Raw genomic sequence first — 576,716 nt, forward strand, 5'->3', positions numbered from 1 at the left:
GAGAATGCCAAGAGTGTGCAAAGCAGTAATCAAAGCAAAAGGTGGCTACTTTGAAGAACCTAGAATATTACATATTTTCTGTTGTTTCACACTTTTTTGTTATGTATATAATTCCACATGTGTTAATTCATAGTTTTGATGCCTTCAGTGTGAATCTACAATTTTCATAGTCATGAAAATAAAGAAAACTCTTTGAATGAGAAGGTGTGTCCAAACTTTTGGTCTGTACTGTAAGTCAATGCTGTGTGTTTAATAAAGAGTTCCTGTTTTTACCCTTCATCATGTTGAGGCTGGTGTTTGGGTAACTGATTGACACTGGGGATTGCTATACGCTGGAGATTTGCTATACTCCCCGGGCTATACTACTAGCTCTTGTAAGAGCTGTGTCACGAGGGTGTCAAGAGCCACGTCTGACTCCGTTATACCCGTGGTCAGGAAGTCGCAGCGGGTGGCTGCGCGCTCTATGTCTAAAGATCACGGTGTTTCTTAGTGTTTGTTTTCTGTGTTTGCCTTGCTATCCTTTTTGTCTCACTCAGGGATCCGTAGCTTCTCCTCCTCAGCTGTTTCTTGTCTGCCACTCCCAAACTCCTTATATTCTCCTCTCACACTTCTCTTGTTGCCAGTTATAGAGCTTCCTGCCTGGACATCTATGCTGACCCACTGGAGCTGAGAATCTGGTTGTTGTTCCAGAGTGCTACCCTCCGGATCCCTGTTGGGCTTTTGTTGTCTCCTGTTGTTGCCCTCCTGGGATTATATGTTTAGTTTGTATTGTCTGTCCTCCCCTTGGTGTTTTCCTTTAGAGCTAGTGGTGCGGACTAGTGTTCCCACCGCCCTGTTCACTATCTAGGGCTTATCCTAGGGAAAGCCAGGGTTTTAGGCACGTGATCGGCGTACGGGTGAGGAACCCGTCTAGGGACGACAGGGCAGCCAGGCGCCAGTCGCAAGGTGAGTCAGGGGTCACCACCTTCCCTCTCACTAGGGCAGGGCCTCCCTCTTTTCCTCCCTCCGTGTCACGTATGTGACAGTTACGCCGATCGTGATATTATAACTGGCCCTTATTTATTTTTTTGAGAAAAAAAAAAAAAATGAAAAAAAATATATAATTTTTTTTTTCTCTACTTAGAATCCAATATGGATCCTATTGCTGCTTTGGCAAAACAGCTTCAAGGCCTGTCTTTGGAGGTGGCAGGATTGAAGGCGTCTGTCCTCCAACAGCAGCAGCAAATGCAGCAGACCGTAAGCCCAGCGGTTGCTATGGGTAACCAGGTTGTTACAGAACCCAAGGTTGTTCTTCCTGACAGATTCTCTGGGGGAAGGGACAAATTTGTGTTGTTCCGTGAGGCCTGCAAATTATATTTTAAGCTGCGCCCTTACTCCTCAGGTAATGAAGAACAGCGGGTGGGGATTGTTATTTCCCTGCTTCAGGGGGACCCGCAATCCTGGGCGTTCTCGTTACCCCCTGGTTCCCAGGCTCTCCGGTCAGTGGAGGGATTTTTTGGGGCTTTGGGTCTCATATATGATGACCCTGACCGTGTTGCCCTGGCTGAGTCGAAGTTACGGAGACTCCTACAGGGAGATCGGCCAGCAGAGGAGTATTGCTCAGAGTTCCGCAGGTGGGCTACGGATACTCAGTGGAACGACCCGGCTCTCAGGAGTCAGTTCTGCTCTGGGTTATCTGAAAGGGTTAAGGATGCGCTGGCGCTGTATGAGACCCCCCTTTCCCTTGATGCTGTTATGTCCCTCTCTATCAGGATAGATAGACGTCTTAGGGAGAGATCGAAAATTCCTGAGCAATCGGTAACCTCTCCCAAGCAGCAGTTAGTCTGTACTGACTTAGATGAGCCTATGCAGCTAGGAGGAACTTCTCGTCAGGTCCGTCCTCCTGAGGTTCGCCGTAGGTGGGGGGCTTGTTTTTTCTGTGGGGGGAAGGGTCATTTCATTAATGTCTGTCCCTCCTTTTCCCAAAAACAAAAGACCGTCGGAAAACTACTAACCCCAGGCTGTGCGGAGGATGTCAGCCGGGGGGTATACGTTTCCTCCATACAAACATCTCAATTTGTGTTGCCAGCGGTTATTGTTTTTGGTGTTAAGACGGAGTCTATTTATTTTTTTCTAGACAGTGGTGCAGGGGTAAATTTGATAGATGCCCATTTTGCCCGCACTATGGGTTTCTCTCTCTGTACGCTGCAGAGACCCATTCCCATATTCGCTATTGACTCTGCTCCTCTGTCTCAGAGAAACCTCACTCACGTTGTCCATAACTTACATCTTCGGGTAGGGGACCACCATAAGGAGCGTCTTTCATGTTACGTTCTGGAGGGCCTTCCCTCTCCTGTGGTATTGGGTCTTCCCTGGTTGGTAGCGCACAATCCAGTGGTGGATTGGCAGGCCAGGGAGATATTGGAGTGGAGTGAGCATTGCAGAGAGAATTGCCTAAATAACAATTGCTTAATCGCCTCCATAGCTTCCCTACCTACATTTATTTCGGACTTTGAGGACGTTTTTTCTGAAAAGGGTTGTCAGAAGCTACCACCTCATCGTCCTTATGATTGCCCGGTTAACCTGATTCCCGGTGCAAAATTACCCAAGTCCAGGTTGTATAATCTTTCGGGTCCCGAGAGACAAGCCATGAAAGATTATATCTCCGAGAGTCTGGCCAAGGGACACATCAGACCCTCTTCTTCACCCGTGGCTGCAGGGTTTTTCTTTGTTAAAAAGTAAGATGGGGGCCTGCGTCCTTGCCTAGATTTCCGTGAGCTAAACCGGATAACCGTCCGAGACCCATACCCTCTTCCTCTCATTCCTGACCTTTTTAATCAGATTGCGGGTGCTAGGTGGTTCTCCAAACTTGATCTTAGGGGGGCCTACAATCTGATTCGTATCAAGGAAGGGGATGAGTGGAAGACAGCTTTTAACACCCCTGAGGGGCATTACGAAAATTAAGTCATGCCTTTCGGTCTGACCAATGCCCCTGCTGTCTTCCAACATTTCGTTAATGATATTTTTAGTCATCTCATCGGCAGGTTTGTAGTCATATACCTAGATGATATCTTAATTTATTCGGCTGATCTGAAAACACATGAAGTACATGTCAGGCAAGTACTGCAGGTCCTACGGACGAATAAATTATATGCGAAAATTGAAAAATGTGTCTTCGCCGTTCAGGAAATACAATTCCTGGGATATCTATTATCTGCTTCAGGTTTCCGTATGGATCCTGGGAAGGTCCAGGCAATTTTAGATTGGGATCTTCCTGAGAACCTTAAAGCTCTACAACGGTTTTTGGGTTTCGCAAATTTCTACAGAAAGTTTATTAAAAATTATTCAGTGATCGTTAAACCCCTTACTGACATGACTAGGAAGGGGACTGATTTTTCTAAATGGTCTGACGCCGCTAAAATTGCATTTTCCTCTCTAAAAGAGATATTTACCTCGGCACCTGTCCTAATTCAACCTGATGTCTCCCAGCCTTTTATTGTTGAAGTTGATGCGTCGGAGGTGGGAGTGGGGGCTGTATTGTCTCAGGGTCCGTCTCCTGGCAAATGGCGTCCTTGCGCTTTCTTTTCCAAAAAATTATCTGCAGCAGAAAAGAACTATGATATTGGAAATAGGGAACTGTTGGCGATTAAACTGGCCTTTGAAGAGTGGCGTCACTTCTTAGAGGGAGCAATCCACCCCGTCACGGTAATTACGGATCACAAAAACCTTCTGTACCTAGAATCGGCTAAGCGTCTCACCCCTAGACAAGCTAGGTGGTCGCTTTTCTTTACCAGATTTAACTTTGTAATCACCTATCGTCCTGGGGCAAAAAATACCAAGGCAGACGCATTGTCTCGTAGTTTCCCTGGAGGGGGTAATGTTAGTGATCCGGTACCTATTTTACAAAGAGGAGTGGTTGTCTCTGCTGTACACTCTGTTCTAGAGGGAAAGGTGTTAGAGGCCCAGGGGGACGCCCCGGCCTCTTGCCCCTCAGAGAAATTGTTTGTACCGTTAAACCTGCGTCTTGAGTTATTGAAGGAACATCATAATTCGGCACTTGCTGGGCACCCGGGTAGTAAAGCAACCTTGGAGCTATTGTCTCGTCGTTTTTGGTGGCCAAGGTTGCGTCAGGATGTAATAGATTTCGTGTCTACTTGTTCTACTTGTGCACGCGCGAAAGTCTCTCATACACGTCCAGCAGGGTCTTTATTGCCACTTTTCATCCCCAATAGACCATGGACACATCTATCAATGGATTTCATCACTGACTTACCTTTGTCTGCGGGTAAAACAGTTATCTTGGTAGTAGTAGACAGGTTTAGCAAAATGGTACACTTTATTGCGCTACCCGCACTCCCTAATGCTAAGACTCTTGCTCAGGTGTTTATCAGTGAAATCGTGAAGCTTCACGGGGTCCCTTCCGATGTGGTTTCGGATCGGGGAACCCAGTTTATTTCTAAGTTTTGGAGAGCTTTTTGTACCCGTTTAGGGGTACACTTATCCTTTTCCTCAGCTTTCCATCCTCAGTCGAATGGACAGACTGAGCGTACCAACCAAAACCTAGAAACATATTTAAGGTGTTTTGCGTCTGAAAACCAAGAGGTGTGGTCATCATATTTACCGTTAGCCGAGTTTGCCATAAATAATCGCCGTCAGGAATCCACTGGCAAGTCACCATTTCTTGGTGCATACGGTTTTCATCCCCAATTTTGTACTTTCAAAGAGGGGGGGTCTTCTGGGGTTCCCGAAGAGGAACGGTTTTCTTCATCTCTTTCATCGGTATGGCAGAAGGTGCAAGCTAACTTGAAAAATATGAGTGGTAAATACAAATGCATGGCCGATAAGAAACGGTCGCCAGGTCCGGACCTAGGAGTGAATGACTATGTGTGGTTGTCTACTAGGAATATTAAGTTGAAGGTTCCCTCTTGGAAACTGGGTCCTAGGTTCATTGGTCCTTATAAAATTGTAGCCGTCATTAACCCTGTGGCTTTTCGCCTGGAGCTACCTCAGACTTTTAAGATCCATAACGTCTTCCATAAGTCGCTGCTCAAGAAGTATGTTCCACCTCTAGAACCATCACCGCTGCCACCTCCTCCTGTTGTTGTGGATGGTAATCTGGAGTTTCAAATATCCAGAATTGTTGATTCTCGTCGGGTCCGCCGGTCTCTTCAGTATCTGGTGCATTGGAGGGGTTACGGTCCCGAGGAAAGAATGTGGGTTCCAGCGTCAGAGGTAAACGCCAACAGGTTGATTCAGGCTTTCCATGTCTCTCATCCGGAGAGACCTGGTCCTGAGTGTCCGGAGGCCCCTCGTGAAAGGGGGGGTACTGTCACGAGGGTGTCAAGAGCCACGTCTGACTCCGTTATACCCGTGGTCAGGAAGTCGCAGCGGGTGGCTGCGCGCTCTATGTCTAAAGATCACGGTGTTTCTTAGTGTTTGTTTTCTGTGTTTGCCTTGCTAACCTTTTTGTCTCACTCAGGGATCCGTAGCTTCTCCTCCTCAGCTGTTTCTTGTCTGCCACTCCCAAACTCCTTATATTCTCCTCTCACACTTCTCTTGTTGCCAGTTATAGAGCTTCCTGCCTGGACATCTATGCTGACCCACTGGAGCTGAGAATCTGGTTGTTGTTCCAGAGTGCTACCCTCCGGATCCCTGTTGGGCTTTTGTTGTCTCCTGTTGTTGCCCTCCTGGGATTATATGTTTAGTTTGTATTGTCTGTCCTCCCCTTGGTGTTTTCCTTTAGAGCTAGTGGTGCGGACTAGTGTTCCCACCGCCCTGTTCACTATCTAGGGCTTATCCTAGGGAAAGCCAGGGTTTTAGGCACGTGATCGGCGTACGGGTGAGGAACCCGTCTAGGGACGACAGGGCAGCCAGGCGCCAGTCGCAAGGTGAGTCAGGGGTCACCACCTTCCCTCTCACTAGGGCAGGGCCTCCCTCTTTTCCTCCCTCCGTGTCACGTATGTGACAGTTACGCCGATCGTGATAAGCTGTTCCTGCTCTCTAGATTTAGGAGAGGTTCACCCACTGGAGCCTTGTCATAGGTCCAGGGTGGGTAGGAGACGGTGAGACCTCAACCAAGCTTCGGCGGTTCGTGGGGTCTGCAGCACTTACGGTGTCAAGTGGAGTGCTTGGAGTCCTCGGGAAGAACTAGGAGCATCTATCGACAGAGGTACCCGGTCGGGGTGCCAGGAGATCCGTTACAGAGGCCGTTGCTAATTGGCCTACTCCCCGTACCAAGACACAAGTCATGGCCTTCTTAGGGACAGCCGGTTATTACAGGCGTTTTATACCCGACTATAGTGCCCTGGCCAAACCCCTGACGACTTGACCAAAAAGAAGTTACCCTGACAGGTCCTGTGGTCTCCGGAGTGTGAGGTGGCTTTCCAAGCTCTAAAACAAGCTCTTGTCAAGGCCCCTGTGTTTGCTGCTCCAGATCCTAACAAGCTCTTTATCATCCATACAGATGCTTTCATGTTTGGACTGGGGCAGTTTTGAGCCAGGTCGGAGAGCACCCGGTGGCCTATCTGAGTCACAAAATTTTGCCTAGGGAGGTTGGCTATGCGGCCATTGCGAAGAAGAGTTCTGGCCTTAGTCTGGGCCCTCAAGAAAATGACTCCTTATCTGTATGGCTGCACCTTCACTCTCATCACAGACCACAACCCCCTGGCCTGGCTCAACCGGGTCTCTGGTGATAATGCCCGTCTGCTGCGGTGGAGTCTGGCCCTACAGCCCTACGACTTCACTATTCACTATCGCCCAAGAAAGTTAAATGGGAACACAGATGGACTGTCCCAATAAACAGACTTCTTATCAGAATAATCGCTGGACATCCTGACAGCCCCACTGGACCCGGAAAAGGTCCAACCGTGTCTGCCGGAGCAGGGAGAAAAAGGGGGACATTGTGAAGAACTTCCCAGTAATCGTTCGGTTATTTTACCTCCCTGCTACTTAATCCCCTTGGATACCTACTCCTAACAATGGATGTAGACATCTATGTGTATCAAGGACATATGAGTACACACACTTCCGATCATTCAGTCTGCTTCTAACCACAAGACTGATCTACTTAATTAAAATACACAAGATTACATTCTTGGCCATTGTCTTGGAAAAACAAAGTGATTGCTTGTAAGCTATGTGACCAAGCCCCTGTTTTGTAAATTGAGTTTAGTATATTTTCAAAACTCCATTGTCTCGCTGGCTCAGAGGAGGAGTTTAATGCTGTTTAAATTGAATGCCCTTGCTTTCCATTAAACGTGCCTTGTTCCAGCATTAAGCTTTGGCACCTGTTTGGATTATTATGTGACACCAGCTAAATTTTATTCTGTGGATTCTTGGCGATATTATTTCATGGGAATAAGGGAATGACAGACGGTGACTCATATTCAGACTGTCACAGTTGTCATGGTTAATTTACTAAAAGAGTTAAAGACGGGTCCAGATGCATTTTTAAAAGGGAACCTGTCTCCATGAAAATACAAAGTAAGCTGCAGGCAACATGTCATAGAGCAGGAGGAGCCAAGGGTACTTTCCCACTAGCGTTTTTGTTTTTAGGTATTGAGTTCCGTCACAGGAGCTCATTATTGGAAAAAACTGATCAGTTTTATCCTAATGCATTTTCGATGGAGAGCATTCCGTTCAGGATGCATCAGGATGCATCAGTTCAGTCCCTCTTACATTTTTTGGATGGAGATGCTGCAGTTTTCTCTCTGGACAAAAATACTGATCACTTGCCGGAATGCCGGACCCAGCATTAGGTGTTCCATCAAAACGGCTCCACATGCGCAGACCTTTAAAAATGCTAAATAAATTAATACCAGAACCGTTTTTCCGAGTGTTATCTGAGAGACGGACCCCGTATTTCAATGCATTTGTCAGACGGATCCGCATCCGGACCGCATCCGTCTGACAAATGCCATCAGTTTGCGTCCGGATTGCTGGATCGGAACTGCCTGCCGGAATCCTCTGCTGCAAGTGTGAAAGTAACCTAAGCAGATTGATATATAGTTTATGGAAAAAGATTCAGTATAGGTTGTATTTTCTTTATTTTAAATTCCTGCTCTGGGCTTTGAAGTCAAGGAGGCGGTCCTATCAGTGATTGGCAGCTATCTCTGTATACACAGTCATATAGGGAAGGCTTTAAATCATTAATAGGACCACCTCCTTGACTTCAAAGTTCAGAATTAGCAGAAATGAAATTCAAGTTTTACTGACTCTTTTCCCACAAAACTATATATCAATCTGCTCAGCTCTTCCTGCTCTATAACATGCTGCCTTCAGCTCAGACACCATGTTCAATGTGACAGGATCCCTTTAAGTATAATATTACAAGTTATAATTACTAGAATGGTTGTTTATCCTGGGATTTATTCTGATTGCTAGATCTGGAGTCTGGAAGGAATTGTTTACATAAGGCTGTTACATCATGGGACTTTTTGCCTTCCTTTGGCACAACGTTGCAGGACAGAAGACTGAACTGGATGGTGGTATGCCTTTTTCAGCTTTAGAAAAAATATTACTATGAGTTATCATTCTATGGTAGTGAATGTAGATATATATGGCACATCTTTATTCAGAGACCAAAGGAGCTAGGTAAACAAGAGAGAAATAAATTGGTCATGGGTATGACACACATACATGAGGTAACTAAAAGAAAACATGGGAGCACCAGGGGGGATTTACTAACCAAAATACACCAGAATTCTGGCGTAATTTATGACAAAAATGAGTGTACGTGTTTTTTACCACACTTAGTAAGTGTTTTAGTTGCTTGTTTTGACTCATATGACAAGGAGTCATGGCTTAGTGGTAAGGAGGCGTCACTTACCATGCTACAATATGAGTCAAAAAATGTGCCAACATTTTTCCACATGATTCTGGTGTTAAGCAAGACAACTAATCAGTAGTGTAATCTTAGACTAGACAAATTAAAGGATCATCAAATTTATCACCTAGCTTTAGCCACTTTGATAAATCTAGTGAATATTTAGACTTAAGGTACATTTACTGTGAACGGTCATATACATAGATAGCTGTCAGTCACTGATAACACCTCTCCCCTGTTTACTGAATGCTGTTCATAAGGGTGGTTTTAAGCTACAAAAAGGCAGAAATATAAATGTATAAATTAAATGTTTTAATAAATATTTTCCCACAAAACTATATATCAGTCTGTTCAGCTACTCCGGCTATATAAGATGCTGCCTGAGGAATGCATTGTATTTTGTGGTGAGAGGTCCTCTTTGACTGCTTCTTTACCAGGCTATTTTATTTTTACGTCTATCAATGGGCCTATCTAACTACAAATAACTGATTAATTTCTGAGCCAACCGACATGTATTTGATATTATTTTTCACTGGACACCTTACAAAACATTTCTAAAATCATTACCGTATGCTTGTAACCTAAAAATGAACACTGTTTATGTATCTCTATTGGCAGGGCCCACCGCAAGATTTAAAAAAATGGAGAGTATTTGGGATTTTGGCGGCCTATTTTTCTATTGCTAGCTCTATGGCACCGAAATCCCAGAAAACAGTTGTACAGCGCCCAAACTTTAATTTTAATTGAAAAATTTTTTTTTTTACTTTTTTTTTATAAATTAAAAAAATATGAGTGCATTTGTATATTTTACACAGAAAAAAATCTCTGCTAAAACAACTACCTAGATTCTTAAAATAAAAAATTGTGTATGTTTGTATGATTTACACAGAAATTTCACTATACTATTGCTAAAACAAAAAATACCACAATCTTCAAAGACTCCCTTACCAATGAGGTCCACCTTTATACCTTCAAAACACAGTTTTTTATTCAGAGAAAAGAGAATGTAAAGAGAAAGTACAGATTGATTCACAAAAATAGCAATAGTTTGCCTCTGTGGGGACAAATTTGGCTCTAGAAAGTTAAGCAAAAATGGAACAGTATTGATAAGCTTCAAGATGCCCTCATTGTCAAAATCAAATTAAATGAGCTAGGAGAGGTGTTCAAATGTTTAGCACCTGATTTCCAATGGGCAGTTAGAAGTCTAAACGCATTACTTTGTCCAGATTTATGACAAATATAAAGTAACTATTAAACCTGTACTACAAATAAACCATATCTATTTAAACGGCCACTAATCCCAGAATCCAAGTACAAAAAAGAACAACCAACAAAACATAACATAATCTCCTTATGTATCTTTGATATTTGCTCTTGTTTTGTAAGATATCACAATTGCAGGCCATAAAAAGCACACTAGAAAAGTAGTGCATTGTTCTCTCAGACAACAGCCATGTCTTCTCCTCCCTCCCTTTGCCCCTCTGATACAAACCGTATTCCAAAAAAGTTGGGACACTATACAAATCGTGAATAAAAACTGAATGCAATGATGTGGAGGTGCCAACTTCTAATATTTTATTTAGAATAGAACATAAATCATGGAACAAAAGTTTAAACTGAGAAAATGTACCATTTTAAGGAAAAAATATGTTGAATCAGAATTTCATGGTGTCAACAAATCCCCAAAAAGTTGGGACAAGGCCATTTTCACCACTGTGTGGCATCTCCCCTTCTTCTTACAACACTCAACAGGCGTCTGGGGACCGAGGAGACCAGTTTCTCAAGTTTAGAAATAGGAATGCTCTCCCATTCTTGTCTAATACGGGCCTCTAACTGTTCAATCGTCTTGGGCCTTCTTTGTTGCACCTTCCTCTTTATGATGCGCCAAATGTTCTCTATAGGTGAAAAATCTGGACTGCAGACTGGCCATTTCAGTACCCGGATCCTTCTCCTACGCAGCCATGATGTTGTGATTGATGCAGAATGTGGTCTGGCATTATCTTGTTGAAAAATGCAGAGTCTTCCCTGAAAGAGATGACGTCTGGATGGGAGCATATGTTGTTCTAGAACCTGAATATATTTTTCTGCATTGATGGTGCCTTTCCAGACATGCAAGCTGCCCATGCCACACGCACTCATGCAACCCCATACCATCAGAGATGCAGGCTTCTGAACTGAGCGTTGATAACAACTTGGGTTGTCCTTGTCCTCTTTGGTCCGGATGACATGGCGTCCCAGATTTCCAAAAAGAACTTCGAATCGTGACTCGTCTGACCACAGAACAGTCTTCCATTTTGCCACACTCCATTTTAAATGATCCCTGGCCCAGTGAAAACGCCTGAGCTTGTGGATCTTGCTTAGAAATGGCTTCTTCTTTGCACTGTAGAGTTTCAGCTGGCAACGGCGGATGGCACGGTGGATTGTGTTCACTGACAATGGTTTCTGGAAGTATTCCTGAGCCCATTCTGTGATTTCCTTTTACAGTAGCATTCCTGTTTGTGGTGCAGTGTCGTTTAAGGGCCCGGAGATCACGGGCATCCAGTATGGTTTTACGGCCTTGACCCTTACGCACAGAGATTGTTCCAGATTCTCTGAATCTTCGGATGATGTTATGCACAGTTGATGATGATAGATGCAAAGTCTTTGCAATTTTTCGCTGGGTAACACCTTTCTGATATTGCTCCACTATCTTTCTGCGCAACATTGTGGGAATTGGTGATCCTCTACCCATCTTGGCTTCTGAGAGACACTGCCACTCTGAGAAGCTCTTTTTATACCCAATCATGTCGCCAATTGACCTAATTAGTGTTAATTGGTCTTCCAGCTCTTCGTTATGCTCAAATTTACTTTTTCCAGCCTCTTATTGCTACTTGTCCCAACTTTTTGGGGATTTGTTGACACCGTGAAAATTAGAATCAACGTATTTTTCCTTTAAAATCATATATTTACTCGGATTAAACGTTTGATCTGTCATCTACGTTCTATTACAAATAAAATATTGACATTTGCCATCTCCACATCATTGCATTCAGTTTTTATTCACGATTTGTATAGTGTCCCAACTTTTTGGGAATCCGGTTTGTACATTAAGACAGAAAATTTAGGAGGAGGGGCCTGAGTTTAGTCTGGATAATTTTTGTCTACACAGTGAGTCTGACCATTTTGTTGAAAGGAATCTCTTAGTAATAGTACAAGCTGTAGTATATATATATATATATACAGGGAGTGCAGAATTATTAGGCAAGTTGTATTTTGTAGGATTAATTTTATTATTGAACAACAACCATGTTCTCAATGAACCCAAAAAACTCATTAATATCAAAGCTGAATATTTTTGGAAGTAGTTTTTAGTTTGTTTTTAGTTTTAGCTATTTTAGGGGGATATCTGTGTGTGCAGGTGACTATTACTGTGCATAATTATTAGGCAACTTAACAAAAAACAAATATATACCCATTTCAATTATTTATTTTTACCAGTGAAACCAATATAACATCTCAACATTCACAAATATACATTTCTGACATTCAAAAACAAAACAAAAACAAATCAGTGACCAATATAGCCACCTTTCTATGCAAGGACACTCAAAAGCCTGCCATTCATGGATTCTGTCAGTGTTTTGATCTGTTCACCATCAACATTGCGTGCAGCAGCAACCACAGCCTCCCAGACACTGCTCAGAGAGGTGTACTGTTTTCCCTCCTTGTAAATCTCACATTTGATGATGGACCACAGGTTCTCAATGGGGTTCAGATCAGGTGAACAAGGAGGCCATGTCATTAGATTTTCTTCTTTTATACCCTTTCTTGCCAGCCATGCTGTGGACTACTTGGACGCGTGTGATGGAGCATTGTCCTGCATGAAAATCATGTTTTTCTTGAAGGATGCAGACTTCTTCCTGTACCGCTGCTTGAAGAAGGTGTCTTCCAGAAACTGGCAGTAGGACTGGGAGTTGAGCTTGACTCCATCCTCAACCCGAAAAGGCCCCACAAGCTCATCTTTGATGATACCAGCCCAAACCAGTACTCCACCTCCACCTTGCTGGCGTCTGAGTCGGACTGGAGCTCTCTGCCCTTTACCAATCCAGCCACGGGCCCATCCATCTGGCCCATCAAGACTCACTCTCATTTCATCAGTCCATAAAACCTTGTCTTGAGATATTTCTTGGCCCAGTCTTGACGTTTCAGCTTGTGTGTCTTGTTCAGTGGTGGTCGTCTTTCAGCCTTTCTTACCTTGGCCATGTCTCTGAGTATTGCACACCTTGTGCTTTTGGGCACTCCAGTGATGTTGCAGCTCTGAAATATGGCCAAACTGGTGGCAAGTGGCATCTTGGCAGCTGCACGCTTGACTTTTCTCAGTTCATGGGCAGTTATTTTGCGCCTTGGTTTTTCCACACGCTTCTTGCGACCCTGTTGACTATTTTGAATGAAACGCTTGATTGTTCGATGATCACGCTTCAGAAGCTTTGCAATTTTAAGAGTGCTGCATCCCTCTGCAAGATATCTCACTATTTTTGACTTTTCTGAGCCTGTCAAGTCCTTCTTTTGACCCATTTTGACCCATTTTGCCAAAGGAAATAATAATTATGCACACCTGATATAGGGTGTTGATGTCATTAGACCACACCCCTTCTCATTACAGAGATGCACATCACCTAATATGCTTAATTGGTAGTAGGCTTTCGAGCCTATACAGCTTGGAGTAAGACAACATGCATAAAGAGGATGATGTGGTCAAAATACTCATTTGCCTAATAATTCTGCACTCCCTGTATATATATATATATATATATATATATATATATAATCGAAGAAATAGGACTGCACTCCGGATATTGATGAAAAAATCAAGTGGTTTTATTCACCCATATTATGGCAAATCTCAGCAAGATTTGCCATAATATGGGTGAATAAAACCACTTGATTTTTTCATCAATATCCGGAGTGCAGTCCTATTTCTTCGATTATACTATTGGGGACTGCCGTCATCCCCCTTGGATTTTGCACCCACTCTTCAGGCTGGTGCTCCCGCTGGACTTTCTTTTTATATATATATATATATATATATATATATATATAGTACTTGCCATAGTACATACAACTGAATAGCTAATCTGCCCAGTTATGCCATGAAAATTCCTCCCTTCACTGCATAATTGTGCAAATTTGCATTTCAGCAGCTTTGGGTTGCATGTGGAGTTGTGCTGGAAATCAAACTATAAATACAGTATATACCATTGTCTTAAAATTATATTTATGGATGCAGGGCCAGATTTACTAATAGTGTCTTAGTTTACACTGTCTAAGAATACAAATCACAGTCTTAATGTTAGGCAAAGTTACTATTCTGGTGCATGGACTCATTGTGTAAACAAGATGTATGGACCAAGTGTGGCCTCTATTACATCTCTGCAGAGGTTGTTACCCAGATTTCCTAGACTGCTGAATTCTAAATTTGTCTAATTATGTAATGATAAATCCTTTCATATAACTAGACCAACTTGCCATTCAGGGTTCTGGAAAAGACTGTAGAGCTGCTTTGGCGACAGATTATGTTTCCCTGGTATCATACAGATGTAGCCAATAACACATGTCACAGTGGTATCTCAGTTATCTCATGACAAAAGTCATTGAAATCCATTGAAAAGTCAGTTAACATTTTCTTGCCATTCTTTACTTAACGCACCATTAACCATCAAGTTTAGCTCGGCTGCATCTGTATGATAGATTCACACAATATATCAGCGCAGCAATGTGTGTATTTTATATAACCAATATGCCCCCATCACCTCCCTACAGAGATTATTACCCAGCTTTTCCAGACTGCAGAATGCCAGATCAGCCTGTTTATACATTTGTAAATCCCCAGTATTGTAAAATATCTAGCTGGATTACCTAGACAGATTTGTCATTCAGGGTCCCGGGAAAGCTAGGTAATACATTATGTGGACCTGTAATAGGGACTGTAAATACTAAGCCTGCCTAAATAAATCCTTCTCCACACTTCCAAATAGTGCTTCAGTTAGGCAAATTTGCCTTTAGTGTCCTGGGAAAGCTGGGTTAAAACCGTGTGCTTTTGTAATAGACTGCAGAATACCAAGATAAATCCTCTCCCCACTCAAATATACACAAATATTACCCAAGGGGTTGTTGCCACAGTCCGTGAAAGAAAATGCCTGTTTTGATAGAAATTTTCACTATTAGATCTTCCTCTTTAGTGAGTTCATATCATTTTTTTTGTTCTTCATTTAACGTATACACATGATATATATGTTAAATGGCTGCATCAGATGGATTACATGCAGTGGCATCTGTCACTATCGGGTTCTATTGGTAAAAAAATGTATATGTTGTGACACAGTGAGAGGATTGGTCTGGGAAAACAGGTATTTTCCTCCCAGCATGTGCTGCTGGGCTGATTTACAGCCAGGTGAGGTCTAATATCAGACCGGATTTTAAGTTTTGGCAGCACCTGGCTGTCCTTAAATAGGCAGCTGGGCTCAGAAGCCAGGTCTCTGTGTTGGGATCTGGGAGACTTGTGTCTGGATGAAGGCTTGCTACCTGTTTGGTGTGAAAACAGGTTGGTGCTGCTATGGTCAAGGACTCTTTGAGGCAGAATTGCCGCATGGTGTGAATTGCCACCAACACCGTAAGGTGACTTTTTGCTTATGACTGCTTTTTTTGTCAATTGCCTAAAGTGTGAATAAAACACTGAACCGTGTTTATCCAAAGAACTTGTTGTTGCCTCTATACTGAGTCTGCTCATCCTGTCTACCAATGCGAAACCCCACAATGTTTACATGTAGGTTTTTTTGTTTTATTTTGCTTGACTCTGCAGGATGGAAAAGCATACTGTACCACACTTTTGCATCCTTTTTACCCAGTATGTGTTAAATGTGGGACAAAAATGAGATGTGAACAGCCCCTAATGGGTATCTCTAGAGAAGAGCTCCACAGGTTTTATTCTAAAGATTCATTATGGACAGGAGGACAGTGTAACATGGAGACTTTACGGATGTCTGTGTGTTTATTGCCACTAATCTGAGCCTGTGATTCTGATTCAGACTCTGATAAATGTGATTGTACTCCAATCCTTTTCTGGGAAAAAAAGACCACCATATGTAACAATCAGAGAACAAACATGCTCTGATTGAAGGGGGGAACTAATTACATGCACAGAAGTCCAAGTTAGGTTTCATCCACATCTGTGCTGGAGGATATGTTAGGAGCTTCCGTCAAAAATATAGGACAGAATAGCACAGCATGCTATATCCTCTTGTCCGGTAAAGTGTCTGGTTTTAGATATGATAACATTCAGTGAGGACTTTTCATAGTCAGTGTGGTCTGTCAGGAGGTGTTCCTTTTATAGGCTTGAAATGCGTCAATCAATTCACAACGGACAGAACAGTGTGCATACATTGATATCCCTAATCGACCCTAGTTCAGATTCACTTCAGAAAACATACTGAAACTGCATATATCTTCTGTTAAATGCTTTATCCAAAAAAACCTTGTGCATGCATTCATTAGTTCATAACACGATCTCATCTTTTAAAGTATGGACTATGTCTTAAAAGATGAGCTTATATTATGAAATAATAAATGTATGCACAAAGTTTTTTGGATAAAGTATTTAATAGAAGATATATGCAGTTTCAGTACATTTTCTGAAGTTAATCTGAACAGTGATTATTTAATAGTCAGTACATGTGTGTATGTGTGTGTATATATATATATATATATATATATATATATGTATATTTATATATACAGTGGTCCCTCAAGGTACAATATTAATTGGTTCTGGGATGACCATTGTATGTTGAAACCATTGTAAGTTGCGTAATCGGTCCCAAAGCCCTAAAATGTCATTCAAGATAAAAGAAAGGGAAGATTTAAGAAAAACACGCAGATAACTAAAACAGATAAAACAAGTCCTTACATATAACAGTCAGTAATAGCTGCTAACTAGCAACTAATACAGCTATTTTGTGTTGAGTCTAGTTTCAACTCACGATGGCCCAAGAAAGATCATTGGATGTTGAAAATATTGTATCCTGAGGGACCACTGTATATATAGAAAGAGAGAAAGAGAGGGAGAGGGGAAAAGGGAGAGAGATCTGTAGATACCAGTACATTGTAAATAGTAATATATCATACATGGGAAGAATACTATTAAGGTTTTTAGTCAGAGAAAATCCTCCAATCTATAGCATTGGGCTCTGTGGCTCAATGCTTATAGTGTGTCGAGACCTGGCAGTGACAATTAAAAAGTAGAGACACAATAAATGATAAAAAAAACAGTATCCCCAAGAACTTGGGTGTCCCTCCCACCATCCTCAAAGTGTTGACTCCATATATGGTTCAGTCAGAGGGCAGGGACTACTAAGCCATATCCATATGTGGAGTCAGCCAGAGAGCAGAGCAAGGACTCCTAAATTATATATGGTGTCAGAGCAGGGACTCCTAACACAGTGTAGGCATTTCAGTCTGTTGGTATTTCAATATGCTGAAGACTTAAGGACTAGCACTCTCCTGAACTTCCAGTTCAGTGTGTGTAAGGTCATGCACATGCACTTAGCTGAAGATGGAGAGGTCTATGGGAAGGAGAAAGTTCTTTGTTTTCCAAAGATCTCTGCTAAACTGCGTGTGACAGCAGTTCAGGGAGCACCTTGTAGATATGGATATGTGTGCACAATAGATTAAATGCATTTGTTTATGTTTTTTCAAGGTTTAGCGTCCCTTTAAGAAAAATGTTACAAACTTCTCTTTTTTAAACTTTATTTTAAGTGAGGTTGATTTAGCAGATGCATATTTGGATGAGGATTTTAAGATTTTTCACATGATAAATAATGACAATGACAAAAACATTTGTAATGCGCTTTTCTCCCAGGGACAGTTGTGTGGCTGGGGCGACTCCAAGGGAAGTCACTGGCTGCTATATAGGCATTCAACCCTAACAAACACTAGGGTCAATATTATAGGAAGCCAATTTGCTTACGTGTATATTTTTGGAGTGTGGGAGGAAACCAGAGTACCCGTGGAAAACCCATGCAAACACGGGGAAGAATACACAAAAACGCCATGCAGATGTTGTCCCTGATTGGATTGGAACTCAGGAACCCAGTGCTGCAAGGTACTGAGCCACCATGCTCTAAAAGGGACATATAATTTTATGTTTAATGTTGCCTCTGCCATAGAAATCTGGCCCAGGGACCAAGTGCAATTTTAATTACATAGTGTTAAAGGGAATTTACCCCCACCACTCCCCTGCTTACTGGTTCTCCCACAGATTGCAGGTGGTTGCTAAGGATCCCAAAATTGGGATAACCTAATCTTAGCCCTTATACCTTTACTATCAAGTTACCCATTTTAAGAAAAGTTACCTTTTTTAACTTACAAAAAGAAGCTGGTAAATATTCAAAGTGGCCACAATAAAATGTACAGTACCTTTTAAAAGTATCCACCTCTTCTACTTTAGTGTATTTCCAGTTTTTGTTGCATATCAACCTGGAATTAAAATAAATTTTGAATGTAGATCAAAGTCCAAATTGTTAATAAATAATAAATTATTACAAATTGAAAACTTGTGAGTGCACATGTCTTCACCCATTTTGCTATGAAACCCATAAGTAAGGTGTGGTCCAACCTATTAACTTCCATAGTCACATAATTAATAGAATAAGAACCCCATGTGTAATCAAAGTGTCACATTATCTGTTCAAAGTATAAATATACCTGTTCTGAAAGATTTCTAAGTCTGCAACACTGTTAAGCAAACAATATAAATACCAAGGAGCTTTTCAAACAGGTCAGAGACGAAGGTGTGGAGAACTATTGATCAGAGATGGATTATAAAAAATATCCAAACTTTGAACATCCTACAGAGGACCATTAAATCCATTATAACAAAATGGAAAGAACATAGCACAACTACAAACCTGACAAGAGAAGGCCACCCACCCAAACCTACAGACTGGGCAAGGAGGGCGTTAATCAGATATTTAACATCAATTCCAATATCACTAAAGAAACTCCAAAGATCAGTGGATAGAAGTAGTTGTCCATGAGAACTTTATGGAAGAGTAGCCCCCCCAAAAAGTAAATGCTTAAAGAAATAAATAAGAAAACAGATTCAGAGTTCTCCAAATAGCATGTGGCAGACTCCCCAAATGTATGTATAAAACTAACATTGAACTTTTTGGCCATCATGGGAAACACTACAGGTAGCTCAAGTCCAAAATGTTCCATCATCTCAAGAACATCATTCTCTCAGTTAAGCATGATGGTGGTAGCATCTTTTGATCCTTTGGGACTGGAAAACTGGTGAGAATAGAAGCAAAGGTGGATGTCTGTGAATACAAGGATAATCTTGAGGAAAACCTGTTTCAGTCTGCTAGAGATTTGAGACTGTGACCGAGGTTTACCTTCCAGCAGGTCAAATGGTCAGAGCTGTTTTGGCAACAGGAGGGGAAATCTACGCAATATAAGGCAGGCTTGGCAGTAAAGTGTAGCAAAGAAATTACCGTAGTCAACTGATGCTTCAAAAATATTTTTTTCTCTTCATGACATCATATAGAATAAAACCAAAAAGAGAATATTTATATTTTACCATTTAATATCTTTAAAGCATGAACAAACCCTAGTACATTTACTTGCCAGTACACTCTTGTGCTTAAGTTGAATTTTATTACAAGTGTAAACACAGTACTTTTCTTCTACATGCATGTACCACTTAATTTTGCCAATTCTTTAAATCATATTTTCTGGGTTTGTTATAATTGGAGTGAATTTGGTAATTAACAGTGGTATTATGTGCTTGGCTACCATCTCACTCTTTGTAGCATAAGCACATACAACCTAGTCTGTAGTCAAAAAATAACTTTCATGGAAACATTATTTCACGTGTTCACATGATTGAAAATAAATGTAAAAAAAATAAAATCTAATTTAAACCAAGTTCTTTGGTTCTTGGTATTTTCCAAATTTAAGCTTGCATGGTTTCCAAGATATTAAAGGTCAATACATTAAACACCTTTCATAATGTGTTAAAACACTTTTATAAAGCCTTGTATAGACCATAAAAAGAAGGTTACGCAGATTGAGATTTACAAAGCTGCTTTTCACTTAAGTCCTCTTAAAGAATTATATCTTCTATTATTTTTAAACAAAAATTGGGCTATGGTTTATTATTTGATATGACACAATGTTTTTCTACCTGAAAATATATATTGACATTTGAGAATTAAATCTTATTGGAGTTTGCGTTTCATTTTTTAGAGAAAGTAGAAAGTTAATATCTATGACACAGTTCAAAAATAGCAGCAGAAAACAGGTCAAACGTCCAACATGCTGCATGTAAAAGTATAAAAATGCTATTTATATATGATCTATTATTGGATTATTCATTTCTGTGAAATAACTTTTTCCCACATATGTAAACATGTATCCAAATTAGTGACTTTTTGACCCATCTGGCTGTAAAGTCATGTTGTTTGGCTTCTGCTCTTGCAGTATCTTCGTGGAAAATGAGAAAACACTGTTTGTTGTAGCCAAGGAAACCTTGGTTATCATAAAAATAAATCAATGGATAAAACTGGCACACCAAGGCAAATTTACTAATCCTGTCTAATTTTTAGACAGTGTAAACTTAGAGAATGTAAAGATGTGCCAGATTTATTATAGTAGCTGATGCTAAATTATATATTTGGTGCATCTTTAGACTGTAAAGTCTAAAGGGGAGATTTATCAAAACTGGTTAAAAAAAACTGGCTTAGAGCAACCAGTCAGATTCTACCCTCTATTTTTCAGAGCTCCATTGGAAAATGAAAGGTGGAATCTGATTGGTTGCTATAGGCAACTAAGCCAGATTTCATTTACACCAGTTTTGATAAATCCTCCCCTAAACCACCTATTAGTTGGCTTACTTTTGAAATTTTGCATTCAAATTTGACACTTGCACACTTTGTTGCATTCTAAGCCACACCCCTTCTGGGAGGACATTTTTTTTTTTTGACTTAGGACAGCCCAAATTTGCCAGGACTCTCTTTGGAAATTATAGATCATCCCCACAAATTCAGAAATGTTTCTGTTGTCAAATATGCATAATTTATCGGTTTTGTCTGTAGCGTTTGTTCAATCAGGCATCTCTGGGTCCCACTAAAAGCCAGATGGCTTATCTGAATATTGTCGACTATATTTCAGCAAGCATTATCATGCAAAAAGGTTTAGGATGTTTTGCTAAGCCATAGTGAACAATATGCAGATATAATTCTTGCACTGCACATGCACCTTGTCATAATAATAATAATCTTTATTTATATAGCGCCAACATAGTCTGCAGAGCTTTACAATCAAGGGGGTCAAGTACAGAGTCATAAATACCATATCAGCAAACAGGTCAACAATTAAAACAAGAGGAATGAGGGCCCTGCTCACAAGAACTTACAGGCTATGAGGAGATAGAGGTTACACAGAAGGTAACAAGTGCTTGTTTTGTACAATCGTCTACCTATTAAGACATATCTACTGCCCACATTAGGGCAGTAGATATAAGGCTGCATGAGCCATCATGCATAAGATATCGTAAGATATGTTGATATGTTGAGTTTTGTAATAAAATGTGATGCTCTTGATGAAGACAGAAGGCAGGACAAGCTGAGAATGATCTGGACTCTGGACCTTATTTTAAGTGAATTGATGTGTTTTTCTATCTGGTTTTATTTCTACTTGTGCTGTTTTACCCTATTATTTCATCCCTGATATAATAAGCACAGCAGCACTGGTCTCTGCTGCAGAAAGAAGTTTGCCTTTCCTATTGGTTTGAGTCTCTGGGGAAACCATAGAGCTATCAGTGATGAGAGGCAATGCCTACACAGATGTGGGAGAAAGACCCGGATGAAGTTTTCAGTCTGTGGTTGAACTATGGAGTGGTGAGCTATTTGAGTTAAAAATATCTCAGGAACGATATCTAATATATGCAATATATCTTTTAAATGTACAGCTCTAGGACTTTTGTATGTATTGGACTGATTTTATATTAGCAGGAGGCTTAGGTGTCCAGTAGTAGCTATGTTTTTTTTTAATGTGATATAGCTTATTGCTGCGATCTCTCATTTGATCATACAGGTGTTTTCCATACAACATTTATTTTATTTTTTATTTTTTAAAAGGACAGTACAAAATAACTCAAGTAATGGTCTCCCTACTAATCCCCCTCTGCTTTCATTTTAACACTTCACAGTCCCTGTTGATCCCTGCTTCCTGGTCACTCCTGGCAGGCAACAAATTACCACTCAATCAATGGCTTTGGTGGTCCACTAATACAGCCACAGATTGGCTAAGATGTAATTTCCTGCATGTTGAGATGGACCAGGAAGTAGAGACTAGTGAAAAAGCATCAGAATAGAAGTGGCGGGGGAGCAGTAAGGGTACTTTCACACTTGCGGCAGGACAGATCCGACGGGCTGTTCACCCTGTCAGATCCGTCCTTCCGCTATTTCGCCATGCCGCCGCTCTGTCCCCATTGACTATAATGGGGACGGGGGCAGCGCTCCGGCGCAGTATGGCAGTGCACGGCGAAAGGCCGCTGGACTAAAAGTCCTGCATGTCCGACTTTTTAGTACAGCGGCCTCTGACCGCGAACTGCCGTACTGCGCCGGAGAGCCTCCCCGTCACGGCTGCTGTCTGTTTTAGTAGCTACTTGAATTTTACCTGTAATAAATCTGGAGCACATTTTCTTAAGACTCTATGTTGTGCCATTTTGCTGCAATTCTTGCTAGAAGTTTATGGAAAGGTGACAGGTCCTCTTTAACCCTTTAAGGACCCATGACGTAGCTGTACGTCATGGGTCCAAACCCTAAACATGGCGCCCGCTCACACGTGCAGCGGGCGCCTTAGCCGCCGGTTTTCTGCTATTTTAAATAGCAGAGACCCGCAGCACATGTATGTGATTAGCCATAAGGCTGATCGCATACATCTTATCCTTCAGATGCCATGGTCAAATGTGACCACAGCATCTGCGCAGACCAGAACTGGAAGTTGCAAGCTTCAGAGTCAATTAGATGTATATATCAATACAGCCCACTAGGTGGCAGCTTTGTATTTATATAGTGCAAATGAAGGCTTTAATGATGGCTATTTAGCCATCACTGAATACTATGTCTGTAAAGAATAAATCAAGGCAACTGGACGTACTGTAAATTTCTTGATTTATTCTTTACAGATATACCATGACCTGGATAAATGAGAACCTTCACAGACAATGAATACTATGGGCAATCAAATGATTGTTATTGTCACCCAAGGTGACTTAAAAAAGGTAAAAAAATGATTTTTCAAATCACCCCTCTTTCCTTAAAATAAAAATACTTAACCAATAAAAGAAATAAACATCATGGGCATCACCGCGTACAAATTGCCCATACTATTGAAATATAACAATACTAATGGCATACGACAAATAGCGTAGCGAAAAAAAGTAAAAACAGCCAATTTGCCATTTTTTATCACTTTAACTACCCAATAATTGTTTACATTTTTTCCCAGTATTAAAACGCAAGAAAAATTATACAAGTGTGGTATCATTGGAACCATACTGAACTGGAGAATGAAGATAACAGGTCAATTTTACCGCATAGTGTACAGTGTAAAAAATAAAAACCTTTATCAGAATTGCGTTTTTTCCCAATTCTACCACATTTGGATTTTTTTTCTCTGCTTCCTACTACATGGTATGCAACTGTAAATGGTGCTATTAGAAATTACAACTTGTCCCACAAAAAAAAGGAATGGAAAAATAAAAAAAGTTAAGACTATGGGAAGGCTGGGAGTTAAAAAGGAAAACGCAAAAATTGAAAATCCCAGGGTCCTTAAGGGGTTAAAGGAATTTTTGCTCTGGACCCCCACCTATCGCTGTTCGAAAAGGTATGGGTGCTTGCAGTGGTGCCCCAGCCTTCTCTCGGCTCACCAAGTACAGCGCCATACATTGTACTGCAGGTGTGCTTGAAATTGCAGCTCAGCCCCATTCATTTCAACTGACGTCATGTGGCCTAGGCTAAGCTGCGAGAAGGCCTCTGCGCTAGTTCAAGTGCCGGTGCCTTCTTAAACAGATGATTGGCAGGAGTCCCAGGTGTCAGACCCCCACCTATTATATACTTATGACCTATCAATTGTTTTCAAAATTAGTTTTTGCAACACAGATAGCATCACATGCTACATAACTAAGGTAAAAATACAGAGTATAAGATGGCCTCAGCCATGTAAGTGTTTTACAAACTTGTATTTGTTGTAAGAGCCCTTTTACAGTGTCTTGAAAAAGTCTTCATATCACTTGAAATGTTCCAAATTTTTTTCACTTTACACTCACAAACCTAAATGTATTTTATTGGGATTTTATGTGATAGACCAACACAAAATAGCAAGTATGCATGATGCAAAAACAAAATTATACATGTTTTTTTTTAAAAAGTTAAAAATAAAAATCTGGAAAGTGTGGTGTGCATATATATTCAGCCCTCTGTACACTGATAACCCTAAATAAAATCCATTGCCTTCAGAAGTTACCTAATTAGTAAATAGAGTCCATCTGTGTGAATTATTCTCCGTATAACTACAGCTGTTCTGTGAAGGCCTCAGAGCTTTGTTACAAAATGTTAGTGATCAAACAGCATTATGAAAACTAAGGAACACACCAGACAGGTCAGAGATAAAGTTGTGGAGAAGTGTAAAGCAAGGTTACATTATAAAAAAGAAATGTCACAAGCTCTGAACATCTCACGGAGCACTGTTCAATCCATCATCAAAAAGAAGGCACAACTTCAAACCTCCAAAGACATGACCATCCACCTAAGCTGACAGACAAGGCAAGGAGAGCACTAATTAGAGAAGCAGCCAAGAGGCCCATGGTCACTTTGGAGGAGATGCAAAGATCCACAGCTCAGGTGGAAGGATCTGTCCACCGGACAACTATTAGTCAGGTCCTCCACAAATCTGGCTTTTATGGAAGAGTGGTAAGAAGAAAGACATTTTTGAAAGCAACCCATAAGAAGTACAGTTTAGCAGTTTTTCACAACCCATGCAGGGGACACAGCAAACATGTGGAGGAAGGTTCTCTGAGCAGATGAGACCAAAGTTGAACTTTTTGGCCTAAATGCAAAATTCTATGTGTGGCGAAAAACTAACACTGCACATTACCCTGAACACACCATCCCCACCGTGAAACATGGTGGTGGCAGCATCATGCTGTGGGAATACTTTTCTTTAGCAGGGATAGGTAAGCTGGTCAAAGTTGATGGGAAGATGGATGGAGCTAAATACAGGGCACTCTTGGAGGAAAACCTGGCAGAGGCTGCAAAAGACTTGAGACTGGGATGGAGGTTCGCCTTCCAGCAGGACAACGACCCTAAACATACAGCCAGAGCTAAAATGAAATAGTTTAGATCAAATCATATTCATGTGTTAGAATGGCCCAGTCAAAGTCCAGACCTAAATCCCATTGAGAATCTGTGGAAAGCCTTGGAAATTGCTGTTTGTGAACGGCAATGTTCTTCTTCTTTGCAAAATAGCTCAAGCTCAGTCAGTTTGGATGGAGAGCGTCTGTGAAGAAGGGAGAAAAATGTCAGCCTCTAGATGTGCAAAGCTGGTAGAGACATACCCCCAAAAGACTTGCAGCTGTAATTTCAGTGAAAGGTGGTCCTGCAAAGTATTGACTCGGGCCTGAATACAAATCCACTCCACACTTTCCAGATTTTTATTCATTAAATATTTTGAAAACCATGTATAATTTTTTTTTTTTCACCTCACACATACCTACCTGCTTTGTGTTAGTCTATCACATAAAATACATTTAAGTTTGTGGGTGTAATGTTAAAAAATGTGTAAAAGTTATGCCTCAGATTTTATATGGAGATATGCAAAAAGAAAGTTCCATGCTTTTGGGTGAAATACAGATCCTCAAGACCAATGCAGAGATGCCGGGCAGGATTTAGTGAGGAGTACCTAGTCAAGCCCAGGACCACCCACTGGGCAAATTTTCATTTTCTTGATTTATTTTCTGTCCATGAAAAGTATAGTATAAATGAACAACTGTTTTACTCCACTACATGACAATGACATTAGTTTAATAGGCAGAAAGTAACTGACATACTCCCGTTAACATTTTATTTTTTTGGTGGTTCTAAAAAGTATAGCATCCTGCACTGTCCAATAGCGTAAAAAGTGGATATAAACCTGCTAAACGTACAGTATACCAGATAGATACACTTTTGTAATACAGTCATGTGAAAAAATTAGGACACCCTTTGAAAGCATGTGGTTTTTTGTAACATTTTTAATAAAAGGTTATTTCATCTCCGTTTCAACAATACAGAGAGATTAAAGTAATCCAACTAAACAAAGAAAACTGAAGAAAAGTCTTTTCAAGATCTTCTGTAAATGTCATTCTACAAAAATGCCTATTCTAACTGAGGAAAAAGATAGGACACCCTCACATGTATTCCCTCTTAAATTGGCTCAGATCTCACACAGGTATATCACACCAGGTGCACATAATTAGTAGATCGTTACTCTGCATGTTGAATGAGGCTTGCCCTATTTAAACCTCAGACATTTAGTTTGGTGTGCTCCTGACTGTTGAAGTGAGACTGAGCACCATGGTGAGAGCAAAAGAGCTGTCAGAGGACTTCAGAAAAAAGATTGTAGCAGCCTATGAGTCTGGGAAGGGATTTAAAAAGATCTCAAAAGATTTTGAAATCAGCCATTCCACTGTCCGGAAGATAGTCTACAAGTGGAGGGCTTTCAAAACAACTGCCAACATGCCCAGGACTGGTCGCCCCAGCAAGTTCACCCCAAGAGCAGACCGCAAGATGCTAAAAGAGGTCTCCAAAAACCCTAAAGTGTCATCTCGAGAACTACAGCAGGCTCTGGCTACTGTTGATGTAGAAGTACATGCCTCTACAATCAGAAAGAGACTGTACAAGTTTAACTTGCATGGGAGGTGTGCAAGGAGGAAACCTTTGCTTTCCAAGAGAAACATCGAGGCCAGACTGACATTTGCCAGAGATAAAGTTGACAAAGACCAGGACTTCTGGAATAATGTTCTTTGGACAGATGAGTCCAAAATTGAATTATTTGGACACAACAGCAGAGGACATGTTTGGCGTAAACCAAACACAGCATTCCAAGAAAAGAACCTCATACCAACTGTGAAGCATGGAGGTGGAAGTGTCATGGTTTGGGGCTGCTTTGCTGCAGCAGGACCTGGTCAGCTCACCATCATAGAATCCACGATGAATTCTACTGTGTATCAGAAGGTGCTTGAAGAACATGTGAGACCATCAGTTAGAAAATTAAAGCTGAAGCGGAACTGGACCATGCAACATGACAATGACCCAAAACATACTAGTAAATCAACCAAAGATTGGCTGAAAAAGAAGAAATGGAGAGTCCTGGAATGGCCAAGTCAAAGTCCAGATTTGAATCCCATTGAGATGCTGTGGGGTGACTTGAAAAGGGCTGTACGTGCAAGAAACCCCTCAAACATCTCACAGCTGAAAAAGTTCTGCATTGAGGAGTGGGGTAAAATTTCCTCAGACCGATGTCGAAGACTGGTAGATGGCTACAAGAACCGTCTCACTGCAGTTATTTCAGCCAAAGGAGGTAACACTCGCTATTAGGGGCAAGGGTGTCCTATCTTTTTCCTCAGTTAGAATAGGCATTTTTGTAGAATGACATTTACAGAAGATCTTGAAAAGACTTTTCTTCAGTTTTCTTTGTTTAGTTGGATTACTTTAATCTCTCTGTATTGTTGAAACGGAGATGAAATAACCTTTTATTAAAAATGTTACAAAAAACCACATGCTTTCAAAGGGTGTCCTAATTTTTTCACATGACTGTATGTCTGCACAGTAGGGGCCTTTGGGTACTGTAAAGTTTATGTCTAGCTACATTTTATACTCACAAATAGTATTTGCCTGAAATGGTAACAAAATACTTGTAAAATGTAGGTCTCATGCACTCAATTTAAATACAGATCAGTAATATGTCTCCCATAGGTCATACGGTACTTCCATGGTCTTATACAGAGGTTTTTCTGGCTCATACTACCAGATACCAGATATAGAAGTATTTCCTGTATGAAATACTGATTCTAGGGGAGAATGTTTTGCCTTATGTGGCAGCACTCAGAGTACCCAACACCAGTGTTTCTAATACTTACTAACTAATTACACTAATCTGACCCTTTCAGATTGGCAAGAGATTGCAAGAATCATTGACCTAAAGGCTTTGCATATATAAAACAAATAATCTACATCAGTTAATGCAATCTCTAAACCTACCTATTGTAACATGGTAATCAGGTGTACAAAACAACATTTTTTCAAGAGACCTACCTCTGTAAACTGCAGTAAATGTGGCAGAGAAGGAAGTATGGTCATGACTGCACTGTGCTACAGAAAAAAAAGTGCAATACTGATAGAAAGATGGGTCATTTATCGGTGTATGTGCTGTGAGCTGCAGGGGAGAACGGAGAGGATAGGAGTAGTTGTAGGAGCCAACTTCAGCAACGGGGGGCGGGGTGGACCCGGCTGCACTAACATCCTTAGCGCAGTCGGTGTCCTCCACTCCCATGGCCACTGTAATGAGTCCGAGCGCCGAGCTGAGCGTTTGACGCTCTGCTGGTTGCAGGGGAATGAATCATGTGGCGCTGGCCACGTCACATGTCTCCTCTTGCTTGGAATGAGTCATGTGGCGCTGGCCACGTCACATGACTCCTCTTACCCACTATATACACAGGCAACCTGCTGGCCACAGGTTGCATGTGAATAAGGTCCTATCCAGTGTTCCTTAGTGTGATTCCGTGGCTTTTGACTCCTGACTCATTTATCGTCTCCGTCCTTGCTTGCTCCTTGTGTCTGCTTCGCTTCTTCTGGTTTTTGACTTCGGCTTGTTTTTGACCAGTCTTTGCTAATCCTCTGGTACTGTAGTTATCTCCTGGTTCTTACTCGGCTTGTTGACCATTCTATGTTTGTCTGTCTTGTTTGTACCTCCGCACTTACCAAGGCTAGGGAACGCCGCCCAGTTGTGCTTCGTTACCTAGGACGGATAGTGCAAGTAGGGAGGGACAGAGGTGTGGGTGGAGTCAGTGGTGCACCATCACCTTTCCCTCTTGGAGCCTACTCTCTAGGTAGCCCACCTGGGATGTGCAGTGATGGGAAAAGCGTACCTTTTCTTCCTAGGTTAGCTATGGAGTCAAAAAATCTTTTAGGCGTAGTTTCTTCACAGAGTTTGTGCACACTCCTCCTCTCAACACTAAAAGAAAGGAGAGAAAAGAGACAGGAGGCCGCGTCTCGTGTGTGTGGCTGTATTTTCAGTCTTTTGGCACTGTATACAAGAAGCGCTGCCAAAGGTTCCTTTTTCTCTGCCCGGTTGTGGCAAGAGAAATAAGTATGAAGATAAAAAGTAGTGGTTTTTTTAACCCTTTTTACGGCGCTGAAAACAGGAGGCGAGTACTCATAGATTATTATATTATTTTTTTAAATAGAGTAGCTATTTATTCTTTTGTCAACGCGTTTCAAGGGCGTACGGCCCTCTTCTTCAGGACAATAAAAGCATATGTTGGATCATATTAAAACATCGTCTTTTAAAAGGGGTATTTTGGCACGTAGGCCAGTGGTTTGCTGGGCGGAGAGCTGATGTGCATGACGTCATTCGTGACGTCACCTGGAGAAACGCCCATCGGTATCTGACTGTCACTGAGGGTATGGTGATCGCTATTGTATAGCGGCTGGTATCTTAACTCTGTGGTATGCATGACTTTAGATTGGCATTTAGTATGCGCTGGCCGTCTTTTCGTGTCAGGGTGGTATGTGGCATATTTTGATACCCCGATCTGGTGTTTTGTGTATATTTTCGGCTGCTGCCAGCACTGTAAAGTAGGGGAGATGAGTAGCTTGGTAGCGCTCCAAATGACCGCAGGTGTCAGGCTACAGTGGCGCTATGGTTTGCTGTGATGGCGGTATGGTGGGTAAGGTGCGGGGGAGGGAGAGGGTCCGTCCTAAGTTGCTTATCAAAGCCGATGGCTGACTATGTTAGCGCTATGCTTTTCTGAAAGGCGCGGGCTGTGGTTTGCTGCTGGGTTTCAATGTTCATATGGGTCAGGAGATGAGGCACTAAGAGGCGGCAAGGGAAGCGCATCACAGGTAGCCGTATTTTTGTGCGTGTGAATACAGCGGAGTCCCTGTGTTTATTTTCTTACAGTGGGAAGGTATATGCTTTGAAATTGTTTTTTGGATTTTTGGCCAGGTGAAATAGGAGTGTGGTGGTTGTTCTTAGTTAGGGATTGTATTTTTTATATATCTATAGAAAAATGTTATGTTTGTCTATATTAATATTAATATTTATTAGTTTTTTATACAGATTGCGTTATTGCTAGGATTCCGGGCTGACGACGGCCGGCGGTCGCTATTTCGTCCATAGGTAGTATCGCTGTATTTATCTTTTGTTTTTTAGCAGAGAGTACTGTCTCGGGAAGGGGAGGATATTGTATTTTGTCGATATGTTTTGATGTGGCAACATTTTATCAAACAGTGTTTATATATTTATAACTTGTAACAGGGGTTGGGTCCATTGTTAGTTGTATTTAGGTCATGGGATGGAAGGATAACGGAAAAGGGAGGATAGAGGACAACTCTATATATTTTATTAGGGAGTATATTTCATTGGGAGATGAATTTGAGGGCGTGTGTTTATAATATGGTTTCTGAGATTGCGTTGAGCCCATATGGTGCAAGGGTGTCCAGCTGGTATATCCAGTATACTTCTCTCTTTTGTACAGTATTAAATCTATTAAAGGGGTTTTCTGGTATAAACTCGATTGGTGTGATGGTTAGGGGGTGTTTTTCTTTTTCAATTGTTGATGCACAGTGTCTAGAAAGGCTGTGTTTGAGGTATTGTCTGCGTATGTTATATCTATGTTGGTTTACACGGTTATATAAATGAGGCACAGAACATCTTAAGAGACCCAACCTATTATGAAACAGTCCAAGAAAACCCCTTCCCAGCCCTAAATAAGGAGCTGACCTCCCGAATCAAAAGTGCCTATGAGCAACAGCTCATAAACAAGAAAGAAAAAAACTTTCTAACACCAAAATCCCCACGTATACCATATTTCTATCACCTTCCAAAAATTCACAAAAATACTGAAAAACCCCCAGGTAGACCAATTGTTTCCAATACTAAATCAGCCACCAGTAACCTGTCCCATTATTTAGATCTCTTCCTACAACCATATGTTCGTACACTCCCTAGTTATCTACATGATTCCTGTCTATTGATCCGAGAACTAAGCGACATTCCATATAAAGACACATACGCCCTGTTCACTATGGATGTCTGTATTCCAATATACAACACAACCTAGGGATAAAATGTATAGAAAGAGTAACCTTCCTCTTAGAAAGCCTAAAATTTATTTTAGAAAATAACTTTTTCATCTATAATCACATCACATATCACCAGTGCAGGGGGACCGCGATGGGGACGAAAGTGGCACCGTCTTTCGCAAATCTTTTTATGGGCAAATTCGAGAAGGAGTACATCTGGAACATCTCCAAACCCAATAAACACATCATCTACTATAGGAGATATATAGACGACCTGTTCATCATCTGGGATGGTAATGAAGAGCAAGCCCAAGACTTCTGCACCCAGCTAAACGCCACAGACTGGGGAATTTCTTTTACCCCAAGTTTCAATAAGACAAAGATAGACTTTCTTGACATCACAATCACCAGTGCGAACAATCATCTCACAACTAGAGTTGAGCGAACACCTGGATGTTCGGGTTCGAGAAGTTCGGCCGAACATCCCGGAAATGTTCGGGTTCGGGATCCGAACCCGATCCGAACTTCGTCCCGAACCCGAACCCCATTGAAGTCAATGGGGACCCGAACTTTTCGGCACTAAAAAGGCTGTAAAACAGCCCAGGAAAGAGCTAGAGGGCTGCAAAAGGCAGCAACATGTAGGTAAATCCCCTGCAAACAAATGTGGATAGGGAAATGAATTAAAATAAAAATTAAATAAATAAAAATTAACCAAAATCAATTGGAGAGAGGTTCCATAGCAGAGAATCTGGCTTCCCGTCACCCACCACTGGAACAGTCCATTCTCAGATATTTAGGCCCCGGCACCCAGGCAGAGGAGAGAGGTCCCGTAACAGAGAATCTGTCTTCATGTCAGCAGAGAATTAGTCTGCATGTCATAGCAGAGAATGAGGCTTCACGTCAGCCACCACTGCAACAGTCCATTGGCATATATTTAGGCCCAGCACCCAGGCAGAGGAGGGAGGTCCCGTAACAGAGAATCTGTCTTCATGTCAGCAGAGAATTAGTCTGCATGTCATAGCAGAGAATGAGGCTTCACGTCAGCCACCACTGCAACAGTCCATTGGCATATATTTAGGCCCAGCACACACACAGGCAGAGGAGAGAGGTCCCGTAACAGAGAATCTGGCTTCATGTCAGCAGAGAATCAGTCTGCATGTCATAGCAGAGAATGAGGCTTCACGTCAGCCACCACTGCAACAGTCCATTGGCATATATTTAGGCCCAGCACACACACAGGCAGAGGAGAGAGGTCCCGTAACAGAGAATCTGGCTTCATGTCAGCAGAGAATCAGTCTGCATGTCATAGCAGAGAATGAGGCTTCACGTCACCCACCACTGCAACAGTCCATTGGCATATATTTAGGCCTAGCACACAGGCAGAGCAGAGAGGTCCCGTAACAGACAATCTGGCTTCATGTCAGCAGAGAATCAGTCTGCATGTCATAGCAGAGAATGAGGCTTCACGTCACCCACCACTGCAACAGTCCATTGGCATATATTTAGGCCTAGCACACAGGCAGAGCAGAGAGGTCCCGTAACAGACAATCTGGCTTCATGTCAGCAGAGAATCAGTCTGCATGTCATAGCAGAGAATGAGGCTTCACGTCACCCACCACTGCAACAGTCCATTGGCATATATTTAGGCCTAGCACACAGGCAGAGCAGAGAGGTCCCGTAACAGACAATCTGGCTTCATGTCAGCAGAGAATCAGTCTGCATGTCATAGCAGAGAATGAGGCTTCACGTCACCCACCACTGCAACAGTCCATTGGCATATATTTAGGCCTAGCACACAGGCAGAGCAGAGAGGTCCCGTAACAGACAATCTGGCTTCATGACAGCAGAGAATCAGTCTGCATGTCATAGCAGAGAATGAGGCTTCACGTCAGCCACCACTGCAACAGTCCATTGGCATATATTTAGGCCTAGCACACAGGCAGAGCAGAGAGGTCCCGTAACAGACAATCTGGCTTCATGACAGCAGAGAATCAGTCTGCATGTCATAGCAGAGAATCAGGCTTCACGTCAGCCACCACTGCAACAGTCCATTGTCATAAATTTAGGCCCAGCACCCAGGCAGAGGAGAGAGGTCCCGTAACAGAGAATCTGGCTTCATGTCAGCAGAGAATCAGTCTTCATATCATAGCAGAGAATCAGGCTTCACGTCACCCACCACTGTAAGAGTCAATTTTCATAAATTTAGGCCCAGAACCCAGGCAGAGGAGAAAGGTCCCGTAACAGACAATCTGGCTTCATGTCAGCAGAGAATCAGTCTTCATATCATAGCAGAGAATCAGGCTTCACGTCACCCACCACTGCAACAGTCAATTTTCATAAATTTAGGCCCAGAACCCAGGCAGAGGAGAAAGGTCCCGTAACAGACAATCTGGCTTCATGTCAGCAGAGAATCAGTCTTCATATCATAGCAGAGAATCAGGCTTCACGTCACCCACCACTGCAACAGTCAATTGTCATAAATTTAGGCCCAGCACCCAGGCAGAGGAGAGAGCTCCCGTAACAGAGGATCTGGCTTCATGTCAGCAGAGAATCAGTCTGCATGTCATAGCAGAGAATGAGGCTTCACGTCACCCACCACTGCAACAGTCCATTGGCATATATTTAGGCCTAGCACACAGGCAGAGGAGAGGTTCATTCAACTTTGGGTAGCCTCGCAATATAATGGTAAAATGAAAATAAAAATAGGATTGAATGAGGAAGTGCCCTGGAGTCCAATAATATATGGTTATGGGGAGGTAGTTAATGTCTAATCTGGACAAGGGACGGACAGGTCCTGTGGGATCCATGCCTGGTTCATTTTTATGAACGTCAGCTTGTCCACATTGGCTGTAGACAGGCGGCTGCGTTTGTCTGTAATGACGCCCCCTGCCGTGCTGAATACACGTTCAGACAAAACGCTGGCTGCCGGGCAGGCCAGCACCTCCAAGGCATAAAAGGCTAGCTCTGGCCACGTGGACAATTTAGAGACCCAGAAGTTGAATGGGGCCGAACCATCAGTCAGTACGTGGAGGGGTGTGCACACGTACTGTTCCACCATGTTAGTGAAATGTTGCCTCCTGCTAACACGTTGCGTATCAGGTGGTGGTGCAGTTAGCTGTGGCGTGTTGACAAAAGTTTTCCACATCTCTGCCATGCTAACCCTGCCCTCAGAGGAGCTGGCCGTGACACAGCTGCCTTGGCGACCTCTTGCTCCTCCTCTGCCTTGGCCTTGGGCTTCCACTTGTTCCCCTGTGACATTTGGGAATGCTCTCAGTAGCGTGTCTACCAACGTGCGCTTGTACTCGCGCATCTTCCTATCACGCTCCAGTGCAGGAAGTAAGGTGGGCACATTGTCTTTGTAGCGTGGATCCAGCAGGGTGGCAACCCAGTAGTCCGCACAGGTTAAAATGTGGGCAACTCTGCTGTCGTTGCGCAGGCACTGCAGCATGTAGTCGCTCATGTGTGCCAGGCTGCCCAGGGATAAGGACAAGCTGTCCTCTGTGGGAGGCGTATCGTCATCGTCCTGCCTTTCCCCCCAGCCACGCACCAGTGATGGACCCGAGCTGCGTTGGGTGCCACCCCGCTGTGACCATGCTTCATCCTCATCCTCCTCCACCTCCTCCTCATCCTCGTCCTCCTCGTCCTCCAGTAGTGGGCCCTGGCTGGCCACATTTGTACCTGGCCTCTGCTGTTGCCAAAAACCTCCCTCTGAGTCACTTCGAAGAGACTGGCCTGAAAGTGCTAAAAATGACCCCTCTTCCTCCTCCTCCTCCTCCTCCTCCTGGGCCACCTCCTCTTCCATCATCGCCCTAAGTGTTTTCTCAAGGAGACATAGAAGTGGTATTGTAACGCTGATAACGGTGTCATCGCCACTGGCCATGTTGGTGGAGTACTCGAAACAGCGCAACAGGGCACACAGGTCTCGCATGGAGGCCCAGTCATTGGTGGTGAAGTGGTGCTGTTCTGTAGTGCGACTGACCCGTGCGTGCTGCAGCTGAAACTCCACTATGGCCTGCTGCTGCTCGCACAGTCTGTCCAGCATGTGCAAGGTGGAGTTCCACCTGGTGGGCACGTCGCATATGAGGCGGTGAGCGGGAAGGCCGAAGTTACGCTGTAGCGCAGACAGGCGAGCAGCAGCAGGATGTGAACGCCGGAAGCGCGAACAGACGGCCCGCACTTTATGCAGCAGCTCTGACATGTCGGGGTAGTTGTGAATGAACTTCTGCACCACCAAATTCAGCACATGCGCCAAGCAAGGGATGTGCGTCAAATTGGCTAGTCCCAGAGCTGCAACGAGATTTCGCCCATTATCACACACCACCAGGCCGGGCTTGAGGCTCACCGGCAGCAACCACTCGTCGGTCTGTTGTTCTATACCCCGCCACAACTCCTGTGCGGTGTGGGGCCTGTCCCCCAAACATATGAGTTTCAGAATGGCCTGCTGACGTTTACCCCGGGCTGTGCTGAAGTTGGTGGTGAAGGTGTGTGGCTGACTGGATGAGCAGGTGGAAGAAGAGGAGGAGGAAGCCGAGAAGGAGGAGGTGGCAACAGGAGGCAAAGAATGTTGCCCTGCGATCCTTGGCGGCGGAAGGACGTGCGCCAAACAGCTCTCCGCCTGGGGCCCAGCTGCCACTACATTTACCCAGTGTGCAGTTAGGGAGATATAGCGTCCCTGGCCGTGCTTACTGGTCCACGTATCTGTGGTTAGGTGGACCTTGCCACAGATGGCGTTGCGCAGTGCACACTTGATTTTATCGGATACTTGGTTGTGCAGGGAAGGCACGGCTCTCTTGGAGAAGTAGTGCCGGCTGGGAACAACATACTGTGGGACAGCAAGCGACATGAGCTGTTTGAAGCTGTCTGTGTCCACCAGCCTAAATGACAGCATTTCATAGGCCAGTAGTTTAGAAATGCTGGCATTCAGGGCCAGGGATCGAGGGTGGCTAGGTGGGAATTTACGCTTTCTATCAAATGTTTGTGAGATGGAGAGCTGAACGCTGGCGTGTGACATGGTTGAGACGCTTGGTGACGGAGGTGGTGGTGGTGGTGTTGGTGGTACATCCCCTGTTTGCTGGGCGGCAGGTGCCAACGTTCCTCCAGAGGCGGAGGAAGAGGCCGAGGCGGCAGCAGCAGAATAGGCCGAGGCGGCAGCAGCAGAAGAGGTAGCAGGGGGAGCCTGAGTGACTTCCTTGGTTTTAAGGTGTTTACTCCACTGCAGTTCATGCTTTGCATGCAGGTGCCTGGTCATGCAGGTTGTGCTCAGGTTCAGAACGTTAATGCCTCGCTTCAGGCTCTGATGGCACAGCGTGCAAACCACTCGGGTCTTGTCGTCAGCACATTGTTTGAAGAAGTGCCATGCCAGGGAACTCCTTGAAGCTGCCTTTGGGGTGCTCGGTCCCAGATGGCGGCGGTCAGTAGCAGGCGGAGTCTCTTGGCGGCGGGTGTTCTGCTTTTGCCCACTGCTCCCTCTTTTGCTACGCTGTTGGCTCGGTCTCACCACTGCCTCTTCCTCCGAACTGTGAAAGTCAGTGGCACGACCTTCATTCCATGTGGGGTCTAGGACCTCATCGTCCCCTGCATCGTCTTCCACCCAGTCTTGATCCCTGACCTCCTGTTCAGTCTGCACACTGCAGAAAGACGCAGCAGTTGGCACCTGTGTTTCGTCATCATCAGAGACATGCTGAGGTGGTATTCCCATGTCCTCATCATCAGGAAACATAAGTGGTTGTGCGTCAGTGCATTCTATGTCTTTCACCGCTGGGGAAGGGCTAGGTGGATGCCCTTGGGAAACCCTGCCAGCGGAGTCTTCAAACAGCATAAGAGACTGCTGCATAACTTGAGGCTGAGACAGTTTCCCTGGTATGCATGGGGGTGATGTGACAGACTGATGGGGTTGGTTTTCAGGCGCCATCTGTGCGCTTTCTGCAGAAGACTGGGTGGGAGATAATGTGAACGTGCTGGATCCACTGTCGGCCACCCAATTGACTAATGCCTGTACCTGCTCAGGCCTTACCATCCTTAGAACGGCATTGGGCCCCACCATATATCGCTGTAAATTCTGGCGGCTACTGGGACCTGAGGTAGTTGGTACACTAGGACGTGTGGATGTGGCAGAACGGCCACGTCCTCTCCCAGCACCAGAGGGTCCACTAACACCACCACGACCATGTCCACGTCCGCGTCCCTTACTAGATGTTTTTCTCATTGTTATGGTTCACCACAACAACAAATATATTATTTGGCCCAATGTATTGTATTCAAATTCAGCGGGATATAAATTTGAGGCCTAGTATTTAGGCGCTGGGTGACCGGTATGGATTTAGTGACAGAATTAGACTTGGAAATGCACAGAAGCGTGTGTGTGTGAAGTTATTCTGAATGACCCAATGTGCACCTTGAATATTATATACCCTTTTAGGGATAGATTTCAAATAGCTCTGATATAGCAGAAACCACTAAATTATGAAATTGCTAAATTGGGAATTGTACTTCAACCCAGAACAAAAAATGTGCTTTGACGGACACTAAATATCTTGCCCAGCAACAACAGTACAACGGTGGGTAACGAGAGATTTAGAGGGAATTAAATTTGAGGCCTAGTATTTAGGCGCTGGGTCACCGGTATGGATTTAGTGACAGAATTAGACTTGGAAATACACAGTAGCGGGTGTGTGTGAAGTTATTCTGAATGACCCTATGTGCACCTTCAATATTATATACCCTTTTAGGGATAGATTTCAAATAGCTCTGATATAGCAGGAACCACTAAATTATGAAATTGCTAAATTGGGAATTGTACTTCAACCCAGAACAAAAAATGTGCTTTGACGGGCACTAAATAACTTTCCCAGCTACAACAGGACAACGGTAACGAGAGATTTAGAGGGATTTAAATTTGAGGCCTAGTATTTAGGCGCTGGGTGACAGGTATGGGTTTAGTGACAGAATTAGACTTGGAAATACACAGTAGCGGGTGTGTGTGAAGTTATTCTGAATGACCCTATGTGCACCTTCAATATTATATACCCTTTTAGGGATAGATTTCAAATAGCTCTGATATAGCAGAAACCACTAAATTATGAAATTGCTAAATTGGGAATTGTACTTCAACCCAGAACAAAAAATGTGCTTTGACGGACACTAAATATCTTGCCCAGCAACAACAGTACAGCGGTGGGTAACGAGAGATTTAGAGGGAATTAAATTTGAGGCCTAGTATTTAGGCGCTGGGTCACCGGTATGGATTTAGTGACAGAATTAGACTTGGAAATACACAGTAGCGGGTGTGTGTGAAGTTATTCTGAATGACCCTATGTGCACCTTCAATATTATATACCCTTTTTGGGATAGATTTCAAATAGCTCTGATATAGCAGGAACCACTAAATTATGAAATTGCTAAATTGGGAATTGTACTTCAACCCAGAACAAAAAATGTGCTTTGACGGGCACTAAATAACTTTCCCAGCTACAACAGGACAACGGTAACGAGAGATTTAGAGGGATTTAAATTTGAGGCCTAGTATTTAGGCGCTGGGTGACAGGTATGGGTTTAGTGACAGAATTAGACTTGGAAATACACAGTAGCGGGTGTGTGTGAAGTTATTCTGAATGACCCTATGTGCACCTTCAATATTATATACCCTTTTTGGGATAGATTTCAAATAGCTCTGATATAGCAGAAACCACTAAATTATGAAATTGCTAAATTGGGAATTGTACTTCAACCCAGAACAAAAAATGTGCTTTGACGGACACTAAATATCTTGCCCAGCAACAACAGTACAGCGGTGGGTAACGAGAGATTTAGAGGGAATTAAATTTGAGGCCTAGTATTTAGGCGCTGGGTCACCGGTATGGATTTAGTGACAGAATTAGACTTGGAAATACACAGTAGCGGGTGTGTGTGAAGTTACTCTGAATGACCCTATGTGCACCTTCAATATTATATACCCTTTTTGGGATAGATTTCAAAGAGCTCTGATATAGCAGGAACCACTAAATTATGAAATTGCTAAATTGGGAATTGTATTTCAACCCAGAACAAGAAATGTGCTTGAACGGACACTAAATAACTCGCCCAGCTACAGCACTAGGGACAGATTTAGCTGGATATAAATTTGAGGCCTAGTATTTAGGCGCTGGGTGACCGGTATGGATTTAGTGACAGAATTAGACTGGGATATGGCCAAAAAATGAACAGACTATTGCTGGTTAAATGCACTTGGTGTGACAGCTTCACCCTGATGTAGGCTTTAGCCAAAAAACAACCACACCATTGAGGGTTAAATGCACTTGGTGACAGGCGCAGCTTGCCCCTGATTTTGTATATGGCCAAAAAATGAACAGACTATTGCTGGTTAAATGCACTTGGTGTGACAGCTTCACCCTGATGTAGGCTTTAGCCAAAAAACAACCACACCATTGAGGGTTAAATGCACTTGGTGACAGGCGCAGCTTGCCCCTGATTTTGTATATGGCCAAAAAATGAACAGACTATTGCTGGTTAAATGCACTTGGTGTGACAGCTTCACCCTGATGTAGGCTTTAGCCAAAAAACAACCACACCATTGAGGGTTAAATGCACTTGGTGACAGGCGCAGCTTGCCCCTGATTTTGTATATGGCCAAAAAATGAACAGACTATTGCTGGTTAAATGCACTTGGTGTCACAGCTTCACCCTGATGTAGGCTTTAGCCAAAAAACAACCACACCATTGAGGGTTAAATGCACTTGGTCGCAGCTTGTGCTGGCGCACCACAAGACACAAAATGGCCGCCGATCACCCCAGAAAAATGAGACTGACAAACGGTCTGTGCAGCCTAAAAACAGTGAGCAATTGAGGATCAGCAGCTCAATGATCCACAGCTGCAGATCGATCAGTTAATCAAGTCCTTTGGAGGAGTTAATCTGCCTAATCTCGCCCTACTGTCGCAGCCGCAACCTCTCCCTACGCTAATCAGAGCAGAGTGACGGGCGGCGCTATGTGACTCCAGCTTAAATAGAGGCTGGGTCACATGGTGCTCTGGCCAATCACAGCCATGCCAATAGTAGGCATGGCTGTGATGGCCTCTTGGGGCAAGTAGTATGACGCTTGTTGATTGGCTGCTTTGCAGCCTTTCAAAAAGCGCCAAGAAAGCGTCACAAAAGCGCGAAGAAAGCGACGAACACCGAACCCGAACCCGGACTTTTACGAAAATGTCCGGGTTCGGGTCCGTGTCACGGACACCCCAAAATTCGGTACGAACCCGAACTATACAGTTCGGGTTCGCTCATCCCTACTCACAACCAAAACATACTTCAAAACAGTAGACACAAACAGCTATATACATTTCACAAGCTTTCACCATAAAAAATGGCTAAAAAATATCCCCTACAGTCAATACAAACGAATCAGAAGAACCTGCACAAAAAGGGAAGATTTTATCCTACAAGCAAAAATAATACAAAAAAGATTCAAGGAAAAAGGGTACCCCAAAAAACTAATAAAGGACGCATACGACAAAACCACACAAATATCACAAAAAACCTGCCTAGAAATAGGAAGTAAGAATGAACAAAAATCAGATATGCACCTAAGCCTAATTACCCAATACAACACATCCAATAAAACCATCCGTTCAATTTTAGCCAAACACTGGCATATTTTACAACAAGATCCTTATCTCGATAAATATCTGTCATCACAACCAAAAATTATTCACAGAAGAGCCCCTACTATGCTAGCCCCCAGCAAACCAAAACAAACACAAAAAACCAAAGCAAACCAAAAACAACACAAAAAAACCGAAGTAACAGATAGGCCAGACCAGAAAGGCAGTTTTAAATGCGGAATAAAAACCTGCCTATGTTGTAAGGTTATTACACACAACCGCACACATTTTTCCTCAAATAAAAATGGATCCACGTTCACGATCAAACACCACATGACATGTCAAACTTGCTATGTGATATACTTAATCGAATGTAAATGTGGCCTCCAGTACGTGGGACGCACAACCCAGGCCCTACATAACCGTGTAAACCAACATAGATATAACATACGCAGACAATACCTCAAACACAGCCTTTCTAGACACTGTGCATCAACAATTGAAAAAGAAAAACACCCCCTAACCATCACACCAATCGAGTTTATACCAGAAAACCCCTTTAATAGATTTAATACTGTACAAAAGAGAGAAGTATACTGGATATACCAGCTGGACACCCTTGCACCATATGGGCTCAACGCAATCTCAGAAACCATATTATAAACACACGCCCTCAAATTCATCTCCCAATGAAATATACTCCCTAATAAAATATATAGAGTTGTCCTCTATCCTCCCTTTTCCGTTATCCTTCCATCCCATGACCTAAATACAACTAACAATGGACCCAACCCCTGTTACAAAGTTATAAATATATAAACACTGTTTGATAAAATGTTGCCACATCAAAACATATCGACAAAATACAATATCCTCCCCTTCCCGAGACAGTACTCTCTGCTAAAAAACAAAAGATAAATACAGCGATACTACCTATGGACGAAATAGCCACCGCCGGCCGTCGTCAGCCCGGAATCCTAGCAATAACGCAATCTATATAAAAAACAAATAAATATTAATATTAATATAACAAACATAAAAATTTTCTATACATATATAAAAAATACAATCCCTAACTAAGAACAACCACCGCACTCCTATTTCACCTGGCCAAAAATCCAATAAACAATTTCAAAGGATATACCTTCCCACTGTAAGAAAATAAACACAGGGACTCCGCTGTATTCACACGCACAAAAATACGGCTACCTGTGATGCGCTTCCCTCGCCGCCTCTTAGTGCCACATCTCCTTACCCATATGAACATTGAAACCCAGCAGCAAACCACAGCCCGCGCCTTACAGAAAAGCATAGCGCTAACATAGTCAGCCATCGGCTTTGATAAGCAACTCAGGACGGACCCTCTCCCTCCCCCCACCCCCTTACCCACCATACCGCCATCACAGCAAACCATAGCGCCACTGTAGCCTGACACCTGCGGTCATTTGGAGCGCTGCCAAGCTACTCATCCCCCCTACTTTACAGTGTTGGCAGCAGCCGAAAATATACACAAAACACCAGATCGGGGTATCAAAATATGCCACATACCACCCTGACACGAAAAGACGGCCAGCGCATACTAAATGCCAATCTAAAGTCATGCATACCACAGAGTTAAGATACCAGCCGCTATACAATAGCGATCACCATACCCTCAGTAACAGTCAGATACCGATGGGCGTTTCTCCAGGTGACGTCACGAATGACGTCATGCACATCAGCTCTCCGCCCAGCAAACCACTGGCCTGCGCGCCAAAATACCCCTTTTAAAAGACGATGTTTTAATATGATCCAACATATGCTTTTATTGTCCTGAAGAAGAGGGCCGTACGCCCTTGAAACGCGTTGACAAAAGAATAAATAGCTACTCTATTTTTTTTTAAAATAATCTATGAGTACTCGCCTCCTGTTTTCAGCGCCGTAAAAAGGGTTAAAAAAACCACTACTTTTTATCTCCTCTCAACACTGGTATGCTCCACAAATATAAAACTTTTGCCCTAACAACAAGCACAAGGGAACAACCAAATACAAAGAGCAGTAAAACTTATCTTATAGAAAATGGATGAGCAGGAATACAGGTAAGGTCCACACACCAACTCTTCCAAATCCAAGCATAGAATATCAACCGCATGGTATGAAGCGTGAGATCAAACTAAATAGGGAAGCAGTAATGACCACAAGCTGCACCTGACAAGAGGTGTGGTTATTACAAAACAACAACACTGAGAATCAAGAGACTGTCAGTTAACCTCACATGCAGTCAGTCTCTCAGATCTTCTAACCTCTGTCATAGAAGGTACCGTGACAGATAGGAATTTTCACCTGTTATTTTTGCGGATCCACAATTTGAGGACCACAAAACACATATGGTCGTGTGAATGTAGTCTAAAGTGCTCATATCTGTGCCATACCTATATGACATATGCGGGAAGGAGAAGAAGAAAAAGTATGCTTTTTATATAATGAGGTTATCTGTGTGTTAGTATTACATGCTGAGAGTTCAATCAGACTCACTTTTTGTTTAGAGATTAATGTGACATAAATCATAGGGGCATTTGCGAAAACTTTTTTTATATCATAACAATATAAACGATATAATATTACATTATATTAATGTCAAATAATATTGCTATTCAACCCCTCATGCAGCATTGCAATAAAGCTTATAAGATGTTTACCTCCAAGTTGTAAACTAACTTCACTGGCATTTACAAGTGCGACAATTTAATACCAGACAGTTCTCAGATGGTTGTGAAACAAATAAAGTATTTCTAACCAGCCTGAATCAACATAGTTACAGGGGGAATTTAGTTAGCTTTGCAAAAAGCTAGCATTGAATACTTTAGCTGCTATATCTTCATTTTAACAAGTTGCTTTGTCAGAAAATAACTGCTATCTATAATTAACTCAGCTTTTTAAGGGAAGTGAGTTATTACTGCAAAACATTTAATGCCCGGTACACAATATAAGAGTATAAAACACGTACCATGCAATTAAAATTAGTAGGAAATGAGACATAAATTGCAAACGAGAGTAAAAAAAATTCCAAATATATTATTAGTGAAAAAAAAACTTTTGCTGAAAATGTTGGTTATATAACATGGACAGTAAATAGATGGTGATTGCCCATCTGCCTGGTAATCTCCATCCCTTTACTGCATATGTGCGGCCCAAATATATTTTCATGGCATAGGAGACAGGGAGCAGAGCTTCTGGGTGCAATGAGGTGCAATAGTACGGTACGGTAAGTTGCAGCTAGTGGGTAATTTGCATATTAAAAAAGCCTTTTTTTCTACAGATTGCAGAACATATGGAAATACCAGAGATATCATCTGACTATGCAGACAAACACCGCACCGATCTACAGCAGCAGACTGTTTCACCTGCTGGTGAGTGATTACAGATGCCATTTAAATCATGTGTTAAGCCCTTTTCACCCAGCGCCGTACATGTACTGCACTCGCGACCACAATGGGTGCCACAGCCACCAGGTGCCTGCTGTTTTAAGCAACAGATGCCCGGGGCTAATGTATGTGATCGACAATAATGTCAATTGTATATATTTAACCCCTCAGATGCTGTGGTCAAACATGACCAAGGCATCTGGGAGTGTAAAAACCCGGAAGTATGCGCTTCCAGGTGTGCAGTGGCTCCCCCTAGCAGGAATCGGGGAGCCAGATGGAGGATGCAGCAGCCTCAGTCTTCCTGTATGATCTGAGGCTGCCGCACATAGATTCCTATGGAGACCCTGCCTGTAATCCTCATAGACTCCATTGGGGTTATTAGAGCAGCAATCGGATGATTGCTTGTTAAAGTTCCCTAAAAATATAAAAAAAAAATATATATATAAAAATTCTAATCATCCCCCTTTTTCACAAAATAAAAATAAAAATGCATAAGCAATAAAAAATAAACATCATGGACATCGCCGAACAAGAAAACACTCGTACTAGTAAATTATAAAAATATTTATCCCATGTCAAATGGAGAAACAGAAAAATCAAAAAGTAATACATACCTCAAAGTGGTATCAATGAAATGTACAGATTTTCCCGCAAAAAAATGAGCTCTCACACGGCTCCATATACATAGTTACCAAAAAGATATAGGGGTCAGAATATATTGATGAAAAGAAAAAACTAATTTTTTTCAAAGTTTTTATTTTTTTTCCAGTATTAAAGTGCAAGAAAAACTATACAAATGTGGTGTCGCCGTTATCATATTGACCCAGAAAACGAAAGTAACAGGTCCGTTTTACCACATAGGAAACATTGTAAAAACAAAACCCATAAAACGGTGGCGGAATTGCATTGTTTTCCAATTTCACCAAATTTTTAATTTTTTTCCAGCTCCCCACAACATCATATGCAATAGTAAATGGTGCCATTGGAAAGTACAACTTGCCCCGCAAAACAAATGCCCTCATACGGCTATGTGAATGGAAAAATAAGAAAACTTTTGGCCCCGGAAAATCAGGGAGTAAAAAACAAATACACAAAAAAAAAACTTCTGGATGGATGGGTTAAGCAAATATTTAAAACATTTTTAGTGGTTATATTTAACTTTAAATGTCAATCTCTATATTTAAATAAAATCCTAAAATCTTGCAGTTTTCGCACTGGCCATTAGGCCTAATAGTAGGCGCCACTTCTGGGTCTGTACAGATCACTACTGCAGTTATCGCATTATCATTACAGGCAGATTAGAATGACAGATATCAGCTACATATATAGATAACACAAGATCCACCATTCAAAATAGGTGATTGTCAAAGCTTATTCTACTCCCTCCTGACCTCTGCACATGTCACAGAGCATGCCTAGAAAACTCTCCCATAGAAGTCAATGAGGTCCCCTCCTGTCCATCGTGGCTGCTGTAAAGTATAGCTCAAAATGCTATTAAGAACAGCTCAGGCAGGATAGAAGCCCCCATAATCATGTTAAAAAATGTAAATAAAAATCAATTTGCAATCAGAAAATAAAAACAGATTAGAAAAAAAGGCTATGTATCGCTATCTGGTTTTAACTGGCAAAAAAAAACCATTGGTGTCACCCTCCCTTTAAAGAGAACCTATCACTACACTATAGTAAACAGAGTGCCTATAGAAATTGCTGCTGTTCTACTCAGTTCAGCACTTTTTTCAGATATAACTTCAGTCACAACCATTAATTTATATGTGCCTCAAAATGTTATGGTTTCAAAATAAAAAATAAAACTTTTAGAGATGGATTTGCAGGATGCTAAATAAGTTGTGGCTCTTGGATGAAAAGTGGAAAAATGAAAAACTTGCTTGGTTCTTAAAGGGGTTTTAAAGAAATATAAAATTTTAAGGGAAACGCCCTAGCCTGCACCGCTTCCCGAAACGGTTCATACTTACCTGCTCCAGATAGGTCATCTATATTAGTGCTCATGCACACAAACGTAGTTTCTGTCCGCATTCAATACGCATTTTTTGCGGATCAGATGCAGACCCATTCATTTCAAAAGATGTGTACAGCACACAGTTCCATGTCCTCACAAAAAGAATCGAACATGTCCTATTCTTGTCCGTTTTGCATACATTTTTATGGAAGTTAAAAAATAAATGCTGGCATACACTCAGCCAGGATCGGTGTTTTGCGGATCCGCAATTTGCAAACTGCAAAACACGTCAGTGTGCATGAGCCTTAGATTAATGGATGGGTCCAAGAACTGGCACTGCCACCACTGTTGTTTTTGGCAGCTAGATGGAGACACAAGCTGAATGCTCTGTTCACTGTGTAGAAGCCATTCTGGTGTATAGCAGCTCGGCTCCCATTCACTTGAATAACCATTTAAAGCCCAAATTGGTCTGGTCATTAAGGGTTTGATTTTGTAGATCTTACACAGGCTAAAATGGTCTGAAACAGAAAAAAATACAGTACATTTCCCTTATTTTCTCATCCTCTGGTTTCAGGCTTCTTGAGGTTTGTTAATAGACGCTTTTGTTAGCAGCAAAAGTTAATCCTCTGCTTACTGAGTACAGGGTTTTTAGTGACAGGGATCAAAGTACAGGACTGGGCTGTCGGAGTGACAGCCTGATGTATGCAAATTCAAGTAATTCCATGCGTGGTTTGTATGGTTTTCTGTGCTGTTTGCCACGTGGTACAAACAGTACCTGGGCTGCTTGTTGTTTTGGTTAGAACAGGCTTCAGGTGTGACTTAAAATTTTAGCATTAAGGTAAGTCAAACATTGGAGAGATGACAATGTTCTGCTGGAAAACCTTGAGTCAAAGTCCATAGCACCTACCTAAACACTGTTGCAGACCAAATACAACTCTTCATGATGACAGTATTCTCTAACGTCAGTGGCCTCTTTTAGCTGTAAAATACAACCTGCCACACTGCAAAAACTGTTCAGGAATGGTCTGAAAGACATCACAATGAGTGCAAGGTGTTGACTTGGCCTCCAGACCTCAAACTGATAGAGCATCTGTGAGATGTACTGAAAAAACATGCTTGAACCATGGAGGCCCACCTCACAGTGTACAAGACTTACTAGATCTGCTACTAAGATCTTGGTGCCAGATGCCAGAGGATACTTTAAGTCTTGTAAAGTCCATGCCTTGATGGGTCTTGATGAAGAGGTGAGCCTATATGTTAGGGATATTAATGTTATAGCAGAGCGGTATATACCAGCACAGTACATTTAGCAGTACGCTGTACTGTAGTAGACAGGCTACTAGACAGCCATTGAATGCATGCATATAATTTAAGTAAGGAATTATTTTAGTGTTATACTCTAGTAACCTTTAAAACATTCTGAAAAGTGCACATGATTTTAATTGACAATAGATTTTTATCATAGCAAAATAATAACCCCTCCCCCAAAAAAAAAAAAAAAAAACATGGTTAGAACATTTCACATTGTAGACCGGAGTCTGAGAAAACGTGAAGTGCGTGAGAAAGGAAGAGATCTTTTTTTTACACAATGTCATATCTAAGGATTATGAGATAATGAACAATAGTTTGAAAGATGACCCAGTAGACGGGACAACATGGTTATCATGGGTATTGTACAAAGCGACTAGGGCATAACCTAGAGTTCCTCTGACACAGCAGGAACTGCACAAGTATGATAAACAAGATCTGTCAGAAAAGTTTATTCCAGGAATATTTTTTCCTTTTCAGTTACAGTGGATTCGGAAAGTCTTCTGAACCTTTCACTTTTTCTCACATTTTATGTTGTGGACAAATTTTAAAAAGTTTAAACTTTTCCCTATCATTCTGCACTCAATACCCCATAAAGTGAAAACAGAATGTTCGAAATCTAGCTAATTTATTGGAAAAACTAAAATATTGAATTCACATACAGTAAGTATTCAGTCTCTAAACTTAGGACTAGTTGAAGCACCTTTGGTAGTGATTACAGCCTTCAGTCTTCTTGTTCAATTGGGTTCAAGTTTGGCCTCTGGCTGGACCATTCAAGGACATTCACAGAGTTGTCGCTAAGCCATTCCTGTGTTGCATTGGCTATGTGCTTATGGTCATTGTCTTGTTGGAAGTTAAAACTTTCAGCCCAGTGTGAGGTCCAGAGCACTCTGGATCAGGTTTTCATTACAAATATCTCTGTACTTTGCTTCATTCAGCTTTCCCTCAATGCTGACCAATCTCATTGTCCCAGATACTTAAGGTATCCTTGTCCCAGACACTTGTCTCACACAGCATAATGCTGCCACCACCATGCTTTACTGTACAGATGGTATTGGGCAGGTGATAAGCTGTGCCTGGATTCCTCCAAACATGACAGTATTAATACCAAAAAGTTCAATCTCGATTTCATTATACCAGAGAAGCGTGTTTCTTACAGTCTAAGAGTCCATTAGGTGTGTTTTTGCAAACTTTCATGTGTTATAAGGCCTAGATTGGTTGAACTCTGCAGTGATGGTTGACCTTCTGAAAGTTTCTCCCACTTCAACACAGGATTTTAGGAACTCGGCCAGGGTGAACACTAAGTTCTTGGTCACCTCCCTTACCAAGGCTTTTCTCCGCCCATTACTCCATTTTGTGGGACAGCTAGCTCTAGGAAGAGTCCTGGTTGTTCAAAACAACTTCCATTTAAGAATTATGGAAGCCACTGTACTATTGGGAAAAAAAAATTGTACCCTTCTCCATATCTGTGTCTCCACACAATCATGTCTCTACAGGCAGTTCTTTTCTCCTCATTGCTTGATATTTGTTCTGATATACATAGTCAGGTGTGAGACCTTATATAGACAGGGATGTGTCTTTGTAAATCATGTCCAATCAACTGAATTTACCACAGGTTGACTCCAATCAAGGTGTAGAAACATCTCAAAGATGATTAAGAGAAATGGGAGGTATATAGGTTATTATTATTCAGTGCTTGCTGCTTTTTATCTCTGATTCACTGTGGTTGCCAGTTGAAAGAAAGAAGGATTAGGTTGTTGGATTTCATGTGAAATCCTTTAAAACTCAGGGCTGATAAGACACAAGGAGATGTGTCTGGCACCAACTCACTCTTCTGTCAACATGCAGAGCAGATGCACATTGGGCTGAGCTGTGCAGTCATGTGTATGAGTTCGATCTGGAGGAAAAACTGTTGGCAGAATAATTTTTTAGCCAACAGCTATCTGAAGTATATGGTCAGCCCTAGGATTGTGCTGGTTCCAGCTTCCATGATTTACACTCCAGCTCTGATTGTTCAGATTACTGGTACTAAAGCTCACCAAGAAATTAGTGTATGTACACTTTAGGGTGGATTTCCATCACAGCTAGAATAGATGGTATATACATTACAGTCAACTAAACCGACTAATGAAAAAATAGTTATAAAAATTAAAACTATCACACCTGTAATAAGGTAAGTGAGCTTAAATATATGCTTAAATTGGTACAAATATAAAAATAAATGGTGATGGGTGGCATATATATATATGATGTCACAATAAGGTTTGCTTTTTCTCTCAGCACTGTCTCATGGAAATGATACCAGGATATGGGCCATTACACTAGGAAAGCTGGACAGGGCCCTTAAAGGGCATCAACCCAGCATAAGGATGGATATCTGCTCCTTTGTGGGAGTAACAGGAGAAGCACTGCCAGTGCCCTACAAAGTGAAGTTTAGTGGGCTACTGGCCTGCACCATGAGGGTGGCATGAGGGACTGATGTCTTGCAGAGGGACTTGTGCTGACAACCCAGCACTATGTAGCCAATTAGCCACAATTGGCAGGTCCTATATTGGCACCCTTTTCTTTTGACAGATAAAATCAAGGTTCACAAAGAGCACATGTCAACCAGCAACTTGGCCAGGAGCACTGTGCTGATGGATGAGTGCACGCATGCTGTTGATTCTTTGAAATTGTTTCAGTGACTGATGGTGAAACACGTGACAAGGCGTAGGAGCATCAGGACCAGTGGACGATGGGAAGAAAACACACGTCCCTTCTGCTGAAATGGTGGAACCTTGACGTCTGGAGAAGCAATGCGACCGCTGGGAGATGCTTCAGGCTGTACCGCTACATTAGCTCCACATTTTTCCCAGGCCACTTTATGGTGACACTCCATGTGTTGATACAGGACAGGGTGCCAATATTGTCACCCTGGCTGCGCTTCACCATCTGCCCGCAGATCCTACATACATGCTTACGTCCTCACACCAGGATATATGGCATTTTTCCCCCATGACTCCGTGCTGACTGACTGTCACTGCCTCTATGAAGCCAAGCACCGCTAGTTGTTACTGGACGGGTAGGCTCTTGAGTAGTGATGGACGAACATCGGCCAGGACGGTTCACGAACGCAAGTTTGTGGCGGGCCCATTCACTTTAATGGCAGGCGAACCTGAAAAACCTTCAGCTCATATTTTAGGCCACCAAATACTAGAAGTAGAAATGTAGAAGTGCACAAATAGTCCCACAACATGGACAGTGACATACTAGAGGGGGATCAATGACAAAAATTCCAACAAAAAAATGTGTCTTAATCAAGGGACATTTTTATGCATCTTAAAGGGAAATTCTCTTAAATGTGCCCTGTTGGAGCCTAGAAACATTTTATTTTAGGCCACGGGAGTACGGGCCCCAAACATTAGGCATTCACTGGACAGAAAAGATCAAGTGATTATGTGGCCAGAGGTATATTACACGGTCAATGGATATAAATTTTACTGCAGGCCAGTACAAATACAGGTCAAATACATATGTTTAAAAGAACAAAAAATATAAAATTTGATTAAAAACATGGCTAACGTAATCCCCCTTCTTGAAAAAATGATAATAGTTGAAATTCAATAACACGTGGTCGTCACTGGTGTTGAAGTCCTCCGAGGCCCCAACAATTATTCATTCACCCCACAGAAAAGAACAAGTAAGTATGTGGCTAGAGGTAGATTACACGGTCATTGGATATCAATTTTAAAGCAGGCCAGTGTCACTCGGTGTAGCTCTAGTAACGCAGCAGAACCGCAAACAAATGCACTACCAAAATGCACTATATAGAAAATATATTATTGGTATATAACACCCCTGCTTCAATCAGTTTTTTTGGGGGGCAACTGGTATATCACACCAGTTGAAATTATTTGTTCCAATAGTGTTTGTCACTCTGTGTAGCTGCGGTAACGCAGCGGAACCGCAAACAAATGCTGCACTACCCAAATGCACTATATAGAAAGTATATTATTGGTATATAACACCCCTGCTTCAATCATTTTTTTGGGGGGGGCAACTGGTAGATCCCTCTGTATAGCTGCAGTATCGCAGCAGAAACGCACACTGCTGCAAACTGCTGCACAATACAAATGCACTATAATATACTTTCTATGTTAGAAAGTATATTATAAGTATATCACACCCCTCTGTAAGTCACACCTATCGATAGCACACCTATACCAGTCCTTAAAAGGACTTTTGTGGCCCTATTAGCTAGCGTTTGGTGTCCCAACAGTCTGTCCCTGCTCCACACAGCAACCTCTCCCTACACTGGCAAAACACAGAATGTAAAATGGCGGCCCAATCTGGTTTATTTATAAGGTAGGGGGTATGTCCATGTGCTGAAATGTTTCAATTGGCTGTCCTGTACCACCTGATGGATGTGTCATGGGTCAAAGTTCTTCACAATGTAAAAGAATATGGCACTGGCAGACATCGCCATATGTTCGCCTGTTCGGCGAACGAGCAAAGTTTGCCGCAAAGCGACCACTGGGCGAACCGCAAGGCCATCTCTACTCTTGAGTAGCCGACGGTCTACCCCGGGCATGTTTGGCTCCAGATCTCCACTGCCACCTTGCTGGCTTCTGTCCATGCTTGCACCCCACTGGCTCAGCTGCACGCTGCCATCCTGCCCTTGTCGGCTACATCATCATCCTGTCACAGCCTCTGTTGTGTGCGCCGTGATACACCTTGTTGTTGCAGCATGTAGGTGGCTCCTCCTTTCCCCTGGGTTCTTCGCTGTCTGTTGCCGGAGGGGTTAATTGTCTGGCTGGTGTGGATTTAGGTGTGTCTTAGGTGTAGCCTCTTAGCTCCTTATATGTTGTGTTGTGAGCTTGAGGTCAGTTGCCCTCCAGCCTTTGTGTGAGCTGGAGTGTTGCTCCTTTCCTGGATATACCATCTGTCCAGTGGGAGGGCATCCTAGCTAGACATCAATGTCATTATGATGTCTCCCCTTTGTTCCCTCTGTCTTTACTTTCCTTTGTATCTATGTTTAGTGTGGGTTATGTGCAGGGTCTGTTGAATGTCTAGTTGTCGTTACATGTCTGGCATGTGGTGTCTGTCTTCCAACATGTTTGCTAGACATTTACCCCTGTGAGTCGCATAACCTCCATAAGGGGGTGTCAGGGTTCACTGGAGGGGAAATCACAAGTCGGTGAGCAGCTCTTCCTGGGGCCGCCATGCTTTCTGTCTGCATGGGGCTCCAGTTGTCGTTGTGACCGCGGCAGGTAAGTGCGTGTTGTTTCTGGGCTCTTACCTGCCGTCTCAATGGCTGTTCACTGGCTGTCCTTTTCCTTGCAGATAGGCTGGTGGAGACTCCTGTTCATTCGCTTCTGGAATGAACAGGTCGTCTCCTGCTCCTAACATTATTTCAGGAATCCTCAGGGCTACTCAGGGTCCCAGTTTCCTGTGTATAAGCCCACCTACCATCTGGGTCTGATCATATGGTTAGGAGTCAGGGCCAGGATTAGGGTGGCTTTAGGAGGTGACCAGTTCCCTTTTCCTCGTGTCCAGGCCTAGCTGCTTCCTCGCTCCCTTACGTTATACGGTGGGGAGTTTCCCCCCACTCCCCACCGTGACAATATGTCTAGCTAGGAGGCCCTCCCACTGGACAGATGGTATATCCAGGAAATGAGCAACAGTCCAGCTCACACAAAGGCTGGATGGCAACTGACCTCAAGCTCACAACACAACATATAAAGAGCCAAGAGGCCACACCCAAGACACACCTAAATCCACACCAGCCAGACAATTAACCCCTCCGGCACTAGACAGTGAAGGACTCAGGGGAAAGGAGGAGCCACCTACATGCTGCAAGAACACGTTGCCGCATGCAATAACATGCACGGCAACCGTGTCACAGCGCACACAACAGAGGCCATGACACATTCACTACTGTCTGCTCGTCACTTTTGTCACCTTTACCAGTTTCATGGCCGCATCCCTGATCGCTGGTAACACCTGCACGCTTACAGGAGGAAGCAGCGGACCTTTCCTCCAAATCTTGGCTGTCCAGTAGCTGCTGACTGTCCTCAATAATATCTTCCTTGCTGAAAAGCAGAGCGGAGCCGACAGCATACATTACTTGCCTGGCAGAAGGAGCAGCAAAGGAAAGAGGAAGGTGCAGAACAGACGAGGTCACAGAGCTTGTTTATGAGCCATGCCAACTAACTGTAGGGCCAAAGGATCCCACCGACTCCTGGCTGTAGGTGTCTGATGTCAGTTGAGATGATGTTGAAGACTGAGTCACCATTCCAGGACAGCGAGATTGGTCATCAAAACACGATTGCTGGATGACAGTGGCAGCTCTGGCCTGTTGCTGCAGCTGCAGCTGCTGCTACCACCCCCTTCTTCTGCTGCTACTTCTGCCAGCTCAAACAACATTTTTGCCACTGCCCATTCCTTCGGAGGGCCCTGGCAACTGTCTGTTGGACATACTGTACTGTAATACTAACTGTATATGTAAAATATGTTTTTCCAATAACAGTAGAACAAGACAGGTTATTTACCACAATTTGAAAATCAAGGCATAATAGAATTGTTTATCTATTAAACAAGGTGGACACCCCAATAACAGTACAAGTAGACAGGGTATTAACCCCAATTTGAGAATCAAGGTGTAATAGAATTGCTTATCTATTAAACACAGTGGACACCCCAATAACAGTAAAATTAGAAAGCTTATTCACCCCAATTTGAGAATCAAGGCGTAATTGAATTGCTTATGCATTAAACAAGGTGGACACACCGATAATAGTGAAATTAGAAAGTTTATTCACCCCAATTTGAGATTTAAGGTGTCATAGAAATGCTTATCAATTAAACAAGGTGGACACCCCAATAACAGTAAAATTAGACAGGTTATTTACCCCAATTTGAGAATCAAGGCATACTAGAATTGCTTATCTATTAAATAAGGTGGACACCCCAATAACAGTAGAACTAGACAGTTTATTAACCCCCAATTTGAGAATCAAGGCCTAATTGAATTGCTTATCCATTAAACAAGGTGGACACACCAATAATAGTGAAATTAGAAAGTTTATTCACCCCAATTTGAGATTTAAGGTGTCATAGAAATGCTTATCAATTAAACAAGGTGGACACCCCAATAACAGTAAAATTAGACAGGTTATTTACCCCAATTTGAGAATCAAGGCATACTAGAATTGCTTATCTATTAAATAAGGTGGACACCCCAATAACAGTAGAACTAGACAGCTTATTAACCCCAATTTGAGAATCAAGGCATAATAGAATTGCTTATCCATTGCTTAACAAAGATGACACTGTTTAATTAGATAGCTCTGTGCCCTATACAGGGATTGATGCAAACTGCGGTGTCTCCTATGGATCCCTTCAACTTCAGATTACAGTCCCAGCAGATAAGGGAGGAGTAGTGGTTATAATTGACACGGAAAGATATGTAAAGGAGATGCGAAGGCTTGTCTCAGATGAAGATACGTCTCGGAAATAAATAAAAAAATTAATATAAAAGAAAAATGAATAAATTACTTCAGGAAGGATATGATAGGGGTATTTTAAATAAAAAGGAACTGGATTACTTACAAACTAGGCACCCTGTTACACCTGTGATTTTCCACTTGCCCAAAATCCACAAAAGTTTAGTTGACCCACCAGGGAGACCTATTGTCTCGGGAATCAACTCCGTGACTAGTAGGCTCTCTGAGTATATTGACCATTTACTCCAGAGTCTTGTGGTACAAGTTCCATCATATGTGAGGGACTCTGGAAGTGTGATTCAACTAGTGGACAGCATGGGTCCAGTTAGCGAGGATATACTACTGGCTACCGTTGATGTGACCTTACTCTACACTGTTATCCCCAAACACTTGGGGCTTAGGGGAGTGGAGGAGGCTTTGGATCAGAGTTTAGCTATGAGTCCTGCTCAAAAGAGATTTCTAGGGGACTGTACTTCTGCCTTTGCCATAAATACTTAATCTTTGAGGACATCTACTACCTTCAGTGCACCGGGACGACGATGGGAGCGAAATTCGCCCCAAGCTTCGCCAATCTTTTTATGGCATCTTGGGAGAGAGACAACATCAGCCCAGCACTAAACAAAAAATCAGAGAAAGGGGAGTTGATGATATGGCGACGTTGCATCGATAATTGCCTGCTAGTTTGGAAAGGGGAGAGGCAAGGCCTGGAGGAGTTTATTGTGGGGATTAACATCAATGATTGGAATCTTAAGTTTAGCAGCAACATTAGATTTTCTTGATTTCAAAATATTTTTAGATGAGGGTAAGTTTAAAACTAAGACCTTTTTTGAAGCCACGGATGTTAAAGCTTATATTGATTTTACAAGTTGTCACTATAACTCATGGCTTAGAAATATTCCCAAGGGGCAATTTAAAAGGGCGTATCGTAATTGTACAGAAGAAAGAGATTTCTGTGAGCAGAGCCAGATTATTAAAGATCGTTTTTTGGTGAAGGGATATGTGGAGGAAGAATTGATCAAATGTAAGAAAGAGGTAGAAGGGGGTGCAAAGACAAAAAAGTTGACAACGACTGAAAGGGTCAATGATTTCAAGTTTAGCTTCCTGACCCAGTTTAACACTAATGTTGGTAGGGTAAAAAATGTGAGCCGTAAAAATTGGGGGATATTAGGAAGTGTTAATTTGGTACATAGTGCGGAGTGTAAGGTCGATGACAAGAAAAAAGGGAAAAAATTTACAAGGTGTAGGTTCTGCCTCCCTTGTAGAAATAAGAATAGAAAAGATAAAGTAAGCACAATGCAAGTAGTCTGTTCTAAGAAAAAAGGACAGTCCTTAAAGGTTAAGGGGAACATTACATGCAAGAGTAAAGGGATGATCTACGTACTGGAGTGTCTTTGTGGCCTCCAGTACGTAGGGAGAACAACTAGAAAACTCAAGATTAGAAAGGAGTAAAAACGCATGGTGTCCCCCGGCACTTTAAGAGATGTCATCAGAAGGACCGAAAGGGGTTGCAATTTATAGGTAGTATGGAATTGGTGAAAACCCATTGGCGGGGGGAAAGGGGAGGTGGAGTGGATGTATAATCTGGAGACACTCCAAACGAATGGACTTAATATAGAGTGTCATTTGAAACCATGTCTAATTTAATTTTTTGTTTTAACTTCTATATGGAATATAATGGTAGGATGGATGAGGTAGGACCTGTGACAGTAAGGGGTGGTGCCTACTAAGGAGTGGATAGAATGTGTCATGTGACTAGGATCAGATGTTGAGTCATGTGACAGGAGGTGTTTTTATAAATAATACTAGCAGAACTTCCCTAGAGGTATTTAAACAACTTTGAATAAGGATAGAAGACATGATATGTATTAGTAATGATTATTTATAATTTATGATATTTAATGTTTTTATTGTAAAGTCTCTGCACAACTGTGGGGGTATGAACCTGATTTACTGATGTCAGCAGGGGTGGGATGTTGATGAGGTTTATAAGATTGGATTATTATATTGTGGTTGTTCGCTCCTGTAGAAGCGCGTAAGCAAAATCCGGGTCGGGCGACACCTTGTGTGTGCACCTTCATGATTTTACATGCTTTTAACAAGAATCTGTTTGTAAGTATAATAAATCTTTTTATTATACGGTGGTAGTCAGTGCTTCACTATGGCTGCAATTCCTTGATTACCTACAGGAGTGTCAGATAGAGGAGAGATGCCTATGCATGGAGCTTGATGGTCTTTCCCCGTGTTACTAATTAGCCTTGTACCGTTAAAGGAGGAGGTGTGAACAGCAGCGCGGTCTTCCACTCTAATGACTAAGGCTACTTTTACACTGGCGTTCTGGTTTCCGTTTGTGAGATCCGTTCAGGGCTCTCACAAGCGCTCCAAAACGGATTAGTTTTGCCCTAATGCATACTGAATGGATAAGGATCCATTCAGAATGCATCAGTTTGCCTCCGTTCCGCTCTGGAGGTGGACACCAAAACGCTTCTTGCAGCGTTTTGATGTCCGCCTGATGATGCAGAGCCAAACGGATCCATCCTGACACACAATGTAAGTCAATGGGGATGGATCCATTTTCACTAACACAATAGAAAACGGATCCGTTCCCCATTGACTTTCAGTGGTGCTCAAGACGGATCCGTTTTGGCAATGTTAAAGATAATACAAACAGATCCGTTCTGATCGGATGCATGCGGTTGTATTATCGGTGCGGATCCGTCTGTGCAGATCCATGACAGATCCGCACCAAACGCGAGTGTGAAAATAGCCTAATAAGTACTGTACTAATACCAGTTTTATATAATAAAATTGTGCAAGTCATGAACAAACCCAAAAGTCACACTTTAATTTGTTACATTTTTAACAATGAAGGTTGATTTTGCTTAGTAGGCTCAGTGTCTACAACTTTAGCCGATTTTATATATAAAACCACAAAGAAATATTGGAAAACAAATTCAAGAGGCTTTAAAGGAGGATTAAGTGTTGTGCCCTGGTGCATAGATATGTGCTGTAGAAAGCTCTGAAACATTTTCACTCCAGTAATACTTCACAACTTCATTGACAAGCCATTACTGTCACCATTTCAAACATCAAGGATCAGATTAATCATGGTTTAATAATTTGTGGGCGTAAAATCTGTGAACATGGATTTGTCAGCATGTCAGCTCCTAATGTGCCTTTTTCAGGTGCTCCTGCTGCTGCTGAGTATTAATATTATTTACATTGCAGATATACAGTGTTATTATTGACCTTTTTTTACGCAGCCGATTTAGTAAATGTTTTTTGTTTCTTGGCTTTATTATAAAACCCTTTTGGATGCAGACTATTTTGGAACTTTTCTGGATTGTTTTTTCATTGTCACTTTCTGTGCAACAAAACTTTTTAATTTTTGATAGCAGCATAGGTATAAGGGCTTGCTGTCCTGCTGGACAAGATGTAACATACAGTAACAACAAAGTTTTTAAAGGTCATATTACACCTGCAGATTGATTAGGCAATTGTCGGAAAGGAAGTGTTCGTTACCAGAAATCGCCTGCTCGTCAGTGATGGAGACTACTGCTATTACATGCAGTGATCTCCTCCTTAGTATAGGGAGGATCGATTGTTATGCCCTCGCTCATCCCCATATAGAATCAATGTTTGCCTGCAGCAGAGTGCTGATTAGACACCATGATCTGCAGCCCGCAAACGATTATTACCCAATGAACAAGTGTTTGCTCATTCATCGGGTAATTGGTGGCAGTATTATACTGCCAGATCATCGCTAACAAGCATTCATACGAATGTTTGTTTGCGATGATCTTAGCTATTTTCTACCAGTGTAATAGGGCCTTTATGTTGAAATGAACATATCAATCCATTCAGGTCAGCCTTTTAGCCTGCAAAATTGATCCAGAGAAAGGCAAACAAACAAAACTCATGATGTAGAAGCCAATTTTCCTCTTCTTAAAGGAAACTATTCTGCCAAAAATAGCTTGTAGTTTCATTTGAAGACATTACAGGTATTAGGTACAGGACAAAGGTTTTTTTTTTTAATATTTTTTATATGTGTGTCTAATAAAAGCACTTTTTGACATTTTTGCTTTTACTAAAAAATGTTTGCACATCTGATCGGTGAATCACATAGAGACAACTTGTTCTAATAAAATATGTAGACTTTAGGTCAAAAGTTTAGTAGTTGTTCAAACTGCAAATGGTAGTACAGTACATTTAAAGAGAACCTGTCACCACAAAAAGCATAGCATTCTGTAGACAGCATGTTATAGAGCAGAAGGAGCTGAGCAGATTAATATGAGGTTTGGTGGGAAAAGATTTAAGCTTGTAATTCTATACATTTAAATCTCTGCTCTTTATGAACTCAAGATGGTCCATTTGACTACTACCAGTGATTGATAGCATTCTGAGTGTAAGTATGTATACAGAGATAGCTGTCAGTCACTGATAACACCTCGCTCATGCATAACTTGACTCAGAAAAAAGCAGATACTTAAAGTGGTTATCTGGAACCCCTGCTAATCAGCTGTTTAATATAGCCCCACCACTCCTGTGAGCATCGTGGCCTTCTCACTGTTTACCCTAGGCCAGTGATATCACGACCATCAGTAATGTGGCCTAGGCACAGAGGATAGGTCATCAGTTACAAAGAGTTGGATAACCCTTTTAAATATACAGTGGCTTGCAAGCTGAAGATGAAATGATCTCATAAAGTTAAAGGCATAAAGTTAAAGATGGAATATTGTGACGGATGAGGTAAAGGAGTAAACACCACACCAATAACTAGGGGGAAGGGAAAAGCCACTAACCCTCAATGCTAGGAAAGGGAAAGGGTCACCACCTAAAGAACCCTACTCCTGGCCCTGACTCCTAACAGTATGGGCACCCCTTGAAGGTAGAAATGCCCATACACAGGAACCTGGAAGCCCTGGAGACCCTGAGGAGCCCTAAAGATAATGGCAGGGCTGAGACAACAAGTTCCTTCCAGGATGAAGGAACAAGCATATTCCTGAGGCCTAGTAACCACAACCAAGGAGAAAAGACAAAATACAAACAAGCGAGACGGAACCCAGGGAGAACCGCACTCCAGCTCTTTCCAAAACCAAATTAAGAAGTCTACCGCATAGTCAGAAAGGTGGCTTCAGACTATAAAGGGTAGAAGTGATGACCACTGAGCAGCAGCTGAGACAAGGGAAGTGGTCATTAACCCTATAAACACTGAATCAAGAGAAATCAAGGAGGCTTTTAGATTCCTCCACTCTCAGCCAGTCTCTTTGATCTCCTGACATCAGTCACCTGAGGGACCGTGACACACATTCCACTTTCTTTTACATTTTTAAAATAACAAAAAAAAGAAAAGGGCCTGAAGCAAAAATGTTGGCCACTCTTCCTGTTCTGTAAGATTCTTGAACCTTTTTGCCTGCATTGCTCCTTTAAGGTCTATCCCATTTTCAATGCTCAGATCAGGGGGTTGAGAGGGCCATAGTAAAACTTTCAGCTTGAGCCTTTTGAGGTAGTCTATTGTGGATTTTGAGGTGTTTAGGATCATTATACATTTGTAGAAGCCATCCTCTTTTCAACTTCAGCTTTTTTACAGTTGGTGTTATGTTTGCTTCCAGAATTCGGAGGAATTCCATTGAATCCACTCTTCCCTCTACCAGTGAAATGTTCCCAGTGCCATTGGCTGCAGTATAACCCCAAAGCATGATTGATGGTTGGATAGGAGTTCTTTTTTATGAAATTCTCCTTTTTTCTCCAAACAAACTTTTGCTCATTGTGGCCAAAGAGTTCTATTTTAGTCTGATCGGTCCAAAATGCATCAGGCTTGTTTAGATGTTCTTTTGCAAACTTCTGATGCCAAATTTTGTGATGAGGATGCAAGAGAGGTTCCTTCTGATGCCTCTTCCATGAAGGCTATATTTGTGCAGTAGAACAATGTACAACAACTCCAGAGTCTGCTAAATCTTCATGAAGGTCTTTTATAGTCAAGCGGGGGTTTTGATTTGCTTTTATAGCAATCCTACAAGCATCTGTCTCTGACATTTTTCTTGCTTGAAAAAGTCTCTAACAGCCAAAACTTTGCATCTGGAATAAACCTTCACTTGAGGACGTGATGTCTACATCCAATTTTTTCTATTTTTGCTGATCGTTTGATCCCTGTGGGGGAATTTACCACTCCCCTGGAAACATGCACCCATTGCTCACCAAATCAGGCGTGCTCTCCTCCCTTACTTTTCAAATTTTTCTTGGTCTTCCTGATATTCTCTTGACCTCCATTGTTTTGTTAACTCCCATTTCTTAATTACATTTTAAACTGAAAACTCTGTGTTATCTTCTTATAGCTGTCTCCTGCTTTGTGTGTCTCAACCATTTTCAGAGTGTTAGGCAGCTGCTTAGCAGAACCCATGGCTGATGTAGCTGGCCAGCTAAGACCTGTCCTAGGTTGCTAGTATAGCTTATATGTGTATACAGCTAAACCTGCCTGTTGTTGCTGGGCAGAAGTCTAGACCAATCACAGACAGCTTCTCACACAGCAAGAGTTTTCACCAATCACAGCCAGCCTCACACACAGCCTGTCTGGGAATTCCCCCAGCTCCTGCTGCTAGAATCAATATTCACCAGAGACAGGAGCTGAAGAGACATTCACTCCACTGAGAGCTGAGTTTTATGGGAACAAGAGGCCAAAATAGGTAGTTAAAGCAGTTTTATAATGTTCATATTGTGAGTATTGTTTTTAGAACTGTATACTGAACTAGATATATATGTGTTTACTTACAGTTCCACCAATTGCAACCATACAATTGCAAATGCAAATTTCAAGCTACAAATTGCAAGCATTCAGATTCCATCTGCTGCGGAGGAGGCAGTGTGATATATAAAGAAAAGTTTAAGTTAATAAAGAAGTTATTTTAAGCATTTGGTGTGCTCTTTAAACCTACTGTTTCCATAGAACGTCGCTAGAGGAATTACAGAGTAATAGACAGTCTGGCTAGACTAAAAATTCTTCTAATGCCACAGCGCAAAAGACACTTCATAGAGCTGCGCCTGCCACAGTGGAACTATTGCCCTCAGAGGGCGAAGTGATAGCGCTCCTCAACTTGCACAGTAAAGAGCGCATTAGAGCAGCATAGCGCCAGCATATACCGCCTCACAGCAACTGTTCCCTGAGTGAGCAAGCAAATACACCTCAGGAGAGCTACCACAGAGGTCATAGAACGTGTGCATTAGTCAAACTGCAGCCGACTCTTAAAGTGGCAGAACGGCAAAGGCAAGATAGTCAGAGAAAGAGCGTCAACCCTCCTGCGATCCCTAGAGAGAAAAAGAGACACATGGTGGGAGGCCAAATACCAGAGCTAGAGTGCCTACACTGCTATCAACCACGTACTGCAGTCAGCTAGTTTCCCGCCACTAGGCCCAAAGCCTGCAGCAGCGTATCCAAGCCAGCGCAACGCATGTCATCACAGATCATGGCAAGTCATCACAAGTCTGCACAGAGCATCGCAACTCAGCGCAGAACATTGCAAGCCTGCACAGAGCATCGCAAGTCAGCGCAGAGCATCGCATTACATCAAGAAAAGAGAAGTCTCCTTTAAGACAGACATTTGTTCCAGCAACCTTCAGATCAAAGTATCCTGCTCTTCAAAATAAGGTCAGAGCTTTTCTTTTATTACTTATCATTGCATATAGGCTTTGCCATAAAGAGACATTTTTGTGTTCAGATAAAGACTTTAAAGTAAAACAAAGGACAGTTTGCATTACACAGACTATATTGCATTTAAAGTGAAAGTCATTTATTGCCTGCATTTATCGCTCTTAGGCCTCATGCACATGACCGTTCAGTTTTCTGTGGTCCACAAACCGTGGATTCGCAAAAAAAACGGTGTGTGCAGTCTGAGGCTGTATGTTGTTTTTCATTGAGGCTTGCTATCGTGTGGGTGTCTGCTTGCGAGTGGAACACTCAGGGGTGTCCTGTCCACCTTATAACTGATGGGTGGTGGCAGTGAAAGTTTTGTGTTAGTGCGTGGTTGTGCTTGCAGGCTTCAGGTGGTGATTTATGCTCAAGTTACGGCCCGTCGTAGGGCGTAACAGCGTGTGGTAGCGTGAGGTGAATCGGCCTGATGGGCTTGGACAACCTTTGTCACGTGACGTGATGGGCCGGTCTGGTCCCTGGTACGTGACACTCTGCTTTTATACTTCATTATGGTTAAGGCAGAGTTCATATATTGTTTTAACATAAACATAGAGAGGTTTTGTTAAAAGAACAAGACATGGCTAATATTCTCCTTTCTCTCAATATTTCCTCTGTACACATTGTATTTGTATCTTTTTCCTACGTGTTGTTGAATGCGAACCCTTAAACCCCATCCTATTACTCATCTAATTTAGCTTAATTTATTGTCACTATTGGAATTACTTGCAATCAATAATAGATATTGTTGAAAATGAATATCCTTTGGTGGAACTAAGAAGGACAACGTGTCCCTTCTTAATAGGGAAGAGAGCAAAGTATGACTTGCTAGAAACAGCTGCACTTTACAGTAATCTAGCGTTTAGCATTTATACTGGGTCCCTCGAGATGGAAACTGACAGAACACATTCCCTCAGTGATTTCATTAAAAGTAATACACACATATTTGTTTGCCTCTTTTTAGTATAAAAATTATACCTCTGACTCAACATGTGAAACTGAAGTTTGGAGCAGAAGACAATGTGAACGCTTGAAAGGTCTTGGCAAGGTTTTTCGTATGCTGGTATTCTGATACACAACATTATCCAACAAACCCAGCCAATTATTCAGTATTGTCCAAGAAATCTTAGTTTAAAATGAAGTGAGGCACAAATGTATTTGCACGTTTTTTTTTGAAAAAATTATATATATTTCCAAGCCCATAAATAAAACACAAACATCAATGTGTCCAGCAGATAGAGAAACATTTTTTTTCCAGTCTGTAATAAAATCGGTAGGGGAACATGCATAGACGGACACTGTTACTTCTATTTTACTATACTGAGGTGTACCTAGGAGTTTAGCGCACATGGCTAAAAACATCTGAGTAGTGTTGGGAGAGCATGCTCGGCCAAACAAGAGTACGGCTCAAACATCGCTATGCCAAGTAAGTAACTGGTAGTAAGTAGTCCTATACAGCAGAAGTCTCATATTTTATATTTTTTTAATAGCTTGCTATGCAGCTCTATAGTGTAGTGGTTAACATTCTGGGCTGTAATGTAGAAGGTTGTGAGTTTGAATCCCTTCAGGGGCTTTTCAGAAATAGAGGCTAAATAAAATGTACATATTTTATATTTTTTTGTAATTGTAAAAAATTTGTAATTACTAAAAATATATAAATATAAATATATATATATAGATAGATAGATAGATAGATAGATAAAATCATACTTCTATGTGGGAAACTACTACTGATGTTTTAGCCATAATATATTTACATATACTATAATATATTATATATTTTAAATATATAATAATATATGTAAATATATTATGGCTAAAAACATATATATATGTGTACAGATATATATATATATATATATATATATATATATATATATATATATGTTTAAATTAAATTTAGCCTCTATTTCTGAAAAAATTCTGACGGGATTTGAACCTTCTACATTACAGCCCAAAATGTTACCCACTACACTATAGAGCTGCATGGATAGTTACTTAAAAAAAAAATAATAATTGACTTCTGCTGTATATGAATACTTACTACTTGGATTGCTGTGCCCTGCTGCAGTATTCATATACAGCAGAAGTCAATTTATTTTATTTTTTTTTAAGTAACTATCCATGCAGCTCTATAGTGTAGTGGGTAACATTTTGGGCTGTAATGTAGAAGGTTCAAATCCCGTCAGAATTTTTTCAGAAATAGAGGCTAAATTTAATTTAAACATATATATATATATATATATATATATATATATGTACACATATATATATGTTTTTAGCCATAATATATTTACATATATTATTATATATTTAAAATATATAATATATTATAGTATATGTAAATATATTATGGCTAAAACATCAGTAGTAGTTTCCCACATAGAAGTATGATTTTATCTATCTATATATATATATATATATATATATATATATACATATATATTATTATTTTTGTATTATTATTATATTTTTTTTTTTAAAACCAACTGGCTATGCAGCTCTATGGTGTAGCGGTTAAGATTCTTGGCTGTAATGTAGAAGGTTGTGAGTTTGAATCCCGCCAGAAACTTTTCAGAATTAGAGGCTAAATTAGATTTAAATACACTGGGTGTCCCCATGCACTGACTCCATATACTCACTACACACCACACTGCTCTAAAATAGATGGTAATAATGCAATCCTGCCTATAATATAGCATGATGGCTGAGCAACCTGACAGGAAACCTCACCACTATGTAGTGTATGCAAGTGCCAGAGTCAACAAGTCCTGCTCACGTTCTAGGACAGATTGCTGGCAGCTATTTTAAATCACCTATTTAACCTCAATGTGCCTTTTTCTTGTACCTCACATTGGTCTGGTTGCCCAATACTGTTTTCAGAATCATATCCAGGCCTTGGCTACCATTTATTTAATGCTAATTTGCCTAAATCTAGGGACTATAGGCTATGCTGAGTAGCAGTGACTGTAACTGCAGTGCAGTGAAAAATTCCCTGAGAGAAAGGCACACAATAGGACCGTCTAACTGTTGTCCTTCTCTACCACAGTGGTGTGCTCACGATGGCATGCACTGGAGTGTTGATGATGACATATCTGTGTCTCTGTCCCCTTTCTCTTCCCTTCCTTCTCAAGAGAAAATTCTCCTCAGTGCTAGTAGCAAACAGAGGCAGAATGGGAACGTTAAAGAAGCCCTGCTAGAAAGTGACGTGATGCAAACTGTAGTAAAGGTAATGTTTTTACCATTGACTGCATTTGTGAGTTATAACCTCCCTTCTGCGTCTCAGCTGTGTCATGTGACCAGCAATCAGACTTTCCAAATCACAGCCTCTTATGTGGGGACAGGAAGTCAGTTTCTCTATGTATTCCTACGGGATCCTCAATGTCAGTCTCATAGGGATGAATAGAGACGTAACTGACTTTGTGTCCTGTGTCAGTTGGAGATAAGAGAGTTGGTCACATGACACAGCTAAAATCAGTAGAGAGGGGATGACTCACAAATACAGTCATTGATGAGAAGATACCGTCCCTAAAGCTGCTCTTCTGATGTAGCCTGCACCACCTGCCATGTTCTGTCCTCCCCGCTCTTCCAGTTGTCTGTAATTAAGACATGAAGAAGGGGGCTTAGGACTTCAGGTGTCTGCCACATCAACTAGCCAGCCCTACCTTTAGCATGCTGCCTAGACTTCCCCTAGTAGTATGCCCCCCAAGTAGCCAAGGAAAGAAAAAATATGTCCCGTTCTGTGCCATCTTGTGCACTGCAAGCCCCAGGCCTCTTCCAGCCTGTGCTCTGAGATGCCTGTGTCTCTATGCCATTTTTGCACTGCCTTACATACTGGCTTTTGGTCTATGAGGGTGAATGGCAGAGCAGAGCGCCTTGGATTGCTGTGCCCTGCTGCAGTATTCAATGGTATCGCCATCTGCTCTTTTAATCTGAAATTATTTCCATTATGTTACAATTCATATGCGGAGAAAATAAAATTCTGAGCCGGTTTTAGATACAGTACATAGCACAGCTCTTTGCCTTGTCTAGAAACATCAAGTTCATTTTCTTTGCATAATATAAACTAGTTGAAAACCGTCTGAAGCGTCTCCCCTTTAAGTCATATTACCTGTACTGGCCCCTGCAGGTCCACCCTAATATAACATACTTGCATCCAACAGCTCCATTCAGATTCAATGGCAAAGATCATTTCCCGGTTGGCAGTCATGTATACCTGGCTCAAGGTGCTACTTGCAGTGCCAGTTTGAGGATATGTTGCATCAACAAAACCATTCAGCTTCCATTAAAGTGACGGCAGATGGTGAAAGTAAAATAGGCTAGAGCTCTAAAGCATGTTCTTTGTGGTGCCTTCCAGACACAAATGCGTGTATGCTTTACATAATCAGACTGTAAATAATGGATACATATATTCTTGATACAAAATATAGGCCAATCTTAAAGTTCGGCTTTTACTGCTCAGACACCATACTTTCTCACATCTCCACGATGAATGGATTGATGTGTATTTAAGAAAGGACCACTATACTGGGAAATAGAAGTTTACCAGCCACTTAGTAATTGATATGTGAGCAAAACATCTAACCTGATGTTTGAATTGTGCACCGTTTAACCCTTTCAGGAATGAGAATTTAGCTTTCTTAGGCCTCATGCACATGGCCGTTGTTTTGGTCCGCATCCGAGCCGCAGTTTTGGTGGCTCGGATGCGGACCCATTCACTTCAATGGGGCCGCAAAAGATGCGGACAGCACTCCATGTGCTGTCCGCATCCGTTGCTCCGTTCCGTGGCCCCGCAAAAAAAATATAACCTGTCCTATTCTTGTCTGCGCCTTGCGAACAGTTATATTAAAGGCTGTCCGCACCGTTCCGCAAATTGCAGAACGCACACGGACTCCATCCGTGTTTTGCGGATCGTTGTGTGTTTTGCGGTCTGCAAATTGCGGATCCGCAAAACACGAATGGCGTCCGTGTGCGTTTCGCAATTAGCGGAATGGCACTTACAGCCATTGAACAGCCATTGTCCGCAAAACGGACAAGAATAGGACTGGTTATAATTTTATTGCAGGGCCACGGAACAGAGCAACGGATGTGGACAGCACGTGGAATTCTGTCTGCAACTTTTGCGTACCCCTTGAAGTGAATGGGTCCGCATCCGAACCGCAAAAACTGAGGCTCGGATGCGGACCAAAACAACGGCCGTGTGCATGAGGCCTTACACAGGTGACTGGAAAATTTTGGACAGTCTTTATTTTTGCAAAAAGCAAAGACATTTTGTTTTCTGAATAATTTGGCAGTTTATTAGTTTGTATTTTATTATTGCGTATCTTTGTTATTGCAAATATGTGTTGTACATGAGGAAGGCAGGATAATTTTTTTTTTTAAAAGCAATACTCACCCATTTAATCCCCTCATCCCCCATACTACCAATCACTGATCACAGCAGTGATTGTCTGTAGCAGTCATGTGAAAGATGTACGTATGAAAATCATGGAAAACTCCTTTAACCCTTTCTACCCCGGAGGTTTTTTATTTTTGCGTTTTCATTTTGCACTCCCTGCCTTCCCAGAGCCATAACTTTTTTATTTGTGTGTTTTTTGCAGGACAAGTTGTACTTTCCAACACCACTTTTTAATATTGCATATGATGTACTGGGAAGCAGGATATTTTTTTTTAAATAGGGTGAAAGTGCAAAAAAAAAAAGCAATTCCACCACAGTTTTACTTTTTTTTATTTACGACGTTCAATGTGCGATAAAACTGACCAGTTACTTTTATTCTACAGGTCAGTACGAATTGGGCGATACCTTATAGATTCAGTTTTTCTTGAATTTTATTATATTTTTTTGTCGCCATATTTTGACCCCTATAACTTTTTCATAATTCTGTGTACGGTGCTGTATGGAGGCTCATATGACTGTTTGATCACTTTTTATAAAAAAAATGTCGAAAATGAAGCGACCAAAAACGGCAAATCAGCTATTTTGATGCCTTTTTCCATTTTTCTGTTTTCCGTATGGGGAACATATTTTTATATTTTTATACTATTGACGTTTTCGCACATGGCGACACCCATAATTTGTATTTTTAAAATTTTTTTGCTCTTTTATTTTATTTTGGGAAAAGGGGGTGATTTGAATTTTTATGTTTTTTATTTTTAAAAACTTTATTATTTTTGTTTTACACTTTTTTATAGTTCCCATAGGGAACTATAACAAGCAATCATTAGATTGCTATTCTCATAGACCCCAATGCACTAGCATTGGAGTCTATGAGAAAATTTCTAGTTTCCTATGAAGCCCTATTACAGCCAAGGGATCTATCTATAGGAAATACTATACAGCAGCCTCCTGTCATTAACAAAGACAGGGGCTGCTACACATGAGCTCCGGCTCCTCCGATCGCCACACGGGGAGCCGGAGCATTACTGGAAGCACACGCTTCCGGTGTTTTACGCGCTTAGATGCTGTGGTCAGGATTGACCACGGCATCTGATGGGTTAAATGTCCGCGATCAGCATTACTGCCGGTTGTGGACATTAGCCACAGGTCTCTGCTATAAGAAACAGCAGGCCACCCGCGGCTATGGCACCCACTCCGCTCAGGAGCTTGGCGCCATCTTTAAAGACCCGGCCAGTGCCGTACTATTACAGCACTGGTTGGGAAAGGGATAAAGAGGACCTATCATCATGAAAATGTAGTCTGCAGGCAGCATGTTATAGAGCAGGAAAAGCTGAGCAGATTGATATATAGTTTTGTGAGATATCAGTGATTGACTGTGTTCTCTGTATAATGGTCCCTTTACATGGGATGACAATCTAGCAAATTGTCGGGAAGGAAGCATTACTTCTCGACAATCTGCTGATCGTTAGCGGAGGAGACCGGTGCATTTAAATGCACTGATCTTCTCCAGCTCCTCCAGAGTATGGGGAGGAGCGATCACTAATGCCATAGCTCTTCCCCATACTGTCTCGTTATTTTCTGGCAGATGGTCATGTTAACACAGCTCCATCTGCCACTTGGAAAACATACAATTACCTGATGAGCGAGCGTTTTGCTTGTTCATCGGGTAATTGGCGATACATTTACATCACCAGATCATTGCTAATGAATGTTATTAGTAACGCTGGTTAGAGATGATCTTTCCCATTGTCAGCCTGTGTAAAGGACCCTTAAGTGTGTATACATAGATAGCTGTCGATAACTGATAACACTACCTATATGGCTACTAAGATTAGAAAAAGCTGATATTTATACTGTATATATAAATTACAAGTCTTATTGAATATTTTCCCATAAAACCATATATTAATGTTCTCATTTCCTCCTTCTTTATAACATGATGCCTGCAGATTGCACTGCATTTCAAGGTGATAGGTCCTCTTTAGGCTAGTTGCACATATGCAGCACAGCTTTGCAGCAGGCTGTCCCAGTAGAGAACAGCCTGCAGAGTTCTCACGATCCGGCATTGCGGGATAGTGCCACCTGCCCCTGATGTTTTGGCCCAGGCCCCGTATGTACTGCCTGCCAGCTAGATACAACTGTATTGCCATCCTCAGGACAGCAATACAATTTAATCTAATGCACTGCAAGATCTGAAGGACCTGTGATGACATCACAGGTCATGTGATCAATGCAGAAGGCAGGGGCTGAGAAGGATCTGCGATGATATCACCATCATGTGACGAGTGCAGGAGAGGACGGCAGTGAGCAGGAAAAGTCCTGGAGAAGAAGCTGTGGTGATGTCTTCTACATGAGGAGAGGTAAGTGAAGGGAGAGGCAGAGCAATGCAGGGAGTTGTGGTTATTTAACTGCTGAAGGGAGGGATGTTATCATGGGACTAAATGTCCAGGAGTGATGTTATTTACATGGGATGGTATGTTGAGGGAGGCTATTGGAGGGGGTGATGTTATTTACATGGCAGGGCTCCAGACTAAAACAAATATCAAGGAGCCATTGGCTCCTAATCTGAAAAATTTAGGAGCCAAATTAAAATCTTTAGTCGCCAAATTTTAAATACATAAAATTACGGTATAATTTAAAAAACACACAAAAAAAATAACACAAGTCTTACGTAGGGTTGTCACGATACCAAAATTTTGACTCAATTTCGATACCATAAAAAAGTATTGCGATACTCGATACCACAAAAAAATAAAACACCAAAAAAGCTGCATGCATTCCAGATTTTATGGGACGTCTGGACCATAATAAAACAGTTAACTCCAAAAGAGGTCAAAACCCCAAAATGTCACGTATGGAAAAATACTATAAACTCCTATAAATGAACCAAACACCATACAAAATAATCCACAAGAAAACTTTATTGTTATACATACATCCAGACAATAAATATGATAAAAAAAACATATATTGAGAAAATGCAAGAGTGTGGGGAAGAGTATATCCTCTCCAACCACGGAACTAGGTACAATCAAATAATGCAGCTGTGCAGCCTATGTGGACTACTGCCACCTGCCCATGATATTATAATAGTCGGTACCAACAGGCATCCATCATGGGTTGCTAACTAAAAGCACCTACATAAGCTCCTAAGAGACCAAGTCACGCCACTACAACTGCCAGCTGAGTAAACATGTGAAGTACATACCCGGGTGCAGGAGAACATCACTGATAGTAACAGTCAGGGACGTAGCTAAACGCTTATGCGTCCTGGTGCAAGAGTTCAGCTTGGGCCCCCTTCCCTCAGTGCTTTGTAGCCAGGGGCAGGGAAGCACAGAGTCTTCATGCTGCATGAGTCAAAAATTGAAATGGCACCAATCCCCGCCAAATTTTTTATCTAACGCCTTCCCTAAAGCCAGAGATGTAACTTGACCTGCATGCACTTTCCATAAGGTCTCTTTCACACGAACGATATGGATTAGGTCTGGATGCGTTCAGGGTGTGTTCCGTGAAACTCGCACCATTTTGCAAGCAAGTTCAGTCAGTTTTGTCTGCGATTGCGTTCAGTTTTTTCTGCACGCGTGCAATGCGTTTTGATGCGTTTTTCACGCACGTGATAAAAATGTAAGGTTTACAAACAACATCTCTTAGCAACCATCAGTGAAAAACGCATTGTATCCGCACTTGCTTCCAGATGCAATGAGTTTTTCACTGAAGCCCCATTCACTTCTTTGGGGCCAGGGCAGCGGGAAAAATGCAGAACAACTGATGCGTGAAAAAAAACGCTCATGTACACAGACCCATTGAAATGAATGATAGGGGCATGGCCTAAATGGGCTTTGCCCCTCATGGTGCCATTGAAACATGTATTTTTGGTTCTGTGGTGGTTTACATTCCCCCCCCCCTTTTTTTTCTCCTGTTATTTCTCCTCCGATTAAGTAAGCCGGTGTTATGCTGGACAGCTTCAGGATTGGTCATTTGGATGGCTGGTCAGCATTGCTATTGGATAAATCGGTTGCTGTCCAGTTGCTGGGCCTGCTTCTATTTTTAGCTAGTTTCCTGATTGGTTTTCGGAGATGTGTGGCGGGAATATCACCTATTTATTGAGGCACCTTACCTGGGGATTTCAGTCGGCGTGTCAAGATCAAAGAAGCTCGGCCATCCCGGCTTGAAGAGAGAAATTGCAGAGGTCCCGGCAGCAGCGGAATCCAGCGTCGGCGGTGAAGAAGAAGCTCCCATTGGTAACTGGCAACAAGGAAAAGAAACGAAGCAGAGTGTGAAGCGGCGCCTGGAGCTGTGCATCGTCAGCGGGGCAGAAGAGCGGCGGTGATATCTGGAGCGGCTCCTGGAAGATAAGAAGATCGGCGGCGTTTGAAGAAGGCCAGCGCTTGAAGATGGACTCCGGCAGTATAGAGTCTCTCCTCGGCCACATCCGAAAAAGAGCTTTTACCTGTGGCGGTGACGAGTGGCTGCGCAGGTTGTTGGCTGGGGAGGTGCCGATACTGCAGAGTTCCGGAGTGCCACTGGAAGAAGAGATCGGGACTGCGCATGCGCCGGAAGAGGCGGAGCTTCAGGGACGTCACAGTATGTCATTCTCCAGTCCGGTCCAGGTAGTGGATGTTCCGGCTGGATCGCAACCTGCAAGAGCCCCAACCAGGACATCCCATAGAAGAAAGAGGCCCAGAAGGATCTATTCGCCGCAGAGGAGCGCCAGTGAGGGCAGGCACCAGCAGTCTTCTCCCAGGCTAGCGGTTTCGCAGCCTGGTTTTGAGGAGATAGCTGTGTCCCTGCCTGAAGACCCGGTCCAGCCGCCCAGGGGTGAGAGCTCAGGCAGGCAATTCTTACTGTCTGATAATTCTAACCATTCTTTTTTACAGGATTTAGCTAATATTTTTTCTGAGTTAGCTCAGGATAATAGAGCTAGGGCAGATCCGGTAGTAGTGTCGCCATCATTGGTGTGGACTGACCGTCCTTCATTAGCGGCTAGTGTAGCTGCTGGTAAAGGGGGACCAGTCCTTGAGAATGCGGTAGGGGTTAATGAGCTATGCTTGAAAGAAGCGCTTTCTTGTGAGGCTTTTCCTCTGGGTTTATATCTGTCAAATGTAGTTAAGGAAAAAATTTGGCAGTGTGAATATGTAGATATTTTATCTTTGCTCCCGTCAGCTAAGGAAGTTTTTAAGGTTGATAAAAAGTCAGATGAAAAGTCAGAGGAAGAGAGGAGAAGTCTATATATCTAGATCTTTTAACAATTGATTACAGGCTTTTTCTATTTACGCTTCTATTTTGGTTTCTAAATACCCCCAGTTGTGTGTAGGTCTTATTCAGCATGTTGACACCATTTTGGAAGCCTACCGTAATTTTAGAGGGCTTTCATGGTTTCAATATGATGAAACTTTTAGACAGAAGTTAGCAGCTCATCCAGGTTTAAAATGGGGAAATAAGGACATAGGGTTATAGCTTAGTTTAATGCTCCCTCAGAGGGCGGTAACATCTAATAGGCAGCATAGGGTGGGAACCCAAAATTTGATCAAGAAAGGCTTGTGTTTTGCCTTCAATGAGTCAGCGTGCAAATGGTTAAATTCTTGCAGGTATAGGCATGAATGTTCTGTCTGTTCGGGTCCACATCCGATGTTCAGGTGTTTCAAAAGGCCCTTTGGATCCCAGCAGGCAGGCATTAGCCGAGATTATACAAAAGGCGCAGACTCCTTCTTAAGGGTTTCACTTTTGTTTTTTTTGTTTCAAAATTTTAAGGGCCAAATTGTCAGTGGAGTGGGAATTTAAACTCAGTATTACTTAATATGGAGGTGGTAAAAGATAAAATTAATAAGGAAGTTCTAGCGGGTAGAGTGGCAGGTCCGTTCACTTCCCCTCCTTTTGAAGATTTTCGCATTTCTCCATTGGGTTTAGTACCGAAAAAAGGTAGTAATGAATTTAGGATTATCCACCATTTATCTTTTCCAGAAAAATGTTCATTGAATGATGAAATTGATAGTCAGTTATGTTCAGTTTCTTACAGTTCGTTTGATGATGCTGTGAAATTATTGAATTAGTTTGGCAAGAATTGTTTAGTGGCGAAAGCGGATATTAAATCCGCTTTTCGCTTATTACCAGTATGCCTAGAGGGTTTTAATTCTTTAGGTTTTCAGTTTGAGGAGAGATTTTACTATGATATGTGTTTGCCTATGGGTTTTTCATTATCATGTTCATATTTTGAGTCATTTTCTTTGTTTATTCATTGGGTTTGTATGTATGACATTAGGGTAGGTGGTTTATTACATTACCTTGATTTTTTGTTTATTGGTCCGGCCGGTTCTGAAGTTTGTTAGGTAGTTTTTATGAGGTTTGTAATTGTTTGGGTGTTCCGTTAGCTGAAGAAAAAACGTTTTTACATTGTTGCTCTATTGAATTTTTGGGTATAACTATTGATACAGTAGCTATGGAATTTACCGCTTCCAGCGGAAAAAATTGTTAGGTTGCTGTCATTAATAAGAAAAATGTTGGTAGCAAAGAAAACTACTTTACGTGATTTGCAAAGTTTGTTGGGGCTTTTTGCCTTTACATCTAGAGTAATACCTGTTGGCAGGATTTTTTCTAGATTATACATGGCTACAAGTGGTCTTAAATCTCCAGGAGCGCAAGTGTGATTGAGTAAAGAATTGAAGGATGATCCTAGGGTTTGGGAATATTTTTTGATTCACTTTAATGGAGCTAGCATTTGGCAGGGAGATTTCGTTGAGGCGGCGGCATTAAGTTTGTTTACAGACGCGTCAGGGTCATGGGCTATGGGGCTTTTCTGCATGGGCAGTGGTCGGCGGAGCCTTGGCCTGAGTCTTGTTGAGGTGTGGGGCTTACAAAAAACTTACGGTAGTTTTATTAGAACTATTTCCAGGAGTAGTATCATTGGTTATTTGGGGTTATGAGTTAGCCAATAAGAGGGTTTTGTTGCACACAGATAACAAAGGGTGATGTTTGCGGTGAATTGCTTATCTTCTAATAATAAGTTAGTAGTTAAGTTATTACAGGCTGTGGTCAAATGTTGCCTTTCTAGAAATATATGGCTGAAGGCTAAGTATATAGCAAGTAAAGAAAATATTATAGCTGACTCACTTTCTCGTGCGCAGTGGGAGGAATTTCAAGTTCTGGTTCCAGACGCGCAGAAGAAAGGCATCCTTTGTCCAGCCTACTTATGGGAGATAATAAAGTATTGAGGCACTCAGGTTGTTTTTTTGCAATTCAAGTGAGGTTTAGTTCATAATCTCTGCATCATCCATTTGCCCGTGGTATATATAAGCGTCAACAACAAAACATTTCTGACCAGACGTTTCGGTCGCGGTGGACCTTCATCAGTGGTCATGTTATCTGGAATAATATTGGATACGTGTTCAAATGGGTTGTTCGGATGGCAGATATGGCATTACATAATCATAACAAAATTAATAAATATTAAATAAATAATGTACAAGACAGATTTGATATAATCATAGCAGCAAAGCAAAAAATGGTGTCCAGTGGTAAAAAATTTCCAAATACATATAGGTGCAAATGAGTGCAAATACGACGGGTCGGTGGCATACGGTTTACGAAGTTAATAATGGTAAAGTGACAATATAATGGTAGTAGGAGGACATAATGCACATGATTATATTGTTATGGCAGGGTTTAATTTTGAGCATGATTATACACTGTATACTATATACTGCGGTCCACCCATGTGTGTGCCGCCGAGTACTGCTGGTATATGCCGGATTGAGGGCTGCTTATGGCGTTAGTCCGGTATAGAGGAATCGCTGCATGGTTATACCGTTGGTTTCATAGTTTAGCATTTGTATGAATACAATAACCCTCTGTGTTGCATATTGCAGAGTACTACTTATATACAGGGAGTGCAGAATTATTAGGCAAGTTGTATTTTTGAGGATTAATTTTATTATTGAACAACAACCATGTTCTCAATGAACCCAAAAAACTCATTAATATCAAAGCTGAATATTTTTGGAAGTAGTTTTTAGTTTGTTTTTAGTTTTAGCTATTTTAGGGGGATATCTGTGTGTGCAGGTGACTATTACTGTGCATAATTATTAGGCAACTTAACAAAAAACAAATATATACCCATTTCAATTATTTATTATTACCAGTGAAACCAATATAACATCTCAACATTCACAAATATACATTTCTGACATTCAAAAACAAAACAAAAACAAATCAGTGACCAATATAGCCACCTTTCTTTGCAAGGACACTCAAAAGCCTGCCATCCATGGATTCTGTCAGTGTTTTGATCTGTTCACCATCACCATTGCGTGCAGCAGCAACCACAGCCTCCCAGACACTGTTCAGAGAGGTGTACTGTTTTCCCTCCTTGTAAATCTCACATTTGATGATGGACCACAGGTTCTCAATGGGGTTCAGATCAGGTGAACAAGGAGGCCATGTCATTAGATTTTCTTCTTTTATACCCTTTCTTGCCAGCCACGTTGTGGAGTACTTGGACGCGTGTGATGGAGCATTGTCCTGCATGAAAATCATGTTTTTCTTACCTTGCAGACTTCTTCCTGTACCACTGCTTGAAGAAGGTGTCTTCCAGAAACTGGCAGTAGGACTGGGAGTTGAGCTTGGCTCCATCCTCAATGCAAAAAGGCCCCACAAGCTCATCTTTGATGATACCAGCCCAAACCAGTACTCCACCTCCACCTTGCTGGCGTCTGAGTCGGACTGGAGCTCTCTGCCCTTTACCAATCCAGCCATCTGGCCCATCAAGACTCACTCTCATTTCATCAGTCCATAAAACCTTAGAAAAATCAGTCTTGAGATATTTCTTGGCCCAGTATTGACTTTTTAGCTTGTGTGTCTTGTTCAGTGGTGGCCGTCTTTCAGCCTTTCTTACCTTGGCCATGTCTCTGAGTATTGCACACCTTGTGCTTTTGGGCACTCCAGTGATGTTGCAGCTCTGAAATATGGCCAAACTGGTGGCAAGTGGCATCTTGGCAGCTGCATGCTTGACTTTTCTCAGTTCATGGGCAGTTATTTTGCGCCTTGGTTTTTCCACATGCTTCTTGCGACCCTGTTGACTATTTTGAATGAAACGCTTGATTGTTCGATGATCACGCTTCAGAAGCTTTGCAATTTTAAGAGTGCTGCATCCCTCTGCAAGATATCTCACTATTTTTGACTTTTCTGAGCCTGTCAAGTCCTTCTTTTGACCCATTTTGCCAAAGGAAAGGAAGTTGCCTAATAATTATGCACACCTGATATAGGGTGTTGATGTCATTAGACCACACCCCTTCTCATTACAGAGATGCACATCACCTAATATGCTTAATTGGTAGTAGGCTTTCGAGCCTATACAGCTTGGAGTAAGACAACATGCATAAAGAGGATGATGTGGTCAAAATACTCATTTGCCTAATAATTCTGCACGTAGTGTATGCCGGATCAAGAGCAACATTAAGTGGTATCTATATATGCGGACATGTGTCCATCCTGCTTCAAATATGACTAGCTTGTATCCTGTGCATATATATGAGAACTCAGGCGGTATAGCATATATCGTTTGCATATAACACATATATAATTCGCATATGTATGAGGTGTAGGAGAGTACCTGGGGTGGTGGTAGATGGGAGGTACGTGCCACGGGAGTCCTGGCCCCGGTGGAGTAAGAGCCGGAAAAGTGCATTTTGCAGCGGTTATGCTGTTAACACAGCGGATCCGGGTCGGCTCTTACTAGGAGCAGGCAGATATGCGGGCGGGTGCCTGTCTCCCCACGGTCCAGGCCAGGTTTTGCAGGGAAGGGTTAAAACCCGACCAGCAACAAGGGTGTGGTGTGCCATGTGGAGCTTCTGTGTTCTCTGGCTGTGAGAGTAAGAAGTGGAGGTGAGCTGGGCTGTGTGCTGAGGCCTGTAAAGGAGTGTGCGGGAAGCCAGGAGGGATCCGTGTCCTGTGGCTAGAAGCAGGACCCATGGACTTACTTCACCAAGGAGAAAAAGGTGACATTACTCCTGGCATTAAATAGACTTTGCTTTATGTGACTGAAACAGGCCTCAAGTAGCCTGCAGTAGGGACTTGCTGTGTTTGACCTATTATTTTGCTGTTGTGTGTGACCACCCTCCCTATGAACTGCACCGTCTTTCACTTGTATGCACCGTGTGAATAAACAAAGCATCGTGTTTTACACCAAGTCCAGTCTGTGTTGCCTCTATACAGCACTCGCTACCACTGCCTACCAGAGCGGATCCCCACAATTGGTGGCTTGCAGCGGGCATACTGCAGTGAGGCTGGCTAAGAATATTTATCCGGGTGGTGCACGGCTGCATGTCATACATTAAACCAGCCAGCTTGGTCATCCCAGACAAAATGGAGGAGCTGGTTAAGCAGTTGGTGCAGAGCAATGCACAACAGCAACAAACAAACAGTTTGCTGGTACAACAATTGGCGCTTATGCAAGAGGCTCTGCGTGCGTCCCAGCATGAGACCCCACCGGCAGCGATTCCGTCCCTGTCGGCTCCCAGGGATAAAGTCCGTTCAGCATTAAGGAAAATGGCTCCAGAGGACGATGTAGAGGCCTTCCTGATGGTGTTTGAGAGGACCGCGGAACATGAGAACTTACCGTCGGGACAGTGGGCTGAAGTGGTGGCGCTATTTCTACTCGGTGACGCCCAAAAAGCGTACTTAGACCTCAGCAGGGAGGACGCCCAGGACTATGGGAAGCTGAAGGCTGAGGTGATTGCGCGCTTGGGGGTTACTACCTATGTGCGGGCGCAGAGAGTACATTGGTGGGCCTTTTCTGAGTCCAGACCCGTCCGGTCTCAGGCATATGACCTGGTTCATCTGGTGAGGAAGTGGCTCCAGCCGGAAACTTTGAGCCCCTCCCAAATGGTCAAGCAAGTGGTCGTGAACCGTTTTGTGCGGACACTGCCAAGGGCCATACAGCGCTGGGTTGGTCAGGGAGACCCCGGCAACCTGGATCAGTTAGTAAGCCTAGTCGAGAGGTATGTGGCGACCCAGGACTTGGTGCGGTACTCAACGCAGGCATGGGAATCCCGTCAGGCTCCCTCTCAGGCTAGGGATCCGGAAAAAGGGACCCAACCACAAAGGGGGGGGGGAGGCTAGTCCTAATCCAGGGAAGAGAGACCGGGGTGGGACCACGGGGATTCAATGTTGGCACTGCCACGGCCTGGGACATAGGGCAGCGAACTGTCCTCAAAACCTGAACCCATGGACTGCGGGTTTGCTCGCCGGTCCTCTTTCTTTGCCCGGCCTGTATGTACCGCGGATGCCCGGCCGGCTGCCGATATGCCACCTCTGTGCCAAGTCTTGGTTGATGGGCATCCGATTAATGCTTTGCTGGACTCTGGGAGCCTGGTGACCCTAGTGCATGAGTCCTTAGTGTCTGAGACACTCCCAGAGAAGTAAACCCTGTCCATTGTCTGTATCCATGGGGACCACCGGGAGTACCCCACTGCCAGGGTTACCATGTCCGTGTTGGGCAAAGAGGTGCAGCATGCCGTCGGAGTGGGACGCCAAATCACTTATGCTGCCATACTGTGAAGGGATTTTCCTTTGTTCTGGACTCTATGGAAGAGCGATATGCCTTCCCTTAGGGACAGATGACAATCGGGCCCAGTGCCCAAAGATCCCGATGGGGGGATACCAGCTGTAGGGGTCACCACATCACCTGTAGAGTCTCATCCCGATAGGTTTCCCCTAGAGGTGTTGGCAGGCGAATCCGTGGAAACCCCGTCCATCCTGGACCTGGAGGTATCCCGTGACACATTCAGGACCGCCCAGCTCCAGGATTCGACATTATTGCGGGCGAGGGAAGGGGTGACAGTGGTAAATAGGGTGGCTCAGCACCCAGGGGCCGACTCTGTGTTTCCCCATCTGGCTTTTAACCAGGACCTGCTGTACAGGGTGGACAAAGTGCAGCAGGAGGTAGTGGAGCAGCTGGTAGTACTCCAGCCATACCGCCGTGTGGTACTGGACTTGGCCCACTCCCACGTGCTAGGAGGACATTTGGGCGTAAAAAAAAAAACAAGAGCGGATTCTGCAAAGGTTCTATTGGCCCGGGGTTTATGAGGAGGTCAAAAGGTTTTGCCAATCCTGTCCAGTGTGTCAGATGACGAGCCCCCAGCCCCACTATCGCAGTCCCCTAGTACCCATGCCCATCATCGAGGTCCCCTTTGAAAGAAGAAAGAATAGGGATGGATCTGGTAGGCCCCATAAACAAGTCGGCCAGAGGGCACCAGCATATCTTGGTGGTCTTAGACTATGCCACCAGATATCCTGAAGCGATCCCACTACGTCATACTTCAGCTAAGCTCATAGCTAAAGAACTCATGGGTATGTTCGCAAGGGTGGGGATTCCAAAAGAGATCCTGACCGACCAGGGGACCCCCTTCATGTCTAAGGTGACGAGGGAGCTCTGCAAGCTTTTAGGGGTTAAACGGTTACACACGTCCGTATACCATCCTCAAACTGACTGAAGGACTAGTGGAGCGCTTTAACAAAACCCTAAAAACTATGCTCAAAAGAACCGTAGCCAAAGATGGAAAGGATTGGGACCTGTTGCTGCCGTACGTATTGTTTGCAGTGCGAGAAGTGCCCCAGGCATCTACAGGATTCTCGCCCTTCGAGTTATTATACGGTCGACGTCCAAGAGGGTTGCTGGACATTGCTACAGAGGCGTGGGAGCAACAGCCCACCCCACACAAGAGTATTATAGACCATATAGAAAAGATGCAGGACCGTATAGAGACAGTACTACCAATCGTCCGGGAACACATGGAGGCCGCCCAACTGGCACAGAGCCGGGTATACAACCGGAGTGCCCAGGTCTGGACATTTAACCCGGGTGACCGGGTACTGGTGCTAGTCCCCACCATTGACAGTAAGTTTTTGGCACGGTGGCAAGGTCCCTACGAGGTGAAAGAGAAGGTAGGGTCAGTGAATTACAAGATATCCCAGCCAGGAAGCCAGAACAGGTATATCATGTAAATTTACTGAAATCATGGAGAGATAGGGAGTGTCTCATTGGTGACGGCCAAAGCACTGTCATGCCTGGGGGGAAGATCCCAGCTCCACCCGAGGTCCCGGAGGGCACCTCCGCGGTAAAGATAGCGGGTGGTCTGTCGACCAAACAAGCTCAGGAAGCCAAAGAGTTGGGGAGTCGAAATAGGGACGTATTCTCTGAGCTTCCTGGTCGAACTTCGGTAGTCCGACATGATATCATCACCGAGCCCCACGTCAGGGTACGGTTAAAGCCGTATCGTGTACCAGAGGCCCGGCGACAGGCCATTTCCGAAGAAGTAAGGTCCATGTTGAGGTTAGGGGTCATTGAGGAGTCAAGGAGCGAGTGGGCCAGCCCCACAGTCCTCATCCCAAAACCTGACGGCACTCTGCGCTTCTGCAATGACTTTAGAAAGATCAACGATGTGTCGAAATTTGATGCCTACCCCATGCCCCGGGTAGATGAGCTCATAGAACGGCTAGGGAAAGTTCGCTATTTATCGGTCCTCGACCTCACAAAAGGATATTGGCAGGTGCCTCTCACGGAGGCGGCAAAGGAGAAGACGGCCTTTGTCACCCCCAAGGGGTTATTTCAGTACCAAGTTTTGCCCTTTGGCCTACATGGCGCTCCAGCCACCCTCCAGCGATTGATGGACGTCATCCTACGGCCCCATCGTCCATATGCTTCGGCATATCTGGACGACATCATTGTGTTCCTAGGGATGATAGGATATTACATGCGCTTTATCCCCAACTTTGCCACAGTAGCGGCCCCATTGACAAGACTTTTAAAGGGGAGGAAGACGGTGATGGTCCGCTGGGATGAGCAGGCGGAAGAGGCGTTCTCCCGTTTGAAGTTGGCTCTCTGTGGGTCCCCGGTTTTGGTGACACCCGATGAATATGCAAGGTCCTACTATGACACTACAGTTATGCATAGCCTCCCCTCTGCATGCCATTCTTCAATGTCACCATTTTAATACACCCGCCCCCCTCCACTTATTGCCCTTTGCTGCCCAATCAAATATCCTATCGTCAAATAAATATGGACTAGTTCGAAATATATGTGGAAATAACGATATCCTCTGACACAGAGACAGGCATGTTCTACTTCCGCTATGCACAGATTACCATATGATGCCACTTGGAACGCATACTTGCGCTCCATTTACCCTCCTCCCATCCGGTCATGTGAGCATTACTTGTGCTCCATACAGTGCTTACTAGCACTTCTGTCGTATGGAACGCAATCGTGCGTTCCACATACCGCGTCACTTCCGGTCAGATGACCGGAAGTGCGATCCCTCAGACGATTTAAACCGTGGCAGAACATGGGTCAGATCTGCATCCAGCGCCCCAGAATACCGCTACCCACCACTCAGGTAGAGAAATTATCTTAACCCTGAATCTTTCTTCCACAGAAACCTCCTTATTATGTCAGTCTGTTTGACCATGGAAACTTTCTGCAGTTCTTCACCCCTCCATGCCTCCATATGCACACAGGATTCCAAGTATAGGAATAATGCATGGGGGTCACTGAGCTTATCGAATGTATTATGATGTATGCTAATATATGCAGTATGATATGTACCATGATTGCATCTATGATTACATGTATCAAAATGCTGTGGTATATGCAAACGATATACGATATGCCGCCTGTGCCCTCATACATATGCAAATTATATATGTGTTATATGCAAACGATATATGCTATACCGTCTGAGTCCTCATATATATGCACAGGATACAAGCTAGTCATATTTGAAGCAGGATGGACACATATATAGATACCACTTAATGTTGCTCTTGATCCGGCATATATAAGTAGTACTCTGCAATATGCAACACAGAGGGTTATTGTATTCATACAAATGCTAAACTATGAAACCAACGGTATAACCATGCAGCGATTCCTCTATACCGGACTAACGCCATAAGCAGCCCTCGATCCGGCATATACCAGCAGTACTCGGCGGCACACACATGGGTGGACCGCAGTATATAGTATACAGTGTATAATCATGCTCAAAATTAAACCTTGCCATAACAATATAATCATGTGCATTATGTCCTCCTACTACCATTATATTGTCACTTCACCATTATTAACTTCGTAAACCGTATGCCACCGACCCGTCGTATTTGCACTCATTTGCACCTATATGTATTTGGAAATTTTTTACCACTGGACACCATTTTTTGTTTCGCTGCTATGATTATATCAAATTTGGCTTGTACATTATTTATTTAATATTTATTAATTTTGTTATGATTATGTAATGCCATTTCTGCCATCCGAACAACCCATTTGAACATGTATCCAATATTATTCCAGATAACATGACCACTGATGAAGGTCCACCGTGACCGAAACGTCTGGTCAGAAATATTTTGTTGTTGATGCTTATATATACCACGGGCAAATGGATGATGCAGAGATTACGAAATAAACCTCACTTGAATTACAAAAAAACAACCTGAGTGCCTCAATACTTTATTACTTTGATAAACGGCATAATAAGCCCTTGATTGGCACCGGTGACACCCTTGAACAGAGTGCGGTTCCTCACTTTACTACAAGATACTTATGGGAGATAATCTGGCACTGATTAGTGAACATATTCGGAAATTCATTGGCACCTAATACATGGAATGGGTATGCTTTAGCTTGGAATAAATGGGTTGTCTTTTGTAATAAGCATGGTTTAAGGGTGTTTGATGGAAATATAGGTTCAGTTTGGGATTTTAGTTGTGGTTTGGTTAGGACAGGTTTAGGATTTTCAGCTATTCAAAAGACATTAGCAGACGTGTCTTTCTTTTTTCAGTTAGCAGGTCTCCCTCCTGATAATAGCTCTTTTGTTGTAAAGCAGTTTTTGAAAGGTTTTAAGAAATATAGTTTTGTGGTCGATACTCGTAGGCCAGTTACGTTTGAATTGCTTGGTAGGTTGGTTTCGTCTTTGAGTCGGGTGGCTTCCTCTGTTTTTGAGTTTCGGTTGTTTATGTTAGCGTTTGTGTTGTGTTTTTTTAGCGTTTAGATTTGATTAGATAGTGAATTGGTGGCTGCTAATACTCGGTCTGATTCTCAGTTGTTGCTTTCTGATGTTAAGTTAGGTGTAGGTTCAGTTTTGATTTCGGTTAAGAAATCAAAAATGGATCAGATTGGTAGGGGTTCGGTTATTTCTTTGAATAAGATTGGGAAATCTGAAGTTTGTCCAGTTCAGGCGGTCAAAGAATTTATAATGGTTCATTCGGTGAGCGGTAATTCTTTATTGGTTCATGAGGATGGTTCTTCATTGTCCAAATTTCAATTTAATGTAGTGTTTAAGAAATGTTTATTTTATTGGGCTTAGGATCTGAGCGTTATTCATCTCGTTATTCGTTTCGTATTGGGGCTGCTACTGAGGCTTCACGGATGGGTTTGGATAGAGCTTTGATAAAAAGAATTGGTAGATGGGAGTCAGATTGTTATAGAATGTATGTTAGACCTAATTTGGTGTTATGATTGTGATTCTTTTTTCAGGTTCTGAGGATATTATAGTCTGGATTATTGGACATTCATTCGTTTTCTGGGCTGAGAAGAGATCCTCTGTTCGTAATTATGCTAAGCAAGTGTTTTTTAATATTCCTTCATTTTATTTGTATTGGTTAGGTTTTAGAGGTCTGAAATGGCATCAAGTGGTCCCTATTTTAAAGGGTGAGCTACAAGCCCATCTTCCTCCTCAGGTGATTATCTTTCATGCCGGTGGGAATGATCTGGGTAGGAACAAAACTTTTTGGATTTGTTATCAGAAATAAAAAGGGATTTAGCTTATATTAGCGAGCTTATTCCGGGGGTGGTGTTAGTTTTTTCAGAAGTTATCCCTCGTTTTCTGTGGAATAATCCTCAGTTAAAATTTTTAGATAGAATTCGGAAAAGGATAAATCGTGGTTTAGAAAAACTTATGCCGGCAGTAAATGGTTGGTCGTACCGTCATCTTGAGTTAGATGGGTCTGTTTTGGGATTTTACTGGGAAGATTTGGTTCACCTTTCAGATATTGGGCCAGACATTTTTATTAATGGTTTATAGTCCATCATTAAAAGGGCCACGGTTTTGTTGGTGGGGGGGGGCAAGTTCGGTTAATACCTCACTTGCCTGTTAGGGGTTAGTCGCTCAGAATTCTGGGTGGACTTAAATTAATTCAGTAATGGACCTTACCTGTGGATTTCAGTCACCATGTCAAGATCAAAGAAGAATCTCGTCCCAACCGCCCTCCCTGCAATTTTGTCGCGGTCTTTGTTTTATTTTGATGGGGGTTAGTCGCTCAGAATTCTGGACGTTATTATTTATTTAGAATGGTATTTATATCAGTATTTTAAAGTTGGTTGATTTATGTAACCTCCAAGATTTTAATAAAGACCGCAGCATTGTCATCCATATGAGGTTTGTGTCAATTATTTATTATTTTGTTATTTATTGTTGAATATGGCACCATGGGTCAGGATTCAGTGCGGGTGCTATGCGTTCACGTCACGCATTGCACCCGCGCGGAAAACTCACTCAGCCCTTCAGGCTCCTGGGCCCGGTGGCAACTGCTACCTCTGCACCCCCTATAGCTATGCCCCTGGTAAAAGTATATAGTAGAGTGCCACACTGGTAGTAATGCCGTGTAGTGCAACATTTATCATGTTAACAACTACTACATCAATAAATGGATAAGGTCACCATGACATTCTTTGCATGTTAATTCTTCTTATACATTTATTTAAAAGACTTAATCACATTTTTTCATCCTATTGGGTGTGTTATCTGTATATAAAGAACACAAGTTAAAGGGGTTGTCCCATGACTAATGTAAAAAATGAAAATCAGACTTTCACACTAGCGTCGCTGGATTTCGGCATGCAGTTCAGTCGCCGGGAACTGCTTGCTGGATCTGGCAATCTGTATACAAACGGACACCATTTGTAGATGGATCCGGATCCGTCTCACAAATGTATTGCAATACCGGATCCATCCAGAAAAACGGATCCGGTATTTATCTTTTTCAAATTTTTTATGGTCTGCGCATGCACAAACCGCAAAACCGGATCTGTTTTTCCAGAACACTTAGGGCCTTAATGCATTTCAATGTAAAATAATGCAAGTGTTCCGGAATTTTGGACTGAGAAAATACCACAGCATGCTGTGGTATTTTCTCTGTCCAAAAACCGTACAGTGACTGAACTAAAGACATCCTGATGCATCCTGAACGGATTGCTCCATTCAGAATGCATTAGGATAAAACTGATCAGTTTTTTTCCGGTATTGACCCCCTGGAACGGAACTCAATACCGGAAAAGAAAAACACTAGTGTGAAAGTACCCTTTGTGACATAGCAATATTCAGGAAAAGACCGGCACTCACTGTTTGGTAATTCAGTTGGCTTTATTCAAAGCATTTCAAAGGAAGCGACACGTGTTTCGGCTCAACACCGAGCCTTTGTCAAGCAAAGTAAAATCGATTACAAGGAAATTTAAATGCAGCGCCATATCCGGCGTTCAGACGTGGTGACGTCACACACTCACGGTTACATTACATATACAAAATGAATACAAAAATGAACAAATAATAATAACAACCGAAGACGGATCACCTCAACCTATGGTCACGGTAGTAAGTAGATACTTGTAAATATTCATATATGCAACAAGATAAAAGAAAAACGAAAAGGGGAAAAAAAAGGGGAAAAAATAGGAGTGGCAGACATGTAGTGCAGCCCAATATATAGAGGCCAATGCCAAATTTAAATATTCAAAAAACAATATCTTGAGATATTCATCTCTTACAAAACTAAATATAATTACATGATTTTTATAATTATTGATTTCATATATGCACATTTTCACATTATTTTCAATATTTTCTCTTTTCATTTTTTCTGTGACTGAAAAAGAAATGAAATTGATCAAAACCGTAATGTACCAGAAGTAAAAGATGTTTGAAAAATATTAAACATACAACATCCGATACCCTATAGAAAAGAACTCACTTCATAGTCTCGATTGAGACCTTTTGGTTCCAGAGTCTGCAGAGTGTGAATCCAGTAGCTTTCCCGTTTTTTCAACATTAATAGCCTGTTGCCCCCTCTACGTGGTTGCTGTATCTGTTCAATAATCTGAAACCTTAGTTGTGATATATTGTGGGAGCAGCTGTCAAAATGAAAGGGGACAGGTAATAGCAGATTTTTCTTCCGTATGCTCGATTTATGGTTACTGAACCTATCTTTCATTCTGACAGATGTCTCACCCACATATATCAAACCACAGGGGCATTTCAACAGGTAAACCACATAGTTGCTGTCACAAGTAAAAAATCCCTTAATCGGGAATTTTTTTCCTGTGTGTGGGTGGGAAAAGGTTTCACCTTTAATTACTGCTGAGCAATGGACACACTGCAGACACGGAAAGGTGCCCTTCTTTGGAGTAGACAAAACGTTTAGTGGCCTCAATGTCCCTTTGCAAATCGTTACAATTCTTCTCAATTTTTTGTTTTAAAGATGTAAGCTCCTCCAATGATAAAGCGTCCTTCAATTGTTGCTCAATAGCACTTATCTGAGTTTTAATCTCCACTATAGAGGTATTCAAATGTTCAATGGTCAACACCATCAAATCATATGAACATTTGTTCAATATATTTGCAAACTGTGTGCAGTACTCTATATTATCACAGAAAAGGGTAGGTCTCAGATTTACCCTTAGTCCTCGTGGGATCCTGTGATGTCTGCAATATTCCGCTAGTGTAGCTGCATGCAACTCCCACGCTACCAGCCTCCTTGATTCCCTCTCCCACTCCTTACTGCGTGATTCAGTAGGCGGCGTCTTCAGGAACTCCGTGCTGGTGGTGACCTCAGACACAATCTCCCGTGCTCTCTCCTCGCTGTATGCAAATGACATTTGTACGAAGGTGCTCGCGCTGTGATTCAATCGAATACAAGCTTAAAGAAACAGCCGGCACTCCTCTTTAGCGTCGTGGTGCTCGCGTCAAGGGTATGAAGAGACCCACTTCAATATTCAGGAAAAGACCGGCACTCACTGTTTGGTAATTCAGTTGGCTTTATTCAAAGCATTTCAAAGGAAGCGACACGTGTTTCGGCTCAACACCGAGCCTTTGTCAAGCAAAGTAAAATCGATTACAAGGAAATTTAAATGCAGCGCCATATCCGGCGTTCAGACGTGGTGACGTCACACACTCACGGTTACATTACATATACAAAATGAATACAAAAATGAACAAATAATAATAACAACCGAAGACGGATCACCTCAACCTATGGTCACGGTAGTAAGTAGATACTTGTAAATATTCATATATGCAACAAGATAAAAGAAAAACGAAAAGGGGAAAAAATACCCTTGACGCGAGCACCACGACGCTAAAGAGGAGTGCCGGCTGTTTCTTTAAGCTTGTATTCGAATCACAGCGCGAGCACCTTCGTACAAATGTAATTTGCATACAGCGAGGAGAGAGCACGGGAGATTGTGTCTGAGGTCACCACCAGCACGAAGTTCCTGAAGACGCCGCCTACTGAATCACGCAGTAAGGAGTGGGAGAGGGAATCAAGGAGGCTGGTAGCGTGGGAGTTGCATGCAGCTACACTAGCGGAATATTGCAGACATCACAGGATCCCACGAGGACTAAGGGTAAATCTGAGACCTACCCTTTTCTGTGATAATATAGAGTACTGCACACAGTTTGCAAATATATTGAACAAATGTTCATATGATTTGATGGTGTTGACCATTGAACATTTGAATACCTCTATAGTGGAGATTAAAACTCAGATAAGTGCTATTGAGCAACAATTGAAGGACGCTTTATCATTGGAGGAGCTTACATCTTTAAAACAAAAAATTGAGAAGAATTGTAACGATTTGCAAAGGGACATTGAGGCCACTAAACGTTTTGTCTACTCCAAAGAAGGGCACCTTTCCGTGTCTGCAGTGTGTCCATTGCTCAGCAGTAATTAAAGGTGAAACCTTTTCCCACCCACACACAGGAAAAAAATTCCCGATTAAGGGATTTTTTACTTGTGACAGCAACTATGTGGTTTACCTGTTGAAATGCCCCTGTGGTTTGATATATGTGGGTGAGACATCTGTCAGAATGAAAGATAGGTTCAGTAACCATAAATCGAGCATACGGAAGAAAAATCTGCTATTACCTGTCCCCTTTCATTTTGACAGCTGCTCCCACAATATATCACAACTAAGGTTTCAGATTATTGAACAGATACAGCAACCACGTAGAGGGGGCAACAGGCTATTAATGTTGAAAAAACGGGAAAGCTACTGGATTCACACTCTGCAGACTCTGGAACCAAAAGGTCTCAATCGAGACTATGAAGTGAGTTCTTTTCTATAGGGTATCGGATGTTGTATGTTTAATATTTTTCAAACATCTTTTACTTCTGGTACATTACGGTTTTGATCAATTTCATTTCTTTTTCAGTCACAGAAAAAATGAAAAGAGAAAATATTGAAAATAATGTGAAAATGTGCATATATGAAATCAATAATTATAAAAATCATGTAATTATATTTAGTTTTGTAAGAGATGAATATCTCAAGATATTGTTTTTTGAATATTTAAATTTGGCATTGGCCTCTATATATTGGGCTGCACTACATGTCTGCCACTCCTATTTTTTCCCCTTTTTTTTCCCCTTTTCGTTTTTCTTTTATCTTGTTGCATATATGAATATTTACAAGTATCTACTTACTACCGTGACCATAGGTTGAGGTGATCCGTCTTCGGTTGTTATTATTATTTGTTCATTTTTGTATTCATTTTGTATATGTAATGTAACCGTGAGTGTGTGACGTCACCACGTCTGAACGCCGGATATGGCGCTGCATTTAAATTTCCTTGTAATCGATTTTACTTTGCTTGACAAAGGCTCGGTGTTGAGCCGAAACACGTGTCGCTTCCTTTGAAATGCTTTGAATAAAGCCAACTGAATTACCAAACAGTGAGTGCCGGTCTTTTCCTGAGTATTGAAGTGGGTCTCTTCATACCCTTGACGCGAGCACCACGACGCTAAAGAGGAGTGCCGGCTGTTTCTTTAAGCTTGTATTCGATTGAATCACAGCGCGAGCACCTTCGTACAAATGTCATTTGCATACAGCGAGGAGAGAGCACGGGAGATTGTGTCTGAGGTCACCACCAGCACGGAGTTCCTGAAGACGCCGCCTACTGAATCACGCAGTAAGGAGTGGGAGAGGGAATCAAGGAGGCTGGTAGCGTGGGAGTTGCATGCAGCTACACTAGCGGAATATTGCAGACATCACAGGATCCCACGAGGACTAAGGGTAAATCTGAGACCTACCCTTTTCTGTGATAATATAGAGTACTGCACACAGTTTGCAAATATATTGAACAAATGTTCATATGATTTGATGGTGTTGACCATTGAACATTTGAATACCTCTATAGTGGAGATTAAAACTCAGATAAGTGCTATTGAGCAACAATTGAAGGACGCTTTATCATTGGAGGAGCTTACATCTTTAAAACAAAAAATTGAGAAGAATTGTAACGATTTGCAAAGGGACATTGAGGCCACTAAACGTTTTGTCTACTCCAAAGAAGGGCACCTTTCCGTGTCTGCAGTGTGTCCATTGCTCAGCAGTAATTAAAGGTGAAACCTTTTCCCACCCACACACAGGAAAAAAATTCCCGATTAAGGGATTTTTTACTTGTGACAGCAACTATGTGGTTTACCTGTTGAAATGCCCCTGTGGTTTGATATATGTGGGTGAGACATCTGTCAGAATGAAAGATAGGTTCAGTAACCATAAATCGAGCATACGGAAGAAAAATCTGCTATTACCTGTCCCCTTTCATTTTGACAGCTGCTCCCACAATATATCACAACTAAGGTTTCAGATTATTGAACAGATACAGCAACCACGTAGAGGGGGCAACAGGCTATTAATGTTGAAAAAACGGGAAAGCTACTGGATTCACACTCTGCAGACTCTGGAACCAAAGGGTCTCAATCGAGACTATGAAGTGAGTTCTTTTCTATAGGGTATCGGATGTTGTATGTTTAATATTTTTCAAACATCTTTTACTTCTGGTACATTACGGTTTTGATCAATTTCATTTCTTTTTCAGTCACAGAAAAAATGAAAAGAGAAAATATTGAAAATAATGTGAAAATGTGCATATATGAAATCAATAATTATAAAAATCATGTAATTATATTTAGTTTTGTAAGAGATGAATATCTCAAGATATTGTTTTTTGAATATTTAAATTTGGCATTGGCCTCTATATATTGGGCTGCACTACATGTCTGCCACTCCTATTTTTTCCCCTTTTTTTTCCCCTTTTCGTTTTTCTTTTATCTTGTTGCATATATGAATATTTACAAGTATCTACTTACTACCGTGACCATAGGTTGAGGTGATCCGTCTTCGGTTGTTATTATTATTTGTTCATTTTTGTATTCATTTTGTATATGTAATGTAACCGTGAGTGTGTGACGTCACCACGTCTGAACGCCGGATATGGCGCTGCATTTAAATTTCCTTGTAATCGATTTTACTTTGCTTGACAAAGGCTCGGTGTTGAGCCGAAACACGTGTCGCTTCCTTTGAAATGCTTTGAATAAAGCCAACTGAATTACCAAACAGTGAGTGCCGGTCTTTTCCTGAATATTGAAGTGGGTCTCTTCATACCCTTGACGCGAGCACCACGACGCTAAAGAGGAGTGCCGGCTGTTTCTTTAAGCTTGTGACATAGCAAGGGGTTTTGTTTAGGAAGGCAGGTATTTTCCTCCCAACATGGGCGGCGGGCTGATTTTCAGCCAGGTGAGATCAATTACCGGACCAGAGTTTAAGTGCCGGTCCGGGTTTTGGCAGCACCTGGCTGTCCTTTAAAAAGGCAGCTGGGCTCAGAATCAGGGTCTCTGTTTTGTGATCTGAGGCATGGTGCCGTACTAGAGGGCTGAGAGCCGCATGCGGGGACACAGGCCCCCAAAAGCCTGTTGTGGACGCTGAAAGAACCTGCTAACAAGGTGACTGGTTTTGTGCTTTGGACTTTCCTTTGTGTGAACGAACACTTAGACTGTCAATGTTGATTAGTTTTTTTTTCTCATGTGTGAATAAACACTTAAGTTTCATTTTACAAACTTTCTTTTGCCTCTGTTCTGCGTCCACTTACCCTGCCTACCAGAGCGAATCCTCACACCTTACAAAGCTAAAACCAGCCCTGCACCTCACATGGGTCCAGAGATCTTCCCATTCATTGCTCTGCTAGATTGATATCAAGAAGGCAGCTCAAAGGAAGTGTCTGTTCTGCTGCAGCTAATGCTCTCCCTATCCCAGCTCAGGAGCCAGTTGAAGGATGAAACTGAGCATGTGCGGCCATCTCAGTGAGCAGGTCAAAGAAATAAGAAAAAAGCAGGTGGTGCTACACTGATACATTTTATTGAATAACTATGTGGCTATGCTAACTTTTTTATTACATGCAATTACAGAAGTATTCAGATCCAGGTGCTGGTTTGAAAACTGTACAATATTTATGTGGGACAACCCCTTTAAGATGTCATGAAGGGAAAAGACAATTTTTTTAAGAATGTATTCAAATGCTGCCCATTGTGAAGATGGCAGAATGGTTTTCACATTTTTACATGTTTGTTTAGGAGTTTAATATCTTTATTGGTTTGAGATAATAATGGGGTTAAAGGGGAACTAAAGCTTGAAAAGTTATAAACAATACAAATGCATTCAATCCATGGGGCACACACAGCTATGTGTACAACAGGAGTCTCTTGGCTGGATATATGGGCCACACAAAGAAAAAAGTTCTTCCATAGTGGGATGAGTAAGGTATCACTACTTTTTTGTGGCATTCTAACCAGTTTTCTGAAATAAATTTCACATGGATGGACAAACCCTCCTTAATCCAGACCTCAGATGAGACCCAAATTGAATAAACTCCAAGCTTGATTCCAAAATTAATATACCGTATTTTTCACCCCATAAGACGCATTTCCCCTCCAAAAGTGGCGGAAAATGCTCCTGCGTCTTATGGGGCGAATACTAATGAGCCGCTTACATTATGGAAGCACTCATTAGTACTGGAGGTCCGGTGAAGCGGTGAAGGCTTTGTATTCACTGCTTCCTGGTCCTCGGCTGTGAAGGGCTGCGCACAGCGCGAGTGTCATGGCCTATGGTGTGTTTTGTGACACTTTCCTTCGCTTGGTTGCCCGTGGCAACGTGTGGTGTTGTGTGCATGTGGTGGCAGTGTCTCAGCCCTATGGCTGATCCCCAGGACATGGTTGCCACGCATGCCGTTGCCCGTGGCAACAGGTGAAGTGTAGATTTATGTGTGTATTTCCCCTTTAAGTGTCCGTCTTCCCTTGCCTTGTGTTGGAAGGGTTAACTCCCTTCTGTGTGTGTGAACACTGGGTGTGTCTGTGTGGGTGTGGCTACATGGGCTATTTAGCCTCTGCTGAGAGCAGTAGATTGTGGGGTACTTCAGCTATGTAAGCTGGAGTTATCCGCCTGTGTGTTACCATCTGCCAGTGGGGGCCACCCTTGTGGTCATAAGTTCACGTATGGTGTTTAGAAGATGTTTGTTTGGTCTATTTGTTATTGCAGCATATGGTTTCCTGGGTTCCCGTGTGATGTCTGTTGTGTGCTGTGTGCTTTGTGTTTGTTGTGTTTGCACGTGGGTTCCAGGTTGTGTGTCTCTGGCAGGTAAGTGTGGTACTAGTCTCACTTACCTGTCATTGCCATATGTCTGTTCATGTTCCCCTTTCTATGTAGCTTGGCCAGTGAGACTCCTGTTCCTCTGTGTCTAGGAGGGACAGGTCGTCTTACCCTGCTCCTAGTCCAGGGCCACCCTGAGGGCTAGCAGGAATATCAGGAGTATGAGCCCTCCTACCTTCAGGGTTGGCTCATATGGATAGGAGACAGGGTCAGAATTAGGGATGTGTAGGTGACCTGCTCCCTGATTCCTGCCCTGGCCAGGCATTGACCATCAGTTTTCTGATACCGCACGTCTGTTTTCCCCATCCTTAGCCGTGACAGCGAGGCACTCTGTGACGTCATGCTGTGCGCAGCCTTCACAGCACAGCCGACAGCAGGAGGATGCAGATCGCGCTGGAGAGGAGCAGCTGCGTCCAGAAGCAGGTGAGGTTAGTGTTTTTTCTTTTGTTTTTATATTTATGAGGCTAATGGACACTTCTGTGGGGCTGATGAGAGGCTACTGGGGGGTGCTATGAGGCTAATGGGGCATCTATGATGCTACTGGGAGTGATATGCGGCTACTGGGGACTGATATGAGGCTACTGGGGGCTGATGAGAGGCATGGGGCTCTTATCTGAGGTCTGATTTGGGGTCATTCATATTGGGGTCTGAGCTGAGGTCTGATTGGGGGTCTGATCTGAGGTCTTATTAACATTGGGGATCTTATTGGGACGGTTAGCTGAGGTCTTATTAACATTGGGGGTCTGACCTGAGGTATAATGAAAAATATATTTTTTCTTATTGTCACCCTCACCCTCAAACCTAGGTGCGTCTTATGTGCCGGTGCGTCTTATAGGGCAAAACATACGGTAGATCCCCCCAGACCTGACCACAAAATTCATACAGACCTCCAGACAGACCCCAAAATTAGTACAGACTCCAAAATTCATACATAACTCAAGACCAGACCTTGAAAGTAATGCAGACTGAAGATCAGCCCCCAAATGTAAACAGACCTCAAATTAGACCCCAAATCATTTCCCCAATTCATACAGACCTCAGATCAACCCCCAAATTTATTCGAACCCAAGATCAACTCCCAAATTCATACAAATCCCAGATTAAACCCCAAAAGAGCCCCAAAATTCATAAACATGAGATCAGATGCCAAATTTAAACAGTCCCAGATCACACCCCAACGTTATACAGATCCCAGACCAGACCAAACCCCAAAGTTATACACACCCCAGAATTCAGAGTTATACAGACCTCAGATGAAACCCCAAAATTATACAGGCCCCAGATCAGACCCCAAATTTGAAGACCCCAGATCAAATGCCAAATTTATGCGGACCCAAGATTACACTCCAAATTTATGCAGACCCCAGATCAGACCACAAATTTAAACAGATCAGATCTTAGATCAGACCCCAAATCAGACCATAAATTTATACAGACCCCAAATGTATGCCGATCCCAGCTCAGACCCCAAATTTCTTCAAACCCTAGCTCAGACCCCAAATTTATACAGACTCCAGATCAGACCCCAGATCAAACCCAACTTTATACAGACCTCAGATCAGACCCCAATACAGACTACAAATTTATACAGATCTCAAATTATTCCCCAAATATACACAGATCCCAGGTTTATACAGACCCCAAATTTATACAGACCTCAGATCTGATGTCAAATTTACATGGGCCCTAGATCAGACCCCAAATGTATACAGATCCCAGATAAGATGCCACATTTACACAGACCCCTGAATAGACACCAAATTTACACGGACCTGAGATCAGACCCCAAATTTATACAGACCCCAAATCAGACCATAAATTACAGACCACAGATCAGACCCCAATTTTTTACAGATCCCACCCAATTTCTCCTAAATGCTGAAAAAAATACTCACATCTCTTCTCTTTCTCTGGACTTCAGCACAGCATTGTGTCCTAGCACCAGGACTGCACAGCGTCCTGATGTCGCCCAGCATCAGGTCAAATTGCACCCATGCACCCTACATCTAAAAGCTGTACGCTGTGAGGAAATTGTGCAGCACCAGGTGAAGAGGACCACAGAGCGGTGAGTAATGCCAGCCCATCACTAGAAGTGACATACTTACCACTCCCTGCAATTTCTGTCCTGTCCACAACGGAAGCGCTCATTAGTTAACAGCATTCTTAAGAAGCTGTGTGATAGCGCAGCTTGAGGGAACACTCTCAGGCCACTGGTAACTGCTTCAGTGTGTGACTGAAAGATTAGTGGTGGAGCTGTGGTTTCCCCCTCTTATCCTCTCCCTATAATCGCCACTGATGCCCCCATAATAACATGTTGGGAGTTGTAGTTTTGTCCTCCTATACTTCTTTCCCTACAATGTCTACTGATGCCCCTTAATAACAGTCTGAAGAGGCTGGGAGTTGTACTTCTGTCCTCTTATTCTCCTCTCTCTGTAATGTGTCCACTGATGCCCCATAATATCAGCCTTACAAGCTTGAGTAATAATGATTATCAATATAGAGGAAGATCTAATCGGTTTCTGACAGATGGGGGAGGTTTCTGCCAGAACAGGCACTTTCTCTCACTGATTGTCGCTACAAACAATTGTCTGGGTTACATTTGTATATATTTCAGTAGTGAGGGGGATTAGTGAGGGTAGATTTAGTATTCTGTAGTCTATTACAGTTATGCATGGTTGCAGCCCAGCTTTCCCAGGATCCTGAAAGGTAAATCTGCCTAGCTGTGGCAGAATTTAGGAGTGAGAAGGGGGATTCTTCTTGGTGGATTTAGTATTCTGCAGTCTGTATTACAGCTCCACATGGTTGTAAACCAGCTTTCCCAAGAACCTGTAAGGCAAATCTGCCTAGTTGTGGCCCTATTTATGAGTCCGGAGGGGTATTTTTCTTGGTAGATTTAGGCCTCCTGCACAAGACCGTATGGCTTTTTCAGTGTTTTTGCGGTCCGTTTTCCACGGATCCGTTGTTTCTGTTGTGTTTCTGTTCCGTTTTTCCGTTTCGTTTTTCCGTATGGCATATACAGTATACAGTAATTACATAAATAAAATTGGGCTGGGCATAACATTTTCAATAGATGGTTCCGCAAAAAACGGAACGGAAACGGAAGACATACGGATGCATTTCCGTATGTGTTCCATTTTTTGCGGACCCATTGACTTGAATGGAGCCACGGAACGTGATTTGCTAGCAATAATAGGACATGTTCTATCTTTAACCACTTAAGGACCACAGGTTTATACCCCCCTAGTGACCAGGCCCTTTTTTACAAATCGGCACTCCACAACTTTAGCGGTTTATTGCTCGGTCATGCAACTTACCACCCAAATGAATTTTACCTCCTTTTCTTCTCACTAATAGAGCTTTCATTTGGTGGTATTTCATTGCCGCTGACATTTTAACTTTTTTTGTTATTAATCGAAATTTAACGATTTTTTTTGCAAAAAAATGACATTTTTCACTTTCAGCTGTAAAATTTTGCAAAAAAAACGACATCCATATATACATTTTTCGCCAAATTTATTGTTCTACATGTCTTTGATAAAAAAAAAATGTTTGGGCAAAAAAAAAATGGTTTGGGTAAAAGTTATAGCATTTGCAAACTATGGTACAAAAATGTGAATTTCCGCTTTTTGAAGCAGCTCTGACTTTCTGAGCACCTGTCATGATTCCTGAGGTTCTACAATGCCCAAACAGTAGAAAACCCCCACAAATGACCCCATTTCGGAAAGTAGACACCCTAAGGTATTCGCTGATGGGCATAGTGAGTTCATAGAACTTTTTATTTTTTGTCACAAGTTAGCGGAAAATGATGATGATTTTATTTTTTTTATTTTTTCTTACAAAGTCTCATATTCCACTAACTTGCGACAAAAAATAAAAAATTCTAAAAACTTGCCATGCCCCTCACGGAATACCTTGGGGTGTCTTCTTTCCAAAATGGGGTCACTTGTGGCGTAGTTATACTGCCCTGGCAATTTAGGGGCCCAAATGTGTGAGAAGAACTTTGCAATCAAAATGTGTAAAAAATGACCGGTGAAATCCAAAAGGTGCACTTTGGAATATGTGCCCCTTTGCCCACCTTGGCAGCAAAAAAGTGTGACACATCTGGTATCGCCGTACTCAGGAGAAGTTGGGGAATGTGTTTTGGGGTGTCATTTTACATATACCCATGCTGGGTGAGAAAAATATCTTGGTCAAATGCCAACTTTGTATAAAAAAATGGGAAAAGTTGTCTTTTGCCAAGATATTTCTCTCACCCAGCATGGGTATATGTAAAATGACACCCCAAAACACATTCCCCAACTTCTCCTGAGTACGGCGATACCAGATGTGTCACACTTTTTTGCTGCCAAGGTGGGCAAAGGGGCACATATTCCAAAGTGCACCTTTCAGATTTTGCAGGCCATTTTTTACACATTTTGATTGCAAGGTACTTCTCACACATTTGGGCCCCTAAATTGCCAGGGCAGTATAACTACCCCACAAGTGACCCCATTTTGGAAAGAAGACACCCCAAGGTATTCCGTGAGGGGCATGGCGAGTTCCTAGAATTTTTTATTTTTTGTCACAAGTTAGCGGAAAATGATGATTTTTTTTTTTTTATCTTTTTTCCTTACAAAGTCTCATATTCCACTAACTTGCGACAAAAAATAAAAAATTCTAGGAACTCGCCATGCCCCTCACGGAATACCTTGGGGTGTCTTCTTTCCAAAATGGGGTCACTTGTGGCGTAGTTATACTGCCCTGGCAATTTAGGGGCCCAAATGTGTAAGAAGTACCTTGCAATCAAAATGTGTAAAAAATGGCCGGTAAAATCCGAAAGGTGCACTTTGGAATATGCGCCCCTTTGCCCACCTTGGCATCAAAAAAGTGTGACACATCTGGTATCGCCGTACTCAGGAGAAGTTGGGCAATGTGTTTTGGGGTGTCATTTTACATATACCCATGCTGGGTGAGAGAAATATCTTGGCAAAAGACAACTTTTCCCATTTTTTTATACAAAGTTGGCATTTGACCAAGATATTTTTCTCACCCAGCATGGGTATATGTAAAATGACACCCCAAAACACATTGCCCAACTTCTCCTGAGTACGGCGATACCACATGTGTGACACTTTTTTGCAGCCTAGATGCGCAAAGGGGCCCAAATTCCTTTTAGGAGGGCATTTTTAGACATTTGGATCCCAGACTTCTTCTCACACTTTCGGGCCCCTAAAAAGCCAGGGCAGTATAAATACCCCACATGTGACCCCACTTTGGAAAGAAGACACCCCAAGGTATTCAATGAGGGGCATGGCGAGTTCCTAGAATTTTTTTTTTTTTGCATAAGTTAGCGGATATTGATTTTTTTTTTGTTTTTTTCTCACAAAGTCTCACTTTCCGCTAACTTAGGACAAAAATTTCAATCTTTCATGGACTCAATATGCCCCTCACGGAATACCTTGGGGTGTCTTCTTTCCGAAATGGGGTCACATGTGGGGTATTTATACTGCCCTGGCTTTTTAGGGGCCCTAAAGCGTGAGAAGAAGTCTGGAATATAAATGTCTAAAAATGTTTACGCATTTGGATTCCGTGAGGGGTATGGTGCGTCCATGTGAGATTTTATTTTTTGACACAAGTTAGTGGAGTATGAGACTTAGTAAGAAAAAACAAAAACAAAAACAAACAAAAAATTTCCGCTAACTTGTGCCAAAAAAAATGTCTGAATGGAGCCTTACCAAGGGGGGGGGGGGGGGGGTGATCAATGACAGGGGGGTGATCAATGACAGGGGGGTGATCACCCATATAGACTCCCTGATCACCCCCCTGTCACTGATCACCCCCCCTGTAAGGCTCCATTCAGACATCCGCATGATTTTTTATGGATCCATGTATCGGATCCACAAAACGCATGCGGACGTCTGAATGGAGCCTTACAGGGGGGTTATCAATGACAGGGGGTGATCAGGGTAATCACCCCCTGTCACTGATCACCCCCCCTGTAAGGCTCCATTCAGACATCCGCATGATTTTTTACGGATCCATGGATACATGTATCGGATCCACAGAACGCATGCGGACGTCTGAATGGAGCCTTACAGGGGGGTTATCAATGACAGGGGGTGATCAGGGTAATCACCCCCCTGTCACTGATCACCCCCCCTGTAAGGCTCCATTCAGACATCCGCATGATTTTTTACGGATCCATGGATACATGGATCGGATCCACAAAACGCATGCGGACGTCTGAATGGAGCCTTACAGGGGGGTTATCAATGACAGGGGTGATCAGGGTGATCACCCCCCTGTCACTGATCACCCCCCCTGTAAGGCTCCATTCAGACATCCGCATGATTTTTTACGGATCCATGGATACATGGATCGGATCCACAGAACGCATGCGGACGTCTGAATGGATCCTTACAGGGGGGTTATCAATGACAGGGGGCGATCAGGGTAATCAGGGTGATCACCCCCCTGTCACTGATCACCCCCCCTGTAAGGCTCCAATCAGACATGCGCATGATTTTTTACGGATCCATGGATACATGGATCGGATCCACAAAACGCATGCGGACGTCTGAATGGAGCCTTACAGGGGAGTGATCAATGACAGGGGGTGATCAGGGAGTGTATATGGGTGATCACCCGCCTGTCATTGATCACCCCCCTGTAAGACTCCATTCAGACGTCCGTATGCTTTTTGCGGATCCGATCCATGTATCCGTGGATCCGTAAAAATCATACGGACGTCTGAACGGAGCCTGACAGGGGGGTGATCAATGACAGGGCGGTGATCAATGACAGGGGGGTGATCAGGGAGTTTATATGGGGTGATCATGGGTGATCAGGGGTTTATAAGGGGTTAATAAGTGACGGGGGGGGGGGGGGTGTAGTGTGGTGTTTGGTGCGACTGTACTGACCTACCTGAGTCCTCTGGTGGTCGATCCTAACAAAAGGGACCACCAGAGGACCAGGTAGGAGGTATATTAGACGCTGTTATGAAAACAGCGTCTAATATACCTGTTAGGGGTTAAAAAATTCGGATCTCCAGCCTGCCAGCGAGCGATCGCCGCTGGCAGGCTGGAGATCCACTCGCTTACCTTCCGTTCCTGTGAGCGCGCGCGCCTGTGTGCGCGCGTTCACAGGAAATCTCGCGTCTCGCGAGATGACGCCTATTGGCGTTAGTGTGACCTGGGAGCGCCGCAGCATTGACGCCTTTCGGCGTTAGTGTGACGGGAGGAGGTTAAACGGAAGGGAAAAACGGAAACGGAATGCATACGGAGTACATTCCGTTTTTTTGCGGAACCATTGAAATGAATGGTTCCGTATACGGACCGTATATGAAACGCAAAAAACGGCCAGTTTTTTATTAAAAAAAAAAAACGGTTGTGTGCAGGAGGCCTTAGTATTCTGCAGAAATCATTACAGATCCATATGGTAGCACCCAAGAACCTGAAAGGCAAATCTACCTATCTATGGTTTTACTTAGGAGTGTGTGTGTGTGTGTGTGGGGGGGGTTATCTTGGTAGATTTAGCTTTTTGTAGTCTCTTACAGTTTAACATACTGATAACTCAGCTTTCCCAGGAACCTGAAAGGCAAATCTGACTTACTTCGGCACTATTTAGGAGTGGGATTTATCTTGGTAGATTTAGTATTCTGTAGTGTATTACAATTCCACATACCAAATCTAACTAGGCGATTCCTTCCAACAAAATGGCCACTCTGGCTGTGTAGACAAGAGTTATCCAGACTAAACCCAGCCCCCTCGTCTTATACTTCCTGGCTCACTATTATGAAAGAGAGGGGAAGATGACATGGCTGCAGCCTGAGAGAACAATGCACAGATTTTCTACTGCATTTTTCATGGTCTGCAAGACACAAAAGGAAATTATTGGTTCATTTGAGATGGAAGGACAGTAATAGTGTGTAAAATTACATACAATTTTATTATATTTAATCTAACTAGATTCAATATCTTTTGTATTTAGAAAAAAATTAACAATTATTACTTGAGGGGAGTAAAAAATTAACTTTTATTGAGTTGTATTTGCTACTTAGAAGACAATGGATGCTGAAAGACTTTAATTCAGTTAAAGTTATTATTTTTAATAATAATCATCATTATTATAATATTAGAGATGAGCAAAATATTGAAAAATTAGATTCATCTACTTCACCGAATAAAAAAAAAAAAATTGCTTTGTGATGAATTACTTTGGTTGCTGCCTGTTGCTGGGGGAGATTTCCAGCTCCCTGATTTGTTGCTGGATTATCGGCGGGAATCTGTTCCCCTTTATATTTCCAGGTTCGGCGGAGCTGGCTCAGAAGTGCCTGGAGAGCTGACCAGCGTGGGACATGGAGGAACTCCTGCAGCAGCTGTTGGAGAGAGCGGGGGCCGCCGGAGGAGAAGACTGGCTGAGGAGCTGTTTGAAGATGCCGGCGCCGCTCCTATCAAGCTCACCTCAAGTGCCGTTGCCGCCGCTGAGTTCGTCTGGACCGCCGCTGGGGACCCCGATGTTGCCGCCGCCATCCCTGGAGCCGCCGCATCTGGAAGAAGAGAGGCCGGTTCCAGCTGGAAGAAGAGTGCCGGAGCAGCGCTCAGCCGGAGAAGCCCTCAGCCGTTTCCAGGAGGAGGAGTCAGCAGCGCTGCCTGGCAAAAGAGCTAGAAGGGCAAGGAGCGCTTATACTCCTCCCCCGGGGGCGGGGCGTCGGCGCAGCAGCAGTCAGAGAGGAGCAGCTGTACAGAGAAGCCGTCGGTCCTCCAGGAGCAACGAGTCAGGAGGGCAGAGCGGCCAGCCAGGATATACAGCTTGTGCTATTACTGGTGGGGAACATCATCAAGATGCTGCCAGTGTGGTGCTGCAGCATGAAGTGGAGCAGGGATGCAGCCTGAATGATCTACAGGGGCTGCCTGTTGAGAGGCTCCCACCTCTGTTGGTTGAGCCATCTCCGGGCCCCCTGGGAAGACTACCACACCTATCATCTTCAGCCTCTGGTCCACGCCAGGAGGGTCAGCTAATGGGTGAGACTGTCAATGTTGTCCCTTTGTCTGAATCGTCTGTTTTAAATAATTTGGTTAAGCTGCTAGCTGAGTTTTCTAGCAGGCAAACGGTTCATGCCGCTTCAGATGTCTGGAGCAGTGGTCAAAGTACGGTGGTTACTCCGTCTGGTGTTAATAATGTTGGCAATGTTGTGTCTGTGTTGGAGAAGGGTACAGGGGTTAAAGAGACTTGTTTGAAGGAGGCTCTAGTCTGTGAAGTGTCTCCGTTGGGTTATCACCTTAGTGCTATGATGAAAGAGCGTATTTGGCGGATGGAGTACGTTGAATTAATGGCGTTATTGCCGTCCGCCAAAGATAGTGCTTTTAAAAAGGATGAAAAATTAGAGGATGAAAAGAAACGCTTTCCCCCTAGATCATTTAACAATTGGCTTCAAGCTTTTTGTGTTTATGCTGCGGTTTTGGGGGAGAAGCATTCTGAGCTGTGTTCGGGACTGTTCCAGCATTTGGATATTGTTATTGAGGCCTACAGGAATTTTGGCGGGATGGCTTGGTTTCAATACGACGAGACGTTCTGCCAAAAGTTAGCTGTCCATCCATCCCTTAAATGGGGTGTGAAGGACATTGGGCTCTGGGTAAATTTTATGTTGCCACAAAAAGCTATACCAGCGAAGCCGCCGGTGTCGACTCGGTTATGAGGAAGGGTGTCTGTTTTGCTTATAACGAGGCTTCTTGTAAATGGCTGCATAACTGTCGTTTTAAGCATGAATGTTCCTTTTGTGGGGGGACCGATCCTATGTCCCGTTGCTTTAAAAGGAACTCCCAGTCAGGCCAGCAGCAGCCGAACGTTAGGGAACAGGTGGCAAAAAGCATTGAGTCCAGTGAAGTTGGCAGAAATGCAACCATGGCTCGCTCTTTATCCAGACCGAAACGGTTTTCTGAGAATTTAAAATCTGTAAATTTACATAATGAGGTAGTCCGTAGAAAGATTCAGAAGGAGCTGGACTTGGTGAGGATTGAGGACCCCTTTACAGAGCCGCCGTTTATTAATTTTAGGCTTTCTCCTTTGGGCGTTGTGCCAAAGAAGGAGCCTGGTGAATTTAGGCTGATTCATCACCTGTCGTTCCCAGAGAAAGGCTCTTTGAACGATATGTTAGATAAATCTAGGGCTTCTGTGTCATATGCCTCTTTTGATAGCGCTTTAGTTTTAGCTTTAGCATTAGTTAGGTCTTTCGGCAAAGATGCCCTGTTAGCTAAGGCAGACATTAAATCTGCGTTTCGTTTATTGCCTGTTTGCTCAGATGGTTTCAACTCATTAGGTTTTCATTTTGACAGTCGTTTTTATTTTGATAAATGCCTGCCGATGGGTTTTTCATTGTCATGTTATTATTTTGAAGCATTTTCTTCATTTATTCAGTGGGTTATTGAGTATGATTTAAATTTTAATGGTGTTCTTCATTATTTAGATGATTTTTTGTTTGTTGGTCCTTCTCATTCTAGTGCTTGTTCAGATCTGTTAGCTAGGTTTTTAGATATTTGTTCTTGTTTTGGTATTCCAGTAGCTGAGGAGAAGACTGTTGGCCCTTGTGTTTGTTTAGAGTTTCTCGGGATAGTTATCGAATCAAGTCGCATGGAATTCTGCCTGTCAGAGGCTAAATTGGAAAAAATCTGGATGTTGCTCTGGTGTTTGTTGGGTAAGAAGAAATGTACGCTGAAAGAGATGCAATCTCTTCTTGGATCCCTTAACTTTGCTTGTAGGGTTATTCCCATAGGTAGGGTTTTTTCTAGTCGATTGTATTTTGCAACTAGGGGTATTAGGTCACCTAATTCACATATTCGGTTGACTAAATGTTTGAAAGAGGATATGGGTGTTTGGTTAGAATTCCTTCAGGAATTTAATGGTTCTAGTTGCTGGCAGGAGGAATTTCTGAGTTCAGACGCTTTAGGGTTATTTACGGATGCGGCTGGTAGTTGTGGTTATGGAGCATTCTGGAACGGTAAATGGTCAGCTGAGAAGTGACCAGCTTCCTGGGTGGATAATGGACTCACAAGGAATATTGTTTTATTAGAGCTTTTTCCGGTTATTGTTGCTGTTGTTCCTTGGGGTTATGAGTTTAAGGATAGGAGAATCTTATTACACACAGATAACAAAGGGGTTTGTTTTGCGGTCAATACTCTCTCTTCCAAATGTGATGTAGTGGTAAAGTTATTAGTATTAGCATTTAGTTTTATTTTGTATGAAGTTTAATATATGGATCAAAGCGGAATATATTGTAGGGCCTTCTAACGTGCTGGCTGATTCTTTGTCTCGTTCACAGTTCCTGAGATTCCGGGAGTTAGCTCCGGAGGCGGATCTGGATGGGAGCCCGTGTCCTCAACATCTGTGGGGTTTGATTTGGGACTGATGTCTGCAGCTATTGAGAGGTCTTTAGCCCCGAGAACATGGGCAGCTTACTCTGCCGCATGGAGGGATTGGTTGTATTTCATAAATGCATGTTCTGAAGATATTAAAGGGAATGTTTTAAGTTGAGGTTTATTATTTGTTACTAGTTTGTTTAATAAAAAGTTGGCGGCTTCATCTATTGCTAGGGTGGTGGCAGGTGTTTCGTTTTTCCAGAAACTGCAAGGTGAGAGACCGTTATCTTCCTTTTTTCAGATTAAACAGTCGTTGAAGGGTTACAGGAAAAGTGTTGGTAAGTTGGATTCTAGGAGGCCATTTTCTATCTCCTTGTTGGGTGACCTTTGCAAGGTTTTGGGTGACGTATGTAGGGATCAAAGTGAAGTATTGCTTTTTCGTACAGCCTTCGTGTTAGCATTTTTCGGGGCTTTTAGGGTTAGTGAGTTAGTGGCTGCGAGCCGTAATAGTGTATCGGGTTTGGAGTTTTCAGATGTGTTGTTATTAATGATAAAGTTGAGATTGTTATCAGAAGGTCTAAAACTGATCAGTATGGCAGGGGTCAAGTAGTTAGATTATATTCTTGGGTAGGTTCGGATTTTTGTCCAGTTAAATTGGTAAGGTGTTTGCTTGAGATTCATCCTGCCAAGTCTGGCTCTTTTTTAATGCATCAGGATGTCTCCCCTCTCACTAAATTTCAGTTTAGCACAATTTTAAAGAAATGTTTGGGGAAGTTGGGACTTAGCTCTGTAAGGTTCACGTCGCATTCATTCAGGATAGGCGCTGCGACTGAGGCTTCTAGGTTTGGGTTAGATGATTCAGTAGTTAAAAGAATTGGGAGATGGGAATCTAACAGGTTTAGAATTTATGTTAGACCAGAGTTAATGTTACCAGTCTGAATGCCTTCTTTAGTTCACAGGGAGTCAGTTTGTGATTTGGATTGTGGGCCATTCATTTGTGTTTTGGGCTCAGAAGCGAGCTAAAAAAAGAATATATTCAGAGAATTTGTCGTTTAATGCATCTGAAATTCTTATTCTTTGGCAGGGAATTAGAGGAATGTGCTGGAAGGGGTTAATGGAAGAAATTAATAGGCTTATGAAAAAATGGCCTGTTCCACACTTGATTGTTATCCACCTTGGGGGGAACGATTTAGGTAGATTAAGAACCTTTGAATTATTGTGGGTTATGAAGAGGGATCTGGCCTTATTACATCACAGCCTTCCCGGTACTGGTTTAGTTTTTTCAGAAATTGTCCCTCGCTTTGGTCAGGTAAGGAGGGTAAATTTTGGGAAAAAATTAGCAAAAGAGTAAATAGGGCCCTTGAGAAATTTCTTTCCTTGGTAGGGGGGTTTAGCTATAGGCATTCAGATTTGGAGGGGTTTTTGCCTGGCCTTTTTAGGTCCGATAGTGTTCATCTTTCAGAGGTAGGGATTGATATTTTCAATTTGGGCTTTCAAAATATAGTGGAGAAATGGCTGCGGTGTGGTGGGGGGCCTCGCCTTTGTTAGGCGTGGCTTGTGGGGTAGTGTCGCTCAGCTCATGCTGAGTGGATCTTGGTCTTTAATTTATTATTGGTCCTATGGTATCGGTTATGTTGGTATTTTAAAAGTTATTTATTTATTTAACGTATGGTTGTAAAATATTTTTAAGTGACCCTTAATAAAGCACAGCGGCCATTTCCTCCACTATGTTGTTGATGTCAATTATTTATTTAGGAATAAGTCAGTATTAGAGTGTGTCATTTGCCCCCATGACCCCCAAATAAGAGGCGATCCCTTACAATTGGTGTCGGATGCGGGCAGGTGTTCCTGCCGAGAAGTAAAAATGCTGGAAGCCTGCTAGTTTGCAGGAGCAGAGACTGTTGGTGTTAATCTGAACTTTTTTTTTTTTTCCTGTGGTGCTAACAGTGCAGGATTTAAAGGGCCAGAAGCCCAGTACAAGAGACTGATCAGTGGAAATGGCTGCAAAATGGTATAGCCCGTGGGAGAAATCCTGCGATTTAGTGATCGGGGGAATCCCGCTGGGGGTCATTCTAGACTCCCGCCAGCAAGTGTCTCGGGTCCTGTCTGAAATTCTGGACTTTGTAACAAGGGGGCCAGAGACAAAGACTACAGTGTCACTGACCTTTGTGACGGACTATGGCTCTGTGCAATGGGAGCTGTTAAAATGTGAGACACTGGAAGTGGAATTTGTACTGGGCAAGGACTTTCCATTGTTTGGGCAGTTGTGGAGCGGAGTTTCTGATAAAAAGCAAAGGGCAACCTTCGGGAAGACAAAGAGGTGGAGAGCGGTGCAGTTCTCATGAGTACATATCTTCTCTGCGACTGTGCACAAGATTCTAAAGGGTGCGGCTGGAATGACCGTCCAGAAAAAGTCTGGATCCAAGGCCAGGGCATTTCCAGTAGCAACGGTTTCATCACGGAGTCTGCAGGTGATCGTGGTACAAGGAACCAGGGGCAGTCTTCCAAAGTCCGGAAGAAGGATGATGATCTCGGTAGAGATGTCCCTGGAATGTCCTTGGCTCCCAAGACTGCCAAACCCGTGGCATCAGGGGGTAAGAACGTTTTTGTTGATTGTGTGGCAGACCCCATTACAGTGAGTCGGCGGCAGTTGCTACCTGCAGGGCCGGTATGGGGTAAGACACCCAGTCGAGAAACTGCTACAAAAATATGTGACAATGTGAAAAAAGCAGTGTCTGAACAGGCGGATAAGCCTGCTGTGATTGCTCCCTCGCAGAAATCTTCAGAGGAGAAGGTTTCTGTGTTACCTCAGTTGCCCATGCTTGCCCGGGTAAGAGGTAGCACAATATTGAAACCTGAGACTGGTAAAATATTAAAAGTGCTGGACAGTCATGCGGAGAAGGACTATCTGCTGATTTTCACTGAGCGTGAGACTCCAATGAGAACAGAGACTGATGAACTTGATGTTACAGATACGATCATGCATGAGGGAGTATTGGGCCATGATATCTGTTTGTTGCTGTGGGGTAAGGTAGACACTTCTGCAGATAATGACGAAACTCCTGCAGAACCTGTACCTGTCCCTTTAAGTGAGGATCTAAGGGAGCTGCACTTTGACCTGCATGGGGAAAGAATATTGACCATTGGAAACAATGACTGATGCTTGGGAAAAGGAGACCAAGGCCCTCTCATTGGCTAGAGCCCTGGAAGAAGCACTTGAGGAGCATGCTGAATTGGAGAGGCTGAACAAGCAACTCAGAGCAGTGATAGAAAATCTCATGAGCTTAAAAGATGAGTTGGAGAAACCTGAAGAGGAGAGTTCTCTGGAAGACATCAAGAAGCCAGAGCCTGTTAAAAATGGGACTGGAGAGGGTGGCACTGTGGTGCTGGCTGTGGCAGAGAAGATGGAAGATGCTTCTGCTAAACCAGTTGATGGGGCTGATGTGGATGCCGAACACCACAGACCCGTGGTAGCGTGTAACCTAGGCCTGGAAGACGTCCCCTCTGCATACAGGGCCTTCCAAAAAGCTAGCAGGCTGCTGGGGAAAAAGTACGAGGAGGTGAACGATCAGTTTTCGGATCCGGGCTATTACGATGGGCTGTATCTCCTGACTCCTCCACAAAAGGAGAACAGTGTCCTGGGTGAGCCTCTGGAGAAAATGACAGAAGATGAGGAGTCTACTGAAGACCCTGGTGCCTCCTGCCTCGATGAGAAAGAGGGGGAGGGGTTAACAGGGCAAGTGTATGGTGCCATGTCCAAGAAGGATGAGAAGGCGGTCAAAGAGACTGGAGACTTCAAGAAGACAAAGACTGAAAAATTTAAGGCCGATGTGTTGGTTGACGTGAAGTCCCCAGGTGCTACAGAGACGAAAGTTAAGCCAAAGGGAGCCGCGGCCGAAGTGGAAAAAGCCGCTAAAGAAGCAGAGGTCTCTTTTTAATTAATTGTCTTTATTAGTTGATATATCAAAACATTACAATACAAAAAAGGATGCAATTCCACCCCCATCCCCAATTCCCTAAACCCTCCCCTCTCCCCCTACCTGTGGTGCGTCAAAAAAAAAAAAAAAGGGGGAAAAATTTATCACAACTAATCAAGTCCTCCAACCACCCCATATCTTAGTCCACTTCTCCTCAGCTTCCCTCTGTTTATACATGATTTTCTCATAATTTTTTACCTTATCAATTAGATTTATCCATGTATTTATATCTGGAGTATATCGAGCAAACCAGGACCGACTGACCAACACTCTGGCCAACATCAGTATCCTACTCAGGAGGAACTTTTGATACTTATGATTATTTATTTTGGAAAGATCAAAAGGGATTCGTATTTTTAGTTTATACATAATACAATTATTTATAGTATTCCAGTAGTTTATGAGTTCTGGACAAGTCCAGATCATATGAAGATAATCCGCTCCTGCAGTGTCGCATTTAGGGCAGTTAGAGGTGTCCCTTAGTCCACATTTATTCATCCATAAAGGAGTGATATATAATCTGTGGCAAATATAAAATTGTACTAAAACATGGTTGAAGTTCTGGGATAGTGAACCTAAATTCCCAAAAATATTCTCCCACCCTTCTGATTGTAAATTCGGACAATCCACCTCCCACGCTCTTTGTCCTGGTGACTGTGTATCACTAAACCGTGCCTTAAGTAGTAGCTTATATATATTTGAAATCTTTATTCTAGACAGTGTACCCCCTACCCAATCATTCAAAAAGGATGAATTATCTATATCCAACACCAGTTTATCGTCCAGACTAGATAGTACTGAGCGCAATTGAAAATACCTAAACCATGAAAGGTTTTCTATATTATGTGTCATCTCTATAAATGGTTTAATGTCTTTATCCTTAACTACCTGTGAAATATACAGAATTTTATTCTTTTGCCAAAATGTGTCGGCTGCAATATCATCTAGCCTTTGTAAATACACATTATGCCAAAGAGGCGTGAATGTAAGTGAACCCTTAACCTTCAACCATGTCCTAGTTGTAGCCCACACTTTCAGGAGTAGTTTTATAGTCTCTCTGTAGCCTCGCTTATAGCTCTTCAGTAACCCGGATTCCAACAGGGTAAATATATTATTGTGAGCGTGACTACCTACCAACTTCCCCAGCAGTGCGCTGTTCTCTGAGTCATAGCACATCAATAGCTGGGCTGCAATAAAATACCCTTTAAAGTAAGGGAGATTTAAACCCCCGCACTCCACTGATTTATACAAATATTCCAACTTTATTCGAACTCGCTTTCTTCCCCATATTAAATCATTAATTATTCTTTCCATGAGTTTAAAATACTTATCTTGTATCCAAATAGGTGTATTCCTAAGCACATAAAGAAATTGTGGTAATATCACCATTTTAACCAGTGAAACTCGGTCAGCTCTGGATAGGGGAAGTCTCAGCCAGATCCCTATTTTAGCTCTAATCCTTACCATTATGGGGATCAAATTAAGTTGTACAAAATTTTCAACCCGGGGTGATATAATCAAACCCAAGTATTGAAAAGTGTCAACAATGTCCAACTGTGTCACAAGAACCTCTTTCTGTGGCAGGGGGTCTATTGGCATCAAACTGGTCTTAGACCAGTTTATAAGAAGACCGGACACCTCACCAAATGCTTTAACCATTTGAATAATCCTAGGAAGAGTAATTTCCGTATGGTCTATAAAAAAAAGAACATCATCCGCATATAAGGAGATACGGTCTTGCACTCCTAGTGTACCAAATCCTTTAACCTGATCGTCCTGCCTGATGGCCATCGCAAGGGGTTCGATATAAATATCAAATAACAAGGGGGATAATGGGCAGCCCTGCCGCGTGCCTCTATTTAAATCAATACTACTACTCAGGATTCCAAAGCAGAGGTCTCTAAAACTGCCATAGTAGCTGGGGTAACTACTGCTGGAAAGAAGGAAGAAGTGACCCAGATGCACGTAAAAGAAGCAAGTAGGGGCAAGCGTGCTCTGCTGAAGGAGCCCTGCAAAGCAAAGGAGAAAGTGTCAGGATATGACCATGACTGGGAACAGTTCAGACAAGAGCTGCAGCAGTCCAAGAAAGGACGTTAAGCGCATGTACAGGAGCCAGAGGATCTAAAAATAGAGAGAGATCAAAATATACAACAGCGCATCATTATCACTCAGGAAAAAGTAGGAAAAGAGTATCTGGTCATGAGATGGGCACATGAGGCCTTTAGGCAGTTTCGGTTAGGCAAGATGTTGGTTTTGGTTATAAACCAAGCTCTGCTGGCGTGGGACTGGCAGAACAAAGGGAAGGTACGTGTCACCGAGGTTCCTGGCCTCGGTGAAATAAGAACCGGAAATTTTCTGTGTCAGCGGCAGCTAGTGCTCGATGACACTGTGTTACTTAGTGTGCTGGAAAAGCCAAGCTGGGCCGGTTCTTATTGGGAGCAGCCAAAGAGCAGGGTGGGTGGCAGTTCCCCACGTCCAGGCCAGGTGGATGTCCTCTCACCAGCCTTCCGTGGTTATGCAGGTGTTCACCCTCAAGGGCTTGAACAAAGGGGGGGGGGGGGGATATGTGAGACAGTGACAGGTCTCACGCAGGTTAGAGGCAAGGTATGGGTGGATAGTTCGGTCCACACCCCTATTCCACCACAGGTGAGACCAGCTGGAAGTAATCGGGCTGGCACAAAGCACCTCCCAGGGTGTCAGCAGGGGGGGAGTGTGTTGCCTGTGGACAGAGGCCTGGAGGCTCTGTGTGGTCCAAGCCAGGAGGGCTGAGAGACCACTATTCCCCATGTGTGCTGAGACACTGGACTGGAGGCAGAGGGCGTACTGTTCTCTGTACAGCCAGGAGGCTGTGGGACATTGGCTGAGAAAGCCGCACGTGTTCACAGGGTGTGAACAAGGACTTAGGTGAGTCAGGAAACTCTGTGTTAGTTAGAGCCTAGCCGGGCAAGTGTTTATTATTTTATGTGGATGTCACATGTGTTAGGTGAAGCTGCGACGTCATGATAACCTGTATTGGTTGGAGTGTGCACAATAAATGCACGGTTTGGACCTGAAACCTGGTGTCCTAAAGTCGTATCTGTGAGAATGATCCCCAAATAAGAGGCGATCCCTTACATAATGCAGTGTAAAATAGTGGTAAATTTTTTTTAAAAATCATACGTACTAGAGCTAAAACTAAATCTCACGTGGCCCGTAATAACATCATTATGCCGGCTGGCGTGGTGACGTCCTATATCACCGCGCACTGGAGTTCGTGCGATATTTTTCATCAAAATGGTGACCACTTGTTCTTCGCACTCAAATGGAGGAGGTACGTATGATTTTTTTTTTATGTTTTACCGCTATTCAGGGAAAATCAATTCGCTACCATGAATAACGAGGAAATTCGGCTTTGCTGGGAAACCAATTTTCCCTGAAATTCGGATCAAAGTCCATTTTGATGAATGCTAATAATAGTCATAGAAATCAAACATATTCCTGTTTTAGTTCTAGATTATGAATAAATATAGTAGGAAATAGTAGGAGTGACTTTCTAGTCACATGTGCAATCGCTATTCTAGTAATATTCTATTTTAAGAAGACATAAGTTTACTTTCTAAAACGTGCAGGGTTATAATGCTGCTTTTACGTCTCTTTTAGATATATGAATACACTTGCTGTAGTCATGAAGTCAATTCTTTTGACACCAAGCTTCTGTGGTGAAAGTTCTACTCTTGTGACCCTTCCATGTTTATGCAGTGATCACCGGAGCACCTTTTAGTTGACATAACCCCTGCACGAACTAAAAGAACCCTAATTTAACAAAACCTGGGTCATGTTTATTCACATCACTAATAAGAGCAATCACAAGTCAGCACGCCGACACACACAAGTTGCCGATTTAAGAACACAGGCTGCTGAAACTACTATGAATGAAGACAGGTTGCCCATTCATACATTGCATAAAAGACTCATTTGTTCTGATTTACACTATAGCTTCTTGTTTAAAGTTTGCTTAAACCTACTTAAAAAGAATAATATAATAGTGGTTATCAATGGTAACATAAAATGTTAAAAATGTAAACCATCCAGATAGGTTATACCAGTTTTTATGCTTAACTGCTTCACTCTTCTTAATTTTATTTTCTTTTTTAATAACATTTTTTGTATAAAATTATTCTTCCAATTTGTAGTATATCAGTAAAGCCTTTAAGGAGTAATATTGTTTTAAAGAATATTCATTTATTTTTTTCCATTATGTATTCCATGCAAGCTAAAATATCATGTGACTTAGGCCTCTTGCACACGACCGTATGGCTTTTTCAGTATTTTGTGGTCCGCAAAAAATATAGATGACGCCTGTGTGCATTCAGTTTTTTGCGGAACGGAACAGCTGGCCCCTGATAGAACATCACTATCCTTGTCCGTTATGCGGACAATAATAGGAAATGTTCTATCTTTGAATGGAACGGAAATACGGAAACAGAAGGCATACGGAGTACCTTCCATTTCTTTTGCGGATCCATTGAAATTAATGGTTCCGTATATGGTCCGTATGCGGAAATAAAAAAACAGAACGTAAACGGAAAAGAAAAACGTTTGTGTGCAAGAGGCCTTTTTTGCGTTCCGTATATGGACTATATACGGAAAAATTCATTTCAATGCATCCGCAAAAAAAAAGGAAGGTACTCCGTATGCCTTCCGTTTCCGTATTTCAATTTTTCCGTTCCGTTCAAAGATAGAACATGTCCTATTATTGCCCGCATAACGGACAAGGATAGTACTGTTCTATCAGGGGCCAGCTGTTCTGTTCCACAAAAAATGGAATGCAAACGGACGTCATCCGTATTTTTTGCGGACCGCAAAATACTAAAAAAAGCCATATGGTCGTGTGCAAGAGGCCTTAGGCCTCTTGCACACGGCCATTATATGCCCATGGCCGTATTGCGTCCCACATACGGCAGGTCCGCAATACACGGATGCGGACCCATTCACTTGAATGGGTTTGCAATCACGGAGATGCGAAACAGAAGCACAGATCGGAACCCCACGGAAGCACTACAAAGTGCTTTTGTGGTGTTTCTGGCCGTGCCTCCTCACCGCAAAGAAATGCACGTAACGGACCCACAACAGCCATGTGCAAGAGGCCATAGGGCTTATGCACACGAACGCGTGCTGGCCGAGACCTAATGGAGACCCACAAACAGCGGGTCTGCAATGTACGGGCCCCGGACATTTTTGCACCGCATCACGGATGAGGACCCATTCACTTGACATGTTCTATTATTTTGCAGTGTAGAAGGATCACAGACCCATTCTATTTGAATGGGTCTGGATCAGTCTGGTCCCCAATGCACGAATGGACGGGCAACGGCCTTATGCAATAGATACAACACGCCATGTAAGGCTACTTTCACATCTGTGTTTTCCTTTCCAGTTTTGAGATCTGGCAGAGGGTCTCTAAGCCGGAGGAAAACGCTTCAGTTTTGTTCCCATTCATTATCAAAGGGGACAAAACTGAACAAACCAGAACCAAGTGCACCAGAATGCATTACGTTCCAGTTTTGTGTTCCCACCCCGGACACAAAACTGCTGCAAGCATCGGTTTTGTTTCCGGCGTGGGAAACTGAACATGCCGGATCCGGCACCAAAAACAATGTAAGTCAATGGTGCCAGATCAAATATTTTTTTTGGGACACTTCAAACAGCAAGTCCAGAAAAGTTCAGCATTGGTCTATTTTAAGCACATAGTTACTGCACACAGTGACATCACAGTACAGGGATAATCTACAAAATGATGTCACCATACAAGAATGAGGTACATAGTGATTTCATAGTACAGAGATTGTACACGCAGTGGTGTAATAATGGCAGGATAATGCGCACAGTGATGTCACAGTACAGGGATAGTGCACACATAAAGCACACCATATTGAGTAGCACAGGAATAATACCAAAAATGTCACCAGTTTCCTCACAGCAGTGGAAAAACATATCATGATATCACATGTAGGTATATTCCACACATGATACACAATAATAGGAATAATATAGTGATGTCATAACACAGGAAAGATGCAAATAGTGATGTCATAGAGAACAAATAATGCACAGCAAAACTTAGAATGGGGTTCCATTAAATTTTTCATGACACACTTCATTACTGACAACACCATTGGGGTCATTTATCAAACTGGTGTAAAGTAGAACTGGCTTAGTTGCTCATAGCAACCAATCAGATTCCTCATTTCATTTTCCAAAGGAGCTGTCCAAAATATAAGGTGAAACCTGATTGCTTGCTATGGGCAACTAAGCCACTTCTACTGTATACCGGGTTCATAAATGACCCCAAAGTGTTTCAGTGGATATAGGCCTCCTTAGATGTTGGGCCCCATAGCAGCTGCTGTGCCTCCTACCATGGTAGTTATGCTCCAAGATTTTTTTTTTATTGAGTATAATACAGCTTCCTATATTATGTAATTTTGTTTCTTTTGAGGTACCATAATAATGTTTTTTTTATATTTTACCATATTATACTTTAGAAATGTTCCAGTTTGATAAAGGGCTTCTCACACGAAACACTGGGTAAGGGCTCATTCACACGAACGTGTGCTGCCCATTGCCATATTGCAGACCGCATTTGCGGATCCACAATACACGGGTACTGGGTAAGGGCACTACGGAGTGCATCCTGGGGTTCCGTTCCGTGCCTCCGCACCGCAAAAAGATAGAACTTGCTCTATCTTTTTGCGTAACGGAAGGATCGCAGACCTATTCAAGTGAATGGGTCCGCAATCCCATGCGGCTGGGGCCGCGGTCGGTGTCTGTGCATTTTCGGACCGCAATTTGCGGTCCACAGCACAGGCACGGGCTTCACACGGTCGTGTGAACAAGCCCTAAAAGAGCTGTGTTCAATAATAACAATCAATGAATAAATGCTGCTTTTGTACATTATTTTTATGTCAAGTATTTAACCCATGCCTTGATGCCCATGCAAAATTTCACTGCTGGATTGTTGAATTTTTAGTTTTAAGTGTTTTGCAGGACAAATAGGGGGTCATTTACAATCAGATATAAACCAGTTTTCTGTAGCAGATTGTGGTGGAAAGGTTATTTGCACCGCAATCTGCAACTTTTCCTTGCTCACATCAGGTCGGAAAAAAGGGTGCATGGCGCAGAAGGGGGTGGGCCTGTCTCATTGATCATTTTCTATGTCTGTTTTAGGCTACATTCACACGATCATATGCATTTTGCTGTCCGCAAAATGCTGATCCGCAAAAAATACAGATGAAGATCCGTGTTGCATCCATTTTTTTTATTTTTTGCGGATCCATTGTAACAATGCCTATCCTTGTCCGCAAAACGGACAAGAAAAGGAACCAGCTCTATATTTTTTGCGGGGCTACGGAACGGACATACGGATGCGGACAGCACACATTGTGAATGGGTCCTCATCCAATCCGCAAAAAAAACGGAACGGACACAGAAACAAAATACATGTTGTAGTTTTGTTGCGCCCACCTCTCAGCATGTTTGCCGTGCTGCCGCCGGAACTCCAGCCCGCCCCCATTATAGTTAATGGGGCTGGAGCGGCACGCGTGCACTAGCAGCAGCATGGATCCGTCAGGCTGTTCACCCACCAGAACAGCCTGCCGCTAGTGTTAAAGTAGCCTTAGTTCAATCCATATTTACCCCAATCATTTTGTGTCCAGATTCTCACACTCCTGGCAGCTGTTGCCATCAGCTGTACATTTTCCCTGCAGCCTAGAATGGCTGTCCATGTATTACACTGTGTAAGCCAGGGAGACAGCAGCTGTACCACGCTGGACAATAGAGAGGGAACCTAGTGCGAGGTCCTCCTCTATGGAATCTATATGCCCCAAGGCTGCATTCACACCCTGCTGGTAGTGTTTGCTGCACTATTCCATACAGTGGCATGCAGTGAAAAAGTATGCCCACAGATATACGTCTTTTTAATATGGGAGCCTATGGGTGATGGACAGTAGTATGCGTCTGCGGTATATGTCTTAAAATCCTAATTAACACAGCAGAATGCAGTGAGAAAAGACTCTTATAGATTACATGGAAAGGGGATGTCTTTTTGAGGCAACCTCTTCAGCCCACTAAGGCTACTTTCACACTAGCGTTTTTATTTTCCGGTATTGAGATCCGTCATAGGGTCTCAATACCGGAAAAAAACACTTCCGTTTTGTCTCTATTCATTGTCAATGGGGACAAAACGCAACTGAACAGAATGGAATGCTCCAAAATGCATTCCGTTCCGTTCTCATACCGGAGAGCAAACCGCAGCATGATGCGGTTTGCTTTCCGTCCTGGGATGCGGAGCAAGACGGATCAGTCATGACCCGTTATTATCAGTAACGGAAGCGTTTTTGCTGAACCCTGCCAGATCCAGCAAAAACGCTAGTGTGAAAGTACCCTAACGCTGGGTTCACACCTGAGCGTTCTGAAACGAGCGCTCTGTATGCGCGATTGTACGGGCGTTTACAATCGCGCATACAGAGACAGGGGTGCACACATTGTCGCGCGTTCCCGAATATCTATGTGCGGGAACGCGCGACAAACGCCCAAAAAAAAGCTCAAGCACTTGTTTGAGCGTCGGGCGTTTTACAGCGCGATCGTACGCGCTGTAAAACGCCCAGGTGAGAACCATTCCCATAGGGAATCATTGGTTCTTGCCTGTTGTGCGTTTTACAGCGGGTAGGAACGCGCTGTAAAACGCTCAGGTGTGAACCCAGCGTTAGGATGCAAATGACTATAATTGTCCTGAGCAGAAAGCACTTGCATCAAATCCCCAAGGAAGTAAAAATAAAATTACAATTACACTTAATTATTACATTTTAACAAAAAAAGCTTCCTCCCGCCATCTTATTTATTTTTTATAGTTTTCCATAAAAACATACATAATTGGTACTGCTGCAATAATAAGGATCCATAAAGTTAACCTACTATACTGCACTGTCTACAGCAAGCATGTCAAACTCAAAGGCTAACATGGGCCAAAAAAACAAAATTTAAGTTTATGTGGGCCGCATCAAAAAAAAAAAAAATTTTTTACAATATAATGCAGACGGATCCGTTCTGAACGGATCCACCGTCTGCATTATATGAGCGGATCCGTCTCAGACGGATCCGCTCTGAACGCAAGTGTGAAAGTAGCCTTAGGGGCGAGAACCTGGGATCTTTCATCCCTTGTCCTATTCAGCTCTATCAGGGTGAATAGGACTTCACACTGTCCCTGCTGCTCTGTGCCTTGTGCACACAGCATCAGGGATGTTACCATGGCAACCAGGGCTTCTGTAGCGTCCTGGCTGCCATGGTAACTGATCGGAGCCCCAGGCTTACACAGCTGGGGCTCCGATCAGAAGCTGCCACTGCACCACCAATGAGGGGGAGGGGAGAGGTCCCTGTGGCCACTGCCACCAATGATTTTAATACTGGGGGGGTTGAGAGGGGCTGGCGCACTGTGCCACCAATGATTTTAATGGGATGGGGGGTTGAGGGGGGGGGGGGCACACTGCACCACCAATGATAAATTACCCCTTTATACAGGAGGCTGGTACTGGCAGATCAGCAGTTAACCCCTCAGGTGCGGCACCTAAGGGGTTAACTGCCTCTGATCGCAGCTCCCTGTCAGCGGCAGGGTGCCGGCAATGCGATTCTGCTGCCGGCACCCGCCTCCTGTATTGTGTTAAAGACTGACTTTCACTATCAGGCCACACAGAGCGGCGCCCAGCGATGTCTCAGCACTCACCATTAGTCCTGGGTACGTGTCCATTCGCCCGCAGTGCTCCATTACGGTCTCCTCTCCTGCTCCACATGCTGCTGATTACTATCGGAGCGATGGGAGGAGACATCAGCTTCACTAGTGGGCGTTCCTTCTTCCTGGCTGTAGCGCTGTCCAATCGCAGCGCAGGGAGAAGGAACGCCCACTAGTGAAGCTGATGTCTCCTCCCATCGCTCCGATAGTAATCAGCAGCATGTGGAGCAGGAGAGGAGACAGTAATGGGGCACTGCGGGCGAACGGAGCGGCGCCCAGGACTAATGGTGAGTGCTGGGACATCGCTGGGCGCCGCTCTGTGTGGGAAATGGGAATAGTCCTATCATTGGTGGCTCAGTGCGCCCGCCCCTCCTCCGCCCCTCTCTCCTCATTGGTGGCGCAGTGCGCCCGCCCCTCCTCCCCCCTCTCTTCTCATTGGTGGCAGCGGCAGCAGCACAGGGGGAGGGAGGACAGCTTCCTTCTCCCTGTGCTGCTGAGAGAACATGAGCGCGCCGATAGCAGCGCGCTCATGTTCAGAGATACCAGACTGCCGGGCCGCAAAGATATTCATTGCGGGCCGCATGTTTGACACCCATGGACTACACTGTAAAAAAAACAAAAAATGGCTTCCCCAAAAAATGATGTCTATAAACATATACACCAAAATGGTACTACTAAATACATATCCTGCAACAACAAAAAAAGTCCTAACACATTTACAAAGAAAACTAAAAAAGCTGTCTCTTGGAATAAAAGTTTTTATTGTGCAAAAGTAATAATACAGCCTACTGAATAATGATACTGATGACCTATCCTCAAAATAGGTCATCAATATCAGATCGGTGGAGGTCCAACACCTGTGTACCCCACAGATCAGCTGTTAGCTGCAGTCTTTACGTGAATGAGAACTGAGCTGCAGTTACCTGGCACAGCCGCTACACGTTGAATCACGCTTATAGCTCTATTCTCAGTGTTAGGTCTGGTGCCAGGAGCTGCAGGGTACAGCTGATCAGTGGGGGGATCGGACCCAACAATCTGATATTGATGATCTATCCAATACCATTATCTTGAAAATCCCCTTGCCATTTTTACTGTATGTAAACCAGGGGCGGATTGGCCATAGACCTTATAGGGAAATTTCCCGGTGGGCAGATACCCAGGGAGCCACCTGGTCCTTCCTCATGGCCGTCCAGTGGATGTTTTTGGGATGTATTTTATGTTGCTGGCAGTATTTTATGATGCACTATGGTATTTGGCTCTGTTGGGGTGGTATAATGTGCCACAATATGGTATTGCTGGCCCTGCCTTCCATCAATTTGGACCAGACTACAAAACAGGGCCACTTTTAGTAATTTTTCCAGGACCACTTTTAGTAATTTTTCCAGGGCCACTTTTAGTAATTTTTCCAGGGCCACTTTTAGTAATTTTTCCAGGGCCACTTTTAGTAATTTTTCCAGGGCCACTTTTAGTAATTTTTCCAGGGCCACTTTAGTATTTTTTTCCAGGGCCACTTTAAGCTCCCAGTCCGCCCCTGATGTAAACAGAGGGAACAAAAACCCACAAGAACCAGCAATGGAATTGCTGATTTTTTGCACTTCCCCCCCTCCAAAACATTTTAATAAAAGTAAAATATGAATTAAGTACTCAAATAGGGTGAAAAAGTATTGAAAAGTTTAAAAAAGTTTTTATTCTGACCTCACTGTAAAGCCTCAGTCACACATCCGTGTCCGTGCTCTAATGTGAATGAGGCTTTAATATGATACATTCTATACAAGAGATTTACTGGCTTTAATAGAAAGAGTTCAGTAATCAATCGTTGTTGTTCATGACTGGCTTTCCAGCTCCTTATGTAGCTGTAGGAGATTGATATTATGAAGCTAAGCAGGAGTCACAGACTAACGTCTGTTCCATGGCTATTTCCTACCGTGACTGACTACACACAGCTCTTCTACCTGGCACTGCTTACCGATGCTAAGAAAAGCCATTGTGTATGAGCGTGAAATGCTCTGCACCTTAGTGATTTGAGCTGCCTTTCAAGAACCACATTTCTCTCAACTGTTCTTTCATCTGTTCCAGTTGAAAGTGCAAACATAATGCAAAAATAAACCATCAAAACTGAAATATGTTACGTCTGAATGCGCTATACATTGCTTGCCCCTACCCTCCAAGAAGTGAATTGCCCTGCAGTGAAGTTTGGCCTATAATACACAGTAGCATTATAATGTCAATGATCTTGAGTGTAATTTAGTTGTACCACTGGCTGATTAGCTCCATTTCCCTGATTTGTGTATAAACACTACTAAGGGTTCATGCACATGAGCGTTGTGCGGCCGTTCCGTGCATTGGGGACTGCAATTTTCCGTCCCCAATGCATGAGTCCATCCGGCGGACAGGACAGATCGAGACCCATTTAACTTGAATGGGTCTGTGATCTGTCCGCACCGCAAAAAAATAGAACATGTTTTTTTTGCGGTGCGGAGGCATGGACAGAAACACCACTGAAGCAGCTCCGGACTGTGGACCCATCCACGTAAATGGGTCCGCATCCATGATGCGGGGAGGACACCGCAATACAGCCACGGCCAGGCAACAGGTGTTTGCATGAGGCCTTAGGCCCTGCAGAGTGCATAGTCTAATAGAGTATGTGCAAGTTTTATGCTATAACAGTATACCAAAGAATTACAAAAGCAATCAACTGCATTAAGTCCCCTAGCGGGACCAAAAAGATTCTTAAAGAAATTTTAATACGTTTTTTTTTATTAAAAATCTATTTGATTTTTATTTAAAACTGTTTTTATTTGATAAAAAATAGTAAAAATAATAACACTCACATATATGGTATCATTGTGATCATTACATCCCATATAAGGCCTCTTGCCCACGAACGTAAGGGCTCTGTGCCCATGCTGCGGACTGCAAATTGTGGTCCGCAATGCACGGGCACTGACCGCGGGGAAGCCACATGCAGATCGCAGACCCATTCACTTGAATGGGGTCCGCCATCCGTCTGTTCCGCAAAAAGATAGAACAGGTTTTATCTTTTTTGTGGAACGGTAGCACGGAACGGAACACCACAGAAGCACTCCGTAGTGCTTCCGCCGGGTTCCGTTCCGTGCTTTAGTTCCACACTGCATCTCTGGATTTGAGGTCCCAGTCAAGTGAATGGCAGACGGCTGGTGACCCGTGTATTGCGGAACCGCCGTATGCAGCCAGCAGCACGCGCATGAAGCCCTTACGTTCGTGTGAAAGAAGCCTAATAAAAATAACAAGTTGTTTAAGCCACCCAGTAAATAATGCAAAAAAGAGACATTTGTCTTTAAAAAAAAAAGTTCAACAATAAGTCATATTTACCCCCTAAGATGGTACCAGTGACAACTATATCTCATCCCATAAAAAGCAATACCCATATGTCTACATCAGTGAAAAAAACGACTATTTCTACTGCACGAGGTGTGCAAAAGTAGTAAAGCATTAAAAGTCATAGAATAAAAGTAGTATGCTAGTTATGGCATACAGTCAACGGGTAAAATTTAAAATGCAGAAAACAAGGGCTGAATTTATTTATTTATTTTTTAAAGTTAATTAATATTAATCAGATTATAAGTTACTAACTAGCACTGAGAAATAAGTCAACATAATGCAAATATATCAAGTGTTAACACAAGGGACAATTAACAAATTGTGATGTCTCGTCTCAGTCTCTAGAGTTTGCACCCTAAGAGGATTTACTATAATCCTCCTTAATTGAAAGTTATTTCTCAGCGGCCTGACTTTAATTAAGTCTTGTGTCACACAAAGTGTTTTCTTTAAACTACGTCATTTGTGGCTGCCTCCATAGTCTTGTTTCTTATCCCAAAAAGACGGTGGACTTGAAAAAGTGTTCCATTTAGCAAATACACAGAGGTATTGTGAAAGTAAAATGCAAGACACAAGCTGAGAACAGAAAAGCAATACCATGCATGAAATTTCTTAAAGTCAATACATTTTTAGCCATGACCAAAAAAATATTACCATTTTAAAGCATACTGAAGAATTAGGCATGGTGCATTCAACTGGCTTGGCGGTAGGATCCACTGGCGTAGCTTAGATATTTTTTTCTTCACAGGATGTTCTGGAACTTGTATTGAATGTCAGCATTTAATATGGATCATTATCTGACATTCCTAGCTACGCATCCAATTTCAACATATCAAGTATTTTAGATAAGACATCCACATTCATTTTTTTTTCATTTGCAGTCGTTTAGTGTATTGTTCAAAATATATGAAGACTTAACCTGTTCACGTAGATCTGGAAGCAATTTGTGTGTAAGTTTGTATCTGTTTCATCGTAGGAGCAGAAAAAGGAATTAAAAAAATTCTGGTAATGCAACCATTGATTTCAATGGGCTTTTTTTTGCATTGGTTGCCCCCTGTTATGTTCCCTTAAAGTCCATTGTTTTGCCAGAAAGAGCAGCATAGTCTGCTACACTATTCTTTCCAGATAAAAAAGTAGGCACCCATAGCTCCTACAGTGACGTCACTAGGTGCTCTAGATGAGCGCGAGCTTTGGATAAGGAATGGAGTTGAGCCACCAACTGGGGCACACTCCTAAGTACAGATACTGATCCACTATATACTGGAGTTGATAGCTACATACAAAGAAATATAAATGCTGTGGAATTGAAGTCTGCGATCTGTGTCCATAATTAACTCTTAGTAGCGATACCAGTAGTGGTGGGTGTGGTGTATGCACGGTATCATATGTTTATGTTATGTTTAGTCAGATGTTAGACATGATAATTTGCATATATTTTACCCAGAAAGCCAGAGGAGCATTGTTTAGCCTACGATAGTGTGTGTGCGTGTATGTATGTATGTATGTGTGTGTGTATATATATATATATATATATATATATATATACACACACTATCTCAACTGATCTCCATAATAGAAATAGTACCCATGCAGAGGTTGCCCTAAGGTCTTGCAGCTAGAAATGTTCTCATCTTCATTATTCTGATTAAGGAATATAGTCCTGAAAGAACTAGTTGCAGGTGGGAGGCTGGCTTAGCTTTTTTTTTCTAGCTTTGCTACATAAGCATGTTTAAGAGGCTGGCCTGGTTTGCTCATCTCTAACTGCCATCATTAGTAAATGATGGACCTTCATTGTATCATAGGGACCAGAGACTACAATGGTGGATTATGAAATAGTGGGCAATATTTTTGATAGTAGAGTTATAGTAGGAATATAAAGGAAATCTGATTAGTTAGTTGCAGACCTTGGGTTTTCACTGTTCCAGAGATCCCCACCACCAAAATCTCTATCTTGTTCATGTTTATGTTGATAACTACATGTTGATCATAAGTTGATGGACAGCAGCTGGTAAAGTAATATATAAATCCATATTTTTAAAATTGAAGTTCTTAGACTTTAACAGTTTATGATTAAATACACATGACCCCTAATCTTCCATTACATATTATTTTATTCCTTAACATAAATATATCTCCCTATATATCTGAAAAGTAGTTAAAGATCATGAAAACGTTCTCTTGTGCAAATATACACTATGTACTAGGGTGGTACTAATATACTCTGTATGGAGGCCATATTAATGTGCCCGTTGGTGTTCCCCTACCCACTCAGATGCTGCGCCTGCTGCAGCAGTGTATGCCAACCATTCTCCTACTGTGTCTTCCCAGCGGGCATGGCCACCAGAGCATTGATGCTCTTTGTCCTCCTGGCTTTAGGGCTGTAGCCTCCCTGCCTTAGGGCACACATGCTACACCTGGTTCTTTAGTAACTAACATATGTGATTACCCTAATCTTCCTTCTGGGTATTTAAGCCACCTTCCCCTGTGGGGAATAGCTTATGTACTGTGTTAGTTTCTGAAAGGTGTGCTATAACTTTCGTTTGGTTGTCCATAACTCTGATTGTTTACCAGAATTGACCCTCTGCTGCCTGACCTGAACTCTGCCTAACTGTTTTACCGGATTGAACATTAGATTCCTGATCTGACCCTGGCTCATCCACTGGCCACTATTTTGTCTAATCCCTTGGTGCTACATACCAGTGAGACTACTCCAAGAGGTATGAGAAGTGATCTGCTTCCCAAAATCAGTGATACTCTAGGGCAGTGTTCCTCAACTCTACTTTCCAGGGCTTACCTGATGGTCATGTTTTCCAGATTATCTTTTATTGTATTCATTCTGTGGGAGATTCTTAAATGACCAGCAGTTGGGCCCTGAGAACTGGTGTTAAGGAACACTTCTCTATGGGAAGAAGTGATCAGAGTAGCAATCACTTGTCCCCAGAGGAGAAAATTTCTGCATGTAAATGCAGGTCTCAACTCTTTGACGAGCGAATAGTTATTGGGAATAAACAGTTAGTTCCTGATAACTGCCTGCAAAGATGGCCTGTGTAAAGAGGCCTTAAGTCCCCAGGTGAGTTAAAAAACATGAATCAATAAAGGAAACAGTTTTATGCTGGATTTGGAAGCTAATTTATTCCTTCCGTCTGCACTTTATTCAGTGCTGCTCTGCACCTTCCATGAGACCCTCCCATGTCCAGTGTTGAACTGGGGTGCCTGGGCCCATCAGTAAAATTTATTCCGGGGGCCCACTGTACAGCTACATGGAAATTCTATCTGCTCACACAGCGGCAGAAGCCGCTGCAGTGACTTTTAGAGGGCAAGTCCCTGGGGAAAGAGGATGCTGGCCTAGAAGTCATCTCAGTCACCAGATACATCAATAATAATAAACTAGGTACCTTGCTAAAAACTCTACCGGTTTTTAATATGAACATAGGCTGCGGGAGCTGCTGTATGCCATTTATCTATATGTAGTGCACTCAATGCCATGTGCCATTTGTGTTCAAGAGAAGACTTCACCAGAGTGAATACAGAGGGTTCACTACAAGATGTAAACCATTGGTGAGCCTCAAAAACAGGAAGGCCAGATTAGAGTTTGCCAAACGACATCTAAAAAAGCCTTCACAGTTCTGGAACAACATCCTATCGACAGATGAGACCAAGATCAACTTGTACCAGACTGATGGGAAGAGAAGAGTATGGAGAAGGAAAGGAACTGCTCATGATCCTAAGCATACCACCTCATCAGTGAAGCATGGTGGTGGAAGTGTCATGGCATAGGCATGTATGACTGCCAATAGAACTAGTTCTCTTGTATTTATTGATGATGTGACTGCTGACAAAAGCAGCAGGATCAGGCAATATTATCTGCTCATATTTAGCCAAATGATTCAGAACTCATTGGACGGCTCTTCACAGTGCAGATGGACAATAACCCAAAGCATACTGCAAAAGCAACCAAAGAGGGTTTTTTAAGGGAAAGAAGTGGAATGTTATGCAATGGCCAAGTCAATCACCTGACCTGAATCTGATTGAACATGTATTTCACTTGCTGAAGACAAAACTGAAAGGAAAATGCCCCAAGAACAAGCAGGAACTGAAGACAGTTGCAGTAGAGGCCTGGCAGAGCATCACCAGGGATAAAACCCAGCATCTGGTGATTACTATGCGTTCCAGACTTCAGGCTGTAATTGACTGCAAAGGATTTGCAACCAAGTATTAAAAAGTGAAAGTTTGATTTATGATTATTATTCTGTCCCATTACTTTTGGTCCCTTAACAAGTGGGAGACACATATGCAAACTGTTATAATTCCTACGCCGTTCACCTTATTTGGATGTAAATACCCTCAAATTAAAGCTGACAGTCTGCAGTTAAAGCACATCTAGTTCATTTCATTTCAAATCCATTGTGGTGGTGTATAGAGCCAAAAATGTTAGAAATGTGTTGATGTCCCAATATTTATAGACCTGACTGTATATAATTCTTCTTACATATAGTATGCTAATTTTAAAATATGTTGTTTTTTCGCATTCCAACCATGTCTTGAAATAGATTTGGTCACTCTATATATAAGCTGTAAATTAACATAAATCCTTCTTATAAAATACAATTATAACAATGAATAATAATACGCATGTAAATATACATTTTGCTGGTCATTCTTCATTATACAGCTCTTGTTAGGGTTAGTCGAAGCTTTTTGTTGCCTGCCAGTATGCTACTGTTAACAGATAATACCAGGCTGGTGAAGGTGCTGACCCCTAAAGAATACGATTATACATGCTTATTCTGTGTCTAATAGGCTGCTTAACTCCACAATAATATGTTTCTGTTTTCTCTATACATTTTCTAATTGTTTACTCTAAAATATTTTGCTGAGAAGTCAAAGCCTGTTAAAATCTGAAGACTCAGTAAACCCTGGATATCCCTTTGTCGCATGCTTGTTAACGCTCTCACATAATTCTAACAGATGGTAAGACATGACTTCCTCTACAAAGCCTGAGCCAGCTTGTGATCAACTTGTCATATTTATCCGTATGTTTTATTGTAAACTAAATTGTTATTGTAGCAGTGTTGTGAGTGCTGGCATTTCTTCATCTCTACAGTTTTCTGCTTCCCGACCATTTAAATAATTAAATAATTATAAAATCAAATTCACTTTTGCAATAAATTGCAAAGCATTTGATAATAGAGATAAAGTGAATGCATCATTAGAAAATTACCTATTGTTTAAATCAATGTAATAGATGAAACAAATCAATCAAAATATTTTCCATGTTACTGTCTTTATTTATTTTTTAATCCTAAAATCCTGAAGTTTTTACACCAGCCACTATGCCTAATAGTATGCCGACACTTAGGCCTCTTTCACACGGGCATCATGTGTGAAGGCCGGACAAGATGCGGGTGCGTTGCGGGAAAATGCGTGATTTTTCTGCACGAGTGCAAAGCGTTTTAATGCATTTTGCACACGCGTGAGGAAAATCAGCATGTTTGGTAACCCAGACCCGGACTTCTTCACTGAAGTTCGGTGTTGTGTAGATTTTATTATTTTCCCTTATAACATGGTTATAAGGGAAAATAATAGCATTCTTAATATAGAATGCTTAGTAAAATGTCCATTGAGGGGTTAAAAATAATAAACAAATTTAACTCACCCCATCCACTTGATCGCGTAGTGGATATCCTCTTCTTTCTACATTCAGGATCTGGCAAAAGGACCTTTGATGACGTCACTGCGCTCATCACATGGTCCTTCATATATATCAATCTACTCAGCTTCTCCTGCTCTATAACCTGGTGCTATGATATTGCATTTTTGGATGACAGGTCCTCTTTAACAATGATACATTTCAGGTTAAAACTTTTGATGCCAGTCTAGATATTATACATCTGATTTGATATTCTTAGGGTAGGCCATGAATATTTAATAAATGGGTGTTCCAGTACCTTCATGTCATGGTCTTACCTCCTTGCTGTTCCCTTCGTTTGACATGTGCTGGCGGCCATCTTGGTTTCTGGGTTTTCTTGTAGCCTCCCACCCTGCGGCTCCTCCTTCCCACTGGGAGGAGCTGGATGCCTAGCTCATATATAGGAGGTCTGTGGCTTCAGTTCCTTGCTTGGTCCCCCTGTGTTCACATGCTTCCAAGACTGCTGCTGCTTCTGGTTCCTGATCCTGGCCTCGTCTGACTACCCCGTTGGTTCCTGATTCCGGCTTCGTCTGACTACCCCGTTGGTTCCTGATTCCGGCTTCGTCTGACTACCCCGTTGGTTCCTGTTCCTGGCTTCGTCTGACTACCCTTCTGGTTCCTGACCTCTGTCTCCGCAAGACCCTGCTTCGGTTTAGCCATCCGTTCGGACTTTGCTACGGCTTGCTCTTCAATAAAACCTTATTTTCCACTTATCTCTTGTTGTACGTCTGGTTCATGGTTCCATGACATTAGGACCAAGCCATGAATTCTGACGGTACAGGGCCACCCTCGCTACCTACGCTGGTTGCCAGACTTGATCAGCAGGATCACCTGTTGGGTCGGTTCGCTGTGGCGTTGCAAACCCTGCTTGAACGCACGGCTCATTTAGCTTCCGTTGCCGATGGGTCGGTTGTCGCTCCTGGGCCCGCTCCTACTGCCGCTCCGGTTGTTGCGCCAGAGTCTACCCTGACACCTGTTGCCCCCCTTCCACAGCGCTTTGGGGGAGAGCCAACTCAGTGCCGAGGTTTCCTTAACCAGGTGGGCATTTACTTCGAGTTGCTGCCACATGCCTTTCCTACTGAGAGATCAAGGGTGGGCTTCTTGATCTCGCTGCTCTCGGACAAGGCCTTGGCCTGGGCCAGCCCTTTATGGGAGAACAACAATCCGGTGGTTGCCGAGTTTTCCGGTTTTGTTGCTTCTCTTCGGAAGGTATTCGATGTGCCGGCTCGTGCTGCCTCTGCTGCGAAGCTCCTTATGTCCATCAGACAGGGTTCACGATCCGTAGCTGAATACGCCATTGAGTTTCGTACCCTGGCAGCAGAGGTGGGCTGGAATAATGAGGCTCTGGTCGCTGCTTTCTCTCATGGTCTCTCGGATGCCTTGAAGGATGAGGTTGCAGCTAAGGACCTACCAGTGGAGCTCGAGTCTCTTATTTCTTTCCTGATTTTGATTGACACCAGACTCAGGGAGAGACCTTCCTTTAAGGAGAGCCTGCGGAGGTCTCCTAACAGATTGGCGCCTACGTTTGCTGTCCCACCCGTGCCTCCCTCTCCTCCCACGCCTCCTGGGGATGACTTGTCTGGGGGTGAACCCATGCAGCGGGGGTTTGCTCGCCTGTCTGAGGGGGAGAGGGTACTCCGGAGACGCGAGGGCCGATGCATGTACTGTGGTCTCGGTGGGCATTTTCGGTTGGCATGTCCGAACCGTCCGGGAGAACGCTCGCACCTGAGGTCCTGTCGGGGGCAGATCTTGGGTGGAGTCTCCTCGTCCCCGGTTTCCCGTGTTGACAAACCACTGATCACTGTTGTCCTCTCCTGGGTCGGGGGCTCGGTGACGACCCAGGCGTTGGTGGACTCTGGTGCTGGTGGTTTGTTCATTGATAGAGTGTTCGTTGCCGCCAATTCCATTCCTCTGCAGCCTCGAGGTTCCCCACTGGCTCTTGAGGCGATAGACGGCAGACCCCTTCTGCCGCCACACGTGACTCATGAGACCCTTCCAGTGGGGATGGCCATTGGTGCCGTTCACAGAGAGTCGGTCTGTCTCCAGGTTATTTCGTCTCCACACTACTCGGTGGTCTTGGGGTACCCCTGGCTCCAGAAGCATAATCCGACTTTCGATTGGAGATCGGTCGAGATCCTCTCGTGGTCACCGCAGTGTGGGGCTAGTTGCATCCATGGGCCTGTCAAGTTGCTGTGTACTTCCTCGGACTCTCTGTTGCCTCCTGAATACGAAGAGTACCGGGATGTATTCGATAAGGTGCGCGCGGTTGCCCTACCTCCGCACCGCCCATACGATTGTGCCATAGAGTTACAATCCGGTGCCGTTCCTCCTCGTGGCAAAGTCTATCCACTGTCGGTAGCGGAGAATGAGGCCATGGAGGAGTACGTGAGGGAGGCGCTTTCACGCGGACACATTCGCAAATCCTCGTCCCCGGCAGGGGCTGGATTTTTCTTTGTGAAAAAGAAGGGCGGCGAGTTGAGGCCTTGCATCGATTACAGGGGTCTCAATCGCATCACGATCAAGAACGCTTACCCGATACCCTTGATTTCCGAGCTGTTCGATCGCCTCAAAGGGGCCACGGTCTTTACCAAACTCGACCTGAGGGCGGCATATAACCTGGTAAGGATCAAGGCGGGCGATGAGTGGAAGACCGCGTTTAACACCAGGACCGGTCATTATGAATCCTTGGTTATGCCCTTTGGGTTGTGCAATGCGCCCGCAGTCTTCCAGGAATTCATCAACGATGTTTTCCGTGACCTGTTGCAGCAGTGTGTGGTGGTCTATTTGGATGACATCTTGGTATATTCTGCATCCATGGAGGCCCACATTCTGGATGTCAGACGAGTGTTGCAACGCTTACGAGAGAACAAGCTGTTCGGTAAGCTTGAGAAATGCGAATTTCACCGATCCCAGGTAACCTTCTTAGGTTACATCATTTCCGCTGAGGGGTTCTCCATGGATCCTGAGAAGGTTTCGGCTGTCTTACAGTGGCCCCAGCCCAGTGGGCTTCGTGCCCTGCAGCGCTTTTTGGGCTTCGCCAATTATTATCGGAAGTTCATCAGGGACTTTTCCATGCTAGCCAAGCCTCTCACGGATCTGACCAGGAAGGGCAGTAATCCTCAGGTCTGGCCGCTCGAGGCCATCCGAGCTTTTGAGGCTCTAAAGTCCGCCTTTGTGTCGGCTCCGATTCTGTCGCATCCCAACCCTGGGTTGCCTTTTGTCCTCGAGGTGGACGCGTCTGAGACGGGAGTAGGCGCCCTCCTGTCTCAGCGTAGAACACCAGAGGGTCCTCTGCTTCCTTGTGGGTTTTACTCCCGGAAACTGTCTTCCGCGGAGTGCAACTATCAGATTGGTGACAGGGAGTTATTGGCCATCGTGCAGGCCCTTAAAGAATGGAGGCACTTGCTCGAGGGCTCGGTGGTTCCGGTTCTCATCCTGACGGACCACAAGAATCTGACCTACCTCTCTGAGGCCAAGAGATTGACACCACGTCAGGCCAGATGGGCTCTGTTCTTGTCACGTTTTAATTACGTGGTCTCCTACCTACCCGGCTCCAAGAACATCAGAGCGGATGCCTTATCACGGCAGTACTCCGAGCTGTCCGGGGAGGAGTCGATTCCGACTACAGTCATACCCCCGAATCAGATCCTGGCCGCTATTCGCACCAGCCTGACTTCTCCTCTGGGTGAACAGATTTTGGCGGCTCAATCTGGTGCTCCCTCTGGGAGACCCAACGGCAGATGTTTTGTGCCTGAGGAGTTGCGCACTCGGTTGTTGCGAACCTACCATAACTCCAAGGCCGCGGGGCACCCTGGAAAGAATCAGCTGTCCTGGGCGGTTTCACGTCTGTTCTGGTGGCCTTCTCTACGTTCCGACATCGCCGCATATGTAGCGGCATGCTCCGTTTGTGCCCAGAGTAAGTCCCCTCGGCACCTTCCGTTGGGCCTTTTGCAACCCATAGCCACCGGGGAGCGTCCATGGTCACACCTGGGGATGGATTTCATTGTGGACCTCCCTGCATCCCGAGGCCATACGGTCATTCTCATGATTGTGGATCGGTTTTCCAAAATGTGCCACTGTGTTCCTCTCAAGAAGTTACCCTCTGCACAAGAGTTGGCCTCTATTTTTGCCAGGGAGGTCTTCCGGTTGCACGGTTTGCCCAAGGAGATTGTGTCGGATCGGGGGAGTCAGTTTGTGTCCAGGTTCTGGCGCGCCTTTTGCTCCCAGTTGGGGATTCATCTCTCTTTCTCCTCGGCCTACCACCCTCAGTCCAATGGGGCCGCAGAACGATCCAATCAGGCCTTGGAGCAATTCCTTCGTTGCTATGTCTCCGATCACCAAGACAATTGGGTTGACCTCCTGCCTTGGGCTGAGTTTGCCAGGAACACGGCGGTGAACTCTTCCTCTGGGACGTCTCCCTTCATGGCCAATTATGGGTTCCAACCTGCCGTGTTACCGGAGGTATTCTCTCCCCAGGATATTCCGGCTGTGGAGGATCACCTTTCCGTCCTACGTGCTTCTTGGGTACAGATCCAGAGGTCCCTTGAGGTCTCTGCGCAGCGCCAGAAACTCCAGGCTGATCGCAGACGAGCGCCCGCTCCTTCCTACCAGGTCGGAGACCGCGTATGGTTGTCCACCCGCAACCTCAACCTTCGAGTGCCCACTCCCAAGCTGGCGCCTCGCTTTGTTGGTCCCTTCCGAGTGCTTCGCAGGGTAAACCCGGTAGCCTATGCCCTTGCGCTTCCTCCTGGCATGCGGATCTCCAATGTGTTTCATGTCTCCCTGTTGAAGCCACTGGTGTGTAATCGTTTCACTTCCTCGATTCCTCGGCCTCGTCCGGTCCAAGTGGGCAATCGTGAGGAGTATGAGGTGAGCAATATCCTGGACTCACGCCTGGTCCGCGGCCGGGTGCAGTTTTTGGTCCATTGGCGTGGTTATGGTCCAGAGGAGCGTTCCTGGGTTCCCTCCGCAGATGTCCATGCTCCTGTCTTGCTCCGAGCCTTCCACGCACGCTTCCCTCAGAAACCGTTCCTTACTCCGCGGAGGAGGGGCCCTTGAGGGGGAGGTACTGTCATGGTCTTACCTCCTTGCTGTTCCCTTCGTTTGACATGTGCTGGCGGCCATCTTGGTTTCTGGGTTTTCTTGTAGCCTCCCACCCTGCGGCTCCTCCTTCCCACTGGGAGGAGCTGGATGCCTAGCTCATATATAGGAGGTCTGTGGCTTCAGTTCCTTGCTTGGTCCCCCTGTGTTCACATGCTTCCAAGACTGCTGCTGCTTCTGGTTCCTGATCCTGGCCTCGTCTGACTACCCCGTTGGTTCCTGATTCCGGCTTCGTCTGACTACCCCGTTGGTTCCTGATTCCGGCTTCGTCTGACTACCCCGTTGGTTCCTGTTCCTGGCTTCGTCTGACTACCCTTCTGGTTCCTGACCTCTGTCTCCGCAAGACCCTGCTTCGGTTTAGCCATCCGTTCGGACTTTGCTACAGCTTGCTCTTCAATAAAACCTTCTTATTTTCCACTTATCTCTTGTTGTACGTCTGGTTCATGGTTCCATGACACTTCACCTCTCACGATTATGAAGGTCCCATCTTCATGGTTTAGCCTTGTACACATGGTTGTCCGTGTGCTTGGTACTGCAGCTCAGTCCCTCACAAGCCCACTACAAATGATCCACTGTGCCTGTGTAAACCATCAAGGGGGCTAATCAAACACTGATTGTCTACCCTAAAGAGAGGACATCAATATTAAAGTCTTGAAATACTGCATGTAAGGAACCCTAAGTGCAGAACAATACAGTTCTGTTTGGCATAATATGCTTGTGTCTGAGGCCTAAAATGAACAGGGTATTTGTATTTAGCTGAAGGTTCGTCGCCAGAATAAAACTCTGTTGGGGCATAGACATCTCACACTTACGCTAAAGAATTAAAGATAGAGTCGGCACAGAGAAACAATTGGCAAAATGCATCATACATTGAGACAGAAATACTGCTTCCACTAAAGTATATGCACAGCAGTGTTTTCTAAATTCACCTGCAACAATGCAATTTAAAGGGTAACTGTTATATTTTCAGTCAAAATTCAATTTTCATATATGTTGTTGCTGCTGTGGTGATAATCCATAATCACTAATTATTGTGTTCACATACCACTTGTTTAATAAGATTCCGTCCATAGCAACCGCTCCTCACAAGACTTCTTTCTGATAATCTTCTAAAGATGGCCGCCGATGCCCTTACCCTGAGGCTAAGACCGTCCTCCCTAACTACCCAGATTTATTTAGGATCATCTCAGGAACGAGCAGCCTTTCCCCAACCAATGGGCTTTTCCCACAGTTAAACACACCCTATTCCTCCTGAGAGCGCTTGGCGCTTTATTAGTCCCTAGAGCGGGAATTACATCGCTCTAAAGCAAGTCACTTCAGCGGTCGAACGGGAGCGCGCATGCAGCGTTCAGGACTGCCCACTACTAAGTCCTCCATCTTCTGAATATACAAGATAGGAGACCAAGGACACCTAAGCTAGGTCTACAGGACGACATTGGGCACGCGACATTTTGTCGCACCAATGTTGCTTGACAATTTTTATGATAGTCTATAATGTCGCACTGCGACATACTGCGATGGATTTTTCAGCGACTGTAGCGTCGCAGCATGTCGCAGTGCGACACCATAGACTATCATTATAAATATTGTTGCGCGACATTGGTGCGACAAAATGTCGCAGTGTAGTTGTGCCCTATCTGTCGGGCGACGATAGACCTAGCCTTAGCTGCACCACTAAAATGCCTGGAGGAAAGAACATGCTGCAATTACTAGGTAATTAAACACCTATATGACTAGGGAACTAGGGTGTACTTAGTGAGACCAAGCCAATTAATAAAAAAATAAATATGACAGTTACCCTTTAAGGGCTTCTTCACACGAATGTGTGATGCCCGTTGCCCTATTGCGGACCTGCAGCACGGGCACGGAGCCCTTAATTTCGAGGGCAAGAGGCCTTACAGTAAGTTATGCCCCACAGTTCATATATCTTATTATGTTATATTTGTATTGTGTACAAGTTTTGTGTATCAAGCACTTCTTAGGCCACTTTCACACTTGCATTGTTGTTTTCCGGTATTGAGATGGGGCAGAGGATCTCAAAACCAGGAAAAAACATTTCCGTTTTGTCCTAATGCATTCTGAATGGAAAGAGATCCATTTAGGATGCATCAGGATTTCTTACGTTCCGCCAGCATTCCATTTTGTGACCGGACACAAAACTGCTGCAGCTGCAGTTTTGTGTCTACATAGTAACATAGTACATAAGGCCAAAAAAAGACATTTGTCCATCCAGTTCGGCCTGTCATCCTGCAAGTTGATCCAGAGGAAGGCAAAAAAAAAACGCTGTGAGGTAGAAGCCAATTTTCCCCACTTTAAGGGAATAAAAAATTCCTTCCCGACTCCAATCAGAATAACTCCCTGGATCAACGACCCCTCTCTAGTAGCTATAACCTGTAATATTATTACGCTCCAGAAATACATCCAGGCCCCTCTTGAATTCCTTTATTGTACTCACCATCACCACCTCCTTAGACAGAGAGTTCCATAGTCTCACTGCTCTTACCGTAAAGAATCCTCTTCTATATTTGTGTGCAAACCTTATTTCCTCCAGACGCAGAGGATGTCCCCTCATCACAGTCACAGTCCTTGGGATAAGTAGATGATGGGATAGATCTCTGTACTGACCCCTGATATATTTATACATAGTAATTAGATCTCCCCTCAGTCGTCTTTTTTCTAAAGTGAATAACCCTAATTTTGATAATCTTTCAGGGTACTGTAGTTGCCCCATTCCAGTTATTACTTTAGTTGCCCTCCTCTGGACCATCTCCAGCTCTGCTATGTCTGCCTTGTTCACAGGAGCCCAGAACTGTACACAGTACTCCATATGTGGTCTGACTAGCGATTTGTAAAGTGGTAGGACTATGTTCTTATCACAGACATCCATGCCCCTTTTGATGCAACCCATTATCTTATTGGCCTTGGCAGCAGCTGCCTGACACAGTTTTTTGCAGCTTAGTTTGCTGTTTATGTGATACCAAGTGTTTTGCCATTTAGTATGTACGGGTGACTTGCATTATTCCTTCCCATGTGCATAACTTTACATTTTTCAGTGTTAAACCTCATCTGCCACTTATCTGCCCAAGCCTCTAATCTATCCAGATCCCTCTGTAGTAGTATACTGTCCTCTTCAGTGTTAATTACTTTACACAGTTTAGTGTCATCTGCGAAAATTGATATTTTACTATTCAAGCCTTCTACAAGATCATTAATAAATATATTTAAGAGAATAGGGCCCAATACTCACCCCTGAGGTACCTCACTAGTGACCCAATCTGAGTGTGTACCGTTAATAACCAACCTCTGTTTTCTATCACTCAGCCAGTTACTTACCCACATACAGACATTTTTTTCCCAGTCCGAGCATTCTCATTTTATATACTAACCTTTTATGTGGTACAGTGTCAAATGCTTTGGCGAAGTCCAGATCTACGACATCCATTGATTCGCCGCTGTCAAGTCTAGAACTTACCTCTTCATAGAAACTGATTAAATTAGTTTGTCATGACCGATCCCTCATGGAGCCGTGCTGATATGGCGTTATTTGCTTATTTCCGTTGAGATGCTCTAAGATAGTATCTCTTAGAAAACCTTCAAACAGTTTACCCACAACAAATGTTTAACTTACCGGCCTATAGTTTCCAGGCTCTATTTTTGGACCCTTTTTGAATATTGGCACCACATTTGCTATGCGCCAATCCTGTGGGACATTCCCTGTCAGTATAGAATCCACAAATATCAAAAATAAGGGTCTGGCTATGACATTACGCTTTCTCCTCGCAGCTCTCTGCGACTCCCCCCTCATTACTCTTTAAAGGCCGACACCTTCAGATTTATACTTTTTAACATTTATACAATTGAAGAACATTTTAGGGTTTTACTCTGTTTGGCAATTAATCTCTCGGTCTCTATTTTGGCCGCTTTTATTTGTTTTTTTACATGTTCTATTTTTTTCGATTTATAGTTTTTCAGTGCTTCCGTGCTACCCTCCTGTTTTAGTGATTTATATGCTTTCTTTTTGTCATTTATTGCTTTCTTTACAGTTCTATTTATCCACATTGGTTTCTTTTTGTTCCTTAACCTTTTATTCCCATATGGTACAGTCAGGTCCACAAATATATAAAACATCGACCACAATGGATTTGAAATTAAATGAGCAAGATGCGCTTTAACTGCAGACTGTCAGCTTTAATTTGAGGGTATTTACATCCAAATCAGGTGAACGGTGTAGGAATTACAACAGTTTGCATATGTGCCTCCCACTTGTTAAGGGACCAAAAGAAATGGGACAGAATAATAATCATAAATCAAATTTTCACTTTTTAATACTTGGTTGCAAATCCTTTGCAGTCAATTACAGCCTGAAGTCTGGAATGCATAGACATCACCAGATGCTGGGTTTCATCCCTTGTGATGCTCTGCCAGGCCTCTACTGCAACTGTCTTTAGTTCCTGCTTGTTCTTGGGGCATTTTCCCTTCAGTTTTGTCTTCAGCAAGTGAAATGCATGCTCAATCGGATTCAGGTCAGGTGATTGACTTGGCCATTGAATAACATTCCACTTCTTTCCCTTAAAAAAAAACTCTGGTTGCTTTTGCAGTATGCTTTGGGTCATTGTCCATCTGCACTGTGAAGCACCGTCTAATGAGTTCTGAAGAATTTGGCTGAATATGAGCAGATAATATTGCCTGAAACACTTCAGAATTCCTCCTGCTGCTTTTGACAGCAGTCACATCATCAATAAATACAACCAGTTTCATTGGCAGCCATACATGCCCACGCTATGACACTACCACAGCCATGCTTCACTGATGAGGTGGTATGCTTAGGATAGATGAGAAGAGATCAAGTTGATCTTAATCTCATCTGTCCATAGGATGTTGTTCCAGAACTGTGAAGGCTTTTTTAGATGTCGTTTGGCAAACTCTAATCTGGCCTTCCTGTTTTTGAGGCTCACTAATGGTTTCCATTTTGTGGGGAACCCTCTTCACTCTGGTGAAGTCTTCTCTTGATTGTTGACTTTGACACACATATACCTACCTCCTTGAGAGTGTTCTTGATCTGGGCAACTGTTGTGAAGGGTGTTTTCTTCACCATGGAAAGAATTCTTCGGTCATCCACCAGTTGTTTTCTGTGGTCTTTCTAGTCTTTTGGTGTTGCCAAACTCACCGGTACGTTCGTTCTTTTTAAGAATGTTCCAAACAAATGTTTTGGCCACGCCTAATGTTTTTGCTAATTCTCTGATGGGTTTTTGTTTTTTCAGACTAATGATGGCTTGCTTCACTGATAGTGACAGCTCTTTGGATCTCATCTTGAGAGTTGACAGCGACAGATTCCAAATGCAAATAGCTCACTTGAAATGAACTCTGGACCTTTTATCTTCTCATTGCAATTGGGATAATGAGGGAATTACACACACCTGGCCATGGAGCAGCTGAGAAGCCAATTGTCCCATTACTTTTGGTCCCTTAACATAGTGGGAGGCACATATGCAAACTGTTGTAATTCCTACACTGTTCACCTGATTTGGATATAAATACCCACAAATACCCACGGTGCTTCATCGTGCTGGAAAATGCATTGTTCTTCACCAAACTGTTGTTGGATTGTTGGAAGAAGTTGCTGTTGGAGGGTACCATTCTTTATTCATGGCTGTGTTTTGGGGCAAAATTGTGAGTGAGCCCACTCCCTTGGATGAGAAGCAACCCCACACATGAATGGTCTCAGGATGCTTTACTATTGGCATGACACAGGACTGATGGTAGCGCTCACCTTTTCTTCTCCGGACAAGCCTTTTTCCTGATGCCCCAAATAATCGGAAAGAGGCTTCATCGGAGAATATGACTGCGTTACAGACAGAGGGAAGGGGGTTTTGTGTACAATTGCTGGGAAGGTATCAATACTGTAAATGCATGTGATTGGCTGTTTTTACAAAACCCTGTGGGTGGTAACCTTGTTGGAAGATGTGTATAAATCAATGCCTGTGTGTTCAAATAAAGAGTTCCTGTTTTACCCTTTACCAATTTGAGGCTGGTGTTTGGGTAACTGATCGACACTGGGGGATTGCTATACGCTGAAGATTTGCTATACTCCCCTGGCATAACTACTAGCTCTTGTAAGAGCTGTTCCTGCTCTCTGGATGTAGGAGAGGGTTCACCCACTGGAGCCTGGAGCCTTTTCGTAGGTCCAGGGTGGGTAGAAGACGGTGAGACCTCAACCAAGCTTCGGCAGTTCGCGGGGTCTGCAGTGCGTACGGTGTCAAGTGGAGTGCTTGGAGTCCTCGGAAAGCACTAGGAGCATCTATCGACGGAGGTACCCGGTCGGGGTGCCAGGAGATCCGTTACAATGACTTTGCCCCAGTCCTCAGCAGTCCATTCACCATATTTTCAGCAGAAGATCAATCTGTCCCTGATGTGTTTTTTTTTTAGAGAAGTGGCTTCTTTGCTGCCCTTCTTGACACCAGGCCATCTTCCAAAAGTCATCGCCTCACTGTGCGTGCAGATGCGCTCACACCTGCCTGCTGCCATTCCTAAGCAAGCTTTGCACTGGTGGCACTCCGATCCCGCAGCTGAATCCTCTAAAGAATTGAACCTCTTTCCTTGAACTTGTTGATGATCCTATAAATTGTTGATTGAGGTGCAATCTTAATAGCCACAATATCCTTGCCTGTGAAGCCATTTTTATGCAACGCAATGATGGCTGCACGCGTTTCTTTGCAGGTCACCATGGTTAACAATGGAAGAACAATGATTTCAAGCATCACCCTCCTTTTAACAGGTCAAGTCTGCCATTTTAATCCAATCAGCCTGACATAATGATCTCCAACCTTGTGCTCGTCAACATTCTCACCTGAGTTAACAAGACGATTAGTGAAATGATCTCAGCAGGTCCTTTAATGACAGCAATGAAATGCAGTGGAAAGTTTTTTTGGGGGATTAAGTTAATTTTCATGGCAAAGAAGGACTATGCAATTCATCTGATCACTCTTAATAACATTCTGGAGTATATGCAAATTGCTATTATAAAAACTTAAGCAGCAACTTTTCCAATTTCCAATATTTATGCAATTCTCAAAACGTTTGGCCACGACTGTACAAGTTTCAGTTTCTCAGTCTATATCTAGGTAGATGAAGTCCTCCATAATAACCACCTCATTATGATTTGCTGCCTTCTCTATCTCGTTTAGTAGTAGATTTTCTGTGGCTTCTGGTATATTAGGTTGTTTATAGTAAACTCCTATTAGTAATTTATTATTGTTTTTAGCTCCATGCATCTCTACCCACAGTGACTCCACATGTTCATGTCCCTCATTTATATATTCCAGGAGTGTGGGCTTTAGACAAGACTTTACATAAAGGCAGACCCCTCTCCGGTTTTCACGATCCTTTCTAAACAGACTGTAACCTTGTACATTAACTGCCCAGTCATAGCTATCATCCAGCCATGTTTCTGTTATTACCACTATGTCATAGTTCTCCTCACACATCACTAATTCCAGTTCACCAGTTTTATTAGTCAGGCGTCTACCATTAGTATACATATATTTGAGAGGTTTATGTATATTTTTTTACCCTACATCTTTCCTTCTGAACTGTTCTAGTCCCTCTCTCCATTCCTCCCCAGTCCCACTACCTTGCCCCCAACCTCTATCTGCACTATCTTCCCCTATGTAATTTTCCTCCCCCCGTCCCTAGTTTAAACACTCCTCCAACCTTCTAGCAATCTTTCTCCCCAACACAGCTGCCCCTTCCCCATTGAGGTGCAGCCTGTCCCTACGATAGAGCCTGTAGCCGATAGAGAAGTCGGCCCAGTTCTCCAGGAACCCAAACCCCTCCTTCCTACACCAGTTCTTGAGCCACTTGTTAATTTCCCTAATCTTCCGCTGCCTTTCTTGTGTGGCCTGTGGTACAGGCAGTATTTCGGAAAATACTACCTTTTGAGGTCCTTTCCCTTTTTTTTACCTAAATCCCAGAAGTCATTTTTAAGGACTCTCCACCTACCTCTAACTTTGTCATTGGTTAGAGGTTGGTGGTTATAGAAATGGAAAGCTCCATCACTAAAAACTATGTCTATATTGAAAAATCAGTTTTTTTTAGGATACAAAAAAACTGATCTGTCACCCATTGACTTTCAATGTATCTAGTCACTGATCCAGTTATTTCCGTTTTGATTACACACAACCACATTTTAATGGAACGGTTGCCTCCTGATGTGCAAAATCAAAATGGATTAGTTTACTTCCGGTATTGAGATTCTCTGCCAGATTACAAAATTGGAATTAAAGGGGCTGTCGGAGTTATTTTTTTTTGTTCTTTGTATGTATGTTTCTAACTAATTAAATGTAACAGCTTTGCCATGCACTTACTGCACCTGTAGTTGCTCCTTTCTCAGATTTCATTGAGGGTCACATGACCTGTGATGTCAGCTTCTCTCCCTGCTCTGATGATGATTCCTGCACAAGCCTGAAAGAGCAAAGCTGTGTCTGTACACAAGATGTCACTGTGCTGGGCATGTCCCCTTCACTGGCTGCTGCTTATTGTGCTTCCTGGATTCTTAACCCTTTCAGCTGCACAGACTCAGGGCTGAAGGCTTTACTGAGTAGCTGCAGGCAGTGAGGAGTAGTGATGAGCGGCAGGGGCAATATTCGAATTCGCGATATTTCACGAATATTTGGGCGAATATTCGCCATATATTCGAGAATTCGCGAATTCATGATCTCCAGGCATTATTTTCTTGATTGCGAAAATTCGCATAAAATTTGCATACAAAATTTCGCATAAAAATTCGCATGCACTGTTATTTCACAAAAATTCGAATATTCGCATTTACGAATATATTTTGCGAAATTCGAAATATTCGCGAATTCTCGAAGTGCCGATATTCGCGATTAAAATTCGCAATTCGAATATTCGTGATCAACACTAGTGAGGAGACAAATGATGGGCACAGGAGATGACAGAGGAGTTCTGCACAAGCACAGGTAGAGGGGAGATCCTGTGTATCAGCAGTGTCATTGTACAGCTGGGACTTGTAGTCCTACACATACAACATGCTGCTGAGTCTCCCAGCAGGCAGACATGTCACTCAGGGCAGCACGTGTATTCACTCCCTTTGCAGATCAGGAGGAGGGGCAGAGATTGTTTTTATTGCAGGTAAACAAAGAGCCAAAAGAGAACCAGGGAAATGAGGAAATATAAAAAAAAAAGAATTTGACCTAAAACTTGCTTAGCTCAGTAGTGCTATGAATTTTTTTCTCATAACTCGGACAACCCCCTTAACAACGCAAGTGTGAAAGTAGCCCTAGGCCTCTTTTAGACTACGTTTTTTTTTTCCATTTTGCAGGCCGTTTTTTGCATTCCGTATACGGAACCAATTATTTCAATGGGTCCACAAAAAAAACGGAATGTACTCCATATGCATTCCGTTTCCGTATCTCCGTTCCGTGCAAAGATAGAATATGTCCTATATTTGGCCGGAAATCACGTTCCGTGGCTCCATTAAAGTCAATGGGTCCGCAAAAAAAACCTGAATGCATCCGTATAACTTCCGTATCCGTTCAGTTTTTAGCGGAACCATCTATTGAAAATGTTATGCCCAGCCCAATTTGTTCTATGTAATTACTGTATACTGTATATGCCATACGGAAAAACAGAACGGAAAAACTGAACCGAAACGGAAAAAAAAACGGAACAACGGATCCGTGAAAAAGGACCGCAAAACACTGAAATAGCCATACGACAGTGTGAAAGAGGCCTTACAGAGATAGACATTAGGGTACGATGATGTGGTCAGGTTTCAGGATGCAATTTTGAAAGCCAAAATCAGGAGTGAATTCAAACAAAAGAAGTCATATCTGTCCTTTATACTTTCTCTCCCTTTATGATCCACTACAGATCTTGGCTTCCAAATTGCATCCAGAAGCCTGAATGTAGCCAAACCATTAAAGGGGTTGTCTGGGATCTCAAAAAATTGCTTATTTTTCTCAAAAACAGCAACTCAACTGTCCATGGTTTGTCACTTGACGCTCGACTGCATTGAAGTAAATGACGAGGCTGAGCTACAATACCACACACAACCTGTGGATGGGTGTGGTGCTGTTTTTGGAAGAAAACAGCCACCTTTAATCATGTACATGCTCCACTTATATACATTATGAACAGCCACATTTCAGATATATTTGACTGGCTCACATTAACCAGATCTCTGCTGAAATGGCAACTGTATATAGCAGGACAAAATAATACAATTTCTTCACAAGGGTAAAACATCATACTTTATATAAGCCTATATTATTTCTTTGTCATATATATTAGAGAGGAGGGAATTGATTCTCATCAGTAGGACTTTTATATTTGTGGGGGGAGGCTGTCCCGCCTGCCACTAGTGACAAGGGCGTACTTTTAGCCCAGCCCTGACAATTTCCTGCCTGCGTCGCTGCTTTAATTAGTTGAACCACGGCAGACGCTTTGCTTTGGTTCTGGAGCAGCGACTGCACAGGCGCCGCTACTCGACACAGACAGGAAATTGCCGACCATGTCAAACTAGAAGCAGGTACATACCCTATCAGAGCGCGCAATGAATGGTCTCTAGATGTGGACAAAGTATGGCCAGCAACCAAAGGTGACAATACCAGATCTGCAAAATTATCTGGGAACCATCATAGTCATCTTCTATACTCCATGATACTGCTGAATGGCCATCAGAAACGGGCAGCTTCAGTTTCATACATCTTAGCAGTGATAACAAAAAAAAGTGCAATATATATGTAATTATTTTTGCAGAATGCCTTCCTGTGAATTTTCTGCCCTTGAACATGACATTAATGTAAATTACTGTACACTTATACAGTAACTATATTAGCAGCTACAGGCAAATTATATTATTTTTTATAAACTGTATGGTCAAATTTTCCTATGTTTGCATAAATCTGAAATACAATTATACTGTACATGTGTATACTATACGTGCATTGTAGGTGACCTGAGTAAAAACGTACACTAAACGTAATAATCCCTGCAGTGACTATAGTTTTTTCAAATCTTGCTGCCACCTACTGGTACTATCAGTACAGTACAACACCTTGTGCTTCGGCAATGAGTTGCACAAGCACAACTACATTAGTTACATCTACAGTTGTAAACCAAGAGGTTTACTGTGGGAATCATAAAACCGAAGGTAACATTCATCTCTTAGAAATCCTTATACTGCTGCTAAAGGGAACATGTCACCAGAAAATGCGAAATAATCCGTAGGCAGAATGTTATAGAGCAGATCGAAATATGGTTTTATGGGAAAATATTCACAATATACATAGTCATAGAGCAGGGATGCCCAACCTGCGGCCCTCCAGCAGGGCGTTGTAGTTTTGCAACAGCTGGAGGGCCGCAGGTTGGGCATCCCTGTCATAGAGGGAAGGCTGTCAATCACTGATAGAGGAGCCTCATTGACTTCAAAGTTCACAATGAGCAGAAATTTAAATGAATAAATTGCAAGTTTTACAGAATCTTTTCCACAAAACTATATATTAATCTGTTCAGCTCCTCCTGTTCTATAACATGCTGCCTAAGTCTTTGGTGCCATTGTAGTGAGGCAATCAATGCTATTCACTTCACCTGTTAGTGATTTTAATATTATGAATGATCAGTGTGATATTAATGGATATACAGTTTAAGGTCTCTTGCACACAAATGTTTTTTTTTTTCCCCGTTTCTGTTCCGATTTTTGTGTCCCGTATATAGGACCATTCATTTCAATGGATCCGTTACGTTCAAAGATAGAACATGTTGTATTATTGTCCACATAACGGACAAGGATAGTACTGTTCTATCAGGGGCCAGTTGTTCCAGTCCGCAAAAAACGGAATGCACATGGACGCCATCCTTTTTTTTGCGGACCGCAAAATACTGAAAAAGCCATACGGTCGTGTGCAAGAGGCCTAAGACTGGGATGCTTAAAGGGGTTATCCAAATCCTGTAATGATGCCCCCCCAATGCTCGGGCTCCTCATATAGATTATACTTACCCCGCTCCACGCGTTGCCCCTGATCCCCAAACAGCCGCCGCTGCAACTATTCAGTTTCCTGACAAGAGCACTACTTAGTGGACCGAGCCTTGTACTTTCGGCTCCATTCGCTGCATACTTTCCAGCAGCTGCCTGAAACTGCTGATCGGTGTGGGTGCAGGGTAGAGGACCTCCACCACTCTGGTACTGATGATCTATCCTCAGGCCATCACTAACTCACAGAAAACTCCTTTAATTAATCTACCCAGGTTTTTTGTTATATTTTGTTTTTATTTTATTATTATTATTTATCTAAATTTTGAAGTTAATGGGGTTGCCCCAGAACAAATAGTCTGGATAAGTTATAAGCTTCTGATCGGTGGAGACCTGACCTCTGGGACCACCACTAATCACAAGAGAGATTTCCTGTCCCCCATTTGAATAGAGAGACAGTCGAGTGCAAGAACTTCTACTTTATTCAAACTCAATGCGATTGGTGAAGATAGTATCCACTGTTCTAAGTTGTGTACTCTGAAATTGAAAGAGTAAAACATTTGCACGGGCATGCACACAAATGTATTTTCTTTCCGTGTCCGTTTATTTTTATTTTTTTGTGAACCATATGCAGAACCATTCATTTCAATGGGTCCGCAAAAAAAACTGAAGTTACTCCCATGTGCATTCCGTTTCCATATGTGCGTTCCGCAAAAAAATAGAACGTCCTATTATTGTCCACATTACGGACAAGGATAAGACTGTTCTAGTAGGGGCTGTCCGTTCTGCAAAATAGGGAATGCACACGAACGTCATCCATATTTTTTGTCGATCCGTGTTTTGCGGACCACAAAATACATACGGTCGTGTGCATGAGGCCTTATTGGTGTCATTAATCCTCTTTACTATGTTGTTTTAACCCTCTCCTTTCCATAGCGCATAGCATAGAGGGAGCACTGGACACGTCCTGTCAAACGTATGCTAAAAGAACATTCTTTTGCCGCATATTTGCCCATTAAAGTCCGAGGGCTCTTTGTATACGTTGTAAGAGATTTTCCCAGCATATATCCCAGTAGTATATGAATTTAGTCTTATTTGCCTCTGCAGTTGTGACTGAAAGCTGAAGATGGAAAGGCTCTGTATACATTGTGTTCGGTATATACGCTCAGTGCGCAGCCTTAGGGCTTGTTCACACGAACGTAAGGGCACTGTTGCGGTACACAGCAAGGGCACCGACCACGGGGAGACCACATACGGATCACGGACCCATTCACTTGAATGGGGTCCACGATCCGTCCGTTCCGCAAAAAGATTGAGCAAGTTCTATCTTTTTGCGATGCGGAGGCATGGAACGGAACCCCACGGAAGCACTCCATGGGATTCCATTCCGCGTATCCGGATTTGCGGACCCATTGAAGTGAATGGCTCTGCATCCGTGATGCGGAATGCACACGGCCGGTGCCCCCGTGTATTGTGGACCCGCCGTATGCGAGCCGCAATACGGCCACGGGAGCACTACGGCCATGTGAATAAGCCCTTAGCCTAAGGTTCCTGGAGTATACACTAATGTTTCTATAGGTCTCCATTCACCAAATGGAAGCCAACTGACCATTATTTGTTGCCATTCAGTTTTTTTCCACTATATAAGAAAGAGCAGCAGACTGCCTCAACATGTATACCAGGCGGTTTTCTTTTTTTCTTACAGTGGAACCCCATAGGTGATGGATGCCAGTGTATCATATTGCTCTATTGGATGTATATGTTGTGAGCAGTGTTGAGTGAATCAAACAAACTGACTTCGATCCGAATTTCAGGAAATTTTTACTTACCACAAAGCCGAATTTCCTTGTGCTTCATGGTAACGAATCAATTTTCCCTGAAATGGCAGTAAAAAAAAAAAAACTAAAAAAAACATACTCAGCTCAACCATTTGCATGCGTGTCCATCTTGATTGAAGATGCACAGTGAAATCTTGCATGCAGACATCACCACACTGTCCAGCGTGATGATGTCATCATGTCGTTAATCAAAATGGCCACGACTGCCTCTACATGATCAAACAGATTACCTGATTAACCCCTGAAAGGCCTAAATGGTAGCCTCAGCTGAAAATTTATTTCCAAAGAATCTCCTATTAGTCATCAGTGAAAAACAGACGCAACACAGACACAACACGGATATGTGTCAGTGGTTTTCACGGACCAATAGACTTCAATGGGTGTGATTGGTCCCCATCACGGATTAAAGTAGTGCGTGTCCCCGTGATTATTGAATTACTGAAATGTGAATGTTCGCATAAAATGTCAGTGAAAAATGGAAATGTGAACGAGGCCTTACTGTTCTTCTTCACAGGAATAATATTGAATAAATATTATTACTGTTTAGTAGCTTTATATTCACTATTATTTTCCGGCTTTTCTATTGCTGTAAAAGAAAAGTTGGAAAATAATAGTTCTTAAAAAGCAAAAGTTAATTTTTTTTTGCAAAATTAATATTACTAAAACATAATGGAGCAAAAACCATTAAAATAAATGCATTTTTGTAACATGTTTAGTTTTAAATATCACTCAATTGTATTTGGTATCCTTGTAATTATACCAATCTTTAGAATATAGTGAACGCGTTTATGGTGATTGGTAAACAGCGTAAATAAAAATGGTGCAATAGTTTTATTCCCTTCATTTAACCCAAAATAACAGTTGGTAGAACTTAAAGGGGTTCTGCACGTAGTTTTACCTCATGATCTATCCTCTGGATAGATCATCGGCTTCTGATTGGCGGGGGTCCGACACCCGGGACCCCCACCGATCAGCTGTATGAGAAGGCAGCGGTGCTCCAGTAGCGCCGTGGCCTTCTCACTGTTTACCGCTGGCCCAGTGACGTCACGACTAGTATCAACTGGCCTGGGCGGGGCTAAGCTCCATTCAAGTGAACAGAGCTTAGCCCCGCCCACGTTTGTTGATACTAGTCGTGACGTCACTGGGCCTGCGGTAAACAGTGAGAAGGCCGCAGCGCTACTGAAGCGCCGCTGCCTTCTCAAACAGCTGATCGGCGGGAGTCCTGGGTGTGAGACCCCCGCAGATCAGAAGCTGATGATCTATCCAGAGGATAGATCATCAGTTAAAACAAAGTGCAGAACCGCTTTAAAGGCTGTGGACACCTTCAAGCAATTTTGTTTATGAGTGCATTTTACCCATTTGGAGCCAAAACTCAGTTTTTCAATTGGTCTTTCTTAAAAAATGTTCAGCTGTTTCAGAGATGCCTGTATGTGGGTATGAGATCCCTGTACGTGGAGATATTACCGGCTCAGTGCCACTTCCCTAGGAGCATGAGACCCTTCAGCATACTATATGGGAGACACTACTGTAGAAAGCAATGATATTTGGTAATGTGAGTTCCATATTCGAGATCATCAGATGAGCCGGCTTCAATAATGTGAGCCTACTAGGTTCATGTCTTCTATGCTCCATTAGTACTGCATACCCAAGAAAGCTGCCTCTCACAATAGAGAATAAGGAACGTATATACTGGTAAATACTTACCTCCTTTACTGGAGATGAGTGGAGCCACCATCATCTGTAAGGCTACCTTCACACTCCGTCATGGATCTGCACAAATGCATCCATTCAGATAATACAACCGCATGCATCCGTTCAGAACGGATCCGTTTGTATTATCTGTAACATAGCCAAAATGTAATCTGTAACATAGCCAAGTCTTGAACACCATTGAAAGTCAATGGGGGACGGATCCGTTTTCTATTGCGCCATATTGTGTCAGTGAAAACGGATCCGTTTGGCTCAGTTTCAACAGATGGACACCAAAACGCTAAAAGCAGCGTTTTGGTGTCCGCCTCCAAAGCGGAATGGAGATGGAACGGAGGCAAACTGATGCATTCTGAGCGGATCCTTTTCCATTCGGATTGCATTCGGGCAAAACTGATCCGTTTTGGACCGCTTGTGAGAGCCCTGAACGGATCTTACAAGCGCAAAGCCAAAACGCCAGTGTGAAAGTAGGCTTAATCACTTTGAACAACTTCTTTGCTCTCCCCCACTTCACACTCTATTCGCACAGTCACACCGATACAAATTTCATTGATTGTGTCAAAGTGAATGGGACATTTTGAGACAAAAAACGACTATAAACCCACTTATGCTCACAATAACACCAAACATGTTATGTGACCCTGGGAGGTCAAAATACTTTGTAGAAGTAAAGAAAAAATTAGGCTTGCAAAAAGAATCCAGCTGCTCTGCTTGTTTTGTCTGCAATGGCATGTTTACTTTATGTTTTGTGTCATTTAGGTCCCAATAGACCTATTCAACACGAATTAGAACATAGGGGAGAAGTCAGACAAAAAAGTTGGACAAAGCAGAGAAAACAGGGGAAAACCATTCCAAATATGGCCCTAGGTGCAGATGTTTCGATGCTGGTTCCATTTGACACTTAATTATTGAATGTCGTGTTTTGCCGAAAATAGATGTTTTACTTTAGTGAAATATTGCACCTGGCAGTAATATTAATGAGAGATATTAAATATATTTAAAAAAAAGATTCCTTGGTAACAGCAACAATACAGATCTTTAGACCTGACAATTTCCAGATGTTTATAGACTACAACTCTCAGTATCTTTCTAGATCTTTAGCCAACATGATAGCTGCTGACTTTCAATAATAAAAGTATTTAATATTGTTATCAAAGTATGTCCAATACATAATAACTTAGTGATGCATGCAGCAGATATTCAGACTACTTTAAAGGTATTATTCCATGACGAATACAATGGAAATCAGTCTTCATAAAGTACCTAACAATCTCTTTGTAACCATGCCAGAATCAGCCCTGTACCTCAGGGATCCAGAGATATCCCCATTCAATGTTCCCATTACTTTGCTAGCTTTATTTTAGGCTAGCAGCTAAAAAGATATGTCCTTTCTTTTGGGGTGCGTCCTTTCTCTGGGGGCATACCCCTTCTGATACAGTTCTCTCTCTGTAACTGTAATAGTTACAGCTTCTAATAGAAGGTCTGTCTGGTTACAGTAGAAGGATGGAACTGAGCATGTGCATCCACCTCAGTAAAGTTACTGGGGCAGACAGGGAAATGAAGAAAAGAACAAACAGCAGGTGGCGCTATACAGATACATTTTATAGAATAGCTCAGTGGCTATACGAAATATTTAATTATATGCAATTACAAATTTAAGGGGTTGTCCCATGAAAAAATATTCTAGATTTTTCAAACCAGGACCTGGTTCTGAATAAGAAAGAAGGTTACAGCCAGCAAACCTATATTCATCCTGTATGGCGGTGCACGGAGCGGGCCCAAAACCAGTCCCGATATAAGTCCACATAAAAAGAAAAGAAGCTCCAGCACCAATGGTAGCCGTTAAAGCAGTCCCGATCTTTATTCACCAAATTGTTCAGAGTAAATACAGCATACAGTGGCACTGGTTCCTGCTGTTTTCCCAGTAGATTTACGCGTTTCGAACAGTAGTGTTCTTAGTCATAATCAAAGATGTTTGACCTGCTTTGATCTGAAATAGAGTCCATCCCATCCTATCTTTTTGCGGAACGGATGGATTACGGACACCATTCAAGTGAATGGGGTCGCGTTCCACATGCGGAATCTCTACGGTCGGTGCCCGTGCATTGCGGACCGCAATTTGCAGTCCGCAGCATGGGCATGGGCAGCACACGTTCGTGTGCAAGAGGCCTTACTCTCCATTAATACAACCATATTTATGTTGACAGAAATATTTCCCTATCATATTCTGTAAGATTTAACCCCTTCCCACAAAATGTTGTGCCTGTATGTCATCAGCGGGGCGCAGTTCCAGGAAAGCATAACTATGTCTGTGATTAACACATAAGATAGCTGAAGGGTAAACACCCCCCAAAAAAATGGAAGAGGAAGACAAGCCACTACCAGATTATACCTGTTAGCTTTCCATATGTCAAATTCTCATTTCCCAATCTGGAACAATCAGGAGACACCCATCCACATTAGCTTCTTGATAGATCCCACCAAGTGTCCATCGTCATATCTTCTGACAGCTTAAAGGGGTTATCCAACCCCAAAAATGCCCCCCAAGTCCCTCACACAGATTGTACTTACCTTGCTCACCGTCAGGCTGCGACAGGGACGAGCTAGGGAGGCTCGTTCCTGTTGTGGTCTGCTATTGGTTGCGGACCCCCCCCCCCCCCCACCTCCAGTCGCCGGATGTTTTGACCGGCACAACGGGGATATGCAGCTGCGGCCATGCAGGGATCCAGAGGGATGCGGGTGCCGGGGAGCGAGGTAAGTACAATCTGTGTGAGGGGCCTGGGCATTTGGTTGGGCATTTTTGGGGTTGGCTGAGTTCACAAGTGACCGATTAGCTGCGTATTTTCTGCAGCAGAAAATCTGCAGCATTTCTGCTTAAAATCTGCAGCAGAAAAAAGGCACCAAATGGTGTGTGCACACGCTGCGGGTTTTGTTGCAGAAGGTGAGATGCAGTGTCATTCTTTGCATTGAAAAGGGTGAAATCTGCAATGAAATCCGCTGGATAAATTGACATGCTGCAGCAGATGTTCTGCTGCATTTTATTTTCTCAGCATGTGGATGAGAATGCTGACATTCTCATCTACTTTGATGGTACTGTACAATGGTGCGGCATTTGCTGCACAAAAATTCGCAACAGCAAATCCTCCTCTTATCAGTCACATGAGAACCTAGCCTTAGACACATTTTATGATGGATGAACTACCTTCTCAGACTTGTTACCCCCCTAGTAAAACAACAAGACAAATGATTAATTTACAATATTTGTCCACTATGTCATATTTGCCTATATTTGAGTTCTAATTGTCAGCTCTGAAATGTTGCTTGACAGCCATATTATGCCTAAGAAATCCTTTCAACAAAACCTAGAAGATCCTCAGTACCTGGCCTTTTTACTAGAAGTGTTTCATTTACCTGCTGCCAATCTAACACAAAGAAGCGCAAACAACTGAAGCAATTCTACCAACTGCTACACGTCATATAGATAAATACCGCTCTGACACTGCCACTAAATACATTCACGGCAGTCAGACCTCCTCATAGAGCAGCCAATGTATAACTATGGAGGAATGGATATGTAGGGTTGGCTTATAGTACCTTCTCACTTCCACTGTTCAACTAACTTTCTAAAAAGTATCTTGTCCGATCAATACCAGTTCAGACAATAGTGTCTTATTTTGTAAGCTGAAAAAAAAATTATATGTTGAAAATTTAACTAAATCAGATTAGGATGTGTGTACAGTAAAAACTTAATCACATGCCATTTCCTTTTCTGCAGATATGCCCCACTATATTAACTGTATTGTTTTACATTTGAATTACAGAAGTTAGTTAAAGTAGAACTCTCACAAAATGTTTATTCTCTGGCCTGTTAGAAAGGTACATGATGTAATCTGTAGTGAAGGTAATCTTCTTACCAGTGTCTGCATTTGTGAGTTATAACCTCCCTTCTGATGCTCAGCTGTGTCATGTGACCAACTCTCTGATCTCCAACTGACACATGACAGAAAGTCAGTTACTTCTCCATTCATTCCTGTGAGACTGACATTGCGGCTCCCATAGGAATACATAGAGAAACTGACTTCCTGTCCCCACATAAGAGGCTGTGATTTGGAAAGTCTGATTGCTGGTCACATGACACAGCTGAGACACAGAAGGGAGGTTATAACTCACAAATGCAGACACTGGTAAGAAGCTTACCTTCACTACAGATTACATCATGTACCTTTCTAGCAGGTCAGAGAATAAAAAAAATTGAAGGAGTTCTTTAATTCTTCATTTATTGATTTCACCATTGCGCTGCACTTTTCAATGTTCAGATCCTTGCTGTACACAAAGGGGCACAGGGCTCATGTGGCGGCACACATTCCTGTACTATGAAACCACGGACCCCCATGTTTGGTGGCTCCATACAGCACCATATTGCAAAATAACTCATATTTCCAAATAAATGTGACTATTCTGCATGCCTCTATATAACAATTGAAGGCATAGGAGAGTACAGAATTACTGCTGTGTACAAGTCAGAGCATTTAAGAAGTTGTAATTTCTCCATGTACATGCAACCTAACAAGGATGTGAAGTCCAGATTCTCTAATTGAAGAGGACCTGTCACCACCAAATATATCACAATCTGCAGGCAGCATATTAGAGAGCAGGAGGAGCTGAGCAGATTGACATATCATTTTGTGGGGAAAGATTCAGTAAAACTGGCAGTTTATACATTTAAATCTCTGCTCCTTCTGAGCTCAGATAAAAACAGGGGAGGTGTTATCAGAGAATATTGTCAATAACTGATACGATGGCCCCTGTGTACAGCGATTGGTGACTGATTTTATTTATATATACACACAAAGAGAATGCTATCAATCTAGAACACTTCCCCTGTGTACAACTGAGCTCAGAAAGAGCAGAGATTTAAATGTATAAATTACATGTTTTACTGAATTGTTTCCCACAAAACAGGTTCTGCTCTATAACATACTGCCTGCAGATTGCACTGCATTCTATGGTAACGGGTTCTCTGAAGGACAGAGTAGCACAGAGGGATGAGGAGAAGGCCTGTTTGGGTGACGATATGATCCATTAGAGCACACATAGATAACATTAATAGCTGTGAGATACTTCCTTTGCCAGGAGACTTCTACATCAGGCCTCTTGCACATGAAGGTATGCTGCCCGTGCCCATGCTACGGACCGCAAATTGCCATCCGCACTGCACGGGAACCGTCTGTGGGGCTGGCGCATGCGAATCGCGACCCCATTCACTTGAATGGTGTCCGCGATCCGTCCATCCTGCAAAAAGATAGGACAAGTTCTTTCTTTTTGCGGAACGGAAGCGCGGAACGGAACCCCACGAAAGCACTCCGTAGTGCTTCTGTTCCAGGGTTCCGTTCTGCATCTCCAGATTTGAGGACCCATTCAAGTGCACACGGCCGGTGTCCCATGTATTGTTGACCCTCCATATGCGGGCCGCATTACGGCCACGGGGGACACACGGTCGTGTGCAAGAGGCCTCAAAAATATCTGTTCCTACAAGAAAAACACTGCACATAGTTATCACACATAAGCATTTAGAGGCCTATGGGGGGAGATTTACTAATCAAAATGTTCCCGAACTGGGGTTCCAAAAACTGCCATACTTGCTTTGCACAAGTTTTATTACACATATTAGACACTTTTCTGGCTTGTGGACAAGAAGTAAGGCATACTAAGAAAGAGTGTGATGTTTGCCACAATGGGGCATGACAAGCAAAAATGTGAGCCGAAATCAAATAGGTGGCATGAACGTAGACTAGGCTATTGCACTAAATGTATCACCCAGCATCAGATGTTGTGCTAAATGTGGAGCATCTTTAGTCATTCTAGTCTATTTTTATCTGCGGAAAACTTTACTCAGTTTATGAACTCTCCCTTAAAGCTGTGACCTTTCTAGCTATAGAACTGTGAGATCTTCATTTCTGTGTGACAAGTTGTAGTCTCTTTTTGTGCTATATTGTGGTGCATACAATTTAGTGGCTCATTTATATTTTAAAGGGTTATACAGGATAGGTCATCAATAGGGATTTGCGAACCCATGGAAGTTCGGGTTCACCTAAGGTTTGGGTTTGGGACCCGAACTTGACTCCTAACTCCATTGAATTCAATGGGGACCTGAACTTCACTTTACTATTTTCCGTTATAACACAGTTATAGCAGAAAATAATAGCATTCTTAAGACAAAATGTAAAAGAATATGGAAATTCTGTCTTAAGAATGCTATTATTTTCTGCTATAACCATGTTATAACGGAAAATAATAAAATGACCCGAACACCGAACTTCAGTGAAAAAGTCCGGGTTTAGCCTCATGCACCCGACCGTTGTTTTATTCCGTGTCCGTTGCACCATTTTTCGTGATTTTCTGCGGAACCATAAATTTTCCATGGGTCCGTTGAAAACTCAGCTAAAGCATCATTTGCCATCCGCGTCCGTGGTTCCAGTCCGTAAAAAAAATATAACCTGTCCTATTAGTTCTGCGGAAAACGGTTCGCGGGCCCATTTAAGTCAATTGGACCTCTAAAAAACACGGAGGCACACAAGATTGTCATCCGCGTCCACGCATCCATTTTATTCCTATCATTTGCATGGCATACCTGTCTTAGGTCCCTTTCACACGAGCGTGATTTTCGTGCGGGTGCAATGCTTGAAGTGAACGCATAGCACCCGCACTAAATCCTGACCCATTCATTTCAATGGGGCTGTGTACATGAGCGTTGTTTTTCACGCATCAGTTCTGCATTGCGTAAAAATCGCAGCATGTTCTATATTCTGCGTTTTTCACGCAGCCCTGGCCCCATAGAAGTGAATGGGGCTGCGTGAAAAACGCATTGCATCCGCACGCAAGTGCAGGTGCGATGCGTTTTTCACTGATGGTTGCTAGGAGATGTTGTTTGAAAACATTCAGTTTTTTATCATGCGCGTGAAAAACGCATCAAAACGCATTGCACCCGCGCATGAGGCCTTAGGGTACGGGTACCCGAACTAGCAAAGTTCGGTTCGAACCTGAACTTTGCAGTTTGGGGTCGCTCATCCCTAGCCATCAATATCAGTTCAGTGTGGGTCCGACATCCGGTACCATCATCTGTTTCGAGTGCCATGACACTAGAGACTGTACTGTGTACAGAGTGGCTCTGCAAGGGTACTGCAGCTCAGCTCCCATTCAAGTAAGGCCTATTGCACACGAACGTGTGCTCCCCGTGGCCGTGCTGTGGCCTGCAAAATGCGAGCCGTAATGCACGAACACCGACCGTGGGGCAGCCGCAGCGGATCGCGGACCCATTCACTTTAATGGGTCCGCAATCCGGCTGTTCCGCAAAAAGATAGGACATGTTCTATCTTTTTGCGGAACGGAAGTACGGGAAGAAACCACATGGAAGCACTCCGTAGTGCTTCAGTAGGGTTCTGCTCCATGCTTCCGTTCGCATCTCTATGGATTTGCGGACCCATTCAAGTGAATGGGTCCGCATCCGTGATGCGGAATGCACACGGCCGGTGTCCCGTGTATTGTGGACCCGCCGTATTTGTGGACTCATTAAAGTGAATGGATCCGCATCCGTGTTGCGGAATGCATACGGAACGGTGCCCGTGTATTGCGGATCCACAAATGCGGTCTGCAATACGGCAACGGGGTACCTACGGTCATGTGGAGGAGGCCTAAATCAGAGCTCAGCTTCAGCACTGGAGACTACACAGTGTATGGAGCCTTCTGCATCTGTCTGTACACCGCTAGCAACTGGAGCCACGGCCGCCTAAAACAGCTGATTAGTAGGGGGTGCTGGGTTTCGGATCACCAGTCTGATATTGATGACCTATCCAGAAGATGTAATCAATATCTGTAGCCTGGAGACCCCTTTAAAGCAAATACAGAGATTGTTTTTCATACTTTCCATTATTTTGTCTACATCATTCAACATTCTGCTATCATGATGTTAATCTGTGTAAAGGATCTCATGTCTTGTGACTAATATGTAATACATTGAAACACTTTTTTAGCTGTTTTAACTTATTTTTATTAACATTTCATTAATCTCATTTATCAAATCTCATCAAAATTGTTATAGAGTAATCCACTTTTATCTATCTATAATCCTATAATCCCGCACCTTAGTTTACATATGCTCATTACAGTACCATTATCATAGTTAATTCAAGAATATCTGAGGGAAAGTTCAGATCTGGTATGCTTCACAAGTGGACATTTCTTATGTAAGTCTTTACCTACTGACTGGACCCCCATGATAACAGCCAGAGTCCCCCATCAACCGTGCCGGAGGGTTCCCATAAATGGTGTCAAAAGTACCCCCATATACAGTAGAGAGTGCAACCATAAACTTAGCCAGAGGGTTCCCATAAATGGTGTCAAAAACACCCCCATATATAGTAGAGAGTGCAACCGTAAACAGTGCCGGAGGGTTCCCATAAATGGTGTCAAAAGTACCCCCATATACAGTAGAGAGTGCCACCATAAACAGTGCCGGAGGGTTCACATAAATGGTGTCAAAAGTACCCCATATACAGTAGAGAGTGCCACCGTAAACAGTGCCGGAGGGTTCCCATAAATGGTGTCAAAAACACCCCCATATACAGTAGAGAGTGCCACCATGAACTTAGCCAGAGGGTTCCCATAAATGGTGTCAAAACACCCCCATATATAGTAGAGAGTGCCACCATAAACAGTGCCAGAGGGTTCCCATAAATGTTGTCAAAAGTACCCCCATATACAGTAGAGAGTGCCACCATAAACTTAGCCAGAGGGTTCCCATAAATGGTGTCAAAAGTACCCCCATATACAGTAGAGAGTGCCACCCTAAACAGTGCCGGAGGGTTCCCATAAATGGTGTCAAAAGTACCCCCATATACAGTAGAGAGTGCCACCATAAACAGTGCCAGAGGGTTCCCATAAATGTTGTCAAAAGTACCCCCATATACAGTAGAGAGTGCCACCATAAACAGTGCCAGAGGGTTCCCATAAATGGTGTCAAAAGTACCCCCATATACAGTAGAGAGTGCCACCATAAACTTAGCCAGAGGGTTCCCATAAATGGTGTCAAAAGTACCCCCATATATAGTAGAGAGTGCCACCATAAACAGTGCCAGAGGGTTCCCATAAATGGTGTCAAAAGTACCCCCATATACAGTAGAGAGTGCCACCATATGCAGTAGAGAGTGCCACCATTAGTCAGCCCAAGGAAGCCTGTATTAAAAAAACTAAACTATTTTTGTAACATAAAATAAATAAATAAAAGCAGCTTTGCCTTCACTCCATCTTCATCTGTGATTTCTCTTTGACGTGTCCGTGAAAGTGATATCTATTTGGCCAGCAAGATGCCACTGACTTGTCTCTTCTCCTCTCGAGCAACGGATTTCTTTTTTTAAGGGCAAGTATAAAATGAAGTAAACTAGTTGACTGGTTGCTATGGACAACATATTTGATGTGTGAAAGATCTGCCAGAAGAGGACTTTCCTGGACAGATATGAAGTAATCTATTAGTAATAACCCTGCGCTGGCGCAAGATTGGCCACCATTTTAGCCATTTCCGTCTGAGATCCGTTTTTTCCTGCACGCAGAACCCTTTTTCCATCTTGAAAAAATAAAAGGGATCTCAGTCGCAAATGGCTCAAATGTATGCCAAATTTGCATAACGGAAGCACAGGATCTGTTTCGTTTTTTTTTAAAGGATCCAGTTTTTTTTTCTGTTCTTCTGACGGATCAGAAGAACGGAAAAAGAAACGGTGATGTGAATCCAGCCTTTATTAAGAAGGCTCGTGCTTGAGCTGAAACGTGTCACTTATCTGATGCTTTCAATAAAATGAGTGGCTGTCTTCTTTTCTTGCTTGAATCGGGACGCCTTCCCTAGACGCGAGCAGCACGTGCTCACTGGAGTTTCCATAGAAAGTCTTAATAACATATTTCTTAAGAATGTTGTGTGGCCATTAACAAACCGATCGAGTAAACAGTGCAGTCTCTTTAGTTTAATTAGAGCTCGCGTTTAAAGGGGTTGTCCGGGTTCAGATCTGAACCCGGACATCCCTCCATTTTCACCCTGGCAGGAGCATCGGAGCAGTTCATGCTCCGATGCTCTCCTTTGCCCTGCACTAAATTGCGCAGGGCAAAGGTATTTTTTGGAGATCCGGTGACGTACCGGGGCTCTCCATGGGGCTGTCGGGAAGTCCGGTGATATCACTGATGGACGGGATGAAGCGCTGCCCTAGCCAGTAAAACGGCTAGGGCAGCACTAAAGCCCGCCCATACGGGTACAGCGCCATACACTGGGTAGTGGCTGCGTCTGGTTACTACAGGACTGAGCTGCAGAGGAACTCAGATTTAAAAATGTGTCCACTTCTAATAGATGGAGCAAATTGGCATAATTTTAGTGAAATTTGACATAACTTGGGTTTATATACTTTTTCCCCGACTTGTCAGAAAACAGGTGGGGCTTATCAGAAAGGGTGGCACTTCGTAGGAAAGGATATGGCCTAAGATACACCTTTTGTGCCAAAATTCTCAAAGTAAGCCAACCAATAGCTGGTATAGAGTGCTAGAGAAAAGTGTCTGTCCCTGCACCATTCCTCATCCATCCTGGTGCAGGACAGACAGACAGCCTACTACTCCATCTATAGGATTAGTAAATCCGGGCCACTGTATGGTTATGTGCCTGATTGGCCTTGGTACTGGAAGAACCCTTTAAACACATTGGGCGCTGCTCAGAGTTGTCTGAGAGCGGAGGAGGGGATGCTCCAAGGCTGAAATCCAGGCTTTTATTCACACAAGATGAGGGGCTTTGATCTGTATGCAGATATATATTTTTCCCTCGAGGGACCTGTTGTCATTGCATCTAAAATCATCCTAACTATACCTCTGAATATGGTGGATTGTGTGCACATCTGCATTCAGAGCCTAAGGGTACTTTCACACTTGCGTTTTTCTTTTCCGGCGTTGAGTTCCGTCCTAGGGGCTCAATACCGGAGAAGAACTGATCAGTTTTATCCTAATGCATTCTGAATGGAGAGCAATCCGTTCAGGATGCATCAGTTCAGTCCCTCTTACGTTTTTTTTGGGCGGAGAAAATACCGCAGCGTGCTACAGTTTTCTCTCCGGCCAAAAATACTGATCACTTGCCAGAATGCCGGATCCGGCATTAATTTACATTGAGGTGTATAAGGCTACTTTTACATTAGCGGCAGGGGAGTCCGTCCTGCCGCTAGTTCACGTGTGTCCCCGGACTGCCGCTCCGTCCCCATTGACTATAATGAAGAAGAGGGGGTGGAGTTCCGGCGGCAGCACAGCAGCGCACGGCGAGAGGCAGCCGGACTAAAAGTCCGACATGCAGTACTTTTAGTCCGGCTGCCTCTCACCGTGCGCTGCCGTGCTGCAGCCAGAACTCCGCCCCCGCCCCTATTATAGTCAATGGGGACGGAGCGGCAGTCACGTGAACTAGCGGCAGGACGGATCCGACAGGCTGTTCACCCGCCAGAACAGCCTGCCGGACTCCCTTGCTGCTAGTGTGAAACTAGCCTTAGTGCTGGATCCGGCATTAAGTGTTTCGGCAAAACGGATCCTGCTTTCCAGTCTGCGCATGCGCAGACCTTTAAAGATGCAAAATAAATTAATACCGGATCCGTTTATTTGGATCTGGTATTTCAATGCATTTGTCAGACAGATCCTTATCCGGATCCGTCTGACAAATGCCATTAGTTTGCATCCGGATTGCCGGGTCCGGCAGGCAGTTCCGGCGACGGAACTGCCTGCCGGAATCCTCTGCCGCAAGTGTGAAAATACCGTAGTCACAAAATCTGTCACACTGGAAGCCAAAATGGTTAAACCGGTGAACCAATGATAGGACGATGCGATCCATGAGGTCTCACTGTGCGTCTAATCTGGTCTTAGTCTATAACCATGATGCAGGTGTGAACAGGGCCTAAGGCTAGGGCTACACCTAGACTTTCCTGGAGCAACTTAATTGCTGGAGATAAATCGCTGTGAAATGCCTGATAAATGTACAAGAAGTTTCAGGGATTTTCATGTTACTCTTACACTGTCCGAGTCGGCCAGATTATCGCTAACGAGTGTTCGTAGGAATGCTTGTTAACGATAATCTGGCGGTGTAAAGGTGCCGCCCATTACCCGGTGAACGAGCGAACTGCCATTCATCGAGTAATCGCATATTTTATACAGTCACAACAATCATTGTTTGCCAGCGGCAGATAGTGCTGCTAATCACAGTCTGGTGCCGGCAAATAGTGATTCTGTATGGGGACGAGCAAAGGCATTGGCGATCACTGCTCCCCATACTGTGGAGGAGATCGCTCCACGCAATAGCAGCTGTCTCCTCCACTAAAAGAAAGCAATTGCGGGGAAGGAACGCTTCCGCTCAGAAAGAAAGAAAGAACAGCAGCACTGGCACTTCTAGATGTGGGTGCAATCCCTCTGGAACCTTAGGGCTCATGCACACGGCCGGGGCCATATTGCGGCCCCCATACGGCGGGTCCGCAACATACAGGCACCGGCCGTGTGCACCCCGCATCACGGATGCGGACCTATTCACTTGAATGGGTCCGCAATCCGGGAGATGCGCTGCGGAACGGAAGCTTCCGTGGTGTTTCTGTCCGTGTCTCCGGACCACAAAAAAATAGAACATGTTCTATTTTTTTACGGTGCGGACGGATCATGGATCCATTCAAGTTGAATGGGTCTCAATCAGTCCCGGCCGCTGCACGGATGTTACCCATGCATTGGGGACCGCAAATTGCGGTTTCCAATGCACGGAACGGCCGCACAACGGCATGAGCCCTTAGGCTGAAGATCCACTAGATATCCAAAAAGTATTTAAAAATTGAGGCTTCACTCCAGATGCAAGTGATGTGGAGTGGTGGGGCGCATGGTTGAATAAAGTGGGCCCACCGGGCTTTTTTAGACAGACAGACCTGGAATCTCATATATGAACTTTTCATATTTACACAAACAACTAAGGAAAGCTGGTATATATGAAACACACGGGGAGATTTGTCTAAACCGGTGTAAAGTAGAACTGGCTTAGTTGTCCATAGCAACCAATCAGATTCCACCTTTCATTTTTCAGACTTCCTTTGGAAGGTGAAAGGTGGGATCTGATTGGTTGCTATGGGTAACTAAACCAGATTTCCTTTACCCCATGCACATGACAACAGGTGACATATCCACGGTGTACCACCCCGTCCGATAACTAGATATCTGATGAGGGGTGATTTAGGAAGCACCAGTCATGGTTACAGACTGCTGAATCCTCCTCTCCCCATGACTGAAGCTCCACTTACATCTGATATGAGAAAAATGGGGCCAGAACTTCCATGCAGTGCCTGTGACTGCTGCTTCTGCTAGGTAAGGGAGCGTTCACACCAGCGTGTTTTTACATGACTGTAAACTATCGCACCCAGAAATGAATTACATGAAAAATCCCGCCGAGCCCTGACAGGCAGCAGGCACGGCCAGTGAGCCCGGGGTCCTAGCACGTGCGGTAGCGCCCCCTCCCCTGCAGTGACGGATGCCCCCATATGTATCCAGGAGCTGATGAATAGAAGGTGGGCACACTCCTCCCCCGTGTCTGCAGACATGGCCTGGGTGGAGACAGTCGGCATGAATGAGTGGGATGTGCTCCCTACCTTAATGACTGATGCCGGTGGGAGGAGGAGGCAGCAGACTGTCTTATCAGACCCCATCAGCTCCTGCCGTCCCTGTCGCCGCTGCTGTCACACAATCATGTCGCCGATCACGTCCAGCTGCCTGTCTGATCCCACATGTACCATGCTCACGGGCTGTGCACTCTGGAGACTGCAGTATTTGTTAATCACACCCAGATGTAGCAGAGCTGTGTTTGTAATTTGAGCATCAGGATATATACAAGGTAGTAAGCGGGTTCCCTGCACAATCCAAGCCTATGTACAGTATCATACAGGAGGCAGCCCTATGGCTTGATGACAGGGACAGTGTGTCCCTCAGTGATTAACCCTTCCAGTGCTGGCAGCCCAGCAACAATGCCTTCATGTCAATGCAGAGAACAGAGCAGTGATTCATCATCATCCAGAATGCTGCTGCCTGGCTTACATAAGGGCAGCCTGTCCTCAGCACTTTCCTCTTTATCTGCAATCAATGGAAATGGAGGGTAAACAGTGATCTGCAGATAGAGGTAAGTGGCCTAATCACATCCACCAACCCTACTAGCCTGGGGGTAGTGAGGACACAGATAGGGACTGGGAATGAGAGACATCATACAGCAGGGATCCCATATGGATGGTGGAGACACAGGGGCTGAGAACTCTGCACAGACATAAAGGGCATTGTGTGGGAGGGAAGAAGTCATCCAGAAGACAATCCAATGGCAAGTCAGGATACATGCAGGAGGACATCTGTGGACACTGGCATACTTCTCAGGAGATGTGATGGAAGGCTGGTGCATTGATCTATCTATAGCAGGCACTGGGAGCATTCTGTCCATAATAGGGATCTCCTTATCTGATGATAGGATCAGAAGATCATTACTGACTGTCTCCTCAAACACATAGACATGGCCCCACTAGCCAGCAGCTACCTATGTGTATCCCACTAGACGGGAGGATTTAGGCAAAGCTCGTGTAGTGAAAAAAACAGGAGGAGGGGTGCTGGGGAAGAAATAAAGGAAACGGAAGCCAAGCTAAAGAGTAATAGTAGCAGCAGCAGCAGAGGGACTCTTGTGGTCAGTCCTGTCCTCATATACTCCAGCAGAAGGACCTTGCTGTGATCAGCCCTGTCTTCATCCATCCAGCAGCACAGAGACTCTCCTGATATCATCCCTACACTCCAGCAGCAGCACCACCAGAGGGACCCCCCTGAGATCAGACCACACTTTGTACACTCCAAAACAGCACCACCAGAGGGACCCCCCTGAGATCAGACCAGACTTTGTACACTCCAGAAGCAGCACCACCAGAGGGACCCCCCTGCAATGTGACACTATCCTCATACACTCCTGTAGCAGCACCAGGAGAGGGATTCTCCTGACATCAGCGTTGCCTTCATATACTCAATAGCGGCAGCAGAGGACCTTCCTGAGATCTATCCCTATCTTCATACGCAGCACCAGTAGTGGGACCTTCCTGAGATCAGACCAGCAGAGGGACCCCCCTGAGATCAGACCAGACTTTATATACTCCAGCAGAGAGACCCCCTGAGATCAGCCCTGTCTTCATACACTCAATAACAGCTGCAGAAGGACCTTCCTGAGCTCTGACCCTATCCTCAAACACTCCAGTAGCAGCACCAGCAGAGGGTTTCTCCTGAGGTCAGACTTGTACTCGTTGACTCCTGCAGCAGCACCAGTAGTGGGACCTTTCTGAGGTCCGCAGCAGCACCAGCAAAATATCCCTCCTGAAGTCAGCAGTAGCATCAGCAGAGGAACCCTCTTGAGATCATCTTCATTCCTCCCAGACTCCTGCGGCAGCACCAGCAGAAGGATCCTCCTGAGGTCGGCAGAAACACCAGCAGAGGAACTCTACTAAGATCAGCGCTTGTTCTCATATATTCCAGAACCTGCCCCAGAAGAGAGACCTTCCTCAGATCAAGCCTTGTTCTCATTATAGATTACGCTCTGGCAGCAAAGGTACCCAGCTGTGATCAGCCCATGTCCTCACAATCTGTCTACAGCTTCACCTCTGGGACCCCCTTGTGATCAGCCCCTGACCTCACACACTCCAGCAGTAGCAACCTTGGTATGATTAGCCCTTGACCTCATACACTCCAGCAGCAACACCGACCGAGGAACCCTCCTGGAAACAGCTTCTGTCATCTCCAGCATTGCACACTGGCAGGGAACTAAGCAAGCTCTGACTCCTGATCTTCTGCAGACTGGACCTATTGGGACAATGAACTTCTGCCTGACCAGTAGATTGCCTCTGCCAATGCGTGCCAGCTCCCCTGGGATTACCACACTCAGTGCATGGATAGTTATATTTGCAACTTTTTTGGACATGTCAGTAGGATCCTCATTCTTGACAGGTAAGGAATGATGCACATGGCACATATACAGTGCACAGGTTGTCACTGTAAATTTATTGCAGGTCTATATATGGTCTTCTGGGTGACACCTTCTGCATCTCCAGCACTGTGCATAGGAATAAGACAGGTGCCTACAGGTCATTGCAGTAGAGATTTGGTCTGCATACCCCTCTTTAATGTAAGGAGGGGATACTTTATACAGTGCAGGATATAGTTACATATGTGCAGGCAGGTGGACCCCTGTCCCTGCTGGAAGAACATACCTTACTGACACCTGGTACATAATAAGGCTCTTCTGTACTGCAGTCTAGCAGGGTTGAGTTTCAAAAAAAGGTGATGCCAAATGTAGATAATGCTGAACTGATCATAGGACAAGGGAGGAGTAGTGAAGGGTTGGTTGTTATGGGGTACATGCATCCTTAGTGCTTCTTTTGAAAAATGAGCCTTTAGATAAAGATAGCTCAAGATGTCTCATGTCAGTAGATCACCTTTGTCCACAATCCCCTGTCTTTCAACTACATATAACGATATATGAACAAGGAGCGACATGTAATAACTGGAGACACATTTTTTTCTTTTACAGGATGTGATTTTTTTACCCTCAAGTAATTGAAAGTTGTTGTAGATCAGTCAACTTCTCCCAGTTATTACAGACATACAGGTTGTGCTCCTGGAGTAGACAACTGCAGCACACACAGCACCCTGTGTAGTCATCTTATGTGTAATAATAGTATAACATGTTACCACTCAAATATGGCCTTTGTGAGGGTCCAGACTTAGGAGCAGATGATGTTTCATGGATGAAGAACTTTAGAAGATGTGTCTTCAGGTTTCTCATAACCATATAGTAAAACATGAGCTTTCTACAAGTAAGTGCTGGACATCTGGTGTCACATTGCAACAATTCTAGGGGTATTAAAAGGAGCTGTATGTAGGAGTACACGAGAAGATGCTAGGGAAATTTACATATAATCATTTTCATTATTTTGGTTTCTTCTTCAAGGTTCTGTGGCTAAATGTGAAAATGAAGGAGAGGCCCTACAAATTCCATTCATCACTGACAACCCCTGCATCTCTTGTGTGTGCCTGGTAAGTGTAAGATATATCACTTTATTATTGGCCACAGTATGTTCTAAGCCCAACACCATGTTCTGGACAGACTGTGCTGTATGGAGTTTATAGCATCTACAAGAATACTAAAAAATAACATAAAGTAATAATAATAATAAAAAGTACATATGCTGCAAATTAATAAAATATTCTATCCACTTATCCATGCAGTATATTGCATTTCAGTTTATTTTAATCCAGTATATTTATGTTTTTATTATGTTAATTGACATTTATAATAGTATTAAACATAGTAATAATTCAGTACCAATAGCTTGCCTTTGTCCTGAAATTGCGTAGGAGCAGGTTATAATAACTTTTCCAGATATTGTATCTGTTTTTCTAGACTTCATGTAAATCTACTATGTGTCTGCATGTAGTGTAGTCATGATGGGACTAGTCAGATTTAACCATAGTGATAGGGAATGGAGATTGCTATCTGGAGACTGGTGTAAATAAGGTTCTGGTAAGACAATATAGCTCCAGGCTGTGTCTTGTGCTTTATCCTTATGTAAGCTGTGGACATGTCTTTCAGACGTCATTTAAATAAATTAATCAATTCCATTGCTAATGATCTGAGGACAAGCCCTATGGGATCTAACAATCTTGTGCACACTGATATATATATTTTTAGATTTTATTGGTAATTTACTAAGCTATTTGATTGTCCTATTTTATTTGTTTGTAAGCTTGCAAAAAAAATGGTCCTTGTTTCCTTGTGTTTGATGATGTCTTGACATCTAAAATCCTGCTGCTGGTTACTGATACTCCTATCGGAATGACTAGTTGTGTTTTCCCTTGAATTGATAGCCTAAGAGTATCTCTTTTTAACTTTCTAGTTTTTTTTTTTTGTATTCTTAGAGGAATACAGGTGTTTGTTAATGTTGCAGCCCAAATTTCCGGTTTATGACATCTGCAAAAAAAAAAAAAGATTTCATGTGATTTCCATAATGCACTGCCCTTGCTCTAGATATTAGTATGTTTAGTATTGTATTGTCTTGGTCATTTTGGTAAATCATGTGACATTTTACTCATCCCTGTTGTTTATGCTGAGCATGTACCTTAATATGACAGAATAGCAGAAATTAGATTATAATCACATGACAGTAGATTATATCTCATACAATAATGTTTTAAATTGAAAAATAAAATAAAACCAGCCTGCCAGCAATTGATTATGCATGAATGAATAGAGCTTTGTGTCCTGTAACAGGTAGTTGTGTAGTCATTTAGTTGTATAGAAGTGAGGCCATGTTCACAAAGTGCAAGAGAATTTAACAAAATTCAGGAGAGAATTTAACAAAAAAAAAAAAAAGCAAAAAATATATCTAAACGCTGGGTGTGGATGGGGCCCTATGCTGCCCATTATCCTTGTCTTCTTGTAGGATCCTCCTGGTTTTGGCAAAAAAATGCACTATATTGTTGTACGTGCTGATAGAAGAGACAACCGCTGATACAAATCTCCATAGGTTGAGAAACTCAAGGTTTTTCTGAAAAGTACAGTTTTTTATGCGCCTTGCAGTTGTTGTTTACTGCCATGACCAAATGTGCTGCTTTACTAAAAGGTGGGTCAAAAAACAACTCTATTTTGACACTTGATTCATAGAAATTAGAAGGATCAGCTAATGGTTCAGTCATTAGCAGTTTTGACAACACATACTGCAATAGAAACACCCTTAGGCATCGTTCATACTAGTGCTTGTCTTTATGATGTTTGACATTTACTTTCCTCATGAATGTGGAAGCAACTGATTCAATTCATTCTCTGGGATGCGAACTGATGTGGATTCAGTTCAATCAAGATGGACTGAAAAAAATGCAAGAGCCATTTTGGGTCCTCAAGATAGAATCGGCGGTACCATCTTGAATTTGTCGTGATGAAGCGTGAACACAGTCATTGCCATTACAGTTAGGGGTTTGCTTATTCATAGTGATTGTTCGCAGATCAAAACATTCAGATAGGTATCCAGTTGTTGTTTGGGGCACTTGGAGATTACTTTGTCCAGTCTTCGAGAAATACAGGAGGACATGAAGTAAAAACTGAAGAACAGTTTACAGCCCTTATTTCTCATATTAGTTCCTATCGGCAGCTGATTTAGTTTGAATTGAACTAGCTTTAGGCCCATTGGGTGACATTTTTAAATTAGGGGAAAGGTTGAAAAAAGAAACTACAATCATATTCCAGCTCTCAATTGAACTACTTGTCCATTATTATTATTTTTTTTTACAGTTTTTATATCATACTTCCCACCTTTATGGATAGTCAAAGAGACAGTTATAGGTCCTCATGGTCCACTTTTTTACGTCTCTTTGTACTACTGACTAGGTCTTCATTTACACTCCACTACAAAAGCAGTCTGAATATAAACATGTTAAGGGTCCAAAATGGCATCAAATAACAATATCATAAACATAGAAACATAGAATGTGTCGGCAGATAAGAACCATTTGGCCCAATATACTGAATACACAAACTGTGGGTCTAATACGGTTTGGGGTTATGGCACATTTATTATGGAAGATATTATTACCATTTACAAATCAGGTGGAGCAATGAGGTACAGAGGTTCTTAGGTCAAAAAGTAGGGACCCTCCCTCCAAGAAGGACACGTGTGAGATATTCATATACTACAGTATTTCCCCAACAGATGGCAGGAGTAAGTTTTTTGTAGCAGGTGATGAAAGGTAAATACCTAGTAAGAAATCTAATCTATGTAGCTGTTCTAAAGGACAAAGCATTTTTTAAGAAGTATTCACCTTGAGTTTAGGCACCAGAACAATTTCCACTTTATACAATGTCTATCAATGGCATTTATCTACTTTTTATGATTGAATAAACACATTTGTGAAACTTGGCAGTATATGTATTGAGTGATAGGCTTTATTTTTTTGATAAGAATAGAATTATATAAACTGACCTTGAGTTTTACCCTATTGTATTTGGGCATTACTTGCCAAGGCTTGTCGGGCTATGGTTTCCCGACATATACCCACCTCTCTGTATCCAGTCGCATTGCAAAAAATGTCCAAAACACATGGCATGATCATTTATCATTGTGTGAAACCAATCATCTATTTATATTACATATTCTTCTAGTCAAACTACAAAGCTTAAAGCGGTTCTCTGGGAATGATTAAATATGGCCTCCTAGCATATGAGCAGGACTGGTTGCCTCCATTTGCAGAGCTGCCTTGGGGGGTGAGGGAACGGGGCCTCACTACACACTACACTGCTCTACAATAGACGGTAATGATGTGTCTGCCTGTGATATGCCATCATGGCTGAGCAGCCTGACAGGAGAACTCACCAATATGTGGTATATGCAAGAGCCAGAGTGCAGAGAAGGTCCACCCCGTAGGCAGCTCTGCAAGTGCAGGCAACCAGTCCTGCTCACATTCTAGGACAGGTTGATGGCAGCAATTTTAAATAATTTCTGGAGAACCCCTTTAACCTAATATCCATATCAAATGCTATACAATATAAAAGATTTTTGACAGTATTCAATTGGTATTATTTTCAAATGAGATAATAGGTTAAAGATAATATGGTACTAAAAAAAAGTTGTGGAAGAAATATTCAGAATATAATGGAATTGACCTTTGACACACGTATTTTCTAGAGGTAGTTGCACAAATCCAATTTTACCAACCTTTCAATACATTATTTGCACCATCAAATTATAGTCTGTTTGATAGGTCTCCATCACATGACAATTCCCATTCCTCTTTGTACAACTGTTATAGCTCTGTTAAGTTGCATTAGAACTGGGAGCAGACAGCAGATTGCAAGTCCAGCACCTTGACTCTTGGAACATTGGGCCAGATTTATCATGACTGACAGCTCACTCCACTTTAACATATGGCTAAAGTCAGTTTTAGCCAAGTCAGATTTATGATCGGCCCTTTAACACTGTAATAAATGTGGTTTGACGGTAGCAGTTTATCCATCTGTAAGCAGCTTTACAAAAGTCGCACATCTTTACGAAAAAGTTGCACGTTTTTATGAAAAAGTCGCATGTTCTATTAAAAAGTCTCATAAGATAAGCATGGTCCTCACTGGAGTGAAATTGCGACTTTTTTGCGACTTTTTAAATAGTCCCAATAGTAAATCTGTCTAGAGATTCATTTACATAAGAAGACACGCCCACTTTCAGAAAACTGGCGAGCATAGTGCAGAGCAGAAATTTGTGCGCAGTTTTAGCGTTTGGGACTTTTTTTGGGACTTTTTCACTCCATTATTCTGACCTGAGCTAATGATAAATCTGACCCATTGTTTTTAGGTCATTCTCTTGCTGACTGCATCAGGTTTTCTTCTAATATTTCTATGTAATTTAATTTGCAGCATTTGTCTTACCATTTACTTTTACCCAGAAGGGGAATTATGTGCCTCCTGGGGTGTGCAGTTTTTTTTACAGTGCTTCTCAGTATTTTTATGACTGAAAAATCAAATTTGTTTCTCATCTGTCCATAGAAACATTTTATTTTAAATTTCAGTGACTTTCATGATGGCTATATGTAGGTTATTGTGTTTAACAGTGGTTTACTTTACCACTTTCCCGAAATGCAAATACCTACAGTAGCCTGTAGTTGTACATGTAATCTTGGTCATCTCAGTCACTGAAGTGATCATTGATCTCCCTCAACAACTGCCAACTTTGGTCATACATGTTTTTTAAAAGATACACAGTTCTAGGTTGATTTCTTGTATCCAATCCCTCAAATATACTTTTCAAAAACCATGTGCTATTTTCTTTTGTCGTCACTATGTTTTGCTGTAGTTCTTTATCAGCAATTTAATTTCTAGACGAGGTGCTTGTTTACCCACTTTTCAAAGAAATGAATAGGATACTTAAAACCAGCCAAATGCTCATATTCTACTTGAGACGGAAAAAAAGTTAGAAGCAGAAGTGTCATAGGAGATCTCCATCATTACCTTTTCTTAAAGGGGTATTCCCATCATAATGATCACTGTTAAATCTGTTAATCATCTGACAGTGATCATTTTCGTAAATAGATTTGATTAACTAATTCCCACTGTTTAGGAGAAAATTTATCCCCACTTACCTCATTGTTGTCATTGGGTCTCTCCTGGTTACGGCCACCGCTCTTCTCCAGAATCCTGGTGGCCATGCTTGCGCAGAAGACTCCTTTTCTCGGGAGTCACCATGCGCGATGGTGACTTCTTCTTCGCCAGAATAGTACAGAGCCGCGAACACCGGCTCTGTACTATACTGGCTAGGAAGAAGTCACCATGGCGCATGCGCGGCGGCGTGCGCATTCAGTCCAGCGCACAGCCCGGCCGGGAGAAGACTTCAGTCAAGATGAAGCCCGCCCCCAAACAGAATCCAGGAAGTGAAGCACTGGCTGCAGGTAAGTATGAAAATGTGAAGTGGGATAACCTCTTTAAGTACTATGGACTGGCAGCCATATTGTCCAGTAAGTGCTGGTATTGTCTATGCCAAACATTCTTGAAGGTGACCATGCCAATGTCCATAATAGAATGTTTAGTATATTGGTAGCTAGACAGCTACCCAGTCTCACTCGGGCAATGTGTAGTAGGGTTTTAGGTAGAGATAAGAAAATATCTTGAGATTTGTTTCTGGTCCAATTAACACAAACTGGTCAGATTCAATTCAGTCCAAATAAATTTGACCCAAATCAAAAGTGTACCAATTGCCTTGAAAAGTTATGTATGATATTCTGTGGTCTCCTCGGACTGAATCCAAGCAAGTTCAAGCTCTTTAACCCCAAGACAGTATTAGTTATATCGAAGTCGCAGCAGCATATGAGATTATGTGTAAGCAGATAGTATTGAGTTTTGACAAACAGCCTGTTTAAAAACACAATGTACTATTAGATTTTTTAAATAAAAAAAACCTATCCCTTTTGGTCTTCTTGTGGCCAGCATTTTGAGTGACAACATTTCCAATTTTTGGTGAAATTCATAAGAAATTAGTTTTTTTTCCCCGAATCGATTTGTTAATCTCTATTTGTAAGTGTTCATTAGGAGTCTGAGGGGCGGCTAATGAAAATTTGCAATGAAAAAGTCTGATTTTTCTCTTTAAATGCTTTTGCCCTACTTTTCAGGACATTTCAATATAAATATAAATAAAAAGAGAGGCTTCGATAGTGAGTAGGTATGACTAGGAACAAGACCCAGCAACTATAGCTCCTATAGTACATACAGTGTGTTATTTAATTGTGGCTTTGCCTTCCTAGAAGAAGGCAAAAGAATGTAACAAGACTCTGTGCCTCACAAGCGTATTATTACAGCACGTAGTTACTTTCAAATGAAAGCTCGCCTCCTTTCCCTTAAAGTTGAAACTTGGTGCTTAAGCAAGTACTTTCACTTTATTGCCTCCAATTATGCTGTGCTACGCCAGGCCCAAAAATAGTACAACTTGTAATAGATTTCAGCGGAGGATGGGTTACAAGTGAAGATGTCATAACAATACTTGACAGGTGACCCTGATTTCTATGTGCTGAGTGCGTATTATAAAAATGCCTGGGTATACTGTCACCTATAGATGTAGCAGAGTTAAAGGGGTTCTTCAGGAGGTAAGAAAATGAAAATACTTAAAGGGGTTCAAGTGAACAAAGCTTAGCTGCGCCCAGGCCAGTGATACCAGTCGTGATGTCACTGGGCCTAACAGCGAGAAGGCCGCGGCGCCCCCGCCGATCAGATGCTGATGTTATCAGTTTAAAAAAACTGCAGAATCCCTTTAAATATTGCTTAAATATATAAATATATTCTCAAATACCTTTTATTATTTATAATGGCTCGTTTTGTCTGGGGAGCAATCATCAGGGGAAACAAAATGGCCTCTGTCCTATTAGTTCACACAAAACCTGTCCTGATCACACATGAGGACAAGTTACTTTACAACACTGAGCTAATCAGCTGCCTCATCCTCCTCTCTGCTCTGCTTGTCTGGGATTATGATCCTGAATACAGATGATAAGAACTTTAGCTGAATCCTTGTAGGAATTGAGTCCATGAGGAGACATGAAGTACAGAGAGGACAGACTGTGGTAATGTGTTGCTGTGGTAATGGAGACTGTAAACAACTGCTGCTGCTCATTAGCCACACCTCACCCTCCTCTCATATCTCCTCATCATCTTCATTCCCACAGATATTCACCTGTATTCAGGATCATGATTCCTGACAAGCAGAGCAGCGAGTAGTATGAGGCAGCACTATTGCTTATTGTGATGAAGTAACTTGTCCTCCTGTGTGATTAGGACAGGTTTTGTGTGTACTGATAGGACAGCGGCCATTTTATTTCTCCTAATGATTGATCCCTACACAACACAAGCCATTCTAAGTAATGAAAGGTATTTGTGAATATATTTATTATAAAATAATATTTAAGTATTTTCATTTATTTTTTTATTCCTGGAGAACCCTTTTAACACACACGCTTGGTGAGTTATCACATTTAGTTAATGCGTTATGACTGTGACTGTTAACTTTGCTACATCTGTACCTTAGAGTCTATCTATCTATCTATCTCCTATCTACAGTATCTATCTATCTATTTATTTATCTTTAACTATCTATCTAATTTTGAAAAATTTCACGGCACTCCCAAAAAAAGTAAATTAAAAGTATGTTCTTTAATCACCAAACAACAACGTTTCAGTCCTCTTACTGGGACCTTTCTCAAGCTGTGACCATCTATCTGTCTATCTATCTATCTATCTATCTATCTATCTACCTATCATATAATAAAGAAATCCACAGCATTCCCAGATGATTAAAAAGCATAACAACTTTTTATTCACCAGATGGTCATTGCTTGAGAATGGTCCTGTGAGAGGACTAAAACATCACATTTGTTCACATGGGTGAATAAAAGTTGTTATACTTTTTTATCACCTGGGAATGCTGTGGATTTCTTCACTATATACAAACAATAATTGTACATCGAGATCTGTGAACGCTGGCACCCTATCTTCCAAGGTTTTGTTCTGGTTTGATTCAATTTGTTCAACTTGATTCCATCTATCTATCTATCTATCTATCTATCTATCTATCTATCTATTTGATACATAGAAACATAGAATGTGTCGGCAGATAAGAACCATTTTGCCTATCCAGTCTGCCCAATAATTTGCACACACCCCACAGAAGCACATTCCCTGTTTACACCAAGGGATGTGCTGATGATGAGTGAACGTTTTATTGTTTATTGTTCGTTCGCTGAAAGGGAACAATCATTCATATGAAAGGTCCTTTAGTCCCACTGTCACGGATGGTGTTGCAGAAAACAAGAAGTAACAAATAAAGATCCGACTGACTTGATCCCAAACTAAGGAACAAAAGGGTGAGCCCTATTAAAACCCTATAGCTCTCCCTGACTGCTCAGCCCAAGCAAAGATCTCTGTGATAGAAAGTTGCATGTCCACGTACCTAGACTGAGTGACACCTGAAAACCCTATAATAGTGAGGGGACATGACCACCGGCTCCCTGCACTTAATACGGAGGGAGTCAGGGTCAGCTGGAATCAAGCCAACAGGAAAATACAAATAAAGGGATAGACTTATCTCAGAAACCAGCAGTAGCAAACTTCTAGCAGTGAGCACAATCCAGGAAGTAGTATAAACTGCAAAGTGAGGCAGTATGGGAGGGGATATAAAGGGAGGCAATCACTGCTAATAGATGACAGCTGGGAGAGGGAGAAGAGATGTCAAAGCAAAACCAAAACCAAAACAGAAGAACATCATGCAGGAGGTACTGAAGAACGTCTGTCAGAACTTCTCAGATATCTGGCGGTGACAAATCCACTCTGGACATAGAAAAAGTTAGCTAATGCCATTGGCAATATCTTTCTCGCTTTCTACATCTGTGGAGACCCACGTATGACTACTTACCTCCATGTATTGATCAGTGGCAGTGACAGTAAAGATGGCTTTACACTTCGCAATTGTCTGGTCGATAATCCGGAACAAAAGTTAGTACAAATTCTAATTCTCGATATTCGTCCCGTGTAAAGGTGCCACGGATCACCCAATGAACGAGCAGTATGCTCGTTCATCAGGCAAACTCGTCGTTTATGCAGCACATTTATAATTTCTTGGCAGCAGATCATGATGTGTGCCCAGAAACAATGAATCTGTATGAGGATAAGCAGTAGCCATCTCTTGTCCCCATACAGTGATTGCTGCCTGTAAATGTAAACCTCCACTGATCATCAGAGGTGGTAAGGAACTGTCCCTTCCAGATAATTGCCTACTCAGTCGGCGTGTGTAAATATGAGTAAGAGATTTGTCCACATGAGCTTATAAAGCCAAGAGCTATTTTACCTGATTCCACCATAAATATGCATGTTCAGAGTACGGAATAAGCCACTTCCATCTGTTGTTGGGTAGCAGGGGCAGACTGACCATAGACCCCACAGGCTCTAAGATATTTTGTGCTGTACTAAGAAACCCGTCTACTTCTGTTGTCCCTGCCTATTGGTTTTGCCCCACCTTCTATCAACCTGCATCTGCCTACGACATGGGGCCCGCTTAGGTTTTTTCTAGGGCCACTTTAAGTTCCCAGTCCTCCCCTGTTGGGTAGAGTCAGTAAGATATGACTTACTGGTCAATCCCAAGAAAATGGTGGGTTCAGCCCACTTATATCTATGGCTGCCTCAAGCTGTTGAACAATGTGTTTGGTGCTGGAGTAGTGATAGAACTGGTGACAACTTTCATAGATGTGTGTAATGACATGACCTCTAAGTGGGCTTCTACCTCTGGTCTCTGCCACCTTTCTAGGACATAAAGGGGCTAGGGGAACATGACATGGTGTGTCCTTGGGACTGCCTGAATTTATTACTGCTCATACCCTCTTGGTTCAGGCTAGGTTACAAAGGAGGTGGATATGTTCTTTTTTATGCCGGTTAACTGTCTCATGAATGTACACGTCTGTACTTAATTAAATAGCACTTCAGTATAAAGTTAAAAGAACTATTTTTTTGGTGGGTGGAAATAAAATAGAAGGACGCTAAAAAAATATTTAATTGAAATAAGAGCCATTTGAGAACTCATGTCATGCTGTTCTTTGGCCGTCTGAACTATAAATGAGCATGTAGTTTAATATACGCAAACATAGTTCAGCACGCTCAGTTCTGGAATTAGATTACTTGCTTCTTAATCACTACCAACATTATCACTGCAGTAGGGGCGTCATTCACTTTTTGGTTGCAAACATTTTAGGTCAGTGTAAGAGCCCATGTATTATGGGGAAAGTCTCGCTGCCCCTGATTTCTAATGTCGGTGGAAACATCAACTGTTGACATTTTGTATTTTGCATAGATTTCTGATGACCATTTACCTCCCCCTATAGAAATACCACCCCAATAGTGATGTCAAGAAATGCTTGTATATTGCAACGGTAGCCGTATTTATGCAGCTAAAGGGGTTGTTCAATTTTAGAGACCCCAAGTGAAACTGATGGGAGTAGAATTCAGAATACATTTTTAAGAATATATTTGTTTTTAATTTTCTTACATTTTGCCGTAGGACTGTTTGCTGGTACCATTATGATTATCCCCATCATTTTTGTCCTTATTTTCAGACTACATATATCCATTCCTAACATTTACATAGACCTTAGGTTCTTTGTGGTAGATCTGACCAAACACAGTGGACCAAGGGTTCATGCACACAACCATATATATGTGTCTGCCTTCGATCAGCATTTTTTGCTTAATTTCTATGGGGCTAGAAAAAATGTGGACAGCACAAATGTGGACAGTCATCTATGTACTGTCCAAATTCATGTGGCCATTCCGTAAATTATAGAACATCCTATTCTTGTCCATTTTGCAGACAAGAATAGCCAGTTCTACAATACAGCCTGTAGAAAGTGCAGAATGCACACGGCTGGTATCCATATTTTTCGTACCGCAAAACAGTAATAGTCGTGTGCATGAGCCCTTAATGGAAATCAGTGGTGACAAGGAAGCATTGTTTGAACAAGATGTATTTTCCCGTCCAATATTATTACCTTTTCAGACATGTCATCTACTCACTTCCCCCCCTTATACTTAGCTAAATAGCACACATGTTGAGGAGAGCCATGCATGTTAATGGGGGTATTGTCTATTTCAATTATCATAGTAACAAAGTATGAACAATTATGGAGAAGGAATGTGTAAAGGTGCTACCGATCACCTCTACATAAACATTCATTGGGTGAAAGCATAGTATATGGGCAGCAGATTTTGCTGCTCAAAGCAATGTAGGCCCAAGCAATCGCTGTAAAAGCAGCTCTCACCTCCTCTGATATCGTGAACGAGCGGTTTGTTCCCAATAATAACCTGCTGGATTGGCCCATGTCAAGAGGCCATTGAGCTGGGTAAGACATCCATCCAGGTTAGCCTATCCTGCAACGTTGATTTAGAGGAGTTTTGCTAAATGGAGTAATATACTTTAGTTTCAACATACAGTGGTCCCTCAAGTTACAATATTAATTGGTTCCAGGACGACCATTGTATGTTGAAACCAGGTGGTCTGCTATATAATTACCAGAATTTTTTGCTTTGCCCCATAAAAAAACCTGCAACAATTTATTATTTTATTATTTTCTAATCAACAACTATTAGAATTGAAGTTTGTAAAGATCTGATCATCTATCCTCAGTCCCCTGAAGTTGGGACAAACTGCTAAGTAGGGATGAACATCTTCAATCCTTACAGGAAGGGTAATACTAGACGACAGCGAGGGCTTAGCCACCGAGAGGTGGGGTCGCCCCTTTCGGGGCGGGTGCTCCGCCTGTAGGCAGGGGTACATTGAGTACATTAAGTGATGTATTAGGGATTTCCCCCCCCCCCCCTCATCTATCCCCAGACCTAACCTCTCTTTCACCATCTGGCCAGGTCTACAGTCATCTAACTGTAAGTTGCCGTTATTTTTGATATATCGGACTGTACTATCCTGGATACGTCAAAAGTAAGGCCTTATCCTAAAATTATATTTAGATGGGGTAATATTTTAACCAATGATAGTAAAAGTTATGTTTTAGATGAAAAGTAATTTCTCTCTGTGATATATGAAACCATTGTAAGTTTAGTAATTGGTTCCAAAGCCCCAAAATGTCATCCAAGATAAGATAATTTTGTGATGATCGAAGAAAAATAAGCAGATAAAACCAGTCCTTACATATAACAGTAAGGAATAGCTACCAACTAGTATCAAATACAGATATTTTACTAGAGAAGTAGCTTTGATTGGTTGGGTCTGGGTCTGAGACATTTTACGTTGAGTCTGGTTTCAACTTACGATGGGTCTGAAAAGACCATTGTATGTTGAAAATATTGTATCCTGAGGCCATTGTATCTTGAGGGATCACTGTATAAAAAAACGGAGAATCGACCAATTGCACTAGTAACATATTATGTAGAAAACTAAGGAACAGTAAGTTGATGTTGAAGTAATGATCCATGATGCGTCATAAAATAGCGTTCAATCATGCAGGATTATAATAGGAAGTATGCTGTAATGTCATAGAATTGCTGATTGAGTATGTTGGCTTCAGCGTTTCCTAGGGCACTCCCATGCACTGGACACATGCTATTCCTTCCCGGACTTCAACAAGCATAGTAATGTATCCTAAATTAACAGGATCCAATATTCAAAACAGTGATTTCTTCTGGCAAGTGCCTTGTATTTCAGCTGCTGTTGATACTTCCCCATCTGTAGTTACACTGCAGGCTGCAATTCATCTAAAATATGTGGTGAAAGTGTTCTTGGGCGCACACATTCACATATGCTCTCCAGTGGTAACAAAAATCAGCAGAGCTGTAAGAAAAATTGTAATGTACCAAAGCCAGTAATGAAGGAAGCCAGGAAGAGGAAACCATGTATGCAACTTTACAAATGGCCTTGTACAGTCTTAAATGTTAGCCTGGATTTACACACAGATTAACATTTAATATAATTAGATCATCAGTCTGAGTTGGAATATTTTCCTAGCATGTGAACAGGTAACATTGTCGCCAATCATGGCAAAATATGTTCTTGCTGCTTACATTTTGGGGAAGATTTACTAATGCTGTCTAATATTTAGGCTAGACAGTTTAAAGAGGTGCCAGATTTTATCACAGTGGCTCATGCTGTATTAGAAATTTGGTACATTTAAAGACATGTTAACCACTTTTAAGTAACGTTACACCTCTGCAGCAAGTCCTTGAGGAGCCATTGCAGATGATGAGAATGTAGTGGCTCTGATGAGGTGTTGTATCATGGTGTACTCACTCAGGTTCAGGCTGTTGTTCCCTGGGGATCAATGCAGTATAAAGGGGGTTTGAAGAATCAGACCAGAAGTAAATGTATAAAAATCTCTATTTACTTAGTACTATAAAATATAACATCCAGCAGTATTAAATACAAAGTGCAGTTTCTGGCACCAGATGATGAGGTATGGTGGCTGGATATGTGGCAATTAAATGACACTTGCATGCACTTATGGATATAGGTGTCCACTGTGTGATAAAACTTGGAGTCAGTCTGGCCTGGATGTCTTTTAGGTGATGAGTGTACCAACTGTATTTCCCTCACCTGCAGCAGGGTCTGAAAAGCTGCAGTTTGCTGATCACTCTGCTTTAGTTTCTATGATGGAGGCAATCTCAGTTCTAGGGATCTCTATGGAGTAGTGGTCTCACAGGAGAACTGGATAAGGTCCCTTAGAGAAGGAACTCTGACGTCTGCTTCTTTCCTCCACTGTCTGGACTTGCATATCCCTTCCTGGCAGAAAGTTGGACCTGCCCACTCCCACCAATATAGGAGGAACAGGGTGGTTAACCCTGTCCCTTACAACCATATCTCATCTGCTGGTGTACAGGACAGAAAATAACATAATACATGTAGATACCCCCAGGGCACATCTATTGGTGGGATTACATTGGAATTTGTGCAATTTTGATGCACGTTGTCACATTTAAACCCTGACCCTCGTAGCTAATCCCTGCCCCTTGTCTAGTTAGGCACAGACAAAAATGTCTAAATGCTCTATTACACTGCATGATTTCAAGCCAATTATCTGAAATACGAAGGCTCCTATAATGGATGAAAGATGCCCGATTATCTGCAGCACGTCTCACTGTGTAGACAGGGATGTGCTGCCAATAGTGTAATCAGTCTGGTGCAAACAAGCGCCAATACATGTGTTATTTTCCATTGGCGCTCTCACTGCCAGAAGATCGGGCAGTGTAATACCACTCTTAAGCACATAAACGTGATGCAAGGCATGTATGCCAGTTTTGTGATACAAATTAAACCAGAACTAGTAAATCACTGTCAATATTTTCTCTTTGAGCAAAAAAATCACAGAGAAAAGATAAAAACATCCTGCACGATATAATAAATAAATATGCAGATGTCCATGGCTACATTTATGAAAAAAATAAATCACAGAAAACAAATAATAATGCACTAACACAATAGATGCAAGCATTATATATGGACTAAGCCCTCACTCTAATGATAAAATCCGAGACACTTAGCCAATATATTTTGATCAAAACATTTTGCCGGCCTACCAGCGCCAAGGTGGTATCAGTCAGGCAGATCCTACTCTAAACCTACTCTAAACTCTGCACATATAGTGTGCTGCTCCTAGTCACCTCTATGTGCATCCAGCAAGAGAGGAGGAGTACACACAGCTATATGTACCACCTAATCAAGCTCGCCTGTGGGATAGGTGGGCAAAAGTGCACAAGCATGCTAATTCCCCACATAATAGAAACGCATTCACATGTCAAGGTGCCACTCCCTCAAGTGTATACTACAAACTAAGCAAAAAGCACAGAGAAAAGATAAAAACAGATATAAAAATCCTTAACGATATGATAAATAAATATGTGGATGTCCATGACTACATTTATAAAAAAAAAAAAAAAATGGACATCTGCAAGGAAACAGCTGGAAACAGCCAAGCCATGATTCCCATAGAAGAGAATGTAGAGGGCCATTCTCCATATATGCTGTGACTGTCTGAAGCCGCCAGTTGTCACCTTACCAGAGGGGAAGCATTAAGGAGAGGATAAACCTTGAATATAACTTCTTGCATAGTTGAAGTGGTTCAGAACACATGATGGATTAGGATCATGGATTAGGTTTGAAGAGTATTTGAACCATCAACTTGGATATAGCGTGCTTCAACGTTGATGTGCTGAGAAGGATGAGATAGGTAGGTACTTCTTCATACCACATTGCTATGTGACTTCTTCAGTGAGTAGATGGGAGCATGATGAAGCCCATCAATGTCCTATTCTGAATCTCTGAGTGGTGTCATGTTCTGACATGGTAATTTAGGAGAATAAATGCCCCCAATGGTGACATTCTGACATGTATTTATTTATAAAACAACTGAAGATTGTTCGTGGATGGAGTTCCCTTTTACAGTGAGCCATTTTGATGACAAAACACTAAAGTGAAAAAATGAGCATTTTAGAGCTTGCATTGAGGGGTTTGTTCGGGGCCTCCGCTACTGATTCTGTCAAAAAGATGCAGGAGGACTTTGTATCCTGTAAAAACACATAATTCCAAATAGGAACTGAACGGACCACATCATATTCAATGGGGTTCGTTCATCTCTGTTTATGGTAGTTATGTGTTGATTCTGGCACTTTCATCTCTAAAGGAGCAGAACAATGAAAGTTCTGAACACTGGTGTGAACCCAGCCTTATTACAATCAGTCGGATTCTTGCTCCTCTACTATACTCTCAATAATGAAAGCTTTCGTTGCACTCATTTTTATTCTGCACTTAATCTACCAAATGTGAGCCCCCACGGTGGGTAGACAACAGGCCTTTGACGTCCTAGTTGCAAGGCTCCGAACACATCACCCAGACAATATGTTAAATGAAACCTCTGTGCTCACTATATTTGCTAACTTAAGTTTATTTAACTCTCATTTTGCCCTCTTCAGTTTCAGTCTTAGCATCTAAACAAAATCAGAAAATCAAAGCGAATCTCTCGGTGATGGATCTGTTTGTAAAATGAGTGGAGTGGAGAGCAATGAGTAACAGCATCCTTCAGTTCAAAGCAATAGGCGGGGAGTAAACCTTTTGTCCATAATTACAATGCAGAGTGTAAGCAAACCGTCTGCATATAGTCAAGTAATGATAGCTTTGCATAAAAGATCATTTTTCACTTAGCAGACCTGAAGCAAGAAAGGGAATCTTTCCTCCTCATGCTTGGATGACTGTTATTTTTAGTTGTTTGTGTTTTTGGACTTGCTGAGTGCTTAACTGCTAAACACATAAAAACCACTTATGCGGTTATGTTTCTATTGTATCCGTTGGTTTCAACAACCTTATGATTTTGTGAACAGTAGGTGTATTGCTAATACGCGGTGCCAAGAGAGAATATAAACTGTCGGTATTCGTAAATGTACAAAAAAATGCATACAATACTGTACATGGAAATATAATATTTCATATAAAGAATTGTTTATGAATTTCTAAAAACATTTAACTTCATGTTAATTTGCTAAATGATATTTGTTTGCGTGCTATACTCATGTTAAGAAGTTGTTTTAGGGATAATAGTAACCGTGCCCATAGTCAAGCTAATGTTCGATCGGTCATTGCTGTGATTGGGTTGGGAATATTAGCTAAGGATTATACTGGATCTGGGTTACAATTAGTGCTGAGCGAAATGGACTTCGGTTGGAATTTCAGGGAAAATTTGGTTCTGCTGAAGACTAGCTCAATAGAAGGTCTATGAGCACGTCTGGAGTCTGTCTTCAGCAGGAGGTTCTCAATGTTGTGAACCACATTCAACTTTCAGGAATTCAAAAATAGAGGAGAAAAAGTTTAAATGTGGAGTTAGGCTACTTTCACACTAGCGTTTATGCTGGATCCGGCATGGTTCAGCAAAAACGCTTCCGTTACTGATAATACAACCGCCTGCATCCGTTATGAACGGATCCGGTTGTATTTTCTTTAACATACCCAATACGAATCCGTCATGAACTACATTGAAAGTCAATGGGGGACAGATCCGTTTTCTATTGTGTCAGAGAAAATAGATCCGTCCCCATTGACTTACATTGTGGGTCATGACGGATCCGTTTTGCTCCGCATCCCAGGACGGAAAGCAAACCACAGCATGCTGCGGTTTGCTCTCCGGTATGAGAACGGAATGGAATGCATTTTGGAGCATTCCATTCTGTTCAGTTATGTTTTCTACCAATTGACAACGAATGGGGACAAAATGGAAGTATTTTGAGGCCCTATACGGATCTCAATACTGGAAAATAATAACTCTAGTGTGAAAGTAGCCTAACAAAAAAACAGAAATTGCAAATATTTGCTGATAAACATTTTAATGTGAACTTTAACACTAGTAATTTACCGTCCTAATGGGCACTGTTTGGTGGTAAATCTAGGATAGGTCTGCAACAATGTCACTTGCCAGTACATATGGTCAGAACCCAGGACTCCCATGGGGAGTCACACAACACAGCAGGGGGTCACGAGCCACATGTGGTTCCTGAGCCACTGGTTGGGGACCACTGCTCTAGAGATTAGTGGGGGGTCTCAGCACTTGGACCCCAAATGATCAAAACTTTTTAGATATCACTATGACATAAGAAAAAATGTTTTAAGCACATGCACACTTTAAAATTCAAAGTGTCTGACCCTTCTCACCCCAACATATGATGTCAACAATACACTAATGTGTATGGGGTCCTTTACAGGTTGTAGCTCAAGTAGCGCTAAGTTGCAGAATGTGTTTAGTAGTAAAAATATTGAAGGAAACAGCATATAAATTACAATAAGGACTGTTAAAGAGGTTGTCTCACTTCAGTAAGTTGCATTTATTATGTAGAGAAAGTTAAAGGGGTTCTGCACTTTCATTTAACTGATGATCTATCCTCTTGATAGATCATCAGCTTCTGATCGGCGGGGGTCCGACACCCGGGACCCCCGCCAATCAGCTGTTTGAGAAGGCAGCGGCGTTCCAGCAGCGCGGCGGCCTTCTCACTGTTTACCGCCGGCTCACTGACGTCACGACTAGTATCAACTAGCGTGGCAGGGGCTAAGCTATGTTCACTTGAATGGAGCTTAGCCCCGCCCAGGCTAGTTGATACTAGTCGTGACGTCAGTGGGCCGGCGGTAAACAGTGAGAAGGCCTCGCCGCTGCTGGAGCGCTGCTGGCTTCTCAAACAGCTGATCGGCAGGGGTCCCGGGTGTCGGAACCCCGCCGATCAGAAGCTGATGATCTATCCAGAGGATCGATCAGAAGCTGATGATCTATCCAGAGGATCGATCATCAGTTAAATGAAAGTACAGAACCCCTTTAATACAAGGCACTTACTAATGTAATGTCATTGTCCATATTGCCTCCTTTGCTGGCTGGACTCATTTTTCCATCACATTATACACTGCTCGTTTCCATGGTTACAGACCACCCTGCAATCCATCAGTGGTGGTCATGCTTGCACGCTATAAGAAAAAGTGTCAGCCTATCTGGTGGCCGGGACCATTGGAGCGCACATAAGCTGGTGCTTTTTTCTATAGTGTACAAGCACCACCACCACTTACGGATTGCTGGGTGGTTATAACCATGGAAACGAGCAGTGTATAAGGTGATGGAAAAATGAATCCAGCCAGCAAAGGAAGTAACATTTATGATAACAATACATTAGTAAGTGGCTTGTATTAACTTTCTCTACATGATAGATTCCACTTACTGAAGTGAGACAACCCCTTTAAGCTCATGCTACTTGATGACTTTCAGTCAAGAATAAGGCCTCATGCACATGATCATATTTTGTATCCATATCCAATCTGCATTTTTTGTGGACTGCACACAGACCCATTCATTACTATAGGTCGACCAAAAAAATGGACAGCACACGGATGTTATCCATGTGCTGTCCACATCTGAGGGTCCATTCCTCAAATTATAGAACATATTGCAGACATAGGTTTTGATCTGTGTTGTCCTTCCATGTGCTTCCAAGTCCATGCGGCTGCGCCGCAAAAACTAGGAATGTCCTATCTTTGGCCGCAACGTGCAGATCTCGGGCCCAAAGTCAGTGGGTCCACACCACGATGCAGGGTGCACAGAGCCAGTATCCATGTTTTGTGGATCCGTGGTTTGCAGTCCACAAAACAGAGTTGGTCGTGTGAATGTCCATGATAAACAAACACACTGTCAATTTTTACTGGCCTTTTTTTATAGCCATTTTATCACCATCTGTCTATTTTTAATGGTCATTATATTATAAGGCCTCCACGGTGCTTACTGTATATAAAATGCCCCCCAATAATGCCCTCCAGTATACATATTGCCCCCAATAGTGCCCTCCATTCTTCTAGGTCAGAAAAAAAAAAGACTCATTCCCTTGAATGTGAGGGAACTCTTGTTAAGCACTGGAGGGAGCAGGGCCTGATGCTCCCAGCGACATGACGTCCCATGTCACATGGCTGCTCTTCATTAGCTGTTAAAAAAATGCCCATGTGAATAGTCCATAGACTTCTACCGGTTCTGAATATGGCCATATGATGGCCGTTACAAAAACCACCGTCACACGGCCATTTTTCCTGTTTGTGTGAATGTAGCCTAAGTATAGGAAATCTGTCAGAAGCTGGTGGATAGAGGAAGATCTGAGACCATGACTAAGCCAGTCATCCTCACTGTTCTCACATCTGCATAGGGTACACACCTGAGTTTTTCTTGTCAATTTTGTTCAGTTACCATGATTTTTCCTTACATAGCACATCCTCCTGCACAACGTCACTTGAGCTACAGTATGTCATGCTGGCCGTAAATAAGGCAGCGCGAAAGTGCTGACAGATCTTTATGTTTTGTGTTTGGGGTCTTGGTTTAGGCTATTCCCTGTCATGGTTCATGTTTATCATGTGGGGTCCACAGAATAAACAGAACTTCACTCTTCAGTCATCAAATATTGACAGATTTTCAGTAGCAATACATACCAAGTAACAAAAGCTTTCAGAAACTCCTTGCAGTTCTTTGTCTCGTTCCTGAGATTGCCAGAGACCGGTCTAAACTGCCATACTGTCAGATATGTTTGATTCTGGGAGATGCCCATGTACTTGTGAGCTTCTGAAAATCACATTTAAACCATTGCTTCTGGGGATGCCTTTTTGACATTTGACATCTTTTCTTAATACATAAAGATCTACTAGATGACATGCATTTGCCTTGCATTACCCTGCACTAAGTGTGTTGAACAGTAAAAACATAAAAGAGGTTGACTAAATGGAGTGGCTCACTAATGCTGGTGGGTGGCACGGTGCTACAAACTAAAAATTAAGGACGCCCTACCTTAATGTAATGAAAATTGTAGAAATAGTGAAGCGAGCACTCGCTCTATGGCAATACTCAGATTTATTAATTAAAATGCCTGTTAGTTGCACTTAAAAATAATACAATAGTAATCTACAATGGTTAAAGCACTAAATGACTATAAAACTATATGATAAGGTCGACCATAATATGACACTGATAAAATTCACATTTGTTGCATAGGGGGCTCAGTTAGGCATATAAAACTTGCTAATACATAAACATCCTCCAATGGTGTCCAAATATATAAGTGATAAAAATATAAAAAGTAAGGTGATAAATTAATAAAGTGGTAATTTAAATAATGTCCATAATGGTGATAAATAGTGAGGTGCGTAGGTGAAGAGGGCACCTGATGGAGCACTGCGTGTTGATGCACGCTGTTATGCTTGTGTTGCTTCCTATAACAACCAAAAACGTCCGGGTTACTCAATGTACTGTGGACCGCAATAGGCACTGTAATCCGTTGGTAATATTCAGCTGTTCAAGCTAATGACATAGTCTGTTTTGACTTGTCCGCTAAAGTCTTACCTCTGTCCCGAGGATAATACTTCCTAAGATGCGATCAATCTTACCTCCGGAAAAGAGGTTGCTTGTTTTGAACGCTGGAAGAAGACTGCTAAACTCGCCGCTGCGTCTTCACGGCTTGCAGGAACTAACAGTCCGGCCCGATCTCGCGGTAGTACGAGTGAGACTTGCGTCTGATCTCAGTACTTACTCAGGTGGTTAGAGCTGTTCCGCTGATTATCAGGTAGCAGTTCTTAGATGAATATTTCTCTTTATTGCATGGCCATGCAAGGTCCTTTATAGGGAGGTATAAGCGGAGTGTCTGATAGCCCAGACGCGTTTCGGGATAGTTCCAATCCCTTCCTCAGTGGTATCATAACTATCCCGAAACGCGTCTGGGCTATCAAACACTCCGTTCATACCTCCCTGTAAAGGACTTTGCATGGCCATGCAATAAAGAGAAATATTCATCTAAGAACTGCTACCTGATAATCAGCGGAACAGCTCTAACCACCTGAGTAAGTACTGAGATCAGACGCAAGTCTCACTCGTACTACCGCGAGATCGGGCCGGAACTGTTAGTTCCTGCAAGCCGTGAAGACGCAGCGGCGAGTTTAGCAGTCTTCTTCCAGCGTTCAAAACAAGCAACCTCTTTTCCGGAGGTAAGATTGATCGCATCTTAGGAAGTATTATCCTCGGGACAAAGGTAAGACTTTAGCGGACAAGTCAAAACAGACTATGTCATTAACTTGAACAGCTGAATATTACCAACGGATTACAGTGCCTATTGCGGTCCACAGTACATTGAGTAACCCGGACGTTTTTGGTTGTTATAGGAAGCAACACAAGCATAACAGCGTGTATCAACACGCAGTGCTCCATCAGGTGCCCTCTTCACCTACGCACCTCACTATTTATCACCATTATGGACATTATTTAAATTACCACTTTATTAATTTATCACCTTACTTTTTATATTTTTATCACTTATATATTTGGACACCATTGGAGGATGTTTATGTATTAGCAAGTTTTATATGCCTAACTGAGCCCCCTATGCAACAAATGTGAATTTTATCAGTGTCATATTATGGTCGACCTTATCATATAGTTTTATATTCATTTAGTGCTTTAACCATTGTGTTTTACTATTGTATTATTTTTAAGTGCAACTAACAGGCATTTTAATTAATAAATCTGAGTATTGCCATAGAGCGAGTGCTCGCTTCACTATTTCTACAAAAACATAAAAGAAATGGGAAGAAACATGGGGCTTAAGGGGTTGTGTCATCTGAGACATTAGTGGAAAATCGCTATTTTCGGAACTTCTATAGAATTGAATGAGGGTGTGCAGTGCACCTTCATTCATTTTAGGGGTCCTGTTATAGATCCACACCTATCCTAACATTGGTGGCATATCCTAACGATCTCAAATGAGACAACCCCTTTAAGTATTGACCTCTAAATTAGAGACTATAAAAAAGTGTCTAAATGAATGCCCACATTTTTCCAGCATTAGGGTTCTTAAAGGGATTTTCTGGTCTGCATCAGCATCCTTTAATCATTTATGAGGGTAGCTGTAATTTTAGCATCTATTTCTCTTATCTTTTTTTTTATTTTTATCGAATCTATTTTTTATTATACATAAAAGAGTAACAATGTAAGCAGACAAACATTACATCTTCAAGTAACTGACTATGGATTCTGAAGTCTCACAACTCTGCATAGTAGGTACAGTTCCACCATAAAACAGTTCAAGAATCATATACCATATATCTGGGGCTGTTGCCCAACTCATGTGAACCTGTAATCCTCTATAGTGTAGCGTAAGCAAGGCAAGAGTGAAAAGAGGACTCAAGGATGTAATAAACATATTAACTGGAGTAAATATGTCATCTCAGATCCTATTTAGCATTCTAGTACTTCAGCAACCTTATATGTATACATATTGTGTTCAAATTGCAAATTGAATATATCCCTCATTTGAAACATTAGAACTTCTGATCTACTGTTCAGAGTCAGGTGTCTCAACATTCTCCTCTGAAAGCTGCCTCTCTTTCACATGAGTCAACCAAGGTTGCCAAGTCTTCAGGAAGCCTTTTCTATCTTTATGTTCCCACCCTACTAGTTCCTCCATGCGACAAATATTACTCATTTTCTCATACCACATGGCAATAAGTAGGTGGCTCAACTTCTCTCAATGTCATCGGTATGAGAAGCTTTGCAGCGGATATCATGTGTGTTGGTAAACTTCCTTTATCAGGTCTATATGTGTCAGTGGGTTTCCACAATAATACTAATGGGACCGAAAGGTGCAATTGAGTGGAGCATATCTGGTTTATGGACTTTTCAACTTCTGACCAAAACTGTCTATATTTCTGTTATCTTGATTGCTCCGTTCTGGGGTCAATTCTTTCTTATTGCCTGTAATGTTATGTCCTTGGGATTGTCAATTGAGTGGGAGGCGCTATAAATCAGCTGGGCATTGGTATGGGTGGTGCTAAAGCTGTGGCAGAGAAAGGAGAAGTGCATCATGGGTTTGGTTGGATACAGCAACAGGAAGTGCTACATACAGGATGGAACCAACCAGAGTGATTTGTGTACATGGTAAAATGGGTCAGGAGAGCCCAAATAAAAAGCAAAACATGGGAGGATGTACATGAAGTAAGCAGCTACATGAGCATATCTGTTAAAATCCACAGTAAACCTAGAAAAAAAAAAGCCTTTAAGCATTACCAGTATCCTCTTTTTTTCATACCAATAATTGTTCTACCATATTTAAATCTTGACATGGAACGGAACTTGTAGGATCAAAGGAAGCTTCAGTGGGCTCTTTGATACCTAGATCTCTCAGCCTTTCATCTCACAACAATTAAGGAATAGTCCTTTATGAGATATTCCTAAGGTATTGTGTTATTGTAAAATTAGAAAATTTGGTCTCTAGAGCTCTGCCAGTACTTTCTAGTACTAAGTGAATAGTGCATTCTGTTCTGTCATTTAGGGTTTGCTCTTTATTACCCTTGGAACAGACCTGGGAACTGTGACCTTTTAGTGTTCCATGTGAACTGTAGAATCGACATCTCAAGGTTTAGACCAAATATGCCCGACATACAGTGGCACTATACATATTTTCTATTTAAACTTATGGACTGCTCTACAGAACATACATGGCAGAATCTAACATACTGAGAGCTAAATATAATAACTATAGTAGACTGAAACTGTTGTAAAAGCCGTGATTAAAGTCTAGATTTCATTCTTACAACGTACACTTTCTTGTGAGATAACTGTCTACATGAGGCAATAGCCCTTGTTAACGTTAACATCAAATAAGCAGTTTGCCTTAGGTCACCTAGAAGATATTCATTACATGGCACACAGTTAAGATAATATTACACTAAATGTACAAGGTCAAAAGCTAAGACATTGTTCTCTATAATTTAGTCTTTGACAATCTTTTAGCACATGATTCCTAATAGGAATATGTAATATTATACACTTTAGAGATCTTATACCTAGTGTTTGCTTTATAACGATCTAAATAGGAAATACTCAAATCTGCCACATTCTTAGTTTAATGCTATTGCATTATATTCTAATTACAATTATATGCATTTGTTTAGATTTAATTCATTTTCTACCATATGAAGATGTTCTGGTGGATGGAAGATGCTATTCTACTAGCATCTTGTCTCCTGGCCTCCAGACTCCCACCGATTAGTAATTGATGGCATATCCTAACAACTGTGCTAGGAAGCACTTTTCACACAAAGATACAATATATTAGCCTTTGTAACAAAAGATTCCCTGTACCACTTTTACAAGGTTTGCAAAAGTAATCATACACCTACACATTATACCTTAGAGGGGCTTTTATGACATCCCATTCTTAATCCATAAGCCTTAATATAGAGTTGGTCCCTCCTTTAGGCCTCATGCACATGACCATATTTATTTTGCGATTTGCAAAAAACAGATCCACAAAAAAAATACGGATGACGTCCGTGTGCATTCCGTATTTTGCGGAACGGAGCGGCTTGCCCCTAATAGAACAGTACTATCCTTGTCCATAATGCGGACAATAATAGGACATGTTCTATTTTTTTTGCAGAATAAAAATACGGGACATACGGAAACGGAATGCACACTGAGTAACTTCCGTTTTTTTTTTCCGGACCCATTGAAATGAATGGTTCCTTATACAGTCCGCAAAGAAAACGGAACGGACACGGAAAGAAAATACGTTCGTGTGCATGAGGCCTTACAGTGACACCGATTTCACTCTTCTGGGAAGACTTTTGACATTTTGTAGTGTGTCTGAGAGAATTTTCAGCCATTCATCGATGAGAGTATTTATGAGGTCACACACTGACATTTGGCATTTTGGTCACAGTCTGTATTCTAGTTAATCCTAAAGGTGTTTGATAGGGCTCAGGCCAGGATTCTGTGCAGGCCAGTAAAATTCTTCCACACCAATCTCACTCAATCATGTCTTTATGTACCACGCTTTGTGCACTGGGGCACGGTCATGCTGGAACAGAAAAAGGCCTTTCCTAGTATCTTCCCCCAAGGTTGCAAATGTCCAAAATATATTTTTAAGCTGAAGCATTAAAGGTAGTCTTTGGGATTTTGGTATCAATGGCCTATCCTCAGGATAGGTCATGAATATCAGATTGTCAGGGGACCAACTCACAGCACCCCCATAATCAGTTGAATGAAGAGGCCGCAGCGTTCTGTGTGCACTTAGGCCTCTTCTTAGGCCATGTAATATCACGTTCATCAGTCATATGGACTAGTTGCAACTCAGTCCTATTCAAATGAACAGGGCTGAGCTGCAATACCAAGCACAGACACTTTCCAAGGGATGGAGTTGTGAGTGTTAAACTGTGAGGAGGCCTTGGTGCTCAATGGAGCACCTCTGATCTGCAGGGGTGCCCGATGTATGACAGCCATCAATCCCATATTGATGACCTATCCTGAGGAGGCCATCAATATAAAAATCCCAGACAACCCCTTTAAGATTCACCTTCACTGGAACTAAGAGGCCTAGGTCAACTCCTGACAAACAACCAAATAAAATTATTCCTCCTCCACCAAACATTACAGTTGGCACAGTGCAGGTGATGTTCTCCTGGTACTTGGCAAACACAGACTCATCTATCCAGTGTCGGACTGGGATGCTTAGGGCCCACCAGTAAAATTTATTTTGGGGGCCCACTGTACGGATACATTTAAATATTACCTGCTCACAGAGCAGCAAGATGCTACCAGATGATTGAATATGGGGGTCCCTGCAGCAACTTTGAGAAGGTAGGCCCTGGGGAAAAAGAGGACTCTAACTAGCTTTCCTCTATACCCCATCTCAGCTCTGATCCTGACTAATTAATAAACTGGGTGGTTTCTTTAATAATCTATCACGTTTTTTATATGAACATAGGCTTGTTGAGGTGCTGTATATTGAATATATGTATTTAGTGCTGTAGGTCTACTATGTTATGTGCCACTTGTGCAGGGGGTGGGAGACTAGGGGCCCATCTTGCTCAAGGGCCCGCCAAGGATTCACCTGTACCCCTGTGGGCCAGTCCGACCATGCATCTATCAGACTGCCAGATAGAGAAGAGTGATTCGTCACTCAGAGTAAACATTTCCACTGCTCCAAAGTCCAGTGGTGGCATGCTGTACACCACTTCATTCAACGCTTGGAATTGTGTTTGGTGATGTAAGACTTGCATGCAGCTGCTTGGCCACAGAAACCCATGCCATAAAGATCCTGGCGTACAGTTTTTGTGCAGATGTTAATGCCAGCGAAGGGTTGGAAGTCTGCACTTATTAAGTTGATTTTTATGCATTATGTGTCTCAGTACACACTGATCTCGTTCTGCAACTTTATGTGAGGTGCTGTAGTTCCTAAACACTTCCACTTTGCAAGAATACCACTCACAGTTGATCGTGGAATATATAGGATGCAATGGTAGCATCCTATTAAGGTATCACACTCACACTCACTGAGCTCTTTAGAAGAACTCTTTCTTTCACAATTTTTTGTAATGGTAGATTTCATGACTAAGGGCAGGATTTTATACACCTATGGCAATGGGACTGAATGAATCACCTGAATTCAATGATTAAGTCATGTCCCAATACTTTTTTCCATGTAGTGTATATCTCAAGCATGAGTGAGGAGCTGGATATTAAGCTCTGTAGCAGAATGAAGGAACTACTGCTGCACACGAATCTCTTGTGATATGGCTACCCAATATATAAGTTCAAAGACCTTTTCCTACTTTACTTTGAAGGTGTCCACTCCTGTTTTTGGCAAGTTGTATGATGAATTTCTCGTGAACATTTTTCGTGAGCTCTCATGTTAAACATGCAGTCCAATCTCTCAGCTTCATGAGAAATAGAAGCTGAACAGATTGATGTGCAGGTTTGTGGGAAAAGATTCAAAATATTTAGTCTGTTCTTTTTATGCTTAGGAGTCTGGTGGGCAGTCATTGACTGGGACCACCCACTGGACTCCTAACCAAGTGGGGATTCCAATCAATAAGTTACTAAATCTTTTCCCATAAAATTACATATATTAATATACTAGCTGAAGGACCCGGCTTCGCTCGAGTATATTTTATCTATTTCATTTAATGTTTGTGTGTGTTGTGGGAGGGGGCGTGGCCTAACCAGATCAGGGCGTGGCTTAGCGGGACCTACAAGTAGATTTTTAACTTCATTTTTTCAATCCCTGTTGGCTGAGGAGTTATAGGGGGCGTGGGCTAACTGTATCAGGGGCGTGTCCTTTTGAACAGCTCACTCTAAGACAGCAGCACTGTGCTGTTTGAGTGTGAGCTGCAGGGAGAAAGTCACCCTCCCTCCAACCTCTGCAGCTGACAAGTTGATTTTTAACTTCATTTTTTCAATCCCTTTTGGCTGAGGAGTGGGAGGGGGCGTGGACTAACCAAATCAAGGGCGTGGTTTTTTGGGACGTATGGGCGGAGTTTTAAGTTCGTCTTTTGAGGGTGGAGACATTGTGGCAGGGGGCATGTCTGGGATCCTTCCTGCAAGAATGACGCCCCTCTGGGCACCTTACTGGCTCATTTGCATGCCAAATAAACTGTATTTTCAGAGGATAAAAACATCTATTGCTGGAACAAAGGCACATCTAGAAATAAGGTACTAAGTACTATTAGGACATGGCTTTACTTCAATAGTGATTATCCTGGTGACAAATTTCCTTTAAAGCTCACCTACAGCAGTGAAGAAAAATTACTGGGTTGTTATGGAAACCTGAAGTAAAACTGTGTATGTGGAGGCTAACACATACATTTGCTATATACACATACATTTGCTCTATACCCGCTATAACACTCTGTTTTAAAATTGCACTAGAAACACTCCAGATTACGGAGCGATTTGTGAACTTGACAGTAGGTGTTTTTATGAGGAGGTGAGTTGTAGCCTGGACAGAGGGGTGGCTGTGGATGTAGTGTTTCTGGATTTTGCGAAGGCTTTTGATACTATTCCTCATAGACGTTTAATAGATAAAGTAAGGTCTATAGGCTTGGAAGGTATAGTTTGCAATTGAATTGAAAACTGGCTGAAGGACCGTGTCCAGAGAGTTGTGGTCAATGATACTTATTCAGAATAGTCCCAGGTTATAAGTGGTGTACCCCAGGTTTAATCTATTTATTAATGATATTGAGGATGGGATTAATAGCACCATTTCTATTTTTGCAGTTGACATCAAACTATGTACTACTGTGCAGTCTGTGGAAGATGTCCATAAAATACAAGCTGACTTAAACACTGAGTGATTGGGCATCAACTTGGCAAATGAGGTTCAATGTGGATAAATGTAAAGTTATGCATCTTGGTAGTAATAATCTCTGTGCTTCATATGTCCTAGGTGATGTAACACTGGGGGAATCACTTATAGAGAAGGATTTGGGTGTCCTTGTAGATGGTAGATTGATTAACAGCATACAGTGTCAATCAGCTGCTTCTAAGGCCACCAGAATATTGTCATGCATTAAATGAGGCATGGACTCGCGGGGCAGGGATGTAATACTACCACTTTACAAAGCCTTGGTGAGGCCTCATCTGGAATATGCAGTTTAGCTCTGGGCACCAGTCCATAGAAAGGATGCACTGCAGCTGGAAAAAGTACAGAGGAGAGCGACTAAAATGATAAGGGGCATGGAGGGTCTTAGTTATAAATAAAGATTAAAATAATTGAAGTTATTTAGTCTTGAGAAGAGGGGGGACATGATTAACCTATACAAATATATAACTGGGGCATACAAAAAATACGGTAATAAAATCTGTTCCATGTAAAATGCCCTCAAAAGACAAGGGGGCACTAGCTTCGACTGGAGAAGAAAAAGTTCAGTCTCCAGAAGCATCAAAGCTTCTTTACTGTAGGAACTGTGAATTTGTGGAATAGACTTCCTCAGGACGTGGTCACAGCAGGAACAGTCTAATAAAAGGGTTTAGATGAATTCTTAAAAGTAAAGAACATTCATACTTAATCGCGTCCCCACCTATCCCTTGGTTGAACTTGATGGTCTTTTTTCAACCTTATCAACTATGTAACTATGTAACCAAAAGCTGTAAATAAATTATGCCTTCATGGAGTCTTTTATGTGATATGACATTCTCTAATAAACAAATTTTAGATCTTTACCAAACATGGGTGAATTTTCAGTCTGTCTAAAACACCACACACTATTAGGCCCTGTTAAAATAGCAGACTCTACTGGTTCTGATATTTGTCTATCTTTATCCCTATAGAGATGACAGTAAGCTTTAGAAATTATATGTTAGCGAAAGTGTTGCCCCTTAGAGACACCATTGCTCACCAGATTTATGGGTTGGGTGGTGTGAAAGACTAAGAAAAGTATAAATATTACTGTATAGAAGATTGCTTCTAAAATGTAATAATGTAAACAGAATTGAGCAGCTGTGCATGTTGTGTTTGTATATGTGTCTCTATGGTGCTGGAAGCTGTCTGAAACAATGCAGCACTATGTGTAATGCTCCCCACATAGTAGTATATTGCTAGTGGATCCGATCCTGCTTTAGGTATCAAATGGGAAAGGTATATCCCACTAAAGAATCAGTAGCTATGACATCTTAAGTGCTTAAAACCTCATGCACACAGCCATTGTGTGGCCGTTCCGTGCATTGGGGACCGCAATTGAGGTCCACAATTCACGGGCAACAAATGTGGAGCGGGCCGGACCCAGACAACTTGAATATGACATGTCATTTTTTTACGGTGCAGAACAACGGAAAGAAACACCACGGAAGCACTCCGTTCAGCATCTCCGAAATTGCGGACCCATTCAAGTGGATGGGTCTGCATCCGTGATGCAGGGTTGCACGCGGTCGTGGATTTCCGACCCGCTGTTTGCGGCCCGCACAACGGCCATGTGCATGAGGCCTAAAAGGAATGTGTCATGAAAAAATGATCTATTGTTTAAATTATGTTTTTATGTTTAATCCATTTTTAAAGAATTTTGGGTGATTATTTATTTTATGCACTTATATAGAGCGGCTAAATTCTGCAACACTTTAGAGATGTTATCATCAGGCTGTCCCCAATGGGGTTCACAATCTAAATTCCCTATCAGTATATCTTTCGAGTGTGGGAGAAAACCGGAGTACCTGGAGAAACACTGTTATTTTTACTTTTCTGCTGCATCACCACCTCCTCCTGGGTTTCTCTTCTCCCATCCAAGATCGTCACAGTGGTTCTCAGACTACCTGATGCATATTGTGCATCAGTAGTTCCAGACACTTTCTGCCTGGCTAGCCCAGCTCTTGGATTGTCCAGGACTGCTCATGTAGCCAATCCAAGGGCAGCAGGAAGTGTCTTTGGCTACAAAATCACAATATTTAGTGCAGCCATCTTGGATGGCAGAAAATGAACCCAAGAATTGTCAGATCTTCAGCTGAAAAGGTGAAGAGTGCACAAGGTAAGTGTTCTGATAGTTCTCTAGTTACTGTGAATTTTTATTCTGGAACAGAAGGGTCTTTTTAAAGAGACGTTCCCAATGTGATGCATTCCATTCCATAACAATCAGAATGTTATGCATTCAGTCCAAGCACTGTGACGGCTGCCATTTATGTTTGACTCCTTTGGAACATCGGCACCTAAAAAAATATGCGAAAAATATTCAGAAAAATTGCTTCTTTAAAAACATAATAAATATACAGTCACCTAAAGAATTATTAGGAACACCATTCTATTTCTCATTAATGTGATTATCTAGTCAACCAATCACATGGCAGTTGCTTCAATGCATGTAAGGGTTGTGGTCCTGGTCAAGACAATCTCCTGAACTCCAAACTGAATGTCAGAATGGGAAAGAAAGGTGGGCTACAACAGCAGAAGACCCCACCGGGTACCACTCACCTCCACTACAAATAGGAAAAAGAGGCTACAATTTGCACGAGCTCACAAAAATTGGACTGTTGAAGACTGGAAAAATGTTGCCTGGTCTGATGAGTCTCGATTTCTGTTGAGACATTCATATGGTAGAGTCTGAATTTGGCGTAAACAGAATGAAAACATGTATCCATCATGCCTTGTTACCACTGTGCAGGCTGGTGATAGTGGTGTAATGGTGTGGGGGATGTTTTCTGGGCACACTTTAGGCCCCTTAGTTTCAATTGGCCATAGTTTAATGCTACCTGAGCATTGTTTCTGACCATGTCCATCCCTTCATGACCACCATGTACCCATCCTCTGATGGCTACTTCCAGCAGGATAATGCACCATGTCACAAAGCTCGAATCATTTCAAATTGGTTTCTTGAACATGACAATGAGTTCACTGTACTAAAATGGCCCCCACAGTCACCAGATCTCAACCCAATAGAGCATCTTTGGGATGTGGTGGAACGGGAGCTTCGTGCCCTGGAAGTGCATCCCTCAAATCTCCATCAACTGCAAGATGCTATCCTATCAATATGGGCCAACATTTCTAAAGAATGCTATCAGCACCTTGTTGAATCAATGCCACGTAGAATTAGGGCAGTTCTGAAGGCAAAAGGGGGTCCAACGCCGTATTAGTATGGTGTTCCTAATAATTCTTTAGGTGAGTGTATAAATGCCTGTCTATATACACTGAATGCAAAATAAGTTTTATAATGAAGTTCAACATTTTTGATTATTACAGCATCCATTTTACAGATGTGACAAGTCAGTAAACCTAACCTGCAGTCTATGTGGCTGAGGGACAACTAACTTACTCTTAGGGTCCATTCACACGTCCGTGAATGTGTTCGCATCCATTCCGCAAATTGCGGAATGGGTGCAGACCCATTCATTCTTTATGGGGCAGGAATGGATTTCCCGAGCGCGCCCCCGAACTTCCGGTCCGCGGCTCCGGAAAAAAATAGAGCATGTCCTATTCTTGTCCGCAATTGCAGACAAGAATAAGCAGTTCTATGGGGGTGCCAGCCGGATGTAATTAGGGCTCTTTCACACGACCTTATGGCTTTTTCAGTGTTTTGTGGTCCGTTTTTCACAGATCCGTTGTTCCGTTTTTTGTTTCCGTTGTGGTACCATTTCTGTTCAGTTTTTCCGGTCCGTTTTTCCGTATGGCATATACAGTATACAGCAATTACATAGAAATAAATTGGGCTGGGCATAACATTTTCAATAGATGGTTCCGAAAAAACGGCACGGATACGGAAGACATACGGATGCATTTCTGTATGTGTTCAGTTTTTTTTTGCGGACCCATTGACTTGAATGGAGCCACGGAACGTGATTTGCGGTCAATGATAGGACATTTTCTATCTTTCAACGGAACGGAAATACGGAAACATAATGCATGCAGAGTACATTCCTTTTTTTTTTGCGCAACTATTGAAATGAATGGTTCCGTATACTGACTGTATACGGAACACCAAAACGGCCCTTAAACGAAAAAAAAGGTCATGTAAAAGAGGCCTTAGTGTATGTGCAGTTGATATAAAAAAGTCTACGCACCCCTGTTAAAATGTCCAGTTTCTGTGCTGTAAAAAAAATGAGACATAAATAATTTCAGAACTTTTTCCACCTTTAATGTGACCTATTAACTGTACCACTCAATTGAAAAACAAACTGAAATCTTTTAGGTGAAGGGAAGAAAACAAAAAAAAATCTAAAATAAGGTGGTTGCGTAAGTGTACACACCCTCTTATAACTGGGGATGTAGCTGTGTTCAGAATTAAGCAATCACATTCAAAATCATGTTAAATAGGAGTCAGGATACACCTGCCATCATTTAAAGTGCCTCTGATTAAGCCCAAATAAAGTTCAACTGCTCTAGTTGGTCTTTCCTGAAATTTTCTTAGTCGCATCCCACAGCAAAAGCCATGGTCCACAGAGAACTTCCAAAGCATCAAGGTATCTTATTGTTAAAATGTATCAGTCAAGAGAAGGGCACAAAAGAATTTCCAAGGCATTAGATATACCATGGAACACAGTGAATCATCAAGTGGAGAAAATATGGCACAACAGTGACATTACCAAGAACTGGACGTCCCTCCAAAATTGCTGAAAAGACGAGAAGAAAACTGGTCTGGGAGGCTACCAAGAGGCCTACAGCAACATTAAAGGAGCTGCAGGAATATCTGGCAAGTACTAGCTGTGTGGTACATGTAACAACAATCTCCTGTATTCTTCATATGTCTGGGCAATGTGGTAGAGTGGCAAGACGAAAGCCTTTTCTTACGAAAAAAAACATCCAAGCCAGGCTACATTTTACAAAAACACATCTGAAGTCTCCCAAAAGCATGTGGGAAAAGGTGTTATGGTCTGATGAAACCAAGGTTCAACTTTTTATCCATAATTCCAAAAGATATGTTTGGCCCAAAAACAAGACTGCACATCACCAAAAGAACACCATTCCCACAGTGAAGCATGGTGGTGGCAGCATCATGCTTTGGGGATGTTTTTCTTCAGCTGGAACTGGGGCCTTAGTTAAGCTAGAGGGAATTATGAACAGTTCCAAATACCAGTCAATATTGGTACAAAACCTTCAGGCTTCTGCTAGAAAGCTGAACATGAAGAGGAACTTCATCTTTCAGCATGACAACGACTCAAAGCATACATCCAAATCAACAAAGGAATTGCTTCACCAGAAGTTTTGGAATGGCCCAGCCAGAGCCCAGACCTTAATCCGATTGAAAATCTGTGGGGTGATCTGAAAAGGGATGTGACAGGAGATGCCCTCGCAATCTGACACATTTGGAGTGTTTTTGCAAAGAAGAGTGGGCAAATCTTGCCAAGTCAAAATGTGCCATGCTGATAGATTCATACCCAAAAAGACTGAGTGCTGTAATAAAATCAAAAGGTGCTTCAACAGAGTATTAGTTTAAGTGTGTGCACACTTATGCAACCATATTATTTTAGTTTTATATTTTTTCTTCCCTCCACCTATAAGATTTCAGTTTGTTTTTCAATTGAGTTGTACAGTTTATAGGTCACATTAAAGGTGGAAAAAGTTCTGAAATGATTTATCTTTGTCTCATTTATTTACATCACAGAAACCTGACATTGTAACAGAGGTGTGTAGACTTTCCACTGTATTTGATTTATTTTAGAAATATTTCTTGCAGGAGTTGATCTGATTTGGCCAGCAAATGTATGAATTTAAATAGGTAACACGCTTCTTTAAGCTGTAGACCCCTCAGCTGCTGGTTAGATTACTTTGTTTTCCAGTATTCGTCCTCTTTCTCACACTCACAGGCTCTGGTTCTTTCCTACAAACAAATACCTTTTATGCCCAAGAGAGAAATCTGAGCAACGAAAGCTATAGTTTGCAAACAAAACCATATTATTTTTTCTTGCTTCTCCCAATCCTTGCCATACGATTTCTAATTAGTGATGCCCTCCAATTGCTATTTGCTCGCACTGGCAACCTGTTCTTAATGACCGAAGTGGAGCTGCCATATGGCCCTACATTAACTGAACAGATTTAACCACACTAACATTCGCAAATTGGTAGAGAAGATTTAAAGGTCTTTAACAGAGCATGCAGAATTGCCTTCTAATTCTTTGAGGTAGACCATCACGGAAACGACAGTACGCTGCCTCTGGTTTCTGCCACTATGGAATGTATAATGCAGCTGCGAACAATCCAATGAATTCCGACATCTAATAAAACTTCCCGTAGCAATGTTGGCCAATCCGGTATTCTTCTGATATGTGAGGTTCTATACTTAAAATCTGTTATCTTTACAACTATAGTTGGTTTTAACATTACAGTGGGAGATAGAAGGTATGAACAAGCAGAGCATAAGGCCATACATGGAAAAGTGGTAATTTAAATTTAGATGTCAATTTAACATAGAGGAATATGTGTATTCTGAACTTCTCGAATGCTGGAATAAACTGTAAAGGCTGTATTAGTCTGCCAGATCGTCGCTAACGAGCGTTCATAGTAACGCTCATTAGCAATGATCTAGCAGTGTAATACTGCCGACGATTTCCCCATGAACAAGCAAATGCTCGTTCATCATGCAATCCAGATTTTGTAACTGGCTTAAAAATGATTGTTTGCCAGCAGCAGATCATGCTGTCTAATCACGATCTGCTGCTGGCAAACAACTAGTCAGTATGGGAACGAGCAATGGCATAAAGATCGCTCCTCCCCATACTGCAGAGGAGATTGCTGCATGTAATAGCAGCAGTCTCCTCCACTGATGAGCAGGGGATTTCCAGGAGAGAAGACTTCCTTCCCGACAATCGTCTGCAAGTGTAATACAGGCCTTTTCTTTGTATTATTGTTTGAATCGCCTCTCTGTTCCCTAGATCTGTGATGGCTAACCCCTGGCACTCCAGCTGTGGTAAAACTATAACTCCCAAGATGTACACTTGCTTGGCTGTTCTCAGAACATCATAGAGGTTCATTAACAGACTGTATCTGAAGATTTATGATTAATCAATTTTTTATTCATTAATACTTAGTCTACAATGATAATAAGATTGGTACAGTCCTGATCAAAAGTTTAAGACCACTTGAAAAATGGCAAAATCATATTTAGCATGGCTGGATCATAACGAGCTTCCACATGCAACAAGAAGAAATGGGAGTGAGACAAAACGTTTTTTGAGCATTCAATTTAATGAAAACAACAAATAAACTGAAACAGGCTGTTTTTCAGCTGATCAAAAGTTTAGGACCACACCTCCCAAAAAAAAACGAAACCCCCCCAAAACAGAAATCCAACTTCCAAACATGAACTCAGTAATGAGTAGCTCAGTAATGAGTGATTATTATGATTATTATTATTATGATTATTATTTATCACTTCAAAAATTCGTTTTGGCATGCTTGATGCAAGCGTTTCCATGAGGAGAGTGGGAACATTTCTCCAAGTGGTGAAGACGGCCGCACGAAGGCCATCTACTGTCTGGAACTGTTGTCCATTTTTGTAAACTTCCCTTACCATCCATGCCCAAAGGTTCTCAATTGGATTTAGATAGGAGAACACGCAGGATGGGCCAACAGAGTGATGTTATTCTCCTGGAAGAAGTCCCTTGTCCTGCGGGCATTGTGTAGCGTTGTCCTGTTGAAAAACCTAGTTGTCACCACACAGACAAGGGCCCTCAGTCATGAGGAATGCTCTCTGTAACATCTGGATATAGCCAGAGACCGTTTAATGCCCCTGCACTTCCTGAAGCTCCATTGTTCCACTGAAGGAAAAAGCATCCCAGACCACTATGGCGCCCCCTCCACTGTGGTGCGTAGAAAACATCTCAGGTGGGATCTGCTTGTCATGCCAGTAACGTTGGAAACCATCAGGACCATCAAGGTAAAAAAATTCTCATCAGAGAATAAAACTTTCTTCCACCTTTGAATGTCCCATGTTTGGTGCTCTCTTGCAAAGTCGAAACAAGCAGTTCTGTGGTGTTCAAGGAGACAAGGTCTTTGAAGAAGTTTTTTGTTTTTGAAGCACTTCAGTCTCAGATGCCGTCTGATGGTTATGGCGCTGCAGTCAGCACTAGTAAGTGCTTGTCTTACCGCATCCCACCTCAGCAGCGATGGTGCGCTGTGAGAGACCCTGCTTATGCAGTTCAAAAACCCAACCACGTTCAAAAAGGGAGAGTTTTTTTGCCTTTGCCATCACACCATGTGACTACCTGACAGAAAATGACAATGAATCCTCATCATTGCACAGATTTGTCCCTTTAAAGGCATGTGGGCCTAAAATTTGGATTAGCTGAAAAACAGCCTGTTTCAGTTTAATCCTTATTTTCAATTAATTGAATGCTCAAAAAATGTTTTGTCTCACTCTCATTTCTTCTTGTTGCATGTTGAAGCTCTACTTGGAACCTGGTTAAGATCCAACAATGTAAAATATGATTTTTTTGCCATTTTTCAAGTGGTCTTAAACTTTTGATCAGGACTGTATTTCTGTATACCTAGAGGGTGGGCCATTAGTCACTTCCTATGTAGAGTCCAAGGTACGTCAGTCCAGCAGTGACTCCAAATATTCATAATCAAATTCCTTATTTCTTTTTAGTGTGTTCACTCTTACCAATATGTCGTTGTCAACCCAATTCACTGAGAATTCGTGTATTTAAGAGAGGACCTGTCATTAGATCATAAAAACTGTTCCCTGTACTTATATTGCTAGGAGCATTTTCCTTTCTGTTCCGTCTGGATCTGATCTCCTGTTGCCAACATATGGACCCTGATATTGAGAAGTTTTTCTATATACAAGTACATTGTGGTTTGCCAGAGCACCCATTGCTTCTCACCATGGCTAGAGTTTTATTCCAAGATCTGACACACAGGGCAGTGTCAGAACAGCCCGGCACAGAATGATCTTATAAAATCTGGCTTTTCTCATCATTTCTGCATATACAAGTCCTTGATGCCATCCTTGCAACATGGACTGGAGCAGAGCGGAGTATGTTTCCTATGACGTCTCCTATGGTCTGTTGGAAGTTTTGGATCCAGTGAAAGGTCTTCTTTAAAAGAAGGATACCAAGGCTTTCAATGACATGATTTTTTTTTATACTTAGGTGTAAAGCCTTTGTATTTTCTCATTAAGTGGACATGGATGTTATCCAACTGTCATTGTTGCTCAGCTATCTGCCTATCTGTGGTCACCTGTAATCTAACGTTAAGGTAATCATACACTTTAGATAAAAGTTAGTTGATGGTTAAATATCAGTTGAACAAACATCTGATGAACTTTCATTTTGCAGACATGACCATACACATTTTGGTCCTTATAGGCCATTACAGTTGTTCAAACTGGCCATGCATGTGAAACCGGGTGATGGACGAAAGATCTTTCTGGAAATGCTCAGAGAAAGATCTTTTGTTTATGAATGAATTTTCGCCCAACTAAAATATTGAACGTAATGGTCTGTAATGGGTTGCCTAAAACGCTTGTTAACTTTTTACCGACGACATTCATTTTGGTTGAAATCGCCAATTTTTATAAACTTTAGACTAATGTGTATGGCTAACTTTAGACTTCTACAACTTTGGTATTGGTTGATATGGTTTGATCCGTTCTGCCTTAACACAGATTATTTGATTAACAAACTTGTCCTTTCATCCACAATTTGGTAAAACCAAAACCACGATACACTTGCCAATTGTTCTTCAGAATATCAAAAGAAATCATAAACACATGAATTATGCATAATGTGAAACAGTGCTGGCTATAGGTAACAATCGTACTGACTATATAACTATAAATGGATACCTTAAAACGTAACTTTTATTCTAATAACAAGAAAAATCCCTAGATGCTTCAGATAAACATCACTCGTTGCGCCATTGGTAACCAGGAGCTAGGGATGATGGGGAGACTAGTACTGGGTCTCTTACAACTAGTCTATCCCTACAATTGATATACCCTGAGGTAGCGGTCAGAATATCCTCAATAGAATCCCACAGCTGCCCGTAGACACCTAACAGGCCCTCCCTGTCCCTGTGCAGCAATGGAGATTTACCAGCTTCGTCACACTGTGGTGGAGGGCCCTGTTACCAATGAAAATATTACCTTAAGTCCCCAACGCGTTTTGTTGGACATTATTCCAACTCATCAGGGGGCCAACTAATTGTGATCCCAGTTTCTGAGGCGAAAATCAAGTTGGTGGGCTGTGCTGATAACCGCACAGACCCAAAACTGCCTTTTCCCGCTAGGTCCAAATACAAACACAGATCAGATAAAAAAGGGAGAGTGGGTCCCAATATACTGATCCCTTCAATTAGATAAGAATCAATACTTATCTTAGCCCCCTATGTCTCGGTCCACAAGGATGCGGCTGTGTTCTGGCGTGTGGCAGCAGCAGCAAAAGGTGGTGCCTTTTAAAGACCGCCAGGAACGCTGGCATGCCTCCCTCACAAGTGAACTGTCTGCCGCGTGACTGGGTCATGTGTGCAACCCGGTGACGCGCTGAGAGAGCTGACACACCTCCCTCCAGTAGTCACAAGATCACCGCGCAGCCGGGTCATGTGTAAAGCTTGGTGACGTGCCGGCCACGTAACCTGAAGGGAGCGATGCCAAGGAATGCGTCCCTCCCTTCAGTATGCCGTTAGCAGAGACAGGTAATGATGCGGAGGAGGAGGAGGAACTGCGGGAAAACAGTGCCCCTTCCCTCCGCTAATACATAGAAATATTTGCTTACTTTATAGGATAAACTGTGCTTTATTACAAATACAAATGACACGCTCTATGGCATTTGGAGTGGCAATAGGACAATCAACAACCCTTATATATACATAAAAAGCAGTTAGAAATCAGATAGAATATTAAATGGTCTAAAATCCCAGTGGATGAAAGTATTAAGTCCTCCAGCTGGAGGCAGATACCCATCAAATCACATCAAGCCATATCCAATATGCCCCTCTCCATCCGGCTAAAGGGGTAGTGGGAAAGGTGGAGCAGGGTCATATTCTACAATTATATAAAGCAGCCATATGATAGCTGCTCATTAAGGCCACCAGGTTGTACAGTTTTCAGTTCAAAGATCCACCATGTCTCACGCTGTAGCACTTTTCTGTCCCAGTCCCCCCCCTCTTTTTGGGTACGCCACTAGTTCAATGCCCATGAACTTCATGCCAGAGAAGGTGCCCTTCTCTGGTGACTTGCGACATGTTTTGCCAGGGGGGTGTCCCTACCATGTCGCATGTCTCCCACATGCTCACCCACACGCCTTCTAAGTTCATGAGTGGTCTTGCCCAAGTACTCAAGACCACAAGTAAACGTAGCTTTATATATAACACCTCTCGTTCGACAGTTAATGAACTGTCTGATGGTATACCGTCTCTGGGTGACATTGCTTGTGAATTCACAGCCCTGGGTGACATAGTCGCATGCCACACAGCCACTACAGTGGTAGCAGCCCCACACTGGTTGCAGCCAACTCACCCCTTTATTTCTGGTGGAATCATAAAAATTGATATGTACCAGCCAATCACGCAGGTTACGTCCTTTATTGTAAGTAATCTGTGGGCTGCTCGTAATCACATCCTTGATGTCGGGATCTAGCTATAATATCTCCCAGTGTTTTGAGATCACCTTTTGTCACGGAAGGTGTACAGGAAACTAGAAGACACAAAATGAATATCCGACTCACTGGATCCAAAACTAAGGAACAAAAGGGAGAGCCCTGCATCAGACCTGGCTCTCTCCCTGACTGCTCAGCCTATGCGAAAATCCCAATGGTAGATGATCGCATATCCTCGTACCTCGACTGTATAACACCTGAACACCCTATAATAGTGAGGGGACACGGCCACCGGCTCCCTACACTTGATACGGAGGGAGTCAGGGTCACCTGGGATCCAGCAAACACAAATGAATGAACAAAACTTATCTGTAGAAGACTCAGAAGTAGGATCAGCATGCACACACTCCAGGAAGGAATATAAACCGCAAAGTGAAGCAGTCTGGGAAGGGATTTAAAGGGATGCAATCAGTGCAACTACATGACAGCTGAGAGAGACTAACGAGATGAGAAAATGAAAGCAAAACAAAAGGAAGCTCAAGGAGGAGGTTCTGAAAGGCATCTGTCAGAGCTTCTCAGATGTCTGGTGGTGACACCTTTTTGATCTCATTGGCTGCTCCGTCATAAGTGGCAATGAGGCGTATTGGGTTAGTGGCTTCCCGTCAAGGTGGGGGATGCAAGAGTTCTGTTCTGCTACTTTTTAATGTGCTCTGATAGGCCTTTCTTAAAGTCGCAACAGGATACCCTCTGTTTAGGAACCTCTGCTCCAAATCTTTTGCCTGTCATTTGAAATCGGCAAGAGACGAGCAGTTCCTACTTATCCTTAGATATTGTCCCACTGGTATCCCCCGTTTCAGTGGCTCAGGGTGGTGACTGTCCCACCTCAGGATGGGAATTTGTTGCTGTAGGTGTTCTATATGTTTTTGTGTGAACCTCACCCCCTGGTCCTTTTGTAATCTCAATATCAAGGAAGCGCAGAGTGTTGTCTCCTAATTCAGAAGTAAACCGTAGGCCAAGGTAATTTTGATAAATCAACTGTAAGAACCCTGTTAAAACCCTCTCCACACCACAAACACGTCATCTATGTATCTTTCCCACGTGAGAGTGTCCACTGTCAGGGGGATTGGTGGGTCCTCAATGACGAGGTTCCTTTCCCACCAGCCCAGGAACAGGTTGGCATATGATGGGGCGCAAGCAGGGGTGTATCTATCACAAGGCAAACAAGGCATTTGCCTAGGGCGGCACTTGCCAATGGGGCAGCAAAATGCCTTGTTTGCTTAGTGATAGTTACACAATATGCTAAATATTTTTTTTGCACCTTGTCCGATCCGATCCTTCACTATGCGAGCGGCATCGCTGGCGCCGCATAGTGAAGGAGTTGAAAGACATACTTCCTCCTCCTCCTGACTTCCTCCTGACCTCCCCTGCCTTTTGCGTCCGCACGTTGACGTTGTGACGTCACACGGAGGTGGAGTCACGGGCCGGCAACGCTAGGGTGAGCCTTATCTCCTCCAAGTGCAGAACGGATCCTGCACACGGTCACCGTGAAAACTGAGGCCAGGCCCCCGGCCACCAATGCACTGATCCCTGAGCCTGCTGTCTTCAAAAACTGTAAGTACTTAAATTACAGTAAGGGGGGGTTGGGGTAAGGGGGGTTGGGACCCGTTGGGTGGTTAGAGGAGGGAGAATTAGGGAGGGGTTAATACTGTACTATCGCTAGCTCTAACAGGAAAGAGTGGAGCCTAAAGAGGAAGGGATGGGGTTTACAGAGGAAGGGGTGGGTCAAATTTATATTAGGGGGCTGCCCGAGTTTAGTCTCGCCTAGGGCAGCACAAAACCAAGATACACCACTGGGCGCAAGGACTCCCCATCGCCGTGCCCCGGAGCTGGTGGTAAAAGACCCCGTCAAACAGAAAGCAATTCTGAGTAAGTGTAAATTCAAGTAGATTGAGCACAAAACAGTTTTGTGCCCTAAACTGACAACCTCTAGTGTTCAGAAAATCACCCACTGCCCTAATCCCAAGATGGTGAGGGATAGAGGAGTATAGGGCCTCCACATCAATGGACCCCAACAGTGCCTCCCCTTCAAGAACAACCCCCTCTATACGGCCCGAGCAAATCCCCAGTATCTCTCAAGTAAGATGGCAGTGTTCTCACGAAGGGTGCCAGAATAGTCGATGTATACCCCGGCATTTTGGCCCAGGCTATTGATGCCTGATACAATGGGATGGCCCTTTAGGGGGGACGTCCCCTTGTGAACTTTCGGCAAATTAGAGAAAGTTGCTACTGTCGGATGTCTGCACTGCATAAAGTCAAACTCCTCAACTGAGATAAGGTCCTCAGTTTTAGCTTTCTGCAGGATAATGGTCAGTCTTTTTTGGTAGCTGGGAGTGGGGTCCTCCTGAAGCCTCTCATATATATTTTTATATTGTAGGAGGCCCAGGAACATCTGTTTATACTGGGCGACATCCAAGATTACCAGATTCCCCCCTTTGTCTGAGGGTTTTATGACTTTCGTCCTTTTCTAGGGAGGATACGGCCTTAAATTCTGCCTTTGTACAGTTTAACTTACATTGATTATTTACAAGCCCATCTATACACGATGGATCACCCAAAGGGGGCATTTTACAGCTCTTTATTTTAAGCGTCGTAAAGGGACCTTTATCTTCTTGAGGTGCATTGTCACCTAGCTTATATAACTGATGCACATCTTGCAGGATTTCAGGAGGGATACCCAATTCCTTGTTTTCCTGCTTATCAACCCAAGCTAAGTGCTTCCGCCATCTCAATTTTCTCGTGAATAGGTTAAAGTCCTTAATGCAATTAAAGAGATCAAATGATGATACTGGCACAAAAGAGAGCCACTTGCTCAGCACCGCCATTTCGGCCTCTTGCTAATATCTAGATGATAGATTCAATATCTGGCTAGATTTGCTGTGGATGCAGGCGGGAGATTTGATGAGGGGGGGGTGGGGATCTGGGCAGACTGCATGTTCGTAGATGGTAGGGGTTTCCTAAAAAACGAGGGTCTGTTTCTTCCTGTCTCCCTCGTGAGTTTCTACCCCTCTGACGTCCTCTCCCTCTATTTTTTAACAATCGTACTGCAAATTTACCTAAAATGCATTCCTAGTTCTCTTGTGTATAGCTGGTATATCGGATGCAATCATTGGCAGTCTAGAAGGAATATTGATGCCTAAGTAAGTGCTGTTCTTTATGTACACTTGATATGGTTCTCTCACCAGCGTGTGGGTTTCTAGGGTTTCATAACACTGATTAAGGCAGTCTTTTTGATCTTGACAAAAAAAGAAAGAGGCTTATATTATTGGCAATAAACTTGTTTTCCTGATATCAAATGATTTATGCTGCATTAATCTAAAGTAATCCAAGCACATTTGAAATATCCATTATGCATCCCCCTCCCCGTAAGTTTACTGCTATTATATTTATGTATTAGTTATGCTTCCAGCCTGTGTTCCTGAATGCTGAGGTTTTCAGAAGATGCAGTTATTCATAACTGGGATGCCTGCAGTTGCTTAATTTAATAGCCTACAATGGTAATCACTGCAGATTTGTTCCAGAAGGGCTTTTCAATTGTTCCAGGTGCTCAATATGTGTGGTTTATAGCCCAAATTATACTTGCTGTCATAACTTATTAATATCTCTTTGTTGCAAATTGTGGGTTCAAAACAAAGAATCCTTGAAATATTAGCAGTGAAGGCACACGAGTTGTAGTCAGTACACAAAAAAGTGAATAATTTATTATAAGGCTTTGTATAGTTTATAATTTAAACAAAATTAGATTTTCATTAGTCAATGACCTGGGCATTTTATCCCCTGGTCCAGAGATAATGATCACTGTGGTGTTTATTGAGTTGTTTAACACTGTTGCTTTGTTCTGTCTGTATCTGGAATTATCATTTAGAAATATTATAATTTATTTCATTGAATTTATATAATGCCCTACTATGTCTACATGTAGGTGAAGTATATAGATTCTTTACTGTCTAGAGATAAAAGTACCACTCAACATTTTGCAGCCAAAATACATTAGAGTGACTTACATGGGCAGTTTTTTTTAAAGGGATTATCTTTTTGTCTATCTAGCTCATATCTATCTATCTATTGTAATGCAAGCGGGTGTGGACCCCCTGCACCACTGACTGGGTATACTCTGGAGGGGCGTAACTAAGCCACTACCTGGTCTTCACTAGAGCCTCTGATGGTGAGGATAGGCTTGGGCCGTTAGGGTAGTTTCCAGGTGCCACTCCCGAGCAGTCCCCGAGTCAGTGGCAGCTGACCAGGTTGTCAGAGTACCCAGTGCAAGCATCAAGGGGATGTGCATGTCCAGGAGAATCCGGGTCTGGACAGGCAGCGATCAAGAAAGGTTAGTAAGCGAAGTCCGAGGTCAGAGGCAGGCGGCAAACAAACAAATTCCATAGACGAGATCCAGGAGTTCAATAAGCAGAGTCCAGTACACAGTGAAGCAGATAAGAGAAACACCTTTGCACATGAAGCTAGACAAGCTAGAGCCCATGAGATGCTCAGGCATTTTCCTTTGGTAGGAAGTGCCTTGAAATACCGCCTGAAATCCAGCCATAGGCTGGTGAGACAGAGGGCATTCCCGACAGCATGTATGTGTTGCTTCATAGGTGGAGAGAGACACACCTATGCAAGTTCAAGCACCAGTGCAAGTCTCCAGCAGGAAGGAAACTCCGGCATGGAACACAGATACCATAGTTAAGCTATCTGCTGTCCGCGCTTGTCAGCACGGCGGCAGGGATAGAGGTAGCCCGGCGCCCTTGCCCGTGGTTAGGGGCAGTAGCGACGGCGCGGACCGCTGAGCTAACATCTATCTATCATCTATCTCATATCTATCTGTCTGTCTATTTATGTATCTATCTATCTTTAAAAATGAAGACCTAGAAAAATGTACTCAAAGGTGTTTCCTATTACAACAGCTTAATTCCTATCCACAGTATAGCGGATAAGTGTCCGATCAGGGGGGTCAATTCCTGGGGCCCCTGCCTATCACTGGAATGGGGCCCATGTTCCTCCATTTGAATGGACACACATGCATGCTGCTGCTCTATTTGTGGGAATGCTGTGGATTGCGGAGTACAAGCATTTAGCTATCTCTGGTAGTCCAATAGAGCTCAATGGAGTGGCCGCATGTGAGTATTTGTGATACAGTCAGTCACATGATGGTGTGAGTACACTGCAATAGTCCCTTAATCAGACATAAACTGGCTGTATCGTACGTTATTCTAATACAATCAGTTCGGGTCAGGGGAGCCACGGTCGGGAGATGCAGCTGGCCCATGGACCGTGTTTCCTGAGCTCATCGTGGTCGTGTGCATAAGCCCTCTTAGATATGTGTGGAGATTTGGTGAGGTGATCCGTAGAATCCCTTAGTTCAGCTGCACAGCTGATATCTCCAACTTCAGATAATCCAGTGTTTTTGGGACTGTGCAGCTGCTTAGCTTCTACACTGTGTTGCTTGTTTCAGAAGGCAGCAGAATGCTGGATTCTCTAGGCTTCTTTCCGAAGAAATAACCAGTGTCCACCTGGTTCCAAATAATAAAATATTCTCAGCAAATCCTGTTGTGATTCCGGAGGATTCTCTTTGGGTGCTCAGAATATGATGTATCTTTTATGACATAAAACAATATTTTTACAGTATTTTCCTTCCTCATGACTCATGTGAACGAAAACCCAAGAAACTATGAACAATTGCTTTCTTGTAAGACAGTTTATTCAGCAGACAGCCAAGACCTCACACATTATCCTGTTGCCAACAAGGGTTAAACTGTCAATAAACAGGGAAGATAATGGGTGTATTTAAAATCTTATCTATAATGTATTCTAGTTAGACTATCAGCAAACAAGAAATCCTTCATTAGAATGACAAGGGAAATGTGGTTGCAAAGTAAAAACACAAATACTAACAGGAATGCTATTGTTTTTTTGTTTTTTTTTTGTTAATGTGAAATGGAACATAGTTCATATGTAAAAATGTATATTATAATTATGAGCAAACTAATGATATTATCTTTTGCATATTTTATATTGTGGTTGAGACTCAAAAATAAAAAATAACTAAACAAAATAATAAATAGTCCTTAATAAGTTAAATGCTAAAATTCTGCACTCACCACTAGAGGGAGCTTAAGAGCTTACTGCATACTGTTTATACGCTGTTTATATATTCTAATCTTCCTCTAGTCGTAACTACTGGCCAACAGATTTAGTTTATGTTACCTCCAATGCTAGGGGGCTGTGTATCTGATGAATGGAACCCTTTAAGAAATGAATCAACACAGAATGTTGGACCTTCACTTTTAAGAAATGTATTTTATAGCTTCATAGACCGTAAAAACACAATAAAAAACAATCAACTAACAACCTGGGTAGATGAATTAGTACAGGGTCAGTGACAATTTTCAGCAATTTAAAGGGGTATTCTGGTAGGTAAAAGTTATCCCCTATCCATAGGATAGGGGATAACTATCAGATCAGTGGTGGGGGCCCCATACCCCTTGCAGTCCCCCTGCTGCTCCTTTAAAAATACCTTTAATTGTAAAGTAATGGGTATTGGTACAACAGTACCTAATAACTAACAGTATGTGATGTATTCCTCCAGGGGAGATATATAAATAATATGGCAACGGGAAAAAGATTAATCAAGAAAAGAGGATGATCAGGGGACCACAGGGAATGCTATCTCTGTAATACCCTAGTCTATCATCAGCCCAGGGTTACCCCCTAGTGGTGGAGGTTCCCTGTCCCCTGTGCCTTATCCTAGAATATCCCTGTTAAAACCCTATAGACAGGGAATGTAACAAACAAAAATAGATAGAGAAAAAAAGATAATACATAGATGTGGTCCCCTGATCATCCTCTTTTCTTGATTAATCTTTTTCCCGTTGCCATATTATTTATATATCTCCCCTGGAGGATTACATCACATACTGTTAGTTATTAGGTACGTTGTACCAATACCCATTACTGTACAATTAAAAGTATTTTTAAGTCACGTTCTTTTTCTATACTTAGTTTTATATGAGAGATAGATGCAGGTCCCACCTCTGGGACATGCGACTTATCTCAAGATTGAGCACACTGAGCATGCAAGTACAGCAGCACCTCCATTCACCACTATAGGAAGGTTGGTTGTACATGCGCGGCTTGGTATCCCTTCACTTTAGAGTCCCATTTTTTTTTTATAGGGGTGGGTTCCAGAGGTGGAGCATGCACCTATCAGACACCTATTGCATATCCTAGCAATATGCCATAAATATGCCAGGTGAGAATAATCCCTTTAATAATTGACAGGTGCCTGTGCTGTGTTATGTCTTTTAGTTATTTAAAGGAATACCCACCTTATGCAATGGCCAAGGTGACCAGAGTACTGGAAACGCCAAGCAGGCTGTGCTTCATTGATTTCATAGTCCTGGAGTTGGTGGTAAATGTTGGAGTGAAAGAGTTCCAGTCGAAGGAATTGGGCCAATGGTCATTATTTTGCAGAACTGTGACATAGAGTGTAACTGGTCTTTCATGTTAAATTTCCCAAGTGACCAATCCCATTTGAGCCCAGTTCCATGTTTTGTTAAATGAGAAAGAAAAACAGAAAACACATAAGAGCAAGGAACTTGCATACATAATGAAATTTAAGCCGGTGCAAAATATACACACTCAGAATGTTTGCATTTGTTACTTATATATAGTTGCATTATAAATCTCTTAAAGCCGGGCTTTTAACTGACAGCCTTCCTGCTGTGACCACTAAAAGTGAAATAAGGAAGGTGATATGTCTACATGTCAGATGTTATTTCATGGCAGCTATGTGAAAATTGTGTACAGTTTGATAAACTGGATGCCTATTCAATGACTTGTATTGTTAGGCGCTTTAGTGGTTATTTATCCAAATCTCCTGCGTAGCTTTTGGTGTTTTCATTGGGAATAGTTTGTAAGATAAACCAGGTGTTGTTTTTTCCCTTGTAAAATGTTGTATTGGATATAGCTCTGTTTATCTGATTTCAATTATTTATGGTTGCGGATTTACTCTTACAATAAAACACATGCATAGGTCACACAGGCGTTTGGAGCTGTGGGCAGGCAGGGATAGCAGTGAATGATAATGCAGAGAGAAGAACAGACAGGTACAGGGTAAAGAGATACAGTGGTCATTAAAGATACAATTCGGTGCCCCCGAGGAACACTGCAAAGGGTTAATTTTATGTTACTTATTTAAATGTTGTTACAGAACTTATTTCTTTGTGCACTGTATATACCTAATGACAATGTAGGAACAACAAATGGTTCACTAACGAGCAGACCTGGTTAGGTTACCAGGTTCATGGACTTGGTCCATACCCCTGGATAGTTAGTCTTAGCTCAGCAGAACAAGAGATAACAGTTACTTGCTAGAGCTCCTGCAGAGCAGGCCTAAAGAAAAGTTTCCCCCAGGATATTCCGCTCCTGAGACTGAAAAGCTGCCAGGATGAGCTGCTCCTTTGCCTGTCAGGTGAGGGTGGATTCATATTATTTATCTGGTGCACTGTGTACCATACAGGACCTATTACTGTCTATTATATGAGAGGACTTCTTTATTTGTTTTAGTTATCTGCCTTTGTTTTTTGTTTTTTCTCTTTCTCATACCTTGTCTATCCACTGCCACCACTGTTCCAATGGACTTCGGGTTCCTGCTGCACTCCACTTCCTGTTCCCTTCCAGACACAGCAGGAAATGGCTAGGAATGATACTAAGCCGATCACTGATCAGGACGCGGAGCAGAGAAAATGGTGTAAATGACTGAAATGCATTCTGCCTACGAACTGGAGTACATTTCAGTCTGACACATGGCCTGCTGAGGAGGCCTGCATCTCATCATAAATTAAATATCTGCTCTGGCAGCACAGGGCCCATCAAGCACACGCCGGTCTTGATAACTCAGGGCCACAGTGTCTTTCTATTCAGCAAAGAGGCAAATTAGGTAGAGCCTTTTTTTATAATGGGCAGACTGAATCAGTGTGTTTTCTGTCATTTCTTCTCAGATGGCATTATTAGCTGGTCAGATATTAAAGAACTCCCACAAATATTTTTATTCTCTGACCTGTTAGAAAGACACATGATGTAATCTGTAGTGAATGTGATCTTCTCATCAGTGACTGTATTTGTGAGTTATAGCCTCCCTTCTGATTCTCAACTGTGTCATGTGACCAACTCTCTGATCTCCAACTGACACAGGACCGGAAGTCAGTTACGTCTCTAGTCATCCCTATGAGACTGACATTGAGGATCCCATAGCAATACATGGAGAAAGTGACTTCTTGTCCACACATAAGATGTATTATTTGGAATAGCGTACAAATAAAGTCACTGGTGAGAAGATTACCTTCACTACAGTGTATGTCATACACCTTTCTAACAGGTCAGAGAATAACATTTTGTGGGAGTGCTACTTTAAGTAACTCCCTTGCAGCACATTCTTCATATTGACATACATTTTCTGGCACTTGGAGGAAAGTATACTTATTTCTGGCCACATAGGGTAATGTTCCATGCCAAAAATCCACGTCACAACTAATGACAGTCTCCCCCCATACATGTGAATGGGTTTTCTGGAAACATGCTGCAAAAAAAAGAATCTGTAGAAAGAATAGCATGCTAAAAGCCAGCAGGAGGGGATGGAAGTGTTTTGTACTGTTACTGTATGTATAATAATGTGTTGGTTTTGATGCATTCTTGAAAACCATTAATAAAAATGATCTGATAAAAAAAAAAAAAAAGCCATCAGGAACCCCGATTTGAATAAGCCTCATTGATTTGGGCTAATCCTTGTGCCATTCCTGGCATTTCACATTAGGGATCGACCGATATTGATTTTTTTGAGCCAATACCGATAATCTGTGAACTTTCAGGCCGATAGCCGATAATTTATACCAATATTCTGTGCATTTTTATCTGCTCATTGTAATTGGGATAATGAGGGAATAACACACACCTGGCCATGGAACAGCTGAGAAGCCAAATGTCCCATTACTTTTGGTCCCTTAACAAGTGGGAGGCACATATGCAAACTGTTGTAATTCCTACACCGTTCACCTGATTTGGATGTAATTACCCTCAAATTAAAGCCGATAGTCTGCAGTTAAACCACATCTTGTTTGTTTCATTTCAAATCCATTGTGGTGGTGTATAGAGCCAAAAATGCTAGAATTGTGTAGATGTCCCAATATTTATGGACCTGACTGTAGTTACACTCATGTCTTGTTTGTTAGGCCTCGTCCACATTTCCGTGTCATTTACAAGTCTGTGACAAAAGCGTCCATGTTTCATCCATGAAGATGTCCGTGAAGGATCCGTGTTTAGTCCTTGTGTCTGTTTTTAGCCTCCGTGTATCATCTGTAATCCATGGACGTTGTTCAGCTAAAAATTAATTTCCAGAGCATCTCCTATTAGTCTTCAGTAAAAAATGGACACACCACAGACGCCATACAGATACCATGTATGTTGTGTCTGTGATTTTCACAGACCCATAGACTTCAATGGGACTGTTTGGTGTGCATCCTGGACTAAAGTAATGCATGCCTCCATGATTTTTTTACTGACCCATACTGAAATCAATAGGTACGTTTGCTGTCGTCAGAAAATGTGGACAGTGCACGTCAGTGAAAAAAAGAAATGTGAACGAGGCCTATGAGTCTATATTTAAAAAAATATATATAATGTTTACAGCCTGACCTACAGTAGCTAATAGAGATGAGCGAGGTTTTTAAAAATTCGATTTGGCTGCTTCGCGGAATTTTACCCAAAAATGTGTTTTGTAACAAATTACTTTATCACGGAGCGTATTTCTTTGTAAGTAGCGGGCGCAGTGGCTGGGAACAGCTAAGCACAAGGATATTCAGCTTCGCGGCGAATCGGCTTTTCCCTTAAATTCGGGTCCGCTCAACACTAGTAGCTTCCTTTGATGTCTAATCACGGTAATAGAAGATCTGCGCCACAAATCACATATCTATGTAAAGCATTTTTCTGTCAGAACAGAATTGAATGTATATAACTGTAGAAAGTGGAAATCTCTACACAATTTCCTCTAAAGAATAACCAAACTAACTGCATATTTTCATTACAAATATCTATCATTGATTTGTTCTCAGTTTACATCATAGCTACAATAATGACTGCCTAACCTTGTGATGATCTGAAAAGCCAGATGGTCTAATGTGGACCATTGACTACCAAAGAATGACTATTATCCATTTGCCAGTGACCACAATAATATCCAAAACATATCATGTAAAATAGAAAATCGTGTCACCTAGTCTACCTGCTTGTGGGGCATACATATCACTGACACAAAAGTCAGAGGTCTTTACATGGAAGTGTCTTCTAGCTGTTAATGAATCCTACATTTCCTTGAAAGCGTGGAACTTCGTTTCCCTTTGTTGGGCTAAGGAAGATTGAATTAGGCGGCTGAAATAATAATCTCTTGCTGTTCCCATGTGAGATGTCACTCTTTCCACTTCTCTGCTATCCCAATTAAACTCCTCATTCAGAATTAGATGTCACTTGTAAATATGAATTACAGTGCCATGATAATTCGATTAGGGAACAGTCTGAGCACTTTAAGAAAACATGTTGACTTTAAGGTGCATTAGTAAGCGATATGCTAGATTTATTGTTCCTGCTTGTTGTCACAATTGAAAACATGTCTATGCACCTTGTTCTCCTCATTGAATTTTAAGGCCAAAGAAAAATATATGGATTTCACTGAATAAGGCAAACAAGGCTATGTTAACAGGAGAATGAAATGCTAACAGCCCTATGCATTGTTTTAGGTTTACCCTGTGGTTCCCCAGCAGATACCGCAGGTTCCGATACAGCAGAGACAATAGATTTAGATCTTGATCATACAGTATTTGTGTAAGGCTATATTCACACGACAGTAAAAGAAATGGCTGTGAAAAATGAACACGCTATCAATTTTCATGGCCACTTTTCAACCATGTTTGTATCCAATTTCTGGCCATTTGGCCATTTTCAACAGCTGTTTTGCATCTGTTTTTAACAGCCATTAAAATGGGTGATATTCTTTGGCTTTTTTTTATTTCAATCCCAAACCTTACAGTACACATAATGTCCCGCACAGTGCCCCTTTGCATTAATAATGTCTCCTATAATGACCCCCAGTAGAAATAATTTCCCCCACAGTGGCCCCCAGCAGTAATAATGTCACCCAGAGCAACCCTCAGCATTAATAATGGCCCTCATAGTGGCCCTCGGCAGTATAATTTCCCCCAGTGCAGATTTTTTTAATGCCGAAAAAAAAAAAAATTACCTCATACACTTGCACATGCAAAAATTGTCATTCTGCACTTGATGCAGTAGGACCTGTGCTCCCATTGTAATGACTTCACCATGCGCCCCCAGAGATCACGCTGGGAGCGCATGGTGATGTCATCATGCTGGGTTTGCATGTCCTTCTGCATCAATTGAGAAGCAACTGTTTCTGTTCGAGCAAATAGGTGAGGTAAGTAATATATATATATATATTTTTTTTTATTACCCCCTAAAAGGCCATCTTTCACTATTGTAACAGTTTTTAGTGACCATTAGATGAGTGGCCTCCTGGCTGTGAAATCTGCCAAAAATAGAACATGTCCTATTTTTTGAAGGTCACTGTTCGCTGGCCATTAAAAAAAACAGCAATGTGAATAGCCCCAGACACTCTGACACAAACTGAGGTGGCAGGTAGCTTCATCCTCCTCTCTGTTGACATGTATGAAGGGGATCTTCTAATTAAACCAATAAAACCGTTGCTCCTGAAACAAAAAGTATTCTAGAAATGTTGTACAGGTGTAAAAGGGCAAGAGTTTAGCAGTGGGGTAGGACTTCTGCTGCAGCCAGTTGTCTAGTAGCCAGAAGCAGATCCAGTCTGATATTTGTGAGGAGGTGACACATATAGAAACATTCTTTATATATTTTTCAGTATTCATTGCAAATTAAAAAGTATAAAATGAAAGGAGAGAACTGTTGTGTTTTTATTTTTTTATTTTACACATTTATGGTTACTTTAAAGTAATTTCCTGGAAAGTTTGTTTCATCTATGGTCAACCTCTCTTTAAACTTTCTTATCTGGGTCTCCTGGTGTTATGAGCTTGAGGCCTTAGGGTACTTTCACACTAGAGTTAAAGTTTTCCGGTATTGAGTTCCGTCACAGGGGCTCAATACCGGAAAAAACGCTTCAGTTTTGTCCTAATGCATTCTGAATGGAAAGCAATCTGTTCAGTATGCATCAGGATGTCTTCCGTTCCGTCCCTTTTATGATATTTTCTCCAGCCAAAATTCCGGAACACTTGCCAGAATTATTCATGCCGGATCCGGTACCAAGTGTTCAGGAAATTGCCACATTGACGGATCCGGTTTTCCAGTCTGCGCATGCGCAGACCTTTAAAAATGTGATAAAATAAATAAATACCAGATCCATTTTTCCGGGTGACACTGGAGAGACGGACACAGTATTTCAATACATTTGTCAGATGGATCCGGATCTGGAAACAAATGATCCTCGTTTGCACACGGATTTCCGGATCTGGCAGGCAGTTACCAGCAACGGAACTGCCTGCCGGAATCCAGAAACGCTAGTGTGAATGTAGCCTTTAAGGAATTGTCTCACTTCAGCAAGTGCCATTTATCATGTAAAGAAAGTTGATACATGGCACTTGCTAATGTATTGTTATTACCCATATTGCTTCCTTTGCTGGCTGGATTCATTTTACATCACATTATACTCCATGGCGATGACCACACTGCAATCCATCAGTGGCGGTCGTGCTTGCTCACTATAAGAAAAAAAAAACGCCGGCCTCTCTGGTGGCCGGTACCGTGGTTGCACGTATAGGCTAGTGATTTTTCTTATAGTGTGCAATCACGACCACCACCATATGGACTATACGTTAGTAAGTGACTTGTATTATTGTTCCTCTACATAATAAATGCTGTTTGTTGAAGTGAGACACCCCCTTTAAGTTCACCATATCCCAGATGTTGAGCCTACTTTATCTAAATTTATTGGAGGCCGGTTGGCACCAAAAGAGGTAGCATTTAGCATAGGTTCCTGTTCAAAAATAGCCACCTTGCCGTGGTAAATAGGTAAAAATAATTTTGACCAAATTATATTTTCTAAGAACCAGGCATATTTCAGGGCTAGATTGTGGCGCAACACCTAGTTAAGTGGGCGGGGAAAGGGGACAGGTCGGTTTAAATGAAAGACAGCTAGAAAGCTGTCTTACATTTAGAACTGGTGGATGATCCACCGAAGTAACTTTGGCTGAATCACAGCAAGCTAAGGCTACTTTCACACTATCGTTCGATCGGATCCGTTCTGAACGGATCCGATCGTAATAATGCAGACGGAGGCTCCGTTCAGAACGGATCCGTCTGCATTATATTAGCAAAAAAAAAAGCTAAGTGTGAAAATAGCCTCGGACGGATCCGTCCAGACTTTCAATGTAAAGTCAATGGGGGACGGATCCGCCTGAAGATTGAGCCATATTGTGGCATCTTCAAACGGATCCGTCCCCATTGACTTACATTGTAAGTCTGGACGGATCCGCACGCCTCCGCACGGCCAGGCGGACACCCGAACGCTGCAAGCAGCGTTCAGCTGTCCGCCTGTCCGTGCGGACGCGAGCGGAGCGGAGGCTGAACGCCGCCAGACTGATGCAGTCTGAGCGGATCCGCTCCATTCAGACTGCATCAGGGCTGGACGGCTGCGTTCGGGTCCGCTCGTGAGCCCCTTCAAACGGAGCTCACGAGCGGACCAGCGAACGCTAGTGTGAAAGGAGCCTTAGGGGTTTATTAAGACTGACGTCTAATAAATGGTCTTAATAAATGTGCCCCATAGTGAGTATAGCAGTAGTTCATATATTTTTTGTTTTCAGAGTGCTATTACATTGTGTTAGACTTTACATCCCTGACAAATCTAGTTTAGGATATTTTTATTTAAATTGAATATTAGCTACATATGGGAAACCCATGTACATATAATAATGAAAGTCTGTTTTTTTCATGTCATTATAGAATCAAGAAGTAACATGCAAAAGAGAAAAATGCCCGGTGGTTTTGAAAGATTGTGCCCTGGTCATAAAGCAAAGAGGAGCTTGCTGTGAACGTTGCAAAGGTATAGTACTTGATTTTATGTAAATTAAAGAAATCCTCCAAGTAGGGGCGGATTGGCCATAGAATCTACAGGGAAATTTCCCGGTGGGCCGATGACCAGGGAGCAACCTGAGATTTCTTTACAGCCGCCAGCCAAGTACATAATTATCTGATCCTCTCAGCATTAATTAATGCTAGAAGCATCAAGTTCTTCCGCATGTGGCTGGTAGCTGCAGGGACCCTCCAGAATCAATCTGTATTGATATCCTCAGTACGATGATACAGTATTTTGTGCTGCATTGTGATATTGGGTTCTGCTGGGGCAGTATACGGTGAAGCACTATGGTATTTTGTACTGCTGGGGCTATATTTTATGCTGCACTAAGGTATCCCCCCCCCCCCCCCTTCTGGTTATTGTCCTGCCTATTTCTGTTGTCTCAGCCTACGTGCTGCCCCCCCCCCCCCCCCTTCCCCACTATCAATTTGAACTTACCAACAACATGGGGCCACTTTTTTTTTTTTTAGGGCCACTTTAATTTCCCAGTCCACCCCTGTCTCCAAGCTTCCTATTACTTCACATTAGTGTAATGTTGGCCAAACACACTAAGCCTACAATGTGTGTAGGGAGTTCCTGACTCTTCCCAGACAGATGATGTTTGGGGGAGAGAAGGATCAGGGAAAATTAATATTTTCACCTGATCCTTTTGTTCTCCCTGGAGATAAGACACCACCAGAATTATCTGGCAGAGGGTTTCTCCCCTTTTCTTAGCCGAGCTAACGTGTATGGCTTGTATTACACTTGAGTCTTCCGATATGGCATTCTGTTCATCTGATGTCATTAAGGGTCCTTCAGCTCTTCTAACCTCGGGAACTGCATCGATACTGCAGGACTTGGTACAATCTTGGTACAATCTTGGTACAATCCATTTAATTTAAAATAACAACATATTATTAATTAGTTCTGGGAACTAGAAAAGTTGTAATTCATACTGGAAAAGTGGCTGAAAATGTCATACCAAGACACGATGGTTAGGTAACAACTGATCCATGGGTCTTCATTATATACCGTATATCTTAAATTGCTAGAACATTCCTCTACGTGTTGTAAAGTCTCTTGGCCAGTTATGGAGCATTGTTTTCTGTTGGTCTTTCAAAGAGGAGATCCCCATAACTTGGCTCTGTTGTTCCTATTAGGGAAATATTGTCTTGTGTGTGGCCATATACTGCATGGCGGATATGTGCATGGGTGCCGCCCAAGACAGAAAAATAAAACAGATAGGGCAGTGGAGTTCAGCTGTGACTATACATGTTGTGGAAACACATGAAGATTGTGCATATTTTAGTGGAGGTTATGCACATATATGCATCATTTGCATGATATAATCTTCTAATCATAAAGATATATTTGCAGGAACATCAGAAAATTCCAAGTTTTCAATATGCTGTAAACACGTGTATAATGCACTGTAATATTTTATTGAAATCTATCTTTAATAGGTCGAAATATGCTTGTCTTAACACTCAGGTGTCTCAGTGAACTGTTAAGTGTAATGGTGTTAATTAAAGAGCTTTCTGCATTTCACTGCCTTTATATTACATATAATTCACAAATACCTGAAATCAGCACCTCCAACAGTCCAAGAGACACATTGAATTGTGATGAAATAATGCAAGTCCCTTTGGCATCTTCCTATGTTTTTCGTGTTGGCTCATTCAGATCTGTCTCTAAGGATGAATTTATCAAATCTTATATAAACCATTCGTGGCAGATGTTTCTTCACACAGTTTACTTCTCATGTCAAGCGTAATTGTTCAATGTAGAAAAAAGAGGAGGAAGGGAAGGGTATCCTAGTAGCAGATATCTAAGGATGAGGCTACAATGCTGTATACATTCAGTTTGTGGTTTGGTCTTCTTTGTACTTATAAGATGACTCATCTCTAGAATGTAAATTATATTAAATGCCATCCTTTTTTAATTTATCTGATCTTCTCTACATGTTAACCCCTTGTCCTGTATGCAGGTTATCATTGGGGTTGTACCGTACCAGTGCCACCATTATTATAATATGTGGAATACGGTGGAAATTAAAATAGCTTGTATGATTGACATTGCCCACTTGGAAAATCTCATCATCATTGAAATAGTTAGAATGCTTATGTTCCCATTAGGAAATTGTGACTTAATATAGGGGTCCTCAATTCCAAACCCTTCCCTATTAGCTTAAGTGCTGCGCGACTACAAAAAGCACCTCATTTTGGAGGACCCAGTAGCTCAATGCACAGACATTGATTTGGGGGTTACTATCTCTCCTTGGGGAGAAAGCTCCTTAATTGGTCTGAGGAGACTGAATGTTCCTCTGGAATTCTGGGAAGAAAGGGATGCAAATAAGCTCTTAACAAGCTCTGCCTCTAATGCCACCAGATTAGGGCTGAAACGATTATTCGAATAACTCGATTAAATCGAGTCAAAAAATTCATCGATGCAGTTTCCCTGCATCGAGGAATCGTTTAGATCACGTGATCACGGAGCGGGAGTGAAATTAAGCGTCTCACTCACCGCTCCGTGTCCTCCGGAGCCAGAGAGGCAGGACTGAGCGGCCGGCACAGAGGAGGAGGGAGGAGGAGGAAGTCTCTCCCTCCCCACTGTGCGCGGCTGCCGCTGAAGACCAAGTAGGAGGAGGAGGGGAGGGACTGAGGAGGAGGAGGAGGAGGAGGGGAGGGGAGGGGAGGGACTGTGGCCACTGCACCACCAATGAATGTGCCGGCCATATCCCACAGGGTCCCCCTCCTCCCCCCCATCATTGGTGGCAGTGTCAGTTCCGATCGGAGCCCCAGCAGTGTAATGCTGGGGCTCCGATCGGTTACCATGGGAGCCAGGACGCTGCTTAAGTCCTGGCTGCCATGGTATGTTAGTAGTGAGCAGAGAGCAGCGCATTATACTCACGTGCGCTGTGGCCGGCGGTCGCTCCTTCTTCTGTCTGTGCGGCGGATTGCTAATGCTTACAGCATTAGCAATGCGCCGCACAGACCTATGAGAAGGAGCGACCGCCGGCCACAGCGCACGTGAGTATAATGCGCTGCTCTCTGCTCACTAACATACCAATGCAGCCAGGACTTAAGCAGCATCCTGGCTCCCATGGTAACCGATCTGAGCCCCAGCATTACACTGCTGGGGCTCCGATCGGAACTGCCACTGCCACCAATGATGGGGGGGGGGGACCCTGTGGCCACTGCCACCAATGATTAATACTGGGGAGGGAGGGAGGGGGGGTTGCGTTACCAGAGGGGGCATATCAGAGGCTGGGGGAGGCAGATCAGAGGCTGGGGGGAGGGAGGGGAGGCAGATCAGAGGCTGGGGGGAGGCAGATCAGGAGGGGGGAGGCAGATCAGAGGCTGGGGGGAGGCAGATCAGAGGCTGGGGGGGAGGCAGATCAGAGGCGGGGGGGAGGCAGATCAGAGGCTGGGGGGGGGAGGCAGATCAGAGGCTGGGGGGGGAGGCAGATCAGAGGCTGGGGGGGGGGAGGCAGATCAGAGGCTGGGGGGGAGGCAGATCAGAGGCTGGGGGGGGGAGGCAGATCAGAGGCTGGGGGGGAGGCAGATCAGAGGCTGGGGGGGGAGGCAGATCAGAGGCTGGGGGGGAGGCAGATCAGAGGCTGGGGGGGGGCAGATCAGAGGCTGGGGGGGGGAGCCAGATCAGAGGCTGGGGGCAAGCAGATCAGAGGCTGGGGGGAGGCATATGGAGAGAGAGTGGTTAATGGAGGCTGCAAGCACCACCTTGGCATGTATAAAGTTATTGGTTTAGAGAGGGGTTAATGAAGGCACCTCCAAGGTGCTTTCATTAACCTCTTCAGACCAATAACTTTATACATGCCTAATGCCAAGGTGCTTCCATTAACCCCTCCAAACCCAATGGGCATGTATAAAGTTATTGGTTTGGAGGGGTCAATGGAAGCACCTTGGCATTAGGCATGTATAAAGTTATTAACCCCTTCAAACCAATAACTTTATACATACCTAATTACGTACGTTATTTTAAGTAGCTTTTTCTTATTAGATTACTCGATGAATCGAGAAATATAATCGATAGAATACTCGATTACAAAAATATTCGTTTACTGCAGCCCTACACCAGATGTAAGGCAGCTATCCTATAAGTCATTGTTTGACCCTTTAACTAGGCTTTCAGACATGACTCAGATATTAAACAAGCCAGCATCTCATCTGCAGAGAGCTGTTTTGGGGTGATTGCCCCCATCAGTGCAGAGCAGAGAGTACACACTGGTTTAACTGGGTGTGAGATCCTGACCTGGCATCTCACCCAGCTAAGCCAGTACTCTCTGCTCTGCACTAATGAGGGGCAATCACCCTGAAACAGCTGTCTGCAGATGGGATGCTGGCTTATTTAATATTCGAGTCATGTCTCAAGGCCTACTTAAAGGGTTGAACATTGACTTATAGGATAGCTGCCGTACATCTGGTTGCATCAGAGGCAGAGCTTGTTAAGAGCTCATTTGCATTCCTTTCTTCCCAGACATTGATTGCAATAGGAAAAGTGTATTGCTTTATTTCCCTGTGGTGGCAGTGTAGAAGAATGTAGCAATTCATATTGGGTTCTCCAATGGGTGTCTATCACCCCTTTAAAAGTATAACTGGATACACAAATGCATATGTAGAAATGTGTCTATCGGAAACGTTTTTCTACCAGCGCTATCATAGTACTGGACTTGTTTAAGAGTCCATAGCTTTGAATAATATAGCTATATTCAGCTTTTTACATATAAAGATTTTAGGAAACATTTATCAAACTGGTGTAAAGTAGTACTGGCTTAGTTGCCCATAGCAACCAATCAGATTCCATCTTCCATTTTTCAGCGCTCCTTTGGAAAATAAAAGGTGGAATTTGATTGGTTGCTATGGGCATCTAAGCCAGTTCTACTTTACACCAGGTTTAATAAATCTACCCCTTTGTCTCTAATTCAGACCTGAGACATTATTCATTTACCACCTTAACTAATGATTTTTTTTATGAAAACTGTGGCATGTACATTTATAGCTGCAGTTTGTCCATGGATTTATATGAGTTATTTATGGATTTGTAGTCACACTGAATAATATAAATGAAACAAAAACCCAATACACACAGGCCTCCTTAGAAACAATGACATTTTAATTGCTAAATGCTAATATTAAGTAATAAATAAAAGTACATAACAACAAGCAAACATTTGTTTTGGGCCAAGCTTCCCACATTAATAAGTGATATTACTGGTGATGCTATTAAAAGTATAGATATTTATGCGTTGTATAAAATGAATTCCTAATAACAGAACTTGTCGTTCCCTTGTTCCCATACATGGCTTACTTTTCTGAAAAGCTATACTTGCCATTTGAAGGCATTTGAATTCAAATTGGGAATGGCATGACTTATATGTAGGCTGTGGTTTGTAAAATAAGGAAAAGAAACATGAAACACAGTGATCTCTGCTTGAGTATTATGCCTCAGATGTTTTACATTGTACTGGTTTTCATGGATAATATTTTCCATTAGTTTCCTGTAGTGTTCCTGACCTCACAGAGTAGTAAATAACCTCAACTGATCTATTTTCAAACCTCTGTCTTCTGTCAGAAGTCTAAAACACAGTTCCAGTCCTAGAAATGTATTTTATGCTAATATAGATACATGCCTACCAAGTGTCCCTCTATTGACCCAAGTCCATCTGTCCCTCTTTGATCCTTAAATGTCCCTCTTTTTGACCTGGAGAATTAATGCATAAATGTGCATTAATACATTTACTAAACTGCTCCTTACTAAACTATCTGTCTGGTTTCTATCTGTATATTAGACCAGAACTTCAATATTTGGTGCAATTTGGACCTTAAAATATCTATAATCTGATTATTTATGTGCTAATATTTAACCACCTCCCGTCCGCCCATAGGATATAAACGTCCGGGAGGTGGATCTCTATTTCTGAAAGGACGTTTTAAAACGTCCGTTCAGAAACTGCAGCTGCAGGCTAATCGTGCAGCTGCTGATCGGGTTGCCCGCTGTCAGTGACAGCAGGGCAACCCTAAGAGAAGGCAGGGACAGTGCCCAGGTGTCCCTGCCTTCTGGATCGCTGCATACACAGCGCTCACCGCTCATACACAGCGCTATGCACTTCCTGTTCCGGCCCGGCGGTCATGTGACCGCCGGGACCGGAGAGTGCAGGAGCTGTGTGAGGTCTTTCACAGACCTCGATCAGCCCTGCACTGAGGCTGTACAGCGCTGTATTGCGCTGTACAGCCTCTCTGGGGGGTGTATTTTTCCTGTAACTGGGGCTACTATGTCAGCCCCAGTTACAGGAGAAATCAACAGTGAAAAGAAAGAGAAAAAGTGAAGTAAATGTCCCCCAGAGGTCTTGTATGACCTTATGGGGGACGAAAAGTGTAAAATAAAAAATAAAGTGTTAAAAAATAAAAATAAAAAAAGTTTCACATGTAAAAATAAAAATTCCCCAAGTAAGGAATAAAAAAAAAGTTAAAAATAGAAAAAATTAAATAGACATATTTGGTATTGCCGCGTCCGTAAAAACCTAACCCCTCGGGTGAACACCGTAAAAAAAAACAAAAAAAAAACTGTGTCAAAACGACCAATTTTTGTCACCTTACATCACAAAAAGTGCAACACCAAGTGATCAAAAACGCATATGTCCCACAAAATGGTACAAATAAAACCGTCACCTCATCCCGCAAAAAATGAGCCTTTACATAAGAAAATCTCTAAAAAAATAAAAAAAACTATAGCTCTTAGAACATGGAGACACTAACACATCATTTTTTTGGTTTAAAAAATGCTATTATTGTGTTTAAGTGAAACAAATAAAAAAAAGTATACATATTAGGTATTGCCGCATCCGTAAAAACCAGCTCTATAAAATTATCACATGACCTAACCCCTCGGGTGAACACCGTAAAAAAAAAAAAAAAAAAACGGTGTCAAAACAAGCAATTTTTGTCACCTTACATCACAAAAACTGCAACACCAAGTGATCAAAAATGCGTATGTCCCACTAAATGGTACCAATAAAACCGTCACCTCATCCCGCAAAAAATGAGCCCCTACATAATAAAATCTCTCAAAAAATAAAAAAACTATAGCTCTCAGAACATGGACACATTAAAACATTTTTTTTGTTTCAAAAATGCTATTATTGTGTAAAACTTTAACTAATAAGAAAAAGTATATATATTAGGTATCGCCACGTCCGTAACAATCTGCTCTATAAAAATGTCACTTGACTGAACCCCTCAGGTGAATGCTGTAAAAATAAATAAATAGAGTAAATGGTCTGAGACCCACTTCTCCACACTGACGGCGCCACTATGTATCTTCTTGGCGGGTAGCCCTACACCTTAGGAGCTACGAACCTTGTTATCATATTCCTCGAGTGCTTATCAGCTAGGTAGGTTCGGGGTGATTATTCTTTATGCCCCTGCATGAGCCTCTTCACAAATTATCCTTACGTGATCCTTAGCCTTCGCCAATCTCAGATCTGCAGTCTGCATCTAGGCGGTTGACTTCACTAACCGTGCCGCCGAGTGACCGTATGTAATTTGCCACTTGGCAACTACTTACCAACTCTGGGTCTGTTGTCGTGTTATAAGTGTTTATCTATCAACGCATTTATTTACGCACGTATCATTGGACTGGGCCTGCTATAGCCACTGTCACGGGCTTCCGGTCCTTAGTATACCTACCCCGTATAACCCCCTGATGATCCCACTGTTGTGGGTGAAACGCGTCGGGGTTGTAGGTCATCTATTGTTTATTATATCTATGTTTCTTTGTGCGTGTGTCTGTTTGTATTTTTTATCCTCTTGGTGGACCCTGTACCTCCTGGCAAATTGTCACGAGGGTAGTATACAGTGGACACCTTTCAAACTCTCTGATTGTGTGCTAGTTATCCGTTAGGGCACCACTTTTCACCTATCTCCCTCCACCGTTCACTTTACTAGGGACAGCCAGGAGGTTGAGATTAGGTACGTGGACAGGGCATCCCCACCACTAGGAGACGTCCCTGGGCAGAGGACCAGTTTAGGGTATCAGTGCTAGGGATTTCTTTCTTTTTTTAATTTTTTTTTTCCCCCCACCACTTACCCAGTGCATCTGACTGTATCCTGGCCTCTTACCTCGGATTAATTATATAGAGTTCTTTTGTTTATGTATATATCTACATTTCTTATTAAATTTAGTCATCTTTTGATATAACAGGGTACCCTTGCTGGACTGTTTGCTCTGTACACAAATACTCTGATTCGGTATAATTTTGGTATCTTCATTGCTGGACTTTTATCCACTATGTAGGCCCCCACAAAGTGACTTCAGGCCTGAACTGGTCCTTACAAAGTAGGTTTTGGCAATTTTCTAACGTCCTAAAAAAATAAAATGACATTTCCAAAATGATGCCAACATAAAGTAGACATATGGGGAATGTTAACTAATAAATATTTTATGAGGTATCACTTTCTGTTTTAAAAGCAGAGAAATTGAAGTTTAGAAAATTGCGAATTAAAAAAAAAATGTTGGTAAATTTGGGATTTTTTCATAAATAAAGGTGAAATATATTGACTCAAATTTATGACTATCATGAAGTACAATGTGTCACGAGAAAACAGGCCTGGTCAGGAAGGGGGCAAATGGCCCAGATGGCAAGTGGTTAAATGGATATTGAAGCTCAAGAAAAAAATTGTCTCAGGGGCTCCTCCACATGCTGTACAAAAACTAAAGGAACTTATACTCGCCTAACTGATCCCCAGCTGCTGCAGTTGTGACAAAGTCTGTAAATATGCTTTGGGCGGAGTTAGCGGTGTGGCCTAATATAAAAAAAAACTGCCGTGATGCGCGCTGTTCATATTTACCCTTTTTGTGATTTTCTAAATTTGGGAGGTATGTAGATATTAACTATCTTAGGTTTTGTTTACTTAGGGCATTTTTATAGTAATTGACCACAGCAAATAGATATACGATATTAAGTGATGGCAGCTTCTTTGGCAGTTTTTTCCACATTTAAGGGCTCATGCACGCGGCCATTGGTGTTTTTGCGGTCCGTAAATCGTGTCTCTGCATCGGCCATGTGCGTTCTGCATTTTGGGGAATGGAACGTCCTGCACTCTATAGAACTGTCCTACCCTTGTCCGTAAAATGGACAAGAATATGACATGTTCTATTTTTTTGCAGGGCCGCAGAATGGAAATACGGTGTGCTGTCCGCATCTTTTGCCGCTCCATTGAAGTGAATAGGTCCGCATCCGACCTTTAAAAAATGCAGATCAGATGCAGACAAAAAACTTGGTTGCGTGCATGAGCCCTAAATGAAAATTGAATCAAGAACTAAGGGGCACATTTATTAAGACCGGGGTTTTAGACGCCAGTCTTAATAACCCCTATACCTGGGGGTGATTTCACTGGAGTTATGAAGAGGCGCCGGCCTCTACATAACTTTGGCGGGTCCTCCGCCAGTTCTAAATGTAAGACAGCTTTCTAGGTGTTTTACATTTAGACCATTTTCTATACATAAAACAGGCGTTGAAAATGGTAAATGAGAGGGGCCTCCTGGCCCCTCCCCTCCCCCACCTAAACCATGCCCACTTTTTTTTAGACCTTGCATGAGCAGGGAGGACCTTTGTGCTGCAATCTGCTCCTGAAATATGCCTAATTTAAGCGTATTTCTGTTTGATAAATGACCCCCTACATTGTTAACGTAAATGAAAGAAAAAAATTGTCCACAGTAGATTTTCAGCAGCCTACAGAGAACTCAGGAGGTAGTTTCCACCTGATCCCCTTTATTTCTATGAGGATGTGGGGCTCCTGCTGTTGTCAGTTGCCTTTACAGCCAGACAGAGGTTTGATGAATTAAGGAACAGAAGTAGTTGACCTCTTGGGACACAAGTAGAAGAATTTTATGTATCTATACATCTCTCTCAGTTTTGATTGCAGTATGAGACAAAATAGAATTGCAGTAAAGGATGCCAAGAGGTGTTTTTTGTGTATTTTCTACATGAATTGTTAATTTTAAGGGGTTGTCTAGCATTATAAACAAGTGACAGTTTTTTTCCTCCAGAAACGGTGTTACCAGAGTCTATGGCTATGTTTGATATTGCAGCTCATCTCTGTCCAAGTAAGACCTCACATGGACAGAGGGGGCGGTGTTTCTGTATAATTGTAGATTTTTTATAATCATTGTAAGAAGGTACCTGGAATCATCGTGGATGGAAGGTATGTGTCACCGAGGTTTCTGGCCTTGGTGAAGTAAGAGCCAGTATTTTATATGTCAGCAGCAGCTATTGCTAATTGACACCTAAAGATTTAGCATGGCTGTTATAGCTGATCCTGGACAGCTCTTACTGGGAATAGTCAAAGTGCTGGGTGGATGACTAATCCCCATGTTTCAGGCCGGGTTTTGCCAAGCATAAAAAACAGCCAGCACTGCCAGGTATGAATTAACCTCCCGCTGACAGTGGATCTCAGGAGTCTGTATGCTGTGAACTGAGGGCTGTACTGGGATTTGAGGTTTCCACCGGGCTGGAGGACTCTATCGCTCTTACCCTAAGTTCACACCTGAGCGTTTTACAGCGCGTTCCTACGCGCTGTAAAACGTTCAACAAGGAGAAACCAATGCTTCCCTATGGGAATGGTTCTCACCTGGGCGTTTTACAGCACATACGATCGCGCTGTAAAACGCCCGATGGTCAAGCAAGTTCTTGAGCTTTTTTGGGGGCGTTTGTCGCGCGTTCCCGTACATAGACTTCAGCGGGAATGCGCGACAATGTGTGTTCGCTTGTCTCTGTATGCGCGATTGTAAACGCCGGTGAGCGCTCGTTTCAGAACGCTCTGAACCCAGGGTAAAGGCAAACAGGCCGTCTTTGGACTTGATGAGGCTGAACGGCTAACAGGGTGTGAATTAACACCCAGGAGAAAAGGTGACTTTTTTTGTTTATGGACTTTCCTTGTGTGTGAACAAACACCAAGCCACCTGCGTTTTATGATACACCTTATCTGCATTGTGTGAATAAACACCGCTGTTTGATTCAAGAACTGTGTACTTTGCCTCTATACTGCATCCGCTAGTCCTAACTACCAGAGTGAATCCCCACATGATGAAAAACCCTTTAATTTCAGTGCTTGAGATTATAAGCCCCATTGGGGACAGGTTCGGATGAGAAAGATAACAGTAGATTACAGTACATTGGGGACGGTGCTCTGGAACATGTTGGAGCTATGTAATCAGTGGAAAAGGAATGAAGTTTATCTTTCCTGTTACACTAGAGCTTTCCGCAAAATGATTAATGTGATGGTTTGCAGTATATGCATCAGTTTTTACATTAGATTTTTTAATACAGAACCTACCTTGGTAGGGCCCTTTTTTTCTGCACAATGCTTTTTTTATGTGTTATATATTTGATATATGTGCATTACCTTTAATTTTTTATTTTTCATTGTATTTGTTCTCTATTTTAAAGAGGTTGTCTCACTTACGCAAATGGCACTTATAATGTAGAAAAAGGTGATACAAGGCCCTTATTAATAATTATGATTATGTCATGAGTAAGGGTCTGTATGCAATGACCTGTGTAGATGCTGTTGTCTGTGTGTATGACTTTTTATCTTTTTTTGCATAAATAAACTACAGATTTGCCTTTTTCCAAGGGTTATGGTCATCCTACAATCCAACTGTAGTGGCTGTACTTGCACACTAAAGTGCCGGACTCTCTGGAGGCAAGGACCATGGGAACATGCATAGACACACATGCACAGCAGCTGCCATCCTTGCCACCTCGTATGTGCGCTGCAGCGGTGATCGTAACCCCTGTAAACAAGCACAGAAGCTGCTGTGCATGCGTGCCTGTGTGTGCTCCCACGGTCCCGGCCACCAGAAATGCTGGCACTGTTTCCTATAGTGTACAAGCACGGCCACCGCTGCTGGATTACTGGGTGGTCGTAACCGTGTATAATGTGATGGAAAAATGAATCCAGCCAGCAAAGGAAGCAATATGGACAAACACAATACATTAGTAAGTGCCTTGCATTAACTTTCTCTACATGATAAATGCCATTTGCTGAAGTGAGACAACACTTTAAATATTTTTTATGTAGCTAAAGCCAATGTATATTCTGATGATCTAGCCAGAGTTCAGATGTCTGATTTATGTTTATCATCTTATACTTAAAATTATTCTAGAGCTTTTATCCTACGTAGGGTTCTTTTTGCTTTAGAGCAGAGCAGTATTCTTCTGTTCCCAATTTTCTATGGTAAAGGTAAGTTCACTTTAACAGTTTTGCTCAGCTCTAAAGATTTGCCTAGAGGACATGGCAAAATCATTCCGATACTAGGGTTCATCATCAGATGTATCAGATGAACATTTAGATATAGATTACATATCGGACAGTTCAGATGATTGACAGATTCATAAGGTCATTCTTCTGTGCCTACGTTTAGATACTCATGTGATATGTTATTTTTTTTTTTTCATAAGGTTGTAGCCTTGATGGTAACCTCTTCAATAGCTCCATGAAATGGCAAGACCCTGAACATCCCTGTATTACCAGACAGTGTCAGGTAAGATTGTTTTTTAATCTTATTTGTCAGATTTTTTAAAATAGCATACACATTTTCAGTAGCATTATAGCGCGTGGATTTGCATTTTTTAAATTATATTCCATGTGTTATTTTATGCAGAAACCGGCAGCAGTTGTTTTACCTCATACAAACTGAATTTTCATTTTAATTGTTTACTAAGCTGAAGTTGTAAAGTGACAGCGAGGGAAGCCTTTGGGCTTTATTTAGCTTTTCCTGTTTCCACACATTTTTACAATAAATTGTGGCAATTGAGTGGATATTTCTATGGATGCTATGGCTGGTGCTTAACTAGGGTGATTCCTCTTAGGCTTCATGCACACGACCGTATGTATTTTGGGGTCTGCAAAATATAGGGATGACGTCCGTGTGCATTCCGTATTTTGCGTAACGGACCAGCTGGCCCTTAATAGAACAGTACTATCCTTGTCTGTAATGCGGATAATAATAGGATATGTTCTATTTTTTGCGGAACTGAAATACGGACATACGGAATGCACACAGAGTACCTTTTGTTTTTTTTGCGGGCCCATTGAAATGAATGGTTCCGCATACAGTCCGCAGAAAAAATGGAACGGACACGGAAAGAAAATACGTTCGTGTGCATGAGCCCTTCGTCAAATGGCTGGTAATCCAGGAAATGATCATTTCAAGTCACATCAAGATTGAAATTGCAGATAAAAGTCTCTGCTAGCCGAATTTTACTATTGTGTCCCATTTTCGAGTTGTCTGCGGCTGGGGGGCATTTAGTATTCTGTATTCAGTGTCTGCCCAGATCGCCTCTAACTTTCACATATATAGACATGCAAATTAGTTTCGTTTCATTAGTGCTGATAAAAGGTAATCTCAGGTTTTTTTTTCTTGTCAAAGCAGTAGCCATAAAACTATGTATAAAAGAGTGCATACAAAATCAATTAACTAAAAATCGTCACCCTATGGTTTCCCCCAGAGAAATTTTCATGGCTTCTTCCCTCAGCATCGGCTGAATAGTCAAATCATCAAACAGCTCAATATACAACTTTAAGAAGCTCATACAAATGAGACTTTGATTGGCCACAATACGGCGATCAGTTATTAGTGCTATCAATTTTGCAAATTATCCCACAGGGAGCATAATTGGGGTGTGTACCTGCACAGTTTGATTGGACAGTGTCACACTGTGAAGGGACACACCAGCTAGACCTTCTAAACTGCTAGTAATTCATATATAACTTCTAGCAGGAATAATAAAGGAATGGCATATTATAGAGTCAAAAGAATAGATGCTCCAGAATTGTTATTACATGGTGCATGATGCAGGTGCCTGGGGGGCATTGATTTATTTAGAAGGGGGAAAGAGTTAAGCGGATAGGAGAAATAACCTTTTTATTGTTTTTCTTATTTCAGCACCAAAATGTAAAAGTATTTAGCCATACTACATCAATATAATACTTTTCTTCTGTTTACAGGAAGGAGTTATCACAGAATCTGAAGTGCAATGTCTAGTTCACTGTAAGAACCCAGTAAAGCTGCCAGGATTGTGCTGTCCTACATGTCCAGGTATGTGCGTGATAAGAAACGCTCAAATGTACAATGAAGATGTAAAACGCACTAAACTTTAATCTTATAACGACATGTATGGCGCTAAGTACTTAGCTTTAATCCGAATTGCCGTATATGTGCTACGCTGGATTAATGCTCCTGTTCCCTCAATCTACATGAGCAGGTCAGCTCTGTGGCTGTCACTGACAGCCAGGGACTCCAAGGAAGAAACAAAAGCAGTTTATTACCACTTCTGCCTTTTCCTTTCTTCCATACATAGCACTCAATGGGCGCTATGCAATGAATAGAGGAAGCAGCTATGCTGCTATTGGACCCAGCAATCACGTTATTGCTTTGTGTCTAGTTATAGCAGAGCTGCAGGTTCTTAGAAGACCCTGATTAGCTCTGTCTGTGTGCAGTTCCCCTAAAGAGGTCTGTTTTGCCCTGTAACTGGGGCTCCTTTGGATGCTGCATTTACAGTGGAAAAGAATACAAAAAAATAAACGGTGTCAGTGTCCCACCGAGTAAAAGTATAATAAAATGAGGCCTATGACAGGAGAGGGAGCCATTGCCTTTGTTTTAAGGCTCCTTTGCCTAAACTAAGGATCAAGGCAATTATCGGGAACTAGTGTTTGTAGGAACTCTCTCTTCTGATAATTGCCCATGTAAGGCTGTCCATATATGTGTCCAGGTTTTCTAAATATAGTTTTGATGCTGTAAAAGTAGTGTAAATATTCATAGAAATTAAAGGGTTATTCCCAATTTATGATACTGATGACTTTTCCTGAGGGTAGGTCTTCAATATCAGATCAGAGGGAGTCTAAATCCCAGCTATCCAGCTGATTACCTGTTTGAAAGGTCTGTGGGGCCCGTTCAAGTGCTGAATCCCTTTCAGCGTTTACCTGCATGTCTATTACATTGTAGCAGTGGTGCAGGGTAACAGATTCCTCCTCGATTCAAGTGAATGGGAAAAAAAACTGTGGTCATGCTTGTTGCAAATGGAATCGCTCTGCATTCTGGCATGGCTGGAAGTTTGTAAAGCTCTGTCTGGCCCCATTCCGCAGCAGTTTTCTTCCGACTGATTCTCAGCATATTTGCCGGAATGTGGCTGGATCCCCGCCGGTCCCTATTATAGTGAATGGGACCAGATGGATGCCTACCGGATTGCTGCCACTAGTATGCAACTAGTCTTACCCTGCACCACTACTACAATGTAGACGATATACTAGTAAACATTGAAGTGGAAGCAGTGCTAACACAAACCGCAGCCCCTTCAAACAACTGATCGGCAAGGTTGCTGGGGAGTGGACCCCCACTGTTCAGATATTGATGACCTATCCTGAGTATAGCTTATCAGTATCATGAAATTGTAAAACTCATTTAAGCAACTTTGCCAATAGTTTGAATTTCTTAATTCATATTCAGAATTGCCTTCACAATTCTGATGGTTTCCCATGGAAGCATTTTAAATTTAGTTCTACAAATAAATTGTATATAAAGTTTTCCAAAACATTTTATTCGTAAGTGGAGTTTTGCTTTTACTATCATCCTAGTTGATCCCGCTGACAAACTTTTGTATAGACACCAATAAGTTGCAGATTAGATTGGGACAGAAGCTCAGTTATTCATGGTTTTTAGCAAAGCTATTACTGCATCCTTACAATGACATGAGACCACCCAGACACAGAGCTAGATCATTTGCATGTACAGATAAGAAGTACTTTGTCCCCAAGATCATTTTAATTGTACGATGTTCCTAAGGAAGTGGAGATAACATATAACAATGATCAAAAGCTGTCTTGTGTACTGTGGAGCCTTTCACTTTCCTGACCACTTCCTCTGTCTGTTTCAGGTTGTCTATATGAAGGCCGACACTATAAAGAAGGAGATGAATTTCAGCCAGAGGGGAACAAATGCCTTAAGTGCTCCTGCATCGTAAGTTGTGGTCATGGAGAAAATGATATATTGCTAATTTATAGAAGGGGGAATGGTCATTACAACACACGAACATTCACTGCACAAGAGAAGCAGCATAACATAGCCATGTATCTGTATTAACCTTACTATTACAGCAGCTTTTAGAAAATAACCCTAAATATTTAGTGTGCCATCAAATACTTGTCACACAGTTCTAGAATGATAAAGGATATATGTATACCTTATTATAAGTAATATAGAGAGCTTAGTATTACATATACTGTAATTTACAAGGTCTCTCAGTAATTACTGCATCTCATATGGTGCTGTCATCAGTACCTGGGATGACCTCTCTTTAAAAAGTCACCTGTGATACCCTGGTTATATTCTAACCAGCTTGACCAACCTCTTGAATATTTAAAAGATTGCTCTGACATTTAATGTAAAAATATAATAAACTTTTAATAGAGAGCAATTTGCCGCTATTTCAGCACACTATTTCATTAGATCATCCCTAATTCTGAAGGTATATGCCATGGGGGTATATGGGTGTCACAAAGGGAGGCGTAGCTGATGACCCACTCTATGAGCTAGAAAGAAGACCCACTCTGTAAGATCAGCTACTGCTGGTCAGATTCAAGCTTTTTGCCAGGGGTATCTGGCGTCATATCAAGTAGGTTGTTTGTGCTAACCAGAATAAAATATTGCCTGTCCTGCTGAAGCGGCTTCCTTAAAGAGTTTGTCTCATTTGAGATATTGGTGGCATATCGCTAGGATATGCCACCAATGTCAGACAGGTGCAGGCCCCACCTCTGGGACCCGTACCTATCCCCTGAACAGGGCACCCAAACTGAGTGGAAAGCTTCTGCACATGCACTCCATTCATTTCTGGCTGGCCCAGCTATCTCCGGCATTCCCATTAAATTGAATGGAGTGGTGGCCACTCTTTGCGCTGTACGCTCTTCATTCTTGTCTATGGAACTGCCAAAAATAGCTGAGTGCGGGTTCTTTTGGCTATTTTTGGAACTCCCAAAGAAATGAAGGGAGAACATGCCGTGCATGCCCAATGCGCTCTCATTCACTTTGGGGGGCCCATTCTGGAGATAAGTGCAGGTCTCAGAGGTATCTATCTTTCCAGATGATACACATACCATAAGCAAATAATAGTATTTTGTAGAGGCCATCAGCAGTGAGGGTTTTCCTTAAATCCACAAGAAGGTATATCTCCATTATTACCACCAGTAGTCTGACATGAGAACTTCAGAAGAATTGAATCTGCTGAATATTTATCTTTTCCTGAAATGGAAAGATGTTTGTGACTACATCTCAGGCATACATTAGCTGATCTCATTGGTTGTAACAAGAAGCATCACAAATGCGTTTTTACCATAAACTTGATTTTGGACATGAAGTTATTCACATGTCTTAAGACATAAAAATAGCAGCTGAACAGATGAGTGAATTTCTGGGAATAGTCTCTTATCTCATAAAAGACATACCGTGTAGACATGAAAAGAGAAAAAACTGCAGTTCTGCTGCTTTGTAATAATTTACATGGGCCGCTGACAGCATGTCCAGGGTTTTCACTGGAAAATACTGTATGCAGATATTCTTTTATTACGTAAACTTCATGAATCTTTTATAAGGGTATGTACTTTATATAGTACAAACGTTCCTGTCTCCTGTATCGTTCTTGCATCTGTTGCTATGACTGCAGAATATTTCCTCTACTTTTCCTATTTTTATCTTCCCACATTTACAGCAATCCCGACTTATCCATATAGATCTATACACATGCATAATACAGTGGATCCAGTTTTGGAGTGTTAGATGATGATGATGTGTAGTGTAGTATGATCTCATATTGAGGAACATGAATACACATAGGACTTCATTAAACTTAGGATTTAATTATACGCATGCCCTAGTTGAAGGGGTTGTCCAGTGGTACAATTTTTTTTTTATATATATGATTGACATTGGGTTAAAAATAAAAAAGACCAAAGTTATCCTCACTGGCCCCCAGCGTTACTACTTCAACATTGATCCTGTCACCACTGTTATTCACTTCCTGGTCCTGACTCAACACACAGGGAATTCCAGGAAAGGCCTTTTAAGCCAATCACTGACTGAGGCAGGTCACAGGTACCGCTAGCAATTGGCTTAGCAGCCATCTCCAGGAATTTCCTGCATATTCGACTGGGAACAGCGAGTAAAAGGCAGCATGGATCGGAGCAGTGTCAGATAAGCAAAGGTGGGGGATCAGTGAGGGTGATTGTGGCTTCTTTTTATTTTTAACCAATTGTGAGCCATATATAAAAAGTTTTATACTGCTGGACAACACCTTTATATGGTAACAGTGGGTGATCATTGAAGACTGGTGGCATTCTAGCAGTGAAATCATTCCTGACCAATCAGCAAAGACATTTTGCCTAGTACAGAGGCAAACATAGAAAAAGACCCCATGTGCAAGAACAATTTATAGGTCCTTGCCCCATATTAAGAGGTATTTGCTCATGATAGATCTCCTCTCTGAGGACTTTCCTGCAACCCTTCACTTCCAATCTCCAATCTCTCAGCTATTACACCTTACCACTTATTGCAAGGCAATGTAATCATTAACTCAGTCCTTACGTGCAAGCTAGTACACAGTAGAGGTATTTGCAAGTTTTATTATGTTGTTGGGCCCACTTACCTTGAGAACCCTTTTGCAGCTGTGAACGATTCCCTGAATGGGAGGTCAGGGAAAAGTTCATTAAGTGTCGAAGAACCCAATAGCATCATTTAAGGGCTCCTAAGAGATGAGGTGGTTTTAAAGGTCATATGATGTACAGTATCTTCTATAACAAATCATGCACATGTCAGTTGTACATGAAGGGAGAGATTTATCAAACACTGGCGTTGTATGCCTGTCTTCAAAATCTCCTGTGCTGCCAAAGGATGCACCTAATCTACGACTAGGCACATCCTCTAGACATTTCATGCGCCAGAATGAAATCTACGGCAGCTTTGAGCAAAACGGGCCCAAATGAAGATAAATGTTTTAGGTCCACTGGTCCGTTCCCCTGCCTGCCCTTCCTATGAATGAGCATTAAACCACCAAGTATATTAGAAAGTTGTAGATACAATAATTAGGCTTCATAAAAAATAAAAATAAAATACAAAGTCTGAACTACGAGTGGGTGCTTGAAAACCGTAAGACCACCAAAGAATCCCAGCTCAGAAATGTAACCATAGGGTGTTGATGTGGAGGGGCTACAGAAAAAAAGCTTTGAACAATCCTGGTTTGCCGTAAGGGTCTCTTGTAAGCTGATCTCAAGTTGTCCCGCTGCTGGTACTCCAAGCCATTAGCTGTAATCTGAATCCTGAACCATAATAGTAGAAATGAAGCATTACACAATTCTCAATTAAATCGATGGGCCATGCTTATTGTCTATGGACATGTCAGGACCTCCTGAGCAAGAGACACTTAAAGGGGTTGGCCACTTTCTCCTTATTGTTGAGCAATATGTTCATAAGATAATTATATGATACTTTCTAATATAGCCTTTGTTGGAATTCTGCACCATTTCTTATATTTTATAAAGTATACTCCTTTTTTTGCAAAGTCTTTTGTGCTGTCCACACAAAGGTCCTGCCCATAAAATGGCCACCGTTGGAGGGTCTTGTGACCAGTCAGATCACCTCCATGTGAAGTTTCCTCCATTCAAACATACTGCACCAGCACTAACTCCCAACAGAAGAAGTGTATATGGCAGGTGCAGTGTGTCTGAATGGAGGAAGCATCACATGGAGTTGATTTGCATGGTCGCATGACCCTCCATCACTGGCCGTCTTATGGACAGAATTTCTGTGTGGACGACTGTAAAGAAGGGAGTATACCTGATGAAATATAGAAAATGGTGCAGGGTTTCAACACAGGCTACATGTAATTGCCATATAATCGTCTCACAGACACATTGGTCAACAGTAAGCAGAAAGTAGCCAACCCCTTTAAGGTTCCCAGATATGTCTCCCAAATCCCCCATACGCATACCTGCTCAGTGCTTGGCTGAGTGTAAACCTCTAAGGAGAGAGTCACAGCCAGACACCACTAACTGTGACTTATCTCGCAAGACTTCGCATAATAACTTCAGAAATTATTTTATACTGTAAAAAAACATTTCCCGAACTCGGGTCCGGTTCCAAGTGGTACCTTGGAACTGATCCCGAGTTCGGGAAATGTTTTTTTTACAGTATAAATTAATTTCTGAAGTTATAATGTGAAGTCTCGCAAGACTTAGCGAGGTAATAACTTCGGCTCATCAGAGCCAATACATTCTAATACTGTACGGAGCTCCTGCTCCGTACAGTATTAGAACAAAGTTTTATGCAAATCACCTTCGGATGTTTCATATGAAGTCGATTCGCTCATCTCTAATTCTAATGTAGAAAACCAGTAATGGAATATTCCATGTTCTCTATAAAAGAAAGTTTGTAAATCAGTTTTAGTGGTTGTGAGGCCTTATTCACTTTTGTGACACAAATTAGGAGTTACAAGTGTGTGGTACAAATTCAGGGGGAGACCCTGCAGTCTTCAGTATAATGGCCTTTTTGGCACCATGTCAATATTTCCCGGCAAGCAAAGTTAAGGGATTGTAGAGGTAACTGCAGTCTTTTACTCACTGATACGGCAGAGGATGGGCAAATATTTGCAAAGAGAGATCAGCCCAGCGCCTGGTTAAAAATTTCACACATCCTCTCGAAGATGTCAAGGATAAAATAGAACATCAGTCGTACCTTTTAACGTATGTTATGCTTTACTTTTTTATATGAGACAAGTAATGCAAATAGTTTGTGTTTAATTTATTACTTAGGTATAGACATGACCATAAAGACAGCAGGAATTAAACATCAGATATTTTTCCAGTCAGCCTGCTTTTTATCAGCCTGTTATCTGTCAGTTGTGGTTTAAAGCTAACTAGGAGCAGTCAACCACTTGAGCTCACCATACATGACTTTACATGGCTGGGTGCATTTTTTTTCATGGTTATATTTTTCATTAACTGGTTATTACCATGATTAAAGGGAAAATATGAAAAGTCATACTTTAAATTGTCCTTACCGGCAGTATTTCTAACTTCCATGAAAACATCTGCACTTCTATGAGTATCAAAAAAGATCTAACATTCTTCACAAAATAAAATATAGTTAAAACCAGATAGCGACACATCCTTTTTTCTAATCTGTTTTTATTTTCTAATTCCCAAAATGTATTTATTCTGTTTTCTGAACATGATTTTAGGGGTGGCCATCTTGCCTGAGCTGTTATTGATAACATTTAGAAAGCATTAAGAACATTGCTTTATGGCTGTCACATGGGCCATAGACACAATGGTCAGGAGGGGACCTCATTGACTTCTGTGGGAGAGTCTTCTAGGCATGCTCTGTGACCTGTGCAGAGGTCATTGTACAAGGAAAGAAAAGATAAAATTTGACAATCACCTGTTGTGAATGGTGGATCCTGTGCTATCTATGTATATATTGTAGGTGATATGTGTCATGTGTCATTCCAATCCTGCCTGTAATGACAGGCAGATAGCTGCAGTAAAGTTTTCTGTACAGACCAAGAATTGATGCCTATTATTAGGCATAGTGATAAGTGTGAAAACTGCAGGATGTATTATTATATATATATATATATATATATATATAGATATAGATATAGATATAGATATAGATATTGACACCGGGAAATTAAAAATAACATTACCAAAAATTCTTTAAAAATAGTTATTTAAACAATAGGTAATTTTCTGATGACACATTCCATTTAACCTGGCTAGAAAAGATACTTAAATAAAAATCTTTCTGTAGTAAACGATGGGTAGTAGTGATCTGGCAACATAGGTCCCATCTAAAAGATAACATATATCAGACTATGTTGACACTGCGCTCATTTGGCAGAACCATTTGATATATTCTGCCCAATGTATGCCCCAGATGTATGCAGCTGCATGACTATACAGTTGCATATATCTGCTATTAGCTCCCAAATGAACACAAAGGTAAGCTCCAAGAAGAAGTCGAGGGCCCCCGGAGTAACAGACAAATTTCTCAGGTGCTGCATAGTCATCTCTCTCTGTTTCTGCACTCCTCTTCATTCCTGTTCAGCAGCCACAGACAATGTCCTGAAGATCGGGCACCCAGGATGGAAGATGAGCATAGGAACGAGGAGAGTGACTAGCTGTACATATCCAGACCTTAAAACCTATGGAGGCCCACAGCATTTTATAAAAGGAAACTCTTTACATAATTTGGGTAATGATAGTTTATGTACACGTTGGGAGAAATTCCTACATATTGGCTGAAGGTACTACCCAAACATAGCCTATATGATCACTGGGAGCCTAAGATTCTGAAATCCCCCTCCAGTCTCAGTTGAGTCTTAGGATTCTGCCTGCCCCCCCATTCTGTACACTGGCTGTACCTCAGCTTTTGTATACCGGCTGTGCTGTATAGACACAAGCCCACAATGGCTTGGTTGGTGTATAAAGAGCTGATTTCTGATAATTTTGGTAAATATGTCTGTAGTCCTCTGCAAAACCATAGATATCTCAAATAAGAATGCAGCCCTGCTACATTTGGCATACACATCTTTTCCACATTTTAATGTAGTTGCTTTATAGGATATTTTGTACATCTACATGTGAATCTGTTATGTTTTTAAAAATTATTTTTCAATCATCTTGAAAATCTCTCAGAAGTATCACAAGGAAGAGGTTATCAAAGACAAACACTTCACAGGCTCCAAATGATGGCGACAGTTTTTTTTAGCTGGTTTATCATTAAACAGAAATATATTATTTTTACCTGCTTGTGCTATTTTTTTTTATTTTTTTTTGCTGAGGTCGTATTTTCCACTTTCTTTGTTCTTTTGAATTACCTCGATTACATAGTTAGAAGCGTCTGTTTCTTCAAGAATTCCTTGTACACATGAAACCTTTTTGTTGATACAGTGTCAGAAGGCTGTCAGCAGACCCAGTAGTATTTGGTTGTCAAGGACCACACATGCATTCTTCTCCACGAGATCATTGCACTTTGTTAGGGTGTTGATTTTAAACTTCAAAGGACTTAGAATATTCCCATTTTTTACTTCACTGACACAGATCATTATGCTTAAAGCAACAATAACTGGCAAAAAAATGATATACTATACCCAATATCATTGCAGGCATATTCTGTATATTTATTTATTTTTTTTATAGTTTTTCAAAATCTTCTATATAGAATTTTTTTATAGAGTTGCATGTGCATCAGTGTCTCTACCCTGTGCCTCATTTAAGTACAAGGTGTACGTCACTTTGAGTGTGGCACAGGTTTAAAACTCGTTTGGTAAGTCTCTTAAAGCGACACTCCGGTTCAAAAATAAAAAAAATCACATTAACTGGGCACCGAACTGAACACTTTCATGGTGACCTCCTTTTCATCTTTTAGCTGCCAATTCATCTCTTCTCTGTCTCCTCTTTTTCCATCCAAGATGGCTGGACTGCTTCTCATACTGCCTAATGCACACTGTGCATTTGGTAGGCAGAGACAATTCTGGGGCACAGAAACTCCTCCCAATGCCTTGGGAGGAGTTGCTCTTAGGGGATATTTTGATATCTTTCTTCACTCACAGCAGTGTTCTTAGGCAAAATTGTAAGAGAGAGCCCACTCCCTTGAATGAAAAGTAACCCCACACATGAATGGTCTCGGAATTCTTTACTGTTGGCCTGAAACAGGACTCATGATGGTGCTCACCTTTTCATCTCCAGACTATCATTTTTCCCAAACAGTCTAAAAGGGGCTCCATCAGAGAAAATAACTTTACCCCAGTCATCTGCAGTCCAATCCTTGTTCTTGAAGAGAAGCGGCTTCTTTGCTTGCCCTTCTTGACGCCATGTCATTCTCCAAAAGCCTTCTCCTCACTGTACATGCAGATTCACTCATGCCTGCCTGCGAAGGTGGTGACCTGATCCTGTATCCTGGCAGTTGCTGGGCTTTCTTGAGCACCCTGAAGCCTTCTTCACAGCAATTGACCCTCTCGTATGATCCGATACATGGGTGATTTAGGTGCAATCTTACAAAAAGCTATTTACTTGCCTGTGAAGCCCTTGATGCAAAACAACGATGACTGCATATGCTTCCTTAATGGTAACCATGCCTAACAGAAGAAGACAATGCTTTCAATCACCACCCCCTTTTGCAGCAACCAGTCTGCTCTTCTAATTCAGTCAGTATGAGGGATATCAGCTGACTTGTCCTTGTTAAAACTTTCTCCTGAGTTAATGAGAAAATCACAGAAATTATGTTTTTAGGTCATTTTGTGGCAGGGCTAAAATGCAGTAGAAATAGGATTCTTGTGATTAAGTTTTTCATGCAATGAATGATTTTGCAATAAATTGCAATTAATCTGATCACTCTTCATAACAAGCTAAAGTTAATACAAATTACCATCATAAAAAATTGAAGAAGCACATTTTGTAAAAAACTATAATTTGTGTCAGTCTTTTGGCCATGGCTTCTTAATAGGTTGGCTGTCTTGGTCCATTGTACAAATTGTAGACTCGCAGCTCCTGTATGGGCTGGGAATAGAGGTAGAAAATAGGGTGTAATTTTGAGATTTATTCCAACTTTTCTATAAACATTGAATTCATTTTGACTGGAAACCCCATATGTAATATGGTTTACTAAGCAGAAAATAAAAAGCTGCAGAGCTATCTCGGTGCTAGTCTAGCCTGGTGTTAGTCTAGTCTAGTTCCAGTCTGCCCTGATGCTAGGCTAGTGTGTAAATGACAGACTGCTAAAGAACAAGGACTTGCAAGAAAAAAGTCAATCTTTTGCCCTGAATCTTAAGTATCCCTCTCTAAAAGGAGCTTTTGAATAGAATTAGCGACATTTGCATTGAACATGTTCAGTCCATTGTTTCTCCTTATGTAACAATTCATTGTATCTTGAAACAAATAATGGAACCTGCAATTAAAAGTTCCCAGACATCAAAATTTGTAACACAAATGTTGGTTTGTCTCCTGTTGTTATAGTGCCCTCCTTGGGGCCAAATAGTGACAGGCACCCCAGAGAGCAGTCTATAAAAGATCTTTATCTCAGACTATGTTATTATAGAAGATTTAGATTCTTATAACCATAAATATTTCCTTTTGAAGCCGCGCGCGCCAGGGAAAGCCATGACGAGAAAATGATGTCTTGACAAAAGTAACCATGGAAAAGGACAAGTTAAAAGGCAGCATTTAAACTCATAACTAAGCTCCTTGAATTACAAAAAAAAGATTTTGTACTTCATTGTTTTGTGGACCATAGGCCATGGGAACTTTGGCATGCAAAGTATTTAGGGAGGTGCGTGGCATCATGCAGAGAGTGAATGGTTCAATCTATGAAAGGTCTGAGACAGTCTTCATGAAGGCACCCAGCCAGTGTTTATTGACCTTTGATGAAACTTCTCTGGTGCAATAAAAAGGGACGTATGTATTGCTAAATTCTTCTTCTACACTAAATGTCATGTCTGATATATTTCCTAGAGCAAGCTGAAAAATATTACGTTGAAATTTGTTTGCAGTGGTTTATTGTGGCAGCTGACTGCAGACAAGAGGCATTAGTCTTAAAAATGTACTTAAAAATGTACCGGAGCTAATAAGAAACTTTTTAAGGTGGTCATAAACATGAAGGTAATTTTGACAATCTGTTTTCAGACCAATAGATCCCTTACTTTAGCATTTTTATGCACACACATGCAGTGTTTTGCTATGGCTAGAATGATTTTACACACAATAGACTATGATAATAACTTTGCATGTGTGTGTTGTAAGTTAATTGTTTCAATGTTTCAATATTAAATATATAATTTTGTGTACTTCTCTTATTTCCTTATTTTGTATTAAAGGGATTGTCCAGCCTTTTGTAAGTGATGGCCTATCCTCAGGATAGGTCATCACTAGCTTATCACTAGTGGACAGTGCTTATCACTCTACTGCTGCCCGCTTTAAAATCAGTGGGAACTGTGCTGCAGTGACCAGCGCTGCCCACTGCAATGTTAATGATGCTGTTTACTTCCGGCATCAACTTCTAGTGACGGAGCTACACCCAAATAGATGATCGGTGGGGTTGAAAGGTTGGACCTCTGCTGATCAGTTAGTGATGCCCTAGCCTGAGGATAGGCCATCACTTAGAAAAGGCTGGACAACCCCGTTTAACACCATCACACTAACATAATAGGGTTTTCCAGGATTTTACATTAATGACCAATCAATAGGATAAGCAATCAGTGTTTGATTATTGGGATCTCAAAATCCCAAAATGAGCAGAATAATGGGACATTAAAGGGGTTCTCCAGGAATTAAGAAAATCAAAATGCTTAAATATGACTTTATAATAAATATATTCACAAATACCTTTCATTACTTAATGGCCGCCGTCCTACCAGTACACACAGAACCTGTCCTAATAACATAGGAGGACAAGTTTCTTCACAACACTGAGCTGAAGAGCTGCCTCATCCTCCTCCCTGCTCTGTGGGAATGAAAATGATGAGGAGACATGAAGTATAGAGAGCAGAGTGGGGGTAATGAGCAGCAGCACTTGTATGCAGTCTCCATTACCACAGCTCCATATCACCACAGTCTGTCCTGTCCATCCTCTCTGTACTTCATGTCTCCTCATGAACTAAATTCCCCAGAGATTCAGCTAAAGTTCTTATCATCTGTATTCAGGATCATCATTCCTGAAAAGTAGAGCAGAGAGGATGAGGCAGCTCTTTACCCCAGTTTTGTGAAGTAACTTGTCCTCCTGTGTGATTAGGACAGGTACTGTGTGTACTGGTAGGACAGCGGCCATTTTGTTTCCCCTAATGATTGCTCCCCCAACAAAATGAGCCATAATAAATAATGAAAGGTATTTGGAACTATATTTATTATAAAGTAATATTTAAGTATTTTTATTTTCTTAATTCCCAGACAACCCCTTTAATGCTAGCTGAAGTACAGGGGTTCCTTCACTACAGCCCTTTTAGCTGGCCTACTGCATACTCAGACAGGTATGAATAGCATTGTGTCAGGTACTGCAATGAAGGAGCAGCTTCTGCTGATTGCAATGGTCGAAATCATATATTGAGAGTCTATTCTAGTGATAGGTCATTAATCCCTGCAAATCCACACAGTAATATAATTCCTTTTAATAGCAGCAACCATCCAATACTAGAACAGTGAAATTAAATTCAATATGGCTTCCTTGCAGGTGACCTTTAGTACCTGACTGTTATAATAGCCTATGTCTGATATTTCTGAGCCTGAGTTGCATGTATTCGGCCAAAGGGTGCACAAGACAACAGAGATAAAAGTAATTTATTTCTATCTTCCCTTTCTTGTCTTCTCATTTCTCCCACTCAGTGATTTTCATACTACTGTTGGGGAATTGTTGTACAGTATATTCATGCATACATATACATTGGGGGGCTGCTGTAAATGCATGCATACAAGATGTATCTCCTTATGATCTGATACAATGAGACCTCTCCATAAGTTGACCTCTTTGACAAGTTCACCCTCATATAGATCAGATATTTTTAGTGACGGATTTACAATTTACCTTTCTTCTGTGTACATTATGTTTGCCATACACATTGTATAAATATCGGGTGAACTCATTGATTTTTCTGTGGGACCAGCCGACTAACATGGTATCCTGGCTTTACAGGAGAAAATAAGGATCGGTTATTTAGATTTCAGTGGCCCCATCCTTTTGTTCTTGGCCCCATCCTTTTGTCCCTTGGCCCCATCCTTTTGTCCCTTGGCCCCATCCTTTTCCTTTTGACCCCATCCTTTTGTTCCTGGCCCTATCCATTTGTTTTTGGCCCTATCCTTTTGTTCTTTGACCCCATTATTTTGTTCTTTAACCCACCCTTTTGTCTTTTGGCCCTATCCTTTTGTCCTTTGGCATCCTCCTTTTGTTCTTGGCCCCATCTGTTTGTTCTTTTGCCCATCCTTTTGTTCTCGGCCCAATCTTTTTGTCTTTTGGCCCCATCCTTTTCTGCTTTGGCATCATCCTTTTGTCCTTTGGCCCAATCCTTTTGTTCTTGGCCCTATCTTTTTGTCTTTTGGCACCATCCTTTTGTTCTTAACCACATCCTTTTGTCCTTTGGCATCCTCCTTTTTTTCTTGGCCCCATCTGTTTGTTCTTTTGCCCATCCTTTTGTTCTCAGCCCAATCTTTTTGTCTTTTGGTCCCATCCTTTTGTGCTTTGGCATCATCCTTTTGTCCTTTGGCCTCATCCTTTTGTTCTTGGCCCAATCTTTTAGTCTTTTGGCCCCATCCTTTTGTTCGTATTCATTACACATGCATGCTAGACTGAGCTGAGTACACATTTATTAGGAGGGGGGGTGGGCAGGGGAGATAACTTTTGGCTGAACACCCATTTTTCCATCAGCTAATGTGTGTGGCCAGTTTTAGACTGTTCTTTTAAAAACCTGACCCCCCCCCCCCCCCCCAGAAGACCATGTTTTTCTGTAGTTCTGTGGACACTTAGGTAAGATATTCACTTTACATTAGAACATCTGCCATTTCATTTGAACCTCCTGATTTATATAGGGGCCATGCATGAAACAAAGTTTGAATGTTCTTTATATAATCCGGGGGCCTTTTGTATGACTTGCAGTGCTCCCTTATACATCATCCATAACAAGTCAGCGTAACATTGAGTGTTGTGATCTTGTCACAATTTTAATGTTTTCCCAAATGAGGAAACTGACTTTCCCCTTCCCTAGGGTTTCTCTTCACAAATGACATAACCATTTTCATCCATTCTTTAGGGTCATAGTCATTTGGTTTGTAACTACTGTTCACTCTTTTATTTCTGGGTTGCAGTGGACTATACAATTTCCTGAATTTAGGAATTCAGTTTGGAGCATTTACCTGCCTTGTACATTTGCACATGTATCAATATGGCATAGTTTATTAAGTTTTAACATGTTTACATATAAACAGTCAAGTGGAGGGAAGGTGTATACCGTTTATAACCCACTTTACAGGGGAATTGGAAATTAACTTACTGACCTTCTTATTTCCTTCCTTTCCATTTTTCTGTCTGTTTCCTGTCTGCCGCTAACCAAAATGCCTCTTAATGTATTACCAATTGGGAAAGAAAAACATGATAACTATGTTGAAGAAAGGCCCTATAGTTTCCTCAGTCTACCAAAAACAGAACAATTAATAAAGGGTCTTTCATTACTTTGCATTCACCTAAGTGTGTCTCGGGCTCTTAGGATTATTTGAAGAATGGAGGACCTATTTGTGCAGAAAGCTTTGTCTTCTAAGAAACATAAAATATGTAGCCTTAGATATTATACTATATAATGTATTATTATAATCTGTACATTGTAAACCATTTATAGATAAAACATTTAAAACAACGTAGTATATAATTTATAGGTTAACATGAAAAATACAATCACATTGTAAAGTAGATCTGTCCATATGAGCTTACAATCTATAAGCCTATGGACTCTGTATATAAAACCATTTACTAAAAATAGCTTTTCCTTCTTGTTATGTTCACTATTTATTATAATCATGTTTCAGTTTAAACTTCATGCTGTATGATGTATATATCCATCTTCACGATTAGTTTGTGACCTGTGACAGATATTGATGTCATAGCGAACTCACAAGCACTACCACTGAACCCATGAGGCTGATACATGTAGCCAGCATCATCAGGATTCCCTCTGTCAGCCAATCGCCCCTTCCCCATGCAAGTTGCTGATGGTTAGCCATGGCACCCGGAGACTTAACAATTGGGCAAAGTCTAATAGAAACAGAAAACAGAAGTGCTGCATTGTATTATACAAGAAATTATATGGTGCAGCAAAAACATTTTTATTGACGCTAAAAATGTTTTACAAAACTAATGACTTTGTTGTGTAAAAATATAAAGCAAAAATGACATATAAGTAGTATCACAATATTCATAATGACCTAAACTATAAAATTATATCAATATTTAAGGCTACGTGCACATCTGCAGTAAAGGTAGCCGAGAGGTTTTCTGACAGAGGAACAGCCTGCCGGAGTTCACAATATCGGCCATAGTCGGCTAGGGCCTTGCACTGTCAGAGCCTATTGACTATAATGGGAGGATTCAGCCAGTTTCTAGCATGAGCACCGAGTTTTGGCTGGACAAAAACCTGGCACTCATGCCAGAAACCGTCCGGTTCCTCTGCTGTAACATACCCCTACCGCAGGCATGACACTAGTCTAACTTGCGTGGAGAGTACTGTAAAAAAAATCTGTCTTTTTACTCTTGTTTCCCCAAAAAGTATAATACAAAGTGTTCAAAAAGTTTTATATACCTCAAAATATTACTAGTAAAAATATCCAGTGATTCCACAAAAAAAGAAAGACCTCACACAAAATGTGTGGTACAAAAACAAGCCTCCACATGGTTGACAGAAAAATTAAATAGTCATGGCTCTCAGAATGCAAGGATATAAAACATAAAAAATAGCTTGGTCATTAAGGCTCAAACAAACCTGGCCATCAAATGGTTAAGCAGTGTAAACGGAACTTGTTCAGTTAAAACAGCCACATGTGCACTAAATAAACCCAGCAGCGGAGTTCCTCTGTTTTTTTATGTGAATGTGTTCTATGGAGATGTTCGTTTGTGTTGTAGCTCAGTATAGTCCTTAGTAACTAGCTCCATCTAGTGTCTGAATGTCATTGCTGCTTATTTCCCAAGAGAAAAACCTTTGGATGTGTGCCTAATTCTGCTGGGAGTCAAGTTAATATTGTTGTCAAATGAAATCGGGCAAATTTTGATAAAAATGTGTTAATTTTATGTGATTAAAAGTAATAGGATTGAAGTCAGAGATATTAGTCATTTTTTTAGTGATTATATTAGAGGTGAGTATGACTAGGTTCATTAGAAAAGGGCTCACAGATTACAGTGTTTGTAAATGTAATATCTAATATGACAGGATATAAAATCTCAAATGTACAAATATAGTATACATTACTCAAATCATATTGAAATCTACATCCTAGGAACTCCATAATAAAATTCTGTAAGGAAATGGACTTGTTCAAAGCATCATAGACAGCTTGTCATAATACGTCTTGTTTGTGCCTCTGTGTCTTCTTAGATGATATGCATCTTTTTTTATGTTTTCCCTACTTATAAATCTTGCAACCACATATGAACAGTAAGGTTGATGGTCAATATATCATGTCTGCGCGCATGTCACTGTAATGTAGTGATCCCTCCACTCAGGGATGCTCAGTGGTCTTAGACATTATGGTCTTGTAACATGACCATTTCATCTGAATCACATTGGTCTAGACTACCTGCAAACATTGAGACAAGTCTGAAAAGAAGTTGTAGACAAAGCAATATGAGATTTACACCCTACCAAAAAAAAAAAGTATTCAAGCCCAAATATCTAAAAATGTATACTTGTATCATTAAAATCACATCATGAAAAAATTAGACACATTACAAGAAGGACACATGCCCCAAGGAAATATATCTTCAGACGTAACACGTACAGTGGATATAAAAAGTCTACACACCTCTGTCACAATGTCAGGTTTCTGTGATGTAAAAAAAAGAGACAAAGATAAATCATTTCAGAACTTTTTCCACCTTTAATGTGACCTATAAACTGTACTACTCAATTGAAAAACAAACTGAAATCTTTTAGGTAGAGGGAAGAAAAAATATAAAAATAAAATAATACGGTTGCATAAGTGTGCGCACCCTTAAACTCATACTTTGTTGAAGCACCTTTTGATTTTATTACAGCACTCAGTCTTTTTGGGTATGAGTCTATCAGCATGGCACACATTGACTTGGCAAGATTTGCCCACTCTTCTTTGCAAAAACACTCCAAATCTGTCAGATTGCGAGGGCATCTCCTGTGCACAGCCCTCTTCAGATCAGCCCACAGATTTACAATCGGATTCAGGTCTGGGCTCTGGCTGGGCTATTCCAAAACTTAAATCTTCTTCCGGTGAAGCCATTCCTTTGTTTGGATGTATGCTTTGGGTCGTTGTCATGCTGAAAGATGAAGTTCCTCTTCATGTTCAGCTTTGTAGCAGAAGCCTGAAGGTTTTAAGCCAATATTGACTGGTATTTGGAACTGTTCATAATTCCCTCTAGCTTAACTAAAGCCTCAGTTCCAGCTGACGAAAAATATCCCCAAAGCATGATGCTGCCACCACCATGCTTCACTGTGGGTATGGTGTTCTTTTGGTGATGTGCAGTGTTGTTTTTGGGCCAAACATATCTTTTGGAATTACGGCCAAAAAGTTCAACCTTGGTTTCATCAGACCATAACACCTTTTCCCACATGCTTTTGGGAGACATCAGATGTGTTTTTGCAAAATGTAGCCTGGCTTGGATGTTTTTCTTCGTAAGAAAAGGCTTTCGTCTTCACACTCTACCCCATGGTCCAGACATATGAAGAATACGGGAGATTGTTGTCACATGTACCACACAGCCAGTACTTGACAGATATTCTTGCAGCTCCTTTAATGTTGCTGTAGGCCTCTTGGTAGCCTCCCAGACCAGTTTTCTTCTTGTCTTTTCATCAATTTTGGAGGGACGTACAGTTCTTGGTAATGTCACTGTTGTGCCATATTTTCTCCACTTAATGATGACTGCCTTCACTGTGTTCCATGGTATGTCTAATGCCTTGGAAATTATTTTGTACCCTTCTCCTTACTGGTACCTTTTAACAATGAGATCCCTCTGATGCTTTGGAAGCTGTCTATGGACCATGGCTTTTGCTGTGGGATGCGACTAAGCAAATTTTAGACTAAATGAAAAACTGTCTTTGGTTGCTATGGGCAACAAAGACAGTTTTTCATTTAGTCAGTTTTCATATCTTCCGCATTGTTTTTGCCCAGTGTTTAAAGTTCCTAGATGTACAATTACCTGACAAATGGCCAACTAGAGCAGCTGAACTTTATTTGGGGTTAATCAGAGGCACTTTAAATGATGGCAGGTGTATGCTGACTGCTATTTAGCATAATTGTGAATGTAAATGCTTAATTCTGAACACAGCTACATCCCCAGTTAGCCCCATGAGTTAATATGTTATTTAGGACTGTATAAACATCTCGTTATCATTTATTATACTTTTTGGAAACGTCCTGTTTTCTCTGGGTAAGGGTATTACACTAAGTATGCCTAGTGGCAGCCTGAACAAGGTATTGCTGGTGTGCTTTAAAGGACACTACCATCATTTTTTACATATTAACAGCCTATATTTCAATATTCTATGTTTTTTTGTTTTTTTTACAAAAACAAATGGATGGTTTTATGACTAGAATTTTTTAGTCACTTCGTGTATTCTAGTTCCTGTCCTGGCACTTAACGGCAAACTCACTTTCCTTTTCTCAGTCAGACAATACACTCCAACCAGAGAGTGAAGGGGGAAAGTGACTCAATTAGAGCATCATCTGTGGCACTGATAAGTGCAATCTCTTCTGTTGGCATCTTTATCTAGGCCTATCAAGAGAACAATAGAGCTGTCCTATTGTTATCTAAATTCTACAATCAACTATTATTCTAGCAGATAGTATGTTTCATAGCAGCAGTAAAAATGACAATGGATTACCTATATATTTGAATTGAGTCTGAAAACTTTTTTATCAATGTCTGAGAGTCCTTTTATGTGCTTATTTCGCTAACTTGTATTTTGTCTTTTACTGAGACACTCTGCCATGAAGGACAGATTGATGGAGTTCTGTAGTGATGGTTGACCTTTCTCTCATCTGCACACAGTATTTTTGGAGCTTTTGCCAGTGTGACCATTAGGTTCTTGGTCCCCTATCTTGGTTGTTCCCAACTTCTTCAATTTAAAAATTATAGAGGTCACTGTGCTCTTGGTAACTTTCAGTGCAGCAGAAATATTTTGTATCCTTCTCCAGATCTGTGTCTCCATACAAGTCCATCTCTGAGTTCTTCAGGCAGGTCTTTCCTCCCTCATGGCTTGGTTTTTGCTCTCATATGCATTGTCAGCTTTCAGACAGGAGTGGGTCTTTTCCAAATCATGTCCAGTAAATTGGACTTTCCACAAGTGGACTCCAATCAAGATGTAGAAGCATCTTAAAGATGATCAAGAGGATTGGGAGGCCCCTAGATCAACATTCCAAGTGTCAAAAGTAATGGGTCTGAATACTTATGTCCACGCACAATTTTATTATTTCCTTTTTAATAAATTTGCAAACATCTTTAAAACTCTCTTTTCACTTTCTCACTATGAAGTATTGGGTGCAGTGAAAGGGTCTGAAGACTTTCTGAATGCACTGTATCTCTCTGTGTTGACTGCTACAGATGGACAATATTTTGTATTAAATGTATTTGGTGGCACAGTACTGATAAAATTAAAGAGAAATACAGCCATCTATTCTAAACATTGTTTTCTATTAATATTATCTTTGTTGCCCATAGAAACCAATCACAGTACAGATTTCATTTCGTATTTTTGCTTTGAAAAAGTGAAAACTGTACTAATATTGGTTGCTATGGGCAACAAAGACAGTTTTTCATTTAGTCAGTTTTCATATCTTCCGCATTGTTTTTGCCCAGTGTTTAAAGTTCCTAGATGTACAATTACCTGACAAATGGCCATTTTTTTTGTAACAGTGGTTTCAGAACAAATGGGGTTAATCTATGGGGTTAATCACATGGTGTGTTTTTTTTTTTTTTTTTAATGGCCAGTGAATACTGTCTGTCTGTATTTTGGGGCATTTTCATGGCCAGATGGACTCCATTAAAAATCAATGGGTCCCTTTTTAACAGTGTTCAGGCAGGAGTGCACCTGTGTAATGACTGTTAAAAACAGGTACATTATGAGAAAAAAGGAGCTTTTCAGGGTTTAAAATAAAAAAATACTTCACACTTGCACTTGAAGGAACACTTGCTGCGCACTGGTGGCAGCAGGAACTTACGCTGAAGGTGTTGTGACGTCACATGATGATGCTGGGAGCATTGAGTTCTGCTGTCTCCAGTGCAGAGCGAGCTTTTGGGCATGTGCAGTTGGTGAGGTAGGTATTTTATTTTTATTTATTTTTTAAAATAATCTGTCTTTACCAGGGGTGGTGGTGAGAGCATTATATATACTGGGGCACTATGTGGGTGCACTTATATATAATGGGGCACTATGTGCGGACACTACTTAGATATACTGGGGCACTATGGGGGGCCAATGGATGTCAAGGGGCACTATGGGGGACTTTATATATTCAGAGGGCACTGAAAGGTTTGGGTTTGAAAAAAAATAGCCAATGAACTACATCAGTTTTTAATGGCCGTTTTTAATGGGCATTAAAAACCAATGCAAAATGGATTCAAAACAGCTGTTAAAACCAGACAGCCAGAAAATGGATGCACACACGAAAGTAAAATGGCCTGGAAAAACTGACAGTGTATCTGTTTTTAATGGCAGTTTTTTTTCATTGTTGTTAAATGTACCCTAAGACTTTCTAATAAAACTAGACTTTATATTTTGTTAGCAGATCACAATACACAGCTTATTCTAACTATACCAATACTCTGCTAAGTGTATTTTCTATTTGTGACAAAACCAGATTCTTAAAGGGAATGCACGTAATGCTTAAATCACACTTTTGTTAAACATTTTTTTTCAGAATTTTGGGGGATTTTTTTAAAATGTCCAATTCACTATATTAAAAAAATATATAAAAATCCTGCAGTTTTCACAATGGCCTTTATGCCTAAAATATGTTAAGACTTTCTGGCTTTTGAGTGCAGCTACATGGGTCATAGACACAATGGCCAGGAGCTGATTCCATTGACTTATGGGAGTGTTTTCTAGGCATGTTCAGTGACTTGTGCAGAGGTCATATCTCCTATTGTTAATAATGGATCCTGTATTTTCCATAAAGAGGTTTTACTTATTGTATTTGTGCCTGTGGTGGAATGATAATGGCTACTGAAAAGCTACTTGTACAGAACAGGAAATCCTGAACTATTATTAGACCTAGTGGCCAGTGTGAAAATTGCAGGGTTTTTTTAAAGAAAAAATATGAATATAATAAAAAATCATCAAAAATTCTAAAAAATATATGTTTAACATAAAAACGTGACTTAATCGGTCATTTTGTGATTACACATTCCCTTTAAATTTCACCTTACTTAAGTTAGAAAAAAACAGTCCTACAAGAGTTTCAGACTTAACAGGTGGAAAGTATTATGTCAAGCTTCAGGACTTTAACAGGTTAACAAAGCAAAAAGCAATTCGCTTAAGTGCCTAAAGGAAAGTGTTGGCAGAGCAGAAAGGCTCCATCGCAGTCCTCTGCAACAGGGACTTAGTAATTCAAGACCAGCCATAAATCCTTGTTAAAAGGATTTCATATCATTCAGAAAATGTCCAAATCCATAAAATCAAGTAAAAGTTAGTAGAACAGACTCTGAGCATGAGTACCTACATCCTGTTCTTGAAAAGGTAACATTGCCAAGAGCTCAAATACTAGGCTTAATCATAGGACCCTTTTCAGTCTACAGTCTTAAGAAGTTGAGGTCTGTCCATTTAGGTAATTCCAAACTATTTCTGTCCAGGGAAAGAACCCAAACAGGGGCGTTAATCCTTTATGTTTGTTTTTTTTCCAGTGTATGTATTACTTTACCTGACACCATTTCATATATGCGTAGATTATAGCATAGGTCTTGAAATGGCAAATATATCAAACACAGCTATCAGAACACATTTTTATTGTTATTTCCGTATTTTATGATCTTTTAGTATAAAAGTGGGTATGTACCATGTATTATATGCTGTCTCACTGAGTAAGTGTCTGGTGGAGCTTTACATAATTCCCCTATCTGGCACCATTATGGCTCTGTGAAACATGCATTATGAAGGTTCAAGCTCTAAGTCCTCTTAAGGACACGGTGATGATGTCATCTACATAGGATGATCAAACATGTTTTTTTACCCAAGCACCAATCCTGCCCATTGGAGTAGGTAATGTATTTGACTCCTGCTGCAGATACTGTTCACTGGCCAGGATTTCTTTGACTGGTTTTATCTTGGCTTATTATTACAGTCGCAATGCCTCACTCAATGCGCTCTGTGACCTTGATCTTTTAGTCTAATGGTGCTTTACACGGCCTGATATGTATTATAGAAGATATATTCCTATGAATGCATTTTTCCGACAATCTGCCCGTCTAAAGGTGCAGCCAATCACCCAGTGAACAAGCGTTTTAGTCGTTTGTGTGGAGAAGTAAATGATCATGTTTGGACAGCAGATTTACTGTCTAAGCAGTATAGACAGTGGAAAACCACTTTAAAACTTGAAACCGAACTCGGCTTGGTACTAGTTGTGTGACGGTCACATGCTGTGGCCAGCAGGCTGCCTGTATTTATAGCGGGGTCTGAGAGTCATGTGACGTGGCCAGCGTCACATGACCGACAGACAGACACGTTGAGCACCGAGTGATCAGCTCGGCGCTCAAGGCAGACCTAGGAGCAGGGAGCCTCCCAGCTAGCAAAGCCGCCCTGGGAACGAGGTCAAACACAGATCCTCGATCCCGAAGATAAGCAGCAGGTCTGCGGCTGATGGGAGACTGAGTGCGCCTTTGGCACCCCGTGACAAGTTGGAACCGAAACAGTGGAAAACAGTGGAAAACAGTGGAAAACCACTTGAAACTTGCGTCGCTCAACACTAGTTAAAATATGTACAGCAGGTGCGTTAAAAAAAATAAATCTAATATTCAAGTCCTAATATCAGACATTCTAGCAATAAAATCTTCAATATATTCTGTTGTAAACTTTCATACTCGCATTTTGGATTTCTGTTTGTGAGATCCGTTCAGGGCTCTCACAAGCGGTCCAAAATGAATCAGTTTGCATTCTAATACATACACAGTCAAAATTGCATTAAAAAGGCTCAGTTTTACCAGTTTTTTTGTGGTTTTGTGATGTGGATATATATATTTATCTTTATTTATTTTTCTTGAGGACATTTTGCTTGTCATCCAGCTGGCTTTCTCAATTAGAATGGCTTTTATAATAAGGCCTCATGCAGACGACCATAGGTATGGTCCACATCCGAGTCGCAGTTTTTGCGGCTCGGATGCGGACCCATTCACTTCAATGGGGCCGCAAAAGATCTGGACAGCACTCTGTGTGCTGTCCGCATCCGTTGCTCCGTTCCGAGGCCCCACAAAAAAAATATAGCATGTCCTATTCTTGTCCGTTTTGCGTACAAGAATAGGCATGTCTACAATGGGCCACCCGTTCCGTTCTGCAAATTGCGGACTGCAAAAAATGGCACGGTCGTGTGCATGTAGCCTTAATCTCCAGCATTAAAAGCTGGTTAATTGTGCTTCGGTCATGGAGATATGAAGGTGTTAGAACAGTATTGTAAGTGGTAGGCAATAGATGCTCTGACCTATTACTACTGATATATCCATAACCGGGATGAATGAGCACAGACATGATCCCGTCATTGATTTTTTTGTATCCCACTTTGATTGCCTAAAGGATTTCAACCACTGTAATAGCAACTGTGAAAAACTGTCCAAAAACATTTTTTTTTTAAACTTATTTATAATTGTGCCACCATTTTTCTTATTTTTCTATGGGACAGAATATCATACAGGCACCTCATAAACAGTGAGAAAACTTGCCAGCCTGGACTGTATATGCTGCACTGTAGCAGCATGTACGACATGTATGTAGTTATAAATCACTGTCAGAGCAGATGTTTTTATTCTGTAGAATTAAACAAAGAAATTTGAACAAGGGATTTTCATTTACAATACTCAAGCGTGGATTAAAAGAAGCAAGAAGTAAGCTCTGAAATAAAGCCCAGTATTAATGTTGAGGACTTGGAGATAAGCAATGTTTCTTTGTGGTGTTGTTAGTAATGCTACTAATATCGAAAGCCAAATTTAGTATGAAATTCAACCTAATAAGCATTAAAACCTGGAACTTAGATGTCGGGCCTTGTTTCTCATTAAATCAGTTAAGGAGATCTTAAATTACATGTCATTCGAGGTGAAGTCAAGTTTTTAACATCCTTAGCAGCCTTAGAAGTTAAGAGAGAATTAAAACTTTAAAAAGCGAGCCTGGAAGCTCAGTTTATCATAATGAATTAATATTAAGATTTGTATTATAACATATACAGTGAGTTCAGGGTCAACCCTATTAAAGTGAATGTAATACTGAACACAGCCCATAAACAAGAATAGGGATGTTTCCGGGAATAAAAGTACAATCGCATACAACCCTTTTAGGCTTCTTTCACACATTTTTATTTTGGTATTTTTGGGGGAGGGGGGTTGCTTGTAAAAAATGTCGTATTTATTTTAGCATTACTTATAGTTTTTTTTTGTCACATTTCTACCTTTTTCCCTTCAAATCCTTTAACCCCTTAGTTACTAATGGCGTACTGTGTATGTCATGATGTGGTGTTAGTTACCGCATCATGACGTGCACAGTACGTCATGAGATGAAAGTGTCACCGCAAGTACACTTGCGGTGACACCGGCATCTAAACAGGTGCTACGGACAGCTGAGCTGTCCGTGCACCCAGCAGGGGACCAATCACAGTGGTCCCTGCCTTTGGATCGCTGTGATTGTTCAGTCAGATTTGACTGACCGAAAGCAGCGTCTAGCAGCGCAGCTCCGATCTCCTTGGTGAGTGTTGAGGAGAACAGGGCTGTGCTGCTTTATTTACTGTGCCCCGATCCCACCCCTTCAGGATGGCCGAGCGACCGTCTACTGTAACGGCCGTCATCGGTGGTGGAACTGATTTTGGCCGTTTAACCCCTTTCATGACGCGGTCCGTAGGGACCACTGTATGGAAGGGATTAATAGAGAAAAAGCTCCTTCCCCCATCAGGCACTGTGCTGCTATGGCAGCGTCCTGATTGATCATAACAGAGGGAGGGAGCTCCCTTCTTCCCCCCTCCCATCGGGCCACTGCTCTGCTGTGGCAGCGTCCCGATGGTTATCATGGCAACTGGACGCCTTACTTGTCATCCAGGCTTGCCATGGTATGTAAGCCTGACAGAGTCTTGCCAGAGGCAGGAGCCTGATCAGGCTTACTGTGAATGAAAATACAGTGTACTGCAGTGTATTGTATAGCCATCAGACCCACTGGATCTTCAAGAACCAAGTAGGTCTGAGTCAAAAAGTGTAAAAAAATTAAAAAAGTTAAAATAAAAAATTCAAAATATAACATTTTCCCACATGCACATATTTATAATTGGGTATAAATGAAGAAAATAAAATACCCTAAACATGTTTGCTATTGCTGCGTCTGTAACAACCAGGTCTATAAAAATATCCCTAACCCCTCAGGCGAACACCGTAAAAAAAACACATCACCAAGTGCAACACCAAGCCATCAAAAGGGTGTATGCCCCCCAAAATAGTACTAATGAAACCGTCACCTCATCAGGCAAAAAATGAGACCCTATTTAAGACAATTGTCCAAAAAATAAAAAAGCTATTGCTCTCAGAATTTGGAGACACTAAAACTTTTTTTGTTTCAGAAATGCTATTATTGTGTAAAACTTAAATAAATAAGAAAAAGTATACATATTAGGTATTTCCACGTCCGTAACGACCTTCTCTATAAAAATGCCACATGACCACAGGTGAATGCCGTAACAATACATAACTAACTAACTAAAAACGGTGCCAAAATTACAAATTTTTTGGTCACCTTGCCCCAAAAAGTGTAATAATGAATGATTAAAAAAATTATATGTACCCAACAATGGTACCAATAAAAACATCAACTCTTCCTGCAAAAAATGAGACCCTGCACAAGACCATGGGCAGAAAAATAAAAAAAAATGGCGTTCAGAAAATGGAGACACAAAAACAGGTAATTTTTTTTCAAAAATGCTTTATTATGTAAAACTGAAACAAACAAATAAAGAAAGTAGACATATTTGATATAATTGCATCCGTAACAACCTTCTCTATAAAAATAGCACATGATTTAACCTGTCAGATGAACGTTGAAAAAAACAAAAAATTTAAACTTTGCCGAAACAACCATTCTTTGGTTACCTTGCCTCACAAAAAGCATAATATAAAGCGATTAAAAATCACATGTACACCAAAATAGTACCAATAAAACTGTCACCTTACCCCGTACTTTCCAAAATGGGATCATTTTTTGATTGTTTTTACTGTAGGAGGGCTTCAAATTAAACATGGTGTCTAAAAACCAGTCCAGCAAAATCTGCCTTCCAAAAACCATACAACGCTACTTTTCTTCTGCGCCCTGCCATGTGCCCATACAGCAGTTTACTACTGCATGTGGGGTGTTTCTGCAAACCGCAGAATCAGTGTGATAAATATTGAGTTTTGTTTGGCTGTTGACCCTCGATGTGTTAAAGAAAAAAATGGATTAAAATGGAAAATCTGCCAAAAAAGTAACATTTTTAAATTTCATCTCCATTTTCCTTTATTTCTTGTGGAATACCTAAAGGGTTAACAAAGTTTGTAAAATCAGTTTTGAGTAACTTAAGGGGTGTAGTTTCCAAAATGGGATCATTTATGGGTGGTTTCTACTATGTAAGCCACACAAAGTGACTTCAGACCTGAACTGGTCCTTAAAAAGTGCGTTTGGGAAATTTTCGTAAAAAAATTTAAGAATTGCTTCTACAATTTTAATCCTTCTAATGTCCCCAAAAGAATAAAATGACATTTACAAAATGATGCCAACATAAAGTGGACATACGGGGAATGTTAAGTAATAAATATTTTATGAGGTATCAACTTTCTGTTTTAATCCTTTCATGACCAAGGGTCATTGATGCCCCAATGTCCAGGTCAAAATTTACAAATCTGACATGCGTCACTTTATGTGGTAATAGCTTTGGAACACTTTTACTTATCCAAGCCGTTCTGAGATTGTTTTCTCGTGACACATTGTACTTCATGATAGTCATATATTTGAGTCAATATATTTCACCTTTATTTATGAAAAAATCCCAAATTTACCAAAAATGTGGAAAAATTCACAATTTTCCAAATTTCAATTTCTCTGCTTCTAAAACAGAAAGTCATACCTAATAAAATATTTATTACGTAACATTCCCCATATGTCTATTTTATGTTGGCATCATTTTGGAAATGTCATTTTATTTTTTAGGTCGTTAGAAGCTTAGAAGTTTAGAAGCAATTCTTACAATTTTTAAGAAAATTTCCAAAACCCACTTTTTAAGGACCAGTTCAGGTCTGAAGTCACTTTGTGGGGCTTACATAGTGGAAACCCCCATAAATGACCCCATTGTAGAAACTACACCCCTCAAGTTACTCAAAACTGATTTTACAAACTTTGTTAACCCTTTAGGCGTTCCGCAAGAATTAAAGGAAAATGGAGATGAAATTTCTAAATTTCACATTTTTGGCAGATTTTCCATTTTATAAAAAAAAATTCTTTAACACATTGAGGGTTAACAGCCAAACAAAACTCAATATTTATTACCCTGATTCCGCGGTTTACAGAAACACCCCACATGTGGTCACAAACTGCTGTACAGGCACACGGCAGGGCGCAAAAGGAAAGGAATGCCATACGGTTTTTGGAAGGCAGATTGTGCTGGATTGGTTTTCTGAACACCATATGTTTTTTATTTTTCTGCCGATCGTCTTGTGCAGGGGCTCGTTTTTTGCAGAAAGTGTTGAGGTTTATATTGGTACCATTTTTGGGTACATAGGATTTTTTGATCATTCATTATTACACTTTATGGGGCAAGGTGACGCAAAAATTGGCTGTTTTGGAACAGTTTTCATTTATTTATTTTTACAGCGTTCATCTGAGGAGTTAGATCATGTGATAGTTTTATAGAGAAGATCGTTACGGACGTGGCAATACCTAATATGTATACTTTTTCTTATTTATTTTAGTTTTACACAATAATAGCATTTCTGAAACCAAAAAAATGATGTTTTAGTGTTTCTATAGTCTGAGAACCATAGCTTTTTTATTTTTTGGGCGATTGTCTTAAATAGGGTATAATTTTTTGCGGGACGAGGTGGCGGTTTGATTGGTACTATTTTGGGGGTCATGCGCCTTTTTGATCGCTTGCTGTTGCACTTTTTGTGATGTAAGGTGTAAGTTTTTTTACACCGTTTTTTTTTATTTTTTTATGGTGTTTATCGGACGGGGTCTATCATGTGATATCTCTATAGAGACGGTCGTTACGGACGCGGTGATACCTAATATGTGTAGTTTTTTTATTTTTCTTTTTTTTAGGAAAAAAAGGCATTTTTTTAATTTTACATTTTTATTTATTTATTTTTTACTTTTATTTTTTTTTCACATTTAATTTTTTTTATCAAGTCCCTCTTGGATCATGAAGATCCAGTGGGGCTGATGGCTGTACTATACTTTGCAATGCTCTTGCATTGCAAAGTGTAATACATTCAGATGCCCTGTAGGTGGCAACAGCGGACGCTTTTGCAAAGCATCCGGTTGCCAGGGCAACCATCGGGGCTGCCATCGCAGCGCAGCAGCCCCGATGGTGGAGAGAGGGAGCCCCCTCCCTCCATTAACCCCATAGATGCCGCGGCAGCGGCATCTCTGGGGTTACAGCAGAGTGTCAGCATAGAGCTGACACTCTGATGATGGCGGCGGTTCAGGAATGGAGCCGCCGCCATCAAACACAGCATGGGGGCAGACCGAGGGGGGGGGGGTCTGGCAGCGCTGGAAGAGGGGGGGGGCCTGGAAATTGTCACGGCCAGCAGGAGGGGGCACTGGAGGACACACGATGGGGCACAGATGGAGGGGCACTGTGGACATGGAGATGCTGCACAGATCAGCAAAGATCAGGTGGCGCCTGCACAGATCGGGGTGGGGGGGCTGCACGGATGGGGGGGGGGCACGAGGACACTGATTTCAGGCTCTGATCTGCAGAGCGCAGATCAGAGCCTGAAACCGGCATTTTTTCACTGCCGCGATCCGATTGGTTAGTCTGCACAGACTAACCAATCGGATCGATTGCCGGCAAGGGGCCACTCTGATTGGTCCCTTGCCGGCATTACTGCACTGTATGCTGTCCGTGACAGCATACAGGGCAGGGGCAGAAGCTTTAATCCAAGCGCTTTGCAGCGCTTGGATTAAAGAGCTGCCAGAACGTGTATATACGTGGTAGCTGCACGGGGTATGTGCAGCTATCATGTATATATACAGATTGCGGTCGTGAAGGGGTTAAGCAGAGAAATTGATATTTTCAAAATTGCGAATGTTTAATTTTTTTTATAAATTTGAGATTTTTTCATAAATAAAGGTGACATTTGTTGACTCAAATTTATGAGTGTTATGAAGTAAAATGTGTCACGAGAAAATAATCTCAAAATGGCTTGGATAAGTAAAAGTGTTCCAAAGTTATTACCACATATAGTGATACATATCAGATTTTAAAAAATAAGCTGTCACGACAGAGGGAGAGATAAGTGCTGTCCTAAACTCCACCCCACCTTTGTCCCTGACTACTGGCATGGTGCGTCGTAACAACGGCGCACAACTTGGCGGCATTCTTTCGCTTAGATACGTGCAGGGGCCTAAGAAGATAAGAGGAATACCGTAACAGAGTCAGGCAAGCCAAAGTCAAAGTCAGAAGGTCACGCAGGTACACAGGGAGCAATACAATAACGAGGTCAAAACACAATCCGGAGTCAGAAGCCAAGAGGTCACGTCAAATCCAGGGAGGTCACAAGGTTGAGGTAAAAAACAGAGCCGAGGTCCAAGAACACAGAAAATGCCCAATAGGAAACTGCTGGCTGAGTGCCGACTCATCAATATTGGTGCTCATTTCCCCACGTGCTCATCGCCTAGGGGATGGAGGGAGCGGGCCACACTGAGGAAGTGTGTGTGGCCGGGTCCTCTGGTTGCTATGTAGATGAGGACACCGGCTGCGTCCTTGCTCCTCTTCACTAGCTGCAGAGGGGAAGCGCGTCGCCGGCTCCCCATTACATAAGCCTGCTCACAAAGGTACGCAATGGCCCGGTCATTAAGGGGTTAAAGGGAACCTGCCACTGAAAATGCAGTGCAGTCTGCAGGCAGCATGTTATAAAACTGAGCTGACTGATATACAGTTTGATGGGAACTGATACAGCAAATTTGCTATTTATTCATGAAAATCTGCTCTGTATGAGCTCAATGGTCAAGTGTTGCCTGTTGAGGTGTGTCCCTGCACAGTCTGACACTGTCCAGTCAGTGCTGCTAGTGGCAGATTGTGCAGTAACACCATAAGAGAAGCCAGGGCGATCAAATTTTAGAATACAAAAGAATCTTGCACCATTGGTAGGGTTATGGCTGCTTGTGCTCTGGTTTTCTGGTTATGGTTCTTGTCGGGGATTATTTGTTCTTATATGAACCTGATGGTAAATTGTGAATTTAAATTTAAATGGACTGATCTTATGGATATAAGTGGATTGTAAACTCAATAAATAAGGCTGACAGAATATTGTATGTTCTGACATGTATATACATGCTGAACAATTCTTCTTAGCGGTGATGTTGTACTAGAGATTTGAAGTAGTATTGGTTAGGTGTCTTACGGTGTTCAAAAATAACTAATACTTAGTATTATTAGCTTTTTTATGTTATAGAACCCAACCCTCTTGGGTCCTTAACAGGCAAATCGAAATCATGTTATTTGTAATAGGTACATGTGAAAAGATTAATTTATTATATGTTATAAGGTTACAATGATTTCAATTTAAAAAACACCCTTTTGCACATTTCAGAGATTCAAGAAACTCTTCATGGTAAATAATAGGTCATTTAGATCAATTACAGTGTACCTAAGATGGATTTACACTGCACGATGGGCAGATTATTGAGGACGGACTCTTGTACGATAATCAGCCCATGTAAAGATGCCACAGATCACTTGATGAACGAGCAAAACGTTCTTTCATCGGGCGAAACAATATTTCATGTAGACACCTTAATCATCATTTCTGGGCAGCAGATTGTGCTATCTAAAAATTCCCAGAAACAATAATTCTGTACGGGGATGAGTGATGGCAATAGCCATCGCTCATTTCCATACAGAGGAGAGGAACGTTGTATGTAAATGCAGCGCTTCACCTCCACTGATGAGCAGGCAATTGTCGGGAAGGAAGCTTCCTTCCCGACAACTGCCTGTTCCATCAGGCCATGTAAGGCTACTTTCACACTAGCGTTTGGGTGTCCGCTCGTGAGCTCCGTTTGAAGGGGCTCACGAGCGGACCCGAACGCAGCCGTCCAGCCCTGATGCAGTCTGAATGGAGCGGATCCGCTCAGACTGCATCAGTCTGGCGGCGTTCAGCCTCCGCTCCGCTCGCCTCCGCACGGACAGGCGGACAGCTGAACGCTGCTTGCAGCGTTCGGGTGTCCGCCTGGCCGTGCGGATCCGTCCAGACTTACAATGTAAGTCAATGGGGACGGATCCGTTTGAAGATGCCACAATATGGCTCAATCTTCAGGCGGATCCGTCCCCCATTGACTTTACATTGAAAGTCTGGACGGCTCCGTACGAGGCTATTTTCACACTTAGCTTTTATATGCTAAAATAATGCAGACGGATCCGTTCTGAACGGAGCCACCGTCTGCATTATTATGATCGGATCCGTTCAGAACGGATCCGATCGAACGCTAGTGTGAAAGTAGCCTAAACCCGTCTTTAGTTTTCAAAATTTTTTTGATATGTCAACAGTTTTGATTGGTGAGGGTCTGAGAGAAGTGTTTGTATATCTCGCACTCTCTACTCACTGCAGGAGATGGGCCCAATAGAAGCTATTGACCCAGCTAGGTGAGAGAGCTTGATATGCAAGGGCTTCTCTAGTTTTGTTCTTGGAATCGTTTGGGGTTCAGAGCGCTCATTATGATGTTCCAAAGAATCTGGAAGTCAAAGGTCATGTTTATTTGTAGAGAACAAGAAGAAAAAAGTTACACAGCTTCTGTTGCCTACTCTTTGAATAAACATGGACAGGGAAATTTAGTAAATTACTTCTTTTGGAGCAGTCATTTTCTGTGATTAATAAAAACTCTGCTATTAGATACAACCAATATTATTGTAAGTAATTAATATAAATAACAATGGAAAATAAAAGGGAAACTTATCTGTAATTACCTGTAATAAGTTACATGAAATATGTTAATTTATATGACTACATTATTGCCTATGTTCCATGTAATTAATGGCATCCTGTTATTATCTTATACTTTTATTTATTTCCAACAGCTTACACAAAATAAATTGTATAAAACATTAAAAATACCAGGGCATTTAAATTCAAGACTAAACCATATTAAAAGGATGTAGAACCAAGAAATAAGATAAAACAACAGAATTCCACAAAACTATTGTTACTTTTTAAATCAATTTATTTTATGTGGGAAAAAGTTCAAGAGTATGACTTTAGGCCCCTTTACACTGAACAATTTAGAAGGCGATTGTCGGGAAGAAAGCGTTCCTTCCCGGTAGGCACCTGCTCATCAGTGAAGGAGACCGCTGTATTTACATGCAGCAATCTCCTCCACTGTATGGGGAGGAGTGATTGCTAATGCCATTGCTCGTTCCCATACAGAATTATTATTTACTGGCAACAGAGCGTGTTTAGACGGCACAATCTGCTGCAGGCAAACAATGATTTTAGTGTCCGTACAAACAATCATATTACCTGATATTTCTCTCGTTCATCGGGTTATCAGCAGCACCTTTACACTGGCAGATAATCGTTAACGGGTGTTTCTACAAACACTTGGTAGCAATTATCTGGCTGATTCTTGGCCAGGGTATAGAGGCCTTTAGCTGCAGAATATGTTGGTGCTATATAAATAATTAAGACACTATTTTTGGCTGTGAAGCCTTTGGCCGCAGAAGGTCTCACTCACTGCTCAGTCTATGATATGAGATGAAAAATGCTAAGCCCTGCTTCTCCACCCAGTTACCAGATGAAAATGGATTTATTTGTAAAGTAAAACTTATGTTCTTTCCATCCCTTATGTTTATTCCAGGATCTGCACATATCCTGCAGACTGACAAAGCATGTGGACAACTTTATCTTCTGTTTAGTTTGGCCATGCATTTTTATCTCTAGTGTTCTTTTAAGCAAATCTTTACAGCAGTATTCCCGTTTACCTAAGCATGATTTTGGACTGTGTGTAAAACCTGAGGAACCCTAAGCGAACACAAGGATAGCATGCAATATCCATGTAAATGTCAGGGTACTTTCACACTAGAGTTTTCCGGTATTGAGTTCCGTGACAGGGCTCAATACCTGAAAAAAAAAACGCTTCAGTTTTATCCAAATGCATTCTGAATGGAAAATCATACCGTTCAGTGTGCATCAGGATGGCCCCAGTTTAGTCCCTCTTTCGGTATTTGGCCGGAGAAAATACCGATGAATGCTGCGGTATTTTCTCCGGACAAAATTCCAGAACACTTGCCTGAATGCCGGATCCGGCATTAATTTCCATTGAAATGTAATAACGCAGGATCCAGTACCAAGTGTTCCGGAAAAACGGATCCGGTTTCCCGGTCTGCGCATGGGAAAGAAATTAATACCGTATCAGTTTTTCTGGATGACATCGGAGAGACGGATCCGGTATTTTAATGCATTTGTCAGACGGATCCGCATCCGGATCAGGAAACAAATGTTATCCGTTTGCATACGGATTTCTGGATCTGGCAGGCAGTTCCGGCAACGGAACTGCCTGCTGGAATCCTCTAACGCAAGTGTGAAAGTACCCTTAGCCTGGTAGTATTGAAAGGCTGTGGACTCCTTTGCACTGATTTTTTTTTTTCATTGTTTATAAGCTGCTTAAATTCAAAATGAAGCAACTTTCTAAATAGCATTCATTAGAAAGTTACTACTGTTTTGCTTCTGCAAAGTATGTAAAGGCCTTCACCAAGTTGCTTGTGCGGAAAAAGCTCTGCATCTGATGCGGCTCCTTCTGCTCCTCCATTTCTCTCGGTGTTAGAGATAGCAGCAGGAAAGGGAAGGAGGTTGCACACAGCAGATGTATATGGAGAGGGATGAAGCTATAGATATAAAGAGCACACACAATAGAGTTTTCAGGGCAAATACAGCATCATCCTGGACACACAGATCCAACATGAATGCCTGAAAGGGACAACCCAAATAAGAAAAATCATATTTCCATGTCAAAATTGTCCAAAGCGTTTAAACGTGGCTTTGCACATGGCTATGTAACATAGTAACACAGTATATAAGGCCAAAAAAAGTCATTTGTCCATCCAGTGCGGCCTGTTATCCTGCAAGTTGATCCAAAGGAAAGAAAAAAAATAAACTATGAGGTAGAAGCCAATTTTCCCCATTTAAGGGGGGAAAAAATTCCTCCCCGACTCCAATCAAGCAATCAGAATAACTTCCTGGATCAACAACCCATCACTAGTAGCTATAGCCTATAATATTATTACACTCCAGAAATACATCCAGGCCCCTCTTGAATTCCTTTATTGTACTCACCATCACCACCTCCTCAGGCAGAGAGTTAAATAGTCTCACTGCTCTTACCGTAAAGAATCCTCTTCCATGTTTGTGTACAAACCTTCTTAACTCCAGATGCAGAGTATGTCCCCTCGTCACAGCCACAGTCCTGGGGATAAACAGATGATGAGATAGTTCTCTGTACTGACCCTTGATATATTTATACATAGTTATTAGATCTCCCCTCAGTCATCTTTTTTCTAAAGTGAATAACCCTAATGTTGATCATCTTTCAGGGTACTGTAGTTCCCCCATTCCAGTTATTACTTTAGTTGCCCTCCTCTTAACCCTCTCCAGCTCTGCTATGTCTGCCTTGTTCACAGGTGCCCAGAAATGTACACAGTACTCCATGTGTGGTCTGACTAGTGATTTGTAAAGTGGTAGGACTATGTTCTCATCACGGGCATCTATGCCCCTTATGATGCAACCCATTATCTTATTGGCCTTAGCAGAAGCTGCCTGACACTGGTTTTTACAGCTTAGTTTGTTGGTCACAAAAAATTCTAGGTCCTTTTGCATGTCAGTGTTACCCAGTGTTTTACCATTTAACCATTTAGTATGTACTGGTGACTTGCATTATTCCTTCCCATGTGCATAACCTTACATTTGTCAGTGTTAAACCTTATCTGCCACTTCTGTCACGAGTTGGAGGTCCCAGGAGAGACCACCGCGTCGTCAAGCAATAAACAAACAGAAATCAGGTACAGACACACAAGAGTTTATTGCACAAACAAAAACCAGGGAAGGCAGCACAGACAAAACATGAGCTCTATGTACTGTCAGCACAGTGGGAGCAAACCCCCACTGCGCCACTGTCTAGTAATACTCCAGAGGGGCGTGACTAAGCAACTCCTGGTATTCACTAGGGCCCCGGATGGTAGGGTTAGGCTTTGCAGCAGGAAGTTGCCAGGGTCCACTCTGGAGCGTGAACTAGACAGTGACAGCAGGAACAAATGGACAACAGGTACCAGAAGGTACCGACGGCACATAGGCATACATAACAGACAGGCAAATACAAACAGGGCAACTAATAGCACAAGCAGGAGTTCATAGCAAGGAAACAGGAGTGACAATGAGCAGAGAAGGACTTGCTCCACCAGTAGTAAACTGCATGGCCTTACCCATGGCACTCTGCTGCAAAGAAAGGTGCAGCAAGGACTTGCTGAACAGAGACATGAATACACACAAGGTAACAAACATAACTGGCAGAACAGATACAGAAACACAGGAAAGAGGACATCAATGAACAAGTAGGAAACCCAGAGAGCACAGACAGACACAGATCCCATGGGTCAGCAGCATGGGAGAGTGGGTACAAACAAGGAACAGGACAAGACAACACACACCAGGAGAGCTGACACAGAACTGAGGAAACCTCAGCCTTATATACAGGTTCCATGGGTGCAGCATAGAGGCCACACCCATGGAGCAGACAGAGACGATTAACTCCTAATAGGAACACAGGGGAGTTAACCCATACAGAACCACAAATAACACACAGAAACGAAACTTCAGCGAGGAGCGCTGACCGAGCAAGGACGGAAGGTCACAGCCAGAGATAGTGGCTGTGACAACTTCTTTGCCCAAGCCTCCAATCTATCCAGATCCCTCTGTAGCAGTATACTGTCCTGTTCCATGTCAATTACTTTACACAGTTTAGTGTCATCTGCAAAAATTTATATATATATATATATATATATATATATATATATGTATATATTTTTATAATAAACTCCCATTAGTAATTTATTATTGTTTTTGCCTCCATGTATTTCTACCCACAGTGACTCCACATGTTCATGTCCCTCACTTATATCTTCTCGAATTGTGGGCTTTAGACAGGACTTTACATAAAGGCAGACCCCTCCCCCTCTCCGGTTTTGGCGATCCTTTCTAAAAATAATGTATCATCCAGCCATGTCTTAGTTATTCCCACTATGTCATAGTCCTCCTCACACATCACTAATTCCATTTCACCAGTTTTATTAGTCAGGCTTTTGGCATTAGTATACATACAATTAAGAGGTTTATGTATATTTTTTACCCTACACTTTTCCTTCTGAGCTGTTCTAGTCCCTCCTTCCATTCTTCCTACAGTCCCACTACCTTGCCCCTTGGTCTCTATCTGGACTATCTTCCCATCCTATATCGTAATTACCCTCCCTCCCAGTCCCTAGTTTTAAACACTCCTCCAACCTTCTAGCTATCTTCTCCCACAACACAAAGCCTGTAGCCAACAGAGAAGTCGGCCCAGTTCTCCAGGAACCAAAACCCCTCCTACCTACACCAGTTCTTTAGCCAATTGTTAACCTCCCTAATCTCCCGCTGCCTATCTTGTATGGCTCGTAGTACAGGTAGTATTTTGGAAAATACTACCTTTGAGGTCCTTGCCCTAAGCTTTGACCTAAATCCCTAAAATAATTTTTAAGGACGTTCCACCTACATCTAAATTTGGCATTGGTTCCGATGTGGACCATGACCGCTGGATCTTCTCCAGCCCATCCCAGTAATCTGTCAATCTGATCTGCGATGTATAGAACTTGAGCACCAGGAAGACAACACACCATTCGATGATCACAGTCTTTGTGACAGATCGCCCTAACTGTACCCCTATTAATTGAGTCTCCCACTACCAGCACCTGTCTGGCCTGCTCTCCTGGTGACCTGCCTACTGGAGCTGACATTCCCCTGACTGGCAGAGGAAGTGTCTGGCTGCAGCAGTGCTCTCCCTGAACTGACATCACCCTCATCTGCCAACCTTGCAAACTTGTTGGGGTTTGTCAGATCAGGGCTAGCCTCCCTGGCACTCTTCCCTCTACACCGCTGTTATCCAGCTAGCTACCTCACTTTCTTTAGCCTCCTCGCTGCCACCCTCCCCCACATCTACCCCACATCTCCTATGTGCATACATGAGCCGACATAAAGAATTTTTGTCCCTGTATTGTTTTTTAACAGTCACTATTTTCAAATGTTACTACATATCCTATGCACATGACATACACTAGATTGACACTATCATTTTGGAAGGTTATAGACACTTTTATTTTTACCAGCGTGCTGAAAGCATTCTTCATATACAGTAGACCCGCACCTGCAAACGATGTCACGTAATGTGATGTACGGCTGCCTGCTGTCTCCTGTATGAGGTTTATCTGACCTCAGACTCACACCTACCACTGGACTATACAGGTCTCTCCACACTGAGAGTCAAAACAAAAGCAGGCATACATCCAGCCAAAGAACAGAAAAATAAATCTTCCGCTGGAACACTTAATCTCTTCACATTCTCCAATGAAACATTTCCCTTCTTTGAGTCGCAGATGAGAGCTCATTAATCTGGAAGACATCATACTCTCCAAACCAGTCGGTTCATAGAAATTAAGGGCATAGTTTGAGAAGAAATCTCAATGACACTGCTCCAGTTTTCCTTTCCTTGGAATGATACGTGTGTGAGTTTTAAAAGCAGGAATTCCTGTTATAGAGAACGCATCAGTAACACAATGAAATAAGTCTGCTCCGTACTAGTCAGCTGTAACACTATAAAATGGAGCACATTTATCTTTCTTCTGTTAATTTGAAACACATATCGTAAATTCTTTATAATTCTCAACAGATGATGGTGATGTGTGTCTCGCCACTGCTGTATAAACAGAACACCGAGCCACCTAAAAGCACAAAATCCTAAAATAAATGTGCCTGTGTGTGACTATAACTAATTTAAGGAAAGAAATAGAATACTTGGCTGGGGCCATGAAATCAACATCTTTCTGGGAGTAAGAGAGTGGAAAATAAAAGGAAAAAAATAAATCAATGAGAGATTTTACTTATTGAAGCCAAGAAAATATAAATTACTATTAAATGCTTTGTAAAATACCATGGATCATTAGGAAAAACTGGCATGTCTAGGTGTCACTTCTAATTGGATCAAATGAAGATAATATCCAAGTAAGACTGGATGATCTAATCTAGAAATAAGTGACAGAGACTTAGGTTATTTTATATTTTATATCCTTGAATAACTTGATCAAAGCATAAGCAACTTTTGCCCCCATCCCCAGCAATCAGAGGTAATCGATGTCAAAGCTGGCAACAAGTGTTACACGTTTCGGCAGATAAATCAAGTATTATACAGTTCCCTTTGAAATCGATTGGTTGTTTGTGTAATGTTGGGTCCCCCAGAATGGATGAGGTCTTTAAGGTACAGCCACACGGTCAGTTATCTAAATACAGTTTTGGAAAGCAAAACCAGAAGTGAATTCAAGAAAAAGGAGAAGCTGTATCTGTCCTTTATACTTTCTATCCTTTTATGATCTACTCCTGAGTTTGACTTCCAAAACTGCATCAAGAAACTTGACCTTGTGGCTGGACACTTGAAAGGGTTTTCCAAGACACCCAAGACCCCAGCTGATCAGCTGTTTGAGAAGGCACCAGTACCTACAGCTGTGAGTGCCGCGGCCTTCTTCCTGCTCACCAAGTTCAGCACCATACATTGTATAGAGGCTGTGGTTGATATTGCGCTCAGCCCTATTTGCTGGGAGAACTCCGTGGCATCGCTGAGAACAGCTGACCAGCGGGCCCCCGGTGTCAAACCCCCACCGATCAGATACTGATGACATATCCTGAGGATAGCTCATCAGTTCTAAAGTCTCAGAAAACCCCTTTAATGGAACCCTTAACAATTTACTTAGAATTTCCTTGTAGGGTATTGGAAAATAGGTTTTGGAAATCAGACTTTTTAAAGCGATTTTATAGTGTACATTAAGAAATAAGGCCCATCACTCAAGTTTGATTTGGTTAATATAAAGATTCTCTTCCAAGATAATCTTTATTTCTATAGCGCCACCATATTCCACAGCGCTTTACAAATTCAGAGGGTTCATGTACAAAACAAAAGACATCACAAAGTAACTGGCTAATATACAACTGAAACACTAGGAGTGAGGGCCCTGCTCACAAAAGCTTACTAGATGTGCACATCATGTTTGGATGTTGTCTTCAGTAAAGATGGACTAATGTTATTAATCACATAGGGTGGAGTTTTTCTCTTGGTCGACATGGTACTACTCAAGTTTAAAATGCAACTGCTCCAAAATACAAAAATTAGGTGTCCACTGAATGCAGTCCCTTAACTTATTTTCAGTTGTTAGTTATAACTATTTAAAAAATCATGGGTGACAGTCATTATGACTGTGATTACAGATCCTTATACAGAAAGAATGGTTAGCAAATTTACCATTCATAAGTCTGGAAAACATGTCTGTGAAAGCTGTAATGGCAGCCATATTGGTGATTAGTGACAGCGTTTTAACATATGTTTCCCCGACTTAAAACCTGCCTTAATATATGGATAATGATAATTCTTGAAATATACTCAACCAATCAAAATGGAATGTAAAACAGGTACTTATTTCATAACACCGATTAATAAAATATCTGTCAAAACTGTAATGCGTCTTCATTTTAGGTATTAAGGTATAAACCTTTACTCTTAGAGCTCCTGTCCATTAACACCACTGTTTCACATGGACAGAATCCAGCACGTCTCATAAAACCAAAGTTATGTCAGTTATGTCTTAAAATACATAAAGCTGTCATGACGTTCCTGAAATGATCGAAATTAAAATTCTCACTCTAGGACGGAACCTGCTTACAGCAAGAATTGGTCAATTTATAGGTTTGTTGCCACCTGCTTTTCTACTTAATGGAAAGATTTGAGTGTTTGTCTGTTACTGATTGTGAAGCTCAAGAGAGAAATACAATTCTTCCTGGTTATGATATTGGCTTCTGAAAGTCAGTACCTTGTGATATATTTGAGGTCAGGATACAATTTCAGATTGGTTTATACTGGACTTTAAAAGTCTTGCATGAAAAATTGGAAGCACATCTTTGCCAAGTGTTACTTAAGCCAAATCATTTGTTTCTAATATGTTGGAGGATATATCTGGTGGCAGGCTGTTGTGATTTCCGTGTGTACGAGTTTGGAATGCAAGCAGGGAAAAGGGTTTTAAGTGCTAATTGTAGGAAGCAGAACTGTCATCTGACTTAAAATGCTTGAATCCTTTGGAGATGTTTCACCTGTTTAGAATATTTACATTGCAACTTCTGCTTGTAATTTGGTAAAATGGTAATACAAGGCAATCTGTCCGCTCCAAATCATCCCCCAACTCTTTTCTACAGAGTATATGGAGTCTTATTTTCAGGATTGGTGGTAGTCTGTCCAATCAAATATCATGGTCTAGCTATATGCCATAAATATTTGTGGAGGGTAACTCAAATTAAGTTGTAATCTCGGTCAGCACAAAGATATCCATGTATCTCTGACTACTGAAGATGCTATGTGCATCCAGAGTAAATGTTTCCTTCTTTACTATGGGGGGGCTATGTTTCCTATTTTGGTTAACAAAGAGTTTACATTTCCTTTCATAAATTATCTGACTTAACCATTGACAGCATATAACTTTACAAAGTTCTTATCTTGTTTAAAGAGGACCTGTCGCCAATCCTGGCATGTCTGTTTTAATTGCTTCATGCATTCCCCATGTAATAATGATTCTGGAACATCTATCCCCATCCCTTTATTAGTTCTGCTAGAAGTTATGAATGAATTGCTATTAGCCTTCAGTAAGCGTACAGAGGGGAGGTAACAAGCTGGGCATGTGTACCTGCACAGTGTAAAAATGGTAGCAGATTGGATAGAGTGAGTCTATGCAGGCGCACCCCACCCCCAACTTGTTACCACCTCTCTGTACCCTTACTGAAGGCTAATAGCAATTTATTCATAACTTCTAGTAGAAATAATAAAGGATTTGGTACAACATAGAGCCATAAGAATAGATGTTCCATAATTGTTATTTTATAGGGAGTGCATCAAACTATTAAAACAAACATGTCAGGAGTTATTTGTGAGACAGATTTGTAGGAGCTTGAGAACTAAAAAGTTCTAAATCATCTATGATCGGTCGATGCATATATCTAAAGAAAGAAACACAGTGGGTTGGATTCAGTATTGATTCAGGGCCTCAACTTTCTCTAAAATTGTAGCTAATTTTGCTGCAAAAAGTCACATTTAATGTTTAAGACAGTGTTTCCCATACTTGATAAAGGGCTGTAGTCTGGGTAGAAAGGTGTATGGCCTGTAACATGAGTTTTTGCACCAAAACTTCTGGCGTACAAATTCTGAAAAAATAATCTCTAAAAGTCTGCTTAATGGAAATGTGCAATCAGAAATCATAAAATGACCTGTTATAAAAAGAAGTATGAAAAATATATTTTTTACTAAATTTTGGTGAGGTTTTTTTATTGTTCATGTTCCAATCTATATTTTAAATTTGTTTTGATACAGTCCTGAAATTTTTACACTGGCCTTTTAATCGTTCATGATTTTCTGTTCTGTATAGGTAACTACTGTATTTTTGGGACTATAAGATGCACTGGACTATAAGATACACCTAGTATTTGGAGGAGGAAAATAAGAAAGAAATTTTTTTTCCATCAGACCCCAGAGCAGACCCCCATATAAGAGCCCCAGTCTTCATCAGACCCTCAAATCAGACCGCCATTTTTCATCAGACCCCAAATCAGAGCCCCAAGCTCCATCAGCCTCAAATCAGACTCCCCAATCTCTATCAGCCTCAGCTCAGACCCCACCAACCTCCATCAGCCTCAGATCAAGCTCCCGTCACTACATCAGCCTCAGATCAGACTCCTATCAGACCCCCAGTCTCGATCAGCCTCTGATCAGACCCCCTAGCTTCCATTAGCCTCAGATCAGACCCCCATCAGCCTTAGATCAGCTTCCCCTCAGACCCTCCATCAGACTTAGATTAGACTCAATCAGCCTAAGATTGGACCCGCCAGCCTACATCACTTTCAAATTAGACCTCAGACCAGACGTTACAAAAAAATAAATAAACTTACCTCGCTTGCTCCGGACAGCACTGCAGATCCAGGACTCACTGCTCCCCGCATCGCCTCTTCTGGGTCCCACTGTGTATTGTGACCTGACAGCGCACAGTGTCAGATCATAGTTAGCACCTACATGCACTATGTCCTGGCACTGTGTGCAGTAAGGACACGGTGCACAGTGGGACCTGGAAAAAGACCAGGGAAGGCGAGTACAGCCAGTGCAGTACTGCCTTTAGCTCCCCATGCCTCTGGCGTGCTGATAACAGAGAGAATTTCAGGGAAAAGAAACATCTCTATAAATAAGAAAGAATCCACCATTCACAGTAGATAATATTACAGATTATCAACTCACTCCTGACCTTTTCACATGTCACAGAGCATGCCTAGAACACTCTTCCATAGAAGTCAATGGGGCCCGCTCCTGTCCACTGTGTCTATGGTCCATGTAGCTGTTCTTAAAAGAAAAGAAGTCTTAACATACTTTAGATTTCATGATTATTTTTTAAATATACATAGTGAGATGGGAAATTAGCAAGAAAATAACAAAAAAATCTACAAAATAAACTTAATATAAACACATGATTTAAACAGTAGGTCGTTTTCTGATTGACACATTCCCTTTAAACCTTTAGACAGCCTAGAGAGGTTTATCATCCAACCTGAACCACTGTGATACATAATTTAAAGACTTCCTTTCTAGATGTTTACCCTGTCTAAATCTCGGGCAATATACAAGTTTACTAATAGTAATATAGATTGGATTCTAGGGGCCTTGTTTTTGTGGTCTTTTTTTAAATTATAGGCAGTGTTGGTCTGGAGTGCCTAGGGCCCACCACATTCTGTACAGCTACATGCAGCAGCAGTCAGCAGCAACATGCTCAAAATGATTGATTATGAGGGTCCCTGCAGGACATGGAAATAAGGATATTGGCTTGCCTGCCTATGTGCATAGAAGTTACCTCATAATCATCTATAATAATAAACTGCCTATGTACAGTAAGCTCCATAAATATTGGGACATCAACACAATTCTAACATTTTTGGCTCTATACGCCACCACAATGGATTTGAAATGAAACAAACAAGATGTGCTTTAACTGCAGCTTTAATTTGAGAGTATTTACAACCAAATCAGATGAATGGTGTAGGAATTTCAACAGTTTGCATATGTGCCTCCCACTTGTTAAGGGGACAAAAGTAATGGGACAATTGGCTTCTCAGCTGTTCCATGGCCAGGTGTGTGTTATTCCCTCATTATCCCAATTACAATGAACAGATAAAAAGTCCAGAGTACATTTCACGTGTGCTATTTGCATTTGGAATCTGTTGTTGTTGTCAATTCTCAAGATGAGATCCAAAGAGCTGTAACTATTAGTGAAGGAAACCATCATTAGGCTGAAAAAGCAAAACAATCCCATTAGTGAGATAACAAAAACATTAGGCATGGCCAAAACAACAAGTTTGGAAAATTCCTAAAAAGAAGGAACGCATCGGTGATCTCAGCAACACGAAAAGACCTGGAAGACCACGGAAAACAACTGTGGTGGATGACCGAAGAATTCTTCCCTGGTGAAGGAAACACCCTTCACAACAGTTGGCCAGATCAAGAACACTCTCCAGGAGGTAGGTGTATGTGTGTCAAAGTCAACAATAAAGAGAAGACTTCACCAGAGTGAATACAGAGGGTTCACCACAAGATGTAAACCATTGGTGAGCCTCAAAAACAGTAAGGCCAGATTAGAGTTTACCAAACGACATCTAAAAAAGCCTTCACAGTTCTGGAACAACATCCTATGGACAGATGAGACCAAGATCAACTTGTACCAGAGTGATGGGAAGAGAAGAGTTTGGAGATGGAAAGGAACTGCTCATGATCCTAAGCATACCACCTCATCAGTGAAGCATGGTGGTGGAAGTGTCATGGCATGGGCATGTATGGCTGCCAATGGAACTGGTTCCCTTGTATTTATTGATGATGTGACTGCTGACAAAAGCAGCAGGATGAATTCTGAAGTGTTTCGGCAATATTATCTGCTCATATTCAGCCAAATGCTTCAGAACTCATTGGACGGCGCTTCACAGTGCAGATGGGCAATGACCCAAAGCATTCTGCAAAAGCAACCAAATAGTTTTTTAAGGGAAAGAAGTGTAATGTTGTGCAATGGCCAAGTCAATCACCTGACCTGAATCCGATTGAGCATGCATTTCACTTGCTGAAGACAAAACTGAAGGGAAAATGCCCCGAGAACAATCAGGAACTGAAGACAGTTGCAGTAGAGGCCTGGCAGAGCATCACCAGGGATGAAACCCAGCGTCTGGTGATGTCTATGCGTTCCAAACTTCAGGCTGTAATTGACTGAAAAAGATTTGCAACCAAGTATTAAAAAGTTAAAGTTTGATTTATAATTATTATGTCCCATTACTTTTGGTCCCTTAAAAAGTGGGAGGCACCTATGCAAACTGTTGTAATTCCTACACCATTCGCCTGATTTGGATGTAAATACCCTCAAATTAAAGCTCACAGTCTGCAGTTAAAGCACATCTTGTCCGTTTCATTTCAAATCCATTGTGGTGGTGTATAGAGCCAAAAATGTTAAAATAGTTTTGCTGTCCTAATATTTATGAGCCTGACTGTATATGTTGTGCAGTCTGTCTACTGTGCCTTTTGTACAGGGGGTGGGGGACTAGGGGTCCGCCTTACTCAGGGAACCATTGAGGGATTCACCTGTGGGCCAGTCCGAACCTGATTATAGGCTAAATGCTGAAATTTCATTAGACTCTCTTGTGCCTTGGATTTCCTAAAATTGAGATCTCTGTTGTAGAGTGGAAGGCCGCCCCAAGTTCAGCATTGAGGAAGTGAAGATGCGTTGACAGTTGAACAACCATTGAACAATTGATTGGTGAACAATTGTTTTGCAGACACAGCCATACACACTTTACTACAAGTTAGCTGTTACAGTCATTCAGAATGTTCATACATATTCAAAGGCACTGTGTGAAGGAGGAACAGTTTTTCTGGTAATGTTCTGCCAAAAAAAGATATTTCATCCATAAATTATCATTCTTTGAACAAAGTATCTTTCATCCAACTATCGAACAATAATTTGAAACACAATTTTTTTTCAAAAGATGATTGTGATTGGTTGACTAAAATGTTCATTAATTGTTAAATTATAGTTGATGAACAATTGTTTTGGTTGAAATCGGTAATTTTGATTAACTTCAGACTATTGTGTCACAATCTAGTGTCAACTTGCAGATAATTTTTGGGGGCAACACATTTCTTTTAAGCATCAGGAAAAATATTTTTTTCTCTGGCAAATTGCTCTATGCCACTTAAACATGTTTTTTGCTTTCCTCTGAATTACCTGGGGCCTCTAAGTATAAGAAATGTTGAACTTGATGGACGTATGTCTTTTTTCAACCAAATCACGCCAAAGGAAAATCTGGATATAATAGACAGTAGGGAAACATGTATTATCTAGGGGATAATAGAAAACATTGACCTTGGTGATGTCTGTCTAGTGAATGAACCCTTCATTGTTAATCTCCACACTTATGTACCACAGCTCCTTCAGGTCTACATGATAACATCAAGGCAATTATTCAGTGATTTACAGAATCTGAAAAGAAGCTTAATCTTATACTAACAAACATGGCAAGAGACTATGATCCATCCAAATGTAGAGCCATTACCTCACAGTGGTAATAGATTGCAGCCCTTCATAATGCATATGGAATTATGCATGATAAAAGTTGTTTCTCATGGCCTTGATGAGTTTATTTATTCGTAGACTGAATGGAGACTCTGCCTGGCTCTTCATTCTCTTTTAAACCTATCGTGTTTATAGAGAACATAGCATTCCCAGAGTCATAAACAAGAGTGAGTCTTATTTAGGCTAGGCTTGTCCCAGTAGAGTGAGTGTTTATTGTGATAGAGTGTGGAGGTGTCATCTTAATTTGTTTCAGGTCAGCCATGGTCAGCCCTCACAGATGTAACCTATCTCCAGAAGATAGTTTTTGTAACCCATTAACAGCACTTGCATTTTGAATGAGAAATACTTTCTAGAGTTGTACAAAGCAGACTGTGTGTTAATTTAGATAAGTGTTTTCTCTGCTCTTCTAAGAGAACGTCTATTGACTGGGGGTTATGATTATTAACTCTTAGTTCTATCAACATCTGGTCTTTCTCAACTTTGCCTTCAACTTTCGCACCTCATTTTTCAACATTTCAATGAAAGTTCAATGTTGATTCATGACAGCTTTATGAGGGCTTTTGCCGAGACTTCGTGTATTACATTTAGGCAGTTGTGGAAATATTGCTACCCTTGGTAGAGGTTCAAGCTCTTCTAAATTAGTGACATTAGAAATTTCTCATGTGTTTCTCATTATCCTTTCTAGACTGGTTTCTTGACTTTTGTTAGCATACAAGTTAGTGTGGAATACTTTATGATGTCATACCACACACTGCTATAGTGTAAAATGTGATTAAACTCTAATGCAAGTCCACCTTTCAATGCACAAAAGATGGAGTTGGTTTAAGGTAGCCAGTTCTTCAATCTGTAGTGTTGCATACTACTTACATAACTTTATTTGTACTACTTGAGGCTTCTGTGAGACTTTAGTTTCTGATAATTTATCTATATACATTTTTGGCTAATTGGTGTATAATTTGGGGAGGGGGGTTGATTAATAAAAGTATTAACTCAGGGTGAAAATCAGTGGCCCACATTTACTAATGTGAGTGCACCTAAATCATAAAATATGGTGCAAATTGCCCCATCTACAGAAGGTTTAGAGAAATTATTAGCACCTAGGCGTGGCTTATTGGAAAATGAGTATAGCTTAGTTGGAAAGGGGGTGTGGCTTAAAGGGAACCTGTCATCAGTTTTATGTTGCCCTCACTCAAAGCAACATAAAGCAGTGACAGATGCGCTGATTTCAGTGGTGTGTCACTCATGAGCTAAAAGTAAGTGGTTGCCGAGAACCAGCATCATAATGATTGCAGCATAGGTCTTGAAAAGAGTCAGATCTACATGAGAAGAGTCAGAGTTATTCATAAGATCCTGCTCTCCCCACCCATCTGCTGATTATTGGCAGTTTTCTTCAAGGGGAAAAAGTAAGGTGAAGACTGTCAGTCATTAGCAGATTAGAGGGGAGAGCAGGAGCTTATGAATATCTCTGACTCTTCTCAGGTAGATTTGTCTCTTTTCAAGCCCTGCGCTGCAATGATTATGATACTGGTTCTCAGCAACCACTTACATTTAACTCATTATTGACACACCGCTGAAACCATCGCATCTGTCACTATTTTATGCTACTCTGAATAAGGGCAGCATAAAATTGATTACAGGTTACCTTTAATACCCACCATTTAGCATCAACGTTGCCCTATGATTATGGCATAAAATTCAGTCTCAAACTAAGGGAACTGATAGATAACGTCAGACAAAGATGTCTATCTCTATGCCAAATTTATCATCCAGCATGAGGCATAGTAATACATTTGGTACGCATCTAGACAGCCTGTCTAAGTTTATTCCATCTATACTATTAACAAATCTGCCCTGATGTGTTTTGTTAGGTATAATATGAGTAATTTTTGTAATTATATTAATTTAATTTACATGTAGCAACCTTACAAGAAATACAGGTTCAACTGTTTTTTTTACTGTTATAATGCTCATGTTATTGAACAGATTTCTAATTCATATAAAGCTGTTTTGTTGTTTAGCATATATCATACTGCACAACCTGCATTACAAGTGATAGTGGCCAAGAAGACTAATAAAATACAATTTTTAATTTGGATTCCATGCTGGGGCTCCCAGAGTGGCTCATTACCAAGCAAACATTAAAAAAAAATGTTTGGGAATTTATTTTTTGTCCTTTGGTAGAATCCATTGTTATTTTGTTGTAATATATATATATATATATATATATATATACACATACTTTTAATCTCTTGAGTGCAATGACAGCAATTGAAAATAGTGACACTGATATATATATATATATATATATATATATATAGAAACATGGTTGACAGTGTTTACAAAAAGCATGTTTAAAAGCACACTGCACTATTGCACATGGTATGCTTTTTCATACTAGAAATCTTCCAAAATTTGTCCCTTAACAGGGGTAGATAATGTTTAAACTCACATGGTGTTATGGAGGGAAAAAAAATGTGGCTTGTTGGGGACCAAGCATCCAAAAATTATGCTTTAACGGGAGCATATCCCTTCCCCTGTTTCTACACAAACATGTTAATGTCATGAAGAACAGTGACTTATTTTGCAGAGCAGTCCAAAAATTATGTGTTAACAGGGGTATGTCTGCCTACATTTATAAACACACAAGTGTTAATTGTCAGAACAAACGATGGCTTGTTCTAAACAAGCCTGGAAAAATTCTCCCTTTTTTTGGAAGCAGCTGTACAGTGTGGATGTGGAAAGGGTAGGGTAATAGTGGCATGTGGCTCCAATAGTAGTGGCAGCAGTAGCAGCACTGCATGGAACAGCAGATGCAGGCGGCTATTTAGAGTAAGTATTAGTAGTAGTGGCGGCTGTATAGCAGTAATGGTAGTGGCAGTAGGGGTAATGGAAGTGACAATAAGGGGATTAGCAGCAGAGAGTAGTGGCAGCAGCCATATGGTACAGAACACGATGGTAGGTAGCAAACAGCGACAGTTGCATGATGGCGATAGCAGCAGCCATGTGGTATGGAAAATGGTGGTATGCAGGCAGACAACAGCAATGGCATGATGGCAGCAGCCATACAGTACGGCATATCATGGTAGGCAGACAGTGACAATGGCATGATGGCAACAGCAGCAGCAATAGCAGATCTATTAATTTTTCTTAGCTGGAGGACTGTGAAAATCCTCTCAGATTCATGCCTTGTTCATTTTGAGAAGATTGATGTTTTCTACACTGGTGAAGGACAACTTTGCCCCACTTTCTCTGAGATGACACTGGAGGCTGGACAACACAGAACAGAGAGAGCATACTAGTCCAGTTTTGGCCACTGTTCCAATCTGCCTGCCCAGAGATCCATAGGGTCAGGGAACGTTATGTGCCAGAGAAAGGCCAGAATCCAGGTAGGACTGACCCTAGGTGTTTAAGCGTTTTGTCTCCATTTGCTCATTTGTGTCAGCCTGCATGGCAGATGAGACAATGTCTCTGTCATATTGATGATACTAAACTGACTGCTGCTGCTTTGGCTTCTTCCTCTTGTGATGGCGGAGACAGCAGGAGGTGGATGACTCTGCAGTGTTCCAGAGGACTTAGTTCCTACTGGCTCCTCCCCCTGAGATGATTAGTCATCATGGCCAGTGTCGCCATAATCATCATCATCAGTCCTGTCCCCCTTCCTAAGCAACTCCTCCTCCTCTTCCTCCAGTGATAGCTCCACTTCCTCCTCGATGAGGCTTTCTCTGTGTGGGTCTCCAATAGCTATATGGCGGCCAGCAAGATGCGTAAGCTGTTCTTCTTTTGCTGTCCATTGTTGCATCAGCATGAGCGTCTGTTCTAAGACAAATATCAGGGGGATGACATTGTTGATGCAACAGTTGTCCCGACTGACAAATTTGGTTGCCACTTCAAAGAGTCTGAGTACACAACAGGCATCGCTGATGAGTTACGACTGCCTGACCTCAAAACAGCACATGCTCCCCACTGAAGTAGTCTGGTGCATGATGAAATTATTCACCGTTTTATGCTGCTCATACAGACGCTGTAGCATATGCGAGGTTTAGCTTACTTGTAAAAGAAATACCCATGTCCCTTTCTTTGTCTTTTGTCCCCAGTTTTATTCCATTTAATGTGTATGCAACCATATGATTACTGTGGCCCAGGTGAATTACTTTACATTTTTCATGTTCCTACCCCTCCTGCCAGTTTATCTAAAGTAAGTCTTCGTGTAATATTTGATAATCAAGCTGGGTTTTAAATATCCTACACAGTTTTGTGTCATCAGCCAAAACCCACTTTGGAGCTAAAAACATCTTCCACTCTTCTAGAAAGGCATTCTACAAAATTATTATATATGTCTGTGGGAATTTTGCCTAGCCATCCAGAAGAGCATTTGTGAAGTCAAACACTACTTCATCCCAATGATGTTTGATGGGGTTGAGTTCAGGGCTCTCTGCAGGACAGTCAAGTTCTTCCACACCAGGCCAGGCAGTGGCTAAAAAGCAAGGAAGGGACTCACCATGGAAAGAGGTGGAGCTTGTGTGCAGCAGAAGCAATGATAACACCCTCTTTGCACCAAAGGCCAAATTTGCATATTAAGGAAAGGAGCCTCGGATCGACAAAAGTAAAACAGCTCTTAATCATGTGTCTAAGTAAACAGTTGGATAGGGAGGTCTCTGGCAACTTTTAAGTTTTCCTTTCACTGGAACTAAGGGTCCAGACCAACCCCTGAACTCTGTAGCATTATCCACTACACATTACAAATGGCACAGTGCAGTCAAGTAGGCAGTGTTGGACAGGGGTTCACCAAAAGATATTCACCTATAATTATTCACCTAGAATTATTCTAAGGGCCTAATAATAATAATTCAACAAAGTCTAAGAGGTTTTGAGTAAAAAAGTGTACCCTAGTGGCAAGTGATAGAGCTTCAAAGGCAGCACTAAATATTTTTTTCTCCTGGATCTTAGGGACCCACTATTGCATCAGAGCCTGGGCCTACCAGAGGATTTTCTGGTGCTCTGGTGGGCCATTCAAACTTACTAGTCACGTGACGTTCTGCTGGTATTCACCAAACCCAGACTCATCCATCAGACTGCACATAGAGATCCGTAAGTCATCACTCCACAGAACATATTTCCAATGTTCCATACCCATACCTCCCAACTTTAGAAAAGAAGGAAGAGGGACAATATGTGCGGCGTGCACATTTTTTCTGGACTAGGCCACACCTCTAGCTCCGATCCAAAACATAACTAAATACCTAATCCCAACCAGTTCCCTAAATAGTAATTATTCCCTCTTTATACCACCACACAGTAGTTATAACAGATATGTTCCCCCCTCACAGTAATATGCCCAGTAAAGTGCCCCCTTCACGGGCAGGATTATGTGGGTGCAGTGCGGGGGTATTATGGGGGTGCAGTGTGGGGGTTATGGGGGGCAGTGAGGGGGTATTAACATACTTCTAGGGGAGGGGGCACCATACTTGCCCACTGTCACGCCTCCTACCCAGACCTGCAGTGTGGAGCGCACGCAGGGGGTAGGAATAATGAAGCAGAGAGCCGACCGCCGGCTCTCTGTTTTATCATTAGAATAGAGGGCGGGACATACCTCCCCCGTACCGGGACAGCCACAGAAATCCGGAACTGTCCCGCCGGATCCGGGACGGTGTGAGGTATGGAGTCCAGGGGTGGCATGCTTTGCTTTACTCCATCCAACGTTTGACATTGTGCACATTGATGTAAGGCTTGCATGCAGCTGCTTGGTCATGGAAACCCATGCCATGAATCTCCTGGTGCACAGTTTTTGCAATTATGGTGATGCCAGAGGAGGTTTGGAATGCTGCAGTTATGAAAACAGCTGAGCATTGGTGACTTTTATGCACTTTGCTGAGTTGTTGTGGTTCCTAAATGCTTCCACTTTGTAATAATACCACACAGTTAATGGTGGAAAATCTAGGAGAAAATACATTTCATGAACATCCTATTACAGTGCCACGCTCAAACTCAGTGATCTCTTTTGAATGAGTCATTCTTTCAGAAATGTTGGTAAAGGCAGACTAGATAACTAGGTGCTTTATTCGATACACCTACAGCAATAGGACTGAATGACATACCTGATTTCAATGATTAATAGGTGTATCCTGGTGTATTTATCCATACAGCTTAGGCTAGATTCACATCACTGTTTCATTTTCCATTTTTCCGTTTTTGCATCAGTTTTAGCTATTTCTGTCTGAGATCAGATCTTTTTTCCAGGATCATTTATTTTCTCTTCTTCTGACTAATCAGAAGAAAGGAAAATGAAACAGTGATGTGAATCCAGCCTAATATATATATATATATATATATATATATATATATAGAAAAAGAAAGTCCAGCGGGAGCACCAACCTAGGAAATGGGTGCAAAATCCAAGGGGGATAACGGCAGTCCCCAATAATATAATCGAAGAAATAGGACTGCACTCCAGATATTGACGAAATCAAGTGGTTTTATTCACCCATATTATGGCAAATCTTGCGACGTTTCAGCTCTTGCGAGCCTTTCTCAAGCATAGAGTAAGTGAAAGTGAACACATATAAAGCGTTACAAAAAGTGTTACACCCATCGGGGTGTGGTTACAATCAACTTAATTACAGACATGTGTTACAATTTTATAGTGCATGTTTAACATAGTAACTAGTGGAATACATTTTTTCATATCAGGATATAGTTCCTTTACACACAGAATAAAAATATATCCAGGACCAGTGTTCCAATTAGAATCATAAAGTGTTGTAAACATACTGAATAGGGATCCCAGGAGAAGACTCAGCAAGCCATGGAGCCCACATATACCATCACGTATCTTTAGCGTCTCAATCTCATCAATGCGCATGCCCAGAGTGACGACATCATATAAGGCGCCGTGTAAGATTGGTGCGCATGCGTTCTACCCAGTAACATCTTGCCGCACCATCTTGGTTAATGGAAAATAGCCCCAAGTGACAGCTCTGCGCCCATCATATAGATGGTAGCTAAACGGAGTAAATATCCTCCCAATATATTTTAAGAGCCATAACTATCAAATAAGATTCATAAAGAGTGTTGCAGACCGCAGCAGGGATCTCCTACAGAAACCAGCCTCAGGACCGGGGTCCCCACCTCTCGGGAAGGACACCGGACCGTAGGGTCGTACACGTCAGGGGGGAACATCTCCATGAACCCCACCGACGTGTCCGGCCCTCTTGCTGGAAATAAAGCAGTCTGGGAGGGATAATCCCTCACCCTTACAAAGAGTAAAAACATACTGGAGCTTAATGATATATCTGGAGTAGCGCATACACCATAGGACGCTGTAGTTGGTACTGGGCTGCACCGCTTCCATTGAGTCAAAGTCCAGGGGTCCGTACCCAGCACTGTGAGGGTTAAAAATTCCAAAAGGCAAGAAAAAAATATAAATTAGTTTCCAAATCTGTCAGTTGTGCAATTGCATATATTACTTTCACAATTCTGGTGCACCTATTACATACGTGGAAAAGGCGCAATACATACATGTGTGGAAAGGACGGGCAGGCGACAGATCAACAGACACCTATCTAAACTCCACATTTAATCCTCTGGGGTGCAGAGTATCTAAATCATAAATCCACCTCAGTTCTCTTTTCTTGAGAATTGCCAAGCGGTCTCCACCTCTCCTTGGGAGCTCAACATGGTCTAATATCCAGCATCTCAAGTCCCGCTCGGAATGCCCAAGGGACATAAAATGCCTGGAGACCGGTAAATCGGCACGTTTTTTTCTTATTGTTTTCCTGTGGTTATTCAATCTTAGTTTTAGTTCTGTAGACGTTTCACCGATATATATTAAATTGCATGGACATGCTAACACGTAAATCACATAAGAAGATGAACAATTTAGGTGAAACCTGATGGGATATTCTTTATGTGTGGTAGGATGTGTAAAGGATCTAGATTTGCATATATAGCGACAGTTAACACAATTGAGACATGGATAACAACCATGTCCCGATTTAGACAATGTTCGTTGTACGCTGATTTTTTTAGGGCCTACATCCGCTCTAACCAAATGGTCCTTAATATTTTTACTTTTTCGGTATGATAGGAGAGGAGGGGAATTCAATTCAGGTATATCTTTTATGGACCTACTGAGGATGTTCCAATTATCCTTTAGAATACGTCCCATCTCCACACTGCACTCAGAATATGTGGACATGAAAGGTATTCTGCGGGTCCTCTGTAGGTTAGAGGTAATTTTCTCAGGGCTATTCTGTAAAACGTCATTTTTTTGGGCAGATAGCAATCGGTGGGGATAACCCCGTCTCTTAAATTTATCCACCATCATATCCAATGTGGATATTAGCTCAGTCTGCTCAGATACTATGCGTTTAGCACGTAGAAATTGTGAATGTGGAAGATGTTTAATTAAACTACGAGGATGACTACTTTCGTATCTTAAAGTGGTATTCCTGTCAGTTGGCTTCACATAAAGGCCTGTATTGATCGAACCATCAACCAATCTGACATTGGTATCAAGGAAGGATAGTTCAATCTTGGAGTAAGACACCGTGTACTGGAGGTCAGAATCAATGCTATTTAAATATGCATGAAACTCAGTCAGCTGCACTTCTGAGCCTGACCACAGGAGGAAGACGTCATCTATGTACCGCCACCACCCAATAACATACTGGAAGTGGTGGGATACATAGATGAAGTCCTCCTCCATGTGCCGCATGTAAATATTTGCGTACGTGGGGGCCACGTTGGACCCCATCGCAACGCCACGTTTTTGATTAAAAAAGGTATCCTGGAAAAGAAAATAATTATTTTCCAGAATAAGTCTCAGCAGGATATTAATAAAACATTTGGACTGTTGTGTAATAGACGATCCATCCAGATATTTATTCACAGCAGATATGCCCTTCTCGTGTCCTATTGACGTGTATAAAGATACAACGTCAAAGGACACGAGAGTAGCAGTCTGCAACTCCGCTGTATCAACTGCTCTCAATTGCTGTAAAAAATGCCCAGTGTCCTGAATATATGATTTACCGGCCGTCGAGAATTCTCGCAAAATCCTATCAAGAAACATAGCGATTTTACTAAACACAGAGTCCGTGCCAGAAACGATGGGCTGATAGGGATATATTTGTGTCCTTACCTTTTCTCTCTGAACATGTTCTTATATGTATGTCACAAGATAACCAGCTTTTTTCTTTCAAAACAACATGATTTTGCAATATTGTGCTACAAGATGTCTATCCTATATGTGTCTATGTTCAGCCACCCAGTGATAGGTTTGGTCACCTGTATAGCCATAAACCAGGTAATATCAGTAATAAGGTACAGAAAAAACATCACACTTTGTGGTAGCTCAGCCAGGCTATTAGGGTATGTCTGTTGGCAAGCTTTTTGATTGTTGCCATCGATCGCAGTGAGTACAACTGTGAAACAATTAGTACAACTGTGCACCAAACAGAGTGTAACACGAAACATCTTATGTACACAAATGTAAATTAAAGAGGACCTTTCATGTTTTTTTTATTAATTGAGATAAATACCTTTACTTGCTGATGCTGCCACGCTGCCTGATTTTTTAAAATATCGGCTCATGCGTCCCACTGTGCCCCCTGTATTTTTCACGCTCAGTATGCTAATACTGAGCATCGGTACAGGGAGGAGAAGACGCCAGGGTTTCTCAATGGGCGTCTCCTTCTCCCTGGCTGTGGTGCGATCCAATCACAGTGGAGAGCGTCACAGCCAGGGAAAAGGTGAGTTTACTTTTTTCTCCCTTGCTGTGACGGTCTCCGTGTTGATTGGACCTCGGCACAGCCAGGGAGAAGGAGACGCCCATTGAGAAACCCTGGCGTCTCCTCCTCCCTGTACCTAAGCTCAGTATTAGCATACTGAGCGGGAAAACTACGGGGGAACACAGCGGGGCGCAGGAGCGATATTTTAAAAAATCAGGCAGGCTACTCCGCAAGGAAAGGTATTTATCTCAATTAATAAAAAAAACATGAATGGTTCTATTTAAACATACTAAATATTGTACATTTAATGTTCTTAAACTCAATTTTTTTTTGGGGGGGGGGGACCAATAGATATATAATAGATTTCTTATGTTGACCATTATTTATTTTATGCACTTACCGTATTTTTCGCCCTATAAGACGCACCGGCCCATAAGACGCACCTAGGTTTTACAGGAGTACAATAAGAAAAAAATGTTTTTCATTAGATATCAGATTAGGCCAGCAATCAGACCCCCAATGTTAATAAGCCCCTTAATCAGACCTCAGATCATACCCCCAATGTTAATAAGACCCCAGTAAAACCTCAGATCAGACCCCCATGCCGCAGATTAGCCCTCATGCCATTTATGAGCCCCATTATGAGCCCCCATGCCATTTATGAGCCCCCATGCCAGTTATGAGCCCCCGTTATTAGCCCAATGCCAGTTATGAGCCCCAGTGCCATTTATGACCCCCATGCCATTTATGAGCCCCCAGTGCCATTTAATATGCCCCCAGTGTGATTTCAGATGACCCTAGTGCCATTTCAGATGCCCCAGTACCATTTCAGATGCCCCAGTACCATTTCAGATGCCCCAGTACCATTTCAGATGTCCCCAGTACCATTCCAGATGCCCCCAGTACCATTTCAGATGTCCCCAGTTCCACAGAGCAAATAAAAAACAAACAAAAACATTTACCTCTCCTGCACGTCACCGCTACTCACCTCCAGCGTGCTCGGTCTTCCTCCTCTGTCTGCTGTGCTGTGACCCGGCCCGCACCAGGAAGCGGTGAGTACAGAGCCTTCACTGCTTCCCGGTCCTCTGTAACTAATAAGCGCTTCCAAAATAGAAGCGCTTCATTAGTATTCGCCCCATAAGACACAGGGGCATTTTCCCCCCACTTTTGAAAGAAAGGGAGAAAAATATGGTATATAGCTCAGCGCTTTACAGACATTAGCATCCAACCAATGGGGCTCACAATCTAAGGTCCCTATCAGTATGGCTTTGGAGTGTGGGAGGAAACCCACACAAACACAGGGAGAACATACAAACTCCCAGCACTGCAAGGCACCAATGCTAACCACTGAGCCACCGTGCTGACCATTATAGAGTCTTACTCTGTAATCCCCTGTAATGAAAAATCCTATGGTAATGGTAATGAGTAATAATTATAATATAGATTGCATTTTATATAGATTCATTTTGTATTCATTTTATATTTCTTAAACTGAAGAAAATATTGTTTTAATATATATCTTAATGAGACCGTATTATGGATTCTTACATAGAGAGCTGATTTTGGGATAGGCTTGGAGTTATTTTTTTCTAATCTCCACTATTTTCCTTTAGGGAGGCAGGACACAGTGCATTAAAGAAGTCTGCCCAATTCTGTCATGCCCCCAGCATCTCAGTCATATTCCTACTGGACAGTGTTGCCCAAAATGCATAGGTGAGTGAATCCAATTTTATTTGTTTACCAACCAATTTGCTTACCAACCATAAGTGACATCATACTTACATTAGGTCATCAAGAAAAATATCCCTGCTAAAACAAGCTTATTCCCTTCAAGCGAAGTGACCAGTGACATACCCACCATGGGCAGACTACAAGACTGCTATGGGACCCGAAGGGGGGGGGGGGCCTTGCTAAACTGCTTCTCCTGCTTCTTCACAGCTTCCTTTACATTAAGTGGCAAATGTATAAATTCCTATGCACTGAGATCCCCCTAGTGCTGACTGCAGGCAGTTATTTTTAAATACTTTGAGATATATGGTGATCAGAGTAACGTTTTCCAGCATAGAAGTCAGATTAAGTGGTTGAGGCAGAGGGCAACTTTTTCTTAAATTATTCATTATTATTTTATTATTGAGGACAAAGAGGATGACATTGTGGAGTGGATGACTCACTCCTTTTCTCAGTCACTGCAAGATGATGTCAGAGTCACCTGTGAGTCTGAGTCTTTGAGCCAGGGGTCACAGCATTCCTCCTGTTCCTCCTCCTTGGGGTCCCAAAGAAGCCTTCACTTGCATCATTTATTTTCACTGCCTTCTCTTTTTCATAAGAAAACCTCATGTGTTATGGAAGATACTTAATATAGTTTTCCTTATGATGACTTGCTTCAGCGTTTGGACTGCTATGAGAAGAAGGTTTAGTCGGAGGCAAGGACTCCATGCATTGCTGTGTTAGTGGTGGTGGTAGAAGTAGCAGTGTTACTTGTAGCCACGGTGGTGGCAGTAGGGGCGGTGGTAGGGACAGTGGCACTCGGGCAAATACAGAGCAGAGAATTGTGAGGGGGATCAAGGAGCCCATGATGAAATACAGTTTGATAAAAGTGAAAGGGAAGAGAAGGATTATCATGACAAGCCAGATAGAGGTGCTGATGGAGGGCTGACATCAGAGGTAGTGGCCACAGAGGCAATAAAGAGCATGGGCAATGTATTGCCAAAAGCTCCAAAAAGACGGTTAGGGCCAGATCTGCTTCTGTTGTAGTCACCTTGGGAACTGGTGATGACACTAATACTGTGGCCACAGACTCAAAACATACCACACCTAAGCCATGCTAGCTTTTGTGTAGCTCCCGTATGGTTTTTTTTTTCTCCACAAGGCCGCACATAAAACCACTGCTGTGTGCAAAATCTGCCGGATGAAAATAAGCCTTGGTGTTCAAACACAAACATCACCAGATTCTGTGAGAAAATAGAACTAACCAGCATTCTGAATTGGAACAAGTGTGTGCTATTTTGCCTGGTCTTCTTTGAGGCAACCAAGGCCACATCCCTGTCTTTGTCATCACTACCAGCTTCTTCTTCTTCTCTTACTCAGACTTCTTTTCTTCCTTGTCCTTTACGCCATTATGAGAGATCCATAGTGGAATGTGTGGCCATGAGAACACTGTTTATGACCAGCAATTAGCTTGTGTGAAAGCTGGATCCCACCTGGCCAAGTGGCTGGTGGTGCAGTTGCTGCTATACTACTTAGTTGTGGTAATTGTGACACAGTCCTGTGCCTTCCCTAAAATGTAATTCAGACATTGCTAGCTTTCTCCAGATATCTTTAAACTTGCATTGTCATTATGAAAACGTAGCACATTTCAGTTCTTTTACCAAAATGAAATTATTGTCTATGTCATCAGCCGTCATCAGGGACATTTTCTGGAAAGTTTTATTTTAAAAAGTATAACAAATGCAATGGGACAGTGTGTTTTTAAACAGGCTGTTTGTTAACACCGTCAACCATGTATCCACCCATACCTATGTATGATATTATTTGCTATTGCTGTCATTGCATTAAAGAACTTGAAAAAGAGAAAGACAAGAGAGAAGAATATGAGTCCTAGGAGACCTCAGAATGGCATGTACCAATTTTCAGGCAAATTGAATGACGAAACAATGCGTTGAGCATAAAATTAAGACCAGATCTTAGGTATTCTTAAAAGTAGATGACAACAGCAGAGAGTTAGATCAAACGTCTGTACTAACCTCACTGAGCAATACTGTCTAGGAGTCAATGTCAACTCTGCTGCCAAAAAGAAATAATTCCTGTGTGATATGATCCTTCTAAATGGTGGGGATATTTACTGTGTGTTTATGAACATTTCTCTCATGTCTGTGTGATTGGTTTGTCATTTACAAGATGTTAAGTAATACAAATAGAGCTTAGTATTGACACATAATTGCATTCTGGAAAGTTTTAGAATTCTTTTCAAGGTAAACAGAAGATACAACATTAGAAGGATTGGTGTTTTTATTTTTTGCTTAAAACACATATTAAACATAATCCTTAGTTAGCTTAACCAATATACTTAGCAATGTAACGTTCTAAATATTTTGCATGTTAGTGTCACGGTGGGGAGTGGGGGAAACTCTCCACCATATAATTAGAGTGTTACTTAGCCCGAAAACAGGGAAAGGGAGCAGGTCACCTTCTACAGCCGCCCTAATCCTGATCCTGATTGTATGAGCGCCCCCTAAAGGTGGGAGGGCTCATGCACTCGAACCTGGATCCTGCTGACCCTAACGGTCCCTTGTATAGAGGTCAGGAATTGGAGACAACTGGTTTCTAAAGGAAACAGATGAACCAGAGTCTCCCATGGCATAGTAACAGATGGGAAAAAGAATCAGCAGCAACTGAACGGCAGGTAAGCACCCGGAGAAACAGCAGCACGCCAGAACATCAAACGCTTATCTGCCGCAGCAAAGATGGAACAACACCAAAACAACCTGGACCCCCATGCGGACACCGATGTAAGGTGGCTCCAGGCAAGGCTGCTCATATCTTTAGGTTCACCCATCCGGGGAAACCAATGGGACCCCTTTCCGGAGGCAACAACAGACAGGGGAAAATGTCAATCATCCATGCAGATCACAACACCAAACCGACCAGACATGGAACACAGAACACCCAACATAAACCACACCAAACAACATAACAGGTGAGGAGGGAAAAGGAGACAAAGGGTGACAAACGATGTCCAACTAGGATGCCCTCACACTGGAAAGATAACACATCCAGAAAGCAGCAGAGCTCCTACACATATAAAGGCAGACAACCATCTGACCTTCATGCCCACAACCCAGTATAAGAAGAGCCAGAGGCCACACCCAGCTCCACTAAGCACACAACTTAACCCCAAACACACCAGGATCGGAAGGAACATAAAACTTAAAGGGGAAGTGTCCAAACATTCAAAACAATATGTTGCCACCGGCAACAAGCATGCACGGCAAAAGTGTCATGGTCCACTACACCAGACCATGACACAGCCGTGACATTTAGGGGTTGAAGAAGACGGAGTAAGGGAGCAGTGGCTGTGAACCTTGGGAAGTCCATGTTAATTGCTTCACAACTTCCGATATACGTTAGATTAATGGGGCAACTCTTATTGACTGACAGTCTAATATGTATGGGGGCCTCCCAACTATACCCCAACGGCAGATGTGGGTACAATCAAGGATCAACATGTTTGGTTTCATCAATGCTTTATTCTGCTGGCAAATAAGCTACAGTCAGAGTTGTCTGTTTCTCTCCCCTATTGAAAATAGGGCAGTCAAGTGAGATAGTGGTCAGAGTGCAAGGATTTTACGGGAACATATCTTATGTACAGTCGTGGCCAAAATTTTTGATAATAACACAAATATTAGTTTTCACAAAGTTTGTTGCTAAACTGCTATTAGATCTTTGTTTCAGTTGTTTCTGTGATGTAGTGAAATATAATTACACGCACTTCATATGTTTCAAAGGCTTTTATCAACAATTACATGACATTTATGCAAAGAGTCAGTATTTGCAGTGTTGGCCCTTCTTTTTCGACTGGGCATGCTCTCAATCAACTTCTGGGCCAATTCCTGACTGATAGCAACCCATTCTTTCATAATCACTTCTTGGAGTTTGTAAGAATTAGTGGGTTTTTATTTGTCCACCCGCCTCTTGAGGATTGACCACAAGTTCTCAATGGCATTAAGATCTGGGGAGTTTCCAGGCCATGGACTCAAAATGTCAACGTTTTGGTCCCCGAGCCACTTAGTTATCACTTTTGCCTTATGGCACGGTGCTCCATCGTGCTGGAAAATGCATTGTTCTTCACCAAACTGTTGTTGGATTGTTGGAAGAAGTTGCTGTTGGAGGGTGTTTTGGTACCATTCTTTATTAATGGCTGTGTTTTGGGGCAAAATTTTGAGTGAGCCCACTCCCTTGGATGATAAGCAACCCCACACATGAATGGTCTCAGGATGCTTTACTGTTGGCATGACACAGGACTGATGGTAGCTCTCACCTTTTCTTCTCCGGACAAGCCTTTTTCCTGATACCCCAAACAATCGAAAAGAGGCTTCATCGGAGAATATGACTTTGCCCCAGTCCTCAGCAGTCCATTCACCATATTTTCTGCAGAAGATAAATCTGTCCCTGATGGTTTTTTTGGAGAGAAGTGGCTTCTTTGCTGCCCTTCTTGACACCAGGCCATCTTCCAAAAGTCTTCGCCTCACTGTGCGTGCAGATGCGCTCACACCTGCCTGCTGCCATTCCTGTGCAAGCTCTGCACTGGTGGGACTCCGATCCCGCAGCTGAATCCTCTTTAGGAGACGATCCTTGCGCTTGCTAGACTTTCTTGGACGCCCTGAAGCCTTCTTAACAAGAATTGAACCTCTTTCCTTGAAGTTCTTGATGATCCTATAAATTGTTGATTGAGGTGCAATCTTAGTAGCCACAATATCCTTGCCTGTGAAGCCATTTTTATGCAACGCAATGATGGCTGCACGTGTTTCTTTGCAGGTCACCATGGTTAACAATGGAAGAACAATGATTTCAAGCATCACCCTCCTTTTAACAGGTCAAGTCTGCCATTTTAACCCAATCAGCCTGACATAATGATCTCCAGCCTTGTGCTCTTCAACATTCTCACCTGAGTTAACAAGACGATTACTGAAATGATCTCCTTTAATGACAGCAATGAAATGCAGTGGAAAGTTTTTTTGGGGATTAAGTTAATTTTCATGGCAAAGAAGGACTATGCAATTCATCTGACCACTCTTCATAACATTCTGGAGTATATGCAAATTGCTATTATAAAAACTTAAGCAGCAACTTTTTCAATTTCCAATATTTATGTAATTCTCAAAACTTTTGGCCACGAATGTATATGGCAGCCTAAATGCTCATTCAGATGGGCAATATAAAACTCGTGTTTTCTAGGTTAACTGACAATTTACTAACTGTGCTGAATAAGTTTGGTCTCTGAATACAATATTTGTCCATTTTTCCATCCATTTCGCATTATTATGTTGTCCATTTTTTTTGGAAGAATGTTCCCCCATCAATCATGTGCAGTCTGTTATTTTTCACAGATCCATTGACTTGAATAGGTGACGCTAGTGTAAAAGCCAAGTGTAAAAGGTCTGGCTCCTAGCATTTCTGCCAGTCAGCTGGTCTTTAGTACTATTCTGACATTTCACATTCTTGAAATATAGCAGTGATCATAACTGACCTAAGAGAGGGATTGTGTTGTAGGATTTTAAATGTCAGAAATTGTGAAAACTGAATTTTAATGAATGCAGTTAAGATATGTATAAACCTATGATTGAAACTGTAGTTACCTTGTCTTCACACTTATCTTTTTGGTAAATAATCAGTGGATGAAGTGTTCTTCAGAAATACGTTGCATTATGGTTGATGATGATAATAGCTAAAGGCCCTTTTACACACAAAATGATTGGGACTCCTTGGGGATGAACAATCATTACTATGATCATTCTTCCTAATTCAATTTCTTTGTCTGATGCACATTCCCATTTACACAGGGCAATTTTCTGCTGATGAACAATGATTTTATATGCTGCAAGATGTGATCACCCTAAAATTTGTTTGTTCATTGGGTAATTGGTGGCACCTTTACATGGGGCAATTATGAGGAAAGAGCTTTGGTACCAATGCCCATCCTCAATAATTATCTCGACCCTTGGCCCAAATGTAAAAGTCATTAGTATAGGTGGCAGGGTGGACAGACTTTAGTTAGCTCTAGGACACTCCTGATGTACTTTATTGTGGGGGCATGCAACTTTGCCAAAATCTTTAAGAAATTAAATGCAAAGCAAACCATAATTGGTATGGCTTTGTTTTATACTTTTGTTAAGTATTTTCCTTTTTTACATACTATGGTCAGATTCAAGCTTGTTGGCCTGGAATAGGTCTGGAAAAGCTGATTTTCATGATAAATGAAGCTAACCCGTTTAAACAGTCACTTACACTTTTGCAAGACATTCCAATGGCCAGAATTGTGTTTTCTGCTGAGGTAAACAACACATTTTGTTTGATGGATTTGTCTCTCGTAACACAGGTCTCTGTGTAGTAGATTTTGAATGGCATGGAATAATAGCCCTCTCTCAGGCACATGTGTAATAATAATTCATGTGATTTATGATTATGGCTTGATTTTCATGTGGATTGTTTGAAACATGGGAGCAAGAATCCTAACAAAGATGTATATTATAGCTGCTCTGTTGTGGGAGAATGTAAGGCAGGCGGTTAATTCCCACATACTCAAACAGTTTTTTTAGAAAAGGTGTTGGTGGATTTTGCCCCTAGCCGCTCCTTGATCCAACACTTCAGAATTATATAATCTGGTATTTTCTCTTCTAAACAATAATTAACTTGTATATTTCTTAAATCATCCTTATTTAGACATGAATAAAAATTTGGATAATTTTCTACTTTTTAAGTGATGAAAAAATAGCTGTTTCAGAATAAGATATTGCTATAAGTTCATAAGTAAAACATTTGACTTATAATTGGTTGCAGCTGTTAATGTGGCCCAACATCCAGAATTGATGAGAAGAATCTGATGAGTGTAACTGTAACAAAGGTCTGAGGATAAAGTTCTGTCAGGATTTGCTTGTTACAGTCTTGTCTAGAACCACCCACAGTTTCCAGTTTTGGTTCCAAGATGAACCTTCTAATTACCTTCTTCTAAGGGTACTTTCACACTTAGCTTATTCTTTCCGGCATTGAGTTCCATCCTAGGGGCTCAATACCGGAAAAGAACTGATCAGTTTTATCCTAACGCATTCTGAATGGAGAGCAATCCGTTCAGGATGCATCAGGATGTCTTCAGTTCAGTCTTTTTGACTTTTCAGGACGGAAATAATACTGTCCAAAACTCCGGAACACTTACTGGAATGCTGGGTCCTGCATTTTTTCCCCATTGAAATGTATTAATGCCGAATCTGGCCCTGAGTGTTCCGGAAAAACGGATCTGGCATTGCGGTCTGCACATACTCAGACTGAAAAAAATGTGGAAACAAAAATGCTGCATCCGTTTTTCCAGATAACATCGGAGAGACGGATCCAGCATTTCAATGCACTTGTCATACGGATCAGGATGCTCCTGAGTACGGCGATACCAGATGTGTGACACTTTTTTGCAGCCAAGGTGGGCAAAGGGGCACATATTCCAAAGTGCACCTTTCGGATTTCGCAGGCCATTTTTTTACACATTTTGATTGCAAAGTACTTCTCACACATGTGGGCCCCTAAATTGCCAGGGCAGTATAACTACGCCACAAGTGACCCCATTTTAGAAAGAAGACACCCCAAGGTATTCCGTGAGGGGCACGGCGAGTTCCTAGAATTTTTTATTTTTTGTCACAAGTTAGCGGAAAATGATGATTTTTTATTTTTTTTATTTTTTCCTTACAAAGTCTCATATTCCACTAACTTGCGACAAAAAATAAAAAATTCTAGGAACTCGCCATGCCCCTCACGGAATACCTTGGGGTGTCTTCTTTCCAAAATGGGGTCACTTGTGGCGTAGTTATACTGCCCTGGCAATTTAGGGGCCCATATGTGTGAGAAGTAGTTTGCAATCAAAATCTGTAAAAAATGACCGGTGAAATCCGAAAGGTGCACTTTGGAATGTGGGTCCCTTTGCCCACCTAGGCTGCAAAAAAGTGTCACACATCTGGTATCGCCGTACTCAGGAGAAGTTGGGGAATGTGTTTTGGGGTGTCATTTTACATATAACCATGCTGGGTGAGAGAAATATCTTGGCAAAAGACAACTTTTCCAATTTTTTTATACAAAGTTGGCATTTGACCAAGATATTTATCTCACCCAGCATGGGTATATGTAAAATGACACCCCAAAACACATTCCCCAACTTCTCCTGAGTACGGCGATACCACATGTGTGACACTTTTTTGCAGCCTAGATGCGCAAAGGTGCCCAAATTCCTTTTAGGAGGGCATTTTTAGACATTTCGATCCCAGACTTCTTCTCACGCTTTAGGGCCCCTAAAAAGCCAGGGCAGTATAAATACCCCACATGTGACCCCACTTTGGAAAGAAGACACCCCAAGGTATTCAATGAGGGGCCTGGCAAGTTCATAGAAATTTAATTTTTTGGCATAAGTTAACGGAAATTGATTTTTATTTTTTTTTCTTACAAAGTCTCACTTTCCGCTAACTTAGGACAAAAATTTAAATCTTTCATGGACTCAATATGCCCTTCAGCAAATACCTTGGGGTGTCTTCTTTCCAAAATGGGGTCAGTTGTGGGGTGTTTGTACTGCCCTGGCATTTGAGGGTCTCCGCAATCATTACATGTATGGCCAGCATTAGGAGTTTCTGCTATTCTCCTTATATTGAGCATACAGGTAATGAGATTTTTTTTTCCGTTCAGCCTCTGGGCTGAAAGAAAAAAATGAACGGCACAGATTTCTTCATTCGCATCGATCAATGTGGATGAAAAAAATCTCTGCCCAAAAAAAAAAAAAGGAGGGGAAAGACGTCTGCCAGGACATAGGAGCTCCGCCCAACATCCATACCCACTTAGCTCGTATGCCCTGGCAAACAAGATTTCTCCATTCACATCAATCGATGTGGATGAATAAATCATTGCCAGGATTTTTTATTTATTTTTTTATATACAAAGTGTTTGCCAAAGCATAGGAACGCCGCCTCCTCCTCAGCTCGTATGCCTTGGCGAAGGTATCTTTTACTGCAGAGTAGAAATCTCGTCTTGCGGCGCCGCATACACCGACTTGCGTGTAATCTGACAGCAGCGCAATGCTTCTGTCAGAATGCACATCAGTGCTGCAGCTAGTCGATTGGTTGGTCCACCTGGAAGGTAAAAAAAAAAAGAAAAAACCAGGCCGCAACGCAATAATTTTATTAACTTTGGAACAGAATATATAAACTTTAACTTTTTGAACTAAACATTAACCTTTTTGCTTACTGGTGTTTTTTTGTTTTTTTTACCTTTATAGAACAAACCTCTCCTTCCCCATGGGTCAATGTGCAAAGCGCAAATCGCCCAAAGATGTGGCGAAGTGCGTTTTGCACTTTTTCCTAGGTGAAAGGAGAGGTTTGCAGCAGCTGTGAGTGAATGGGCCCTAATAGCCCTGTGTGCCTGTCCTGGTGAGATGATCCCTATGCTAGGTGTACCTGTGTGTGGTACTTCCGGAAACAGGGTGGTCAGGACAGTCAGGACAGAAATAGCAGGTGTCACGCCTTATTCCACTCCTGCTACAGACACAACATCTTTTTCGGGGTGACTGTTGGGTTGAGGTACCAGGAACGACATTGGGGAAATGTCGCTCGTGTAGACGGCTAACTACACTGGTGGATGGGGCCATGGAACCTCCTGGGTACAGGAGGTTCTCGATGATCTCTTCCTGAAATTTGAGGAAGGATCCAGTTCTCCCAGCCTTACTGTAGAGAACAAAACTATTATACAGAGCCAATTGAATTAAATATACAGACACCTTCTTATACCAGCGTCTGGTTCTGCGGGAAACTAAATATGGAGACAACATCTGGTCATTGAAGTCCACCCCTCCCATGTGAAGGTTATAGTCGTGGACTGAGAGGGGCTTTTCAATGACACGGGTTGCTCGCTCAATTTGTATTGTCGTGTCTGCGTGAATGGAGGAGAGCATGTAAATGTCACGCTTGTCTCTCCATTTCACCGCGAGCAGTTCTTCGTTACACAATGCGGCCCTCTGCCCCCTTGCAAGACGGGTGGTAACGAGCCGTTGGGAGAAGACCGCGCGACTAGTTCACGCGGTGCCACAGGCGCCAATTCGTTCTAGAAACAAATGCCTAAAGAGGGCCACACTTATGTAGAAATTGTCCACATAAAGATGGTACCCCTTGCCGAATAAGGGTGACACCAAGTCCCAGACTGTCTTCCCACTGCTCCCCAGGTAGCCAGGGCAACCAACCGGCTCCAGGGTCTGATCTTTTCCCTCATAGATCCGAAATTTGTGGGTATAGCCTGTGGCCCTTTCACAGAGCTTATACAATTTGACCCCATAGCGCGCTTTCTTGGGATGTATTGTTTGAAGCCAAGGCGCCCGGTAAAATGTATCAGGGACTCGTCTACGCAGATGTTTTGCTCTGGGGTATACAAATCTGCAAATTTCAGGTTGAAATGGTCTATGAGGGGCCGAATTTTGTGGAGCCGGTCAAAAGCAGGGTGGCATCTGGGACGGGAGTCGGTGTTGTCGCTAAAGTGCAGGAAACGCAGGATGGCCTCAAAACGTGCCCTGGACATAGCAGCAGAGAACATGGGCATGTGATGAATTGGGTTCGTGGACCAATATGACCACAATTCATGCTTTTTAGTTAGACCCATGTTGAGGAGAAGGCCCAGAAAAGTTTTAATTTCGGAAACTTGGACTGGTTTCCACCGGAAAGGCTGGGCATAATAGCTTCCCGGGTTGGCGGTTATAAATTGTGTGGCATACCTGTTTGTTTCGGCCACAACTATGTCTAAGAGCTCCGCAGTCAAGAACAGCTTAAAAAATCCCAGGGCCGAACCGATCTGAGCTGTCTCAACCCGAACGCCAGACTGGGCAGTGAAAGGGAAAACTACAGGTGCGTCTGAAGTTGGGGACTGCCAATCAGGGTTTGCCAGCACCTCAGGGATTCTAGGGGCTCTACGGGCACGTCTTTGCGGTGGCTGTGACGGGGTCACTACTGCTCGTGCCACCGTACCAGCTTCAACTGCCCTTCTGGTGCTCGCCACTTCACCAGGTTGTACCGCAGTGCTGGTACTAGGTCCAGGGAGGGCTGTGCTGCTGGTGTATGGCTCACCACGTAATCCGACAGCACCAGCCCCACTCTGCTGCTCTTGAAACGGATCCTGCGCAACCTGTGGTCTAGCGACACGGGGCCGGGTACGCCTGGTGCTATCACCGCAGCGCGTGTAAAGTGAATGTGCAGTGACCAAAAAAAATTTTTTTTGTCACTGCGGTGTGGCGGGTGTGGGCGAACGCACATGTGGGCGACCGATCAGGCCTGATCGGGCAAACACTGCGTTTTGGGTGGAGGGAGAACTAAAGTGACACTAATACAATTATAGATCTGACCGTGATCAGTTTTGATCACTTCCAGATACTATAAAAGTACAAATGCTGATTAGCGATACGCTAATCAGCGAATCAGTGACTGCGGTGCGGTGGGCTGGGCGCTAACTGATCCCTAAACTACCTAACCAAGGGGCCTAAACTATCCTAAAACCTAACGGTCAATACTAGTGGAAAAAAAAAGTGACAGTTTGCACTGATCACTTTTTTCCTTTCACTAGTGATTGACAGGGGCGATCAAAGGGGTGATCAAAGGGTTAATTGGGGTGCAGGGGGTGATCTGGGGCTAAGTATGTACTGTTGGTGCTACTCACTGTGAAGCCTGCTCCTCTGCTGGATCCAACCGACGAAAAGGACCAGCAGAGGAGCAGGGCAGCCATATAACAGATCATATTTACTAATATGATCTGTTATCTGGCTTCTCATTGGATTTTTCATCAGGTTGCCAGCCGCGATCATTGGCTGGCAAGCTGATGACGCGACCCCCTTTGACGAAATGCCGGCCCGAACTGCGCATGCAGACGCCAGATGACGCGTATATGCATGACTCTGCGCAGCGCTGCCGCCTCCGGACCGCACATCTGCGTTAGGCGATCCGGAGGCGGTTAAAGAACTGTGCAATGTCTACGTATTCTCACAAGATAAATATGTGCATCTGTACAAGAGAAAGGCAAATCTACCAGGTGTCCAGTTTTTGTAGCACATTTTTTATAGTGTTCAGTTCATTGACACACAACCACAACCAGCTCTTCTTTTCGTCCTCCTTTGAAATCATCAGTATGTTATACATGACAGGTCTAATGGGTAAAAATAAAAAGTTAATGATACCTCATAGGCTAGAACGGAAGCAGTGCAGTGGTATCTAGCAGTGAACATTTGGCAACTGTGTTCACTTGCAGGACTATAAAAGGCAGCATCCATTTTGTTGTTGTGATAGTCTGTACAGTTGGTTCTATGGTGCATGTAAAAACACATGTGGTCTTTCCTTTGCATTTTTAACATCAGTAGACCCTTAACAATGAATACTGCACTCAGCTCTGAATACATGGCTCATAAATTCCCAGTCATACACATGGAACATCTGGCCACTACATTTTTGAGAATACAAAAAACATAGAGTATTATGGTGCAGATTGAAGTCTGCGCGGGCACTACTTTATATCTGTATGCATCTATAAGGAGGCATACAGAGGTTTTTGCCTATGGGAATACCTGTATAAATAATATGGTGCAACACTCAAAGGTGTTTTGTGGGATTTACAAATAATTTGCAAAGAGCATCAAATGAGATGAAATTTACAAAAATAAATAACCCATACTTACCACTTCAATCCCCTGCCACATCAGTACCTCTGCTCTGGTCCATGCATGTCTTTGCTTACTTCCTGCAGTGATGATGTGCCGTACATGATTCACGTGACTGCTACAAGTCAATCATTGGGCAGTGACTGGCTGCAGTAGTCATGTGAATTATGTACAGTATGTGATTACTGAGGGGAGCAGAAACCGGTAGGGACCATTTGAACATCGAAGCTGGAGTGCCAGAGGATTGAAGACTTTTTTTTTTTTTTACGTTTTCCAATTCAGTGCTCTTGCTTAAATATTTATAACTCTACGGCTACTTTAACATTTGCGGCAGCATGCTGCGTTTTTTGTCCGGCCGCCTCTCTAGTGAATGGGGCCGGAACGGACTTCGGGCGGCATGGTGGGCTACAGTTAGCACGGATTCAGCAGGCAGTTTCCCTGCCAGAACAGCCTGCCAGACCCTGCTGCCGCAAGTGTGAAAGTAGCCTAAGGCTTAAGGCTACTTTCACACCAGCGTTTTTGCTGGATCTGGCAGGGTTCAGCAAAAACGCTTCCGTTACTGATAATACAACCATCTGCATCCGTTATGAACGGATCCGTTTATATTATCTTTAACATACCCAATATGCTATTGTGTCAGAGAAAACGGATCCGCCCCCATTGACTTGCATTGTTGGTCATGACGTCTTGCTCAGCATCCCAGGACGGAAAGCAAATCGCAGCAGGTTTCCTGGGAACTAAATATAGATGACCTCAGAATAGGTCATCATTATCAGACTGATGACCTGCTGTCGGAAGTTGCCGCGGAGCTTGGGGAAGCGCTATAGCCTCTTTCTTTGTCAGTAATGTTGGGTCTGCTGGTTACTTGGCCTTTGTGCAGCTCAAACCCATTCAAGTAAATGGGACTGAGCTGCAATGTCAAGCACTGGCCACTAAAGAATGTATGGCACTGTGCTTGGTAGACTATGATGAGGCCGTCGGGAGACCTATGAGAATAGGACATCAATATTTCATTCCCTTCAAACACAAATTAGAGAATGGTTCTGGTAATGCTAGTATGAAGTAGGCATAAATGGTACAGACATTGAAATAAATTCCAAAAATCCTCAAAGGTTAAAAGAAAATGAAAAAAATCCTTGTTTTTTTGTCTTTGTAGTTTCATGTGAGCCACATTTTTATGGCTTTAGAAAAGCTGTTTGATTTGGTTACATTTATTTACTTGTGTTGTAATTTCGTCTATTTTTATTGCCTCACTTTAGGCCAAAGAAAAGTGTTTGACCTGCCTTCTGGCAGTTGCCTTTTTCGAAGTGATGTCTACGACAATCATTCCAGCTTTATGTATGACAGCTGCACGACATGCACCTGCAGGGTAAGTAATGCACCTGCAGCCAAATATGAGCTTTCACTTTGGATGCCTTTTCTTGTATGTGTCACTTGTCCAGATACAGCTAGAGCCAAAAATGTTAAAGACTGAACCCAGTGGAACTGAAGGATCTAGTGACCTGTTGTTTTTATCATCAATACAAAAATGTATTAAAAAAACTTTTTAACATAATAGACTTTTATATTATACAGTGAAATTATTTTAATCCATGATCTGATAATCAAACAGTTTACCAGCACAGACCTGTAGAATTTCACAGGACCTAAAACATGAAACTAAGCTGTGATTTTAATTAGAACGTTCCTCCGGGTAAGGCTACATGCACATGACTGTATGTGTTTTGCTGTCCGCAAATTGCGGATCTGCAAAAAAAACATCCATATGCCATCCTTTTTTTTTTTGGCGGATCCATTGTAACAATGCCTAAAACGGACAAGAATAGGACATGTTCTATATTTTTTGCTGGGCTACAGAACGGACATACTAATGCAGACAGCACACGGTGCATTATTTGCAGATCTATTGAAATGAATGGGTCTGCATCCTATCCACAAAAAAATGGCCTCATGCACACGGCCGTTCCATGGCTGTTCTGTGCATTGGGGACCGCAATTTGCAGCAGACAGCTGGCACTAATGTCCGAGACCAGCGGTAATGCCGGTTGCAGACTTCTAAACCTTCAGATTCCGTGGTCAATTGTAAAGCGCACACTTCTGGGTATGCCGGGAGACGGAGTATGAATGCGGCATCCCCTGTCCATCTGTGTGACAGGAGGATGCTGCATATTAGTTTCTTGGAGCCTCTGCCTCTGGCAGGGCTCCACAGGAACATAGTAAAATTCTCATTGATGTCAATGCTGATGATTGCTTATTACAGTTCCCTATGGGAACTATAAAAAATGGTATAAAAATTCTAATCACACTCTTTCACCAAAATGTAAATAAAAATATGTACACAATAAATAAAAAAATCTCCATAGTATTAAAATCCCATATGGCAAAATGGAAAAATGGTCAATTTGCTGTTTTTTGGTAATTTCACCTCCCACAAAAAATAAATAAAAAGTTGTACACACACCTAAAATGGTATCATTAAAATGTACAGATCTCCCCGCAAAACATGAGCTCTCACACAGCTCCATACACATAACTACAAAAAAGGGTCATAATATGGCAATGAAAAGAAAATATTTTTTTCAGTTTTTATTTTTTTCTGTATTAAAACGCAAGAAAAACTATATTCAGGTAAAACTCGAAAAATTTGAATATTGTGCAAAAGTCCACTTATTTCAGTAATGCAAATTAAAAGGAATTGCATTCATGCGGCTTAAAATTTGAATTTTGTGAAAAGGTTCAATATTCTAGGCTCAAAGTGTCACACTCTAGTCAGCTAAGTAATCCATACCCCCTGAGCAAAGGGGACCTCAAAATTGTGACTTTGGGATTTCAGAAGCGATAAGCCATAATCATCCAAATTATAACAAATAAAGGCCTGAAATATCTCGCTTTGCATGTAATGAGTCTATCTCTTTTAGTTGCATTACTGAAATAAATGAACTTTGCACGATATTAACATTTTTCGAGTTTCACCTGTATATATGGTATCACCGTAATCATACAGACCTGGAGAATAAAAGTGCATCACAAAAAACATCACAAAAAACATCACAAAAAACAAGCCCTCATACAGCTATGTGAATGAAAAAATAAGAAAGTTATGGCTTTGTGAGGCCTGGGAGTAAAAAACGAAAGTGAAAAATCGAACATTTCCTAGTAATTAAATGAAAGTTAATGAAAGTTGTGCTGTCATTGGTTACTTTGATCCACAAGGCATTTTTCTGCTACACTGTCTCGATAAGTCAGGGCTATGAGTTTAGTAGTTTTTATTTTTATTTTTTATTCAAATCATCACTGTTATGGAGTCCGGGTAATTTTTGGTTATCAACGAGTTATAAATAATGAATAAATAATAATCAAATAAAAGTATGGAACTTTGTGAAGGTGCGTTTGAATAGAGGCTGAGCTCCATATGGTATTCTCTCAATATCCTTCTCACCGAAGGGATAGAGCAGACCAATGCAGGAAATGATCTTGTGAGAACAGCCATCAGCTGGAGCTTTCAGCAGCTTGTGCGCCTAGTCAAATATCAAACTACAGGAATAAAATCATTTCATCCCCAGCAGGCTTGTGTCATTGTTTCACCCAAATTATGACTTATGAATGAAGGCCTTTTTTTCAGTTTACTTGAAGCAGAAGTAACAGATTATCCTATTAAATTCTGTAGTTTATTCTCATTGCTAGTTAGCTAGTATAATTTATACAGGATATGAGTAAGATTTACTCTTGAGGGAACAAGAAAGCTGTGCACTTGTATGAAGCCACGGTAGGAAAGTGGGTTGCCTTTGACAGGGTGGTAAGAATAAGCTGAATTGGGGGAGATTTATTATGACTGTCTTAAATTTAGACAGCTTAAAACTAGACCAGGCAAGTAGAGGAGGTGTACAAGGTTCGGGTTATCTAAGAATTCCATTATGGTTTCCGCTACCACAGACCATAAGTTATGGTCCGTCGTAGCGGAATCCATAACAAAATTCTTAGATAACCTGAACCCAAACCTTGAATGCCAAACTTAAAAACATAAGTTTGCTCAACACTAGTGCAATCTATTATGGTGGTGCATGCATCTTGATAAACATATTAAAGGCCTTTCTTTTCCTTATGCTACCTTTACACCAATATTTTGTGCCAAAATTTCACAATTTGTGTACGACCAACACGGTACGGTTGTGATCCAGTCGGGTTGCGCCCCTGCTGCAGTCAAGAACCATGTGGCCAATTAGCAGCTGGCTTTCATTTAACTAATGAAGACCACAATGTATAGTCGCTCTTCATTGTTAACTTCAATGCTGCGCTGTTGTTAACCCTTTCACGACCGCAATCTGTATATATACGTGATAGCTGCACATACCCCGTGCAGCTACCACGTATATAAACGTTCTGGCAGCTCTTTAATCCAAGCGCTGCAAAACGCTTGGATTAAAGCTTCTGCCCCTGCCCTGTATGCTGTCACGGACAGCATACAGTGCAGTAATGCCGGCAAGGGACCAATCGGAGTGGCCCCTTGCCGGCAATCGATCCGATTGGTTAGTCTGTGCAGACTAACCAATCGGATCGCGGCAGTGAAAAAATGCCGGTTTCAGGCTCTGATCTGCGCTCTGCAGATCAGAGCCTGAAAGCCGATAGTGTTCCTCATGCCCCCCGATCCTCCAACCCTTTGGTGCCCCTCTGTGGTCCCCCCCTACCCCGATCTGTGCCTCGCTGATCTGTTCCCAGCCGGCGCTCATGTCCTTCCTCCTGCCCTGATTGGCATGCGGTCCGCCCCCTCCCCGCCCCCTGCATTAATTTTCTGGCCGCCCCTCCTGCCCCAGCCTCCCTCAATATTGTCCCTACCCCCCGATTCCCCATTCTGTGTGTGTGATGGCGGCGGCTCCATTCCTGAGCCGCCGCCATCAGCAGAGTGTCAGCTCTATGCTGACACTCTCCTGTAACCCGATAGATGCTGCGGTTGCGGCATCCATCGGGTTAACAGAGGGAGGGGGCTCCCTCTCTCCACCATCGGGGCTGCAGCGCTGTGATCGCAGCGCCCGATGGTTGCCATGGCAACCGGACGCTTTGCAAAAGCGTCCGGTTGCCATGGCAAAGGCGTCCAGTGCTGCCACCTACAGGCAGTCTGGAAGTATTATACTTTGCAATGCAAGAGCATTGCAAAGTATAGTACAACTATCAGCCCCACTGGATCTTCAAGATCCAAGAGGGAACTGATAAAAAAAAAGTGAAAATAATAAAAGTAAAAATAAATCAATAAATAAATAAAAATGTAAATAAAAAAAAGACTGCCTTTTCCTATAAAAAAATGAAAAAATAAAATAAAATACACATATTAGGTGTCACCGCGTCCGTAACGACCGTCTCTATAAATATATCACGTGATGGACCCCGTCCGATAAACACCATAAAAATAAAATAAAAAAAACAGTGCCAAAAAAGCTATTTTTGTCACCTTACATCACAAAAAGTGCAACAGCAAGCGATCAAAAAGGCTTATGACCCCCAAAATAGTACCAATCAAACCGTCACTTCGTCCCGCAAAAAATGATACCCTATTTAAGACAATCGCCCAAAAAATAAAAAAGCTATGGCTCTCAGACTATAGAGACACTAAAACATAATTTTTTTTGGTTTCAGAAATACTATTATTGTGTAAAACTTAAATAAATAAGAAAGTATACATATTAGGTATTGCCACGTCCGTAACGATCTTCTCTATAAAACTATCACATGACCTAACTCCTCAGATGAACTCTGTAAAAATAAATAAATGAAAACTGTTCCAAAACAGCCAATTTTTGGGTCACCTTGCCCTATAAAGTGTAATAATGAATGATCAAAAAATCCTATGTACCCAAAAATGGTACCAATAAAAACCTCAACACTTTCTGCAAAAAACGAGCCCCTGCACAAGACGATCGGCAGAAAAATAAAAAACATATGGCGTTCAGAAAACCAATCCAGCACAATCTGCCTTCCAAAAACCGTATGGCATTCCTTTCCTTCTTCGCCCTGCCGTGTGCCCGTACAGCAGTTTACGACCACATGTGGGGTGTTTCTGTAAACCGCGGAATCAGGGTAATAAATATTGAGTTTTGTTTGGCTGTTAACCCTCAATGTGTTAAAGAAAAAAAATATATAAAATGGAAAATCTGCCAAAAAAGTGAAATTTTTAAATTTCATCTCCATTTTCCCTTAATTCTTGTGGAACGCCTAAAGGGTTAACAAAGTTTGTAAAATCAGTTTTGAGTAACTTGAGGGGTGTAGTTTCTACAATGGGGTCATTTATGGGGGTTTCCACTATGTAAGCCCCACAAAGTGACTTCAGACCTGAACTGGTCCTTAAAAAGTGGGTTTTGGAAATTTTCTTAAAAATTGTAAGAATTGCTTCTAAACTTCTAAGTCTTCTAACGCCCTAAAAAAATAAAATGACATTTCCAAAATGATGCCAACATAAAGTAGACATATGGGGAATGTTAAGTAATAAATATTTTATTAGGTATCACTTTCTGTTTTAGACGCAGAGAAATTGAAATTTGGAAAATTGAGAATTTTTCCTAATTTTTGGTAAATTTGGGATTTTTTCATAAATAAAGGTGAAATATATTGACTCAAATATATGACTATCATGAAGTACAATGTGTCACGAGAAAACAATCTCAGAATGGCGTGGATAAGTAAAAGTGTTCCAAAGCTATTACCACATAAAGTGACGCATGTCAGATTTGAAAATTTTGACCTGGACACTGGGGCATCAATGACCCTTGGTCATGAAAGGGTTAACAATGATGCCCGACTAAACAGTGTGGTCTTCATTAGTTAAATGAAAGGAAACTGTGGGCTAATTGGCTGTGCGGTTCTTGACTGCAGCATGGCCTCAACAAAACTGGATTACGACCACGATCATGTACCCTAAGGTGCATTTTATGTCACCCTACTTTTCTAGTGAGGCACAAAAATTGTGTCAAGCACATAATAAATCTGATTTAAAGGGCCCTATACATGGGCTGAGAATCGCACAGATTATCTCTAATGAGCGCTCATGGTAACGGGTGGTGTAAATGTACCGACCATTACCCGATGAATGAGCATAACGCTTGTTCATCGGGTAATCTGATCGTTTGTGCGCACACAGAAATGATTGTTTACCGGCAGCAGATGGTGCTGTGTAAACACAATCTGCTGGTGGCAAACAACAAGTCAGTATTGGAAAGAGTGATGGCATTAGAGATCGCCCCTCCCCATACTGTGGAGGAGATCTCTGCATGTAAATACAGCGGTCTCCTACACTAGCGATCTGCATGTATGCCAGTTTTTCTTAATGCAAATTAAGCTAAAATTCTGACTCGTCTAACTTTGTAAACCTCCCCACTGTCTCCACATGAGGTTCTTTGACTATGCATTTACACCAACAGATTATCTGACCAATTTTGTCCAATCAGACCAATAGTTGATGTGTATAACATAAAATCTGTGTGTGTAATATGCCATCTGACCAATAATTGGTCACAAAAGATAATCTGTTGGTGTAAATGCATAGTGATGCATAGACTATGCATTATTAACAGGATTTTCTGGGATCAAAAAGGTATTTTTCCCCCCAGAAACAGCACAACTCTTGTTCATAGACTATGTCTGGTATAACAGCTCCACCCTATTTAATAGCATATATTGATCTGCAATACCAAACGTAGCTCATGTATAAGGCAGCACTATTTTTGCTTTAAAAGGAGTATCTCTTTTCTAATCCAGGACAGCCAGGACAAAGGAATCACAGGTTATTTATGAAGTCATTATATTTGCCCTCACTGCTTTTTGCAGCATGTATATCACTATTGTTTTTAGATTAAGGGGGTTATCTAGGAAAAAATATCGATGACCTGTCTTCTTAGGTTATCCATATGAGATTGGCAGGGGTCTGACACTCAGGACCCCTGCCAATCAGCTGTAACATCACCAGACATCGGTCATGTGGCCTAGTTGCAGCTCAGCCCCATTCAAATCAACAGGGCTGGGCTGCAATACCAAGCACTGGCACTATAAGGTCTTTAAATTTTAATAGTTGCAATAAAGGCCTTAAATATCTATTTTACTCAGAAAAATATAGTTGCGTTGTTTATGTGATTTCATATTTTTACTATGCTTTCTGACAAGATGTTGCTTTAGGGAGTGCAGAAGTTGCTGATGCACTAAGGGTACTTTCAGACTTGCGGCAGGACGGATCCGGCAGGCTGTTCTCCCTGTCGGATCCGTCCTTCCGCCGTATCGCCGGACCGCCGATCCATCCCCATTGACTATAATGGGGACGGGGGCGGAGCTCCGGAGCAGCACGGCGTCTTTCGCCGTGCTGCGCCGGAGCTCCGTCCCCATTATAGTCAATGGGGACGGAGCGGCGATACGGCGAAACAGCGGAAGGACGGATCCGACAGGGAGACCAGCCTGCCGGATCTGTCCTGCCGCAAGTGTGAAACTAGCCTAAGTGTTCTCTCTACTGCATAGGTCGGGTGTTCATGCAGTTTTTTTTTGGCTGTGGTATAAAACCACAACAAAGACTGCATCATAAAAACCATGTGTGATTGTATCGCGATTGCCATGGCTTTGCAATGCAGCAATTGCCCATGCAGTTTTTACAGGTGAAACATGTTATATAACAGCATTTCACCCGTAAAAACCATGTGGGAAATTACTGCATCACAAAACTTGGTGGTGGTGGGGGATGAGGAAGCTTCTATAGATTTTGCATCAGAGCCTAGGCATCTCATGTTACACATTTACTTTTAATTGATTGATTATTTTCAAAATTATAAATTTTTATTCTTTCTTTTCTTTTTTTTGCTTAGGATTCCACTGTAATCTGTAAGAAAAAGTGTTCACCTGCAGGAACATGTAACAATGGACCGGAAGATTGCTGTGAAGAGTGTGTCTCCTATGTGCCTGCTGAAGAAGTCAAAGTCTGCAAGTCAGGAAACAAGATATTCAGGGTAAAAGATTCTTATTTTAATCGATTCTTTCTGTGCAACTAAACTATTTACTTTACTTACTGTTGTGGTTGTGGATGTACATCCATTGTGCCAACCACCAGAAGTGCTCAGCTGCTGACCAGAAACATCAATATGAGGCACCAGGGGATCAATACTCATAGTCTAGATATAGGCTTAGGTCAGGGCAGGCAGCAAGAGTCAGAGTCCAGGAATCCAGCATCAGTAGGTAGACAAGAACAAACAGGTTATAGCTTGGGTTCAGGCTGCCAGCGTAAAGCTTACTCATACTAACACAACATGGTAACATATTAAAGGGGTTGTCCAGCCATTAATATTGATGACCTATCATCAGGATAGGTCATCAATATCTGATCAGCTGATTGAAGAGGAGGCAGTGCTCCATGCGAGCGACACTTCATCTTCATTACACTGCACCATGTCAGTGTAATACAGGCACCCACTGCATTCAAGTGAATACTTGCAATTACACTACGTTACCACTCCACAGGAGAAGAGATGTAATGTAATGACCAGGAAGTGGCGCTGAAATGGTGCACTGCCTCCTTGTCAAACAGCTGATTGGTAGGAGTGCAAAAGGTTATCAATATTAATGGCTGGACAACCTCTTTAATGCTGGAAAAAGACATCCATCTATCCAGTTCAGCCATTATTATACAAATTTGATCCAGAGGAAGGTTTAAACCCCCATGAGGTATAAGCCACTTTTCCTCATCTTAGGTATTTAAAGGAATATTCGAGTTATGTAAAATGATCCCCTATTCCCAGGATAATTGCTTAGCACAATTAATCACAGTACCTTAAGAGTTAAATGTCCATGATCGGAGTTGTCTCCAATTACAGACACTACCAGGAGGTGTCTGCTATGTAACACAGCAGTCACCTGCCAGCTATGATGCCTGCTCAGCAAACAAAATATGGCAGCACACTGTTATACATACAAATGATAGAACTAGGGATTAGGGATTATTCTGGATTAAAGTGGTACAATACCTACATGAAAAATGGAAGCTCTTAGCTCAAACGTGTGTCAGGCCCATCTACCAATGTCAAGGTGGCCTCTGCAGATGGGTACTAACAGAACTGCTTCTCCTGCACCTAACTTAAACCTACAATGTTTAGGGCAGTGTAGGAACCAGCTATATGTATACCATACTCAGAAGCCCTGGGCAGATAGACGGGGAGTGCTTTATCTAAAGGAGGCAGCTAACCTCCAAACACACTGCAAGAAAATTTAGACCAGCACATCCAAAGTCACAGGTGCACATCCATAAAGCTAAAATACAAACAGCAAACACAATATGGCAGCACACTGTTATACATGCAAACAACATTTTCTTGCTGTATGGTGCCTGCTCAGTACTTGATCAGGCTCCATCTTTGAAGACCCAATAAGTGCCATGAATACAGTTGCAAGAAAAACTATGTGCACCCTTTGGAATGATATGGATTTCTGCGCAAATTGGTCAAAAATGTGATCTAATCATCTAAGTCACAGCAATAGACAATCACAGTCTGCTTAAACTAATAACACACAAAGAATTAAATGTTACCATGTTTTTATTGAACACACCATGTAAACATTCACAGTGCAGGTGGAAAAAGTATGCGAACCCTTGGATTTAATAACTGGTTGAACCTCCTTTGGCAGCAATAACTTAAACCAAATGTTTCCTGTAGTTGCAGATCAGACGTGCTCAACGGTCAGGAGTAATTCTTGACCATTCCTCTTTACAGAACTGTTTCAGTTCAGCAATATTCTTGGGACACTTTCTTGAGATCATGCCACAGCATCTCAATCGGGTTGAGGTCAGGACTCTGACTGGGCCACTCCAGAAGGCGTATTTTCTTCTGTTTAAGCTATTCTGTGGTTGATTATCTTCAAAGCTTTGGGTTGTTGTCCTGTTGCAACACCCATCTTCTGTTGCGCTTCAGCTGGTGAACAGATGGCCTTAAGTTCTCCTGCAAAATGTCTTGATAAACTTGGGAATTCATTTTTCCTTCGATGATAGCAATCTGTCCAGGCCCTGACGCAGCAAAGCAGCCAAAACCATGATGCCCCCACCACCATACTTCACACTTGGGATAAGGTGTTGTGTGTTTCCTCCAAACAACTCAACTTTGGTTTCATCTGTCCACAGAATATTTTTCAGTAGTTCCATACTGCTGTGGAACATCCAGGTGCTCTTGTGCAAACTGTAAACGTGCAGCAATGTTTTTTTTGGAGAGCAGTGGCTTCCTCTGTGGTATCCTCCCATGAAATCCATTCTTGTATAGTGTTTTACATATCGTAGGTTCTGTAACAGGGATGTTAGCATATGCCAGAGACTTTTGTAAGTCTTTAGCTGACACTCTAGGATTCTTCTTCACCTCATTGAGCAGTCTGCACTGGGCTCTTGCAGTCATCTTTACAGGATGGCCAATCCTAGGGAGAGTAGCAGCAGTGCTGAACTTTCTCCATTTTTTTGACAATTTATCTTACCATGGACTGATAAACAGCAAGGCTTTTGGAGATACTTTTATAACCCTTTCCAGCTTTATGCAAGTCAACAATTCTTAATCGTAGGTCTTCTGAGAGCTCTTTTGTGCGAGGCATCATTCACATCAGGCAATGCTTCTTGTGAAAAGAAAACCTAGAACTGGTGTGTGATTTTTATAGGGCAGGGCAGCTGTAAACAACACCTCCAATCTCATCTCATTGATTGGACTCCAGTTAGCTGACACCTCACTCCAATTAGCTCTTGGAGATGTCATTAGTCTAGGGGTTCACATACTTTTTCCACCTGCACTGTGAATGTTTACATGATGTGTTCAATAAAAACATAGTAACATTTAATTATTTGTGTGTTATTAGTTTAAGCAGACTGTGATTGTCTATTGCTGTGACCTAGATGAACATCAGATCACATTTTATGACCAATTTGTGCAGAAATCCATATCAATCCAAACTGTTCACATATTTTTTCTTGCAACTGTATATAGCAGATGTCAGGATGGGGTTAAGTACCAAGTCTTCCTAAATATATATTACCAGTTATAATATTTCAATTACTGAAAAAGTAAATTAGCTTCTTTATTGTGCATATCAATTATGAAATTAATTTGATATAGTATAGAATAAAAATGTACATATCATACATACATATCTTATTTTATATTTGTACTGTATAAGCATTAATATTTGTAATAAAAACTATTCTAACCCAAGTAACAGCATCATTTAAAAAAATGTATCTAATATTATTTGCAGGCATGTCAAACCATAAGTAGACTATAATTACCGTTTCATGATCATAGGCCATGGTTTCTATAAAATACAAAGGAGCAGGAGAGTAATTACTCATATCCTGTATAAATTACTCTAGAAAATTTGCAATGAGAATACATCACATACTTTAATAGGATAATCTGTTACTTCTGCTTGAAGGAAACCTTCAAAAAGCCCTTATTCATTATTCATAATTTAGGTTATACAATAATACAAGCCCAATGGGGATGAAATGACTTTTTTGCCTGTAGTTTGATACATGACTGGGATCTCATGCTGTTGAAAGCCCCAGCTGATGGCTACACTTTTTGGCTTTTTTTTTGTGCAGGATGGAGAGATGTGGTCCTCTGTCAACTGCACCATCTGTTCTTGTGTGAAAGGCAAGACAGAGTGTCGTAAGAAGCAATGCATTCCAGTCAACAGCTGTCCCCAAGTAAGTATTATAGTGTATTTTTTTATTAGACCATGTTAAAATCTCATTGAGATGAATGTAATTGTGATATGCTCTAAATTAGGTTGTTTACTTTTCAGTCTACAAGTCTTTAGGCCTTGCAGGTCCTGTAGTCTGAGTTGGACTGCTGCAACAGAGTACTCCTCTTGTGGGCCCACGTTATGACTAGAGATGAGCAAATTTCTCAAAAATTCGATTTGGCCGGTTTGCTGAATTTTTCGAAAAAATTTGGTTCAATCTGAACTTATTTGTGGCGAATCACGTTAAAAAACGGCTATTTCCTGGCTGCAGAGAGCCTTTATAGTGGTGTAAAACACTGTGCCTTGCAATAACACGCATAGGGAGTCTGCTGTGGTACACCACACCACCTGCTGGTTCAGGTCCTGCTCCAGGTCTAGCTGCTGCTGCTGCTGGTGAGTAGTTTCTTCACTAGGCGGGTGAAGAAAGCTGCTCATCAGCGACTCTAGACTCAAGTTGCTGCTGATGGAGCTGGAACTGCTCTTACCCCCGCACCCTGCCACAGCAGCCATTGCAGAGGAACGTGAGCTCAGAGGGCCCCCCGGTCAGACCTACTAGAGGATGTACGATGGTGCAGATAGGCAGCGGCCAACTGACTACCTAGGGTGTCTTTATAGTAGTTCAGTTTGTTCTCCCTCTCAGCGGGGGTAAAAAAGAGTCCTCATTTTGTACCGGTAGCGAGGGTCCAGCAAGGTGGAGAGCCAGAAGTCATCCCTCTGCCGAATTGTGACAATTCGACTGTCAATACGCAAGCAAGTGACATGCATTGGGCCATCTGTGCAAGTGACTTGAAGGGACTCCCTGCCTCCATCTCCACTGCATACTGCCACGGTGTGTCTGGGTCCTCTGTCTCGTTTTGCTCATCGCCCTGTAGCTCCTCTGCCTGCTCCTGCTCCTCCTCTCCTGTCACCTGTGTAGAAAAACTACCCATTTCGCTACACATTGCTTGTGCTCCAATGTCCTCCTCCTCCTCCTCCAGTTCAGCCCCCACAGGGCTCACGTGGCCGTGAGATCTAGGCGCCACGTCTCCAGTCCCCTGACCAGCCATATTTACCAGCATCTGTTCCAGGACATGAAGCAGTGTAATGACATTGTTCATCCTGTAGTCCTGGCTACTGACAAGTAACGTGGCCTCCTCAAAGGGCCTGGAAAGTTTCCTGGCCATTTTTAGGATGTCTTGCAGATGGGTGGAAGACTTCAGGAACTGCTTTATAACCAGATTGAACACGTGTGTCATGCAGGGCACATGGGTCAGCCCTCCTTGATGCAGTGCAGACACCATGTTCTTGTCGGTCACCATGGTTCCAATTTTGAGTTGTCGCAAAGAAAGCCAGGATTCAATTTCTTGATGAAGGACACGGAGCAGTTCCTCCCCTGTGTGACTCCGTTCTCCCAGGCAAACGAGGTGCAGAACAGCATGACACCGCCGTGCCCTGCACATGTGGTATGCTGGAGGGGCACTGTGAATTGTCCCTGCAGTGGAGGCTGAGGACACGGTGGTGGATGAGAAGGCAGAGGCAGACATTTTTGCAGGACCAACGGCTTGAGAACGTGGAGGCAGAAGCTGCATCACAAGGCCAAGTTGGCAGACACCGACAGGCTTAGGGACTGGCCCACCTTCTGTTCTACCTACGTGTGCAGGGTTGGTACTGCCTTTTTGGCAAAGAAATGGGACTCTCCACCTTGGCTCGGCACAAGTTATCTGAAAGGTGCAGAGTCCACCACTTGGAAAGTGAGAGACTGCAGCACCAGCAACTTGGCCAGGAGAACATTTAGCTTCTGCACCGTTTGATGATTGCGCGCATACTGTTGTCTTTTGGCAATCAATTCGGTGATCGATTGTTGATGAAATGACTGACGAGGAGGAGGAGCAGGAGCATCAGGACCAGCAGATGATGGGAAGGACAGACAGCTCCCTTTGTCTGAGGAGGTGGAGCCTTAACTGCCTGAAAAGGGTGCGTGCCACTGGGTGATGCAGTGGTTGCTGCGGCAGGCTGGACCACCACATCGGAGCAACGTTTCTCCCAGGCTACTTTATGGTGACGCTGCACATGTTGACGCAGGGTCGTTGTGCCAACATTGGCACCCTGGCCATGCTTCACCTTCTGCCCACAGATTCTACTAATGGTCATGTTCACCTCCTCCTCCGACGGCTTAACAATAAACTGCCACACCGCCGAGTAGATGATTTTACCCCCAACACTCCACACTGCCTGACTGCTACCGCCGCTGTTTCCGTGATCCCCTGCACCACTACTTCCCTGGCAGGTAGGCTCCTGCGAAGCGGGTGGTCTACCCCGGACACATTTAGCTCCCGACCTTCCACTGCTGCCACCCTGCTGATTCCCAGCCACACTAGTGACTTGCTGGCTCCGCCACTGCCTCACGGGCAAGCTGCCACCCTCTTCTCCCGAAGATGATAAAGCCCCTAATTCACCCGGCTCCTAAATGCGAGCAGCTACATCATCATCATCGAGTACTGTCTGCATGTCACTGATGTCCTCCTCAATGGTCTTTGACCGCTCACAACACCAGCTCCCACGCCACTCTCCTCATCACTACTTGCCCGCCTACCAGAGAAAGTGGCAGATGTCTCCTCAGCATCTTGGCTGGCCAGTAGCTGCTGACTCTAGTAGCTCGTCCTTGCTGTATAGTGGAGCTGAGCCCACAACATATAATATTTCTCTCTCTGGCTGAGGGAGCAGAAAAGGACAGAGGCAGGTTGAGGACAGGTGAGGGCACAGGGCCTGCTCCCTGGCCATGCCATCTAAGGCTTGTCAGAAAAAAATGGAAAAGAGATCCGCTCACCACTGTCCCCTCAGGGTAGGTGCTCTAATCTGAAATTGAGACACCCCTCAAAGCTAAGTCTGGTTAATATTTAAATATGGGATTGGCACTCATATATGGAAAAAGGACACTATTTAATATGGTAGGTAAAATGAAAATCAACCTGTGACATATACAATCTCAAAAAAAATCCAATCTCGATAAAAATACAATGAAAATGAATACAATAGTAAATCAGAACACAATATGCATAATGTCGATGTTATAAAATTAATAAAAAAAATCGGAAGTAACGCAGGAACCGATGGCACTTGTTCATCTCTCCTGCAACTTCTGGTATGGACCTATATTGGTCCTAGATGTTAATTATAAGCTGATATGTTGGAGAGACAACGGTGCCGTCTGTCTCTGCTTTTTTGAATGATGCTCCTCCTAATGGGTTAAACTTCATACAATCCTCCCATACAATATTCCTATGTTTTATAATAAAAAATCTAAACTGGTTGGTTTCATGAGTCTATGTGTGGGAATAATATCCTGTGTCAACGGAATTCAGAGATAGATGAGCACTCCGCACCTATGGTAATCTTTGTAGAATGTATTTACTTTTATTGTGATGACTGTGCACAGTTTCAGACAGTTTCTCTGATGTTGTAATTAAGTTGTCGGCAAGGTAAATCTTTGGTGGTTGGGTGATGGTGTTCACTGTCGTTCACCTCACCTCCTCATAACAGGATATTATGCCTCATATTATTTTCCCCACAAGTGTGGTCTTACCTCCGCCTGCGCTGCTGTTTACTGGGACTTATTAGTTAATCTCTCTCTCCGCTTTGTTTGCCGGCGTCCCGGCTGCTGCGTTTTTGCCGCCCCTCGTGTTTCTCACCGCTGCTCTTCGCGTAATAGTCCTATGTGAGGTGAGCGGCTCTTTCTTTCCGAGCACTGGCGGTATGACGTATTGAGGTCTTTTTGATACAAGATGAGGAAATCCTTCTGCTTGTTAAAGTGCACTTTATTCCATGTAGAATTCGGGGTATCTATCCAGGACTTATGCCAAACGTGTTTCGGGGAGACGCTTTCCCCTTCCTCAGATTGTATATGTCACAGGTTGATTTTCATCTAAGGCTTGTGTCTGACGAACCCATCGACTCCTGGCTGGGGGCGTCTGATTTTGCTTGGCACAAAGTGAATGACAAAATCAACCATTCAAGAACTGCTGGGTTGCTGGTCAAAACAAGACGTCTAGATGACACCGTGAGCTCAGGCCTCTCGCTACGACTCCTGATGCCACGCCCCCTTACTCTGCTGCGACCTGTGCCTGCGCCAGAAACATTTAGGCCTCTGCCACTCCCCTGTGCAGGGCCTGGCACTTCTCTATCTGACATACTGTTAGATCAAATAAATAAAAAAAAAAGGAAATATGTTTAACCAAAAGGTGTGCTTTTAGTTGGTTTTGAACTAATGGTGGTCTGTGGATGACACTATTATGCGGGATCTGTGGATGGCACTGTTATGGGGTCATCTGTGGATGACGCACTGTTATGGGGATCTGTGGGTGACGCACTGTTATGGGGGCATCTGTGGATGACGCTGTTATGGGGATATCTGTGGATGACACTGTTATTGGGATATCTGTGGATGACACTGTTATGGAGGGATCTGGGGATCTGTGGATGACACCGCTGTGGGGTGATCTGTGGATGACACTATTATGGGGGGGATCTGTGGATGACACATATATAGCATCTTATTCTATATATGTGTCATCCACAGAACCCCCCATAACAGTGTCCCTGTGTAAATAGTGACCCCCAATACAGGGGTGGAGGCCGGAAACTGCTGTTGGAATCGCGGCGGGGCCTGGTGCAGTCACTGTACTCCATTATACTGGGCCCCGCTCACAGCAGTCTGTATATGTAAAGTGTAGTCATGTGAGCTTTGTTAAAGGGATTCTGTCATGACATTTTAGGCCTATAACCTAAACAGCGGCGATTTCTAGTGGGAAGGCGGCGCTGGGCTCCAGGCGGAGATGGGTGCAGCCGGGCACCCTGTATAAAGCAATGAAGAAACATCCCCTTGGGCACCTTAGGTAGGTGAATGACAGGTTATAAAAACCAGTTTTAGGTGCTAATAGAGCCACAGGCACATTTAATAAGTAAAGTTTCGGATTCATGCTATTTGGATGGACCTGGCCATATGTTTAGGTTATAGGCCTAAAATGTCATGACAGAATCCCTTTAAAGTATTGCAATTCTCTGCAGTAGCGCAATCCTCTTAAGTACTCACTATCAAACTACCGTAGCAGACAGGCTGTCCGGCAGCGTAACGTCACTAACTCTGTTATGCACCTGCTCCGCCTGCTTCATTAATAAAGTGGGAGGAGCAGGCATGTGACGGAGTGAGTGACGTTACGCTGCCGGCTGGCTGGCCTGCCTGCTGCGGTAGTTTGATAGTGAATATTACAGAGGATTTTGCTACTGCAGAGAATTGTGATACTTTAACAAAGCTCCCATGACTGCACTTTACATATACAGATGGCTGTGAGCAGTGCCTGTTGTAAAAGAGTACAGTGACTGCATCGGGCCCCGCTGTGATTCCAACACCAGTTGCCGGCCTCCAGCCCCTCCTCCCTCCCCGCTGATACATCGCAGGCCGCGCTGTGCAGCATAGTGGCCGGTGATGTATCGGCGTCACCAGAGTAAAAATTGCAGCATTCGCTTTATAAGAGGCACTGCCATTTTCTCCCCACTTCGGTGGGGGGGGGGGAGTGTGTCTTATAAAGTGAAAAATACAGTAACTACACTGCTGAACGGCAAATAATATATCTTTTTGACAGTAATACACGCCAAAAAGGGCTGTAATTTTCTCACTTCACCACACAATGGCTAATAAGCCCTTTTTTCCCCACTAAAACAAGCCAAACATGCTTTAGAACATATAACTGCACCGCACAAGGGCAAATAAGACATAGAAATATTTCCTTGTAATAAACCCTGCTAATGGCTGTATTAAGCAGCACTTGCACCCCAATAACAAGAACGGTTTGCTGGAATTACAGAGCTGTATAATGGCAATTTGGATCCCCAGTCAGTGCAGCAAGGTGTAATATTGCCCAGGCTGTAACCTCCCCAACTGAACCCTGTTCTGCTTCAATACAATGGAATGATTCTTCCCTATCCTTTCCCGGAACTTCTATACAACAAAATAAAAGTTTTAAAGTCTTTCCTAGCACTGTCCCTAGCGCCTGCTGACGCCTCTTCCTGCACTAAGTACACTGGAAAATGGCAGAATCCAAGGTGGCTGAGGCTGTTTATAGGGCTGTGACATCACAGGGCTGGCTGCTGATTGGCTGCATGCATAGCATTGTGGGTGATCATTCGTTCCCAGAGTTCATTGCTCCATGTCCAAACTTGTCCAAACTTGTCCAAACACGTGCAGCAGCCATTTTAGTTAAAAATGCGATTCGTTATCATGAAGCGTGAGGAAATTCGGATTCTGTGCGAATCAAATTTTCCTGAAATTTGGAACGAATTCCACTTATATATGCATATGGGGACCTTCCACTTATTTATACGTATATGAGGACCTCCTGATGTCCGGGAGAGAAGGGTTGGATTTCAACATGCTCAATCCTTTTGTTCTCAAGGAGAGAAGCTCACAGATGTGTCTGGCAGCAGCTTTCTCTCCTCTTCCACTCTCAGCATATAGAACTTTCATGCTCTGCTTCTGAATCATGAGAGATAGTTGTCGGCCAAACTATCTCCTGTGTATGTATTAATATGACCTGCGAACTACAGGGTGTGCCATTTATATGGATACGCCTTAATAAAATGGGAATGGTTGGTGATATTAACTTCCTGTTTGTGGCACATTAGTATATGTGAGGGAGGAAACTTTTCAAGATGGGTGGTGAAGATACGAGATGTGCAGATGTGAAGATACATATGCTGTGAAGATATGAGATGTGCAGCACTTGAAACTGCGGATACTGGAAGCCTGTGCTAGCATTTCTCCTGCGGTGTTGATATCAGTGTGTGATGAGTGGGAGAAGAGGGTTGCATTGACAATCCAACACAATGGGCAGCACATTGAACACATTTTATAAGTGGTCAGAAACTTGTAAATAACTCATGAAAGAATAAAGTTACGTCAAAACCAAGCACACCATTGTGAAATTCCCAATAAGTTTGATGTGTCACATGACCCTCTTCCTATTGAAAAAACAAAAGTTGGATTAAAAATGGCTGACTTCAAAATGGCCACCATGGTCACCACCCATCTTGAAAATTCCCCCCCCCCCCCCTCACATATACTAATGTGCCACAAACAGGAAGTTAATATCACCAACCATTCCCATTTTATTAAGGTGTATCCATATAAATGGCCCACCCTGTATTCGTAGCATAGCTTAAAGGGGTTCTCTGTGATATACATACTGACAAACTATCCTCAGGATAGGTCAGCAATATGAAATAGCCAGGGGCCCAACTCCCGATAACCTGCTGATTAGCTGTTTGAGGAGGCCTCCTCATAGCTCACCAAGGACAGTGCCATACATTGTATAGCGGCTTTGCTTGGTACTGCAGCTCAGGGGCTGAGCTGTGCCTAGGCCATGTGACCAATGAACGTGACATCACATGTCCTAGGAAGAGGCCTAAGTGCTTATGGAGCACCGCAACATCTTTTACAGCTGATCAGTGGGGGTCTTGGGAGGATATGTCATCAATATGTAAATCTCAGAGAACCTCTTTAAGATATATTTAAAAGAGGACTTGCATATGTTCTTTATACTGTTATGGTGAACCCTTCAATTCATTTTCACTGGCTGAGTCTGAGGTAGTGTCGCGGCTGTGTCATGGTCTGGTGGTAGTGGACTGTGACACTTTTGCCATGCATGCTTGTTGCCGGTGGCAACGTGTAGTTTATAGCATGTTTACTCACTTAACCACATCATCTGATGCGCCGGAAGGTTGGCCATGTTCACACTGCAGGAACACCACATGTGTCAGTATCGTACCCTGACTGTTGGGAAACCCATGTGATGTCCATTACGGTATAAATCATCAGCGCCAATCTTCTGTATGTAACGTATTATCCTCTTTTGATTTATCTTGTGATATTTAATTTTAGTTGGACCCTATACCTTCTTTCTTTTCCCACACGACCCCTGATGAACCCAAGAGGGGGAAACGCATTGGGGCAGTAGGGAAACCCACCTTAGGGAAAATATAGGGCCAGCCAGGCTTAGGTATGCGGACGAGGAGACTCCACCTTTAGAGGTCACCCCCGGGCTGAGGATTTGGCAGGACCATTGCAGGGCATCTGTTTCCCTTTTACGGACTGTATTGCCATTCCCGTCCATATTATCACAGGCGGCCTCTATTGTAGCAGCAATATATTTAATTATTTAAAACCGTTTTTCGCACTTACCTTGTGAAGTTTGGAATAGGTGGCCTGCGATGTCAGGTCCTTTTAAGTAAATTAATAAAAGTAAGTTTTAAGGGGTCAATTGAATTTTTTGTTTTTTGTTTACTAACTTCCTCTTCAATGTTGTTGTCCCTTCCCATTCTGGTGGGTACAGGGTAAAAGTGTGAGCAAGGTGGAGCTGGGTGTGGGCTCTTATATTATTTGGGCTTGGAGCCTGAAGTTAGTTGTACTTCAGCTTCTTGTGGAGCTGGAGTTGTGCTGCCATCCTGGACCTTACCATCTGTCCGGTTTGAGGGCCACCTTGTTCGACATAGATTGTCATTCTTTATGCATCCTCCATGTTCTCTACCTTACCTGTGTTGATTTTTGGTGTGGGTTTATGTTGAGGGTGTTGTGTACGTACGTCTTGTTGTAGTTTCAGGTCTGGTCTTTTGGTGTTGTTCGTCCAGCATGTATGCAAGGCGTTTCCCTGTGTGTTGTGCCTCCAGGGGGGGTGCTCCTGGGTTCCTCGTGGGGGGAACCGCGTTGACCACCTGCCTGTGGAAGTAGGCTCCAGGATTTCCGTGACGGGGAACCACTAGTCTGTAGCAGTTGTTGTTTCTTGCAGTTGTTGTGACAGGTAAGTGCTGTTGTTCCAGTGTGTTTTGTTTGCGCTGGGTGCTTACCTGCCAATCTGGTTTATGCTACTGTCTGCTCCTTTCTTGTTGCTAGGCCTGCTGCAGACTCCAGTTTATCCGTTTCGTGGATGAACAGGTTGCCTCCTATCCCTGACATTATTACCAGGGATCTCTAGGGTTAGTAGGGCCTGAGGTTCCGGGTATGAGCCCTCCCACCATTAGGGTTCGCTCATACAGTTAAGAGGTTAAGGATAGGATTTAAGGATGTGTTAGAAGGGGACCTGCTCCCTTTATTCCTGTGTCCAGGCCTAGCTGCTTCCTCATTTTCCCACGTTTCCCCCCACTCCCTATCGTGACAGGTAATCAGTTATCTAAAAGGAAGTAATAAGGCGTGGTGTCCATCTTCTGGTCTCCAAGTAATTTTAACTGAAATTAATGCCTTGACTTTAGTCTTAGTTAAATTTTTTTGGCTTCAGTTCAAAATTTACAAACACAAAGGACAATAACTGCAAGAGATATCAGTATAGACATTTGGGAGACTTATAAAAAATGTCTGAAAGAAAAACTGTGTTAGAAACAAACACCATGTTGGTCATTTAGGAACAGATATATGCCAATTTTTGTGCCATATATCTCGTGCAGATTCTGTCGCACGCCATGTTGCGCCAGAATCTGCAGCTTCTTCCCCAGTAATGCCAGGTCTAAAAAAGGGGGCGTTTTGTACGCCTGGTTTAGGCGTAGAAAATGATCTAAATGTAAGATGTCAATGAAGCCGTCTTACATTTAGAATCAGTGGTGGATACGCTGAAGTTATGTAGAGCCCAGCACCTCTTCATAACTTCGGCAATCCTACGCCAGCGCAGGGGCTTATTAAGTCCAGCGTCTAAAACGGTGGTATTAATAAATGTACCCCATATACTTTTTAATCAGTTTTACATAAAGTTGCCCCAAAGCATTTTTTGTTTGTCTGATGCCTTTTGCCCTTTAAGTTTTGTTGTACTACACTCTGGAAGCAATCATGAGAACTCTTGACTTTATATAGTAAAGTATACTGTTACATACTTTGTTAACTATAAAGTGGATAAGTATGTATTTATAAATAATAATAAAAAAGATTTGTTCTATGTGCAGGTCAGAATGATTAAAATATAAGGGAAATAAAAAGGTAACTCATTTAATTAGATTCCATTGAGCTCAACATAGACGTGCAAGGATTTTTTTAGGTCCATAAATAGCAGATTTCCATTCTTACTATTGAGCTCAACTACTTCAGATTTACACTGGAAACCTTGTAAAAAGGCGCAGGCTGATTAGAAACATTCACATAAAAAGATGGAAAGCTATCACTTATCAGTCATTGACTATACTGTTAAAAAAAACGAGGGTGGGGTTCTATCATGATTCATGAATGACTGGCAGATTGCATCTCCGAGATTTCGAGAGGGCAAATATCAGGTTGGTTATAAATATAGTCAAGGTTTGTTGAATGTGTGGTGTAGAAAGCATTTCTTTCCATACACATCTGTACTTTATTACTATTCAAAAGATGCCTTTGTAACTTTAGTGCCAAATGAGGCACAAAAAAAAAATCCAGCTGTTTCTGTTACACAACCAAACAAAAACCTAATTAGTCTTGCCTGAAATATTTTCAGACATAAAACCGAAAGGCTCATAAAACAGAGAAGAATAAAACATGGTCTGATTAGAAAGAGTCTTAAGGGAAAAAAATTGGATTATATCACTTATCATTCTCCTAAGGGATTCCTTCCAGTGACTATTTGCAACACATGTAAAATATAATAGGCTACCTTATTCTTGAGATAAACACTGGAAGTTATGCCAGCGAACACAGTGTTCAATCAACCGGTGGTGTTGGTCATAGATTCCATCCTCACTTGAACTTATGGCATGGGTGCTGTTGGCAATTACTGCATTTATTGCTTCATAAATGGAATCTTCAAAGGCAATCTGACATTTAAACATTAAAGGGACATTATTGTCAAGTATTAACTTGGAAAATGATGAATTATTCGTGTATCTTTTACTACTGAAATGTGAGGACTCGATAATGACAGCTTGTAAAAAAAATTTCATAAATATTTCACCAGTGAATGCCAATATTTCAGAAACTAGTGCCAGCAAAAAGTAGTGGGGTTGGTCACAGAGCCAAAAATGCTGTACATGTTATATAAATGTATTGGTAGCCTAAAAGTAAGGCTAAGACAACTTAGGCCATATGCACGATCCATCTTAATCTCTTCCCTCAACAGAAGCAAATATTCACATCCTAAAAGACTGCACTTGCTTTCCAGATGTAGCATTGGAGTTCAGTTGCTGGGTCTGATGGCTTTATATGAAGAGCATGTGACCCAAAAAAGGCCCCTATCATATACAAAGTGATGTCACTAATAACAGGAATAACGAACACAACAATGTAATATGACGTAGACACTGGGAAGTCATATGAAAGGGCTTTATTGCCACTGTATTGGCACACAGTGATGTCACAGAACATTTTTATGGCGATGTTTAAAAAATGGCGGAACTACTACTTAATATAGTAATATCACAGAGATAAAAAAGGATAAAACTAAAAGATAATGACAGTAATGTCACTGTACAGAAATAGCAAACAGTAATGTCACCAAACAGAAAATAAACATTGGCTTTCCCTTATGTGACAGAGTGACCATGGGCGGCCCCATAATAAACTATGTATTCAAATGAAAAGAGAAATTGATTTGCAACCGTAAGAATGGAGGGCCTGAGAGGATGCAGATGCTAACATATTTAAAGATTTGTTTTGGAAATGTCAAGCCTTTCCAACTATGATGAAAATGTGTTTTATAAATGCTGAAGGCTTGTCCTAATGGCATTCTAACTATGCTCCATATGTGTTTTACATTGGTGTATCTCATAGTATCTCTGATAGCTTTAAAGGCTGTGCAACAATATTTCAATTTTATTTAATTTTTCTTCAATGTCATTTTAAGAGAAAATGTGAAAAATTTGGTGATCGATACAAGTTATATATTCATGTATAAATATGTCCTGGTTGAAATTGTTCTTTTTATCATTCATATATTTATTTCACTCGACTGATCTCTGTTTTACAGGGGAAAATACTCAATAGAAAGGGATGTTGCCCAATTTGCACTGAAAGTGAGTAAGTTCAATTTTAATTTTCCATTATTTTGTAATTATGCAAACATGGTAACTAATATCAATATCAGTCGAACATATGGCTTCTATGCCCGTGTTGCAGACGGCAAACAGCAGATCCACAATACACGGGCACTGGCTGTGTGAACTCCATGCTAGGGTGCGGACCCATTGACTTGAATGGGTCTGCAATTCGCAACATATGTCAAAAGATAGGTCATCTCCTATCTTTTGTAGTATTGAGGCATGGGCCATAAGGGCTTCCGAGTGTTTTGGTGGGCTTCCGATCAGTGCCCCCACACCAGAAAGTGGCCTTCATGGCCCTTTTGGCTTAGATACCTGGAGCTTGCAAACCCAATCCCTCACTTGGTCCTTAAACGTATGGAAAGGCAAGACAGTTTCACTGATCTCAGCAGCGTTCCCAAAGTTACTAATTAGATATTGTTGGCTACATTCACACTTCTTATTTACTTTATTTTAGGTGCATATTCCTTGAAAATCTCAAGATGTACGCACAGAACATAGAGCCGCAGGTTATTGAACTGTTTGGCATGCTGTTGCGTAAATCATCCATAGGCTGCCATTGTAGAAAAAAAATAATCTGTAGTATTCTTTTGTTTTTGTGGTACCCGACTGTGTAAAACATCACAGCAAGTTATCTTTTCCTATAGAAAAAATGTATATAAGCAGGACACAAGAAGACCTGTTTGGCTTTTGCAAAAAAGCATTATGCACCAAGCATAGTGTGAACATAGCTTTATTTCTGGAGCCATAACGCTCTCCCCAAAGACTGTTATTTGGGGATGGGAGGGGAGGTCAGTAAAGATTACTGCATGGAGTATCAACCAACTGTAAACCAGTATAGATTGTAGGCCCTCTAGGCTGCACTCCCTTAAAAGTGTTATAAATGTATGTTTGGTCGTCTGATGACTAAGAACCCCACTAGAATGAGGATTCTGAGCCCTGTTCCAGAGGCTCCTAAATGGATCAGTGGATAATGTGTTCCACTCCATTCAGTCTGTGGGACTGATAGCCAAGTGCTGTTCTCGGGTATCTCTGTCAGTCCAATAGACTTTGTTTGTCGTGGATAACTCCTTTAAGTTGACCACAGATGATACAATTTGCCTTGATCTGATTAAAGAGGCTAAAGTCATTCCAATATTAGAAATATTATTCTTATCTGATAGGATATAATTATATGATATAATTAACAGGTACCATTATTTATACAGCCACCTATGCTTGCATATAAAGAGTGTGCATTAATGATGATTTACTTGTAATGCAGAACCTGGAGTATGTACTGTATTTGGAGATCCCCACTACAATACATTTGATGGGAGAACATTCAACTTTCAAGGGACTTGTCAGTATGTCTTGACCAGGGACTGCTCATCTTCTACCTCATCTTTTGAAGTGCTAGTAAAAAATGATGCTCGCCGGACACATTCTTTCTCATGGACAAAGACAGTGGATCTGGTAATGGGAGGAAGCACCATTAGTCTTCATCAGCACCTCACAGTAAAGTGGAATGGAACTCGGATTTCACTTCCATATGAAACACCTCAATTTCATATTGACCTTGATGGCTACCTTCTAAAAGTGACAACCAAAGCAGGTATTAATTAATGGCCACCTTTCTTATTAACTGAATTATAATTAACTGATTTAAAACTTTATATACGAGACAGTTATATAAATGACCATACCCAAGTTACAAGGTGTTGCCAAGTATCAAGACGACATGGTACACCGTATATAAATTTCCAATAGTTCAGACCTTAGAACCAGGTAATAATTAAGGCAGAAGTCTAAGCAGAACGATTTTTGTGAATATGCGTTCAGATACTAACATTTGTTCCAAATAATAGCCCCATGCAAATCTAGTTCTAGATAGCAATCAGACCACATTGTATTAGTACATAGTGCAACTAATTTTGGGCTACACTAATTTTCATCTCTTTAGCCATATTTGGCACATTAATCAGTTTCTGGTAGGTCATTTAGGATCTTTCTCTGGGCATTCATAGAAACAGAAACACACTGGTATGCTGTCTTATATCTACACCATGCTTTACATTACAACTTTGATATTTCAGATTGGCAGCTGCCTGTAAATTAATACAACTGATTTCTATTAGCTAGTGTAGATGGGTCATCAGCTAAAACCAACTGAACCACTAAAGCAAATGATTATCAGGTTCGGGCTGCTTATACTGAGGCACAAAATCCTCAAAAATGTGGAATCTGGTGTTTTGCTCTTAAAATAATCTTTCTGCCTTGCTGAGAAACTGGCAGTTCTAAGAAGCAAATGGGGCAGCTACTATGAATGTTTGGACTGAACTCATTTTTGTTGGATAGTATATTGGACACGGGAACAAATAACGTTAAGAACATCTGGTATATTTCCTGGATCAGCTCACCAGTGAATAGACAGGTCCACAGAATCCTAGAAGATGTGTTAAGGGCTTAAACCTGTTTTGACAAAACTGATTTGGGACAGTAATATCCTGGTTGTAGATAAACACCGGTCGAATACTGAGAAATTTCTTATTAACATGTGTCAAACACGCAGTGAAAGTCCCGGTGAGATTTGGTCTGCATAGTGCATTACTGTTCTAGGCAAACATTATTAACGGTAAATGAATTAAACAGCATGTAAAATTAATAGGGCAATTTTTTCATGTAATCCGATCATTTCAAAGTCACATGGAACAATTATATAGTATTCTGGTAGTATAGAAAATATAGAATTACAGAAAAGTTACAGTTCCTTGTTTGCTGTTGTGTAGCCATGGAGACTTCATACCTTCTTTAGGCTGCTGGTGCTCTTACCTTATAACCCATATTTGTGTAAAAGTGGAAATATGTAAATGTTCTCCTTGCTGGTACTGTAAATCAAGAACTGAGCAAATCGATGGCTGGTTATACACAAACCTATGGACAACAATGTAGATTCAATCCTATATATCGATCGATTCTATCTTTCGATCTACTCTATCAATCAATCTGATTTATAAATAGAGGCACACTGAGTCTTTTTTGTTACAGATCCAGGGGAAAAAATACTTGTTGCATGCAGTGCTATATGTCATATCATAGAGGTAAGCCTTATAGGAGAAAACACAGTGCCTCATAGGCACTATCTGGCGGTATATGGCATTCTCATGAGTGTGATAAGTGCCCGCAGGCACTCTGTAAAGTCCATGCATGCAATATTGCCATGTGCTCCCACACTTGTTTTTCATCGCCACGAAAAAAGTCATGGAACCATTTTTCTCCTTACCACATTGGTTTTTCATAGTATTTTTTTTAAAACAAATGCATGGTGAAAAAACCACTATTGCTTCAACATGGCTTTTTTTTTTATTTCAGAAAAATGCCATTGGCACAGAAAATAGCACCAAGTTTGTGGGAAAAAAATGTCAGTAGGCCTAATTTAGCCTCCTAGTGTGTGTACTGGCAGATCTGCCAAATGTTTTCATTTTTCTTATAAAGAAATCTCAGACAGCCAACAATTTTTCAGACTAATTGAAAAACCATAATGAATGATAGAGATCAGGAGTGATATATGTCTGTAGGGCAAAATAAAGATATTAACACACATGCTTCATGCACTATGACCTGTGACATGATAATTATATTTCACATTAACCTGCACAAATTCATCTAACTCCAAATAAAATGATGGAGAAATCTTTTTTACAGTCTTCTATTTTTACAGACTGTCTAGGAACGTTGGCAACCCTGGATCTCATATAGTAATGTATTAATGCCCACCTAAACTTATTTGACATTCTTTAGCCTGGGAAAAATGACAACTCTTGTGGAATCAATAATAGTTCTGATGATGGTTGTCAACTACCTTTCCCAGGAACATATAAGAAAATTATTTAGACCACTTGACAAAAATTTAGGCAGTTGTCACTTGTATAGGAGAATCATTTTGGAGTCCGTCACAGATTTTGTGTCATTTGGCTGAAACATGGCACAGCAGCAGTGCTATTTGTCCAGTAAAGCCACAATCCTTCAGTTGTATTGAGACACGTCTGGTGACTTGTGACTTTCCTTCTAGCCCATTTATTATTTTCAAGATATCAAGATCTTTCAACCTAGCCTGTGTGCATCCTTCCCTGATGACATGTCTTGTTTGCTACTTTTGTTGACATATATTTGTGACCTGCCATAAGGCTATTAGCCCCTTTTACCCAGGGCCAGTTTTTGCCCTCCTGCCCAGGCCATTTTTTGCAACTCTGACATGTGTCACTTTATGTGGTAATAACTTTGGAACGCTTTTATTTATCCAAGCCATTCTGAGATTGTTTTCTTAACACATTGTAATTCATGTCAAGTCATATTTGAGTCAATATATATTTATTCATGAAAAAATCAAAAATTTACCCAAAATTTTGAAAAAGTCTAAATTTTCTAAATTTCTATTTCTCTGCTTTCAAAACAGAAATCGATACCTCATAAAATATTTATTACTTAACATTCCCCATATGTCTGCTTTATGTTGGCATAATTTTGTAAATGTAATTTTCTTTTTTTAGGATGTTAGAAGGCTTAGAATTTTAGAAGCAATTCTTAAAAAAATTTGGGCAGATTTTCCATTTTAATAAATTTTTTCCTGTAACACATCAAGGGTTAACAGTCAAGCAAAACTCAATATCTATTACCCTGATTCTGCAGTTTACAGAAACACCCCACATGTGGTGGTAAACTCCTGTTCCCGAGAATTGCCTGCTCATCAGAAGAAGTGAGAACTGCATTTACATGCTGCAATCATGAGCAATCGATGCTGCAATAACGTATCCTCATAGAGATTTATTATTTCTAAGCTGCAGATGTCTGTTTACATAGCACAGTCTGCTGGCCATAAATGATGATTTTGGTGTCCTCATCAACAATGCTTTCACCCGAGGAACGAGCATTTGAGCAGCTCTGTTAAGCCTCATTCACACGTCCGAGTCCGTGCTCAAATCCGCAAGCAGGTGGTCAGTGATGCATCCATGAAGGATCCGTGTGTCCGTTTTTTGCTGTCCGTGTTGCATCCATGTTTTGCTGACACTGAATAGCTGAAAAATAATTTTCCAAGCATTTCTTCTTAATGATCCGTGAAACACGGATGGAACACTGATTGCATTGGTGTTGCATCCCTAGTTTTCACGGACTCATAGACTATAATGGGCATGATGGATCAGTGACCACAGACAAAATAGGGCATGCATCCGTGCTAAAAACACTGACCCACGGACCATGCTAAAACACTGATGTCTGAATACACATATTAAAATGAATGGTGACTAGTGTTGGGCGAGCATGCTCGGCCGAACACCATTTTGATTTGAGAATTGTGATGCTCGGTATATCGTGGTGTTCGGCCGAAGACGGTGTGTGCTCGAGCGCGATGCTAGAGTCTCCTAGCAGACAATAAACGTGCGGGGAAGTAATGGCACTCACTGTAATGCCGTAGCCATGTTGGTTACTGGCATTAAAGTGATTTGCTGGCCGTAACGCGTCATCGGCTCAGTCTTAGTCAGGGAGAGCTGCAGCAGAAGGGACAAATAGTGTAGGGACAGGAATATTTATATTTATTCAGGCAGGGTTTACTGTTGAAAGGTGTTTCTGTCCTTTTAAGGACTATTGTTTTATCTGGCTACAATATATATTATTAGCGCAACCTGCGCTAAATTGCGTGCAATTGTTTGGCCGAGGGTAGTACCCATAGCAGGTTTATTCTATCTGTTCAGCGTGGATGGGCCGAAGAGGAGGAAGAGGATGAGGAAATTGAGAGTCATCCTCCTGATGAGGACAGTGAAGTCTTGTCTGTTGGGACTCTGGCACACATGGCTGACTTTATGTTATGCTTCTTGAGGGTCACCAGCAGGCCATCAATCATAATTTTTCAAGGGTGTGTATGATGCCCTCCTTTATATGTAATAAAGGGTGTATTGGAGTGCGGGTTCCTTGTAATTTTTGGCAGCCCTTTCACTTAGTGCATAGGCTTTATGAGTGTAAAAGTCCCACTACCTGAACAATTGTACCACAATGTGAATGAGGCCCTCCTTTATGTGATATACAGGTTATATCGGAGTAGGGTTGTTGCGATACCCAAATTTTGATTCAATTTCGATACCATAAAAAGTATTGCAATACTCGATACCATTCGATACCACGCAAAAAAAAACCAAAAAACCGCAAGAAAAGCCACGTGCATTCCGCATTTAAAAAAATGGCGAATCACGCAGTTTTAATTTATTTATTTTTTTCTGTTCCGGCGTTCACCGCATAGGAGATTTTTTAAATATTTTAATAGTTTGGACTTTTGGGATGTGGCGATATGTAATATGTTTATTTATTTATTGTATATATATTTTATATGTAAAATTGGGAAAGGGGGTGATTTATACTTAATATATATATTTTTTTTAACTAATAGAGGTCTATTAGGGTGAATAGGATCTCACACTCTCCTTGCTGCCCTGTGCATAGTACACACAGCAGCAGGGAGCTTACCATGTTAGCCAAGGCTTCAGTAGCGTCCTGGCTGCCATGGTAACCGATCGGAGCCCCAGGATTACACTACAGGGGCTCCGATCAGAAGCTGCCGCTGCCACCAATGAAAAGGGGAGGGGCCACTGTGGCCACTGCCACCAATGATTTTAATACTAGGAGGGTTGAGGGGGGGGCGCACTGCGCCACCAATGTTTTTAATACTGGGGAGGTGAGGGCGGGCACACTGCGCCACCAATGATAATTAGCCTTTTATACAGGAGGCGGGTGCCAGCAGCAGATCAGTGGCAGTTAACCCCTCAGGTGCCGCACCTGAGAGGTTAACTGCCGCTGATCGCAGCTCCCTGCGGGTGCCGGCAGCTATGTAATTCTGCTGCCGGCACCCGCCTCCTGTATTAAAGGTTAAAGAAGACCTTTCATGGGTCCAAACATTGTAAGCTAACTATCAGGATATGTAGAATGGCGCCCAGGGATCTCACTGAACTTACTATTATTCCTGGGTGCCGCTCCGTTTGCCCACTGTGGTCCCCGATAGGTATATTCTCCAGCTCTGTATGCTAATTGCTTGCATCGGAGCAATGGGGAGGAGACTGCCCTTTTTCTCAATGGGCATTCCTTCTCTCTGGCTGTAGCGCTGTCCAATCACAGAGCGTCTCAGCCAGGGAGATGGTGAGTTGTTTTTTTTTCTCCCTTTCGCAGTGACACTCTGCGCTTTGATTGGACAGCGCTACAGCCAGGGAGAAGGAACTCCCATTGAGAAAAAGAGCAGTCTCCTCCCCATTGTCCGATGCTAGCAATTAGCATACAGAGCTGGAGAATATACCGGGGGCCACAGCGGGCGAACGGAGCGGCGCCCAGGAATAATAATAAGTGCAATAAGAACCCTGGGCGCTGCTGTACATATCCTGATAGTTAGTTTACAATGTTTGGACCCATGATAGGTCCTCTACTATCATTGGTGGCGCAGTGCGCCCGCCCCTCCTCCTCCCCTCTGTCTTCTTATTGGCAGCAGTGGCGTCACAGGGGGAGGGAGAGAGTGACTTTTTCTCCCCTGTGCTGCTGAGGGAACATGAGCACACTGACAGCAGTGCGCTCCATGTTCTGTGATGCTAGGCTGTGCAGTAGGGCAGCCTAATATCGATAAATGTCAAACCCTGGTGTCGTAATGATTGGGTATTAATATTTCGATACCCGCAACAACCCTATATCGGAGTGCCTCTTCCTTGTAATTTTTGACAGCACTTGCACTTTATATACAAGTAAATATACAGGAAAGAATATTTCCTAACAATTTTTCCTCAAAAATCTATTTTATCTTTGGTTTTGTGCGTATTATCGTCAGTCTGTAAAAGTGACGTACTACTCGAACAACATTGTTCCCAGCAGCGACCTGGGAGTCCACGATGCATCCAGACATCCTCCCCATGCTGTTCCCAAACCATTTCAGTGGTGTTTCCATCAATTTCTGACATTTTCCTATGAACCAGGCACCCTCCCCTCTTCAGAGCAGGGGGTGCCGGGTTTAATGCTCGGGTTCTCCCATTTACTTATTACAAAGCACCCGAGCATCCCAAAGTGTTCTACTCGAGCACCAGCGCACCCAAGCACTTTGGTGCTCGATCAACACTAATGGGGACGTGTGCTGTCCGTGGAGAACACATACAGCACACGTCCATGAAACACTGATGTGTAAATGAGGCTTTAGGAGTCCTGTCACAAATACTGTGCAACATACAGTGCTATTTTCTCCAGTAAAACCCACAGACACCATGAGCGAATTTGACGGTCCCCATTATAAGTCATAGGGGTCCATTGAGTCCCAGTGGTTTCCATCATGTGAAGGATCCATCACATCATTGTGGCTTTTAAACGAAGGCTACAAAACAGATGCAAAGAGAGCCTAAGCCTTACCATGTAAAAGTCGTAAGGTTACATATGCAAAATGTTTTCAGAAATGTAGACGTACAGAGCGCTGAGGTTGCCAGAAAAGGATTCCTTTTATTGTGTCCAACTACTGTGAACGTCAGGAAGGAAGCAGATATTTGACTTTGATATTTGTAGTGTGAATAACAGAACCGGTGATTACGATGTCACATAATTCTCATGCATTTTGTATGAGCCTTAAGCACTTATCCAGAAATATGTGATAATTTCACACAGTGCTGAAATAATTTGAAACTGATATTCCTTGTGAAAACAGGACAGAAATTGTCAGTCAGAAATGATACATTATTAAGTATGAAAAGTGCAAAAGAATTCTTATTGATCCTTTTATTATGAAAAACATTCCAGTTCTTTTGCACACAAATAACTACAGGTCCTAATAAAATTAATTTCTGAGTACAGCAGCTACAAATACAACTGAAATGCACACATATTTTTATTAAAATAACAGAAAAAATAATGCTAACGTTAGCTTAGCTTTTCCCCAGTGATTTAGGGAACTTGAATAGGGATGGCCCTCTTTACTTGCTCTTTAACATTAACAAAGGGGTGAGGGGAAAAAACAGACCAAGGGCTCTTGACCCCAAATGGAGGAGCATGTTATACTATACAGGTGAAACTCGAAAAATTAGAATATTCAGCAAAAGTCCAATTATTTCAGTAATGCAAATTAAAAGGAATTGCATTAATGCAGCTTAAAATTTGAATTTTGTGAAAACGTTCAATATTCTAGGCTCAAAATGTCACACTCTAGTCAGCTAATTAATCCATACCCCCTGAGCAAAGGGTACCTCCAAATTGTGACTTTGGGGTTTCATAAGCTGTAAGCCATAATCATCCAAATTATAACAAATAAATGCTTGAAATATGTTTGGGATCGGAGCTTGTATTTATAATGAAGTAATAATTTAATATATTGTGTGAGCAAGATGTTTCACAAAATGCTTGGATTATAACAGTCTAATAATAGCATAATAATCTCATAATATCTAATTAAATCTTAGATTTGCATAGTTAAGCCATAGTGACTGGTACAGTAAAAATATACATAGCTGGAATAGGCATTGTATCTATAATATGCATTAGGGCCAAAATGGAACTGAAACATTCAATTTTATAGAGCTAAGTTTCTATTCCAAATTTGCAGTAGGGAGGAGATTATTCTTTCAAATTCCCATCATTCAAGTACTTAAAATCAAAACAAAGAAGTTTGATCCTCTTTATTGGTGTTCACAATGTCAGTTAGGATTCCTTTTAACTAGTGTACCTTGTAAATGCTATGGACACCTTTAACAAGGAAACATTAGTTTTACAGTTACTGTTTAGAGTTTAAAAAGTTTCACCAAGTATCAGTTTTCAATCTCCATTTCTTCATTCATTTTCAGACCCATTGTTATTCAACTTGCAACCTGCTCCTAGTCGCATTGTCCTCGCCAGTAATATATGATAGATATGGGTTTTGTGTGTACAGGATTTATTTTTATTTTTATGAAAGCCCATTTTTATGAAGTACATGCTTTCTTCACCCCGTGCAACAAAATTGTACAGCGCGACACACAAGAACGTGCATTAGGTTGCGGTCTATCGCAGGCCCACTCCATAAGAGAACGGCCCCCCACAAACCATTCTCTATCCCTCCGGGCCTATGGCTCCTGCAAGGGACAGGGACAAATGGCAAGCCTAAGCCGAGGGTATGCCCGTCTATGCTCCCGGCTTTCACCTCGGCTGCCACCCAGAGCATCAGCCAAGAGCTTCAACAAACGTGTAAAAGTGCACACAGTGAACACAAAAAATAAATAAAGTGAATGTTTGTCATTACGGCCCGGACATTCGACCGGAATTATAAAAATTCCTCATATTTTCAGGGCCGAAGCCGAGCGAATAGAAGTGTGTGCTAAAATGTGAGAAAGAAAAGGCTTGTGCAAATGTGCCATCACTCTATGGGCCAGGGAGGATCCCAGTGAGTTCAGGCACCCCAGGGTCACAGCTCCTGGGGCACTATGCACTTTGGGCTTTCAACACAACCCAGCCTCATGGCTTCGATCCGTGGTTTCTATGTCCCGCTCAACATTTATGGGTTGGTTTACCACTCCTCCTCATAGATGGAGTACAGTGCAGCTGCACTGAAGGAGAGGTACTACACAGTGGTTCTCTGCTCTACATCCCGGGAGTAAACTCTACTGGACAGATAAGAACAGATACTACACTTGATCTTAGCCAAAAGGCAGAGAAGCGAGTGTGTACAGGATGCTGCTGTCTTCCCTAGCTCTTATGTAGCTCTAGCTCTTATGTATTAGCCCAACTTCATTCCTGAACTAATTTTCCCTTCTGTAGTCCCCAGTCTCTTCTACCTTGTGCTGGAAAACTCTCTAATAGAGAGAAATCCCCTACTTGGGCTTTCTCCTGTTAGATTACTTAAAGAGGACATGTAGCCTCTCATGACATGTCTGTTTAGCAACTATTTGCATTCCCCTTGAAATAACAATCTTGGAGCATCTATTCTTAGGACTGTATGTGGTACCTTTCCTTAAGTATTCCTGCTAGAAATGATAAATGTTTACAGTGAAGGTTTAGATGTGTGTATTATCAGTTGGGGGGGGGGGGGGGTCCCTGCACAGTCTAAAACTATTGAATCGGTGCTGCCATTGTCAGACTGTACAGGGACACACCTCCAACTGGTAATACACATGTGGACCTTCATTGCAAACTGCTTGTAATTAATTTATACATTCTTAGAATCATAAGAATAGATGCTCCAGGATTGTTATTAAATAGGGAAGTAGTTACTAAAACGGACATGTCAGTAGAGGTTAGAGGTCCTTTTTAAAGGAGGTTTTTGGGACTTTAATACTGATGGCCTATCCTAATTATATTGTTCATTTAATTGTTAACCCAGACACAATGTCATCTTTTTTAAAATTAATATAAATACAACATTTTATGTACTTGAAAGGAAAAAAATAATTTCTCAGTGTCTAAAATGAGCCAAGTCCTTAAAGGGGTTTATGGTCAGGGCTAAGACAACGTCGGCGCACGCAGAGACACCTGCCCTGAACATAGTGGCTGAATTGTGCCGGGAGCCACGGCGCGGGTACACCAGTGAAAAAGGGGGCATACCTGAAGGGAGTTTAGAGAAAAAGGGCGGGAGGGAGGGGCGTGAGGCTCGGGCGCCTGGCTGAGCGGCAGGTAGGGGGGATAAATAGCCAGACGCCCCTCCCACAAATGCAGGCTGTTAACAGCCTTATTATTTATGGTCAGGGCTAAGACAACGTCGGCGCACGCAGAGACACCTGCCCTGAACATAGTGGCTGAATTGTGCCGGGAGCCACGGCGCGGGTACACCAGTGAAAAAGGGGGCAAAAAACATCAGTTAGGTACAACACTTTTTGCAAACTACAAAGCCAGTGATCGAAAGGCGCGAGAAATCTCTACTCGAGGATTGGGAATATACTTAGTGAAGCAGGAGGGCCGCCACCGCCCCATGGACCGGATGACATGAGCTGGCACCTGATGCCGAGTAACAGCGGAGTCTGCCCCTAGCGACATGAGTGGCCCGAATTTACCCTGGGGTCATAGCCTAGACCCTGGGCGAGGGCACGGATGAAAGATATAAATTGAGGGTGCTGAGAAGCTTGCCTGCGTGTGGCAGGAGCGGGCTATCTGGTGATGAACCTTGGATGAGGCCTAGCAGTTGATGCAGCACCTGAACCGGGCACCAATCGTTCAACGTGGGATAGAATTTACCTCGGAAGGGGGCCCCGTCTGAATGGTTTTTGGTGGAAGGTAGCAGGGGAGTGTAATGGCCCTGGCCCCGTAACAGATGCTGCTTCAGAGGATGGTTATGGCGATTTGAACCCGCCAGAACCTCACCGGGCCGGAGGAATCCATAAAAGGTGAGATACATGGCCGCTTTCAAAATCAGGTTAGTGAAGGGCCCAAAAAGGATTACCATCCAATGACGAAAAAAGATCCCTGAACAATTTACCGGACACAGGTTGCCTATGGCTCACGGACCCCTTCCCCTCCTTTTGAATACCCCGAAGGGTGGCTTTTAGAAAATGAAGACAGAACCTGGGTGATCCAGGAATGCTGACCACCTGGGCGATCCGGGAACGCTGACAACGTGAGCGATCCGGGAACGCTGACAACCCGAGCGATCCGGGAACGCTGACAACCCGAGTGATCCGGGAACGCTGACAACCCGAGCGATCCGGGAACGCTGACAACCCAAGCGATCCGGGAACGCTGACAACCCGAGCGATCCGGGAACGCTGACAACCCGAGCGATCCGGGAACGCTGACAACCCGAGCGATCCGGGAACGCTGACCACCTGGGCGAAGCGGGAACGCTGACCACCTGGGCGATCCAGGGACGCTGACATTTAAACGAAGACAGAACCTGGGCGATCCAGGGACGCTGACCACCTGGGCGATCCAGGGACGCTGACCACCTGGGCGATCCAGGGACGCTGACCACCTGGGCGATCCAGGGACGCTGACCACCTGGGCGATCCAGGGACGCTGACCACCTGGGCGATCCAGGGACGCTGACCACCTGGGCGATCCAGGGACGCTGACCACCTGGGCGATCCAGGGACACTGACCACCTGGGCGATCCAGAGACACTGACATTAAAACGTAGACAGAACCTGGGCGATCCAGGAACGCTGACCACCTGGGCGATCCAGGGACGCTGACAACCTGGGCGATCCAGGGACACTGACAACCTGGGCGATCCAGGGACACTGACAACCTGGGCGATCCAGGGACACTGACAACCTGGGCGATCCAGGGACACTGACAACCTGGGCGAACCAGGGACACTGACAACCTGGGCGATCCAGGGACACTGACAACCTGGGCGATCCAGGGACACTGACAACCTGGGCGATCCAGGGACCCTGACAACCTGGGCGATCCAGGGACCCTGACAACCTGGGCGATCCAGGGACCCTGACAACCTGGGCGATCCAGGGACCCTGACAACCTGGGCGATCCAGGGACCCTGACAACCTGGGCGATCCAGAGACACTGACATTAAAACGTAGACAGAACCTGGGCGATCCAGGAACGCTGACCACCTGGGCGATCCAGGGACGCTGACAACCTGGGCGATCCAGGGACACTGACAACCTGGGCGATCCAGGGACACTGACAACCTGGGCGATCCAGGGACACTGACAACCTGGGCGATCCAGGGACACTGACAACCTGGGCGATCCAGGGATACTGACAACCTGGGCGATCCAGGGACACTGACAACCTGGGCGATCCAGAGACACTGACATTTAAACGAAGACAGAACCTGGGCGATCCAGGAACGCTGACCACCTGGGCGATCCAGGGACCCTGACCACCTGGGCGATCCAGGGACCCTGACAACCTGGGCGATCCAGGGACCCTGACAACCTGGGCGATCCAGGGACCCTGACAACCTGGGCGATCCAGGGACCCTGACAACCCGGGCGATCCAGGGACACTGACAACCTGGGCGATCCAGGGACACTGACAACCTGGGCGATCCAGGGACACTGACAACCTGGGCGATCCAGAGACACTGACAACCTGGGCGATCCAGGGACACTGACAACCTGGGCGATCCAGGGACACTGACAACCTGGGCGATCCAGGGATACTGACAACCTGGGCGATCCAGGGATACTGACAACCTGGGCGATCCAGGGACACTGACAACCTGGGCGATCCAGAGACACTGACATTTAAATGAAGACAGAACCTGGGCGATCCAGGAACGCTGACCACCTGGGCGATCCAGGGACCCTGACCACCTGGGCGATCCAGGGACCCTGACAACCTGGGCGATCCAGGGACCCTGACAACCTGGGCGATCCAGGGACCCTGACAACCCGGGCGATCCAGAGACACTGACAACCTGGGCGATCCAGGGACACTGACAACCTGGGCGATCCAGGGACACTGACAACCTGGGCGATCCAGGGACACTGACAACCTGGGCGATCCAGGGACACTGACAACCTGGGCGATCCAGGGACACTGACAACCTGGGCGATCCAGGGACACTGACAACCTGGGCGATCCAGGGACACTGACAACCTGGGCGATCCAGGGACACTGACAACCTGGGCGATCCAGGGACACTGACAACCTGGGCGATCCAGGGATACTGACAACCTGGGCGATCCAGGGATACTGACAACCTGGGCGATCCAGGGACACTGACAACCTGGGCGATCCAGAGACACTGACATTTAAACGAAGACAGAACCTGGGCGATCCAGGAACGCTGACCACCTGGGCGATCCAGGGACCCTGACCACCTGGGCGATCCAGGGACCCTGACAACCTGGGCGATCCAGGGACCCTGACAACCTGGGCGATCCAGGGACCCTGACAACCTGGGCGATCCAGGGACCCTGACAACCTGGGCGATCCAGGGACCCTGACAACCTGGGCGATCCAGAGACACTGACAACCTGGGCGATCCAGGGACACTGACAACCTGGGCGATCCAGGGACACTGACAACCTGGGCGATCCAGGGACACTGACAACCTGGGCGATCCAGGGACACTGACAACCTGGGCGATCCAGGGACACTGACAACCTGGGCGATCCAGGGACACTGACAACCTGGGCGATCCAGGGACACTGACAACCTGGGAGATCCAGGGACACTGACAACCTGGGCGATCCAGGGACACTGACAACCTGGGCGATCCAGGGACACTGACAACCCGGGCGCACCAGAGACAAGTGATGGAGACGGAAGCAACGTGAAATAAAATTACTAAATTGAACAGTAAAGTAACACCAACTTCACGGCGCCAACTCTGGCAATGTGATGCTGATGCAGAGATGAAGGCGGAGTGTTGTTTTTTTTTTTGTTTTTTTTTTGGAAAAACATAGCTCATTTCTTTCTCAGGAACATTACAACTTGGCCGATCCAGGAGGCACGGGACCCCGGATGATCCGACAGAACACAGAAACCGCTGGTGAAGCCATAAAGTGAAATCTCCAACTACACATAAACCGCACATTCTGGTATTGTGATGCAAATGGCAGGGCTAGGCAGGCTTTCATCCTCTTTTTTTTTTTTTTTTTTGACCGGTGTCTTAACGCAAGGAACAGCGCCCCCCTAAAAACAGGAGCACTACCTGCATCACAGGACCAGAACTTGCCAATACCCCCTGTGCAGCCTTGGAGTGAATAATGAGATAACCGGTAAGTTCCTGAATGGTGCAAGTGAAGCGCGACTGCCAACCTAAATAAGACTCAATTATGATTCCCCAATCGTGTCGGCGTGTGACCGGCAGAACAGTTCAAACCAGATGCCGCTTCCCCTGACATGCGTGCGGATCATGCTGGGGAAGAGCAGCCCCTAACTCGAACCACCAGGGGCCAGAGGCCAGGCGTGAGGCACAGCTAGAGCGGAGCCAGCTGTGCCCCTGATACCTGATAGCCTGGCGAGCGGCAATCCGGACGTCGGCGGTGCGTGCGCACGGGATAGTGCGTGCGCACGGGATACCGGAAGCAAGGACTCGGGTCGGAAGTAGAAGTATACTGCAGGTATGCGTGAGGCTCGGGCGCCTGGCTGAGCGGCAGGTAGGGGGATAAATAGCCAGACGCCCCTCCCACAAATGCAGGCTGTTAACAGCCTTATTATTAAAGGAGTGTGGAAAAACGAACTCCAGGCCAACCCTATAATCTTGTCTTAATTTGGATACCCTATAACAAATTAGTAAACAGTATAAAGTTGATATAACCTGATAGTTTTCACTAAGGCTACTTTCACACTTGCGACAGAGGAATCCGGCAGGCAGTTCCGCCACCAGGCAAAACGTATGCCAACTGATTGCATTTTAAGACTGATCAGGATCCTGATCCGTCTTACAAATGCATAGCAAGAACGGATCCGTTTGTCATACGGACAAACGGATCAGTTTTGATTTTTTTTTTCACATTTTCACACACAGACCGGAAGGACGGATCCAGCATTCTGGTATTTTAAATGTCACTAATACATTCCTATGGAAAAAAATGCATTCAGGCAAGTCTTCCGTTTTTTGGGCCAGAGATAAAACCGGAGCATGCTACGGTATTATCTTTGTCCTGATCAGTCAAAATGACTGAACTGAAGACATCCTGATGCATCCGGAACGGAATGCTCTCCATTCAGAATGCATGGGGATAAAACTGATCAGTTTTGTCCGGTATTGAGCCCCTAGGACGGAACTCTATGCCGGAAAAGAAAAAAGCTAGTGTGAATGTACCCTAAAATATTTTATTTCTTATTTAAATGTATCTTTATTCGTGCATTTCTGTTGTTAATGCATGATACCCCTTATCAACAAAATGAGGCTTCAGCTTTCTTTCTCCGAAGGGTCTCTGAAAAATGAGAAATGGAATCTGATTGACTGCTCAGGGCAACTGTCGACTTTTTCTTTCCAGTGGTTTTGATAAATCGCGCCAAATTAGATTTAGCCTATACACCATTTCAATGCATTTAAATGCATTTCCTGTGATGACTTTGAAAGTGTTGCCTCGGGAGTGGTATTATCTGTGCTAAGGAGCTATAGGTCTGAGCACATATTTTTATGACTTGACCCGCAGTATGGATGTTTAACTCAGCGTTAAAATGGTATAACAGATGTCAGTGAAAATGGGGTCTGTAATGAACACAAAGGAACCTTTTGAGCTTTTCAATAAAATATGCGGATCCCCTGAACTTTCTTCTACATATTCTGTCCATGTCTGGGTCAGGCTTCTAGAGAGCATTTATACATTGGCAAGGCTTTAACCGCTCTTAGCAGTCTCCTGTGTGTTACATTGAGTACATAATTGTAAAGTCAAACTAAGGAGGTGTAATATTCATTTATTAGAACTTTTCCATATTAAATGGGGAACAGAGAGAAACTGAACAGACTCAGGCAATTTGTAGCATAGGAAAATAATTTTATATTTATGTTATACTTGCAGAATTACCTGGTTTCGCAGGGGTCTGTTTCATTTGTTGTTTGTGTGTGTGGTTAAACTTTCCTACTGTATCTGATAAAGTAAACCCTTTACTACAAAAAATAAATAAAAAAATTATGTATTTATTTAATTATACCTGAAACAACATTAAATTATTAAACATTTCAATAATTGTATGACATTAGTAATGAAAAGGCTCAAAACACTCTAATTTCTTTGAAATCTAATCTTGTTATCTGGTGCAAGTATGTAAGGGTTAATGCCTAAGGCTACTTTCACACTCGCGTTTTGGCTTTCCGTTTGTGAGATCCGTTCAGGGCTCTCACAAGCGGTCCAAAACGGATTAGTTTTGCCCTAATGCATTCTGAATGGAAAAGGATCCGCTCAGAATGCATCAGTTTGCCTCCGTTCCGCCACCATTCCACTCTGGAGGCGGACACCAAAACGCTGCTTGCAGCGTTTTGGTGTCCGCCTGAGAATGCGGAGGCAAACTGATCCGTTCTGACACACAATGTAAGTCAGTGGGGACAAATCCGTTTTCATTGACACAATGCAAAACGGATCCGCCCCCCATTGACTTTCAATGGTGTTCAAGACGGATCCGTTTTTGCAATGTAAAAGATAATACAAACAGATCCATTCTGAATGGATGCATGCAGTTGTATTATCGGTTTCGGATCCGCACCAAACGCGAGTTTGAAAGTATCCTAAGAACTTGTATTTTGCCTCTGTACTGCGCCCGCTTACCCTATCTGCCACAGCGAAACCCCACAATATGTAACAGAAGTAGAGTAACAGTATCTAGTTGGGCATCTTTTCTTCAAAGAATATAGAAAATGTCATTTCCTTGTCTACTATGCAACCTTCAATGGGCTATAGACATATTCAAAGTCTTTGTATCCTTCATCCTACACAGGAAACAACAGGATGACAGAAGTGATGATCTATTGTTTAATGGCAAGCTCCAAGGCTGGATATAGTTAGAGGTCTTTGGATTTTTCTCTCTGACACCCTCAGAGAGGTGCCCATTTCACTGGGTTGAAGTGAGGATATGCTATATTTTCGCTTTCCTATGGGAAAATGATAGAACTCAAGTGAAACACAATTTGTTAGCTAGTTCTCAAAACAAGAATTTTCCCATAGACATAAGAGCATCATTGGCTCTAGGACCATCTTTAGCGCTACTGAAAGCAAAGAGTGAATTCATTAACTTATGTGCATAACATTATATTTATTTTCTAAGATGCTGAGACCTAAACGTAGCTTAGGGCTTGTTCACATCTGCATCGACTTTCCTTTATTGTGTTCCATCAGAGAAACAGAAAAACAAAAACATGTTAATCCACATTTGTTTAAATGAGTGTTTTTCACACTAAGGATCCATTCACACGTCCGTAGTGTATTACGGATACGCGATACACCAGGCCGGCACCCCCATAGAATTGCCTATTCTTGTACGCGGACATGTTCAATTTATTTAGGGAGCCGTGGACCAGAAGAACGGGGCCACGCTCTGGAAATGCGGATGCGGCCATAACACTGTGTGCTGTCCGCATCTGTTCCCGCCCCATGGAGAATAAATGGGTCTGGATTTGTTCCGCAACGTTGTGGAACAGATCCGGACCCATTCTACGGACGTGTGAATGGACCCTTATGCTTAGGCTTGGACTGGCCCTCAAGGGAACAGGTGAATCCCCTGTTGGGCCCCTGAAAAACTTGGTCCCCAGCACAGCATCTCAGCCTCTCTTCTATTTGTATTAAAAAAAACCTGTGTAGATTATTTAACAACTTAGACACATCTGGTGGGTGAGATGAGTTTTAGGTACAGAGGCAGAAGTTTTTGCAGGAATCACCATAATCAATCATCTTAAGTGTCTTATTGCTGCCTGCCTCTGTGTGGGCAGGTAATATTTGCATGTCGCTGTACAGTGGGCCCCCAGAATGAATTTTACTGGTGGGCCCTAGGCATCCCAGTCCGACACTGGGGTAAAGTTCCTATCAGCAAGATCTTGCAGCCAAAAATAATGATAACATGATGAAATTGACCTTTTTGCTTTCTTAACATTATAGTAAATGGATTATGGATAGCAAAAAAGGTAAGGTGTCCTGTTTATATCTCATTAAATCCATTTACCGATCCCTTTTTTGATATTTTTTTGTTTCTCTAACGGAACAGAATAAAGGAAATGTTGACGCAGATGTGAACACGTACGACTACTTCTGGTATGCTTTGATTTCATTTACAATATCTAGTTGAAGGAAAAGGAACTGCAGCGCTGTGGTGTGTGTGAGTGTGTGAGTGGATGGGGCATCACTTCTGGAGTTGAAGCTGAATCACAATCCATAAACTGATATGTACTAATGTTGTTGAATAAGAGTATGTAACAAAGTATCGTTATGATGTACACAACAGTGATGCTGTGGACTCTAGTCTTGAAACCGTGTTGTAAGTCAGTTTTTCATGTCTTTTTTGAAGAAAAAAAAAGAAAGCTTTAAATAAAGACTATTAAAAAAGAAGGCCCCATTGGCAGTAAAGTGCTTATCACCCAACATTAATATTATCCTATTTTTATAGAAGCACAAGCAAAAGGGCAAAGAAGTAGGGACAACAATTACAGAACCAACAATGACATCAGACAACGTGTCAAAGCCAAACGTAGTCAAATCTCTTCCAAGTTTCATTTACCATTTACAAATGAACTTTATAATGTGTTCTAAATTTGCTTTCAAAGGCATCAATCACTTTGACAAGCCATTGGCAACAACACATATTTGCCTTAAGAGAGCGGTAACTGTTCCAGGGGCCTTATTAGTTAGTGATAATGGCCGCCACCTCTCGAACCCTGCCAACAACTTTAATGATAGTCTTTCATGAGCCTCAGTGGGATCTGCAGCTTCTTGAATGTGATCCTAAGAGATTTACAGAGCTGGAACGCCTACTTCTGTTTCTACGTCTGCAGTGGATTATTGAAATTTGCCCAGTATGAGTGCTGATAGGACCCCAGAATAATCCTCTTAAAAAAAAAAAACATAAACAAATTTAAGGGATTATTCTGTCTTTTATCTTACAATGAGATCCAGCAGCTGGATGTTTGTTATTAAGAACAGTGTAATTTCAGTTTGGAACGATCCACATAGCCATGCATGAGAAACATCTGTGCGTTCTGGCCTCATGTATACCGTATATGTATTAGCAGTCCGACAAACTGATATGCGTTGGGACCTTTAAGAGAACCAGAAGTGCATGCAAAGACATTTGTAAAGAAGATTGATTATTATTCACTGGCAAATTGTTAGATTTTTTAAATCCTTGGTTTATTTATTGTTATTTTTTTTTTAAAGACACACTGACGGGAACTTAGTATGTAACTAGTTCATTTGAGGACTTTGTAGAAAGGCTCCAATTGAAGTTACAGCAGATACAGATCAGATGGCAGTAATGGTTATACAATGCGTAGTATATCTGGTGCAGCTCGTGATATGTTTACACAGCAGTGACATTAAGTGAAACATGCAGCCTCAAATCACTTTACACTTCAGAGTTGAGACTATTTAATATCAATGACATGTAAGCTCCTCTATTAGAGGAACATGAAATGCTATTAAGGGTGACGTCACACACAGCATTTTGTGTCCGTTTTTGATGCAGCTTTCTCAAAGCCAGAAGTGGATTCAGCGGGAAGGAGAAGTAGAAATCCCTCCTTTATAGGTCTCCTTCCATTCCAACCCACTTCTGTCATTGAAAGTGACACCACCCTTAGGGTCCAGTCACACGTCCATGGTGTATTGCGGATCCGCAATACATCTGGCCGGCACCCCCCCATAGAACTGCCTATTCTTGTCCGCAATTGAGGACAAGAATAGGACATGTTCTATTATTTTGCGACGCCCCGGCCTGGAAGTTCGGGGCCGAAGCCCGGATGTTCGGGGCCGCGCTCTGGAAATGCAGATGCGGAAAGCACATAGTGTGCTCTCCGCATCCCGTTCTGCTCCATTAAGAATGAATGGGTCCACATCCGTTCCCGATATTGCAGAACGGATGTGGACCCATTTGCGGACATCTGAATGGAGCCTTAACTGGAAAGCATTCATTATCTTAAAGAGGTTCCCTAAGATTTTATCATTGATTAAAGGGAACCTGTCACATTGAACATGGTGTCTGAGCTGTAGGTAGCATGTTATAGAACAAGAGGAGCTGAGCAGATTGATGTATAAGTTTATGGGAAAAGATTCAGTAAAACACGTACTATCATTTATACATTTATTTTCATTCCATGATTTGAAGTCAAGGAGGTGATCATATCAGTGGCTGACAGCCTTGCCTCTATGACTGTGTATACATAGATGGCTGTCAATCACTGGTAGGACCTTCCCTCTATGACTGTGTATACAGAGATAGCTGTCAATCACTGGTAGGACCTTCCCTCTATGACTGTGTATACAGAGATAGCTGTCAATCACTGGTAGGACCGCCTCCCTGACTTCAAAGCCCAGAATGAGCAGGAATAAAAAAATACTAATATACAAGTTTTACTGAATCTTCTCACACAAAACTTTATATCAGTCTGATCAGCTCATCCTGTTCTATAACATGCTACTTACATATTCAATAGCATTTTAATGGTGACTAATGATGAGCGAATCGAATCCCACGATCCGAATTTCAGGATAAATTTGATTCGCCTAGAAGCCAAATTTCCTTGTGCTTTCTGTTAGTGAATCGATTTAACCTGAAATAGTATAAAAAACAAAAAAAATTCAAACTTACCTCCACCATTTGCTCGCGACGGGCCGCCAGCATCCATCTTGCTTGAAGATCTTGGCCGAAATCCCGTGCAGTGCGAGATTACATAATCACACCGGCAGGCGTGATTATGTCATGTGTCACCAAGCCAGCCTGCATGATGACGTAATCTCGTGCCGCACAGGATTTCGGCCGAGTTCTTCAAGCAAGATGGCGGTGGCCGGCCCGTAAGATGGCGGCGGTAAGTTTGATTGAATTTTTTTTTTTATTGTCAATTTTACACTCATATAGCGTGATCATGTATGAACGTAGCCTCTGAGGGGTACAATGATGGGGTGGCGCTATCGCAGCTCCCTGTCATTGCACACGCTACTTACAAAAAAATGCGCATCGTGACAAAGTAATTCATCACAGCACAGCACACCCGTAGTTCCGATCCACGGCCCCTCAATAAAAATCGCGGACAAGAATAGGCATTTCTATCATAGGGCCGGCTACATTCAAATGGCCGGTATCCGTGTTTTGCGGATCCGCGTTTTGAGAATCCGCAATTTGCGGACCGCAAATAATATACTGTCATGTAAATTTAGCCTAATCATGTTATACACTTACAGAATTCTGTGTCCTTTTACCAAAAGTGCAAGTTCATCATGTTAGTATCATTATTTCCTTGGTGTCTGCTATATGTAAGATGGTAAAAATGAAATTGGTTAGCTTCTTTTGGACAATCTCACTTGGTTAGAAGGGTCCTAAGACTACTTCAGACTATAAGCTGGTCTGAAGATGACCTAGTGCTTGGCCCATTATTGATTAGTTAAAGGGAACCTGTCACCGGGATTTTGGGTATAGAGCTGAGGACATGGGTTGCTAGATGGCCGCTAGCACATCCGCAATACCCAGTCCCCATAGCTCTGTGTGCTTTTATTGTGTAAAAAATACTATTTGATACATATGCAAATTAACCTAAGATGAGTCCTGTCACTGAGATGAGTCAGGGACAGGACTCATCTCAGGTTAATTTGCATATGTATCATACTTTTTTTTACACAATAAAAGCACACAGAGCTATGGGGACTGGGTATTGCGGATGTGCTAGAGGCCATCTAGCAACCCATGTCCTCAGCTCTATACACAAAATCCAGGTGAGAGGTTCCATTTAATAATTTCCTGGAGAACCTGACAATAACTTCAGTGGTTATGAAGAAACACACAATACCCATTAGAATCAACATATGTCCATGTAAAGCAGGAATAGTGAGAGTATGATCTACTAATAGCTCTCTCTACTCTAGCTTTAGCTTATAGGTGGGTATACCTTTATTAATGCTACACAGGGCATTTTAAAATTGATTTTTTAAATCAAACACTCTCTTTAAATGGGATAAAATTGTGTTATTGCTAAGCATGCTTCCTGTGTCCACCGCTGCCTCGCTATTCCGTGGGCACCACTATCCCTTTGTGTATTGGGGCTAGTATTTAGTGAAACTTCTATGTGGTACTGTAAAAGGTAACCTTCCCTTTTACTTTCTGTTGAGTTGTTGACTAAGGTGCTGATCAACCCTGCTATTTATTCTGGGCTGTTTGCTCAACCCTAGGTATTCTAGTGTTTGCTAGTCCTATTGAAGGTTTACTTATCCTGTCTGGCTGGCTGTGTACAAACTCTGCTTCCCCAGACCTTGAACTTGTTTTACGGATGTGTACTAACTTTGCCTGCCTGAACCTCAGTTTCCTGACTATGAGTATTGCCTGATCCCTCGGTGCTTCGCACCAGTGTCTCTGAGCCCAGTGGGTCAGTTGCCAAGTAGACTGGGATTATTCCAATAGGTAGGCACCTGGTGGGTCACCTGCAGTGAAGACGAGATTTCTGTATTGGGGTTAAAGGGTGAAAACCAGTGGATTGCTAGGATAACGCCCTTAAGACTAGCCCAAAGTTAAAGCAGTTAGTTGGTACAGTGGGTCCGCATCCACTGTCTATTACAGTTATGACTTGTCAATAGAAATTGGAGCTCTCAATTATCTGAGTAATTCTCATAAATTTCAATGTAGATCGACCTAGCCTAATCACCACCAGCAGCTGGGATGAAGACTCTCCTGTTCTTGGGGTGTACAAACAATCATACATACACCCAATCAGTTAGATTATTTTATGACATGTATTATTGACTCATCATGATATATGTTTGTGAGAAAATCACTTCATTTCTTGTAATTGTTCATCTGGTAGCTGAATGTTCTACCATCGAAGAACAGTAAATTAGGTTTGTCAAAACCCTGGTTTCTTTAAAAGGCTGAGGTTTCAGAATCTGAATTCACTTATTCATGTACTTTTTGGTTTGCAAAATCAACACCAAAATATTTCTGGATTTACTACATTTTATTAATAGTTGTGATTTAACATGATTTTTGTTGAGTGCTTTCAGCACATTTACCCTACATGCATGAGCTGACATAGCTGGAATATTGGATTCCTAAACTCAGCTTTAGAACATTTAGATTCTTCAGCAGCCATCAAACCACTTCTGTTCTTCCCAATTATGGCAAAGCTTTAGCCACAAATAACACATATGTTTTACTTTATGCTCAGTCCATACTATGGATGTGCTGATGACTATTTTTGCATTCACACACAGATTAAAGACATACATTTTATAATCTTTAAAAGTTAAAGAGTCTGAGATTAGATTGGGGCTAAACTGAAATACTAGATACAACTGATGGGCACTAGTGACTCAGTTTCTGCAGGAAAGGCAGACCCTCTTAAATGGAATATGTCATCAGAAAATGACCTATTGTTTAAACCAAGTTTTTATGTTAAACATTTTTTAGAATGTTTGGTGTTTTTTTTATTTTCCATGTTCCTATCTATATATTTTTTTTTATCCTAAAATCATGCAGTTTTCAAATTGGCCACTAGGCCTAAAATACAATATGTCAAGACTCAAGACCATAGACAATAGATTTCAGGGGACCTCATTGACTTCTATGCATGATTTTTCTATGCATGCTCTGTGACCTGTGCAGAAGTCACATGGGAGTAGATACGCTGTGATAGCACCTATTGTGAATAGTGGATCGTGTGCTATGTATACAAAGGTAAAGGCAAACACAATGCAACAGCACTCTGCAAACATAGAATATGTGAACTACTGCTATATTTATCTTATTTATCAATACAAAGATGATAGTGGTAATTGTAATTCTGCCTGAGATGATAATGTTATAGCTACTGAAAAGTTACCTGGAAGTAATAGGAAGTCTCAAGATATTATTAGGTCTAGTAGCCACTGCAAAAAACAGCATGATTTTAGATTTTTTTTTTAAACAGCTGACCGGCGGGGGACCTGGATATCAGACCCTGACTGATCAGATACGGATGACCTATCCATAGGATAGGTCATCAGTTAAAGAGTGTCCGATAATTTGATTTAGACGTATTCTGATGACTCATTTTTTTTAACCACTTAAGGACCCCCTCTGTGCATGTACGGCGCTGGTAGACGTCACTTAAGGACCAGCGCCATACATGTACAGCAGGCTGATCAGGCGGGTGCAGAAGTCACTGACAACCGAGTCCTTGCTGCATAAGCCAGCATTGGTGAAAACACCAATGCCGGCATATTAACCCCTTGTATGCCGTGATCAAAGCTGACCGCGGCATGCAGAGGGTTTGCGGATGGTAGGGGTGCCCTCCGCATCTCCATCGGGTCCCCGCGCTGCAGTGACGTGGACATGATGGCAGAGAAGGCAAGCCCGATGCCTTCCGTAGGCATTGGGGCTTCCCCTCTACGGAAGCCTGTGAGAGCCAGCCCCTTAGGCTGGGTCTCGCAGGCAGGCTGTCAGCATACAAGCTGACATGCAATGTGTTGCAATACAGGATTAGACCCCAGAAGTTGAAGTCTCATAGTGGGACAAAAATAAAAAGTAAAAAGTAATTTTTTCATAATCAAAAAATAAAGTTTCAAGTAAAAAAAAAAAAAAAAAAAAAAAAAACACATAAAATTGTAATAAAAAAAAGAAAGAAAACCAGGCATACTGGGTATTGCCGCATCTGTAATCACATGATCCTCCCCCTCACCTGAACACCATAGAAAAAATTAAATAAAAACTGTACTAAAACAATCATTTTTTTTGTCACCTTACATCACAAAAAGTGTAATACCAAGCAATCAAAAAGTCATATGCACCCCAAAATAGTACCAATCAAACCATCATCTCATCTCGCAAAAAATGAGACCACACCTAAGATAAATGCTCAAAAAATAAAAAAAACTATGGCTCTCAGAATATGGAGACACTGAAACATGATTTTTTTTTTGTTTCAAAAATGCATTTATTGTGTAAAACTTAAATAAAAAAAAGTATACATATTAGGTATTGCCGAGTCCTAACAACCTGCTGTATAAAAAATATCACATGACCTGATCCCTCAGGTGAACACTGTAAAAAAATATAAATAAAAATGGTGTCAAAAAAGCAATTTTTTGTCACCTTACATCACAAAAAGTGTAATACCAAGCGATCAAAAATACATATGCACCCTGAAATAGTACCAATCAAACTGTAAGCTCACCCCGCCCAAAAAATAAATAAAAATATGGTTTTCAGAATATGGAGACACTAAAATGATATTTTTTTTTTATGCTTTATTATGTAAAACTGAAACAAACATATTTGGTACTATCGCATCCGTAACAACCTGCTCTATAAAAATAGCACATCTAACCTGTCAGATTAACATGGTAAAAAGCAAAAAAATTAAAACGGTGCCAAAACAGCTATTTTTTGTTACCTTACCTGTAACCAAAAATCATATGTACCCTAAAATAGTACCAACAAAACTGCCACCTTATCCCGTAGTGTCCAGAATGGGGTCACTTTTTTTGAGTTTCTACTCTAGTGATGCATCAGGGGGTCTTCAAATGTGACATGGCAACTTAAAATTATCCCAGTGAAATCTGCCCTTCAAAAACGACATCTGTGCCCTACCGTGTGCCCGTACAGCAGTTTACGATCACAAATGGGGTGTTTCTGTAAACTACAGGATCAGGGTAATAATTTTGAAATTCGCTCATGCTTTGTTTGGTGGTAAAAGCAGAATTGCGTTATGGATTCTGTTACCATGGACCATAACACAAATCTATGACGGAATGCATAACGTAATGCCTTTAGAGTCTATGGGCTGCAAAACTGATCCATCCTGTTTCCGTTATGCAGGGGAGTCCGTTTCCGTGGTTAAGGAATCCATAACACAATTCTGCTTTTACCACTAAACAAAGCGTGAACAAATTTTATAACATCTCTAGATTCGCTCATCTCTAGTAATAAATATTGAGTTTTGTTTGGCTGTTAACCCTAGCAGGAAAAAAAAAGATTCTGAAATTTCATCTACATTTTCCTTTAATTCTTGTGGAACACCTAAAGGGTTACTAAAGTTTGTAAAATCAGTTTTAAATACCTTGAGGGGTGTAGTTTCTAAAATAGGGCCATTTTAATATTTGCTTCTAAACGTCTAAGCCTTATTTATTTATTCATTTATTTTATGCACTTATATAGCACTCCTATATTCCATAGCGCTTTACAGACATTATCATCCAACTGTCCCCAATGGGGCTCACAATCTAAGATCCCTATCAGTATGTCTTTGGAGTGTGGGAAGAAAGCCACACAAACACGGGGAGAACATACAAACTCCATGCAGATGCCTTCTATGTCATTTACAAAATGATCCAAACATGAAGTAGACATATTGGAAATGTAAAGTAATAACTATTTTAGGAGGTATCACTATCTGTTTTAAAAGCAGAGAAATTAATATTTTGAAAATTGAGAATTTTTCCAAATTCTTGGTAAATCTGGTATTTTTTTATAAATAAAAATAAAATATTTTGACTAAAATTTATGAAGTACAATATGTGAGGAGAAAATAATCTCAGAATTGCTTGGATAAGTAAAAGTGTTTTAAAGTTATCACCACATAAAGTGACACATGTCAGATTTGCAAAAAATGGCCTTGGTCAGTGTTTTTGACAATCTTCAATCTGCAAATAACAACAAAAGTTATCAAAATATAGAAATGTATGTTCAATAAATTAGCAATGGATCATGAGATAATACACAGCATAAGGGCTTTATGGTAAATTTATTAATGCAGATGTATAGTTGTTTCATTATATCTATATATTATTGTTTTATTATTATTGTAGTACATATTAATGTATTCATTGCTTATGTTTTATACTCAGGTTTAGAAATCTCATGGGATGGAGACAGTTTTGTGGAAGTAATGGCAGCTCCTCACCTCAAAGGGAAGCTGTGTGGTCTGTGTGGTAACTACAATGGACACAAGCGTGATGATCTCATAGGTAGTGATGGAAACTTCAAGTTTGATGTGGATGATTTTGGTGATTCCTGGCGAGTGGAGTCCAATGAATTCTGTAACCGTCCTCGTAGGAAGACTTTGCCAGAGTTATGTCAAGGGACAGTGAGGGTGAAACTCCGAGCTCACAGGGAATGTCAGAGGCTAAAGTCCAGGGATTTCCAAAGCTGTCACTCAACAGTTGACTATGCCATGTTCTATCGGTAAGTTGGATATAACGATGCAAATTTTTGCCATTTCACTTAAAATTCTAAAAGAGGTTATCTGACATCCATTAAAATTGAATGGCGGAATAGATATGTATATATCAATGTATTGGCTTTTGTCCCCACCGTTTCTGGTCCCCACTGGAACAGTAGGACTGTCACAAAATAAGTGCAGTTTTTTTTTTAACACTCTCCAAGCAACCATCTATTTTTAATGGATATTGGACAACCTGTTTGATCATTTATAATATGGTGTATATTTTCCTTAAAATACAAACCTCAGCTGCTGAATAGCCTTTTTTTAAACCAAGAGTGGGAACAAATTGGTCAACCAGTGGTTGGGATAGAAACTTCCTGAACCAACTGAACTGTGATAGACCTTTTCCATAAGATGAGAGGTGTAGCAGTTTATAACCCAACTCCATTTTGGTATTGTCATCAGGTTATAATGGATACTCTCTCAACATATACCCTGGCATGTCCATAGACATTAATAGGTAAATGTTTGCTATCTATTTCAATAACTGTGGCATAATCCACAGCCTATTTGGCACATTTGTATTGGTACATTTGCCTGTAAATGATGTATTTTCTTAGGTTTACTCCAAGCCAAGTTCAGTAGTGAGCAGCCCAGTCATTAAGGTGGCTTTCTTCATATATCATTCTTTATTAACTTCAGAAAGGTTCTTGCACTAGAGTTTTCATGGCCTGTATTGTGTTACACCATAAAGTCTTAACTCCCCCTTCAAACAACATGTTCTGTCTGAGAAGACCTACTTGAAATAGGATTTTAGTGTTTCCTTGAAGCCTTCACAGCTTCCATTATTAGGCAGATTGCCACAAGTCTTCTGTTGACTTTACAGATGAAAATGTTTCATATCATAATAATTCACTTCAAAATACATACAGTAGAGTATCATGTTGCTTATAGGGCCTATAGTTATTACATCACTTTCTCGAGGAATATATCCTTGTTTTCACATTAATCTTACTTGGCCACCAACTTACGAGATTTCATCATTGGCACCATCTAGTTTTTCCTTTATTGCTATTTTTCAGAGTAAAAAAAAGCACAAGCTTGGCTTTGCTGGATTAAAATAATGATGGATAGATGAAAGCATAAAAGCCGTTATGGTTTTTCAGTGCCACAGGATATAAGAGGAACGTGCTATAAAAATGCCATATAATACTAACATTATAAAAAATACTACAACTCATGTGATTATCCAGATTTTTTATGAAATGTTAGGTTTGTGTCAGCAGTATCATTCTGGGGACTTGATTAATGCTATGTCTTTAACTGCTTTGGAGAAGAAAAATTTATATAGCTCTGCTTGATAACAAGTACCAGTCCTTCCAAAACACGCTCAGTATTGCAGCCCAGTTACATCATGTATGTCTGTATTTCCTTACTGGAGCTTGCTTCTGGTAAACCTCAGAGTATTAGAGGTGACAGCACTATTTTGCTTTATTATGTTTCAAATACTTTTCTCCTTAAAAATAGAATATAATAAATGGATTTCCAACACTGATACAATGGTTGGCTAGGATAGGCCATTAATATTTGGTGGGGGTCTGAATTGCAGAACCCCCACCAATTATTAGAATGATTGGACTATAGCAGGTCAACCATATTATTGGTGGGTGCCAAATTTACCCAAGTCCCTTACAGGCAGTGCAGCTAAGTGCAGTCTCTTGCCGTGAGAGCAGAATTGAAAAGCAGGCAATGCAGCCAAGATGTGCAGGACCTAAGAAGGTGGAAATGTATAGTTTGTTTTAAAGAGGTTGTATTCTCTTCCCTTTCAAGACTACTTATACTGTCATAGTAGAGAGATGCTAAGAGTTATTACCATCCAGGCCGTTTCTAGTGATTTCTCAACTATAGAACAATTTAATACACTATTTGGCCTCATGCATAGGGCCGTTGCTCATGCGGTCCCCAATGCACGGGCAACATCTGTGCGGCAAGTTCCATTTTTTTTGCAGTGCGGAGGCATGGAGGGAAACTCCACAGAGGCACTTAATTTCTGTTTATCTATGGTTAATTTATTATCAGTTATACCTGCAAACTTGTCACTTATGCCTACTGTACCTCTAGAATGGTATAATAGTCTGAAAAAGATTCTGGTCCTTATAGAGAACACACATGATTTCATGTGAACATATTCTGTAATGCAAAGATGTAATGTTTTATTAGACACAAGGCAAGTGTAGAAACAGCTGCTACATTTCTCCAGTGTAATACTTGTGAATATGTTCTACAAGATTTTACATTATCACTATATGGTAAGAGATAGTTAAGGGCTCTTTTAAAGCCTGGCATAGATATGCTATGCAAGGTTTTAGCAGAGCAGTGCTCCTACAAGTTTTTTGACACAACTTGACTTGTGTCACTTTATGTGGTAATAACTTCAGAATGCTTTTATGTATCCAAGCGGTTATTTTCTCGCAACACATTGTACTTCATGATAGTGAAAAATTTTAGTTGCTATAATTCACCTTTATTTATGAACAAATTTACTGAAAATTTTAAAAAAATTAGCAATGTATTACTTTACATTTCCCATATGTCCACTTTCATGTTTGCATCATTTTGTAAAAGTAACTTTATTTTTTAAGATCTTATAAGGCTTAGAATTTTAGAAGCAAATTTTTAAGAAGATTTCCGAAACCCACTTTTTTAAAGACCACTTCTAAAGTCACTTTGTGGGGCTTACATAGAGGAAACCACCCATAAATGACCCCATTGTAGAAACTACTACTATTTATTTTGGTTTTACACAATAAAATCATATTTTTATGTCTCCATTTTCTGAAAGCCATATCTTTTTTATTTTTTGGGCGATTGTCTTAGGTAGGGTCTAATTTTTAGTGGGATGACGGTTTAATTGGTACTATTTTGGGGTGCATACTACTTTTTAATCATTTGGTATTACACTTTTTGTGATGTGAGGTGACCAAAAATGTATTTTTTTGGCACTTTTTTTTTTTTTACAGTGTTCACCAGACGGGTTAGCTCATGTGATATTTTTATAGAGACTTTTATAGAGTCGGTTGTTACGGATGCAGCGATACCTAATATGTCTGTTTTTTAAATATATTTTGGTTTTAAACAATAAAACCTTTTTTTTAAAACAATTATGTTTTTATGTCTCCATTTTCTGAAAGCCATATATTTTTTATTTTTTGGTCGATTGTCGATTTTTACGGTGTTGACCATACGGGGTGTATAATGTGATATTTTTATAGAGCAAGTTGTTACACACGCGGAGATACCTAATATGTTTTTTTTTTTTTTTACAATTTTATATGTCTCTTTTTATGGGAAAAGGTCATTTATTTAATTGAAAGAATATGGAATAATTGTAATAGGCACTCAACACCTGAGACCACTCAGAGATGGTTTTACCATAAAAACTATATTTATTGAACGTCCTGTAGTAACAGACATATCTATCAAGGCTGATTCATAAAAAAAAAAAAAAAAGTCACTTATTTTTAATTTTGATGAATCAGCCTTGATAGATATGTCTATGGTGCTTACAGAATGTAAAAAAAATTTAAGTTTTTATGGTAAAACCATCTCTGAGTAGTCTCAGGTGTTGAGTGTCTATCACAATTATTCCATATTCTTTCCATTAATATTTGGACAGGGTCAATACGATAAGAGCACCATATCCATACCAATAGACGGGTTAGACTCTATAATAATAATATATATATATATATATATATATATATATATTAACTTTTTTATTGAAACTTTCGTTTAAACCTTTTATTTCACTTTTATATATTTTTTTAATTCTTGCCCCACTATGGGACTTCAACATTATCGGGTCTGATCCCTTTTTCAATACATCTGTGTACATCTGGGCCTCATAGGCCTCCGCAGCTGCTGAGCCCCAAGGCCTTTGAATGGTTTGGGGATGTCATGGCAACCATTGGGTCCCCGCCACCGCAGTGTGAGGACTCGATATATGAGGAGAGGGAGCTCAATCCTCCCATATGCCACAGTCAGTGCTGACTGCGGCATATAAGGGGTTAATCCACTGGCCTCTGTGTTATAACTGATGCTGGTGGATGCAGCAAGGATCCAGCTGTCAGTAACATCTGGTTCCCTGCCGCTGATCGCTGCACCACAAATGTGGGGAGGAAGGAACGCAGGACAAGAATGTTCATCCTAGGACACAAAGTACCGGCCATTTAGGACGAGCATTCTCGTCCTGGGTCCTTAAGGGGTTAAACATTTAACACAGTTTGGCTTCTAAAGCTTCCATACTTTACTAGACATAGCAGTTGTTGACTGCCACTCTGTGATAAATTCATCAGACTAGCCATCTGACCGCTCATTCTCCAGTCCTTCTCTCACCTCTCCTGAATGAAATTCTAAACTGATTTCAACCCAAATCAAAGTTGAGCTTTGATTTGAACATAAATCAGCTTAGAAGGTTGTTCAAAAGAGGTCAGAGAAAGACTGGAGAAAGAGCGGTCAGAAAAAGTGACAGATTTATCACGAAAAGGCATTTTGCAACTGATATGTCAATCAGCTCTTTGAAGAGGCAGTGGTGATCGGTTTATAGACCAATGACGTCATGCTCCCTTCATAGGCCAGTGACGTCATGCTCATTGGTCACATGGCTGAGAGTAGACGCAACTCTGTCTCATTGAAGGGAATGGGGGTGAGCTGCAATACTGAGCACAGCCACTGCGCTGTGCTTAGTAAACTGTGAGGAGGTGAATGCCACTGCCTGCCCAGATGGCTGATTGGAGGGGGTGCTGGGCACCAGACCCTCACCAATCACCTACTGATGACCTATCCTGATAGGTTATCATTATAAAACAATTAGAAAACCCTTTTAGTATATGAAGATTTTGCATTAATGAGTGAAAAGATGCTACAAATGTGTAACGATCACGTCCACACACACACAGGGGAAAGGATAGTGACCACTGCGCTCCACCCTCACCCCTGGCCCTGCCTACTTGCCTCACGAGTCCTGATGACAGGGGACAACTGGACGACAGTCCCTTACTTAGGATATGTGCAGGGAAGACAGACAACAAAATACGGAACGTGAACGGACCTGGTCAGAACCAAGAGAGCTACGCAGTACAAAGGGTTAAGCAAAGAATGGTCAGGAGAAGCCGGGGTCAAATACCAGGAGGGTAGAGAAGTACCAGAGGAGTCCGCAAAGAGTAGTCAGGTGGGAGCCGAGGTCACAATACCAGGAGGGATGCGCAGTACAGAAGTAGCAGGCAAAGGATCGTCAGGGAACAGGATCAGGTTAGTATTCAGTAGTCCAACAAATAGCCAGGAACCTAGCAACAGGCAACCTGTTGCCAGCGTCACATGACCGACAGACAGACAAGTCGAGCACCGAGTGATCAGCTCGGCGCTCAAGGCAGACCTAGGAGCATGGAGCCTCCCAGCTAGCAAAGCCGCCCTGGGAACGAGGCCAAACACAGATCCTCGCTCCCGAAGCTAAGCAGCGGCTGATAGAAGACCGAGTGCGCCTTTGGCGCCGCGTGACAAAATGTCTCATGTTCTTGCTTCCCCTCCATGTCTGTGCATTGCATAGACATCCCATTGGCATCAATAGGCACTGTAAAATGTGTTATTGCCCTGTAGTGAAATTGCAGGGAAATAAAACCCTTTGCCAGGTTCCAGGTTAATTATAGCTCATCACTGGCAGTTCCCTGGCAAATTATAACTGATCACTGTTGGTCCTCAGCAAAATATATATACTGAATATTGCTCTAGTGAACCCAACATGAAATGCATTACATGGACAATCCATTAGATTCAGTTAGAACTGTGTAATGCTTCATTGCTGAGAGGTCCTCACAGGGGTTCCAACTGGTCAACTTTTAACTGGGTAATTTCTCTTAAAAATAAATAATAATAATAATAGTTAAAGTTCAGAGAGGTGAAAACAAAGACCAGGATATTCCAATGTGGTTTTCCATTGAAGAAAAAGAAAAATAACATAAGTCAAATTCTTTACATGTACCTCCTTTGAGAATCTACTTTAGATTTTAGCAACGAAATTCAAAAGACAGACTCAACCTGGTAAATCTGATGTTTTTGGTAAAAAATGGACAATACATTTTTTAATTTCCCAAAAAGTGTGTGCAAAGTATTATTAGTAGAAATACAGTCTACTAAATTAATTTTACCTAGATCTACCCATAGCATTTTTAGAAGTACACTGGATAATGCAATTACAGTTACCTGTTGAAAAGTGCTTTTGTGCACCCGTGACCACTCTTCACGGACGCTCTGTCATATGTAGTCTGTCAGGATACAGATATCTGTCAGTATCCTGACTGACATGCTGACATCCTGACTTAGAATGTGAACATTGGTTCCATTCATATGCAGAGCCTGAAGGTTATGATTCCTAATAAAGTAATAAGCATATTATTTGGTTCCAAGAAATAGCTAGCCAAGGAGATGATCCTGGGAATAGATATTACAAATGGTTGTAAGCATACAAATTGAATGATATCCTGAAATTGCATCTTTTACGCTAGTTATGTTGACATCTTGGCTGAATTCTAGATGTAAATGTGGAAAAATTTGTAGTTTATAGCAAACACATCATAATAATAGAAAGAGTAAAAGTAATAGATTATTTATATATATATATATATATATATATATATATATATAAAGAAGGACGTATGTATGTATATATATGTTCCGCGATCACTCAAAAATGTAACCATCGATTTCGACGAAACTTGGTATACACATCCCTTGCTACCTGGAAAGAAATCTTATGGGGGTCACAGCTCTCTAGCACGTTCCCCAAAAATGCAAATATGGCACATCACATGACCTACATAGCCAATAAAAGCCTGCAGGTCTTTCTCTTCATATCCCAACTGCCATACACACATATTCATCATATATTTGCGAATTTGAGAATTTGCGATAATTTTTTTGATTGCGAAAATCGGCAATGTAATATTCACATAATGCGCGCACAATAAAGGTGTGGGTTACTTTTGCTACATTTCCCAAACTGCTTTATGGCTTTATATGCAGATAGAGTGCTTCAATATATTCGTGATTGCGCAAATCGGCACTAATGATGCGAATATTTTGGTGCAATACGTGAAACTTCACATTTTAGAAGGTCTGACTACATATTACTGATTGGTGCACTAAGTATTGTTGTGACATCACAGCACTATGTCTGTAGCATGTATGTATGGACAGCAGAACCTATCACACTACCTAACACCCTGCACTGCTACACTATATCAGGATATAACCTACACTGACTATCTCCCACTAACTATCTGTATTATATATTTAAGATTACTATCTATCTAATGTAATGAGTGGAAAACACAGAGCACAGCAATGACACTGCTGTCTCTCTCAGAACTTTACACAACTACACTGCTACATGTGTTGCACAACATTGATGTCGCACTAATGTCACGCGACAATTTTTATAATGATTTTTTGCAACTGTTGTGTCACAGTCGCAGCATGTCGCAGTGTGACACCATAGCCTATCATTATAAAAATTGTTGAGACAAAATGTCGCGCGACACATGTCGTCGTGTAGCCCTAGCATTAAAGGGGCATGGCGCTGTGGAGGTCACTGTTAAAGGGACGGGCTCTTTGGAGTTCACTGTTAAAGAGGCGTTCACTGTGGATGTTACTGTTAAGGTGGAAGGCCGCTGTGGAGGTCACTGTTAAGGGGGCAGGGGCCACTATTAAAGGGGCAACTGCTGTGGAGGTCACTGTTAAGGCAGCGGGGTGCGACACCATATCCTATCATTATAAAAATTGTTGAGACAAATGGTCTCATGACACATGTTGTCGTGTAGCCCTAGCATTAAAGTGGCAGGGCGCTGTGGAGGTCACTGTTAAGGGGGCAGTGCCCACTATCAAAGGGGCAACTACTGTGGAGGTCACTGTTAAAGCAGCGGGGTACTGTGAAGGTCACTCTTAAGGGGGTGGACCCCTGAGGAGGTCACTGTCAAGGGAGTGCGCTGCTGTGAAACTTACTGTTAAAGGGGCTGGCTGCTGTGAAGGTTAAAGTTAAGGGGATGGGCTGCTGTGGAGGTCCCATTTTAAAATGGTGGCGCACTGTGGGGGGATCAGTGTTAAGCGGTGGGGGACTGTGAAGTTCACTGTTAAAGGGGCAGGGTGCTGTAGAGGTCACTATTATGGGGGATACTGTCGATATCTTTTAATGACACACACAAACATTAAATTAAATAGGTAAGATATACCCGTGCGAAGCTGGGTCCCTCTGCTAGTCTTTAATATTTTATTGGTTTGGTTTTCTGAATTCTCAATTTTATGTATAGATTTTTTTTTTTATTAAACTAAGCTCATGATTTGTGGCTGCAGCAGAAATTACATTAACTGATCAGTAAGTGAAAATCTATAAATATTATACTTCCTTTTGTTTTACCATTTGATGAAACACAGAACCACAAACTGGAGTGACGTGTTTATAAAAATTCCCACCAGAACACAATGAATTCCCCCTAAAAAGTATTTTCTGGTCCAAGTTGTGATGAATATCAGCTATGCTAATCTTTTGGTAGTCATAGCAAATATATACTATACAAACTTTGTATGTAGAATACCACAATATGAGTGCAGAACTGCCCGATCTTTCTTCTTAAACTGCTGATATACAGTTATCAACAATAGATTCAAACCCCCATAATCATTGTCACAGAGATTTAGCCTCAGTCACAAAGTACAGTCTTTGAATTCAACTTTCTAATCCTTCTTTCCTCAATATGATCTGTTGGGTTGGAAGTTGTGAGGCCCCCATACAAATATGATGGTTGACTGGTCCTGTCAAAATCATCTGGTTTGGCAGACTTCACTATGATGTGCCATTTTCCCAATAAGACATATGAACAGTGGATGTAATGTTACAGTTAGGCCTCATGCACACGACCGTAGTTCTGGTCCGCATCCGAGCCGCAGTTTTTGCGGCTCGGATGTGGACCCATTCACTTCAATGGAGCCGCAAAAGATGCGGGCAGCACTCTGTGTGCTGCCCGCATCCGTTGCTCCGTTCCGTAGCCCCGCAAAAAAATAGAACATGTCCTATTCTTGTCTGTTTTGCGGACAAGAATAGGCATTTCTACAATGGGCCGCCCGTTCCGTTCCGCAAATTGAGGAAGGCACACGGGCGGCTTTTGTCTTTTGTGGATCCGCGGTTTGCGGACTGCAAAAAAACGGAACGGTCGTGTGCATGAGGCCTTATGGGGGGTAAAAAAAAGCAATGGTGGTAGGAACCTGCTCAGAAGATAAATCCTAAATGTAAGTCAATTTTGGTGTAAGATGGTGGACCTATAAGAGTCCCAATGATTAAACCTCTGTAGTTTAGACATTGATAGTCTGTCCATGAATTTCTAGATATTGAGTTGACTTGTAATGTAAACTAAAGCATGTTGTAAATGTTCTTCTGCATTCAATTGAATTACTTCCTCTCAGAATATTAGAACTATACTTTACACAGTATACTAAAAAGCATATATTGATGATATTGTGTAAGATCTATTAAAAGGTGATACAAAACCTAAAAGTAGCAGCTATCAACTTACTGACATCATGTAAGAGTTGTATAGAAGCCGGTACGGTATGTTCAGATCAGTGAATGACCATTGAATTATTATAATATATTATGCAGTCAGCAGTGAAGCACAAGATGTGACATCTGCTGAGCTCATCCTCAATCCTGCGCACCACATTTGTTCACTTATCTATGATGTCTTGAGTTTTTTTTTTCTCTTTACCACAATAATAAGAAAATGGTTTTACAGTCTATGACACACAAATGTAAATCAGTGCCAGAAAAATATTCTCAGATAGTGATGAGAAGCCTTGGATAAGAATTCAAAGTAGAAGGCCTTGCTTTGAATGTAAACCTGGTTCTTTGCAAGACCTGTTGACCTAAGCAAGTCTGTTTCCCCAGCCCTCCACACATTTGTGTGTGTTCACAAAATTTCTTCCAGCAGCCTGGGACCGAATCTGAAACACATAATTCTCTTTGTATAAAGAGTTATCACAGCTGTAACTTACTGACCGACTGCCAGAAGAATCACAGATGTGTCTCTTTCCCTCTGGGTATAGCATAAAATAAGAAATAAGGCTGGAGGGAGATTTTCACAAGAATCTGACCAAACTATAGTTTTGGACAATGATGTGTTCACCTGGGATAGCCTTTGGCTTTTTTCCAGTCTTCGCAGCGTATGATTCTTATCAGACCCGAGTTCTTTTTCAGCCTTTGATTTCTATATAACAGACTGGTGGCTTCTTTCTTCAATGTTTGATAGAAAAACCATGTGAATTGGCATTCACCGTTCTCGTAATGGTTAAAGAATCTTTTCCAGCAGCATCTGTAGAATGCTTTTAAAACCTTTGTTGTGCAACCTTTATGTGAAATTCAATTTATATTCAATTACATTCAATAATATATTCCAGAGCTGCTATGATAAAATAGCCATCTAGTAGCAAACAGCTTGGCTATCTTCTATATTCTGACATGGCGGTAGATAAGAGACACCTGTCGTTATTTGTTACATGAATTCTGAAATGGTTTTTGCCTTGGTGGCATAACCTTCACGCATGCATACAATAAATGGGAAACAGAATATATAAAATAAAGTGAAATAAGACTTATGAGAGATGTGGGAAATACTTTTCAGTTTTTAATGGAGTGTTACTAGGCCTCATGAGCTATGCCTTGTCCATGCAGTTGCAAAATACATATACATTCTGTGTGAATTCTGTGATTTTCTTATTCTCATCCATAGAAAAGGCTATTCTTGTCTGCAGTACGAACAAGAATAGGACATGCTTTTTGATATGCAGAATGGCCAAATGGATCTGAAAAATAATATAGAAATGAATGGGTCCATGTGCTGTCTGCAAAAATGCATTAGAAGAACAACTTTGAAAAATTTGCTTGGACTTTGTAAATTTACAACCATTCAGTCAGGGCGACAATAAAATAGGTAAAGTCTTATTCGCATTTCCGTGCTCAAATCTGTGAAAAGGTGGTCAGAGATGCCCCCATGAAGATGTCCGTGAAGGATTCAGGTTTAGTCTGTGCGTCATCCGTGTTTCACTGACACTGCACATGTGAAAAATACATTTCAAAGCATGATCCATGAAACCTGGATGAAACACAGATGGCATACACGGATGGCATACATAGACTATAATGGGCGTGATGGATCTGTGAACATGGACAAAATAGAGCAGGGATGGCCAACCTGAGGCTCTCCAGCTGTTGGAAAACTAACTTATGAATGAGGCTTAAGTTGTACATAGTGTCTCATCTCTTCCCATTTTTTTTTATTATAAACTGTCACTTTACCATTGCTCTCCCATATAATCTTATAACATGATAGGTGGTACAATTACTGAGCGTACAATTCCCAACAAGTCTCCTGCACAGGATTTTATTGATAGCACACATGCATGAAACTCTATGGGACATTTTTTTATGAAGATTTTGTATCTTGCCTATAAAGGTTATTCTATGTATATTGGAAGTTTATTAAAAATTTCAAAATTACCATTTATTTTGCTTTATAAGACGCACTTTTTCGCCCCAAAAGTGGGGGGAAAATGGCCATGCATCTTTTAAAGCACTCACTAGTATGCATTAGGTGCTGGTAGCGAGGAAGAAACACTGCAAGCTCTTCCGGTACTCACCCTCCCTGGGCCTTTTTGCCTCCCTGGGCTTCTTTGCTGGGGCCCACGCTGCACTGTCCTGACCCTGACGTAGTGTGCACACTATTACCTGACGCTGCACGCTGAGAAGGCGGGGGGGGGGGGGGCATGACTTCTGCCGGAGATAAAGAGGAGCCGTGGCGCAGGAGAGGTAAGAGGAGTTTTTTTTATTTTATTCTGATCTGAGGTCTAATGGGGGTCGGAAACAAAGGGCTGATCTAAGGTCTGATGGGGGTCAGAAATAAAGGGCTGACTTGAGTTCTGATGTGGGTATGGCATTAAGGGCTGATCTGAGGTCTGATGGGGTCAGAAATAAAGGGCTGATCTGAGGTCTGATGGGGGTCAGAAATAAAGGGCTGGTCTGAGGTCTGATGGGGTCAGAAATAAAGGGCTGACGAGTTCTGATGTGGGTATGGCATTAAGGGCTGATCTGAGGTCTGATGGCAGTATGACATTAAGGGCTGATATGAGGCCTGATGGGGGTCAGAAATAAAGGGTTTATTTGAGGTCTGATGGGGGTATGCCATTAAAGGCTGATCTAAGGTCTGATGGGGGTATGACAGAGGGCTGATGGGGTTCTGACATGGAGGGCTGATATGGGGGTCTGATATGATGTCCTGATATGGAGGTCTGATGTGATATCCTGATATGGGGGTCTGGTGTGATGTTCTGATATTTATGGTGATCTGATCTGAGGATCTGATATGAGGTCTGATGAAAAAAAAATCTTATTTTCCTCTTCTAATATCTGGAGTGCGTCTTATCATCTTGTGCGTCTTATAAAATGAAAAATACAGTACTTTGTGTACAAATTCATAGTTTTCACAATCTGTGCTTGCTATAATTAAATAAGAAGTTTATTGCGTACTTCCTAAAGCTGCTCATATGATGGATATGCAGATAAGACCAGAATCACATGACCAAATTTTTAACCACTAAGAGTAAAAAAAATAATGAAGAGTCCCTTGAATTGCATACAACAAATAGGGATCTTGAAAACAATGAGGAACGGATACATAAAGTATGTTAAAAAGTTTCAAAACCTTTCACTGTGCACTAAATGGAAATTGTGAGATGCATGTTGAGTAAGGCTGGATTCACACGGGCGACATTTCCGCGCGGGTGCAATGCGTGAGGTGAACGCATTGCACCCGCACTGAATCGGACCCATTCACTTCTATGGGGCTGTGCACATGAGAGGTGATTTTCACGCATCACTTGTGCGTTGCGTAAAAATCGCAGCATGCTCTATATTGTGCGTTTATCACACAACGCAGGCCCCATAGAAGTGAATGGGGCTGTGTGAAAATCGCAAGCATCCGCAAGCAAGTGCGGATGCGGTGTGATTTTCACGCATTGGTTGCTAAGATGACAGTCTATTCACTGTATTATTTTCCCTTATAACATGGTTATAAGGCAAAATAATAGCATTCTTTAATACAGAATGCTTAGTAGAAGGTCAATTGAGGGTTAAAAAATAAAAATAAATTAACTAACCTCCTCCTCTTGATCGCGTAGTAGCCGTTCTCTTCTTACTTCTTTAATCATGAGCTGCCGGCTAAAGGACCTGTGGTGACGTCACATCACATGGTCCAATCACATGGTCCATCACCACGATGATGGACCATGTGACTGGATAATGTGATGAGCTCAGTGGCGTCACCACAGGTCCTTTGACAGGTCCTGAATAAAGAACAGGAACCGGCAGCTGCGCGATCAATTGGAGGAGGTGAGTTAATTTATATATTTTCTTTAACCCTCAATTGACCTTGTACTAATCATTCTGTATTAAAGAATGCTATTATTTTCCCTTATAACCATGTTATAAGGGAAAATAATTACACCTACACAACCTTGAACCCAAACCTGAACTTCGGTGAAGAAGTTCGGGTCTGGGTACCACATTCAGTTTTTTATCACGCGTGTGCAAAACGCATTGCACACGCGCGATAAAAACTGAATGCAATCGCAGTCGAAACTGACTGCAATTGGGTACCTACTCGCGCGGGTTTGCCGCCATGCACCCGGGACGCATTCTGAGCCAAAACGTGACGCCCGTGTGAACCCAGCCTAAGGCCTCTTTCACAGAAGCGTGATGGATTAGGTCTGGATGCGTTCAAACTCGCACCATTTTGCAAGCAGTCAGTTTTGTCTGCAATTGCGTTCAGTTATTCAGTTTTTTCCGCGCGAGTGCAATCCGTTTTTTTCGCGCGTGATAAAATGGAAGGTTTACAAACAACATCTCCTAGCAACCATCAGTGAAAAACGCATTGCATCCGCACCTGCTTCTGGATGCAATACGTTTTTCACTGAAGCCCCATTCACTTCTATGGGGCCAGGGCTGCTTGAAAAAAGCAGAATATAGAACATGCTGCGTTTTTCACGCAACGCAGAACTGATGGGTGAAAAAAAACACTTATGTACACAAACCCATTAATTTAACACTGACTCCTTGCACCCCCACCAGTCAGATGTTTTCCAGCACAGGAAATAATACGGAGGACAGAGATGGAAGCAGAAAGCAGTGTTCATTGTGTAGTGGCCATCTCAGCTCATCTCCCATTCATGTTAGGGCTCATACACATGAAAGTATATGTTTTGCGGTCCGCAAAACACGGATCGGCAAAAAATACGGATGACGTCCCTGTGCATTCCGTATTTTGCAGAATGGAACTGCTAGCCCCTGATTGAACAGTCCTATCCTTCTTCGTTATGTGGACAATAGGACATGTTCTGTTTTTTTGTGGAACAGACACACAAAGACGGAATGCACACAGAGTAACTTCCGTTTTCTTTGCAGACCCATTGAAATTAATTGTTCTGCATACAGTCCGCAAAAAAAGCGGAACGGACTCGGAAAGAAAATACGTTGTGTGCATGAGCCCATAGGGCTCTTGCACATGACTGTATGTATTTTGCGGAACGGAACAGCTTGGCCATTATAGAGCAGTCCTATCCTTGTCCGTTATGCGGACAATAATAGGACATGTTCTATTTTTTTGCGGACATGCAGACACACGGAAACGGAATGCTCACGGGGTAACTTCCGTTTTTTGGGGGGAACCAATGAAATGAATGGTTCTGCATACGGTCTGCCAAAGAAAGGAACGAACACGGAAAGAGAATATGTTTGTGTGCATGAGCTCTTACACTGTATTTTTCACTTTATAAGACACTCTTTTTTCTCCCAAAAGTGGGGAAGGGGGGGGGGGGGGGGTGGAAATGGCAGTACATCTTATGAAGTGAATACTAGTGAGCACTTCCATAAAGGAAGTGATCACTAGTATACAATAGATGCAGGGACGGGTGACTATAACGCTGCTAGCGCTAGCTGTACACATCTTTCCCTGGTGTTCTCTGGGCACCACGCTGCATGGTCCTGACTGGGTACTGTTGACTGAGTGCAGGAAGAGCAGATGGATATGCAGAGTGGCAGGACCATCTGGAGAGGTAATTTAATTTAATTATTTTTGGTATGATATGGGGGTTGGATCTGAGGTCTGATATGGGGGTCTAATATGGGAGTCTGATATGGCGTCTGACATTGGGGTCTGATCTGAGGTCTGATATGGGAGTCTGATATGGGGTCTGATCTGACGTCTGATATGGGGTCTGATCTGACGTCTGATATGGGCTCTGATCTGACGTCAGATATGGGAATCTGATCTGAGGTATCATGTAGGAGGTCTGATCTGAGGTCTAATATGTGGGTCTGATCTGCTTTCTAATATAGGAGTCTTATCTGGGGTCTAATGAAGATTGGGCGCCTAATTTGGGGGTCTGGTGAAGATTGGGGATCTGGGGTCTGGTGAAAGATATTTATTTTTGACTTTCTAAAACCTAGGTGGGTCTTATAATCCAATGCATTTTATAAAGTAAAAAATATGATGTAATTCATAGATACAAAACATGAAACAATATGATCACATAAAGCAAAAAAAATAAAAAAAATAAAAAACGTGACAAGGACATCCAGTATTACAAGTCACAGTGCAACAATATGTAATAAATGAATACAGACAATTCGTAGGGATGGATCCAAAGGTCAGTCTTCAACCTATTGTCCTCCTGATAATTTGTATGCAGCTGCATTGACAAAAAGCGTCAGCATCCCAAGTGTGGCATTATAGCTGAGTGTACTGTGAGATGATCAACTCTGATTTGCAAGTCCTTCAACCTTATGTTTAAACAAACCTGCATGTATATTTTGTCCCATATTAAATGAGTTGAAAAGAAACAGGAAAATCTAGACCATTGTTTACTGATTTTTTATGATTAATTTCAGGCAAATTAGAGAGAGACTAGTATGCTACTCTGGGCAATATACAGTGCCATGCAAAAGTATTTACCCCCCCTTGATTTTTTTCGTGTTTTGGTGCCTCACAACCTGGAATAACCATGGATTGTTTGAGGACTTGCATCATTTAATTTACAGAACATGCCCACAACTTTGAAGAGGGTATTTTTTTTTTTTATTGTGAAGCAAACAACAAATAGGACAAAATAACATAAAAAGTCAATGTGCATAACTATTCACCCCCCTAAAGTCAATACTTTGTAGAGCCACCTTTTGCGGCAATCACAGCTCCAAGTCGCTTTGGATAAGTCTCTATGAGCTTGCCACATCTTACCACTGGGATATTTGCCCATTCCTCCTTGCAAAATTGCTCCAGCTCCTTCAAGTTGGATGGTTTGTGCTTGTAAACAGCAATCTTTAAGTCTGACCACAGATTTTCTATTGGATTGAGATCTGGGCTTTGACTAGGCCATTCCAACAAATTTACATGTTTCCCCTTAAACCACTCAAGTGTTGCTTTAGCCGTGTGTTTGGGGTCATTGTCCTGCTGGAAGGTGAACCTCCGTCCTAGCCTCAGATCACGCACAGAGTGGTGCAGGTTCTGCACAAGAATATTCCTGTATTTAGCACCATCCATCTCTCCCTCCACTCTGACCAGTTTCCCAGTCCCCCCCAGTATGATGCTGCCACCACCAGGTTTCACTGTGGGGATGGTGTTCTTTGGGTGATGTGATGTGTTGGGTTTGCGCCAGACATAGCTAGTGATGATCGAGCACCAAAGTATTCGGATGTTCGGCCCAAACACATTGCTATATTTGTCTGCTCGACCGAGCACCCGAGTATAATGGAAGTCAATGGGAGACAACCAGGCACCCCCTGCTCTGAAGAGGGGAGGGTGCCTGGTTCATTGGAAAAGGTCAGAAAGTGACAAAAACACCACCGAAATATGGATCGGGAACAGCATGGGGACGATGTCTGGATGCATCTTGGATGCATGTTGTCTGAGTTGTACGCCACTTTTACAGACTGACAAAAATACGCACAAAACCCCCCCAAAAAAATCAATTTTACAGGAAAATTTGATAGAAAACATTCTTTCCTGTATATTCAATTGTATATAAAGTGCAAGTGCTGCAATAAATTACAAGCAAGAGGCACGACGAAACAGCCTGTATATCACATAAAGGAGGGCCTGATTTACATTGTGGTACAATTGTTCAGGTAGTGGGACTCCTACAGAACACCACAGAATATGGACACTATATTAGGCCCAGGTTATTGGAATTTGCAATACAGACACAGTTTTTAGATGCAGGACAGTATATGTCACAGAACACCACAGATTATGGACACTATATTAGGCCCAGATTATTGGAATTTTCAATACAGACAGTTTTCGGATGCAGGACAGTATATGTCCCAGAACATTACAGACTATGGACACCATGTTAGGCCCAGATTATTGGAATTTGCAATACAGACACAGTTTTGGGATGTAGGACAGTATATGTCACAAAAACCCACAGAATATGGACACTATATTAGGCACAGATTATTGGAATCTGCAATACCGACACTGTTTTCTGATGTAGTACATTATTGGTTACAGAACACCACAGATTATGGACACTATATTAGGCCCAGATTATGGGAATTTGTAATACAGACACTGTTTGCATTTGCAGATGTAGTTCAGTATTTTTTTCATAAAGCCACACACTATGGACACTAGATGTGGCCCAGATTATTAAAGACACAGTCTGCGGATGATGTACAGTATATGTCACTAATAGGTATAAACTAAAAATATCTTGCTGCTGTCAAACACACACAGTAGTCCTTAAAAAGACTTTGGGGTCCTTGAAAAGCTTTTCCTGCACTATCTGTCCCTTCCTCAGCACTGTCCCTGAGACTGCAGGTAAATAGATTGCTGCTCTAAAACACACACACACACACACACAGTAGTCCTTAAAAGGACTTTTGGGTCTTGGAAAAGCTTTCTCAGAATAAAAACTGTGAAATTCGCTTCCTACTTTGTCTTTCCCTTCTTAAATATACAGATATTCGGCCGAGCATGCTCGCTCATCACTAGACATAGCGTTTTCTTTGATGGCCTAAAAGTTCAATTTTAGTCTCATCATACCTCCTCCATACATTTTGGGAGTCTCCCACATGCCTTTTTGCAAACTCACAACGCTTTCTTCTTGACACTCTGCCATGAAGCCCAACTCTATGGAACGTGCGGCTTATTCACGTGTACAGATACTCCAGTATCTGCTGTGGAACTCTTCTGCTCCTCCAGGGTTACCTTAGGTCTCTGTGCTGCCTCTCTGATTAATGCCCTCCTTGACCGGTCTGTGAGTTTTGGTGGACGTCCATGTTCTTTCCATTTGGTTATGATAGATTTAATGGTTCCTGGGGATCATCAAAGATTTGGCTATTTTTTTTATAACCTAACCCTGATTTGTACTTCTCAACAACATTGACCCTTAGTTGTTTGGAGAGTTCCTTGGTCTTCATTGCAGTGTTTGGTTATGGATGCCTCTTGCTTAGGTTTTGCAGCCTCTGGGGCCTTTGAAAAAAGGGTGTTTATATGTAATGGCAGATCATGTGACACTTAGATTGCACACAGGTGGACAACATTTCACTAATTATGTGACTTATGAAGGTAATTGGTTGCACCAGAGCTTTTTATGGGCTTCCTAACAAAGGGGGTGAATACATACGCACATGCCAATTTTCTGTTTTCTATTTCTAAACAATAGTTTTATTTATATATTTTTCTCATTTCACTTCATCAACTTAGACTATTGTGTTCTGATCCATCACATAAAATTTAGATTAACAAAACATTGAACTTAAGGCTGTAATGTTACAAAACACGAAAAAAGTCATTCAGTGTATATACATTGTCTGGTGGATACACTCTCATTATGGAGACCATCTAGCATGCGTAGCAGTATTCTAGGCCAGGTAACTCTTCTGGGCTTCTGTGAAAGATATTCCAATTAGCTTTCATACGCCTATCTAATGCCAGCAGATGTATGATGTGCTCTATTTTATACTCTGCATACTCTCCGCACTCCATAAGGAGAAATAATACACCAACCAAGGACTCTCACGCAGCCAAACAAGTTTTATTTGCTAAGCTCTGTTAAAGGAGACTAGCTAGCATGTATCTTTTCCAGAGAAGCATGTAGGGGCACAATCACAACAATAGATAAAAAAAAATATTATGAAAAAGCACTGATAAGAGAAAATTGATCTATGAAACAAAAGGAGATATGTAGAAATATACAAACTAGGGATGAGCAATTCAAAATTGGATTGTAACAAACTCAAACATTTTGCAACTCATTTCAGGTAAATCATGAGATATAGCCACATGTGAAAAATATGTACATCTTTCATTTCAAAGGGATTAAAAATCCTGAGTTTTTCACAACTACAAAATATCATTCCATTAATTCAGCCTTTTCCATAGCATAACAAGAAGAATAGCTAAGCCTCACAAGACTCACACTTGCATCAAGCTCTTTTAGGACAAAAGACCTTTATCAGAACAAAGCAGATGGAATCAGGTTTTCTAGGCTTTGGGGGAACTCTGGGTGGGTACTATTTCTGTTATGGAGACCAGGCAAGACATTGCTCCTCTTGGTTTCTGGGGAAAATATATGCAAATCAGCAATAGGCTGGCATCAGAAAAAAGTAAAAACAAGTTATCTTGTGTTAGTGGTACCTGCCAAAGGGTGGAATATATTAGACAACAAGTGAACACTCAGTTCTTGAAGTAAAATTGGAAGAATGAAAAATGGGCAAGCATAAGGATCTTTGTTTCTTTGGCAAGGGAAAAATGGTGATGGCTAGACAATTCAGTCAAAGCAGCTCTAGTGTTTAGTACCTAAAGTAGTCAAAAGAAGGAAAACAGGTGAACCCTCAACAGGGTTATGGACACCGAAGACTCATTAAAGGGAGTCTGTTACCAGATTTTGACCTTATAGACAGCTTACACAGCGCTCTAGCATAGCAGTCTATGATTCTAATGGTACCTTTGATGTTTTCTTGTGAAGTTCCCCCAAGGCAAAAACTGACTTTTATTCATATGTAAATTAGGGCTCACAAGTGCCCAGGGGCCTTGTTCACCTCGTTGGTGCCCAGGCTGTTCTGCCTCTTTTCATCATATCACCGCCCCAGCCTCTTCCTCTGCCCGCCCCGCTCTACCTTTGCGTCCTCCTTCTCTGCAGCGCCTGCACTATCCATTGCTTGGCCGGGCCATGCTCACTGCGATGCCCATTGTGGGTGTCTCTGGTCCGCCTCCTCGCTGCTGTTTCTCGCCTTTGGCCGGCGCATGCGCAGTAGCTACTGCGATGCCGTGCCCACAATGGGCATCACAGTGCGCATGCCCTGACCAAGCAATGGAAAGTGCAGGCGCGGGAGCTCGCTGCAGATAAGGAGGATGCAAAGGAACAGCGGGGCGGGCAGAGGAAGTGGCTGGGGCGGGAATATGACGAAAAGAGGCAGAACAGCCTGGGCACCAACAAGGTGAACGCCGCCCCTGGGCACTTGCGAGCCCTAATTTACATATGAATAAAAGTCAGTTTATGACAAAAGTCGTATGTACCCCAAAATGCTAGTAATAAAAACGTCACCTCGTCCCACAAAAAACAAGCCCTCACACAAGACTGTAGCCAGAAAAATAAACAAAATATGGCTCAAAGAAAATGGCAACACAAAAACATTCTAAAAATGTTTTTGTGTAAAACGTTAAAAAATAATAAATATACATATTTGGTATCATTGCGTCCGTAATGTCCAGTTCTATAACAATATCACATGACCTACCCCATCAAATGAACGGTGTAAACATTTTTTTTTTAAATGGCACCAAACTGCTTTTTTTGTGACTTCACCTCCCAGAAATGAGATAAAAAGCAACCAGAAAGCCAATTGTACCCCAAAATGGTGCCAATAAAAACTACAGCTTGTCTCGCACAAAATAAGCTATAACACAGCTCATTCAAGAAAAAAATTAAAAAGTTAATGCTCTTAAAAACCATAACAGAAAATTCCATGTTAGAAAATCCAGATCCCGCTCCTTCCCTTCTGAGCCCTAGCGTATCCCCAAATAACAGTTCACGGCCACAATTGGGGTGTAACTGTATTCAGGAGAAAGTGGGTAGCAAATTGGGGGGGATATTCTCCTGTTATCTTTTGTGAAAAAGAAAGTTTGAGCCTAAAGCACCATTTTCTTGTTAAAAAAAATGTAATTTTTTATTTTCACACCCAAGTATCAAAGATTCTATGAAACAGCTGTTGAGTGAAGTGCTCGCTACACCCTTTAAAAATTCCTTGGGTCATGTAGTTTACAAAATATGGTCACTTTTGGGGGATTTTGACTGTGGGGGAACCTCAGGGCCTCTTCAAATGCAACATGGTGACCAAAGACCATTCCAGCAAAATCTGCCGTCCAAAAACCATATGGCGGCCCTTGCCTTCTGTGCCCTGTCGTGTGCCCAAACGGCAGTATACGACCACATATTGGGTGTTTCTGCAAACTACAGAATCAAGGTAATAAATATTGAGGTTTGTTTTGTTGTTAAAATTTAAAAATCTGCAAAAAAAAAGGTGACATTTTGGAATTTCACCTCTATTTTGCTTTAATACCTGTGGAATACCTAAAGGGTTAACAACATTTCTAAAATTAGTTTTGAATAGTTTGAGGGGTGTCGTTTCTAAAATGGGGTCATTTATGGGTTGGTTCTATTATGTAAGCCCCACAAAGTGACTTCAAAACTGAACTGGTCCTTATAAAAGATGACTTTGGAAATATTCTTAAAAATTGCTTCTAAAATTCAAAACCTTCAAGCGTCCTAAAATAAAAAACATTACATTACTAAAATGATGCAAATATAAAGTACAAGAGAAATCATAGTGTAAAGGGGGAATATTAATCACCAATATTATGCGAATATCGATAATTAATATTCCTAAATAGAAGGAGCCGTCTATTGATTACTCCGCCTATTTATGCCTTTATATAATAATTACAATACCTTTGCTATGCTTTACACTAATCACTAAGCTAACTGCATGCGCCTTACTCACTACCGCTAACAAGTACACACTACACAAAGGGTACAAATATAACGGTATTTAATACACTAAGCACGCAATACAGTAACAATACAGCACTAAATATACAGTACTCAACTACACTACACGGTTCCCAAATTCCACCCACAAACTAACTATACAATACACACACACATTTATATTAGCAGCCCACCCACCTAGTTCTATGCTATCCCTATGGGGTACGACGAGGGTCAACGGTGGTCTTACAGGGGTGTAAGCAAACCACAAACTGTAATAGGGGTGAGGTATCTAGGGGTGAGCACAACAGGGTTAATCGGGGGTGGTAAGCACAGTAAGGGTATCAGGGCGGGGACTAGGGTGGTAGGCACAGCAGGGCAGGAACTAGGCTTTTTTCACATTTTCGTTAACTTTTGGATTTTTTTTTATAAATAAAGGTAAAACATATTGACCCAAATTTACCATTAACGTGAATTACAATGTGTCACGAGAAAACAATCTCTGAATGGCTTGGATAAGTAAAAGCGTTCCAGAGTTATTACCACATAATAACCAGATTTGAAAAAATTAGGCCTGGTCAGGAAGGGGGTAAATGGCCCGGTCTGGAAGTGGTTAATTTGTCTTGAAATCCTTCTTCTACAACAGTTTGGTGCATATTGTCCCCCAGGAATGGAGTTCCTGCCAAACTGCCTGTGTAGACCAAGGTCCTTCAGGAGCACTGCCTAAGCTAAGACAACAGACCTCAAGTATTTCATGCGTTATGTAATTTGGATTTGGATTTAGGTCTTAAGGAAGTTAAGTGGAAATATGATACACCGCCAGGTGCTTTTCCTTCCTCTTGCTGAAAATGTTGTGTTGGTAGTGGCAGTACATCATTGTTATAAAAATATATTTTCAAAATTAAATAACCCTAAAAGATTTGTAATATGTTTATAAGGAACAAGTCATCATAAAATCTCATTGCTTATTATTACTTTAAAAGTAGCAGTGGCCAATGCTGATCACGTACTGTCCCATCTGGATTTCCTTGCTCTATCAAATATTATTGAAAGAATAATCATTGAAATGCAGTATTAAATGTTTTATATGTGGCTCACAGTAGATTGAAAATAAAAAGAAGCCATAAACCATACTCGCCCTTCATGATCCCCCACCACTCTTATTTCACTGCTGCTCTGCACTTCTTGTTCCGGCTGATGAGCAGGACATGCTAGGAATGGCCCACTCAGCCAGTCACTGGATGCAGATGTATTTTTCCATCAGAAAGCCGGCATTCTTGTCACAAACACGACAGATCCTATTATAGTGAATAGGGTTCCAGCGGTGTCTGGCTATGCTGTAGACAGCAATTCCAGTATTCTGCTCCTCTGCCAAACCAGTACCAAAATGGCCTAAGGCAGATGTGGATATAGCCTAACAGGATCCACCATTCACAATAGGTGATATCACAGATTATCTCCTGACCTCAGCACAGGTGAAAGATCATGCCTAGCAATCTCCCACAGAAGACAACGAGGTCCCTCCTGTCCATTGTATCTATGGCTCATGGTGGCTGCTGTAAAGCATATCTCTAAATGCTGTTAACAGCATCTCACGCAAAAAGGCAGCCCTAAATAATTATATTCAGAAAATGCAATAAAAATCTACAATCAGAAAATTAAAACAGATTAGAAAAAAAAAACGTTTGTCACTGGTTTTAACTTGCAGTAAAAAACACAAGTGACATATTCCCTTTTAGGTAGTTTCTGCAGGCCTTTCTAAGCCACAGTTTTTGTGCCAGTTTTTCTGGCAGATCTTTTTTTTTTGCAAATTGAGTCAAAGGTGGGACCCACTGGATCCACTCCTGGCTTTGGCTAAAAAAAACTGCATCAAAAACTGTTGTGGCATTTAAAAAAAAAAAGCCATGTGTGAAACCACCCGACCTTATCATGTGTATTACAGATGTAGCAATCCTTATTGTGACTAAACAGTTGCAGCAAAGTTTGAGTTGATACTTAACAGAACATATGAATAGGGATGAGCGAACTCGAACTGTATAGTTCGGGTTCGTACCGAATTTTGGGGTGTCCGTGACACGGACCCGAACCCGGACATTTTCGTAAAAGTCCGGGTTCGGGTTCGGTGTTCGTCGCTTTCTTCGCGCTTTTGTGACGCTTTCTTGGCGCTTTTTGAAAGGCTGCAAAGCAGCCAATCAACAAGCGTCATACTACTTGCCCCAAGAGGCCATCACAGCCATGCCTACTATTGGCATGGCTGTGATTGGCCAGAGCACCATGTGACCCAGCCTCTATTTAAGCTGGAGTCACATAGCGCCGCCCGTCACTCTGCTCTGATTAGCGTAGGGAGAGGTTGCGGCTGCGACAGTAGGGCGAGATTAGGCAGATTAACTCCTCCAAAGGACTTGATTAACTGATCGATCTGCAGCTGTGGATCATTGAGCTGCTGATCCTCAATTGCTCACTGTTTTTAGGCTGCACAGACCGTTTGTCAGTCTCATTTTTCTGGGGTGATCGGCGGCCATTTTGTGTCTTGTGGTGCGCCAGCACAAGCTGCGACCAAGTGCATTTAACCCTCAATGGTGTGGTTGTTTTTTGGCTAAAGCCTACATCAGGGTGAAGCTGTCACACCAAGTGCATTTAACCAGCAATAGTCTGTTCATTTTTTGGCCATATACAAAATCAGGGGCAAGCTGCGCCTGTCACCAAGTGCATTTAACCCTCAATGGTGTGGTTGTTTTTTGGCTAAAGCCTACATCAGGGTGAAGCTGTCACACCAAGTGCATTTAACCAGCAATAGTCTGTTCATTTTTTGGCCATATACAAAATCAGGGGCAAGCTGCGCCTGTCACCAAGTGCATTTAACCCTCAATGGTGTGGTTGTTTTTTGGCTAAAGCCTACATCAGGGTGAAGCTGTCACACCAAGTGCATTTAACCAGCAATAGTCTGTTCATTTTTTGGCCATATACAAAATCAGGGGCAAGCTGCGCCTGTCACCAAGTGCATTTAACCCTCAATGGTGTGGTTGTTTTTTGGCTAAAGCCTACATCAGGGTGAAGCTGTCACACCAAGTGCATTTAACCAGCAATAGTCTGTTCATTTTTGGCCATATCCCAGTCTAATTCTGTCACTAAATCCATACCGGTCACCCAGCGCCTAAATACTAGGCCTCAAATTTATATCCAGCTAAATCTGTCCCTAGTGCTGTAGCTGGGCGAGTTATTTAGTGTCCGTTCAAGCACATTTCTTGTTCTGGGTTGAAATACAATTCCCAATTTAGCAATTTCATAATTTAGTGGTTCCTGCTATATCAGAGCTCTTTGAAATCTATCCCAAAAAGGGTATATAATATTGAAGGTGCACATAGGGTCATTCAGAGTAACTTCACACACACCCGCTACTGTGTATTTCCAAGTCTAATTCTGTCACTAAATCCATACCGGTGACCCAGCGCCTAAATACTAGGCCTCAAATTTAATTCCCTCTAAATCTCTCGTTACCCACCGCTGTACTGTTGTTGCTGGGCAAGATATTTAGTGTCCGTCAAAGCACATTTTTTGTTCTGGGTTGAAGTACAATTCCCAATTTAGCAATTTCATAATTTAGTGGTTTCTGCTATATCAGAGCTATTTGAAATCTATCCCAAAAAGGGTATATAATATTGAAGGTGCACATAGGGTCATTCAGAATAACTTCACACACACCCGCTACTGTGTATTTCCAAGTCTAATTCTGTCACTAAACCCATACCTGTCACCCAGCGCCTAAATACTAGGCCTCAAATTTAAATCCCTCTAAATCTCTCGTTACCGTTGTCCTGTTGTAGCTGGGAAAGTTATTTAGTGCCCGTCAAAGCACATTTTTTGTTCTGGGTTGAAGTACAATTCCCAATTTAGCAATTTCATAATTTAGTGGTTCCTGCTATATCAGAGCTATTTGAAATCTATCCCAAAAAGGGTATATAATATTGAAGGTGCACATAGGGTCATTCAGAATAACTTCACACACACCCGCTACTGTGTATTTCCAAGTCTAATTCTGTCACTAAATCCATACCGGTGACCCAGCGCCTAAATACTAGGCCTCAAATTTAATTCCCTCTAAATCTCTCGTTACCCACCGCTGTACTGTTGTTGCTGGGCAAGATATTTAGTGTCCGTCAAAGCACATTTTTTGTTCTGGGTTGAAGTACAATTCCCAATTTAGCAATTTCATAATTTAGTGGTTTCTGCTATATCAGAGCTATTTGAAATCTATCCCTAAAAGGGTATATAATATTGAAGGTGCACATAGGGTCATTCAGAATAACTTCACACACACCCGCTACTGTGTATTTCCAAGTCTAATTCTGTCACTAAACCCATACCTGTCACCCAGCGCCTAAATACTAGGCCTCAAATTTAAATCCCTCTAAATCTCTCGTTACCGTTGTCCTGTTGTAGCTGGGAAAGTTATTTAGTGCCCGTCAAAGCACATTTTTTGTTCTGGGTTGAAGTACAATTCCCAATTTAGCAATTTCATAATTTAGTGGTTCCTGCTATATCAGAGCTATTTGAAATCTATCCCAAAAGGGTATATAATATTGAAGGTGCACATAGGGTCATTCAGAATAACTTCACACACACGCTTCTGTGCATTTCCAAGTCTAATTCTGTCACTAAATCCATACCGGTGACCCAGCGCCTAAATACTAGGCCTCAAATTTAATTCCCTCTAAATCTCTCGTTACCCACCGCTGTACTGTTGTTGCTGGGCAAGATATTTAGTGTCCGTCAAAGCACATTTTTTGTTCTGGGTTGAAGTACAATTCCCAATTTAGCAATTTCATAATTTAGTGGTTTCTGCTATATCAGAGCTATTTGAAATCTATCCCTAAAAGGGTATATAATATTGAAGGTGCACATAGGGTCATTCAGAATAACTTCACACACACCCGCTACTGTGTATTTCCAAGTCTAATTCTGTCACTAAATCCATACCGGTGACCCAGCGCCTAAATACTAGGCCTCAAATTTAATTCCCTCTAAATCTCTCGTTACCCACCGGTGTACTGTTGTTGCTGGGCAAGATATTTAGTGTCCGTCAAAGCACATTTTTTGTTCTGGGTTGAAGTACAATTCCCAATTTAGCAATTTCATAATTTAGTGGTTTCTGCTATATCAGAGCTATTTGAAATCTATCCCTAAAAGGGTATATAATATTGAAGGTGCACATAGGGTCATTCAGAATAACTTCACACACACCCGCTACTGTGTATTTCCAAGTCTAATTCTGTCACTAAACCCATACCTGTCACCCAGCGCCTAAATACTAGGCCTCAAATTTAAATCCCTCTAAATCTCTCGTTACCACCGCTGTACTGTTGTAGCTGGGCAAGATATTTAGTGTCCGTCAAAGCACATTTTTTGTTCTGGGTTGAAGTACAATTCCCAATTTAGCAATTTCATAATTTAGTGGTTCCTGCTATATCAGAGCTATTTGAAATCTATCCCTAAAAGGGTATATAATATTGAAGGTGCACATAGGGTCATTCAGAATAACTTCACACACACGCTTCTGTGCATTTCCAAGTCTAATTCTGTCACTAAATCCATACCGGTGACCCAGCGCCTAAATACTAGGCCTCAAATTTAATTCCCTCTAAATCTCTCGTTACCCACCGCTGTACTGTTGTTGCTGGGCAAGATATTTAGTGTCCGTCAAAGCACATTTTTTGTTCTGGGTTGAAGTACAATTCCCAATTTAGCAATTTCATAATTTAGTGGTTTCTGCTATATCAGAGCTATTTGAAATCTATCCCTAAAAGGGTATATAATATTGAAGGTGCACATAGGGTCATTCAGAATAACTTCACACACACCCGCTACTGTGTATTTCCAAGTCTAATTCTGTCACTAAATCCATACCGGTGACCCAGCGCCTAAATACTAGGCCTCAAATTTAATCCCTCTAAATCTCTCGTTACCCACCGCTGTACTGTTGTTGCTGGGCAAGATATTTAGTGTCCGTCAAAGCACATTTTTTGTTCTGGGTTGAAGTACAATTCCCAATTTAGCAATTTCATAATTTAGTGGTTTCTGCTATATCAGAGCTATTTGAAATCTATCCCTAAAAGGGTATATAATATTGAAGGTGCACATAGGGTCATTCAGAATAACTTCACACACACGCTTCTGTGCATTTCCAAGTCTAATTCTGTCACTAAATCCATACCGGTGACCCAGCGCCTAAATACTAGGCCTCAAATTTAAATCCCTCTAAATCTCTCGTTACCCACCGCTGTACTGTTGTTGCTGGGCAAGATATTTAGTGTCCGTCAAAGCACATTTTTTGTTCTGGGTTGAAGTACAATTCCCAATTTAGCAATTTCATAATTTAGTGGTTTCTGCTATATCAGAGCTATTTGAAATCTATCCCTAAAAGGGTATATAATATTGAAGGTGCACATAGGGTCATTCAGAATAACTTCACACACACGCTTCTGTGCATTTCCAAGTCTAATTCTGTCACTAAATCCATACCGGTGACCCAGCGCCTAAATACTAGGCCTCAAATTTAAATCCCTCTAAATCTCTCGTTACCCACCGCTGTACTGTTGTTGCTGGGCAAGATATTTAGTGTCCGTCAAAGCACATTTTTTGTTCTGGGTTGAAGTACAATTCCCAATTTAGCAATTTCATAATTTAGTGGTTTCTGCTATATCAGAGCTATTTGAAATCTATCCCTAAAAGGGTATATAATATTGAAGGTGCACATAGGGTCATTCAGAATAACTTCACACACACGCTTCTGTGCATTTCCAAGTCTAATTCTGTCACTAAATCCATACCGGTGACCCAGCGCCTAAATACTAGGCCTCAAATTTAAATCCCTCTAAATCTCTCGTTACCCACCGCTGTACTGTTGTTGCTGGGCAAGATATTTAGTGTCCGTCAAAGCACATTTTTTGTTCTGGGTTGAAGTACAATTCCCAATTTAGCAATTTCATAATTTAGTGGTTTCCTGCTATATCAGAGCTATTTGAAATCTATCCCTAAAAGGGTATATAATATTGAAGGTGCACATAGGGTCATTCAGAATAACTTCACACACACCCGCTACTGTGTATTTCCAAGTCTAATTCTGTCACTAAATCCATACCTGTGACCCAGCGCCTAAATACTAGGCCTCAAATTTAAATCCCTCTAAATCTCTCGTTACCCACCGCTGTACTGTTGTTGCTGGGCAAGATATTTAGTGTCCGTCAAAGCACATTTTTTGTTCTGGGTTGAAGTACAATTCCCAATTTAGCAATTTCATAATTTAGTGGTTTCTGCTATATCAGAGCTATTTGAAATCTATCCCTAAAAGGGTATATAATATTGAAGGTGCACATAGGGTCATTCAGAATAACTTCACACACACGCTTCTGTGCATTTCCAAGTCTAATTCTGTCACTAAATCCATACCGGTGACCCAGCGCCTAAATACTAGGCCTCAAATTTAAATCCCTCTAAATCTCTCGTTACCCACCGCTGTACTGTTGTTGCTGGGCAAGATATTTAGTGTCCGTCAAAGCACATTTTTTGTTCTGGGTTGAAGTACAATTCCCAATTTAGCAATTTCATAATTTAGTGGTTTCTGCTATATCAGAGCTATTTGAAATCTATCCCTAAAAGGGTATATAATATTGAAGGTGCACATAGGGTCATTCAGAATAACTTCACACACACGCTTCTGTGCATTTCCAAGTCTAATTCTGTCACTAAATCCATACCGGTGACCCAGCGCCTAAATACTAGGCCTCAAATTTAAATCCCTCTAAATCTCTCGTTACCCACCGCTGTACTGTTGTTGCTGGGCAAGATATTTAGTGTCCGTCAAAGCACATTTTTTGTTCTGGGTTGAAGTACAATTCCCAATTTAGCAATTTCATAATTTAGTGGTTTCTGCTATATCAGAGCTATTTGAAATCTATCCCTAAAAGGGTATATAATATTGAAGGTGCACATAGGGTCATTCAGAATAACTTCACACACACGCTTCTGTGCATTTCCAAGTCTAATTCTGTCACTAAATCCATACCGGTCACCCAGCGCCTAAATACTAGGCCTCAAATTTATATCCCGCTGAATTTGAATACAATACATTGGGCCAAATAATATATTTGTTGTTGTGGTGAACCATAACAATGAGAAAAACATCTAGTAAGGGACGCGGACGTGGACATGGTCGTGGTGGTGTTAGTGGACCCTCTGGTGCTGGGAGAGGACGTGGCCGTTCTGCCACATCCACACGTCCTAGTGTACCAACTACCTCAGGTCCCAGTAGCCGCCAGAATTTACAGCGATATATGGTGGGGCCCAATGCCGTTCTAAGGATGGTAAGGCCTGAGCAGGTACAGGCATTAGTCAATTGGGTGGCCGACAGTGGATCCAGCACGTTCACATTATCTCCCACCCAGTCTTCTGCAGAAAGCGCACAGATGGCGCCTGAAAACCAACCCCATCAGTCTGTCACATCACCCCCATGCATACCAGGGAAACTGTCTCAGCCTCAAGTTATGCAGCAGTCTCTTATGCTGTTTGAAGACTCCGCTGGCAGGGTTTCCCAAGGGCATCCACCTAGCCCTTCCCCAGCGGTGAAAGACATAGAATGCACTGACGCACAACCACTTATGTTTCCTGATGATGAGGACATGGGAATACCACCTCAGCATGTCTCTGATGATGACGAAACACAGGTGCCAACTGCTGCGTCTTTCTGCAGTGTGCAGACTGAACAGGAGGTCAGGGATCAAGACTGGGTGGAAGACGATGCAGGGGACGATGAGGTCCTAGACCCCACATGGAATGAAGGTCGTGCCACTGACTTTCACAGTTCGGAGGAAGAGGCAGTGGTGAGACCGAGCCAACAGCGTAGCAAAAGAGGGAGCAGTGGGCAAAAGCAGAACACCCGCCGCCAAGAGACTCCGCCTGCTACTGACCGCCGCCATCTGGGACCGAGCACCCCAAAGGCAGCTTCAAGGAGTTCCCTGGCATGGCACTTCTTCAAACAATGTGCTGACGACAAGACCCGAGTGGTTTGCACGCTGTGCCATCAGAGCCTGAAGCGAGGCATTAACGTTCTGAACCTGAGCACAACCTGCATGACCAGGCACCTGCATGCAAAGCATGAACTGCAGTGGAGTAAACACCTTAAAACCAAGGAAGTCACTCAGGCTCCCCCTGCTACCTCTTCTGCTGCTGCCGCCTCGGCCTATTCTGCTGCTGCCGCCTCGGCCTCTTCCTCCGCCTCTGGAGGAACGTTGGCACCTGCCGCCCAGCAAACAGGGGATGTACCACCAACACCACCACCACCACCTCCGTCACCAAGCGTCTCAACCATGTCACACGCCAGCGTTCAGCTCTCCATCTCACAAACATTTGATAGAAAGCGTAAATTCCCACCTAGCCACCCTCGATCCCTGGCCCTGAATGCCAGCATTTCTAAACTACTGGCCTATGAAATGCTGTCATTTAGGCTGGTGGACACAGACAGCTTCAAACAGCTCATGTCGCTTGCTGTCCCACAGTATGTTGTTCCCAGCCGGCACTACTTCTCCAAGAGAGCCGTGCCTTCCCTGCACAACCAAGTATCCCATAAAATCAAGTGTGCACTGCGCAACGCCATCTGTAGCAAGGTCCACCTAACCACAGATACGTGGACCAGTAAGCACGGCCAGGGACGCTATATCTCCCTAACTGCACACTGGGTAAATGTAGTGGCAGCTGGGCCCCAGGCGGAGAGCTGTTTGGCGCACGTCCTGCCTCCGCCAAGGATCGCAGGGCAACATTCTTTGCCTCCTGTTGCCACCTCCTCCTTCTCGGCTTCCTCCTCCTCTTCTTCCACCTGCTCATCCAGTCAGCCACACACCTTCACCACCAACTTCAGCACAGCCCGGGGTAAACGTCAGCAGGCCATTCTGAAACTCATATGTTTGGGGGACAGGCCCCACACCGCACAGGAGTTGTGGCGGGGTATTGAACAACAGACCGACGAGTGGTTGCTGCCGGTGAGCCTCAAGCCCGGCCTGGTGGTGTGTGATAATGGGCGAAATCTCGTTGCAGCTCTGGGACTAGCCAATTTGACGCACATCCCTTGCTTGGCGCATGTGCTGAATTTGGTGGTGCAGAAGTTCATTCACAACTACCCCGACATGTCAGAGCTGCTGCATAAAGTGCGGGCCGTCTGTTCGCGCTTCCGGCGTTCACATCCTGCCGCTGCTCGCCTGTCTGCGCTACAGCGTAACTTCGGCCTTCCCGCTCACCGCCTCATATGCGACGTGCCCACCAGGTGGAACTCCACCTTGCACATGCTGGACAGACTGTGCGAGCAGCAGCAGGCCATAGTGGAGTTTCAGCTGCAGCACGCACGGGTCAGTCGCACTACAGAACAGCACCACTTCACCACCAATGACTGGGCCTCCATGCGAGACCTGTGTGCCCTGTTGCGCTGTTTCGAGTACTCCACCAACATGGCCAGTGGCGATGACACCGTTATCAGCGTTACAATACCACTTCTATGTCTCCTTGAGAAAACACTTAGGGCGATGATGGAACAGGAGGTGGCCCAGGAGGAGGAGGAGGAGGATGAGGAAGAGGGGTCATTTTTAGCACTTTCAGGCCAGTCTCTTCGAAGTGACTCAGAGGGAGGTTTTTTGCAACAGCAGAGGCCAGGTACAAATGTGGCCAGCCAGGGCCCACTACTGGAGGACGAGGAGGACGAGGATGAGGAGGAGGTGGAGGAGGATGAGGATGAAGCATGGTCACAGCGGGGTGGCACCCAACGCAGCTCGGGTCCATCACTGGTGCGTGGCTGGGGGGAAAGGCAGGACGATGACGATACGCCTCCCACAGAGGACAGCTTGTCCTTACCCCTGGGCAGCCTGGCACACATGAGCGACTACATGCTGCAGTGCCTGCGCAACGACAGCAGAGTTGCCCACATTTTAACCTGTGCGGACTACTGGGTTGCCACCCTGCTGGATCCACGCTACAAAGACAATGTGCCCACCTTACTTCCTGCACTGGAGCGTGATAGGAAGATGCGCGAGTACAAGCGCACGTTGGTAGACGCGCTACTGAGAGCATTCCCAAATGTCACAGGGGAACAAGTGGAAGCCCAAGGCCAAGGCAGAGGAGGAGCAAGAGGTCGCCAAGGCAGCTGTGTCACGGCCAGCTCCTCTGAGGGCAGGGTTAGCATGGCAGAGATGTGGAAAACTTTTGTCAACACGCCACAGCTAACTGCACCACCACCTGATACGCAACGTGTTAGCAGGAGGCAACATTTCACTAACATGGTGGAACAGTACGTGTGCACACCCCTCCACGTACTGACTGATGGTTCGGCCCCATTCAACTTCTGGGTCTCTAAATTGTCCACGTGGCCAGAGCTAGCCTTTTATGCCTTGGAGGTGCTGGCCTGCCCGGCAGCCAGCGTTTTGTCTGAACGTGTATTCAGCACGGCAGGGGGCGTCATTACAGACAAACGCAGCCGCCTGTCTACAGCCAATGTGGACAAGCTGACGTTCATAAAAATGAACCAGGCATGGATCCCACAGGACCTGTCCGTCCCTTGTCCAGATTAGACATTAACTACCTCCCCATAACCATATATTATTGGACTCCAGGGCACTTCCTCATTCAATCCTATTTTTATTTTCATTTTACCATTATATTGCGATGCTACCCAAAGTTGAATGAACCTCTCCTCTGCCTGTGTGCTAGGCCTAAATATATGCCAATGGACTGTTGCAGTGGTGGCTGACATGAAGCCTGATTCTCTGCTATGACATGCAGACTAATTCTCTGCTGACATGAAGCCAGATTGTCTGTTACGGGACCTCTCTCCTCTGCCTGGGTGCTGGGCCTAAATTTATGACCATGGACTGTTGCAGTGGTGGCTGACGTGAAGCCTGATTCTCTGCTATGACATGCAGACTGATTCTCTGCTGACATGAAGCCAGATCGTCTGTTACGGGACCTCTCTGCTCTGCCTGTGTGCTAGGCCTAAATATATGCCAATGGACTGTTGCAGTGGTGGGTGACGTGAAGCCTCATTCTCTGCTATGACATGCAGACTGATTCTCTGCTGACATGAAGCCAGATTGTCTGTTACGGGACCTCTCTGCTCTGCCTGTGTGCTAGGCCTAAATATATGCCAATGGACTGTTGCAGTGGTGGGTGACGTGAAGCCTCATTCTCTGCTATGACATGCAGACTGATTCTCTGCTGTCATGAAGCCAGATTGTCTGTTACGGGACCTCTCTGCTCTGCCTGTGTGCTAGGCCTAAATATATGCCAATGGACTGTTGCAGTGGTGGGTGACGTGAAGCCTCATTCTCTGCTATGACATGCAGACTGATTCTCTGCTGACATGAAGCCAGATTGTCTGTTACGGGACCTCTCTGCTCTGCCTGTGTGCTAGGCCTAAATATATGCCAATGGACTGTTGCAGTGGTGGGTGACGTGAAGCCTCATTCTCTGCTATGACATGCAGACTGATTCTCTGCTGTCATGAAGCCAGATTGTCTGTTACGGGACCTCTCTGCTCTGCCTGTGTGCTAGGCCTAAATATATGCCAATGGACTGTTGCAGTGGTGGGTGACGTGAAGCCTCATTCTCTGCTATGACATGCAGACTGATTCTCTGCTGACATGAAGCCAGATTGTCTGTTACGGGACCTCTCTGCTCTGCCTGTGTGCTAGGCCTAAATATATGCCAATGGACTGTTGCAGTGGTGGGTGACGTGAAGCCTCATTCTCTGCTATGACATGCAGACTGATTCTCTGCTGACATGAAGCCAGATCCTCTGTTACGGGAGCTCTCTCCTCTGCCTGGGTGCTGGGCCTAAATTTATGACAATTGACTGTTGCAGTGGTGGGTGACGTGAAGCCTGATTCTCTGCTATGATATGAAGACTGATTCTCTGCTGACATGAAGCCAGATTGTCTGTTACGGGACCTTTCTCCTCTGCCTGGGTTCTGGGCCTAAATTTATGAAAATTGACTCTTACAGTGGTGGGTGACGTGAAGCCTGATTCTAGGCTATGATATGAAGACTGATTCTCTGCTGACATGAAGCCAGATTGTCTGTTACGGGACCTTTCTCCTCTGCCTGGGTTCTGGGCCTAAATTTATGAAAATTGACTCTTACAGTGGTGGGTGACGTGAAGCCTGATTCTCTGCTATGATATGAAGACTGATTCTCTGCTGACATGAAGCCAGATTCTCTGTTACGGGACCTCTCTCCTCTGCCTGGGTGCTGGGCCTAAATTTATGACAATGGACTGTTGCAGTGGTGGCTGACGTGAAGCCTGATTCTCTGCTATGACATGCAGACTGATTCTCTGCTGTCATGAAGCCAGATTGTCTGTTACGGGACCTCTCTGCTCTGCCTGTGTGCTAGGCCTAAATATATGCCAATGGACTGTTGCAGTGGTGGCTGACGTGAAGCCTCATTCTCTGCTATGACATGCAGACTAATTCTCTGCTGACATGAAGCCAGATTGTCTGTTACGGGACCTCTCTCCTCTGCCTGGGTGCTGGGCCTAAATTTATGACAATGGACTGTTGCAGTGGTGGCTGACGTGAAGCCTGATTCTCTGCTATGACATGCAGACTAATTCTCTGCTGACATGAAGCCAGATTGTCTGTTACGGGACCTCTCTCCTCTGCCTGGGTGCTGGGCCTAAATATATGCCAATGGACTGTTGCAGTGGTGGCTGACGTGAAGCCTCATTCTCTGCTATGACATGCAGACTAATTCTCTGCTGTCATGAAGCCAGATTGTCTGTTACGGGACCTCTCTGCTCTGCCTGTGTGCTAGGCCTAAATATATGCCAATGGACTGTTGCAGTGGTGGGTGACGTGAAGCCTCATTCTCTGCTATGACATGCAGACTGATTCTCTGCTGACATGAAGCCAGATTGTCTGTTACGGGACCTCTCTGCTCTGCCTGTGTGCTAGGCCTAAATATATGCCAATGGACTGTTGCAGTGGTGGGTGACGTGAAGCCTCATTCTCTGCTATGACATGCAGACTGATTCTCTGCTGACATGAAGCCAGATTCTCTGTTACGGGACCTCTCTCCTCTGCCTGTGTGTGTGCTGGGCCTAAATATATGCCAATGGACTGTTGCAGTGGTGGCTGACGTGAAGCCTCATTCTCTGCTATGACATGCAGACTAATTCTCTGCTGACATGAAGACAGATTCTCTGTTACGGGACCTCCCTCCTCTGCCTGGGTGCTGGGCCTAAATATATGCCAATGGACTGTTGCAGTGGTGGCTGACGTGAAGCCTCATTCTCTGCTATGACATGCAGACTGATTCTCTGCTGACATGAAGCCAGATTCTCTGTTACGGGACCTCTCTCCTCTGCCTGTGTGTGTGCTGGGCCTAAATATATGCCAATGGACTGTTGCAGTGGTGGCTGACGTGAAGCCTCATTCTCTGCTATGACATGCAGACTGATTCTCTGCTGACATGAAGCCAGATTCTCTGTTACGGGACCTCTCTCCTCTGCCTGTGTGTGTGCTGGGCCTAAATATATGCCAATGGACTGTTGCAGTGGTGGCTGACGTGAAGCCTCATTCTCTGCTATGACATGCAGACTAATTCTCTGCTGTCATGAAGCCAGATTGTCTGTTACGGGACCTCTCTGCTCTGCCTGTGTGCTAGGCCTAAATATATGCCAATGGACTGTTGCAGTGGTGGGTGACGTGAAGCCTCATTCTCTGCTATGACATGCAGACTGATTCTCTGCTGACATGAAGCCAGATTGTCTGTTACGGGACCTCTCTGCTCTGCCTGTGTGCTAGGCCTAAATATATGCCAATGGACTGTTGCAGTGGTGGGTGACGTGAAGCCTCATTCTCTGCTATGACATGCAGACTGATTCTCTGCTGACATGAAGCCAGATTCTCTGTTACGGGACCTCTCTCCTCTGCCTGTGTGTGTGCTGGGCCTAAATATATGCCAATGGACTGTTGCAGTGGTGGCTGACGTGAAGCCTCATTCTCTGCTATGACATGCAGACTAATTCTCTGCTGACATGAAGACAGATTCTCTGTTACGGGACCTCCCTCCTCTGCCTGGGTGCTGGGCCTAAATATATGCCAATGGACTGTTGCAGTGGTGGCTGACGTGAAGCCTCATTCTCTGCTATGACATGCAGACTGATTCTCTGCTGACATGAAGCCAGATTCTCTGTTACGGGACCTCTCTCCTCTGCCTGTGTGTGTGCTGGGCCTAAATATATGCCAATGGACTGTTGCAGTGGTGGCTGACGTGAAGCCTCATTCTCTGCTATGACATGCAGACTGATTCTCTGCTGACATGAAGCCAGATTCTCTGTTACGGGACCTCTCTCCTCTGCCTGTGTGTGTGCTGGGCCTAAATATATGCCAATGGACTGTTGCAGTGGTGGCTGACGTGAAGCCTCATTCTCTGCTATGACATGCAGACTAATTCTCTGCTGACATGAAGACAGATTCTCTGTTACGGGACCTCCCTCCTCTGCCTGGGTGCTGGGCCTAAATATATGCCAATGGACTGTTGCAGTGGTGGCTGACGTGAAGCCTCATTCTCTGCTATGACATGCAGACTAATTCTCTGCTGACATGAAGACAGATTCTCTGTTACGGGACCTCTCTCCTCTGCCTGGGTGCCGGGGCCTAAATATCTGAGAATGGACTGTTCCAGTGGTGGGTGACGGGAAGCCAGATTCTCTGCTATGGAACCTCTCTCCAATTGATTTTGGTTAATTTTTATTTATTTAATTTTTATTTTAATTCATTTCCCTATCCACATTTGTTTGCAGGGGATTTACCTACATGTTGCTGCCTTTTGCAGCCCTCTAGCTCTTTCCTGGGCTGTTTTACAGCCTTTTTAGTGCCGAAAAGTTCGGGTCCCCATTGACTTCAATGGGGTTCGGGTTCGGGACGAAGTTCGGATCGGGTTCGGATCCCGAACCCGAACATTTCCGGGATGTTCGGCCGAACTTCTCGAACCCGAACATCCAGGTGTTCGCTCAACTCTACATATGAAGTCAAGTTAAAGTTTTCTGAAACTATTTATTTATTGCTTTATGGTCTCAAGCTACAGATTGTTACATCTGTATCTCAGTTCTGTGACAACACAGTATCCTATATCATTGTACTGTAATATCATTCCCTGCATTAAGCCTGTGATTAACCCCTTCCTGACTGCCCAATGTGTATATACATCCTATCTGCACATACCCCGTGCAGATAGCACGTATATACACGTGCAGGCAGTGCTTTAATCATCCCAGGGCTGGGATTAAAGCTCCTGCTCCTGCAATCTAGCAGGAGCAGGTCGGGTCCCGTCTGTGAGACACATCAAGAACCCTGAAGAGAAGACACACTTTGTGTGCCCGTGGCTGTATTGTGGCCCGCACACGGCTGGTTCGCAATCACGGATGCGGACCTATTCACTTGGAAACCCACTGAAGCACTACGGAGTGGTTCCATGGTGTTTCTGTCTGTGCCTCCGCACCGCAAAAAAATATAACTTGTTAAATTTTTTTGCGGTGCGGAAAGATCACGGACCCATTCAAGTTGAATGGGTATAGATCTGTCCTGTTGCCCGTGCATTGGGGACCGCAAATTGCGGAACAGATGCACAACGTTCTTGTGCAAGAGGCCTTCTCATGTGCCAGCAGGAGAGCGCTGCACAAGCGGATAGGGGAGAGCAGGAAGTGGAGCCGCTTCCTCTGTTAGTCACGTGACTGCCAGGGGTGTCTGGAGCAGGGGCAGGAGCAGAGCTGCAGGGTCTAAGTCAGTGTCCTCCAGAGGTCTTTTAATGACCTCCTGGGGGACATATTATGTGCCAAACATAAATTTAAACATAAGCAAAAAAATAAAATATAATAATAATTATAATAATAATAAAAAAATACAAATAAAAAAAATGCAAATTAAAATAAAAAAATGCAGTCGCTAACAGAAACCATCACCATAGTCGCCCCGTTCTCTCAAACCTATACATGTTATATATGAAAACGATCGTCACAAAATAGGAAACCCATTGCAATAATTATTTTTTGTGTCATTTTTAATATTTAAGAAATAAAAAGCTATAATTTAAAAAAAATACTTTGTTGTAATAATTAGCGGTTTTCCTCCAAATTAAAAAGTCCTGCGTCGAGTAAAAAAAATAGCAAAAATGATTTTGGTAGTCAAACAAATAAAAAACTTACAGTCACTAAACCACCACGTGCACAAAATCACAAAAGGTTGTCTGGACATTTTTTGGGCCCAGTCATGAAAGGGTTAAGGAATAAAGGTTGGCACGTCATACTCTGTAGTCGCTGCTGCAGTTGGTCTTGGTGTAGTGGACCCACAAGTTTTAGTATGATGCCCCCTTGTTACTCCCCTGTGTAGACCCAGAATAGCCACCTACTTTCAGTGGCACCAAATTGCTTCCCATTAAAGAGCAAACCAAGTCAATGCAGTATGATAACATGGTACTATAGTATAAAGGACACTGTTCAATCAGTCGTCACTTTCCTTCCCATACTCTTTATGAAATTGTGCACAAAAGAAAGGATTTGGCATGTTAGAGATTAAAAATCTTAGACATGCTGTAGATTATATAAGAACGACAATTTGGTCCATTTATTTTGTACCATTGATGGTAAATTGTAGACTGGACTCCAACCAATCCAACAATATGTATGTTGACCTGTGGAAAGTTTGCATTGCCCTTTAAATCTGTTTGCAGAATACATCAATTATAATAGACTCGTTCTGCCTAAAGTGTAGCTGTCAAAGTCTGTCATATAATAGCTCATGTCCTACAAAGGGAATCTGAGCGTAGACTTCACTGGGGTTAAACAATTGATCAGTACGGGGCTGTGTCCTGTTCCCTCAATATTTACTAGCACAGAGGGGTTTTGGTGCACCTCCATGCACAAGAACACAGATTTCAGAAACCGTTGTCAGAAATTCCATTCACTGCAGTGGGGCTGTTATGCTTTACAGCCCCAGAGAATCTCAGTTGTCCCATTATTCTAATGACTGGTAGGATGTAAGGGCAAACACCCTAACACAGTAAGATGTCAGAGAATTGCTTTAAGAAGAACATTAAGTCCCAGTAATATATGTTTATACATGACCTTTTTGATGTGGAGCGGACCAGTGGTGAGGCGCTTGTAGCGCTTGTTCTGCTGAATTACACCACTCCGTAGTCAATATTAGAGATTAGCAAAGCTCATTCGGCTGCTTCGCAGAATTTCTGCATCTGACATTAAAATTGAGGCCTTTCATGGGTTAATCAGGGTTAAAAAAATACAACCGTTATCCATTTGCTCGCGAATAGGCTGTTGCTGCCATCAGTGAAGAAACCAGACTGGCCGGGCTCACTTACGTGGTGATGTCACATGTCACTGTGCGCGAGATTTTGAGCGGTTTCTTCATTCAAGATGGTCGCTATGTCCTCTCCGCGATGGATGAGGTGAGTATGTTGTTTTTTTTACCACCATTTTAGGAAAAATAGATTTGTTACCACTTAGTGCAAGGATATTCGACTTCATCAATCAAATTTTTCCTGAAATCAGGATCAAAGTCAATTAGTTGATTCGCTCAACTCTAGCGAATATGATAGAAATAGACCATAAACTATATTAATACATCTTATCCACAGTGCTGGCCACCAAATATATCTGACTTATCCACCTAGGAGCTTGCAGCACAAGAATATCCTGCTGAGTTTCACCACTGGCTTCCATAATACGCGAATGTAGTAGCCATAAGGAGAGTGCAAGCTATAGTTCAGAGTGCCGGCCGACTGAGCACCAGCGGTGAGCTGCTGACTTCTATTTATTTTATCCAGGAATATGTGTTGATGCACTAAATTAAAAGTATATCAATCAAAAGGAAAGTGTATGGATGTGGAATAGTCATTCACAGTTGCAGAAAGCAGATTTCATGTATAAGACCTTGTTAGGTTTATGTTTTTTCAGCCTACAGAACTATATATACAGTATGTAGCTTAAATATAGATACGGTAGTTTCTATTGTTATGATGTGAATTCAACAACTGGTTAAAAAAATCTAAGAGAGGGACTTCTGGTCATGGAGAAAGTTAAACACTTTATGAGGAACCACTGCTGAGATGATCACAGTATGAGTTGGCTGAGCGAGGTCCAGACTTTCATTGACCAGATTGCTTGGTTTATTATTACACTACAAGACTCCAAAGAACACACACAAAGGAACCTCATCATAACATTCAGCGCTGTGGGTTGTAGTGAAATCTTCCTTCTCTTCCTTTCATACCATGAAAGTAGTGTCAATGTGTTTAGTAAATGTCTACTTCCGACCAGTAGATATCCGGCAATGAATTACAGTGCATGTCAGGCGTCACTTTCCCTGCAGTGTTCTTAACAGATGCTTGTGGAGCCTTCCTACTTTTGACATCTTCACGTAATATATTTTTCTCTTGGGGCACCAAGCAGCAGATTGGAGAATATAACCTTAAATAGACATGTAATTGGATTCGGAAGTGTGTTACTGTATTGGTGGTCTTCACACCAGTTTCCTGTCATTCTACCATGAATGGTATGTGCACAATGAGTTTTTTACGCAGTTTTTGGTATTTGAAGACCATAATAAATTTTTCATTTGTATTAACATGCAGGGCATGATCCATTCAAACATATAACATGCAAGATGCTTAATATGAGGTTGAGTTCATCTTTATAGTTGTGTATTAGATCAATGGGTGCATCTGTTACCCTACTCCTCTACCACCTTAAACATAACCACTTGAAATTATTTTTCTAAAAGCTTAGGGTGCTATAAAATAACAATTTTAGTAAAAACCACCCTTTACTTGTGCTGCCACTTCCCGATTCCACTTTATCGGTATCAGGCCTCCAGTGATGACGTTTTGACACAGACATGTGACCACTAAAGAGATTACTCAGTGGGGTCATGTGTCTGTGTCAAAATGTCATCCCTAGAGGCTAGGATGTCAAGATCAGAGGAAGAGCAGCAAAAGATTGGTAAGATATTACGCAGTTTATTATTTTATAGCATTCTAAACTTTTGGTAAAAAATTATATTTTAACATTTCAAATGTCCTATAGATCACCTTTTTTTATAGGAGTTCACCCTCAAAGGGTCTGTATTTTTAGTCCTACAGAAAAGTGATTATTTTGTCTGGGGAAATTTCCATTGACTATAAATTTCGTGGTGCAGGAAATATGTAATATTGGATGCCAACCATTCAAGTGAATCACCATCTGTGTAATATGGGCTGCTCAAGCCTACCAGAGCGAGAACTGTCATTTATTATTGGCCTTTTACCAGGGCTGGTTTTAGACAAAGTGTGGCCCTGGGCAAAATTGAAAGTGGGGCCCCAAATCCTGAAATATTAGACCAGAAGTCTGACCAGAAGCCTTTCCACTGTAAGCTGATGATCCTGCAACCTCTTTGGGTATGTTCACACAGAGTATTTTCTGTGCTTTAAAAAAACTGCATCAGGCTTTTTTGGATGTGTTTTTCTCTGATAACAGTTTTTGATGCAGTTTTGCTGTGGATTTTCATTAATGCCCATTTTCAAAGGGAATTCTGGACATGGAACCCGCATGAAGAATGGCCAGGGCACTTCATTTTTTCCATGGTGCAGTTTATAAGCAGAAAAAAAGACGTTGTCTCATCTGGGCCCCTGAAGTGAAGGGAGAGCACAATGTGCATGCATGGTCATCCTCAATTATGCTAATAGTGTTTTGAAAATAGCTGATCACTGGCAATTCCATAGTAGTGAATGGAGATAATGCTGCAAATGCAAACTGTTATGGGGGATCTGTGGATGACACTGTTATGGAGGATCTGTGGATGACATACTCTTATGGGGGATCTGTGGATGACACACTGTTATGGGGGATCTGTGGATGACACACTGTTATGGGGGATCTGTGGATGACACACTGTTATGGGGGATCTGTGGATGACACACTGTTATGGGGGATGTGTGGATGGCACACTGTTATGGGGGATCTGTGGATGATACACTGTTATAGAGGATCTGTGGATGACACACTGTTATGGAGAATCTGTGGATGATACTGTTATGTGGATCTGTGGAGGACACATTGTTATGGGGGATCTGTGAATGATGCACTGTTATGGGGGATCTGTGGAGGACACACTCTTATGGGGGATCTATGGATGACACTTATTGGGGATCTGTGGATGACACTTATGGGGGATCTGTGGATGACACTTATGGGAGATCTGTGGATGACACTGTTATAATGTGTGACATAGCTTTACAGATTACTTTATTAGAAGCCCTGGTCTGCTCCCCCCAATTACTGGAAAAAAAAAAAAAACACTGCTAATTTGGACCTCAGATCTATACTCCAATGCCTCTGCCCCCCCCCCCCCCCCCAATTAACAATGTAGACCACCTAAACAATGCCATCTTCAATAGTTTAACTAGAGTCCTCTATGGCCCAGACAGCCATGCGGTAATTGAACGCAGTACGGCCACGTCATAAGCACCACAAGCCACGTCACAAGCACATTGTTCACTGTTTGGTCGTGTCCTAAAAGTGCTGCAGACCTAGCTCTGGAGTCACAGGGAGCACACCGGACAGAAGGAGCTCACACACAGCTCACAGAGGGGGCAAACACTTGCATCAGAGGGGACACAGGGAGCACACATGGGGGACACAGGAGGCACAGGGAGCACACACAACTCCCACTGGGAGCACAGACGCCACAGGGAGCGCACATAATGGGGCGCACGGAGTGCACACAGGGGGTGCACGGACGGCATACAGGGGGCGCACAGAGGGCACACAGGGGGCGAACGGAGGGCATGCAGGGGGCGCACGGAGGGCACACAGGGGGCGAACGGAGGGCATGCAGGGGGCGCACGAAGGGCATGCAGGGAGTGCACACAGGGGTCGCAAGAAGCGAACACAAGGGGCGCACGGAGCGCATGCAGGGAGTGCATACAGTGGTCACGAGGAGCGTGCACAGGGGTTCACACAGGGGGCACAGGGTGCTCCCAGCAGGGGCACAGGGAGCTCACAGAGGGGGCACAAGGCGCTCACAGAGGGGACACAAGGCGCTCACAGAGGGGGCACAGGGCGCTCACAGAAGGAACTCACAAATCACCAGCAGGCCTGCACCCCCTCACAGACACTATTGCATGCTTGGATGGACTTACCAGGTGCTTTCATAAGGCAGGGTCCTAGGATCTCCTGCAGTCCAGCAGCTGAGGTCAGAGCCAGCAGAAGGCCCAGTCATCCCAGTATGATATTTGGGCCTTGCAGCCTGAAGCAAGTGCAGGCAATGGATTTTGGGGCGGGGCTATATTAGCTCCTCCCACACAGAACAGCCGATGTGTGTGACAGCAGGATTCTAATGCTGTGCAGTGACCGAGGTCTGGTGAGACGGGGAGACTGTGCGAGGTGGACAGCAGACTGCTGCAGCATGTTAGAGTGCCAGTCACAGGGAGCATGTGGAGGAAAAAAATACTCCAATCATCAGCCCATTTAAGTTTCAAACAGCAGGGGGCCCCTTTGCCCTGGGAAATTGCCCTGTTTGCTCCCCCCTAACGCCTGCCCTTTACTATGGATCATAGAGGAGTGACCAGAGCATGTGAATATTATCAAGGATTTTATATACTGAATTAATAGCATACCTAGTTACATACAAGGGGTGAAAAACGATATATCCATTAAGCTCAACCAATAAATGGGTGGGCGTGTGAATTTAGAGAATGGGAGTGGGAACCAGAATTCTACACCTCTACCTACTGTAAGTGTTAATGTTATTTAGCTCTAAACCTTTTTTAAACCATTAACTGTTCCTGAGGTAGACTATTCTTATGTTGAAGAAGCCTTGTCACCTCTGGAGACTGAACTTTCTGTTCTCTAGGCCCAGGCAGTGCCCCTTGTCTTTTAAGGGAGTTTTACATGAACCAGCTTTATACCATCATTTCTCTGAAGGCCATATATTTATATGGGTTAATCATGTCCCCCATTAGAAGCCCCTTCCTAAGACTAAAGGAATTCTTTAACTCTGTCATAACAAGGATCCTCCAACCCCTTATCAGTTTAGTGGCCCTTCTTTTTACTTTTTCTAGCTGCAGGGCATCCTTTCTATGAACTTCTGCCCAGAACTGAACCAAAGCTTTGTAAAGTGGTAATATTATATCCCTGTCTATGTCTCTTTTAGTATATTATATCCCTGTCTCTTTAGTCCATGCCTCTTTTTAGTATATGACAATATTCAGCTATCCTTAGAAGCAGCTGATAAACATTGCATGTTGTAATTTAGTGAAACACTATGAAGAATTAAAAATTTAATGCAAATAAGAATAAAACTATTTTCTTAAAGGTAATTGACTGGTAATGAAAGGGTCTGTCTGAGACTAAAGTGGGGTTTTCTATATCAAAAACAGTGCCACTCTTGGGGTGTGTCAGGTATGGCACATTAGCCCCATTCACTTGGGTTGAAGAGTCTTGCCAAGTCACAAGTAACAAACCACATACAGTTACTTCACATTAGGAGTCAGGAGCACTTCTGTTGACCAAAAAAATAAAAATAAAAATAAAAATAAATGGAAAATGAACTGAGGGCTCAGGAATGAAGCCCAAGAGATTATTATAATACACTTGTGTCACCAGTAAAGGGAGCCCCACAGAGAAAGGAAAAAAAAAACCTTTATTAACTATATAGTCACTTGAGGGCCAATATGATGAAATGTAAGAATTTCATATGCTCTCTGGGAGTGTGGAACAGAGAAATGTTGGCAGCTGTAGAGTCAGAATGAGATGGAGCACTACGTGGGTGGGCTTGTACAAATTTCAAATGGACCTCGGCTGCTCCGTCCTTCCATTGAGATGTCCGTAGCTCATTTCTATTGTAATGTATTCACAGAGCAGCGTTACGTCAGTATTTTCATGAATGTTTTCATGAAGCTGAAATTATTTTGCTTTATGTTCTAAGGAGGAAATTAAAACCTTAATAATGGAACCTCCTGCAGCCAACGATGACAGACATTTCAGCCATAAATCATATTGTATTTTCATGAATCTCATGAATATCTCATGAATCTCATAAATACATATTGGGGTTATTTACTAATGTAATATAGAAATTATACTGTATACAATAGATAGATAGTAAACATAGTAAATAGATAGATGATAAATCGTTAAATAGAGATCTAGTAAATCATTCCAAGGACAACAAAGCTAAGAAATGTCAAATATCATAGTTTGCTTTAAAAATGCTTTGGGGCAAATTTAGGCAAACTGTGTAAAAAAAATAAAAATAATTACCTGTTGCCCATAGCAATGAATCACAGTACAGCTCTCATTTTTCAAAGCAGCGTCAGGTTGCGTATGTGCACTGCTACTCCATGCATCTCTAGGTGGCTGCAGGAAATATTCCAGCACTGTACTTGGCTATCTCCGGCAGTCCCATAAAGTTAAATTGAGTAGCAGTACTCATGCTCGACCTGCCACTGCATTCATTTGGAGGGTCCATAATCAGTGGCGGGCCTAGGTATCAGACCTCCATCCATGTAATACTTATGCCCTGTCCTGTGGGACAAAAATTTAAAGGGCAATTCTGGTTATAACAAGTCTATCTCGTTTTTTTCTGAGCTGACTTATCCATGTAGACCAGTAATGAACAACCTGCAGCTCTCCTGCTGTTGCAAAACTACAACTCCCAGCATGCCTAGACTGCTTACAGCTATCAGCTTACAGCAGGGCATGGTGGGAATTATAGTTTTACAACAGCTGGAGAGCCGCGGGTTGGCCAGCCCTGATGTAGACCATCAGTGATTGGCAGCCTAACTTGTGGAAAAGGCATCCATACACATTAGTGTATTGTCAGCTGAACCTTCTGAGAACAGCAGGTTTATCTGACAGTCTACTGTGTTTGTGGGGAGCTCCCAACTCTCCACCGACAGATGCTGTCGGGGAAGAGAAGGATTAGAAGAAAATATTTTTTTAGGCCAAACCTTTTGTTCTCCCAGGAGATAAGCCATGACCAGAAGTGTCTGGCAATGTCTCATTCCCCGTTAAATACACATACATGTATGAGAGAACTGGAAGGGAGTCGGGAGAGATGAGCAAGGTTATCAAAAACCAAATTCGACTGCTTCGCCGAATTTCACAAAGACATTTTATTTGTTACAAATTCCTTTGTCACAAATCACATTACATTGTATGTAGCAGGTGCAATGAAGGGGAACAGTGATCGCTCTGCCCCTCGTCATTGAAACCCCTCAGATGCCATGTTCAACACTGATCGCTGCATCTGACAATCACATTGAGGCTTTTGAGGGTTTAAAAACAAAAAAATACATATTCGCCTCATCCATTTGCTTGCGAACAGGCCGTCACAACCATCGTCATTGAAGAAAACGCGCCAAATGTCACACATGCTAATGTGTTTACATCAACATGTCATCATGGTGGCCGGGCGCAGTGACGTTATCAGTGATGACGTCACCGCGCCTGGCCAGCGTTATGACGTAGTGACAACACAAGTCATTGAGCGCTTTTTCTTCAATCAAGATGGCCACGTCAGCGAGCAAATGGATGAGGTGAGTATGTATTTTTTATTTTATTTTTTTGGGAAAAATGTATTTGTTACCATGAAGTGCGAGGAACTTTGGCTTCATGACTAATCAAATTTTTCCTGAATTCGTATTGAAGTCCACTTCGTTAACTTTGATTCACTCAACACTAATAGCCACCCTGTGTATACAGAAAGCTGTCAGTCACCGTTAAGAATACCCACTCGGCTATTGAGCTCAGAAAGAGATTCACATGTAGACATTTTAGGCTACTTTCACGCTCGCATTTTGGCTTTCAGCTTGTGAGATCCATCATGGGCTCTCACAAGCGGTCCAAAATGGATCAGTTTTGCCCTAATGTATTCTGAATGGAAAAGGATCCGCTCAGCATACATCAGTTTGCCTCCGATCAGTCTCCATTCCACTGCAGTGTTTTGCTGTCCGCCTGACGAAGCGGAGTCAAGCGGATCCGTCCTGGCACACAATGTAAGTCAATGGGGACGGATCCGTTTTCTCTGACACAATCTTGCGCAATAGAAAACGTGTCCGTCTCCCATTGACTTTCAATGGAGTTCATGAGGGATCCGTCTTGGCTATGTTACAGATAATAAAACGGGTCCGTTCATGACGGATGCATGCGGTTGTATTATTGTAACTGATCAGTTTTTGCAGATCTATGACAGATCCGCCCAAATCGCGAGTGTGAATGTAGCCTTACTGAATATTTTTCCATAAACTATAAATCTGCTCAGCTCCTCCTGCTCTATAGCATGCTTTCTGCAGACTGCACTGCTTTTCATGGCTCCAGGTTATGTTTAAATGTATTATGATTGTTAAATACCAGTATTAGCCAACAGAGGGAAGCAGGGTCTGAGACAAATACTGTCTCGTCTCATATTCTGATCTGGTAGATATTGGTTCTACGACAATGTTCATTAAAATTTTGGGGTTGTGGATGTTCTAAATAGTTTTTTCTTTACTTGTGGAGGTTGTAGACACAAGTGAGCCCTAGCATCTGAAAAGCATGGGAGCTTTACATTCCAGCTAGGGATGAGCAAATCAACTTCGAATAAAACATCCAAAATCGAGTCGTATAAAACTTGGTTTTTATACTGTAGGGAGCAGGAGCTTGTACAGTATTAGAATGTATTGGCTCAGATGAGCCGAAGTTATTGCTTCATCGCGAGACTTCGCATAACAACCTCATAAATGAATTTGTACTGTAAAAAAACATTTCCCGAACTCGGGTTCGGTTCTAAGTGGTACATTGGAGCCGAACCCGAGTTCGGGAAATGGATTTTTACAGTACAAATTAATTCAGGAAGTTATTGCGCAAAGCAATAACTTTGGCTCATCGGAGCCAATACATTCTAATACTGTATTAGAATAAAGTTTTATGCGAATCTACTCCTTTATCCCTAAATAGAGCCCTGTATAGGCTAATCTTCAGATTTGTCTATTTATTTTTATTTTTACGGAGACAGTCATTCATGTCACACAACTTTTCCTGGCTGCTGAAAGGCAAATATGGCTAATAATATCCTGTACATAGCAAGCTTTGCATTGCTGCGCGATATGACAGATTTGACTTTTAGGAGGTACAGAAATCTATGTGACAACCTCTGTTTGATTATGATGCTGCTATTAGTTGTCACACAAATCAAGGATAATTAGAATAAGAATTGTAATATTTCATTTTTGGGGGGGAAACACATTGACATTTTATATTCCTTGTACTAAACACTGAATATTCCCCACTTTTGCACTTTACTATAGTAATAGCTGCTGCTATGGATAAACTGTATACACTGATCTTATGTATGACGCTTGCATGCAGCTCATCCAGTGCTTTTCGCCCTTGGAAACTGAAGTTTAAAAAAAAAAAAAATTGTATTAATTATAAATGGAATCAAAATGTTTTTCAGATTTAGTGTAATACTTAAACGGGGGTGTGAGGGGCGTTAGCAGAGGCTTCAGCAATATGTTAGTGACGTGACATGCCTGTAGCAAAAGCTAATTGGCCTGTATTGGTTAACAATTTGCTATTAAATGGAAGTTGTTATATATATAATAGTAAAAATTATAGGTGGAAAATTATTTTAACCCATTAGGAACCTGCCGGTTTTGGGCCTTATGGAGCAAGCTATTTTTTTCTTAATTTTTTCATTGTAGCATTCCAAGAGCTGTAACTTTTTATGTTTTACAGTTGATATAGCTGTATGAGGGTTTGTTTTTTTATGCGGGACAAGTTGTAGTTTTTATGGCACCAATTTAGGGTAAACATAACATACTGATTAACTGTTTCTGGGGAGAGGGTGCAATGGGAAAACCAGCAATACTGCCACTGAGTTTATACATTTTGCGGCAATTATTATTCTGCATAAATAACATAATGTTACTCCCTTTGTCAGTACGGAATACCAAATAGATATACGGTAGTTTTTTGTATGTTTGACTACTTTTACACAATAAAAATCCTTAAAAAACCCAGGCCTGTGGTGCTCCGCTGGGCCCCCTCGATGTAAACATGTGGTTTGAAATCGCTGCAGCCAATCACTGGCCGTGGCACAGACCAGATCCCCTTGCGTTATGTGACAATCTGTCATGATGTAAGGAGATCCTGTCACCTCCGCGGCCAGTGATTGGCTGTGGCAATGTCAGATCAGATGTTTAGCGTAAGGGAGCCCAGTGGAGCATCACAGGCCTGTAGGAGGAGTGGGAGCCAGCGCCCAGAAGCAGGTAAGTAATCTTCCCTTTACAGGTCCGGTAAAGTATGTGTGTGTGTGGGAGGGGGGTTGCCGAAATCCCCTCCCCATTTTTGCGGGACTCGTTTACGTTTATTGGAGATTCCTGGACTAACTGGCAGCTTTTATTGAGCAAGTCTTGAGGGCGTGTCATCTCATTCCAGTGTGTCGCCGCACATAGTGAAGTTCAACCAATCTTTATCTCCCAAATACTTTTTAATATACTCACAAGAGTCGTTAAAATTCAGGCATTTAAACAATAAAATCTGTAGGGCGGTGCTCCAGATTTTATTGTTTAAATGCCTGAATTTTAACGACTCTTGTGAGTATATTAAAAAGTATTTGAGAGATAAAGATTGGTTGAACTTCACTATGTGCGGTGCAACTTTGTAATCCACAGGAGGAACTGGTACGATAGAGATTTCCTTTTGGTGGAAGCCTGTGTTCTAGCTACACAAAAAGAGCTGTTGCTTTTCCTTCACTTTGCACTCTGACGCTTTGAAGTGTGCCTGGCAGCGCGACTACCTTTTGAATCTACTGAGACTTATTGTGAAAATCACCCACATCACACGGTTGGTCTGCGGCTATTTGCTGGACCATAGAGCTTCAAAGAGTGTCTCAACCTGTCCATGTATTATAAGGACAGCCCATTCATTTCAATTGCCATGATTTAATTCTTCGTTTTCCTGCTGGTGGTGCTGCAGAGAGATTCCTGCCAGGTTCCACTGCAGACTATTTACTTATATGCATCTGGAATTTATTATATGTTATCGATTAGATTTTATTTATGAATAAATAGTGTGATTATACTACCTATGTGCCCATCTATTCCTTTGATATTAAACTGCAGAATATGGCTGATCAAATGAGGGGCTAAAATTTCCATCAAAAAGTGATTGTTCAAAGTGAACAACCCTTTTAACTTGTTACATATATCAAGCTCCAGCATACGTTTTTCCACGTTGTTCTCTATTGGTAGGCTTAACAGTATTGTAAATGGATACAGAGTGTGGCGTATTTCCCCGGCTGATGAGATATATTTAATAACTCATTGTACACGCCATTGATACATCTATATACACTGTGAATGTGGATGACGCTCTATATTGCTCATGTAGCTCTCTCCACTGTTATAAACCTGATGCATAACAATCACCATCCTCTTTATTTTTCTCTCCTTTAGATCGTGTGTCACTGACATGTGTGAGTGTCCGATGCATAAAAACTGCTACTGTGAATCATTAATAGCCTATGCCAGAGCATGTCAGAGGGAAGGTGTGAATGTCCCCTGGAAGCCTGAAAATAACTGTGCAGGTACTGGGAATAATTATTAGTTCTATTGTCTTCATTTTCACCATGTTTATCTTAAAGGGGTTATTCCCATGACCAATGTAAAAATGCAAATCAGACATCATATAGTACATGCCAACCTCTTTCTAACAAAGCTAGAACCAGCCCTGTACCTCACATGGATCCAGAGATCTCCCCATTCATTGCACCAATTGTTCTGCTAGATTTATTTCAAACTGTTAGCATAGGGAATGTGTCCTTTATCAGGGGCGTGTCCTATCTGCTGCGGCTTGTGGCAGCAGTTGAATGATGGAACTGGGCACAAAACGGTGTGACTGATGGAGCGCCCCCGCCCTCTGTGCACAGAAGACCTGATTTTTATAAAAATAAAAAGAGAAAAAGCCCAGAATCTATCATTCTAAAATTTCTTTTATAGGGGTTGGCCATCTGCAACATTCATGGCACATCGTTAGGATATACAATTAATGTCAGATAGGTGCGGGTCCCACCTCTGGGACCTCCTTCACTTCGGAGAGCTTATTACTCATGTGAGGTGTGCTCCCCACTTTTCGCAATGAGAGTTTCAAAAACAGCCAAGCAAGAAAGCTCAGCTACTTTCAGCGGTGACTCAAGAGCGAAGTCACTCCTAGCGGTGATTCAAGAGCGAAGCACACAACCACAGCCGTCTCTCCGTCTCCGCTGTGGGGCTGCTGGAAATTTTTGAACGAAGGGTGGCAGTACACGCACAGCTGCTCTCTGTTCGCTTCAGGGTCTCATTCTGAAGATAGGAGCGGGTCTCAGACATTGGACCTACACCTATCTGACGATGGCATGTCCTAGCTATATGCCATCAATATCCCAGATATGAATACCCCTTTAGACTTTAATTTTCAAAAGAGGTACACTTAAAATTTTACCTGCAGATTGTTTTATATACAGTGGAAATATGCTGTTTCCGTATATTTTTATTTTTCGAAAGCTTTGTAAGAGGATCTTTGTAAAAATATACCATAAGGCCTCATGCACACGGCCGTTGTTTGGGTCTGCATCCGAGCTGCCGTTTTTGCGGCTCCGATATGAACCCATTCACTTCAATGGAGCTGCAAAAGATGCGGACAGTACTCCGTGTGCTGTCCGCATCTGTTGCTCCGTTCCGTGGCCCCGCAAAAAAATAGAACATGTCCTATTCTTGTCAGACCGCAAAAAAAGTGAAAAAAATGTATGCCGGATCCGTTTTTCCGGATGACACCGGAGAGATAGAACCGGCATTTCTATGCATTTGTCAGACGGATCAGGATCCTGATCTGTCTGACAAATGCTATCAGTTTTCATACATTTTGACGGATCCGGCAGACAGTTCTGGTGACGGAACTGCCTGCCGGAATCCTATGCCGCCAGTGTGAAAGTAGCCTAAGGCCCCATGCACACGGCCGTTGTTCACGGCCGTGTGCGGGCCGTGGAACCGCGGCCTGGATCCCTTCCTGTGAGCTGGAGCGCACGGCGTCACTGGTTGCTATGACGCCGTGCGCTCCCTGCTGCCGCCGCAATATAGTACTACACTGGTATGATCTATACCAGTGTATTACTGTACTGTGCCGGCAGCAGGGGGCGCACGGCGTCATAGCAACCAGTGACGCTGTGCGCTCCAGCTCACAGGAAGGGATCCAGGCCGCGGTTCCACGGCCCGCACACGGCCGTGAACAACGGCCGTGTGCATGGGGCCTAAGGGTACGGGCCCATGGTCAGGTTTCCTGATCCGGAAACCAAAATCAGGAGTGGATAAAAAAAAAAAGAGGAGAAGTTTTAACTGTTATTTATACTTACAGTTTATAATTATTTAGAAGTTATGTGCTTTACACTAAAAATTCTAGTGGCATGTCCTCTTTATTACTACGTTAAGGGCTCAGACACATAGCCTTATCTGATTTTCTGTCCATCAAAAACATATCCTTGAAAATTGGATAGCTTCCATGTGCATTTGTTTTTTTCTAACCCCCATCAATGGAAAGCGCTATGCTCATCCTCAAAACGGACAAGAATAGGACCAGCACTGATTCTTAGATCAGGCCCATGCATCTGTAAAAAAAAAAAAATGATGTTCACATGGCCCAATTGAAATGAAGAAAAAAATGGTCATGTACATGAGCCTTAACAATGTGGCAACAGCAACGTTAGTATGTTTAACATAAAATAATTATATGGAATGGTTCTAATCTGTCCACCCCAGATATACTTTTTGGAGGATAGTAGGAAATAATATAATAGCTTCTATTTGAGGGTACTAATATTGTTATTCGAATATCAGGTGTTTTGCAGTCTGTGCATTTTAGTCGCTATACCTACTTTTCACCACTAGAGGGAGAAGAGTGCTTGTTAAAGTGGATATCCCGGCAGTTAGTAAAGCAATGCATTTACTGTACTGTTACCAAGTATAGTTTTTATCTACTCTGGATGGTAATGTGGGATGTAAAGGGTTAATCTGAAAGCAATAATGACGCATAAAGATAATTTCCACCTAAAGTAACAAGTTAGGTTTTTCTGATTTAGAGGCTAATATTTATGCCTGTGGTGGTCGGGTAGTTTACTTCTTAAGATTCATTTCAAGGTAGTCTACAGCGGTGTAAGGGTTAATATATTAGGGGTGTTTCGAAGATTCATTAGTGGTTGCTCTATCCCTGCAGACTGTAGCAGAGGAAGCTCAATGCAGTAATCCTGCCAGGCAGACATGAGGGCACGACCGAGAACTGGGAAGTGGAGCTTTTGAAACGTCACCATTTTCTGTGCTCATTCTCTCAGAAAGACAGGTTCTAGGCACCAAATCTGACACCTCTCGCACAGGCGTCAGCTGACAGACACATCAACTGTGAAGCCTGAAGCTGGTACCCGAGAGAGTGCCGATTACCTTAATTGTCAGACTGAAAGTCAGAAAATCCGATATTGTCTGGTTCTGCGGGGGTCCAAAAATTGTGCATGTTTATACGCACTAAAAATCCATAGGGGGGATTTATCAAAACTAGTGGAAAGGTAAACCGGCTTAGTTGCCCATAGCAGCCTACCACATTCCACCTTTCATTTTTCAGAACTCCTTTGGAATATGAAAGGTGCAATCTGAGTGGTTAAAATGGACACCTAAGCCGCTTTACCTTTTCACCAGTTTTAAAGGGATTTCCCCATGATTTACTGTATGAACCAAAAAATGAAAATCATACATAATCTAGTACAGAGATCAGCACTCCAGCTGTTCTGAAACTACAACTCCCAGAATCCTCCTGTCACGTTTAGAGGAGTTACAAGAATAGCTGAGTAAGTGTGCGTGCTGGGAGTTGTAGTTTCACAGTTGTAGTTGCTGATCCTTGAACTAGTATGTGTTTCCTTTTTCTAACAAAGCTAGAAGCAACCCTGTACCTCGCATGGATCCAGAGATCTCTTCATTCATTGCTCCAATTGTTCTGCTAGCTTTATTTCAAGCTGTCGTGTTAGGGGGAGTGTCCATTCTCATGGGTGTGTCCCTTTTGCTGCAGCTGAAGGATAGAACTGAGCATGTGTTTTCGCCTCCATGAGCAGGACAGAGAGCAAACAGCAGGAGGCGCTATGCAAATAGATTTCATTGAATAACTCAGTAGCTATAATAATATTTTAATTACATGTAATTACAAAAGTATTCAGTTATCTAGTTGCTGGTATAAAAACTGTAGAATATTTTTCTGGGACAACCCCTTTGATAAATCTCCCCCAAAGTCTCTCATGGTTATTTTGAGATATCTTTATTAGCCATTTTGTAAAAATGTCAGTGCGGGAACGTATCTTGTTTTGCTCAAAAAATCTAATCACTGTGCATAAAATAATTGGACTATTGTTAAACATTGTAAAGGCATTAATTGGATTTCTGCAGTTTGCCAAGATCTGAGTTATTATTACAGTCCAAATGCGATGTGATACCAGCATGAGAGATTACATTTGGCAGTATGAAAAATATAGATAATAAATACCACTCTCATCTCCTCTTCAGTGATAGTTTATAGCGCTGCCCACGCACTGCTAATCTGACATATAGGAGTCTCTCTATATGAAGCGTTTGAAAAACGGTCTTGTATTTGTTACGTAATTGTCTTAAAGAGGACCTGTCACTTCTCCAGACATGTCTTAGTATCTACTTTCATTCCCCATGTAATAACAATTCTGGATCATCTACTCTTATGACTCTATGTTGTGGCATTCCTTTATTATTCCTTCTAGAAGTTTATGAATTAATTGCCAGTAGTGTGCAATGCAGGTCCAGATGGGGGTTACCAGTTGAATGTGTGGCTGACACTATTTGACACTATCCAATCACTCCTGCCAGTGTCAGACTGTGCAATGACACTCTTCCAACTGGTAACATTGCAAACTGCCAGTGATTCATTCATGACTTCTAGAGGAATAATAAAGGAATGACACATCGTGGAGTCATAAGAATAGATGCTCCACAATTGTTATTACATGAGGAATGGAAGTAGTTGCTCAAACAGACATGGTCATGTGTATGGTGGCTGAGTGGTTCCTTGCAGAGCCGGGGTTCTAGGTTCAAATCCAACCAAGAATAACATCTGCAAAGAGTTTGTATGTATCATTTATGACCAGCCTTAGAAGCCATTTAGGGCACCTGCCTTACAATACAGTATAATGTTTAGTTTTAGTAAGGACCATATTAGTACATCTGACCAAAAGAAAACATCTATTCTCAGTTTAATAATTCCTTGTATTATATTTTGCCTGTTTTTCACTTTTGCTTAGTCACAAGAGATCAAAACAGGTCGCGTAACGGCATTGAGAATTCTGGAATTCACACATTTAGAGGCGTTTTTCCAAGACTTTACTACTGATGACCTATCCTAGGTCATCGGTAGCTGATCGGTGAGGGTCCAATGACTGGGACCCCCACCAATCAGCTGTTTGAGAAGCTATCGGCACTTGCAGTTTAGTCTGGGACACGTGACGTTACTTTCAAAGGTCACATGACCTAGCGCAACAGCCCTATCGAAGTGAATGGGGCTTAGCTTTAATACCAATAACATGTTGCTATCAAATTAACAGCGCTGTGCTTGGTGAGCAGCAAGACGGTTGCAGCACTACTGAAAGTATCGGTGCCTTGTCAAACAGCTGATCAGTGGGAGTCCCAGGAGAGATCCCCACCGATCAGATACTGATGACCTATCCAGAGGATACTGTTGGTCATCAGTAGGAAAGTCTCGGAAAACCCTTTTAAGCCAATACATTTCTATCAGTTCTGTACCTTGACAAGCATGACAATCTGTAGGATAATGGAAAAGTAGTGACTCTTAGCAAGATCTTGCTAGCATACTTCATTTTAGACAGAGGAGCAAAGGAGGAGTAAATGGGATAGTGTAACAAATGCTGAAGAATAGGAACTGGTCATCTTCAGACGACATTGGCTAAATTCACTCACCGTCTGAATTTTTCAGCTCATGTGTCTACTCCTGGGGATTTTGTGTGTGCAAGTGAGATTTTGCTAAACGGGCTGTTGTACATTACAGGAGAACCGAGCAAGAGATGTTAGAACGGTTTTCATCTAATTTGTCCATTAATTCCAGGTTCCCAATGAATCACATGTGGCTTCCCGTCACCTCTCTCAAAACCTTATCCGAATCTGAGACAGATACTTGATTAGATGCAGACGTGTTGAGATACTAATGAGCAATTATGAAGATAATTTTTCTAATCCATCATTACATTTATTGAAGGAGCTCTCCCCAGAGATCATCACTTTTGTGAATTAAGCTTCAGAACCAGCTGTCATCTCTAGACAAGCTGCTGCTAGCCACACATTAAATGTAGTGTTACATGTGATACATGGTCATACGATGTCTAACAGAGTGTGGGTCACTGTTTGCAGTGTCTTTCTGTAACACCACATACCCTCAAAGAGCATATTGACCGTTACAGGGACAACCCCTTTAACTATAATGGGGACTGGCCGAGATCCAGCCACAATCAGGCAAATATGCCGAGTATTGGCCGGGCGAAAACTGCTGCACCTGATTTGCTGCTTGTTTTCTCATTGGTAGTTTAGTTCCTTGTATTTTATAATCATAACTTGCTGTTAGGTAAATCACATCCTCAGCATATGATCTTGCAGGGTCATTCCTCGGTTATTCCTCCTAGTAATTTATAAATAAATTGACAACTGGATGTTACCAGTTGTGCATTTCATACTCTGACATGACACACTGTGCAGGGACACACTCCCTTTATAACACCCAATTGTCAATTTGTTTCTAAATATCAAAGAATAATAGCAGAGGGATGGCACAATGCAGAATCAAAAGATGCTCTAGCATTGTTATTGCATGGCGAATGTTATACCGGCGGCCTGTGCCCGCCACTTCACTCCTCCCAGCAGAGCCAGCTGCCGGAGCTCTCACCTGCTCTTCCCTGCAGCTCACTGTGCCAGACCAGAACTGCTCTGTACACTTCACATAGACTGAGACTTGCTCATCCCATCACTGCTCATAGGACAGGTGCACTTACTTTGCTTCTTAAAGAGCCAGTGTGCACATTAATCTTCCCCAGCTTATGGCTAGCTACCTCAGAGTATTTAAGGCACCATTCCCTATGGGAGAGTGCCTGAGCAATAGGTTCTGGTAGTGTAGTTTAATGCTAAAGTGTACCCTTGTCTTGTTTGCTGGCCTGTATACCGATCCCTGCCTGTTTTCGGATTTAACCGTACGCTACATGACCTGACCTCTGCCTATTCCACATATTGACTTATTTTCTGCCTGCCATGGCCTTTGGACTGGTTACTAGACTGCTTGTGCACTGTCTGTTCTGACCTCGGCTTGTTTCCTGACTAGGATTTTGCCTGATCTTTTAGTGCTCCACATCAGTGTCTCTTGGCCCCAGTGAGCAGTAAATAGACACTACTTCAAAAGTTAGCGGCCTGGTGGTGCCCCTGCAGTAGAGTCCAGATCTCTGTATATGGGTTAAAAGGTACAGATCAATGGGGGGGCGGAATCGGTCAAGTGGCACAGTAGAACTGGATCTGATTCAGTAACAGGGAATACAAGCTTATACAAAAAGATATTGCAAACGTCTTTAAACAACACATGTTACCTTTATAGGTCTTTATGAAGAGGATTAGTCCTAGCTAAGTAGGTCATGAAAGCTGTGTTCATTACAAATTAGGAACATTGTGGACACCTGGACAAGTCTGACCTTGTCTTAGATCTTGGATATTTTTGCTTTTATTCCCCTACACATATATTTGCTCGACCCATATTCCCATTATAAGTTTCTGCTTTTCTTCACAGTTCCCCTGAAATGAAAAACCCAAAACAGATACAGAGGGGATTAGAAGAGTTAGGTCAGCTAAGGAGAATATAGTGGAATGTAAGTGGGGTAATAACTACATCTGTAGATCGAGTGACTTAAAGAAAGCTGGCTAGGCCACTCGAGAGCTATATTGAGCTTTTTCAGCAATTTTTATGGTTTGTTTTATTTGGCTTTGCAATGGCATTTTTCATTGCTGAAAGGTGTTAATTTTAGTGGAATTGAATAATAGCTCGTGCGTAAGTGTGCCAGTGGGTCCCTTTCGTCTCCTTTTTTAACGGGACTAAAACCATTTTTCACATCTGTCTGATCGCACTTGCTCAGCCACTAACATCTGTCTTTTTGAAGCCTTTATTTCCTTTTCACCACATCCGACTTTGCTCTGACAGCTGAAACACAGCAGCCTGAAGGATTCTCATTACTGTGAAAAAAAAAATCAGCCACATTTGGGTAAGGCATAGCTGTGATGGATTCAAGATTTCCTTTTATTTCTTACATCGTAGTTTGGAAAAAGTTTCAACACGTTAGTCCATTGGTAAAACACAGTCCATGAACGAATACTGGTACCAATTTAAGGGGAGACAAATAAGCATGTTTCCTGTACTTTGGACTATGTCTCCTTCTAGCTCCTTGGAAATTACTATGCAGTTTGATCATTTTATTTCTAGCAGAATCTTGTCTTCTTCATACCACTCTACCTAGTGTCAGGAACTTATTACTTCCAGCTTCGGTCAAGCTCTTACATGCAAGATTGATTGTATTATTCTGTATTAAAATATAGAATATGATGATGAGAACAATCCAAATGTATGATTCCTGGGGGCCCCACTGCTGAGCCCACCACCATATACTAAATGTGATTTTCAAGCCCCCTGTCCCTCTTCATCCTACGACTGAAATGAGGAGGAATTGGAGCTTCAAATATTTATATATCACTGAATAGAATAGAGAGATTCAGGGCTGGATAAGGCCTCATTCACATCTCTGTCAATCCTCACAGAGCAGTTTGCCGGATCTCCCAGGATCCAGCATTGCCGGATTCTCTACTTTACCGCTGGATCACTATTAACTGTAATGAGATCTAACGGTGATCTGGCCACTTTCCGGCATAAATGCCGGCCAGACCAAAAAACGATGCACGTAACGTTTGTCTGGCTGACAGCCAGCATTTGTGCCAGATCAGGCAGCCGGATCTCCTTGACGGAGATGTGAACAAAGTCTTATAGGGAGAACAGAAGGCAAACTTGCCAGGTACCTCCACTACCTAAGTGCCTCTACATCATAGTTTTTTTTTAACTTTTTCCCAGACAAGACATGAGTTTGAAAAGTTTTTAAGCATACCACCAACAGGAGGGAGGAGACAGTGGACCTATTGTAGTTATGCCATCGCTCATCCCCATACTGACTAGTTGCTGGCAGCAGATCGTGACCATGCTTGAAAATCTGGATTGCCCGATGAATGAGCTTGCTCGTTCATTGAGTAATCGGCGGCAGCATTACACTGCCAGATCATCGCTAACGAGTGTTACTGCGAATGCTCATTAGCGATGATCTGGCGGACAATCGGCCAGTCTAATACAGCCCTTACTCAGGAGGGAAGTCCCATAAATTGTTTTGCCCTGGAGCCTTCACCAACTTTTTTGGGGGGGCTAAAACTGCAGCCATATGTCTGTTAAGTCCGTAGCAAAATCAGAAAATGTCTACAGATTGGAGCACAAATATTAATATTGTTTTATTTTGTACCATAATATAGTGCCTGTGCTGTTTTCTAGTTTGTGCAAAATTTGTAATTTGGATTGTTTTTGACAGCAGTGAAAGGAAGTGACATAATGCACCACAAAAATCTTTATTTGTGAGACAATGCTGTATAATAGGGATTTATACTATCAGAGTTGTACACAACTTCTTATACCGCCTGGAGCTTCTATAATTTTTGTCCACAACGAAGGTGCTGAATTGGATTAGACAAAAAGTTTGGCGCTACAATTGTCTAAAAACTCTTATGTCTTGCATGTCTGGCTCAAGTCAAGATACTTTCCAGACACAGTGACATCGATATATCTGCCCCAGCGTTCTAGTTTGTGGCATTTTAGCTGTATTTTTAGATTAGTGGCGTTTGTATTATGTTTTTACCATGCTTAAAGTATGTTGTTTTTCTTTAAATGTTTTTTTGCCATACATTTTTGAATGTACTTTCAAAAACAAAAAAAAACTGCCTGTACAAATGTCACAATTCAGATTTACACATTAAAACATATCTAGAAAACTCTATAAAATGTTTGAAGGATTTTTTCACACGTGCATGGAAAGGAGCCTTTAGGACCCATAATCTTCCTTTTTTTTTTTTTTTTTTTTTTTTTTTTACTTTTTCAGCCAAAGGCATTTTTTATTAAGTCAGTTTGTAAATATTGTATTCAGCTACAGTATCTGTGATCTCTCCTCTAACACCTGTAGCCATATTGATAATTTATTGGGTTACACTTGAATACTGAAAATCATTAGAACAAATGACCCTGCACACTTACAAAATGAAGTCAAAGATACTTTATCACTTTTATAATATGTGCCAGAACAAATGGTGTCACTGTGACTTGAGGGAGCACATTCAATTATGTGACGTTGACAGAAAGCATTCTCTCATCACAATTTCAATGGGTTTATTTCTCTGCACAATAGAAATTGTTGACCTTGGGAGAGAAAACATGCAGAATTGTATCTACTTCACTGCCGCCTCTGCCCTGCATAAATCACACTTTGAAATGTTTCATTAGCTTTGGACAGTTTGTGTATTAACCTCTGTAGCTCCTGCAACTGTTTGGCGCTCCCCTCTGGAATCCCCTGTGCTCTTTGGCAGGGTGCCTGAAGAACGGTTTATTCTTTATGATGCCCCAGTGGCTGTTAAATTCAAGAAAAAAAAATATTCAAGACTTATTGACATAGAAGCACTTGGTCAGATAAAACCTATATCCTAAATATAAAGATATTGCAGCTTTTTCACAATTTGTGTATTTTCTGATAGCGTCATATGCCTGAAATAAAGTGCAAAAATCATTTGTTTGTGCAGGCCTGCATTTTACCAGGAAGAGCGCCACTCTTGTCTCTATCTTCTATTTATTATCTATCTATCTATCTATCTATCTATCTCATATCTGTCTGTCTGTCTATCTATCTATCTAATATCTATCTATATCTCATATCTATCTAATATCTATCTGTATCTCATATCTATCTATCTATCTATCTATCTATCTATCTATCTATCTATCTATCTAATAGATATAGTGGAAGCAGCTGATACAGGGCCTGAAAAGTTAGAGGCTTGGCCTATTATGGAAAAAATTGCAGTGATGCCGCACTTCTTGTCCCTCTTTGTGTTTTTCAAAAGTTGGGAGGTATGCAGAAGTGCTGATGATGTCAGTATACACCTCTACCCATTCTACGGCATATGCATCATAGGCATAAAATATGTATACTGTGCCTCCTGTTGGCATCTATATAAGGGTTTGTTTTGCGGTACGTTTTTCACTGATCCGTGGTTCCGTATCTGAGTTTTTTTTTTTCTCTGATTTAAGTCCTCTTCCGTTCCGTTATTGCGCAAAACATATCCGTATGGTTTCCGTATTTGATCCGTTACAGAAACAGTAACTTATTAATCACCAAACACATGAGCAATACGGGCTGGGCAGAGCATTTCTACAGTATGGATCAGCAAAATACTGACAAAATACGGATGACATACAGATGTGTTCAGCGTGCGTTCCGTATTTTTTGCGGACCCATTGACTTGAATTGGGCCTGGGACCGTGATTTGCGGACAATAATAGGACATGCTTTTTTGCAGAACGGCCATGCGGACAAACTGAAACGGAATGCACATGGAGTAACTTCTGTATTTTCTACAGCCCCATTGAAGTGAATGGTTCTGCATACAGTCCGCAAAAAAAACGGAACGGAAGCGGAAAGAAAATGCGTTCATGTGCATGAGCCCTAACAGCTAGAATTTTTTTCAGTATTATGATCACATATGAAGCCTAGATGTGTTCACAGTGAAAGATCACTCCTAGGGAGAGAGAGAGGGAGTGCTTCATGTGCAATATCGCCAATTATCACAATGGTGACAGGTTTTGTGCCGCACACTCAGCCTCTTTGGGAGCTTATCAAGAAAATCTTTCAGAGCTGTTGCCACTGATCCCTCCAGTATACCTAGCAGGGTCCAGTTCAAAGAGAACTTGCTGTTTCTTGTTTTTCACATTCTAATTGTGTTCAAAAGATCAGAAAACATAATGTTATCACATTGTACAGTCTGAGTCATGGGTCTTACTGCAGGATTGCACAATGTAATGATTTCTCATTTCTAGTCCCAATTTCCACCTGCCAGTTAAGTGGGCAGAAAATGTTTGCTCTGGTTCTTTCTAGTTATGAGCATACGTGCATATGGATAGCGTTCACCTAAAGGTGCGCAGTACGGGAAAATGCTGCTTGGAAGACAGGGTGCTGAAACATGGCAATAGTATAACTAGTGAATCACCATGAATATATGCATGTACATACAGTAAATGTAGTGTCTTCACAGTTGCTACGAGTATGCCATTTATAATGGCATAAAAAAGCCACAAACTGCAGAGATCAGCAACCTTCAGCACTCCAACTGCTGTGTAACTACAAGTCCCAGCATTCACACTTAGTTGTTTCTGTAACTTCCATAGAAGTGAAAAGAACATTTTGGGGGTTATAGTTTTAGGGCAGCAGGAGTGCACAATACAATTTTGTTTGGTACAATTTTGGATGCTGTGCTTGGTATCGCAGCTCAGCCCCATTCACTTCTATGGGGCTGAGTGGTGCCTAGGCCAAATCACTGATGAACATGTTGGTACTGGCCTAGGAAAAGCTGGAGAATGCTGTGGCACTCACAGGAGGGCTGGTGCCTTCTCAAACAACTGATCGGCGGGAGTTCCGGGTGTCGGTCCCCAACTGATCAGATAGGTCATCAGTGGAGATGAGAAAATTTCCGCTTATGAAATTCGTTCACACTTTGTTTGATGGTAAAAGGTGAATTGCATTATGGATTGCGTTACCACAGACCATAACGCAATTCTAAGACAGAATGCCTTTAGAGGCTTCCCGTTGTCATAATAGAAGTCTACGGGCTGCAAAAAGGATCCGTCCCATTTCCGTTATGCAGGGCAGTCCGTCATAGAATTGCGTTATGGTCCGTGGTAACGGAATCCATAACGCAATTCACCCTTCACCAACAAACGAAGTTTGAATAAATTTCAAAATATGAAAGTATTAAAATGTCAGAAAACCCCTTTAAGCTCTCGAAAAAGAACAGGTGAAGGTACCTCCACCTGTAATTCTGCAGCAGCAAAATCAACCCCAAATTATACATTTTTATACAAAGTATGTGGATGACATTTCTTAAAATATATCCACTTTGCTGGTAAATAAACACTGTGGATCTGTGTGTGGCAAATCTGCAGCGTTTATGTTCCATGTGGACATACTCTGATGTTTCCATGTAGGGTGAGCCCCAAAATCAGTTCCTCTGTAGGATGCTTGGGTATCGAGCCACTAACACCCCCAACGATTATGAGACCAGGAGTCACCACTTCCTGATTTAAATGGATGTACGGCAGTGAGCAGTGGCGTAGCTTCAATGGATGAGAACCGTGCAACTACTACAGGGAGTAGGGATGAAGCCAAGCTCTTTTCATGTAGCTACCACCAAGAGGAGTTCAATGCAAAGAGGATATTTTCAGCTTCCATTCCAGTAAATGGTAACTGAATTCCTATGCACTGAGCTCCCTCTGGTGGAGGCTGCAAGCAGCCAGCTTTTGCCGATTTATCAATGTATTTATTTGCCAGTGGTGTGGTATATATACTTTGAGAAACATGGTGGTCAGAATGAGCACCACATTTCTAAAACACCTATTCCTTTTTTTCTGCCATAAAAGTCAGAAAATGTGGGTAAGGGGGATTTTCTTTATTACAAATTTTTTAAATTAACTTTTCCTGCGCTTAAGAAAAAGAACATAAATTTGTCAGAATTTTGCTGTGCATTGCCTGGGAGTGATTGTCACATTCTTACTGGAAAACTTGGTGAAGCAGGGGAGTCCATACTAAGTTTTGCTATGAGTTTTTATTAGATATGTGTACACTCCTGCCTGGACGTAGGGCATGTGCACTGCTGCTCTAGTCAAACTCTTTTGCCAGCCATGGCCAAGAGCTGTACGCAGATGTCTTCGGCAGTGTCATAGACTTTGAATGGAGCGGCAGCGAGCATGCTCAACCACCACAAGCATAGCGGTCATACCCCCAACTGTTTGACACTTACTGCTTATCTTGTAGAGAGCAGATAAATAGTCATTTTGAGACAACTCATTTAACAAAGGGATCTTCTCAGATTTACCAAATATTAATCAGATTTTGTTAGTGTGACTTCCCCGTAAAATAATCCTTATCTGAGAGATACAACATTTTCAATCTGTAATGTATTAACCCATATTGTACGCTTGCTAACTGTAGTATCTTTCTTTCTTTCAGCAACCCAGTGTAAACATGGAGCAGTATATGATACTTGTGGTCCTGGATGCCTAAAGACATGTGAAAACTGGAATGAAATCGGTCCGTGTACAAGACCGTGTGTGGCTGGTTGTCACTGCCCAGCTAATTTAGTACTTCATAGAGGGAAATGCATCAAGCCAGCGCTCTGTCCTCAGCGGTGACACAGATCTTTCATCAAGAACTTTTTAATGCTGAGGGTTTTCTGTAAAACTCTCAGCCAATGAAGGACTCCAGTGTTTGAACACAGAACTTGTAAAATGATGACATGCTGAAACATTCACACACATGGACTCAAGTGACTAATATAAATATGATATATATATATATATATATATATAAATATAAATACAAAATTATACATCATTTATATAAGCAAAGAAAACCAATTTATTATATGTATATTTTTTGCTATAATGTTTATGTATTTTTTTTTAGGACTTTATCCTTTAAACTATTTGAACAATTGTATAAATAAAAGAGATGTTTCTAATCGGATATTGTGGCATGAGAAAATGTACTGCAAGATGCTACAAGACGTTTTGTGGCAGAACAAATTGCCAAATTGGATTTAGTTCAACATTAAAGGGAGCCTTTCATGACGACATGTCAGTTTTAGTTATTATAATTACCTTAAAGATAGAATCATGTAATCCCCGATGCATCCTTTCTCTTATTTTTCAGTGGCTTGGTTTTGGAGATTTTAACCTGATATTTTCTCTATGCTCATTTTTAGTTTCAAGTCAAGGGGGCAGCGGCATGCTTCCTTGAAGTCACTGTTGCCGCTCCCTAATTCTGCTTTCTGCACCATGTTTGCTGCTTCCCCCCATGTCCACATCGTCCTGCTATGTTAAGACATCTTCTCGTGCAGGAGCACTTGAAATCCGGAATGAGATGTCTTAATGCAGCAGGATGAGGTGAGCATGGGGGAAAGCAGCAAACATGGTGCAGGAGGCAGGGTTAGGGCACGGTAACAGTGACTTCAAGGAAGCAAGCCGCTGCCCCCTTGACTTGAAACTGAAAATTAGCATATGGCAAAAACACAGTATAAATATTAAAATTTCCAAAACCAAGCCGCTGGAAAATAGAAGAAAGGATGCATCGGGGGACTACATGATTCTAGCCTTAAGGTAATTATATTAACTAAAAATTACATATTGCCATGAAAAGTCCCTTTAAGATTGAATTTACAGTTAGAACTGGAAATATATATGTATATAGAGAGAGACAGAGAGAGAGAGAGAGAGAAAAAAACATACAACTGACTGGTGTGGTGACAGGTTATAATGAGCCTGAGAAATCCATGAAACTTTGTTTTTATAATTCATTTTATGTATAACAGTATATATGTTATTTTAAGGAGATAAATTATTTGGCACCCAACACAATGGAGCACATTTACTAATCCTGTCTAATATTTAGACAGCACTAAATAAAGACCAAGCAGTCTAAAGACGCACCACGTTTATCACAGTGACCCATGCTGTATGCTAAATTTGATGCATCTTGCTAGACATGCTAGACAATGTTGTCTAATTGTACACCCCGTATTGGCTGGCTTGCTTTGCACCAGTATTTGGTGCTGAAATTTCGGCACAATTTTGATTTGCTTTGTATTTTAAACTATGACCTTTCCACTAAGACATGCCCCTTTCCCTCTAATACTTTTCTCTTAGTCTAGTGCGATGCAAAAAGTATCTAAAATACATAATAAATATGGCGCAAGCCATGTACTCCAGTGTTTCTGTGCAAATTAAACCACAATTCTGCTGCATTCATCTTAATAATAATAATGATAAAATGTATTTATATAGCGCCACCATATTTCACAGCGCTTTACAAATTCATAGGGTTCATGTAAAAAACAAAAGTGGCTAATTTCCAACTGAAACACTAGGAGTCAGGGCCCAATCTATGAGGATTTGTGGGTGATACATAAGGTAATTGATTGTGATAAGTAGGATTTGAGCCATTATTGAACTGACAGGAGTGGTGCTGGACGATCTAGATGATCGAGTTTAGGCCAGAGGAGTTGGTGGGGGAGAGGTTTAGTCTGGGAAAAGTCATTTTAGGTAGCTTGATAAGCCTGCCTGAAAAGATGTGTATGAGTATTCCAGAGTAGGTGCAGCTCGAGAAAAGTCTTGAAGACGGGAGTGAGAGGTATGAATTATGGAGGTTATTAATCTTAGGTCGCTAACAGAACGGAGAGCACGGGTAGGGTGGTAGATGGAGATGAGGGAGGAGATATATGGAGGTGCAGAACTGTGGAGAGTTTTGTGGGTTAGGGTGAGAAGTAAACCTTAGTAAATCTTCCCTAAATGTACCTTTATTAAGTTAAATTGTTTTAATCTGAATAAATAGGTAAATTGTTTTTTTATTACATAGCATGTTTTATTTTCTATTTATAAATGATTTTTATTTATTTTTTTAATGATTTATATATGAATCTACATATGTTCTAGATATACCAGAAATTGCAGATCACAGTTAACTGTTCTAATAAATATTGTAGATCATTCATGTATCATCAGAGAATATCAGCTCTCATGTATAATGGAATTTCAAGCTTCTGTAATTCTAAAGCTTGCCATCTATTTGTGAACATCCTTGAATTGAACTTTCTAAGGCTCTGGTCACATTAGCATTGATCTCCCTTGGAATCTTGAATTTTTTTCAGTGAAATTGGTATAGCTTTCAGAGATATTCTTGCAGTTAAAAATACTAGAACCCCAACAGAACTTTCACAAACCCCATTATAAGTCATTACTATCTAACAGGACTTATTAAATCTGTTTAAAAACTGATTTTTCACAGCTGTATTGCTCTGTTATAATCAGAAAGCCCTTATTAATCAAGAACAGTGTTTGCTACATCGGTCATAACAGGGCTTGTGCCATTGGAGGAGGATTTAATTTATGATGAGGCACAGGCACTAATAGCCCCGTCCACACCCCACCTTCCCCATGCCCCCTTTTTCAAAAATCTGATTGTGTAAAAATGCCAGTATCAATTTGCAATAAATTCCCTCCAAAGTTCCCAGCTTCCCCTTAAAGGCTCATTTTAGTAGTGGCAGGAAAATAATAGCAAGCAGAGTGCTGCTATTCTCCCAGAAGAATGAAAGGACTGTTGGGTTAACCATATGACTTATAAGAGGACAGGCTGACTCAACCCTTATACATTAAATTGTCTTCATCAAATAAATCTTATGCTTCAGCTAATAAAGCTCATTTGCTGTATAATGAAAGTTATACAAATTATTCTGTTTTTGTGATCAACAATACATCTGTAAAAGTTCTGGAACTGGGACAAGAGTTATCCTTGGACTCAGTCCTGGCACCAAAGAACTTCCACACCTAAACAGAGCTTTCTTTGAAATAAACTTTCTTTGAGTTTTCGTTATAATGCTACATAAATGAGGCTCCCATTCTTGTAGTTACATTACAATCTTCCAAATGGAGGCATAATCTAGGTCAGAAAATGGTCACAATACTTAACAATTGGGTGCAGTGGCTGCGGTGGTGGTTCCTTGAGTTACAGGCTTGTTTACTCGTGGATGTCAGCTCCCTGGACTTTGGCCGCTTTGGCATGCAGAAGCCCCTGCCACTTCATGTCAGCCTACTGGTCCTCTCTCTGGACACCTTCCAAGTTCTCGGTGACTAAATTCTTCTGTCTATTTCCAAAATACTGGTATTAGTTCACTGCTGCCAACTCTGGTCTCCAGCAACTGTCCTATTTCTTTTATACCGCCTATATTTTTAGAGCTCCCCCCCCCCCCTAACTAGCAGCTTCAGGACCGTCTCAAAGACACAGTCACCAGAGCCACTGAGCCTCTTAATATTAGCTTCATCACTCACCACAACACTCCTTCTGGTTAGGCCACCATTCTTTCCAACCCTTCACGTATCTGTAACTTATGATTTACAGCACAAACACAGCCTTAGGCCTCATTCACGTTTTATGGTCAGTGTTTTTCAACAGTATTTGTAAGCCAAACCGCAAGTATAACCTAAGCACAAACACGTATAATAGAGAGATTTGCACATCTTCAATTTTTATCTTACTCCTGGTTTTGTCAATAAAAAGGTCTAAAAATGAACAATGATCTAAAAAGACACATTCAAAATAAAACCTTTTTCTGTTGCTTTATCCATAAGAGTTGCCTTAATAATCCATGTTTTTATTCCCTCCCTCCTATATTAGCTAGACTGGGAAGAGCTGCCAAAAAACCTACGAGCTTGAATTGTGCATGTATTACTTGGTTACCAGTTCACTTGAATAGACACCATATAATATTGGCTTTCTTCAGAAAAGGGATTGTTTAGCTGTTATTAAATGTCTTTGTAGGGGCATAGGAAAAAAGGCTAAAAAAATCCACTCATTTTTTGCCCTAACATTCATACTTTACTGCCAAATGGAAGTAAAAAGGAGGCAGTTTCTGGTTTTGTGGTATCTCAATGGTAGCCACAAAAACAAAAATATTCTATTCCCCTAGTGAACGTGCATTGTAGCACACATGATATGTCATATATATATATATATATATATATATATATATAAAACGGGGACTTCTGACATTCAGGTGAGACTGCGTGGTGGTTACACATAGGGATAGTCTAACACCAATTTTCATTCTTAATGATTTATAATGTCCCTGTGTGCTCTACCTCGGTACAGCAAGTGGGCTGGTCTGCAGTAGCAGCCCATGTGGGTAGCAGACTAAAGTTCCCATCATACTTTGCTGATACCTATTCCAGGCTGTTCTCCGCCTCCCTCCCCCCCTCTCATATTGTGCTCACTCACTACTGAGCTTCTCACATTAGTTCCCAGTTAAAACCTCCTATAAGTCCTTATGCTGGAACTAAGCATGCTCAACCAGTAAGCTGAAACTAAATTATGGGTCATATTCCTAGACGGTGAGCTATAAACATCACATCTTGGGCCAGTAAGTGATGAGTGATTATGTGGGAAACTACTGAAAAGATTTGATTATTATATATTAAAGATTTTTACTTTGTTCCCGTACATTTAATAGTAGTCAAGTTTTGTTTACAGGAATACCCCTTAAATCGTGTTACTGTCTGTATGGTAATAATAAAGATATTTTTGTATCACTTTTATTACATGTTGGGTGTGCTTTACTTTTTGCCCTTTTCTCTTCCGTTATAGAACTTGATCATACCCCTCCTCTCATGATACCCTTCATAAATATTGGGACACATTTATAGGATTGCATTAATACTCCAGTCTACGTCAAGCGAGCAGGGAGGACTTGTACTGTTAAAAAGTGCATGCCTCCTAAAAATGTGGCACACTTGATTTTACATGTCTTAGTCCTTTCCCATGTGTTGCAAACTTTTCGGTAGCAAAGGATATATCTGATATGTCCTTCCTACTAAAGGCTCTACCTCAGGCAAGGTAAAAGCAATTACCACCATTTTGGTCTCATATGTCCAGAAATCTCTAGCCCATGCTACAGCAGGCTGAAGCTGGAGCTGCCTATATCTGCATCTTTCATTTCGGTGACCCCAGGAGAGAAATAACATGAACTTTTGTGCATATTATTACTAGTGATGATCGCAAATATTTGAATGGCAAATTTTTATTGCTAATATCGGCACTTCGAGAATTTACGAAGATGTAGAATATAGTGCTATATTCGTAATCGCCAATATTCTAGATTTTTTTTTCATCAGTAACCTCCTTCCTTGCTTGTGGGCCAATGAGAAAGCTCAATAAATCAAAAGCCAAGACAGGGGCAACAAGGAAGCTAAAAATTTTTTTTTTATAAATACAATAAAATATCTGGGTCAAAAAAGTACAAAACATTGAACGTAAAATATAAATATCCACTATTGTAACTACAGGGCACCTGAAGTTCTATAGCACAACAGGCAAGATTCGTGATAAGAAAAAAGGAACAGTCTTACCAGCTTGGAATGCTGCAGTTGAGGGCGATCAGATGTCCTTCAGGAAATTCTGAAACGTAGTTTTCTAGTCCGACTGGGTCGTGGAGGACTATAAGTAACTTTGAATAATGCTCAGTGCAGATAGGAGGGAAACAACTATCCCTAGAAACCCCTAGATCACGGGAGGGGGGCTAGGGTGACCCTACCTACCTACACAGAGCACCCACCCCGAAAGGGGCAACCCCATCCGGACACCTGTCTCTAGTCCGGACCATATCCCTGGTAAACCCTATAAGATAGTTCCCGACGTGCCACGTTTCATACAGTATTCATCAGGATAATTATTCCCAGGGCTTGATAAGAATGCACAACAATTCCTGAAAATGAAAATACTGTGGTCTTAGGAGAAAATCAAGAAATACAGGGAAAAGAAAACCAGGCAAGAAGTAAAAAGTAAAGAGGCCTACCTAATGGTCATTGGACCAAGGAGAATGCCGGGGGGAACGGTGTCACCTAGTGGAGGTGAGCCCGTCAGTGGTACGGAGCTACCAAATGTGCTGATGCTACACAAGAGAAGAACCCACAGTTTGTGTGGGGAGTTTTGTGCGGAGTCTTGTCCGAGGGCGCCAGGAATAGGTTTTTAAAGGCCGAAAGCCCTAAGGTCCGCCTTGCTGGTCATTTGACCAGTCACATGACTGCAATGTCAGCAGAGACCAACACAACGGCAGCTAGACATAGATCCAATTCCCGCAGAATGCGGCGTCGGGTCACATGGGACGGAAACCATACTCAAAGGGCCGGAGCGCACAATGCCTAGCATTGATGACGCTCCAGATAGGGAGCGCCAACGTTGCTGCAAGGGGCAGTAAGTGTAAACCAACCTTAGGTATACATCAAATTAAAGCAGAGGGGCTTGTTGACAGGGACACAGAGAAGATTACAGCAAGACAAAAGGTTGGAGGAGTTTTCAGAGATAGAAAAGAGTGAGAGAAGGAAAAGAGGACGAATGCGGGGTGTATAAAGATGTGGGCTGACTGGTGTACTAATATATTGGCCAGCTACAGAAAAATATGGTATATAACACCCCTGCTTCAAGTACTCTTTTTTGGGGGGGGGGGGGGGACTGGTATATCACACCTGTAGAAATTATTTGTTCCAATAGTGTTTGGGTTTGCTGCACTACCCAAATGTACTATATAGAAGGTATATTATTTGTATATAACACGACAGCTTCAATCAGTTTTTTTGGGGGGAAGCTGGTATATCGCACCAGTAGAAATTATTTGTTCCAATAGCGTTTGTCACTCTGTGTAGCTAAGGTAACGCAGCAAAACCGCAAACAAATGCTGCACTACCTAAATGCACTATGTAGAAAGTATATTATTGGTATATAACACCCCTGCTTCAATCAGTTTTTTGGGGGGGAAACTGGTATATCACACCAATAGAAATTATTTGTTCCAATAGCGTTTGTCACTCTATGTAGCTGAGGTAACGCAGCAAAACCGCAAACAAATGCTGCACTACCTAAATGCACTATATAGAAAGTATATTATTGGTATATCACACCCCTGCTTCAATCAGTTTTTTTGGGGGGCAACTGGCATATCAAACTAGTAGAAATTATCTCTTCCAATAGCGTTTGGCACTTTGTGTATCTGCAGTATTACAGCAGAACCGCACACAACTGCTGCACAATACAAATGCACTATAATATACTTTCTATGTTAGAAAGTATATTATAAGTATATTACACCCCTCAGTAAGTCATGCCTATCGATAGCACACCTATACCAGTCCTTAAAAGGACTTTTGTGGCCCTATTAGCTAGCTTTTGGTGTCCCTAACAGTCTGTCCCTGCTCCACACAGCAACCTCTCCCTATACTGGCAAAAGACTAAATATAAAATGGGGGCCAGATCGGGTTTATTTATAAGGCAGGGGGTATGTCCATGTGCTGAAACGTCTCAATTGGCTGTCCTGTACCATTTGATGTATGTGTCATTGGTCAAAGTTCTTCACAATGTAAAAGAATATGACGTTGGTGGACATCGCTATATGTTCACCCGTTCGGCGAACCACGAATGAGCAAAGTTTGCCGCAAAATGACTGCTGGGCAAACCGCAAGGCCATCTCTACTCATCATCCAATTCACGCTGAGAAGACGAAATGAGTGTGGTGTGGCTATCACCCTGTGTACTGTCTTCCCCCATTTCCACCTCTTCCACATGCAAAGTATCCGCCTTCATTGTGAGCAGCGAGCGTTTCAGGAGACACAGAAGTGGGATGGTTACACTGATAACAGTGGCATCGCCGCTCACCATCTGTGTTGATTCCTCAAAGTTGTGTAAAACCTCACAGAGGTCAGACATCCATGCCCACTCGCTGCTTGTGAAGAGTGGAAGCTGACTGGAAAGGCGACGACCATGTTGCAGCTGGTATTCCACTACTGCCCTCTGCTGCTCATAAAGCCTGGCCAACATGTGGAACGTGAAGTTCCAGCACGTGCTCACGTCGCACAACAGGCCCTGAATGATGCCATTTAGGCTTGTGGACACTGAGGATTTCCGCAGCCTGATGGCGGCCGCGGTCCCTCGTTACTCAGTCCCCAGCCGCCACTGGGCTCCTGACTTGTTGACGTAACAACAACCTCAGTTATTGACAACTGTGTCTCATCCTCATCATCATCCTCTTGAGACACTAATTGCCATTGACTTATTGGCAACTGTGTCTCATCATCATAATCCACCTTGTGAAACACTAATTGCCGTTCCCCACCATCATCTTCTTCTGACTGGATGCTCAAGAGTTTGTGAATCAGGGCACAAGATCTCCTCATGTCCCTCTTCAAGCGGGCTTGGCGAGAGGCCCAAATTAAGGAATGGTGATGAAAAGAGCTCCTCGGAATATCCGAGTGTGGGTTCACTTGTTTGCAAAGACTCTGCATGGTGGGAGGAAGGAGGATCAGGGAGAGAATTCTGTTGACCAGACTTTTGTCTACTGAGAGTGGACTTTGTAGAAGACAGGGTGGTGCTTGACCGACTGGAATCATTATCTGCTGCAATCCAACCGATTACCTGCTTGCACTGGTCTGACTTCGAGAGTGGTGTCCTGCACCACCCTGCAAACTGGGACATGAAGCTAGGTATTGTGGATGATTGTTTTTTTTGTGCTCTGCCAGCAGGCACAGTTTCACTGCGCCCTGGATCACGGCCTCTGCGTGCTCTATTAGCAGCACGGCCACTTCCCCGTCCCTTACTGCTCGCCTTGCGCATATTAAATGGTATATATGCTTGCAAGTATGTCACATGTACAGTAGCGCAGTTTTTTTTAAGTGTATGCGCAATTAAATTACAGTCAATGTCACAGATATTTGGGATGTGGAAACGTTATACAGGAGAGGTACCACAGGTAATGACGCTGCTGTCACCAGCGGCTAATAAAAAATTCCAGTCAATGTCACAGATATTTGGGATGCGTGTATGTTATTGTCACGGTAGGTGTACAGGAAACTAGAAGACACTAGAAGACACAAAATGAATATCTGACGCGTTTGGTATAACTAAAGACAGTATATGAAATTGTGGATGTACCATGAACTGAGATATTGGATCCTATTGTATCTGCATACTAAGAGAAGAGCCTTATTATGATAGTGAATGATCATTCCTGACTCAACCCTACAGACAGCGCATCTAAGGAGGAGACAGCGCAGCGATTCTCGTACTACGTGGGACGCCGTGTGAGACGCCGACTAAAGCGCACAACTTTCCAGGATGGCTGCGATACATCCACGAGCCGGCAGCATATTTCGGAGCCCCACGGAGGGTAATGTAGCCTTTGCAGCATCCATTTAGATAAGAGACACATTTTAATAATATGGCACTGCCTGTATCACTGCGGGAGTGTACGGAGTAACCGCAGGAGAGGTCTGGAGACTACACCTACGCCCTAGATAACGCAGCAGTCAGGATAGTGGTGACAAACTGTACAAAAAGCGCTTTAATGAACATGTGGAAAACAATTGATTATTGACTTATATATCATAAGCAGTACCAATGTGGACTGTCGCATTATGTTATCCTGAAATCTTATCTACATTCCTATTTTGCTGTTACTATTAATATTTTTATCTTTAGGTTTTAGCTGTTTCCTTCAAAGCATTTTACCCTTAGTCAATGTCCTAAGTGGAAACAGTGCTCAGCATCATCTGAACGCATTACTATAGTTTGAACACATTGTATTGCCGATATCTCTTATAGCGTGTGCAGAGCACTGACCTCCATATGGACCATTGAAACAGGGATTTATATGTGAGCTTAACTGCAGAAATAAGGGGCAACTACATTGCGATTGTAGCCTATTATATTATATCATTCTCTGCCTCTGGCTCATTTATTATATTTATTTATTTCTTAGTAGTTTTTTAGCAGTTTTATTAGTAATTTTGTTGAATTTTAAAACAATAAATGTCTGAATATGGTTATACAGGAGATGTAGCACAGGTAACTGTGTCTACGGAAAAAGTACACTGAATGTCACAGATATTTTTAGTATGCGCACACGTTACACAGGAGATGTAGTGCAGATAATGTAACTGTCCGTAGACACCGTCTATGGAAAAAGTACACTGGATATCACAGATATTTTTAGTATGCGCACACGTTACACAGGAGATGTAGTGCAGATAATGTAACTGTCCGTAGACACCGTCTATGGAAAAAGTACACTGGATGTCACAGATATTTTTAGTATGCGCACACATTACACAGGAGATGTAGTGCAGATAATGTAACTGTCCGTAGACACCGTCTGCGGAAAAAGTACACTGGATGTCACAGCTATTTTTAGTATGCGCACACGTTACACAGGAGATGTAGTGCAGATAATGTAGCTGTCTGTAGTGTCTGCGGAAAAAGTACACTGGATGTCACAGCTATTTTTAGTATGCGCACACGTTACACAGGAGACGTAGTGCAGATAATGTAGCTGTCTGTAGTGTCTGCGGAAAAAGTACACTGGATGTCACAGCTATTTTTAGTATGCGCACATGTTAAACAGGAGATGTAGCATGGATAATGTTGCTGTCCGGAGCGTCTACAGAAAAAGTAAACTGGATTTCACAGCTATTTTTAGTATGCGCACACGTTAAACAGGAGATGTAGCGCAGATAATGTTGCTGTCTGCAGCGTCTACAGAAAAAGTACACTGGATGTCACAGCTATTTTTAGTATGCACACACGTTAAACAGGAGATGTAGCGCAGGTAATGTAGCTGTCCACAGTATCTACGGAAAAAGTACACTGGATGTCACAGCTATTTTTAGTATGCGCACACGTTACACAGGAGATGTAGCATGGATAATGTTGCTGTCCGCAGCGTTTACAGAAAAAGTACACTGGATGTCACAGATATTTTTAGGATACGCAAATGTTATACAGGAGATGTAGCGCAGGTAATGCAACTGTTCGCAGCGGGCACCGTCTACAGAAAAAGTACACTGGATATCACAGATATTTTTAGGCTGCGCACACGTTACACAGGAGATGTAGCGCAGATAATGTAACTGTTCGCAGCGGGCACCGTCTACAGAAAAAGTACACTGGATATCACAGATATTTTTAGGCTGCGCACACGTTACACAGGAGATGTAGCGCAGATAATGTCGCTGTCTGCAGCGGCCAAACAATTGCAAGCTATTCAGTGCAGGTTGCGCTAAAAATATATATTGCTGCAGATACAACTATAGTCCTTAAAAGGACTTTTGGGTCTCACTCTCTAACACCAACCCTGCCTAACAAAAAAATAAAATTCAGTTCCCTACACTATCTGTCCCTTCTACAGCACAGCTCTCCCTGACTAAGACTGAGGGGAACCACGTGTCATAGGGTGCTTTATAGCACCCAATGACGCGTTCCCGCCAGACAATCTCTGTAATGCCAGTAACCAACATGGCTACCGCGTTACAGTGAGTGGCAGTACTTACCTGCACATTTATTGGCTGCATAGCAGCCAACAAGCGTGCAGAGAGGAGACTGTTCGCTCAACAGTGCTATTTTCCCATAGACTTCTATTGTGAAACGATGTGCTGCGGTTTCTAACAGTATCACGACCACATCATGTTGTCGTACCCTAAATTGATGTGTTAGAAGCAGGAATAATGGACAGGCAAAAGAATTTGAATAACTTTAACAAGACCCAAAATATCAAGGCTAGACAATTAGATCACAATAAATTCAAAATGGCAGATCTTGTGGTGTGTTCCCGGTATGCTTTTTTTTAGTACCTCTTATCAGAGGTCCACGGAAGGAGAACCAGTGAATAGAGTCATGGGCGACCAGGGCTCAGAGATGCTCATGAAAGACGAACACTAGCCTGCCTGGTGTGATCCAACAGAAAAAAGACTCGGTAGCACAACTAATGCTGGCTATGATAGATGTCAGAGCACACAGCTTGCTGAATATGGGGCTGCATAGTGACAAACCAGAGTGCTCATGCTGACTCCTATTTACCAGTGGAATTGGACCATGGAGCAATGAAAGAAGGTGGCCTGATCTACAGATCTACCTTTTGCATCACGTGGATAGCTGGGTGTGTGTACTTCCATCCCTTTATGGTAATAGTATTCCTTAATCACAATGGCTTATTTCAGCAGGGTAATGTGCTCCGATGATTTCAGGAACATGACCAAGAGTTCAAGGTGTTAAACTCAATATTGCCTACAAATTACTCAAATTTAAATCTGATTGAGCATCTGCGGGATACGCTGGAAAAGTTTGGAAGTTTCATCTAGCAACTTTTATTAGGTTTTAATGTTGGCTGATCTGTTTAGATTTCAGATCATTTGCTGTAACATAAAATAACCACAAGGTGGTGCTAGTGCAATTACCCAATAGCTCATGGAAAAAAAAACATTTTGGTCCTGAGTCCATAGTATGTCTTGAGCTGTAGACTTTAAAAACAAGTCATAATGCTATTTTCCCTATTTAAATGCTTGTTTTTATACTAAATGCATATTAAATGCTATCTTCTATGTTAATGAAATGAGAAATTCTTTTTGTGAAATAAGTCTATCAATGCATACATTCGTCTTCCATAGAATACATTCATCGGCAATCACCGCTCCTGTTTCAACAGTTTTATTCAATCCATGCCAAATTACAGATAAACAAGGGAGGACAAAAAATTGTTGGCCTGGCCATTTCACATGACGCTTCCTCAGGGGATCTTTATTGTGATGTCAGCCGCGAAGAAGCGTCACATAACGTGAAACAGCCGGGCCAATGATTATTTTTTGTCTCCCCATGTTTATCTGTAATTTGGCATAGATTGAATAAAGCTGTCGAAACAGGACCGGCGAGTGCAGCTTTATGTATTCTATGGAAGATAAATGTTTGATTTTGGAGGCGAGCACCACAGAAAGGCTGTGTAACTGTCCGGGAAATTGTGGATTGCTATTAAGGGTTAATCCTGTTGCAGAGAAGTGTTGTTGGTGCAGTGTTGATTCTTTGAGGTGAAGAAAAATGCGTACATTATTCGTACTTTCAAATATTCCAGAGATGGTCACAGACATGACTATTGTGTTTAAGAGGACATTCCATAAGCTCACGCTCAACTATCTCTGGAGCAAGATCAAAGAATCTGTCATCAGGTCCATGGTGCCCTAAGGACAGTAGAAACTGGTAACGGAGACCCTGAGCAAAATGCTGGGTGACTAACTTGGACTGACTCAGCTGTTTTGGTCAAATCTGTATTGAACATCTCCCGTGCTACACACATTGTGTGGGTGGCCAGTATATGTCACTTGATTTTATATGGCGATTTCTATTCATATCACTATATTGGAGATAGTGACAGGGAAACAATTAAGTCTTCTATCAAATCCGGCCAACCAATTTCTCCTGTGGCTGAGAGATTTGGGTTCTGCTTTGGACTAGAGATGAGCGAATTTATTCATAAGAATCGATTTGTCTCATCAAGCAGAATTCTGCACCTGTTACGGGGTGTCCCTAAACTGAGGACACTACACTTGCCACTTCATTGACAGGCACAGACATCTCAGCCGGCCATGACAATCTCGCACTGAGAAGCAGCACAAGTGCAGAACATGTGCCGCTACTGGCGCATGCAAAGTCGCTGCTCCATTAGTGGAAGCAGAGCCTCAGTACTTGCACCACTACTTGGAACAGCAGCGTAGGTACGAGATTCACATTGTCATTAAGATGTTTGGACTTCTTAATCAAGCGGCAGGGGAAGCATGCTTAGCTTTGGGGATACCTGGTCACAGGTGCAGAACTCTGCTTGAGGAGACGAGTTTATTTTTACAAATTAATTCCCTGATCTCAACTTAGAATATTGGGAAAAGTTCTTTCTCCATTAGGCCTCATGCACACAACCATTGTTCGGGTCCGCATCCGAGCCGCAGTTTTTGTGCAGACCCATTCACTTCAATGGAGCCGCAAAAGATGCAGACAGCAAAAGATGCACACGTGCGCTGTCCGCATCCGTTGCTTCGTTCCGTTGCCCCGTAAAAAAAAAAAAAAAAAAAGAACATGTCCCATTCTTGTCCTTTTTGCGGACAAGAATAGGTATTTCTATAATGGGCCGCCCTGCAAATAGCGGAAGGCACACAGGTGGCTTCTGTTTTTTGTGGATCCACGGTTTGCGGACCGCAAAAAATGGAATGGTCGTGTGCACGAGGCCTTAGTGTGCTTTTTCCACATTGATTCCAGCTTCTTATTGTATTAGTGTTATACCTGGAGGCTGCTGTTCCTGGCTGGATTAGTTTCAGACCTCTGAAAGCCCATATTGCTTTTTTTATTTTAGTGGTAGGGGTCACTGCTGCTACCCACTAACCTCGGGGAATATTTTATTCTCCCACTGTATTGTAAATAATCTAGCTCCTCTGGTTATTCTGGTGTCTCCACAGAATAAATAATCATTATTAAATTAATTTTCTAAAATTGGTAGGTGCTACACTCCCCTGCACAATATTTGTGCACCTAACAGACTGAGCTAGTTGGGAGCAAATAAATGAAAGAGCGTATTAACAAATAATAATATATACCACTCTCCCCTTAACCAACTGACTAGTGGTCAACGAGCTGCTGAGAGAATGGTATGTACTACAAATATCGTTACAGAACATTCAGACATACATTCAAGCACTTGTGCTTTGCAGTTCACTAATGCACTGAACTGGCTCTGTAAGGAAACAGGTCCCCTGCTAACTACACATGATCCCAATACTCAACATATTTCTGTGCTGGGATCATAGCAGCACACCCTCAGGAGTAATACTAGAACGATGAGACTCCGCAGCTGACCACGCAATATCATAGGCAGTCACCGTCCATACCTGCAACAATGTATTTAGACCACCACTCTAGCATTTAGTATCATTTTTTTAAATGAGCTGTTACATATTTGTTGTTGTGCCCCCTGGTGTATTATTTTATTCCACCTCAAAACATATACGTAATATAGCATGTGTAGTGCCAAAAGTCATACATCCTCAGCTGCTCAGTACTACCTCATGGAAACTCCTGTACAGAGTGCGGAGGAGCGATTCCTGTTTTTCTGCAGGCCAGCCAATAAGAACGTATTTAAGTTTTCTTATTATCGTGCGTACCTAATAAACTTTTAAAGTATCCAGTGTAGCTTTACTTTAATATCAGTTTGCACATGGAATGCAGATTAGGGTGAGATTTATCAAACTGGTATAAAGGAAAACTGGCTTAGTTGTCCACAACAACCAATCATATTCTGCCCTTCCAGAGGAGATCTGAACAAATTAAAGGTGTAAACTGATTGGTTGCTATGGGCAGCTATACCAGTTTTTCTTTACACCAGTTTTGATAAATCTAAGCCACCTGGTGACCTACTGGTGGCTTACTGATCAAATGGCTTTTATTCACCTGAATTCTGACATGTGGATTAGGCTGAAAAGCAAGACCAAGTTAAGTATAACTAGTTGAATATGCAATTCATGGGATGTCTGTGAAGGTTCTCATTTATCCGAGGTTCCGGAGCATGAGTCCTCCTACCTTCAAGGTCGGCTCATGTCGCTAGGAGTTAGGGTCAGATTAGGGAAGCTTTAGGAGGTGACCTGCTCCCTAATTCTGTCTTCCTGGCCGAGTCGTGACTACCAGCATCAGGCATCGCATGGCTGAGGGTTTTCCCCATCCTCAGCCGTGACAGATTCATCCCATGAATTATCTGTAAAGAATAAATCAAGGCAACTGGACGTACTGTAGATTTCTTGAAAACGATTCACTTGTTCTTCCAACGAGCTTTCTCAATTCTGAGTGACTGTACAAAAATTCTGGGAATAAATATGTAACTGAACTATAATTACCAGATGTTGATTCAGTTACATATTTATTCCCAGAATTTTTGTACAGTCACTCAAAATTGAGAAAGCTCGTTGGAAGAACGAGTGAAATGTTTTCAAGAAATCTACAGTACGTCCAGTTGCCTTGATTTATTCTTTACAGATAATTCATGGGATGAATCTGTCACGGCTGAGGATGGGGAAAATCCTCAGCCATGCGATGCCTGATGTTGGTAGTCACGACTCGGCCAGGAAGACAGAATTAGGGAGCAGGTCACCTCCTAAAGCTTCCCTAATCTGACCCTAACTCCTAGCGACATGAGCCGACCTTGAAGGTAGGAGGACTCATGCTCCGGAACCTCGGGTCCCTACTAACCCTCCGCAGGTCCCTAAGCTAGGAGCTGGGTAGACTACCTGTTCCTGCTGGACATGGAGAAAGAGGAGCCTAAAATGGCCAAGCTGTAAATAAGGGGAAACCAATACAACTTATGGCAATGGCTGGTACGTGGAAACTAAAACCTCACCTACCTGCCACAGACACACAGCCTGGAACCCATGTACAAGTGCTGTTGTCCACAATAACAGAAAGGACACAGCACACACCACACATCACACGGGAAACCAGGAAACCATAAGGTGCAATAAACAAGTAACCACATAAACATCTACATAACATCAGACAAGGTATTATTTATGACCAGAAGGGTGGCCCCCACTGGCAGTTGGTATTAGAGACCAGGAGGGCGCCTCCAGCTTACTACAAGGCTGGAGTACCCCTCAGACATCAGGTCACAACTGAGGCTTTAAAGCCCATGTAGCCACACCCACACTCAGACACACCCAGTGCACACACACTAGGAAGGAATTAACCCTTCTCACACCAGGGAAGGGAAGAGAACCACTTAAAGGGGAACGTGCACACAAAACATGTAACACCCGTGCACACCGATAAAAGGCACACCTATAAAGAGAGGTTGCCAGGTGCAACCGCATGCACATAGCAGCAAGCAGCCTAGCACCAGCTCAGGCTGCAATACTGCGACATACAAAATAACATGTTGCCAGCGGCAACCACGAGTGATGCAACATACTAGCGGCCCTCACCTGTGGTTGAACAACGAAACCAAACCGCCGGCAACAGCATGCGGTTCAGGAGTCACGACCATGACCATGGTCGTGACAGAATCTATCTAGATCACAGTGGCTCTACCAACCTAACATTATGGTTTTGGTGCACTCTTCACGACACACTAACTGTCGGTTAAAGAAAAATGTAAAATATATATATTGGATGGCACTCAGTTATCTGGTGTGGCATAGAAAAATCAAATGCATTATTTATGTAAAAATATGTTTTTACTATCAAAAATACATGTAGGGGAACCTCCAGGTCATGGTTCTTGACCTGGTTCTATCAACCAAAGATAGCCGGACTAAAAGACAGAGGTGATATACTAGAGACAGTGTAAGGAATGTAACCAGGAATTAAGACCAAGAAGTACACTCTTAGATTACACAATTTCATTTTCTTAGTGGAATTACATTTTTACTAAATGTATTGTACCATTTCCTTCTCATTTGTCTATGGACATGAATTGCATATTGAAAATATATATATTAGATGGCACTCAGTTATCTGGTGTTGCATAGAATAATTAAATACACTATTTATGTAAAAATATGTTTTTATTATCAAAAATACATGTAAAAAATAAAATAAAATAAAAAATAATAAAAATAGAATGTTACTAGAAATAAAAAAGCAGAAATGGAGATACTAATAAATTATTACCAATACATACATCTATATCATAGTGGGTTGAACATTGCCCCTGTATGGTGTTGGTTTGCAGCCTCACAATCAAGGTTAGCAATAGCTTATATGCTATGAGGGTGCAATTATGCATACAATCTCAAAATCTCAAGAAGACAATTATTGTAATGACATAATCATATCATTAAAACTAAAAATAGATCACTCCCTCCAATGTTTTGGCAAAAAAATTGAGTAGTACTGTTATTTATAGTTGTTGAATACATAAATGCACTCCTCTTTTTGTTATTTGTGTAGCTGATATATAGCTGACAAATATCCAGTCTGATATTTATAACATCATGTCTTGAATTTGTAGTCCCACTGGCAAATGAATTGACACTATGTTAGAAGTAGTATTATGTCTCTTCTATAGTCATAACATAGTGTCACTTGCGCCTAATTAGCATATAATCATAGCAGTTATTTTGTTGCACATAGATCATTTCATGTTATTATTACAAACACGCTGTCTACATTACCACTCTGTATGAGAGGGCCACCTCTGTGTCCAGAATGTAGCTAAGTTTAATTAACTGCTGAGATTCACGGGCTCGGCTGGTGCAGCATCCCACGTGGCATCCCACGTGTTTGGGAAGCTTTTACTTGAATGCTCTGCAGGATAATACTATATATGCAGCAAATGCTGTCAAAAGCCTCAGTTGGTATGCCACATCCTTGACTACACTGCTCTAAGGCACCAGACGCGTTTCGGAGTAACAAACTCCTTCTTCAGTGGGGAGCAGTGTGCATTTGCTTGCTGCATTTTAAAGGATAATTCCTTAATTGGGGGATGGATGATATCTGTGATCCCCGTACATCTAAAAACATGAACTGGATTGCGTCTATAGACAGGACTCATACCAATCTACCACAGACATACAGTTATATATATATATATATATATATATATATATATATATATACATATATATACATATACACAGTACAGACCAGAATTTTGGACACACCTTCTCATTCAAAGAGTTTTCTTTATTTTCATGACTATGAAAATTGTAGATTCACACTGAAGGCATCAAAACTATGGATTAATGCATGTGGAATTATATACATAACAAAAAAAGTGTGAAACAACTGAAAATATGTCATATTCTAGGTTATTCAAAGTAGCCACCTTTTGCTTTAATTACTGCTTTGCACACTCTTGGCATTCTTTTGATGAGCTTCAAGAGGTAGTCACCTGAAATGGTTTTCACTTCACAGGTGTGCCCTGTCAGGCTTAATAAGTGGGATTTCCTGCCTTAAAAATGGGGTTGGGACCATCAGTTGCGTTGTGGAGAAGTCAGGTGGATACACAGTCCTACTGAATAGACTGTTAGAATTTGTATTATGGCAAGAAAAAAGCAGCTAAGTAAAGAAAAACGAGTGGCCATCATTACTTTAAGAAATTAAGGTCAGTCAGTCCGAAAAATTGGGAAAACTTTGAAAGTGTCCCCAAGTGCAGTCACAAAAACCATCAAGCGCTACAAAGAAACTGGCTCACATGTGGACCGCCCCAGGAAAGGAAGACCAAGAGTCACCTCTTCTGCGGAGAATAAGTTCATCCGAGTCATCAGCCTCAGAAATCGCAGGTTAACAGCAGCTCAGATTAGAGACCAGGTCAATGCCACACAGAGTTCTAGCAGCAGACACATCTCTAGAACAACTGTTAAGGGGAGACTATGTTTATCAGGCCTTCATGGTAGAATATCTGCTAGGAAACTACTGCTAAGGACAGGCAACAAGCAGAAGAGACTTGTTTGGGCTAAAGAACACAAGGAATGGACATTAGACCAGTGGAAATCTGTGCTTTGGTCTGATGAGTCCAAATTTGAGATCTTTGGTTCCAACCACCGTGTCTTTGTGCGACGCAGAAAAGGTGAACGGATGGACTCTACATGCCTGGTTCCCACCGTGAAGCATGGAGGAGGAGGTGTGATGGTGTGGGGGTGCTTTGCTGGTGACACTGTTGGAGATTTATTCAAAATTGAAGGCATACTTAACCAGCATGGCTACCACAGCATCTTGCAGCGGCATGCTATTCCATCCGGTTTGCGTTTAGTTGGACCATCATTTATTTTTCAACAGGACAATGACCCCAAACACACCTCCAGGCTGTGTAAGGGCTATTTGACCATGAAGGAGAGTAATGGGGTGCTGTGCCAGATGACCTGGCCTCCACAGTCACCGGACCTGAACCCAATCGAGATGGTTTGGGGTGAGCTGGATCGCAGAGTGAAGGCAAAAGGGCCAACAAGTGCTAACCATCTCTGGGAACTCCTTCAAGACTGTTTCTGACCATTTCAGGTGACTACCTCTTGAAGCTCATCAATAGAATGCCAAGAGTGTGCAAAGCAGTAATCAAAGCAAAAGGTGGCTACTTTGAAGAACCTAGAATATGACATATTTTCAGTTGTTTCACACTTTTTTGCTATGTATATAATTCCACATGTGTTAATTCATAGTTTTGATGCCTTCAGTGTGAATCTACAATTTTCATAGTCATGAAAATAAAGAAAACTCTTTGAATGAGAAGGTGTGTCCAAACTTTTGGTCTGTACTGGAGGATCGGGAAGCGGTGAAGGCTCTGTACTCACGACTTCCTGGTCCTCGGCTGTGCACAGGCGCGCTGTGACCTCACGCTGTGAGAGCCAGTTCCCAGCACAGAAGACGGAGGAGGAGGAAGACAAAGTGCGGGCGGTGAGAAGTGGCAGCATCTGGAGCAGGAGAGGTAAGTGATTTTTTTTTAAATTCCATATGAGGCTGATGGGGCTGAAATATCACTTCTGGGGGCTGGTGACAAGAAATGGTGGCTGAAATATCACTGCTGGGGGCTGGTGACAAAAAAAACTGGGGCTGAAATATCACTTCTGGGGGCTGGTGACAAAAAATTGGGGCTGAAATATTACTGCTGGGGGCTGGTGAGAGGCAATGGGGGATGATTTTAGGCTGCTGGGGGCTGGTGAGAGGCAATGGGGGCTCAAATAACACTGCTGGGGGCTGGCGAGACACACTGGGGGCTGATGAGAGTCACTAGGGGCTGGAGAGTGGCTGCTGGGGGCTGATGAGAGGCACTGGGGGCTGAAGAGAGGCTGCTGGGGGCTGAAGAGAGGCTGCTGGGGGCTGATATGAGGCTACTGGGGGCTGATGAGAGGCATTGGGTTCTTATCTGAGGTCTGATTGGGGGTCATTCACATTGGGGTCTGAGCTGAGGTCTTATTGGGGTCTTATTAACATTGGGGGTCTGATTGGTGGTCTGACCTGAGGTGTAAGGAAAATGTTTTTTTTCTTATTGTTCTCCTCTAAAACCTAGGTGTGTCTTATAGGATGAAATATACGGTATATATTAATTATATAAAAACAAAAAAAGATAAATGTCACTCAAAACTAATTTTACAAACTTTGTTAACCCTTTAGATGTTCCACAAGAATTAAAGGAAAATGGAGATTAAGTTTCTAAATTTCAGATTTTTGGCAGATTTTCCATTTTTTTCTTTAACACATCGAGGGTTAACAACCAAACAAAACGTAATATTTAAAAACATAATATTAAACTATTGATAACCTTGATTGTGAGGATGCTAACGAACACCATACAGGGTCAATGCTCAGCCCACTATAATATAGATGTATGTATTGGTAATAATTTATTAATATCTCCATTTCTGTTTTTTATTTCTATTAACATTCTATTTTTATTATTTTTAATTTAATTTAATTTTTCACATATATTTTTGATAATAAAAACATATTTTTACATAAATAATGTATTTGATTATTCTATGCAACACCAGAGAACTGCCATCCAATATATATATATATATATATATATATATATATATATATATATATATGTATAATTTTTTATTTATTTTGTATTTATTTTTTTATACACCCATCATTTTCTGGGGTTTGAAAAACAGTATTTTCCAGATCTGCAAGTGTTATATTCAAGTTTAATATATACAGCTTTCATATTCTATTACCAAAAAAACGCTTTTTTGGCAATCTACAACATCTTTTTTTTTAAACACTTTATTAGTCATCCAACAATACTCGTTGTATATAAATATCATTACTAACATTTATCATCATATTTTTTTCTTTGTGCAGATAGTCCGCTTCAGGGACATCGCACCTGGGACAGTTAGAGTCTTTCCTAATCCCACATCTATTAAGCCAGAGAGGTGTAACATAAAGTCTATGTAGAATATTAAACTGAACCACCACATGATTAAAATTATGTGAGACCAATTTTTTATTCAGAGTAATCTTCTTCTGGTCATCCAAATAAATCATTGGACACTCATTTTTCCAAGTCCTCTGACCAGGGGAGGAAGCAACTCCAAATCGAGTTATTAATACATTTTTTATAAAGGTAAGAAATCTTCATCTTCTAATCCAAATTCCCTATCCACTCATTAAATTGTGTAAAGGTTTCTATTTGAAACCTATTTTTTTCCTTTATACTCAAAAGTGCCTTTCTTAACTGTAGATACCGAAACCATAATAATTTATGTGCTTTTTCTCTCTATGATAATTCTACGAATGAAATAATATCTCAATTACTTACTACCTGTGTCAAATATATAGCATTAGTTTTTTGCCAGTATTGTTCCTTAGCTAGTGCATCTAAAGTTTTGAAATGCTGATTATACCATAAAGGAGTGCATCCTAGTTAGCCTTTCACTCCACACCATAGTCTAATAGCCTGCCATGACTTCACAAAAAGCTTCCTGGCTAATCTAAATTCCCCCAAAGTGGGCTATCTTTCCATTCACAGAGAAACCAAAACTGTGCAGCTAAGAAATATCCCTTAAAACAAGGGAGGTTAACTCCTCCACTCTCCAGGGGCTTATACCAATGCTCTAATTTAAGTCTAACCCGTTTCCTCCCCCAGAGTAGAGCATTAATAATTCTTTCAATCACCTTAAAATACCTATCCGGGATCCAAACTGAAGAATTCCTAAAGAGATAGAGTAGCTGAGGGAGAATCACCATCTTAACTAAAGATATTCGATCAGCCTTTGATAGAGGTAAGTGAAGCCAGTTTTTAGCCTTAACTTGTTTATCAATGTCAAATAAATGAAGTAATTGGAGGGCACACAAATATCTGACTACATTCAAGGCAGGATATCAATAATCCTAATTTATTTACATAAAACTAATGTATTGGCATAAAACTCATAAAATCTACATACATATAATATAAAACATAAATGTGTAAATATGTCCAGGTGGTAATATTCAGTCAGCCCTGTGACCATGTATCATCGCCGCTGAGGAAGGGGCTTGATCCCCGAAACGCGTACAGTTCATGACAGCACAGGACTCCACTATGGAATATTGAGGTGCCAACAGCATCGGGCATCCTACACCTCGGACCCCCTGTGAAACGACATCCGATATAAAGATCAACATACGGTCCGAACTCTAGGACCCAGCGCATCACCAGCCTTTCACAGATCAGTGTGTAATACGTGAGATACAGCTAGGTCACGTGGGACGCCACGTTTGAGACCTGCTAACTGCTCGGGACGCCGGGTGAGTTTAAGCAGCTGCTGCTGGTTGAGCCCACAGGAACAGAAGAGGGGTAAAGTACTCTGCCCTATCGGGCTTATTTGAAAATATTATACCAGTGATTCCTATTGCATGCAGACACCTGAACAGGTGATCTAGTGCAGACAATCATAAGTGACTCAAGTGCCACCAGGCGATTATATTTAGCGTGGACAATTACGATTGACGCCGACCTGGCGATAATACATGGTCACAGGGCTGACTGAATATTACCACCTAGACATATGTACACATTTATGTTTTATATTATATGTATGTAGATTTTATGAGTTTTGTGCCAATACATTAGTTTTATGTGAATAAATTAGGATTATTGATATCCTGCCTTGAATGTAGTCAGATATTTGTGTGCCCTCCAATTACTTCATTTATTTGCATTTTTCTTAACGGATTTGGGCGAATCCGCGGAGTGGGCACCGGGTCCTTGGAAGAGGTGGGGTGAGCCGCTGTACACAGGTATATTTGGCATCAATGGCATCAAGTTAAGCGGAATGAAATCTTCCACCCTAGGCGAGACTGTAATGCCGAGATACTCAAAAGAGTAGGCAATTTTCAGAGTATTCAGAGGACTATCCTTGGGAAATGATAATTTATCTAAGGGTGTCATTGTGGTATCTAGTGGCATAATCGTAGTTTTATCCCAATTTACATCCAGACCTGATGCTTCTCCAAAAGAGTTTATTGTTTGCATAATAGTTAAAAGAGTAGATTTTGTCTGTTGGACATAGAATAAAATATCATCAGCATATAAAGAAATGCAATCTTCTGTTCCCAATACCCCAAACCCTAGTATCCTAGGATCCTGTCTAACCCTGGCAGCCAAAGGTTCGATAAAGATATCAAATGGAAGATTGAAATCCAGATGGAAAATGAAATGAGGAATCTGATTGGTTGCTATGGGCAACTAAGCCAGTTCTACTTCACACCACTTTGATAAATTACCCCCTTAATTAATTTTGAATGTGTACTCTTTGTGGAAGCTTCCATGCTGATCTTTTTTTAGATGAGGTATTGGTCATTTCAAAGACAATGTATAAGAAACTGGTTATACTAAAATCTTGTTACTGTGATAGTTTGGTAAATTGCTACTTATTGGCACCAAAAGAAAAGTCCACTGGAATCTGTGTAAATTCAGATGTAGCAAATGGACTTGAGGGCATGGGTGGGCATATTACACCTCAAATCTGTCATTACACTCCCTAACTTACTATTGTTAGGGCAGCTTTTAAATGCCATAGTGATTAGGGGCCTTTCTAGTGACAAGTATATTGTAGTCTCCAGTCAGTCAAGAAAGGGTTAATACTTGGGACCACTGTGGCTGACTTCACAGTTAAAGTGCATGAGGTAGGTATCAATAATAAGCCCCTGTAGTAAGTATGGCAACTGTGCTGCTGATGTCATAGATGCATAAGTCTATGACATAAAGAACCCACAGATGAAGGTTCCATAACAAAAGGACAAACGGCCATTTGCAGAGTAATGCTTGATGTGTCTGGAGACCTGGAGCTTCACCATCTGTAGAGGGAGGAAGGGGACGCCCGCCTAGCCAGCCAGATCAGCCCTATCACCTAGCCAGCCAGATCAGCCCAATCCACCTAGCCAGTCAGATCAGCCCTATCCGCCTAGCCAGCCAGATCATCCAAATTAGCCCTAGCCATCAATGGGTCGACAGATGCTGCAGCCAGATCTCCCTCACATCCAGCGCCAGCTGCTGAAAATGTACGTGTAAGGCCAGGAGTGGAATTTGGCTATCTCCATAAGACGCTGGCACAGAGTGTTTAATATTGTGTAACTACCTACTAATCTGTTTCTTTAACTCTTTAACATGTATGACTATTTGATGGGGGTGGGGGAGAATGCAACACTGCGCCATCACATCATCACGTCCTCACTGCCAGTCAACCAAAAAATCTATTTTTTGTTTTAATGATATGATTATGTCATTACAATAATTGTCTTCTTGATATTCTCTTATTTACTTCTCAGAGATTTTGAGATTGTATGCATAATTGCACCCTCATAGCATATAAGCTATTGCTAACCTTGATTGTGAGGCTGCAAACCAACACCATACAGGGGCAATGCTCAACCCACTATGATATAGATGTATGTATTGGTAATAATTTATTAGTATCTCCATTTCTGTTTTTTATTTCTATTAACATTCTATTTTTACTATTATTAATTTTTTGTACATGTATTTTCGATAATAAAAACATAGTTTTACATAATGTATTTGATTATTCTATGCAATACCAGATAACTTAGTGCCATCTAATATATATTTTTTCAATATGCAATTCATGTCCATAGACAAATGAGAAGGAAATTTAGTAAAAATGTAATTCCACTAAGAAAATGAAATTGTGTAATCTAAGAGTGTACTTCTTGGTCTTGATTCCTGGTTACATTCCTTACACTGTCTCTAGTCTATCACCTCTGTCTTTTAGTCTGGCTATCTTTGGTTGCAAGAACCATAACCTGGAGGTTCCCCTTCAGAAAAACCCATTGATTATCTTGTAACAAAGTGTTATGTTAGTAGTCCTTGCCTGCCAGAGTTCTTCTGCTCTCAGCTGGGTCACACGGTCCTCTTCTGCTTCTCCAGTGGTCAGCTTCCATCAATTCACTATTAAAAGTGTTAATATCATTGTATTTCATTTAGAGAGTGGGAGGTCCCATTAGGTTAGTCAGGGCTGGCTCCACCTTTCCTCTCTAGGAGGAAGATTCTGGAGTTAATGGCTGATTGCTGAGGGTATCAAGGAACAGCTCCTGTAGGTAGATTCAATTCCCCTAAAGCCCACAAGCAACTTATGTGCCAGCCATCAGAAGAGGAAAGATCTTTAGAAGATTAAGCAGGCAGAAAGGGATTGTGCACTTTGGCAAAGAAGTTAATTGACCCTAATCAGGTTACAGCCTCCTCTGCATGTCGTGGAAACACTGTAAGCAACAAGCTGCCCAGCATAACCCAAGGACAGGAGGGCCCCTGTTTAGAGACTGTATTCATCCGAAGATACTGTTGATATCATATACTTATATATAAAATCCCTTTAGGCCAGGAAAAGGAGAGATTGTCCAGTCTGATTGAGAGAGAGAGAGAGAGAGAGAGAGAAACTAGCTTCCATATGCAACCATTGGGAACTACTTGAATTGACTGTAAAGACTGCATTTCATCAAACTAGTGCTTGTGCGGATCACCTGCTGACCAGCTTCAGTAAAGTACTGTGTATTTGTTATACAAACATCAGTCTCATCATTATACCACAGTACATTTGCACCGCAAGGTGCTGGCATCATGGTGTCACGGATGTAGTAGGGGAGAACACCAAAACACAACAAGACGGAAGGGAAAAGACACTTTGCCTCACCGCTAGGGAAGGAAAAGGGTCACCACCTATGAAACCCTGCTCCTGGCCCTAACTCCTATCCGTATGGTCACCTCTCGATGGTAGAGATGCCCATACACAGGAACCTAGAAAACCCTGGTGGCACTCAGATGCCCTAGACTTAATGACAGGGCAGAGACAACCTGCTCCTTCCCTGGTGAATGAACCAGCGTCTCATTGAGGCCTAGTAAACAACAGAGGGGGGGGGGGGAGGAATACAAAACACAACACGCAGAACACTTAACTTCTAAGGGTGATGGATGATCAGGTCTTCAACTAGAACCACACTCCAGCTCTTCCAACACCAAATGAAGCTATCCAGAGCAAGGAGTGATGGGTGAAGGCAAACTAAATAGGAGGAGGTAAAGGTCACATGATCCACACCTGAACAGGAGGCGTGGACATACAAGTAACACACAGACAAAGTGAAACCAAAAGATGCTGTCAGATCACTAATGAGCAGATAATCTTTCAGACCTTCTCAAACCTGTCACCGGCGTGACCATGACTAGGGATGTTTCATCCGTAGTCCATTCGCATAAAAATTCATTGTAATACTGTACGGAGTAGGAGCTCCATACAATATTAGAATGTATGGGCTCCAATGAGCTGGAGTTATTACTTCGCAAAGTCTCATGAAAATTTGTGTAATAACTTAGTGAATTAATTATCACTGTAAAAAACCTTGATCCCGCTCCGTACAGTAATGCAACGAAGTTTTGTGCAAACCGACTTCGGATGAAGCAGTCAAAGTCGATTCGCTCATCCCTAGTCATGACAACCGGGACCCTGACTCGCACTGTAAAACAGCAACATCATGGGCACCTCAACAACCAACAAGCAGGAAAACCACAGAACCAGAGTGTGCCCTACAAGAAAGAACTGGTGCACCCTTCACATCACTATATGCTGGCCCAGGGAGCATCAGGAAACCAGATAACCACTACTGCACCCATCTGGCCGTCAACACTCACATGCACCCCTGTGACCTGCTTGCTGCATGTGTCCTGCCTGCAGTACTCTCCTGGTGTCCCAAGGGTACTGTGAGAAATGGACAACAATTCAACAATTCTCATAACTTTTACAAACCGGATTCCCAAAAAGTTGGGACACTAAACAAATTGTGAATAAAAACTGAATGCAATGATGTGGAGATTGCAAATGTCAATATTTTATTTGTAATAGAACGTAGATGACAGATCAAACATTTAATCCGAGTAAATGTATAATTTTAAAGGAAAAATACGTTGATTCAAATTTTCACGGTGTCAACAAATCCCCAAAAAGTTGGGACAAGTAGCAATAAGAGGCTGGAAAAAGTAAATTTGAGCATAACGAAGAGCTGGAAGACCAATTAACACTAATTAGGTCAATTGGCAACATGATTGGGTATAAAAAGAGCTTCTCAGAGTGGCAGTGTCTCTCAGAAGCCAAGATGGGTAGAGGATCACCAATTCCCACAATGTTGCACAGAAAGATAGTGGAGCAATATCAGAAAGGTGTTACCCAGCGAAAAATTGCAAAGACTTTGCATCTATCATCATCAACTGTGCATAACATCATCTGAAGATTCAGAGAATCTGGAACAATCTCTGTGCGTAAGGGTCAAGGCCGTAAAACCATACTGGATGCCCGTGATCTCCGGGCCCTTAAACGACACTGCACCACAAACAGGAATGCTACTGTAACGAAAATCACAGAATGGGCTCAGGAATACTTCCAGAAACCATTGTCAGTGAACACAATCCACCGTTGCCAGCTGAAACTCTACAGTGCAAAGAAGAAGCCATTTCTAAGCAAGATCCACAAGCTCAGGCGTTTTCACTGGGCCAGGGATCATTTAAAATGGAGTGTGGCAAAATGAAAGACTGTTCTGTGGTCAGACGAGTCACGATTCAAAGTTCTTTTTGGAAATCTGGGACGCCATGTCATCCGGACCAAAGAGGACAAGGACAACCCAAGTTGTTATCAACGCTCAGTTCAGAAGCCTGCATCTCTGATGGTATGGGGTTGCATGGGCAGCTTGCATGTCTGGAAAGGCACCATCAATGCAGAAAAATATATTCAGGTTCTAGAACAACATATGCTCCCATCCAGACGTCATCTCTTTCAGAGAAGACACTACATTTTTCAACAAGATAATGCCAGACCACATTCTGCATCAATCACAACATCATGGCTGCGTAGGAGAAGGATCCGGGTACTGAAATGCCCAGTCTGCAGTCCAGATCTTTCACCTATAGAGAACATTTGGCGCATCATAAAGAGGAAGGTGCAACAAAGAAGGCCCAAGACGATTGAACAGTTAGAGGCCTGTATTAGACAAGAATGGGAGAGCATTCCTATTTCTAAACTTGAGAAACTGGTCTCCTCGGTCCCCAGACGTCTGTTGAGTGTTGTAAGAAGAAGGGGAGATGCCACACAGTGGTGAAAATGGCCTTGTCCCAACTTTTGGGGGATTTGTTGACACCATGAAATTCTGATTCAACATATTTTTTCGTTAAAATGGTACATTTTCTCAGTTTAAACTTTTGTTCCGTGATTTATGTTCTATTCTGAATAAAATATTAGAAGTTGGCACCTCCACATCATTGCATTCAGTTTTTATTCACGATTTGTATAGTGTCCCAACTTTTTGGGAATCCGGTTTGTATTATCTGTGTATGTTTTTATACCTGTTGTGTGATCTCATATATATTCATGCCATTCTATGATTGTACATGCCGTTCCTTCTGAGCCTGCAGTTGGAATACGCATTGCCCTTAGAGGAAATCAGTTTATCACCTGAATGTTAAAAAAGTAGCCCTTTGCAAGTGGTAATGAAAATGGTTCCTGGAAATGCAAATGCAGTAAGTCGGATTGGGGTTATGCACACTGACGCTATAATATGCAATGACTGGACCAGGTGTAAATGATAGTTAGTTTTTGTTTGTGACGCCAATTGCAGCGTGCGCAGGGTACAGTCTCAGGGCCCTTTAAGGTGCTGCAACTCACGTACCAGGTTACGAATGCCAGAGTGGTGTATAATAGGTATAGTGTCAACGGTGTCTCCTACCTTGGTATGGCTGGACTCCTGGATCCTGGCCTACTTGCAATAAATGAGTGTTGCTAGTAGGAGTAATTGAGGGATTTGGTAGCAATGAATGAGATTCAGACTTGGAATATAATTAAACTTGTCTTTACTGGAGGCAGCATTAATCCATATTTAATACAGCAATAGTCTTGGGTCCCAGCAGGTATTGGCAATGTATGGCAGGGATCAATATCTCTTCTGCTTCTATCATGTGCCTGGAGCTCTCTTGCAGGATTAGTCATCTGCTTATGGCTCTGTAATATGTGGCAGTAATCTATATCTTCTGCTCTGTCTATCTTCTGCTGTGTATGGGACTGACTAGCTGAGGAGGAATTTGGCTTCTCCTGGTCTCTGGATGGTTACTCACAGGGAATGGCTCTTCCTGGAGTTCTGGAGGTGCTGCTTGCTTTTCACCAGTTGAGGCTGAAGGCTCAGACTGGGGATCAAGATCTTTGGTCTCAGCCGAGACACGATCCTGGGTTGGGATCCCTAGAACTGGGAGCTCTTACCAGCACAGCCTTCCCCTAGCCAGGGTGGCTGGCACACTAACTCTAACTTCCTTTCCTCCCCATGAGAGAGGACATGGGCCAGCCCACTTCTGCTCATAGAGGGGGAGCCAAACTGGAATGTACTATTCCAGTTTAGAAACACTAAACTATAACTAAGGTCCTGCTGACACATTGCTGACACCTGCTGGTGTACATGGAAATGACAGCAAATACATGTAACAGGCTTAGAAAATGCACATTTGTGAGGAGTATTATGTAAAATCGCATTAGATGACAAGGCACATGTTACCAACAAATAGTAGTGGGGAAAAAGAGTTTAGTAACATAACTCTGGGATGTTACATTCCTCCTTACTTCGAGTTAAGCCACCCTCGGCTTATCCTTAAGGGGAGAGGAATCAGCTCTGGGGTACCCAATATAAAACAAGAAACACGCTACAGTGTTCGGGGTTTGAGCAGTTCCCCCATATTTGCCACTCTATTTCTGTAATTTTGTTTTATATGTATTGAATGTGCCTTTACCTGGCATTTAAACATTCTTGGGTGATATGGGTGTGGCTTACAGTCTTGCTTTATTCACATTGCATTAGTTGTCCTTCTATGCGGTTGTGTGGAAGCTTGGCTGTGAGCTGGATTTCATCACCTTCCGACCGTGTTCACACCATAGTTAGCGTAGTGGTAGGACCCTTGCCATGCTGAGAGACCGTGACGTGGTGCATGATGGGCTCCGATGTGTTCCTGACAGGAATATATTGGCAAAAGTTTCAACTTTTAATATCGGCTTGTATGACTAGCTAGTATAGTCAGTGGCATATCTGTTTGGTGCATTTTTTTCTGTGATTTATATGATTATATTTTCATCCGCACAATGCTCCATTTTGTGTAGGATGCCTTTGTGGTGCATGTGGACTGCGCTGGCATCCTCCATTGTATGCATTTTTCGCTGGGGATGGTCGTTTGCTGCGATCCACATGCGGTGGGACTGCTCCCCCAATGAGAAATACGCTACAGTGTTTGGGGTTTTGATCAGTACCCCCATATTTGCCACTATATTTCTGTAATTTTGTTTTATATGTATTGAATGTGCCTGTACCTGGCATTTAAACATTCTTTTGCACCTGGTAACCGCTATCACCTTCAGACCGTGTTCACACCATAGTTAGTGTAGTGGTAGGACCCTTGCCATGCCGAGAGACCGTGACGTGGTGCATGATGGGCTCCGATGTGTTCCTGACAGGAATATATTGGCAAAAGTCTCAGCTTTTAATATCGGCTTGTATGACTAGCTAGTATAGTCATTGGCATATCCGTTTGGTGCATTTTTTTCAGTGATTTGTACCCAATATAAATACAAAGTGCTGCATGTATTACATATAATGACATACATAGAAAAAACACATAATGGCTACCCCCAGGTTCCTGCCGGCTAGAGTAAGGTGTCCAACACACAATTTCCTTCTCTTGGTATAACCAGTGAACCTAATACTGTACAAAACAAACGTTACTGACTGACTTTGTATGTTTTTTTTTTTTTTTTTTAACTTTAAATATTTTATTAATTATAATACAAAAATTCATATCCATATAACATTTATAATATTATAAAATCCTTAAGTCCGTAAGTTTCTAATTTATAAACATGGTTAATAATAATTTCATACAAATACCCATACTTATGGGGATAATACAATTCAAATGGAGATCTCACTTGCTGAGAGGAGAGCGGGATTCACCCGTCATCAGCAGCCTAATAAGGCAAACACACACAGCATCTCACTTGACATATTAATATCTATAAAGGGCAGGGATCGGGGGCCCGCAACCCGGGCGGCCACCAGGGAACAAGCGCGCACCCAGCGCGCCCTCCCCCGAACAGGGGTGAGAGAAAAAGGCAGGATTAACAATCTTAAAGCCATTCACCTGGTTATCGCATTAACCGTACGTAGCGGAGCAAACTGGGGGGTCCAGCAGTCTTCTATCACAGTGGGAAAAAAAAACGTGTGCATATTTTACTGCCTCATCCCCATATAATTAAAATTGAAAATTAGCGCCCGGCTTAGCCATACCTCACATACATCCAAGCCAGTGTCTCATATACAAAGGGACTCGAATCGAGTATCACTCGGCAATCGCCGGCATTTAAAAGAGATGTGGACAAGAACACCACCAGAGACCGGCTCTGTCCCCTTTGAGAGAACACCTAGTGGCACCCATGCATCATGTATCATATCACTGCCTACAGTCAAAACCGCATATCAGACAGAAAGAGCCGCATCTCGGGTCACACCCAGTCCCCGGGCCGCCCAAGATCCCAAGCCCCGGGTCCCCGCCCATAGACTGCACAGTGCCCTGATTTTGAAAGAAATTTAACCATTATTCAATGCCGGAAGGTCCCGCCATCCTCCAGCATTCCTAGAGATACTCCAATGCTCAGATGTAACTTCGCATCCTTCACCAATTACAATGCATATAGAAAAAACGAACTAGTAAGATCATCCCCAACCCACCCCACTTATCCTATCCCCCCCCCCCCCCCACCTTGCAGGAAAAAAAATATTCATTGTCTTGGAAGTGGGATCCTTTATTGAGAGAATTAGAGATTGTCTTGATCACTTACTTCAGCCTCTGGTCTATAGAGTACCAGGATTTTTGCAGCATTCTAAAGAAGCCCTTTGTAATTTATAAAATAAAATCTGGTACCCGCACAATTTGTGGTCTAGCTGAGATGTGGTGGCATTATATTCTTCAATCCCACATCAAGTTGAAACATTGACGTTTCATCTATTCCAATATAGCAATCATACACCGAATCTTTGTAATTATATACTGGATATGACAGCTTTTCTAATGGCATGAAAGTATTTTTCATTTGATACAATTTTTTTCTCAAAAGAGAGGTGTCCTGATGGGAGCTAAATATTTACCATCATTACCCAATCTAACAATGGCTTATTGGGCATCTGAATTTATTTGTAATATTGAAAATGGTACGACAAATGGTAAATTAGATAAATGAACCCCTTCCTAACATCCTCAGTACATTATCCAGAGCAAAGTGAGCATCATAGCTGCTGGGTGCCTGCTGTTTCAAACCAGGGGCAGACTGGGCCGGGGGGCAGGGGGGCAATTGCCCCCCGGGCCTCTCTGTTAGCTCATTGTCCTGGCCGGCTGGCCGGCTGGGCTGGAATGATCTGTGACTGAGTCTGTCAGGCTCAGCACTGCGGCCTGCGGAGGGAGACGGGGAGCAGGGGAGGCGTGCGGCCGGCAGCCTATCAGAGAGGCTGCCGGACCGGCGCAGGCGACGCGATGACGTCATCGCGCCGCCTGACTAAGCCGCTGCGCGGCCGTAAAGTAAGGACATCGACAGCAGCGCTGGAGGCGGGACGGGAGTATTTCAGTGAAGGTGCTGGAGGTAGGAGGTAAGTATAAGTCTGACTGGCTTTTTTTTCTTCTTCTTCTCATTTCTGTCACTGATAGGGGGCCCTATCTGGCTACTGGCACATTATAGGGGGGGCCCTATCTGGCTACTGGCACATTATAGGGGGGCCCTATCTGACTACTGGCACATTATAGGGGGGGCCCCTATCTGGCTACTGGCACATTATAGGTGGGCCCTCTCTGGCTACTGGAACATTATAGTGGGGGGGGGGGCTATGGGCTACTGCCACATTATAGGGGGGCCCTCTCTGGCTACTGGCACATTATAGTGGGGGGCCTATGGGCTACTGGCACATTATAGGGGGGCCCTATCTGGCTACTGGCACATTATATGGGGGGGCTATGGCTACTGGCACATTATAGGGGGGCCCTATATGGCTACTGGCATATTATAGGGGGGCCCTATATGGCTACTGGCACATTATAGGGGGGGCCCTATCTGGCTACTGGCACATTATAGGGGGGCCCCCTATCTGGCTACTGGCACATTATAGGGGGGCCCTCTCTGGCTACTGGAACATTATAGTGGGGGGGGGGTCTATGGGCTACTGGCACATTATAGGGGGGCCCTATCTGGCTACTGGCACATTATAGGGGGGGCTATGGCTACTGGCACATTATATGGGGGGGCTATGGCTACTGGCACATTATATGGGGGGGCTATGACTACTGGCACATTATAGGGGGGCCCTATATGGCTACTGGCACATTATAGGGGGGCCCTATATGGCTACTGGCACATTATAGGGGGGGTCTCTATATGGCTACTGGCACATTATAGGGGGGGCTATGACTACTGGCACATTATAGGGGGGCCCTATCCGGCTACCGGCACATTATAGGGGGGCTATGGCTACTGGCACATTATGGGGGGGGGGGGGTATGGCTACTGGCACATTATATAGGGGGGCTATGGGTACTGGCACATTATAGGGGGGCCTATGGCTACTGGCACATTATATGGGGGGGCTATGGGTACTGGCACATTATATGGGGAGGCTATGGGTACTGGCACATTATATGGGGGGGGGCTATGGCTACTGGCACATTATAGGGGGGCCTATGGCTACTGGCAGATTATAGGGGGGCCTATTGGCTACTGGCACATTATAGGGGGCACTATGGGGACATTAGCTCAACTGGGGACATTACAAGGGTGTATTTTTGGCACTGTCTATTATAAGGAGAATTATTACTACTGGGAAGGGGGCATTATGGTGGGCTTTATTACTCCCCCATGGTATGAGCCCCTAGTAGCAGCACCAGCCTCTCTCTGCTCTGCTATCCCTCTGCCCCTTCTCCAAATCCTTATTATGATATTTTTCTCATTAGGATAAAACACATCAGCTCCGCCAAGCCCCCGGCCAAAGTGTGGAGGTGTCCTGAGATCCCCAAGGGTCAAGCCAAGTAATTGTAAGTTTTCATATGAAATATGTTTATGTTATACACATAAAGCATATACCGTGCCCCACAATATACAGTTTCTTCTGCAAAAGTCATCAGGTGTCATGGGGGGGGGGGGGGGGGGCGGGGGGGACTGACACAGAGCAGCACCCAGCAGGGAGGAGAGAATACACAGATGCAACACTGTATCAGCCAGAAAATGACACTTTCGGCATTATACCAAAAATGCCATTTTCGGCGGCTGATATATCGGAGCATCCTTAGTCTTTTTTGTTTTCCTATGTTGTAATTTACATGGCTGACGAAAGTGTCAAGGGGGGGGGGGGGGTCAGGAGGAGGCAGGGGAAATGGGTAAGCAGGAGGGGGGCTCAGTGGGCCTCTGGGTGTTACTTGCCCCCTGGGCCAAAAGTTGCCAGTCAGCCCCTGTTTCAAACAGTATGTGCGGAGAGAGAGAGAGTGTGAGGGTTACACGGATCCTGTGGAACGGGTGTCCAGGAGACCCGAAGTAGCTTGAGGCACCAGGGGATGGAAGAGGGAGACTAAGAGGGGTCGAGGGCATGGAGAGGCTGCTATGCAGGGTCTACCCTGCAGAAAGGTCTGCACATCAATAGAGAAGAGCAAAAATGGCGGGGGAATTGGGTGTGGGGACATCCCCAATGTCCTGCAGAGGTGACCCTGGGAGAGCGCCAAACCATTGAGTGTGATGGACGGTGAAACAAATGGTGGAGAGGTTGGAATACAGTACAATGATATCATAAAAGAAATAAAAACAATGTATAAAGGGTTAAAAATCAAGGTATAAGGGGGAAAAAATCACCACTTTTGTATATATATATATGAACAATTAGATTCTACTCACTTCACGGGGGAAGGGGGGGGGGGGGGGTTACTCGGATAAGCATATTACACCGGTAAACCAAGACCCCCCCAGCCACGATTGCCTCAAGATGGTGAAAGAAGAAGGCAGCCACAGACAAGACGCTTCTGTTCAACTTTCTTTTATTCTATTGTATAAAATCCGGCTCAACACATTTCGGGACACTATGTCCCTTTATAAGGAGCAGGCAAACTGCTTCTTTTAACTCTTTATACATTGATTTTTAACCTTTTATACATTGTTTTTATTTCTTTTATGATATTATTGTACTGTATTCCAACCTCTCCACCATTTGTTTCACCGGCCATCACACCCAGTGGATTGACTCTCTCCCAGGGTCTCCGCTGCGGGACATTGGGGGTGTCCCCACACCCAATTCCCCCACCCTTTTTGCGTTTCAAACAGTAGACACCCGCGGCTAATATACAAGATTGCCGGTAATGCCGACTGTGGACATTTGACCCCTCAGATGCCAGTGGTAAAATGTGACTACGGCGTCTGATAGGGATAAAACCCGGAAGCGCATGCTTTTGGGTAAGGAATGCCTCCCCTGGCAGAGATTGGGGAAGGCGTTCATACTTAATAATGAGCCTGAGCCTGTACTAGGCTCCCAGGCGCATTACTTGTATATTACAGTTTAGACCAGCAGGTGGCAGCACTAAACTGTAATATAGTGATTTCTGTACAGAATAATGAAGCAAATTCCATTATTCTATTTAAATTTCAACCTGATTATTGCAAATTTAGTTTCAATTGGGGACCTAACAAAAAGTTTTAAAAATATATATATAAAAATTCAAACCATTTATATATATATAAAAAAAAAAACATCATGGGCATCGCCGCGTGTAAAAACACCCATAGTATTAAAATATTAAAACAAAGTATCCCATATGGTGAATGGCATAACAGAATAAAAAAATGGCTGATTCAACATTTTCTCATCACTTTATTTCACAAAAAGTGATCAAACTTTAACTTTTAAGCATTGTATGTGTTTGTGCTTTGAATTTTTTTTTTTTTAAATGCATGAAGTATTCCTAATCTAACAAAATAGATTATATGGCATAATATATTGTGTGCAACTCGCAACAGTTGCCTGAATGATCAATGACAATAATTGGCCAGTAAAAAAATTCTGACCAGTAATTTGCTTGTTTGTTGATTGACCACAGAAGCATAATCTTTTGTTGGCAGTATATGCTCTTGCCTTTTCTCTCTGCGATATTCATCAAAAATGGCTGCTGCTTTGTCAAAATGCCTTACATGTTACATACTTAGCACTGGTGCTTTGCAGCGCTGGGGTCCTAGGTTTGAATCCGACCAAGGACAACATCTGCATGGAGTTTGAATGTTCTCTCCGTGTTTGCTTGGGTTTCCTCCGGGTACTCCAGTTTCCTCCTACACTCCAAAGACATACTGATAGGGAACTTAGATTGTGAGCCCAATTGGGGACAGGTGGATGCTAATGTCTGTAAAGAGCTGCGGTATATAGCAGCGCTATATAAGTGCATAAAATAAAACACATTTATGAAAAAATATAAAAAATCACAGAAAGAAAATAATAATGTACTAACAAAATAGATGCAAGCATTATATATAGACTAAGCACTCATTCTGATATGATAAAATCTGAGACTCTTAGCCAATATATTTTGATCAAAACACATCTGTGCCTACCTACCCCCGCCAAGGTGGTCTCAGGTCAGGCAGGTCCTACGCTAAACCTACCTATGCCATTGGGCATCTATGTTCAGGAGCGCAGACTCTGCACATATAGTGTGCTGCTCCTAGTCACCTCTATGTACATCCAGCAACCAATGAGAGGAGGAGCAAGCACACCGATATGTACCACCTAATCAAGGCGGTCTGTTTGATAGGAAAGGCAAACATGCACAGGAATGCTACTCAAGTTAAAATAGGAGTGCAGTCCTGTCCTGCACTAGTCACATGATGGTGACATCATCGCAGGTCTCAACCACTGCCTGTTTTACTGGTCACATGACCTGTGATGTAACCACAGGTCCTTCAGCTCTTCCACTGCATCAGATTCAATTGTATTGCCGTTCTGAGGATGACAGTACAGTTGAAGCTAGCTGGCAGGCAGGACATTCGGGGCCTGGGACAAAACATCAATGGCCAAGGCCCTGAATGTTTTAACCAAGCAACGCCCCTGACTGCCGACTCCCTTGCACTTCAGCAATGATAGATATGTTATGGGGCCACTGGGAGATCATTATACTGTGTGAGGGCCCATCACACAGCATAATGACCCCCAGTGCCCCCCCACACAGTATTATGACCCCCAGTTCCCCCCATTTAGTATAATGATCCCCAATGACCCTCCATTCAGTATAATGACTCCCAGATCCCCCTTTCAGTATAATGACCCCCAGTGACCCCCATACATTATGGGAGGGGACCACTCTGGGTAAATTTACTGCATGGGTGGCCCCAAGAGGTCATTATACTGAGTGGGGTCCACTGGGTGTCATTATTCTAAATGGAAGGCCACTGGGGGGGTCATTATACTGTGTGTGGGGCACTGGGGGAGTTATTATACTGTGTGAAGGGCCACTAGAGGTCTTTATGCTGTATGGGGGGCACTAGGGGATTAATATACTTTCTGAGGGGCACTGGGGGTCATTATACAGTATGAGAACCACGGGGAGGCATGTAAATGTGAAAAAATGCCACAAGGGGGCCCACAGAGATTTATCCCCCAAGGGCCCACATGAACCTGGAGCCAGCCCTGTATATGAATAACTAATCAAATTACTAGTTTCGATTTCCACCCCTTGGCGGTGTCACTCCTTTGTCCTGCTAACCTATAAGTCTGTATGTTTTGATAATAAAGTTGAGAAATTGCTTGAGACCATAGCGGATCTTGTCTATTTCCTCCAAGCTCGTATATTCTTTTATCTAATCAGGAGTCATGCTAGAAGGGCAGAAATATGCAGATTGCGCTCTCAGTAACATAGTTTGTTAGGACAAAAACAGACATCTGTCCATCTAGTTAAGCCTATTATCCTGCAAGTTAATCCAGAGGAAAGTGAACAATGCCTGTGAGATAGAAGCAAATTTTCCTCATTTAAGGGGAAAAATTATTCCCTGACCCCAATCAGGCATTCAGAATAACTCCCTGGATCAACTTCTCCAGAAATCTAATAACTATAACCTGTAATATTATTACACTCCAGAAATGCAGCCCAGCCCCTCTTGAACTCTTTTAGTAGCAAATCGATTTTCCTCGAATGAAAAAAAATCTTACTTACCTCCTCCATTTGATTGCAACGAGCCGACCGCCACCTTCTCAATTGAAGATCTCGCACAAAATCTAGTGTGCGGTGACATATGTCATCACATCGATCAACTTGATGACTTCACGGAGATTTCGTGCTGAATCTTCAATCAAAATGCCGGCGGACGGCTCCTAATGATCAAATGGATAAGTATTATTGAATGTATTTATTTTTTATTATACACTGTGTTATTACTGTTAGATGCTGCGGCATCTAAGGGGTGCAATGATGGGTAGCGGCGCAATCGCCACTCCCTGTCATTGCACCCACTACATACAAAGCAAATTATTATTTTTTTTATTCGGGGAAGCAGCCGAATCAAATTTTCAAATACTTCGCTCATCACTACTCCAGATGCAGAGGATGTCTCCTTATCACAGTCCTGCGTATAAATAGATGGTGATAGAGATCTCTGTACTGCCCACTGATATATTTATACATAGTTGTTAGACCTCCCCATAGTCGTCTTTTTTTTTAAACTGAATAACCCAAATTTTTATTAGGGGTACTTATCTTTCAGGGTAGTGTAGTCCACCCATTCCGGTTATTAGTTGCCCTTCTCTGAATCCTCTCTAGCTCTGCTATGTTTGCATTGTTCACAGGAGCCCAGAACTGTACACAATACTCCATGTGTGGTCTGACTAGTAAAGTGGCAGGACTATGTTCTCATCACGGGCATCTATGCCCCATTATCTAATTGGCCTTGGCAGCAGCTGCCCGACACTGTTTTTTACAGCTAAGTTTGCTGTCCACTAAAAGTCCTTTTCCATGTTAGTGTTACCCAGTGTTTTACCATTTAGTATGTACAGGTGACTTGCATTATTCCTTCCCATGTGCATAACCTTACATTTGTCATTGCTAAACCTCATTTGCCACTTCTCTGCCCAAGCCTCCAATCTATCCAGATCCATCTGTAGCAGTATACTGTCCTCTTCTATGTTAATTACTTTACACAGTTTAGTGTCATCTGCAAAAAATGATTATATTATAATATTTTTTATGCAAGCCTTCTACAAGATCATTAATAAAAATATGTATACAGCGGCGATACAGCAGATTATCTTTCTTCAGTCTCTGCTTGTAGTTTCCATCTGCACAGTAAGGGCAGAAACTGTTAGACAGAATGGTTAATCCAATCTAAATCACATGATGAAGTAACTGAAAATGAAGATATGAATTCCCTTATACACTAACCATTTAAAAACATAACTTTAGTAGTAAAGGTTTAATATCTACTTGAAATGCAAGTCTGAAAAAAAAAAAAAAACATGGCCGTGATTCTTTAATGAAACTGAGAGAAACATTTATTGCACAGGAATGTCTCTGTATTTTGTGGAACTGCAGTTTGCAGACTGCAAAACAGACGCAGATTTGTGCATGTAGCCTTACCATCAGAATTTTGTTCAATTTTGGAAAGAGGTTACTGGTGTTGTAATTGTCATTATGCATACAGGACATTTCATCAATCAGGTCTAATAGTCTTATTGTGAATTACAGATGTAGCAGAAGTAAAAGGAACTTCCAGTAGATAACACACGTCACAGTGATATCTCATGACAGAAGCCACTGAAAGCCATTAAAAAGTCAATTAACATTCCCTTGCCATTGTTTACTTAACCCATTAAGAGTTCATATTAGTTCTGCTATATCTGTTGCTCTGAAGCACAGGCGCCATTGTTAGCTCATGCAGTGATGTGAGAGCTGTCTGACATGTCTCTGACAGACACCACATACAGACACAAGCCAGCCATCTTAGGGTATTGCAGGGACAATGTAGGGATATATTTAGGTAGATTGAATTACTAGGTAAAACTCAGGTTTTATCAGTAGGAAGAGCATAGGGCAGTTAGTATACTGGGACTCAATGTCTTATAGTGAGGGCAGCTTCTGGAATTTTTTATGTAATGCACTATAGGCACAAAGATCTTTTTTTTCTGTGCCCTTTCCCCCAAAAACCTATTAGAGAGCTTCTACAGCTCATAAGTGTTTTACATGCATACTTCCTTCACCACCAATAGCATATATTTCACTGCATAAGCAGCGTAATTGTGCCTTTTCCATCACAAAAAACTGTTGCAATTTCGCTACTGTTTATAATTGGGCAATTCAGTGCATTTTGGCACATTAATACCAGTATGCAGCATGTTCATATCAGGGGACATTAAATGTTTCTTGTGTTAATTATCAAATAAAACAGTTGCAATTTGGCTACTGTCTATAATTGCACAATTCACCACATTTTAGTGCATCAATACCAATATGCAATGCAATGGCAATATGGAATAATTTGGGACATTGTTTAATTTTAAAAAGCATAACAAATCTGATCCTGCAGTGTGTTAAGACTGTCAACCATTCTCATAACTATATACTGTATGTCCGTTTTTGAGAAACCTTGGCGCGGTGCTCGGGCTCAGAAATGTCTTCCATAATAGGATATGTTAGCTAATATCTCAATTTTAACATCAGTTTGAGGGTTTAATAAGACCGCAGAGTGCATATTTGTTATCACATCCACATCATTGCTATCTTGTGTAGGGTGTTAATTGTGGTACTTGTGGTCCGCTGCGTGCATCCTCCACTGTATGCATTTTTGCTGGGGATCATCATTAGCAACGGGCGACAAGTGCAGGATTTGCTCCCCTATATACAGTATGCATGCACAACTGAATATGGGTTTGAGCACTTCCTGCCTGTTTAACACCATGCCATTTTTTCAGTTTGTATATATAGAGATGCCTGGAGGTGTATAAACTCTAATTTAAATGTGCCTGTTTTCCATCTACAGGCTACATTTAGGTGCACCTGTGAGGCCTGGGCCAAATCAGCCAGTCTTGAGAGGGACTCGGAGACTCCTCCGTCCTCCCATTGGTAGCATGGTTACATGCTGGAGGTAACTAGTGAGTGGTCTGTAAATCGGACCTCATTCTCTTGTAATTTGCCCACTGGCCCCTGGTATTGCCCATACGGCACAGGTAGGTGAGTTTTAGGACCCAAGCTACTTGGGAAACCTTGGCACGGTGCTCGGGCTCAGACATGTCCTCCACAGTAGGATATGTTGGCTAATCTCTAAATTTTAACATTAGTGTGAGGGTTTAGTAAGACCGCAGAGTGCACCTGTCTTTGCAAATATTATTATATTATCAATACCAATATGCAGCATGTTCATATCAGGGGACATTAAATGTTTTTTGTGTTAATTATCAAATAAAACAGTTGCAATTTGGCTACTGTCTATAATTGTACAATTCACCACATTTTAGTGCATCAATACCAATATGAAATGCAATGGCAATATGGAATAATTTGGGACATTGTTTATTTTTAAAAAGCATAACAAATCCGATCCTGCAGTGTGTTAAGACTGTCAACTTTTCTCATAACTATATACTGTATGTCAGTTTCACTTTCATACTATTTACTATTGGTGTCTTTGTGTTAATTAGCTTAAATGTGGTGGAAGAGAGAAAAAATTTGAAAAAAGAGAGTGACATGAGAAAAAATCTCAGTCCTGGGAGATCAGACCAATTGGAGCACTTTTGATTAAGATGGAATCGATTTGGACCTGAATCAAATATTTTTGCTCAAAACAAATTTCAGTAAATGTACTCATCTGTAGCATTAAGGCTACTTTCACACTTGCGTTCAGAGCGGATCCGTCTGGTGTCTGCAAAGACGGATCCGCTCCTATAATGCAGACGATGGGATCCGTTCAGAACGGATCCATCTGCATTATAGTTTAGAAAAAATTCTAAGTGTGAAAGTTGCTCAGACGGATCCGTCCAGACTTTACATTGAAAGTCAATGGGGGACGAATCAGTTTTAAAATTTAGCCATATTGTGTCAACTTCAAACGGATCCGTCCCCATTGACTTACATTGTAAGTCTGGACGGATCCGTTTGCCTCCGCACGGCCAGCAGCGTTCAGGTGTCCGCCTGCTGAGCGGAGTGGAGGACAGACGGTGCCAGACTGATGCATTCTGAGCGGATCCGCATCCACTCAGAATGCATTAGGGCAGTACGGATGCGTTCGGGGCCGCTTGTGAGAGCCTTCAAACGGAACTCACAAGCGGAGCCCCGAACGCTAGTGTGGAAGTAGCCTAACTCCTAAAAATTAGACCCTAGTGGCAAATGAAAGCACCAAATGTGGTAGTCTTCATCTTTGACGCCCATTATTGTGTCAGAGCCTGGACCCTAGTAGTCCAGTGGTCCAGTTCAGTGGCGTGCATGGCATCCAGGGCGTGGCATGTTTGGCATCCAGGGCGGGTCCTTTCTCTGGCATCTCCCCTCAAAACTTTTTAAAATTGTGACCCCTCACAGTAGTATTACCCTTATTGTACAACCTTCACAGTAGTTATGTCCAGATATGTGCCAACTAATAATATTCACATTGTGTCTACTCACAGTAGTCATGCCCACACTGTGCCCCCTCACAGTATTAATGCCCTCATTGTACAGCGTCACAGTAGTTATGGCCACATTGTGCCCCCTTAAAGTACTTATCCCTTCATTGTGCCTCCTTCACAGTATTTATGCCCCAATTGTGCCCCCTCACTGTAGTTATGCCTTCTTTTTGCACCTCTCACAGTAGTAACTCCCTCTTTATGCCCCCTTCACAGTAGTTATGCCCTTACTGTGCACTCATAACAGTTATGCCCCTTTACAGTACTAATGCCCTCTGTGCCCCTTCACAGTAGTAATGCCCATTGTGCCCCTTCATTGTAATAATGCCCATTGTGCCCTCTTCATAGTAGTAATTGTGCCCATTACACAGTAGTAAAGCCCATGGTGCCCCCCTCATAGTAATAATGCCCATTGTGCCCATTTCATAGTATTAATGCCCATTGTGCCCCCTTCATAGTAGTAATGCCCTCTGAGCCCCCTTTGTAGTAGTAAAACCCTCTGTGCCCCCTCTGTGTTAATAAAACAAAAAAACAGTAACTTTGTCCCGTTCCTGACGCTCACATCCAGCACTCCCCTGCAGAAACAGATTGCTGCACTGTGTGGAGGAGCAACGGCAGATTGCTGTGCTGTAAGCTCCTCCCACACAGGCCAGCAGCGCGTTCTGTGTCTTTAGGCTGAATGGTGGAGCAGGGAGCAGAAGGCTCCTTGCTTCACCATTCAGTGAGTGAGAGAAGGAGCGTGGGGAGCTGAGCGGTCAGTGAGTGACAAGACCGCAGCGCTCCAGCAATGAGCACTCCATCTGCATTAATGAAAGTGCCCATTTTTTCGGGCACCCCACTGACAGCGGGTACTTGCCCACCCCACCCACACACACACAATTTTCTATGCATCATAGCACACTTTGGTCATTTTAACCTTCCCTCAGGATAGGTCATCAAAGTCGGATCAGTGAACACTGACATATTATTTAATAATAATGCACGCAACCGTTTTGCAGTTTTGCAGAAAACAACAATTATTAGCAAAAAAATAGACAAACATTTACATTTATGACTAAAATGCATACCCCAAAAGATTCCTTGCAAATAAAATATAGCCTGCAAAAAATGGTAAGATGTGAGGAATTCATACACACCACACATGTCTACTCTCGGTGTTGCATAGGTTAAAGAAAAGTAAAACAGCAAGAATGCACCATTCAAATTTTGAATGCAAATGTGGACAATTATGTAGTATATAATTTTCTATCCCCTATACAAACTGAAATCCTAATTAAAAATTATAAATTCTTAAACCTCATATAATGCAGTAACTATGGCCACTTTCAGACATGTATAATATTAGTGCTTTATTGCTTCAATATTATAAAGTGAACACATGAACCGCCTGAAGTTTGTAACACCCCTGCTGTTATATTCATGATATGTGCACAAAAGAGACATGTGTTATACCTGTGTGAAAAGCTGCTAAATGTTTTTTGTTTGTTTTTTTGCAACATATACATTAATTTAAAACTATCATTTATAGTGAAAGTCAATGGGTGAAAATGAATGATGAAGTTTTTTTTCCATCTGTCAGAAATATATTACATTGCTCTCTAGTAATAGTCGTTAACCACATTACTGTAGCATGTAAGGGTTATAGCTAGAGAAGCAGTCTGTATTTTTTACTCTATAGATTAAGTTTGGACAGGATAAGGACCGTGTAAAAAGTACACTTTATTGATGTTTGTGTGTTTGTGGTTTCTTTGGTGCAGCTTTACACTCCTTTTGTGGAAAAAATCCCCCATATGTGACAATCAGAGAGCAAATATGCTCTCTGATGGTGAATGATTTTGATAACATGAACAGAAATCCATGTTACCCTACTTGTGGGAATATGTACAGTTACATAGGCAGAGATAATCTATGTCTCTCTTCTGTGCAGCCTTCCAGCATGTCACCCACAGGCCCCCCTCTTCTCTTCCACTCTGACAGTGGCTGAAGGAGGGAATATCGATATCCCCTGAAGTCTGCATTGCCAGGTCTTGTTTCAAATATGAAAATCTAAGCTTTAAAACAAGACCTGTTGTGCTAGCGACTATAGATCGCAAGTTGCAGAGCTTAGAAATCAGGTCAGGAGTGAGAGTTGCAGGTATATGCAGTTTTCATGGGAACTCTTTTGTAACTGCTATAACTGGTGTAAAAGTAAATTAATTTTGATTTATTTTGAAGATATATAAATACAAGTTTTACTGCTGTCAGCTGTGTTATGTCAGTAGTTTTGGACAAGTGACCTTATTTTAAATATAGACCTCTTTAGGTCATTTTCTGTATATAGCTTGGACTCTGCTAAAACATCCCATTCTCGTGACACATATAGTAAAGTCTTGAATAGTAAATTAGGACTGTAAAGGGGAAAACGTGTATATACAAGAAACAGAACTGGATCGCACATCTTCAATACTATGCTTTTATCTAACTACTTCTCAGCATAATAAACATCACTTCTCAGCGTAATTTATAATATACCTACCCCTATGCTGCATGCTAACATGAGGCATTAGTATACAATTTGATCAAAAAGCATAGGCCTGCGACAAGGTTGCCTCTTTGAATGGGACCCTATTCTAAATTTGGCGCAGAACTGCACGGCGACTGCCGACACCGCAGCACCACCCCAGCAGGCGGTGGGACCCAGCAGTAAAACAGCGCCCCCGCTGTATGACAAAGTCACCCTGGCACTGGGCCCCACCGACACACCATGACAGCACCGAAGCAACAATGGCTGCCGTGCCGAGTCCTCATAAAGGTATATATTCCTACCTCTCAGTTGGAGTTCCTGAGAGTATGTGATGGGGTGAGTTCCACACCTGTTCACATGGTGAGAGTATGTGATGGGGTGAGTTCCACACCTGTTCACATGGTGCAGTGCTGCGTGGCGGCCATTGTTGCTTTGATGCTATCCCGGTGGGTTGGTGGGGCCCAGTGCCAGGGTGGCTTAGTCGGACTGCTGGGCCCCACTGCCTGCTGGGGTGGTGCTGCAGTGTCGGTGGTCGCCGTGCAGTGCTGTGCCAAATTTCAAATAGGGTTCCATTCGAAGAGGCAACCTTGTCGCGGTGAGTGGGCCTATGCTTTTTGATCAAATTGTATACTAATGCCTCATGTATAGCATGCAGCATAGGGGTAGGTATGCGACAAATTGCACTGAGAAACGATGTTAATGATGCTGAGAAGCAGTTAGATAAAAGCATAGTATTGAGGATGTGCAATCCAGTTCTTTTTCTTATATTTTACATTACTGTAAAGGGGTAAACCCAGGCTTTGTTGTTATAAATAAACCATCCTGAGACGCAGGAGTCAGGAGACTCTTTTGAACACCATTCACGTGTGTATGCATTTTGTCTTCTCATGACCAGTAACTCGCCTTAAAGGGGTTCTGCACTTTCATTTAACTGAACATCTATCTGCTGGAGCGCCGCTGCCTTCTCAAACAGCTGATCAGTGGGGGTGTCGAGTGTCGGACCCCTGCTGTTCAGATGCTGATGATCTATCCAGAGGATAGATCATCAGTTAAATGAAAGTGCAGAACCCCTTTAAGTTCTCTCTGGAGGAGATTTCAACTTTGATTTGGAACCTAAAGACAAAAATGTTATCCTAACTTTAGGATATTGAAAATATTTGCATTAACTTTTCTTGGGGGCATCGTCCGAGATCCCAGCAGCATCCAAGGTGACAATTGATACAGAACTGCGGCTAATAGGACAACAGGGAATCGCACATTTTACCGGTGAGTAAGAACTTTCATTCCTACTGTGCCTTCCCCCTTGTATTAGCTGCTGTCCAGGTATTGTTATCTTGTTGATTCTGTGAGATTTAAGAACTACATTGTCTGTGGGTGTGTGTGTACAGTCGTGGCCAAAAGTTTTGAGAATGACACAAATATTAGTTTTCACAAAGTTTGCTGCTAAACTGCTTTTAGATCTTTGTTTCAGTTGTTTCTGTGATGTAGTGAAATATAATTACACGCACTTCATACGTTTCAAAGGCTTTTATCGACAATTACATTACATTTATGCAAAGAGTCAGTATTTGCAGTGTTGGCCCTTCTTTTTCAGGACCTCTGCAATTCGACTGAGCATGCTCTCAATCAACTTCTGAGCCATTCTTTCATAATCACTTCTTGGAGTTTGTCAGAATTAGTGGGTTTTTGTTTGTCCACCCGCCTCTTATGGATTGACCACAAGTTCTCAATGGGATTAAGATCTGGGGAGTTCCCAGGCCATGGACCCAAAATGTAAACGTTTTGGTCCCCGAGCCACTTAGTTATCACTTTTGCCTTATGGCACGGTGCTCCATTGTGCTGGAAAATGCATTGTTCTTCACCAAACTGTTGTTGGATTGTTGGAAGAAGTTGCTGTTGGAGGGTGTTTTGGTACCATTCTTTATTCATGGCTGTGTTTTGGGGCAAAAATGTGAGTGAGCCCACTCCCTTGGATGATAAGCAACCCCACATACACTACGTGCAGAATTATTAGGCAAATGAGTATTTTGACCACATCATCCTCTTTATGCATGTTGTCTTACTCCAAGCTGTATAGGCTCGAAAGCCTCCTACCAATTAAGCATATTAGGTGATGTGCATCTCTGTAATGAGAAGGGGTGTGGTCTAATGACATCAACACCCTATATCAGGTGTGCATAATTATCAGTCCTTCCTTTCCTTTGGCAAAATGGGTCAAAAGAAGGACTTGACAGGCTCAGAAAAGTCAAAAATAGTGAGATATCTTGCAGAGGGATGCAGCACTCTTAAAATTGCAAAGCTTCTGAAGCGTGATCATCGAACACGTTTCATTCAAAATAGTCAACAGGGTCGCAAGAAGCGTGTGGAAAAACCAAGGCGCAAAATAACTGCCCATGAACTGAGAAAAGTCAAGCGTGCAGCTGCCAAGATGCCACTTGCCACCAGTTTGGCCATATTTCAGAGCTGCAACATCACTGGAGTGCCCAAAAGCACAAGGTGTGCAATACTCAGAGACATGGCCAAGGTAAGAAAGGCTGAAAGACGACCACCACTGAACAAGACACACAAGCTGAAACGTCAAGACTGGGCCAAGAAATATCTCAAGACTGATTTTTCAAAGGTTTTATGGACTGATGAAATGAGAGTGAGTCTTGATGGGCCAGATGGCTGGATTGGTAAAGGGCAGAGAGCTCCAGTCCGACTCAGACGCCAGCAAGGTGGAGGTGGAGTACTGGTTTGGGCTGGTATCATCAAAGATGAGCTTGTGGGGCCTTTTTGGGTTGAGGATGGAGTCAAGCTCAACTCCCAGTCCTACTGCCAGTTTCTGGAAGACACCTTCTTCAAGCAGTGGTACAGGAAGAAGTCTGCAAGGTAATAAAAACATGATTTTCATGCAGGACAATGCTCCATCACACGCGTCCAAGTACTCCACAACGTGGCTGGCAAGAAAGGGTATAAAAGAAGAAAATCGAATGACATGGCCTCCTTGTTCACCTGATCTGAACCCCATTGAGAACCTGTGGTCCATCATCAAATGTGAGATTTACAAGGAGGGAAAACAGTACACATCTCTGAACAGTGTCTGGGAGGCTGTGGTTGCTGCTGCATGCAATGTTGATGGTGAACAGATCAAAACACTGACAGAATCCATGGATGGCAGGCTTTTGAGTGTCCTTGCAAAGAAAGGTGGCTATATTGGTCACTGATTTGTTTTTGTTTTGTTTTTGAATGTCAGAAATGTATATTTGTGAATGTTGAGATGTTATATTGGTTTCACTGGTAAAAATAAATAATTGAAATGGGTATATATTTGTTTTTTGTTAAGTTGCCTAATAATTATGTACAGTAATAGTCACCTGCACACACAGATATCCCCCTAAAATAGCTAAAACTAAAAACTACTTCCAAAAATATTCAGCTTTGATATTAATGAGTTTTTTGGGTTCATTGAGAACATGGTTGTTGTTCAATAATAAAATTAATCCTCAAAAATACAACTTGCCTAATAATTCTGCACTCCCTGTATGAATGGTCTCAGGATGCTTTACTGTTGGCATGACACAGGACTGATGGTAGCGCTCACCTTTTCTTCTCCGGACAAGCCTTTTTCCTTTTTTTGCCCCAAACAATCGGAAAGAGGCTTCATCGGAGAATATGACTTTGCCCCAGTCCTCAGCAGTCCATTCACCATATTTTCTGCAGAAGATCAATCTGTCCCTGATGTTTTTTTTTGGAGAGAAGTGGCTTCTTTGCTGCCCTTCTTGACACCAGGCCATCTTCCAAAAGTCTTTGCCTCACTGTGCGTGAAGATGCGCTCACACCTGCCTGCTGCCATTCCTGAGCAAGCTCTGCACTGGTGGCACTCCGATCCCGCAGCCGAATCCTCTTTAGGAGACGATCCTGGCACTTGCTGGACTTTCTTGGACGCCCTGAAGCCTTCTTAACAAGAATTGAACCTCTTTCCTTGAAGTTCTTGATGATCCTATAAATTGTTGATTGAGATGCAATCTTAGTAGCCACAATATCCTTGCCTGTGAAGCCATTTTTATGCAACATTGCTTGCGTTTCTTTGCAGGTCACCATGGTTAACAATAGAAGAACAATGATTTCAAGCATCACCCTCCTTTTAACAGGTCAAGTCTGACATTTTATATTTCAAAAGGCATTTATTGGATTTTAAAAAACAAAAGATGAATAGGCACAACCACTTTCTGGAGTATACTAAAGATTTAATTCAGCACACGGGTATTATAACCCAAATGTTAAAAAACACATATAATAAAATGGCAATAATAAAATGGCAATCATAAATGGTAGTATACAGCTATACAACACAGCAGATAATCAATGAATAGCAATACACAGCAAATAATCAATAAATAATTATAAAATTCACAGCAAACAATAGCAGCAGTTAATAAATAGTGGAATATTAGCAGCCAAAGTCTCTAGATGTAGCAGCAATGTATACCTAATTGGCAGTCAGAAATTCCCAATGTATTGAGGAAGAGAGATGCCCAGTGTGTATATCACGTTGATGTAATCACACAAGTCCTCATTATTAGTACAGAGTATCCATGCTTATTGTAGCATAAAGTCATTTACCGCTCCTTCTCTCTGCTTTATAAATAAATGTGGCATATAATGCCTACTCACATGTATTGCAGTCCAAGAAGTGCAGGCACTTGATTTTTCGTCTGGACGCTGAAAACACTGGAGACACGTGTCCTCTGTGTAATCATGCACTCAAGGACCTTCTGCAGTGTCATCCAGTGGGAGTGTCCTTGATGATGTATTCAGTCAGATGACTGATCATTGGATTTTAGCATAGATAAATATGCATAGACATGAGCAAATAAAAGGATATGTTATACAAAAACAATAACAATTCTTGGAGGAATGTATATCATATTGCATATTGTTACATCATACTATTGAATACAGTAGAATTTCTGACATGAGGAAAGAGCAACAAAAGTCAGAGACATAGCACTGGAGTGTATGGTTAGTAGAATCACAGAGAAATAGTATATTGTAAGTCTGGAGCATAGGAGGAAGCTAACCAAGGTTCCCAGACCTTCTCAAATATTGGGAACGTATCTGCGCGTATAGCTGATAATTTTTCAAAGACCATTATTTTATTAACCCTTTCAATAACACTGTGGTAAGAGAGCGAATCAGTTCGCCATTTAAAAGCTATATGAATTCTCGCAGCTAACAGTATATATTGGGAAAGTTTAAATCTGGCAATGGGTAGCCAATGAGGTTTATCTCCCAAAATGCATAGAGGCAGTGTAAGTGGATAGTTACAATCTAAAATAGAAGATATCAAGTCTGTTATTCGGGTCCAAAACCTTTCAACCACAGGGCATGACCACCATGTATGAAGCATGGTTCCTTCCTCTTTACATCCTCTAAAGCATAAGGGAGAGACCTCGGGGTAAATGGTATGAAGCCTCGTTGGTACCATATAGGTTCTATGTAGCACTTTGATGGAAGTTTCCGCCAGGGTAACCTGCCATGAACCCTTCGTAAGAGTTAGTGAGCGTTGAGACCATTTAGAAGTAGAAAATTCCTGTTGCAGGTCTCTCTCCCAGGCTCTCATATAATCTAATTTATGACCTTTGGGAATAGAGTTCAGGGCTGCATACATTCTTGAGAGGAGGCCCAGCCTGTATAGCGAGTAATTAATAGAGCGCTCAAAGGGAGAAAATTCTACATTACGGTTTGGTATCAGATTAGACCTAAGGTAAGAGAAGACCTGGTTCATGAGGAGATATTCTCCTACAGGGGGAGCGTATTTCTCTTTAAAGTCTGAGATGGATATTAATTTACCTCTAACCAGGAGTTTGTGAAGGGTACATAGCTGATTAGATGACCACCAACTAAAGTTATTACCTTCTAGGCCTGGAAGAAAAGCAGGGTTACCTACAATGCTCAGTAAGGGCGAAGGCCTAGATTGCAGGGAAAATTTAAACCTAACTGACCTCCAAAGAATCAGCGAATAATAAGTCAAAAGGGAATTATTACGAACTGCTGGAGGAATGGGTGCGGTATTCCAGATCAGGGAATTCCATGTGTAGGGGAGAAGGATAGTGCGTTCAAGTGGGGTGGTCCTGTGGGTTTAGATGGGTCAGAAACATTTGAGCCAATCTAGCTGCTTGATAATATTTTACTAAGTCCGGTACTGATAGTCCCCCATGTGACCTATGTCTACACATTACTGCCTTGGATATACGAGGACGTTTATTAGCCCATATGAATCTCAATACAGCTCTCTGAACTGTCCTCAGATCCCTTACTTGAGCTGGGATTGGTAAAGCCCTGAATAAATAAAGAAGTCTCGGGAGGACTACCATTCTGAAGATATTTATCTTACCCACCAAAGACACTTGGAGGGATTGCCAATTCACCAAATCCTGACGTATTTTTTTATATATGGGTAGATAATTAATCCTATATGTCGTGTCTAGCGTTTTTGGTAACATAACTTCCAGATATGGGATATATTGAGGTCTAAACTGGAAAGGGAAATTTTGAGTGAGCAATGTTTTAGTAGAAATGGGAGTGTTACATAGAAGTAAGTCAGATTTGGCGTGATTTATGGAGGGGAAGGAGATAATGGGGTTGGTGATGGTTAACATAAGGTCATCTGCAAAGAGATTGAGTTTATATTCTGTTCCCCCAATTGTCAAACCTTTAATATCAGGATGGGATCTTATGTGGGCGGCTAGGGGTTCAATGGCTAGAGCAAATAGGGCCAGGGATAGGGGGCAGCCCTGCCTAGTACCCCTTCTAATGGGGATGTGAGAAGCCCTAGTGGAGGGTAATCAAAGTTGAGCTTCTGGTTTAGAGTATAGGGCTTGGATAGCAGCCAAGAAGGGACCTTTGATTCCCATTGTCGAGAGAACACCATAAAGATACGACCATGTAACAGAATCAAAGGCCTTCTCAATATCTAGGGCCAATAAGGCTAGTGGGATTTTGGATCTATTGGAGTATTGGATGATGTTAAGTATTTTTCTGATGTTATCAGGGGCTTCCCTGCCGGGTATGAAACCCACTTGGTCCTTATGAATAAGACTTGGAAGAAATCTATTGAGTCTTCCAGCCAAAATAGCAGTGAAGAGTTTGTTGTCAATGTTTAATAGGGAAATCGGCCTATAGTTGGAAGTGAGTAGGGGGTCTTTGTTGGGCTTAGGTATGACTGTGATGGAAGCTTTTAAGAATTCTTCTGGAGGGGTAGATCCTTGCATCAAGTAGTTGCAATAATTGGTTATATGTGGGATAAGCAAACTTTTTATAGTATAAGGCTGAGTAGCCATCGGGGCCTGGGGCTTTCCCTAATTTTAAGGAATTGATGGCATATTGTATTTCATCTGCTGAGGCCGGTTTATTAAGTTCTGATTGGGAGTCCGAGGACAGGACAGGGAGACGGACCGATGAAAGAAACTCGTTTATCTTTGTTCTAGAGTCTCCTAGGGGAGCTGAATAAAGATGCGTATAGAATTCCTGGAACGTAGTGTAGATTGTGTCAGGGTTAGAAGTGGTTTGACCTGATCTTGTACTAATTTTAAATACCTGATTGATCTTCTGTTTATTTTTAAGTTGGCTGGCTAAAAGTTTATCTGGCTTATTGGCGTACTTATAGTAGAAGGAGTTTGTCCATCTAAGGGCTTTTTCTGTGGAATTTGTGAGTATCATGTTAAGTTGTAATTTAACATCTTTAATAGCCTTAAGTAGGTAGAGAGACGGGGACCTCTGATGAGCCCAAACAATTCTGCTCAGCTTTGCATCCAGCCCAACTTGAGCCTGAGTTTGTTCCTTCTTTCTCCTGGAGGCCAAACTTATCAGCCTGCCCCTCATGAATGCCTTGTGTGTCAGCCGCAATGTCATAGGGTTGATTTCGTGAGAGACGTTCTCAGACAAGAAGTTTGAGAGTTCGTCCTTTAATTGAGAAAATTGTGCTGTATGGGTCAGGAGTGACTCGTTTAGCCTCCAGTGGAACGGAACAGAACTGACCTGCGGAACCGTAAAATCAGATATAACCATATCATGATCAGACCATGAGGACACCACGTGTCTGGAATAGGACATGTAGGGAAGAAGGGAGGTGGAAGATAAAATCATATCTAAGCAAGAATACACCCTATGGGCTGCTGAATAAAAGGTATAACTTCTCTGTGTGCCATTGTGTTCTCTCCAGGTGTCAGCTAGAGCTAAAGATTGAAAGACTCGCTGGATCATTTTTGTCTGCGCTATAGGTCGCAAGGTAGAAGGAGGGGAGGAACGATCTAGAACTGGATTTATAGTAAAGTTAAAGTCCCCACACCACACTAGTTTATGGAAAGTTAGGGATTCAATCACTTTTCCAACCTTTTCAAAAAAGGTAATGGGATCTTCATTAGGAGCATATGAGTTAACTAGGCAAAGGGACTCATCCCTATATGTTCCCAGTAAAATTACGTATCTCCCTTCCGGGTCTATGCAAGTTTGGGATACAGTGAAAGGGAAGGAGTTTTTCAGCAGTGTCACTACACCCCTACATTTTGAAGTGAATGAGGAGGAATAGAAAGTAGAGTATTGTGGATTAAAGTACTTAGGGTGAGATGTGGGAGTGAAATGAGTCTCCTGGAGGCAGATGACATCCGGCTTGTGCTTAACATAAATGGAGAATGCTGTTTTTCTCTTCCGTGGGGAGTTAATACCCCTTACATTATGGGTTAATATCTTACACATGATATCAGAGTTGGAGCAATGTAATACTTTGTGAGTGAAGCCAGGCTCCACCCGCCTCCGGAGACAGTCACACCCCAGCACCACTCCCTCCTAGAACCTCATAGTATGAATCTCCATGCCATGTCTCCAAGAAACATAGAACAATACAATTAAACAACAGAATAACATAAAAAAAGTAAAACAAAAAGTAAGGCTGGTAAGCCCAAAACAAAAAGCTATCATAAGTGGGAAAAGTGAGTAGAGAGCCAGCCTGTAATTGGCTCGCCTTACTCTCTCACAATGACCCATAAACAGGGACAACATAAAAAACCACGTTATCGAACCCCTGAGTCAGGAGGGTTGGCCTCATACGACTTAAAGGGAGAAAAACAACATGAGATCCCTATGAGACCGCAATATGCAATATAAAACCTTGCCAAAATCCTGACAGGAGAAGTTCATGTGATTCTTGATCTGTTCGATCCACTCGGGGTTGCAGGAACTTTGGTCCAAACTCTTGCTGGCCTTTGAGGCTTCGGCGATGAGGGTGACTGGGCTTGAGGTTCGCAGGGAATCCCTGCTCGCTGTAAGACTTCTAATCCCTCCGCCGGTGAATGGACTGTATGAAGGCGAGAGTTCAGCTGAAATGACAGGTTAAAGGGGAATCCCCATCCTGTAACGAATGTGAGCTTTCTGCAGGGACTGTGTGACTAGTCTCATCTCCCGGCGTCTACGAAGTGTGGACGGAGCCAAGTCCGCATACAGATGTACTGAGGCTGGAAGTCCAGGGAGTTCAGGTAGGTCCCTTGCTGCATGTAGGATTTTATCTCTCATTTCCGGATGATGGAACTTAAGGATAACATCTCTGGGTAGGTCCAGGTTACAAGGTTTCCCCAAAGCCCTGTGAACTCTATCCATCTTGAGGAGACTGAGTTCAGTCTGTGGTAACAGGGCAACAAACAGGGTGGTGAGGGTGGCTTGCAGATTGTTGAAGGATTCCGGGAGGCCTCTGACCCTCAGGTTGCCCCTCCTGGATCTATTCTCGAGATCTTCGAGTTTAAGTTCTAATTCTATCAGGTGGGCATCATGGGAAACAATGTCCTCTTTGTCACGCTCCAAAGCATCTGACATGTCATCCATTCTAGTCTCTATGTCAGAGACTCTATTCCCCAGATCTTGAATTTGGCAGGAAAATTCAGTAACGGCCTGGGATAACTCTGTTTTGAACAGGGCTGCTATATTCTTATATAAGTCGTTCTGACCTGTAACCGGAGCTGCCGTGTCTGGTGGGGGACCGCTACCGTCCGATGAAGCAGGACCGGTGGGTTCTGAAGGCGCGTCCGCCATGACAGTCTGCCTGGTCTGTCGGAAAAGCTCCGGCAAAGTTTGCGACGGGATCGGGGTGCCCGGAATTTTCGACCTCCCTTTGGTGCGGGTCATCTTCGGGGATCCCTGCATCAATTTTGAGGCTGATTGGAGCCTAATTAAAGGCGCTTAGAGCAGGTTGGTTCGATAAGCGGAGCGGAGCTCACGGAAGCATGTCCTCCTCGTGAGTCTCGCGCATGCGCCCCCCCCCCAAGTCTGCCATTTTAACCCAATCAGCCTGACATAATGATCTCCAGCCTTGTGCTCGTCAACATTCTCACCTGAGTTAACAAGACGATTACTGAAATGATCTCAGCAGGTCCTTTAATGACAGTAATGAAATGCAGTGGAAAGTTTTTTTTGGGATTAAGTTCATTTTCATGGCAAAGAAGGACTATGCAATTCATCTGATCACTCTTCATAACATTCTGGAGTATATGCAAATTGCTATTATAAAAACTTAAGCAGCAACTTTTCCAATTTCCAATATTTATGTAATTCTCAAAACTTTTGGCCACGACTGTATGTCTAACAGTTAGGAAGCTGAACTTGTGACTGAGTGACCGATGTGTGATTGAGATAAGGGAGTGCTTGAGTTGCACCCCTGAAAGGATTCCTTACTCACTTTCAAATGGCAGTGTCCGAGGATTACTGAGTTCAAGGCTTCCTTTTAAGTGTGTAGAAATCGGGATGCAAGTTGATCCTTGCAGAAGTGACAGGAACTTGTCAGAGGACTCTCTTCCCGTTTGTCGAGAGCGGGCGGCAAGTGACAGGTTCCTGCCTGGGATTTGGGTTAGTTCCTTCCCGATTCTGGACAGTAACCCATATAAGGTGAGCCCAGCCAGAAGACAAAAAGGGTCTGCCTGATTACAAGTTTTGCAGTGATACAGGTTGTGGGAATAGATACTGTGTACTAGGATATACCAGGCTTACTGCAGTAGAAAGTTAGGGAAGGATCCAGGGGCCATGATCAGATAAGAATATAAGGTTATAAATAAGCCTGTATGTTGCACTGACAAATCTATTTCTTGTTGCTCAGCTCTGGTGGCTCTGCTGGTGAGGCTAGCTGACCCCGGCAGCAAACAGATAAATTTGCGATAGTAAGGTGACGCTAGTTCTGCTGATCCCGGGAGCAATCGTATCTGGTATTTGCGATAGTTAGACGAGGCTAGTTCTGCTGATCCTGGCCGCATTTACTTGCGATAGTAAGGATCAGAGACCGGAGATGCTCATTTGCATAGTTCCATTAGGTAATAGGGAAGTTTGATCACCTTCTAGCAGCCTAAAGATGGGGAATTTGAGGTCCCAGAGACTTCAGAGCAGGATACCTAGGATGTAGGGTGGGGATTTACAGCAGCAGAAATAGTCAGGAGTTGGTGCGGGAAACAAGCTGTTAAAGATTTAGGGAAAATAATCAAAAGTGCTCAGATGCCTCTAAATGGGTGCCTGAGTTTAAATATTTGCACGAATTTTCAGCAAGCTGAAGGCCCCTGGATAAGAAAGCAAGGAGTGGGAGAACAGGTAACAGTGTGGATCAAGGTTTGTGAGGAAATGAAAAAGCAAGGGTACTCAGAAAGACTAGTTGCTAAGTTTACTTCTATAGTTTGCATGAAAATGAGGAGCATACAGCTGCTGGAGCCACTGAAAGGTAGTGATGAGAGGCATAGGCAATATTCAAATTTGCAATATTTAGCAAATTTTTGGCCAAATATTCGCCATAAATTTGCAAATTCGGGAATTCTTGATCTCCAGTCATTGTTTACTTGAAAATCGGCAATGTAATATATTTGCAATAAATTTGCAATAAATTAGCAATTAGAATATTCAACACTATTCGCGAATATGAATATATAGCTCTATAGTCTAAATATTTGCGAATTATAGAAGTGGCGATATTCGCGATTACAATTTGCGATTCGAATAATCGCGCTTAAACCCAACTGGAAGGCAGCTGGTACACATGGAATCAACTCCCCAGCACAGAGAAGTCTCCCCCATACTACCCCTCTCCTACCTCCATCCCTAACTTCCTCTACCTCCTCAATTCCATCTGCTCCCACTTCTAACCTGTATCCCGAAATCCCCTTGAGCGAGTCTAGTATGATGACCCTAGATAGCAACAGTGCTTATGTGAGTACTGGAACACCTGTGCCTCTTCCTCCCCCATATGTAGATACACCCTGCAAAAGGGCACATTTGAAGCCAGGAAGATGCAGGGGTTGATATCAAATTATGTATTTAAGAGAGGACCTGCATTGTGTACAATGTGGGTTCAGGATGATGATACAGCAAATACATAATACATCAGGAGCAACAGGTGGAAATATAATGCCCACCTCTGCATCCTCTGCACCAGTGAACCACACTGGGTCCACAGGGAACCACTGCCCAGACAACCTGGTATCATCCATAATCTCCTTCTGAGCAGATTACTATTGCAGGATCTCTCCTAGATCCTAGCAAGGACCCCACAGGCTTTTATAAATATCACACCCTGTATACTACTTATAAAGCCACTTGGGCTGATCTGGCTGGTCTTACATCTGCAGCCAGAGGCTCTCTCTTCCTTAGGCAGATTGAACATCAGGAAGGGACAGTGATAGATGATAGATGTTCAGGTCAAGAGTTTTTTTAATGTGTTTTAGAGATGGGTAAATAAGAAGATTGAGGGAGGTAGTTTTAATGTTCAAAATGTTTAGTAGGATTCTGATGAGACTGCCCAGAACTTCTTTACCCATCTACAGATGGCCTTCACTGATCAAGGACCTGACTTGGATCTCCCAAGAGACAAGGGATTATTTAGGACCTGTTTTATACATGGACTTAGGACTGTAATTGAAAGACGAGTTAATGAAACTTAGGCCAGAATGTTTTGAAACTGATGTTAACCAGACACTTTTAAGTGTTAAGGGAATTGAGGAACAACAGATGAAAAAGAAAAAGCAGCCTGTGCCTGTTGTTATGGTAGTAAGGGAACAGGATGAGGGTCAACTACAGAGAGGAAGAAGGAGACTGGGAATGCAGCGTTAAAGAACTTGTTACAATTGCGGGAAGGAAGGACACTTTAGGATAAACTGTCCTCAGCCCATAGTACCAAGAGTTCAAAGATTTGCCTCTCAGATGAATGAAATGACCCCTTCCCTGCAATAGGAAACAGATAGCCCCTCATCCTCTCCTATCCCTATAGCTGTCCTGCAGGTGCCTAATAAGACTGGAGCATCTGCCATCATAGACGTTACCAAGCCCTGGGGAAGGCACATTGATTGTATAGTGGATACTGTGGCGAGCTGTTCCATACGATCATCAGGGATCGTTACACCTGACTATATGACTCCTACGATGCCTGGAATGGGTCTCTCAGGTATGACAATTACTTTGCAGTAAACTAAACCACTGGCAGTTAAACATTATGACACAGACACTGTATAATGTAACAGAACACCCCTTGACTAACCCAGATTTAGAGTTTTTTGTAGATGGTTCCAGATACCACCATAAGGAGGTCTAAAAGATGGGATACACCATTACCACGCTGACAGAGGTTCTGTAAAGCAAGTGCTGGAGAGGCTGAGGCAGTACAATACCATGCCGTCCAAACCAAGTACAGTCCAGGGGGAAATGATCAAAGTTGCTGAAACCAGATGATGTGACTAGAGATAAGCGAATCGAAGCTGATGAAGTCAAATTCATTCCAAATTTCAGAAAAAAACCAATTCTGAACTAATGCGAATTTCCTCGCGCTTCGTGGTAACAAATTGCAATTTTTCCTAACATGGCGGCTACAATGGCGGCTACAATGGCTGGCGGCTAGGAACATGGGGCAAGGAACTTTGGGAAGGCGGGATGACCCATAATGCCATGCATGCAGCCAATCAGCAGCCAGCCAGCCCTGTGATGTCACAGCCCTATAAATACGGTGGCCATCTTAGATCCTGCCATTCACCATCATACTTTGTTCAGGGACAGACGTTTATGCAAAAGCACTAGGGAGAGTGAAAGAAAACCTAATTGTGAAAAAAAAAGCCTTTTTTTATAAGTGCACGATAAGGATAGGGAGGAATCATTTCACATCATCTACGTTCAGGGACAGACATTTCAGGCGCTAGGGAGAGCGATAAAGAAAACATCATTGTGAAAAACAAAGCGGTTTATAAGTGCATGATAAGGATAGGGAGGAATCATTTCACAGCATCTTAGTGCAGGTACAGATGTTGCAGGGGCTAGGGAGAGTCATACAGAAAACATAATTGGGAACAAAATACGATTTACAAGTGCAGTGAAAGATTATTTGGGGATCCAAATAGCCATTATACAGCTCTGCCATTCCAGCAATTTTTTGTAGGGGTGCAAGTGTTATGTTGAAAAGCCTTTAGTGGCTTATATCTGTGGAAAAAGAGAAATATATACTCTGTTCACTTCTGCAGCTATATATGGTGAAAGCGTTTAGTGACCTATTATAGTACAATAAGAGAAAAATAGACACCATTCACATTTGGTGTTATTTGCACTAAAAACATTTATTGTCAGTTCAGTACAATACAAGATAAATAGACGCTTTTTACATTTGGTGTTATTTGCGCTATAAGTATTTCTTGTCATATTTCTAGAGAAAAAGAAAAAAATGCACGCAGTTCACATTTGGTGTTATTTGCACTGAAAACATTTATTGTCAGTTCAGCACAATACGATAAAAATAGACGCTGTTCACATTTGTAATACCTAATCGGTCAGAAAAATAGTAACTATGCTGTTACTGGGGTACTCAGAAATATCAATAAACACCTTAAATTAATGAGTACGATAAATCCCATTTGGTTTAAAAATTTATATAGTCTTTATTAGAAAATCTAAATATGAACATGATTACATCACTTATAACAATGAATTGAAAAAGTAGTACCAAGCCATTAAAGTGAAGCTAGCTAATAGCTAAGGAGCCTATTTATTAAGTGTGACTATTCTCATAGAAAGGGATCATCAAGGTCAAATCACTGCAGGATGGTAGACTCAGTGAAGCTATATATCTGGGGTGCACTAGGAATATTATACTAGAAGCAGTCACCCATATAACAATGTAAAAGAGACTATCACCTAAACCGTGGGCCTTATGCAGATTTATGGAGCTAAGGTCTGAAGCTACTAACCGTGTGATGAAGTGTGGAACCTGTCAAGAGGGGTCAAGAAATTGGCTCTGGATCTCCCCGACGTACGTTTCGCCGTGCTGCGTCCTCAGGAGGAGTAATTTAATGGGGCTGGATGACCGGTTTATATTAATATGTATTGTCCAATGAATAGGGGCGCTTATGATCACGTGTGCGGCCATAGGGCTATATTTGAATACAAACACAAAACGGTTGTCTTCCTTCACTTTCTTGTTTTGATGTAGTAACTCATTCTGCGTGTTTCTATCTGCCCTAATGAATGCTTCATCCAGCATTTTCTAAGGATATTCCCTCATTAATAAGTGATTTTTGAGTTTGGTTGCCTGTATTAAATAACCATCTCTTCTACTATTAATGCACCTTAATCGTGTGAATTGTCCATAAGGTATGGCCTCTTTCACACTACTGTACGTAGATAAAAGCTTCCATGGTGTAGAAAGGAAATAGGAGGCAGTGGGTTTACAATGGCCCTTTGTTATGATTTCCCCATCGTGTATAATGACACAAACATCAAGAAAATCCAAGGTCGTCCCCCAAAAATTTAAGGTGAAACGCATGTTCGTGTCATTCTCGTGATTTAAATAGGAAACAAATTCCTCACATGAAGCACGAGTTCCCCTCCACACCATGAAGACAGTCATCCACGTAGCGCAAAAACATCTGTATATTGATCAAAAAGGGATTATTTGTGTTAAACACATATCTACTCTCAAAATTATTGAGGTATATATTGGCAAAGGTACATGACACTGGGGTCCCCATCGCCGTGCCGTGTACCTGCCGATACCACTGTTGTCCAAACCTGAAAGTTTTTTGTGAAGCCGCCAGAGGACGTCAACATAGCCATATGTAGAATATGTGGGCAGAAGGTGAAGCGTCAGCATATGCAGCGTCCCCATAAAGTGGCCTGGGAGAACTGTGGCTCTGATTTGGTGGTCCAGCCTGCTGCAGCTACCGCTACATCACCCAGTGGCACGCACCCAGTTTCAGACAGTCAAAGCTCCACCACCTCACCCGAAGGGAGCTGTCTGTCAAACCCATCTTCTGCTGCTCCAGATGCTCCTGCTCCTATTCCTCGTCAGTCATTCTTTCAGCAATCAATCACCGAAGCGATTGCCAAGAGACAGCAGTATGCGTGCACGCATCCAATGGCACAGAAGTTAAATGTGCTCCTGTCCAACTTGCTGGTGCTGCAGTCCCTCCCTTTCCAAGTGGTGGACTCTGCACCTTTCAGAGAACTGATGGCTTTTGCCGAGCCGAGGTGGAGAGTCCCAAGCCATCGTTTCTTTGCGAAAAAGGCAGTACCAGCCCTGCAAACACATGTAGAACAGAAGGTGGGCCAGTCCTTGAGCCTGTTGGTGTCTGCCAAAGTGCACTGCAGTGCCGACGTGTGGAGCTGTAAATACGGTCAGGGACAATACATATCCTTTATGACCCACTGGGTAAATGTGGTTTCTGCACAGCCACACCAGCAACTTTGGCAGGTGACGCCGCTTCCGCCTCCACGTTTTCACCCCGTTGGTCCTGTGACAATACCTGCCTCTGCCTCCTCATCCTCCACCATGTCCTCAGCCTAGAGTATTGAGAATTACGTGACAGCTTGTGAAACCTGCGTTCGGTCAAAGGTTGCCCATACTCGACCGCCTGGTTCACTTCTTCCATTGTCTATTCCATCACGTCCTTGGAAGCATTTGTCCATGGACTTTATTACAGGACCTGCCGAGTTCCTCCGGGAGAACAGTGATTTTGGTGGTAGTCGACCGTTTCAGTAAAATAGAGTATAGTTATATCATGGCTCACCCGTGTCTGTCAGTGTGGTTAAGGTGCTCTGTTTTTTGGATGTTTCACCTGTTCATCCAATGGAACAAAATGTACCTCAATTACATATATGGAAAGTAAAAACAGGCACTCACCAACTGGTATGTCTATAGTAGGATATTTATATAGTAATAATGATAAAATCTCACATAAATATATAGAATAAAATACAATATACCATAAAATATCATAAAATAATACACTGAGATTGATCCATATATCTAACTATGGCTAACACAATAAATGCACTGCAGCGGTATAATTCAAGAAATAATTGCTTGCATCTATTCAATATTGAGACTGTGCATAGATGTCAAATATCTGTAAATAATTGTCCTAAATACAAAATAATCTGTGAAAAACAATGATCTGTGAAAAATATAATGATCTGTGAAAAATATAAAAATATATACCGTGAAGAGTTCATAAAAAGGTGAAAAAAAGTGAAAAAACTGTGAATAATCTTCTTATGTAGGAGTTGTGTCCATATGAAACTGATGTAGCAACTTAATGGTTTTCTTGTTTAGATGTTACTCCAATATAATGTAGTGCTAGTGTAGCAATATAGAGCCGCAGATAGTAGATATTGCCAGCATACAGAGTCCGCACTCAGGGTTCAGTAAGGTATTAGTATAAGAAGTGATCGGGTTTTGAGAATGGGGAGTCCCCCTATCTGTAAACCCTCTTACCTTGCCCTTTCGAATGCTTGTCGCTTGTATAATTTCTGCTGCCGATAGTAGTTGGGTCCTTTGTATCACTCGGTATGAGATCTGATATTTCAAATTTCCCGCTTGTTACTCTCCGGTCTCGGTGTTCCACGTGGTATCTATGCGTGCCACCTTCCAGGAAGCAATATGCAGGGATCGCGTAATCTCGCGATAGGTCAAACCAGCTTCTCTTTCACTGGTATCCAGATCCTTGTACTGACCAACAACGTATGGGTCTATTTCCTTGGGTTAAGGTAGGTAGTATATCACTCGCAGGACCAGCCAGACGTGTTTCGAGGGGTCTCCCTCTTCCTCAGTGGCTATATTGCGAGTGCTGCTACCCTCTTCTTTATATACTCCAATTTTCCCAAAACCTCACCAAAAACCCGGCATGGATTAATGATCTACATATTAAGTATATTACCTCAATGCATAATATTTCTATAGACACTTTTATCTTTATTAATAAGACTGATATTTACTAAAACTAATATTTAATAAAACTGATATTTAATAAGAATTGAAATAAAATAAAAATTAAAAATGCATTTAAAATACATTTAAAACTCAAAAAATGTCTTTGGATTCTTTTTCCTTCTTTTGGATCTCTCTATGATTCAATAGTGATATATTTTAGTCAATCTTTATTTTAGCTTCTTCCTGTTAGTTTTCCCAATATTTGCTTCTTCAAATGTTCCAATATGTATAGAACTCATACAGCCATATCGAGGAATCCAGAGAACACATCCAACTTAAAAAACGCATATGCGTTTTTGGTGAGTTTTTTTCTGTTTTGGTGCATTTTTTTCGGATTCCTCCTTCTTATGTTTATTTATATTGTCCCTTATCAATTGGAAATAAAACTAATAATTCTTGTTGAGTCTTTTATTTTATTTTGTTTTTATTTCCAATTGTACTTTATTTTATTTTTACTTTTTAGTTATTGTTTAATATTTAATATTGGTACCCATTCTCTTCTCTTGAGTTACTCGGAATTCTGCAGAGTTGATAGTTGTGTGGGGAGGGGGCCCAACCCCGAGGGGAGATCCTGGTGCTGCAAAACAGCCTGACTCAGGATGTCACCATCAGAGGAAGGCGCCCATCCCCAATATCTACAGGAAACCAAACAACTCAAAATCCGAGTTAAGTCCTCGTGGGAGGAGTGTTTCAAAATCAAAGATTCGTCTAGATTCCTACCTTGACATCCTGGCGATATGGTCTCCTCCTCTCCAATGCACATCCACTTTTTCAAAAGCCGCGAAGACTATACCCTCTGGATTTTTATTATGATGTTCTTTATAATGTAATGAGAGAGAGTGTTTTTCATAGCCATTTCTTATATTTGTCATGTGTTCTGACAGTCTCTTTTTCAATGTACGTTTTGTCCTTCCAATGTATTGTTTTTTACACTGGCATTCTATCATATACAGAATATTGGTTGAGCTACAGGTCAAAAATTCCTTTATTTTCCATGTAAAGGAATTTACCCGTGATTGAATTTCAGTGGTCTTCTTCGGGAACGATGTTAGTTTACATATCCCACATTTCCCACATTTGTAGAAGCCACTCAAATTCAACCAACCTTTCATAGATATTTTATTCTTCTTGTTTGTAACTGTAGGTGCCACCTTTAAAGATAAATTCTGAGCTCTTGTGTATATTATTTGGGGACCGTTACTAACCAAAGGGCCTATTAGTCTGTCACTCAATAGATAATGCCAATGTTTCCTCACAATTCCTTCTATTTGTCTGTGTTGTTTGTTAAAAGGTAGTATCATTCTCAGATGGTCTTGTTCTTCTTCTTTTCTACCTTCTTTTGTTTTTTCTATGAAGAAGGCCTCCCTGTGTATAGTTTTAACTTTTGTGAGTGCCTTATCCAATACATTGCTCAGATAATTTCTCTCTAAAAAACGTTTCTTCATAATTTCGGCCTCATTCTCGAAATCAGTTGCATCTGTACAGTTTCTTTTTATACGTTTAAACTGACCTTTTGGAACCTCAAGCAGCCATCTTGGTAGATGGCAGCTTGAAAACAATATGTAACTGTTTCGGGAGACCTCTTTTTGGTATGTACTGCAGATTAGCTGTTTATTCTGCACTCTAATTGATAGATCTAAAAATTCAATTCTCTCCATACTTATATTGGCAGAAAATTTTAAATTGTATGCATTGGTGTCAATATTTGCAAGAAATGTATTAAGATCATCTCTCGTACCTTTCCAGATAAATAGGATGTCATCGATAAACCTATGCCAGAGTACCAGGTTCACCCCCAACATGGGCAGAATCTCCTCACATTCCCAATGCGCCATGAATAAATTTGCATAACTGGGGGCAAACCTGGTACCCATGGCAGTTCCCCTGGTCTGGAGATAATAGTCCAGATTATAAGCAAAATAGTTGTGGGTTAGAATGAATTTTACCCCCTCTGCTATAAAATCTATTTGTTTCTCAGGGAGATCGCTATGTATCTTTAATTGACTCCTCAATGCTTGTATTCTCTGATTATGATTTATAAACTGTATAGCGGGAACTTACATCTAAAGTCCCCAATATCCAGTCAGTTTCATATTTTAGTCCCTCCACTATTTTAATGACTTGAGTAGTATCTCTAATATATGCAAAATTCTTTTTTACACTAGGCTGTAGGAGTTTATCAATATATTCTGACAAATTGGAGGTTAGTGAACCTATGCCAGAGATGATTGGTCTCCCTGGCGGGTTCATTTGATCTTTGTGGACCTTTGGGAGACAGTAAAATACTGGTAGTCTGCTTTGGGTGGTACTAATATATCCAAACTCCTGTTCGTTTAAAATTCCCTTTTCCCAACCATCCCTGGCATAGTTCACCAACTGCTCCGTATATTCTTTTGTGGGGTCCTTCATCAGTTTGGAGTATGTGTCAGTGTCTGACAATTGTCTTTGACATTCTGCCTCATATCTTTGTGTCTCCAAAATGACAATGGCTCCTCCCTTGTCAGCAGGCCGTATAGTGATTTTTTCCGTCTTTTGTAATTGTTTCAAGGCCTGTATTTCTCGTGTTGTCACATTGTTTCCTATTCTTCCATTTATTTTTAATTTTCTTATATCTTTTTCTACAGACTTTTTAAATGCTGCCATTTCATGGCCTATTTGTTGCCTTGGGTACATCTTGCTTTTTAACTTTAGATTTGTATGAGTAAAGGTATCCTTCTCCACAGAATTCCTAATTATAGGGTTCCTCATAAAATTTTTCTTTAGGCACAGTTTTCTAACAAATTTTTCTATTCCAATATAGATATCAAATTTGTTAGCTTGTGCCGTAGGGGCAAATTTAAGTCCCTTATTCAAAAATTGGATCTGGGTTGGGGTAAGTGCTGTTTGACTAAGATTGATAATTGAATCTTTTTCTTTCTGGAGTTTTATTATCTGTGATTCCTTCTTCCCCTTTCTCTTTCCCCTCCTTGTCCCCTTTGATCGTAATGATGTTGATAACGGTTTGGGGTATATTCCTCTCTCCTTCCCTGATAATCCCTCTCCCTGAGATTGTGTTGTTGTTGATCTCTGTATCTCAAATTGTATTGGTGACCCGATTCTTGATAGTGGTCCGTTTTAGGGGAGATTTTACTCGTTCCGGTGTTACACGTCTCGTTTGACGTGTTTTCGTTTTGTGGTGTGGAGGGGTCCCATCTAAAAAATGGTTATTCATAATTGGTTCATACCTGTTTCTCACCGGGATTTCATATTCTATATGTTGTCTAATTTCTCTGGTATGTTCCTCATTCATCCCTATATTTATATTTGAAATATAACTCTTCACGGTATATATTTTTATATTTTTCACAGATCATTATATTTTTCACAGATCATTGTTTTTCACAGATTATTTTGTATTTAGGACAATTATCTACAGATATTTGACATCTATGCACAGTCTCAATATTGAATAGATGCAAGCAATTATTTCTTGAATTATATCAAATATAAATATAGGGATGAATGAGGAACATACCAGAGAAATTAGACAACATATAGAAACGAAAACACGTCAAACGAGACGTGTAACACCGGAACTAGTAAAATCTCCCCTAAGCTACAAGCACAAGCTAACAAATTTGATATCTATATTGGAATAGAAAAATTTGTTAGAAAACTGTGCCTAAAGAAACATTTTATGAGGAACCCTATAATTAGGAATTCTGTGGAGAAGGATACCTTTACTCATACAAATCTAAAGTTAAAAAGCAAGATGTACCCAAGGCAACAAATAGGCCATGAAATGGCAGCATTTAAAAAGTCTGTAGAAAAAGATATAAGAAAATTAAAAATAAATGGAAGAATAGGAAACAATGTGACAACACAAGAAATACAGGCCTTGAAACAATTACAAAAGACGGAAAAAAATCACTATACGGCCTGCTGACAAGGGAGGAGCCATTGTCATTTTGGAGACACAAAAATATGAGGCAGAATGTCAAAGACAATTGTCAGACACTGACACATACTCCAAACTGATGAAGGACCCCACAAAAGAATATACGGAGCAGTTGGTGAACTATGCCAGGGATGGTTGGGAAAAGGGAATTTTAAATGAACAGGAGTTTGGATATATTAGTACCACCCAAAGCGGACTACCAGTATTTTACTGTCTCCCAAAGGTCCACGAAGATCAAATGAACCCGCCAGGGAGACCAATCATCTCTGGCATAGGTTCACTAACCTCCAATTTGTCAGAATATATTGATAAACTCCTACAGCCTAGTGTAAAAAAGAATTTTGCATATATTAGAGATACTACTCAAGTCATTAAAATAGTGGAGGGACTAAAATATGAAACTGACTGGATATTGGGGACTTTAGATGTAAGTTCCCTCTATACAGTTATAAATCATAATCAGGGAATACAAGCATTGAGGAGTCAATTAAAGATACATAGCGATCTCCCTGAAAAACAAATAGATTTTATAGCAGAGGGGGTAAAATTCATTCTAACCCACAACTATTTTGCTTATAATCTGGACTATTATCTCCAGACCAGGGGAACTGCCATGGGTACCAGGTTTGCCCCCAGTTATGCAAATTTATTCATGGCGCATTGGGAATGTGAGGAGATTCTGCCCATGTTGGGGGTGAACCTGGTACTCTGGCATAGGTTTATCGATGACATCCTATTTATCTGGAAAGGTACGAGAGATGATCTTAATACATTTCTTGCAAATATTGACACCAATGCATACAATTTAAAATTTTCTGCCAATATAAGTATGGAGAGAATTGAATTTTTAGATCTATCAATTAGAGTGCAGAATAAACAGCTAATCTGCAGTACATACCAAAAAGAGGTCTCCCGAAACAGTTACATATTGTTTTCAAGCTGCCATCTACCAAGATGGCTGCTTGAGGTTCCAAAAGGTCAGTTTAAACGTATAAAAAGAAACTGTACAGATGCAACTGATTTCGAGAATGAGGCCGAAATTATGAAGAAACGTTTTTTAGAGAGAAATTATCTGAGCAATGTATTGGATAAGGCACTCACAAAAGTTAAAACTATACACAGGGAGACCTTCTTCATAGAAAAAACAAAAGAAGGTAGAAAAGAAGAAGAACAAGACCATCTGAGAATGATACTACCTTTTAACAAACAACACAGACAAATAGAAGAAATTGTGAGGAAACACTGGCATTATCTATTGAGTGACAGACTAATAGGCCCTTTGGTTAGTAACGGTCCCCAAATAATATACACAAGAGCTCAGAATTTATCTTTAAAGGTGGCACCTACAGTTACAAACAAGAAGAATAAAATATCTATGAAAGGTTGGTTGAATTTGAGTGGCTTCTACAAATGTGGGAAATGTGGGATATGTAAACTAACATCGTTTCCCGAAGAAGACCACTGAAATTCAATCATGGGTAAATTCCTTTGCATGGAAAATAAAGGAATTTTTGACCTGTAGCTCAACCAATATTCTGTATATGATAGAATGCCAAAAACAATACATTGGAAGGACAAAACGTACATTGAAAAAGAGACTGTCAGAACACATGACAAATATAAGAAATGGCTATGAAAAACACTCTCTCTCATTACATTATAAAGAACATCATAATAAAAATCCGGAGGGTATGGTCTTCGCGGCTTTTGAAAAAGTGGATGTGCATTGGAGAGGAGGAGACCATATCGCCAGGATGTCAAGGCAGGAATCTAGACGAATCTTTGATTTTGAAACACTCCTCCCACGAGGACTTAACTCGGATTTTGATTTGTTTGGTTTCCTGTAGATATTGGGGATGGGCACCTTCCTCTGATGGTGACATCCTGAGTCAGGCTGTTTTGCAGCACCAGGATCTCCCCTCGGGGTTGGGCCCCCTCCCCACACAACTATCAACTCTGCAGAATTCCGAGTAACTCAAGAGAAGAGAATGGGTACCAATATTAAATATTAAACAATAAATAAAAAGTAAAAATAAAGTACAATTGGAAATAAAAACAAAATAAAATAAAAGACTCAACAAGAATTATTAGTTTTATTTCCAATTGATAAGGGACAATATAAATAAACATAAGAAGGAGGAATCCGAAAAAAACGCACCAAAAAAGAAAAAAACGCACCAAAAACGCATATGCGGTTTTTTAAGTTTGATGCGTTTTTTAAGTTGGATGTGTTCTCTGGATTCCTTGATATGGCTGTATGAGTTCTATACATATTGGAACATTTGAAGAAGCAAATATTGGGAAAACTAACAGGAAGAAGCTAAAATAAAGATTGACTAAAATATATCACTATTGAATCATAGAGAGATCCAAAAGAAGGAAAAAGAATCCAAAGACATTTTTTGAGTTTTAAATGTATTTTAAATGCATTTTTTCATTTTTATTTTATTTCAATTCTTATTAAATATCAGTTTTATTAAATATTAGTTTTAGTAAATATCAGTCTTATTAATAAAGATAAAAGTGTCTATAGAAATATTATGCATTGAGGTAAATATACTTAATATGTAGATCATTAATCCATGCCGGGTTTTTGGTGAGGTTTTGGGAAAATTGGAGTATATAAAGAAGAGGGTAGCAGCACTCGCAATATAGCCACTGAGGAAGAGGGAGACCCCTCGAAACGCGTCTGGCTGGTCCTGCGATTGATATACTACCCACCTTAACCCGAGGAAATAGACCCATACGTTGTTGGTCAGTACAAGGATCTGGATACCAGTGAAAGAGAAGCTGGTTTGACCTATCGCGGGATTACGCGATCCCTGCATATTGCTTCCTGGAAGGTGACATGCATAGATACCACGTGGAACGCCGAGGCCAGAGAGTAACAAGCGGGAAATTTGAAATATCAGATCTCATACCGAGTGATACAAAGGACCAAACTACTATCGGCAGCAGAAATTATACAAGCGACAAGCATTCGAAAGGGCAAGGTAAGAGGGTTTACAGATAGGGGGACTCCCCATTCTCAAAACCCGATCACTTCTTATACTAATACCTTACTGAACCCTGAGTGCGGACTCTGTATGCTGGCAATATCTACTATCTGCGGCTCTATATTGCTACAATAGCGCTACATTATATTGGAGTAACATCTAAACAAGAAAACCATTAAGTTGCTACATCAGTTTCATATGGACACAACTCCCACATAAGAAGATTATTCACTGTTTTTTCACAGTTTTTTTCACCTTTTTGAACTCTTCACGGTATATATTTTTATATTTTTCACAGATCATTGTTTTTCACAGATTATTTTGTATTTAGGACAATTATTTACAGATATTTGACATCTATGCACAGTCTCAATATTGAATAGATGCAAGCAATTATTTCTTGAATTATACCGCTGCAGTGCATTTATTGTGTTAGCCATATTTAGATATATGGATCAATCTCAGTGTATTATTTTATGATATTTTATGATATATTGTATTTTATTCTATATATTTATGTGAGATTTTATCATTATTACTATATAAATATCCTACTATAGACATACCAGTTGGTGAGTGCCTGTTTTTATTTTCCATATACGTTTCAGTAAAATGGCTCACTTTATACCACTAACGAGTCTGCCTAACGCTAAGACTCTTGCGCAAATCTTTGTGGATAATATTGTGAAATTGCACTGTATTCCTTCGGATGTGGTCTCTGATAGGGGCTCGGAGTTTGTCTCCAGGTTTTGGAGGGCGTTCTGCTCTCGGCTTGGCATTCAACTTTCTTTCTCGTCGGCTTTTCATCCACAGTCGAATGGTACCAATCAAAACCTGGAGACCTACTTGAGGTGCTTTGTGGCTGAGAATCAGGAGGACTGGTCCTCATTCTTGTCCTTAGCAGAATTTGCATTGAATAACCGTAGGCAGGAGTCCACGGGTAAGTCGCCATTTTTTGGCGCATACGGTTTCCATCCTCAGTTTGGTACCTTTTCTGGGTCTGGTTCCTCCGGGATGCCAGAGGAGGAGAGATTCTCTTCTGCCTTGTTCTCTATCTGGCGGAGGATTCAAGGGAATTTGGAGAGGATGGGTGAAAGGTATAAACGAATGGCTGACAGGAGACGTGTGACTGGTCCGGACCTGTGTGTGGGTGATCTGGTGTGCTTGTCCACTAAGAATATCAAGTTGAGAGTGCCATCTTGGAAACTGGGTCCAAGATTTGTTGGTCTGTATAAGATTTCTGCGGTGATCAATCCGGTGGCGTTTCGGCTGGATCTTCCGCAGACTTGGAGGATCCATGATGTCTTCCACAGGTCTTTGCTAAAAAAATATGTTAAACCGGTGGTACCATCGCCATTGCCTCCTCCTCCTGTTCTAGTCGAGGGAAACTTGAAGTTCGAGATCTCCAGGATTCTCGACTCGAGAGTTCTTCGGGGCTCCCTCCAGTACCTGGTGCACTGGAGGGGATACGGTCCTGAAGAGAGAATGTGGGTTCCGGCGTCTGATGTCAATGCCAGCCGACTGGTGAGGGCCTTTCATAGGTCCCATCCGGATAAGGTTGGTCCGGGGTGTCCGGAGGTCAGCCGTAGAAGGGGGGGTACTGTCATGCCCCACTCTGACGATGTGCGGAGGTCAGCCAGGATAGCAGCACGAGTTCAGTGATTGCTTTGGAGCCGTGCTGGATCCGCCTCTCTCAGGTGCACTGGGTGGGGTCTTTAGTTTAAATAGCACACTTTATTCTGGTCTGGGAAGCTTGGAGAGAAGGTTGGCTGTCAGTTCCTGCTCTCAGAGATAAGTGTCATTGCTAGTTTGGTTGTTTGTGTCTTCTTGTCCATCCAGGTTCTGTGCGAGCAGACTGCTCCTATCTACCCACTTCACCATCTTAGGGAGTTCAAGGTTTTTGTTAGCCCAGGCTGGAGGACACTAGCACACTTACCTTCAAGTCTGCTGTGGGCTGAGCAGTGCAGGGAAAGAGGTCAGGGATAAGCTAGGAGGTGACCCTTCCCCTGTCTCTCGTCCAGAGCCTGGTTGGTGTGTTATCTTTGGTACAAAGTGTACGTCCGCCGTGACAGTCAGCCAGTGACAGCTTATGAGTGATACCTGCCGTTTGCTCAGGCCCTTAGAGGAGGCCACTTTATTTGTCAGTCACCAGGACTACAGAATGAACAACTTCATTCACCTGCTTCATGTCCTGGAACAGATGCTGGTAACAATGGCTGGTCAGGGGAGAAGAGATGTCTGTGGGGGCTGAACTGAAAGAGGAAGAGGAGGGGGAGGAGGACATTGGAGCACAGGCAATGTGTAGCAAAAGGGTGGTTTTTCTACTCAGATGACAGGACAGGAGGAGCAGGAGAAGCCAGAGGAGCTACAGGGCGATGAGGAAGACGAGACAGAGGACCCAGACACACGTTGGCAGTATGCAGTGGAGATGGAGGCAGGGAGTCCCTCCGAGTCACTTGCACAAATTTGCCCGATGCTCACTTGCTTGCGTAGTGACAGCCAAATTGTCACCATTCGGCAGAGGGATGACTTATGCCTCTCCACCTTGTTGGACCCTCGCTACCGGTCTAGAATGGGGGTCTTTTTTACACCCACCGAGAGGAAGGACAAACTGAACTACTACAGTTGGCCGCTGCCTATCTGCGCCATTGTCCATCATCTCGCAGGTCTGTGCTCACGTTCCACTGCCATGGCTGCTGGGGAGGGGTGGGGTGGCAGGAGCAGTACCAGCTCCATTAGCAGCAGCCTGAGTCTACAGTCGCTGATGAGTAGCTTTCTTTACCTGCATAGTGAAGAAACTACTCACCAGCAGCAGCTAGATGTAGAACAGAACCTGAACCAGCAGGTGGTGGCATACTTGGACAGCACTCTGCCTCCCCACATTGAAGATCCACTGCTACCTCTTTTTCCCCACATTGTATGGTTGGTGGTTTCCCCCTCTCCCCACTGTGACAGCCCCACTCTGTTACCGGGTCACTTTGTAGTCTCCTGATGCAGCTCCTGCTGCCAACTCTAAACTATGTCACCTTGCCACGCTGCCGCCATATCCACACTATGTTACCTTGCCACTCTGTCGCCTCCTGAGGCTGCCGCCTCCTCCAAACTATGTTACCTTGCCACTCTGTGGTCTCCTCATGTTGCTGCCATCTCCACACTATGTCACCTTGCCACTCTGTGGTAACACATGCTGCTGACACCTACATACTCGGGCATTGTGCCACTCTGTGGCCTACTCATGCTGCTGCCACCTCCAGACTCTGTAATTGTGGCACTCTGTGGTCTCTTCATGCAGCTTCCACCTCGCCACTATGTCATAGGTCCACTCTGTGGACTTCTCATGCTGTCCCCCCCTCCCCACTTCATAAATGGGCCACTATTTTGCCTTTCGGCCTGGCTGACATCATGATTTATTTGACCTTTCTACCGATCTATGAAAAGGAAGGAAAAATGAGACACACAATGGATCCTGTCTGTGTAGCAGCTGTAAGGCCAGAATTGGTTTATGATTTGGTAGCCAAAAGCAGGAGTGGTACAAAACACAAAAGACATGCAAATATTCCATTCACGTGTCATCTCTGTTTTAGAACCACTCCGTTTTATTTTTTTTGGGCAATAGCAATACTGATGGATTATTGAGCAAATGCTGACCGAGTGAAGGCGTATGCTCTACAGACAGGATCCGTTTTTTTGTGGGTTATTGTTCTGATGGATCAGAGGAAGGGCAAATTAATCAGTGACGTCAACACAAACTTACTGCTGACACCCTCTCCACTCTGTCAGGGGGCTCTACTTGTATAAGTGTTTAATAGAACAGGTTCTGTAGACATCTATGTGGAATCAGCTGACCAGGGTGTAAAAGGAGTGCGCTTCTTTTTGACACTAACATGGACCTGTAAGGCTGAGTATACGTTCTTAAAATTTTTATCAAGTTTTGGTTCAATTTAATATTACACATTTAATTAATTTACTAATAAAAACTACATGTTGCCTAAAACAGGAGAGAATCAGAATCAGTCTTCTGTTTATTCAACGACGTGGTGTTGCGATGGAGAAAGCATGCCAAGATTCCTGTCAAGATTGCTGCACGTGCGGTATTGGCTGCTCATCGACCAAGAAACTTCTAGGGGAAACCTGCCTGGCATGAACAGGCCTCAAGTAGCTACAGACAATGAGAAGACAAAGCTTCAAGATAGCTTGGAGCCCGGAAGAGTCACGAAGTTACTCAAGATTCTAACCAGGCCCCGGTCTCTTCGTCTGGTGAAAACATCATGGGTTCCCAGTCATCATGGAAATGAAAAGGAGGGCATCCTGTGGTGCACAGAGATGGAGAAGGTCTTCCTATTCCCCCTGCACTATATGGATGTCTCAGAAATGAACTGCTGCTCCCGACAGCAGCTGCTTGGAAGTTCATGGAACGTCCCGGTTATCTGGCATCTATTCGCCCCTCTGAAGGATTATTTTGAAAGTGTGCAGAAGCCACACAGGGCCCTCACGCTGCAGATTTATCATGGAGACACCGAATTTTACAATATTACATTATTATTTTGTGCTTTAGCAATACTGATGGATTATGGAGCAAATGCTGACCGAGTGAAGGCGGATGCTTCACACAGGATCCGTTTTTTGTTGGTTATTGTTCTGATGGATCAGAAGAAGGGCAAAATAATCAGTGATGTCAACACAAACTTACACCCTCTCCACTCTGTCAGGGGGCTCTACTTGTATAAGTGTTTAATAGAACAGGTTCTGTAGACATCTATGTGGAATCAGCTGACGAGGATGTAAAAGGAGTGTGCTTCTTCTTTACACTAACATCGACCTGTAAGCCTGAGTTAATGCTTCAGTTGTTTGGTCGGTTTTGGCCCCGTGACTCCCCAAATAAGTGAAGTGTGCAGTGATTCCAATAGCGACGCCTGTCATCTGCATGTCATGCTGACTGACAGTATTTTTTCACTACCCCAGCACACTCCCTATGCGTGTTACTTCAAGGCACAGTGTTCTACACCCATATAAAGGCTCTATGAAGCCAGGAAATTGCCATTTTTTAATGCAATTATTCACAAATTAATTTGAATCTAAGCAAATTTTTTCAGAAAATTTGCCGAAGCGGCTAAATCGAATTTTTGAGAAATTCGCTCATCTCTAGATGTGACCCTTGGACCCCCGGAGTTTGACGCCACATATCAAGACTATTACTACTTCAGTATTATACAGGCTCTACGTAACCCATCTATGGAATGTCTGATCTGCAGAAGTTCCAAGCAATCAGTGGTAGCCATTTGTTTGGTCGGGACCCTTAATAGTGAATGACATCTTAGAAAGTCCTGGTCCAGGGGAAGGTGAATAAGCCTCTACTTCAATATTGTCATAAGAAGTGTTGGCTCGAGTTTGCAAAAAAGTACAAACAGTAGAAGAATGGAAATGGGGGATTTGGGGCGATAAGACAAAAGCCAATATACTGGGCTCTGATGGGTGCAAATGGGTCTGGAAGAAATGAGGGAAAAAGGGGGCTAACGGATCAAGAAATTCAAGGAAATATCAATTCCGGTGGAAGAAGCCTGATGGGGTTGTTTCACAGCCAAGGGCGTTGGATACTTGAACAGGATCGATGACAATGGTTGAATGACAATGAAGAAGAGGTGCTGGATTGGATCCCACAGCCCCCAGACTTCAACTCAATTGAACACATGGATAGAGTTGAAGAAAAAGCTGTATTCATACCCAAGTGAGTCGACCAGTATGCACCAACATTGTGAACATGTAGAGACCTGGGAGCAGATTTTGGTAGAGACATGCTCCAATCTGATCGAGAGCATGCCCAGAAGGATTCAGACAGTGTTGAAAGCCAAAGGTGGATTTATGAAATAATACAATTTAGAATTTTAGGAGCAAAACTTTAACTGCAGTTACCTGACAAGAATCTGCATAACTAATCATATGCTAAATTGTTGCAAGTCCAATTTATGCATGAGGTAGTCAAGATGATTGTCTATAAAATTATGGCAGTCTCATGTTCAAAGCTGTAGTGGATGGTGAGTTATGGAGCCTGAAAGTCAAAAGTTCAAAACATTGTTACCCTTTTGATCATCTGTGTATGCAGTTGTTTGAAGACTCATATCATAGGCTCTGACTTTGACATTTCAAAGCCAAATCATTTAAATAAACTTTCCAGATTACTAGTAACAATGTATATTTCCATCCCTGCAGGAATGTTATTAATAATAGTCATTTACTCTGATATATAGCTATTAGTGTTAATGCATAATTCTGGTTTCCAAAAAGGAAACTAGTGGGAATTCATGTTTAATTAAAAGCTTAATTTCAAACTCAATTAGTATTCCCAGAGCTACATTATGTTTAGTCACACCGTGCTAACTACAAGGGTTATCATAAGTACTTAAGGTAAGGAACACTTGTAGAGTAATAAATGTTGACACGAACAAATGCATTTTAACTTATAAGTAGTAAATCATTTCAAGCTGAAAATTAAACAAGGTTAACTGCAGGAGATAAGAAATAAATAAACCAAAGAAAGACGCTGAAATTTTCAATTTGGCTGCTGGAATTTCTTGCTGGATAATTAACCTAATTAGTAATTTTCTGCAGAGTTATAATATATGCATACAAACTTCAGTAGGCAAGCAGAGACTAAGGCTACATGCACACGACCGTATGTGTTTTGCGGTCCGCAAATTGCGGATCCGCAAAAAAAAACTGATGACTTTCCGTATGGCATCCTTTTTTTTGCGGATCCGTTTTTTTTGCGGATCATTGTAACAATGCCTATCCTTGTCCGCAAAACTAGGAAAAAATAGAACATGCACTATTTTTTTTGCGGAGCAACGGAACGGACATACTGAAATGAATGGGTCCGCATCCTATCTGCAAAAAAAAAACCGGAACGGACACGGAAACAAAATACGGTCGTGTGCATGAGGCCTTAACCCTTCCACAGCCCTGGGTGCAAGTTAGGAATTTGAGGGACACTTTAACCCTTTCCCTACCACAAATACATCCTTGCAAGGTGGCACTTCAGTAACCAAGGATTTATGTCATATGTCCTTGCCATCGATGGCTGAATTTCAGGCTGTCTAGAAGCTAGAGATATAATCCAATTTAAACATTAAACCAAGACCAAATTGAACATAACTTGCAAGTAGTCAATAATATCAATAAAACCTACAACTTGCCAGTAAAATGCAAACCATCACATATCTCTCTCAATGGAAAAAAAATATATGCTGTCAGAATATGGCAACACAAAGCTATTTTATAATAAAAGGTTTTTCATTTTTTTAAATGGCTAAAATGGCAAAATCTATACAAATGCTGTATCACCATAATTTTACTGACCCACAGAATAAGGGTTAACCAGTCATTTTATGAATACAGTAAAAAAAACGAATGCCATAAAAACAAACCCTCAAAAAACATTCTTAATTGCAGTTCTTTTTTTCATTTACATACTATTTTATTCTCAATTCATTATATTAACATTAAATGGCTCCATTAAAGAGCAAAACCTTTTCTGCAAAAAACAAGCCCTCATGTGGCTGTGTCAATCAAAGAATAAAAGTTGTATATTTTTTTATATCTTTGAAGTTTAAATCTCTGATTGACAAAAAAAATATAATTTTATTTATATGAATACTTATTACATGCATCCTATAGAAAAGAAAAAGGGGGTAATTTATTAAGACTGGACCCCTTCCCCACCCACACCATGCCCCCTTTTGTTTCAGACCTGGGTTGAGGGGGAAAACTGGCATTTTATCAGTTTGTAAATGACCCTCAAAATGTTTTGCCCCTGAACCCATAACCCCTCCTTTAATCTCCTCACCCCCAATGTATCCTATGTCCTTTTACAAAAAAATATTCTAGCATTGTCTCCTTAAAACAAGCATAATTCTCCAATTTTGATTTCCTTCTCTGTGTTCCCAGTTCTAGTCTGTTTTGATAATAATTCAATTGTCATTTTTCTTGTAGTTTAATTGCTAACAATGCTAAATAAATTAACTTAATTTTCCTTCTGGGAATTTGCTCTTTCACATAATCACATAGGCTAAACCAGCCATCAACTGGATTGCTTGGTGTAATAATTCATGGGGATTCCTGGTTCAACAAGCATGCAGTACACACTTTGTTGATGTCCTGAAAAAATGCCTGATGCACCATCTAGAACAGTGATGGCTAACCTCCAACACTCCAGCTGTGGTGAAACTATCACTCCCAGCATGCTCCATTGTAGTTTTACCACAGCTGGAGTGCCCGAAGTTAGCCATCACAGCTCTAGAGGATAACAAAAGGTAGACAAAATCCCATATAGTTCTGAGAAATTTCAAAACCCCTCAATCATGAAATGTATATGTTCTATTTCATCCTCCATAATCCCAATGTTTACAATATAAGTGTATGCTGGAATCTCCCTACTAGTAATGAGTTACTGATATTTGAACTACAGCACATCATTTTAAAATGGTAAAATGTCTTTATCTGCTGACGGTTTACATTATTCTATATGTGTTTTTGTATTTTCTCTAAGATGGGTGGATTCTTCCTATTCCCATCTCTAGTGGATTTGTCTCCAAGAATATAAATATATCTCTCCTGGTTTTGGCCTGTTGGAGGATTATACAAAGGGTGAAGGAATACAAAAGAAGGAAGACAATATCATAGTACATAAACAGTCCTGCATTTTTCCCCATTGCGCGACACTGCTGCCACTTATATTTAACCCTTTTTTTTTTTTTTTTTTTTATATTTTTTTTTTAATGTTGGTCATTAAATCCATAAATGCATCCATCACGTATAAACCTCTTCCTTATTAATAAATATGTATTTCTCTAATATTTTTTCAGTTTTTTTTTTTTTCCTTTATTATTTTTTAATTATCATACAAAAAATACATACCAATATTCCATTTACAATACTGTAAGATCCAAAAGTCCGTCAGTTCTAGTTTTTTTAACCGTGGTTAAATATAATTTCATACAAGTACCGATAATTATATACATATTGGCTAAATCAAATAGAGGTCTCACTACCTAGGAAGAAAGCAGGGCCCACCCGGCATCAAGAGCTCCACCAATGCAGATAGAGAAAGACATCTTATTTAATATTGTTGTCTCTGTACGGGGAGGGAACAGAGGCCCGCGGCCCGGGCGGCCCGCCAAGCAGCGAAGACGCACCCCATACGGCCTCCCTCAAACATAAGTAAGCACCACCGACAGGATCAGCACTCGTGTGGCGAATCATCTGGTGCTCACGTACACCGTACGGGGCAAGCTCACAGCGATCTTTAATCGCACACTTCCATAAAGCCGAAGGAAAACAGGCGGGGGTCCAGCAGTCTTCTATCACAGTGGAATAAAACCCACTCACGTGTTTTACTGCCTCATCCCCATATAGTTAAGTTAAATATTGATGCCCTGTTTAAGCATAACTCGCATGAGTTTACCACGATGTCTCGTAGAGGGAGAGCTCGAGTCAAATGTCGCTCAGCAATCTCCAACAATTGAGGAGAAGAGCAAAACCAGCAAGCACTGTCTTATTAAGAGAGCAGAGCCCAACACCGACTCCAGTTCATTAAAAGAAGACAGATGGTAGGACCCAGCCCACACATGTGTCGGATCACTGCCCGTAGTTAAAACTCATGTCAAAACAGAAAAAGCCGCATCCCGGGTCGCCCCCGATGCCTGGGCCCCCCAAGATCCCGAGCCCTGAACCCTCATCCATGTATTACTCAGCATTTTAGATAGGTCAAAGATTAACCGATATCTGATGCCGGTGGGTCCTGCCAACCTCCAACGTTTCTAGAGATACTCAATGCTCCATTATGACTTCACATTCTACACTAATACATTGCAAAAAGAAGCCGTACTAATTGGATCTTCCCCGGAACCCCCCCCCCCACCATCCCCCCACCCGCCCCCACCTTGCAGACCAAAAAAAAATAAAAATAAAAATTCCTAATTAGTTAATCGTATCCCAATCTTTCCACAGTTTATTCCACTTTAAGTAGGATCCTCTTTGTTTGTACAAGATCTTCTCGTAGCTTTTCACCTTCTCAACCAAGCCCAACCAATTATTACAGTCTGTGGGGGAGGAGCAAAACCATGCTCTAGAGATGAGAAGCCTAGCCAGAAACATCACCTTAATCAACAATCGACCATTTGTGGGTTGGTAATTGACCTCCGATAGGTCTCCCAGAACCCATATCCTGGGAGTAAAGGGAACAGCAATGTTGAGTTTACGAGCCAGATTGGTTTGAACCGATCTCCAGTACCTGCTCACCATTGGGCAGTCCCAAAACAGATGTAAATGATCTGCCTCGGATTCACCACAGCGTGGGCAGTCAGAAGAGGTTCTAAGTCCTCTCCTATATAACCATATAGGTGTCACATATATTTTGTGCAAAATATTAAATTGTACCACAATGTGGTTAAAATTATGCGAAACCAATTTTAAACTTTCCCCTATATTGTCCCAGTTTGGAGAGCCCGTCTCTGAAAGCAAAGATGACCAGGCTCTCTGTCCTGGTGAAAAAACCTCCGAAAAAAACTTTTTCATTAAGTGTCTATAACAGTGAGATACTTTAATTCTCGTGACAATTTTCTTACAAATTAAATCATGTAAAAATTCAGGAATATCTATAGTAAGAAGATAGCGATTCGCAGTGCTAGAAAGTGCTGACCTTAATTGAAAGTATGCATACCAAGCCACTTCACCTAAATTTGCCCCTTGCTTTAATTCCGCAAGGGGCAAAATGTGTCCACCACTGACCACTTGATGCAGGTACTGAACATTCTTGGTCCTCCAATACTGGCTGCAACTCAAATCATTTAAATTCAAAAGCTTTGGATTATGCCATAATGGAGTGCAAATAAGTGATGCCCCAGCTCCACACCAGTTCCTTATATTTCGCCAAGACTTTATAGCCATTCTGCAGAAAAGTGTGTAGCCATTTAGTACATTTGATAAATAGTCAGACTCAAGTACTGTAAAAAAATCCGCAAAGCCTGAATCTTTCACCACCCTACTGCAGAACTGGCTATTTTCCCACTCATTAAACAAGCAGAGTTGAGAGGCCACAAAATAACCCCTAAAATAGGGGAGGTTAAGACCTCCCCGATTGTAGGGCATAGAAAAATAAAGTACCTTCAATCTCACACGCTTCCTCCCCCATATTAGATCATTAAGCATTCGCTCTATCAATCTGAAATACTTATCTACAATCCATACAGGCGAATTGCGCAAAATATAAAGAACCTGGGGCAGCACTACCATTTTTATTAATGAGATTCTGTCCGCTCTCGCTGGCAGGATTTTTTGCCATATCTTAATTTTAGTCCTCAGCTTTATCAACAGAGGAAGCAGATTAAGTTGTAGATATTCCTGGGGTTTCGCAGAAACTGTTATCCCCAGGTACTTTATTGAATCTGAGATCGTTAACTGGTTATCCCGTTCGCCCCGCAGTTCGTCTATAGGGAGAAGGACGGTCTTCTCCCAGTTGATCTCCAGACCGGAAGGATCGGAAAAGAGACCAACCAGGTCCATTATACGAGGAAGAGTAGTGTCTGTTTGATGCATAAAAATCAAAATATCGTCTATATTTAACACTTTTACATGTGTGCACACTCTGTATGTCCACAAATCTCCTTTGATGCAATTTCTTCCAATATTATTATTATATCATTTCAGGGTTATGAGGAATCAAACGTCACCCCTTAGATTACACAGTCTGGCAACCAAAGCAATATGATGAGATATTACAGTATATAGTGCAGTAATAAAGTAAAACTAATACTCAAGTAACCTCTCACAATCCCTCTGGCTTGATTTGAGTCCTCAAGCTCCTCTTCTTTGCCAGTTTAACTGTTTCGCTACATCCTCAGCTCATTTTCAATTCCTTTGCTAGTCTGCACTTCCGCCCACAGTGGAAGACCAGCCAAGTTATCTTGACAGTGTTCTTGTCTAGGCAGGTTAATGAGGTTGTGGTGTATGGGCACCTGCAGATGTGTCTTGGGGCCAGGCATCATTATTCAGATCTTCATCAACCCTTCCAAGCATAGTGGTGTGGCCTGATGCATTCACCCAATGTGATGCAGTGCTAACCCAAATGTCATCAAGTTATGACTCTGAAGGTGGTGGTGGGGGGGTTGAAAATGTTGATCTCAAAATATTATTGACCCTTAAAAGGACACTTGCATAACAATGGAGGCATTTTTTAAGTTAGAAAACTTTTTTTTGCAGTGTTTTTTTTCGTTTTAATTTGGTCAGTACTATGCCATTGTAAATTAAACATAAAATATTGTTATTTTTGGGCAGTCAAAAATGATAAAACCTAGTATATAGATAGGTAGCTCTTTGTCAGTGTCCTGCTGCTGTGAGGAGAAGATGATGCAAGGCAATCCTCTTGATAATAGTAAGTGTCAAATTGGATCTATGAAATTTGTAAATCATTGCATTATGTTTGATTTACATTTTACACGTCATCCCAGCTTTTTTGGAATTAGGGTTGTATTTTACTAGGGTATTATATTTCTCCACAACTTTGTTTTGGCCCTTTTTTTAAGAGTTTCTTGGTCTTCAGGTTGTTTGTTTAGCAAACAGATGAATCTACATTCAGGAAAGCAGACGCATACTGTGTTGCTGCTTGTTACCTCTGTGTGCATTTAAGCATCCAATGAAAGGAAGCACAAACTCAGCTGTATGTATCACCAAATTGAAAGCAGCCTGTGGGATATGTGGGATAATAAGAGTGTATTAAGACTAGGAGATGGCCAGATGTCCACAAGTGTGTATTGCAAATACAAAAAAAATAAAAATAGAGAAATAAAAGCATCTTGCACAATATGATAAATAAATACCTATGCCAAAGTCTGCTATTAGGTTTATATATATATATATATATATATATATATATATATATATATACACAGTACCGAGTTTTCTTTATTTTCATGACTATGAAAATTGTAGATTCACGCTGAAGGCATCAAAACTATGAATTAACACATGTGGAATTATATACATAACAAAAAAGTGTGAAACAACTGAAAATATGTCATATTCTAGGTTCTTCAAAGTAGCCACCTTTTGCTTTGATTACTGCTTTGCACACTCTTGGCATTCTCTTGATGAGCTTCAAGAGGTAGTCACCTGAAATGGTCTTCCAACAGTCTTGAAGGAGTTCCCAGAGATGCTTAGCACTTGTTGGCCCTTTTGCCTTCACTCTGCGGTCCAGCTTACCATCTCGGTTGGGTTCAGGTCTGATGACTGTGGAGGCCAGGTCATCTGGCGCAGCACCCCATTACTCTCCTTCATGGTCAAATAGCCCTTACACAGCCTGGAGGTGTGTTTGGGGTCATTGTCCTGTTGAAAAATAAATGACGGTCCAACTAAACACAAACCGGATGGAATAGCATGCCACTGCAAGATGCTGTGGTAGCCATGCTGGTTCAGTATGCCTTCAATTTTGAATAAATCTCCAACAGTGTCACTAGCAAAGCTTCATGGTGAGAACCAGGCATGTAGAGTCCATCCGTTCACCTTTTCTGCGTCGCACAAAGACACGGTGGTTGGAACCAAAGATCTAAAATTTGGACTCATCAGACCAAAGCACAGATTTCAACTGGTCTAATGTCCATTCCTTGTGTTTTTTAGCCCAAACAAGTCTCTTCTGCTTGTTGCCTGTCATTAGCAGTGGTTTCCTAGCAGATATTCTACCATGAAGGCCTGAGTCACACAGTCTCCTCTTAACAGTTGTTCTAGAGATGTGTCTGCTGCTAGAACTCTGTGTGGCATTGACCTGGTCTCTAATCTGAGCTGCTGTTAACCTGCGATTTCTGAGGCTGGTGACTCGGATGAACTTATCCTCCGCAGCAGAGGTGACTCTTGGTCTTCCTTTCCTGGGGGGTCCGCATGTGAGCCAGTTTCTTTGTAGCGCTTGATGGTTTTTGTGACTGCACTTGGGGATCAGCTGGGTATCCACCTCACTTCTCCACAACGCAACTGATGGTCCCAACCCCATTTATAAGGCAAGAAATCCCACTTACTAAACCTGACAGGGCACACCTATGAAGTGAAAACCATTTCAGGTGACTACCTCTTAAAGCTCATCAAGAGAATGCCAAGAGTGTGCAAAGCAGTAATCAAAGCAAAAGATGGCTACTTTGAAGAACCTAGAATATGACATATTTTCAGTTGTTTCACACTTTTTTGTCATGTATATAATTCCACATGTGTTAATTCATAGTTTTGATGCCTTCAGTGTGAATCTACAATTTTCATAGTCATGAAAATAAAGAAAACTCTTTGAATGAGAAGGTGTGTCCAAACTTTTGGTCTGTAATGTAGCTGAGTTTTCCCTTCCTCTTATTGGATGTTCAGACCTCAGCTATAGTGGTTCGGAAAGTCGTTTGACCCTTAAACTTTCTTCACATTTTCTGATGTTGCGGCTTTATGCTAAAACAAAAGAAATCAAGTTTTAGAAGTTTTTGAAAATTTATTAAAAATAAAATAGAACGTTTTTTGCAAGGACATACAGTAATTACTCAGACCCTTTGCTATGGCATTTGACATTTAATTCTGTGGCCTCTGATTTCATTTGGTCATCAGGCTCAGAGCTAATGTCATGTGCTTCCTGTTGGCAGGGTACTTAAACAGGCAACTCCTGCCCACAGTTGGCGGGGATTGATCTTTCTAGTTTCATCACATCACATGTATATACAAATACATTCAATGCACGGCATTAATGGTTGCCCATGTTTAACAATGGGATTTATTTCAAACTGGTAATGATCTTGTAGGTAATTTATTCTGCAACTGATATCTGAAAAAAGTGGCTCATGGGAGGAATACATACACTTATTCTGTCATCTGTAAAACAGTACTTTCCTGATGATAATTATCTAGCTTACCCGGGAACCTAGCTAGAAGAGACATGCAGAAAAGGTCTCCATGGTAACAAACATTCCCACTTCAGGAGGCTCACCTCTCTTGACCCAATCAGAGTGCATGATGTCATGAGGGCTGGTTCCCCACTCTAATTGGTTGATGGGTGTGACACCAGAGGAAGAGGTGGAGCTTTGCACATATAACACCTGTGAGCAGCAGTTATCCTTGCCACTACATGTACTTTCTATTTGGAATGCCACACTGTCAGTGCCCCAAAGAGCTAGTATACGACTAGCAAAATGTGTAGGGGCCAAAAAGCGCATGTATATAGGGCAAGACAGATAGGATAGGGGAAAGTATCCTGTTTCGGATAAGGGGTTGCCTTTTCAGGGCGAGTGCTCTGCTCATATCTGTCTTAGGGTTAGCTTTAGTTAGCTTTATCATGGAATTTAGCCAGGAATGGGAACTATTTTGAATAGCACTCATCTTTCACATTAAAGAGGCAAATTGTTTGGGTGACCATGTTTGCCTAAACTGTCACCAAATGCACCTGCATTTTCACAAGAAACCATCCTCTGACAACAAAAATAATCTAGTAGATGATCCTTCCCGGTTCATAGGGCATATATATAGACATACATATGCCTGCATGATTGATTTATAGAAATTAGGACTTATTGTTTTAGTAATAAAAGTTGCATTTTAAAATTACACATTACATACATTACATTACACAATTTGCTCACTATAGTGTTTACATATTCAATATAGAGGGATATCATATTAGGTGTAGCGTTAGGTGCAATTTCATACCCCAGGGGGCCAGATATAGAAATATTCCTGTGATTGGTCTTCCTGCCTCCCAAGCTTTTTTGGATGCTTTATGGACTCTGGTTCTCTGACCCAATGACTGTTTGTGACTTTGCCAATAACATTATATCCTGGCTTTGACCCTGCTTGGTATTTGGCCCTGCATGTTGTCTCTCCTTTGGTACTGTAATATGACTCTCAGGTTGTGACCTGGCTCGTCTGACTACACCTTTATCCAGATTAGGTTCTGTGCACTCAGTCATGCTAGAACTGTCACCCAGTTTGAGGCCACTATTTAGGGTGGATTGTCCCAGTTGGGAAGGACAGTGGTTTGGGTGGAGTATAGGGCTGCACTGTTCCCTACCTAACATGATTTGAGTTTCTTAGTTTATTAATCAGAACCCAAACAAAACCCAAATATGAACTTGAGAAATTAAAGCATAAACAACTTAGAAAGGCATTACAGTGGATCAAAGTTTTGGAACAGCATAGCCCAAAGTTTAAAGGCTATGTACACCTTTGGAGGCAATTGCATGATTGCATTTCACTCATTTTTGGCTTAAAATCATATTTTCAATTGGCCTTTATTAAAAATATTGCACCATTCTGTCACAAAGAATTTACTGTTTTTCTAACTGTGTGAATGGTACTTTCACTTTACTTTGGTGTCACTTATCTCTAAACTACTAAGAAATCATAAACACTTATTTAAGTCACGTTATTATCAGTAAGATAAGGATTGAGCTTTGATGAGTGTTTATAATGTCAAAGAGCAGAGATAATAACCCTGTCTGCTCCCCAGATGATGGAAAAGATAGTAGAGCATCTCAGCCATATACACAAAAATGGATTCCATATTTTTAATAAAGACCAATTGAAAAAAAATATTTTTAGCTAAAAAAAGTACAATGCAATAATAAAGCAAAATTGCCCCAAAAGGTGTACATAGCCTTTAATCTTACAGGCAACTAGTGGAATTACCTAAAGGGGTTGTCCGTACTTTTACTATTGATGACCTATCCTAAGGATAGGTCAAACACCATAGACCGCAGCAGGGAACAGGAAAAGAGAACGGAGACAACACGTGCACGTCACCTCATACAGCTTATCAGCGGGGGTGCCGGATGTCACACTCCTGCAGATCTGATATTGATGACCCCTTTACTGAGGATAGGTCATCAATAGTTAAAGCCCGGACAGCCCCTTTAAGGAAGTTGAGCACATTTTGATAGAATTTGATATATATTTTTTTGCATTGACAAGAGAGACTATTGGCAGTAGAAATCATAATGAAATAAAAAATGTGTAAAAGTATTACTGAAGTTGAAATGACATGGATTATCTGGCTTTTAGGCAACAGTCACAGAAACTTGACATTTTACTATTGCATGTGCAGACTTTTTAAATATTTATGGTGTGTGACTAAGATCTTATCAGGCTCCTTCATTTTTATGAAGGTCACTGAACACATTCATATTGATTTTGACTCACCTTTTGACTTGGCAAGAATTGTTAAACAGAAACTAAAATGATATCTTAAATTAAGGATTACAACATTGTTCTATGCCATTTTATAACAGCATCAGTTTATTACTAATATGAAAGGAACAAAGAATATAATGTCTTATATTTAAATCAATTTATTATCATTCAATCGTAATCTGTACCTGATTCTCATGCTATATATTGCTTTTATGTCTTTGAATACATTATCTACAGTTACAGTAAAAAAAAAAAGTAAGACTGGGTTTCCATAGGGCAGTTGTGATGCATTGCCGCCACTAGACAAACATATTTTAACCCAAAAATTCATTTGGATATTGACTCTTGTGGGTTGGGCCAGGTTGATGAAACCTTTAAAATGACCTGGAATTCTGCATTGATTGCTGAAAAAATGTCTGATCATTATCTGAGACACAATTATAGACAAACACAAACTAACTAAACTAATAATACACAAATGTATTGAATACATTGAATAAACATCTACAATGTAGGAAACAAAGCAAGTGATTATCTCTGTTAATTACTTCTCCAAGAGTTAATTAACAAAAGGAGTTCAATTAAAGGGGTTCTCTGGGCATTATAAAAGATATACAAGCATTCTGCAGACCTGTAGAACAAAAATGGTTTAGTTAATACTTACCGATGTGCCACGGCACTGATGTTGCAGTCCCCACTGCACTAACAAGTCCTGCAAGCTCTTCCACTTGGGTCCCAATGATGCACTTATTTCCCTTTCCAGCTCTATTTACTACTGAGAAGACAACAACTCAGGCTGCAGGCTGGAAGAGGCCTGTGACCTGCATTGCAGATGGTGGCAGGGAGTCAGATTGATATTTTCATTTGTAACTCACTTTGAGGGAAAGGTAGTACTGTGGCACTATGCAGAGATTATTATAACTACAGGGAGGCACTATAAGTACTGGGTACACTACAGGGAGGTTTTTGAAGTACTGGGGTGCTATAAACACTGGAAGCACCACAAGAGTGCACTGTAATACTGAGGGCACTATATGGGCATTATACCTATTGGGGGTTCTACAAGGGGGCATTATACCTCTTGGGGCGCTAGAGGAGGCAATTATACTAACTAGGGCACTGTAGGGAGCTTAATTCTGACTGAGGGTATTATAACTACTGGGGATACTAGAGGTGGTCAGTATACAGTCAGGTCCATAAATATTGGGGCATCGACACAATTGTAGCATTTTTGGCTCTATACACCACCACAATGGATTTGAAATGAAACAACGTGTGCTTTAACTGCAGACTGTGCTTTAACTGCAGACTGTCAGCTTTAAGTTGAGAGTATTTACATCCAAATCAGGTGAACGGTGTAGGAATTACAAGAGTTTGCATATGTGCCTCCCACTTGTTAAGGAACCAAAAGTAAAGTGAGCCTCAAAAACAGGAAGGACAGATTAGAGTTTGCCAAACAACATCTAAAAAAGCCTTCACAGTTCTGGAACAACATCCTATGGACAGATGAGACCAAGTCAATGACCTGACCTGAATCCGATTGAGCATGCATTTCACTTGCTGAAGACAAAACTAAAGGGAAAATACTCCAAAAACAAGCAGGAACTAATGACAGTTGCAGCAGAGGCCTGGCAGAGCATCATCAGGGATGAAACCCAGCGTCTGGTGATGTCTATGCGTTCCAGACTTCAGGCTGTAATTAACTGCAAAGGATTTGCAACCAAGCAGGGCCGGACTGGGACAAAAAATAGGCCAGGGCATTTTTGACTGAGCAGCCCAATCACATGACCCCCAACAGGGCCAACCCCCTTGCAGTCTAGGGGTGGAGCCAAACCCAGAAGCACAATTGAGGGGCAGGGCCAGCCACCAGGAAGATAGGAAGGCTTCAGCTAACACACAAGCTTTGCAACAATATAAGAAGCTACAGAAATGTCTTATAATATCCTCAGTGGATCTCAACCTCCCCATCCTCTACACCCTGTACAGGTCAGTGCCCCCGAAATTGCACTCACAGTTCTCCAGCAACTCTGGCAAATACCACCTATTCCGTACAGTGTGGGTTTACATCTGCGTTATGCCATTCCGTTATAGGTTCCGTTTCAAACGGAATATAACGGAATGGCCAGATGGAATGCAAAACGGAAACCTTTAAGGGTCCATTCACATGTCCGTTGTTTCTTTCCTGATCTGTTCAGTTTTTTTTGCGGAACAGATCTGGACCAGTTCTGTATCCATTCATTTTCAATGGGTCGTGAAAAAAAATCAGACATTGAGCTGTCTTATTTTTTTCAGGACCCATTGAAAATGAATGGGTCCAGATCTGTTCCGCAAAAAACGTAACAGATCAAGAAAGAAACAACGGACGTGTGAATGGACCCTAAGAGACATTCCGTTTTGCTCTGTCCTAATAGAAGAATATGAGAAAGCATAACGGATCAGTCTGGGTCCCCTTATGCAAGACAGAAAACAAAGTCCTGTCGACAGGACTTTGTTTTCCGTCTTGCATAACAGGAACCAGATGGATCCATTTTGATTCCCATAGACTTTTAAGAGGACGGAGAGCAAACGGTGGCTGTGAAGGGAAAAGTTCCAGAGCACAATGACAGCCCCAGAGCCTTTCTGCTGCCTGACCAACCGTATGCTGCCACAGCGCCAGCCCAGCCTGCAGGACATCAGAGAGGCCTGGGGTCCACATTATAGCACCACTACATTTACTTATTATCAAAAAGCATCATACATAACCAAGCAAAAGCCAGAATATAATAAAAGACAAACACATTAAACTACATTTATAATAAAACAATTTACTTACAAAAGAAGCTATTCAGTCGTCTGCTGTGCCGTCCTCTGCTTGCTTCCACTGATTATGTGCCCTCCTTTCTGTCTCTCCTCAGTGTGCAGGCGCACTGTTATGGGGGATCTGTGGATGACAGTATGACACACTGTTATGGGGGACCTGTGGATGACACACTGTTATGGGGGACCTGTGGATGGCACACTGTTATGGGGGATCTGTGGATGGCACTGTTATGGGGGACCTGTGGATGACACACTGTTATGGGGAACCTGTGGATGACACACTGTTATGGGGGACCTGTGGATTACACACTGTTATGGGCATCAGTGGATGACAAACGGTTATGGGGGCATCTGTGGATGACACACTGTTATGGGGGATCTGTGGATGACACACTGTTATGGGGGATCTGTGGATGACACACTGTTATGGGGGACCTGTGGATGACACACTGTTATGGGGGACCTGTGGATGACACACTGTTATGGGGGACCTGTGGATGGCACACTGTTATGGGGGATCTGTGGATGGCACTGTTATGGGGGACCTGTGGATGACACACTGTTATGGGGAACCTGTGGATGACACACTGTTATGGGGGACCTGTGGATGACACACTGTTATGGGCATCAGTGGATGACAAACGGTTATGGGGGCATCTGTGGATGACACACTGTTATGGGGGATCTGTGGATGACACACTGTTATGGGGGATCTGTGGATGACACACTGTTATGGGGGACCTGTGGATGACACACTGTTATGGGGGCATCTGTGGATGACACACGGTTATGGGGGCATCTGTGGATGACGTACTGTTATGGGGGATCTGTTAATGACACTATTAATGGGGCATCTGTGGATGACACTATTATGGGGGCATCAGTGGATGACGCACTGTTATGGGCATATGTGGAGGACACTCAAGTGTTATGGGCATCAGTGGATGACACACAGTTATGGGGGCATCTGTGGATGATGCACTGTTATTAACAGTGCGTCATCCACAGACCCCACCCCATAACAGTGTCATCCACAGATATCCCCTTAATAGACTGTTAAGGGGATATCTGTGGATTGCATGGCACTGTTATGGCGGCATCGGTGGATGACACTGTTATGTGTGGCCGGGGGGATCTGTGGATGACACACATATATGGCAGCGCAAGCATCTTGTGCTATATATATGTGTCATCATCCACATGATCCACAGATATCTCCCCCCCGCCCATAACAGTGTCCCTCCCTATTGTAAGACAGACCCCGCCGTTCCTTATGTAAGTGAGCTATTGAGCTTGTAAATAAACTTGTGCAAAGTATATGAGTAGTTAGTAACTACTCATATACTTTGCACAAGTTTATTTACAAGCTCAATAGCTCACTTACATAAGTTACTATGTAATAATCTATCACTATCACTAACTTACTGCCTTGGACAGTCAGTGGGCAGGCGGCAGCTGGTGGGTGGCTCCAGTCCCGCTCTTCAAGTTCAACATTCAAACTAGGCGGCCGGCGGCAGCGTAACGTAACGTGACGTCACTCTCTACGTAACGCCGCACGCGCATGCTCCTCCCACTTTATTAATGAAGGCGGAGCAGGCGCGTGACGTCGGAGTGAGCGACGTTACGCTGCCGGCCGCCGGAAGATGGGAGGCAGAGCACGGAGGCGGAGCACAGGAGGCGGAGGACAGGAGGCGGACTCACACAGTCAGTATCTCTATGTGTCTGTCTTCTTTGTGTCACAGTGGGCGGCCGGGGCTGGCAGGAGGCGGAGCAGTCACAGTGACAGAGGTGTGATTAGGCCATACCCAGCCGGCAGTCACGGCACACCCACTCGAGCCCTGAGGCGGCCCCCCTGAGGCGGCCCGGCCCACCGGGCAAATGCCCGGTCTGCCCTATGGCCAGTCCGGCCCTGCAACCAAGTATTAAAAAGTGAAAGTTTGATTTATGATTATTATTCTGTCCCCTTTATTTTGGTTCCTTAACAAGTGGGAGGCACATATGCACACTGTTCACCTGATTTTGATGTAAATACCCTCAAATTAAAGCTGACAGTCTGCAGTTAAAGCACATCTTGTTTGTTTCATTTAAAATCGATCGTGGTGGTATATAGCACCAAAAATCTTAGAATTTTGTCGATGTCCCAATATTTATGGAGCTGACTGTAAGTACTGTGCGCTGTAAAGGGGTTATTACAATAAGGGTGTCATTATAACTACTGGTGGCACTACAGGGGTCATTATAATCAATGTGGGCACTATAATTAACTGCTCAGTGCCCTACATGGAGGTAATTATAATTAATGAAGCATTTCAGGGGGACAACGCAAGGGGTCATTATGACTATTAGGAGCACTACAGAGGCCATTATAACTAATGGATGCACTACAAGGGGCATTATATTGGGCCACCATATAGGGAATTATAGCTACTAGGCACTAGGCGGTTCATACCTACTCCTAATTACTAGTAGCACTATAGCGCACTACACAGGGGCATCGAAATTACAGGGTACTATATGTGCATTATAGCTACTGGGGGCACTACAATGGGCCATTATAACTGCTGGGACACTAATTGGGGGACATTATAATTACAGGGATCAATATATTTGCTGGGGTGACTAGAGGGGCCATTATAAGTACAGGAAGCACTACAATCATAGCTTCTGGGCACTACGTGGGGCCATTATAATTACTGAGGGCATTGTATTTACTGGGGTACTATAGGAGGTACTGTATTATAACAACCGGGGATACTATAGTGGGTATTAGAACTGCTGAGGGCACTATAGGAGGCATTATAACTACTGGAGTTTCTACAGTGGGGCGTTATAACTACTGGGAGAAATTATGGAGGCGATTAAATACAACTGGAAGCACTTTAAGGGCCTTATCACTACTGGAGGTTCTGTTGGGCCTTATTGTTATTGGGCACAATACAGAGAGCACCACTGCTAAAAGTATTATCACTGTAGGGGGCACTATATCTAATGAGGACACTTCAGAAGATTATTATTACTATTAGTGGGACATTGGAGAGTACTTTTGAAAATATCTGTATGGTATTGCTATTTCCTAGTTTTTGTGGGGAATTGGGGAGCACAGCAGGCACTGCATTGGTAGTAGCAACAGGATAACACTGTTGGGAGACCAGAAGGAGGATGGAAAAGTGAGGAACCAAAGATATCTGTGTGGCAAACTCTGTGGCAAAAGACAAGACGTAGCTGAAAGAAGTTATTACATGTTGGAGAAGATGAGGAAAGATAACATCTACATCAAATAAGATATCACTGGATGTAATTTGTATGTAGTGCTGTACACTTCTGTATGTGTGATAGCACTGAAGGTAATGTTCACCCAAATATGCTTTTAGCACGAATACTGGGGGGTTAGATTGAAAATTGAATACATATGCATTGGGACTTGGACCCAAATTATTTGAGACCCTAGCAATATCCCTGAATTCCAGTTTCAGTAGATGATACGGTCAAATGGAATAAACAAGGTTAAACATCATAAAAGTGTACCCATAGAAATTTTGAAATCTATATTCATTGTGGCTTATATTATCTATCTATATACCTTTCCATTTTTACATAGTAGTTTTTACATAGTAGAAAATAGTAATGTTTAATGAATAAAATTATTAATATGCCAATTCTAGCTACAGTATTATATTTTTTTTCTTACAGTACTGCTATTCTAATTAGAGATGAGCGAAGTTTTGCAAAATTCAATTCGGCAAAGTTTGCCCAGAAATTTGATTTGTTCCAAATTCATTTGTCACGAATCGCTATAAATCTGCTATACCCAGCCCAATCTGCCTAATTATATTCTTCCCACCTGGTGGCCCAACCTTAGTGTGAAGGCTTGGAAGTGGAACTGCAGGGAGACTGCACGGAGCCTGCAGGGTGACTGCAGGGAGAGTGTATTATCGTGTACATCAGTGTGCAGTGCACCAATATTTATTGCTAATCCCTTCTGCTAGCTGTAGATTTACTGTACGTCAGTATTACAGGTCAATGTTACGGTCAGCTCTAATTTATAGCCGTGGACTGAACTGTGCAGTGCACCAAGATTCAGGTAGTCAGCAGCAGTGGCAGTAACAGTGTGCACCAAGATTCATAGCTAATCCCTTCAGTTAAACAGAAATAAATGCATATGGCACCCTTAAGTAAAGCAAAAAAACTGTGCACGCCCCTGCAGGAGCTGTGTCCAAATGGCTCCTAAAGTGGAACAAAATAAAAAATTGAGGTAGCGCCAACAAAGCAGTGGTGAATTTTTTTTTTCTTTTAATCCATGTTGTGGAAGTCCAAAACACATGCTTTTTAATCCATTCTGTTAGCTGTCGAATTACTGTGCTTCAGCATTACCGGTCAATGTTGCCGTTAGGTGTAATTTATCGCCCTATACGCAATTGCATCAGGCAGCAGCAGTGGCAAAAGTAATGGCCTATTTTGCTAAATATTCCTGTGTGGGAGCACACTACAGTATGATCATTAGTGGCAGAATGATCTATTCTGTTCCATCAGGCACTGGTGTCTGGAAATACTCGTTGATCCATGCCTGATTCTTGTTTATGAAGGTTATTTTCTCAACATTTTGGGATACAAGGCAAGTTCTCTTAGGGCTGTTTCACACGAGCGGATGCCGTGCGTGACATCCGCTCCGTGAATGACAGCCAAGACCCGATGCAGACTGCAGAGGCACGGAGCATTAACATGACTGATAATGCTCCGTGCCTCTCTGTGACCTCTTTACTACGAAATCACAGTGAGATAAAGTTGTCATTGTGATTTCGTAGTAAAGAGGTCACAGAGAGGCACGAAGCATTATCAGTCATGTTAATGCTCCGTGCCCCTGCAGTTTGCATCGGGTCTTGGCTGTCATTCACGGAGCGGATGTCACGCACGGCATCCGCTCATGTGAAACAGCCCTTAGGGATAACTATGGCCCCGCTGCACTGAACACCCGCTCTGATGTCACACTACTGGCCAAGCAGGAAAGCATGACCATGGCAAACTTGACCAGTTGCGGCCACACTTTAAGTTTGCATGCTCAGTGGTCCAGCGGATCTTAGTTCATGGGTGACAGGGTGCAGTCCAAGTATGCCACCAACTGCTGGCTGAGGTCCTGCTGCATGTTCCACTGTTGCTGCTGCTGGGTGGTTTCTTCAGAAGACGGCTGAAGAAAACTGCTCTTCCGAGACTCCAGACTTAAGTTGCTGCTTATGGATCTGGTGCTGCTCCTGCCCCCCTTCCCCCCCACCAGCCATGTCTGTGAAGTGTGAGCGCAGAGGGTCCCCCTGGTCAGACCTTCCTGAGGACAGCAGATGGCACTCGTAAGCAGTGACCAACCAACTACACATCATGTCTCTATGGTAGTCCATTTTTGCATCCCTCTCAGAATGTAAAAAAAAAACAAAAAACTTTTGACCAGTAATGAGGGTCTAACAATGCGGATAGCCAGTAGTCATCCCTCTGCCAAATCCTGACAATGCGGCTGTCACTACACAAACAAAAAAAAATCATACATCTGGCCATTTGCACAAGGGACTCGGAGGGCTTCCCTGCCTCCACTACATACTGCCATGGTCTGGTGGAGTCATCTGTGTCGTCTTCGTCGTCACTCTCCAGCTCACCTGCTCCTCTCCTGTCCGCTTGGGCAGATACGCAAACCACTTAGCAGGGTATAAAATTACTGGGCATTTGTGTCCTACTTCTTGTCCTCCTCCTCCTCCTCAGGGCTCAGGTGACTGAGATGCAGGGTGAATGGGTCAGCCCTCCCTGACGCAGCGCAGGCATAATTTTCTTCTCATTATCAGTAACCATGGTTACTACCTCCAATTGGTGATGAAACAGCCAGTATTGGATTTCTTTATTGAAGACGTAGAGCAGTTCCTCCCGAGTGCCGCTCCGTTTGCCAAGACTGACCAGATGCAGAAACACATGACAGCTTTGAGTGAGGACAAGGGTGAGTACAAAGTGGAGAATAAGGATTTAGATGATGACAGTGGGGCAGAAATCCTACAATTACAACGAGGAGGTGGCATTGCCATCACCTAGCTAAGTTGCTGGTGTGCCTGGCCAGTAACAACATTTATCCAGTGGGCTGTGAATGGCATATATTGCCCTGAAATATAGTTATAACTCCCTATGTTAGCTCTGGCGTGAACTCTACCAGACACCAAAAGACTCAAACACTGGCCCACCTTCTGCTCAACGTACGTGTGCAGGGCTGGTGTAGCTTTTTTGAAAAGCTTGGGACTCTCCAGCTTTAGTGGGCACAAGCCATCAGTTCTCTGAAATGTGCAGAGTCAACTACAGGGAAAGACTGTAGTTGACTCTGTACAGAAAGGGAAAGACTGTAGTGCCAGCAACTTGTCCAGATGCACGTTCAGCTTCTGCACCACTGCATGAGTGCACACATACAGTTGTCTTTTTGCAGTCTGTGATCGAATGCTGTCGAAACATGAGGAGAAGGAGGAGAAGCATCAGGAGCAACATTGACATACGACATTGATCTCGATGGGAAGGAGAAACAGCTTTCTTTTGCTGATGTTGATTAGTGTTGAGCGCGAATATTCGAAAAGCAAATTTTTTCGCGAAATCGCGAAGTTGCAATATTCGCGAATATTTCGAATATAGTGCTATATATTCGTAAAAACAAATATTTTTTATTTTTATTTTTTTTTAACGAAAATTACAGTACACATATACAGGTCCTTCTCAAAAAATTAGCATATTGTGATAAAGTTCATTATTTTCTGTAATGTACTGATAAACATTAGACTTTCATATAGTTCAGATTCATTAGACACCAACTGAAGTAGTTCAAGCCTTTTATTGTTTTAATATTGATGATTTTGGCATACAGCTCATGAAAACACAAATTTCCTATCTCAAAAAATTAGCATATTTAATCCGACCAATAAAAGAAAAGTGTTTTTAATACAAAAAAAGTCAACCTTCAAATAATTATGTTCAGTTATGCACTCAATACTTGGTCGTGAATCCTTTTGCAGAAATGACTGCTTCAATGCGGCTGTGGCATGGAGGCAATCAGCCTGTGGCACTGCTGAGGTGTTATGGAGGCCCAGGAGGCTTCGATAGCGGCCTTAAGCTCATCCAGAGTGTTGGGTCTTGCGTCTCTCAACTTTCTCTTCCCAATATCCCACAGATTCTCTATAGGGTTCAGGTTAGGAGAGTTGGCAGGCCAATTGAGCCCAGTAATACCATGGTCAGTAAACCATTTACCAGTGGTTTTGGCGCTGTGAGCAGGTGCCAGGTCGTGCTGAAAAATGAAATCTTCATCTCCATAAAGCTTTTCAGCAGATGGAAGCATGAAGTGCTCCAAAATCTCCTGATAGCTAGCTGCATTGACCCTGCCCTTGATAAAACACAGTGGACCAACACCAGCAGCTGACATGGCACCCCAGACCATCACTGACTATGGGTACTTGACACTGGACTTCAGGCATTTTGGCATTTCCCTCTCCCCAGTCTTCCTCCAGACTCTGGCACCTTGATTTCCGAATGACATGCAACAGTCCAGTGCTGCTTCTCTGTAGCCCAGGTCAGGCGCTTCTGCCGCTGTTTCTGGTTCAAAAGTGGCTTGACCTGGGGAATGCGGCACCTGTAGCCCATTTCCTGCACACGCCTGTACACGGTGGCTCTGGATGTTTCTACTCCAGACTCAGTCCACTGCTTCCGCAGGTCCCCCAAGGTCTGGAATCGGTCCTTCTCCACAATCTTCCTCAGGGTCCGGTCACCTCTTCTCGTTGTGCAGCGTTTTCTGCCACACTTTTTCCTTCCCACAGACTTCCCACTGAGGTGCCTTGATACAGCACTCTGGGAACAGCCTATTCGTTCAGGAATTTCTTTCTGTGTCTTACCCTCTTGCTTGAGGGTGTCAATGATGGCCTTCTGGACAGCAGTCAGGTCGCCAGTCTTACCCATGATTGCGGTTTTGAGTAATGAACCAGGCTGGGAGTTTTTAAAAGCCTCAGGAATCTTTTGCAGGTGTTTAGAGTTAATTAGTTAATTCAGATGATTAGGTTAATAGCTTGTTTAGAGAACCTTTTCATGATATGCTAATTTTTTGAGATAGGAATTTTGTGTTTTCATGAGCTGTATGCCAAAATCATCAATATTAAAACAATAAAAGGCTTGAACTACTTCAGTTGGTGTGTAATGAATCTAAAATATATGAAAGTCTAATGTTTATCAGTACATTACAGAAAATAATGAACTTTATCACAGTATGCTAATTTTTTGAGAAGGACCTGTAATTGATTGTTTCCCAAAGGTCCAAAAGCTCAGATCTTACTCACATTGCCTAGAAAGTGATTGAGGCGCGAATCTTCGTAAGGCGATTTTATTAGCGCACATGTGAATATCGGCACTTGTCCCAGAACAGAGGCAAAGGGCTTTGCATTCATACATTAGTGAATTGAGTTGCGAATCTTCGTAAGGCAATTTTATTAGCGCACATGCGAATACCTACACTTGTCCCAGAACAGAGGCAAAGGGCTTTGCATTCATACATTAGTGATTGAATTGAGTTGCGAATCTTCGTGAGGCGATTTTATTAACGCAAATGCGAATATCTACACTTGTCCCCAGAACAGAGAGGCAAAGGCCTGTGCATTCATATAGTATAGCACTATATTCGCGAATACTTAGAACTTCGTAAAATTTGATTTACGAATATTCGTATTTTTTATTTTACTTTCCACCTTACAGATTACATTGATCTGTACTCTGTAAACTACAGTCATCACCCCCCACTGTATCTCGATTGATTCCCAAAAGTCCAAAAGCTCAGATCTTACTCACATTGCCTAGAAAGTGATTGAGGCGCGAATATTCGTAAGGCGATTTTATTAGCGCACATGCGAATATCGGCACTTGTCCCAGAACAGAGGCAAAGGGCTTTGCATTCTTACATTAGTGATTGAATTGAGTTGCGAATCTTCGTAAGGCGATTTTATTAGCGCACATGCGAATATCGGCATATAGTATAGCACCATATTCGCGAATACTTAGAACTTCGTAAAATTTGATTTACGAATATTCGTATTTTTTATTTTACTTTCCACCTTACAGATTACATTGATCTGTACTCTGTAAACTACAGTCATCACCCCCCACTGTATCTCGATTGATTCCCAAAAGTCCAAAAGCTCAGATCTTACTCACATTGCCTAGAAAGTGATTGAGGCGCGAATATTCGTAAGGCGATTTTATTAGCGCACATGCGAATATCGGCACTTGTCCCAGAACAGAGGCAAAGGGCTTTGCATTCTTACATTAGTGATTGAATTGAGTTGCGAATCTTCGTAAGGCGATTTTATTAGCGCACATGCGAATATCGGCACTTTGTGAGGACACTAATCCCTCCCTCATTTTAGATTGTGGGCCAATGAGAAGGAGTCCAACAGGTTAGCAACATCCCTAGCAACCAATCAGAAAGTTGCCCACCCCATTACTATATAAGATTTTGTCACGGCAGCCATTTTGTGCAGTTTCATGTGGTGGTGATTGAGAGAGGATCTTGGAACTGTGCAGTGCTTTGCTTTTTTAAAAGCAAATTGTAAAACGATTTAATCTTATAGTTTTAGATAGGGTAGGTTAGTGTAGCTGATAGGATAAAGATTAGGGTACAGAGTTAGGAGAAAAATAATCATTTATATAGATTAGTGTAGCCGATAGTTTCTAGTGCAGGGTGCAGTGTAGGGCCTAGTTAGAGAAAAATAATCATTTATTTAGGTTAGGTAATAGTGTAGCTGATAGGAGAAAAAAAATCATTTATTTAGGTTAGTGAATAGATTAGCTGATAGTTTCTAGTGCAGGGTGCAGTGTAGGGCATAGTTAGGAGAAATATAATAATTTATTTAGGTTAGTGAATAGATTAGTTAGCTGATAGTTTCTAGTGAAGGGTGTAGGTTAGTTATAGTGTAGGCTTTAGTTGTTTTTTTTTTTTTTCTAGTTTAGTATAGTGTCTGTAATAAAAAAAAAAAGTTTATTAGTTTTCGTTTATTACTGTTTAGTTTGTGTCGTGTCAGTGTCTACGTCCTTTGTTAGTTAAAAAAAAAAGACAAAAAAAAGTTCATTAGTTTTAGTGTTTTTCTTTTTCTGGTTATTCCGTGTTTTTTGTCCGCGTCAGTGTCTATGTCCTTTGTGAGATAAAAAAAAAAGTTTATTAGTTTTAGTGTTTTTCTTTTTCTGGTTATTCCGTGTTTTTTGTCCGCGTCAGTGTCTACGTCCTTTGTTAGATAAAAAAAAAAGACAAAAAAAAGTTTATTAGTTTTAGTTTTTTTCTTTTACTGGTTATTCGGTGTATTGTCAGTGTCTACGTCCTTTGTTGGTTTAAAATAAAATATATATTTACGTTGATTTACCATATATAAATTTGGTTTTCTTTATTGTGCGACAGTCCCCATCCCAATAAACTTTTTCCCTAAATCAAATCATATAATTTAATTTTTGTATAAATAAAAAAATAATAATAATGAGGTCTTCACGATCGAGCAGCAGGGGTAGGAGAGTAGTTGGTCCCAGTGCTGGACAGCTGCCAGCACGGGGCCGCTCCTCTACCCACCGAGGTGCGGACACAGGTGTCAGGGGCGTCCGCCTTATTCGGGATTTTTTTGCCACTGGCAGCAGGAGAATTTCCTCTCAGGATGCCGAGGAAGTTGTGTCTCTTGTGGCACAAGCCAGTGCCACAGAGTCCTCTGCCCCGGCTCCGAGCAGCAGCTGCACTTCGTCTCCTGTAGGACCAACCCCCAGCCCCCAAGAATCGTCCCTGCTCCTGTTTGACAGCGACAGTGAGAGGGACACCTCGGGGAGGTAATGCAGGAGGCTGATTTGCACTTCAGTCCTGAGGGTCAGGACCTTATGGAAGGGATGGAGAAGGAGATGGAGGGGGTACCACCTGTATGTACCCCAGTGACATCCCTTCCAACAGGTGCGGGCGGTTTCAGCCAGCGAAACCCCACACCTAGTCAGACCCAGGCGTCAGCGAGGGGACAGAGGAGCCAGGTCAGGGGCCCCACGTCTGCTGTTCCCCTCAGTCCACCACTGGTTGGCCCTGTGTCTGACATATCGGGGGACGAAGAGGAGGGTGACAGAGAATGGGTGCCACCTCCCTTGTCAGGAATCAGCAGCACTGATGAGGAGGAAGGTAGGCACCAGAGGCTCCACTGGTAATGGCAGTAGGAGGAGGCAACAGCAGCCAGATCCACCTGTCCGCATCGAGCCCGAGCAGGCGCAAGTCAGCACCGCCCCATCTGACAGGAGGGTGGTACGTAAGTCGCCTGTTTGGGCTTACTTCACCCTGGCAGTAGATGATGCCACAATTGGCATTTGTAATCTGTGCCATGCCAGGGTGAGGAGAGGGAGGTCTGCGGCTCGGCTGGGTACCACTGCCCTCACCCAGCACTTACGAGTCAACCACTGGCGGGAGTGGGAACAGATGCGGGGTGGTCATAGCAGTGGCACTGTTCTGCAGCCACCCCAACCACTTCCAACAAGGCGTTCCCACTCCCCCGCTCCCTCTCCTAGAGGTACTGGTACCGGCAGCCAGACCTCTGCCTCCACCGCACCCTCCTCTATGTCCTCCACTGCCGTCCGGCGCCAGCCCACGGTTGCTGACCTTTTCGAACGCACCGCGCCCTATGCCCCCGGGGACCGACAAGTGCGTTCACTCAATGGGCTCCTGGCAAGGGTTATCGCCCAACATCTGCTGCCCTTCAATCTTGTGGACAGCAATCCATTCCGGCAGATGTTGGAGCAGGCACAACCCAGATGGCGTGTCCCCAGCCGCCATTTCTTTGCCAGGACTGGCGTCCCTGCCCTACACCAGCACATTGTGCAGAAGGTATCCCTGTCGCTGGATCATGCTGTCAGTGACAGGGTGCATCTGACAATGGATGCTTGGACCAGCAGGCATGGGCAGGGACGCTATATCAGTTTTACTGCCCATTGGGTTTCCCTCTGAGGCGCCGGGGAGGGAACGGCGGCATCTGAGTTTGTGGTGCTGCCCCGGAGTGTCCAGGGGAGAACTGCTGCTCTCCCCCCACAAGCCACTGTCTCCACCGCTGCTGAGCCCCCAGCAAGCGTCCCCGTAGCTACGCGAGTGTGGTGCACATCCGCTGCCAGGCCGTGCTCCAGCTTGTGAGCTTAGGGGAACGGAGACACACTGGACCTGACGTTCTGGCCGCACTACAGGATCAGGTCCAGAAGTGGCTGACACCCCGAAGGCTCCAGGCAGGTATGGTTGTCTGTGACAACGGCAGCAACCTCCTCGCCGCCCTCCAAGCTGGCAGTCTGACACACGTGCCCTGCATGGCACATGTCCTCAACCTAGTTGTGCAGAAATTCCTCCGGACATACGAAGGGTTGAGTGACATTGTGCCAAGGGTACGGAGGATTGCCAGCCACTTTAGATGCTCCCCAACTGCTGCCGCGTCCCTGTCCAAACTACAGCAGGACAACAGCCTGCCACCTCACAGGCTGATTGTGGACAGTGTGACGCGGTGGAACTCCACCCTCCACATGCTGGAGAGGTTGTGGGAGCAGCGAAGGGCGGTGAGGGAATACCTGCTGGACCAAGGCACTCCAGGGCCAGCACAACCACTCCCATACATCACTAATGCGGAGTGGGGGCAGATACAGCAGGTCTGCCACGTGTTGGCCCCATTCGAGCAGGTGACCAAGATGGTCAGCGGGGAGCATGTCGGCCTCAACGACGTGCTCCCCTTAGTGTTCCTGCTGGACAGGACACTAGATCGCCTGCTCGAGGCTGGGGAGAGTGCCTTGTTGGAGCAAGAGGAGGCAGCAATGCTCCAACAAGACCAGGCCCAAGACGAGGAGGAGGAGGAAGAATTTGTAGACGTCCAGCAGTCTGGGCCTGGTCAGGAGGGAGAGACGGTGTTGGAGGCACCGTTAGTCCGGGGGTGGGGCAGCTCCGAACGGGAGCAGCAGCAACAGCAGCAGGAGGACCAAGAAGTCATGGTCCTGGGCAGCCATGAACAGTCACAGCGGGCTGTCCTCTTCCCTATGGCTGCCCACATGCTGCGATGCCTCCGGAGGGACCCCCGGATCAAGAGAATCAAGGAGGGGGAAGATTATTGGTTGGCCACCCTTTTAGACCCTCGCTGCAAGGGGAAACTGGAGCAGTTCATCCCAGCCAGCCGTAGACAGGCCTGTATGGATCAACTGCGGGCCTGTCTGATCAAGCGTCTGGAGCAGGCCAACCCTCGGCCTCACGCTCTAGTTCTCCCCGCCCATCTCACCCAGCAGGTGGCTGGCCCCAGCAGCACCAGCCGAGCAGGTGACCTTATGGGTGAGATGCGGTCGTTCTACCAGTCTGCGCGACCCAGTACCACCAGCAGCAGCAGCAGTCACCACCAGCGGCTGGCCCGCATGGTGGCAGACTACATGGGGTCCGTTGGTGCTTCCGACAGCATGAGCACCGACGACCCCATGGAGTACTGGGTTGCCAGGCTGGACACCTGCCGCGAGCTCGCTCAGTATGCGCTGGAGTTACTATCTTGCCCCCCCTCCAGCGTACTGTCTGAGCGGACATTTAGCGTGGCAGGTGGGGTGGTCACGGACAAGCGGACCCGTCTGTCCACAGACTCAGTGGACAGACTTACATTCATTAAAATGAACGAGTCCTGGATCGGCAGTGACTTCTTGGCCCCCGCTGTCGGTTCAGGCCGTTGAAGGGTCCCTTGTCCATCCCTCTCCTTGTCTCTCCCTCCAAAACTACGTTGTTTTTTAATTTTTTTTAAATATTTATTTATATATTTACTTATTTATATATTATAAATTTTTATTTATGAAGCAAAATCTTAATATAATCAAAATAATCATTCTAGAATGCCAAATTTTTTAATTATCATGCATGTCATCAAATTTCCTCAGCACACTGAATACCTGCTGCTGTCAGAGTTGCATTTTTTTTAAGTTATGGGCTTACCATGGCCTGTTGGTTTGCCATTCGGCATTACACATTGCTGCTGCCAACTTTGAACGTGCTGCTGACTGACATGTCATATTTAATTTATGGGCTTCCCATGGCCTGTTGGTTTCCCATTCAGCAGTACTCACTGCTGCTGCCAACTTTGAACGTGCTGCTGACTGTCCTGATATGTTATTCAGAGCTATGTTTAAGCCTTTTACTAGACATTTTCCATCTTCCATCCTGTTGATGCTGCTATTGAATTTACTGACCAGGCTGATTTTTGTTTAGTCCTTACACTACATCATTATATTTAAATGTTGATTATGCATTTCCTACTGAGTTGTGCCAAGTTATGTGTAGACCTTATGCTCAACCATTTCAAAATTCCATCTAGTTGATGCTGCATCTGTCTGTCCTGAACATGTATTTCTAATTACTCTTTATTCTCCAATTTTAACATTAAATTATGATGCTGCCTATCCTGCAGGGTTAGGCGAACTTGGTGTAGACCTTTTACTATGGTGTTTACATTTACCTGCTTTTGTCTGCCCTGTTCCTGCAGAGTTTAGTTTAGCTATGTGTGGCCTTTAGATAACAGATTTTTCTGTTTTAATGGTAGTTTCAGTAGTTATCCTTAATTGTTTGGCCCTTTGATTTGTATAACTTCTACCGTTGCGTTACTATTTTACTGCTACTGTCTCGCCTAATGCTGCCAAGTAATGTGTCTGAAATATACTAAATTATTCAAATCTAACTGTGGAATTTTTTTTTTCAAGATCATGCAAAGGAGAACCAGCATGGACCACTTATTAGCCCTTGTAATATGACAAGTATTGAGTATTATTATTTTCATAAAATGGTGTTCATGTTTAATATTTGCGAATGTGCACTATTCAAAAGGTTTTGTGCACTTAACATTGTACAAGACTGATTGATAAACCTAATGAAAGTTTTTTTGTTTTATTTATTATTTTAATACGGACTTAGGTTCTAACATGGTGTTGTCGGTTGTCCTGGAAAGGATGCCTGGCTTCCGTGTTGACCTCTCTACATGGTTGGGTGTTACTGGCGTTATACTCATCCGTGTGGTAATCCGGTTTTGGTAATGGAGCGTTATTGCCACGTGTATATATAGATATATACATTTAAATGTAATCTTACTTCTTGACAATTATATAATTATTATTTTCACATGCTAGTGTAATATAATAATAGACTTTAATCTTTCAAAATTACCTGCTGACAGAATAATAATCTTGAAGCCATGTCACCATTTTGTGAGTGATTCTACTCATTGCATCACATGTTGATGTCTTTTTTGAGGAAGCTATGCTCCAACATGTCCAGTTTAACAAACGGACACTATATCAGAATCATGCTAGTTATTTCTTTGCTGACTCATCAATTGTTTTTTTTTTTTTTTTTTTCAGACACATTTGATGTTTAAATTTCTTTTAAATAATGGAACTAATATAACTGAAGACAATTTTACTATGCAATATTGTATTATTGAGGTTGAAATTTGGATCACAGTATGGATAATTTGATACTTTTTTAATATAAAGATACTTTTTCAAAAAGTATAAATTTATTTTTTGTTAAAATTTGGTTGATACTCTATATATATTTATTATACATTTAGAATGTAGATTTGTATTTTGTAATCTAAAGTTTTGTTCAATAATACATTTGAAAGGTAATAGTGTGTTCACACAAAGGTTAATTAACCACCTCCGGACCGCCTAACGCAGATGTGCGGTCCGGAGGTGGCAGCGCTGCGCACAGTCACGCATATACGCGTCATCTCGCGAGACGCGAGATGACGCGAGTATGCCCGCGTGCGCAGTTCGCGCCGGCATTTCGTCGAGAAGTATTTCGTCAGCAACCTGCCAGCCAATGATCGTGGCTGGCAGGTTGCTGATTTTTAAAAAATCCAATCAAAGTGCCAGATAGCAGATCATATTTGTAAATATGATCTGTTATATGGCTGCCTGCTCCTCTGCTGGTTCTTTTCGTCGGTTGGATCCAGCAGAGGAGCAGGCTTCACAGTGAGTACACCAAACACTACACTTTAGCCCCTGATCACCCCCCTGAACCCCAATTAACCCTTTGATCACCCCTTTGATCACCCCTGTCAATCACAAGTGAAAATAAAAAAGTGATCAGTGCAAACTGTCACCTTTTTTTTTCACTGTTATTGACCGTTAGGTTTTAGGTATAGTTTAGGTCCCTTGGTTAGGTAGTTAGCGATCAGTTAGCGCCCAGCCCACCGCACCGCAGTCCGTTATTCGCTGATTAGCGTATCGCTAATCAGCATTTGTACTTTTATAGTATCTGGAAGTGATCAAAACTGATCACGGTCAGATCTATAATAGTACTAGTGTCACTTTAGTTCGCCCTCCACCCAAAACGCAGTGTTTGCCCGATCAGGCCTGATCGGTCGCCCACACGTGCGTTCGCCCACACCCGCCCCACCGCAGTGACAAAAAAAATTTTTTTTTGATCACTGCACATTCACTTTACACGCACTGCGGCGATAAAAAAATCAGTTTTGATATTTTTTATCAACCGCAGCGGCCTCCGGTACTTCGCTAGCCTCCCCTTTGTAAGACAGGCTTGCTTTTTTTTTCTTGGGTAGTCTCAGGGAATACCCCTAAATTTAGTTGCCCACATGTCTAACAGGGGGTATTCTTCTGAAGAGGCCTACAGGCTTCTGACCCAGTCGGATGAGGAGTGGGAACCCTCATCTGATGAATCCAGCGGGTCAGAATACGAACCTGTAGAAAGCAGTGGCTCTCTGACCCAAAGTTCGGACGAGGAGGCTGAGGTCCCTGATACCACCAGGCGTACCCGGCCCCGTGTCGCTAGACCGCAGGTTGTGCAGGATCCGCTTCAAGAGCAGCAGAGTGGGGCTGGTGCTGTCGGATTACGTGGTGAGGCATACACCAGCAGCCCAGCCCTCCCTGGACCTAGTACCAGCACTGCCGTACAACCTGGTGAAGTAGCGAGCACCAGAAGGGCAGTTGAAGCTGGTACGGTGGCACGTGCAGTAGTGACCCCGTCGCAGCCACCGCAAAGACGTGCCCGTAGAGCCCCTAGAATCCCAGAGGTGCTGGCAAACCCTGATTGGCAGTCCCCAACTTCAGCCGTAGTTTTCCCTTTCACTGCCCAGTCTGGAGTTCGGGTTGAGACAGCTCAGATCGGTTCGGCCCTGGGATTTTTTGAGCTGTTCTTGACTGCGGAGCTTTTAGACATATTTGTGGCCGAAACAAACAGGTATGCCACACAATTTATCACCGCTAACCCGGGAAGCTTTTATGCCCAGCCTTTCCGGTGGAAACCAGTCCAAGTTTCCGAACTTAAAACTTTTCTGGGCCTCCTCCTCAACATGGGCCTGACAAAAAAGCATGAATTGCGGTCATATTGGTCCACGAACCCGATTCATCACATGCCCATGTTCTCTGCTGCCATGTCCAGGGCACGTTTTGAGGCCATCCTGCGGTTCCTGCACTTTAGTGACAACACCGCCTCCCGTCCCAGGGGCCACCCTGCTTTTGACCGGCTCCACAAAATTCGGCCCCTCATAGACCATTTCAACCAGAAATTTGCAGATATTTATACCCCAGAGCAAAACATCTGCATAGACGAGTCCCTGATACATTTTACCGGGCGCCTTGGCTTCAAACAATACATCCCAAGCAAGCGCGCCCGGTATGGGGTCAAATTGTATAAGCTCTGTGAAAGGGCCACAGGCTATACCCACAAATTTCGGGTCTATGAGGGAAAAGATCAGACCCTGGAGCCGGTCGGTTGCCCTGACTACCTGGGGAGCAGTGGGAAGACAGTTTGGGACTTGGTGTCACCCTTATTCGGCAAGGGGTACCATCTTTATGTGGACAATTTTTACACAAGTGTGGCCCTCTTTAGGCATTTGTTTCTAGAACGGATTGGCGCCTGTGGTACCGCGCGAACTAGTCGCGCGGGCTTCCCCCAACGGCTCGTTACCACCCGTCTTGCAAGGGGGCAGAGGGCCGCACTGTGTAACGAAGAACTGCTCGCGGTGAAATGGAGAGACAAGCGTGACGTTTACATGCTCTCCTCCATTCACGCAGACACGACAATCCAAATTGAGCGAGCAACCCGTGTCATTGAAAAGCCCCTCTCAGTCCACGACTATAACCTCCACATGGGAGGGGTGGACTTCAATGACCAGATGTTGTCTCCGTATTTAGTTTCCCGACGCACCAGACGCTGGTATAAGAAGGTGTCTGTATATTTAATTCAATTGGCTCTGTACAATAGTTTTGTTCTCTACAGTAAGGCTGGGAGAACTGGATCCTTCCTCAAATTTCAGGAAGAGATCATCGAGAACCTCCTGTATCCAGGAGGTTCCGTGGCCCCAACCACCAGTGTAGTTAGCCGTCTACACGAGCGACATTTCCCCAATGTCGTTCCTGGTACCTCAACCCAACAGTCACCCCGAAAAAGATGTCGTGTCTGTAGCAGGAGTGGAATAAGGCGTGACACCCGCTATTTCTGTCCTGACTGTCTGGACCACCCTGCCCTATGCTTTGGAGAGTGTTTCCGGAAGTACCACTCACAGGTACACTATTAGCATAGGGACTGCATCTCACAGGACAGGCACACAGGGCTATTAGGGCCCATTCACTCACTGCTGCTGCAAACGTCTCCTTTCACATGGGACAAAGTGCATAACGCACTTCGCCACATCATCTTTGGGCGATTTGCGCTTTGCACATTGACCCATGGGGAAGGAGAGGTTTGTTCTATAAAGGTAAAAAAAAACAAAAAAAAAAAAAACAAAAAAAAAAACACACCAGTAAGCAAACACGTTAATGTTCAGTTAAAAAAGTTAAAGTTTATATGTTATGTTGCAAAGTTAATAAAATTATTGCGTTGCGGCCTGGTTTTTTCTTTTTTTTTTTTTTTCTTTTTTTACCTTCCAGGTGAACCAACCGATTGACTAGCTGCAGCACCGATTTGCATTCTGACAGAAGCATTGCGCTGCTGTCAGATTACACGCAAGTCGGTGTATGCGGCGCTGCAAGACGGGATTTTCTCCTCTGCAGTGACAGATACGTTTGCCGAGGCATACGAGCTGAGGTGGAGGCGGCGTTCCTATGCTTTGGCAAACACTTTGTATATATATATAAAAAAAAAAAAAAATAATCCCGGCAATGATTTATTCATCCACATCGATTGATGTGAATGGAGAAATCTGGTTTGCCAGGGCATACGAGCTAAGTGGGTATGGATGTAGGGCGGAGCTCCTATGTCCTGGCAGACGCCTTTCCCCTCCATTTTTTTTTTTTGGCAGAGATTTTTTCATCCACATTGATCGATGCGAATGAAGAAATCTGTGCCGTTCATTTTTTTCTTTCAGCCCAGAGGCTGAACGGAAAAAAAAATCTCATTACCTGTATGCTCAATATAAGGAGAATAGCAGAAACTCCTAATGCTGGCCATACATGTAATGATTGCGGAGACCCTCAAATGCCAGGGCAGTACAAACACCCCACAACTGACCCCATTTTGGAAAGAAGACACCCCAAGGTATTTGCTGAGGGGCATATTGAGTCCATGAAAGATTTAAATTTTTGTCCTAAGTTAGCGGAAAGTGAGACTTTGAGAGAAAAAAAAAAATATATCAATTTCCGCTAACTTATGCAAAAAAAAAAAAATTCTATGAACTTGCCAGGCCCCTCATTGGATACCTTGGGGTGTCTTCTTTCCAAAGTGGGGTCACATGTGGGGTATTTATACTGCCCTGGCTTTTTAGGGGCCCTAAAGCATGTGAAGAAGTCTGGGATCCAAATTTCTAAAAATGCCCTCCTAAAAGGAATTTGGGCCCCTTTGCGCATCTAGGCTGCAAAAAAGTGTCACACATCTGGTATCGCCGTACTCAGGAGAAGTTGGGCAATGTGTTTTGGGGTGTCATTTTACATATACCCATGCTGGGTGAGATAAACATCTTGATCAAATGCCAACTTTGTATAAAAAAATTGGAAAAGTTGTCTTTTGCCAGGATATTTCTCTCACCCAGCATGGGTATATGTAAAATGACACCCCAAAACACATTCCCCAACTTCTCCTGAGTACGGCGATACCAGATGTGTGACACTTTTTTGCAGCCAAGGTGGGCAAAGGGGCACATATTCCAAAGTGCACCTTTCGGATTTCGCAGGCCATTTTTTACACATTGCAAAGTACTTCTCACACATTTGGGCCCCTAAATTGCCAGGGCAGTATAACTACCCCACAAGTGACCCCATTTTGGAAAGAAGACACCCCAAGGTATTCCGTGAGGGGCATGGCGAGTTCCTAGAATTTTTTATTTTTTGTCGCAAGTTAGTGGAATATGAGACTTTGTAAGGAAAAAAGAGAAAGAAAAAAAAATCATCATTTTCCGCTAACTTGTGACAAAAAAAAAAAATTCTAGGAACTCGCAGTGCCCCTCACGGAATACCTTGGGGTGTCTTCTTTCCAAAATGGGGTCACTTGTGGCGTAGTTATACTGCCCTGGCAATTTAGGGGCCCAAATGTGTGAGAAGTACCTTGCAATCAAAATGTGTAAAAAATGGCCTGCAAAATCCGAAAGGTGCACTTTGGAATATGTGCCCCTTTGCCCACCTTGGCAGCAAAAAAGTGCGACACATCTGGTATCGCCGTACTCAGGAGAAGTTGGGGAATGTGTTTTGGGGTGTCATTTTACATATACCCATGCTGGATGAGAGAAATATCTTGGCAAAAGACAACTTTTCCCATTTTTTTATACAAAGTTGGCATTTGACCAAGATATTTTTCTCACCCAGCATGGGTATATGTAAAATGACACCCCAAAACACATTCCCCAACTTCTCCTGAGTACGGCGATACCAGATGTGTCACACTTTTTTGCTGTCAAGGTGGGCAAAGGGGCACATATTCCAAAGTGCACCTTTTGGATTTCACCGGTCATTTTTTACACATTTTGATTGCAAAGTTCTTCTCACACATTTGGGCCCCTAAATTGCCAGGGCAGTATAACTACCCCACAAGTGACCCCATTTTGGAAATAAGACACCCCAAGGTGTTCTGTGAGGGGCATGGTGAGTTCCTAGAATTTTTTTTTTTTTGTCGCAAGTTAGTGGAATATGAGACTTTGTAAAAAAAAAAAAATCATCATCATTTTCCGCTAACTTGTGACAAAAAATAAAAAGTTCTATGAACTCACTATGCCCATCAGCGAATACCTTAGGGTGTCTACTTTCCGAAATGGGGTCATTTGTGGGGGTTTTCTACTGTTTGGGCATTGTAGAACCTCAGGAATCATGACAGGTGCTCAGAAAGTCAGAGCTGTTTCAAAAAGCGGAAATTCACATTTTTGTACCATAGTTTGTAAATGCTATAACTTTTACCCAAACCATTTTTTTTTTGCCCAAACATTTTTTTTTTATCAAAGACATGTAGAACAATAAATTTGGCGAAAAATTTATATATGGATGTCGTTTTTTTTTGCAAAATTTTACAGCTGAAAGTGAAAAATGTCATTTTTTTTGCAAAAAAATCGTTACATTTTGATTAATAACAAAAAAAGTAAAAATGCCAGCAGCAATGAAATACCACCAAATGAAAGCTCTATTAGTGAGAAGAAAAGGAGGTAAAATTCATTTGTATGGTAAGTTGCATGACCGAGCGATAAACGGTGAAAGTAGTGTAGTGCCGAAGTGTAAAAAGTGCTCTGGTCATGAAGGGGGTTTCACCTAGCGGGGCTGAAGTGGTTAATGTGCGTTAAACAATAATTTTCTATTATAAATTACGGTCTTTTTTTTTTTAAAGTAAAGAAAACTTTAATTTAGTGCTCTAAAGTTTTCAGAGCAGCCATTTACAATGAACCAAAATAAGTAAATTTCCTAACGGCAAATTACTACCTTAAATACTGGAGTGCGATAAACAAAATTCTCATTTTTACAAACATACAACATATTGTTTCATGTAAAACTTAATCTGTAAGAATGTCTCATCTGCTTAACCACGTCCGACTAGCCCCAATCTTCGTCCTCCTCCGCTGCCGCCCGCGCTGCAGGTTGTGAAATGCCAACATTGCTGTAACCGTTGTCCTCCTGGAAGTCACCTCTCTTCCTGCTATCCACTGAAGCAAATTTGCTTGGCTGTGAACTAAAGGTTGGCATGCCATGGGCACTGAACGCCATCTCTTCAAGCCAAGCAGGTACTGTCACGAACTATGGATCCGATTGCTCCGGATCCCAGAGCTGTGACCTAGTGGTCTGTGACGGAGTCTGCGCACACACAGAGACCTCACGTGACCGGGGTATATCTTAAAGGACAGGATGAGCTGGGCCTGGTATAGCCTTTATGACCTTTTATAGCCGGCATCACAGAGTAGTGGTAATAAAAGTGTCCATCTATATCATAGGTGACCCAGGCTTCAGGCTTCAGGAAGATGAGAGTTCACAGTTTTTTTACATATGCCAGAAGCATATAAGATGGCTACCCAGAGGAATTATGTATGTATGCCGGCACAAGGTACCTCCTGGTGAGCATCGGTTAAAACTTTCACTAGTCCACGGACAATTTTTTGCTCGTCATCACCAATCTTATTAAAAAAAGAAATGGCTTTTCCAGTGTTGCCGCAGCGTCCGGTTCGGCCGATCCTGTGAACATATTCGTCAACATCGCCAGGGATGTCAAAATTTATCACATGAAGGACGTTCTCGATATCTAATCCTCTGGCAGCAACAGACGTGGCAACAATCACAGGACACTGTCCAGAGCGGAAGTCGCCCAGAGCTTTCTCCCGCTCTCTTTGCTCTCTGTCCCCATGAATGCTTGTGCAGGGGATTTTTTCTTGACAAAGAAATGTTGCAATTAAATCCGCCATCTTTTTGGTTTTCACAAAAACCATTGTGCGCTCATGGCCTATGAGTTGTAAAAGTTCCAGCAGTTTAGCCTGTGATGAACTGCGACCGCCGCGGCCACAATACGCCACGAAACCGTAACAGATTCTAGGTCTTGGTTATACTCAGAGGGTAAATTCACAATGCACTCAGAAACAGGTTGTACCTTTCCTCAGAAATAGCGTACACTGTTCTTTCTAGAACTCCTGTCTGGCTTTCTATCCCAAGGCCCGGATGCCTAAATGGTGGCTTAAATCCTTGGTAATTGTATCTTCCTCAGGTATTAGATTCTTGCTTTATTTTCTAATGCATCTGCCCATCAGGGTTACTTATCTTTCCCTGGGATTTCCTTACTTGTCTGTTGAAGGACTGTGGGTTTCTCCCAGGAGGTTCTGTCCTGCTACTGGGGTGACTTCAGAGCATTCCTTGACTTGACAACAATTTTCTTACATCTTCCATAAAACCCATGTCCAGCATACGATCAGCTTCATTCAGAACAAGGTATTTCACTTGGCTCAACCCAATCTTCTTCTTGTTAATAACGTCCAGTAACCTCCCAGGTGTCGCACAAAGGATGTTGCAGCCTTGAAATATCTGGCGCAGTGAATTAGACGTTTGTGTTCCTCCATAGATTACAACTGGACGAACGACAGTTCCGTATGCAAATTTCCAAGCATCTAGGTAAATCTGATTGATCAGCTCTCTGGTAGGAGCAACAATTATGGCTTCTGGTTCCTGAAGATCTTTAAACTGACTCTGTCGGAATATTTATGCTGTCTCCGATTGACAGTCTATGCCTTCTTATAATAATACCCCTCAATTATATTTAAAATCTATTTAGTACTTGATTTCTCTTAGCCGACAAATGTTTGTTTAAACCCAAATCTGGTTTATCTTTTATCTATATAAAGATATATATATTATCAACCATACTGGTCTAGAACTGAATTCAGTTCCTTGGAGATAATACCGTGCTTTCACTAGTATATTTTCAATATCCCTGTATTGGATTAATTTTCAGGATGATGCTGCAGGTACACCCCAATCTTATTCCAAAACAGATACTATACACAAAGTATGGTTAATTGAATATATATATATATATATATATATATATATATATATAGATATGTATTATATTAATTAATTATCCTATAAAATATAGGTAAGGTTATACTATACCAAAATGTCAGATAGCAAAAATCAGTTTCAATGGTTCTAAGATGGCTGCCTCCAATGACTGAAAAGGTGGTCAGGGCTGGATCTGGTCTTTTGATGATGTTCAGAGAGAGAGCTATGGAGCTCTAGAGATCGATCCTTTCTGTCAGCCCATACCATCTTTTTATCCTATCTTAGAAAGGGCTTGGCCAAGTTTTATCATTAACTAGTGACCTCACTTTATAATCAATATAACCTCCCTCTAGTATTTTACCCTAACACTAGATGGCACTAGTATTCCATACAAAAATCGAACCACTCACTTCTTTCTCTTATCTAATATACTAGCAATAAATGTTATCTAAGGCTTCAGACAAAACCTTGAGAAGATCTTGAATAGACAATGGCTTTTTTACTTCGTCAACCACCTGGCTTATCCTTGTACAATGTTATATTGGCCTTTTCAATAAAATATAATAATAATGAACTGTTATAATTTTTTGATCTATTGTATATGTAAGCGATGAATACACATGCTGTACTTGGGGGTTCAATCTGTTTTTTTTATACTTTTATAATCGGTCTTCCACATCCCCATCTGTTAAAAAATTTTGTCTGCTGAAATATAATAACTTGACACTCTATTACTGCTTAGTTATGCCAAACTTTGTGTAGTAATTAGAATACTACTTTAACTTACCTACTGCATGCTGATCTTGGCCTGATACTTCAGAATTCTGTGTAGTCATTATACTCCACCGTTAGCATTGACTTCTTCTATTGTCCTGATCATTGAGAGTTATGTGTAGGCCGTATAATCCACTGTTAATATCTAGCTACTGTGGATTCTGCTGCTGTCTGTTCTGATCATGGCGAGTTAGGATTCAGCCTTTTGAGAATACACATTACCCGCTGCAGCATGTCCTGCTGAGTTAGGATGAGATTATACTCAACCGTTAATATCTACCAGCTGCAGATGCTGTCTGTCATGATCATACAGAGTTATGTCAAGCTAGTTGTTTGTCCTTTGTAGCTATGTGAAGTCCTTATACAACACCATCAGCTGTCCTGATAAAGTTGATTTTTCAATTTACAAATCAACCTACAATGTTAACTTTACCAACGGCTGCTGTCCAGATGAAGCTGACTTGTATGCCTCAGAATATAACGTTAGCTATAACTGCTGCTGCTGTCCTGATCAAGTTGATTTGTTATGTATATACCTCATAATAAAACACTATAAATACCTGCTGCTCCTGCTGCTGTACATTTAAAGGTGACTTGTAGCCCTCAGAATACTATAGCTCTACCTGCTGCTGCTGTCTTGATCAAGTTGATTTGTTATGTATATGCCTCATAATACAACACTACCTGCTGCTGCTGTCATGAAAAAACGTATTTATGTGTAGGCCTTATACTACACTATTAAGATGTACCTACTGCTGTTGCCTGTCCGAACCCTGCTGACTTTCAACATGGACTAAAGGCTCCTTTACTGATAAGTCTGCAGTTAAAATTATACAAAAACATAACCTTATAGAAAAAAAAAGTATGGAATCAATATAACTTAAGAAAACTTTTTTAATAACAAAAAAATTAGAATAAAATTAAGGGAACTTTTGCAGTTCTTCCTGCAGGCTTGCGAGCTCCTTCAGGTCCTCCCCATATTGGCATTCAAATTCCTGCAGCATTCTTTGGGATTTTTGAATGAGGGCTCCTAATTGCCTGATTTTCCCATGCCTTATTTGCATTAGAGCAATTTTAGCAGACATTTTCTTGATTACTGTTATGAAAACACAAGAGATAAATATATCAATTAACAATAAGTCATTTATAGAATTTTGTGTAGTATGTAGTTAAGTGCAGAGAATTTGAGTGTCATTTTTAAAGTATACCATAATAAATGTAGTTATATATTAGATTATTTAGTGACATTTTAGTAGTTTTAAATAAAATTTGTTGTGTTATATAATATTAGTTTATGTAGATTAAAGAGTTATTGTGCATGTCTGTTGTTTGATATTACTGTGGTTTTTGTTGTCCCATTATTATTGTTAATTTTATGATCTTCATCACCTGCTATATAATTGTAGGGTGCAGTGTTTCATGACTTTCAAAATTGCTCCGTACTATTTTTGTGCCAAATATAAAATATTTGCCCTGGGGACAAAATGGCTCATTAACCGTGGTCTAATAGCTGATCTACTAGTCCAGAGCAGCTAGCCAATTATATAAAATAAGGCTTTTTCAGGTATTTGTCAAACACCTGCTGTCTAGATCTCTCCTATTGGACGTATTTCAAAGACATAAGCATTGCTGCTACGTAGCTGAAGGGTGGGGGGGGGGGTAGGTGTCATGTGGAGGTGACAAATGCTAAAAAAGACTGTACGACAGCACCTGTTGCCTTAGAGGTGAAGCAGGGGACACCAGTGTTTTGTTCCCCTGCAAGCGCTGATATTGGCTGTTACAACTCTACAGCCAATTAAATAAATTAACATATGTGGTGGTGTTCAGGTGAATTATAGGCTAAAAGTTGAACTAAATGTGGGGTGCATTTAGTCCTGTAACCACTTATTTAATAAAAAAAAAAATGTGTGTAAATTCATTTTTTTTTTTTTTTGTCAATTTGAAAGTTTTTTTCTAGAAGACAATCGTTGGCTCATTATGTAAATTGCAGATTGATCTAATTGCTTAGCATATTCATTGAGGGGTGTAGTTTGCCTAATTGAATAACTTTGTTTTGTTTTCAACTCTAGGGTCACATAAGGGTGTCTTCTCTTAACATGCGACATAGCTTCCAATTACCATTAATTTAAATCCTTTAGCCTAAAGTCATATTGTGCTCCTTGCAGTCTGAAGCCTGCTGTGCGACCAAAGTTAAGGGTTTTGTGCACAACTGTTTGTAAATATACATATTGTTTGTAATACGTTTAAGATTTTTTTATGATTTAAACACTACAATGTTTTCAAATAAAATAGTTCGTAATTTATAATTTGTTCAAATTATTTTAATTTTTTTAACATTTTAATAGATTACCGTTGGACAATTAAATCGTTAACAGACTTTATAGGATAAATTTGGATTAAATAGAGGGTGTGTGGTTTCTGAAATGGGGTTATTTATTTGTCGCTGACACTATGTAGGCCTCAAAAAGTGACTGCATAACCAAACTGTTATTGAATTATATTTCTGTTAATAAATTATATAAACATGATATATGCATATGGCGATTGTAAATTTATACATTTATTTAATCTCTATTAATCTATATTGTAGCATCAATTGAAATTTTTATTTTGATTATATCATTTTATTTCTAATATTTTTTTAGATTAGTTACTTCTTTAACAAAGATGCCATTAAAATTTTGACTAAGTTTTACCACTGTCATGAAGTACAATGTGTAACGATAAGATAGAACTATGCCCGTGAACAGTAAACTCGTTTTAAAGTTATTAGCACAAACATAGATACCGTTTAATATTTAAGAAAAATGTTTAATTAGCGTTAAAGTAGAAATGGGCATGGGGTACTGAGGGTTAATGTTTCTAAATATGTGATGTATACATAATTACAATGATGTGTGCACATATTTACCCTCCTGGTGCGGGGTGGTAACCAACGCCTCATCCTCTTCTTCAAGGAGCTGGGGTGGCGATCTCCTCCTCAGCAGGAGCTGGGCCAGATGTTTTTGGCCCTTGAGAGGGTCCGGGCTCGTCAGACACCTCCACAACAATCCCCACATCAGGTGGGTTGGTGGCACCTCGAGGACTGTGGGAGGGGCCCGCCTGCTCATCCTCCTCTGTGGAGACCTCCACTACATCCAAATCCGCCGTGGTTAGATGGCGGCGGACCGTTGGCGCTGGAAGCCCTGAAATCACACAACATTTGGATTTAGGCTCAATTTAAACGTCCGTAATGTCTTTTTCATATCCACCCACACAAAAAAAAAAAAAAAGCACACCGGCAATGTGCGTGACGCATTTTGAAGACCGCACGTCAATGTCAATAATATAATATGACTATTCTTGGCCTCAATTGAGGACAATAATACAAGGATTATTAATAAATATCATCAGAAATACAGCAAAAAGTATTTGTTAGAAGGTGTAAATATTATATTTAATGTTAATGTTATAAGATCAGATTGTATTGCGATTGTGTGTGGGGTCTGATCAATCGGACATTGGCCAGCTGAGCTGATATGTACCTGTCTAGGGTACTTATTACAACAATGATGAATATCTAATCAGACATCATAAAAGACGAAGTTATATTTAGTGCAAAAATATATTCGTTCTTTTTTTTTTTTTAAGAACTGAAATGTGGACCCAGAAGTGCGGGTCCGCTTTTCTGGAGACGGAACGCACATCGTGCGGCCCCCTTAGAGATGAATGGGTCCTCAAGTCAGTTCAGAAAAAAAAATTATGAAATTGAGCACTTGTGAATCGGGTCTTGGCTGTCACGCACGGCATCTGCTCGTGTGAAACAGCCCTAATACAGATTGATGATTGCTGTTTATCTAGATATACACACACACACACACACACACACATATATTTATTATTATGTGTGTGTGTGTGTGTGTGCAAAGTACAAAATCAGCCGGTTACATCATACATCACTACCGCGCTGTGTGGATAAATATATATATATATATATATATATATATATATATATATATACACACACACACACTCTCACAGCAAGATAGAGATATATGAGGTAAAGGGATGATTTGCTATGTTTCACAACAGGTAAAAATAAGTAATAATTTGTAACGGGTGATAAAAAAAAAAAAAGTACCAGGGCAGACTCTCTCACTGAGCTCTTTGACCCAGTCCGGGTGCCTCCTTTTCAGGTCTGCCCATTTTTTAACAATTTTTCATTTCGTCGTGGGTCCGCCCAAATTTTTTTTGTAAGGCCTTGACGACCCCCACGACAATCGCCCTCTTCTCGGCCTGCTTCCGGGTCCGGTCATAACCCTTCTTCAACATGCGCTGCAGGATAAAGATGCAAACATGTATTACAAAATTTAGGAAATACAAGGATTATTAATAAATATCATCCAAAACACAGCAAAAAGTATTTGTTAGAAGGTGGAAATATTATATTTAATGTTCACATTATAAGATCGGATTGTATTGCGATTGTATGTGGGTGGGGTCTGAGCAATCGGATATTGGCCAGCTAAGCTGATATGTACCTGTCTAGTGAAGCGACGGTACGATATGGGGTGCACCCTGGGTAACGCTAAATGAACCAGCAAATAATGGCAGGAAGAAATTTTTAATTTTTCTCCAGACCAATAAGACATGGGGCCAGATTTATCATTAGCTCAAGTCAGAATAATGGAGTGAAAAAGTCGCAAGAAAATGAGCAAACGATAAAACTGCGCACAAATTTGCGACTTTCTCCTGCTCTGCACTATGCTCGCCAGTTTTATGAAAGTGGACGTGTTTTCTTATGTAGATGAATCTCTAGACACATTTACTATTGGGACTATTTAAAAAGTTGCAAAAAAAAAAAATGCGCTAGTTCACTCCAGTGAGGACCATGCTTATCTTATGAGAGTTTTTAATAGAACATGCGACTTTTTCGTAAGGACGTGCGACTTTTGTAAAGCTGCTTACTGACGGATAAACTGCTACCGTAAAAAGGGATGATCATAAATCTGAATTGGCTAAAACTGACTTTAGACATTTGTGAAAGTGGAGTGAGCTGTCGGAGTAATGATAAATCTGGCCCTATGTGTTTGTGTGTGGTATGCAGTGTGTGGTATGCAGTGTGTGGTATGCAGTGTGTGGTATGCAGTGTGTGGCAGGAAAATGTATATGCAATGTGCATGATATTTCTTTGCTGTCCATACATACATACATACATACATACTTCTTACAAAGTGCTGTGATGTCAAAACAATACTTATTACAATAATGATGATTATCTAATCAGACATGATTAAAAATAAAGTTATATTTAGTGCGCATATATATGTGCATAACTGCGCATGCGCAAATATGTAAACATACTATTGCTTAATAATTACTATACTATACAGATATGGTGCGAACATGCATTCAAAATGTTATGACATGAAGTGTTGTACTTACGGTTAGCAGGAGTTCATCCTCTTCGTCATGGAATCTTGTGCCCACCATTTTCTCTTGTCAGGAGTTGAAGATTCACTCTTAAAATGGAGTTGACGTACTCGCGATAAACCACGCCTATGATGCGCGCGCACAATCTCAACACACTGACTTAGGTGGTGTATGTAGCGAATAAACGAATAGAGAGAATAAGCGAATATATCGAATAGGCAAATTATCTAACAGGCAGCGGTTGGGCGAATATTTGAAAAATGCTATTGATTGACCCTGACGTACTCGCGATAAACCACGCCTATAATGCGCGCGCACGTGCGCGCGAACAATCTCATCACACTTCATATTTTAGGTGGTTATGTAGCGAATAAACGAATATAGCGAATAGGCGAATTATCTAACAGCCAGCTAATAGGCGAATTTTTGAAAAATGCTATTAACCCTAGTTAGTTAAAATATACCATCGGAACTGAGTTTTCACTAACGTACGGAAAACTTAGATCCGATGGTATATTTTGACAACACAGTGAAGTGATGCTTGTCGGGTTAGGCTAGGTCTACACGACGACATTTGTTGCGCGACAAAAAGTTGCGCGACAGATAGGGCGCAACATTTGTCGCGCGACATTTTATTGCACTAATGTCGCGCGACAATTTTTATAATGGCAGTCTATGGTGTCGCACTGCAACATGCGACATGCTGCGACTACGACGCGACAGTCGCAGAAAAATCCATCTCGAATAGATTTTCTGCGACTGTCGCGTCGCAGTCGCAGCATGTCGCATGTTGCAGTGCGACACCATAGACTGCCATTATAAAATTGTTGCGCGACATTAGTGCGACAAATGTCGTTGTGTAGACCTAGCCTTAGAGTGTTAAATGTATTGCATAATATGTATTATGCGATGCGAAAATTCGAATTATCGCATATGCGAAATAATAACGAATTTGAATATTCGCGAATATTTTACGAATATTCTTTCGAATATTCGTGAAATTTCGCGAATTCGAATATGGGACATGCCGCTCAACACTAATGTTGATGAGCCTTGACTGCTGGAGAGGGTATGCGGGCTGGTGAGTAATGCAGTGGTTGCTACATCAGGCTGTAAGACTAAATGAGTGGCACGGTTTTCTCACATCACTTTATGGTGACATGCCATGTGTTGACATAAGGATATCGTGCCAACATTAGCACCCTGGCTGCGGCTCGCCTTCTGCCCACACATTCTGTATACTGCCGCGCTAACATTCCCCAGTGACTTTGTGAATAATTACCACATTACCGAGTATCACATTTTCCCTCCACCACTGTGTGATGCCTGCTTGCCGTTGCTTTTATGAACACATGCACTGCTAGTGTGTTCCTCACAAGTAGTCTCCCAAGTAGAAGACAGTGTACCTCTCTCGTGTTTGGTTCCAGATCTCCTACTGCCTTCACCTTGCTGTCTTACGGACACACTGGCACCCTTGCCCCTTGATGATGATGATACCCCTCTTCACCTGGCTCCCACATACGATCGCCTACATACTGTATGTTTTCTCATCATTTGTGTCACTCTCACTCGTCTCTTGTGCATGTCCCTGACCTCTCGAAACGTGTGCTCCCACCCGATTGTCATCATCAGTAGTTGCACTCCTAAAGGAGTCCACAGTGGACCTCACCTCCAGGTCTGTGCTGGCCTGTAACTGCTGACTGTCCTCACACAACTCTTCCTCACTGAAAAACAAAGCAGAGCCAGAGGCTTGGCTAGCAGAAGGAACAGCCAAAGAAAGAGGCAGGTTCTGGACAGTTGAGGGCATAGAGGCAGTTCCTGGGCCATGCCAGCTTGGTGTGGTGTCAGAGGAAGCCACCGATTCCTGACTTTGTGTATCTGTTGTAACTTGAGATGATTGTGAAGAGAGAGTCAATCATTCCAGTACAGCTGGATTGTTGGTTAAAATACGACCGATAGATGATAGTGATATCTCTGGCCTGTTGCTGCTATTAGCCCCCCCCCCCCCCGCTTCTTCTGCTGCTTCTTGTGCTGGCTACAACGTCATTTTTGCCTCTGCCCATTCCTTTGAAGTGCCCAGGCAACTATCTGTTGGTCATAGTGTATAACAATTGTATCACTAACAGAACGGATTAACTATGAATGTCGGTTCATTACACAGTGATGCACATGGCCATATATGACACCTGCCTTTAATACAAAGGCACAGCAACTGTATTGCTGAAAGAACGGATTAACTATGGATGTTGGTGCACTGCACGGTGATATATTACACCTGTCTTTAATACTGAGGCACAATAACTGTATTGTTTAAATAATGGATTAAAGAGGTTGTCTGGGCTTTTTAATATTGATGACCTATCCTCAGGATAGGCCACCAATTTCAGATCGGCAGGGGTCTGACACTGCTGTCCAATAGACATACAGTGGAGAGCAGGTGTCACGGCCATGCTCATGGTCGTGACTCCTGAACCGCATGCTGTTGCCTGCGGTTTGTTATTGGGTGTTTAACCACAGGTGAGGGCCGCTAGTGTGCTGCCTCACTTGTGGTTGCCGCGGGCAACAAGTTATTTTGTATTGATGCAGTAGAGCAGCCTGAGCTGCTGCTAGGCAGCTTGCGGCAATGTTCATGCGGTTGCACCTAGCAACCTCTCAGTTAGGTGTGTGTGTTTGTTATGCACTTTGTATGTCTGGTGTGCACGAGGTTTATGTTAGGTGTGCACTGTGACTCTTCCCTTCACTGTGACTGCCCGTGGCAACGTTTGGTTTGGATGTGTACATGTGGTGGCAGTGTCTCGGCCTTCTGGCTGACTCCCAGGACATGGTTGCCACCCATGTCGTTGCCTGCGGTAACAGCTGCAGTGTGATCTTCTTTTGGACACTACCCCTTTAAGTGGTTTCACTCCCTGGTTAGTGTTGGAAGGGTTAATTCCCTCTCCTGTGTGTGTCTGTGTGGGTGTGGCCAATTTGGGCTATAAAGCCTCTTTGGAGATCAGAAGCTGAGGGGTTCTTCAGCCATGCTTTGCTGGAGACACCCTCCTGGTATTTCCATCTGCCAGTGGTGGCCACCCTTGTGGTCATACTGTCACGGCTGAGGATGGGGAAAACCCTCAGCCGTGCGATGACAAAGGATGGTAGTCACGACTTGGCCAGAACCACAGAATTAGGGAGCAGGTCACCTCCTATTGCTTCCTTAATCTGACCCTAACTCCTAGCAACATGAGCCGACCTTGAAGGTAGGAGGGCTCATGCTCTGGAACCTCGGGTCCCTACTAGCCCTCCGCAGGTCCCTAAGCTAGGAGCTGGGTAGACTACCTGTTCCTCCTGGACATGGAGAAATAGGAGTCTAAAGATGGCCAAACTATAAAGACAGGGGAAACAGAAACAGTCATATGGCAATGGCAGGTAAGTGCAACTAGTACTAACACTTACCTGCCACAGACACAGAGCCTGGGACCCAAGTATCAGTGCTGCTGTCCACAAACACAAACGACAGAGCACACACACCACACAGGACACCAGGTAACCATATGCTGCAAAGAATAGACATGACACACAAACACATCCTCAAAACATCATGTATAAACAATACATAACAATTTGTTTATGACCACAAGGGTGGCCCCTACTGGCAGATGGAATTACCAGGAGGGTGTCTCCAGCAAAGCATGGCTGAAGAACCCCTCAGCTTCTGATCTCCAAAGAGGCTTTATAGCCCAAAGTGGCCACACCCACACAGACACACACAGGAGAGGGAATTAACCCTTCCAACACTAACCAGGGAGTGAAACCACTTAAAGGGGAAGTGTCCAAAAGAAGATCACACGCTCAGGCTGCTCTACTGCGACAATACAAAATAACTTGTTGCCCGCGGCAACCACAAGTGAGGCAGCACACTAGCGGCCCTCACCTGTGGTTAAACACCCAATAACAAACCGCAGGCAACAGCATGCGGTTCAGGAGTCACGACCATGAGCATGGCCGTGACAGCAGGAAGAGAGAAGGGAGACGTTATGCGCACACAGTGTGCCTTCCCTTCATACAACTGATCGGCGGGGGTGCCAGGTGTCGGACCCCCGCCGATCTGATATTGATGACCTATCCCATTCCCACTGAAGAAGGAGCAGTATGCTCTGAAACGCGTATGGGGTTTTTGTGGTAGCCATACCTAAGCCAAGCTAGCTAGCACCAAAAGGATCCTAAAACTACAGAGCTCCGGAGCATAACTGAAAGTTTTAACCTTTTTCCCGCCAACGGTCCCCACGTGGAACGCCGACGAGAACTGAGCGGGAAAGCCAGTGAGTATAAGTGACTTCACCGGAAGTGACGAACACCTACAACAACGAATAGGCAGAGTATCCAGCCCCGCGAGCGGGAACAACACACGTGGACGCTCACCAGCCGACCTCAGGAGGGTAATGTATCTGCTAATATAGCAGTATTTTACAACACAATCTATGACTACTGGATCACGCTTTATAAAATCAAACAGATATCAATGGGAGACAAATATGCTATTTATCTGAGACAAGAGTGACCAGCACCAATATTGGATTAACCCTTAATTAGAGGTATACATCTCATCAATTTGGGACAAAGGACAAAACTAGAACATTACTATACCTCCTAAAGGAGGTCCCTACCTGCTCACCCAATTGACTTATTTATTCTCTTTGGGACAATATTGGATTAGATACCTACACCTATCTCTAGTAGGTCCACAAGATTCTGATCATACTACTACCTCAGACTTTTGTATCCAATTTGTTATCTTATGTTTTAATCACACAATTCCATATTTTTCTCATTTTTTCATTTTTTTTTCCATTTTTTCATTTTTTTCATTTTTTCATTTTATCCATCTATTAAATATTATTATATTATTGTATTTTTATCTTATAGCCACTACTTTTGCCTGATCTTCCTAGGAGTATCTAATTGAAGGCTCACCACCTACATTGTATTTTATATTTTTCTATTATCATTGCTATTTGGCATAACCAGCCATCTCATAATAAATATTCCGTTTCCATACACTACCTATGACTTGAGTGCCATCCCTCTATTTTAATCCTTGATTCATACCACAAGCGTTGGATACGCTTTGTTTGGATTGATCACCTTACTCAATTTTTTGGGCTTCAGTGAGCCGCCCCATCATAATCTTCTCATATCCTCAGGATAGGCCATCAATTTCAGATCGGCAGGTGTCTGACACTGCTGTCCCATAGACATACAGTGGAGAGCAGGAAGAGAGAAGGGAGACGTTATGCGCACACAGCGTGCCTTCCCTTCATACAACTGATCGGCGGGGGTGCCAGGTGTCAGATCCCCGCCGATCTGATATTGATGACCTATCCTGAAAATAGGTCATCAACATTAAAAAGCCCGGACGACCCCTTTAACTATGAATGTCGTTGCACTTGATAGTGATGCACATTGTGATATATTACACCTACCTTATTGAGGCACAGTAACTATCACTAAAATAATGGATTAACTATGAATGTCGTTGCACTTGACAGTGATGCATATGGCGATATATTACGATATTAAACTATGAAAAAAATATAAATTCAGACCCCAGATATCTAATGCATATTTGCAGTGATGTGTCATCATGAATGGCACCGTTCCGCTGTGCAGTTCCTTTTCCATTGGTACTAGAACAGAGAATAACTGAAAGGTGAATGAGGTTTCTTTTTATTTCTTTAACATTTCTGATCTTTCATTTTTTAACTATGCCAGACGACCCCTTTAATGGAAAGTTTGCTTAAGACCCACCAAACTAGTTAAGAAGTTCTAGAAGTCATAAAACAAAATCCATGCTAGCTAGCAGCTGGCAAAGAATTGCGCTATCATTTATGTCAAACTTTGGCATAAATGATGGTAAATCTTTCAGGCCACGGGAGGCTATGTCTTCTCATACTGAGCCCTGCCTACGAGATGAAAAGATTTTAAAATGATAAATGTGAGATAGAGATCCTAATTCCAGTTTTCTGGTGTAATTCCATATTTACAACACTCCTCATCAATCTTTATGACATCTGTGACAGTTTTATGCAAAATGCAGAATTAGTCACCATTTTATTACAAAGTGAAATAAATATGCAGCGACTGTTCATTCCTCGGGTTAAAGCATCACTGATGTAGACACTGTAATCAATGTTGTTGAGCAGTGTTCCATCTACACTCTGGAATAGGGAGGGTTAAAACAACATACTAATGAGAATTAACAAGCTCTATAACAGCTTTACCTGATTTGCTCTTTTAATTCCAGAGAACACTGCTTAGGCCTCGTTCACACCAGTGTTCAGCCTTTCCGTTCTCCTGCTCCGTTATAGGAGCAGGAGAACGGAAAGGCACGGATTGGGCACATAACTGAGGCGAGCGGAGCCTACGGACCCCATAGACTATAATGGGGTCCGTTAGGTTTACGCTCAGAAAATGATTTTGGAGCGGAGACAAAAGTCCTGCATGCATCAGGCAGTGAAAAATGGAGAAAGAGGAACAAGAAAAAACTAAGAATACAATAGGGAACACCACAAAAAAGAAATCAATCAAGGGAAGACGAGTAGAAGGAAAGAAACAAAGTCCAAAATCGAAGAAAGTGAAGTGTCAAAGAAAGGGATATCCAATGAAAGTTCACATGTGCTATCAAAAGAAGAGGAGAATGTTTTAATTAAGGGGTTAAAGTTTGCACAGACTGTTTAATAAGTTCCAGAATTTTTTAGATATTCATAAATATATGTTATAAAAACCCGTAATGTATGTAAATATATGATATGTAATAAAAAAGATAGTCCGCCTGTTGGCGAATATCCATAAAACATTAATAATGAGTGCATACGTAAATATTAGAGATGAGCGAATCGAAGTTGACAAAGTGGAGTTTGATCCGAATTTTAGGAAAAATTCGATTCGCACCGAAGCCGAATTTCCTCACGCTTCGTGGTAGCAAATCACATTTTCTCCTAAAATGGCTGCTGCACATCTTAGGGCATGGAACAAAGAACTCTGGGAACGAGGGATCACCCACAATGCCATGCATGCAGCCAATCAGCAGCCAGCCAGCCCCTGTGATGTCACAGCCCTATAAATACCCTCAGCCATCTTGGATTCAGTCATTTTCTATTGTACTTAGTGCAAGGAGAGAAGTCAGCAGGCGCTAGGGACAGTGCTAGGGAAGACTTTATTGTACTGAAAAATGGATTTACAAGTTCAGGGAAAGATTATTCAAGGTGTAGGGAAAGGGTAGGGAGGAATCATCTACCTGATCTACACTATATCCCTGATCTACACTATAAAAGGAGAACAGGGTGCAACAGGAGAGTGTACAGCCTGGATAATAGAAACGATTCTATTACATCTTGCTGCACTAATTTGGGATCCAAATTGCAGTGATGCTGCTGCTAGGTTGTTTGCATTGTATGATACATCAGTAATTCCAGCAAACCTTGCTTGTTATTGAGGTGCAAGTTCTATGTGATACAGCCATTTACACCCCGTATATTAATAGGAAATATATGTATGTCCTATTAGCCATTCTGCATCGATTTTACGCTGTTTTACATTTTTTGGGGGGTGTATTAATAGAAAAAAAAGGAAAATTTACGGGGTGCATTAATACGAAAGATACCTACGTCCTATTAGCCGTTCTACAGTGAATTTTGATTGTTATACTTTTTGAGGGGTTCATTAATAGGAAAGAAATACGTCTTAATTGCCATTCTGCAGTGAAGTTACATTGTACTACAGCCATTTATGGGGTATATTAATAGGAAAGATATGTACGTTCTATTAGCCGTTCTGTGGTGAATTTTGATTGTTATACTTTTTTTGGGGGGGGTTTATTAGCCCCTAAGGGACCGGGCTCATTTTCACCTTGAGGACAAGGCCATTTTTTGCAAATCTGACCAGTGTTGATAACTTTACAAAGCTTTCACTTATCCAGGCCATTCTGAGATTGTTTTTTTCGTCAAATATTGTACTTCATGACACTGGTAAAATTGAGTTAAAAAATAATAATTTTTATTTATAAAAATATACCAAATTTATCAAAAATTAGGAAAAATTTGCAAATTTATAAGTTTCAATTTCTCTACTTCTATAATAGATAGTAATACCTCCAAAAATAGTTATTATTTTACATTCCCCATATGTATACTTCATGTTTGGATAATTTTGGGAATGACATTTTATTTTTTGGGGATATTACAAGGCTTAGAAGTTTAGAAGCAAATCTTGATATTTTTTAGAAATTTTCAAAAACACACTTTTTAAGGACCAGTTTAGGTCTGAAGTCACTTTGTGAGGCTTACGTAATAGAAACCACCCAAAAATGACCCCATTCTAGAAACTACACCCCTAAAGGTATTCAAAACTGATTTTTACAAACGTCATTAACCCTTTAGGTGTTCCACAAGAGTTATTGGCAAATGGAAATAAAATTTAAGAATTTCAATTTTCTGGCTAATTTTTCATTTTAATCAATTTTTCCCAGTAACAAAGCAAGGGTTAACAGCCAAACAAAACTCAATATTTATTGCCCTGATTCTGTAGTTTGCAGAAACACCCCATATGTGGCCGTAAACTACTTTATGGGCACACAGTAGGGCATAGAGGGAAAGGTGTGCCGTATTGGTTTTTTGGAAGGCAGATTTTGCTGGACTGGTTTATTTACACAATTTCCTAATTGAAGCCCCCCCTGAGGTACCCCTAGAGTAGAAACTCCATAAAAGTGACCCATATAAGAAACTACACCTCTCAAGGTATTCAAAACTGATTTTACAAACATCGTTAACCCTTTAGGTGTTCCACAAGAGTTATTGGCAAATGGAGATGAAATTTAAGAATTTCAATTTTTTTGCTAATTTTCCATTTTAATCAATTTTTTACAGTAACAAAGCAAGGGTTAACAGCCAAACAAAACTCAATATTTATTGCCCCGATTCTGTAGTTTGCAGAAACACCCCATATGTGGCCGTAAACTACTGTACGGGCACACGGTAGGGCGTAGAGGGAAAGGTGCGCCGTGTGGTTTTTGGAAGGCAGATTTTGCTGGACTGGTTTATTTACACCATGTCCCATTTGAAGCCCCCCTGATGCACCCCAAGAGTAGAAACTCCATAAAAGTGACCCCATTTTGGAAACTACGGGATAAGGTGGCAGTTTTGTAGGGACTATTTTTAGGGTACATATGATTTTTAGTTGCTCTATATTACATTTTTGTGAGGCAAGGTTACCAAAAATAGAAATTCTGAAATTTCATCTCCATTTACCATAAACTGTTGAGGAACACTTAAAGGGTTAATAAAGTTTGTAAAATCAGTTTTAAATACCTTGAGGAGTGTAGTTTCTTAGATGGGGCCACTATTATGGAGTTTCTTCTCTAGGGGTGCTTTAGGGGTTCTTCAAATGGGACATGGTGCAAAAAAAAAAAAAAAAAAAGGCCATCAAAATCTGCCTTCCAGAAACCATAAGGTGTTTCTTTCCTTCTGCGCCCTGCCGTTTGGTCATACAGCATTTTACGACCACATATGGGGTGTTTCTGTAAACTTCAGAATCAGGGTAATAAAGATCAAGTTTTGTTTGGCTGTTAACTCTTGCTTTGTTATTGGAAAAAACGGTTTAAAATTGAACATTTTCCCAAAAAATAGCTGTTTTGGCACCATTTTTATTTATTTTTTTTGACCGTGTTCATCTGAGGGGTTAGGTCATGGGGTATTTTTATAGAGCAGATTCTTACAGGCGCGGAGATACCTAATATGTCTACTTTTTTAAATTTATTTAGGTTTTACACTATATTATACTTTTAAAAACAAAAAATAACATTTTAGTATCTCCCTAGTCTATGATTCAGTTTTTTTTTTTTTTTAGCCGATTATCTTAGGTAAGGGCTCATTTTTTGCTGGATGAGAGGGCGGTTTTATTGGCACTATTTTTGGGGGCATATGACTTTTTGATCACTTGCGATTACACTATTTGTGATGTAAGGTGACAAAAAAATGCCTTTTTTATTAATTTCTTTATAAAATTTTTTACCGTGTTCATCTAAGGGGTTAGGTCATTTTCTTTTATAGAGCAGATTTTTATGGATGCGGCAATACCTAATATGTCTCCTTTTTTTATTTTTTGTTTTAGTGTCTCAAGTCTGAGAACCATAGTTTTTTTTTCCAATTGTCAGTGGCTAAATTGGGGCAGGGGAATATAAATTTAGTACTTAATGGAAGTGTGGTACTCCCTGAAGCAACCAATAATGCAGAGGCCCGGATGATTGGGGCACGTGTCACACTGAGTGGTGGTGTCCTTCCTTCCGTATCCCCCTCCTGTGACACACTCTGCACCTTTTTTGAGTCCGGGACCATACTTTCAAGTATGGGGGACCACACCTGAAAAGTGTTGGCCAGGGACGATCCGGGCACCTCCAGTTCCCGAGGTACTCTGGCCTGCTCTTTCCCGGTCAGAAAAGATCAGGTCCTTGAGGACTGCCTCATAGAACTGAAGGAATTTCCCTGTGTTGCCAGTGCTGTGTTCCCTGTGTTGACAGCACAAAAGAGTTGTACAAAGCAACCTGTACCAAGTAGACCGCAAAATTTTTGTACCATGCCTGGGTTTTGCGCATGGCATTATATAGCTTGAGGACTTGATCAGAGAGATCAACTCCTCCCATATACCGATTGTAGTCAACAATACAATAGGGCTTGAGGACCGTTGCCGCGGTACCTCGCACAGGGACAGGGGTGATGCCGTTACCGTGAATTGTGGACAGTACAAGGACATCCCTCTTGTCCTTATATCTGACCAGCAACAGGTTTCCATTGGTAAGGGCACGGGTCTCACCCCTGGGGATAGGTACCTGGAGGGGGTGGGTAGGGAGGCCGCGTTGATTTTTCCGCGCGGTCCCACAAGCGGACGTGATCTGGCGGCTGAGGGACTGGAACAAGGGGATACTAGTATAAAAGGTTAATCCACATACAGGTTGTAACCCTTATCTAGCAGTGGGTGCATTAAAGGTCCCCGCACAAGTTTCCTGCTAACACCCCAGGAGTGGGTGAGACATTCATGGGGGTTCAATACGGGAATCTACCCCTTGTACACACAAAACCTTGTTAGTGTACCTGAGGTACTCTCACAAAGTTTGTACAGGCTGCACCGATACCCTCGCCCGCGGAGAGGGACAACATACTGGACGGAAAATGAGTCTTCCCTTGAAAGCAATGAGAGACTCATCAACCCGACCCTCCCTTCCACAGTACATAGTGCCTCCAAAAATTTGGCCCAAAGTGGATCGATGACCGGGCCATGATTTTTTTACAAGCGGTCATAGGCAGGATCTCCTTGGGAGGGGGACATGCTGCATTATCTGCATAATGTAGGCATTTCCGGATGTCCTCAAACTGGGAGTGTGTCATCGCCATATTGTAAAGTGGGGTCTGGTAGAGGACGTCACCACTCCAGTAATGCCTGACACTAGTTTTTTGACTAGGCCCATGTGCAGCCCGAGGCCCCAAAATGTCCTCATCTTGGCTGCACTGACCGGAGTCCAGTCACCGGCCCTAGCCAAAAAGGAGCCCGTGTGTTGAGCAACAAACTGTTGGGCGTACAGGTTTGTTTGCTCCATCATCAGATTTACAAAGTGGTCACTGAAAAAAAGACTAAAGTAGTAGTATTCAGTGAAGCCCACTGTGGAAATCTGGATTCCTGGTTAGCCTACAAATTCAGTAATCGGGGGCTCAAAATGCTCTGGGGTACACCATGCAAGTTCACCGGTGCACTTAACTGGTGAGCCGTAAAACTAGTACGAGCCCCAGAGCTGCTCGTACTAGTGTGGGCCACAGGGTCCCTAGTACGGTGGTTCCCTTGCTCCGCCTGGCAGCATCGCCGCGGCCTTGGGGGCTCATCATCATCGCTACATCCTCACTGGGCCTCTCGGACTTGGAGGCATGCTGGGCGTATGCCTCCTTGGCCGAGAACATCCGGCGGGCCATAGGAGAGTGTGTGTTTGCGTGTGTGTGTGCGTAAAAATCTTTATTTTGTGCGCGTGTGTGTGTGGGGGCACGGGTGTTTGCGGACTTACCCTAAACCTAACAGACAAAAAAAATAACTGAATAAAAAAAGGCCCAAAAATGTAAATAAAAAATAAATAAATAATCAAACTCGCTGATCAACCGCCCAAAGTTGATCAGTGGTGGGGTGTGCCACAGTCAGCGTACACAGAAAAAATAAAAACTGCTTGCGCCCCAAAAAAAATTGTGGGGGGTGGCAGGGGGGCAAGCTGCAGCACCCCTGGGGGGTCTAGGGTCACACAGCTGTGCTGTGGACCCCAGACACCCGATTTAGGGTGATGCAACCAAAAACTTATTTTTTCCCTGAATATCCCTGCCTAACCTAACCTGTCCCTAACCTGTCTCTAAATACCTTTTAGTGAAGGTAAAGGGGGTGCTGGGCACAGATGGGGGTGCTGGGGTGCTGGCTCTGGAGATCCGAGCTCCTCTCTCCTCGGCTCCAGGACACAAAAGGAGGAGGAGAGGAGCGCTGCAATAATTTGAACTGCCCGCCTGCCCCCGCAGCCAATCAGAGACGATCCTGAGAGGTGATGTCATCATCACCTCTCAGGAGCGCAGGATGGTGATTGGTGGTGTATTATCACACCACCGATCACCATCCTGTTCCAGTTATCGGGTCCCCAGAGACCCGAATAACCCGGAAACGCAGCAAACCGCACGTCTGAATTCACCTGCGGTTTGCTGCAATCACCAACAAGGCGGGCGGTCACAGGACCCCCCTGCGCATTGTCCCAGGGTGCCTGCTCAAATATTTGAGCAGGCACCCAATTCCAATCACCGCCCGCCACGCGGCGGTGATCGGAACTACACATGATGTACCGGTACGTCATGTGTCCTTAAAGGGTTTCTACAACCAGGTTTTGACCTAATTAGCTGTCAGACACTAGCGATCTGCTAGTTTCTGATCTACCTAACAATGCTATTTTCAGACCTTTGTGTGGATCTGTTTCACTAAAAAACAAACGTTTATTGATATGCTAATGAGCCTCTAGGTGCTATGGGTGCGTCTTTTCAGCACCTAGAGGCTCGGTCTACTCACACTGTATGCCGCCCCGCTCATCCGTCAAGCCCGCCCATCACCTCTAGAATGCCATCTTCCATCTCATTTATCGTCCGAATTCTCACGCCTGCGCCGTGTGCGTCTGTATTCAGCGCAGGCGCAGTGACTGTCTGAACGCTCCCTGCACCGGCATCTCCACTGCGCCTGCGCCGATTACGTCAGAGTGCTCCGAGGAACAGATGGCGCAGGCACAGTGGAGATGCCGGCGCAGGGAGCGTTCAGACAGCCATTTGCGAGGTGAATTAATAGTAAAGATATGTACGTCCTATTAGCCTTTCTGCTGTGAATTTTGATTCTTATATTTTTTATGGGGTAGGTTTTTTATTAATAGGAAAAATAATACATCTTAATTGTCATTCTGCTGTGAAATTACATGGTACTAGAGCCATTTACGGGGTGTAGTAATGGGAAAGATTTGTAGGTACCCCCATTAGCCGTTCAGCTGTGAATTTTTATAGTTTTTTTTGGGAGGGAGGGTGTATTAATAGGGAAATAAAAGGAAGAAATATATGTAATAATTGCCGTTTAGCGGTGAAGTTACATTGTACTACAGCCATTTACGGGGTGTATTAATAATAAATATACGTGCGTCCTATTAGCCGTGAACTTTGATTGTTATACTTTTTGGGAGGTTTATAAATTGAACAAATATAAGTGGAGGTAGGACGCTAAAACAAAATAATAAATGTTTATTAACTTATTTTGTTAGAATAAGGGGTCAATGCTGAATCACTGCAGCCGCAGCAACAAAATCTACATACAATAGTGGGGCCTCACCTAGGCCGACCGCACAGGTGGCACACAGCCACTGTGTGGCGACCGGTGGATCCCACAATAAAACCCACCAACACTAAGGGGGCTAAGATACCACAGGTATAAGATGTTGAACCTGGGTACCTAGTACTAACAAGGTAAATGCCTGGTACGGAACCAGGTATCTTACCCAACAGTGAATGTCAGCGCGCAGACATTCACTGCACTAATATAGTACAGGTGCAGGATAAGGTGCAAACACAGATCGCTCCACTAGGTATATCTGGAGCTGTGATAGCCCTCCCCTGTCCTAGAATGTTTAAGCTCTACGCGTTTCTATGCATTAAATATGCATTTCATCAGGAGCAAGTGCACTATGGATAGTACATGCCACCACCTCTCAGTTGTATGTTTAACCGAGGCTGTAAGCATATACTGTCAATGATATAGCCCAAAAACCTCTGACATGAGTGTCTGGCAGAGGCCGTGAACCTAAACACCACAGACAGTGCAGACCCAGACCTCTAGGTTGTATATTTAACCGAGGCTATGGGCATCCACCATCAGTGATGTAAAACAGTAGGCAGCAACAGAGTGATTTCGCTAGCACCAAACTTTCTCTAGTGTGAGATATGATGTATCACTTGTGATCTGTTGCCCTGCCTAGGCTGACAACCTCTAGATTGAGGCGCAGCGTGCTGGTGTGCAGACTAGCCGGCGTTGTAATGGCTGCGAAGCGGCCCTCAGAACGCCGAAATTTACAGGGTAAACCCTGCCCTGCTAGACACTCCCCCCGCCTGCCAGCCAATCCGGCCAGGAGGCTCGGTACAGGAAACACCAATGGCAAAGAAGCGGGAGGGATTGTGTTAGTCTCAGGGAAAGCGCGATGCGCCGCATAGTAACCAGGGAAATTCATAGCGGTTCGATATGTATTGTCACTGCAGATTACAAAACCTAATAGTGAGTATACAGTGGAGTGAAACCACAGACGAGGATCCTCCTAAGGAGCGCCGACACACAGTAAAATATGTAGACAGAGGCTCATGTATAAATAGAAAAAGTATCCCAAACTTCTGATGTACATTCATATAAAGAGGACATATGAAATGGCATCATTGAGGCCGGATGGTTTGATGGTTTTCAAGAGAAAAGTCCATCTTGCCTCTTTTTGTAGCAAAATACGGTCACAATCACCACCTCTGGACGACATCTTCACAGAGTCAATCACCTGGAATTTAACCGATGATGCATTGCCATTATGAAATTCTAATACATGGCGTGCAATCGGGGTGTCTTTTAAGTTTGTGATGTCCAAGATATGTTCCCCAATGCAACGCCTGAGCTCTCTGATGGTTTTGCCAACGTATTTGATACCGCAACCACATGTCATAAGGTAAACAACCCCAACCGACTTACAGTTGTAAAATGACCTGATAAAAAAGATCCTTTCTAGGGTGCTGCTGGCAAAACTCTTGGTCTTGTCTATAAATCTACAGAATTTGCACGATCCACAGGGAAAAGTCCCTGTGAGCGAACTCCGCAACCAAGACTGTGATTTGGGACCTACATATAAACTGTGCGTCAACATATCCCGTAGATTGTTGCTACGCCGGTAGGTGACTGAGGGTCTAGATGGAATCATGCTCCCAATGTTGGGATCCTATTTGAGTATATCCCACTGTTCAACGAGTACTTGACGTACAGCCTCATGGGCACTATCATACGTGCCGATGATCCTGACCGTGCTGTCACTCATATCTCTCTTTTTAGGGGATAACAGAAGGTCCCTGTTTGTACTCAATGAATGTTGGTATGCCTGTTTCAGATATCGCTGAGGATACCTGCGACATTGAAACCTGTGTTGAAGATCCTTTGCAGCCACCTTAAAAGCTCCCAGATCTGAACAATTCCTCCTCACCCTTAAGTATTGGCCTTTTGGGATCCCTCTTTTGAGGGCCAAAGGGTGCCCACTCTCCCATTTTAACAGATTGTTGGTAGCCGTCGGCTTCCTGAACACATTGGTGCTGATGTGCCCATCAGCACTGAGTGAAATGGTGAGGTCTAAGAAGGAAATGACAGTGGAGTCAATCTCCGACGTAAAAAATAGCCTCAGTGTATTAATATTCAGGGCTGCAACAAATTCCTGGAACAAATCTCTGTCATCCCCCCATAGGATGAGCACATCATCGATATATCTGATCCAAAGGGGGATGACAGAGGTAAAGTGCTCCATCTCCTCACAGAACACCACCTCTCTCTCCCACCAGCCCAGGTAGAGGTTTGCAAAAGTCGGGGCACAGGGACTGCCCATCGCGACCCCCCTGAGCTGGTGGAAAATTCGGCCATCAAACAGAAACACATTGTGCTTCAAAATGAAACTAAGGAGTTCCATAACAAAGGTGTTGTGGTTCTTGCACTGCTCGCCTCTTTGTTGGAGGAACGTGAGGACTGCTCTACAGCCCAACTCATGAGGAATTGAGCTGTTGAGCTGGCCAACTAAGTGTTTTTATCACAATGGACACCGTTTAAACGCCCCAATACCTCTATTGTGTCCCTAACATATGAGGGCAAACTGTTGACAAATGGGCATAAAATTGTATCCATATATGTGCTGATGTTGGCCGTCAAGCAGTTGGTCCCAGACACAATAGGCCTACCCTTCAGAGTCTCGTAGCCCTTGTGAACTTTGGGCAGACAATAAAAGGCCGCTGTGACTGGGTGCACTGGAAGAAGAAACGCTAATTCAGTCTTGTCAATGATAGGGATGAGCGAACTCGAACTGTATAGTTCGGGTTCGTACCGAATTTTGGGGTGTCCGTGACACGGACCCGAACATTTTCGGAACAGTCCGGGTTCGGTGTTCGTCGCTTTCTTGGCGCTTTTGTGACGCTTTCTTGGCGCTTTTTGAAAGGCTGCAAAGCAGCCAATCAACAAGCGTCATACTACTTGCCCCAAGAGGCCGTCACAGCCATGCCTACTATTGGCATGGCTGTGTGTAATGCAAGGCACCAACAAACAGACCAGTGATGAAAGCAAAAAGGTGTTTATTCACCAGAAACATAAACGTCCAGGACACTTGCTGGTAACAAGGAATAATAACAAAAAAACAGGCAAGGAGATTCCAGGAATAGTCCCAACCAGTGCTGAATGATGCTGTGCACTTGGCAGTCGAGTCACTCCAGATCTTGGGTCCGCTGTAAGGACAAAGTTCCTGGCAGTCTTCAGTCACTAGGAGTTGTGACCTATACCTGGTTGAGGGAAAATAACAGTGGGCACTGATCACCCTGAGAGACCTCCTTTTAAATGCCTGCTGACCAATCCCAGGGTGCCAAGTGTCCACTACCATAGGTGAACAAATTGCCCTGCACCTGAGTACAAGGCCTAAGGCAATCACAAGTTGATTAACGCATGGGTGGCTCCCTAATCCACTTTGCTCTTGTGAGTCAGTATAATATGCGCCACTGGTCGACGAAGTGCATAAGAAGCGCGTACTCGCGACCGTGTATCCCTTTGCGAACCTGCCCTCGTACGTATGCACGGATGCATGATTGACTCAGCTCGAGTATGCGAGCGCGTGGACCCAGATGCGGAAACGGAAGTCGCAGGAGACACCGGAGACAACCCTGGCCGTGGCGTCTTGTCACTCGCCTGGCCACTCTGTCCCCGGGACTCCGACGGTCCTCCCCTCCGATGTCCACGCGAACGCATCTCCGCACTGGCTCGCAAAGGGGTCAGCGCTGGTGCATCAGAGACACGCATAACCTGTCCCGCAACTCTACGAGGACCCCTCTTGGTTCCCCTGGAGTGCAAAGCAGGTGAGGATCTTACACTGTGATTGGCCAGAGCACCATGTGACCCAGCCTCTATTTAAGCTGGAGTCACATAGCGCCGCCCGTCACTCTGCTCTGATTAGAGTAGGGAGAGGTTGCGGCTGCGACAGTAGGGCGAGATTAGGCAGATTAACTCCTCCAAAGGACTTGATTAATCGATCAATCTGCAGCTGTGCATCATTGAGCTGCTGAAATTCAATTGCTCACTGTTTTTAGGCTGCCCAGACCGTTTGTCAGTCACTTTTTTCTGGGGTGATCGGCGGCCATTTTGTGTCTTGTGGGGCGCCAGCACAAGCCTCGACCAAGTGCATTTAACCCTCAATGGTGTGGTTGTTTTTTGGCTAAAGCCTACATCAGGGTGAAGCTGTCACACCAAGTGCATTTAACCAGCAATAGTCTGTTTATTTTTTGGCCATATACTACATCAAGGGCAAGCTGCGCCCGTCACCAAGTGCATTTAACCCTCAATGGTGTGGTTGTTTTTTGGCTAAAGCCTACATCAGGGTGAAGCTGTCACACCAAGTGCATTTAACCAGCAATAGTCTGTTTATTTTTTGGCCATATACTACATCAAGGGCAAGCTGCGCCCGTCACCAAGTGCATTTAACCCTCAGTAGTGTGGTTGGTCAAGCTGTCACACCAAGTGCATTTAACCAGCAATAGTCTGTTCATTTTTTGGCCATATACTACATCAGGGGCAAGCTGCGCCCGTCACCAAGTGCATTTAACCCTCAATGGTGTGGTTGTTTTTTGGCTAAAGCCTACATCAGGGTGAAGCTGTCACACCAAGTGCATTTAACCAGCAATAGTCTGTTTATTTTTTGGCCATATACTACATCAAGGGCAAGCTGCGCCCGCCACCAAGTGCATTTAACCCTCAGTAGTGTGGTTGGACAAGCTGTCACACCAAGTGCATTTAACCAGCAATAGTCTGTTTATTTTTTGGCCATATACTACATCAGGGGCAAGCTGCGCCTGTCACCAAGTGCATTTAACCCTCAGTAGTGTGGTTGGTCAAGCTGTCACACCAAGTGCATTTAACCAGCAATAGTGTGGTTATTTTTTGGCCATATCCCAGTCTAATTCTGTCAGTAAATCCATAGCGGTCACCCAGCGCCTAAATACTAGGCCTCAAATTTATATCCCGCTAAATCTGTCGTTACCGCTGTACTGTTCTGGCTGGGCAAGTTATTTAGTGTCCGTCAAAGCACATTTTTTGTTCTGGGTTGAAATACAATTCCCAATTTATCAATTTCATAATTTAGTGGTTTCTGGTGTATCAGAGCTATTTGAAATCTATCCCTAAAAGGGTATATAATATTCAAGGTGCACATAGGGTCATTCAGAATAACTTCACACACACGCTACTGTGCATTTCCAAGTTTAATTCTGTCAGTAAATCCATAGCGGTCACCCAGCGCCTAAATACTAGGCCTCAAATTTATATCCCGCTAAATCTGTCGTTACCGCTGTACTGTTCTGGCTGGGCAAGTTATTTAGTGTCCGTCAAAGCACATTTTTTGTTCTGGGTTGAAATACAATTCCCAATTTATCAATTTCATAATTTAGTGGTTTCTGCTGTATCAGAGCTATTTGAAATCTATCCCTAAAAGGGTATATAATATTCAAGGTGCACATAGGGTCATTCAGAATAACTTCACACACACGCTACTGTGCATTTCCAAGTTTAATTCTGTCAGTAAATCCATAGCGGTCACCCAGCGCCTAAATACTAGGCCTCAAATTTATATCCCGCTAAATCTGTCGTTACCGCTGTACTGTTCTGGCTGGGCAAGTTATTTAGTGTCCGTCAAAGCACATTTTTTGTTCTGGGTTGAAATACAATTCCCAATTTATCAATTTCATAATTTAGTGGTTTCTGCTGTATCAGAGCTATTTGAAATCTATCCCTAAAAGGGTATATAATATTCAAGGTGCACATAGGGTCATTCAGAATAACTTCACACACACGCTACTGTGCATTTCCAAGTTTAATTCTGTCAGTAAATCTATACCGGTCACCCAGCGCCTAAATACTAGGCCTCAAATTTATATTCAGCTGAATTTGAATACAATACATTGGGCCAAATAATATTTTTGTTGTTGTGGTGAACGATAACAATGAGGAAAACATCTATGAAGGGACGCGGACGTGGACATGGTCGTGGTGGTGTTAGTGGACCCTCTGGTGCTGGGAGAGGACGTGGCCGTTCTGCCACATCCACACGTCCTAGTGTACCAACTACCTCAGGTCCCAGTAGCCGCCAGAATTTACAGCGATATATGGTGGGGCCCAATGCCGTTCTAAGGATGGTAAGGCCTGAGCAGGTACAGGCATTAGTCAATTGGGTGGCCGACAGTGGATCCAGCACGTTCACATTATCTCCCACCCAGTCTTCTGCAGAAAGCGCACAGATGGCGCCTGAAAACCAACCCCATCAGTCTGTCACATCACCCCCATGCATATCAGGGAAACTGTCTCAGCCTCAAGTTATGCAGCAGTCTCTTATGCTGTTTGAAGACTCCGCTGGCAGGGTTTCCCAAGGGCATCCACCTAGCCCTTCCCCAGCGGTGAAAGACATAGAATGCACTGACGCACAACCACTTATGTTTCCTGATGATGAGGACATGGGAATACCACCTCAGCATGTCTCTGATGATGACGAAACACAGGTGCCAACTGCTGCGTCTTTCTGCAGTGTGCAGACTGAACAGGAGGTCAGGGATCAAGACTGGGTGGAAGACGATGCAGGGGACGATGAGGTCCTAGACCCCACATGGAATGAAGGTCGTGCCACTGACTTTCACAGTTCGGAGGAAGAGGCAGTGGTGAGACCGAGCCAACAGCGTAGCAAAAGAGGGAGCAGTGGGCAAAAGCAGAACACCCGCCGCCAAGAGACTCCGCCTGCTACTGACCGCCGCCATCTTGGACCGAGCACCCCAAAGGCAGCTTCAAGGAGTTCCCTGGCATGGCACTTCTTCAAACAATGTGCTGACGACAAGACCCGAGTGGTTTGCACGCTGTGCCATCAGAGCCTGAAGCGAGGCATTAACGTTCTGAACCTTAGCACAACCTGCATGACCAGGCACCTGCATGCAAAGCATGAACTGCAGTGGAATAAACACCTTAAAAACAAGGAAGTCGCTCAGGCTCCCCCTGCTACCTCTTCTGCTGCTGCCGCCTCGGCCTCTTCTGCTGCTGCCGCCTTGGCCTCTTCCTCCGCCTCTGGAGGAACGTTGGCACCTGCCGCCCAGCAAACAGGGGATGTACCACCAACACCACCACCACCTCCGTCACCAAGAGTCTCAACCATGTCACACGGCAGCGTTCAGCTCTCCATCTCCCAAACATTTGAGAGAAAGCGTAAATTCCCACCTAGCCACCCTCGATCCCTGGCCCTGAATGCCAGCATTTCTAAACTACTGGCCTATGAAATGCTGTCATTTAGGCTGGTGGACACAGACAGCTTCAAACAGCTCATGTCGCTTGCTGTCCCACAGTATGTTGTTCCCAGCCGCCACTACTTCTCCAAGAGAGCCGTGCCTTCCCTGCACAACCAAGTATCCGATAAAATCAAGTGTGCACTGCGCAACGCCATCTGTAGCAAGGTCCACCTAACCACAGATACGTGGACCAGTAAGCACGGCCAGGGACGCTATATCTCCCTAACTGCACACTGGGTAAATGTAGTGGCAGCTGGGCCCCAGGCGGAGAGCTGTTTAGCGCACGTCCTTCTGCCGCCAAGGATCGCAGGGCAACATTCTTTGCCTCCTGTTGCCACCTCCTCCTTCTCGGCTTCCTCCTCCTCTTCTTCCACCTGCTCATCCAGTCAGCCACACACCTTCACCACCAACTTCAGCACAGCCCGGGGTAAACGTCAGCAGGCCATTCTGAAACTCATATGTTTGGGGGACAGGCCCCACACCGCACAGGAGTTGTGGCGGGGTATAGAACAACAGACCGACGAGTGGTTGCTGCCGGTGAGCCTCAAGCCCGGCCTGGTGGTGTGCGATAATGGGTGAAATCTCGTTGCAGCTCTGGGACTAGCCAGTTTGACGCACATCCCTTGCCTGGCGCATGTGCTGAATTTGGTGGTGCAGAAGTTCATTCACAACTACCCCGACATGTCAGAGCGGCTGCATAAAGTGCGGGCCGTCTGTTCGCGCTTCCGGCGTTCACATCCTGCCGCTGCTCGCCTGTCTGCGCTACAGCGTAACTTCGGCCTTCCCGCTCACCGCCTCATATGCGACGTGCCCACCAGGTGGAACTCCACCTTGCACATGCTGGACAGACTGTGCGAGCAGCAGCAGGCCATAGTGGAGTTTCAGCTGCAGCACGCACGGGTCAGTCACACTGCGGAACAGCACCACTTCACCACCAATGACTGGGCCTCCATGCGAGACCTGTGTGCCCTGTTGCGCTGTTTCGAGTACTCCACCAACATGGCCAGTGGCGATGACGCCGTTATCAGCGTTACAATACCACTTCTATGTCTCCTTGAGAAAACACTTAGGGCGATGATGGAAGAGGGGGTGGCCCAGGAGGAGGAGGAGGAGGAGGAGGAGGAGGAGGAGGAGGAGGAGGAGGAAGAGGGGTCATTTTTAGCACTTTCAGGCCATTCTCTTCGAAGTGACTTAGAGGGAGGTTTTTTGCAACAGCAGAGGCCAGGTACAAATGTGGCCAGCCAGGGCCCACTACTGGAGGACGAGGAGGAGGTGGAGGAGGATTAGGATGAAGCATGGTCACAGCGGGGTGGCACCCAACGCAGCTTGGGCCCATCACTGGTGCGTGGCTGGGGGGAAAGGCAGGACGATGACGATACGCCTCCCACAGAGGACAGCTTGTCCTTACCCCTGGGCAGCCTGGCACACATGAGCGACTACATGCTACAGTGCCTGCGCAACGACAGCAGAGTTGCCCACATTTTAACGTGTGCGGACTACTGGGTTGCCACCCTGCTGGATCCACGCTACAAAGACAATGTGCCCACCTTACTTCCTGCACTGGAGCGTGATAGGAAGATGCGCGAGTACAAGCGCACGTTGGTAGACGCGCTACTTAGAGCATTCCCAAATGTCACAGGGGAACAAGTGGAAGCCCAAGGCCAAGGCAGAGGAGGAGCAAGAGGTCGCCAAGGCAGCTGTGTCACGGCCAGCTCCTCTGAGGGCAGGGTTAGCATAGCAGAGATGTGGAAAAGTTTTGTCAACACGCCACAGCTAACTGCACCACCACCTGATACGCAACGTGTTAGCAGGAGGCAACATTTCACTAACATGGTGGAACAGTACGTGTGCACACCCCTCCACGTACTGACTGATGGTTCGGCCCCATTCAACTTCTGGGTCTCTAAATTGTCCACGTGGCCAGAGCTAGCCTTTTATGCCTTGGAGGTGCTGGCCTGCCCGGCGGCCAGCGTTTTGTCTGAACGTGTATTCAGCACGGCAGGGGGCGTTATTACAGACAAACGCAGCCGCCTGTCTACAGCAAATGTGGACAAGCTGACGTTCATAAAAATGAACCAGGCATGGATCCCACAGGACTAGAGTTGAGCGAACACCTGGATGTTCGGATTCGAGAAGTTCGGCCGAACTTCCTGGAAATGTTCGGGTTCGGGATCCGATCCCAATCCGAACTTCGTCCCGAACCCCATTGAAGTCAATGGGGACCCGAACTTTTCGGTACTAAAAAGGCTGTAAAACAGCCCAGGAAAGGGCTAGAGGGCTGCAAAAGGCAGCAACATGTAGGTAAATCCCCTGCAAACAACGTAAATAAATAAAAATTAACCAAAATCAATTGGAGAGAGGTCCCATTGCAGAGAATCTGGCTTCATGTCAGCAGAGAATCAGTCTTCATATCATAGCAGAGAATCAGGCTTCACGTCACCCACCACTGTAAGAGTCCATTTTCATAAATTTAGGCCCAGCACCCAGGCAGAGGAGAGAGGTCCCGTAACAGAGAATCTGGCTTCATGTCAGCAGAGAATTAGTCTGCATGTCATAGCAGAGAATCAGGCTTCATGTCACCCAACATTGGAACAGTCCATTGGCATATATTTAGGCCCCGGCACCCAGACAGAGGAGAGGTTCATTCAAATTTGGGTAGCCTCGCAATATAATGGTAAAATGAAAATAAAAATAGGATTGAATGAGGAAGTGCCCTGGAGTACAATAATATATGGTTAAGGGGAGGTAGTTTATGTCTAATCTGGACAAGGGACGGACAGGTCCTGTGGGATCCATGCCTGGTTCATTTTTATGAACGTCAGCTTGTCCACATTGGCTGTAGACAGGCGGCTGCGTTTGTCTGTAATGACGCCCCCTGCCGTGCTGAATACACGTTCAGACAAAACGCTGGCCGCCGGGCAGGCCAGCACCTCCAAGGCATAAAAGGCTAGCTCTGGCCACGTGGACAATTTAGAGACCCAGTAGTTGAATGGGGCCGAACCATCAGTCAGTACGTGGAGGGGTGTGCACACGTACTGTTCCACCATGTTAGTGAAATGTTGCCTCCTGCTAACACGTTGCGTATCAGGTGGTGGTGCAGTTAGCTGTGGCGTGTTGACAAAACTTTTCCACATCTCTGCCATGCTAACCCTGCCCTCAGAGGAGCTGGCCGTGACACAGCTGCCTTGGCGACCTCTTGCTCCTCCTCTGCCTTGGCCTTGGGCTTCCACTTGTTCCCCTGTGACATTTGGGAATTCTCTCAGTAGCGCGTCTACGTACGTGCGCTTGTACTCGCGCATCTTCCTATCAAGCTCCAGTGCAGGAAGTAAGGTGGGCACATTGTCTTTGTAGCGTGGATCCAGCAGGGTGGCAACCCAGTAGTCCGCACACGTTAAAATGTGGGCAACTCTGCTGTCGTTGCGCAGGCACTGTAGCATGTAGTCGCTCATGTGTGCCAGGCTGCCCAGGGGTAAGGACAAGCTGTCCTCTGTGGGAGGCGTATCATCATCGTCCTGCCTTTCCCCCCAGCCACGCACCAGTGATGGACCCGAGCTGCTTTGGGTGCCACCCCGCTGTGACCATGCTTCATCCTCATCCTCCTCCACCTCGTCCTCCTCGTCCTCCAGTAGTGGGCCCTGGCTGACCACATTTGTACCTGGCCTCTGCTGTTGCCAAAAACCTCCCTGAGTCACTTCGAAGAGACTGGCCTGAAAGTGCTAAAAATGACCCCTCTTCCTCCTCCTCCTCCTCCTCCTCCTCCTGGGCCACCTCCTCTTCCATCATCGCCCTAAGTGTTTTCTCAAGGAGACATAGAAGTGGTATTGTAACGCTGATAACAGCATCATTGCCACTGGCCATGTTGGTGGAGTACTCGAAACAGCGCAACAGGGCACACAGGTCTCGCATGGAGGCCCAGTCATTGGTGGTGAAGTGGTGCTGTTCTGTAGTGGGACTGACCCGTGCGTGCTGCAGCTGAAACTCCACTATGGCCTGCTGCTGCTCGCACAGTCTGTCCAGCATGTGCAAGGTGGAGTTCCACCTGGTGGGCACGTCGCATATGAGGCGGTGAGCGGGAAGGCCGAAGTTACGCTGTAGCGCAGACAGGCGAGCAGCAGCAGGATGTGAACGCCGGAAGCGCGAACAGACGGCCCGCACTTTATGCAGCAGCTCTGACATGTCGGGGTAGTTGTGAATGAACTTCTGCACCACCAAATTCAGCACATGCGCTAAGCAAGGGATGTGCGTCAAACTGGCTAGTCCCAGAGCTGCAACGAGATTTCGCCCATTATCACACATCACCAGGCCGGGCTTGAGGCTCACCGGCAGCAACCACTCGTCGGTCTGTTGTTCTATACCCTGCCACAACTCCTGTGCGGTGTGGGGCCTGTCCCCCAAACATATGAGTTTCAGAATGGCCTGCTGACGTTTACCCCGGGCTGTGCTGAAGTTGGTGGTGAAGGTGTGTGGCTGACTAGATGAGCAGGTGGAAGAAGAGGAGGAGGAAGTCGAGTAGGAGGAGGTGGCAACAGGAGGCAAAGAATGTTGCCCTGCGATCCTTGGCGGCGGAAGGACGTGCGCCAAACAGCTCTCCGCCTGGGGCCCAGCTGCCACTACATTTACCCAGTGTGCAGTTAGGGAGATATAGCGTCCCTGGCCGTGCTTACTGGTCCACGTATCTGTGGTTAGGTGGACCTTGCTACAGATGGCGTTGCGCAGTGCACACTTGATTTTATCGGATACTTGGTTGTGCAGGGAAGGCACGGCTCTCTTGGAGAAGTAGTGGCGGCTGGGAACAACATACTGTGGGACAGCAAGCGACATGAGCTGTTTGAAGCTGTCTGTGTCCACCAGCCTAAATGACAGCATTTCATAGGCCAGTAGTTTAGAAATGCTGGCATTCAGGGCCAGGGATCGAGGGTGGCTAGGTGGGAATTTACGCTTTCTCTCAAATGTTTGTGAGATGGAGAGCTGAACGCTGCCGTGTGACATGGTTGAGACGCTTGGTGACGGAGGTGGTGGTGGTGGTGTTTGTGGTACATCCCCTGTTTGCTGGGCGGCAGGTGCCAACGTTCCTCCAGAGGCGGAGGAAGAGGCCGAGGCGGCAGCAGCAGAAGAGGTAGCAGGGGGAGCCTGAGTGACTTCCTTGGTTTTAAGGTGTTTACTCCACTGCAGGTCATGCTTTGCATGCAGGTGCCTGGTCATGCAGGTTGTGCTCAGGTTCAGAACGTTAATGCCTCGCTTCAGGCTCTGATGGCACAGCGTGCAAACCACTCGGGTCTTGTCGTCAGCACATTGTTTGAAGAAGTGCCATGCCAGGGAACTCCTTGAAGCTGCCTTTGGGGTGCTCGGTCCCAGATGGCGGCGGTCAGTAGCAGGCGGAGTCTCTTGGCGGCGGGTGTTCTGCTTTTGCCCACTGCTCCCTCTTTTGCTACGCTGTTGGCTCGGTCTCACCACTGCCTCTTCCTCCGAACTGTGAAAGTCAGTGGCACGACCTTCATTCCATGTGGGGTCTAGGACCTCATCGTCCCCTGCATCGTCTTCCACCCAGTCTTGATCCCTGACCTCCTGTTCAGTCTGCACACTGCAGAAAGACGCAGCAGTTGGCACCTGTGTTTCGTCATCATCAGAGACATGCTGAGGTGGTATTCCCATGTCCTCATCATCAGGAAACATAAGTGGTTGTGCGTCAGTGCATTCTATGTCTTTCACCGCTGGGGAAGGGCTAGGTGGAAGCCCTTGGGAAACCCTGCCAGCGGAGTCTTCAAACAGCATAAGAGACTGCTGCATAACTTGAGGCTGAGACAGTTTCCCTGATATGCATGGGGGTGATGTGACAGACTGATGGGGTTGGTTTTCAGGCGCCATCTGTGCGCTTTCTGCAGAAGACTGGGTGGGAGATAATGTGAACGTGCTGGATCCACTGTCGGCCACCCAATTGACTAATGCCTGTACCTGCTCAGGCCTTACCATCCTTAGAACGGCATTGGGCCCCACCATATATCGCTGTAAATTCTGGCGGCTACTGGGACCTGAGGTAGTTGGTACACTAGGACGTGTGGATGTGGCAGAACGGCCACGTCCTCTCCCAGCACCAGAGGGTCCACTAACACCACCACGACCATGTCCACGTCCGCGTCCCTTCATAGATGTTTTCCACATTGTTATCGTTCACTACAACAACAAAAATATTATTTGGCCCAATGTATTGTATTCAAATTCAGCTGAATATAAATTTGAGGCCTAGTATTTAGGCGCTGGGTGACCGGTATAGATTTACTGACAGAATTAGACTTGGAAATGCACAGTAGCGTGTGTGTGAAGTTATTCTGAATGACCCTATGTGCACCTTGAATATTATATACCCTTTTAGGGATAGATTTCAAATCGCTCTGATACAGCAGAAACCAGTAAATTATGAAATTGCTAAATTGTATTTCAACCCAGAACAAAAAATGTGCTTTGACGGACACTAAATAACTTGCCCAGCCAGAACAGTACAGCGGTAAAGACAGATTTAGCGGGATATAAATTTGAGGCCTAGTATTTAGGCGCTGGGTGACCGGTATGGATTTACTGACAGAATTAGACTTGGAAATGCACAGTAGCGTGTGTGTGAAGTTATTCTGAATGACCTTATGTGCACCTTGAATATTATATACCCTTTTAGGGATAGATTTCAAATCGCTCTGATACAGCAGAAACCACTAAATTAGGAAATTGCTAAATTGGGAATTGTTTTTCAACCCAGAAAAAAAAATGTGCTTTGACGGACACTAAATAACTTGCCCAGCCAGAACAGTACAGCGGTAACGACAGATTTAGCGGGATATAAATTTGAGGCCTAGTATTTAGGCACTGGGTGACCGGTATGGATTTACTGACAGAATTAGACTGGGATATGGCCAAAAAATAACCACACTATTGCTGGTTAAATGCACTTGGTGTGACAGCTTCACCCTGATGTAGGCTTTAGCCAAAAAACAACCACACCATTGAGGGTTAAATGCACTTGGTGACAGGCGCAGCTTGCCCCTGAAGTAGTATATGGCCAAAAAATAAACAGACTATTGCTGGTTAAATGCACTTGGTGTGACAGCTTCACCCTGATGTCGGCTTTAGCCAAAAAACAACCACACCATTGAGGGTTAAATGCACTTGGTGACAGGCGCAGCTTGCCCCTGATGTAGTATATGGCCAAAAAAGTAAACAGACTATTGCTGGTTAAATGCACTTGGTGTGACAGCTTCACCCTGATGTAGGCTTTAGCCAAAAAACAACCACACCATTGAGGGTTAAATGCACTTGGTCGCAGCTTGTGCTGGCGCACCACAAGACACAAAATGGCCGCCGATCACCCCAGAAAAAAGTGACTGACAAACGGTCTGGGCAGCCTAAAAACAGTGAGCAATTGAATTTCAGCAGCTCAATGATGCACAGCTGCAGATCGATCGATTAATCAAGTCCTTTGGAGGAGTTAATCTGCCTAATCTCGCCCTACTGTCGCAGCCGCAACCTCTCCCTACGCTAATCAGAGCAGAGTGACGGGCGGCGCTATGTGACTCCAGCTTAAATAGAGGCTGGGTCACATGGTGCTCTGGCCAATCACAGCCATGCCAATAGTAGGCATGGCTGTGACGGCCTCTTGGGGCAAGTAGTATGACGCTTGTTGATTGGCTGCTTTGCAGCCTTTCAAAAAGCGCCAAGAAAGCGTCACAAAAGTGCCAAGAAAGCGACGAACACCGAACCCGGACTTTTACGAAAATGTCCGGGTTCGGGTCCGTGTCACGGACACCCCAAAATTCGGTACGAACCCGAACTATACAGTTCGGGTTCGCTCATCCCTACAGAGGACCTGTCCGTCCCTTGTCCAGATTAGACATTAACTACCTCCCCTTAACCATATATTATTGTACTCCAGGGCACTTCCTCATTCAATCCTATTTTTATTTTTATTTTACTATTATATTGCGAGGCTACCCAAAGTTGAATGAACCTCTCCTCTGTTTGGGTGCCGGGGCCTAAATATATGCCAATGGACTGTTCCAATGTTGGGTGACGTGAAGCCTGATTCTCTGCTATGACATGCAGACTAATTCTCTGCTGACATGAAGCCAGATCCTCTGTTACGGGACCTCTCTCCTCTGCCTGGGTGCTGGGCCTA

The 576,716-nt window shown here is 42.4% G+C and overlaps 1 protein-coding gene and 2 pseudogenes across 2 annotated transcripts; 1 reads left to right on the forward strand and 2 right to left on the reverse strand.

Moving 5' to 3' along the window:
- Positions 1 to 162,658: 162,658 nt before the first annotated feature.
- Positions 162,659 to 426,171, forward strand: BMPER (BMP binding endothelial regulator). Of its 2 annotated transcripts, none has more exons than XM_044293999.1 (15): positions 162,659 to 162,706; positions 165,554 to 165,639; positions 221,032 to 221,131; positions 233,625 to 233,707; positions 235,174 to 235,264; positions 237,099 to 237,181; positions 293,654 to 293,753; positions 307,728 to 307,837; positions 315,300 to 315,440; positions 319,055 to 319,159; positions 331,140 to 331,185; positions 332,474 to 332,803; positions 359,586 to 359,922; positions 411,572 to 411,702; positions 425,548 to 426,171. In XM_044293999.1, the coding sequence occupies exons 4-15, from the start codon at positions 233,660 to 233,662 to the stop codon at positions 425,727 to 425,729; spliced, it is 1,704 nt and encodes a 567-aa protein (XP_044149934.1). In that variant the 5' UTR covers positions 162,659 to 162,706; positions 165,554 to 165,639; positions 221,032 to 221,131; positions 233,625 to 233,659; the 3' UTR covers positions 425,730 to 426,171. The 2 variants fall into 2 exon arrangements, with proteins under 2 accessions (XP_044149934.1, XP_044149933.1); XM_044293998.1 differs by lacking the exon at positions 162,659 to 162,706 and adding an exon at positions 162,827 to 164,550.
- Positions 341,775 to 341,882, reverse strand: LOC122939727 (annotated as a pseudogene).
- Positions 426,172 to 539,267: 113,096 nt separating the features above from the next.
- Positions 539,268 to 542,222, reverse strand: LOC122939382 (annotated as a pseudogene).
- Between the last annotated feature and the right edge of the window lie 34,494 nt (positions 542,223 to 576,716).

The sequence above is a fragment of the Bufo gargarizans genome, chromosome 5 (genome assembly GCF_014858855.1).
Source record: "Bufo gargarizans isolate SCDJY-AF-19 chromosome 5, ASM1485885v1, whole genome shotgun sequence".
Classification (NCBI taxonomy): domain Eukaryota; kingdom Metazoa; phylum Chordata; class Amphibia; order Anura; family Bufonidae; genus Bufo; species Bufo gargarizans.

Excerpts from the sequence above, each read along its gene's own strand:
- BMPER (XM_044293998.1), top strand. The coding sequence starts at position 164,418 with ATGAACTTCTGCCTGACCAGTAGATTGCCTCTGCCAATGCGTGCCAGC. Across the intron at positions 237,182-293,653 it reads GCCTTAAGTGCTCCTGCATC|GGAGGCAGGACACAGTGCAT; the intron begins GTAAGTTGTGGT and ends ATTTTCCTTTAG. Across the intron at positions 331,186-332,473 it reads TTGCCCAATTTGCACTGAAA|AACCTGGAGTATGTACTGTA; the intron begins GTGAGTAAGTTC and ends CTTGTAATGCAG.